Consider the following 576,716-nt stretch of genomic DNA (forward strand, 5'->3'; position numbering starts at 1 on the left):
GTAAACCTTATTTACTAGGCCATTGAAAGAGATAACGCATTATTTCTTTTCTTTTTGTGTATGTACTACTTGAATAATAATTATAAATAACATTAAATGAAACAGTGGGGGTCTGTTAATAATATGTATAGGTAATTAAGAATTGTTACTATGGATTACCTTGACATGACAATATTATATATGTCATGTATAAAGCGTTTTTTGTAATTACAAATCAATATAACGTTAAATGAAAATATTCATTACCCGTTCAGGTAATAAATGTGTTTTTAAAACCTAGGTTTTTTCTAAGAACTTTTACACTAGTGGGGACGTACTATGTTATAAAAAATAATAGTATAGTTTAAAAAAACCACATACACACATAAGCAAACCTTATCGATCACAGCCTTTGAGTTTTCCAGAGAAGTTGACAAAAGTAAATCTGACTTCAATGTGTAACTTTAAATTGATGTCCTAAAATTGTGAGTGATCTTTTTTAAATGGTTATTGCAATAAATATTTAACACAAATACTATTTTATAGAGTAATACTAAAACAAACCATTTATACATTTAAATGTATGTGTACTAGGTAAATTATAATTTAATTTAAAATATACACAAATAATAAAACTAAAAAAAAGTTTATGAAATAATAAAATGTTTTAAATGTTTATTTTAAGCATTGCCAGACTTTTGATTTATTCAATAATATTATGAACGTTATTATTATCAAAGTTCATTCAATACCTTCAAAAGAGCAGAAGTTTTGTAAAATTAAATTTAAAAAAAGATTATGATCTAAGTAAAAAAATATATATATATATAATCTTTATATATATATATATATATATATATATATATATATATATATATATATATATATATATATTTCCTGTGTGCGTGTGTATGAAAGTCCTCCTAGACGGCTGGACTGATTTTGATGAAATTTTGTGTGTGTGTTCAAGGGGATTCGAGAATGATTTAGATTCACAATTTTGTTCACTGGAAAATGTTTTTTTAATTAATTTTTTATTTATAAGTAGTTGTTGATTTTGGAATATTTTACATTGGATCCAGCAGACTGCACTACCATCGCAGTATTGAATATTCAATAATATTCTATTTTAATTTTAGTTTGTCCTGACAGTTGGTGCTGCGATCAAATTGAGAAAAATATTTCGTAATTTTGTGTTAATATTGTGTTACAAAAAATCGCGAGAAAACAGTTTTTTTAATAAATAAGAGGCTAATAAATCAGATGGAAATGTAAACAAAGGAAAACCAATCAGATCAATGCAAGATGGCCGCTGTCAAACACAACGACCAATCCACAACGAGCCGTATGGCCGTTGCCAATGTAAACAAAATCACAACTGATTAAGTAACAAGTAGGCAGCACTGCGATCCCGTTTATAATTGTGAGCGTATTGAGAAATATTATATTATTATTTACTGAAATAACGTTTTAAAGTATAATTAAAAAATATACATTGTGCAAATTTGTAAGGTACAGTACTGAAGTGAAAATGTTTTTTTAATTTATTGATATGTTGTTGATCTTGGGATGGTTAAGGTTCACAATTGGGTCTGGTAGGCAGCGTGTGGGTCCGGTAGGCAGAGCTGCAATCGCATTTTAGAAGTTTTTTTTTTAATTTTTGGTTTATCAGTCAAACCCGGTAGTTGGTGCTGCGATCGGATTCTAGGAATTTTTTTTATTTTGTTGCTTTTTCGCATGTCAGTTACTTGCGTCGTAGCTTAGTGTTGTTCTTACATTAAAATTTGTATTTAGAGAATAGTTTGAATTAAATCCGATAGGTAGTGCTGTTCTGACAATTGGATTTATTTACATTCTGAATTTTATAAAGTTAAAGGTGAAATTTTATAAGGTTCCGTAATGTTTTGTAAGTTTCTTAATGTTCAGTATTAATTGTAATGATTTTGCAGCCACAACACACTTTTTGTTAAAAAATTATTTTCCACTGAATACTGTGATTAAAGAGTGGTGAGAATTAAATCCGATAGGTAGTGCTGTTGTTTTGCCATTTGGATTTATTTACATTCTGACTTTTATAAAGTGAAAGGTTAAATTTTGTTAAATTGCTAATGTTCAGTTTTTTAAGGTTTTATGAAACTTTCAATTGTTGTGATTTAATGTGTATGTATACTCAGATCTAGCAATAGCGAAGCATTGCCGAGTCTGCTAGAATTGCGCGCTTATTGAGAATATTATATTATATTATTATTTATTGAAATAATAATATAATAAAATTATATTATTAAAATTAATTATGAAACGTTTTAAAGTTGAATTAAAAAATGTACATTGTGCAAATTTGTAAGGTGCAGTATTGAAGTGAGTATTTTACATGATTTTTAATGATGTATACAAGTGCATTCAATAACAATCAACTTAAACTACAAATTTAAATTGTCAGTTCTCATTTGATTCTATGCAACTTATGAAGTATTGAACGGCTCTTAATAAAAATTTAAGTTTGTAAAATAAATTATAACATTTATAAAATTAAAATATAAGTTACTTATAATATAGTTTAAAGTATATTTAAAAAATTGAATTTATAATGTTTTAGCTGATTAATTAATTTTATAAAAAGTTTTCTAAAATTATTTTTAATTTACAATTATCTAAAATTTGATAAAATAATGTTAAAATAAAGAATGAGCAAAATGATAAAAATTTCTACTAAAATTTTAACTACGTTGCTTTTTTACAGTGCTTTAATTTTTTTTATTAATTGATTAATTAAGCTGTTACATGGTTATGAAACATCAAAATTATTAAATAAAAAAAAAAATATGTAGGAGGTACTTTTTTAGAATGATGTTAAGTGAAAATTAGTAGTAATGTGGATGAAAATTTATTAATTACACTAATTATTCATTTTACGACGTTTCGATTTTTTAATTCAATTTTCATCGGACATCTCAATATTTAGTGAAAATAAATATTAACCATACTACACATAATTAATCAATAAACCCATTACAATAATACAACAATCACAAACTGATAATATCATACTAATAATCATTTTAATGAAATTTAGAACACATTCCTGCTAATTTTAACTTAAAATTAAGTTACTTATATTTATGTGTGTGCATTTATTACAGAATAATGCCGCGTCAGGACAACGTCTGTCGGGTCCGCTAGTATATATATCTCTTAAATTACAATTAATTTTATTGCAACAACCAAACAATTTATTCATTTTTATTCTGGTTTTTTTTAAATGAAAGAAAAATTACTGTATTTTTTTTAATGAATTTAACTTATAACAAATAAAACTAAAAAAAATAACAAATCTAGATCAAAGAAATTCACTATAAGGGAAGAAATTTAATGTTTAACATGCATAAACAAAGATCAATAGTTGTTCTTGCAGATGTAGGCAGGCCAGATGGGATGAAGCAGAGAGGATGGGCATTATAAGAAATATATAAGAAACAATGATGACTAATATCTCTAAACATCCAGTACAAAAGGTACATAGTCAGTCATATTTATAAGAACAGTAAGAAAAAAACTATAACAAAAAAATAATGTAGGGTGAGCACAACGTTCTTAGCCAGCAACAGCAGGTTAAGAATAATATTAAGAGAAAAAACAACATGTGAAAACAATTTTTTCTTTATTGAGTTAAATTATACATTTACAAAATCAAGAGCACTAGGCTACCAATAATTTAAAAAAGTATATTTTTTTACATATTATTAGATTATATTTTTTACTCTAATCAACAATCCTCATTGATATTTTTACGAATTAAATGTCATGAATGAAGTAGTAAATGACTAGAAGAAACCTCTGGTTTATAAATTAATGCAAATAATCTCAAAACCAGCCGATAACAACTCACTTTCACAAAATCCAACCTTAAACAAAGCAAATTAAAAAAAAAAAAAGATTCAAAAAGATTATTACTTAAGAAACAATGTACAATTTGACTAACCTAAAAATTACACAAAAAGTTCAGTGAAAAACATTTTTAACCTTATGCAAAAAAAAAGGGTCATCAGTCAGGATTTCATTCAGTAAGCTTGGATGACCCCCAAATTTCATGTTAAGGATGATTACCAATGGACATGATATGGAACAAAGACTACAACCCAGATTAAACAACAGACTTTTGCAGGCTGTTCTGAAACCAAAGAAAATAAGATGACATAACATGACCATGAGGCATATATTTTTTTTTAATTTGCAAGGTTTGTACTGTGTAATGTTTGTACAGAGAATTTCTCATTTTTGTCAAATTTTGTTAATTTTTTCTTTCTATGTTCAGTCACATCATTAATTGCATCAGAAAAACAAAGATATTTTAGAATAGCCTGGAAACGATTTCTGGGCATTGTTCTTCCAAAAATAGGAAGATCATATAGAGGCGATTGAGATCAGTAATGTTGAATGGATAGAAAATGCAAATTACCCATAAGTATATATAAACCTAAAAACTTTTTCAATTCTTCTAAATTAATAGGATACCATGTTTTTCATAATGCCATGTCGTGATACAGGCATTCCTAGAATGACCTTAGCACGTTTATTTATCCAACAATTTTACTCATAAGGTCGTCATCAAATAAATTGGCAAATATTTCACTTGGCCAGTAAAATTATGAATTGGAGGGGTATTAGTTGTACCGGTCCAGAAGTTTTGTCTATTTTGTCCATCTTCATGAATACTTTGTACAATATACTGGACATTGGGATTATTGACAATGGAATCATTTTCTTCACTATCATAAACAGACCCAACATTGGGATCACTTGTCAAAGGACTATTTGGGTCTAATCCCATGGCAAAATCAACTCTTTGTGCATTGTTGTGATCAATATTATTAATTCTTACCTCGCTGTCAGTCTCTTCATCAGAATCAGAAGGAAGTTCATACTCCCTTTCACCATCTGAACTAAACAAAGAACTTTCATTTATTACATGCTCAATTTCAAAACTTAATAACTTTCCTTTCCTATTACGTTCCATAATTAGTAGCATCGTATAATATTCACGTAATAAAACACAATGGTACAAACCAGGAGCAGTATAAAATGCCGAATAGCACAGGCAAAACAAGCTTTCAATCAGAAATATAATTTGCTTACATCAAAAATTAATTTAAACGTAAGGAAAACATTTTTGAAAGTATATGTTTGGAGGGTAGCTTTGCATGCAAGTGAAACTTGGATCATCGGGATAAAATGTGGATATACCATTTCGAGCCCAAATCCAAACGATAAAGTCTTGAGTGGAAACATCCAGATTTGCCCACCAAAAAAATTCAAAACTCATGCATGAACCAGTAAAGTGATGATGGTCTTCTGGGACTCACAAGGCCTAATTTTTATGACTATTTAGAAGAACAATGTACCATGAACAGTGAGTACTATTCTAACATGCATCAACAGAAAGCGAGACCTGCGTTAAGGTGTAAATGTCTGGGCACCTCTCACAAGGTGTGATTCGCTTGCATGACAACCTGTACCCTTACATCATTCAGAGAATGGGAGAAATGTTCGAGAAGTTGGGTTGGAAGGTGTTGCCACATCCTCCTTACTCCCAAACCTCGCCCCCTCCAATTTTCATTTGTTCAGCTCGCTCAAAGGCTTTTTACATAGCAAGAAGTTCAACAATAACGAAGCGGTACACGAATGGTTCAAACAGCAAGATAGAGCCTTCTCCACTGCAGGAATCAGAAAACTCACAGAAAAGGGGGACAAGTGCCTAAATGTTGGTGGAAACTATATTGAAAAGTAGCTTAAGTTTCATTGTCATTGAATAAATCGTTTTTCTCTACATCAATTTGTCCCTTGTACAACATTCAACTCTTCCACATTCTAATTCTAATTCTAATGAGTAAAAAGTTCCTTTTTTATTGAAAAACAAGAACCCAGTGATCTTATCTTTTAATTATTATTAACAAGCTTTATCGATAACTGATTGGAATTAACAAACTTTACCAATAAAGTAACCTTAAAAACACTTTTCACTATAAAATCATTTAAGTGTAGAAGAAAATAAATTTAAAAAACTGAAAAGAATCTTTAGTTGAAGAATGTTTAGTTGAGATGTTAAAAAAACTTACATAAGCCTGTATTCAAAATGTATTTGTGCCATTAAGGATCCTAACTTAGCAATAACTCCACCATCTTTACTGACAAATGCACCTTGCGTGGCGCTGCGAGCCATCACAACATATCTATCCACAGGATCTCCATGACCCCTTGCAATAGATCTTATAGTGTTTATATTCCTGCAACAAAAATTTTTTTTTTTTTTTAAACTGAAATGCCTGAATGTATGAACAAAATATATGAATGAAAGTAAGCTTGAATAAAATATAAATTAACTGCAAGTAAAAAAAAAAAATTTGTGCAATATTTATTTGTTCTCATTCTATATTGATAAAAAATTACCCCTTATGGTAATTAGCCAATACAATGTAAGATTATTTAAGTATTTTAGAAAACTTACCTGAGATTACACATTTTGAACATTTTTTTCCAATAATTAAATGGATGTAAAACAATGAGATCATAATACTGCTAAACAGAGAATATTTCCCTGTTGTAGTTTTTCATAAAGAATTGTACTTAAAATTAATGGCTCAAATTTAAAATTAAATAATACTGAAAATTTGTATATATATATATATATATATATATAGTTATAATGAGAAATCTCTTTATTGTGACAACTAAGGGATTTGTAATATTATATAATTTATTATCTAGCATAAAAACACAAAAAAGAAGTTGTAAAAAAAGACCTGACGCAATGTGGGGGTAAGTAAATTTACTTTCATTTCAACTGAAAAATTTCATACACATACACACCGAGAGGACAATCTTTTTATTTATCTGATCTACTACCAGTATAGTTTTTTTTACATTCTGAAAACTGAAATTGATATTGCTAGAAGGAAACTTTCCAAGTTAAACTTAACAGTATCTTAAAATCAGAAAAAACAGAACTTTTAAAGTAGGAAAAAAATTCTGGTAATAGTGTAAGTAAAGTAAAAGCTCAAAAGTAGTTTCAAAGGTAGAAAAAAAATTATAATTAAAACATTTAAGGAATTTATAAGGTAAACCATTTAACTTGTATTACATTCACTAGAATATTCATAAAATGGAACTTGAAATCAGATAGCAGCACACTACATGTGTTGACAGGGTATGTTTTGGCAGATTCATAAAATTAACATCAAATCAAATGTATCTACATAGATCAGTGTTTCTCAATCTGTGGGGTGGGCAAAAGCATATCACAGAAAAAATTATTAAAATAATGTATTAATTTACTGAGAGGAAAGCAAAATAAAATGCATTCTGATACAATAAATATCAAAATACACATTTACAATGATATAATACTCTTATAAATACGACTGCACAATGTATTTAATAATTAACCTATCAATACTAAATTAAAAACAAGTTTAATAAAATTGTCAGCGACTCCCTTGGGCCTGTCTTGAAGAGCAAAGTTTTTTGAAGGTTTAATATTACAAATAGGCATTCTTGAGTTCTTTTTCTATATCTAACTGAGATCTAATTATATTTTGTCTTCAAAGCAGCCACCACAGAAAATTCGGTTTCGCAAAGGTAGGTTGTTGAAAATTGTAATTGTAGTATACGAAGTGCTCTTGTTTTCAGTACAGAAAACTCATCATCCACTCCTGCCAAAAATTCAAAGGGCGATTTATTACTAAACTGTCTTTTGATTTAGCCATTTGGTGTGAAGTCTATGAAGAAGATTTCTTCTTCGGCAGTTGAAAGCCCTTTGGGAGTATTTTGAAATGGATCCCTAACCCACTCGTAACTTGCTACAAAGTTTTTGTCGGTTAAAAGTTTAAAAAGAAAACACTTTTTAAAATTCTTTGCCTGCATGGCTGAATGATTTTCAATGGTTACAAAAAACAACTTTCACATGTTGTTCTTCTGCCTTGTAAGTTTTAACACATTCATCCACACTTGCAAACATTTCTAGGTATTTTGCTTTAAATTTCTGCTCCACAATTTCAATTTTCTAGAAAAAGGATTAACTTTATCTCTCATATCCAACATACGTGTATTTGCTCCTTGGAGTTAAAGATTCAAGGTATTTAATTTCTCGAACATGTCGACCAAGTAGCTCAATTCCATCATAAATAAACCATCTGTAAACATCTCGGCTTCCGACTGGTTTTCCTCTTCTACCAAAATGGCGATTTCATCTCTTAATTCAGAAAGACATAGCAAAAATTTCTGTAATAACCATCTTGCCTCACAATAAAGTAGTAATGCTGAATGTACTGCATCCATGTCTTTACAAAGTAGAGAAAAGGAGAAAAGATTCTTGATTTTAAGGGTCTAATTTTTATATAATTTACTATGGTTACAACTTCCCAAAAAGCTGATGGTGTACATCTTCAGCTATCTCACAAAATTACTTCCAAACATACTTTCTATAATCAACTAGTTTCAATTGCAGCTGGCAAAATAAGCTCTTCACCAATGGCATGAGGGTTTTTACATCTGGCAATTTTATATGAAACTTTGTAAGAGGCAAATAAAGCTTTTTCATTCGCAGACAAAAGTTTTTTTAAAAATGATGTTTGCTTTTTATATGATTTTAATTTTAATTCGAAGAATTCTTTGGATTTGTTAATGTACACACTATGAAGAGTTTCCAAATGTCATTTATGTTTATTAGGTTTCATGCTGTTTGCTGCCAAATTGTTCGAGCAACTGATACACAGGAGCCTTTTTTCTTAATTTATTACAGTACTGGTAAACCCAAAATTTAAGAATTCTTGAGAATATTTTCTTGATTGTATTTTCGGAACCACACTCATTTGTGCACTTCTTGATGTTTCACTATCGTCAATGCTTGTTTACACCCGCTTAAAAATTTATCCATGATTCTGTATATTCATGGATATTTTCATATTCATGAATATTTAATACTGTAAAATGCAATTAACAGGCATGTTGTTACAACATACACATTCATGATAGATTCGATAGTGACAGAAGGATCAACTCAACTAAGACTGGCTGGAATTGAACAAGGTGCAGCATTCATACACATTTGCGCTGACGATCATGCAGACATTCCAGAATGTTCAAGACAAATCGAAACTTCTCACGAAGCCATGAGAATCTCCGATATGGTGGATAAAAACAGAGAGCAATAGAGAGGCATCAATTCTGGTTTTGTCAATCCAGTGGATCAGTGTTGCCAAATATCAATAAATTTACTTATGCTTGGTAATTTGTAAGGTTTGTAATTAAGGACGTAGTGTAACTTTAGGATTAAAATACGCAAAATACATTATTATTGTATACATTGTTAATGTATGAGAGGGGGGGGCGCGATGAAAATGATTGAAAATTGGGTCCCAAATACTGAAAAGGTTGAGAAACGCCGATATAGATATTTTCAAAATCTTAAATCTTACCGAGAAATGCTTATGAAAAGTATATATGAAAAAACATTAAACAAAGAGTAAATAAATTCATTGTACTCTTAAATAAAACAACATCAAAACCAATAAAAAATTATCAGATACAAATAAAAAAAGGGTAAAACTCTAACTTCACATTGTCAGTAGAATGCCAATGCAAAGTTAGTCACCACAAATACTTCAGAGTAAGTCATAAGACATTTCAGGTGTTGTGGACCATAATGTTAGAAGAGAATGCAGTCTACTGCCTTATCCCAGACATTTTATACAACGTTTTTGGAAAGTTGCTGTGCAGTATTCTTTAAAATTATGGGGTGCATTCTATGCTTTCAGCGTTAGGTTGATTGCCGTGCGGGTTTGTTGGGCGTTGCTCAGTAATAAACCAAGATATCAGTTGTTGAGTTGCGACTGAATGTACTTCATTTCATTTATCAGAGTCAACAGTTGAGAGAAACACATTTTTTTTGTTGAACACATCTTTCGAAAGGTGACACATATATTGATTTAGTGAAGCAGCCGTTTTCTGAAGAGTTTACAAAAACTCCTGTTCCTCACCACAATGCAGTTCAAACTCTTATAGAAAAATTTCAGTCAACAGGCTCTGTTGAATGCTGATTGAAGTGGAAGACTACCTAAATTTAACCAAAAGAATTCGCTTGATATTTAGATGTAATGGCCGGAAGTCCATCAAAGTCAATTCGTTAAGTTACCATAGCAGCAAGATATCAGACTTACTTGCTACTGCACATAAAGCTGTAAGAAAAGAATTGAAACCTACAGATCATGTCAAAAAACTAAATTGTTGTGTCAATGGTTTAAACATTTTATAGACCAAAATTCCATAGGTATCCTCAAGATTACATTTTTTTTACAGATGAAGCATGGTTTCATCTGGGAGGGTATATTAATTCACAAAATACAAGGCTGTGGTTGACTACTAACCCCCATAAATTACACGAAGTGAAAATTGGAGTCTGGGTCGGTGTGAGTAGAATGCACATTACAGATACAATCTTTTTTTAAAAATACAGTTAATAGTGATTGTTATTGCTGTTTTAACAAACTTCATTAGCCAGTTAACAGAAGTGGAAATCAATCACGACTGGTTCCAAGAAGATGACGTCACAGCGCACACAGCTAATAGGTCAATGACTTTTACAAAATGTCTTTGGTGAACAAATCATTTTGAGGGGTTTGTGGCCTGCACAATTGATTGTCTGATCTGACTCCCCCCAGATTACTTTCTATAGGATGAAGTGAAACAAGCAATGTATCGCAACAGAATAAGCACAACTGACAAACTAAAAACCGCAATAACTGCATATATACAAGACATTCCAGTATATCAACCGGTTAAAGTGTTGAAAACAAATTGAAATATGTGCAGGGTTGTATTGATGTTGTCATTTTCAACACCTTTTATAAACTAATCCAGTTACTGTAATATCAGTTTCTATAAAAATACAAAGTAATAATTTAAAAAATTTTGTCATTACATTTCAATAATTCCAGTGCACAGCAACTTTCCAAACACCTGTATTATTCCTTCAAAGAAGAATCTATGACTGGCACAATTTTAAATGAACAAAAATGATTATTCACAACCTATACATTAGAAATTTAGAATTTTCTGGAATTGTAGGTACTTTATCACCAATTTTGGTGTGCTGATTTTCCATTTTCATTATACAATAGAAATTTTTTTTCAATACCTGAATTTCAAATAAATCTATATTATTTTATTTGATAAAAAATAAGATAATCTTTGAAAAAAATCATCCCTAGTTATTATTTTAAAAACTTTCACATTCACTGAAGAATTATAAACCCATCCACCAATAAATATATTATTAGTAAATAACATTTAATCATTTATTTGAAGTAAACATTAGTAATAAGAAACTCTGAAGAGAAATATGACATATATTTAACAACAATGAGAAGACTGATGAATAGTGAAAAATATTTGTGAAAAAAGTAACATAGAGAAAATGTGAAAATAATAACAAGATATTACAAAGATATGTAATTAAGAAAGATGTCAATAAATTACATGTACAAAAAATAGGAAGAGTAAATTAACAAGAAACAAAATGATGATCTATACAGGCTAATGAATAAGACAGATTAAACGTAACGATTATAGTAATTTAGTCTGTAGTTAATGAATTTCACTTGGATATGTTAAAACCTTTAACATATGGTTTTTTTTTTTAACGGATGTTAAGGTGATCCAAACAAGTAGTATTAATAGTTGGTTTTTGTTAAGGATTGTGATTATTTTGTTGTAATCTAGTATTATAATCAAATCAGTGAATATAAATAATCTACTGAATATTTTTATTCCTATTCAATAAATAAGTTAATATGCTCTAAATATAATAAACTTAGATATAAAAAGGAAACTGGAAAGAACAACAAAATGAAGACCATTAAGGTGATCAGTTTATTATAATTTCTTAAAAAATTACTTATGTAAACACGGCTTCTATTTACACCATAAACAAAACATCTATTGTCAGTCAAACCTTTTAGTGAATTCCACTCTACAACATGGTGAAAAATAATAATTTATTAGTGAAAAGTTAAAAATTTCCCACATCTATACCGGTAACATAGTTAATACAATGTAAATGGAATCTAACTTGAAATTAATTTTTTAGGTATAACAAAACTGATCAATGCATAACAAAAACTTTAAACAATAATAAATAATTACTATATTAAAACAGTCGTACAATAAAAACAGATTTATTGTACATTGTAATGTGTAATCATCACTGTAAGTCCTGATGATTTGAATAATATCTTTATGATAAAAGAGCTTTAACACAATTATCATTATGTATTCTACATAAAAGTGTTTGATAAGAAAGTACAACAAGCGGCAGTTAGTAAAGCCTTCCTCTAACTTCACTAGTTATATAACATTTTCATCAAATAATATTATGAGGAAAATTCAGATTTAAATTATGCAGAAAATGAAACAAATGCTGAAATTTTACACATAATTAACCTAATTTTAACCTAACATTATTCAGTAAATATTGATAAACACCTACGGTAGATATTACTTTATCTACCACTTGGGTAGTACATTACCTTTAATAGGTTCATTTCTAAATAAAATCACTTAATCATTTTTACTAATCAATTTCAATTGAATCATGCACATTCAAATAAATAATTAATTAATAAGACTGTACAATATATACAGAAATAATTAAAATCACAGAGCACCAACCATGACAGTAGATTAATTAAAAATGTAGAAAGGCCATAAATACATTAAAAACATTGAGAAGACAACCACCAATAAACCATACTTGAAGAAATTATTTAGCCACGATGCATTCTTGAAATTAACTTGAGCGTATTTTTACATACCGAATCACAAAAATAAGATAAGTGGGCATTCTCTTAAGTACAGACGTAACATGATCGAAATGATTTTGAGCTGCTTTTGACAAGTACATAAGCTCTTCACGTGTTAACTTGACGTTTAGTTGCCAACGATTACTCCTCAATGGACTCTGAGTTAAAAGCTCAGCCATCATCTGATAGTCTGCATACCATATCACACATCATACAGAACACAATTCACATTTTATAAAAGAAGTATATGTTCACAAACTTACAATTTTTCAAATTAATGGTAATTTTAAAATATCAGGTATTAATGTAATAGGCAATCTACCAGTTCAGTTAGTTCTTAGATGGTGCCTATCTCACGCTATATTGAAAGAAGAAAATAAATAAATAAAACCATAAAGTTTGGTTAGATTACATTTATAATTCTAATTTATTTATTTTCTTATTTCAATTTAGTGTTTCAGGAGCGCCATCTAAGTACTATGCAACTAACTACAGCAGCAGATTGCCTACTACATTAATATCAAATATCATTTACAATTTAAACTTTCAACTAATAATATACATCCAGGATAATGAAAATCATACTTTCACAATAATAGCAAAATTCTTTTTTCTTTCACCTTCTAAGAATTTTTATACATATCATCTTTGATGGATGTTAATACACAATTACAATTATCAGTGTTTGATAAGAAAGTACAATAAGCGGCAGTTAGAAAAGCCTTCCTCTAACTTCACTAATTACATAACATTTTCATCAATTAATATTATGAGGAAAATTCATATTTAAATTATGCAGAAAATGAAACAAATACTGAAATTTTATACACTATCTATATCCTAGAAAATATATATTAAATTGTTGTAATCAGCATGCAGTGTTGGTTGATTCATTTGACAGGCATGGGATTATTAATAAGTATACAACACATTATTATTAAATTATTAAATATACAGTGTTAAAAAAAGATGCAACCTTATGGAAGAATGTTTCCTTCTTTTATTGAAGGTTTAATCGAGGAAAAATGACTTACACAATGCAGCAGAGAATATTCATTCTCTCCCAATACATTAAACGTCACGTTATGCCCAGACCCAGAATGCCTTTACAGAAAAGTATAGTGTGAATGCACCATACAAGTCCATCAAGCAGTGTATAACAAGTTCCAAGAAGCACGGAATGTGGCAGATACAGTCAAAGGTGGTTGACCGAAAGTGCTAACACCAGAAACGTTGATCGACATGCAAGCTGCATATTCTGTTAGTCCCAAAAAATCTGTACAACGCCTATCTAGCTATTCTCTCTATCAGTAGTACCCACACAACATTTCACAAGCATTTAAAGATGTATCCATACAGAATTTGTGTTGTTCAAGAATTGTTACTTGCAGACACTGGAAAACATGTAGCTTTCTCTCAGCGGTTCTTGTAACACAGATGAGGAAGAATTTGATCGGTTTTCACACATTTGAAAATTCATGCATTTAGTGTATGGAAAATCTATATCAGCTGCATGAGTCTCCTCTGAACAAACAAAAAGTGGCTGTTTGGTATGCACTTTCATATAGGCAAATCTTTATAACACACTTTCATTGCACAGTGAACAGTGGGACACTACATACAGATGTTGCAACAATTTTTAAATACTATACCTGCAGACTGGCTAGAGTACATGTGGTTTCAGTAGGACAATGCTACAACTCATACAGCCAACAACACCATAACTTTCTAGGATCAGTGTTTCCATGGACAAGTAATTTTGAAGGGGTTGTGGCCACCTAGGTCTTCTGATTTATCCCCTCTGACTTTTTCTTGTGGGGATACCTTAAGGATACCGCTTACAAAATTCATCCTCACGCGTTCCCTAACTGCAGAGCAAACTCAAACGATATATTGCTGCAATACCTCAACAAACATTACAACATGTGTTTAAGAACATGCAATATCACATACAATTATGTGAATCACATAATGGAGGCCACACTTTTAACAACTACTATAACTTACACATTTTCCCATAAGGTTCCATCATTTTTTGTGCATGTTAGATTTCAAAAATGTCATTCCAATAATAATGAATTATCGCAAAACCAGATACATTTACAAATGGTTTATTCACTATTGACACATTATGAAAAAGATGGTAATGTGTTTTTGCAATTTATTGTCACTACTTGTGAAATCAAGGTACATAATTTAACTCCAGAAACCAGGGCATATGAAAATGGTGACATATCGCAAAAAATAAATAAATAAAGATATAAAGTGGTGTTTTACACATTAATTTCTTTACAGAACAGACTATAGATGCAGAGTATAAGTCCAATTTACTGAATGGCCTAGTTAAAACATCCATCTGAAACAAGCATTATAAAAAACTAACATTCTATCTATTTCTTCTAACAATTCAAAGTCTTCACTGAACTCTTCTCTCCCCTTAATCCTATAGCAAGGACCACACTTCTGACTAACATGTATTTCCTACACTTAACATAATTTCCAGGAGGCATTAAGTTATGTTCCACTAAAGAAATCACTGAAGTTATTTAATCTTTTATAAGGATTATAAAACTAATTAAATATTGCAATTTTTTTATAATGATTAAGCTTTTATTAGTTTTACCCTTTTTCTAAAAGTGCTTGTAATACAGAATGCGACTATAATAGGCACTCAAAAACCTTTTAATATTATTATGGTTTTGGGCATAGTGTACAAGTACTTAACATGAGGTGGATGACATTAAGTGAAAAGATGCAAAGATAACAAGCTAATTACAATACAAGCTATATTAGGATGATCAAAAATCAAGTAGACGCTTTTGATGATTTATAAAAAAAATGTTAAACTTTTACATGCAAAGACAGTAAACCAATTGATTTTATAGTAGATGTTTTTAGGCTAGTAAAATTGCTGTAATTTATATCAACACTGATTATTGTGCCACACATCAAGCCCCGCAAAATGGTCACTACTCGCATGGAGAAAGCTTTTTGTTCTCAAATTAGCCAAAACAAACTCTGTTACTATTGTACAGTATGAAGTATGGTATGCCAATAATTTATCTATGACTAGATAAAGCAATTAGGAAACTCAGGATATCTGTATAAAAAGAAAAGTTCTAGAAGACCTACTTATGTTTGCACTGTATACCGATAGTCCAAGAAAACTAAAAAAACTAATTGAGCAAATTAAGAATTACAAATTCCATAACTGACTGTGTGGATATGTTATTAATAAGTGTACATTTATTCACGTCTTATAAACTACAGTCAGCACAAAGTTTAAATGATGACAATAAAGGCTTAAGAAAAGGTTTCTGTACGGACATGCAGAAAATTTGACAAAGAAGATTGTTTCTTTCATCACTATGGAGAACAGAGAACCCTAGAGCAACATTGCAACTTTATGCAAACTGTCTAAAGTGAACGTGTATTGTGCTATTTCCTCTGAAAAGGTGTTAAGATTATTTTTTTTCTGTCATAAACATAATAACTAAAGGAATTTATCAACATGTTAAGTGAACAACTAATGCCTCAACTTGAAGAAAGACACTGAGAACTTCAATCTTGTATAAGATGGAGCTCCACTACACTGGAAAATAGAAGTTCAAAATCATCTGTTTGGATTAGTTGTGCAAATAGATATTCAAAATCATCTGTTTGGATTAGCTGTGCAAGTGATGAAAATACAGTGTTGAAACATTGGGATTTAATGGGATTGATAAATTTTTGTGGGGATTTATATAACTCAAAGTTTCTGTCCCTTCCCTTCTTGTTGATGTTGACGTAAATGACTAACAACACATCATTCATGTTGCTGATATTGTTTGGAATTATTTGGGTTAAATTACTGATTTATGTTATATCATCTCATTGTGCACACATAGATCAATAATACTTACAAACTTTCCTCTAAAACCATCTCCACTTAAAAAATGAATTTTTTACAAATATAGAAAGTGTTTATTTCATTTTTCAATTTTAATCACCAAGTGTAAAATATAAGAATGTTAGAGGGTTCTAATAAAACAGATGTAATGCTGACATAAAGTACAATCCAGATTGTAACATTTTTTTAAACATATCAGTTATATATTAGTTATCAGTTAACCTCTTGCTGGTCATCGGTTACATTGATAAAAATTGCCCTTGATGAAGTATTTCATCATCACCTTTTTTGTTAAAAAGTGCCTTTGATGAAATATTCATTTTCGCATATTGTCCAGTTTTATTCTGTTTTTAGACAAGTTATTTCAATGAGCATGGGTATGCTTAGTTCCCTAGTTTGTTGTGGTTGCATGGAGAAGCGTTAATGTATGAAGTTTGTTTTGTATCATTGCTCTTAGCTGTTTCCAGCCTATGCCTAGCGCCTACGATACTTGTTTACATTTTTATTGAAGTTCATTTATTGATGCAAGTGTCCATTTCATTTTTTAGCTTGTTTTTATTACTTATTTATGTTTAAGGATTATGTTTATTTACATTTAAGGAGTGCCCAGTGCACAGCCTTAATGGTAAGCACTGGTGTTTTTAAAACAACCTCCTACGAGGCTACCACTGTATTGGGAAAGGCTCTCCCAATCGATTTAGTGGTGAATGTTCAGGTAGCCATGTGGAGGTTGGAAGGCTGAGGTATTTGGGATACGGTTTCGAGCCAGGCCAGTATACCAGAGCAGAACGGTGATCACAATGCACCGGATCTAAATTTTGTTCAGTTGCCCATCTCCCGCCTGTGGAAGAGGCTGCAGAGCCTCATGGAAGCATGGCAGCTGGATTGGGACACCATAACGAAGGGAAGATCCTTGTATAAATTTATACAGGCTCTAGGGGGATGGTATGCCTCGAGCTTGTTTTTAAGGGCATCGGGTGCCCGGGTGCTCACCAACCATGTTAATTTAAACCAATATCTGTTTCAGTTCCACCTTGCAGCTGATAATAAGTTGTGCGTCTGCACGGAGGTCCAGTCAACTGAACATCTGATGATTGACTGCCCTGCTCTTGGGAGGGGGCCAGAGACTGGGCCAACCTGGAACTTAACGGTCATGGGGAAAATTGGCCACTCACAAACAGTGAGTCAATGTGGAGAACCGCATTGTCGGACCATGTGGAAGTTCCTTGATGCGGTTGCTATGTTCAACTGACATCAGTAGTTTACCCAAGGGAAAAATTTATGTTTAATAAAAGTATATTTATGTTTTTTTTTTTTATGTTGGAACAACTATTTAATATATTTTCACTTCTTTACTTATTGGTGTTCGGATTAGTGGAGTGATTGCAACACAAAATAATAGTAGTGTTATTGTTTGTTATAACCTAACTTTCATTATTATCTTGTGTACTATAAAAATAAACTTTTATTTATTATTAGTGGTAGACTTATAAAGAAACTTTTGAGTGTTATCTAATCTAATGTGTTAGTAGTAAAATGTGTTGTATAAACTATTTTAATAAACCTTCAGTCCTCATCATCATGTTGAGTAAGTAGTACATATATTTTATTTTTACATTTAAGATAGTAAAAGTATCTAAATAACATCTTAAAATATATCAATTCCTTCTAATTAAACACAAAGAACATAAATATTTGAAAAAGGGCATAATGACAAAGGTTTTGGTGAAAATTTATGGGCATAATAACAAGGTTTTCTATTAAAAAAAAGAACCTTTAAGGAGTTAATTTAGTGTCTGAAGAAGTAGATTAGATGATATTTTTAGGTAATTAATACGCAATGTGGTGACACACAATGCATTTACTTCTTGCAACAAAATCATTTTCGAAACAGCCAGCATTATTATGGTCATTTCAGAGACTTATACATTGTTATTAGTTTTCAGTAATTCAATGTAAGATACAGTAATTGCAGTGGAAGATACAACTACTTTATAAGTCTATAACAATGTTTTTAATACTTCAACAAGCTATCTCCTAATAATACTGTTCTTTTGATTAACCTGCATTTCTTCAATTTTTTCATTGTAGAACTACCAGAATGTTCACTATTCTTGTCATTTCCATAATCATTCCTAACATGTTAGTAACAATAATGAATGCCCACACAAAATAATTCTTTATTAATAAAGTCAATATAACTTGCTACAGATTTATCTGAACGACTAGCTAATTTTTAGAATAACTTTGCACAAATCCACTGCCTCTTGTTTTTTTATTTTTATTTGGAAATAGAACAAGTGCCTAATCAACAAGTTGAAAAAATAATCAGTCATGGAAAAAATACAAACAACACATGGTAGAAATAATGGAAATGAATAAGCAAACAAATATGTACATAATATTTCACTGTACTTCACTGTTTACAAAAATAAGAAAGTAGTTTTGATCACACATTGTAAAACATGATTTCCATGGTTATTACATCATATCTTTATATCATTAAATCAAATAAAAAGTTTTTAAATGCTATACAGAAACAAATTGTACATTTTTATCCCAAATTACATCTATTGATAAGAACGTCTACAATAGTCTGCATATTCACAAGTGATCTTTTTCACTAACCTGTCCTACATATAAGTATAATATTAGGCATTACAAGAATAAACATTTTGAATACTTCATTACCCATTACTTTAGAACTATAGTAAATCATGGATAAATTAAACCCATAATACTATAACTATAGATAAAGGATTTGTGTACTGCATTTACAACACTCAATATTTATATAACTAAACAAACTTACATAACATTTCTGTTTTTAATATACTTTTTCTACTTCCATATTGTTAAAATGTTCTTCTGACAGTCTCTGATTTATCCAGGTTTTCATCAATTTTGTCCCAGTGAACTGGTACTATTTTAAAGCCAAAAACAGAAATACTTTTTTTGTGGAGAGTATAAAATTATGTTTGATAATACATGAAGTACATTAACTATAAATAGTCATGTACTTCTTTAATGTTACAATAAAAGATAAAGAACCATCATTTATTAATTAGGAAAATTACACTGACTTAATCCATTAGATATCCTCTAGTCATCAGATATATAATGCTGCAGGCAAATTTCTTTTAATGAGTATACTTGTAGGTTATTACATCCATAGAACACCAGGCAAGGATGTATTATAGATTAGAACCATATAACAGAATAGTGACCAAGGAGGGAGCAATATCAAGGAACCATTTAGCTTTAAAATAGAGCTTATTCAGCCTGGCCTTAAACTAATAATTTTCCACAAGGGAGGACAAGCACTTAACCGACCATCCATGCTAATCTGACACAAAGGAAAATTAAATGAATGAAATGAAACATTAAAAAAAATTCAAACCCAATAACTAGAGTATGTTAATATCACAAACAATAGAGCTACTGGAATAAATGACTGGAGACTGTAAAAATGAGGATGAACAAAGGAAACAAAATTCTACCTAATCTATGATAATCATTATATTTCTTTTGCTACATTACGAAATATAATAGGGCTGTTAAAATTAATTATAATAGGATATTAAATAAAAAATTTGTATAATAAAAATATTATAAATTAATGTTGTATTATTACATAGAGCTTTAAAAACAAATAAATTTCAATAGTACCTAGTTACAAGCATTAGTTTGCTTGGTATTGCTCTGAAAACCACTAACATCCTTTCATGAATATCCACCATATTCTGATGTAACATTTCTTTTTCTTTTTTTGGAAGTGCCTGCATAGCACGAGCAGGACCTCTTTTGGCGAAAAACAGCTTGAATGCATCAGGGCCTTTCTGTTTAGGATCAGGAATGTATCGCTGAACGAGTGCAATGCAAAACAGACGATAATCAGATTCTGGAAAACATCCATTTCCCCAATTACCGAAGTGTATGATTTCCCTCTAACAGTGGAAATTTTTCTTTTTTATTTCACAAACAAAAATTAATATAGTAAAAAAATACTATTTCATTTAAAAAGTTCAAAAGATATTTTTAATGAAACCATAAAGACAATAATACTTATAAAAAAATATCAATTTAATAAATAAAAATTGTAAAAAAAGAAATTTTTTATCAAAAAAAAAGTTACTAAAAAAGCGGAATTATACAAATAAATCTCTAAAAATGTTTATTTAATCTGAAATAAGATAAATATCAATAATAGTAAAAATCTGTAACAAATTTACAAAAAAATAATTAATAAAATCTCACCTTAAAAAAAAGTTACATTCACATATATGAATGAGGAAACAGAAGCAGAATACACATTTAAGTTAATATATAAACAACACTAAAAATGTTAAGATGGATAGAAGCAGACTACATGATAAAAGAACTTTGCGAGAACGTTGTGAATGCTACGTTCACAATTACTTTCATAAAGGATAAGTTCTGATAAAATAACTAAGCACAAAACAAAATATACATTTAAACAAAGCCACTTATATCAACATTCCATATGTAATAAAGTTTTCATGATATATATACAGCTTCAATCCATACAATTCAAAAACACTGGCATACCTCGTCAAAAATAACTTGAAAAACATTTCACATTCTAGAAAAATCAATAAATTAAAAAAACAGAATATGTAACACAAATAACTCTACAATGCACATGTATGTGTATGTGTAGTGTTCACAAGCATGTATATGGAGTTCACATACAATTCCAGAACATCTATCAGTCAGTTGTGTTTAAATTTTATCTGGCAGAGTATAAGCAAGGCAAAACAATGTAGCTTTTATTAATAGACAATATTATAGTATGTACGTGGATAATTGAAAAAACTGACAATAAAGTTGTAGGACTTTCCCATCACACCACTACTTATAAATAAAATATAATTAACGCATTAATGACATATTGAAAAAAGCTTCTATTTCAACAACTTTAAATATTAAAATTGTTTTTAGTGCCCTTGAAAATGTATAAACTGATACCACACACGACTATGTTTGTTATTTTTTGTGCGAGCCCCAAAACGGGAGTCAAAGTTCAATTTTATAAAAAATATTTTTTTAAAGCAGTTTTGATAACAATAAAAATGGGAAAGAAGAAAAATGCATGGCTTTTGGTTGGGTCCAGCTGCTTTGTAAGGTGTGAGGCTCTCAAATTAGTAAAGATTAATTTATATGTGTAATTAGATGACAATAAAAGAAACCACATTGAAACATCCATCATACTGATCGATCACAACAAAGCTTCAAAGTTTAGAGCCTTTTTTTTGGAATGAGTGTGATTTTCAAAATTTTTTTTTCAAATATTGTTATATTTTAATCATTACACAAATATACCTAAAAATATATGACCTTAATTAGGAAAAATCTCAAGATACGGAGGGTGACCTTGCTCTACAGCCTCATCCCCTTGACTTTTTAAGTTAAAAATTTAATGTCATCAATGCCCCATATATAGAAGCAATCCGACAAAGTTTAATCAAAACTGGGCCAGTAAAATATAAAGTGATTTACATGCCAACACACGTACATACATCTGGTTTAACATCTGGAAAATTTCCAGATGGTTTTTTTTAGGTTCCTTAGGTCTTAAAAAATCAAGCTCTGGGGAAAACCACATATGCTCACATCGAACCGATTACATTACTTTCCCTTCTTGAGCTGCAGTGCTATCTAGACAGGAAAGTAAAAATTGATAAACTGCATTGTATCTCATCTATTTGCAGCAATTATTCAAAATATTAACAACATATTACATCACAATTACTATCACATAATCTGAAATTATAATTTTTATTATCCCTATACAAATCCATTTTTTCCCTAGTTCAAATTTTAATTCCCAATTCTACCAATATAATTTAAAAGGCAAACTTTCAATCCTAGTGCAATGGATGTATAAAGATCAACAATAAACTGATCTGAAATATAAAATGTACTTTAATAGTAAACCAAATATTTTTCAATAAAATAACAATTAAAACACTCCAAAATATCTACATGAAGTAAACTTTGCCACCAGACTGAATTAGAGTCCACTAACAAATAGTAACAAATTTCATTCACGATATAATCACTTAAACAGATTCAACCAATCTTTGTTTTCACAAGCTTAAGTAAATAAGCAATTCTTTAAGTACTCCTATATACTTAAATAACTTTATAATACTTTATAATAAACTTTAAATAATCCTATAAACATATTTTTTTTTACGTAGAAGCAGATAAGAAGAAACATATAAAGGGGGGAAAAAATAACATGTTAAAATTAAGAAAGAAAAATCAAGTTTTTTTCAACAGCATGACTTTATTACGGCAGGAACAACACTGCTATGAAAGTAATAGACTTAGTGATGCTAAAACATGGCTTACATGTTTTATTATCTACTGATATTATTCTATACTAAAGTACATATTCAAATTGTTTTGATACATTATTCTTTCAATAACTTTAAATAAACGTAAAGAATATGGAAAATTTTTCCCAAATTTATTTTCAACTAGCAATCTAACAATCACAAACGAACAGAAAAATTTACTACTAAATAATGGAATTAAAATAAGAGAACTAAGAAAAAGCCTACATCAAAATATTAAATAAGTATGCTTACAGTTCTACACTTATTAAGTTCAATAATTATCAAGAAAGGACAGTCACAAATTTTCCAGTGCCTAGCAAAACTGACCATTCAAAATCATTCACTGTTAATATGAAATTGTATGTTTGGCAATCAGAGAATAACCTGACTAAAACATTAAAAAATTATGAATTAAAAAAAGTATAGAAAATATTTCTCACTGTTAAAAAAATTCAATTAATAAATATGCTTCATACATTTTATATATAATAATATTTAAAGTATATTACGCAGAAAGATGACAAAAAAGAATACTTACCGGCTACTCCAAGTTCTAAAGAATACTTCTTCATATCGCAATGATTGTTCAATATAATTGACTTCCAAAGGGAACATAAAGATTTACGTACATTAGCAGGAACAGTTTCATAAAGACCATGATCAAGTATTATAAGCTGTGCCTTATTATATTTATCTTTACGAACCAGAACTGCAAAACATAAAAGTAAAAATATACAATTCATTAAAAAAAAAAACCAAATAATTATTTTCTGTCTCCTAACTACTTTAAAATTCTTAAAGAACATCATCTATGACTATGAAGGGAGGCAATCAGATACCAACATATTTTCGCGGAGCGCTAATCAAGCATGGATCATTGTGATGGGAGAAGGTTAAACAATTTACTTATAACAGGTGGCCAACCATTTATCCATCTTGTCTATGTGACGCACAGCTCACATCACATTCCTGGTAACATACCGGTAACAATTTTGAGTTGGACATAACTGATCTAAATACAGGAATCCAACTGTGATGCAATATTATTATAAACTTACAACTTACAAGATTATTAACTTAGCTTCACTCAGGTATTGTTTTTAATCATGTAGGCTGCAGAATCTGTTATGACATTTCAAAAGTTACATCTTACATATAACTACATGGAAAAAATTTTTTGTTAAAATCATATTAAACCTTATTCTTTTTAGGGACTACTGTTATAGATCAACTTATTAAAAGAAAATCTTTAGGAATTATGGTAAATTAGATATAAAAGTACAATTTCTTTCAACTTTTTTTCTTAAAAGTACAATTTCAGTGTTCTAACACAACTTTTTTAAAAGATGTTATAAAAAATAAGTGGTTATTTGCAGTTATACAGTTTAATTAGAAAGTTTTGCAAGATTCTTCAGGTTTATGGTTAAGCAAAGTAATTATTTAGATAGGGAGTTACATGTAATTTTAACAGTTACACGATAATTAACAGATTTACTAGTTTCATTTCTATTGTAAATTCTATTAAATAAACCACCTAGTATGGAATATTAAGATAATATACTAGGTGGTTTATTTACACATGCATGTGTGTACACACATATACACACACACACATTCATAAAACTGCAGCTATAAATTTAATCTAATTACCCATAACATATCTGAAATATGTATATTAAATTATTACTAACCATTTCCTGCATGAGGATCAGCATGAACAAAACCAGTATGAAATATTTGTTCAGCAAACGTACGAAATAATTTTAAATCAATATCAGCAAGTGAAAATCCATTTTTCAATAATTCATCTTTGTCATTTATTTTAATTCCATTTACAAATTCTGTTGTTAGAATTCTCTGTAACAAAAAAAGTTATTTCATTTGCTTTAAAATAGTTTAGCATATAAGGAGACTTTAATTATCCCTTATAGCAAGAAACACGGTGCAAACATTGGTTTGTTTACTAAATATGCTCACATTTTTATTTTGAATGAAGCACTTCTTGGCAAAATGCAACAAATTAGCAAACACATTAGTACGCTAAATTGTATTGTATATTATAAACAGTATGTTGTTTACATTAACATTTACTATAATTATTTTTTTTACGTTTTGTTAAAAAAAAACACTATTGTAAACAAAAGATTTTTTTTGAAATTTTCTAAAAATAAATAACTATAGAATAAATGTTAATGTAAATAATTTTACTGTTAATAGTACACAATACAATTTATTATACAGTCGTTAGTTGAATTTTTTGTCATTATTTTGCTTCATTTTGTTTTCTTTGGTATTGTAATGTTTTTATTATTTAATAAAAATTATTTAGACCGATATAAAATGAAAGGAACTGCTCCAGCATTTGCTTGGATGCATCAGGAGAAACCATGATAAAATCTTCGTAAGAACAGCAGCATAAAATACTTAATCCTCCCTATATTATAAAATGGTAAGAAAAATGCTGGAAACGCAAAATCTACAATAATTCAAGACCTAATAGATCTACTGGAACGGGCAATGGCTTAAAACACTTGGATAATCAAGTCACACCTAATGAGGTCTCACCCAAAATTTTTCTGTAACTCTGAATCAAAATATATATGAATATTGGTTCTCCCTATATTATGACATTGTAAAAAAATGCTTAAATGCTGGCTGTGAAGCGGCAAAAAGGCACAGCCCCCTAGTGCTATATTAGTAACATTACATTAAGAAGAAATTAATAGAATTAGCAATATTTAACAATTTGTTCTTTTTTCTTTACATTTATTTATGACATCCTTGGAATGGTTCACGTCTATCAGACGAGTAAGCAATATTTTACTCTAAAAATTGGATGTGTCCACAGACTTCTTTTTAATGAATAACTGTAAATTTAGGATAAATATGAGTCAAGATTATTGACCTTAAACAATAATCTATTCTGTGTGTATATAAATTGTTTGCATTGTAGTCAAGTTTTCGAGAACTTATAAATATTAAATTAATAAGCAATTTACATACATGAATTGTTAGGTTTGTTATTAACTATAATTTGTTTCATGAAAGCAAGCAGCAAACCAAAACAGTATGATGATTCTAATTTAATCTAATTTAGGTCCAACTGAGAAAAAAACACATCTCTTTACTTTTAATATAAAAATGAAGTAAAAAAAAATCTCTTTCCGCACGCCAGAAGGTGGAGATAGATTTCACTAGTGCTAAGTACGGGATAAAAAAGATTTCCACATTAAAGTTAAAAAAAACTTAAAATTTACTCAATATAACAATGGTTGCATGTGAAAAAAGTTTCACATGTTCTGCATACAAGCTCCATCTTCTTACAATTCCAGCAATATTTTGGTCATCCTTACCTAAAGGGTTGGTCATATCAAAAATTGTTTCCAACAAAATTTTTAGGTAATGTTTACAGGACTAAGGACCGCTTTAAACCGATTTGATACAGTGCCTACTAAGGGAGGTATGAAGTTTTTTATCTTCGAAACCCCATTTTTTCCACTCCTGAGCCAATGGTTGGCGATATCAAAAAACTTTACTTATATAAGTTTTAGGCCCTTATCCAAAGATAGTAGGAACTTTAAACGAATAAATATTTTACTTAATAAGAAAATTATAGTGATATTTTTCGAAAAAGACCTCCCCCCATTTCCACCCCCATGGTCTGATTTTACCCATTAATGAACTTGACTGAAATTTTGGATTGTTATATTTTATATATCAATTTGAAAGTGACTGGTGCAAAATTACGGAGTTATCATGTTTACAAGAAAGCAAAATATATTTATAGACATATAATAAAAACTTTTAATCTTTTTAACTTTTATAACTACATATTTTTATATGTTTACAATTTTAAGTTTTAAATTTTTAATGTGTGATTTTTAAAAAGAATATGTTTTATTAACTGATGCTGAGGGAAACCTTTGAAAGCTCTTTTATATAACAAGCAGAAGGTAAGATGCATTTTTGAATTCTGTACTCTTGGTGGTAAACTTTTTATACTTTGGTCTTTGATATATATAAATGTATATATAAACTTTTGAACTGATGGTGGTTTTGGGATCTCAGGGATATGAAGCATGAAGATATATCAAAATTTTCTGGAAGTCGAACCGTGGTACCCATCACAATAGGTAGCTTTCTCGTGAAATCTACTAACTTGTAATATGAAAATAAGAAAATTTGATAAAATGATATATTTATCTTAAAAATAAGAATTTAAAAAACTACATTACCGCTATATTAAAATTTCAACAAGTACAACAGAAAAAAGTATTTGCTACCTCAATGTATTTCTTCAAAACCCAATAAGCTGTTGTCTGTTGAACTGTTGTCACAAATTTATCACAATACCTTCAATAATATTTTCACACAAACAGTTGGCTTCCGGTGCTTTTTTCTTCTTTGACATGTTGAAGACAATTTTTCCAAACATTAGCATCTTCTCTATTAACACCTTTTATCAATAAATTTTTTACTTCACTTAAATGTTGTGCTATTACTCCCAATGTAACCTTTGACTTGTCCCCTTTTCAATTTAATCAGGTGAAAATTGTAATGGTATGGAGGAAGACGCAACGCAACACAATTTTTTTGTTTTGATATTTCATCTACTTTATAATGAAAATATTTTTGTTTAACTGATTTTACTAATCTTATAAGTTCTACTTTTGACAAGTCTTTGGTATGCATAATCTTTTTCTATTTTAACCCTTATGAAATTTCCAATTTTAAGGTGGAACAGTTTGGAATTTTTTTTAGTTTTCAGGCAATGGTACAGTGCATTATCCATTACTGTGAAAGATCATTTAACAACAATGTTAACAATTTTTTTTAAACCACTGCATAAAATTATCACTATTCATTTCACTGTGATACTCTTAGGAAGATCTGGATTCAAATAACCATAAACCACTGTTCAAAAACCCATTTTCACTTCCTACGTGCATTAATATTAATCATTTACCTTTTCTAGCCGGAGTTTTCACTTCAGTTGTGAAAAACTTTCATAAAAGCGTCTTTTGTAAAGTTTATTTTTTTATCCACGCATACATGTCTCACATTAACCTAAGTTTCATCTAGATAATAAACTGCCTTCGCAAAATCGCTTAATTTCTCTTAAATATTCCCTATACCAAGAAATAATATCTTCATGTTCAATTATTAAAGAATTATTTTTTCTGGAAACGAAAATGCATTGATTTTAAAACATGATGTAATGTACTTCTAGAAATATTTGACAGTTCAGAATCAGTATTCATGGCATTTAATAATTTGTTCAAGATAGGAAGCTTGTTATTGAAATAAACTGAATGAACTCTTTTTCTAATAGTGGTTTTAGTAAAATCATCCAATTTTTCAATCGTTTTCACATGCATTTGAGTTTTTTTACGGCTAACATGTTTACTTAATTTAATGTTTTGTGTTTCTTTATTATATTAAAAATTGTTCTTTTGCTAACACCTATTGCACTACTTGCTTTCCAGACAATGTCTCTGACTGCAGTTTTAGGATTATCTTGTTTTAAGGTTATATACACGTTGCTGATTATTTCTTTTTTTTTTGGAACTACTTAAGGATTTTCCCGGTTTATGTTTCACAACAGAATCACTCATTGTTAAAACCCGAATGGCACAAAAACACAGGGTAAATTAAAAATTAACCCTCTGAACTCTTTTGTCAAATACAGTTCAGCACTGTAATTTACCAGTACTGCTCCTTTGTAGAGTAAAACTTGACAATAAAATTTACATGTAACATTCCTTTGTTGAGTATGGCTCGACATTTTTAAACTAACCGCCGCTACGCACAGATTCAAAAATGAACTGATCTGTTTGCAAGATCATAAAACCCATGTATTATAGACATTCAATATTGACAGAATCGAAAATAGATTGTTTTACACTTAATTACACTCTTGATGTGAGGTTGTGTATTCCGCGAGTCAACATGGCACCTACCAGTCATTCTAGTAGGTTTTCAATTGATTCTAACATTGAAAATGAGTTCAATGATAATAGTAATGAAGATCCTGATTATAATTTTGAAGACAGTCATCAAGAAAATGCTATTTTGGACAATTGTAGTGAAAATGAAGGTAGTGATGATGAAGTAGGTGAACTCCAGGTAAGCCTTTCTTTTTCTGTTTAGCCTCCCGAACCACCATACGGTATTACTTCAGAGGATGAATGAGGATGATGTGCATGAATGTAAATGAAGTGTAGTCTTGTACAGTCTCAGGTCAACCATTCCTGAGATGTGAAGTTAATCGAAACCCGTCCACCAAAAGAAGATTGGTATCCATGATCTAGTATTCAAATCTGTATAAAACATATAAAAGTAATTATCTCTACCAGGATTTGAACCTTAGAATCCTTGACTTTGAAATCAGCTGATCTGCGATGACAAGTTCACCACTAGACCAACCCGGTGCAGTCCCAAGGTAGGCCTACTCCTAACATTCATGCTGTTTTTTCAGTCATTGTGAAATCTGTCAAATGACTTTAATTTTTCCAAATTTACCATAATAATTTTCCAAAATTATCATAATTAACATGTTGTAGTACTATTTTTTGATTAAATGAAGATTTTTGTAAAAAAAGTTAATGTTATTGATATAAGCAATTTTATCATATACATAAACCAACCATAAATTTAATTAATAGCTGACAGGGAAATAAGTGATCAAAAAATTGGAGACCCAATGACACTTGATTTCATATTTGGACGGAAATGGATTAATGAAAATAAATGTTATAAAAATTAACTATAAAACTGTATCATACTGTATGGAGTAACAGGATAACACAGATTGAAAAACTTTCTTTCACTTAACTGAATAATGATGTGAAGCATTACAAATGATATAGAAACACCAATAATAGACTCAATAAAATTTTTAATTACTGATCATCAGCATGCCATGACACATACATAAGTGACAGTTTACAGTACATAATTATATGCATTAAACAATAACTGTGCTTGCATGTGAAAGTAACAGAATGAGTCAGCCTAAACTACTGAGATGTAACTTATACAGCCTGGGAAATTTAAAAATTCCATGTATTTTTTTTAATCAAACCTTGTGTATTTTTTATATGAATAATTATGAACAGATAGTATATTTTGTGAGTAACTAAATATTATGAACATTGTTTTAGGTAAATAAAAATTATGAACAGATTGTATTGAGAGAAAAGCATAATGAATAAAATGTCTGATTTTATTTAATTAGGACTACATGTTAAATGGTTTTGTAATACTGAGCAATGTGGTTTATCACATGTAATGATCTATTTTATTAGAAAAAATGGAATAATGCAGTTAAGGAAAAGATTATTGAAACTTTTTCTATATACTTTTTCTATACTATCTGTTCATAATTATTCATATATAAATACACAAGGTTTGATTAAAAAAAATACATGGAATTTTTAAATTTCCCAGGCTGTATAAGTCTGTCACAAATTTTTTTTTTATGTTGATATACTTGTTCCTAACGTATGTTTACATTGGTAACCATATTGGATGCTTAGTTTATTGTTGGCTGTTGTAATGGTTACACATGTTTTGGTATGGCCGGTGAGTTTTAACTTGTGGAAAAAATGGAACAAAGAATTTCCATTAAATTTTTACTTTAAGAAAAGAATAAAGCGCAGGACTGCATTGGAAATGTTGAAAATTGCTTTTAACAGTTCTTCTATGAATTAAGAAAATGTTTACAAGTGGCCCATGAAGACGTTAAATATTATGAGTGCCCTGGACATACCAGCTCATCAACTGATGACAATGTTGAAAAAGTAAAGAAAATGATAATGAACAATTGCCAAATCACTATCAGAAAGGAAATAAAAATTACTACCTGGAAGATGTATGCTGTTTATGAGAAGCCTTCTGAAGGAAATGACCAGATTTGTGGCAAAACAATCACGGCAAGTGCACCACAATAATGCACCTGCTCGCACTACATTGCTTGTTTGTGAATTTTTGGCAAAAAACAACACCATTATGATGCCTGTCTCTTTATTTGCCGGACATGACTCCCTGTGATTTCTTCCTATTCCCCAAGCTGAAAAGAAATGTGAATGATAATATTTTGGCAATATTGAAGAAATAAAGATAGAATCGCTGAAAGAGCTAAACACCATATTAGAAATTGTGGTCCAGAAGTACATTTTCTCCAATGTTCAATATTATATCTGAAAAGAAGTACTTTGAAGGTGACAAAATTAATATTGATGGATAAATAAAGATTTCTGAGAAAAACTAAAATTCCATGTATTCTTTGATCAAATCTCAAGTACTGCTGAAATTGTTACTGCATGTAATTTTGAAGTTTGTTGTGAACAAACAGCGGAGTACTGCCCAGTGCAGTTATGTGTTAGTCCATAACAAACTTCAAGATTATAAACAGGAACAATTTCAGCAATTTCTAAATTGTTAAAAACCAAGTCATTTTAATGTAATTATAGAATTGAATACCAACTGAAGATGTGGGATCCAATGAAATTAGAATTTTGGTATTAATTTATGTTTAAGTTATCTGTTTACTGTATTTTTGTGGATTGGTTAATATTAAATTTAGTTTAGCACAGTGGCCAATATATTAACGAATTATTTGACTTTTCAAAAAGAAACACACACACATACACACTTACCTTTGAAGATAAATCCCAATAAACTTTAGGCACATGAACGAATGGGAAATGCTTTAAATCATTAGCACAACGCTCAGAATTTTTTGCTTCATTAAGAAAATCCAACTCTTGTTCTAGAGTACTTCTAAGTTCCTAAACCCAAACAAAAAAAGATAAATAAAAACAAACATTTTTAAACATTATTCACAATTTTCTTAAACATTAATTTAATTTAATTTTTTACATAAAAAAATGTAATAAACAAACAAAATAAAATAATTTTAAGAAATCTTATAAATAATCAAAATTAAACTAACTATGTGGGGTTATTTTTAATTCCTTGTACAAAGTAAAGGAAGTATTGTGATCACAAAAAATTTTGATTTTCAGATTTCAACAAAAATATCCATTTTGACCATCCCTGAATCCATTTTGACTAGTTTCAGTGTGACATCTGTACTGAAAATCCAAAACATTTGGATACCTGAAATCCAAAAATTTGGATTGTTAATTGCAGTAATACATTGCAGTAATCACTGAGAGCTTTTCAATGATATATCATAAGTAGTATTTATTTTCATTGGCTCAAGAGTTACAGCCAAATAAAATTTTAATAAATTACATATTTGGATCTTACAAGGGGAAGGCAAATCAGTTCAAATCCGACTTAATCTCCTTTATTTTAAACTTTTTTGTTTTTTAATTTAAATACATTGATTTATTCATAATTATTATAACCTCTTCATTATAAAAAAACATTTTACAATAGATAATAATTCAATAATAATAATTAAAAATAAAAATATGTAAAAATACCAGAAGTTATTAATGAAATAAAATTTTATGTACTTTTCATTTTAGAAAAATTTGTACATGTAATTTAACAGATGTACATGGAAGTCATGTGGTGTGTACATCAGATTTTTTAAAGTATTAAGCCTTTCATTGATGCTTTAGAATTTATTTCTTCCCAAAACTCACACAACTTAAATATAAGGGTTGAACTTGAATAACTGGCTTTAAAATAGACATCCTTTTCAAATTCCCATACGACAAAATTAATTTTGTTACCGTCAGCAATCATTATTTACTTCTTTTTGTTTTTCTATTTAAATATTCAAATTATTGGAAGAAATTTATATTTCTTATTACAGTGCATATTTGTAATGTTTTTGTGTTATTTTTTTATTAAAATGTTAATAAAAAGTAATCTACTATTATTCTTATACATAGTAGTGTCCGGTATTTATTTCCAGGCATTTTATTAAAAATTAATAGCAATAATGGACTACAAAATTTAATTCAAAACAAAACTCAAACGAAAATATTAAAATGAAAAAATATATATACAAAAACAATTCAAATTTTCCAATATGATATACCACTAAAAAATGTATAAATTGCACATATTGTGTGATTTGTGCAATAATAATAATAATAATCAATAACATATTTAAGTATGTTCAAATGATTAAATTTTAGTATATCACTGCAATATAGAGTATTCATTCTACTGTCATCAGAGTAACTTGAAATAGCAGAACACAAATAACTACAAAGTCCTCTTAATAGCAGAACACAAGATGAATTTTATTTAACAATCTGATGGAATATATTATTTATGATGGGTTTCATCTGTTTCTAAAGAATTCTACCATTTCTAAACAGCATTTCAGAACCATGTAAAGGCTGGAAATAGCCTATTTTATACAGTGTAATGATTTATTTTTAATTTTATATTACTAGAAGGAAATGTAATGTGTTGTGTACTTGAATTTAAGGTGTACCCAGTGAAATTAGCAATGAGATATCACATTGATACAACAAAAAATTTCATTCATAAAAAATTTTCTTTCATGAATACTTTAAGAAGATACATATTCTAAAAAAGGTGAAAAGGCTTTCTGAAACAGAAACTTTAAAGGTTTCTGCTTTATTAAGGGTATTGTAAACCAGGCCAGTTGAATCATTTACAAGTACATAAATGGATGAAGAAAGATGTTAACTTTTAAAAGTTTATGGATAACTACCACCAACTAATTACAATCATAATATTGTGAATTTTCATTTCACAACAAAAATGAAAATTCACAATATTATGATTTTAGATTTTGAAAAAAAGGATTATAATTAAAACTAAATCTGCTGCAATTTTCACTTACATTAAGCACCCACTCAAAATCAAATTTTGGGAATAGCCAACCGGCAAACTTCAGCAATAATTGGAGAGTTAAGACATCACCATTAAATCTATCTTGAAGATCTATATATTGAGCTTTAACAGCAACTTCCTGACCATCTCTTGTTTTTGCTTTAAATACCTGCAAAACAATCAGAGTAACATGCAATTCAATTAAACTACCTAATATTAACAGACTGCTTGTCTTTTATATTGTATACATAATCCCATTTGCCTCCTCTATGAATCATGAGACCTTGCCGTTGGTGAGGGGGCTTGAGTGCTCAGGGATACAGAGTAGCTGGACCGAAGGTGCAACCATATCGGAGAGGTATCTGTTGAGAGCCAGACTAAGGAATGATTCCTGAAAGAGGGCAGCAGCTCTTTCAGTAGTTGTTAGGGGCGGGAGTCACAATGACTTAAACGGCCGTATCAACATCACTCAGTCCTCTGAGTACTGCGCAGCTGAAAGCAATGGAAAACTACAGCTGCTTTTTTTTCCAAGAAAATGTGGCTCTCTGCATTTTCACGGAATCTTGGAGAGCTGCATCAAACCAGTCAAATGACTGAAGACAAAAAAAAAAAAAAAATCCCATTTGAGGTATTACACACTCATAAATATGGGTTACTAGTACCTGAAAGTACTGGGATTTCACAATTTTAAAAGCACATAAAAATTTATTGAAATAACTTACACATTCGGTTGAGGGTCTTATTTCATAGAAAAACACATCAACTTTCCCACCCAACATTCAATTTGATTCGATATATAGCTTCCAGTTGTAATACCACATACATCCCACCCGAAGTCAATTTCATTCCAGATTGTAACCAAGTTGGGTTACAGCTCTGCAGCTGCAGCGTTAATTCAAGGCTTTAGCTCAACAAGATCAGCAGGCAAAGGTAGTAAATAAACTCGATATTTAATGTAACCGCACAAGAAAAAATTTAGCGAAGTCAAATCTGAGAGAGGTGACCTAGCAATTAGACCTTCGTGACCAATCCACCAACCTGGGAATCAAGTATCAAGAAAATTTCTGACTTCTAGCTGGTGGTACCCCATCTTGCTGATAGTAATGGCATCCATCTTGGTCATCATCTAACTGAGGAATAAGAAAATTTTGAAACATGTCAAGATAAACAATAGGCGTTTACAGTTGCCTCCTGGAAAACAGGCCATAGTCTGTTTGCTTATGGCACAAAATACATTGACCTTAGGATTATCATTGAATGTGCTGCAAAGTTTCATGAGAATTTTCACTACCCAATATTCAGCAGTATGGGTGTACACCTTGCCACCGACATGAAATGCATCACTAAAAATTACATACTCTAAAAATGTATTGCTGTCTGCAATTCTATCCATCATTTACACACAAAACTGTAGCTGAGCAACTTTATTGTCATCTGTAATGTGTTGAACCACGGTTAGTTTGTATGGCTTCAAGAGCAATCATTTACATAATATGTGCCAAACAGTCGTTTGTGGAATGCCAGTCTCACGTGATGCATGTCGAGTTGATTTCTTTGAACTACGTGCAAAGCGTTCTTCGAGTTGTTCCACAGCAGCTTCAAGGATGCGTGGGCATACTGGTGATTTTTTATGTTTAACAGAACAAAATGTCTAAACAAAGGTTTGGTGCCACAAGTAAATTGTATGCCTACTAGGAGGATCTCTACCATACTCTCTAAGAAAATTAGATTGAACTGCATCTGGTGACTGCAAATCGTAAAATGAAAACACACAGCAAGTACATTCTGCACCAATAACTGTATCATTTTTAACAACACTGGTAGCCAAGTTCGGTACTAATGAACTTTGTGAGTCAAAACTTGGTGTGTTTTGCTATGAAATGAGACCTCAACTGAATTTGTAAGTTATCTAAATGAATTTTTTATGCTTTTAAAATTGTGAAAACCTTTTTATCCATAGCTTAAAAGAATTTGGTTCTTCTAATTTCTAATATAAATATTCTTTTACAAGTAGCAGTACAATACATTTCATTGTATGTTTTCTGGTAGAGGTATATATATGAATGAACATTATCAAATTTTTCCACAATTACAACCTATTTCTAAAAAAAAAAATTATCTTCAGTATTTTTTTACTTCTGATCACTTTAGGGGAATTCCATTTTAATTTTTGATTTAATAAAACTATTTATTAGTTATAATAAAACTATTTTTGAATTTGATCATATTTGTAATTTTATATTTTTAAAAAAATATTTCTCGAGTAATTTTCTAACTTGCCAACAGGTAAAAACGGCCATTTTCCTCATGAGCTGTAGCAATCTTATTTTACATTGTACTAGGGTCAAACACGGCTTTTTGGAAAGAATAAAGATGGAACTTCACCTTAGTGCACTCAAAATTCATTCTGTTACATAACTAAATCTTGTAATGTTTACTTGATTTATGTTTACAAATTGTTGTTTTTTTTCAAACTATGGCCCTAAAATAAATAATGAAGAACTTAGGACAACAGGCCTGTTTTTACCTTTTAACTCTTAGGTATTAGTAGTACTTATAAAAAAAAAATTGAACTGTTACCGAGTGCCCTTCATTAAAAAAAATGGCCACTATAAGTTTTTGTAAATGTCCCATTTTTGGGCACCAAAATCTGTGGGACAGGTGGCAAAAATCTGAAATGTTTACAGCAGTTAAGTACTTTTTATGCACTTGAAAACCACATAAAATTTATTTTGTTACTCAAAGGGGTTGACGAATAATGAAGCCAACAAAACCGCTAAAAACACAATTTCTTCTAACTGTGAACAACATATCCAAAAATATGTTATGTATTTCTTTTAAGATAATAAAAATTACAACTAAACTCATTAGAATGAATAAATTTTTAATTAATTAATAGTCAATTACAGAATGATAAATAATAATTACAAAATGATAAACAATTCAAATATATTAACAAGTTTTCAATTCACTTTTACCTTATTTTATTCCTGCTAATTGAAGTTATGAAGAAATCTTGCACTTTTTGATAACAAACTTAACTAATATAACTTAGTGCTCCTGCCATTTTTTTATTGAGTAGAACTTAAAGTCCTCATTCATCTTTGTTGTAATGTGATGTCTTCGAGTAGTTGATAGAAAAAGCTCTGAAGGCGTGAAAATCTTAAAAATATTTTCCAGCGGAACCCATGTTTGATTATCACTCAATGATTTCTTGAACGAAGTACCAGGACCCTGCGGATGGAAAAAGTGTATTCGATATTCCTCTTCATTTTCATGTATTTTGACTTCAATGATTTCGCCTAACCAACACTTATTATCTAATACGCAGCAGACATAATTTTTACGTTTTGGCTTTGGTAAACCAACAAAGCAATCAGAAACTCTAATGTCCTTGTGTACCGATACTAACATAAATGTTTGATGTTTAGAGGTCGCTTGGACTTTTAGAATACATTTCTGACTTGTTGGAACAAGTCAACAACTGTGAAAGGTTCTTGTTTCTGGGACTGTTGTGATTACCTGATAATGAGAACTGAGGTATTCTTCAGTCTCTTGTACATCTTTATTAGAGCAGAAAATAAATGTTATATTTTTAACATTGCCTTTGCAATAATTGTACATTTCAGAAGGTGAACCAATTTGATTGTCGACTGTCCGTTGAGGGCTTGCTTTAGTCACAGTCCTTTTTACAGTTCCACCAGTACCATCACATGGTCCTTTTCCATGGTATGAGGCCAGAAAATACCATTCAGCTGTGATTTCAAAATCTTCTTGATAGTAGCACAAATATATGAGTTTTTTCGATTTTATACTGCGCTGAGGAGCCATAAAAAAAATGTAAAAATTGTTTAACTTGTGGTAACAGTGTTTTTACTTTATTTATAACTTACTTTTGGAAGCAGAAGAACGATGTAGTATTGTGCTTCAAGTACTCACTAATCACAGAGTAGCTTTGGCTTTGTAATTTTCCTTCTTTTTTTAAAATATATGAGAAATCAATGTACTGTGGCATAAGTTTTTGACCAGTGATATGACTGGACTTCATCCTGTATCACAAAAGGAAAATTCTGAAAGTCTCCCATTACAATGCATTCACCCTCCAACAAGTTTTCCTTTTTAATGCTGAGGAAATTAGCTTGTTTCTTTGCTACAAAATGATGCCTTTTTAGATTATTTAAATTTTCAGTAAAGTTTACGTACTCTTGAAATGGAAGAATTTGAATAGTTAGTTCACAACGGTTAACAGAAAACCACTGTTTGAAAATAATTTCAAAATCAAAATCATTCCAGCTTTCTTACAGTAATCTGAGCACTTCTTCAGCGCCTGGACATTTTTCACACTGTGGCAGCATGCAAGTTTCATTTTCAATATCACATACCATGGTTGAAAGGAGAATTTTATTATCAGATTTCATTTTGAGAGCAGATAACATGGGTTTTACATTTTGGTTAAGTGACACACACACACACACACAGAGTGTGGTACTCACTCTGTGTGATGATGACCCACCAGCCAGAACATAAAATTTAGATCTTAAATCAGCAAATTTTGAAAAACCAATTTTTAAATTATGTTTTTCTTTGAGGGCTGTGTACAATTCTATTAAGTTACATAAGGTAAGCCTTTTCTGAATATTAATTTTCTTCCCATCAGCTTATCTTACAGAGACACAATCCTTCTTGCCTGGTATCATTTGGCTGTGCTCATCATTCTGATAAAAATCTTGGGACACATTTAATAACATATTCATCAATTATGTGACTGGGTTTCCTTTTGCCAATTTTTGGCAAAATTCCACTTGTTTTTACTAATTGTTTGGATTGACAGGCTAAATAATACTAATACTAAACTAATTTTCAATTTTTTGAATGTTCCAGTTGCTTGGTAATAAACTTAAAATTTTAATTTTTTCCTGGGCTGATGTAACCATTTGATTTTAGCCTTTATTTTAATGATAATTCTTCACATTCCCTACCTAAATCAGCAGAATTTAGTGGTACTAAACTAGTTTCTTCTGTAGAAATATTTAAATCAAAGGAATTGTTTGTTTAATTTACTGGTAACTGACTCGGCTATTTTTGTAACTTTATTTTTTAAAATTGGTTCCTTTGCTCTGCTCGATAATTTCTGAAGCTTAACAAGGGAAATGCCAAGTACTGAACAAGCTTTATTCACTGACTTGACTATAACACATTGTTGTGGCTCAAATATATCTTGACATTCCAGTTCACTCTCTGCATCATCTTTTGGTTTTTGTATTTTGTTTAAGCATTTTTTACACAAAGCTCTGCCTGGAATTAATTTTAAATTTGGATTGATTGTTGAAAGTGTCAAAGATATTTCACAAAGAGATTTCTTAACCGGTTTAGTGTGACAGCTAAATGGGTCAGAGTAATTTTTCCCATTAGTATGAAAATATTTATATAAATATTCAGTTTTATGAAAAGTACAGATACTTTTGTTTCAGTACATCCACTTCTTAAAGATACCAACATTATTTGCTGATCAGTAAACTCTAAAATATCATGCAAAACTGAAGAATTATTATAAGTCAATTTGTAACATACTGTTTCAGTGTGAATGCCAACTGAACACTCCATAATCCGTTTTTATAAAATTCAAGGTTTCTTACAATAACAATACAGTTAGTAAAAATTATAAAACTACCAATTGCACCTCACATTGTCTTATCCTACTTTCTCTACAGCTAAAATAAAAATTTCTCTAAATAATAAAATTAAAGATAAAAGATATTACATAAAAGAGAAGTTCACTGCTAATAAAATTACTTTATAAATAAGTGTACATTACCTAATCACAGTAATAACACTAGCAACAATACAACATATCACATTGAAATCAAAACAGTAAGTGAGCCTTCTACAATGTTTACATTTAGGATTACGCAAACATTTACGTCTATGCATGTCAATTCACTTTCATGTTTAAACATGAGTTTTTGTATATGAGTCATACTTTAAGTAACAAACTATCTAGAATATAAACTATCTCATTATAGACATATCAAAATATTTTGTATAGCAGGCCTACAACATTATCGGAAAAAATACATGCTGTGAATTTTTTGCATATATTGTTCACAATTAGAGGGAAGTTTTTTTAGCGGTTTTGATGGTTTCATTACTCATCAACCGCTTTGAGTAACAAAATAATTTTTATACGGTTTTAAAATATATAAAAAATACTTACTGCTGTACAGATTTTTTCCACATGTCCCACATGTGGTTTTTGGGCCCCAAAAATGAGATTTTCAAAATCTTACAATTTGGTGACCACTTTTTAATGGACACATGGTAACAGTTAAAATTTTTTTTTAAAAGTACTACTAATACCCAAGAGTTAAAAGGTAAAAAACAGGCCTGTTATCCTAGGCTCTTCATTATTTATTTTAGTCCCAAAATGTGAAAAAAAAACACATTTTAGACGTAACTTCAGTAAACATTACAAGATTTCATTATGCAACAAAATGAATTGCGAGTACACTAAGATGAAGTTCCATCTTTATTCTTTCTAAAAAAAACCTTTCTGATCTCTGTATGATGTAAAATAAGAATGTTATAGATGAAAAAAGTGAAAAAATGGCTGTTTTTATCTGTTGGTGAGTTAGAAAATAGTCTATCACTCAAGAAAAAATTTTTTTTAAATATAAAAAAATATTTTTTGGCCACTACAAGGTGGGTAGTTATCATAAACCAAATGTTTTGAAAATTTGTTAAATTAAAATGGAATACCCCTTTATAATATCACCATAATTACTTCTTCATTTATATTAATCATAAATAAAGAGGTAATTATACTATTATCATATAAAATTTATTTTACTTATTATATAAATCATAAATAAAATGTGACTTAAGATTAAACTTCCAGGATCCCTAGAGCTTTCTTAAGAATCTCTGAAATTTTGTCCTAATTTTACATATAGTATACATATTTTTCATCGTATCTATACACAATAAAAATCAGTATTATTACTTATATTTAAGACCACTCGGCATAATTCTTAAAAACAAAGTAGTAACATATAAAAAACCATACCTGAGCAAGACTAGCTGCTGCTACTGGGTTTTCATCAAATGTCTCAAATATTTCAGTATGTGGTTTGCCAAAATCTTCCATAAAAAGTTGATAAACTTCACCACTTTTCCGAACTAATGCCTTATCTTGTAAAGCCTGTAAAAGCAAATTAAATCTTCAAATTACAAATTATACAATAAAAATATTTAACAATCAGAAAAAACCATAATACTATCCAATAACAGAAGTAATAAAGTACAATTCCAGTATTATATCTCTAAAAAGATTTGTTTGTACGTAAAAAAATAAATAGTAAACAAATTTTTACTGAACAATATACACATTTTTAAAAGAAGGTCCATTTTGAACTGGAGATTATTCTCAAATGTTTTTCTTTGGATCTGTTAAAGTTTCAGCCTTTTCAGTCTCTTGCTACTGAAGTAACTTATCACAGAACATAGAACTAAAAAAATTAATATGAATGAATAAAATAGATCATCATTAAAAAACAAAGACATTTAAATTCTACAAATGTGACAAGACAGTCACCAGAGAGTCTTAAGCTAAACTAATAATTTGACTAGGATTCCCTTAATTAATAACAATAATCCATAATAATTTTTGACTGTTCAGCGCTGAAACAGGCCAACTCAAACAGGTGCATGGTGGTCTTTTATGTTACCATCGTCTACAAATTTTCAAATAACCTATTTTAATATAAATTTTATATCATAAAAATTGTATTTACAAAAGAGAGGTGCATTCATTCAGTAGAAATGAATGTATCTTTTTTATCAATTTTGAATTCCAAATTATTCAATCTGTATCAAAAAAGAAATTTTAAAGCACATAGGAGGCTTCAATAATATCACTGATTAATGTAAATCAGTTGATAGCGAAAACAGTTACTACATGATTAGAAATGTAATTCAATGTTAATTTTTTTTCAAATAGCTAAAATTATGATAAAAATACAAAAGGATTGTTTCAATTAAATATTCCACATTCTTAATAATATTCATGTAAAGTTATGTACTGTTATCTGCAATATACATATATTAGGATTACATTTTAAAAATAAAAAAAGATTTCTGGGGGAAGAACAAGAAGTCTTTAGAGTATACTTCTAACTGACTAAATCTGTATTTAAAATTAAATAAAAATTCACCTTGAGGGTTGTTGTATATTCTTTTGGTAGAACATGATCCATAGATACAATTCCTTGTCCAAGTTTTATATATAGCCCTCCATTTGCTAAACAACCAGCAAGAATCCTATCTGCCGACCGCTGATGAATTTTATCTATTACAACATCGTATACTTCACTATTTTCATCAAGTCCCAGCAATGACCACCAGTAGTCCACAGAAATAATAAGACCTACACAAGATGATCTGCAACACTTATTCATAAGTCATTTGGTAACAATAAAAGAAAAATTAAAACAATTTACAAGAAAAAATTCTTACAAAATGTCAAACTTATTCGTCTAACAAGCTAAGACACTTCACTACTTTATTACACTCCATAAGCTTTGTTACTGATAAAAATAATGACAAAGCAAATGAAAAATAAGTGTGCAATAACAAGCTTTTAATCAATTATTCCCAAGACATTCAATAACTTTACATCCGTCAGTATTATTTTTCCAACCAGCTAGTTTATAAATTTATCATTATGCTGTTATTATGTTGTCCAAGCCGAATTGGCACAGATCTGATGAACAGCATAGCTGTATATCTTCTTGCCTAATGAGCAAGGGTTTATAATACTACTCGATTAAAGCCGGTATGCCTTTAACCCATTGTTTCTGGACATTCACTGCCAAGGGAAAGAAATTATATATGATGTTTTTAACTACATGACAGGAGAAGTTGCAGTTGGAATGTTTGTTAGTGACCCCAAAAAAGTTGTAGAATGTGTTGCGTCTGTCACAGGAGTCTCAAAAAGAAGAGTTTATTGAATTACTAGTGAAACAGGTTCGGAAAATAAATTCAGTTCTCGCACAGGAATAAAATGCAAAAAGGAAGTGACAAAGCCGGACAGTTTTGATCGGAATGCTACACGACATTAAGTGTTAAAATTTTACTTAACCGAGGACTGCTTGCCTTCTCTAAGGAAACTTACCGCAGAACTAAAAAGTTATGAGGTATTTAACGGGCAAAAGAGTAGCTTACGAATACTTTTGTTAAGCATGGACTTCAAATGGAAGAGAATCAAAAATAACAAGGCAATTCTTATTGAAAAACATGATATTCAATACAAATGGTTTGTGTATTTGAATAAAGTTGAAGAATATAGAGTTGAAGGAAGACCAATCTTCTACATCGATGAGACTTATATTTTAAGTTCTCATTGCCAACAGAAATGTTGGCAGCCTTCAAATGCATCAGAGTGTTTTGCTGTGCCAATTTCAAAAGAAGAAAGAATAATAGTTATCCACACTGGTGGTGAAATGGGATTTGTTCCCAACTGCTTGACAGTATGGAAAGCCAAACATTCCTCAGGTGATTACCATTCTCAGATAAACTGCAACATGTATTTAAAGTGGATAAGAGAAAAATTAATGCCTAATTTTCCAGTAAACAGTGTCATTATTTTATATAATGCTTCTTATCACAATTCTGAAAAAAGCTGAGCACAAAATTCAACATCAACAAAAAATCAATGATTGACTGAGTGTGAACCCAGTCAAAATTTAACGAAAGTTCAGTTGTATGAGACAATTAAAAAAAAATAAAGATTATCTGAAAACATACAAGATATTGGAGGAAGGTGGGTTTTCCCTGTTTTACACCTATCCCCATATCATCCCGATTTTAATCCCATTGAGAAGATATGGGTACGGGTGAAGAACCGAATCGCAGCCGAAAAAGTACAATTTACAACAGCTACAACAATGGAAATTTGTCAAAAGGTTCACTTTGTCAAACTCTCAATCAAGGAATAGGTAAAATGTTGCAAACATGTTAAAAAAGCGAAGTTGAGTATCGCAAGCTGCAAGGACCTCTGGAACAACAAATTGAACGTGTCATCATCAATTTTGGAAGCGAAAGTTTCTACAGAAGACAAAAACATGCAGTAGGGAGTGAAGTGCTGTATAACTTTGTAATTTTTTACTTGAGTTATTTGTATTATGATAGTGTAAAAGTTCTACTGAAAAAAGGATTGTCGCGCTAGTAAGAACAATTATAAAAATGCAGAAAACAAGAAATACCTACATTTCAAGGTAATAATTATATTTAATTTTTTTTAGTTTAGTATTTAAAAATAAGTCAGCTAAATATTTATGTATTGTTTTATTTCGTTATGAATTTATTTATTTTTTTGTAGAAATATAAGACTAAAAATAATTAAAAAATTTATAATGAGAATTTGTTTATTGATTGGCATAAACATTGGTATAAAAAATATAAAAATCTGTTACAAAACTCTTACCAGTCTGATTTCTTTCATTAAACAACGAATAATCATAAGAATTGTATTGATTATAATTCTTATGATATTAAGAGATATTAGATATTAAGAGTTACTGAGTTTTACAACAAATTTTTATTTTTTTACTTATTACATGGAACGCTTAAACATTGTGTATCTATTGTATATTACATATATTTAACATGTATCTTTTTCTAAAGAAAATTCTAAATTAATAGCAGATTTTGATAATAGAAATGCAGTGTCTTACCTTTTTTGATATCAGTATCGTTTTGTTACAACAGTTTTATTTATATTATATAATCTTTGTTTTTTGAATAGAAGAAATGATTTCTGCAAGACTCTTACCATACAGTTTGCAATTTCATTGTAATTTTTTTGGATATCACTGCATTTTGTTACATTATTCTTTTATTTTTTTTTATGAATTACAGAGATTGTTATCATGGATTTATTATTAAAATTTATTGCCTTAAAACAAACAAATTGAATTTCACGGCCAATTTTTTTTATTGATAGCCATATCATTCACTTTATATCATATTTTTCCTTTTTTAATAAAACTAGCATAATGACCTTTACATATCGAAAATCCATAATGTAATATTGCACTCATTACTTTATAAGTGTAACCCTCGATTTTTATCATTAAATTCGATTTTACCAATCAAATTTATTTCTGTTTTATTTATTCCTTTTTTAATAAAACTAGTATAATCTGTTGTAAACTGATACTTTTATTTTTTGTTAAAGGTGTGATGGGAATTAAAAAAATTGTTTCATTTTTAATACTTTCATTTACCTAACAGCATTTAATATTAAAATGAGCTGTAGTATATTTTCTTTTAAATTTTATTATTTCAAGTACATTATCAAGTTTTTGTATGCTACCTAGTACTATCAAGTATTGCTATCTAGCGGTGCAATTCATAAAGGTACATTAAAAATAAAACGAATAAAATGATATATTCGAGTCCCACGGTTCATCAAATGGAAAAAAAACGTTGTCTAACAAAATTTGAGGTATTTTTTGAAACTATTCTTTATTACTAATTTAACTGAATTGAAATATAATGTTTTTACGCTTACTTTTTTCCCCATTTTCATTTCACGTTAGGTTAGGACATGTTAGAACTGTAAATGTAGTTCGTTGACTTAGTCGCCTCTGGCTAACAAAGTTCTAATGAACTCCACGATTTTATTTCATTAATAACTTCTGATATTTTTTTTCTGTTATCGAATTATTCATCATAAAGATGTTTTTACAATCAGAGGTTAATAATTATTAATAAATCACTATATTTAAATTAAAAAGAAATGAAAGTTAAAAAACACAAAGGAGATGAAGTCTGATTCAAGGAGATGGGCCTTCCCCTTGTAAGATTCATACAACTTATGATATATTGTTGAAAAGCTCTCAATGAGGTCTTATTACTGCAGTTAAGAAAAAGTCCAAAATCCAATTTTTTTGGATTTTGCGCTTTTTTTGGAAACTCTTGGTTCAGTGAATTGCAATCAAAAGGGGAGGTGCACAACTAGATGTTACAACAGTCCCAAATCCTAAATTTCAACATCCTATGGCTAATCGTTTTTGTTAATCGAGTTATGCAAGGATACATATGTACATACAGATATCACACCAAAACTAGTCAAAATGGATTCAGGGATGGTCAAAATGGATTTCCGTTGAAATCTGAAAACTGAAATTTTTTGCGATCACAATACTTTCTTTACTTTGTACAAGGAAGAAAAAAAGTACATAGATAATAAGTAAAACATTAAAAAAATTATTACCTGGCAAACCTAGCTGCCCCACCAAGGGATACATGAAGTAAGCGTTTTTTTTGTTCACTTAATGTTAAGTAATAAACACCAGTAGCACAACTAGCTCCAATTGCTAAATTTTTTAATCGGCTCTTTGGATTTCTTGCATTTCTATAAGAATGAAACTGACACAATCTTTTCAAAAAACATGTCCTGTAACAAAATAAAAATCTCTTTTTAAAATATTTATTATATTAATCAGATAACAAGATATTTAGAAACACAAAAGAATTAAACATAAATTTTATTCAATTAAAATAATATACTAATAAATTTTGACCAGAAAAATTATTCATTTCCCAAAGAGAAGATACATTAGACAAAGAGTGTTCAACTTAAAAGAGGCCATTCAGTAGTTTATACTAAATGCATATTTTTGTTAAAATCTATATGTTTGTATGTGATGGGTAAAATAATGTGGAAGATGGTTTGACTGGAGCTGGAGTGGGGAGGGCTGTTTATTGCCTGTACATCTGAGTACTGCCAGTCTTACATGTAGCATTAGCTTTTGATCAAGGTTGCATAATTGTGAATTGTTTGTTAAAATGCAGTTAACTGTTGAAGAACATGTGTTTGATGGAAACTTATTTAGGGAACAAATCTCATGTTGTATATCAGCGAATGTTCAGGGAGAAATTTGCAAAGGAAGCATCAGTGAAAAGTGTTATTCAAAAGTTAGTTAAAAAATGTTGGTGATACAGGTTCGGTGTTAGATCAGAAAACACGGTTCAGCCCAAGACAGTGCCTGTTGTTGTATAGCTCACTCTAATACAGAGATGCTATAAGATTTCTTTTCACTGGAAGAATCATTTCTAAAGGATTTGGTCACCAAGATTCCCCCTGATCTATCTAGTCCAGCCTTCTTTCTGTGGGGTTACTTAAAAGAGATTGTTTACAGGAGCAATCCACACACCCTGTTGGAATTGAAGACAAACATTACCAATGCCATCCAGGAAATAGACATAGTACAGCTAACCAGAGTAGCTAAGAACATAGTCAAACAAGTTGACAAGTGTATAGAAGTGAGTGGACATCATTTTCAACACCTTCGTAAATTATTATCCAAGTGTTTACCATAAACTATTAATTATAGACTAAATTAAATGACGGGGCCCCACTTTTAAGTTGAACACTCTGTATAAATAAAGTGTAGCTAGGTAATCTTCTAGTAATGGAAAGTGAAAGAATAAGAAAAAGAAAATGTAAACCATTAAATAAATTTAATGGGGAAAAATTTCATCAAGAACCTTTGTTCCTGCGAAATGTCCTTTATGAGCATATTCAAATTTGCAACAAAACTGTGATAAGTGTGTCGTTCTGTAGTCAAAAGAAGAAGCTATTCGATGAGTTCACTGTGATCAGCAAAGGGTAAGGGGGGGGGGGGGGTTCATTCATTAATCATTGATTAAAGTATAAGTAATCGTTGTATAAAGTTTTGTAATCAGTGTAATCAGTTTTGTAATTGTAATCTCACTATATTCACTTCTTAGTTCTACATTAGCTTTTTATTTGTTATTGTAAATTTATAGTAGAAACATAATATAGTGGGATAATTAAAAGTAAATATATTGTATTTGTAGGAATTCTAGCACATGTAATCTCTTTAATACCTATTGTTGGAGTGGTAAGATTTAACAATAATTTACTAATATATAATAAATTTGATTCTTTACCGTTATCTTCCCCCCCCCCCCACGTACTTATTGGTTGGGTTAGGTTAGGTTAGCTAACGTGCTGGAAACCGGTTCCAAAATTCCAGATGACCTTTCTTAACTGTGGTACGTTTTATTTACTTGTGGGCGCTAGAACCATCGTCGATTACATGGTGTAAACGGCAACTGGATATGTAGGATGAAACGACCGTTGATTGGAATAACTATTTACGTGGACGTTCTATCACAAAAGGATGATCGAAAGATTGGCGGGGTTAGGAAAATCGTTGAATTGGACGAAAGCTTGTTTACAAGGCGTAAAAACAATGCCGGGCAAATTTTGCTACAATATGTCGAGAAACCGCGGAATAATTTCTAGATTGCGTTCCCGATCGTTCATTTTCAACGTTGATGAACGAAATTAAAAAACACATGATGGAAGGATCAACGTTCTACAACGATTCGTGGAAGGCGTATATAACGAATGAAATCGAAGAAGCGGGATTTAAACGATAACAAGCGAACCACGGTTTTAACTTCGTCGATCCAACTACACGCACCCACACACAAATCATTAAAAGCCCAATTCCAGGCCGCCGATAATGGCCGCCATTATCTGGAGTTCATGCGAGAAGTTCGCGAAAAAGACGCGTTTGACGCTATAATTGAGGCGATTAAGGACACTTGGCCGCCTGCACAAAACATGTAAGTTGCAATGGATTATAATAATAGACTAGTGGGCGGTTTGATTAAAACACTGATTTATTGATTTAAACCACGATTGTACGTGGCGGGCAGATAACCGATTAAGTACCGTAAATTTTTCCTCAATTTCACCTACACAACAGGACCTCTCTAAACTTTAAACATCAAATTGAAACTCTCATTATACAGAAGTTTTTAGTCATAACATAACTAATATTCCTATTACTGACACATTTCTGCTCCGCATTATATTAAATTTCTACGTGTCTAGTTAAATGATAAATTGTTCCGAGACAATGAAACTGATTTCATTAGCAGCAAAATCAAACCATTCTACTTGCTTTCAAACAGCTTAATCAATAACAAAGTTACGCTTAATTTATTTAATACAAAAAAAGTTCATATTCCTAAAAAGCAATATCTACTTTTATTAAATCAGACAACATATCAGTTTTATATAACTTAACACAATACCTTGGCACATGAGAAAACACCTAATTATGCTTTGTAGGCATTTTTAATAATTTACTGACCAATTTTTTAGGTTCTTTCCACCAATTTATTTAAAAAAGATTTAAGTTTTTCTATGATATTGCTTTGGCAATGGATTGTTAAATAATATTAATTTTGTATACAGAAAAGAGAAAAACCTGAATTTTCCTCATCTTTCTTTGTTCTTTTAACTTGTAACTTATTTTTTGCTCTTATTTAGTTTTTTTTTTTACAAATTTGTTTAACTATTATTTTAAAAATTTACTTGAAGTAACCTTCAAATTCAATTGCTTAATATTAATCAGAATAATTTTTAACCATCCACATGCTGTAAAGTAAAGCCAGTATATCATTTAACTAGACTACAAATTAGACGGTCGTCACTATATTGAACTGTTGCGTCTGGGGCAGTTAAACCTGCACCATTCCCGGGCGGCCACCAATGAAACCAGGCGGATACTTGAGGAGTACGACCTCGAGGTCCTCTTGGTGCAGGAGCCGTACACGGTCGGGGTTAGGGTGGTCGGCTTCCACGGGGTTGATGTTATTCATTCTCGTGGGGCACGACCGCTCTCTGCTATCGTGGTCGTCTCGGTCTCGGGTGTCTACTGGATGCCTCAGTTTTCTGAAGAGTAATTCACCGTCGTGCGAGTCGATGTTGTACTGGTATCGGGATACTTCCAGCTTGGATGGCGTATCGATGACTTGTTGGCGAAGTTGGGGCGGATTCTGGACGGTCTCCCGAGCATCAGAGTGCTGGTTGCTCTGGACGCTAACGCCAAGACTTCCGCCTGGGGTTCACCACTCGCAGACCCCAGAGGCGCTGATCTCGCACAGTTCGTTGAAGCCAGGAACCTCTACTTGCTTTATGAGGCAGAACAACCGACTCGTTAGCACTAAGTCGTTAGAGTTCCTCTTCCCAACTGGGGGAAGTTACATCGACGTCACCTTGGTGACGGGCGATCTGCTTAGGAGTACAAGTAGTTGGACTGTCTGGCCCGAAGCCAGTGCGAGTGATCATAGACTTATAACCTATGAGATCGCTTACTGTAGCGGTCCAAGAGCTCCAGATTCGGGTCGCTATAACCTAAGGAGCCTGGATCAGGGCAGGCGCGAGTGTACGGCTGCCTTACAGGGTTGTGATGACGCATGGAGCACAAAGAACGGGTGGAATTGATGACTGAACAATTTGGCCGGGCCATCAAGACTGGCTGCGATAGGGTCCTACGGCGGCCAATGGACGGACCCTTATGTAGTGGCCTCTGATTGAAGAGTGCCTGGAACAGTCAGTTAAACGCAGGCGGAAAACCGGGAAAAATGGTGGTTCTCTGACCTTAGCGTGCTGCGCGCAAGAGTTAGGTCCGCTAGAAAAAGATACCAGCGTCGCGTCCCCTGACGGGGGATTATTGTTGATGACGTGCACGCTTGACGGTCTGCGGATCTACCAGCGCGCCAGTAATAAGTACGTTCATGCCATCAATGAAGCCAAACTCAAGTTTTGGCGAGACTCCATGCGCGAGTTGCAGCGCAACCCCTGGCAGCTCGCGAAGTCATATTACCGGCCAAAGCCATTGCACGTGCTGTCCAGTGTTCGATGCGGGTTTGGTGGTCGTGACCACACTTTAACATCTGTGGTGACTTTCCAGGCGATTCTGGATACTCCGTTTCCAGATGCTCCGGAGGGTGAAGCAGAAGTCAGCGTTAGGGCGGATGAGACACCATTCCCTGACGTACGGGCTGTGGATCCCATAGATATAGACCGAGTGGTTCTCGAGTGGCAGCACTGAGAAAGGCACCGGGGATTGACAAACTTGACCCGGATATTTTCTATCATCTGCTGCCTGTCATAACAGAGCCGCTTGGCAAGCTGTTCAAGCTGGGGTTGCTTTCCGTACTTCTAAGTCAGAAAGCAACCTCAAGTCACAAGCATCAAGTCTTTCCGACTTTATGCTTGTGCATCACAGGATAGGATTGCACTTAGGAGGATTGCACGAAAGGATTACGGACTGTCGGGCCGTCATTTGTACATGGTGTACCGAGGTGTCTTCGAAAGTATGACCTCTTACGCGGCGTCCGTTTGGGCACATAGGTTGGAAAGGAATCGAGCACTTATTCATAATTTAAGGAGTGCCCAGCGCAGAGCCTTAATTGTATGCACTGGTGTTTTTAAAATAAATTCCTACGAAGCTACCACCGTATTGGAAAAGGCTCTCCCAATCGATTTAGTGGTGAAAGTTCGGGCGGCCTTGTGGAAATTGCAAACAGGCAAAAAGGCCGAGGTATCCGGGATGCGGTTTCGAGCCGGGCCTGTACAATTCCGGGCGGTTTCGAGCGGAACGGTGATCTCAATGCACCGGTTCTAAATTTCGAACAGCTGCCATCTCTCGCCTGCGGAGGGTTTTACAGCCGCGATGGAAGTATTGCAGCAAGAATGGCACGCCACGACTAAGGGAAGGTCCTTGTTATAAGTTCCCAATTTATACAGAATCTGGGGAATGGTATGCTTTTAGGTTAGCTCTAGGAGCTAGTTAGGACACTGGTCGCTAAACTGTTTCGAGGCTCAGTGGCCGTTTGTGGTACAGACATTCGGTCTTTGCTTTAGGGCGACCGAATGGGGTGGTAGTGGAGAAATGCCAAGCAAAACAAAACCAATAGACTACTAATTCCCACTACACTTGACCTAATTTAAGAACTAACCTGTTGTAAGCAAATCTAATAGCATTGTAGTAGTCTTGAAAGTTACGCATACAAATAATATGTTTTGATAGTTTCATTTGGCAGACTGAATTGAGTTATTTACGAATTAAATACAGGGTAGTTATATTTAAAGTTATATCACTGTTGATAAAAACACAAAAAGATGATAAAATATTATATAAATACCTATGAGAAATAATATAAACTGAATCACCCAGAACATTACAACTAATATGATAATAGGATTATAGTTTTTCACATAATCCTCACGAGAAATCAAAACGGATTTAGTAATGAATACATTGAAGAAACAATAATTTTGTCATTTAAAATTTTTTCCAGTTAATCTATCACTAATACATCAGAGAAAATGAGCTGGGAAAACGTTTGGACCATCATCAAGATATGATGGTCCTAAGGTTGCAAATATATTAAAGGCATTGTAAGAATAAAACTAATAAACTTTGGGTTGATGTCATGCAAGAATGATGAAATTCAAAATGATATTACATAACCTAATCTGACTGCTTACTATTCGGGTGAAAAATATCTGAGTCTATACAAAAAAAAAAAACATAATAAATGTAAAATAGCACATTTAATGGGGTTAAACCATTTTTACTGCAGTATACAAAAAGTTTATACAATTGGATTCATAATCTAGTAGTGGTTCACTTCACTGGTATATATCAATTGATAAATATGTGCTGTACTGTTCATCATAGTTAAAAAATACATGCTTCAACAAATTTTTGAAATATTAATCACAACACGTAAAAACAAAACCGAGTAAAATGTTTATTCTTTATACAACAAGTAATCATCAATTTCCTTTCAACAGAGGTTAAATAAAAGATTATTTTAGAAAACTTAAAACATAATTACACTTAACATATATAAACCTAATATAAAATTCTTAATAAAATTAAAAAGCATAACAGAAAAGGAAAAATTCACATAATTTACCTAAGTAATGTTTTCTGTACGTGGAACATTTTGTTGAATTAGTAAGGCCAAATAAAGTTAATACTGTTACATAGTATATTCAGACTAATAATTATTCAATGAGTTCTCAGTTTTATCTAAATATAACTCTGATTTGTAACATAATTGCAATTATGTGCAACGCTATCAAATTGTCTTTAAACGAGACACGTAAGGTCAGATTATCGATAACCTACATCGTTATAAACAGGGCAACGTGTTTTTTTTTGTCTGCTATATTTTTCTTTTTCTCATACGAAGATTTTTTACATTTACAATATAACCATTCGTTAAAAAAATTTAAGTATGAATTTATATTTTAATAATATATTACACTTAGAAAAACAATACATTGCAGGAATGATGAATCGTTAAATAAAATTAATATAGTTAAAACATAGAAGTTACTAATATATATACACGTCCATTAAACATCATTTCATAATCAGTAATTAATGCTAACTCACAAATTCACCGCAAAAGACAAATACTGTATCATTAGGTTCACTGACCAGGTCAACTATGCTCGTAACAGCCTAACCTGTTTCAATGTTAAGAGCACGCACGGAATAACAATCTATAAATCAACCACTTACCTATGTTTCATTACATGTAAAGACATCGTAATTGCAACAATCCCAATATGGCATATATATTGAATAATTAATTTCACTAAAGAAATAACGAATCATCAACCCACTTGTATAGAAATAAAAATCAATAATAAACAACTGAAACAACCTGAAACGAGGTAATCAAAACGTGACGTTGCAAAACGAACTTAGCGACACCTACTGAATCCCAGTTCAATTATAGTATGTAACCTTAGCTACTATTGGGTTAATTTTAGCCAATGGAGATCATTTTAAGAAATTACACGAACAAAACAAAAATCAGCTGGCTGCCATCTTCGTAGCTTAGCTGCAAAGAAAGACAGCGGACTACACAATTGTTCAGGGACATAAAAGTGTTGTATCTATCTAGAATAGTGAACTAGAAAGAAGTTGTGACTTAAAAGTAAGTGATTAAATATTTATTTTTTGAATAATAAACACAAGTTATTGTACAACTGTCATTATTTCATTTAAAATGACATTTATAAACATCAGCTGATTACCAAGGACGTCTTTGTTTGAAATAGCTTACAAGCTACGATTTTAATAGTTTAAATATAAAGAACCAAACACAAAAACTTTTAATAGCTCAGTGTCATTATAAAAATGTAGTCTGTAGATTTTTTGGTGCATTAATTACTAACGTCAGTTCGTAACCTTTCATTTAACATAATAAAATTATCTGGGCAAATAAAAGAGTTATTAAAATAATAACAAACCACTTTTATAATTATAATTGTAAAAATATTGTTTAATTATCGAATCTTATTGTTTCAGTACTACCATAAATCATTAGATAAATTAATATTTATTTATATTTAATGCGAATACTGGTTTGAATTTTAGTACATTGAATATTTAACTTAGGCTTTTCTAAATTAGGGGGAAAAATTATTTGAAACAAAAAGTTAATAATAATAGAAAATAATTTTTGCAAAAAATCGTAATTTTTTTGTACAGTTTTAATGCGAATAATACATATAAGCATCGCCGTTATATTAAATCGTTAATAATAAATCTGTACTCTATTCTACATATTTATTAATAATTTGACATCGACATTTGTATTTTATTAGAACAGTTTTTTTCTTTTGTTAATTCTAGTAATAGAAATAAGTTACTAATATTAAGCATAAAGGCAATAATTGGCTGCAATAATATTAACTAGTAAGCCTTTCTCAATCAGGAACAGCTTGTACTTTTAGGTTATGCAATTTATTTTTAGGAAGCACTTTATAACCATCTTTATTTTAAAACTTCCATTAAATTATGTTCTGAAAATTTCCATAAAAACAAACGGACATAATTTCAAGTAACAGGCTAGCACAATAACTGGTAAAATGTTGGTAATAAATTTAAGCTTACGTCTAAATGAACACAACTTGGGATAAATGATTTACCTTCAATTTTATGAAGGTGGTATGAATTGCAAAGATATAAATCGCTGATAAATATGTGTAGAAAGGAAAGATTGATTAAAAGAGAATTCTGAGTATCTTATAAATTTCCTTTACGGCACTATATATATGTATCGTAACAGAGCGCGACGAAGTCGCCCACTCAAAATATCGTTTTAAAACCCAACTCACCTCTCCTTAAATTTAAAACGTTACAGTTTAACCGGTTATGGAAAAATTTACAACTTGAAACCCTTTGCCAAATAATTTACTTTTATTGTTTTAAATATTAGAAATTCATAACGAAAAATATGCCTGTTCGTCTGGTTATGAAAATTGTGGTGCGTTAATATTTTCTAGTTAAATTTCTGATAATCCCAATTTTCATACCGGATTTTTATAAATGACCAAATTATTTCTAATATCGTTTATCACAGTCGTTCAAATGAAACTTAAAAATATTATAACATGGAAGATTTTTGAAGTACCGAATAATTCTGATTTAAGTCTCAGGTAAAATTATTCGAAAATTTAAATTTTAAATTTTTTATTTAAATTTTAACCATTATTATTATTCAAATTCTTCCAGTGGGCTCTGAGCTTCAAGTAAACATCCGTTCAAATAATACGATATTCTGAATTGTAATTGTAAAAGTAATATATTTAATCGACTTTATTTATTATTTAGAATTTATTTTTATTTCCGATCTTTCAAAGTTTATACGGTTTAATTAAGAGTGAATTTTTACAGCAAAGTACCCTTTTTAATAAACTATACAACGCGATGCGGCTGCATGAATGTATAAATTATAATGTATTGACTAATTCAACTAATGTTGATTAAATGAAAACGGGTATAATATCTCAAGGTTGTAAATTTTCAATTTTCTAATAACTGGAAAATGCATTAATCAAATGACCGTTTTCTATCGTAAATTAAATCGCATAAACGTGACGTTATACTGTAACGATGTGTTTCGTAGATTTTATATATATGTATACGAGGTCTGTTCAGAAAATAACATTTTTAATCTTTTACAGATTATTGGTCCTTATCCCCTTCAAAGTACTCTCCTCCCTTATTTACACACTTTTCCGAGCGGTTTTTCCAGTTCGCGAAGCATTTCTGGATAGCTTCATTTTAAATGATCTTTAACGTCCGTGACGAATTTGCTTTAATGTCATCAATAGTCTCAAAACGGCGTCCTTTCATCGGTGATTTTAATTTCGGAAATAGGAAAAAAATCCCAAAGCGCCAGGTCTAGCGAGTAGGGAGGCCGAGGGAGGACAGTCGATTTTTGGCACAAAACTGACTAATTGACAAACTGATTGTGCGGGCGCATTATCATGGTGTAAGAACTATGAATCGTCTCGCAACAACTCTGGTCTCTTTTTGCGAATTTTTTCACGTAACCGTTGTAAAACGCCTGGATAGTACGTACGGTTCTCTGTTTCACCTTGAAGCAAGAATTCAAAATGCACGACTCCATTAAAAGTAGTTTACAGCATTCTTTGGAGTGGGGATGCTATTTTGAAAAAAAAAGTTTTTTTTGCAAATATTATTTTTTAATTGTTAATAAATGTACCTAAGAAGAATACCTTATTTACTTGATGACCTTAATTAGGCGAAATCTCAAGATACTGAGGGTGATCTTGCTCTACAGCCTCACCCCGTTGACTTTTCAAGTTGAAAATTTAAATGGCATTAATAGCTCATACACAGAAGTAATTCGACCAAGTTGCTCAAAATCGGCCCAGTAGTTCTGTAGATATAAGATGATTTAGAGGCCGACACACAGACGTACATTAACATCCGAAAATTTCCATCCCGGTTTTTTGGGTTCCTTAGGTGTGACAACCGCATAGGCCCAGCCCGATTGTAATACTTTCAATGTAGTGCTATAGCTCTATCTAAACGGGAAAATAAATTTTAGACTAACAAGTTTTAAATACTTTAAAAACTAAAAAACACGACCACCCAAAAAATAAATTAGGATGTCAATAGTAGGACGGTCTGTACAAGTCATTAATGTATAAGTGCGTAGCCTTTAAATTTCGGACGATTTGTCATTGGGTCTATGAAGGCTTTATGTCAGTAAACATTTAACTTGGTTTAAATGCCCACAACTTCCGGCTGCCTATATCTTGGAAATGATTCTGTTCATTTCGTTCGACCTATTGATTTTGCTGCGTTATTTGTATATAGTATAATTTTGTATTTATTTAAATATGTATATATATATTAGGATGAATATATATATATATATATATATATATATATATATATAGAGCCTATGACACTCCCGTTAAAGTAAGAATTCAACGCGTGGTCATACATATAAATCGGTTCAGCCGTTGAGCTGCTACGGCGAAGAAGCATACTTTCATACACCCTAAATACGTTACATTCCCTTTTTTGGACAGCGTGTAAACAGCGTCTATTTGTATTTTAGTGTATGTGATAATAAATTCTTTTATATATATATATAAACGATTAAAAAATAACAATATTTGGGGTGTATATAATATTATATAATTATATATGAGAACTAATAAAAATAAATAATAATGGAAATAATACAGCATTACTAAAAGTATTTTATCAAAAACCGATTAAAAATTGATATCGTTAGCATATTTATAATAAGAAACAGCGTTAATAGAAGCGGTAATGTTATCGTAAAAAACACTAGACCAGCTGGCGCTATTCTATATAAACAACACATCAGCTGACGTGAGTCAGAATCCAGAACAGCAGGCTTTGATTCGACTAATTTACTACACTAATGCAACTAAAATACATATACGCACGCGCATTAAAACACAATATAAACATATTCAAATCGTACTGCAATCGCATTGTACACGTCATTTTCAAACAATAAGATTCTTCCTTTTTAACACCTGTATTACACAGAACAGATATTTGACACATCCGCACGCGTATACACAACAAAATACAGTAGCTTAGTGGTCAGATAAACGTAATATAATACGTATAGGAAATTGAGATTGCCAACCAACACATATAATAGAATCGTTAACAAGTTATTATTATTATACACGTAATTCATTATTATTTGTTTTATCTCTATTGTAACAAACAACAAAGGAAATTTTTTTGCAATATCAAGTACATAGGTGCAATATTGCATCGGTTTTCTTATTTATATGATTAGTCCTTATTCTTAGTCAGAAATACCGAATCATCTTTTTCTAAAAAAGAAGGAAACACAGTACTCAAAAATCGTTATTTCTGTCTACTTTACGTTGAGGCCTGAAGCAAACAATACAGATGCCGAGCGAGACAGTATGTACCGAGTGTACACAAAATTGCGCGAGAGCTACCTGCGCACCTGTTTTTTAGTTTATATCGTAATAATAATAATAATACAGAAATAATTGCCTATCGCTCGGTATATTCTAAAACATTTATTTTTTACTTAAATTAAGAAAAGGTTGTAAATTGTTAAATACAATAAAATTATTAAATATAATAATCGATGGTAATCTTGTTTTACCGTAACAGCATTAATAGTCACAGCCAGTTAGTAGCTATACAAAAAAATAATGATTTAATGAAACGATGAAACATAAATAGGTTTGTAAATAATTTGTTAAGTGCTTTACACAAATCGTGAAATACTATTTATTTGCATAAAATAAATTGAAAAAATATTTTAAGATTTATTACATTTTTTTTCTCAATTTCTTCCGGTGAATCACTCGATAAATAATAAAATCCAGAGCCCAGCAGAGATGCGTCCTAAAGGGCAGCCATAGCAGAAGCGGATGAAGAGCTTCTACACAACCTCTCCTTTTCAAAACTTACAAGTAAAATAAACCAGCAATTGCTACTCCTCCGGAGTAGGGGTCGCATTGCTCCCTCTTTACAGTTAGTGCCCCGTTGTGGCGTATTCCTGCTAGCCTATGAAGCGTTAGCACCGAAAGGACTTCAGTAGACGGTCTGAAGGGGAATTACATCGGGAGGACAGGTTTCATAAGCCTAGCCTTCCGCGGTCGGCCCATAAAATGGGTTCGATAACGCTGGTTCAACAACGGATTGGAATGCAACTAAATCCGTCTTAAATTAACTAAATAATAATAAACAAAACTTGAAAAATTAGACCCGCCATTTAAAATAACCCTTTTAAAAAAAAAGCCCGATTAGAATCATCCAGCAGCAAGGGACTCTGTCCAGGTTCTACGATAAGTAGGGAGAAATAAACTCCCGTCAACTTTGCATTCCATTCCATAATAAAATCCACTTAACACCTCATCTTTATCTTCACTAACATTAGATACCGAGGAGTCGTTTTCGAAATTAATAATGAGTTTATCCACCTCTATATCAACAAAATAATAAATCTTCCACATATTTTCTTCTTGCAGCACATTTTTTAACGCAGTCCCTATCTGCCAATTATCTGCCGTTACCTCATAGTCCAACCAAATGCACATAAAAAAAAAAAAAAATTGTTATCTGGACTTTTATAATTGTAAATGGTAAAGGGGTTTATAATAAACGTAAAAAACAAATAAATAAATACGTGAGTGGAGATGTGGAGAAGTGATTTGTGGGGTTGAGGGTTGAAAAAAAATTTTCCAATAAAAAAATTGTAGATCATGTAAAATCTACAACTTTTGTAGAGGTCACGTTTTTAACATAACCTCAAAATATCCGGAAAAATGCGAGAAATCTTTGTTTTTCGTTTTTTATTCTGACGAAACTTTTTGAAAGTATACCTTTCTGTGTCGTAAATATTTACACGTTTTTTTGACGTCAACTTTCGCTAGAAATTGCAATAATACCATTTTTTCACCCCTTTTCAACCCCCCCCCCCAAATCAATCCTCCACCAACCCCCCCCTCTTACGCATCCATTTTTTTACTTATATTATAAGCTTCTTTACTATTTCCGCTTATAAAAGTCCAGGTAGTAATTTTTTCCCCCACTAAATGAGTTATTTCGATCGGTCTATCAGCGATACCGTTTTCAAGTAAAACCTTTACGTTCACTAATTTATAAATTTTGTTATACCGAGTTAAAAATCCATTTACTTGACTTCACACCAGTTCTATTGGATTCAGATGACAGTGTTGTAGTGGAAGCCGTAATACTCTATGTGCATTTGCTTCAGCCATATCTTCGATTACGTATTTGTGAAATTTTTCATTCTTCTAGGACTTCAAAAAAATGTAGAATCAAATCCGATTTGTTTTTCTCTCGCACGATACTATTATATCCCCTTTTAGCCGTGATGTATTCGGGATTTTTTTCTAATTTTACACTACGGTATGGTGCATAATCCATAAAAATAAAACTATTTGACGGAATTCATAATCGTATTAAACCGGTTTGTAAAGAAAAAAATCATTCATATATTTGTGGTAATCACCCGTTTTATTTGATTCGAAAATTAATAATGGACCGTTAACAAATCAGTTTTCATTCCCTACGTGACCTATAATCAACTGTTCTCCTTTGTTACTTGTCGATTTTATACCGGTACTTAAAGCAGACAAAAAAAGGCTTTTTAGATGTGTTAACGGAAGTGTCACACCAAATTTTATCGAGTAAATAACCTTCGTTCACCCAACTTTTATCCAGATAAAAAATCTTTTTTTCCCATTTTTCTAAACTCTAACTTTCTAAATTTGTTTCAAATATTTCCTTCGCCAATATCATCTTTATCAATGATAAAACTATTTATACTTTTACTTGCAAATTTGAAACCCACCGATAAAAAGAAGTTAACAAGCCCGACTAATTTTCGTTAAATCCGGTTATTATTTTTCAGCTGAAAGTATCTTATTGAGTGTTGGCAATTCATTTTAAAAAAATAAACCGTGGACTTGATCTAATACCTATTGTTATTGAAACCTACCGGGTTGGTCTAATGGTGAACGCGTCTTCCCAAATCAGCTGATTTGAAAGTCGAGAGGTCCAGTGTTCAAGTCCTAGTAAAGCCAGTTAGTTTTATACGGATTTGAATACTAGATCGTGGATAACCGGTGTTCTTTGGTGGTTGGGTTTCAATTAACCACACATCTCAAGAACGGTCGACCAGAGACTGTACAAGACTACACTTCATTTACACTCATACATATCATCCTCATTCATCGTCTGAAGTATTATCTAAACGGTAGTTACCGGAGGCTAAACAGGAAAGAGAGAGAGAGAGGTTTGATTGATGTAACTCTTTAAATAATGCTTTAATTGCAGTTCCAAAAGCGCAGCCACTTTATTATTATTTATTTAAGAGAGCATTAAAAGATTTAAATGGCAGAAAGGCTCCTGGAATAGACGGAATACCTGTAGAATTACTGCGCAGTGCAGGGGAGGAGGCGATTGATAGATTATACAAACTGGTGTGTAATATTTATGAAAAAGGGGAATTTCCGTCAGACTTCAAAAAAAGTGTTATAGTAATGATACCAAAGAAATCAGGGGCAGATAAATGTGAAGAATACAGAACAATTAGTTTAACTAGTCATGCATCAAAAATCTTAACTAGAATTTTATACAGAAGAATTGAGAGGAGAGTGGAAGAAGTGTTAGGAGAAGACCAATTTGGTTTCAGGAAAAGTATAGGGACAAGGGAAGCAATTTTAGGCCTCAGATTAATTAAGTAGAAGGAAGATTAAAGAAAAACAAACCAACATACTTGGCGTTTATAGACCTAGAAAAGGCATTCGATAACGTAGACTGGAATAAAATGTTCAGCATTTTAAAAAAATTAGGGTTCAAATACAGAGATAGAAGAACAATTGCTAACATGTACAGGAACCAAACAGCAACAGTAGCAATTGAAGAACATAAGAAAGAAGCCATAATAAGAAAGGGAGTCCGACAAGGATGTTCTCTATCTCCGTTACTTTTTAATCTTTACATGGAACTAGCAGTTAATGATGTTAAAGAACAATTTAGATTCGGAGTAACAGTACAAGGTGAAAAGATAAAGATGCTATGATTTGCTGATGATATAGTAATTCTAGCCGAGAGTAAAAAGGATTTAGAAGAAACAATGAACGGCATAGATGAAGTCCTACGCAAGAACTATCGCGTGAAAATAAACAAGAACAAAACAAAAGTAATGAAATGTAGTATAAATAACAAAGATGGACCGCTGAATGTGAAAATAGGAGGAGAAAAGATTATGGAGGTAGAAGAATTTTGTTATTTGGGAAGTAGAATTACTAAAGATGGACGAAGCAGGAGCGATATAAAATGCCGAATAGCACAAGCTAAACGAGCCTTCAGTAAGAAATATAAGTTGTTTACATCAAAAATTAATTTAAATGTCAGGAAAAGATTTTTGAAAGTGTATGTTTGGAGTGTCGCTTTATATGGAAGTGAAACTTGGACGATCGGAGTATCTGAGAAGAAAAGGTTAGAAGCTTTTGAAATGTGGTGCTATAGGAGAATGTTAAAAATCAGATGGGTGGATAAAGTGACAAATGAAGAGGTATGCGGCAAATAGATGAAGAAAGAAGCATTTGGAAAGATATAGTTAAAAGAAGAGACAGACTTATAGGCCACATACTAAGGCATCCTGGAATAGTCGCTTTAATTTTGGAAGGACAGGTAGAAGGGAAAAATTGTGTAGGCAGGCCACGTTTGGAATATGTAAAACAAATTGTTAGGGATGTAGGATGTAGAGGGTATACTGAAATGAAACGACTAGCACTAGATAGGGAATCTTGGAGAGCTGCATCAAACCAGTCAAAGGACTGAAGACAAAAAAAAAAAAGTCACTTTATTGCAAAATAAATTTATAAAAAATTTATCTCTATCAAGAAAGAAAAATAATATTTTGCTACCGATTGTGGTATTGCATTAGAATTCAGGAATTTTCATATAAGCACTTGAGAAGCAGAATGTTGATTTTTATAGCAGACTTATTGTCGACAGTTCCTTACATGTACGTAAGTAATGTTTATCTCACAACCTCGCAGATATTATTTGTGGTTGGGTTTCATTAACCACACATCTCAGGTACGGTCGAACTGAGAATGTACAAGACTACACTTCATTTACACTCATACATATCATCATCATTCATCCGCTGAAGTAATACCTGAACGGAAATTTCCGGAGGCTAATCAGGAAAAAGCTATTATTATTGAAGTTGTCAAATCGGCCAAAATCGGGTTATGAACGTTTTCTTTTCTTTTTTGGCGCGTATATTACCCCATATTTGATCTTTTGAGCTGGCGATCTCTTAATACTTGAAATAGATTCACCCGTGAATTTAGATGTAAGCGCGCTTCTATAGTTTATAATTTTTAAAGTAGAGTATTTTCGTGAAATTTATTGATAACTTAATAAAAAAAATACCGTCTTTCCTCCGTTTCCTAATATTTTAACTTTCCTGTGTTCAACTACATTGCAAGAAGGACTCTCGGTCATAATTACTAAATTTCACGATACTTATAAACAAAAACTTATTTTCTAGCACGGGTAATAAAGCAAATAAGTCATAAATAGCTCAAAGTAACTTCTATCACGAGCAGTTAACAACGCAACAGTTAAAATATCAATGAAGTTTCATAAGAGCAAGTAATCGTTTTTAACCGACTAGGTTAGTCTAGTGGTGAACGCGTCTTCCCAAATCAGCTGATTTGGAAGTCGAGAGTTCCAGCGTTTAAGTCCTAGTAAAGTCAGTTATTTTTATACGGATTTGAATAGGTCGTGGATACCGGTGTTCTTTGGTGGTTGAATTTAAATTAACCACACATTTCAGGAACGGTCGACCTGAGACTGTACTTCATTTACACTCGTACATATCATACTCTGAAATAATACCTAACGGTGATTCCCGTTAGAAAATAGTAAGAATATTATAAAATTCGGAAACTGAGATTAGTAAATTTTTCAATAATAGTGCATCGTTTACATCGCTGTAGACCTAACGTATTTATAATTACGTTTGTTATCGAAATAACCTTTTATAACTTTATTACTTAACATGTAAATAAATTTTTTTAGTTAAAAGCGGATTCCGGAATTAATTTAAAAACATTTACGCGTTTAGTGAATTTACGAAATAATTCAGTTCAGTTGTATGCGTAATAAAACAATTACCTATTAAAGTTTCTCGGTTTCAGACAAATTCATTAAGTGCTACTATCATCAGTATTTAACTATACGATTTCTAATTTTTGTTTTCTTAGTTTCATTTTTAATTTTACGTTCAAAATACAAGTGTTATTAAAAAAGTTTATCGAATTTTGTTTTATTATACTAGTTCTGTTTTGTTATTAACGCATCAAAAAAAATTATAAAGAGTTTAAATAATCCTTTTCGTAATTCAAGTTTTATTTTATTGCACTCTTAAACCACATTGGCATTCCATCTACGAACAATCGGAGAAAAATTTATAAACACAAAACGAATATTAATAATGAAATTGCGATAGAAAGGAGAATAAGAACTACCAGTAAATTACATCATCGCTAAATAAAAGACCTTCATTAATGTCATTCCACTGTAAACAATCATTTAAGTTCACTTGCAAGATGTTTTTATGATGTAAATTGTAATATAACAGAGTGTATCACCTCGCCTACTCATCCGGTACTCCTCTTAACCTTAAAAAATCTTAACCTATTTTACGTAATGTTCACCCGCATAATGAATATCTGAACGAAATTCCTTACCCGTCAGATCGTTTTAGTCATCACAATTAAAAAAAAAGTACACGATTAGGTAGACACTGCATGTTACAGTAATGCATCCAAAAGTAATGCACTATGCGTATGCGCGCGAAAACGAAGACAAGGAAAGACTAGCAGCAAACGGCAGTGTTCAGCCTGAAGTGTCACGAATCACAGCTTATAATTTGTTCGAGGTTTATAAAGTACATAACGATGTCACTGCAGTCCGAAGACGAGGCAGAAATGAACTCGGGTCGCAGTACCGTATAACGTCGGCATAAATAGTATACGGAAGACAGAATACTAGATCGTGGATGCCGGTGTTCTTTGGTGGTTGAGTTTCAATTAACCACACATCTCAGGAACGGTCAAAATGAGAATGTACGAGACTACATTTCATTTACACTCATATATATCCTCTGAAGTATTATCTGAACGGTAGTTACCGGAGGCTGAACAACAAAAAAGAAAGGAAGACAGGAGTACAGTAGATGAGCCAGGCTCTGGCCGACCGCCTGTTGGTATAGACATCATAAGCATTGCTATCGTTGCCTCGGTACATCGAAAGACTGTCGCATGACACTAGAAAAAACTGAAAATCAAACCGGAATATCAAAAACTTTCTTTTTCCGGTTTAGCCTCTGGTAACTACCGTTTAGATAATTCATCAGAGGATGAATGAGGATGATATGTATGAGTGTAAATGAAGTGTAGTCTTGTACAGTCTCAGTTCGACCGTTTCTGAGATGTGTGGCTAATTGAAACCCAACCACCAAAGAACACCGGTATCTACAATCTAGTATTCAAATCCGTGTAAAAATAACTGACTTTACCAGGACTTGAACGCTGGAACTCTCGACTTCCAAATCAGCGCTGATTTGGGAAGATGCGTTCACCAATAAACCAACCCGGTGGGTTGGAATATCAAAAACTACACTATGCCATTTTAACGGGAAAAAAGATCTCGGCGATTGAATGAGCAGCAAGACGCGACGCGTCTCGAAATTGCGAGCCCTTCTTGAATCGAATAATTGCTGTTGATGAAACCTTTCTTTTTTCCGTTTAGCCTCCGCTAATTACCTTTCAGATAATACTTCTGAGGATGATACGTATGAGTGTAAATGAAGTGTAGTCTGTACGGAATCACAGTTCGACCGTTCCTGAGATGTGTGGTTAATTACAAACCCAACCGCCAAAGAACACCGGTATCCACGATCTAGTATTCAAATCCGTGTAAAAATAACTAACTTTACCAGGACTTGAACGCTGGAACACTCGACTTCCAAATCAGCTGATTTGGGAAGACGCGTTCATCACTAGACCAACCCGGTAGGTTTGTTGATGAAACCGGATTTTGAACCTGAACTGAAGTCACAAAGCGGTGTTTGGAAGAGTCAACATTTTCCAATAACAAAGAAATGATGTCGCGTGCAAGTCAAAAGCGAAGCAAATAATTTTTTTTTTCGCTTACTTTAAAGACGTTGTATTTGCACTTTGCACGGACAAAATACAAAATGGTGTTGGTGTGACTGTTATTTACTAAAAAAATTCATTCGGAGGAATTTGAGACCGAGCTCTTAAGTACGGAAAAGAGCGACAGTGGTGCATGATAATACGCGCCCACTTATTGCGAGTTCTGTCAATATTTTTGTCGACTATGCTTGAGAAACGCTTCAGGGCACTGTACAGCCCTGATTTGAGCCTCCGGACTTCGATCTTTTTCCAAAACCAAAAAAAAATAAGTACTCTGAGGAATTCGTTTTAGCAGTTTGAACCAGTTATCAGTTGTTGTGACTGAGGAAATTTGACACCTCAACAAAGATCTCTCCTAAAAGGTATCAAATAGCTGCCAGAGGTTGTTGGCGAGCGTGTATTACATATGGTGAGGATGTCATTGTATGGTGTACAAATAAATTTTCTTTGAATCCTGATGAATATTACTTTTGGGGCAATCTTTGTACGTTATAAATAACCAATAGGGGTTAGAACCATCTAAAACTGAACTCTGATTTTATTTTCTTCTTCAACACCTAAAGAGTAGAGTAGACTCTGTAACCTGTTTCTTTCAATCTGGGCAGACTATTTGGATTTATACCGTTTAAATGCAATTAGTTATTAATTTTTTAACCCACCGGGTTGGTCTAATGGTGAACGCGTCTTCCCAAATCAGCTGATTTGGAAGTCGATAGTTGCAGCGTTCAAGTCCTAGTAAAGGCAGTTACTTTTATACGGATTTGAATACTAGATCGTGGATACCGATATTCTTTGGTGGTTGGGTTTCAATTAACCACACATCTCAGGAACGGTCGACCTGAGACTGTACAAGACTGTACTTCATTTACATTCATACATTTCATCCTCTGAAGTAATACCTTCCGGTGGTTCCGGAATTTATCTGGACATGTAAAAGAAGTAGGCAGTACCACAAATTGTGTTTTAAAAGATCAGTTTTACTTTTTTAATTCGGTTTTTGTTATTGCTATCAGTGGATTTTTTAAATTTACTTATTTTGGATTATTAGAGGTTTAAATGACATAAGATTTGATACCGCATCGTACTTTCAAATACATACGAAAATATAATAAACGGCCAGAGACTTTCGCACTTATTAAGAAAAGTGTCTTAAGCGTTTTGAAATGATAAAAAATGAATTCAGTACAAGGAAATAATAAAGTAGAAGTTTTTGAGGTTCAAATCCTAGTAAAAGTTAATTGCTTTTATACGGATTTGAATATAAACAGTAGACACCAATATACTTTGGTGGTTGGGGTTCAATTAACCACACTTCTTAGGAATGATCGACCTTAGTCAGTACAAGAGGCTAAACCTCATTTACATGTCATACATAAATTATCATTCTCATGATGGGGGGGGGGGGGTTGTTTATTGTTCTCTTGTGTTGATCAGATTACAACGTGCTCACTAGGAAAATAAAAATTATCTTTAAAAAAGAGGCCTGTTTTTGCAGATTCAAAGATTACTTACTCCTCTAGTTTATTAATGGTGATACTGCTTAAAAATAATGACCAATTGTATAAATATTGCCGAAATGTATTATATTGTCGCGTGTTCGCGGTTCGCCAAGGATATTGAGAGACTAACAAGCTAAATAATTTCTTACATATACAGTTTATTACCCAGAGACATATAAACATAATAAATAATAAAATCAATAATTGCAATAATAACAATAAATTAATATAACCTACAGAATACTAAGTCGAATAAAAAGACAAGATTTATTTAATGACAGTTAAATGATAAAATCCAAAGAATACAGTCAAATGTAATACAAACGTTATAATGACCGCTAGAACCTAATACTGCATTGCAAGATAACACTAGAAAAGTCTAAAATTCATATAATTCAATTTTCTGTAAATATTATTACTTTTATTGTTTATATTAGAAATACCATACAATTTACGAACGAGTAAAATACTGTCACTTTCACCACCGTTTACCAATAACTCGGCGAACAAGTTACTCTATTCACCCGTTATTTACAATGGAAGGCTCGTGACGTACTCTTCACTCGTTACCACACGCTTACTGATATCGCCGTCGCCGCAACCGCGTCAAACTAGGGCTTGCAAAACCATTGTTATCGCTTGTTATCACGACTGCGCCGAACAGCAGAACTATTTACTCTTCTCTGCCGGTCCCCTGCCAGTATTTATATTCCCTGGCCTGCAAAACCAGTACCCGCCTCATCCCTTTAATTGTTGAAGCGTAATTATTTTCGTCGCCCGCGCCCTTAAATTTTTCTATAGATTCTTATTCCGGTCCGGGAACCCTTCTGGCCGAACAACAGCTTTTGTAGGTCCCATTGGTCCGTATTACAAAAACCGGAATGTTAAACGGACCCTTCAGTCTGAGAAAAGGATCCCTTTTAGTTCCTTCTGGATTCTTCTTTTCTCTTTCTTTCTTCTTAATTGAAGAAATCTGTTTCCCTGTTTCCCTAATCTATTACACTTATAGTACGGCTAAGGTATATATTTTTAAAAAACTTTTATAAATTATTTTAATAAATTTAACGTTAGAATTATTATACGGGTTTGTAGAAAAAATATTTAATTATAATGATGTACATAATATTACTTTTATCCTGGATTCATCATTTTAATTTTAAATGAATACTGCAGTGTTTTCAAGGATATGAAAAACTACAGAACAGAAAATAATTGGTGTTTTGGCCGTGAAAAAGAAATGACTAAACGTAGAAAATACGGACTTCTCGTAATATACTTGTAGAAATAAGGACAGAAAGATTGTCAACTTATATAATAAAACAAAAACCTCAGCTAATGTCGAATCCTTAGGCCAATTACATTTTACTGTTTAGACGTTATTAATAAAAAAAATTCAAACCTGGATTTCTCAAAATCATTTTTACAATCTTTATAGGATTTCAATAATTTTACTTTTATCTAGAGAATTTTATTACTTGCACGTATATTCAGCAAAAACTGACAATTTTCAATAAATTATTAAAAAAAAAATGTTTTTCCTGTTTAAAGTAGTACATAATTCATGTTATTATATAGTGAATATTATTAGTAACAGATATAATATCCTGTGTGATAAAATATTATGAACGTTATTTTAAATTACTAAAAGTTATTGACAGATCTATATTGTTCTGAGAGAAAAAATAATGAAAAAAGTTTCAGATTTCAATTAATTAGGATTCCACTTTAATAGGAAGCCTTTGTTGTTTTACTGGATTAATAAAAAAAAAACATTGATTAGTTCCTGTAAAAACGGTTGATAGTATTCTGGGCAGCACGGTTTATCACGCCTAACGATCTAAAAAAGGAATAATGCTATCAAGCAAAAAAGTATCGTAGATATTTTCCTACGCGAAGTTTTTATTTTATTTTTTCATTGATAAAATTGAAAGTTGAAATCTGTAAATGTTTCTATTTATAATAAAGTTTGATTATAATTATTTGTATTTAACAATTTTTATTTTTTATGTAAATGTACTTCTTACATTCATAAAAAGAATTCGTTTACAGTAAGTCATATATAAGGTATCTTTTTTAAGTATATCTCTAATTAATAGAAACAAAAATATTAAATAGCTTGTTCTTTTATTTTCCCGTCTAGATAGCGCTATAGCAGAGCGCTATCTCTAACCCACCGGGTTGGTCTAGCGGTTAACGCGTCTTCCCAAATCAGCTGATTTGGAAGTCGAGAGTTACAGCGTTCAAGTCCTAGTAAAGCCAGATATTTTTATTCGGATTTGAATACTAGATCGTGGATACCGGTGTTCTTTGGTGGTTGGGTTTCAATTAACCACACATCTCACGAACGGTCGAACTGAGAATGTACAAGACTACACTTCATTTACACTCATATCATCCTCATTCATCCTTTGAAGAATTATCTAAACGGTAGTTACCGGGGGCTAAACAGGAAAAGGTAGTTACCAAAGGCTACTTACCCTTTCTCTAAAAGGGTAAGTATGTATGGTAATCGGTCCAATTCGGGCGAATGCGGGTTTCACTGAATCTTGACATTTTGACACATAAGGAACCCAAAAAACCGGATGTAAATTTTCCGGATGTTAATGATCGTATATACGCGTGTGTGTTCGGCGTTTGCCTCAAAATCATCTTATATCAGAACTGCTCGACCGATTTTGACCAAACTTTATCAGATTACTTCCATATAGGGGGCATTAGACAGACTACACTAACCCCCACCGGGTTGGTCTAGTACTGAACGCTTCTTCCCAAATCAGCTGATTTGGAAGTCGAGAATTTTAAGGTTCAAATCCATCCTAGTAAAGGCAGTTACTATTATACGGATTTGAATACTAGATCCTGGATACCTGTGTTCTTTGGTAGTTAAGTTTCAATTAACAACACATCTCAGGAATGTTCGAACTGAGATTGTATATGACTACACTTCATTTACACTCATACTTATCATCCTCATTCATGAACGGTAATTCTCGGAGGCTAAACAGGAAAAGAATTCTTTCTTTTCCTGACAGACTATGCTAAAATAATACAGACTCGTAGAAATGCTATTTACTGCATTACCATATTTAAACGGAAATTATTACAATTTTTTATCGTATTTTAAATCAAAGATAATTTTCTCCTGATAAGAATGTTGTATTGATAATCGAATGTACATAAGCATACTATATATATATATATATAGAGAGAGAGAGAGAGGGAGAGAGAGAGAGAGAGAGAGAGCGAGTGAGAGAGAGATCGAGTGATAGGACTACGATGGTAAACTTTACCGTGTTTGTTTATAATAATGGACTGTTTATCGATTTTAGAACTTTGTTATCGATAATTTTAAAATTATACATCGAGTAGAGTGTATGATTTCTCGTTTATACAATTTGTAAACATTTTTGATTATTTTTATCAATCACTGGATGCCTTTAATGGGGTTATTTAAGTATTTCTACAATATAATTAATCTCTGGTGATAGATTATAAACTGGTATTGCTAAATATAGAATAAGTAAATAAATAAACCATCGATTAGCAATTTCCAAATCTAAAACTCAAATTTCTGTTTTAAAACAGGCTGTTATTTTTGTACGTAATTTAAAATGCTTTCGCAATAAAAATACATTTAGTTTTATTATATATAAGTGCTAGTAACGTGTGTGTATTACTCCATTATCTTGTCGCCGAATGGCTTCGACGGCACGTGGCACTTTTTAGCCGTATGTAGCCCCGAGAATGGTTGTTGTCGTAGAATGGCTTCGACGGCTCGTAATTCATTACCTTGTGGTGGCCCTGAAAAGGTCCGTTTTTTTTCGTTAGCTCTGAGAAGAACTGTCGGATCCGGAAGCTGGTCTCCGGCGAAGTCTGGGAGTTGCGGGTCGTCCATTGAAGTCAGACCGGGCTTTCCATCAGCGGCAATTGGGTCCCCGCTACAGCGTGGCAGTGATGGCCCCCAGAGCCCCGCAGTGTCGGGTCGGCGTCGCGGCCAAGGCGGTTCTCCCCGAGTTGGGCCGGCTACTGCTGCTGAGTCCGCCGGCCAAGGAGATTGAAGCCCGGGGAGCTGGAGCGGGAAGGCAGCGTCCGTGTCCAGCGGCTGGTCCGGCGGGGATGTTATCATCCATCGGTCGATTCCACGTCGAGCCGGCCAGGGGACTTCTTCCATCTTCTTCTTAATCTTGGTCTTCTCCAGGTAGTGGTCGACGATGAATCGATATTGCACTTTCGTGCACGCTCTTTTATTGGAGCCTAAGAGTGGTGGGGCTGCATCGCCGCTGTGGTGGGAGTGATGCTTGTATCCGCGCGTACATATATTTTGAGCTCACATCGTTGCTACAGTGTTGGTCCGCCGATATTAAATTAGGAATATATGTGGTAACAATCTCTAATCAATTTTTTTATATTAAATGGAATGTACTGAAGATTATTGGTCCAAAGGAGCACTTGCACTTGTAGTAACAAGTGTGAGTACTTGGGGACCAGCACTTCAGCCTACCAGTAAATAAAAAATCTGATATGGACACCACATGACTTTCTTGTACGTCTATTAAATTACATATACACATTTTTAAAAGTACATAACATACTATTTCATTAATAACTTCTGATGTATTTTTTTTTATTGAATTATTATTTATCATAATTTTTTTTACAGATTTTAATAATTATATTTTAATTTAAAAAAAAAAATTCTGATTTTTTACCGATGTGCCTTTCCCTTGTAAAATCAAAATATTTCTTTAATTAAAATTTTATTTGGCTGTAACTCTGGAACCGATGAAAATAAGTACGAGTTATGATATATCGTTGAAAAGCTCTCAATGAGGGCTCATTACTGCAGTTAAAAATTCAATTTTCTTTGGATTTTGGGCTTTTTTGAACACTTTTGGTTCGGTCGATCCTTGCAATCAAAAGGGGAGGTGCGCAATTAGATGTTACAACAGTCCTAAATCCAAAATTTCAACATCCTAATCGTTTTTGAGTTATGCGAGATACATACGTACGTACAGACGTCACGCCAAAATTAGTCAAAATAGATTCAAGGATGATGAAAATTTATATTTCCGTTGAAATCTGAAAACCGAAATTTTTCGCTATCACAATAATTCCTTCTTTACTTTCTACAACAAGTAAAAACGTGAAAATTCTTCTGTCTGTTCTTTACTCTTAGTAACATAGCCCCAGTTATGGTAATATCCATCTTTTAACTGCAGCTGTCATTTTACCTATTGTTTACACATTTTATAGTACGATTTCGTCAGTGAAATTCCTCTATCGATTCTAATATTTCTAGTTAAAATTTAGAAAGCTCAGTTGAAGCGCAAAATGGAGATTGATTACTGGACAGGGCTTCTTGTTAGGTTGCAATATCGGCTGTATTATTATCAGCGCCACCGTTACAATCCGTTCCACTGTACCGAAATTACTTCAGGCACCCCACGTAGAAATATTTTGCATCTAGATTTTGGACGAGGTTTTATACTTTCTAAATTATGACGAATAATATTTCTATACAGTGTAGGAATTAATAAATAATACTAAGATTTTTAAAATGACAGCCAATAAATATGTAGAGCTTAAAATGAATAGTATTTTTTTATTTATTCAATAATTTTATTAAAATTCCCTGTATTGTGTAGGTGCTAAACATATGGAAACCTTTTTTTTATTTCACACAACTATTCATACATTATCAAAATATTTTAAAATTCCTAACAATATCTATATTTATAAAGTTTGCAATTGCATTTAACAATTAGAAAATAAAACATGATATACAACATAACACTGTTATAAAAAAATAAAGAAGGAAAAAATATAAAGAAACTTTCAGGAGGTATTCTACGGTAAAAATAATGAAAACATTTACATAAACATACGTCTGGAAACGCTTTGTTTACGAGTTACGGCCAGCAAAATATTTCGCCCGAATTTCAGTTTAATGAAAAGAAGCCCTACTGTAATTTTTGGGATCCAAATTAAGGAGTAAAGTTGGTGGTTTCTTACGTAATTTGAGGTGGGAAATTGGATAAAACAGATCCAGAATCGTGTAACTGCAGTAGCCATTTAGATATTTGACGTAAAACACAATATTCGATGTCGAAACACGAATTTTTTTTTAGGTTTGTAGTGGAACAGCTTTGTTAAATGACTAATAAATGCGGAAGATTTATTAGAAAAAATAGTAGAAAATTTAATTCTGAGAAAATTAATGTAAATATACAGCCACAGACATAATATAGATTTTTTTTTTTTTTTTAATTTTAAATTGGTTTTTTATTGAAGCAAACAGATGAAAAATAGACTGAAAATCCTATTATTCTTTTTGTACCTAATAAAAATTCTTTTTAAAAACAAAAACGCTAATTACTGAAAATGTTAAATAACAAGATTTATAAAACAATATTTTTAGCTGTTTATATTCAATAATTTATACGCGTAAAACGAAATAATTACGTAAAAAACTAAAGTAAAACTAGATTGTAAATGATTTTCCAATACCATGGTGCAACACCACATTTTTCTTTAGAAGCTACAAATCATATGAATGCTAATTTCTTAAACCGGATTGGCCACCACGATCACCTGATTTAACGCCACTAAATTACTTCATCTTGGGGGGGGGGGCATATGAAGACGATAGTATACCAACAAAAATTAACACTAAAGAATAGGTACTCGCTAAAATACGAAACGATCCTGAGATGATACAGAAAGCCACCGGACGTATTTTACATCGGACAGAGTGCTGTGTTCATTGTGAAGGAGGGAATTTCAGACCTAACTGAGGTTTGTTATTCAGTTACCATTTACCAAGGCATGTATTTTATTTTTTTATTTTGTTATATTAAAAATAATGTTTATTTGGTACAGAAAGAATAATAATACGATTTTTAGTCTACGTATTTCTCGACGTTTTGCTTCAATAAAATCTGATTTTTAAACGTTTTTATTTACATTTTATTGGCTGTATTTACATTAATTTTGTCAGAATTAAGTTCTCTACAAGTTCTTTAACTAAGTCTTCCGCATTTAACACGTTATTGTACTTCAAACCTACAAAACTTGTTTTTGTACACCGAATTTTGTTTCACGTTGTATATCTTAAAAACAAATGGAGTTACAGTTCTGGGACCTATTTTATCCTGTTTCCCAACTCAAATTACATAAGAAACCATCAACTTTACTTCTTAATTTGGATCTCAAAAATTACAGTAGTGCTTCTTTTTATTAGAAGAGCTGAAATTTGAGCGAAATCTTTCGCTAGCCGTAACTCAAAAACAAAACGTTTCCAGACCTATGATTATATAACCCATCGGGTTGGTCTAGTGGTGAACGCGTCTTCCCAGATCAGCGGATTTGGAAGTCGAGAGTTCCAGCGTTCAAGTCCTAGTAAAGCCAGCTATTTTTACACGGACTTGAATACTAGATCGTGGATACCGGTGTTCTTTGGTGGGTTGGGTTTCAATTAACCACACATCTCAGGAACGGTCGAACTGAGAATGTACAAGACTACACTTCATTTACACTCATACATATCATCCTCTGAAGTATTATCTAAAAACGGTAGTTACCGGAGGCTAAACAGGAAAAAGAAAGATCTATAATTATATAAACCTTTTTTCATTATTTTCACCAGTAGAACATGTTCTGAAAGTTATATACATATATATATATATATTTTTTTTGTCTTCAGTCATTTGACTGGTTTGATGCAGCTCTCCAAGATTCCCTATCTAGTGTTAGTCGTTTCATTTCAGTATACCCTCTACATCCTACATCCCCAACAATTTGTTTTACATACTCCAAACGTGGCCTGCCTACACAATTTTTCCCTTCTACCTGTCCTTCCAATATTAAAGCGACTATTCCAGGATGCCTTAGTATGTGGCCTATAAGTCTGTCTCTTCTTTTAACTATATTTTTCCAAATGCTACTTTCTTCATCTATTTGCCGCAATACCTCTTCATTTGTCACTTTATCCACCCATCTGATTTTTAACATTCTCCTATAGCACCACATTTCAAAAGCTTCTAATCTTTTCTTCTCAGATACTCCGATCGTCCAAGTTTCACTTCCATATAAAGCGACACTCCAAACATACACTTTCAAAAATCTTTTCCTGACATTTAAATTAATTTTTGATGTAAACAAATTATATTTCTTACTGAAGGCTCGTTTAGCTTGTGCTATTCGGCATTTTATATCGCTCCTGCTTCGTCCATCTTTAGTAATTTTACTTCCCAAATAACAAAATTCTTCTACCTCCATAATCTTTTCTCCTCCTATTTTCACATTCAGTGGTCCATCTTTGTTATTTCTACTACATTTCATTACTTTTGTTTTGTTCTTGTTTATTTTCATGCGATAGTTTTTGCGTAGGACTTCATCTATGCCGTTCATTGTTTCTTCTAAATCCTTTTTACTCTCGGCTAGAATTACTATATCATCAGCAAATCGTAGCATCTTTATCTTTTCACCTTGTACTGTTACTCCGAATCTAAATTGTTCTTTAACATCATTAACTGCTAGTTCCATGTAAAGATTAAAAAGTAACGGAGATAGGGAACATCCTTGTCGGACTCCCTTTCTTATTAGGGCTTCTTTCTTATGTTCTTCAATTGTTATTGTTGCTGTTTGGTTCCTGTACATGTTAGCAATTGTTCTTCTATCTCTGTATTTGAACCCTAATTTTTTTAAAATGCTGAACATTTTATTCCAGTCTACGTTATCGAAAGCCTTTTCTAGGTCTATAAACGCCAAGTATGTTGGTTTGTTTTTCTTTAATCTTCCTTCTACTATTAATCTGAGGCCTAAAATTGCTTCCCTTGTCCCTATACTTTTCCTGAAACCAAATTGGTCTTCTCCTAACACTTCTTCCACTCTCCTCTCAATTCTTCTGTATAAAATTCTAGTTAAGATTTTTGATGCATGACTAGTTAAACTAATTGTTCTGTATTCTTCACATTTATCTGCCCCTGCTATATATATATATATGTATATATATATATATATATATATATATATATATATATATATATATCATATTTTGAAATTTTTAGATTTTTTAGTTTATTGAGATAATTAATCAAAAGATAAATAAATACATATAAAGTAATATACTGATAAGAGAGTTAAAAATACTGATTGTGTGATTTATAATTTTGACGTTTAAATTTTAACGACGTAATAAAATTACAAACAACAAATTTTAAAATAACCTGATTGGAAATAGAATGTCAATTTAAAACATTAATGATCTTTAGTTTTTAACTAAAAAATAAAGAAGCTGAAAAATAATCTACAGCCGTTTATCCCAAACTAGATTACGAAAAATTAAAATAAATAAAACCGGTACGAATATATATTAGATTTAAATTTATTAATAATTCATTAAATTATCATTGAATATACGTATATTTATTTATTTATTTACGCAGTATCAACGACTGACACCCAATAATAGTTACATATGATGATAATGAATTTTGTTGCGTGTGAAAAATGTCATGCCTGATCGGGCATAACATTTATTATTAATAATAGTAACAATAAAAATCGACATCCGTAGGAGTTTCAACAAGGATAAATACAGAAATTAAATGTTTTAGTTCATATTACGGGATCTAATAATCGAGATTTTATCTGTTGACCGTAGATAAATAGTCAATTTAAACTGTAGTTGGGTATATTTTATTAAAAAAACATCATTATACGAGGTGTAATAAAAAACGGAATCTTAATTTTGATTGAAAATAATTTAAGGAAAATACGACACACGTATACTTTTCTTTATCTCTTATACGTTTCTTATATGTCTTCTCTTATGTTTCGTATACGTTCTCTTTATTATCTCTTATAAGTTTCTTTCAATTTTCTTAACGTTTGTGAAAATAATTTTTTTTGTTTAATAATTCACTTAATGATTTTTTTCTTTATTTCATCTATTCTCGCAAATCGTTGTCTTTTTAATGTTCTCTTAATCGGTGAGAACAAAAAAAAACAAGGTGCCATCTCTGGACAATACGGACCCCAAGGCATTTAGTATTGTGTTCTTTTTCGTTAAATAATCACGAATTAATAGTGACGGGTGAGCTGGAACACATTGGATGTTGGGCAAAATCGAAGAATTTTTTGCTCACTTTTATGGGAATTTTCAACGGATCGCGTCATGTAAATTGTAGTAATTCTATTTGTTGACCGTACAACCGTATGCCAAGAAAGTATAATGGATGACGTAATTGTAATCGAAAAAAAACTAAATAGAATCTTAACATTCTATCGAATTTTGTTTCCTTTTTTCAGTCTTGGTTCTTCAGAAAATTTCCGGACATTCGTTTCAATATCATCGTACACCACATCCAACATCTGTTACCACATGTTTAAGTAATCTTGATTCACTAGTGATGTCAGGTAGCAATACTTCTGCGATGTCAGTTTTGCTGAAAATTCAGTGTTGGAACGACATATTTTACTGCTACTCTTTTCATATTCAAAATGTAAATCAAAACAAACTATATAAGATTCCTGTATAAGAAATAAGTCGTAATAAGAAAGGGAGTCCGACAAGGATGTTCCCTATCCCCGTCACCTTTTAATCTTTACATAGAACTAGCAGTTAATGATGTTAAAGAACAAAATTTAGATCCGGAGTAACAATGAAAGTTAAAAAGATGTTACGATTTGCTGATGATATAGTAATTCTAGTCGAGAGTAAAAAGGATTTAGAAGAAACAATGAACGGTATGGATGAAGTCCTACGGAAGAAATACCGTATGAAAATAAACAAGAACAAAACGAAAGTAATGAAACGCAGTAGAAATAATGAAGATGGACCACTGAATGTGAAAATAGGAAGAGAAGAGATTGTGGAGGTAGAAGAATTTTGATATTTGGGAAGTAGAATTACAAAGATGGACGAAGCAGGAGCGATATAAAATGCTAAATAGCACAGGCGAAACTAGCTTTCAGTCAGAAATATAATTTGTTTACATCAAAAATTTATTTAAACGTCAGGAAAAGATTTTTGAAAATATATGTTTGGAGCGTCGCTTTATATGGAAGTGAAACTTGGACGATCGGAGTATCTGAGAAGAAAAGATTAGAAGCTTTTGAAATGCGGTGCTATAGGAGAATGTTAAAAATCAGGTGGATGGATAAAGTGACAAATGAAGAGGTGATGCGGCAAATCGATGAAGAAGAAGCATTTGGAAAAATATAGTTAAAAGAAGAGACAGACTTTTAGGCCACATATTAAGGCATCCTGGAATAGTCGCTTTAATATTAGAGGGTCAGGTGGAAGGAAAAAATTGTGCAGACTGGCAAAGTTTGGAATATGTAAAACAAATTGTTAGGGCTGTAGGATGTAGGGAGTATACCGAAATAAAACGACTAGCACTAGATAGGGAATCTTGGAGAGCTGCATTAAACCAGTCAAATGACTGAAGACAAAAAAGAAATAAGATTCCTCATTTCATCTTAACAAATTAACAGCGATTCAACGATTATTGATCACAAATCTTCAGTTTGTCGATATTTTCATCGGTCGTCGATGTGTTAGACGTACCAATCCTTTTGTCATCTTCAACGTCTTAACAGCTTTCTTAAAACCGGTTTTGTAACATTCGTAAACTCTTGGTTCCGTACAAAATCGTCGAAAAATGTATTTTCTAACATCTTCACAACACTTTACTTCATTTTTAACGCAAAATTTAATGCAGTTTTTTTAAGACGCAACATAATATACTTGGCTGCTAAATTTTTACATACGTCTAATGCGATTGAATATCTTGATTTATACAGTACTACCACCGCGTGGAAAAAAGACACTCAGTCAAAATGTTATAACGCGCAAATTAAAAAAAAAAAATTGTTATCTTTCTATCACACCTTTTATATAATTAATAAATTGTTAGTAATCTATAAATAACTGGATGTGGATAAATACAATGAAACATTAACTAAGCATCCCGAGACATGAGATCAATTTCAAAATCATGAATCTTTTAAAAACCTTCCACAAAATTACTCAGCGTGTTATTCAATTCATAATTTTAAATTGAATCGGTGATGTTAAAATTTTTGCAATATGAAGATAAAATTTAATACATTATTATATTATTTCATGGATAATTTCATCACTATACAAATGAGAATGGGTTTTAATAGAATAGACTTGAGAGGTCGAACAATATCTTAAAAAAGCAAATTACATTTCAGTTCCTTTTAATTTAACTTCTTTATAATTTGTATGATATTCTGATTTACTGAAGCGTGATAAATTATCACAATTCATTTTTTTTTCTTTTGCGTTTTAACGAAAATTTGTGTAGGAGGTTATCGAATTTAGAGGTCGATGGGAGGTCCCAGGATGTAAGCTATAATATGTCATATTGGTATTTAATCGAAACGAATGTGCGTGACATTTTTTTTTTCTATTAGACTATGTGAAAATTTAATAAAATAAATCTATTGATTAATTAATAATAATTACATGTGAGACTTTTATAACAATTATACCACGGAAATCTATCAATATACTAAGGAAGGAAACAACAAACATGTCCAATTACTTTTTTAATTAATTTATATTGAGATAAATGAACATTCAGTGTGTATTTTATTTTAGTTAGATTTGGTGAATATGTGTCATAGAACTGAAGGAGCATTTTAAAAAATCATAGAAACGATAGATCTAAAATACTATAACATATCTAAGATATGCTACGATGATGGTATTTTAGAATATGATATATCTTAATTTCCGAGGCCTCAGACACACTGTCATCGGAAGTTGAGGCCGTTCGCAGAATGGAAAAACACAAGAAAGGATGGCCGAAAGGAAAGCCTAGGAAGTAATATTCTGGATTCGAAGTTATAGAAGAATATCAATTTTTGAACAGTTTTGATTCATGAGAATGTGAATCATTGAACCTTTTTTTTTTTTTTTTTTAAGTGGGATGGGCTAATGACCAAAGTACTCGATGCCCCTAAAAACCTCAAAGAAAAAAGTTCATATAAACATAGGTCCGAAAACGCTTCGTTAGGAGTTATACAGAGTGAAAGATTTCGCCCGAGTTTCAGTTCCTCCGGGTAAATTAAGGTTTTCTGAAATTCTGGGAAGGTCAATTAAGGGGCAAATTCAATTATAGTTTTTGAGCTGGGAAATCGAAAAAAATAGGTTGTCAAAGTATTGCCCTATCCTCCTGAATAATTCTGTATAGTGTGTGGATAATCTTATAACCAATAATTATATAACTCCTTTAGAATTTTCAAAAAAAAGCCAGTAACGCTATATTTATGAGGCGGAAAGGAAATTATTAATATGAAGTAAATTTTTCATTAGGAAACTTAACAGGAATTTATTTTTTAAGGAAACGATGAGTTTTATCTTTACAATTTCGATACCGAGTTAATTTAGTTTTCTATTATATAAATGAAATCTTTCTAAATTTCTTATAACAGTCGAAAAGTATTACTTGAGAAATAATGATGCACGTGTCGGTTACCAAAAGTATATTCATACTTCCTGAATAGAAAACCTTTTTAGAAATAAAAACTGCGTCATATACACCAGATGATTTCAAAAATAACTTACTATACCAAACGGGTGACAATATGGAACCACCCCTTGCTTATTCAACTACATTTATTGTTGTAATATTCCCTAACAGTAATATTTTCTTTGTGTGGTCTAGAAACAAAGCTCTACCAGTGAGACTCCCCGTGCCGTTATTTGCATTGTACTACAGTTTTTCAAATGGATTTTTACATAAAAAAGTATTTAAATGAAATAAGTCGTTCATTACAATATTTTTCTCATCATAAATAACCTGATTTCGTAAATTTTACATTATCGTTACAAATTCTTCTATCTTTATGATTTGATTACCATTATGTGTAAACACGTTTTGGATATTTATGATAGTGTTTAAGGTTTCTTTACATTCTGATTTCACTTTCCCGTCTAGATAGCGCTATAGTAGAGCTATAGCTCTAGAAGGGAAAGCATTGAAACCGGTCCATTTTTCCCGTATGCGGTTTTTACCGGATTTTGACGTTTTGATACCTAAGGAAGCCAAAAAACCCGATGGAAATTTTCCAGATGTTAATGTTCGTATGTACGTGTGTCTTCGGTGTTGGCCTTTGAATCATCTTATATCTCTAGAACTACCGGGTCGATTTTGACCAAACTTATTCGCATTATACTTCTATATATGGGGGCACTGATGTCATTAAATTTTCAACTGAAAAGGTCAACGGATTGAGGCTGTAGAGCAAGGTCTCCCTCAGTATCTCGAGATTACGCCTAATTAAGGTCATATTTTTCTTAGGCACATTTGTTAATAATTAAAAAATAACAATATTAGCAAAAAAATTTTTTTTTGCAAAATCGCACCCTAGCTCAAAAATGCTGCTATGTTGTGATGTTCCAGGTGAACGGTAGAATTAGTTGAAATTAATAATATTTAAAGTGTAAAAGGTACAGGAACCAAACAGCAACAGTAACAATTGAAGAACATAAGAAAGGGAGTCCGACAAGGATGTTCCCTATCTCCGTTACTTTTTAATCTTTACATGGAACTTGCAGTTAATGATGTTAAAGAACAATTTAGATTCGGAGGAACAGTACAAGGTGAAAAGATAAAGATGCTACGATTTGCCGATGATATAGTAATTCTAGCCGAGAGTAAAAAGGATTTAGAAGAAACAATGAACGGCATAGATGAAGTCCTGCGCAAGAACTATCGCATGAAAATAAACAAGAACAAAACAAAATGAAATGTAGTAGAAATAACAAAGATGGACCACTGCATGTGAAAAAAGGAGGAGAAAAGATTATGGAGGTAGAAGAATTTTGTTATTTGGGAATTAGAATTACTAAAGATGGACGAAGCAGGATTGATATAAAATGCAGAATAGCACAAGCTAAACGAGCCTTAAGTAAGAAATATAATTTGTTTACATCAAAAATTAATTTAAATGACAGGAAAAGATTTTTGAAAGTATATGTTTGGAGCGTCGCTTTATATGGAAGTGAAACTTGGACGATCGGAGTATCTGAGAAGAAAAGATTAGAAGCTTTTGAAATGCGGTGCTATAGGAGAATGTTAAAAATCAGACGGGTGGATAAAGTGACAAATGAAGAGGTATTGCGGCAAATAGATGAAGAATGAAGCATTTGGAAAAATATAGTTAAAAGAAGAGACAGACTTATAGGCCACATACTAAGGCATCCTGGAATAGTCGCTTTAATATTGGAAGGACAGGTAGAAGGGAAAAATTGTGTAGGCAGGCCACGTTTGGAGTATGTAAAACAAATTGTTGGGGATGTAGGATGTAGAGGGTATACTGAAATGAAACGACTAGCACTAGATAGGGAATCTTGGAGAGCTGCATCAAACCAGTCAAATGACTGAAACCAGTCAAACTTAAATCAATATAAATGAGATCACAAAATAATTGAAAAGCAATTAGATTTTTAATTTTAAGTCTAAAATTTATTTAATCAAAAATAATTGCACTTTTAGGTAAAAATAAAATATTAAAAAAAAAAAAAATATATATATATTTAAAACATATACCGTTTTACATTTACATATTTACCATTACACATTTTGTGTTATTGGATGTTAAAAGATAAAAAAGTAATTAAAATATGAAATTCAATGTAGAGAAATACTGTAATACAATGATGGTAGAAAGTTATAAATTTTATTCGTAAAATAATATTAAAATATTAACTTAAACGAAACAAAAATCTAGGATCGATCAGTAGAGTAATTACAAAAAAAAAAAAAAAAAAACTAAAGTTCAACGTGTAAATAAAAATCTGAGACCTTTCATACAACGGGTGATCTCCATATACTTTCATGCGGTTTTTTGTTATCATTGTTATTATATTTGCATTAAAGTTGTTTAAACCGGATATCCTGCAATGTAGTGAGTAAAAAAATCAAAAAGCGTAGCGGGTGATTTTTATTTAGATAGCGGCAGTAAATGGGTTATATAGCAGTAATTATTATTGTTATTCTTTCACGAACAACAACAAATCGCAAATAAAATATATTTACATATGTAATGAAATCGTGTTTAGTTGTAAATCAATAGCCTATATAGCCTATTTACGTTAGATTAGTATCGGTGTTGCACCGATTTAACAAGATAGACAGAAGAACTGTCAACGGTAAATATTTTGCTTTAGTATTTCTGTTATTCTGGTTCATTTATTTACTATTGTAGTTTCCCTTTTTATTTTAAAACGTAATTATTTCTATGCTAAAAGTAAAGGGTGTATCAAAAACAATTACGTAATTTCAAACAGATATATTTCATTAAAAAAAAAAAATATGTTTAGAAGATAAAAATTTCATATTATTCAAAAATGTTTCAAATTTCACTTAACATGTTATAAATATATCCTCATCTGCTGGACGGAAAACTTCAAAACGATAGATGAATTCTTCCAACACGTTGCGAATAGTCTTCTGTCGCTAAAATTACTGCAGCTGTGATCTTGGTTTTCAGCTCATCCAAATCACTCGTAACACTTTCTTTCACATATCCCCACAAAAAAAAAAAAAACACAAGGTGTAATGTCTGGGGATCTCGGGGCCCAAGAGTGTAAGACTTTGCGGTCCCGTACGCCCAATCCGGCGTCGAGCCGATTTTTAATTTAGAAACCGAGGAAGTCTGTTGTGCCAATACGGTTAAGAGAATGAAGTATTAGATGAACAAATATACTTAAAATAGAATATTTTTATCGGCTATTAGCATTTTGAGATCATTTAAAATTTACTTTTCCAAAATAACTTAGTTGTGGTACTCTCTCGTGTATATTATTTAAGTGATTTAAGTGATAAATGATAATCTCAATCGTGATTACGGATTAAGTTACTCTTATTAATTACTCTTATTAATGTAACCGGTTGGAAAGATTCGTTTAAAAAAATGAACGGTAACCTTGTTAAATTGTACAATACAAAGCGCATTACAAACGCAGCAGCATAGTTTATATCAACAGCAAAGAAGAGTATATAAAAAGAAAAAACTGTGCCATGGTCAACGAGCTACGTTTTTATGAATTAGCTATTTTGAAATGCAGAATGCATTTTAATAATATTACATTCAGATTTGTTCTCTCCTTCTCTCTGTTTTCTCCATATATATACTCGTATATTTATTAATTTATACAATGAATGACTACAGTTTTATCCTTGGGATAAATTCGCATGTAGCCTACGACCTACAATATTTATATATATATATATCTTTATATATATATAAAACAACAGCTATCAATAACTTAACATAATATTATTATACCTTTTTTATTCGTATTATAAGAGATCGGAGATAATAAAATTTAATGAATTCGTTTCATTAAAGAAACGTTTGTTAATATTATAAAAATTAAAATTATGTTAATATTATTTATAAAAAAAATTCTCTTTTTTGCTTTAAATGATACGATTAATTTTTACTTTCCCGTCTCGATAGCGCTATAACTCAAGAAGGGAAAGTATTATAATCGGTCCAATTTGGGCATAGCGCATCTTGACTTTTGACACCTAAGGAATCAAAAAAAAAAAAAACGGATGGAAATTTTCAGGATGTTAATGTTCGTATGTGTGTTCGGTGTTATCCTCTAAATCACTGTCAAATTACTGGATTTTGACCAAACTGAGGTCAGATTACTTCTATATTTGGGGCACTGATGCCATTAAATTTTCAACTTAAAAAGGTTAAGGGGATGGTGAGGCTGGAGAGCAAGGTCACTATTCAATATTTCGAGATTTCGCCTAATTACGGTCATATTTTTCGTAGGCACATCTGTTAACAATTAAGAAATAATAATATTTGCAAAAACCATTTTTTGCAAATCCCACCCCCACCCCAAAAAAATCCTCTAAACTAGTGGCTAAGTGGGCATACTGCGTCAATATTACTCCTTGTCACCACAAGGAGCGCTAGTGTTGCAGTCTGCCATCTTGAAATTTTTATTTTTCCCTGTGGAAAATTCCTTCCCTTTTTCTGTCCTTTTGATTGGGAGATTTTAAATTCCATAGGATTGACAACCAAATTATTTTTTACGCGTTAAATATTATTTATTTAGTTAATATTTCATAGGTTGGTAGCACTGATGTACAACAAAACAGTCGTCTGCTATGTCGTGACGTCACAGGTGAGCGATGGAATTAAGTAAATGAATAATATTTAAAGTGTAAAAAAGTAACTCGGACGGGCTAGGTCAAGAACTAGATCGCCCGGTCGAAACGGTACCTGGTGCGTTAAGCCTTGCGGCTAACCGTACAAGCGAAATATGTTCTACGGAAGTTGTGAATTATATTAGTTTATTTAGTGCCGACCGTCGCCGCTGGTACCGCCACATCGTGACGAATTACCGATGTAGATGACCCTCGGGGCATCTGCATCGGTGGAATCTCCCCGTGGCCGGGCTGTACACTGTGGAATGTGTTACGGTTTGAGGGCAAGAAGATGTCCTCCGTTAAAGTCATTACTGGCAAGGAACGGGGGGGGGGGGGTGTAGCGACCTGACACGCTACGAGGCGGGATCTTCTCCTCTCGGGGGGGAATTGAGATGGTACCGCCACACCCGCACGAATTAAATACAGTATGCCTGCGCGCCTTAGTTAGATTAAATAAACGAAAAAATATTCTGTATAATAAAATAAGTATTGTAAATTGTGTGTGTAAGCCGTGAATCAGAAACAGCCACAGTTATAGGACTTTGCCGTAACGCGGCTCTAGCCGCGTGATATTGCCGCGTCAACCACCAGACATGATACAAATTGTAAACGGGTATTACTTGAGGTTAGAACACTGGCAAGCTGTAGAGGGGAAGCGTTCTGAACACTTATTGTAAAATTGTATGCTTTCAAAATTTATTTCATTAGTAATTTACGGTCGAAAACATTTATTTAAAATTCGAAAATAAGTATCGTAATATTTATAATTTGTTGTTGTGTTGTTAATTATTAGTTATTGTTTACTATCATCAATATTATATATAGCACTATGTAAAGTTCTTTATTGTATGCATTTTGATTGTAAAATGCAATAAAATTGTTCTGGCAGGGCGTTTTAACCTCGTTTTATTGTTAACACGATTTTTCTGTCGTTGCAACTTTGAATGTTTATAACTCGGTAACGAAGGCATTAACAGAAAAACAGATTTCACGATTGTTTTTCTTGTAAAAATTTAAATCGAAATCTTTTGTCATATGTCCACCTTTCTATTTAAAAAAAAAAAATAAGTTTGATTCAATAGGCGGATCCAAAGTGGCAAAAATTATAAACCCGCCATAATGCAGATTTTTTTTAAAAAGTATGTATTATCCCATTTCTTTCTGCCTCCAAATACCTCTCATGTGTACAATATAAAGCTGTTTCCATACTTAAATATCACCCGGTATTTTTGAATACTAATTATTAATTTATAGTTCATGATGTTGATTAAAAATATACATAATAAGTGCTCTCTGTTTCTCTCTCTCTCTCTGTATATATATATATATATATATATATATATATATATATATATATATATATATATATATTTATCCCATCCACACAACTGTCGAAGAAATATATAACAGAGCGGGAACATAAAACAAAAGTTAACGAAATTGAAGAAAGGGTAGAACGAAATTACAAGGGCCAAACCCTCACGAAATGAATTCGTAAGTATTCTTTACTATCCCTAACGGATCCTGTATAAGTGTACGAGTATATATATATATATATTCTTTCAGTACGTACTTGAGTATGCATTTACATGGCCTCCAATTTCTTAGTCTGCAAAAGTTAAAATAATTATGAAAAATTCTGCATTAGAAAAAAATAATATAAGATTATTTTATAATAAAAAAAGTATTATTTCAGAAAATTGGAAGTATTACCCGTTTAAAATAATTTACGTCGATAATGTTGTTTATTAGATAATTTTTTTACATATATTATTCGGGTCACCCTTTATCACTAATCAATATATTTTAATTTTCAGTTATACATCCTGTCCAACACTTTACAAATCAATTAAATTAAGTTATTTTGTCAAAATGAAAACAGGGTCTTCTAAAAATATTCATAATTAAAAAAACTTATAATAAAAATTCATTTAATGCAAGTACAGACCTGTATTACTTCAACAAGGTATTTAAAGAAAAACCATCATACCTCCCTTAATAAGCACAGTATCGAATCTGTTTAAAGTGGTCGTTAGTCCTCTAAATATTGCCTAAAACCTCTGTCTGAAAAAATGTTTGATATGACCGACCCTTACGGCGAGGGATGATCAAAATATTGCCGGAATTCTGCGGAGATTGGGCTTGTCGTATGCTACACATGCAACTGTTGTCGTATCGAGTAAATTTGAAGTTTTTCTTAATTTTAAGGTGGAAATATATTTTTTCCCCTACTTAGCACATATGAAATCTACCTCCGCCTTCCGGCGTGCCGAAAGGGATATTTTCCGTTTTGTCCGAACACTTTAAAACATAATTGGTCTGTTTACTACAATATTACGAGAGCTGTCCAGAAAGCAACCTTAGGTTTTGAAATAAAAAACCAACCAAATAAAAAAAAATAAATTTTATTATATACATTTGAAAGGGATAATCAATCTTGAATTATTTTTCTTCGTAGTCGCCTTAAATTGAGGCACTTATAACGATGCACAAGCTTTTCAGTTCCTTCTCTGTAGAAATCTGTCGCCTTAGATTTTGGCACCCATCATGCACCAAACTTATGATAACCAAGCTTCCCCGATACAGTGAAATTTGGTGGAAATGAAGAGTTCCGTAATTGTAATGCGGTGATTTTATCTTTGATTTTCATCGTCAGTTCATTAGTCACAAGGCTAAGCTGACCGTTGCGGTTATCATGAACATCGGTGCGGCCATTTTCAAATTGAATGCGCTACTACCTCGCTCCGTCATCACTCGTTATTCCATCTCCTTACACCTCACAAAGTCGGCGATGGATTTCAATTGGTTTCAGGTTTTTTGCGAGTAAAAACCTAATCGCTGAACGGACCACACAACTCGCGGGATTTTCTATTGAAGCGTAAATTTTAATAATTCGCAACGAACAAAGTAGAAAAATCACAGTTCACACGCTACGACAACTTGATGCGTATGTAGAAATGTTTTGATGCCAAGATGGCAGCTCTGTCTCCACGCTAGGCATAAACGTAAGCTACTTTCTGGATCGCCCTCGTATATTATATAAATTTGTAATTATTGTCAGGTACTCCTTTCACGTTTCAAAACTGGGATTTTTCAAAATGTAAATGTGATTATTTTTTTATTTTTTATTTTTCATTAATAATATAGGTTATTACTTATAGGATCAACAAAGAAAATTATTATTTGGTGGAAAATAACAAGAATCAAAGCATTTGATCTTGAAGATAAAGATACACATAACCTAATTGAAAAACCCTTCCTTTTCGTTTTTAAGTCGATTATAAAAATAGTAAGGTGTTCAATAATTTATGAAATGCATTTGGATTATAGGAATTATTTTCTCTAATTAAAAATATTCTTATCTGTTATTAACTAGGAGGAAAAGAAGTAAGCTGATAACATATATTTTTATCACATCGAGGTCTAACTATATATTATATTTATAATTGAAAACGTATAACTAAAATTAAACCGACTGCCAATTTATTAGTTTACGTAAAAAGTAAACGAAGTTTATTGTAATATATATTGCGGCCGTACAAATTAATCAACCTTTACGTGTAACATTAAGATCACTTAACTTAAAAAGTAAGTTAAGGGGTAGAATTTCACCCTTAGTATATTGTATTTCAAATAATTCCCTATTCATATGTACCATTATTTTGTACTATCGTAGGATATCGTGTCTCACGCATTCTCTTGTCGAATTAAACCATCTAATGGTAATTTTACTTTATGCAACAAATAGAAATAGAATGTAATGATATCCTTATGTATAATTTTGTAATAAAAAGAGCTTACAATCAAAAACCGTTTTATTTTATTTATTGTGTAATTTAATAGTCATTTTACTATATATACGACGAGAATATATAAATAAAACGATTTTTACACTAATTGTGGAAATGTGGTTTCTAGAAGATTTTCAGAGAATATTTATTCAATTTTTTCGTGTTATAGTTAATTATGCATAACGCTACGGTTTATTAGTAAGATTTTTTAAAAGTTTTTTTGGAGTTTTATCTACGAAGACATTCAATAATTAAAAACACAAATTATTCTGGAACTAAAATGGATTATTTAATCGATGCTACTTTTTTTCAATTTTCAACGTAATCTACAGCAACATTAATTCTGTTGTCCCATCTCTTATTTACGCCTGGTCCAAAGAAATTTTTATCTTGATTTCTGAACCAATTTAGCAGATTTTCTTTGACGTCATCATTGTTATTAAACCTTTTGTGACGTAGCGTTTCTTTGAGCGGACCAAAAAAGTGGCGTTTTTTTTCACAGTAGTAAGCATATCACAGTAGTATGTGCCGTTTAGTAAACGTTTAGAAAATCGATAAAAACCGGCCCTTTTACGGCAAAGAAGATTTGTTATTTTTTATTTTTCCAGCTGATTGTCGGGTTCGGAATTTCTCTTGACAGGTGAATTCGTATGCTTCCACTCAACGGTCTGCCCTTTTCATTCCGGTTTTTAATCGTAAATCCACCTCTCACAGGTTAGAATACTGTGAAAGAAGCATTGTCTTCCTGTTGATAAAGCTTTTTCTTGTTTCTTGTGAACTTTTGTTCATAAGGGTAGCGTTTTTGTTTGACTACCCGTATTTTTTTTTTAACTGACAATAAAATAATAAAAAAAATACATTATCCATTAAATTCTTATTAAGAAATTTATAATTTTATTTTTTTGGATTGTTTTTAGTTTGTCTTTTTGTCTTTCGCTGGTCAAAATAAAAAAAAATGGAAATTAATTTTTTATTTTATACTGCGGGTCATTTAAAGCCAGAAAATTAATTTATTAAAAAAACCTTCGCACCCTTTGTGAAAAGAATTTCTGCTAGGGCTTAAATCTACTTTAAATATTACCTGTTCATTTTAATTTTCGTATGAATGGATTTAATATATAAAATAATGTTTGAATTTATTATAATTATTCTTTAATATTAAAACTACTATCTAATAATTATAAGATATATTTTTTCGTCCGTAATTAATGTTAGAGAACTATCCTTTTATCTTTATCTATCGTAAAAATATATAATTTAATAAAGGATTTTTTACGATTTTATTTAACTATTTTAAACAAACATAGCAAGAAGGAAAATATCAATTTAAAAAAAAAAATATTTCTCATCTTTCATATCATTAAAGATTCGAAAAATCAATTTCCGACCAAAGGATTCGTTTATCTACAAAAAAACTATAATGATACAACAGCTAACCCGTAACCTTTTAAGTTGGTAAACGAGAAAATTATTATCTAATCTTGTTACAGAAATATTGAAATATTAAGTAAAACTTCAGGAAAAATAATTCAAATAAAAATTTAGGGGAAAAAACTCTTGATGAAATTTTAATCTTAAATATTTCACATTTTTTTTTAATCTATCACAATGATCAATCTTTGTATTTATAATAGTTATAATTTAACTATCTTTTTTTTTTTAATATTCACAGATATTTTCGTCGGGTTGGTAGTATTGATTACTTAATTAAATCATACTGTAACAACAAATTTCTGTGAACTCTTATTTTGTTGTACGGGTTCCTCTCGATGAAGTTGTATTTATAAAATGAAAATTAAAAGAAACTACTAAACTGAAGTACAATTTTTTTAACCGATATTAAAATAACATTCTTACTGTGTTTTAGTTATTAACTATAGTTGAGTGTCCATTCTTAATTATACTAATATAATATTTAATTTTTTAACTATTTATTAATAAAAAAGTTTTTTTAAATTTATTAACAAATTTTATTTCTTCTGTTCTACATCATCTAAAAAGTAACTAATCATCTTTCTTTATAACATAGTAAAATGTACACAGAATTTGTGTTTTTACACGACGGCCTAAAAAGGAGTTTACGTTACAGAGAGTTTCATAGGCTATGTATATATATATATATATATATAGGAAGATTAAAGAAAAACAAACCAACATACTTGGCGTTTATAGACCTAGAAAAGGCTTTCGATAACGTAGACTGGAATAAAATGTTCAGCATTTTAAAAAAATTAGGGTTCAAATACAGAGATAGAAGAACAATTGCTAACATGTACAGGACCCAAACAGCAACAATAACAATTGAAGAACATAAGAAAGAAGCCCTAATAAGAAAGGGAGTCCGACAAGGATGTTCCCTATCTCCGTTACTTTTTAATCTTTACATGGAACTAGCAGTTAATGATGTTAAAGAACAATTTAGATTCGGAGTAACAGTACAAGGTGAAAAGATAAAGATGCTACGATTTGCTGATGATATAGTAATTCTAGCCGAGAGTAAAAAGGATTTAGAAGAAACAATGAACGGCATAGATGAAGTCCTACGCAAGAACTATCGCATGAAAATAAACAAGAACAAAACAAAAGTAATGAAATGTAGTAGAAATAACAAAGATGGACCGTTGAATGTGAAAATAGGAGGAGAAAAGATGATGGAGGTAGAAGAATTTTGTTATTTGGGAAGTAAAATTACTAAAGATGGACGAAGCAGGAGCGATATAAAATGCCGAATAGCACAAGCTAAACAAGCCTTCAGTTGAAATATAATTTGTTTACATCAAAAATTAATTTAAATGTCAGGAAAAGATTTTTGAAAGTGTATGTTTGAAGTGTCGCTTTATATGGAAGTGAAACTTGGACGATCGGAGTATCTGAGAAGAAAAGATTAGAAGCTTTTGAAATGCGGTGCTATAGAAGAATGCTAAAATCAGACGGGTGGATAAAGTGACAAATGAAGAGGTATTACGGCAAATAGATGAAGAAAGAAGCATTTGGAAAAATATAGTTAAAAGAAGAGACAGACTTATAGGCCACATACTAAGGCATCCTGGAATAGTCGCTTTAATATTGGAAGGACAGGTAGAAGGGAAAAATTGTGTAGGCAGGCCACGTTTGGAGTATGTAAAACAAATTGTTGGGGATGTAGGATGTAGAGGGTATACTGAAATGAAACGACTAGCACTAGATAGGGAATCTTGGAGAGCTGCATCAAACCAGTCAAATGACTGAAGACAAAAAAAAATATGTATATATATATATATATAGAGTAGTGAAGATTGCCTGCCGGTTGAAGCACAAACTTTAATGAATTGTGGGTTCACAATTCACTGAGAAAGAAACACAGATCACTATGTGAGCTGGGTTTGAACCGAATGATTCGAATGAATAACGCTACAAAAATAATAGAATTAAATTTACGTTAAATAAAATAATATTAAATATATTTAAAAAATTTCTGTAGGCTTCGCGTAGGGATTGCGTATGAGCTACAGTGGTGAGGTGATCAGAACCTCGTGTGAGGCTAGACCAATCACCACCATCGATCGGTAACAAACGGGATGCCCCTGGGGCGCTATTTTGGGAAATTCAATGGAATGCTTTTATAATATTTCTGCATACAATCGTCCGATTTTCAAAATTCAACCGGGGTATTTGCCAGTAGATTGAAGGCTAACTTTTCCGTTCATCAGATCACGGTTATTCGGCTGTGACGGTGCATTAGCTGCAAGAGAATACCTTAGAGCTATCGTAGATCTGAGCACTCGCATCTTTGCCAAGGGCCAAGACTACGTAAAACTGATTCGCGTAAGATGTGAATTTAGCCGTTAGTTGTTTGGATTCCAGAAAATTGCTGTGTGTTGCGTACGATAAAAATTTTCTCGAGGAACTCGATCTCTTGAGAAATCTGTCTAGATCGGTATACGCCGATTAAATAAACGGTTTCCTCATTTGGCTCAGTACGTTAAAATCGTTATATCCATAAATTTTCGTATTCTGAATTTTTCTCGATGAACATTAAAAAGTATTAAATAATAAAACGGTTATAAAAATTAAAAAATATGACTACCAAAAAAAAAAGTATAAAAAATAATAAAAACGACAATAAGTCGAATAAATGGAACTAAACATCTTTATGCAATAGTTAATTACATAAAATAATGGGTGACCAATCGACTTTCTGGCAATTTTAATTTGTTAAATATATTTTTCACGTTGAAGAAAAGCAGGCATTTAAAGTTATCTAATGATTAATTTCTCATCAGATAAGAAAATTTTGTCCTTCAACGAAAATATTTAAATGAGGGGCTCTTTAATATAGATATAGAATAACTACTATTCAGAGCCACGTGACGGCATTTAAATATTTTCTTCGATGTAAGACCTTTTTTTTTTAAGTTAGAGGTGGAGGAACCCCACTTACGGGCACCGAAGCAGTCTCGAACTCGCTAACAGGTTCCGCAAGGTATGATATTAGGTGCGTTAGTATTCCTGCCCGCTGCCGATTAAACCTCCACCCCTAGCTACCCCGTTCCTGGTACAGGTGGTGTGCATTTCATCAGAAAGAGGGGTAATACGCCCGCACACACAATCAAACAGCACGCGAAAAGTCACACACGAACAAGATCGCATAAGGAAAAAGCGCACCACACACGAAACACAATATAACAGAAACCACAAATCATCACGTTGCTACACATCAAAAGTCACATCCATTCCCTTAACAACCGCATTCCTCAAAACATAAGCATGCAACAGCAACACACCAATCGCATACCATGCATGCGTACACACATACAATCGCATCATAGACGCATTCCTCAACAACAAACACTCATAAACAGTCCCTGACATGCAACATAATTACCACAGGCCACCATCGGACGCATAAGAGGAGTTTCTCATCACGCCCAGACGATCCCATACGTAAGGGGGACCCCCTACGCGTTCAGCCAAGAGCCGTCCTCCCAAACGCCCTCCGGCGATCCCTTCTTAGCCGCTCCTGCGGGACTCCTCCCAGGCGCAATGTTGGCCTGCATTAGCTTCCTGGCCGACATTGCTAGGGCCGTCCAATGACTTGGACTCTCAAGCATGATCCGTTGCACTTCCTCAGATGAAAACATATCGCTTCTGCCTAATGCATGCAGCGCTTTACTCCTATGATTCGTGAATCTGGAACGGCTAAAAAAAAACGTGATATGCTGTCTCATCCACATTATCACAAACCGGTCAACACGGGGGAGAAGTCGAAACACGTAAAGGTGCTCTCTAAACCCCCCATGGCCCGCCAGAAACTGTGTAAGGCAGTAATCCAGCGAGCCATGGGTACGCCCGCCCTAACCCTCCAAGTCTCTGATCATGCGGTACGTCTCCATCAACCCCTCTCACTGTCATACCACCGTCTTTGACATTCCCTTGTCAAATCTTCCACGATGGAATTGGCCAATCTCCTTTTTTCAGCGGATGTTAGAGGATCTTGTTCTTTCATCCTCTTCCTACGAAGACTATCAAGGTCTACCCGTAATATTACCGTTAAGACGTTCGCAGCCTCGCGGGAAACCGTGCGGTACGCTGCTGTGATTAGCTCTTTCTTTGTATCGCTTCGAGAGCACCGCTGTAAAATGGCTTGATGGTCAGTCACCAGATATCTTCACTCACGCACCGGTCTTGTATCCGTGCCGCTTAGCGAATGTTACGTCGACAGTGGAACCGGTGTTTCCCCTCCTGTACGTCAATGGCTCTAAGTCTGAAAGTGCTGCGGCTTTTATCAGGAGTCTACCTCGTTCGTCGGTCCTGGGCGACCGGATCGATATCAGACCTGGTGAGAACTTAAAATGCCCCTGCTATTTCTACGACATGAAAAAATATTTAAACTAATTAAAAACTGTCTTGAAAGTCGATTGGTGGTCGGCCATTATTTAATTTAATTAAATACTGCGCAACGATATTTCCTTTATTTTCATACCTTGTTTTCTTTTATTTTAGTTCAATTTATTTATTTTTTGGCAGTCATTTTTCAATTTTTATAAATGTTTTTATTATTTTCTTTTTTTGCTGCATTTTCTTTTTTAAAATAAATAATAATAAAAGATGAAAAGAGTATTTTAATCGAACAATTTATGAAAGCACAGGACGTGTTAGATACGTAAACATTTTATGAAAAGTCTTTAAATATACATTCGTTCTTCTAAGAGCTTAGTACAAATTTGTTAACTGCGTCCAAAACACATAAACAGATGAAAGGATAAAAGGTCACGTTAAAAACAGGATCTCGCGTCGCTCGATCTATTACTAATTATAATTACATCTATAATAAAAACAAAAACTAACTCATTATAAACGTTTTTCATTCAAAATATTGTCATAACGAGAAAGCTAAGATTTCATTATTTTGCAATAATAATTATCAACAAAAATTAATAAAGAAGAAACTTTATATTACATAATACGGGTTAAACTTTTGGTTAAGCAAGAATGTAGAAGCTAAAAATGTTGTTAATTTAAAAGTATTTATAAAGAGTATAATATTTTATTATGCCAGCTCATCATTCCGTTTGTTTATGAACAAAATATTCGCTGGGTTGTCTCTACTGTTTCCCGTAAGAGTTGCAGTGCAACCTATAAAAATACACACACTTCCTTTTTTTCTGTTTAGCCTCCAGAACCACGGTAAGGTATTATTTCAAAGGATATGTACGATTGTAAATGAAGTATAGTTTTGTACAGGCTCAAGGTCGACCGTTCCTGAGATGTGTGGTTAATCGGAACCCGACCGCCAAAGAACACAGGTATCCACGATCTAGTATTTAAATCCGTTTTTTTTTTTGTCTTCAGTCATTTAACTGGTTTGATGCAGCTCTCCAAGATTCCCTATCTAGTGCTAGTCGTTTCATTTCAGTATACCCTCTACAACCTACATCCCCAACAATTTGTTTTACATACTCCAAACGTGGCCTGCCTACACAATTTTTCCCTTCTACCTGTCCTTCCAATATTAAAGCGACTATTCCAGGATGCCTTAGTATGTGGCCTATAAGTCTGTCTCTTCTTTTAACTATATTTTTCCAAATGCTTCTTTCTTCATCTATTTGCCGCAATACCTCTTCATTTGTCACTTTATCCACCCGTCTGATTTTTAACATTCTCCTATAGCACCGCATTTCAAAAGCTTCTAATCTTTTCTTCTCAGATACTCCGATCGTGCAAGTTTCACTTCCATATAAAGCGACGCTCCAAACATACACTTTCAAAAATCTTTTCCTGACATTTAAATTAATTTTTGATGTAAACAAATTATATTTCTTACTGAAGGCTCGTTTAGCTTGTGCTATTCGGCATTTTATATCGCTCCTGCTTCGTCCATCTTTAGTAATTTTACTTCCCAAATAACAAAATTCTTCTACCTCCATAATCTTTTCTCCTCCTATTTTCACATTCAGTGGTCCATCTTTGTTATTTCTACTACATTTCATTACTTTTGTTTTGTTCTTGTTTATTTTCATGCGATAGTTCTTGCGTAGGACTTCATCTATGCCGTTCATTGTTTCTTCTAAATCCTTTTTACTCTCGGCTAGAATTACTATATCATCAGCAAATCGTAGCATCTTTATCTTTTCACCTTGTACTGTTACTCCGAATCTAAATTGTTCTTTAACATCATTAACTGCTAGTTACATGTAAAGATTAAAAAGTAACGGAGATAGGGAACATCCTTGTCGGACTCCCTTTCTTATTAGGGCTTCTTTCTTATGTTCTTCAATTGTTATTGTTGCTGTTTGGTTCCTGTACATGTTAGCAATTGTTCTTCTATCTCTGTATTTGAACCCTAATTTTTTTAAAATGCTGAACATTTTATTCCAGTCTACGTTATCGAAAGCCTTTTCTAGGTCTATAAACGCCAAGTATGTTGGTTTGTTTTTCTTTAATCTTCCTTCTACTAATAATCTGAGGCCTAAAATCGCTTCCCTTGTCCCTATACTTTTCCTGAAACCAAATTGGTCTTCTACTAACACTTCTTCCACTCTCCTCTCAATTCTTCTGTATAAAATTCTAGTTAAGATTTTTGATGCATGACTAGTTAAACTAATTGTTCTATATTCTTCACATTTATCTGCCCCTGCTTTCTTTGGTATCATAACTATAACACTTTTTTTGAAGTCTGACGGAAATTCCCCTTTTTCATAAATATTACACACCAGTTTGTATAATCTATCAATCGCATCCTCACCTGCATTGCGCAGTAATGCTACAGGTATTCCGTCTATTCCAGGAGCCTTTCTGCCATTTAAATCTTTTAATGCTCTCTTAAATTCAGATCTTAGTATTGTTTCTCCCATTTCATCCTCCTCAACTTCCTCTTCTTCCTCTGTAACACCATTTTCTAATTCATTTCCTCCGTATAACTCTTCAATATAATCCACCCATCTATCGACTTTACCTTTCGTATTATATATTGGTGTACCATCTTTGTTTCACACATTATTAGATTTTAATTTATGTACCCCAAAATTTTCCTTAACTTTCCTGTATGCTCCGTCTATTTTACCAATGTTCATTTCTCTTTCCACTTCTGAACACTTTTCTTTAATCCACTCTTCTTTCACCAGTTTGCAATTCCTGTTAAATCCGTATAAATGTATAAACTGCCTTTACTAGGATTTGAACCTTATAATCTTATAATATATCTACTTCGAAGTCAGCTGATTTGCGATGACGAGTTCACTACTAGACTAACCCGGTGGATTGTATAAGGTTATAATGTACGAATTAAACGTAATATACGTAAAAAAGTAAAGAAAAACTCAGAATTTTTTTATTTAATTACAATTTTTTTGTCGATTTGAAATCTTTTTGATTTCTATACTTCCTCAGCAGAATACGGATGGTCACAGTATCCGAAAGGTGTTCTTCAAATCTGTTTCCTGGTAATTTTTATTTTGTTTAATACAGTTTCTAAAATTTATATTTATTTTTTGATAAGGTATTTCAGCCAGATGCTGCAACGTTCCCTTTTTTGATCTTTGTTGCAATTCACTGGAATAGGACAACCTATTCATACGAATCGGCATCATGGCATTTTTCTATCTTAGCTTCTATTCCTGTGAGTGACACTATATTATGCGTCTTTCTTTATTTCTCTTAAAAACAAAAGCCGAATTTTTTAATTTTGACAAACGGTTTAAAAATATTAAACTTAAACGTGATGAAAGGCCGACGTTATTATATCATTAGCCGAATTTTACGGGTGAAAATTAATACAGTAATTATTAACAGCAGTTCAATTACATATGATGAAAATAGTTAGAAAAATTCATTAAATACGTACAGAAATGTAAACGAGTAAATAACCTTAACCTTTGTTAAATTTAACTTTCTATTCTTGTACAGTAATTGTTAACCGATGAATTAATTTAGTTGAAAATACGATAAAACAACAGAATGAAGTTTTTTTTGCAACAGCACATCAGAACAGTAGGGGATTGATGAAAAATTGATTTCGGTCTTATTAAAAAATTTAAATATATAATAATAAAAATTCTTGAAAGATCAACTTATCGGTATTTCATTTTGTAACATTTTTTGCGCAAGAAATATATAAAACATAAATTAAATTAGGAAACTAAGAGAGGTATAATGTTTTTATATAATTAATATTAAAATACATTTTCTGTTTGTAACCAGAAATTGTTATAACTGTAATTTGTTGAAATAATTGAAAATAACGAGCACACTCTACACACCAGCATCAAATCTTAATCGTTTTTAAATGTTTACCGATCACATTGTTTGATCCGGGCGATGATAACGCGAAAGCGTTTTTTACCAACAAAACGCTAATTTACCAACGTGACTCGCTACTTAACCGCTAATGTTTTTTTTTTGTCTTCAGTCATTTGACTGGTTTGATGCAGCTCTCCAAGATTCCCTATCTAGTGCTAGTCGTTTCATTTCAGTATACCCTCTACATCCTACATCCCTAACAATTTGTTTTACATATTCCAAACGTGGCCTGCCTACACAATTTTTTCCTTCTACCTGTCCTTCCAATATTAAAGCGACTATTCCAGGATGCCTTAGTATGTGGCCTATAAGTCTGTCTCTTCTTTTAACTATATTTTTCCAAATGCTTCTTTCTTCATCTATTTGCCGCAATACCTCTTCATTTGTCACTTTATCCACCCGTCTGATTTTTAACATTCTCCTATAGCACCGCATTTCAAAAGCTTCTAATCTTTTCTTCTCAGATACTCCGATCGTGCAAGTTTCACTTCCATATAAAGCGACGCTCCAAACATACACTTTCAAAAATCTTTTCCTGACATTTAAATTAATTTTTGATGTTTTAAATTGGGTGTTGGCAATTACTAAATTATACTTCGTGCAAAACTCTATAAGTCGGTCCCCTCTTTCATTCCTTTTGCCCAGCCCGTATTCACCCACTATATTTCCTTCCTTGCCTTCTCCAATGCTTGCATTCCAATCTCCAACTATTATTAAATTTTCATCTCCTTTACGTGTTTAATTGCTTCATCAATCTCTTCGTATACACAGTCTACCTCATCATCATCATGGGCGCTTGTAGGCATATAGACGTTAACAATCGTTGTCGGTTTAGGTTTTGATTTTATCCTTATTACAATGATTCTATCGCTATGCGTCTTGAAATACTCCACTCTCCTCCCTATCTTCTTGTTCATCAAGCGCTAATGTAAAATACACAAAGTTAACATAACCTCAAATTGAGGTCTTGTTATCGACTTTAAATTGACAGTAACTGAAGAACGACTGAACAAATCTTCAGATCAACCGGTAACGGTGGCACATACACCTGATCCTTTATAAACCCCCCTCCAAAAAAAAATTGCACGGGGTCAGATACGACGAACGTGGAGGCCACGGCAAATAAGCCCCGTTATCTGGTCCCCGGCGATCGATCCAGTGATCAGAGAGAATTTCATTCGACCGATCACGTACAGCGTTACGCCGTTTAAGAGGCGTACTACGTTGTTGCAAAATAAAGTACTATGGTTCATATTACTGTCGAGGAAAGAGCCATACATATCGAGATAGTTCATTTCAGATATACTTGTGCTTCCGCGAAAATGAACAGCCCGTAGACTTGCTGACGGAACAAAAAATTCAGTTTTTGGAAGTTTCGTTCACACTGCAATATTTCGTGAGGATTTCCTGATCTCCAGATTCACACATTATGAGCGTTTACTTTTCCATTAACATGAAATGTTGATTCGTCACTGAATACGACGCGATAAAAAAAGTCTTCATCGTCGCGGTGCATCATTTCATTTGCGAAACTAGCACGCAAACCGTAATCTGTAGGCTTTAAAGCTTGTAACATCTATAAATGATATGGACGCAGTTGTAACACATAGCTAAAACTGTTTGAATTGTTCTTCAATTTCACGTATAATTATTCATGTACGTGACACTAGAGAAATATTAGATGGCTTTAAACCTCGATGTTCTCTTTTGAAACACTATATATTAAAGATTTAATCTAGAGCTAGGTTTTTTTTTATAAAATGTTTAAGGACGTTAAATATTAACATTTAAAACGTAACAGTTTTATGGAAAGTAAAACTGATCTATAATCATTCAATATAAAACTCATCTATTAAAAGCAAATAATATAATTAAATGTAATGTCAAATAGCAAAAAATGGGTTTATTGTATGGATTAGCGGTTCTAAACCGGGGTGTTGACATATCCTGAAGGTAGATTAGGATGTTCGGATAATCAAAATATTTGAATAGCGACAGAAAATAAATATATTGTATATATAATCGAAGGTGTAAACTAATATTATTATTATTAGGCAATTTATTGAAGTTATAAATTATGTAAGTAATTAATAAATAAAATTCGATAAAGTTAATTGAATTTTAAATCAAAATTAAAAACACAAATCGGTAATTTTTTTGAAAAGCGTGACAATTACTTAAAAATATTTACTATCGATAAATATCAGTAATCCATAATTTAGCTTAAACGTTCAGTTAAAATTTAAAAAAGATTTTAAAAATTGTTCCGTTTTTTTACAGAGTTTTTTACTTTCTTGTACTCGTACTAGGAAGTATTGAGATCGCGAAAAATTTAGGTTTTCACATTTCAACGAAAATATCCATTTTGATCATCCTTGAATCTATTTTGAGAAGTTTCGGCGTGACGTCTGTAAGTACCTACGTATGTATCTCGCATAACTCAGCCGTAGAATGTTGAAATTTGGGATTGTTATATCATCTATTTGTGCACCTCCCTATTTGATTGCAATCGACTGGACCAGAATTGTCCAAAAAATAAGTATCACGTTTGGTATCTTTGAAAAGCTCTCATTGAGAGCTTTTCACACGTGATACTTAGTTTCATTGGTTCCAGAGTTATAGCCCAATAGAATTTTAATTAATGAAATATGTGGATCGTACTAGAGGAAGACACATCGGTTCGAATCCGACTTCATTTCCTTTTTTTTTAATTTAAATATATTGATTTATTAATAATTATTAACCTCCGATTGTAAAAAACGTTTTACAATAAATAATTCAATAATAACAAAAAAAAGTAATCAAAAATATATGTAATTTAATAGGCGTTGTACGCCTTCCTTGATGATCTTCAAACATTGCGGTGTCCATATCAGATTTTTTCATTTTTTATTGTTTTAAATAAGGAAAAGATAAAAAAACTATATCTTTCGAAAAAAAAGGCATTCGAAAGAAACGCTTAGTGAGTAACCTGTAAAACGGAATGTTGAAGAATAAAGTAAAGGAATTAATAACGATTTACAAGAATATGTATTTTTAACCATTTTTTTTTTTTTAGTTCGAAAATATTTTTCATCCGGAGGTCCTGGGTTCGAATCCCGGTCAGACATGGCATTTTTCATACGCTTAAATTTTCAATTCTAATGGGACAAAATGACCGAAGCAGTCGATGCCCGTCATCTCAACAAAAAAAATAAGAAAATAATTTTAATATCAGATTATTGTATGTATCACTATAGTTAAAAGAAGAGGCAGACTTATAGGCCACATACTAAGGCATCCTGGAATAGTCGCTTTAAATTGGAAGGACAGGTAGAAGGGAAAAATTGTGTAGGCAGGCCACGTTTGGAGTATGTAAAACAAATTGTTGGGGGATGTAGGATGTAGAGGGTATACTGAAATGAAACGACTAGCACTAGATAGGGAATCTTGGAGAGCCGCATCAAACCAGTCAAATGACTGAAGACAAAAAAAAAAGTATGTATCACTATCCTGTAATAATTTCAGTATTAAATAATGACCATGAAGTTATATCTTTAATTAAATGGAAGAAACTAAATGAACCTCCAGAAATTCTTTTACAATATTAAACAAAATCATCGAAATCAGTGAATCGGGTAAAAAGTAAGCCTTGAACATTTACTCTTACATATAAATATATTAGTAACAGTAAAATAATACACAGGGATCGAATTGAAAAATCTCTTTGTAGATTCATTTTAAAGCAGTGGTTACCAAACTTACTATGCCCATGGACCCCTTTTTATAGCAAAAACTTGGGCGTGAACCCCCCAAGTGAAGTAATTTTACAAAACTGTATATTAGAAAAATTACAAATTTATTTTTGATATCTTGAATGGTAAACGGTAACGTAACAGTAATAAATAAAACATTGTGATATTTAAAGTAGTATTTATTCAAATTATAAACTTTGTTTTAAAATACAAAAACACAATTTTTTTTTTCAATGAGTTGGGTGACCCGATACGAGATTGTTTATGTTCGGCTCTATTTTTGCGAGTAACAGTCGTAATGCAATAATTCCAGTCGAATCCTTTTTTTTTGTGATGAAGCTCATAACTGCACTAAATCCACGTTCTAATAAATAGGAAAACGGGGAAGCAATCAACAGCTTCTGACCCGTAATGCAATATATAAAACTGGTAACTGTTTTTGTAACCAGAATTTGTGGTATCCTTGTTCAAACATTGGCCTTTCAGCTTCTCATTGGTGGATAATTCAATAAATTTAATAAAAATCTAATAATTCTAATTGGATAATCGGGATTATTGAATAATTCAATAAATTGCTTCTGTATTAGTATGGATTCATCTGATTTTGCGGGTCTGCTTGGTCCGACACCGGATCGGGGATAACAGAGTGAAGAATATCTTCAAACCTTTAGCTGAGGTCAGAATGAAGAGCCGTTAACTGCTGACAATATGTAACCAAATCTTCATCTCGTTTTTGCAGTTTTGGAAGATTTGGAAACCCGAGAGCATTCTCCTCTCTCCCAGTTTTGTTTGTACAGAAAACGTTTTGCAACAAACGCAGATATTATAATTTTAGTTTTATATTTTATTGTATTTTTAATTTTATTTTATTTTGGCAAATAAAAGTTGATCATAAAAGCTATGTTAGAAAATCAAATCAATTTCCTTACTTTCTAGGAATTCCAACACAATCAAAAAATGCATAATAAAATAGATTCAAATATGTACTTTTAGATAACTAACGAACTTCCGTATTTAGTAGTAAACGATTATAATCTTCATCATTTTCCAAAGTTGAGTAAACATCTCGTTTAAGGCATTACTTTTGATTTTATTAAATGCTTTAATAACGTAATCTAGTGAGCCGTACAAATCGTCACTTTGGCGACTAAAATTTGTCCATGAATGACACAATGTATAGATAATACACATTCGGTATAACTTGTTTAAATATGTCAGAAAACATTGGAGGCGTCCTAACGTTGCCAAAACATCGTCAGTAGCAATGGAAAAGATAGAGTAGTGTATAGTTTTTACATCGAAAAATGTTTTGAATTCATAAAGTATTCTTTCACTTACGTTTCCAAACATTTCAGATAAGAATTCTTAACCCACCGGGTCGGTGTACTGGTGAACGCATCTTCGCAAATCAGCCGATTTCGAAGTCGAGAGTTCAAATTCTAGTAAAGGCAGTTACTTTTAAACGGATTTGAATACTAGAACGTGAATACCGGCGTTCTTTGGCGGTTGGGTTTCAATTAACGACACATCTCAGAAATGGTCGAACTGAGACTGTACAAGACTACACTTCATTTACACTCATATCATCCTCTGAGATAATCCTGACGATGGTTCCGGAGGCTAAACAGAAAAAGAAAAAAGAAAAAAAATTCTTGGGAAATTTTTTCTTCTTTTACAAATCTCACATAAATTAAAAGTAAAGCTTCGTTTCCATATAAAGTTAACTCGTCAAGCTGTATAGAGAATTCAAATGTTTTTAAATGTTCGCATAAAGAATTTTCTGTACAGTGAGCCGTTTTGTCAATCCTTCTTTGTACTGCATTATTACTCGGTGGAATTCTTCTTTAATATCGAAAACTGGTTTACACAGCACGGTACGTATTACCTCACTTAGAGCTGGTAGATAAGTTCTTCACCAATGGTGTGCGGCTTTCCGGACTTTGCAATCTGTAAAAAATGTTATAAGAAGCACGCAGGCCTTCGTCATCTCGTTTAGATGTCGCAATGATGGTGTTTTCAAATATATTTCTTTGACCGTTTAAAAAAAATTAAATCTTTATATTTTTTGTCGCTATGGACTTTTGTCAAATTTTCCTTAAGCTTAGAATGTTTCATCCATTCGTTTGAAGTTTTATTGCGTAGAAGGCACATAGGTAAAGTACTAATTCCTGATAACGGAATAAAGCCATATTTTAAGTATTCAACACTATATTGTCTGCGTTTTTTCGTCGGCTGACTCATACTGTTATCTGTAAAAAAATAAAACAAATTATTTATTTTCAAAAAAAACACTTTATTTTGATAATGCTAGATTTCATTCCTGTTTAAACCTGCATAGATATACAGATAGACGGCCGCGGTCGGCCCGACTTCCACCGTTGGATGCTTGTCATCATTACTTGTATTTTATGTACTTATCTGTAATATTTTGCTCAAGAAGTAAAACCGGTTACCAATTTACTTTAACTTTTATAATAATGAAAACGGGTCACAATTATTTTACTTTAAACCTTTCGCGGACTCCCCCGACGTTGTCCACGCACCCCCCAAATTACTTTTGTCTCAGACCACCTCAGCGTCACAAGGACCTTCCGGTGTCCGTAGGAACCACTTTGGGAACCTGTGATTTAAAATATACACATTGTGTGTTTATTTTATTATCCAATTTTTTTTCCGATTTTCAGTTATCAGCCAATTTATTTGCAGTTAAATCTGAAAAAATAGTAACTATGAATATATTTATCGTAGATATTTCCCAAATAGAAATAAATAATTTATAGATATATTTTAACAAAGTTTAATTAACGTAATTCCTTTATTAGTTGTAAAAGTTTACGGGAAAAATATATTAGAAAACGTTATTACCCGACCGAATTGAAATACTATTTTAGAACAAGACAGCTAGTTCAATCCCTAACCGATTTTAAGTTGCTCTGAAATTCGTTTTACTATTAACCTTGAACTAACTTATAAACACGATATACCAAGAAGGTAAAGTTTCGTTTATCGTCCCAGACTTTACAATATCCAGTCGATATTTACTTTATTTATTCTTTCTATAAAAAAAGAAAAGAAAACACACAGCTGTTTAATGTTCATTTTATATAAGTATCATATCTAAACAATAAACTTTACAAAATGTTTATAAAATTTCACCAGCATCAATGGAGTTTAAACTTGACAATATGTTATTGTATATTAATAATAAAAATTACTGTGCTACTTATAGGTAAAACCGAGTTACGAAGAAGGTGAGTCAGGGTTTCAGCTGTTTTATTATAAATAAACTAGTTTATTTATAAACAAAACATTTTGTTATAAATTCGTTAGTTATTTTAAAGTGCGGTAACGTTTAGAGTAATATTTAAATATAGATCACACACACACACACACACACACACACACACACACACACACACACGCACACACACACACAGACACAGAGATTGAGAGAGAGAGACGCGTGGGAACACACACACACACACACACACACACAGACACACTATACAATTGGATTAGAACCAAAATATTAAGTAACATTAAATATTATGATATTTTGCCAGGCAGTTAACAACATTTATTATTTCTACATGTAGTCAAAAAACTTATTTTAGTAAAATATTTAGCGGTTAAATGGTTCGTTGAATAGTGTACTCGTAAAAAATACAGTAATAATAGAGACATACACACGCGCGCGCGCGCGTACACACCAAAACTATAAATAAGAAAAATAAACTGTCGTAGAGTCTTATCATGATAATGGCTATATCCATTACTATTTTGGATGATCCATGAACACTGGCACGTTTTAAATTTATGCCAACTTTATTTTTTAAGAAACATTCTTTATTTAGTTTAATCTTAATTGGCCTGACCTTTTAGCTTAATATTTTTGTAGTGTTAAATTTTTTCTTTAAAAAAAAAAAGGCATTTGTACATCGATGAAAATGTATTTATTTATATATTTAACTTTAAAAAAATGTAAGAGGTAATGTAAAATTTAAATATTTTATACCAAATATGGTGGTGGTGGTTATATTCCATTTTATTATAGTGGCAATTATCGAACGTGACACTCCGGTCTATTCTGAAAGGGAAATACAATAGGTCTTTACAATTATTAAAAAAAAAAGGGGTGGATAGTCGATTGTTTTACGAGCCCTAAACGTAATCCGTAATTTGTATAGAGCTCGCATTACGAGAGAGGCTAAGCGTAGGCGGTGCGCATACACTTCCGTCCTATTCTTTAAACTGTTTTATGTTTATCACGGCAAAACTCATAACTACTGTTCAGATTTATGAAATTTAATGAAATGTTGATGGTGTTGATATTTAGAGTAATAACATATAGGACTTTTTGTTAGATAAACGAGAAAGTTTTACGATATGCATGTTCGTTCGTTTAAAAATATAGATGAAATAATATAGTATGGCCGGTCTTGATCGTAAAAAATTTCCAATTAACTCTCACAACAGATACGGCGTAATATGTACAATACAACGATGTAAACTTTTAACCAAACTAATTGACGTCACTTCTCACTTGTTTAGTTCAATCGACGTAACTTTTAGGCATATTTTTAACCGGTGTTTTCAATATCATGTTTATTCACTCTGTGGATGTAAAAATTAGCAAGTTAAATTAACGTACGAAACATTATCTACTGACTAAACTAAAGTATTCCTAATCTAAATGGTTTATTCAAAAGATTTAAACTTTTTTTAAACAATTTTTCATAGGATTATAACGGAATAATTATTAATGTATTTATATTTTTTACGTCATATAAGTAAATTATGTATACATAATATAGATATTTTCACAATAAACATATATATTTTCATTTTAAACATGAAGGAAGTAACTGAAAGTACCTATATTTTTGCACATAGATTTATAGGGAAACCAAAAAAGTCCTTCATAACTCACATTTTTGAAAGAATAAAGATTTTATCTGGTTTTAGCTTTTATTCTAAATTTATATTGCGACAAAGTTATATTATCACAGTTATTGGTTAGAGGGTGGGAATGCGACTAGTTGGTGACAATACATTGTAAAGGGGAGCGTTGAAGTGAGGAACACCTACCGGCAAACTAACTCCAATACTCTCGGTAACTGAACTACTACGAATTCATTCGGTGTAATAAGTAGAGACCGGATTATATGCATTTTCATATTAAGCCCGTTCTCACCGGTTATTGCATATTTTCCTTAAAATCGGTAGGGTACCTTGTTAATAAATGAAATCTTACGTTGTAGTCGGCTAAATTTATTATCTACACGCCTCTTAGAGCGCACTTAGCAACCGCGAACAGTACCTCTGACTGATTACGTTTACAAAAGTAACAAAATGTTAAATAATTTTTAATTATCTAATTTATCGATATGTTATTCAACTACTTACTAATTATATGCTGATTTTGAAATAAATAATAATATAGTTGACACTTTTCATGCGTATTTCAATCTTTTTATGTTGCATATAATCCGGTCTCTAATAATAAAATAACTTCGACGTTATGTACTTCTATAACCGACCACTTACTACGATATTGTTATGCTACATTAAGAAATGTTCCATACTTCATGTTTTATAAAAAAAAAAAAAACTGACAACATATTTAGGAGTCTCCCGTCACGCGGCTAAGCCGCGTTCCGGGGAAGTCTTACAACCACGGGGTACTTCTAATTTACACTGACACTCATATACGCACAAAACTTAATATTTAACATTTTATTTAAATATAAAATTTTTACATTAAATTCAATGATTCTTAGTAAAGCGCGGGCGCATGCCGTATTTAATTCGCGCGGGTAAGGCGGTACTAGCGGCGACGATCGGAAATAAGTAATCTAATGTAATTTCACAACTTACGTAGAACAAATTTCGCTTGCACTTTCGGCAGACTTGTGTAGCCGCGAAGCTTAACGCATCGGGTACCGTGTCAACCGGACGATCAAGTTCGAGACCCAGCTAAACCAAGTTACTTATTTTTACCCTTCAAATTTTAGTCGTTTACTTAATTCCACCACTTACCTGTGACGTCACAACATAACAGACGACTACAACAGCATTTTTTGGGGTGAGGGTGCGATTTTGCAAATTTTTTTAAAAAAATATTATTTTTTAATTGTTAATAAATTTGCCTAAGAAAAATATAACCTTAATTAGGTGGAATCTAGAGATACTGAGGGTGACCTTGCTCTACAACCTCACTCCCTTGACTTTTTAAGTTGAAAATTTAATTGCATCATTGCCCCATAACTAATCTGACCAAGTTTGGTTAAAATCAGTCCAGTGGTTCTGGAGATTTAGAGGCTAACATCAAATACTCACACGTACGTATGAATTAATATCCGGAAAATTTCCATCCGATATTATTGGTTTTTTAGGTGTCAAAACCAACAAGATACGTTGCAAACTGCATATGTCCAAATCGGATCGATTGCAATACTTTCCTTTCTAGACCTATAGCGCTATCTAGATGGAAAAGTAAAAAAGAAAGAATTATTATTAATTCTACTAAAAGCTGGATTACGATGAATTTTATAATCCAACCTCATTACAGGTAAAATTAAGAAAAAAAGATAAGTTTTAACTTACTAAAATCTGAGGTTAAAGGTTTTTTCTTTTATCCCGTATGACAAAGTAAAAAAAAAATTGTTAAATGATTTTTTTCAAGTTAAGAATAGATAACACATGTGTGGTAATAAATGAAGCGTTTGGGATATATTATAAACACGGAAGGGGAGATTATTTTTTTAATGACAGTACACTTAACGGTGATCGCTCTATAATCTATATCCAAACGGTTAACAGTATATTTTGAGTAAAAAAGCCCACCGACATAGGTTGATAACAAAGGTACGGGGGAAAGATTCTATTAGAATAACAACCTAGGTTTACGACAGAAGCAGATACATTTAAAGGTTTAAAATTATTACCGTGTGATTTAACCTGAACACATTCAAATGTATATAATAAATGTGAAGTTCTGTCCGATTAAAATACAACACGCTATCCATTTTTAAGTAAGTTATTAATAATTATAGTTATACATTTTTCGTCTAGTTTTTTGCATTAGAAAAGTAAATTTTAGTAAAAAAAAGAACGTTTTACAAAATTCTTTTAAACTATACATACAGAAAACTAAATACGCAATTTAAAAAAAATACTGCGACTATATATGTGCATATAAATGCAATAATCGAGATAATAAATTTGATTAATAGTAAAATCTATCTAGGCCAAAATAATAAATTACAGCTAAATAATTATTACATATGTATTGGAAAGTTGCCAAAGATATGATTACATAAAAATATCTTCTTTGTAATATAAACATTACAAAGAGATTATCAATAACATAACGCAACAAAAAAAAGTATGCACGCTTACTTAAGTAACACGTATATATGAAATATTTATGCTAAATAATATACGCTTATGGTCAAAGGTTATACAGACTTAACTAATATTTTAATAACGTACACACGCGTGCGCACCCTCAAAAAAATATATATACACAACAAAGTTTATTAACATTTAGATTATTTACTGCTATATTATTTAAGTAAATAAATTTAGAAACCCCATTTAATAAAATTTCTTTGTTATCGATATTACAAAAAAAAAATCGATAGGTTCTGAATCATATCTCGCTCAAGCTAGTCGTTTTTCATACGCTTCGAAATTCATTTCTCATCCGAATAAAAAGTATTTATTTTTAACTTTACGGTGTAGTAGTAATCTGTAATAAATTAAAGAGAGCGAAATAACTGTTTAGTAAGATGGATAATTCAGACGCCGTTAGTACAGAACAATTAAATAACGGATGTTCAAAAAGTGATACAACCTTACGGGAAAATGAGTAAGTTACAATAGTTGTTGAATTAACATCCATTATCCGATTACATAATTGAAAACGACATTGCATGCTCTTTGTTCGTTTGTTGAGGAATTGCAGCGAAACATCGTTCGATTTCGTTCTGCAATTCGCGAGAACCGTGTCAAAATGAGTTTTTTAAGCGGCATCCTAAAGGTATCTCCACAAGCAAAAGTCAGGAGGGGATAAATCTGGAGACCGAGGGAGCCACAACCCCTTTGAAATCATTTATTCATGAAAACACTGATCCGAGAAAGTCATAATGTTGTTGGCTGTATGAGCTGTAGCATCATCGTCCTGCGGAAACCACGTATACTGTAACCGGCCTGCAGGTAACGTGTTAACAAAATGTTGAACCGTCTATATATAGCGCTCACTGTTCACTGTGCCGTGGAAGAATGTCGTGAAGATTCGCCTACGTGACATTGCATATAAAACCCACTTTTTGCCCGTGCAGAGGAGACTCGTGCAGCTGATGTGGATTTTCCGTAGGACAAATGCGTGAATTTTGTGCAATCACGTATGCATCAAGGTAGAACCGTGCCTCGATCGAAACAGATCATCGAGTTCTTCCCCATCTGGCGATACAGATGATGTGAATCGCTGACAGAAAGCTACACGTTTTCCAGGTAATAATTCGTAGACAATACTAATTCTGTACGGATGCATTCTTAGACACTTGCATAATACCGTATGGGCACTACCGACGGAGTGACCAAACCGGCTAGATAGACGTCGCACAGACTTCTTGGGCCTAACAAAATATGCAGCTTGCACGTCGATCAACTTTTCTGGTGTTAGCACTTTCGGTCGACCACTTTTGGCTGCGTCTACCGCATTTCCTATCTCTTGGAACTTGTCGTAGTATTTCTTGTCTCTTGGAACTTGGAGAACTTGTTTTCTGCCCCCCACACCGTACTTTTCTGTGAAGACATTTTGGGTCTTGGCGTAACTGACACATCTGATGTATTGGGAGACAAAGAATATTCTCTGTTGCATTGTGTAACCCGTTTTTCCTCAATTAAACCAGCAACAAAAGAAGGAAACTCTTCCATAAGGTTGTGTCATTTTTTGAATGTTCTATTATTTCCGCAAATAAAATAAATTAATCATCAAATATAGAAAACTGACAGACAAAAACGAATAGTATAAGTTATTTATACTATTTATTAACTTTCTGAAACGAGGTATTTTCCCGTCCGATCACTGTTATTTCTTGATTAACCGATGATTGATATTATTTAAATGGAGCTTTCTACGATGGTTCCAAGAATCTGGTAGGTTATTTGGGCTAAGAAATAGGAGAAAAATTGGAATACAATTTAGAAAAAAAATGACATCTCGGGTTTTGGACACTACATAAATAAGAATATAATTTTAGAGTTCATCTTACTTAGTACTTTTCTCAACAAAGCGCTTAGAGGGTTCATCATAGTATCTACGGCTACTCCATCAAACTTTCTTTTTGAGCAATATAAAAAATTAAGCAGTTTACTCGATAAAGTTAAAAAAAATAAATTAGCTACAGGGATGAAATATTCACTTGGCTTAGTATTAGAAAGGGTGGAGGAATTTTTGAAAAACACAACCGTAAATTTATTTTCATGAAATAACAGAATATTCCAGTTAATTGATACCGGTAGAAAATACATTTTCATTACTCATTTTTAATTAAAGTATACAAGTAAATATAATTTACATATTTTAGCGATTACGAGTTTCGGCTTTGCCCGATAAATAGCTCAGTTCACAAATGTAACAAAAAAAAAGTCTTATGTTAATATCAGCCCCACTAAACCACGAGGCAAAACCCTGAAACTGAAAAGCGATCGTGATATCCTCATCACTGATCCAGCGATATATAGGCAAAACCTGCAGTTCCCATAGTAAATGATGGGGTGAAATACGATAAATGTGAGTACTGTCTAAAAACACACGGTCCATCATTCACAGAAGGACGATTTTCCCCCATACAGGGACGCCAAAACAAAATTTAATAAAACAGCTTCTGAGAATTCCAGCCGGATTGTAGATGTCCATCCGCACAAAATTCCTTAGGCTAAGATGAACCCCATCATAACTGGTAGCAGTGTAGTAACACATTAACGATTAACAGGTTTTTTTTATACTAACTAATATATGGTATAATTCAGATTTTCATTTAAAACGCAATCCACCAATCAGCCTTTTATAATATTTGGATTGACTACCTAACTCCCCTATGTTTTAATGGATTGGACTCGTCCAACAAGTAAAAATCGCGCCGAGGCAGTAGACCGCTACTGATAACCGTAAAAAAGCGATCATAAAGCTCTCGTGCAAAGCTCTGAGAAATGGACTTTTCACAAGACGAACGTGATTTTATTTTTGAGTCGTACTTTAGGAAGCGATCAGTTGTTGCAGCGCAAGAATCTTTTTGCCGAAAGTACCGCGATAAACCGGCACTTAACAAGACATCAGTTTTGAGGTTAGTGGCTAAATTTAGAGACAGGTTCTGTTAACAACAGGGAAGACAAAAGATATATAGATAACAGTGTTGAATGCAGACACGGTCGCTGAAATCAAAGACCGATTAACTGTCTCGCCAAAAAAATCAATTGGACGCTTGTCGGCTGAAATTAATTTACCAAACTCAACCGTCCATCGGACAACAAAAAAATTTAACCTATGACCATATTGAATTCAAAAAGTTCATCAACTTCGTGATCCGGACAAAGAAAAACGGCTAGAATACTGTCATCGATTTCGTCGACTCGTACTTGAGGGTATTTATGTTACGGTTTTCTCACAGACGAGGCGTTGTTTCATGTCGACGGTTTTGTAAACAGCCATAACAATAGGATTTGGAATGCTGAAAATCCCCACGCGTATCATGAAAAACAATTTAACCCGCAATAGATGGGCGAATTACCAAAAAAAAAAATGTATGCGACATTACAAAAAAAAATCATTGGTCCTCTTTTCTTCGAGTTCACCATTACTGCAGAACGATATCAGAATATTTTATTGCGATTCATTGCACTCGTGAAAGAGGAAGATCGATACCGCTGGTTCCAACATGACGGTGCAACATCACACTATGCACATTCAACTTCTGATTTCGTCAACAAATTCTTTGGTGATCGTGTTATTGGTCGTGGCTTATAGCCACCGAGATCTCCAAATTTTTTTCATTGGGGTTACCTCAAATCAATTTTTTTCTTTGGGGGTTACCAGCAACAAACCACGAACGGTTGAATAACTGAAGGTCAATATCGAACTAGCTGTTTTAAATATCAATCTACAAACTCTGAAAACAGTTGTAAGAAATACAGTGAAAAGGGTGGAAGCGTATATTTATGAAGATGGCGGCCACTTCCACCATTTACTCTAGAATTTAAGCTATTGGAAATAGAATATTTAATTTAATAAATTGCAAATGCCTTTTTTATTTAAATATACCTACTGACGTAGATGGGTTGCGTTTTATATGGGACACTCTGTAGAATCCTAATTTCGTTACGAAATCAATCATTTACTTTTTCCCCGGACGTCATCGGTTAAAATAAATTAACTAGTTTCGCGAATAATTAATTATATTTGTAAGAAAAATCAATTTATAATGATTATAAAGACGGATAGGTTTTACACATCCGATGAAAATAAATTTATATACGGAAGAAATGTAAGAAAATATTATTAAAGCTGCAAAAATTAATATCTCCGTTTAAAATACGGTGTTATATAAATTCTGTATTGACGTCATTATAAAGAGGCTAAACATGGTATTACAACGTATTCAATATGGGTTATTTTGCATGTGCGCGTGGTCTCTTTCCACTAACATCTGTAAAGTGTATTTTCATCTATATATAGTCCGTTCATTCACTCTACAAAAGAAAACTTATACACACGTTTTTGTCTCTATATGACGTCATTAAAAAAAAGTTATGTACTGATAATGATTACCATTATGCGATTAAATTTGATGTAAGATATATATATATATAATATGTGTGTATTTTTTAATAATTAGTTCAATAATCAACGGACAGTTTTTAAATATAAATCTAACCGTAACGTTTTAAAATTGCTTAAATTTCTCTTACAAAAATAAATAAATTCCTAATGCTGTATGCATGTTTTCAAGTTAGTTACTTTCTATTTATGATTTTTTTATTTTTTTTATTTATTTGTCAATATCTATTAATCTACACATTGGTTTTCATAAACAGTATTTTATTTCTCTATGAGGGTAATAAAAAAAATACTTTATATATATATATATATAGAGAGAGAGAGAGAGAGAGAGAGAAAGAGAGTGTATTTTAAAGAAAACATCTTGTATTCTTCGAACAATCGATCCATAAACACTAACGTCTAATATGTTAAGGATTTTACATTAAAACGCCATTATCTTGCAAATATGAAAGTAAACTTAAAAAACAAGAGAGATTTAAGAATAAGATAAAATAAATTTTTATAAAATAAAAAGCCGATGTGGACACCACATGACTTCCTTGTACGCCTATTAAATTACATATACACATTTTTAAAACCACATAAAATGTTATTTCATTAATAACTTCTGATTTTTTTTTGTTGTTGTTATTATTGAATTATTGTAAAATTTTTTTAAGTCAGAGGTTAATAATTATTAATAAATCAATATATTTAAATTAAAAAAAAAAGGAAAAAAGGAAGAAAATGTTGCAAACAAACAAAGAATAAAAAGATTAAGCGAAGATAATAAATATAGAGAGAAAAAAATTGAAAACGTGTACATAAATTAAGATCAGAAGAATTATATCAAACCAAAGAGCGATTAAATGATTGGCAACAAAAACAAATAAACGAAATTGTGTAATGAACTAAAAGATAAGAATTTTTTAAAATTAATCAAAGATCGGGCATGTATGCCTCAGTGTACATATTGTTCTTGTGAGGGTCTATTCTTCAGTTACTCTATAGTTAAGTTTAATGTAGATAAAATTAAATTCGAGAATAATTAAACTACAAAATCTAAAAATAATACGATTCTAAATTATAATTTTAAATTAATATTAAATAATCAGATGTTTCCCCAAATCAACGTTTTTTTTATTGTTATTAAATAATTATTTATTGTAAACACGTTTTACAATCAAGGGTTAATAATTTTCATAAATCAATAATTTAAATTTAAAAAAAAAAGAAAGGAAATGAAGTTGATTCGAACCGATATAAGATTCAGATATTTCATTAATTAAAATTTTATTTGGCTATAACTCTAGAACCAATGAAAATAAGTACCGGTTACGATATATCGTTGAAAAGCTTTCAATCAGAGCTTATTACTGCAGTTAAGAAAAAATCTAAAATCTAATTTTTAGGGGGTTTTGAGCTTTTTTGGACGTTTTTGGTTCAGTCGATTGGAATCAAAAGGGGAGGTGCACAACTAGATGTTACAGCAGTCTTAAATCTAGAATTTCAACATCTTATGGCTAATCGTTTTTTAGTTATGCGAGATACGTATGTACGTATATACATACGTTCGTACGTATATACATACGTTCGTACGTACAGATGTCATGCCGAACTAGTCAAAATAGATTCATGGATGGTCAAGATGGATATTTCCATTGAAATTTAAAAATAATATTCGCGATCACAATATTTCCTTTATTTCGTACAAGGAAATAAAAAAACGAGGTCAATTAAAATAATTTTACTTAACCTTGGTAAGCATGAAAAAAATATATATATTTTTTTATATTTAATCTAGTAATCTTTTTATTTTGATTTTCTCAAGTTTATCTTAAAATAGTGAACAGTATTACAAATGACAACATATTTGGCACACTAACAAAAGTGTCAAACACATTTATTTTATTAATTGCGTAAAAATAAAAATACATTTAAGAAAACTCTTGTACGGTTTTGCGTAAGAAGACCCACTATCATTTCCGACGCCCTCGCTATTTCGCAGACAGAAACGCACTGATTGTCATATTACGACGCACTAAATACGTTCGATTAACGAGTAAACTCTTAGACATAAGGATTAAGTGTCATCTAGAAACGGAACGCAAGGATAACGCCGGATACGTATCCCTTTATTAATCGCAGAACCTGGACTACAGTCCCTTGATGCCGGATTTCTCTTATCGGGCGAGTATTAGTTTATTTAATGGGGAATATAAATATTTATTAAATTGTGGACGGAATTGTGAATTGCGTTCCCATCCTTACAGATCAATTTGAAAAACATTTCTTGGCTATCCGTGGAGTATTTCTTGGTACTTCTTGGCTATACGCGAAGACCTTACGATGCTGTTAGTGCCTTTCTCTCTAGCAGTAATGCGCCTGATGGGACCCTAGTTATTGGAAGATTTAATGTATTCCCTTCGCCGGAAGAAGTCGCATGTGCTAACTAACTATGTTTCTACTCGCTCACCACTGTGATTCGCTGCATAAGCGCGTATGAAAATACACCACCACATTACACAGTCAACGTAATCTGAAATTGAGGTTATGTTGTCTGTTGTCGACCTTAAATTTAGCGTAACTCGAGAACGACTCAACCAAACTTCATCAAATTACCACATGCACAACTTCAAATACACTAATACAGTATATTTAAATATTGTAACAACCCCGGTGTAATTGATCTGAGTAATGGATTCCCGCCAATTTAAAAGAAAGTAGTAGAAAATAAAATAATGCAAGGAATCAAGAAAGGCTAAAAGAAACCCTTTTAATAACGGTAACAGGTCCGTTTAACAATCGTTCTTTGTAATACTGCCCGCTGACACACCTAAACAAATGTTGTTCCGTGAAAAGAGTTACCGGACCCAGGTTAGGAATGCACGGAGATGAAAGGGCTTAGTCGGTCGTTCCCACGCCCAACTGAGGTCTGGTCCTGCAGGTAAAGAGGATAGGAGTATAAAAATTTCGGGGAAGACCAGTTGACAGTCAGTTTGCGAGTGAGTATTTCGCGAAGAGGACAGTGAAGGAGCGAATTTCTAGTCTGTACAAAGTGTGTACTTATTTATTTCAAGTGTGTACCAAATTTCATTCATAAATTGTTAGGGTAGTTTTATTTGTGAACAGCTAAGGTACTTGAGTGAAAGAATTTTATACTTGTCTCTTTATCTATGAGATTATTGTTGTCAGTACAAGACTAATGGTTAAAAGTGATAAGACTACCGATCATGCTAATGTCTTTTGTCAATGTGACTGAACTACCTGTGAATAAATCCTTACGATTACTTTAAATTATGTTTTGTATGTAATCACTGCTTATTATTACTATTACTACTGTTGTGGTTGTGATTACTATGATTATTATTTGTTTATTATTATTATTATTGATATGTCGTATGTTCTTAAAGTAATAAATTTTAATTATATAAACATTTTCAATTTTCAATCTCTCCATATCCTGATCGAGCCGCGAACACGCGACAATTTCAATAAAACTGATTTAGTAGTTTTGGAGATTTTCGAGCTACAGATTATAACACACACACACACACACGCACATATATATATATATATATTTATTTTTTTTTGTCTTCGGTCATCTGACTGGTTTGATGCAGCTCTCCAACATTCCCTATCTAGTGCTAGTCGTATCATTTCAGTATACCCTCTAAATCCTACATCCCTAACAATTTGTTTTACATATTCCAAACGTGGCCTGCGTACACAATTTTTTCGTTCTACCTGTTCTTCCGATATTAAAGCGACTATTCCAGGATGCCTTAGTATGTGGCCTATAAGTCTGTCTCTTCTTTTAACTATATTTTTCCAAATGCTTCTTTCTTCATCTATTTGCCGTAATACCTCTTCATTTGTCACTTTATCCACCCGTCTGATTTTTAGCATTCTTCTATAGCACCGCATTTCAAAAGCTTCTAATCTTTTCTTCTCAGATACTCCGATCGTCGAAGTTTCACTTCCATATAAAGCGACAATCCAAACATATACTTTCAAAAATGTTTTCCTGACATTTAAATTAATTTTTGATGTAAACAAAATATATTTCTTACTGAAGGCTCGTTTCGCTTGTGCTATTCGGCATTTTATATCGCTCCTGCTTCGTCCATCTTTAGTAATTCTACTTCCCAAATAACAAAATTCTTCTACCTCCATAATCTTTTCTCCTCCTATTTTCACATTCAGCGGACCGCTGAAGACCGCCAAAGATGGACCATCTTTGTTATTTCTACTACATTTCATTACTTTTGTTTTGTTCTTGTTTATTTTCACGCGATAGTTCTTGCGTAGGACTTCATCTATGCCGTTCATTGTTTCTTCTAAATCCTTTTTATTCTCGGCTATAATTAGTATATCATCAGCAAATCGTAGCATCTTTATCTTTTCACCTTGTACTGTTACTCCGAATCTAAATTGACTTTAACATCATTAACTGCTAGTTCCATGTAAAGATTAAAAAGTAACGGAGATAGGGAACATCCTTGTCGGACTCCCTTTCTTATTACGGCTTCTTTCTTATGTTCTTCGATTATTACTGTTGCTGTTTGGTTCCTGTACATGTTAGCAATTGTTCTTCTATCTCTGTATTTGGATCTTAATTTTTTTTAAATGCTCAACATTTTATTCCAGTCTACGTTATCGAATGCCTTTTCTAGGTCTATAAACGCCAAGTATGTTGGTTTGTTTTTTTTTAATCTTTCTTCTACTATTAACCTGAGCGCTAAAATAGCTTCCCTCGTCCCTATACTTTTCCTGAAACCAAATTGGTCTTCTCCTAACACTTCTTCCACTCTCCTCTCAATTCTTCTGTATAGAATTCTAGTTAAGATTTTTGAGGCATGACTAGTTAAAGTAATTGTTCTGTATTCTTCACATTTATCTGTCCCTGCTTTCTTTGGTATCATGACTATAACACTTTTTTTGAAGTCTGACGGAAATTCCCCTTTTTCATAAATATTGCACACCAGTTTGTATAATCTATCAATTTATATATATATATATATATATATATATATATATATATATATAAAGAAATTACATTTTAAGTGAATGGTATTTTCGTATTTCTCATGCCTCAAAACGCATCTTAAAAATATTAACTGTTATTACAATACCATGAAATTATGTTATAAAATGACTAAGAATAGTTCTTTATACTATTTAATTATCAATTACAAATACATTTAAGCAAAAATTTTTTTTTTTTAGTTTGCCCCATCAATCGCGTTTGCCCCATTTCTTCGTCAATGTTGTGGAGCCCATTTTGTCTACGGTATATAATTCGCAGAGATTTCACCTCATGTACGATTAAAAAATAAGCCTCCTCTGATTTGTGTCTTTTGAACAACGTTTAATTTGAATGCGAGCAGTTTTATAATTTTTTTTGTGCAACGATAGTAATATTGTTGCAAATACGACTTACTTGATATTACGCAACTGTTTATGAAACAGCGAGTGAGGTGAACATTCATTCATTAATATCCAAATCGACCCTGGTACATTCGTTTGTTGAGAAATAGCAATAAAAGTTCGGGTAGTATTTGATTGACCATAGTTTTTAGGAACAGAGATCTAAAAAATACTGGGTAGCTTTTGTAGTCACTAGATTAAAATTATTAAAAGAAGACCGGCTGGTGGTAGATGTAATCAAGTTATCATTATCAGTGACTTTAATATAATATATATAATATATATATATATATATTCTTCTATACCCACTAATTATAAAAGGACATGAAAGAAGGGAAATACCCGTGAAACAAATTCTTTTTTCGATTTAAAAAACTGTCGTGTATTTGGACTTGTGAGTTAATTGTAATAGCAGCACGTGTACTATTCCAAAATTCCTTTTTTTTAAATTGTGTTATTTTAAGTATTTTTTACAATACACCGTTGAGATCGGATGATGTTTTGTGGATAAAAAAGGGATATACCTAAAGCAAAAGAGGAAAGCAGAAAACAGTGATAAGAGAGTGAAAAGTAAGATAAGTTAAGTAAACCGGATGTAAAGGATCAGAAATTGTGCGAACAGTCAAAATACAGAAATTATTCTACTTTGGCCACATCGTAAGACATCCAGATAAATACTCCCTTTTATATCTAGTTATCCATCCTGACACCCGTACGGGAAGACATCCTCCTTGTGACGATCCCGGTAGCCACACCACCCCCTCTACAGCCCTGATGGGCTTTACCGGAGGTCGTCTTTTAGACCGTCTAAACTCGAGAACACAACAATCATCTTTTAGCTTCTGTCAGGATGCCACCGATGCAGAAGCCTCGGCAGACATTTCCATCAGTGTATTTACACAATCTACTATCGATTCGTTTGGTCCCTTACGACCACGACCACCTACAGCAACTTATAATCCTCAACTATCAAATTAAGCGATTCGCGGAAGCGCGATCCCCACACCTTTGTCTAACATCGAAGATTTCACACAAAAACTCTTCCTATTAACGTAAATTAGACTTTACACTAGAATCGTTACTTGATTGAGGGTTTAAACACCGAAAATACTATCTTCATACCAATTTTGTCCTACGATTCAATTTCTTGATTTAGTTAAAAATCAAGAAACAGGTCGATAAATTTAATAAGCCTCTAATGAAACATTACCACATCTCTTCTTCTGCTTTAGTCCGCTTTCGGGAGCGAGGTCAATGCCTACATCTTCCCGCATCGCAGCTTCATCACAGAGTTCCGCACATCCGTCTCATCCTAACAGCGAATATCTCAGCTATTACGAGTTCGATGCCAAAACGTCTATCTTGGCGAGCTAAGTAATCCAGGGAAAGATCAGGACATCGTATTCCAGGCAGGAAGAGGATATCATAGCTAAACAAAATTTTAGGAACGGTTTGAAATGTCGAGCACATCTCTTTTCAGGAATAAATTGAAGGCCAACATATTAGCCGACGTTCGCTGAGCGAATAAGACCCAAGAAGAAGAAGTGTAAGGAATACTGGTATTCAAATGAAATACAACTACTGTGAAGTTATGAGATTTAATAGAGCTCTCGGTAAGGAAAGATATTTTTATTTCTTGGAATCGAACAATATTAAATCTCACTAATAAACAATATTATATTGTTTTGGTTTATCAAATTTTAAAATAAGAATTGTAACATTTTTCCTTTCCTAATTAAAAATAAGAATAACTAAAGAATAATACTTATCAGACATTACTTCAAGTTAAAGAATTAGTAAAAGGTAATAATAAAAATGTATAATTACATGCAATTCTTTTTAAAAAGTTTAATTAACAATAAAAAGTTTTTATGTGTAAAACAGTTTATCAAAGTATTGTTCAATCTTATTACATCAGCTTTAAAAAGTTTTTTGTTTTTTTAACTCATCTATGTAATGAGTTGAAAGTTTCTAAATTACAATTATTACTCAATACACAGGAAGAAGTTTAAACAACATACACTAAGTGGGAAAGTGTGTGCTAGATTATGAAATTTAGTAAAAAAATAAAAATAAATCCTTTACCGCCATCTGTAAAGTATATCAAAAAGTTTACTTTTACATGTAACCCTACATTCTACAAATTCATAATTATTTTTATGCCGTTCTATCGAACGCGCGTATTGATATACTCGTATATAGAGAAATATCGTAATAATTAACTACGTACGTGTTAGGGTAATTTTAGCTTATTTTAACCTGTTAGGATTAAAAACAAATACTTAAGCCCATTCAATTTTTTTTTAACCTTCAATTATGCTTTCTTTAAAGTATGATACTTACCTGCAAGAGATATCCTATGTAATTTGCGATAAATTACAATTTTATAATGTTGAATTAGAGCATAAAAAATTAACGAAATTATTAATTTCCTTTAAAAAAAATACTTTTATTTATTGAAAATACAAAGAAATTAATATTTATTTATTTTTTTATTTTTATACGAAATAGGGTATTATAGTCAAATTCCCCTGTTGCGGCTCTCTTTCTAACGGAAATCTCAATGCAGCGGCAATATCTGTTACTCCCTTCACATTACCATACTAAAGTATAGTATTTTTTCTCTTTATTACGGCCGATGAAATCCCAGTAATCTCTCTACAGCGCAGCAGTTCTAACATGACTGCTTTTTTACGCGAAAAAACTATTCAAAAAATTAAAAAAATAAATAATAAAAGGACGGGCTGTTAAAATGGTCGACTTGTGAAGATATCTTGTAACGAATGAAAGAAGCTCTGATGGTTGGCTAGAAAATTTTAGAAACGACACAGCATTTCTTTCGCTACAATTGGCGGAGAAACGAAAGATCTTGATTTGAATGCTGCGAATGACCGGTTAAAAACTGCGTAGCGTAGAATATGTTGTCGCCGAATGACTTCGACGGCATCTGATACGTTAGAACCTTATGGTAGCCCTGAAAAGAACTGTTTGAGATTTTTGAAGTGATGGCCCTGAAACTTGCCGTTTGGGTGTTTTGCGAGGTAGCCTTGAGAAGGGCTGTCCGGAAGCTGGTCTCCGGCGATGTCGGCTCGGCTGTAGTCGGGGAGTAGCGGGTCATCCGTTAGAATCGGACAAAGCTTCCGCTTTAGTGTCGGGTCAGCGTCGGTCGTCTTCCGCCGGCGTGGCCGAGACGGTTCTTCCCGAACTATATCACGCCGGACCGACTCCTGCTGATGGGCCCGCCGGCCTGAGCGCTTGAAGCCCGGCAAGCGGGGCGGGAAGGTAGCGTCCGCGCTTCAGGTAGGACGCTACCTGGCTCCCACGACGAGCAGGCCAGACGTGTTGCTCCGGCGGGGATGTTGGTACCTGCCGGGTGGTTCCAGGTTGGTTCAGTTAGGGAAATTCTTCTCTCTTCTTCCATCATATTCTTCTCCTGGTGGTGGTCGACGAGGAAAAAACCTTTCGCTGTGCTGCTACACGTCTTTTATAGGCGCCTGGTGAGTTGTGCGGTCATCTCAACCCCGTAGGGGAAGACATCCGCCGGTCGCCACCCCCCGTTCCCCCTTCCACCTGTTCTTTGCCCTGTTGGGCTTTAACGGGGGTCGTCTATCGCCCTCTGACTTTTTACATCTCATAGTTATAAGCCTGGCCCCGTTGGGATGCCAACAATGTTGGGGTTTAACTCAGATTATTGCCTTCGCTGTAGGCCTAGTCCGGAGTTGTGCGGTCAGCTGGCTTGGTGGGAAGGTACGCTTATGCGGGCGCATACGTGAAGTGCAACTTCCCCCGACATCTACCGGCTAGCATCACACTCGTCGATAGAAAGCACAGCATGTGACAGCAACGTAATGATTAAAAAGAAGACATGTTCGATGGCGATGAAGCAAGCCTTTTTTAAAAATATCCCTGATATAAATTTAAATTCAAAGGAGAAAAATGCATTGGCGGAAACTTTCGAAAGAACAAATCATTGTTTTTTTCTGTGCTAATATGACAGGGACTGAGAACCGTCCTTTGTTAGTTATCGGAAAACCAGTACGAGATACCCATCGGGTTGGACTAGTGGTTAACGCGTCTTCCCAAATCAGCTGATTTGGAAAGTCGAGAGTTGCAGCGTTCAAATCCTAGTAAAGCCAGTTATTTTTACACGGATTTGAATACTAGATCGTGGATACCGGTGTTCTTTGGTGGTTGGGTTTCAATTAACCACACATCTCAGGAACGGTCGAACTGAGAATGTTCAAGACTACACTTCATTTACACTCATACATATCATCCTCTGAAGAATTATCTAAACGGTAGTTACCGGAGGCTAAACAGGAAAAAGAGAGAGTAAAAACGAGATGTTTTAAAAATGTAAAACCCTTTCCGGTGAAGTATCGCAATAGTAAAACAGCGTGGATGACTGCTAAACTTTTGAAGAGCAAATTCGTCCCCGTAATGAAAAGAATTAATTAAAAACAATCGTAAAATTTGTTTGCTTGTAGACAATTGTACTATTAGTATCGACGTTACGGGATTACAAAACATAATTAAATTTTTACCGGCAAATAAAAGTGACCTTCAGCCGATGGACCAGGGCCTTGTAGACGTTTTATTAAACGTCTAAAAGGTTGTTTCAGAATGAAAATGTTATGTAGGCTTATTGAAGAAATAGATTTGGCACAAAACAAAAAAAATCAATCTGTACCATTCAGTAAATTTGCTAGCGTTGAAAACTTTAACCTTAAGCAATAATAAAAAATGCGTTTTGTCACTCCGGTTTTGTTGTACACGCGGAAAAGAATAATCCCAGGTATGATTTAGAAGACGATATTCCGCGAACCGAGCGGATAAAACAATTTAAATTTCTAATCTAATTTTCTAATTTCATTTTCTAAATTTCTAATTTACAGCGGTTACTTCTGAACATCGAAGAAAACATAGAAGACATGTTCTTACAATCGAAATGTAAACAAGTGAAAATAACTACTTAGTTTAAATAGGAATGAATATTCATTGAAACTAATATAAGTGAAAGTTTTAACTTTAAAATTGATAAGCGACTAAATTTTTTCGTAATTTGTGTGTAATTGAAATGTTCTTCTTACACACGTGAATATAATTTCATAAGTTTCGCTTTTCAATTTTTATTTCTTCGACATTTTGTGTAGTGCATTGGTGTGTGTACATAAGTATTATAAGTTTGTAAATAACTATAGTTTTAGTACCCGACTTAAAGGTAAGTGAATTCGCTTTTTTTTTGCGCGCTAAGCCCATTTAATTGTTGTCAAAGTACGGTATTATAATACCGTAGCCTTTAAAAACTTTATGAGTAAAATTAGATTAAGAAATGAAATTTTATAGTTGTTATAATCATGTACAACCTTAAACGGGTCAAATAATATCACTTCTGACTAAAAAACACGCAATTCTGTATTTTTTTAAAAATTATTATTCTCTCTATGTAACTGACATCTCTTTACAGTGGCGAAAATTCTGGGGTCCATTTCGAATTCTTTATAGAAAGATTTTACTGTATTAGTAATGTTAATTCTGAATAAAAAAGTTGTAATAAAATTTGATATTAAATGAAAATAGAGTGAGGGAAGAGGAAATTAAATATTTCGTTTGAAATATCATGCGGAAATGGAAAATACTGTTATTAACCGACAACAGTAAGTTAAAAATAAATTACTTTAATAATTAATAACAAAAACTAAACTAAAAAATACAACTGGCAAGTATTTGATATGAATATTCATAAACAAACAATATGTAAGCTCTCTGTATACAGTAAATCCAAAAATATTATTGTTCAATTGAAGACATTACAAGGGCGTGCTTGTCATATAAATTTATGCTAAGAATTTCAATTTACTCTACTGTATTCAGAAGTTAAAATAACGGAAATTAAAAAAAAAACTTGATAAACAAATTAACAAAAAACATTTGTTTCCTGCTTACAAAACTACAACCAGATAAAAGTTTTCTTATAATTATTACAGTTGTACAGTTTCGATTGAAAGACATTTTTGTTTTCTTGAATCCGTATAAACTTTTTAATATGACTTTGATGTTGCTTCGAAATAGAATTTATTAATTTCGAAAAACTCATGAAAATTTCAATCGGCTATTTACGATTCATCGTATATGAAGGTCGCTTTAATTCCGTCGCATTAAACGTTTTCTAAACATAATCTTAACCATTAATCTTGATTACATGCGTGTTACTATATCAATACATATTTATTTTTACTTCCTTGTACGAAGTAAAGTATTGTGATCGCGAAAAATTTCGGTTTTTATATTTCAACGGAAATATCAGTTTTGATCATCCCTGAATCCATTTTGACTAGTTTCGGCGTGACGTCTGTACGTACGTATGTGTATCTAGTATAACTCAAAAACGATTAGCCGTAGAATGTTGAAATTTTGGATTTAGGACTTTTGTAACATCTAGTTGTGCACCTCCCTTTTTGATTGCAATCGACTGGACCAAAAGTGTTAAAAAAAAACCCAAAATCCAAAAAAATCTGGATTTTGGACCTTTTCTTAAATGCAGTAATAAGCCCTATCGATAGCTTTCCAACGGTATATCATAAGTGATACTTATTTTCATTGGTTGCAGTTATAGCCAAATTAAATTTTAATTAATGAAATATTTGGATCTTACAAGGGGAAGGCACATCGGTTCGAATCCGACTTCATATACATTTATTTTTTAACTTTTTTTAAAATTTAAACATACTGATTTAATAATTATTAATAAAAAAAATCAGAAGTTATTACTGAAATAAAATTTTACGTACTTTTAATTTTAATTAAAAATTGTTTTCAGAAGTTAATAATTATTAATAAATCAATATTTTAAAATTAAAATAAAGTTTAAAAAAAAAAAAATATATATATGAAGTCGGATTCGAACCGATGTAACCACGGTTACGAATCCGACACGTTCTCATTTAACACCGCTTGGTCAACGTGAAATTACATTAATATATAAACTAATATAAAATTCTGATACGGACATCACAAAAAAATGTGATGCAATGTGGTGTCCACCACAATGCAATTGTGTCCACTATATTAAAGAATTAGAGGATCGTATCTCACTTTAAAATGAGATAAGTTTAAATGAAGTGCAGAAAAAAATGTGTATATGTAATTCAATTTGACGGACAAGGAAGTCATGTGGTGTCCACATCAGATTTTTTATATTCAGATCGTTGTACCGTTTTATTATATCAGGTTATTTAATTTTTCTAGACAAATCCTTAAAAGTTTCCTACCTTGAACCCGTCTAAAAAAACAATTCAAAGAAATTCTAATTTAAAGTTCAGTGTATATAATCGTTCGTTTGCTATAGGGACGAGTTGTCAAGAATATTATAATTATGTACGAGAGGTTATTTATAAAGTAAACACCGTTTCATTGTAAAACCACTTATTCTGAAAACTTTCTAAATTTTATTTTTTATTTCTCTTAAACTCCATACTTTGTACTATTTCTCTATATAACCGCCATATGAATCAAGACATTTATCGTAGCGATACACCAGCTTCAATATACTCTCATCGTATTCTTCAGCCGCCAGTCCATTTGGCCACTGATTAACAGACGAGAACCGGTGTATTCAACGTGGTATGGTTGTCGGCAGCCACTGATTAACAGCATTTTTAAGTTCATCGTCTCCCGGGAATTGCTTAGCACTCAAAAATTCTTTCGATTTCCCAAACAAATATTAATCAGAAGGGAGCTAAGTACGGACTATACGGTGGGTGATCGTAAATTTCCATCCAAATGTTCTCAGTAAATTACGTGTCGGACCCGCAACATGTGAACGTGCATTATCGTGCAGCAGGATGCGCAGTCGATCAGCCGCCCACGTTGCCGTTTTTGAATGGCGCGTCGTAACTTAGGTAGTTTCGCAGCAAGCTTCTGCATTTATAATCGTTCTACGCGGCATGAAATCAATCGGCAATATGCCAAACCGAACTCAAAAGACTGTGGCCATCAGTTTAGCTACAAATGGCTGCGGCTTTGACCTTTGTCGATCTAATTGGTGATTGAGGATAACTCCATTCCCTTGACTGGCGTTTTCTCTGTGGCGTGTAATACGAAATCCGTGTTTCATCGCCAGTAACGATTGAATTAAGGAACTCATCACCTTTTTCTGTGTAGCGCATCAAAAATTTCAAAGCACATCGCATTCGGATTTTTTTTGTGACGTTCCGTTAAGACGTGAGGCACCCAACGTGGACAAACCTTTCTGAAACCTAAATGGTCATGAACAATGCGATCAATAACAACTCTTAAATCATCAGGAAAAAAACGGCCAGATCGGAAATTGTTGAGCGACGATCTTTTCTGATTTCATCATCGACGCGTTTCAACAAGTCCTCTGTAATTATCGAAGACCTCCTCGAACGTTCTTCAACAAGCACATTAATTGTGTTATTTCTAAACCTTTCACACCATTTTCGGACGTTTCTTTAATTCATTACATTATCACCGTACACAGCAACCAACTGTCTATGAATTTCAGCCGACTTAACGGTTTGATGGTTTAAAAAATGTATGACACCACGTATTTCACAGTCGGCGACAACATAGGTTTTCCTATAAATTTTATAACGTAATAACTAACACGTAATCAAAGATACTACAACCAAACAACAATGCAGTGTATATATTACTAGCGTGGCCATGAACGACACAGGTTCACCAACCTTAAGGAGAGAAGTTTCCCAGTGGTCTTTACTTTAGAGGTATCCCTCGTACAAAGCTGGATCGATATTATAAAGAAAAAAAAATTGAGTTTTAGTTTCTCATACTGCTTGGAATTTATAGCAAATAATGTATCTTCATTTTTTTTAATAATGTTTATTGAATTCGTTGAAATCAAATTTTCAGGTAGCACCAAAATAAAAAATAGTAATTTTTTTTATAGATACAGAAAATGTTTAAAAAAAAGCTGAGAACGCGACATTAGCCGCGTGATGGAAAAGTCCTATAACTTTGGGTTGTTTCTAATGCACGGCTTACATGCACAACCTAATTTATAATTTTATTTGAATATAATATTTTTTATTTTTATTTAATTCAATGATTCTAACTAAAGCGTGCGCGCATACCGTATTTAATTCGCGCGGGTGTGGCGGTACTAAATAAACTAATGTAATTTCACAACTTACACAGAACAAATTTCGCTTGTACAATTGGTAGCTGGTGTAGCCGCGATACTTAACGCACCAGGTACCGAGTGGAACGGGTGATCGATTTCGAAACCCAGCCAGAATGAGTTCCTTTTTTACATTTAAAATATCATTCATTTACTTAATTCTACCGCTTACCTGTGACGACACAACAGCATTTTTTTGGGGATGAAGGTGCGATTCGCTTAAGTTTTTTTTTGCAGATATTGTTATTTTTTAATCGTTAACAGATGTGTTTAAGTAAAATATGACCTTAATTAGGTAAAATCTCGAAGTATGGAGGGCGATCTTGCTTTACAGCCTAACCCCCTTTGACCTTTTTAAGTTAAATATTTATTGGCGTCAGTGCCTAGTATATAGAAGTAATCTGTCCAAGTTTAGTCAAAATCGGTCCAATAGTTCTGGAGATATAAAGTAATTTAGAAGCCAACACACTAACATTAACATCCTGAAAATTTCTATCATCTGGGCCCTTTAAGTGTTAAAACGTCAAGATACGGTGAAAACTTATACGGTAAACCTTATATTATTACGAACCAAAATAAAATCAAATTAAAAATAAAACAAAAAAAATTCATTATAAACTATCAATCGTTTATTTTTATCAGTTTTTGCAGATTCCTCATTTTTTCAAAATTTCTCTTTTATATAGACGAGAAATTATGCGTATAATTTTAGAAATAGAAAATTTAAAGGTTTTTCTGCATTTTTCAATATACTGTAGCTGTGTTTTTTCGAGGTGTAACCTCGTAAACCTGCGCCGGCTAGTTGAATTGTTTATTTTAATTCTCTTGCATTAATTTTCTTGGATTTATTTAATTATTTAATTAGCTTTCTATTATATTATTATATATTTTATTTTGGCATATATTTAATTATAGGTTTTTTTTTTGTTGTAATTATATCCAACAGACTTTTTATGTATGTTTTGATTTGAGAGACGTGTAATTATTTTTACTTTGTCAGTAATTATAATCCTGTTATGAGTAATTAATTTTTACAAGGATATTTATATTTGTAAAGATAAGCTACTACCGAATTCATTTATTTAGTTGTTAATATTTAAACTTGTAATTATTTCAGTTAACTTACTAACCGTTTGGTATAAAAGCTACCGTAGCGACGCTAGTAATTTAATATTATACCGAAAGATTTCGGATAAAAGTCCTATTGAAGAAGCTGATCGAAGCGGAAGACCACCTAAACTAAACGAATAGAAGATGCTTGATATTAAGGATGCTACGACCGAAAGTTCATCAGAGTCAACGCGTAAGTTAGCAGAACGGCAAGATACCGTACATGCTACCGCACATAAAGCTGTAAGAAAATAATTTGAAAATTTTCCCTACAAAGTAATGCGTGTTCAAGAACCGATAGCTACAGATCCTGCCAAAAGACTAAATTATTGTCAATAAAGTTTTACCGACCAGAATTTCAAACGTATCCTCGATATTAATTTTTTTTTTACAGATTAAGCTTGTTTCCATCCGGGAGGGTGTATTAATTCACAAAATACACGAATGTGGTGTACAACTAACCCACCTCCATGAATTACAAGAGCAATCATTACACGAAGCGAAAATTGGAGTCTGGATCGGTATAAGTAGAACGCGCATTGTAGATCCAATCTTTTTTGAAAATACAGATAATAGTGATTGTTAATGTGTTTTTTTAACAAACTTCATTAGTCGGTTAACAGAAGTGAAATATCGATCACGGTTGGTTCCAACAAGATGGCGCCACAGCGCACACAGCCCTAACAGTTCAATGACTTTTTTTTTTACGAAGTGAACGAATCATTTCGAGAGGTTTATGTCGTACACGATCTGACTCCCCCAAATTACTTTCTACGGGGGAGTAGCGAAACGAGAAGTGTTTCAGAACAGACCACACACGATTGACGAACTAAACACCGCAATTCGCAAAAGACAACAGCCGGTTAATACGTTTGAAAACCAAATGAAACGTCTGCAGTGTTGCACTGATGTTGGAGGAGGTCATTTTCAATACCTTTCATAAACTATTCCAGTTATTGTAATATCTGTTTCTATAAAATAAAAAACAAAGTAATAATTAAGAAAGTCTCCTCATTACACGTCCATAATTCCAATGCGCAACAACTTTCAGAACGTACTGTAGAAGGCACGGACTTATGAAGGTTGATATGATGAAAATAAAAACCGGTCGTGAACTTTAATCCCACAAAAGAAAAAAAAACACGTAATTTAAACACAATAAAACACCGGTAAATTAATTTCTAATACGTATTGTATTTCAAAAGTAGTCCATTTTTATAGTAACTAATTTAAGTATTATATTTCTTTTGTTATTCGTTTACAGATTATAACAACAAAATTAAAACGTAAAGAAATTGTTATTTGCAGTTATTTATTTATTTTTTGTGAAAAACTTATAACGATTATTTTTATATGTTTAAACACGTTTTATTTAAACAGTTTAAAATAAATCGTGTTAAATAAAACAAAAACAAAATAATAACACATAAGGAATCGTTTTCTTTGTTCTTCAATAAATTGATAATAAAGAAGTAACGGTTATGAAATTTTATTGTTTCATGGTTACTGATAATTTGAATAGAAATTGAAAGATAATTTTTGTAAACAAATAACGTAAATAACAATACATAATAAATTTCATAATATAAACAAATAATAAAACTTAGTTTGTATTTTGGTAAAACTAAACTTATCTTAATCCCAACAGCGTCCCTTGAAAGAAATTTCAAGGAAAGAAGTTGTGTTTAAACGGTCTATTTCTATATTTATTATTAATAATAGTAAACGATAATGAGCTAATGGAAATGAACAATATCAAAACGTAAATAAAAATAATTGAAAGCTTATACTAATTTTAACTTTTGATGTTAATTAAGTCAATAACAAATAAAAGCAAATTAAATATTTAGATTACAGAGGTTTAATAGATGAGAATTATCTTGTTTAAAATTCATTTATTCTACCACGACCGAACCACAAAAACATTAAATATTTGATTACAAGGGTGGTTGGTAAATAACGTAACACAGTTCAAAAGAAGGAATCGGTCAGACCATTTATTTGACAGCAGTTTACTATTTGCTTAAAAAGTACAGATCCACAAGAACAAAATTATATTTGGATCATCCACGGACAATAATGAAAAAGGTGGGAAGGTTGTATATACGAACTACTTCAGTACATATGCTGCTTCTTTCTAAATATTTTTTCTCTAGATACCCTGCCTCAGGGCCAATTTCGTTGCAGCCGGTCTACGTATTATATATATAATCTGTCATCTAATAAAAGATATTAAGTACTATATTTGGTTTTTCAAAAAAAAAAAAAAAAAAATCGTCTGTATCAAAGATTATCTTATGAATGTGAAGCATCTAAAGTATTCGTTCTCAGCAGGCCCACTTTGAGAAGGCCTTCAGTGTTCACAACGGTGGGCGCTGAAGGCCTTTAAGGGAGGCGATAGAAGCCTCACAGAAAATTTGGGGGGCTTTCAGGCGGTCTAGGAAGGCGACGGGTGATTAAAAAAAAGGCAAAAATTGTTTTCCTGATATTTCAAACTAAAAATTAAATACATACTACACTAGTACAAGAAATTAAAGGGAAATCCCAACCCCATAGGGAGAAGACACCCACCTTGTGGCGTTACCGGTCGCTACACCACCTCCTCCGTTCCGACCCCTGAGGGCTTTACCGAAGGTCGTCTTTAGACCCTCTAACTGATTACGTCTCGCAGTCATCAGCCAGGCCTCGGTCGGGATGCCATCGATGTAAATGCCTCGGCAGACATTTGCTTCGGTAAATTACATATTAAATTTTGCCTTCGTAGGCCTCCAACGGGACATCTTCGCATCCAACCTAACATGATTGCCTCAAACTAACTGACCGAAAACGAGGAAGCGCGAACCCCGCGCCTAAACCGGATTTGATAGCACCGTTTGTGACTGTGAATGCCTCAGAAAACGAACGAGTTTAAAAGTTAAATCGGCGCTACACTCGTACCGATCAAAATTATGTTTTACGCAACATAGAAATTCACACCTGCACCCAAATAAGTCGACAGATTGAGGCCGCCTAACAAGGGAAACGTAACCGCATTCCGGTCCGAGCAGGTACCGAGGACAAATGCCGCATCCCCGTCCGATCTCATCATGGAGTCTTGCGCGGAATTTCCAAGTCACAACCAGGACTGCTACCAGCGGAGCGAAGCCACGCCCCCACCAGCAAATCGAATCACAAACAACACCAATATAACCGCGGCACGATGCCAATGCGACTACCTCCGACCAATCAATGCCTAGGCCGGAACCCTAGCCACCCGGGCTACGGTTCCGGTTATCAAATTAAAGGGACGCCTATATTTTATGATATAAAATTATCGTATTTTTTATCTACAGGAGACTTAAGAAACACAGAAATAGGATAAGCCACGTTTCAAAACAGCAGTTGCAATTTTTATTTTTAATAGATGGTAAGTTTAAAAATTTTGGGGGACACTAGAAAGTTCTGATTTTCAATGTGAGCGGTGGGCGAAATTTGAGAATCAATGGTCTAAAGCATCTTAGCTGAGTCAAAGGAGACTCAAAAAGGCCTTAACCTCGAAAAAATTCACTACAGCAATTAAATTATTGGAATGGGTTCGGAAAAATATGTAGAATAAAAGTGTGTCCTAGCGGACATGAGCGAGTAACTATAATTTTTTTATTAATAAATTAAAATTGAACTGACGATGGTTTTGAGGTCTGGGAGATGTAAAATGCAAAGATGTGTCGAAATTTTCTGGATGTCGAATCATGGTATCCATTAGTACAATAGGTAGTTTCTTATCAAATCTACCTAATATAAGCGAAATTATAAAAAAAAATAATAAATATATATATTTATATATAAAACCGAAGATAGAATAAATCAATAAATAGATTGATTTAAGAAAAAAACAAGAAAAAAACATTTCTCTTTAATAGAGGGAATTTATAAAGAATTAAAAAGAAGATAAAAATTATTATATAGACAGGTATTTAAAAATTAAATACCACGATTGGTAAAGAAAAAACAGTGCTCTTTAATAAATGATATTTAAATAATTATATTAAACAAGAGATAGATATTTAAAAATTAAAACCACGACTATCAAAAAAAAAAAAAAACAAAACATCATTGCTCTTTAATAATTAAAGAGCATGTGGGTGACTATTCTGTATATAAAATAATTATTTTTCTAATCTTTTATATTTGTTTAAACATATATATAAATATACACACTCACACACACAAAATTACAACATCTATTTTCTGTCATAACTCGGCTATTTGTTAACAGATTTTAAAAAATAAAACGTCATTTTGTTCAAAATAAAAGGCTTAATATTTTAACAATTTAATAAAACTAATATTTATTAAGATATAATCGGACTGAAAAATAAACATGGCCGCCATATTGTAATTTTTGAAGGTATTTAAATCTTGATTTTTTGGTAATTTTAAAACGAGTAAAACTAAGGGCGCTAGCGAATTTTACAATAAGCACCAAAATCGCGCTACGGTAGAATAACTTGGAAACTGGGAACCTTCTCGTATACAGTAAGAGTAAATGGATTAATTAATAATAATTTATCCGTAATTTCTTGATTTTTGTTCGTAGAAAAACGCGTACGACAGCTCTTTTATGCAGAATTGTATTAGTTTTCTACTCATTGTAATTAATATTTCATAAAATTGAAAAATAATCAAAATATTGACGAAAAACTAAATATTTTTTCAAAAACTAAGCTTTTTCGACGAATATCAAAACATTTGCAAAATCAATTAAATCTAAGGTTATTTATTGATAAATGACGTATTTTTCATAAATCTACGAAGTTGCATAAAAATATCTATTTTCATTAATTTGTTATAACAATTTGTTTATAGCCTAATATTCATTTGTTAACGAAGTATGCTAACATTTACTTCCTAAAAGTCATTGAAAAATCATCTGTGCCATGTTAAAGTACATGTTTTACCTTACGAAAATTAAAATATTTTTAAATCTGAAAAAACAGAATTAATAACGATCGGGTTTCAGGGTTAGTCAAAGTACCAAAACATGCTTTTTTTTAAAAAATGCGATTTTCAAATGTCGATAAATAAACAATTAAGATATATTCCCTTATGGAACGAGTAGGTATACGCTCAAGAGCAGAATGTTATATTGACTTTTTTCATTTTTTGTAATTTGTTTATTGTTATAAGCGTTTTATCAAGCTGCAAATTTTCACAGTAAATCCCGATTAACGGGCGCTCAGAAATTAAAAATACTTAGAAAATTTGACTAATATATAGCCTTACGTCTTACGAATCCCTGCTTTTTTGAATTTTTTAATTATCTCTAATGGGAACAGTTATGGAAGTTTATTTATATTGTGCGTCGCACCCTCGAGTTACGGTACCTATGTATGATAGCTATAGCGCGATTTCGGTGCTTACTGTAAAATTCGCTAGCGCCTTAGGATTTCCCCCCCCCCCGCCACCTAGAGCCGCATCCGCGACTAAGCATAAACTCAGTTCCGGGAGAGGGGGGGGGGTGTCCACGCCTCAAACTACCTCGGAAGGATACAAGGCCCCGCCCAGGTGCCGGGACTCTGTCTTTTTGCTTGCCGTGTTTCAAGCGAGGGGAGTTTCCAAAAGGGAACTCCCCACCGGGACTCCGTTTTTGATGCCTTGCCTCTAGTGCGGAACCCCCACCGGGACTACGGTCTTATTTTGTACCCCGAATGTCATCTCAAGGGAGTCCCCATCCGATCATCGTAGGCGGAAGACCGAAGCCTCCCACCTCTCCCGAGTAAGGTTCTCCCTCAAAGATAACATGGCGTTCCTATGAAGACACAATTCCAGATGCAGATGAAGCCGTCTTACATCCCCGACCTTCACCCGCTAGACCGTGTGATTTGCAGGACGAGCGTCTAGGTTCCTGCATGCAATCCTTACGTTAATGGCCGGCGCCTTAGGGTTCATAGAAAAAAAATACCCTGGAAGTTTTTTTATGAGAAATTTCCTCAGCTATCTATTGGTGCTTTTTATTTTGCACGAGATTAAAAATAAAGCCTCTATTGGTGAAACACTAAAAATATTTCATTAATCTGTTCATTAAGTACAAATTAAATAGTTAATCGCTCATGTAACTGACATGAGCGATTAACTTATCTGAGGCACACTTATATTCTACATATTTTTCCGAAGCCATAATAATAATAATAAGTTGATTTATTACTGAAAAAATTTACGTCGATTTATTTATGATGTTACATTTTTTATTACTAGCGGAAAAAAATTAATAAATAAATAAACAAAAGTATTTTTAAACTTGTTAAAAGTATAAATACAGGAAAAACGCTATGCAAAGTAAGAAGCAGTATATAACCAAATGATCGCTGTTTTTTTACAAGTATTCTTTTTTCAACTATTAGTCATATACAATTTTTAGAAAAATTATACCGATTATTATAATAGCAAAGATAATAAACTAATGGAAATAAACCGTATTAAAAATAAATAAAAACGATGGAAATTTTATACTAATTTTAACTTATGATATTAACAGGTTTAAATCAATAATAGATAAAAGCAAAATAAAATGTTTGGATTAAAGAGGTTAATAGACTAGAATTACGTTGTTTAAAATGCATTTATCCTACCGCGACTGAACAACGAAAACTAAATATTTGATGAAACCTTTCTTTCATTTTAAAAAAATTAAAAGCTCATAATCGCCAATATAACGGATGAACTATTTGAAATATGAAGGTTTAAATAAAACAAAATGTATATTCGATTACTGGTTAACTACAGATGTCCCGTAACTTTCCATACATAGGTAAAATAAACATATTTCTATAAAAAGCATTTTTTATTTTTTTTTTTATTTTTTTTTTTTATTACAAGCACAACTCCTGCTGTGCTTATAAATGTTCTTCAGCAGTAGAAGACACGCATCGAAATGTATTTTTAAAACAACGGCAGTTATGTAAAGCATATTACAAAAATAAAAATGATTTTCATAAAAAAATAATTTTCTCTCTATGTATGGGATATTCTGTATGCGTATATTTTCAGTTTTATCAAAGGTGTGGGGCGTGGAAATCGTATAGATGAAAAAATAAAAAAGTTATAGAAAAATTAATCACTTGTGTTTTGTTTTTTTTTTTTTAACTCGCAATGTAAATTTTTTCAGTAATAAATCAACTTATTATTATTAATATGGCTTCGGAAAAATATGTAGAATAAAAGTGTGCCGTAGCTGACATGAGCGATTAACTATTTAATTTGTACTGTATTCTGTATGCGTATATTTTCAGTTTTATCAAAGGTGTGGGGCGTGGAAATCGTATAGATGAAAAAATAAAAAAGTTATAGAAAAATTAATTACTTGCGTTTTGTTTTTTTTTTTTAACTCGCAATGTAAATTTTTTCAGTAATAAATCAACTTATTATTATTAATATGGCTTCGGAAAAATATGTAGAATAAAAGTGTGCCGTAGCTGACATGAGCGATTAACTATTTAATTTGTACTTAATTGAACAGATTAATGAAATATTTTTAGTGTTTCCCCAATAGAGGCTTTATTTTTAATCTCGTGTAAAATAAAAAGCACCAATAGATAGCTGAGGAAATTTCTCATAAAAAAACTTCCCGGATATTTTTTTCATGTTTCTTCTCAAATCTTGTATCCTTAAATTAAAATACTTCCTGATATTGTTATTGAAGAAATTTTGCACAGTTACTAAGGTCGGGTGAAAATACAATTTTCCACCATTATTTTTGCAAACATTTCCCCGTATAGGGGTAAATTAAGGGTACGGGTGTAAAAAATTGCAAAATCTGCAAAACGGCTATGCGGGGTTTTTGGGGTCGCAGATGACAAATTCGATAGCCGTTTGACATAAAAAAATGACAAAAACTTCATACCGAAGTTTTTGTGATTTTGAATTTGACAACATTTCGTCGTCACACACACACACACATTTACACAGGTAATTTTTGGCGGGCTTTATACTAAAACGTATAAAGCAAATATTTAAAAATTTTGAAAAATTTTTGTAATATTATTTTTATTAAGAAGTGTTAGTAGAAGACCAATTTGGTTTCAGGAAAAGTATAGGGACGAGGGAAGCAATTTTAGCGTTTAGGTTAATATGAGAAGGAAAAAGAAAAAACAAACCAACATACTTGGCGTTTATAGACCTAGCAAAGGCATTCGATAACGTAAACTGGAATAAAATGTTCAGCATTTAAAAAAAATTAGGGTTCAAATACAGAGATAGAAGAACAATTGCTAACATGTACAGGAACCAAACAGCAACAATAACAATTGAAGAACATAAGAAAGAAGCCCTAATAAGAAAGGGAGTCCGACAAGGATGTTCCCTATCTCCGTTACTTTTTAATCTTTACATGGAACTAGCAGTTAATGATGTTAAAGAACAATTTAGATTCGGAGTAACAGTACAAGGTGAAAAGATAAAAACGCTACGATTTGCTGATGGCATAGTAATTCTAGCTGAGAGTAAAAAGGATTTAGAAGAAACAATGAACGGCATAGATGAAGTCCTACGCAAGAACTATCGCATGAAAATAAACAAGAACAAAACAAAAGTAATAAAATGTAGTAGAAATAACAAAGATGGACCGCTGAATGTGAAAATAGGAGGAGAAAAGATTATGGAGGTAGAAGAATTTTGTTATTTCGGAAGTAAAATTACTAAAGATGGACGAAACTAGACTTACTGAAGGCTAAACTAGCCTTCAGTAAGAAATATAATTTGTTTACATCAAAAATTAATTTAAATGTCAGGAAAAGATTTTTGAAAGTATATGTTTGGAGTATCGCTTTACATGGAAGTGAAACTTGGACGATCGGAGTATCTGAGAAGAAAAGATTAGAAGCTTTTGAAATGCGGTGCTATAGGAGAATGTTAAAAATCAGATGGGTGGATAAAGTGACAAATGAAGAGGTATTGCGGCAAATAGATGAAGAAAGAAGCATTTGGAAAAATACAGTTAAAAGAAGAGACAGACTTATAGGCCACATACTAAGGCATCCTGGAATAGTCGCTTTAATATTGGAAGGACAGGTAAAAGGAAAAAATTGCGTAGGCAGGCCACGTTTGGAATAAGTAAAACAAATTGTTAGGGATGTAGGATGTAGAGGGTATACTGAAATGAAACGACTAGCACTAGATAGGGAATCTTGGAGAGCTGCATCGAACCAGTCAAATAACTGAAGACCAAAAAAAAAAAAATATATATTTTTATGTAAGTACAAACTACAATTTATCATTTAAATTTTATAGATACATGTTAATTTAATTTTTCAATATATAATCTATTATCATCATTTGCCGCAAGAATTGGGTTCTAGATCTGATCAGCCCATCGTAACCTCGGTCTTTCAATCTTTGTTTCGGTAACCTACTGTCTTCCATGCTCTGGGCATGAACCAGCCAGTTATCACTGTGCTGTTTAAATGTTTCATTGACAGTCATTACCCGGAGTTCGTCGCTAATTGTGTTATTCCTGTATTTGTCCAACCCTCACTCTCCTTAAAAATCTCATTTCCGATGTCTTAATTGAATATGTTGTTTTTCTTTTCTGACATCGCCCAGGTTTTACTCCAGTAAAGAAGAGTAGGTAACTCTGATGTTATTATTTATAGATATAATAATGCTGTTTTCTGTATATGTATATATAGTGGTTTCTGTGAGTCTTTCACGAAAAAACTACTCGACCGATCTAGCTAAACGTTTTCGTGAACGTACTTTTTATACTTGGAAAGAACGTAGACTATCGGCGTTACGAAATATTTCATCGTTCAAGATTGTGGCCGTTTTAATGGTTTGCGTTAACAACCGGATTATATTCCTTGACGACATTCAACTTTATTATGGCCACATCTAATCGAATTCTCAGACCACTCGTATTATTTTACATAAAATTTTCTACAAAAAAAGTTACTTTTTGTCTTTTCCGATATATGTTTAGGTTATCGATAAAAGTAGCTTTAAATGTTCGACAGCGTACGACGTACATTTCTTTAGACTCGTCCTTCATTTTCAAGCGCCTCAGTTTCCACTTAAAGCACCTTTTCCGAAGACAATAAATAAGTCAAAAGAGTGACTTATATACTGTTATTATACAGCTTCAGTTACTGGCCTCTACTTAGAGAATCGATGCTTCACGCACGGGTAATTTATCAGGTTTACCCCAGAGTCTTCTGGGGAAACAATTTATATGTATACATCCTAGAGTGAAATATAATTACAAGCCCGTTAAACACAAACTGTGTGTAATGCGAGAGACTGTATCTATTATGAGTTGTTCACAAACCGTCCCGCAAAAAACGTAAAAGACAAAATAAAAAACAAGAGAGACAGAAACGAAGTTCGGTCACCTCTTGGTATTGTTTGTTTGGTAACTAATCATGCAAAACACTTTTTAACCCGGTCGAAGGACGGGTAACCGGCTATAACTACTATTTTTAACATGGGGGCCGAATATTCTGAAACCCGCATGCTTCAGAAGGTTTCGTGTCATGTGCTAACCAAATTGTTGTTCTGAAAAAAATTATAGTTCGCCGATAGTTTTTTATAAATTGAACATGTTTAAATGTTATTTATCGGTATTGTTCTCACAAGCATGAAGATAATGAACACAGTAGGGGTCAAGACAGAAAGGGCTCGCTTCGTTTGCCGTAACCGGCCACTGTTTTATAAAATAATAGCTCAAACACGGCTATTTTCTTCACATGGTCACACTATAGATAAAGTAATTCTATTAATAAAATGGTTATTTTCTTCTAGTTAAGAAAGTTAAACTAGTTGAGTTTCAAAATTTCAAGTTACCCAGAAGTCAAATTATATACAGTCTAAAACAATAACCTTGGCATATCATAACTAAACGTGAAAATAATTAAGTAATGAGGAGTATACGTATGCTACATGTATAAAAATATACAAAATTAGTTAATGCGTGGTCTTAAATCAGAAAAAAATTAAAACATTTTAAAGATATTTCGAGTCGTACTTTCTTCATTAAAAATTGCTAATTTTAGACTATTTTTATACGGATATAAGTTACGAAACTTAAATTACAGCAGCATTGTTGATAATAATAAATAAATGTTTTACAAGGGGAAAGAGGTTGAAATAAGTTTTCATACTGAGAAAACATTATCTGAAGCTCTTAACACACTGATCTCGTATCGTCATTCTGAATTATAACTTTTTTTTTTTTTTTTTGTCTTCAATCATTTGACTGGTTTGATGCAACTCTCCAAGATTCCCTATCTAGTGCTAGTCGTTTCATTTCAGTATACTCTCTACATCCTACATCCCCAACAATTTGTTTTACATATTCCAAACGTGGCCTGCCTACACAATTTTTCCCTTCTACCTGTCCTTCCAATATTAAAGCGACTATTCCAGGATGCCTTAGTATGTGGCCTATAAGTCTGTCTCTTCTTTTAACTATATTTTTCCAAATGCGTCTTTTTTCATCTATTTGCCGCAATACCTCTTCATTTGTCACTTTATCCACCCATCTAATTTTTAACATTCTCCTATAGCACCACATTTCAAAAGCTTCTAATCTTTTCTTATCGGATACTCCGATTGTCCAAGTTTCACTTCCATATAAAGCGACACTCCAAACATACACTTTCAAAAATCTTTTCCTGACATTTAAATTAATTTTTGATGTAAACAAATTATATTTCTTAAAAGAGAAAAATCGTTCCAATGAATATTTTTTCAAAATTAATGACATAAGTAGAAATAAATCGTTTAAAATTAATGAAAGAACATAAATATACACACACTTAACGAATCCTTTCCATTTTAATCATACTACCCCCTTAAATTAGATAAATTACGATGTTTATTTCGGTATAAAACTATATATCTTTTTTTTTAACAATAATAACTAATCCTGGTTGTTAAAAGATTTGCTTCGTTGAATCATTTCTTCTCTTGACAAAATTCTGCCAGACATTTTTTATTTTCCGAATTTGTTTAAAGGTTTTTTCCTAATTTCGAACTTATAAAAACCACTTAATTTTCAACATTTTCCAAGAATATAAAATTTGAAAAACCTTCCGTAAAAAAAAAAAAATCTTTTTCTTAAATACATCGCGGAATGTATGCAGGATCGACCTTTCGGACATCAGTCATTTTTACATTTTATACTAGAAAGCGTTTAAATATAGATCTATCTGGAGTATTTGAAATAGTACTGGCATCGCTAACAGTAAATGGAGAGAATAGTATACCGCAACAGGACGTATAAATAGCAAAAAGCCTGCAGCTAGGCCCCATCATCCCCACTCTGCGCATCAACTAAGCTTTCTAAAATTTCGCGAGTAATATCCAGGTGATTTTATGTTGATACATTACCTACATAAGCAGAATAAAATTATTTATTCTATTAATTGAAGGGTCTTTAGTTACCTAAATAATCAACATATTACGCATTTCGTAAGTTTTTTTTTTATAAAAAGGAAAGGTTTTACAGAATAAAAAATGTTAACATAATATGTACATATATCTGATTATTTAAGTTTATTATGTACGTACATATAAATGTAGATGTAATCTACACTAACATTATCAGATAAAAATTACATAACAAAAAACAACACGAAGAATGTTTGGCAAAGATCCTTTTGGCAGAATATAAAAAGATTTTAGTAGTTAGGTGTAACCTGTATGAATTAGTCGGTAAAAAACGAATTTTGTAATAACAATATTACTAATAGAATTAGTACAGTAATAACAATAATGATAATAAAAAACAAAAGCGATGTAATAATACATTTATATAAGATGAACTTGTAACTAGTCTCGACAAAAAAAGACGAGATCATTATAATACCTTCTCATAATATAATTTAATGAACAAAATTACTTTTGTTTATACAGAAAAAAAAATCTAATGTGGACACCACATGACTTCCTTGTACGCCTATTAAATTACATATACACATTTATTTACAATCACAGATTAATTAAAAAAAAAAGGAAATGAAGTCGGATTCAAACCGATGTACCGTCCCCTTGTAAGAGCCAAATATTTCATTAATTAAAATTTTATTTGGATATAAATCTGGAACTAATGAAAATAAGTACCACTTATGATATATCGTTGAAAAGCTCTCAATGAGGGCCGATTACTGCAGTTAAGAAAAAATCCAAAATCCAAATTGTTTTGGATTTTAGCCTTTTTTTGGATACTTTTGGTCCAGTCAATTGCTGCAATCAAAATGGGAGGTGCACATTTAGATGTTACGACAGTCGTAAGTCCAAAATTTTAACATTCTACAGCTAATCGTTTTTGAGTTATGCGAGATACGTACATAAGTACAGACGTCACGCCGAAACTAGTCAAAATGAATTCAGAGATGGACAAAATTTATATTTTGGTCTGATAATTAAAGGAATTATATCTTAATGGTAAATTAATTTAATAAATAATAATATACGATAAAAACTGTAAGGGATGCAAAATTGTACAGTTCTATATTAAAGAAGGTAGAAGAATAAATATGCATTTGAACGTATAATAAAAAGGAATATCAGTCGTGGAAATTTTAATATATATTTTTACTCTTATGATTAATTATGAAAAAGAAATCCGTGTCTTAAAAAAAGGTTAGAAAAGTAATCATCCCATTTTCAGTTGAATAATTATAGACTTGTAAAAATTAAGGGCATTAGTGAAGATAAAAGACGATATAACTAAAACAAATTAATGGATTTAATTGTTCGCATAGTGAATTTGTAGATTATAGATTAATTTGTAATTAAAAATATATTTTAATTGCATTTTCTAAAAAAGAGATATTTTTATTTTAAATAAACAATGAAATGCAAAAACCTTGGGACATAAAAACCGACTTATTGTACTTTAAGAAGTGAACGTTAAGAAATTTTTAATTGAAAATTCAATAAAGTAAAATATAAATCATTTAGTATGATAAATAAATTATACTTTATAATGTATAAATATTAGCGTTTCTTCTACCTTCCCGTCTGGAAATTGTATGATTTATAATGTTTTTTTAAACCAAAACCTTTACCTTAATTTGTTAATAAACAAATAAAATAGTTAAACGCTTTTGTCTGGAAGTGGAGACTTTTATTCTACATATTTATACAAACCCATTCCAATAATTTATTTGCTGTAGTGAATTTTTTCGAAGTTAAAATCCCTATTGACTGGGCTAATAGATATTCTTGAGGTAATGCTGTGTACAAAAACAGTAAAAAATCGGTTGCGTCTCCGAATAGCTTAAAATACAATAATCAAATCTTTACTACTTCGGCCTGTAAACTGTACTCCTTTATATTACGATATAATATCATCCGTGCCGTATTTTTATACATCAGTAAGTTCTACGAAGCTTCTATAAATCCAGAAAAATAAGCCTAGTCTCTTAAAATTGTTTTACAGATGTATAATATTGCATAATAAGAATAAAATCTAATCCTTTTCAACTGAAAGTTGTGAAGCGAGATAAGTAATTCGCATGCAATAGAATCTGTCACAAACTTTGTTATTTTTGAACGAGTTTTTTTACGTCGAAAAATAACATCACAGTAAATTTTCTAATAAAAAGTTGAAAAATTATTAATAATTATTATTTAGAAATAAATAATTAACCCGATATTAAATATTCCTCATTTCTAGTTATATTTTTTTTACGAATTCTATATTAGTTAATTTTATTATCAGTTTGCCGTAAAAGTTGTTTACCTACCGTGACCAGTATAAAAACTAGGCGGCCCGTTTAGCCAGAACTTGGACCCTCAGGAAAGCCCAGGCGAATCCCCGAGCCAACCCAGAGGCTTCTCGGGGCCTACCTCATGGCCGCAGAGCTCGCTTCGCTCGCCGTTCCCAATTTGTCAGGGAACCGGCGCCATGGATACCCGCAGAGCTTACTTCGGTCGCCATTTAAATCTACTCCAGAGGGCTCCACCCCCTGGATTTCTGTGCGATTGTTATCCTCATGGTTGTACGAATAATAATAATTACAATATTAAGCTTTATAGAAACTTAAAAAAGAAACAAAATTAAAAACGGTAGAATAATATCAACTACGGTAAGTAAAGTACACATATCTTTGACGACGAAAAATTCATAACTTATTTCTTTGCCGTGGCGGCAGAAATATAATGAAATAAAAGGATTTTAATGAATATCTTTAATTCACAACTTCACCCTCCTTGTGGAGGAAGAAACAATGAATATATCTAATATCTTAACCTTCAACCTCTGTCTCGGTCGATGACTTAACACCTTACCTGGGATAACACGAATGTATTCGACAAATTTGAAAGTTCGGTCGGTATTAGCGCGATGCGATAACAAACAAATAGGCAAATATACATAAATATATACTCGTGAATGTATAATTTTTTGCCTGTTATTTCCTCCTCTAAATTTAATAAAAATTATTTATAATAAATAATAATAGTAAATTAATAAAAATTATCACCTTGCAATACGGTGCACAAACTTACTGCCGAGTTAATTGTTTGCAATAACTCGATTGTTTGTCAACGGATTTTTACAAATGAGGTGGTCATTTTGTTTAAAATAAAATGCTTAATAAATTTTGAAAAAAAAAAAATTAATCGTACAAGTAATTACAAAGATATCGAAGATTAAAAAATTAATACGGCCGCCATTTTGAAGTTTTTGAAAGTGAGGTTTTCAAAATGTTAATTTTGTAGAAGAAGGCTTAGATTAGCCAGATTTAATTACAGTAGGTTTACCCGTTCCAGGGACATAATTTCTTTTGTTGAAAATCAGAAAACGGCGTTCAGAAGGAAAGCAAAGACTTCTATCGATATGAACATTTCTGCTCGCTTTGGTGACCTGAAGATCGGGGAATACGTCCCAGAACACTCTACATATATTTACATTAAAGCAAAATACGTGTACATAAAATACGATTTACTGTAAAGAGATATTGTATACTAGTTAAATGAGATATTTTGACTTTCCTAAACCGGTACAAACCGACTTAACAAGTTAATGACTAATATCCGTTCTCCTTAAACAATCATATTTTTTTTTGGATGCTTAGCGTATAAGCTACTTTCTTTTTAAATTAGTGCAACATTTTTATCGACATAATTTTACTGGAATCTATAAAGACACGCATCTTACTGTACGTCCAGATTAGACGATCTTATTTAGTTGCCGTCATATTAACTGTAGCCGTCATATGTTCTGTAGTTTAAATACATATATTTACATGAAAACAGTGTTGCCAAACATTACATACGAGCTAAAACGTAACGTTTTTCTTAATTTATTAATATCCGGATTTAAGTAAGTAATCATTTATTTTAATAGTAAAATAAAATTTTATACAAAAAAAGATGAGTCAGGGAAAGTAAATTCATAAGAAAGGATGCAATACGTGAGTTTCTATTTATTGTAATTAGGCAACGTGTGGCTGCTAATAAGAGAAAAACCCAATAATCACAACCTACATAATCGACCGAGCGAAGCAAGTTTCTGTTTTAACAACTTTACCTTTTCGCAGTTCATCTGTAAGTATGTTTGTGATACATTTAAAACAAACACGTTTTTCTCTTTTGTATGAAATTATCCTCGGATTTTGATGTTCAACTCCAGTTTATCGAATTCAATTCTTTGAAGAACTGCGTAACTTTCAATTTTAGATATCCAATAATCAGTCGGTTTTTACGTAAAATGAGTATTGAATATTAGGTTGTTATAGCTGATAATGAAGAAATAGCACCGAAAGTATGCCCTCACTGATTGTGCATGATTTTAGCCGGTCTGGCGAGCCCCGACCGTATAACCAGAGGTCCCTCTGAACGAACGAGGCCGAAGATGGCCCAGGCGAACACCGGAGAACCTACCCCAGGTCCGCAGAGCTCGCCATTCCCGTCTAGCTAGAGTATTCCTTCTGCTGGACTCCCGCGGTGTTCGCGTTACCCTTACGGTTGTGAGAGTAATACTGACAAATAACAATTATTCAAGTTTTAGCTAAATTACAAAAGACAGAATAGTAGTAACTACGTTAACTAAAGTACAGAAATATCTTTGACGAAGAAAAATTCATAATTTATTTTCTGTTGTCATGGTGACAAATATTATTATTATTATTTTTTTTTGTCTTCAGTCATTTGACTGGTTTGATGCAGCTCTCCAAGATTCCCTATCTAGTGCTAGTCGTTTCATTTCAGTATACCCTCTACATCCTACATCCCTAACAATTTGTTTTACATATTCGAAACGTGGCCTGCCTACACAATTTTTTCCTTCTACCTGTTCTTTCAATATCAAAGCGACTATTCCAGGATGCCTTAGTATGTGACCTATAAGTCTGTCTCTTCTTTTAACTATATTTTTCCAAATGCTTCTTTCTTCATCTATTTGTCGTAACACCTCTTCATTTGTCGCTTTATCCACCCGTCTGATTTTTAACATTCTCCTATAGCACCCCCATTTCAAAAGCTTCTAATCTTTTCTTCTCAGATACTCCGATCGTCCAAGTTTCACTTCCATATAAAGCGACACTCCAAACATATACTTTCAAAATCTTTTTAATTTTTACTTTAAATAATTTTGTTAAAGAGCTCAATTTTTTATATTCAATACAAAATGAGGGGCCTACTATGTCAGAATCACTAGTTATTTTTTATTAACAGCATTTATTTTTTACAACCAAATTACATTAAAAAAAAAATGTTACCATGACTTTTATAAGTGAAATTGGTAAAGGGGCTTATAATAAACGTAAAAAAATAAATGCGTGAGCGGAGGTGATGGAGGGATTATATGGGGATTGGGGGACTGAAAAAAATCTTTCCAATACAAAAGTATCATGAAAAATCTACTAGTTTTGTAGAGGTCACTTTTTAACATAACCTCAAAATTTCCCAGAAAAATCTTTTTTTTTGTTTTTTATTTTTTATTTCCGCAAAAATATTTTAATTTTGACGAAATTTTGTGAAACCTTTCTATCTCTTAAATAACCACAAATTTTTTTTGACTTCAATTTTCGCCGGAAATCGCAATAATACCATTTTTCAACCCTTCACCACACCCGCTCACGCATTTATTTATTTTTTTACGTCTATTATAAGCCTCTTTACCATTTCCACTTATAAGAGTCCAGGTAACATTTTTTCCCTTCTAAATGATTTATTTTAATCGGTCTATTTATTAAATTAAAATATGGAACTTTATAATTACCTACATTGATAAAAAGTAATGTATATCAACTTTTTAGTCGTTTATAAACGACTAAAATTATCATACTTTGTTAAAAAAAACTAAATAACTGCTAAAATATTAAAAATTGACTCGTTCATCGGTACGGTATAAATATTATTACATTATTTTAATTTGTTAGATGGGTATGGAATGTGCTATTTATATAATTATATATTGATTAAAACATTTTCACGACTTGCACAATAATTTATGTTGATTTACAACAAAGACGGGGCGATCGATTTTCCCAGCTAAGGTAGACTCTTTCAAATACTGCAACGGAATTACAGTCCTAGTTCGAATCCTCTGCTAAAAAAAAATTAATCTGGCTTTTTCCATTAGAAATTGTAACGTTTTCTCTTGAAGAAGCTGCGGTTGAAATCGGTGAAGTGATGGAGTATAATTCGCAAACGACTGTGTTCGGAGAAAGAGTCAAGTAAATGTGCTTTATTGATAATTACAAGTTCAGCTTCCATAAAACGGTAAAGAATTATATCCAGACGTGGTCCTGGTCGAATAAATAAGCGCTAAGTATAAGAAGTGTTCAGCCTTCCCTATGCAGTCTTCCAATTATAAAACAAAAAACAAAATCGTGCGAAGAGTGTCGATCGAGGAAATTAATCCATTACCAGTTACGGAAAGATATCGAAACTTTAGCTTCATATGATTTAAGCCGGATACCCATTATTAACAGCACTGAAGGAATCGCATTCTTCTTTGAAACGATTTGATATTAAGACAAGTAAGGGAACAGGGAGACAATTTCTTTCATACATTTTTCACTGACAAACCACTCTGTGTAATATTTTCATTTTAGGACGCATTTCTGATGCAGTGTCTCCTCAACTTAGCTCGATACAATCTTTAATAACTTCCGAGATTAAAAGTATTTATATAACAATTGTTCACAAAATGAACGTGATTAGGGTCATATGATATTATTATAACGGCCGCTACAGACAAAAAAAGATTAAGCATTCATTTGAAATTATTACGTACATCGTCAGTGCCAGAGCAAATTCATAAAAAATTAATTTTGAAGTTTTTTTTTTCTATTCAACGCGCGCGTTTATATATGTGTTACCGTGAAAGACCGAAATTAGAGAATGCCAATATTTCTCCGCTGAATGTCGACACAAACAAAATACATCTGTGATCTCTAAGGTAATCTATTTACCTTAGAGATTGGTATCGGATGATTTTTTATTTTACTTCTATTTTAGTTTTGACCTCCACCACAGCTTATCTGTGTTTGTCGACATATACCGGCAAAGGTCAGAATAAACAAATATTTCGGTCTTTCACCGACGTATTTGGTATGTGACGACATTCACCGGAGAATTTTCTTGTACATGCATTACAAAAATTACATAAATTTTTACGAGTTTGACTTTTCTACTGCAAATAGTTTTAAGTAGGAATTTTAACGATTTAGAAAAAAAAGAAGTTATTTCTGTTCTCGAAACGCGTAACAAGCGAGATCAAATTCTTTTATTCTTTTTGGTAAAATAAGTCGATATAACACAGATCACAGAGACGAAATAAATGAAAAGTCTAAAGAAATATCAACGTTCCCTATAATTTATTTTTTACGGCAATATTTACCCGTTAAATTATTTTAACTCCGTTACCGTAAATAATTGAGGATACAAGTTATTACACAAATCACTTCTTTTATATATATTTTTTTTTTTATCGAATAAAATACATCGAGATGTATGTGCCATTTAAAGGCTGAAATTTTCTTAACTGTTATAATAGTAATAGAAATAATAATAATAATAATATGATGTATGAATTATAGGGGTGACGTAAGAGGTCAAGATAGTTCATCGAGCAGGTTGCGGCTTGCACATGATGACGGAATGAGAAAAAGTTTTAGTAGAAGGGGAAATTATTACGGCAGAGTGAGGTGTGGAGGGTTGTATACACAGTATATAACTAGTGAAAAGGAGGGGCGAATACGTTTGTGTGGGTTTAACTAGAACATGTTCGTGTAGGTTTAGCGATTGTAGGATCTTGGACTGACTTTTATTATTTTTCTTCATTATTTTTTATTTAAAAATATGAATTAAATAGCTTTTTTTTATTTTATTATTTAAATGAAAAAGAGAAATTTTAAAAAACTAAACTACGTTAATAAAAAATAAACTATACGGTTTGTTTTTTTGTTATATTTTTTTTTAACAAGGGGACGAACAGCAAATCTCAATTAATTAAACAGTTTAAAGAACAAAATAACATTTCAAATATGAAAACATTCTACATCTTGATGCGATAAAATACATTTTTTAGAACATTTTGTTCTAAAATATTATCGTTACGAAAGAAAAAAAAAACAATAATAATAAATTCTGCACGTTTATTATAGAATTTGAATGTATATATCTTAAAATGAAAACCCGTCCTACTGGAACAAAATGATAATCGTTCTAAAATTGAGGTTCGTCGCTAGCACCCCCTCTGGCAAGTATGACAACTTGATAGAGAGGCGACGACGCTACCTCTATAATATTTAAAATAGAATTTTTTGACACCTTCCGTACCTTGAAATTCACTTTAGTAAATAAATAAGAATGATTTTGTATATATGAATTTTGTTACAGAATCCTAAATAGAAATGAAATGTTATGAAGAAAACAGTTTTTCGATCGGCATTCTTATTTTATTTGTTTATTGAAGCGCTTACAAGTCCCACTATTCTAAAAATATTCAGACTTCAGAACTGCTCCAACCGTGATCCTGATCTCCCCGTCAAGAACGACTTAACCGATTTTTATCAAACTGTAACAAGCATATCTAAATTTCAATGAAACTGATGAAGTAGTTTTTATATATAGGCTATATATATTAATTTATATATAATAGAGCAACCCGAGCACAGAATAATTGAAATAGGATGACTACCTTATTTCATTACATAAGCAGAAGCGCTTTCGCGAGCTTAATTCGCATCATCAGCTGCATTATATATATATATATAAAGTATTTTTGATGATTTAATATTTATTTTAAACACCGTTCTCCCACACACAACCACAAATAAGATATTTGTCTCCGAATTTATTTTCAAAATACGTGATAATTATTTTTTTACAAAAAAAAATTATTTATGAACAAGTATGACTTTAAGGTCCACACTACTTTGTGGATTAAACTTTCATTCGATAATTTGCCTATTACATGAAGTTTTTTTTATATTTCAATATAAGACATTTTTCGTTATGATGTGGATTTCTTTGTCGAATCTACTTTTTTCTATAGGGATCTCATTTTAATACGAGACATAATGTTTTTATCGTACATTCCAATCCCGTAGACATCCACCTTGTGACGTTACCGGTCGCTACACCACCCCTCCGTTCCGACCCCTAAGGGGCTTTACCGGAGGTCGTCTTTACACCCTCTAACTGATTACATCTCACAGTCATCAACCAGGCCTCGGTCGGGATGCTACCGATGAAAATGCCTCGGCAGATATTTGCATCAGTAAAATACAAATCAAATTTTGTAGGCCTCAAACAGACATCTTCACATCCAATTTAACATGATTCCCTCAATCTAATTGACCGAAACCACAGAAACGCGAACGTTTTTATCGTACAACGAATTCTACAGAATTTTTCAGTAAGGTACAAAAACACTATTAAAAATACTATTTAAAAGGAAGTTGTGATACATTTTGTTCGTCGCATCTCTTTCTTGAGAACTATTATATAAATGGTTTGCAAAAAACATTAGCTCAACATGAGTATGTTTAGACGTACAGTTGTATATAGAAAAAAAATATCTGAAAAAGAAACTTTATATAGTAGGTAAGTTACCGAATGAAAGTTCAATCCAAAAAATAGTGCAAACCATAAAGTAATACTGAAAAATAATTTTTTTTTTTTGGTAAAAATAAAAATTATCATTCTGAAAATAAATTCGGAGACGCATATCTGTTTTGAAAAGCACGTTTGTATGCGTGAACAGTGTTCGATATGAATACCAAACAAATCACTTGCCGGAATGAGTTTTATATATACGAGGTGTCTGAGAAAAGTAATGAGATGACATTTTATTTACCAGTTTTTATTTTTTTCAAACAACAATATTATTCCCTTAAAAGTAGTAGTTCCCTTGGGTAGCTATACACCGGCGGAGTCGTTGTACCCACTACTGGTAGCAGCGCTGGAACGCTTCGACTGGTAGGGCTTTTAACCGGTCGGTCACAGTCTTTTGAATGTTCTCCAGAATTCCAAAATGACGTCCTTTTAAGACATGTTACAATTTCGGGAAAAGGAAAAAGTCACAAGGACTCAAATCAGATGAATTAAGGGGGGGTTGAGGAACCGTAGGAATGCGTTTTGAGGTCAAAAATTTCTTTATGGAAGGATACCTTTGTAAAACACTTGGTTGACAGTTTGGTTGGAGGAAGAAATTACTTACGCACGATACTTCTACTGTCAAAAAGCAAATCGGCACGGTTTTGATCTTTGATTTCCTCATTCCACATTTTTTCGGTCGAGGAGATGACGAAGTGTGCCACTCTTCGCTTTGTTTCAGGATCGTATTCAAATATCCAGGATTCATCATCACCTGTGATCACACGATTGAAGAATATTTGGTCGTTGTCGATCCTCTCAAGATCAACGCACACGTTTCTTCGATTGTCCTTCTGTTTCTTTGTGACGTTTTTCGGCACCGATTTCGCACAAACCTTTCGCATGTCCAAATCGTCCTGTCAAAATTTGCTGTACGGTGAAAGCGTTTAAATTTAACCTTTCACTCATCATCCTTACTGTTAAACGACGGTCTGATCTCACAAGAACCCTCACACGCTCAACGTTTTCGTCAGATTTTGAAGTTGAAGGTCTCTCTGAGCGAGGTTGATCTTCAACGTGTTCTCGGTCTTCCAAAAATGATTTGTGCCGGCGGAAAACTTGTGCTCTTGATAAGCAATGTTCCCCGTATGCCTGTTTCAACTTTTCAAAGATCACACTCGCGGATTCCCCAAGTTTAACACAAAACTTGATTGCACAACGTCGCTCTAAATTCCGATGACCATTTTCGTAACGCACAACTTCACTGATGGTGTCAAAAATAATGTGTTGGCTGTACGGAGTTGAAACTCGTATTGGGCATGTGGAAAGGATGAACAAACCGGTCTAACACAGACCGGTATATACAGCGTTGCCAGATCGCTCGCAGTGTTACCAATCTCATTACTTTTCTCACACACCTCGTATAGCCTTCGTATAAAAACTACATCAATTTCATTGAAATTTAGATATCCATGTTAACATTTGATGAAAATCGGTTGGGTCGTACTTAATCGATTAGAATCAGCTGATTTCAGTCGGACCACTTGTTGAAGCCTGAATATTTTTAAAGTAGTTAAAAATATGTGGGACTTTGATACGCTCCAATAAAAAAACAAGGATGGTAATCGAAAATCTATTTTGCGCATAAGATAACATTTTTATTCAGGATCCTTAAACACAATTCATATAACCAAAATCACGTTTATTTAATAATATGAACTTGAAGGTCCGGAAGGTGTCGTAAACCGTATTATAAGATTATAGAGGTAGCGCCGCCGCCTCTCTATCAAGTCATACTTGCCAGAGGGGCCGTTAGCGACGCCCTTCGATATATGTATATATATATATGTAGAGCCAAGCTTTAACTGTTTTAGTCAACTAGTTTTCTAGATACGATGCAAATATATGGTACTAAAGCTGAATTTTTTAAGACCATTATAAAAAAAATTTAAATGGGGATAATTACCCCCTATTTTAATCTTATACAAAATATAATGCCCGAAATATAGGGGAATTTGTTTATCCCATTTTTGAAGTATGTATGATATGAACCATTTTGATGATATTAATCAAAATATCAACACACGTACGCAAATATACATACATATCCAGGAAATTTAGACAACTTTTTTTTTGGAGTGGTCTTGAAATGTCAACATTTGCAAAATTTCTGATCCCCAAAATTTTGGCTATACTTTCGTTTTATAGTTAAACTGCTGTAGCGGCAATATAGCTTGGACAAAATTACGAAAATTACAGAAAGTATTTTATAAACGTATATAATAACGTTGTATTAATAAACGTTTATGTATTACTAATACATATAAAGAGTTTTTTTATAGAGAATATAATCTTTTTATCTAGAAACCAGTACAATTACTTTATTAGTTAATAATAATTTAATAGAATAGTGAAAAAAAAGAAACCCGATTAACTTACATAAAAGTTAAGTTTAATGGCAAACGACATTCCAACAAATACACGGTATCATTATTTCTAGTCTCCATTATTACAAATCTTTTATTTCTCTTTCTTTACTTTTTTATTTTCTAGACGGCAGCGAAATGAAAAGTAAAACTAACTTCTAAGTAAAGTACATAATTAGAACTTATTATAAAGTGGAAAATGAATTAGGTATTCCAAAGAACAGCCGTACACTAATGGAAAAGTAAGCTAAGAGAAATCAAAGAATAGAACAAAAAAAACGTTTAGACGCATTAATTAAAAATTTAAAAAATCTGAATGTTGTGTAAACCTAAAACTATAAGCGTGTATTTCTCTGAAGCTCTGCAATTCATTTAGAACAAAGATTTCCTTAAAAGATGAAACCACTAATTTTAGTTAAAGATAAGAAACTGATCAATTAGTTTTTTTAATTACTCTTTTATTTGTTCTTAAAAATGGCAACATTCGACAGGAAAACTTAAATTAATCGGAAAAGTCAAACTATGTGTAATAAATTTGTAAATAAAAGGTTATACATATTTACTTTCCCGTCTAGATAGCGCTACAGCTTTAGAAGGAAAAGTATTGTAATCGGTCCAATTTGGACATACGGGGTTTTCACCGGATCTTGACGTTTTGACACATAAAAAATTGGATGGAAATTCTCCGGTTATTAATGTTCGTATGTATGTGTATATGTGTGTTCGGTGTTGGCCTCTAAATCACCTTATATCTCCAGAAATACAAGACCGATTTTGATAAAACTTGGTCATATTACTCCTTCTAAATATCGGGCATCGATTCCATTAAATTTTGATTTCTAAAAACGGTCAAGGGGGTGAGGCTGTAGAGCAAGGTCACCCTCAGTATCTCGAGTTTTGTCCAATTAAGGTCATTATTTTTCTAACGATTAAAAAATAACAATATTTCAAAAAGACGTTTTGCAAAATCGCATCCCCATCCCAAAAAATGCTGCTCTAGTCGTCTGATATGTTGTGACGTCACAGGTGAGCGGTAGAATTAAATAAATGAATAATATTTAAAGTGTAAAAAAGTAACTAGGTCTGGCTAGGTCTCGAACTCGGTACCTGGTGCGTTAACCCTCTGCTGCTACACCAGTCTGCCTACCATATAAGCGAAATTCTTTCGGTATAAGTGTGAAATTACATTAGTTTAGTTAGTCCTGCCACACCCGCGAGAATTAAAATCGGTAAGCGCGCGCGCGCTATAGTTTTTTTTTTGTCTTCAGTCATTTGACTGGTTTGATGCAGCTCTCCAAGATTCCCTATCTAGTGCTAGTCGTTTCATTTCAGTATACCCTCTACATCCTACATCCCCAACAATTTGTTTTACATACTCCAAACGTGGCCTGCCTGCACAATTTTTCCCTTCTACCTGTCCTTCCAATATTAAAGCGACTATTCCAGGATGCCTTAGTATGTGGCCTATAAGTCTGTCTCTTCTTTTAACTATATTTTTCCAAATGCTTCTTTCTTCATCTATTTGCCGCAATACCTCTTCATTTGTCACTTTATCCACCCATCTGATTTTTAACATTCTCCTATAGCACCGCATTTCAAAAGCTTCTAATCTTTTCTTCTCAGATACTCCGTTCGTCCAAGTTTCACTTCCATATAAAGCGACACTCCAAACATATACTTTCAAAAATATTTTCCTGACATTTAAATTAATTTTTGATGTAAACAAATTATATTTCTTACTGAATGCTCGTTTCGCTTGTGCTATTCGGCATTTTATATCGTCCTGCTTCGTCCATCTTTAGTAATTTTACTTCCCAAATAACAAAATTCTTCTACCTCCATAATCTTTTCTCCTCCTATTTTCACATTCAGCGGTCCATCTTTGTTATTTCTACTACATTTCATTACTTTTGTTTTGTTCTTGTTTATTTTCATGCGATAGTTCTTGCGTAGGATTTCATCTATGCCGTTCATTGTTTCTTCTAAATCCTTTTTACTCTCAGCTAGAATTACTATGCCATCAGCAAATCGTAGCGTTTTTAGCTTTTCACCTTGTACTGTTACTCCGAATCTAAATTGTTCTTTAACATCATTAACTGCTAGTTCCATGTAAAGATTAAAAAGTAACGGAGATAGGGAACATCCTTGTCGGACTCCCTTTCTTATTAGGGCTTCTTTCTTATGTTCTTCAATTGTTATTGTTGCTGTTTGGTTCCTGTACATGTTAGCAATTGTTCTTCTATCTCTATATTTGAAACCTAATTTTTTTTAAAATGCTGAACATTTTATTCCAGTCTACGTTATCGAAAGCCTTTTCTAGGTCTATAAACGAGTAGGTCTAGTCCTAGTAAAGCCAGATATTTTTACGTGGATTTGAATACTAGATCGTGGATACCGGTGTTCTTTGGTGGTTGGGTTTCAATTAACCACACATCTCAGGAATGGTCGAACTGAGAATGTACAAGACTACACTTCATTTACACTCATACATATCATCCTCATTCATCCTCTGAAGTATTATCTAAACGGTGGTTACCAGAGGCTAAACAGGAAAAAGAAAGAAAGAAAGGTCTATAAACGCCAAGTATGTCGGTTTGTTTTTCTTTAATCTTCCTTCTACTATTAATCTGAGGCCTAAAATTGCTTCCCTTGTCCCTATACTTTTCCTGAAACCAAATTGGTCTTCTCCTAACACTTCTTCCACTCTCCTCTCAATTCTTCTGTATAAAATTGTAGTTAAGATTTTAGATGCATGACTATTTAAACTAATTGTTCTGTATTCTTCACATTTATCTGCCCCTGCTTTCTTTGGTATCATAACTATAACACTTTTTTTGAAGTCTGATGGTAATTCCCCATTTTCATAAATATTACACACCAGTTTGTATAATCTATCAATCGCTTCCTCACCTTGCACTTCACAGTAATTCTACAGGTATTCCGTCTATTCCAGGAGCCTTTCTGCCATTTAAATCTTTTAATGCTCTCTTAAATTCAGATCTCAGTATTGTTTCTCCCATTTCATCCTAGCGCTATAGTTAGAATAACTGAATTAAATAAACTGCTTTAAACTAAGTTTTGTATGTAAGTCGTACATCTGAAACAACTGTGTTGTCAACGTTTTATGTTTGTTTTAAATTTTATCACCTTCTTTATTCATTTCTGTAGTATACGTATTCCAACTTTGTAGACCTCTTAAAGGACCATAACCATTTTGTTTTGTTTCAAATTATTTATGTATTTAAAAAAAATCTTATTCCTTCATTCATTTAAATTATAATCAACTATTGGTTTAAAAAAAAACATTACATACAAAATGTCTTTAAAATGTCACTAATGACATTGAAAAAACAAGAAATCGGTCCATCTCTGGCAATCAGATGATTTGGAAATGTTTAATCCAAAGTGTTACAAACAATGACAAGTATGTTCTAACTAGTTAATAAATAAAAATATTGCTTCTCTTACATTTAATAAAAATTAATTAAGCAAACATTTAGAAACCATAATATTCCTGAAATTTTTATAGAACAAAAAATTCAATAATATTTGAAAATCTATGGAGATTGCTTAGTGTTAAAACTATTTGTGCGATCATCAGAGTTTGTTGAAATTATAAATTTGTAATGGACAACCATACATTTTTATCATTATCCTAATTACTGATGTTAATTAGACTAAATTACTTAACTAACTACTAGATTCCATAACCAAACGGTTGCACTTTCTTGTCACCCTACTAAAGCGACGTTCCAGAAAAGTCCTATAATTGTGGATTATTTCTGATGCATGGCTTACACACGCACAACCTAATTAAAAATATTTATCATTTTATTTAAACATAATATTAATTTGTAAATTTAATTGAATAATTCTAACTAAAGCGCGCGCGCATACCGTATTTAATTCGTGCGGGTGTGACGGTAAGCGGCGACGGTCGGCACTAACTAAACTAATGTAATTTCACAACTTACATAAAAGAAATTTCGCTTGAACCGTCGGTGCAGCCGCGTGGCATAACGCACCAGGTACAGAGTCGACCGGGCGATCTAGTTAGAGATCCAGTTATTCTTACATTTGAAATATTATTAATTTATTTAAATCTACCGCTTGCCTGTCACGTCACAACATAGCATAGTTTAAAGAATTTTTGAGGTGGAGATGCGATTTTGCAAAAACGTTTTTTTTTCAAATATTGATATTTTTTAATTAACAAATGTGCCTAAGAAATCCTTAATTAGACAAAATCTCGAGATACTGTGACTTTGCTCTACAGCAAACCTTGACCTTTTAAATTAAAAATTTAATGGAATCAATGCCCCATACATAGAAGTAATCTAACCGAATTTGATAAAAATCGGTCCAGTAGTTCTGGAGATAAAAGGTGATTTAGAGGTCAATACCGAACATACATTACGAATATTATATTCAGAAAATTTCCATCCGGGTTTTTGAGTTGCTTAGGTGTCAAAACGTTAGGTGAAAATCGCATATGCCGAAATTAGATCGATTACAATATCGATTACCTTCTTAGAGCTATAGCGCTACTTAGACGGGAAACTAATAATGAATTAGTAGTTGCTTTCTATGAGGGTAATTTTATTCATCACATAGCTAAAAGAGTGATGTTACTTGTAAAGAAAAAACTTCGTTTGTATTTCTGTAGGCTTGGAATGTTTAAAATCGATTAATACATGTTGCTCGTTGACCAACATAAAACAATTTTATTTTTCATTATCGTACTACGCATGATATGCTTGTTTTTCTTGATCGTGATATCCTCATTGGTAATTACTTTAATATAAAGAGAAAATCGTTAAATTAACATATGTTATCTGTTAAATTATTTTTATAAAATAAATGAAAATGCATTATTTATAATTATATTTCAAATACTCATTTTGTGCCTGATCACTGAATTATTATATTATTAACAAAAATAAATATATGGTACGTATATTTTTGTTTTATGAATGAGAAATCTTTACCAGGTTAGCGTGCCTGAGTTATCGATTTTTTTATTGCAACAGCAGCTGGGAGTTCGTACTCGGGAACACAGCACCAACCCTCTTATCAGGGTTGCGGAGACTAGGGGATTTTTACCCTCATCAAAAATAATCATCGTCATGAGATTTATAATTAATTCAATAATAATAATAATACAGAAAACAATGAATGAAAATATTGTACTAATCGTGAATTCTATTTAAATGAGGTTTTTAAGGACTGTTACAAAATATTCAATTAGACAGCCTAATATTGGTTTATATAGTCGTCTAATTTATAGAACAGAAACGTTCCACCTTGTGAAGACAATAATCCTGAGCACAGTTACTGTATATTATTCATCGATTCAAAAGACAAACTTTAGGTAAATTATTTTAATTTATTTACTTTGTTTAAAATAAATCTTTTTTTTTAAACATTACCAATTCAAACTATATTTTCTTTTCTTTTTGTTTTTACCGTAAAACCTCTAATCAATTTCTTTTATACATTATTTACTTACGACATACGCACAAAGTTTAAGTAAATAAAACCAATATACAAAAAATATCTGTTACTACTTTTATACAAAAAGTGTATAAGTGTGTAGGGTTTTGAATACTAAAACATTATCCATTTTTCTTCTGATCTTAATCTGGCGACGAAGGACTCTTGGATGTAATATCGAGAACTGTTATAGTTACCGAAAGTCAGATATAAATTATTTATTAACCCCTTGTATTGATGTACGACCACTGGGAGACAAACGTTTGTAATCAAAAGGGATTTAAATCGTTTATGTAGGCGATGTAAAAAATATTCGTCTCTTCATACCTATCACATTCATTTATTTATTGGTACGCAACAAAAAACATCCAGTTACGATGTACCTACTCACAAAATCATTACTAGTTGAATTATAAACGATAATCGATGTGTTCCTCATCTATATCACAGACAATAATCATAATTATATTCAATTCATTACGTCACATTTTAATCTATGATAGTATACAGTTTGTTTCAAAATGAATATCGGGGTTTTAAAGTCATATAATATATATTAAATTTTACTTGCAGTGATAAATTTTACATGAAATGAAAGAGCGACTCAAACAGTTTTTCCTGTAGGTCTTTAATGTGAGCAGAATTCGTCACACGGCACACATCCAGCCGATAAGAGAGTTCATCCCGTACTTTAATCAGCTAGTCTGGAGTAGTTGATTCGATAGCTACTTCAATCCTGCGTCGGATAGGTCAACTCTCTTTTTTCCTGTTTAGCCTCCGGTAACTACCGTTAAGATAATTCTTCAGAGGATGATATGTATGAATGTAAATGAAGTGTAGTCTAGTACATTCTCAGTTCGACTATTCCTGAGATGTTTGGTTAATTGAAACCCGATCACCAAAGAACACCGGTATCCACGATCTAGTATTCAAATCCGTGTAAAAATATCTGGGTTTACTAGGACTTGAACGCTAGAACTCTCGACTTCTAAATCAGCTGATTTGGGAAGACGCGTTCACCACTAGACCAACCCGGTGGGTGCGTCGGATAGGTCAACCGGTAACGATTGCACATACACTTCATCCTTTATAAACCCCTATAGAAAAAAATGGCACCGGGCCAGATCGGGCGAACGTGGAGGCCACGGCGAACAACGACTGTCATCTGGTCTCCGGCGACCGATCCAGCGGTCGAGGACATTTTCATTCGACCGATCATGTACAGCGAGAGTGCGCACCATCTATGTTGCCAAATAAATTTTTGTGGTTCGTATTGCAATTGAGGAAAGAGTCATAGTTGTAGTGTATCAAGATTTTATTCAGACACAATTGCTTCCACAAAAAACAACTTTGCCGACGGGATACGGCACAAAAATATTCATTTTTGGGTAGTCTCGTTTACACTGCAGTATTTCGTGAGGATTTTCTGATCCCCAGATACCCACAATATGAGTCTTTGTTTTTCCATTAACATGAAATGTTGATTTTTCACTAAATACGACACGATAAGTAAAGTTTTCATCGTTACGCATCATTTCATTTCCGAAGCTACCACGCAAACCATAATCTGTAGGCTGTAGAAACAGGAAACGGTTTAAGAACTTGCATACAGCTAAAACTATATGAGTTACTCTTTCATTTCACGTATAATTAATCACTGTACGTGAAACGTGAGAAATATTACATAGCTTTAAAATCCCTATATTCATTTTGAAAAACGCGGTATAATAATCGCATCTAAAAAACTATATCGAAAATTAAATATATTCACATCTCTACAAATTTCAATAAATTTCCCCATCATAATAAACAGTAATGGCGAACTCATATTCTGTTGGCACAGCAAAAATATCCTTTGGCTGTTCTTTGATAGCCAGAATATAAATATCCTCCTTGCTCAAAATCCATGAATTATTAACACAATTTATTAATCTACACAAGTATACAAGACACGCTAGATTCCTTCTATGCAGCAGTGAAGACTGCTGAAACTCCTCCATCAAATTAACCCGATGAATCGTGGAAGAATACAAACTTTTTTTTTTTGTCTTCAGTCATTTGACTGGTTTGATGCAGCTCTCCAAGATTCCCTATCTAATGCTAGTCGTTTCATTTCAGTATACCCTCTACATCCTACATCCCCAACAATTTGTTTTACATACTCCAAACGTGGCCTGCCTACACAATTTTTCCCTTCTACCTGTCCTTCCAATATTAAAGCGACTATTCCAGGATGCCTTAGTATGTGGCCTATAAGTCTGTCTCTTCTTTTAACTATATTTTTCCAAATGCTTCTTTCTTCATCTATTTGCCGCAGTACCTCTTCATTTGTCACTTTATCCACCCATCTGATTTTTAACATTCTCCTATAGCACCACATTTCAAAAGCTTCTAATCTTTTCTTCTCAGATACTCCGATTGTCCAAGTTTCACTTCCATATAAAGCGACACTCCAAACATACACTTTCAAAAATCTTTTCCTGACATTTAAATTAATTTTTGACGTAAACAAATTATATTTCTTACTGAAGGCTCGTTTAGCTTGTGCTATTCGGCATCTGATATCGCTCCTGCTTCGTCCATCTTTTGTAATTTTACTTCCCAAATAACAAAATTCTTCTACCTCCGAAATCTTTTCTCCTCCTATTTTCACATTCAGCGGTCCATCTTTGTTATTTCTACTACATTTCATTACTTTTGTTTTGTTCTTGTTTATTTTCATGCGATAGTTCTTGCGTAGGACTTCATCTATGCCGTTCATTGTTTCTTCTAAATCCTTTTTACTCTCGGCTAGAATTACTATATCATCAGCAAATCGTAGCATCTTTATCTTTTCACCTTGTACTGTTACTCCGAATCTAAATTGTTCTTTAACATCATTAACTGCTAGTTCCATGTAAAGATTAAAAAGTAACGGAGATAGGGAACATCCTTGTCGGACTCCCTTTCTTATGTTCTTCAATTGTTATTGTTGCTGTTTGGTTCCTGTACATGTTAGCAATTGTTCTTCTATCTCTGTATTTGAACCCTAATTTTTTTAAAATGCTGAACATTTTATTCCAGTCTACGTTATCAAAAGCCTTTTCTAGGTCTATAAACGCCAAGTATGTTGGTTTGTTTTTCTTTAATCTTCCTTCTACTATTAATCTGAGGCCTAAAATTGCTTCCCTTGTCCCTATACTTTTCCTGAAACCAAATTGGTCTTCTCCTAACACTTCTTCCACTCTCCTCTCAATTCTTCTGTATAAAATTCTAGTTAAGATTTTTGATGCATGACTAGTTAAACTAATTGTTCTGTATTCTTCACATTTATCTGCCCCTGCTTTCTTTGGTATCATAACTATAACACTTTTTTTGAAGTCTGATGGAAATTCCCCATTTTCATAAATATTATACACCAGTTTGTATAATCTATCAATCGCTTCCTCACCTGCACTGCGCAGTAATTCTACAGGTATTCCGTCTATTCCAGGAGCCTTTCTGCCATTTAAATCTTTTAATGCTCTCTTAAATTCAGATCTCAGTATTGTTTCTCCCATTTCATCCTCCTCAACTTCCTCTTCTTCCTCTATAACACCATTTTCTAATTCATTTCCTCCGTATAACTCTTCAATATATTCCACCCATCTATCGACTTTACCTTTCGTATTATATATCGGTGTACCATCTTTGTTTAACACATTATTAGATTTTAATTTATGTACCCCAAAATTTTCCTTAACTTTCCTGTATGCTCCGTCTATTTTACCAATGTTCATTTCTCTTTCTACTTCTGAACACTTTTCTTTAATCCACTCTTCTTTCACCAGTTTATATAGTTTGTATTCACCATGAATACAAACTATGCGTTCGATAATACAAATATTTCAACATTCTCATTTGAAAATTCTCAATTAATTTGCTATTATTTATAATTTCAGGATTTGTAACGACGGAATTAAACTGTAACAGAGAGCTGACCAAAAAACAATATAAATTAAGTATTGTTGAGCTCTGTCTAAAATTACCAGTCCTTCGAACAATAAATCCCAAATTTCTAAACGCTTTATTAACAATTGATTTTATATACGTAACTCAAATTTAAATTCGAAGTAAATATTATTTCTAAATCCCTTACACTCTGCATTCTTGTAAGCTCTGTACTATTGATGCTGTACGTAAACTGCATTATTTCTTTCTTACGTGTTATCTACATATATTTACATTTACGACATAGAACTGTGATCTATTATGATGAGCACACCACTCGGCTATCTTACTAATATCTATTAGCAAATGATTCGCATCTTTAATACAGTCTATATAGCTTTGTATAATTTCAGATCATCCGCAAAAGGTAGAATCTCAAATTCGTCTACGCAATCATAAATGGTTTTTTATAAAGACAATGAAAAGCACGGGTCCCAAGTTAGATCCCAATGGTATAAATGAATTAACGCAATAATTTTTTAGAATTGAATTTCATGTAACATACATATTACTGGCTATTATCAAATAAGATTTTTGAAAGCGATTAATATCTATCGATTCCAATTTCCTACTTAACACTGTACGATCGATTCTATCGAATGCGTGTAAATACATCCGTCTCGAACTAGTATTTATAAGAAAAAAAAATCAGTAACAAGGAAAACCCAAGATATTATTTATATAAAAATAAATAGCTATCGTAAATTTTCAAATAGACAAGCTATCCATTTCGGCTACAGTATTACTCAGAATACCGTCAATGCTGCATGCTACATCATCGCTGCCTAATGTGTACAATAAAAATAAATTAATATGACACCATTACGTGGCTGTAATATAGTGTGGTCTTATACTTGAGCATTACCAGACGATATGAAACAACCGTGTCTTAATCTACTGTACTCTATACTAAACGAAAGCGGGCATTTTTGTAATTACTGTACTCTCGCTGAAAATTTCTACAATTCAGTAAATTATATATGTTGCAGTTTATCGTCGACAACGGTTAATTATCTCGCACTATTTTCAACTAACGAATAAGTGTAATTGCATTGGATTATAGTCACCGTGAAGGCCAGCTTTTAATAAGCTTATTTTACGGAGATCGGCTGTTCATTTTCTAGATTCGAACGTAGCTAGGAACGCAGAAAAAACTATCAATATAATAAGACTGTTGAGAATATCCTTGCACGTTCGAAATTTTAAAAGTATTTAATGGTACTTGAAGTGCAGTTACCAAATCGTAGCGTAAAAATAATGTTAAGCGGTAAGACTAACCAAAATAGAAATGAATGTGGAAAGATCTCGAAAATGAGAGGTTTCAAAAATTTTTTTATTTTTTGAATAATGATTTTGTTAGAATAACAATTTCATCAGATTAAGTAAAAAATCTGTAGGTCTTTTGAGATATAATCCACCGGCTTGGTCTAATGGTGAATGCGTCTTCCCACATCAGCTGATTTGGAAGTCGAGAATTCCAGCGTTCAAGTTATAGTATAGTCGGTTATTTTTACACGGATATGAATACTAAATCGTGGATACCGGTGTTCTTTGGTGGTCGGGTTTCAATTAACCACACATCTCAGGAACGGTCGAACTGAGACTGTACAAGACTACACTTCATTTACACTCGTACATATCATCCTCTGAAGTATTATCTGAACGGTAATTACCGGAGGCTAAACAGGAAAAAGAAAGGTCTTTTGAGATGACAATCTTAACGTTAAAAGTTTCTTGAATTAAAGTTAATATTAAAAAAGAAAATTTATTGTTACAGTATTGTTTATTCTGGTCTTCATCGTGATTAAAAATGGGCTTTTTTATAATTTGCATTTACCGGCAAAACTAACGAACTTAAAACAGGACTGTACTGGTTTTACTCTAATACAATTAGGTAACCACTTTCACAGATTTTTTAGAATTTTTTTTTTTGTCTTCAGACATTTGACTGGTTTGATGGAGCTCTCCAAGATTCCCTATCTAGTGCTAGTCGTTTCATTTCAGTATACCCTCTACATCCTACATCCCTAAAAATTTGTTTTACATATTCCAAACGTGGCCCGCTTACACAATTTTTTCCTTCTACCTGTCCTTCAAATATTAAAGCGACTATTCCAGGATGCCTTAGTATGTGGCCTATAAGTCTGTCTCTTCTTTTAACTATATTTTTCCAATTTTTTTAGAATAATAATGTGAATTAATATAAAAGATAAATAATAATAATTAATATTATATTATCTATTAGTAATGTTATTATAATAACTAATATTAAAGAGTATTATAGTCATGATACCAAAAAAAGGAGGAACAGATAAATGTGAAGAATACAGAACAATTAGCTCAGAACAAGTAGTCGTGCATCACAGATCATAACTAGAATTCTGTACAGAAGAATTGAGAGGAGAGTGGAAGAAGTGTTAGGAAAAGACCAATTTGGTTTCAGGAAAAGTATAGGGACGAGGGAAGCAATTTTAGCGTTCAGGTTTATATTAGAAGGAAAAAGAAAAAACAAACCAACATACTTGACATTTATAGACTTAGAACAGGCATTCGATAACGTAGACTGGAATAAAATGTTCAGCACTTTATAGAAATTAGATAGAAGAACCATCGCTGACATTTACAGGAACCAAACGGCAACAGTAATAATTGAAAAACATAAGAAAGAAGCCGTAATAATAAAGGGAGTCCGACAAGGATGTTCCCTATCCCCGTTACTTTGTAATCATTACATGGAACTAGCAGTTAATGATGTTAAAGAACAATTTAGATCCGGAGTAACAGTACAGGGTGAAAAGATAAAGATGCTACGATTTGCTGATGATATAGTAATTCTAGCCGAGAGTAAAAAGGATTTAGAAGAAACAATGAACGGCATAGATGAAGTCCTGCGCAAGAAATACCGCATGAAAATAAACAAGAACGAAGCGAAAGAAATGAAATGTAGTAGAAATAATGTAGACGGACCACTGAATGTGAAAATAGGAAGAGAAAAGATTACGGAAGTAGAAGAATTATGTTATTTGGGAAGTAGAATTACTAAAGACGGACGAAGCAGCAGCGATATAAAATGCCGAATAGCACAAGCGAAAGAGCCTTCATTTAGAAATATAATTTGTTCACATAAAAAATTAATTTAAACGTCAGGAAAAGATTTTTGATAGTATATGTTTAGAGCGTAGCTTTATATGGAAGTGAAACTTGGACGATCGGAGTACCTGAAAAGAAAAGATTAGAAGCTTTTGAAATGGCGGTGCTATAGGATAATGTTAAGAATCAGATGGGTGGATAAAGTGACAAACGAAGAGCTGTTGCAGTAAATCGATGAAGAATGAAGCATTTGGAAAAAATATAGTTAAAAGAAGAGATAGACTTATAGGCCACATATTAAGGCAACCTGGAATAGTCGCTTTAATATTGGAAGAACAGGTAGAAGGGAAAAAATGTGCAGGCAGACAACGTTTGGAATATGTAAAACAAATTATTAGGGATGTAGGATGTAGGGGGTACACCGAAATGAAACAAATGACACTAGGTAGAAAATCTTGGAGAGCTTTTATCAAACCAGTCAAATTACTAAAGGAAAAAAAAATTGAATTGCTAGGACGCAAAACCAACTGTTACATAACATCTCGATCGGTATGATTCCATTTCTCATTTACGTGTTTATTTTTCAAACTTTAACTTCACAAAAAAGAAATGGTAGTATAAAAATATAAATAATGAATACAATTGCAATTGATAAAGCGGATGACAGAAGTACGAAATCGCAGTTTTTTTTTTAAACAATAATATATGCATAATTTAATTACGGATTTTGCCTATCAATTATGTTAACAAAAATTAAAATAAATAAAATGCGTGTTAAATAATATTTACATATTTAAAAGATTAACCAAAGTTAGATAATAACTTATATTAAAAAAAAAAAATATCGAATATTTATTTGGATTTACGTGTGATAACCGTATTTGTAAACAAACTAATTAAAACAAAAAAAAAAAAAAAGACAGAAACTCCATAATATATCTTACGAGTCCCGATAGAACAGTCATATATGTATTACATGTGTTCATGCGCGTGCGTAAGTGTGTTTGAGATAGAGAATTTTTAACTGGTTTATATAACATGTTATATTTTTTGCTATAACTTTGAAATTTAACAAACTATATAGCATCATCATAAAGGATAAAATCAGTACATAGATCTTATAATCATGACTTGTAATTAAATTAATGAGATATTTTCTAAACAAAATTGTAAGAAACTCACATATTAAATCATAACAGTCCTTTTTAGTTAATTTTTAAACTAATTCGATTTTATACTTTTATTAAATACGCAAACAATATATAAAAAAAAAATTCTCTTTTAACTGCTTCATAAGTAATATTTTCTCATTTCTTCTACCCAAATTTGGACGTGTTTATATCAATACAGTTATCAGTTTTAAACATCAATATTTTATATCAATACAGTTATCGGTCATTTTTTAAGCAATAGCTTTTCAAAAAGTTATTTTTAACGATTAAAAAATCTGAAATTATAAGTTTGTTCTGATACGCGGAATAAGAAATCGAATTCAAGGATTAAAAACAAGCTTACTTTTATGATAACGATACTAAAGAACCAGATAAACAATAGTTAATATCCATACGGTAATTTTCAAATTTCCCTAGTGAAATCTGATAAAAAGATCTTACTTATTCTTTATTGAACAGTGGTGTAGGAGGAGGTTTATCCGAAAATACTGGAAAATTTACAAAGGAAACCAGAAGATGAAATATTTGGGGTCTGTCCCGGTTGCACCCCACGTTTCCTTTGCGATACCTTTTCGTTTCCTCACCTTCATGCTGCTCTTTTAGTTCGGGCTGTCTGCTGATATTTCCCAAGTGAAACAAATTCTTATCTCATCGCTGTGGGAGATCATCTATAGTTAAGAAATGTAATATGAAATACGATAATGAAGAAACGTGTATATTTATTTAATTAAGACTTTTTTTCTGTTTAGCTTCCGGAACCTCAGTTAGGTATTACTTTCAAAGGATATGTATGAATGAATGTAAATGAAGTATAGTCTCAGGTAGACCGTTCCTGAAACGCGTGGTTAATTGAAGCCCGACCACCAAAGAACACCGGTATCCACGATCTAGTATTCAAATCCGTCTAAAAGTAATTGCCTTTACTAGGATTTGAACCTTAGAACTTTCGACTTTGAAATCAGCTGATTTTCAATGAGTTAACCACTAGACAGCCCGCTGGGCTATTTAATTAAGACTACACAATTGTCAAAAAAAATAAATTAATTTTTTTTTTTCATAGCAAAGATGAGACTAAAATAAATTCAGCCATATCCGAAGTTAATTTTATTTATTAACATAATAAAATTTAAAAAAAATAATATTAAGAAATTAACTAATCAATCGGGATTTATTACCGGTTAAATTTTATAGAAAAAATCTCAAAACTTTTTATGTATGTAAAGTATATATGTAAGTAAAAATAATCTTAACTTTATTTGAATCACACTGGAAAAATGAATGTAGTTTTACGCAAGACATCTAAAACAGACAAATCGGTATAGCGGGCGGCGTATTGCTGTGCACGTAGGCTGACGGCTGGTTTGCCGCGCTATTAACTATCCTGACAACTTTGACAACGTACTGCATACTATGTAAGTATACGGAGCTATACGAGATGTTTTCACAAAGGAGTGACTATCTAACTGTTCCTCCCGTCCTACCGTTCTGTCTCTCTCACACGCAATGTGCACAACTATATACCGCCCACCGTTTCTGGTAAAAAGTTATCTTTCATAGTCCCGCCTACCTCCTCATACAAAATATCAACCGATCAGCTATCACCAGTAATAATCGATGAGCAAATAGAAACTTACCTTTTGCTGAGTGGTGGGGAGGGGAATTATCACGAACTCATACATGATTGGTTGATAGGTAATCGAATTTATCCTATCATAAAACAGCTAAAATACTATTCGTAAACGAAGTATTGGCTATCCTTTAAGTTTTTAGTGTTCATTTTAAAATTACAAATGAGAAAAAGTTTCAAATATTTGAAAATACCTGATTAAATACATTTTTAAAACTTTCTAAATTGAGGAAAATAGCTACGATATATGATAATATCGTAACTTGAAAATAAGATTCTATATTGTTACCGAATAATATAAATTCTAATATCTTGAAAAAAATAAGTTTCGAATGTTCATCATCATCACCACTATATGTTTATATACCTCTAGGCAGGTCCCTTGTACCACGTCCGTCACCATTTTATTCTATTTCCCAGTAACATTTACTTCTGGAATGATGCCTGAAATTGGAAAATTTATTAATTCATACGACTTTCCAGAAGTCTCAAGATGTATAATAATACAGTTTCCTTGATTTTAGGCATGTAGAGAGTTGCGTTCCATCTTCGTGCAAAGAGGTAACTTGTTAGATTTGTGGATTGACGGATAAGATGTTTTGTAAATTTTAACTCGACCCTTGAAGTATCAAGTTCTCGAATAAACGGACTAGCATTAACCGTTTTACCACTTCGAAACACATTGGATAGAATCATAGGATTTTAATACTCTAATGCCTTCTTACAAATATCAGCCGTCCATAACTTCGAAACAGACGATACTGCAGTCCTCTTAAACGCAGAACAGATACATAATTGGAAATTTCTTAGTTTTGTTTGGAAGACTTTACCGTCAACTAAACTACCCGGAACATGATGGAACGGAAATTCCATCAGTGCAGGTCATCAACTCCCTAGGGGATTAAAATCCGTACTCCTAACTCCCGTTGCCTAGGTGTTGATATAGATCCAGGAAATTAGTCATAGATATGATGAATTCATTTTTAGTTTCCCGAATTTAGATTGATATTTTTTGTTTTGTACATTTAGCCGATTTTCGGTGCTACATTTTCTTGTGGTTATGATGAATAAAAAGCACTGTTTACTATTTAAGTTAGTCCGTTTGGTTAAAGATTAATGTCGAATTCCAATGCTGAATCTTGCTTGAATTTCAGTGGACTTAGCATACCTCTATTTTATTCCCCATTTTATTAAGTAAGATTGATGTGGAATGTTTATTTCAGTCGTGCTCGAAAAATAAATGTAGTTTTACGTTAAAGATCTAAAACATAAACCAGTCGGTACAGCCTACCGTTTCAAGTAAAAAGTTATCTTTTTCTTAGTCCCGCCTACCTCCTCATACAGAACATCAACCAATCAGATATCACCAGTAAAAACGATTACTATTAATACTTTCTTTCTTTTTCCTGTTTAGCCTCCGGTAACTACCGTTTAGATAATTCTTCAGAGGATGAATGAGGATGATATGTATGAGTGTAAATGAAGTGTAGTCTTGTACATTCTCAGTTCGACCGTACCTGAGATGTGTGGTTAATTGAAAACCCAACCACCAAAGAACACCGGTATCCACGATCTAGTATTCAAATCCATGTAAAAATAACTGGCTTTACTAGGACTTGAACGCTGTAACTCTCGACTTCCAAATCAGCTGATTTGGGAAGACGCGTTAACCACTAGACCAACCCGGTGGGTTGATTACTATTAATACTGCCATGGTGTAACCTACGCCACTTTTACTAAAAAACTGCATTTATATTGTTTTATTAAAATTACTGGATAATTTTTTTTAGGGTTTACATCTATATAAAGGTTAAAAAAATTTATCTTTACCGTTATTCAAGAGATTCCTTTTGTTGTTTCACGCTGAAAGCCAAGAATAAGCTTAAAATGGATTAAAGTTAGAAATCGAAGAGATTAAATAGATTGACATAATATCTGAGAGAGATCAACAGTATAAAAGGTAAAAAGAAACTAATGAGGAACTGAACAGACAGATGAACGGCAAAAAGAATGTAATCTTTATATAAAACAATCTTTATTCAAGACCAAAGAGGATAAAAATTATACAATAGAATAATTTATGAGTTATTCAGTATAAAATTACTAAAAAAATTTTCTTAAGGATTAAATTGCATAAAATACCGTTAAGATAACAAAGGATAACAAAAAAAAAGTTTTCAGTGCAGTTATAACAATAGATAGGTGCAAGAATTAGATAATACAAAAAAAATAAAACCAATATTTTCTACCGTGAATAATGGCGTATGAATTTAGGCTTTTATATAAAATAATTCTATTCATTGTAATTTCACTAAATATTCGAACAAACATCAATTTTGTTTGGACAACTTAATTAACTTTAAAAATATAAATACTGGCAATTTTGTTGCCAAACTTTCCCGCTATTTCTATTAAGTTTATAAATTTGTATTAACCCTCACTTCAGTGATAAAATAGATTATAATTAATATTACGAACTATTTTTTTTATCAAAATAAAATAAAAATTTCCAGTTTAAATATTAAAATCGAATGTTAATTTACCAAAAATTCAATCCTGCACTAAGTAGGCTTTTCAGAGTGCTTCAAGGCAAGGAATGGTAATAGCCGGTTCTACCCTTCTTTCTTTGGAAAATTAGGATAGTCACCTAGGAAGGAAATAGCATATTACCGGTCAATTATTTACGGTAGAACAGCTGTTATAATGATGCATTAGACGTTCCCAGAATTGTTTGGCTTGTGGAACACAGATAGAACTTCAATGATGATAAAGGGAAATGGTAAATAATTTTATAATATGCAATTCTCAATCCGGGAATTGATTTTATTTACCCGTTTTTTTCTTTTTAATTATATCTTCCAAATGAAAAGCTTTCGCGGTAAGTTACGTATTTTATCCTGGATAAAATTAAAAGAAATATAGATGAAATGGGAAAAAAAGGTTTAAATAAGTTGGAAAATTCATCTACCTTAAGTTGATTAAAATAATTAAAGAACATTGGAATCAGAAAGATATTTTTCTCAGAACTTTCAAGGCAGAAGTCGAATTCAACAGTAAATACAAGTTGTAGACTGATAAATTAATAAAATTAAAATCTACACGGAAAAATCGTGAAGGCTTATGTTCAGAATATAGTATTATACGGTTGCCACACCTGGACAACAAGGGCATTAGAAAAGAGAAAGCTAAAATCATTTGAAATATGGTCCAGTAGGAAGTTGTTCAAACACGGAGAATCGATAAGGTCGGTTATGAAGTTCCAGGATAAAAGAAAATAGAAAATTATACAAAAAAAAAATTACATTGTGTTTCAAAATGAATATCGGGGTTTTAAAGTTATATAATATTTATTACGTTTTACTTATATTGATAAATTATACACGAAATGAAAGAGCAAGTCAAACAGTTTTTCCTGTAAGTGTTGAATGCGAGCACCATTCGTTACACGGCACATATCCAGCCGATAGGATATGTTCATCCCGTAATTTAATCAGCAAGTGTGGAGTAATTGGTGCGACAACTGGTTCAATAGCAAAACCGTCAGTAACGGTAGCGCATACACTTGATCCTTTTGTAAACCTCCAAAGAAATAAATAGCACGGGGTCAGATCGGGCGTGGAGGCCACGACAAACAAACCCTGTCATCTGGTTCCCGGCGACAGATTCAGCGGTCGGGAAGAATTTCGTTTAACCGATCACGCACAGCGTTATGCCAGTTAGGAAACGCACAATCTTCTTGCCAAATAAAATTCTGCGGTTTGTATTGCAGTCGAGGAAAGAGCCATAGTTATAGCATATCAAGGTAGTTCATTCCAGATACTCTTGCTTCCGCAAAAAGAACGGCCCGTAAACTTACCGTCGGGATACGGCACAAGAAATATTCAGTTTTGGAGTCTCGTTCACACTGCAGTACTTCTGATCCCCAGATATGTACATGATGAGTGTTGACGAATCAACATCTTCATCTTCACGGTGCATTATTTCATTTGCGAAGAAAGAACGCAAATCATAATCTGTAGGCTTTTCGAGCTTGTAACAGCTGTAAACGATATGGACGCAGTTGTAAGAGTTTCCTCCATACAGACGTCACTGGAATCGCTAATTCTCGGCTAACCTTCCTAACGGATTTCCTAGGCCTTTCTTTTACCTGTTTAGCCTCCAGTAATTACATTATTACTACGCTTAGAAAGACATAAAGAAAGATTCGGTTAAAAAAAATATGCAATTAATAAAGAGATAGGTTTTTTTTAATTTTTGGGAAAGCGGGAGAATTTGGGGGCAAAATATTTTTCAAAATTGTAAGTTAAGTTTGTTTCCTTTACTTTTTTTCCTGTTTTAGCCTCCGGTAATTATCTTTCAGATAATACTTCAGAGGATGAATGAGGGTAATGTGTATGATTATAAATGAAGTATAGTCTTGTACAGTCTCAATTCGACCATTCCTGAGATGTAAGGTTAATTGAAATCCAACCAACAAAGAACACCGGTATCCACGATCTAGTATTCAAATCCGTGTAAAAATAACTGACTTTACTAGGACTTGAACGCTGGAGCTCTCGACTTCCAAATCAGCTGATTTGGGAAGACGCGTTAACCACTAGACCCACCCGGTGGGTCATCAAAATAGGCTGTATTTGAAAATCCTTACCTACCGATTGATCTTTTGTCCATGCGTTAGGGGTGATGAGGGAAGCTTAACTCCAGATTTTTAACATCCCCTCCCATAGATTTATGAAAAACTCGAAAAGTTTTTGAAATGCGTTTTTCTCTGAATCTATACATTTTAGAGAAAAGTTTTTCAAACAAAAAATGTAGAGAATATTCTCCTCTACAATTAATATCTTTAAAGTTATGCCGTATAATTTGAAATTGAAATACTAGGTGACGCTGAAGTTGTAAAAAACGTTGTAAACGACTAGACCGGTCTCGAACACGTGCCCAATTCACAACATTTTCACACTTTCACAAGCTACAGCTCCAAAACGGTAAGTCGTACGAGAAAATTGTTTAAATAAAAGTTGTCTGTTTTTTGAGATTAACAACTTTTCCAAATGCAATACAGACGAAAAACATAATTTTCCGGTGAAAAAACACGTCTTTTACAACTTCAGCGTACGTGATACGCGAGAAATATTACATAGCTTTAAAACCCCGATATTCATTTTGAAACACACGTACTTATTGACCACATTTTACGGCATAAAAGGGGAAATCAAAATATAACTGATGGGTATAGTGAGAAAAGAAACCGTGGAAGACCAAGAATCCAGTTTATATATCGAATAAGGAAATTTTTACGAAGAAATAAAATGTAAGGTTTAAAAGCGATTCATATGGAGAACAATTTGACAACCAATCTATAAATTGAAAACCAATGAAAAGGGGCAGATAAATGCCGAATTTAAATTAAAAAGTAAATTTATAATCTGTGCTGCTTTCCGGTCTTCCAACAAAAATGGTTTGATTGTTCGTTACAAAGCTTTTCCCTACCAATAAATAGTTTTTATATTTGCCTCTTTCATTAATGAAGTGTGAAATATTTTATCGCTGTATAGCTTACTCAAATCCTATAAGAAATTATTTCTTCTTTTTTTTACGTTTCCTGAAGGATAAAATTGATAATCATTAAAAAATGTTTATTTCTTGAATTTTTTCTTCTCTTTCAACTAAACCATTTGAGTGTAACCGATTACTCGATTTACTACTATTATTCCTTCTCCACAAACCATCATTTACAGTGGTTTATTATGGCTGTTAATAATAGAGGTGAAATAATTTTATACAATAGTTTCAGTCTAATTTATCGATTAATAATTCAGAAAATAGCTATTATTTCATAAATATTGATTTACTATGCTTGTTAAGCTTAGTGAAATAAACGATAACATTTATAAATATTCGGGCTGGTAACATACGTAAACAAGATTCTATATATAATGATAGAAAATTAGATTACTGAATATGCTATTACCATTTACCATGTATAGAGATATAGAACTATAAGAAATTCTCTACAGAATCAGAAGGCAGATGTTAGTTCAAGTGTACAGTGACAAATATCGTTCGAATAATCTATACAAACATCTACGGTCATATATGACAAATCACGGGTTTGCCATTAATATCGGTCAGAAAGTTCTTTTACTTGTTGATAGATGATAAAATATATTCTTATAACGTTACATAAATAATTTATAACGATTGTTATTATACGGAATGAATGAATGAATGAAATAAAAATAAAATTATTTCTGATACGGATAGAAAGTACGTAATATTTATTCGAAACAATATAAATTCAACAGCACACTTGTTTATTCTGTGATGTCCGACTCTGAGAGCGTTAAGCGCGCGGCCGTTGGCACGCATGCGACACACATACACACAAATAATCTGTAATGCGTTGCGTGCAACGTTCGTTAACAATTTACAACAGTAAGTATAAAAAAGGAAGTACGGCAACTATTACAATTACAGTGGGACATGTTTAACGGTTTTAATATTTTGCAAAGTAATTTACATTCGTATAACTTTTTTTTCAACGATGGTTACATAATAGTATAAAAATAAAAAAACTATATACAAATATTAATTTCTTAAAATATGATTTAAAGCCGAATTTTGTTGATTCCATTTTCGAAAATAAATAAGCAATCATAACAGATTATTTATTTGAACATAGCCCAGTTCTGTCTGATCATTGGTCCTTATATGATAGAATAAAAATAATTTTTTTATCATCGTACACATTACGATACTTGCCTTTTACGTTTTTGCAAAAACAATGAAACAAAAAAAAATTTTTCGGTACAAATCGATTTATTGTTTCTCAAATTTGCCTTTTAAGATTTCTCAAAACCTTTTTTTCCACTTTGAAGTTGGTATCTCCTCAAAAACATGGTTTTCGAATTCAACAGCTTCTTGTGGTGATTAAAATCGTTATCCACGCATTTTTTGTTTGATATTCGGGAACAAAAAAAGTCGTTAGGCGATAAATCGGGCGAAGAGATATACATTTAATGTTTTTTTCCGTCAAATAATCAATTATTTGAAGTGCCGTGTGGTATGATACCTGGCATTTTCACGCTGAAAAATGATGCGACGTTTTCCGTTGTTTTTCCTGATTTAATTGATGACTTTGGCAAAAAAAATCGGTGTATACCGTTCACCATTAAGCGTTTTTCGATCATGTCCACTATAACCGAAAAAACAAGCGATCTTTTTCTTGGGAAGTGCTTCGCGAACGATCCAGTTTCGTTAGATTCGGTTCATTTCCCTTTACCCAAACAGTTGATTGTCGCTTAGTTTCTTACGAAGATATCCAAGTTTCGTCTTCTGTTACGATTTTGTATACCGATTTTGCATTTCCTCGGTCAAATGTTTTGAGCATTTCCTTAAACCGATTAACAAGGCCTCTTTTTCAGCCTCTGTCAAACTATGCGGAATCCATTGGAACAGTTACAGCTAAATGTTCAAGCAAAATCGAATGTACTGTAGTCTTCGATATGAGGATACCTCTATGTCACGATAAGTCACATGCCGATCCTCTCTAATCATGATGCGCACAAAATCGATGTTTTTTGGAACTACCGATTTTGGTCGATCTTAACGAAATTGATCGCCGACGGAAGCACGATCACGATAAAATTTTGCAAAACTTTATAGTTTTTTCTGATGGTGATTCATTACCAAAAGTTGAACGAAGCGATTCGAGGCATTGTTGTTGAGTTAGACCTAACTAAAATCGTAAAAAATCATCAACGAAAACCTTCAGGTGAGATTTTCATTTTTTTCACAAACTGTTTTTTTTAAACGCTCACTGTAAACAAACTACTCGGCCGATTTCTGAACTGCCACTGTTTAACAATAAATAGTCCCTTCCACTCTCAGCGTGGTTCGCATTTAACGTCGTTGCCGTTTTTAAAGTATATCTCAGCGGCTACACATTAGATACACTATTTTTTCCATCTTTATTCCGTCTAAAATTTGTCTCATTTGTGATCATTTCTCTTTCTACTATTCAGTGTTTCTTAATACACTGTTGTCTTATTTTTATGATTTTCTCTTAGAATAACTCTTTAAAAAATAAAAGGAAGTTATAATGAAAGTTTTTTTTTTTGTCTTCAGTCATTTGACTGGTTTGATGCAGCTCTCCAAGATTCCCTATCTAGTGCTAGTCGTTTCATTTCAGTATACCCAATTATGTATAAGTGGACTCAAAAATCTTCTTTACCTCCTTTTCCTCAAGCTTCTCTAAATTCCACCGATTCATCTGACACCTTTTCTTCAGGTTTTTAAACCCCAATCTACATTTCATTATCACCAAATTATGGTCGCTATCAATGTCTGCTCCAGGGTAAGTTTTGCAGTCAACGAGTTGATTTCTAAATCTTTGCTTAACCATGATATAATCTATCTGATACCTTGCAGTATCGCCTGGCTTTTTCCAAGTGTATATTCTTCTATTATGATTTTTAAATTGGGTGTTGGCAATTACTAAATTATACTTCGTGCAAAACTCTATAAGTCGGTCCCCTCTTTCATTCCTTTTGCCCAGCCCGTATTCACCCACTATATTTCCTTCCTTGCCTTTTCCAATGCTTGCATTCCAATCTCCAACTATTATTAAATTTTCATCTCCTTTTACGTGTTTAATTGCTTCATCAATCTCTTCGTATACACACTCTACCTCATCATCATCATCATGGGCGCTTGTAGGCATATAGACGTTAACAATCGTTGTCGGTTTAGGTTTTGATTTTATCCTTATTACAATGATTCTATCGCTATGCGTTTTGAAATACTCCACTCTCCTCCCTATCTTCTTGTTCATCACGAAACCTGCTGAGTTAATTACTCTAAAATAATGAAAGTATCTGCTCGATATTAATAGATCATTAATTTCTGGTGTCTTTGGAAACAGGGTTTATGATATTGATAAACTTAGGTTTATCTTGCATCGTAAATTACAATTTACTAGATTTATTTACCAAGGTTTATATTAAATTTGGCAGTGGTTAACCTTAAAAAATTCAATTTTGTGATTTATTTTGATTTTCACTTTTAAAATTCCATTTCGCTGTAGCTGAATTTAGCAAATGAAGCGTAAAATTATTGATGTCTAATGTTCATAGAATTATTCGTATATAATGAAACTTTTTATAGCCGTGGGACTTCACCTTCATAGTGATTTCTTTAATTTCAGGTTGGAAGGAATTGAAATTTTTTATGAATATTTTTTAATAATAAAAAAATTAAAATATGTGAAAGAAAATTAATTTACGCTTAAAAGAAAAATAATAAAACTGGGAAAGTGTAATTTCTCCTTTCCTTAATCTCTCTAAATAATTATAATTATGAAAAGTAAAACACTTTAATTAAACTGTTCTTAAAAAAAAAAAACAAAATACAAGGATTAAGCAAATCACAGTTGAATACATTATAAGAGAGTAAGAAATGTAAATATTATATACGGTCTACATTTTTTATAAAAGAGATGATATACTCGGAAATTACAAACAAAAAATGCAGGCTACATTGTAAAATGAAACAAACACACACAGATTTTATATTCCTTAAACGAAGAGATACCATAGAAATATCGGTGAGGGGGGGGGGTCTGGAGTCTCAGTCAATCTATTTAAAAAGGATTTCAACAGTTCTGTAGGATTTTAGTTATGGTACATATCATTTCCATTGATATTCCACATCGTTATGTTCAGAGTTTCCTCCTTCATTAAAAATAACGATCGACTGGATCACGACTTTGTACAGGTAATCCTACGTTATCCATTTTTTTACAAAGCTATATAAAAACCGATTTAAAGGAAATAATTCAGTATTATGTTTATGTTACTTTATTAAGCGATAATTTGGTGTAAAACGTTTACTACGAATTTGGCGATTAAATATAAATAAAGAAAGATTTCAGTAAACGGTTAGAAAATAATTCATCATTTTTTGAAGTTGATTTTTTCTCAATTACATTTGGGATGGTCATGTGCCGGGCTGAACGATTTTATTATAATAAATTAATTCTCTTCGATAGTTCAATTGAATACTTTCGAATCCCACACGATTTTGTCGATAGATAATAATTATTCTTATAGAAAACTACCTATTTTTGGGTGCCTGTTTAATATTTGGAGAAAAATTATTGCATCATACATTTCAATTTTTCGAGCCAAAATCGTTAATAAGTAGCTTCTATCAGAGAGTTGGCGTTATACGCAAGATCTCTTTCCAGATGTTGTTAGTTTGCGGGGCGCCTGTTGGGTACACCCTAATAAGTATGTGACGCAATTTCTTTCTGGGAATGGCGCTTCATGGCCTGGTGGACTTCGGTATTTGTCCACAATGTGGACAGTTGGAAGATGCCTATCATGTTCTTTACGTATGTCCTAATTACGAGCTAATGTACAAGGAGATGGACAATCGGAGTATCTGAGAAGAAAAGGTTAGAAGCTTTTGAAATGTGGTGCTATAGGAGAATGTTAAAAATCAGACGGGTGGATAAAGTGACAAATGAAGAGGTATTACGGCAAATAGATGAAGAAAGAAGCATTTGGAAAAATATAGTTAAAAGAAGAGACAGACTTATAGGCCACTTACTAAGGCATCCTGGAATAGTCGCTTTAATATTGGAAGGACAGGTAGAAGGGAAAAATTGTGTAGGCAGGCCACGTTTGGAGTATGTAAAACAAATTGTTGGGGATGTAGGATGTAGAGGGTATACTGAAATGAAACGACTAGCACTAGATAGGGAATCTTGGAGAGCTGCATCAAACCAGTCAAATGACTGAAGACAAAAAAAAAAAAAAAAAGTACAAGGAGACTAATTGCGGGCTCGATATTATCGGGTCGGCGTTAGATCTCCGTGTAAACTGGAGGAAACTGGCCGTGTGGGCGATCGTTGAGAATTTCATAATTTACCATTTACGTGGCAAGGGAAAGGATTGTCGAGGGAGTTTAGGGTTCCGCTTGGATTTGCCTTATCCTACGTTTGTTTTATTTCCTTTTATGGTTTATTTGTTTGTTTTTTTTTTTTGTTTTATGTCGTGTTTCGTTATCGTTTCTTGTTTTCGTGTTATGTTTTGTACTAACGTTGCGTGTTGAACTCAGTTTTTTTCTATTTAGTGTAGGGAGTTGTGATTTCAGTTCCTCTATTTAGTCTTGTTAAAGAGTTGGACTTGTATTTTGTTTTTAGTTCGTTAAATTGTAGTACATCGATGGGAATGTCACTCGTGTCGTCCTGGCCGAGCCGGACTGGAATATGTCAAAAGCCGAGGTTTCGAAGATGACCTCCGGTAAAGCCCATAATGGCTAGGTAGGAAGGGGTGGCGTGCGACCGAAACCTTCTCATGGAGGGTGTCTTCCCCTATGAAGTCAAGATGTGTAAATATATTTGTCGAGCAATTCTAAATGGAATGGTCACCCGTTAATTGGATGAGCCCTTTTATTATCGTTAATCCTTTTTAACTCTGTTCTTTCTTTTGTGGATTTTGATAAGATATCCTCTGGCAGCTTCGTAGTGTGCTAACCTCAAGTAATATCCGTTTATAACTTGTACCATGTCTGGTGACACACGAGCCGATTCGTCAATTATTCTTCTTTTCAATTTGTCAATGTTTGTAGGTTTTGTTTTGTAAACAATATTTTTCAGGTACCCTCAAAAAAAATAATCCAGAGGACATAGGTTTGGGGACCCTCTCGGCCATTCTACCGCACCTGTACTTCTCCAGCGATATAGAAATTGTTTATTTAAAATTTTCTGTGCCCTTAGATGATAATGTGGTTATGCCTCTTCCTTTTTCCTGTTTAGCTTCCGGTAACTACCGTTCAGATAATACTTCAGAGGATGATATGTATGAGTGTAAATGAAGTGTAGTCTTATACATTCTCAGTTCGACCGTTCCTGAGATGTGTGGTTAATTGAAACCCAACCACCAAAGAACACCGGTATCCACGATCTAGTATTCAAATTCGTATAAAAATAAGTGGCTTTACTAGGACTTGAGCTGGAACTCTCGACTTCCAAATCAGCTGATTTGGAATAACGCGTTCACCACTAGACCAACCCAGTGGGATGTGGTTGTCCCCCTATGATGTGGTTTCAGCAAGACGGGGGACTTGTTATTTCCAGCCGATTTGTTTAATTTACGATAAATAACAAATATCAGCTGATATTAACACAGGAAGTTAATTTTTATTGAGAAAATAATATCAGTTGATATTGATATAGCCGTTTAATTTGTTGTTGTGTTGTTAATTATTAGTTATTGTTTATATTATTATCATCAACATTGTAGCACTTTTTAAAGTTAGTTATTATATACATCTTCTATATCTATATATATAAAAATGAATGTCTATCTGTATGTCTCTTATGCCTTCCTAAACCGTTCATCCGATTCCGATGAAACTTTGGTAAGTCGTGCGCACGCGCGGGAAGGTTTCTGAATTAGTTTGAACCCGCTAGGTGGCGCTGTGGTCGATATATTTTGAAAAATTGTATTTATGGTGGTCCGATTTGGCTCATATTCAGAATATTACACGGAAAGAAATACCTCTGCAAAAAATGGACCCGCTAGATGGCGCTGGGGTTGAGATATTTGGAGAAAATTGCATTTATGGTCGGATTTGGGTCGTATTTAGAATATATATTAGTTACGTGAAAAGAAATATTTTTACCCGCTAGGTGGCGCTGGAGTTGAGATATTTGGAAAAATTGTATTTATGGACCGATTTGGCTCATATTCATAATACATATTAGTTATGCGAAAAGAGAAATTTTTTGCAAAAATTATACCCGCTAGGTGGCGCCGGTGTCGAGATATTTACGAAACAAACAAATACACAAACAGACTTTCTTCATCAATAGATATAAAATGTTCGTGTGTGTGTCCGCTGTAGACTCAAAAACTACTAGACCGATTTACGCTACTGGTCCAAATTAAAAGGAAAGAGGGGAAACTGGGAAAAGAAAAAAAGATCAGGGAAATAGGAAAAAAGAGAAGAAGGGAAAAGGTAAAAAGAGAAAAAGGTTGAAAGGGAAGAAGGGAAATAGGGAAAAATAGATACAGTGAAAGGTTAAATTTTATGAAGTTCCGTAATGTTAATCTTTTTAATGTTTTACCAAACTTTCAATTGTATTCATTTAATATATATATATATATATATATATATATATATATATATATATATATACATATACATATATATACTGAAATCTAGCAATAGCGAAGCATTGCCAGGTCTGCTAGTTATGAATAAAATTGTTCATACAACATATGTTTTACCTCGTTTTATTGTTAACTCGATTTCTCCGTAGTTGCAACTTTTAATGCTTATAATTCTATAACGAAGGCATTAACAGAAATCGGGTTTACCATTGTTTTTCTTGTAAAATTTTAAATTGAAATCATGTGTCATATATCATCCACCTTCCCTTTTACAAAAATTAAGTTTGATTCAAGTTGGCGGACAAAAATTAAAAACCCACCATAATGCAGATTTTTTTTTTAAACTATGTAGAACACAATTTTTTTCTGCTTCCAAATACCTTCCAGATATACAGTATAAAGCTGTTTCCATACCTAAATATCACTCGGTATAAGTACAAAACGTCAATTATGAGGTTATTCTACTACTCGGAAAAGCGGAACGCTATTAACGGTTTTTTTAAAAATAGCATTAAATATTTTTTTTTTGTCTTCAGTCATTTGACTGGTTTGATGCAGCTCTCCAAGATTCCCTATCTAGTGCTAGTCGTTTCATTTCAGTATACCCTCTACATCCTACATCCCTAACAATTTGTTTTCCATATTCCAAACGTGGCCTGCCTACACAATTTTTCCCTTCTACCTGTCCTTCCAATATTAAAGCGACTATTCCAGGATGCCTTAGTATGTGGCCTATAAGTCTGTCTCTTCTTTTAACTATATTTTTCCAAATGCTTCTTTCTTCATCTATTTGCCGCAATACCTCCTCATTTGTCACTTTATCCACCCATCTGATTTTTAACATTCTCCTATAGCACCACATTTCAAAAGCTTCTAACCTTTTCTTCTCAGATACTCCGATCGTCCAAGTTTCACTTCCATATAAAGCGACACTCCAAACATACACTTTCAAAAATCTTTTCCTGACATTTAAATTAATTTTTGATGTAAACAACTTATATTTCTTACTGAAGGCTCGTTTAGCTTGTGCTATTCGGCATTTTATATCGCTCCTGCTTCGTCCATCTTTAGTAATTCTACTTCCCAAATAACAAAATTCTTCTACCTCCATAATCTTTTCTCCTCCTATTTTCACATTCAGCGGTCCATCTTTGTTATTTCTACTACATTTCATTACTTTTGTTTTGTTCTTGTTTATTTTCACGCGATAGTTCTTGCGTAGGACTTCATCTATGCCGTTCATTGTTTCTTCTAAATCCTTTTTATTCTCGGCTAGAATTACTATATCATCAGCAAATCGTAGCATCTTTATCTTTTCACCTTGTACTGTTACTCCGAATCTAAATTGTTCTTTAACCTCATTAATTGCTAGTTCCATGTAAAGATTAAAAAGTAACGGAGATAGAGAACATCCTTGTCGGACTCCCTTTCTTATTATGGCTTCTTTCTTATGTTCTTCAATTGCTACTGTTGCTGTTTGGTTCCTGTACATGTTAGCAATTGTTTTTCTATCTCTGTATTTGAACCCTAATTTTTTTAAAATGCTGAACATTTTATTCCAGTCTACGTTATCGAATGCCTTTTCTAGGTCTATAAACGCCAAGTATGTTGGTTTGTTTTTCTTTAATCTTGCTTCTACTATTAATCTGAGGCCTAAAATTGCTTCCCTTGTCCCTATACTTTTCCTGAAACCAAATTGGTCTTCTCCTAACACTTCCTCCACTCTCCTCTCAATTCTTCTGTATAGAATTCTAGTTAAGATTTTTGATGCATGACTAGTTAAACTAATTGTTCTGTATTCTTCACATTTATCTGCCCCTAATTTCTTTGGTATCATTACTATAACACTTTTTTTGAAGTCTGACATTAAATATGAAAAGTTAAAAAAAATTCATATAGTAAGTAAAGTAAATTTTAGAAAAGTTGTATAACAATCACACAGATGGTGAAATTCATTCAATTTATATGGATTAAATAGAATTTGACAAAATATAAATTATGTTTGTATAATGTAATACCGATAGCCTTCGCTTAATGTCACGTAAAGTCAGTCTTGAAGGCATCGTCCCCAGTAATGCCGTTACTTAAAATAATAATAAAAGCGTTTCAGTATAATAGCATTATTATTATTATTATTATTAATACTTGTACTACTATTGGATCTGTACGATCTTTTATTACATACATACAGTACAGTTAGAGAACTCCCTTCCGCTTAAGCTAGACAATTCAACGATCTTTGTAACCTAATTTTAGTGTGCAGTGACAATAAGCTTTGATGTAAATAGAATATTACTATAAACATATTAACAATAGGATAATTAAGTCAAAGTGAAAAGTTTTAGTAAATTAACATTAAATATTACCAACGTACACATTATTTATTTGTCGTCATTAATTTTAATTATATTAAATTACGTATATAAATTTGTTTTAATTAGATATATAGCACTAAAGTCTACAGAATACTAACAATAATTTCCAAGTCTTTATTGTAATTAACTCGAATAAAACATTTCATCAGTTTTACTTCTCACACACACACACACACACACACACAAAAAAAAAAAAAAATTCTAACAACAGACGAATAGGAATTTTAAGCATATTCTACGGTGACTTTTTAATTTATGAAGAAAAAGTATAATATTTTTGTTTCACCATTACATTTAGGTTAGTCAATAAAACTGGAAGAAACTCTTCAAATTTCACTTTCATCCAGGTCGTTCTGCACCAATAAATATATCCATTTTTAACAACACTGGTGACAGCGCTGGTGGCCGAATTCGATACTAATGAACTTTTTTTCTGTTTAGCCTCCGGAACCACCGTAAGGTATTACTTCTAAAGGGTGATATGTATGCATGTAAATGAAGTATAGTCTTGTACAATCTCAGGTCGACCGTTCCTAAGATGTATGGTTAATTGAAACCCAACAGTCAAAGAACTCCGGTATCCACGATCTAGTATTCAAATCCGTATAAAAGTAACTGGCTTTACTAGAATTTGAACCTTAGAACTCTCCACTTCGAAATCAGTGATTTGCGATGAGTTTACCATTAGACCAACGCGGTGGGTTGGTACTGATGAATTACGTGATTCAAAACTTGATGGGTTTTGGTATGAAATGAGACCTCAATCGAATCTAAGTTATGTAAAAAAGTTTTTATATGCTGTTAAATTTGTGATGTCCTTTTTAAATCGCCCAGTAATACTGGATAAAGAACAACAGCAACTATATAACCCAATGTAGAACTATTTTCATTAAAAAAATAGGGTCTTTTAAAATAAAAATCAATTTTATACAGATTAATAATGTAATAAATATTCAACGTACGGTTGACTGTGTAATTAATTATATAGTTCGACTCCCGCTACAACGCGGTCATCCGCAAACAAAGGTTATATCTGTGTTTTAGGCTAACCGTGCTATTTCGTAGATAACAATAGAACCGAAAAAACCGGATGGAAATTTTCCGGATCTTAATAATGTTTATATATACACGTGTGTGATCGGTGTTGGTCTCTAAATCATCTTATACTTTCAGAACTACAGGACCGATTTTGACCAAACTTGGTCAAAATCGTCAGATTATTTCTATATATGGAGCCATTGATGCCATTAACTTAAAAGGCGATGGGAATAAGATTGTAGAAGAAGGTCACCCCTCGAGATTTCATCTAATTCGGTCATATTTTTCTTAGGCGCGTTTGTTAACGATTAAAAAATAACAATAATTGCAAAACATCGCACCTTCACCCCAAAAAAAATACTGTTGCAGTCGACTGCTATGTTGTGACGTCACAGGTGAGCGGTAGAATTAAATAAATGAATGATATTTAACTGTAAAAAAGTAAATCGGTCTGGCTGGGTTTCGAATTCCGTCGCCCGGCCGACTCGGTACCTTTTTTTATTTTTTAAAGAGGTTGAGAAACCCCATTTACGGGCGCCTGGGTTAAGTCTCGAGGTTACACCAATCTGCCGATCGTACAAGCGGAATTTTTTCTATGAATATTGCGAAATTACATTAGTTTAGTTAGAATCATTAAATAGAAATATTACATTTAAATAAAATGATAAATATTTTAAATCGTGTATAACCCGTGCATCAGAAACAACTGGCCGGGTTGTTTCCCCAAGCATAAGTCCTACAAAAGTGTTATCAGCTTTTTTTTTACAGCTACGTGTAATTTCACAGTGCTAAATGTATTAATGTATTTATTTATTCTGTTCAATATATTACAAAGTACATACGCGTAGTAAAATGTGTTTCTATATACAAACTAGAAAATAATTCTTTATTATATTTGATAACAGTTCTTTTTTTGTGTGACAACCTTTTCTATCGAGTTATAACGGAGTAGTTCTGTATATCTTTATTAGTATTTTTCACCATAACTAAATGATATGTTTATATTTATACTGTTTATCTTTCTAAGTTTGTTTTTTTCCAAAACATCATAACATAGGATTATTCATAGCAATGGAGTGACCTAAATATTGGTTCCATAAGTGATTTCTATTTTAATTGTTGTTTGTTTTAACCACTGTTATAGTAAATAAATAAAATTTATGATTCTGAAAAAAATTTACAGATTTCTTTAATTTAGTTTAGACATAAATGAAAACCGAATACATGGAAAACAAAAACTAATGTTGTTTTAGATTTAAATGAATTTCTTGTTACTAAATATAAAACTGAACATTCGCGTTCCTTTAAGCATAAATCGACTTTTTTCACAATGTCACTTCGTATATAAAGGTCATTAGGTTAGACTGGCCTAAATAATTTCTTAAAAAACTAATACGATAGAATATTTGCAAAACAGATAACGCAGTTAACCGGGTTTTATTAAATGAAACGCCTAAAGTACATTTAAATATCAGGAAAAATGAGATAATAATTAATTATCTGTTAACAAGTTTCATTAAAAAAAATAATAAATAAATCCATTTAATTAAGTGTTGAAATAAAATCAACGCAATATTACATAAAGATATATACATTTTTTTGTGTTTTTTCATAGTAATATTACTGCTATGCGTAATTCCTATATTTGCGTTTTTTTTTTAATCAATTACACAAGTTGTATACTTTCAGCACTACCTACATATTTTTCACGTTTTAAGAAAAACAAAAACGCTTTAAATAAAATTTACAAAAATTAAACTATTCTTCGATAACCTGTTGGAAATATAACGGATTTCACAAAGCTTAAAAAATAATTTTCTTTGACATTCTTCAAAAATAGCTATTTTTATCATAAATCTAATTAATACAAGTAATAAATTTATATATTAATTTCTTTATTATTTATTACAAATTCTGTACTTTTGATTTTTTTTTTTTTTTGTCTTCAGTCATTTGACTGGTTTGATGCAGCTCTCCAAGATTCCCTATCTAGTGCTAGTCGTTTCATTTCAGTATACCCTCTACATCCTACATCCCCAACAATTTGTTTTACATACTCCAAACGTGGCCTGCCTACACAATTTTTCCCTTCTACCTGTCCTTCCAATATTAAAGCGACTATTCCAGGATGCCTTAGTATGTGGCCTATAAGTCTGTCTCTTCTTTTAACTATATTTTTCCAAACGCTTCTTTCTTCATCTATTTGCCGCAATACCTCTTCATTTGTCACTTTATCCACCCGTCTGATTTTTAACATTCTCCTATAGCACTGCATTTCAAAAGCTTCTAATCTTTTCTTCTCAGATACTCCGATCGTCCAAGTTTCACTTCCATATAAAGCGACACTCCAAACATACACTTTCAAAAATCTTTTCCTGACATTTAAATTAATTTTTGATGTAAACAAATTATATTTCTTACTGAAGGCTAGTTTAGCTTGTGCTATTCGGCATTTTATATCGCTCCTGCTTCGTCCATCTTTAGTAATTTTACTTCCCAAATAACAAAATTCTTCTACCTCCATAATCTTTTCTCCTCCTATTTTCACATTCAGCGGTCCATCTTTGTTATTTCTACAACATTTCATTACTTTTGTTTTGTTCTTGTTTATTTTCACGCGATAGTTCTTGCGTAGGACTTCATCTATGCCGTTCATTGTTTCTTCTAAATCCTTTTTACTCTCGGCTAGAATTACTATATCATCAGCAAATCGTAGCGTCTTTATCTTTTCACCTTGTACTGTTACTCCGAATCTAAATTGTTCTTTAACATCATTAACTGCTAGTTCCATGTAAAGATTAAAAAGTAACGGAGATAGGGAACATCCTTGTCGGACTCCCTTTCTTATAAGGGCTTCTTTCTTATGTTCTTCAATTGTTATTGTTGCTGTTTGGTTCCTGTACATGTTAGCAATTGTTCTTCTATCTCTGTATTTGAACCCTAATTTTTTTAAAATGCTGAACATTTTATTCCAGTCTACGTTATCGAAAGCCTTTTCTAGGTCTATAAACGCCAAGTATGTTGGTTTGTTTTTCTTTAATCTTCCTTCTACTATTAATCTGAGGCCTAAAATTGCTTCCCTTGACCCTATACTTTTCCTGAAACCAAATTGGTCTTCTCCTAACACTTCTTCCACTCTCCTCTCAATTCTTCTGTATAAAATTCTAGTTAAGATTTTTGATGTATGACTAGTTAAACTACTTTTGATACAAAATAAAAAAAGATTTTGTTTTTTTGTTGTATTTGTACTCGCCAACAATCTTTCCAACAGGTAGTCCTTAACGATTTTTAAAATAATCCCACTATATGACACATCTAGATGTAGGATGTATTCGGTACAGATGGGCACCACGACGTCATAGCCAATCGTTATGCAAAACATGGCCCCACCTTAGCTTCTATTGTCAGGTATAATAGCTTCATTTTCTACCTGAAGACCATCTTTTATTTTCGCTGAACGACAACAGGTATTGTCGAGTAGAAACACTGAATCTGTTGTTAAGCTTTGCTGAACGATAAATAATATAGATGGCTGTTGAAGCAAGATTTCTGCGCTTTTTTTTTGCCAAAAGAGATCAGCCTGCTCGTTTCCATATATACCCAAATGAGATAAAATATCCCTTCCGTTAAAGCCCATCATAGCTTTAACCGGATCGACCGTAAGTGTCACAAGGCGGGTGTGTCTTCCTCTACAGGGTTGGGATGTAAAAATATCCTTTCCTGCAACTCGTAGCTGTCTAATCGAGGTCCGTATATCTAAGATTTCTAAACATGTTGGAAAGGTACGATAACCAGACTAGTAGCTTTAGAGTCGCAAAGAAAGACAAATTTACCAAAGGCGCGTGTTCGTGCAAAGAACTTTCGTACAGCAATGTCGATCGCAGTAACCTCCCCGAAAAAATTTGAATGGTATTTTTCAATCAGACGTTAAAAAGAGAAGAGCTCACAGTACACTCCGACACCAGTATTTCTTTCCTGATCAGAACACGAGTCATCAGTGTACAACCGCAGCCACTCATTTTTGGGTATAATGTTTCCACACGTTTCATGAAAATCTTCTGCCAGAAAATGGGGTAAGGTATTGCTTCCTAACCTCCAGCATCTTTACTTCAAATGTGCGTCACACACGGTGCCAGTTTAGAGGGCACAATGGTGGAAGTAGAGGTTATACTTGTGCTGGTGGGCAGAATCGTTCTCTTAATTTTGTGACATACTGGTTTGTGTTTTTCACTTACCAGGACGGTAAAACTTAATGCTTGTGTGTAGGGGGACTCGCTGCATAAGCGCGATTGAAAAATACACACACAGTCAATATAACCTCAAATTAAGGCTATGTTGTTTGTTGTCGACCTTAAATTTAGGTTAATTATAGAACGAAACGACCAATCTTCATCAAATTTTCACATACACAACTTCATATACAATACTAAATCATATCTAAATTTCAATGAAATTGATACAGTAGTTTTGGAGATTTTTAAACCACACAATTTTATATATATATATGCAAGGAAACCCCATTTTAAGTGAATGTTATTTTCGTACTCTTCATACCTCAAAACGTAGAGACAATTCATTTTTACTCCTAACTCCCACCATGCGGCCGAAATTAATGCCGTACTTTTCTTCGAAAAGTCGGTAAAATGTGTGGGACGTAGAGTACAAGATGGACGAAGCAGAAGCGATATAAAATACCGACTAGAACAGGCGAAACGAGCTTTTAGACAGAAATATAATTTGCTTACATCATGAACGTCAGGAAAACATTTTTGAAAGTATATGTTTGGTGCGTAGCTTTATATGGAAGTGAAACTTGGACGATCGGAGTACCTGAGAAGAAAAGGTTAGAAACTTTTGAAATGAGGTGCTATAGGAGAATGTTAAGAATCAGATGGCGGGATAAAGTGACAAATGAAAAAGTGTTGAGGCAAATCGATGAAGAAAGAAGCATTTGGAAAAATGTAGTTAAAAGAAGAGACAGTCATATAGGCTACATATTAAGTCATCCTGGAATGGTCGCTCTGATATTGGAAGGACAGGTAGAAGGGAAAAATTGTGCAGGCAGGCAACGTTTGGAATATATGAAACAAATTGTTAGGGATGTAGGATGGAGAGGGTATACCAAAATGAGATGACTGCCACTAGATAGGGAATCTTAGAGAGCTGCATCAAACCAGTCAAATGACTGAAGACAAAAAAAAAACTTGGGAAAAATTTCGTCTTGATTTTTGCTTGAAGGGTAAAAAGAAGCCTAGAATTTCTTCCCGTTTCTAATGAAGAAACGGGAAGAAATACATCTCTGTATACATTTTTTTAAATCAAAATTACACTTTTATTTGTTACATTAGTATGAATAAATATGCATTTATTCACATATGCATATTTAATAACTTAAAATACTTAATAAAAAATAAAATACGAATATAAAAATGAATTACTAAAATAAAAAAGCAATGATGAAGTAGAATTTTCCAAAGGAAAAAGTGGCGTGATGTGGAAACAAAAACATGTCATAACATGTCTAGTTACTGAGTCGCCAGTTTTCTTTCTTTTTTTTATGGCAGTTTAATAATTACAATAACTAAGAATAATCTTTTATGACTTCGGCGGTAATTAATTCTTTTTGAAATCAATATTTACCGGTATTATAAACAAAAATAGGTAATGGCAGAATTAAAAACCAAGTATTTGTTTTATCTTAAGGTAGAAACAAAGAAGTTTTTTAAAAATAATGTTCATGATTTATATTTTTTTCTTAAACCAGAATATAATTTATTCGTTATTTTTAAAAAGTGACGTTTATATATTTAAAATATAATAAATGTATAATGCGAATAAATTTTCAATTACGGTGCGAATTCAACAATTCCGTTTCGAAAATGCAACACCAGCCATTTCAAAAATTATGTAAAGGAAATTCACACTTTATATTATAACAAATAATTCATTAAAAAAAGTCTTTGTCTTCATTGTTAACAAACGATAAGGAATACTGTATTTTTATGGAGTAAGATATAGGAATATAGCTGCAAAATACCATTTCATATACACATCTGTCAAATTAAAAAAAAATAATCATATTTATTCGCAAAATGAAATGTTTAGAAAACAGTATAAAAATAAATAGATTAAAACATTTCCACTTATAGTTAAAAAAAAAAAAAAAATGCTGTAATTCTGGCCGCACTGGTGGGGAGGAAAGAACTACACTTGCAACACGCACGCGCAGTCGATAAAGTGGGGGGAATGGAAACCAGCTGATTACTTGACAGCTGCTGCCTAGTGGTTTTGCTGGAACAAAACAAAAACAATAACAAACTAAACTCCAGTGTGCAGTCGGTATACTGACCATGTGCGTACGATTGTGATGTTCATAACGAGTGTATAGCTGTACTGAAATTAATTTCGTGTTTATTATTATTATTAGTGCCTTTATAGAATACTGCAATATTTAATAGTCGATCTTTAGATAATTATTACGTAGATTTGACTTGAACTGTTAACAATAAGGTAAGTTAATATTAACGTTAAATAAATACTTTATTCGTTCGTTAAAAATTAATATAAAAGTTCAAAGTAATCGTAAAACTTGTAATGAAAGTTATCGAAGAATTTTTTGCTTACCTGCGGTTAAAGAAATAATTATTAAAAACTAGTTACAAAATAAAACCGGTTACGGTTAACAGCAAGTAGAAATATTAACGTATGTCACTTTTTTCTTTGTCCTGAAACTATTTAATAATACCAAAAATAAATCTAATAAATAATTCTTTGACTAATAGACTAAAATTATACAGTACGCCGTTATTTAAGCGTACTTACGTAAGAAATTACATGTAAATTTAAAAAAAAGATTCGAAATAAATTAACGTTTATTTTAATTATAAAATAATACATTTTTATATCTTTCTTTTTAACTTTAATTAATAATGCCGTCATAAAAAAGAATACAAACATCCAAAAATATTGCAATGAAATTGTAAATCGTACGGTAAGAGTCTCGTAGATATATCATTTCATCTGTTCAAAAAACAAAACTTTTTGTAATATAAATAAAACTGTTTTTAACAAAATGTACTGATATTATAAAAGGTAAGACACTATATTTCTATTATGAAAATCTGTTATTAAATAAGAATTTTCTTAAAAAAAAAAAATACATGTTAAATATATTTAATGGATATAAAATAATAGATAATAAACAATGTTTCAGCGTTCCATATAATAAGCAAAAAATAATAAAAAATTGTTACAAAGCTCTTACCGGCCCGATTTCATTTATATGTAATACGTATCGCATTTACAGAAATAATACAATTCAGGACATACGTATTAACGCCACCGCAGCTACAGCTTTATTTAAAAAAGTAGTCAATCTGATTTCGGTGGAAAATGGGCCGAAACAGATTCAAAACAGAATATAAATGGTTATTTATATTTATTTATTTTATAAATATAATTTAACCAAACTTAACCTACGCTCGTTAACCTTGAATACCGTAATTTTTTGAGTATTTATTTAATAAACTCGGTAATTATTGCAATTTGATTATTTAAATAATAAATAATTGTAATTACTGAATTTATTAAATAAATACTCTAAAAGTTACGGTGTTAATTAGTCAAGGTTAGCGAGCGTAGGTTAAGTTTGGTTAAATTATATTTATAAAATAAATATTTATTTATTTATGTTAAACTCTATATCGGCCCATCTTTCACCGAAATTCGATTGAGTACTTTGTTTTTAAATAAAGCTGTAGCTGCGGTGGCGTTAATACGTAAGTACATACAATTCTTACGATTATTCGTTGTTTAATTAAAGTATTTAAAGTATTACAAACTCTCGGTGAGAGTTTGTAAAAAATGTTAATTTTTTTATTAAACATTGTTTATTATCTATTACTGTATATCTACTGTCTATTACATATATTTGTATGATTACTAGAAATAGATGAAATTAAAAAGTTATTATTTTAATCTAATTACTGAAGGAACTGTTAAAAGAAATTATTTTAGAATTACAATATTTTTAGATTGTTATATTTCAGAATTTATGTTTCACTTTATAAAATGATACTGTGATAGTAACCCTCGACATTGATATGTCTACATAAATTTTCATACAAGTTATATATTTTATGCTATATTGCTGAAATTATCTTACTTCGTTTTATTATAATTATTAAAAATAAAATATATAATTGTGCTTGAAAACAGATTAGGTGGATAATTCTTCTCTAAATTTAGAGAAGAGAATTTTGTCAATAGACGAATTATGTTGATGGATCACGTATTAAGACTTCAAAATTTCCGTAATTTGGTGATAAATGAACATGTAGAAGATAAAAAAATTGAAAAAGAAGACAGATTTTGGAATCTTTTAAATAGATAATAGAAGTTACGGGATGTATTAAATATGTTAAGATTAAAAGATTTAACGCAGGTCAAAACGAACAAAAGGTAATTAAAATCAATCCAATCTACTGGTAGATTTTTTCTGTGTTATTAATAAATAAATAATAACAAATTGATAAAACAAAAAAAAAATTATATTCGTTAAAATAGAAAGAAGAATAAATATGACAAAAAATATAGTAATAAAATTATATAAGACAATTAAAACTTGACAGGCGTAATACGGTGTAATAATACATACAACATAGATAAACTATTATTTATCTGGATAGAATACGCCTTTGAACCAGTTTCTCAACTCCGGTTTTTTTTTCTGTATTTGAACACGAAGGATGATGATTTTTATACCTGAAGGACAAGGACACTGACCAACCTCATAAGAAAAAATCAGGTCGTTGTACTGCAAACATGAATCGGCTCTGTTTTTTGTTTTGTTTAAAGGTATTCATCGGCTAAGCTAGGTAGTTGAGCCGAGCTAAAAAAAAAAAAAAAAATGTTTTTTCAACTCAAAATCTTCTACAAACGCTTGAACACCACACGTATAATAATAATATTAGTAGGTCTAACTGTTTATTATTATAGTAAATAACAATAATCAGAGTTAAAATAAAAATTGATTTACGATTATTTTACAGTGGAAATGATATAAAAAAAAATCTATTTATATACAGATCACGAGCGCACACGTATATAGTAAAACCTCAGGGCTGTGAAGATCATGGTGCTTTGAGACCGTACTTGCTTTACAAATGTCCGAATTTTTTTTAATAGCATTTATTTTCATCTGATCTGGCGCAAATTATTTTTTACTATAACAAAATAAGACTAAAACTGAACAAAGTTGTTATATTTTCCGGGCGTTGATTCGTATGTAGTGAAAGAATAATAATACGAAAAAGAAGTTAGAAGAATTTTAAAAAATCGATATTTTTAAACTTTGATCGACTTTCCCAACCCCAATATTGCCCCGAAGTATTTTTTTTGACTATGTACACTATTACTTACTTAGGAAGACATAAAGAAAAATTCGGTTAAAAAATACACAATTAATAAAGAGATGTTTTTTTTTTTAATTTTTGGTGAAGCGGAAGAATTTGGAGGCAAAATATTTTTCAAAATTGTAAGTTAAGCACGTTCCCTTTTATTTCTTTTTCCTGTTTTAGCCTTCGGTAATTACCTTTCATATAATACTTCAGAGGATGATATGTATGAGTGTAGTCTTGTACAGTCTCAGATTGACCCGCTTCTGAGATGTGCGGTTAATTGAAACCCAACCACCAAAGTACACCGGTATCCACCAGATCGAGTATTTAAATCCGTGTAAAAATAACTGACTTTACTATGACTTGAACGCTAGAACTCTTGACTTCCAAATCAGCCGATTTGGGAAGACGCGTTCACCACTAGACCAACCCGGTGGGTTAAGCATGTTCCCTTTATACTGAGCTTAATATAAAGTGGAGGTAGGTCTGCAAAATTTTGAGAAAATTCACCCCAAAAAACTATTTACCCTACCCCTTGAAGATATTGACCCCAAACTTTTACCGACAAATTACCTTATATACAGGAGTGTGTGTGTGCCAAATTTCATCAAAATCGGTTTATGCATTCAAAAACTATTAAACTTCAAACATGCTAATACACATATACAAGTACGAACATTATCCCCTAATTAATTTTTTTTTGTTTTTGGGGTCCCAGGTTTATGAGATGTAGTGAAATGAAAAAAAAATCATACCCCCAATTTTTGACTGATTATCAAACTTTCCTTATTGTGGCATAACTGTAGAGCTATGATGCCAGGAAAACATAAAAGTGTATTATTTAAGAGAAATAAACAAACATGTCGGCAAATGATGCATTATTTTAACTGAAAAATCCATAAAATCAAGTTTTTTGAAAAATATTTAAAAAAATAATAAATTAAGAAGCTATTAAGTCGTATTTTTACAGTAGTATTATTTTGTAATAAATTTCTTTATTATAGTATTGAATTAAATCAGTTCTTAAATTCATTTTAGCTTTGGTTTTTGTTTTTAAATACAGATGCTTATTTTGTTGAAGTAAAAAAAAATTTGTTTGACGAAATTTGTGTTGTTTTCCAAAAAAGCTAATCTGATTATTGCCGTTAAATCCAATAAAAAACTTTTCCATTATCTGTTATTTTATCACCGCCTGTTGGAATAAAAATTAATTTCCTTAGTTTTCTTTTGAAAATAGATTTTCTTCTAAATTAAAAAAAAATATCATGTAACGTCTTATTTATTAAACCAGTAAATTATTCTAAAGTATTTTTCACCATTAATGGAAGAAACGATGATTAATTTGATATTTAAACGTGGGGCCAGTCGTTCCCCTCCCCCTTAAAGGTATTTTTTCTGATCGTTTCCATTGTTATATGGGAAACTCAATTGTTTTTTTATTTAAGTTGTTGATAGATTTTTAATAGCACAGAAGATCTCTATGGAGGGTTATAAGTGAAAAAATTTATATGTTTTTCATTACATTTAATTTTTTCATGATTTTCTGAAAATTTTCTTTGCGTTTGAATTCATCTATGTATGGAACGGCATTTGATGATCCAGAATTGTGAGATATTGACCTTCCTGCTGTTCGCCGCTATTAAAAATAAATCCTGTTATTAAGTACACTTCCCTCTGGATCCTAAAAATTACATCACCGATTGATTTTAAAACGACGATACCAAATGTGAATCTGAATAAAGGGTAGATACTTCTTAAAATTTTACTTTAAAGCATCTATTTTTCTACAGAGGTATTTTTCTGGAATTATTTGTAGGAAGGCCTTAACATATATCTACAAATTCCACCAAATATATATCTATCTTTCTTTTTCCTGTTTAGCCTCCGTTAACTACCGTTTAGATAATTCTTGAGGATGAATGAGGATGATATGTATAAGTGTAAATGAAGTGTAGTCTTGTACATTCTCAGTTCAACCGTTCCTGAGATGTGTGGTTAATTGAAACCCAACCACCAAAGAACACCGGTATCCACGATCTAGTATTCAAATCCGTGTAAAAATAACCGGCTTTACTAGGACTTGAACGCTGGAACTCTCGACTTCCAAATCGGCTGATTTGGGAAGACGCGTTCACCACTAGACCAACCCGGTGGGTACCAAATATATATCTAACGTCGTGGAAGCATACGACCGGTGTTTCTTTTACCGGTCGGTAATATGCTTTTTTCAACTTTCGCTATAAAACCATCGTCGCGAATATTTTTTGTTAGGACCGTCGCTTTTAACTGTAATAGTGTTTATTAGCGTGCAACACATACAATTTATGTTTGTAAACGTTAATGTAATAGACGGTGTACTACACGGGAGAGAGCCATACAGTCTCTTTGATGTAGTTGTTTTAGTCGACAACCGATGCGTGATGAACGCCAGCGGTCGTACAAACGGTTTGACGTCATCTCTTTGCAGCAGTATGCAAACGGTAAGGTACTCGAACGCGGTCGAGTTCAAACCTGTAGCAATCGAACAAAATTGTATAACAAAACCAAGCGACTCCTCTGAAATGCGTAATTAATTACAGTTATTTTTTTTTTATATGGATTTATGCTAATTCAAAGAACTAAGATAAAATGGTTTTGAAATTCGATTCTTGATATCCTACAGGACTTACACCTCTTTGTACACAAAAATATTTACAGTTTTATAAAAAAGATTCGAGTTCAACGCAGATTTTATTTTTCAAAGAAAATTTTTTTATTAAAAGAATTGTATTTTCATTAACTACTTTAATCCTTTAATAAGTAGAGGTACAGTTTACTACAACGGAAGTCAAGAGGCTGAACGATTTATTGTCCCGTATAATTTTTTTTATACTTCCGCCACAGAATTATATTTCTTCATAATAAACGGTTCTTACATCAGCATAATTATATTTAAACTATTTGTCAAATTATCTGTTAGAATCTATGTAAAAATATGTCGATCTCCCGATGGTTTGGAAACATAACTGGTACTCTATGCCAGGAGATTTTCTCTAGTTGGAATGTTTTTACCGTACTGTCATGTTATTTTTTTCCTCAAATACAGAATTAAATCATCTAAACTTCTCCAAAAGAACGATATTCAAAATGAACGTAAGTAAAAAGATCTTAATCGCAAAAGAAAGATCTTAAAAGCAAAAAATATTATGAATAATAGAAAAATAATATAACCCAAAAAATATAAATAAGCGTGAAAAACGTTTTTTTTTTGTCTTCAGTCATTTGACTGGTTTGATGCAGCTCTCCAAGATTCCCTATCTAGTGCTAGTCGTTTCATTTCAGTATACCCTCTACATCCTACATCCCTAACAATTTGTTTTACATATTCCAAACGTGGCCTGCCTACACAATTTTTCCCTTCTACCTGTCCTTCCAATATTAAAGCGACTATTCCAGGATGCCTTAGTATGTGGCCTATAAGTCTGTCTCTTCTTTTAACTATATTTTTCCAAATGCTTCTTTCTTCATCTATTTGCCGCAATACCTCCTCATTTGTCACTTTATCCACCCGTCTGATTTTTAACATTCTCCTATAGCACCACATTTCAAAAGCTTCTAACCTTTTCTTCTCAGATACTCCGATCGTCCAAGTTTCACTTCCATATAAAGCGACACTCCAAACATACACTTTCAAAAATCTTTTCCTGACATTTAAATTAATTTTTGATGTAAACAACTTATATTTCTTACTGAAGGCTCGTTTAGCTTGTGCTATTCGGCATTTTATATCGCTCCTGCTTCGTCCATCTTTAGTAATTCTACTTCCCAAATAACAAAATTCTTCTACCTCCGTAATCTTTTCTCCTCCTATTTTCACATTCAGCGGTCCATCTTTGTTATTTCTACTACATTTCATTACTTTTGTTTTGTTCTTGTTTATTTTCATGCGATAGTTCTTGCGTAGGACTTCATCTATGCCGTTCATTGTTTCTTCTAAATCCTTTTTATTCTCGGCTAGAATTACTATATCATCAGCAAATCGTAGCATCTTTATCTTTTCACCTTGTACTGTTACTCCGAATCTAAATTGTTCTTTAACATCATTAACTGCTAGTTCCGTGTAAAGATTAAAAAGTAACGGAGATAGAGAACATCCTTGTCGGACTCCCTTTTTTATTATGGCTTCTTTCTTATGTTCTTCAATTGCTACTGTTGCTGTTTGGTTCCTGTACATGTTAGCAATTGTTCTTCTATCTCTGTATTTGAACCCTAATTTTTTTTGAAATGCTGAACATTTTATTCCAGTCTACGTTATCGAATGCCTTTTCTAGGTCTATAAACGCCACGTATGTTGGTTTGTTTTTCTTTAATCTTCCTTCTACTATTAATCTGAGGCCTAAAATTGCTTCCCTTGTCCCTATACTTTTCCTGAAACCAAATTGGTCTTCTCCTAACACTTCCTCCACTCTCCTCTCAATTCTTCTGTATAGAATTCTAGTTAAGATTTTTGATGCATGACTAGTTAAACTAATTGTTTTGTATTCTTCACATTTATCTGCCCCTGATTTTTTTGGTATCATTACTATAACACTTTTTTTGAAGTCCCCTTTCGGAAATTCCCCTTTTCATAAATATTACACACCAGTTTGTATAATCTATCAATCGCCTCCTCCCCTGCACTGCGCAGTAATTCTACAGGTATTCCGTCTATTCCGTCTACGTGAAAAACGTATGAATCGAGAATAAAAACGTAAAACGATTTAATCGATGAGAAAGAGAATATAATACACATGGAATATCTATCTTCTATATTTTATTTATATAAGATTGTCTTTTATTTAGAAAATCTTCGTTTTACGGGTGTCCGAATAACTCAAAAACTACTTAACAGATTTCGTTAAAAATTTCAAGATTTATTATACGTCCCTAGAGTATTTATATGAAATATTTTATATAGTATTTAATCACATAATAACTGTGCGAGACAGTTAATTTTGTACGGATTTGAATATTAGATCGTGGATACAGGTGTTCTTTGGTGGTTTTTTTTTTATCGGTGTTGCGGAGAAATACCATTTATGTATCCCCCCACTAGTGGGAGAGTGTCGGACTCCCACTAGAGGTTAGATAACCCGGGTTCAGCTACATGTTATTAAGAGCCTGTCTTATAGTCGCCTATTAAGAATATATGTTATCAAGAGCCTATGTTATAGTCGCCTATCTTTGACGGTTGGGTTTCAATTAACCGCACATCTCAGGAACGGTCGACCTGAGACTGTGCAAGAATACACTTCATTTACATTCATACATATTATCCTCTGAAGTAATAACTTACGGTGGTTCCGGAGGGAAAAAAAGAAAGAACTGTCCGATGAAGTCGATATTGACATAGACAATGAAAATCGATATAGACGATATCTCTCGATATATACAACATCTTTCCCATAATAAACGATGGTGCGTGGGTTTGTTTTGTTTGTTTGATGTATGTGCTCACATTTTTATTTTAGCCGCTCTATTGGCGAACAACGGACCATGTGGTGCGCCGGCGTCTGCGCGCAGCACAACAACGATTTATACTTCTTTACACGAACGATTTATCTAAAGTTATATTTGTGTTTTGGTGATAAAAAAAGGAAAACATTGGGTTAAGAGCGGTGTTAAAAAATCACAACTCAAGAAACGACTATAAATGTTCAGGATTTTGAAGCTCTTCGTTAAATTCACTAACGTTATTTAGTTACAGTTGGCAAAAATATTTAACAAAAGTGTGTGATGAAACAAATCGCGTAACACTGTTTACGTAACATTTTTTTTGCGGCGGTACACAGGCCCGCCTTTTTTCTAGTTAAATTTAGTTTTTAAATTATTTATTTATACAATTTTTTTTTTTAATGATTTATAGAGTAGTAAGATTGGTGAGGTTTGAACTGTGGTAAACATTCCGGGGGGTCATAAGAAGAAAGAAAGAAAATTAATATTGTTTTCGTAATATTCTCAGTTTCCGTAAGTTATAAGAATGTAAAACAACGCAAATAATAATATCAATATTTATATAGAAAATAAAACTTTTATACGCACAAATTTAGCAATAGCGAAGCACAGCCGGGTCCACTAGTAACAAATAAAAAATTGGAAGTTTCGACGATTTTAAGCAAACGCAGTACAAGTCAGTGGAATTAATATAAATTAGGTAAGAGAACGAGCGGATACAAAAATAAAACATGTAACAATCCATTTAATAATTGATTATGATGATATTTTTAATTGCGTTGTTAATTATGTTTATTGCTCATTATAATAATCAAATAATATAAATCTAATACTATTGGTAATTTATTTAAATATTAAAATTTGACGTAAAATACGTGTAATTAAATTTATAAAATTTAAAGGTTAAACGTTTTATCAAAACGGATTTTTTTTATCAAGAAAAGAAACAGAAAAAATACTTTTAAACTCTGATCGTCAAATTTACGTGACAATGAAATTTAAATATTCGATTTATCGACTGCTTTAGTAATATTAATGATTATTTTTCATAATAATGTAAATAAATAAGTAAATACATTAAATAGATGATAATAATAACAATATTTTACCATTTTAATTGTTTGAAAATCATCGTTTCGTTCTTAGATTTTAAATTATTTATCGAAGTGTCCGTACAGTGAAGAAAGGTCTAACCACAAACCAAGGAATCTGAAACAGAAAAGATAAAATAAAAAATTATTAAAAGAGAGATTTTATTATTTATTTTTTTATTAGTAGCCTTGATATTCTATAGGCTTAAATGTAGTAGCTACGTCTAAATCTACGTCTTAATCAATAATAAAATGAAGATTTTTTTAATTAATTTATTTTTCGTGTTTATTCATCAGGTTTTCTAGAAAGTATTACGCCTTTGGAGGTCAAAGTAGAGAACACATTTATGGTTATTGGAAAATAATACTGTGAGACCACATATGCACCATTTTTTCGATGTCTTCTGGCATTTTTCCGGCAACACCATAACCCCGTTGCTATAGAACTTATGTGGATTCTGGTTAAAAAACTTGACACGTGATTTTCAGAGGCCTCTTTTGAAACTAATTTAACACCATTCAGGAAGTTCTGCAGAGACCAAAACAAATGATAGTCTGACGGTGCTAGATTCTAGCTATACGGTGGATACATTAAAATCTTCCTGTTAAGTTATCTCAATTTCTGACCGATCGTTAAAGATGTATGCGGTCCGGCGTTGTCAGCGTGGTGTAAAAAATAGCCCTTCTGTAGACCATTTCAGTCGATCGAATTGCTAGGAGCAATCGCGCTAATTCTCAGACAGTCTGAGTCTGTGGTTTTACCTAGCGGCAGCAGCTCGTAATGCACGACCCCTTCCAATCCCATCAAACGCAAAGTATAACCTTCCTGGACGTCAGTGTGGGCTTTGTCACAGACCGTGGAGCTTTTACTGCTTCTCGGCCTCTTGGCTAAGATCAAAGTAAAGACCGTGGAGGTTCTCCTTGCTTCGACCAGGATCTTTTTTTGCACATTGTTGTAGAACATCCGCTTTTCATCACTCGTGAATAACCGCTTCAGAAATGGCTCGATTCCCCCCCGAGGGGAGAAGATCCCGCCTCGTTGCGTGTCAGGGCGCTACACCACCCCCTCCGTTCCTTGCCGGTAATGGCTTTAACGGAGGACATCTTCTTGCCCTCAAATTGATCACATTCCACAGTGTTCAGTCCGGCCTCGTGAGATGCCCCGAGGAACATCTACATCATTAAATTTACCCCGATAGTAGATTTTAAATTCTGCCTTCCGAAGAAGACATCTGACACCTAAAGCTACCACGTTGCCCTCAGGAACTAAACTAAAAGTCTACTCGCGGAAGATCGAAGACCCCGCGCCTGTCACCACTTAAGCCCTAAACTACACCTAGTGCGTATAGATGCATCAAGTATGCCACGACAGCATATCAATCTGCCGGTTGATCACAATTCAATATACTCGGTCAAAATTCTCCTGAAGTCGATTATCCAGCTACCGGTACAATATTTAAGAACACACTATCAGATATAAATAATTATTCCATATGATATCTTTCGTTCCTATGATATTCTGACTTTTACCACTTTAATCAAAATTCTCCAATGATTTATGAAATGTATATGGCTACAAACATTACTGTTTTAGTACATGAGAACGTGAGCTCCTGTGTTGGAATTTAAGTTCAATATTAAAACACCAATAAATAGATTTATCTTACCCCACAAAAAATGTCGAAACATAAAAAAAAAAAAATAGAAATAAATTCTAAGTAAGAAGTTCCTAGTTTTGAATTTTTATGTTGAATATTACTTTCCCATCTGGACAGCGTTGTAGCTTTAGAAGGTAAAGTATTGTAATCGGTCCAATTTGGGCATATGCGGTTTCCAACGGATCTCGACGTTTAGACGCCTAAGGAACCCAGAACACCGGTGCTAATATTCATATGTGCGTGTATGTGTTCGGTGTTGGCCTCTACATCACCTTATATCTCCAGAACTACTGGACCGATTTTGATCAAACTTGGTCAGATTACTTCTATATATGAGGCATTGATGCCATTAAATTTTCAACTTAAAAGGTCAACGGGAAGAAGATGTAGAGCAAGTTCACCCTCATTATCTCTTGATGGCACTTAATTAAGGTTATATATTTTTCTTAGGCACATTTTTAAACAATAAAAAGTAACAATATATGCAAAAAAAATTTTGAAAAATTGCACCCTACTCCACAAAATGCTGTTGTCGTCGTCTGCTATATTATAACGTCACAGGTGACGGTAGAATTAAATAAATTAATAATATTTAAAGTTTAAAAAAGTAAATCGGTCTGGCCGAGTCGATTCAGCGTACCAGTGCCTGGTACGCTAAGCCTCGCGGCTACACCAGTTTGCCGACCGTGGAAGCAAACTTTATTCTATGTAAGTTGTAAAATTATATTAGTTTAGTTAGTGCCGGCAGCCGTCGCAGTACCGCCACTCCCGCGCGAATTTAATACGGTATGCGCACGCGCTTTAGTTGGAATCATTGAATTAAATAAACGAAAAATAAAATGAAAAGTTTTTTAAATTATGTTGGTATTGTATTTTCTTGTAAGCCGTGCATCAAAAACAACTATGTCTTTTTTTTTTCGTTGAATGAATACGAAATCTTAATATACGCAGAAGGTTGTTAGACAAAAACCTTAATTTAAGAAAGGATGAATTTACATTAGAGGAGCGTTTAAGGAATCAAGTATAAATATATTTTATTGCATTCAAAATTACATATACCTTTCATTATACCTAGATCCTAAATTTGCAATTTGTAATAACGTATAACATTATACTACTTATATACATCTAACCAAATATGAAGTTAACTTTTTTTTTAAACAGATAAAACCTTGTAGACTTAACTTGGAAGACAACGTGATTGTCGTATATTACTTTTCTACTGATGACTTATTCATCGAGAATTACTACGGTAATGTTATCTTGTTTCTCGTAATTTCACCTCCCGTTTTGTTTATTATAATGGCAACTAGACCACTAAACATCTTAAACTGCAATAATGAGTTGAATTTTAAGCTGGAAAATAGTTCACTCTCCTATTAATTGGTATGTAAATTTCACTGATTACATAAAACTTGGAACAGTTTTACTACGGTCTGGTATTAAGAAACTTATAAAAAAAATAACCGATTTAAAAATAAGATGTCTCATTATTTGTAACAAAATTATTTTAAAATTGCATCCAAAACAAAAGCTTGACTTTAAAACTTTATATTTTATGAACAAGTTAGTGGAAAAAATTAAGTTTTATAAAATAACATTTTCTGCGTTTTGATATAAGAGTAATCTATTTGAAGAAAACCTACAGAAATTATGGGATAATACGCAAAAAAATGACTGTTTTTCTCCCGTTTCTTTTACATTATGTCTGAAATTACACACTAAATAAAGATGTTATATAAAAAAAATTAATTATGTAATCATTTAAGCGCTAAGTTTAATTTATGTTTTAGGTTATCACAAAAATATTTTTAAAGGTCATTTCCAAGGCAAAAATTTTGTTGTATTGAACCATGTGTTTTAACAATACTATTATCATATATAATATAGGGTGTCCCATTTGAAATTGGATACCATTTTTATTTAATTAAACCTCCCAAAATATTACACATATCGACATCAAGTTATAATAAAAAATAATATTACATCACATCCACATGTGCCCCTCCAGTCGATAAGGCGATTTCTTACCATGTTCGTAGCATTTCTGCTGTGATAGTTCTAATGGCATTCCGAAAGCTCTCACGCAGCTCCTGGATTATTGCTACTTTTGTCGTATCACCCTGTCTTTGACATAACCTCGGAACTAGAAGTCCAGAGGACTTATGTCTGGCAATCTGGGTTGAGGGAACCGAACCACCTTTTCCGATCCCCCTACCAGGGAACTTCTCATCCAGCTTTTCCCTATGAGGATATTAGGAAGCCTATACTCAATTGTGAGTTGATCTAACATCAGATTCCTGATAGGTGGATTGGAAGGGATGGCTCAATTCCTTGGCCATCAGATCGCCAGACATAACCCCTTTGGACTTATTCTTCATCTTCTTCTGGGGTTATGTCAAAGATAGGGTACGTACGACAAAGTAGCAAAAATCCATGCGTGAGAGTGTTCGGAATGCCATTTCAACCATCACACCAGAAATGCTTCGACGAACGCGGCGAGAAATCGCCTATCGGCTGGATATTCTTCGTATGACTGGTGGGGCACATGTGGAAAGTTATGTGACGATGTGATGTTTTGTTATAAATTGATCCGGCAGGCTTTAATTTAATTTTTGTTTCATGTCGATATGTGTAATATTTTGGGAGATATAATTAAATAAAAATAGGGCATTTCAAACGGGACATTCTGTATATTTAATTTCAAGTGGCTGTAACCTTATCGTAACAGTAAAAGTTTACTGCAACAAAAGTCATTTATTTCTTTTATAATTTTTTAAATTAATTAATTTATTTAAAATAAATTGCCGATCGCTATAGCGCAGTTGTAGAGTCTCAGCCTCTTCTCCGAGGGTTACGGGTTCATATCCCGGTCAGATATGGTCATTTTTCAAACGCTACAAAATTCCATTTCCATATTCCTACGTACATACTTCAAAGAGCTTCTGCAATGAATTCAAACAAAAAAAAATTTTATTGTAGGGAAGATAAGAATCTATTCTAATGACAAAATCGGGTGATGCTTATCACTTTCAAATTTGACCTATTCATCCTTGAAATATTCGGGGAGATATAGACCCGACAACAATTTTTTCCCGTTGAAAGTATAAAATCTTTGTAATTTAGTTTTTTTATTATTTTTTTTTAGAGGCTGGCTGTAATTTAAAAGTCATATCATTTATTTATGTATCTTTTATCAAAATACAGTACAGTGACCATCGATTCCTAATTTTTAAAAATAATGATCTAATAAAGAAAAATAGATTTAAAACAAAAACAATAAAAAAACAGCGTTCATTGTCTGATCATGTTATTATTGTCTGATCATGTTATTTAGCGATAAAATTAGGGAAGTGATGTATGTATTTATTGTTGTTATTTTTAAATGAAATGACCTTTAATAACCTGCCGTAATTAGTATATTTTACTGATTATTTTACAAAAGAATCGCCAACCTTTTATGTGTATATATTTAGTCGGTCGAAGCGATTATACTGCATAATATATCGATTTATAAATGCTGCACACAAATGTATAGAATAATTTCTATCCGTAAAATAATGTCAGATAATTTGAATTAACGTACGGATAAACATAAATTGTCATTAGATTAATAAAGAAAGATTTATAAAGTAGAGTAATATAATCGTTTGTTAAATATTATTAAATTTTATTTTAAAAGAAAACTTTTGTATTTTGTTAATCTTTATCACAGGTTAAAAATAAATTTAAATAACGTATCGTCTACTATAAACAGTCTGAAGCAGACATAACAAAAGACGTCATATATTAAAATATCATTTCGTTTAATGGCTGTAAGAATATCATTTTTGCAGTGTTAAGTAAACAGTGAGGAACTCGTAGTTATCATTTTTAACAAATTAGAGTTTCCTAAAAAGAATATTATTCATTGTCAATCGACCTCGAAAAAATATCGATTTCTTCTTTTTTTTACACTGCAAAGTTTACCAAAGCAAAAATATCTTTACATATACTATCTTCATTCATTCATACGCGATACAATCTTCTTTGTATAGCGTAAAATAATGTTACACGAAATATTATATCTATTACATATGTTTTTAATTGTAATTTGGTTTTATAAATTATTTTTACGTTGAAAAAAAAATATATAAAAGTGAATTTCTATGCGATTCCCACCTTCTCTTACATAAGTTGTAAAATCTACAAAACACGGCAACAGCGCGCTGAAAGCAAAGAATGAAGCTATGGGAAAGAGTTTTTACGATAGAAAAAGAAGTAAAATTTTCACTTGACTAACATCATTCTACAAAAATATTCTTGTACGAATATTGATATATCATTATCATATGTGTTATTATGATAAACATAATTTCTTTAACTACTTTTGTATGTTACAAAAATTAATTTTTTTATTTATTTTTTGTTGTTTTAAATTTTTTTTACTTCCTTGTAGAAAGTAAAGGAAAGGAAGTATTGTGATGGCAAAAAAATTCGGTTTTAGATTTCAACGGAAATATCCATTTAACCAACCCTGAATCCATTTTGACTAGTTTCGGCGTCACGTCTATACGTACGTATCTCGAATAACTCAAAAACGATTAGCCGAAGGATGTTGAAATTTTGGATTTAGCATTGTTGTAATATCTAGTTGTGCACCTCTGATTGCAATTGATTGAACCCAAACTGTCCAAAAAAGCCAAAAAACTAAAAAATTTAGATTTTGGACTTTTTCTTAACTACAAAAATAAGCTCTCATTGAGAGCTTTTTAACGGTATGTCATAAATGATACTTAAATTCATTGGTTCCATACTTATAGCCAAATAAAATTTTAATTAATGAAATACTTGGATCTTGCAAGGGGAAGGCGCATCAGTTCGACTCAGACTTCAGCTCTTTTTTTTTAATTTAAATGTATTAATAATTATTAACTTCTGATTGTAAAAAAGGTTTTACGATAGATAATAATTCAATAATAACAATAAAATAAATAATATGAAAAAAGAGAAATTATTAGTGAAATAAAATTTTATGTACTTCTAAAAATGTGTATTTGTAATTTAATAAGCGTACAAGAAAGTCATGTGGAGTCCATATCAGTTGTGCTCGAAAATTAATAACTGAATAGAATGAAATGAAAAATACCTTTTTTTTTAATTGAATAAAATAGCTATAACTTAGAAAAATGTATGGGCGATAACAGGAAACTTTTGGCCAAAAAATATCGAAATTTTACTATGTGAAGAATATAGCTTAATAATAACACAATCTTTGGACGTTCTGAAGCAGTAAAGCGAGTTAGGTTAAACAAAACTAGCTAAAAGCGTGACCCACCGGGTTGGTCTAGTGGTGAATGCGTCTTCCCAAATCAACTGATTTGGAAGTCGAAAGTTGCAGCGTTCAAGTCCTAGTAAAGGCAGCTATTTTTATACGGATTTGAATACTAGATCGTGGATACCGGTGTTCTTTGGCGGTTGGGTTTCAATTAACCACACATCTCCAGGTATGGTCGAACTGAGAATGTACAAGACTACACTTCATTTACACTCATACATATCATCCTCTGAAGTATTATCTAAACGGTAGTTACCGGAGGCTAAACAGGAAAAAGGAAAAAAAAAGCTAAAAGCGTACTCTTTAATTTTTTTTTATCTGAATAAAGTTTAATATCTGAATATGAATTTGAATTATACAGGTGTCCAAGAAAAGAAACTGAGAAATTTTAAGAATGAGTTCTGGTGAAGAACAAAAAAATTCACGTAAACATAATCTGGAAATATTTTGTTTTCGAGTTACGGTTAGTGAAAGATTTCGCCCGAATTTCATATTTTCTAATAAATAAAAGCCCTACTGTGTAATTTTTGTGACACAAATTAAGGAGTAAAGTCGGTGGTTTCTTGTAATAATTTCCTGGGAAATAGGATGAAATAGATATCGAACTGTTAACTCCTATAGTTTTTAAGATATCTGACGTAAAACACAAAATTCGGTGTCGAAAAACAAGTTCTTTTTTTAAGTTTTGCAGCACAGTAGCTTTGTTAAATGAACTGAAGATTTAGTAACAAAACTAATAAAGAATTTAATTCTGAGAAAATTAATGTAAATACAGTCAAGAAAAAGTAAATAAAGCCTTTTAAAAATCTGGTTTTTATTGAAGCAAAACAGACGAAAAATAACAGAAAATCGTGTATCTAAGAAACATTCTTAATATATCAAAACAAAACAAAAAAACACATGAAATGAGAAATGATTAACAGAATAACAAACCTCAGTAACAGTAATTGTTTGAAATTCCCTCCTTCAGAATCTACATAGTACTACGCTCGACGTAAAATATTTCCGGCGTCTTTCCATGTCATCTCAGGATCATTTCGTACAAAAACAATAGCATTTCGCATTTTAATCAGTAACTCTTCTTAAGTATTAACCTTTTGTCGGTATACTATAGTTTTCATACTGTCTCAAATGAAGTAATTTAATGTGGTTAAGTCAGGTGACTGTGGTGTCCAATCGGTTGGTCCAACATATTCAATCCGGTTTAAGAAATTAACATTAAAGTGATTTGAAAAAAGTTGGGAAATTATTTTTTCAAGAAATAAACGTATGCATCTCCCGTAAGGTTTTCATTGGAAAAAAAACCGGTCCCAGAATTTTTTCATAAACAATAACACAGAAACCAAGAATGTGAAATCTATGTCGGAAACTAGTTTCCAGAGGACAAAGGGGACTGATTGTCTTCGCTCCATAAATTACTATTTTTAGAATCGCCGTTTCTCATAAAAGTGGTCTCATCACTAAATACAATTAAATTTCCCTTATTAGCGTTGTCAAGAAACCGATGACAGAAGTTTAACCGCTAGGGGTAATTTGTTTCGGCGGCAAATTTGAACCGTCTTCAGGCGGAAAGGATAAAGATTTTCTTTCCGTAGGATGCGTCACACTTTGTCTTTTGATAAATCAATGCGACATGAAAGTCGCCTTATACTAGTGTCTAGGCTACGCTGAATTTGCTGAATCACACGATGATTTCCTTGCGTTCAACAGAAGACGAACACGTTGGAAATTACCCTTTCGTTCGTAAATGCTGCACACTGAAGAATGTTTATTAGGTAAAGAAAGAATAATACGATTTTTCGTCTGTTTGGTTCAATAAAAAACCGATTTAAAAAATTTTTTATTTAATTTTTTGTTTATATTTACATTAATTTACTCAGAATTAAATTCTCTACATTTATATTAATGCTAATTATAATATTCTCCACAAATTTGGTACTTCTTGCGCATTTACCCGTCATTTAACAAAGCTGTTGCACTACAAACCTAAAGAAAAACTTGTTTTTCGAGACCAGATTGGGTGTTTTACGTCGGATATCTTAAAAACTACTGGAATTACAATATTTATCCAAGTTTTATCCTATTTCGCAGCTCAAATTACATAAGAAACCATCAATTTTACTCGTTAATTTGGGTCCTAAAAATTAGAGTAGAGCTTTTTTTAATTAGAAGAGCTGACATTTAGGCGAAATCTTTCGCTAACTTTAACTTGAAACCAAAGCGTTTGCAGACCTACGTTTATATGAACGTATTTCATTATTTTCATCAGTAGAACATGTCTTGAAAGTTCCTCCGTGAAACGCTCTGTATAATGAAATTACATCGGAACAGGAAGAAGAATGGGTAATGGAAATAAGATCGTTACAAAGCTTTAGGTTCATCAGTAAATAAATAATGCGGTTGGTACAGCCGTAATTGTTATTCTATTGTTTATTTTCAATAAAGGGTCAATGAACGATAAAACGTCACGTGATCAAAGATGCGGTCGTGAATCATCAACCTCATTATTTAAATATTATTTTATTACCTTTCTTAGCTGCAGAATAAAATGCAGCTTTTTCAGTTATTCATAATTTTATTATCCCGTTTTATAATTAGTAATTCTTTGTTTTGTATTTAGGTTACACAAAGTAGTAAATCATGTATCAACGCAAAACGGCAAAACAGTAAATATCGTTCGGTTTAAATATACGCTTCCGTCATGCGATAACTAACATGTTTATAAAAATAACAAAAAGCGTCTGGTATATAAGTTATGATATATTATTTGGACCGTATGTAAAATCGCAAGTTTCTTTAGATTGTTTACGGAAATAATTTATTTTCATTAAACGTAGCGTAAAAAAATTATATATATATATATATATAATTTTTTCTCCTACGCATGAACTATCGCATGAAAATAAACAAGAACAAAACAAAAGTAATGAAATGTAGTAGAAATAACAAAGATGGACCGCTGAATGTGAAAATAGGAGGAGAAAAGATTATGGAGGTAGAAGAATTTTGTTATTTGGGAAGTAAAATTACTAAAGATGGACGAAGCAGAAGCGATATAAAATGCCGAATAGCACAAGCTTCAGTAAGAAATATAATTTGTTTACATCAAAAATTAATTTAAATGTCAGGAAAAGATTTTTGAAAGTGTATGTTTTGATTGTCGCTTTATATGGAAGTGAAACTTGGACAATCTGAGTATCTGAGAAGAAAAGATTAGAAGCTTTTGTAATGCGGTGCTATAGGAGAATGTTAAAAATCAGATGGGTGGATAAAGTGACAAATGAAGAGGTATTGCGGAAAATAGATGAAGAAAGAAGCATTTGGAAAAATATAGTTAAAAGAAGAGACAGACTTATAGGCCACATTCTAAGGCATCCTGGAATAGTCGCTTTAATATTGGAAGGACAGGTAGAAGGAAAAAATTGTGTAGGCAGGCCACGTTTGGAGTATGTAAAACAAATTGTTGGGGATGTAGGATGTAGAGGGTATACTGAAATGAAACGACTAGCACTAGATAGGGAATCTTGGAGAGCTGCATCAAACCAGTCAAATGACTGAAGAAAAAAAAAAAAATATATATATAATTAAAAATTATGATAAGTATTATACTTCATTATTTTAAACAATATCCACAATTTCTTTGGGTTATCAAATAAAGCCTCCAAGAAGAAAAAGAAGATGATTCAAAGCGATAACATTGCGGTTTTTTTTAATGTTATATTATACTGGGTTTTAAACCCATAAATTATTCCAAGAAATCATCGTACTTTGGCACCCGAAAGTGTCTGTTGTTCATAAACATAATAAATTGTTAATATCGTTTTCCCTATTCGTTTATAAAGCTATGTCATAAGTACAACACCCTCTTTAAAAATATAACTTCCAGATATAAAAATAAGTAACTAAATAAATAATAAAAAAGCACAAAAAACAGAAGTTAAAAATCTGATATGGACACTACATAATTTCCTTCTACGTCTATTAAATTACATATTCAAATTTTTTGCTGTACTTCATTTAAACTTATTTCATTTGAAAGTGAGATACGATCCTCCAATTCTTTAATAAAGTTGACAGTTACACAACTGAATTACGGTGTGTACACCACATTGCATCACATTTTTTTGTGGTGTCCGTATTACCATTTTGTGTTTATATATTAATTTTGTTTAATGTCGCTCAAATTGTTATGTGGTGTAAGTGAGATCGTGTCTGATCAGTAACCATTAACACATCGGTTCGAATCCGACTTCATATACGTACATTTAAAATTTAAATATATTGATTTATTAATAATTATTAACGTCTGTAAAAATTTTTGAATTAAAATGTAAAGTACATCAAATGTTATTCAGTAATAACTTCTGATTTTTTCAATTTTTTTCTTTTCAATCAGAGGTTAATAATTATTAATAAATCAATTTATTTAAATTAAAAAATAAAATTATTTATATGAAGTCGGATTTGAACCGATGAGCCTTCCCTTTGTAATATGCAAATATTTCACTAATTAACTTTTATTTGGGTATAACTGGAACCGATGAAAGTAAGTCCCACTTATGATATATCGTTGAAAAGCTCTCAATGAGGGTTTATTACTGCAGTAAAGAAAAAGTCCAAAATCCATTTTTTTTCTTTCTGATTTTGGTCTGTTTTGGACATTTTTGGTCAAGTCGATTGTAATCAAAAGGGGAGGTGCACAACTAGATGTTACAACAGTCCTAAATAAAAAAAAATTAAACATTCTACGGCTAATCGTTTTTGAGTTATACGAGATACATTCATACGTACGTACGTACAGACGTCACGCCGAAACAAGTCAAGTGTAATTCCCTAATTAACAAATTATTATTATTTTTTTTTAAATTTGTTGGTGTGTCATATCTTTATTTACTAACCGACGCAATATCAGTTCAATTTAAATAGAAATTGTGGTTTATTAGTCTTATCTAAAAAAAAAACGCAATAAAATAATTAACGATTAATTATTAAAATAAAACGCAGAAGCCTTAATAAGATATAATTTTCTACAATGATGAATTAAAAAAGTATATAATACTTTTAAAAATTTGATTTAAATAAAATCGCAGAATTTTTATTAGGTTTCAATAGATATGAAGAGTAACTAATTTTGACATCACCAAAAGTGTAAGTTTTCTTTCAAAGGATCCATTTAATGATGCGAAACCTCTTTTGGGTACTTGTGGAGAGTCCATACGTATGTACTGTATGCGAGTGTATAGATAATAACTATACAGTATACTATAAAAAGAAAACTATGACGGTCGGATTAAATTTGACACGATGGGGTTTATAAAGATCTTCATGTTTCATGACCGTCTTTAACGAAAAACATTTTAACACTCGAAAATTGCGGAAGGATGCTTATACAGTGAGGGTGTACCACGAAGAAACTTTCAGAACATGTTCTACTGGTAAAAATAATGAAAAAATAAATCATATTATAAACACACGTCTGGAAACGTTTTCTTTTTGTGTTACGGCTAGCGAAAGATTTCGCCCGGATATCAGCTCTTGTAATAAAAAGAAACCCTACTGTAATTTTTGGGACCCAAATTAAGGAATAAAGTTGGTGGTTTCTTATGTAATTTGAGCTCGGAAATACGATAAAACAGGTTACAGAATTGTAATTCCAGTAGTTTTTAAAATATCCGACGTAATATACACAAAATTCGGTGTCGAAAAACAAGTTTTTTTAGGTTAGTACAATAACTTTCTTAAATAACTAATTAATGCGTATGATTTTAGTAATAAAACTCTATTTCTGAAAAAATGAATGTAAATAAAACCAATAAGAAGTGAATAAAAACTTTTAAAAATCTCTTATTTATTAAAGCAAAAGAGTCGAAAAATATACAGAAAATCGTATTATTTACGATTCTCTGTGTGCGAAATTTCTTTTTGTACCTAATAAACATTCTTTTTAAAAACAAAAACGCTAATCACTGAAAATAACTTCAATAGAAATACAAAATTTATAAAACAATATTTTAGTAGTGTATATTCAATAATATTAACAGGTAATTCGAAATAATTACAAAAAAAAATTATTGTATAGGTTGGTAATACTAACAGCTCATCAACAATGAATATTGTGTACTTCGATTGAATCTTTCTTTTTCCTGTTAAGCCTCCGGTAACTACCGTTTTCAGAGAATGATATGTATGAGTGTAAATGAAGTGTAGTCTTGTACATTCTCAGTTCGACCGTTCCTGAGATGTGTGGTTAATTGAAACCCAACCGCCAAAGAACACCGGTATCCACGATCTAGTATTCAAATCCGTGTAAAAATAACTGACTTTACTAGGACTTGAACGCTGGAACTCTCGACTTCTAAATCAACTGATTTGGGACATCGATTGAATATGTTGTCATAAATTAAAACACAGATAAAAGAAGTATAGTATTATCATATCGTATTACAAAAATTCAATTTCAATTTTCTAACAACAAATACGCCGATATAATCTTTGTATTTAGATTTTCTTTACGGAAATTATGAAGCTGCTCGACTTGAATATCAGGAAAGATTTTCTGAACGGCGGATTCCAAATAGGAAAACTTTCCTTTGTTGTATCAGCATTTACGAACGAAAAGGTCGTTTCCAATGTGTTCGTTTTCTGATCAAATCATCGTGTGATTTAGCATATTCAGCGTAGTCCAGACACTAGTACAAGGCGAATTTCATAACGCAGTGGTTTTCTTCGGTAGATGCGCCGCATCTACCGAAGAAAAAAAATCTTTATCCTTTACGCCTGCTAAACGTTCAAAATTTTCGGCAAACAGATTACCCGAAGGTTAAACTTCTGGTTTAAGCAGAAGTGTAGAAACTTTTGGTTTCTACAAAACGCTGTTAAGGTAAATTCAATTTTATTTACTGATGAAGCTATTTTTACAAGAAACTGAGTCTTCAATTCTAAAAATAGTAATTTATGGAGCGAAGACAATCTACATGGTACTGTGGAAACTACTTTCTAACATATATTTCACATTAATGTTTGGTGTGGCATTATTTATGACAAATTTCTGGGTCCATTTCTTTTTAATGAAAACCTTACGGGAAATGAATACGTTCATTTCTTGAAAAGTATTTTTTGGAGGATGTACCTTTACTAGAGTGCAAATGATTTTCCAGCACAATGGTGCAACGCCATATTTTTTTTTTTTAGTAGCTAGAAATCACTTGAATGCTCAAATTTCTTAATTTTTTGGCAAAAATCTCTTTTACGTTATTATCGCCCGGAATTTCTTAAACTGGATTGGAAGTAATGGATCAATCGATTGGCCACCACGATCACCTGACTTAACGCCACTAGATTACTTCATTATTGGCCAAATGAAAAGTATAATATACCAACAAATGTTATTAATAAACTTCTTTAGTATTAGTAACTCTTCAGTTACTCATTAAAATACGCAGTGCTATTGAATTTATTAGAAACGATCCTGAGATTATACGAAGCCACCAGAAATATTTTACTTCGGGCAGAACTTTATGTACATTTTGAAAGTGGGAATTTCGAACAATTATTGTAACTGTAGTTACAATTATTGTAAATGTAGTAGAAATAACAAAGATGAACCACTGAATGTGAAAATAGGAGGAGAAAAGATTATGGAGGTAGAAGAATTTTGTTATTTGGGAAGTAGAATTACTAAAGATGGACGAAGCAGGAGCGATATAAAATGCCGAATAGCACAAGCTAAACGAGCCTTCAGTAAGAAATATAATTTGTTTACATCAAAAATTAATTTAAATGTCAGGAAAAGATTTTTGAAAGTGTATGTTTGGAGTGTCGCTTTATATGGAAGTGAAACTTGGACGATCGGAGTATCTGAGAAGAAAAGCTTAGAAGCTTTTGAAATGCGGTGCTATAGGAGAATGTTAAAAATCAGATGGGTGGATAAAGTGACAAATGAAGAGGTATTGCGGCAAATAGACGAAGAAAGAAGCATTTCGAAAAATATAGTTAAAAGAAGAGACAAACTTATAGGCCACATACTAAGGGCATCCTGGAATGGTCGTTTTAATATTGGAAGGACAGGTAGAAGGAAAAAATTGTGTAGGCAGGCCACGTTTGGAATATGTAAAACAAATTGTTAGGGATGTAGGATGTAGAGGGTATACTGAAATGAAACGACTAGATAGGGAATCTTGGAGAGCTGCATCAAACCAGTCAAATTACTGAAGACAAAAAAAAAAAAAAAAAAATATTGTAACTGAGGTTTGTTATACTGTTACCATTTATTATTTTATTTTTATTGTTTTTTTTTTTTAATATTAGGAATAATGTTTATTAGATACAAAAAGAATTACGATATTCTGATTACTTTTCGTTTGTTTTGCTTCAATAAAAACAGTTAGAACGTTTTATTTAATTTTATTTAGTTTTGTTATTAAATATTCGGCATTTTTAGTCAATTAATAAAGCTATTGCACTACAAACTTAAAAAACTTGTTTTTCGACACCGAATTTTACGTCGGATACCTTGAAAACTACTAACTTACAGTTCTAGGATCTGTTTCATCCTATTTCAACTCAGATTAAATAAGAAACCACCAAATTTACTCTTCGATTTCCTGGATCCCAAAAATTACAGTATGGCTTCTTTTTATTAAGAGCTGAAATTTTAGCTAGCCGTAACTCGAAAACAAATCGTTTACAAACGTATGTTTATAAGAACCTTCTTCTTTATTTTCACCAGTAGATGTCCTGAAAATTTGTACATTCTTCGTGAATCGCTCTGTATATATTATAATTTAATCAGTACTTTACAAATCGATTTTTTAAAAAAAATTAAGCTAATGATAGCTTAATTTTTAAACTCATGTTAAACAACATGAGTTGTTTAACATGCAACAGTAACAACGTTTTCTTCGTCTGGTTAATATTTAATCGTATTAAAAATACGATATTATTAATAATAATCTTTCTTATCCTCTAAAATATATTAGCGGGTACAACTGAATCTTTGTAATAAAAAAACATGATTTATAAAAAATTAGATTTTGCATTAAGTTCATCGATCAAAACCTTTATCTTTTTTTAACTTTCCGATTTCAGATAAATTATTGTAATAAAAAAATTCAGAATCGTTAGTTTTTTCATACCTTTTTAAAATAATTTCCATTTAAGTGTTTCAATATATTTTCACACTTATAAATCAAATAATTAACCGCAGCTCTTAACCGAATCGTACTGATTACAAAGGTCAATTAAAATATTTATCTCAAATCAAATATAAATAAGAAGTTGATTATTTAAAATTAAATAATCAAATTTTTTTATTTACGTAAAGCTTTTCTCGTTTACCCTTAATTATTAATTATCATTTATTACTACAGTGTTTTTTTTTTTCATTGTTGGAAATAATTAACCGTATAAAATTCGTTAGAATTTTGCTTTTTATTTTAATCAATTTCTATTTATTTTTAACTAGAACCGATCAATATAATTGTTAAAATAAATTAAAAAAATTATACTTTTATTTTTAATATATTTAAACATAAAATTTCAAGCAAATAATATACATTTTTATATAACTTTAAGGAGAATATGCGTATAGTTAACTAAATAATTCACATATCTTAGATGTTATTAACTTTCTTTTTCCTGTTTAGCCTCCGGTAATTACTGTTCAGATAATACTTCAGAGGATGATATGTATGAGTGTAAATGAAGTGTAAGTCTTGTACATTCTCAGTTCGACCGTTCCTGAGATGTGTGGTTAATTGAAACCCAACCACCAAAGAACACCGGTATCACAATCTAGTGTTCAAATTTGTAAACATAATAATACTAGGACTTGAACGCTAGAATTTTTGACTTCCAAATCAGCTGATTTGGGAAAACGCATTCATTACTAGACCAACCCGGTGGGTTTAGATGTTATTAACTACATTATTACAAGTAATCATACGCCTAAACTATTTTCATTGTAAAAGAGAACCTTTTGATTTCATAATTAATAAAATTTTCTAGAAATTAATAATAAATTTAAATTTCGTTATCAAATAAATAATTTACGAAATGAAATATTTATATCGGTTATGTTATAATAAAGTATTCTACAACGGTTAATATTATGATTTACTTATTTTAATAACTAAATGATAAGAAAGAATGTTTTAGTCATAATTTACGAAACAATTCATAATCAGTTATGTCCCGATTACGAATATGGCTATGTTATTACGGAGATCTTTTTATATTACATTTTTGGATAAAAGATTAAATTTAACATTTCGTTTAATAATATTTTTGGATAGGTGTATTGCCCGGGTTTTATTCGATACGCAATTAAGCTTATTATATATTACTAAAGATCATGGATTGGACCACAGGTAGCTTGATAAACCCACAAAAATGGGGTTTAAAAGATCAAGAAAAAAGAAAAGGGATGCGAATTTATATTTTGAATAACCCAGCAAGAGATATAGCTGAGCCAAGAGAGATTTTAACCTCGAAAAAATGTACTATAGCAAATAAATTATTGGAATGCGTTAAATATGTGAGGAAAATATAAAATGTGCGTAAAAATAAATACTTGAGGAAATTTCGCATAAAAAACCTACTAGGATGCTTTTTTCTACGAGGATAACTAAGGGCGCTAGCGAATTTTACAATAAGCATCAAAATCGCGCTATGGTATTGTAGCTTGGAAAACGGGTACAGGGTGATTTTTTAGTCTTGTTACCAAATTGTTAATGTATGGTAATATTTTTACTAAGAAAGGGAAATTTTGTTTTGTGACACGAAGTTGGTAGCGCTACTCAACCGGTACAGATACGGCAGTGTGAGTTGATTCTCCCTGAGCTGTGTAAACGTTTGTGCCGTTTCCGGTCGTGTTACGAACAGAATGACTTTTACCATAGAATAACGAGTTTTCATTCTTGAACAATATTTTGCTACGAAATCGTACGCGAGTGTAAAAGAATCATTTCAAATGAAATTTGTTAGTGTTTATTCGCCAGAAAAAATGTGAATTTCTAGGCTAGCAAACCGATTTCGAGAGACAGGTAGTGTTTGCGACAGAAAACGTAGCAGTCGGCCGACTCGCTTGACAGATGACGTTTTAGAGAATGTGAAAACACGATTGCTCAATTCTCCACGGAAAAGTTTACGAAAACTTTCCACGCAAGTCGGTTTGTCATATTTGAGTGTTCAGAAGGCTGCTAAAAAATTGAAATTGTATCCGTATCGCGTACGATTAGTCCAAGAGCTTCAGCCTCCACATTTAAACAGCGCTTGCAGTATTGTCGTTGGTTTAGGTCTCTCGTAAACGATAACGGAATCGAATTTTTAAACACGGTGTTCTTTAGTGATGAAGCTTGGATCCATGTCGATGGTTATGTGAACAGTCAAAACTGTCGAATTTGGGCGGTTGAAAATCCTAACACTTTACAAGACAAATCTTTGCATCCTGAAAAAATTGGTGTGTGGTGTGCGATATCTCGTCATCGTATAATCGGACCCATTTCCTTCGAACAGACAGTAAATGGTGAAGTATACAGGAATATTGTGCGCCAATTTGTGTCCCTCCTGGAACCTCAAGAACGGTATTGCCGGTTTCAGCAAGACGGCGCTACATGCCACACGTCTCGAGAAACCGTGGATTTTCTGTAAGAGTTCTTTGACGATCGAATAATAAGCAAGGGCTTATGGCCTCCAAGGTCCCCAGACCTCACATCTCCTGACTACTTTTTGTAGGGCTATAATTAAGTCCGAGGCCTTCAAAAACAATCTTCACACTACTGATGAACTTAAAGTCAATATTACAGAGTTAATCACGAATATTTCCAATGTAACTCTTAAAAACGTTTCTGTTAATATGCTGAAAAGAGTCCGAGTATAACCGCAAGGGGTGGGAATTTTGAGCATATTCTTTAACAATTATGTAAGTAATAGCTTTTTATTAAATCTCTTTTATAAGTAATAAATACATTTTTTTATTCCACCTAAATTTCCCTTTCTTAAATTACACTTAAAATTGCGTAACCCGACTAAAACATCACTCTGTATTATACGTAGGTAGCGTAACTCGAGAGCGCGCAATAAATAAACATGCATAACTCTGTTCCTATTAAAGATAATTAAAAAATTCAAAATGTACGGATTCATAAGATCCGAGGCTTATAAATTAGTCAAAACTTTGAAGTATTTTTAATTTCTTTTTGCGCGTTAATCCGAATCTACTGTGAAAATTTGCAAGTTGATGATAGAACGCCTATAACAATAAACAAATTACAAAAAATGAAAAAGTCAGTATAGTATTCTGTTCTTAAGTTTACCAACTACTCGTTCCTTAAGGGATATATGGTATGTAACTTCGGTTACTACCAATTCTTGGAAAGTGTAGGCCAAAGAAGAACGAAGAGGTCTCCGGAAGAAGAAGAGGGAGAAGATGAAGATGAAGAAGAAGGAAGACCAGCCACTCGTCTCAACATCACGGACTGGAGTCCGGAACAGAGCCCAGCAGAGATGCGTCCTGAAGGGCAGCCATACCAGAAGCGGATGAAGAGCTTCTACACAACCTCTCCTATTTCAAAACTTACAGTAAGATAAAATAACCCAGCAATTGCGACTCCTCCGGAAAAGGAGACGCATTGCTCCCTCCTTACAGGTAGTGCCCCGTTGTGGCGTATTCCTGCTAGCCTATTAAGAGTTAGCACCGAAAGGACTTCAGTGGACGGTCTGAACGGGAATTACGTCGGGAGGACAGGCTTTATAAGCCTAGCCTTCCGCGGTCGGCCCATGAAATGGGTTCGATAACGCTGGTTTAACAACGGATTGGAATGCAATTAAATCCGTCTTAAATTCACTAAAATAATAATAGACAAAACTTGAAAAATTAGATCCGAGATTAAAAAATAACCCTTTTAAAAAACAAGCCCGATTAGAATGATCCAGCAGCAAGGGACTCTGTCCAGGTTCTGCGATAAAGTAGGGAGTAATAGACTCCTGCCAACTTTGCATTCCATTCCATTCCATTAAGGGATATCTCTATATCTTATTTGTTTATTTATCAACATTTGAGAATTGCATATTTAAAAAAAACCTGTTTTGGTAGCTTAGATAAAGGTCAAAACCAATCATTATTACTTCTGTTTTCTCAAATATAAAATTATTGTAAGTGTTATTTGTAAGGTAAAATATATTTTAAAATGGCAGAGATTGTTTTTCAAAAACTTTAATTTTTCAATGAATTTTAGAAATTAAATGTTAGCGTACTTCATTAACGCATGAATATGAGACTATAAACAAATTGCTACAAAAAAATTAATGAAAATATATATATATTTATGCAACTTCGTAGATTTATGTAAAAATACGTCGTTTATGAATATATAACCTTAGATTTTGCAAATTGTTTGGTATTTTAGGGAAAAAAGCGTAGTTTTTTGAAAAAAAATATCTAGTTATTTATCAATATTTTGTTTATTTTAATTTTATGAAATAATAAATACAACCAGTAGAAAACTAAACCAATGCACTTTCTACGAGAAAAATTAAGAAATTATTAGTACATCCATTTAGTCTTAGTGAATACGAGAAGGTACCCGGTTTCCGAGCTACCCTACCACAGCGAATGCTTATTGTAATTCGCTAGCACCCTTAGTTTTACTCGCAGAAAGAAGTATGACTTTTAGTATGTTAATTAAGGCACGTTTAGAGACCATTTCCATCCAACGGGTTGGTCTAATGGTGAACGCGTCTTCCCAAACCAGCTGATTTGGAAGTCGAGAGTTCTAGCGTTCAAGTCCTAGTAAAGTCAGTTATTTTTACACGGATTTGAATACTATATCGTGGATACCGGTGTTCTTTGGTGGTTGTGTTTCAATTAACCACACATCTCAGGAATGGTCGAACTGAGAATGTACAAGACTACACTTCATTTACACTCATACATATCATCCTCATTCATCCTCTGAAGTATTATCTGAACGGTAATAAACCGGAGGCTAAACAGGAAAAGCAAGGGACCATTTCCACCTGGTCTGATAAACATGAAAATTTTGTCCCTATATTCATGTTTTGAATCTAATGTTCCTTCTCTAATAAATGTTTTAATAATTCTAATTAATAAAAGTTAATTAAGTTTAAATAAAAAATAATAATAATAATGTTCATTGAATTTATAGGCAAATCAAGTAAAATTATTTCAACTACAAAAAAAAATAAACTGAAAATTCATAAAAATTCATGAATTCGTAATTTTCTCGGATCATACAATATTTCACTGGTTTTCCTCATTAATTCGATTAAAAAATAAATAATGTTAATCAAACTTTTATACTAAAAGATAAGCATATAATTATTTTAATATTTAATTAAAGGCATCCTTATTTATTTTTAAATATGAAGAAGCTTAGCTGTTAATTTATTACAATTACAAAAGTTATAAGCAAAATATTATTTAACAAAAAGTAAAGGTAAAATTAAATTGTTAATTCTAAACACGGGAATCGATTCTATAATACAGTAGATGTAAGCTCTAGATATGAAGTTTAGGCAAACAAAAGCTTTAAACCTTTAAGCTCTTAAAACACCACAATTCTCGGTTAACTACTTTTATGTGTTAACGTAACAAAATAAAGCAAAACCAATCTCTTTAACGCGTTTCCAAAGTTAAACAACCGAATTCATTTATTATTCATACTGTAACGACAGGCTGATGTACAATTACGTCCTTTTAGTTTTTTATTATAGAAAAATGAATGATTTCGTATGGAAATAATGCTAAATCTGATGGGGATTTGAATACAGAACCTTACAGGTTAAAGGTGAGTACGCTACTACTACTCCGTCACGAAATTTGCATAATATAGCTGAGTCAATAGATACTCAAAAAGGCCTTAACCTCGAAAAATTCACTACAGCAAATAAATTAATAATTTATCCGTAAATTTTCTCGTAGAAAATGCAAAATTATTTTAGTTTTTGTGCTGTTAGTATTTATTTTTTCATAAAATTAAATTAATATTGACGAAACACTAGATTTTTTTTCTTCAAAAAACCACGCTTTATCATTTTCATAGTAATCAGGATTAACGGGGAATCAGAAATTAAAAATACTTCCAAAATTTTACTGATTTGTAGCCTTATGAATCCGTGCCTTTTTGAATATTTTAATTATCTGTAATAGGATCATAATTATGGAAGTTTATTTATTGCGCGCCCTCGTGTTACGTTATCTATGTATAATAATGTATGATTACGTTATCAATGATTCGCGTTAAAAACGCGAAATCGCGTTTCATACGAAACGCGATTTCGGTGTTTATTGCAAAATTCGCTAACGCCTTTAGTTTTGCTCGTAGAAGAAAGTACCCCTGAGGTTTTTTATGTGAAATTTCCTAAGCTATATACTGGTGCTTTTTATTTCTACACGGGATAAAAAGAAGTCGCTATTGCGAAAAACTAAAGATATGTTAATACACAAATTAAATCGTTATTCGCTCATATTCGCTACGACAAACTTTTATTCTACGTAAAAGCATTATACATATTAGTAGCATTTATTCTACATATTTTTCCGAACCCGTTCCAGTAATTTATTTGCTGTAGTGAATTTTTTCGAGGATCCTGTTGATTCATCTAATATTTTCAGGTTGTTACTTTATAGATGTATTTATTAATAATTTACAATTATTAAAAGTGGATTTATTATTTTTTTAATAATAATTAAATAATTAAAAGCAGTTGGAATTAAATAATAATAGTATACTAACAGTAAAATAAGATGTAGGAAAATGGTAGTTATAAATTAATTATATATATATATATAATAAATATATAGATAAGAAACAGATAAATAGAGATAGAATATGTAAATAAAACAATACAAACATTATACTCGTAATAATTAATTTAAAAAATTATAAATACTAATTTATTGTTATTAAATATAATAATATAAAAGTAAACCTAAATTACATTTTAAACTTTTTTTTTGTTTTGTAACAATACAAACTATATGCAAATATTACTTTTAGCATTATTGAACAATTATTATTCTTTTGCATAATTTCGATACGGAATTTTTCAATAATTTTGATAAAATTTTATTATCTATAAAAACATAATTTTAACAGGTAAATGAAGAAGTGTTGCGGCAAACTGATGAAGAAAGAAGAAAATTGGAAAAATCTAGCTAAAAGAAGAGACTTAATTATAGGTCACATCTTACGATGGCATCCTGGAATAGTAGTTTTGATATCGGAGGGACAGGTAGATGGGAAAAATTGTGCAGGCAACTACATTTGGAATATGGAAAACAAATCGTTAGGATTGTATGATGTAGGGGTATATCGAAATGATACGACTTAACCCTTATTCATCCTAGTACTACACGATGAGAGGAAATATTTAAAGGGAAAAAATATATATTAACAGTTCAGTTAGATCACCACTGGAGTGATTATTGATTTTTTTGAAGCGAAATTCATTACTGATCGATGAGTATATGTTAAAGTGCTCTGAATAACGGTTGTACGGAACATAACGGTCATTCCTGCAAACGGATAAAATAAACATTTCATATAAAGAATAACTAACGTCCCTCGACAGGCTTACCTATAGAAAAAGTGAGAAGTGAAGTGATAACTACACAGGATATAATTAACCGATAATACGAGGTGTGTGAGGAAAGTAATGAGATTGGTAACTCTGCGAGCGATCAGGCAACTCTGTGTCTATCGGTCTGTGCTAGACCGGTTTGTTCATCCCTTCCACATGCTCAGTACCAGTTTCAACTCCGTTCAACCAATACATTATTATTGCCAGCGTCATCAGTGAAGTTGTGTTACAAAAATGGAGCATCGTAATTTAGAGCGACGTTGTGCAATCACGTTTTCTGTTAAACTTGGGGAATCCGCGAGTGTGACCTTTTAAAAATTGAAACAGGCCTACGGGGAACATTGCTTATCAAGCGAACAAATTTTGCGCTGGCACAAATCATTTTTGGAAGTTCGAGAACACGTAAAAAAGATCAACCTCGCTCAGGAAGACCTTCAACTTCAAAATCTGACGAAAACGTTGAGCGTGTGAGGGTTCTTGTGAGATCAGACCGTCGTTTAACAATAAGGATGATGAGTGATCGGTTAAGTTTAAACGCTTTTACTGTACATCAAATTTTGACAGACGATTTGGACATGCGAAAGGTTTGTGCGAAATCGGTACCGAAAAACCTCACAACGGAACAAAAGGACAATCGAAGAAACGTGTGCGTTGATCTTCTTGAGAGGATTGACAACTACCAAGAATTCTTCAATCGTGTGATCACAGGTGATGAATCCTGGATATTTGAATACGATCTTGAAACTAAGCGGCAAAGCGAAGAGTGGCACACTCCGTCATCTCCTCGACCGAAAAAATGTCGAATGAACAAATCAAAAATCAAAACCGTGCCGATTTACTTTTTTGACAGTAGAGGTATCGTGCATAAAGAATTTGTTCCTCCAGGACAAACTGTAAACCAAGTGTTTTACAAAGGTGTTCTTGAAAGGCTCAGGAAAAGAATGATTTGCATGAGACCAGACATTGCAGACAAGTGGGTGCTTCACCATGACAATGCCCCGTGTTAGACGGCCATTTCCATCACGGAATTTTTTACCTCCAAACGCATTCTTACGATTCCTCAACCCCCTATTCACCTGATTTGAGTCCTTGTGACTTTTTCCTTTTCTTAAAATGTCTTAAAAGGACGTCATATTAGACCTCTGGAAAACATTCAAAAGACTGTGACCGACCAGTTAAAAGCTCTACCCTTTCAAGCCTTCCAGCGCTGCTACCAGGCGTGGGTACAACGACTCCGCCAATTTATAACTGCCCAAGGGAACTACTTTGAGGGGGATGATATTGTTGTTTGAAAAAATGAAAATTTTGGTAACTAAAAAGTTACACACACCTCGTATACGGGTTGCATATTATTATGCCAAGCTCACCAAGTGTGGGTGGTATTCAGCTAGAAAAGTGATACTTTGACTCTGTTCATAGCAGACTGGCTACAGAATGAACATAATTACTCTCAAAGAAAGCAACTGAATTTCAGATGATTTACACGTATTGTTTCTCGACAATATCGAGTTAATATCTTAAATTAAAAATCGATGGGAGGGATTTAATTTGTTTAATGCCCTGTCGAATGCTCAGTAAAAAAAATTTATCAAAATTACTTTCTAAGATATGTACTACACTCACGCGCGTGCGCGCACGCACTTGCAAATACTCGTGAATACATTCTGTATAAGTAGCCAAAGGAGGTTCTTGTCGTCCGAAACTATCTGATCTATTTTTGGTGAGCCCAGAATTCTAAGACGCTATGATTACTTATAAACTAGTTATGTTAATCGTTAAATGTGAAGGATGAGCTGGCATATATCCGAATTTGATTAATATCAAATAAATACACCGTTGTGAATTTAAAAATATACTTTTAGTTAAAGAAATCTACATGTCAGGATCCAAAGAAGTTATTTTTTGCTTTTAATATTCAGAGTTTCTCAGAAAGGTTTCCTGCAGTACAGATCAGTAAACAGTGGTTTAACCACTTTACATACAAAATATTTTTTATTATAATTCTATACCTTCCGATATAGATATTTTTATGGTAAATGGAGAACATGAGAATAATTACTGGGTTTATTCTAGATCCAAAATAAAAAGCTTGTTTTCTTTTAAAAAAAATTATTCAAATTGCCAACTATATAGATTTTTATTTTAAAGATAAATAGCATTTTGAATTTATTTTCAAATTAATCTCTGTTACATTTTATTAAAATATTATTTTTTTTAAGAAAAATGATATCTATTAAACAAATAATAATGTAATTTAGATTTTATTGGTCCAATAAAAGATTGACAATCTGAAATTAATCACAGCCGTAACCCAAAAGTGATCGTTCACGAAAATCTGCTTAAAAGATCTTTGAAATTGAGGTTAAACAAATATTATTCACAAATCGAAATAATTTTATTTATTTAACTAATCGTCAAAATATTTTTTTATTATCAAAAATTAAGAGATATCCGACGTTTACTTCTACCTACATTGAAAAAAAAACTAGTAATAAAAAATTAATGTAAGCCGATTTCGTGCAATTTTATGCGTGCAGTAGTACATCTCTTATACAGCTCAAGCTATTTTATTATTAAAAAAAAAGAAGTAAAAGAAAAATAAAGATCAAAGATGCTAAATATATCCGTGCGTCGACCTTTAAAAAAGCACCACACGTCGAGTGCGTGTTCTATGTATGAACGCAGTGTGGTTATTTCACTACACTGTTTATACTCTCTGAATACGTTGCTATAAGTGTCATCGAGTGAAGCTGTTTTTAAAGTATATAGTTTCTTTTGTAGCTACAACTGTTAAACTTACAAAGCTTTAGAATTAACGATAAGCAGCGACGTATAGAATGATGTACACGTATTAGTAGACTAGAGCGTAGTATTTTAATAACTAGTGAACGTTACACTACGAATATTCTTGAATAAAAAAAAGAGTACATTTTAAACTGATCTAGGTCAACACTAATGTTATCCTCTACTAATTTAACATTTCCGCATTATTTTACTTCAGTTTTTCTTTAACTGCGTCATTAAATAAACGTGTTTATAATATAAATTTAATAAAAAATAATGAAACAAAAGAATTAATAAAGTTTATCTCTAATAATAAAACAATTGAAAAGCGGTAAAAGTGTTAACTTTGATAAGTTATATATATATATATATATATATGACCAGAGCTTGAATATATTTTATAAATAATACTTTAATACGGCACATAACTAAAAGCAGTATATGGTTTTTTTATGCCTGGAGCAGCGATAATGACGGACACACAAAGTCATTATGCAACATCACGTAGACAACTATACAGATGGAAATTGAAGTTAGCTTTGCCTGCCTTATATGTTATTTGATAAATTAAAGAAAGCGGTTTATCAACGAGTCTTCTCCATAGTTGCACTTCATTCCCTTTTATTATTCTAGAATCCCGGTGTGCTTTTAATGTGTGATGAATACATCGACTTGTTAAGGATATAACTTACAGTCCTTAAATGGTCCGATGTTTTTAATATTAAACTTAAATATCTTTAATTAGTTATAACGTTCATAGCGTAAAAAATAACAAGATTAATTAAGTATAGAAGAGTAATTCATCTACGATAGATTTCCTTACAACAAAAACTTATCTTTTTAAAAAACGCAGTTTTTCCTTTAAAAAAACACTTATAGAGCGTTCAGGAGATAAGTTTTCATTTTCAATAAAAATGAGGGGTTTTTCATCACTAAATAATACCTTATTTCCGTTTCTTGTAAAAACAAGCTAGGGGAGCAGATCGTATCCACTTAAGTTTAATCCATTTTTTGATTTTATATTCCACGTTGGTGTCTGAACCCTCTTACAGTGACCTTTTCTCCAAATAAAATGATAATGCTCTTTTTAGTTCGTTTGATGTAAAATTTAGTAGTAGTTTTTTCCTCACCCACGATTAATTTAATTATTACGCGATATTATTATTTTCTAAAACATAAAATATTTCATTTTTTAAAGTACCAACTTTATTTATTATGGTATCTGATTATATATCTATATCAGATCTATTATTAGATATAGTAAATGTTTTGTAGTAGATGCCGATCTACATGGCGGAATGGTAGCATTTCTGTCTTTCATTCGGAGATCTCGAGTTTGAATCTCGGTCAAGCACGGTATATTTCATACGCTTCAAAAGTTTCAATTTCACGGCACAAAATTTGAACTTATATGGTCAATTATTCATAAAGTTTAAAAAAAATTGTTTTACAGCAAGTTATAATTTAATAATTAACAATTCGGCTAAATAAAAAATAGCACGTAAGTATTTTTAAATCAAAAATAAAAATTTTGTATCATTTTGAAAGGTTATGGTCGTTTGAAAAGACGATTAAAACGTACAAATTTAAGGTATACATACGAGCAATAAAGTGACTTTTTACTCTGTGTGAGGTACTTTCGTTAATAAAACGTAAACATAACTAGTGCTGTCTCTTCGTCTGGATAAATAATATATTTTATCAAGTTACATCTTTCTTATTATTATTATTTCCTTTGTTAAATGAACTTTGATTTGTAGTTCAGAATATAAACTACATAGTATAGAGTAATTATTATATAAACGTTTAAGTTTAGTGTATGAAAGTGAAATTACAATTCAAGTGTAATCTCTTATAAATATTAATACCGGGCGATTCAAAAAGGACTTCACAAATTTAAAAACATATAAAAATTTATTAAGATAACTTACAGATTCGGTCGAGGTTTTATTTCATAGCAAAACACATCAAGTTTTGACTCGCGTAGTTCATCAGTTCGGCCACCCGTGCTGCCGCCTTGTTGCTAAAAATGGATACATTACTGGTGCGGAAAGTCCTCGCTGTGGTTTTTGGTTTCACAATTTGCAATCAGCAACTGCAGTTCAACGTAATTTTCGGTAGGGAGCCTCCTAGTAAGCATATAACTTACTATTGGCACCAGGTCTTCGTGGAGACAGGCCCTTTCTTTTAACAGGAGGCAACCGTAAATGGTATCGTTTATCCGGACGTGCTTCAAAATTCTTTAATTCTTCAATTACACGATGATGACCAAAGTGGAGCCATTATAATAAGCAAGACGGAGCACATCCACTACCGATTAAAAGGCCGAAATTTTCTTGATACTCGATTACCAGGTCGGTAAATCGGTCCAATTGGATTGCCACTTCGCTACCAAGATTTGACCGCGCTAGGTTTTTTCTTGTAGAGTTTCATTAAAGATCGGATTTATGTACTATCTTTGCCTGCCGATCTTGTTGAGCTAAGACTTTGAATTAACACCGCAGCTGCAGAGGTAACGCCCGACCTGCTGGCTTCAGCCTAGAATGAAATCGATTACAGGTGGGATGTATATCTCATAACAAACGGAACAAGTGAATGCCGGGTGATAAACTTGATGGGCTTTTCTATGAAACGACACCTCAACCGAATCTGTAAGTCCTATCAATAAATTTTTATACGATTTTAGATTTGTGAAGTCTTTTGAATCACCCGGTAAGATAAAATTTCTCACAAATGAAGTACTCATAAATAAAAATTTGATAATCAGGCCTAAGAATTGTTATAAAATATACTTTAGATAAATTACTGTAACAAAATTAGGAAAGTAATTTATATACATTTTATCTCAAGTGTTACATAGTAAATAAATTCGTTACAATTATATATGAAAACGGTGCATTATAAAATTCAGGTTTTTGTGGCAAAAACAAAAAATAAATAAAAAATAGAATTTTTAAAGTATTATTATTTATCTATTATTTAAGATATTTTATTTAAATCCTCAATTAAAATAAAAAATTAGCTGCAAAATGAAATTACGATTTATGAAGAGTAACAAAAACCTAATAAATTGTGATAACTAAATGCGCATATTGTTCGTGTAAACAAATACGTTTGATAAAATAAAGAAAAGAAAAACCAAACCACGTGTAAAAATGTCAAGCGTCAATAATTACTATGAACATATGTTGTCAACATAAAACTTATCGATTATTCCTTTCACTTTTTCATTGTTGTTGATAGATTAAATAATAACAATGTTCGCAGATCGTTTACCTTACTAGAATTCTTTGTTTTAATTATAGCGCGAATAGTTTTAAGCTGAAGTTACAGAATTCCACCGATTAAATTCAGTACAAAAAGCCAATGAATACATTTTTTTTTTGCAACTAAACATCGTTGTGGTCGTTTTAGGAAAATTTAGATAAGATAAAGAAACAATTTGCATCTAACCGAACTTAAAAAAAACTATATTCTATATTGCTTATCTTAAATGTGTAAACAACTTGCCTACATTCCGCGTATAAAAATTCCATATTATCTTTCCTGTCGTGACTTTTATAATTTTATCTACACTTTCTTTTCTTTTTATGTTTGTTTTGTTAGTCAGTGAATGACTAACAATCTTCATGATCCATTGCTTGATTAATACGTCGCTTGAATTATACAAAGTTAAGTGTTAAAATATCTTTAAAAAGTCATTTCCGATGTCATGTTAAAATATAAATTAATAAATAAAATTAAACGAAATCTGTCTACAATCTGACAATAAATAACACTATATTAATTAATAGTCTGATCATAAGTCCTTGAAATCACGCGTATATATTCTTGATATTTATGCAATCAATCCTACACTTCTATGTCAAAAAAGATTCTCTTTATGGTAATTCAAGGACTTCAACCGATGTCATATTATATCTGAAATATAATTTTTTTTAACCGATAAAACATTACTAATTTCTATATGCATACGCGTTCTGCAGATAAACGGACAAAATGTTGTAGTCAAGGTAAACCACAAACAGTGGTCGAAATGGACCACTCATATCTTTATTTCTTGAAGACAAAACCACTAGATTAATAATCCAGTTCAAAGAGTAGCAATTAAATATTAGGTTAGTATTAAATTTATGAACGAGCAACAATTTATAAAGCAAAGCAATCGTTTTAGTAAAAATAAGAAAACGGATGCCAAAAACGATGGAGTGGTCAAAAAATTATGGAAGAATATACATTAGTTCTTACCGTTTAATTTATAAAAGGTAAATTCAAGCTTTAATTCAAAAGGTAAATAGAGGCTTTTAAAATGTTTAATTTTACGTTTGACTGACAAAATATTCAAACTACTTTTCTTTAAATTTCGAAAGAAATTATTTTGAATAATAAAATTACATCCGGTTACTTGCTAATATTCCAAAAATGATCAAGTGTCATAGGATTTCAACAAACAAAATAATATTGTTGCGTGCTTCTGGCACGACCAGGACATTGAGAGAATAAGAATTAAAAATGTTTGTATAAATACGATTTCTTGCTCTAAAAACATAGAAAAACAAAATAATAATAATAATAATAATAGTGAATAAATGACATACAAAATAGTAATTCGAAGAAGGACAAGATTTTTTAAAGATAATAAAGACTATAAAAACTAGAATACGGTTCAATTTACTAGACATTATAATCATCGCTAATATTAACAATTAATATTGCATTAACAACAAGATAAGATTAGACAAGTATAAAGTTCATAAAATCAAATTCACCGCAAATACTATTTGCTGTTTAACAATAAAACTACCCTACACTTTATGAACGAATATAATACTATCACTCTCACTACTTTCTTTCTTTCTTTTTCCTGTTTAGCCTCCGGTAACTACCGTTTAGATAATTCTTCAGAGGATGAATGAGGATGATATGTATGAGTGTAAATGAAGTGTAGTCTTGTACATTCTCAGTTCGACCGTTCCTGAGATGTGTGGTTAATTGAAACCCAACCACCAAAGAACACCGGTATCCACGATCTAGTATTCAAATCCGTGTAAAAATCACTCTCACTACTGTCTACCTACAACTCACCGAACAACTTCCTGCATTCACCCACTGTCTACACTGGAATGCTTGTGACGTACACTTCACTCGTTGTTACTATAAGCTGACTGATAACGCCGTCACAAATTCGCGTCAAACACTGGCTTCGCCGAACTATTCGGTTAATACTTCACGTCCCGCTGGTCCGAACATTATTTATATACCTTAACTTGTAGAACCAGTACCCGCCTCATTCCTTAACTGTTGAAGCGTAAAAATTCTCGTATTCCGCGTCCTTACATTTTCCCACAAATTCCTATTCCGGTCCGGTAACCCTGTTCGTTGTACAACAGCTGTTGGAGGTGTGTCTATTGTCAGTATTACAAATAACAGATTGTTAAACGGACTTATTAGCATGAGAAAAGAATTTATTTTAGTTCCTCTCTGGATTTCTTTCATTATTGTTTTCTCTTTCTTTCTTCTTAATCGGAAGGAATCCGTTACCCAAGTCGTTATACCGGTCCTGTTACACCATCAAAAAAAATCCAGTGTGTAGAATGTGTAATTTTTCGATGCAAAAATCTTATGCATTATGTTATTTAGAAGAAAGTTTCTGTGAAACTACCTAAAATAAAAATGAAATAAAAAAAATCGTTGAATTAAGTAAAAACTAGGAACTGAAAAAACTACACAAAAAATATAAACGGATCAAAAGACGATCGTCCATTTTGAAATCTGTTAAAAAATTATTCTTTATGATCACGAACCATAGTATTAAGAATTAGGTAAATCATTTAACACGTAAAAAAATTTTATAATTTAAGAAATGAACGTAAAAAAAGGTTTTTAACTGTTTTCAAAGAAAGTCAAGCGAAAACGTAAAAACCTGATATCAGGAATTTTAAATTTAAATGATATAGGTATATAAAAAAATAAATAATACTGGAAAGTTAAAAATCACTAAAGAAAGGCATAGGAAGAATAACCCGAAAATTCAAGCGTAGCAGACGAGTGAAATACATATAGCAATTATAAAGAAAAAGAAGACGAATATGACCCTACCAAAAATGGATAAAATCATTAACTTATTGTTATCAGATTAGGTTAGGTTTGACAAGGGCAAAAAAACAGATTAAAACCTGATGGAAAAGGCAGTAGGGTTAAATAAATGTCTATAGTTTAAAATCTATATAAAACATTATTATAATTAACTTGCATTAATTAAATTTAATATACGTATTTAATAAAATAAACAATTCAATTAGGAATCGCATGAGTAAGTTTTGTGAATACACGTGAATAAGTTTTCTGTAATGGAGCTTTAAGTTTTAACATAAATTATAATACAATTAAACAGTACTTAACTTGAAATACGTATGACTTACATGCCATCATTATATAGCTTCCTGTTGCAATATAATTATACTAGCGAAACGTCAAAGCTATGAGATTGCTAATTTTTTCTTCAGTAAAGATGATTACATCTGAACAATTTTGTACGTGGATGCAAATCCCTGTTGAATTAAACACGGAACGAATACGTATATTATTCACATACGTATGCACGCACACAAGTGCGAAATTTTATAGTAATGTAGATATTATGTAGGTGCATGTATTGTACAAGGTCATTCATTATAAAACTCTAGTACAAACACTTTTGTAACCGCCTTCAAAGAATTAGTTCCACCTCGTAACAGATATTACGCGATTCTTTCTTTTCTTACACAAATATAATTAATACAATTAACGGAAAAATCCTTCAAAATTATATATTAAGACAGACCAGATTATCTAAAAATGAAATATGAACATTTTCAGTATAATCCTGTTGGGAGAATTATTTTTTTATCCGCAGATTATTAAATACAGTTAGGTCCTTTTTTTGATGGGGCAAGTTGCGCTACATTAACGATTTCATGATTTTTATACAAGTAAATATAACTGAATGTTCCAAACAGTGGCCTTCATACGTCTACGAGACAGATTCGAGGTCGATGGAACAGTGTGTGACGTGCAGAAAGGCCGATCAGGGCGACCTCGGACGGCTACAAGTGATGAATCCTCAGGTGCGGTGATGGAATTGTTTCAGCGTTCACCACAAAAATCTGCAAGAAAAGAGTTACGTAAGAGTGGTTTTAAGTAGTAGTAATGTGCGACGCATTATGAAGAAAGGTAAATTGCGTGTGTACATTCCAAGGATGATGCAACAGCTAAGTGATAACGAGCCAGATCGCAAGATACAATTTTGTAAACGGATTCAAGGGATATTTTCACGTGAACCGGGATTCACGGTTAGCATAAGCGCAATTCCAACTTTAATGGAGGCTATCAATAGGCGTAATTATGTGTACTGTACTGAAAATAATCCCCGCATTACTGTTGAAAAGGCTGTGAATTTTCCTGGTGTGGCTTGTCTCCTAGGAGACTCGTTTGGCCTTTCCGTTTTTAAGGTACTGTAACTGGAGAAAAGTATCTAAGAATTTTTCCTTCCGTTTTTACAATGTACAGTAATGACAGATGTTATTATCAACAAGATGATGCCCTGCTGCACTAGGGATGTGTGAACACACCTGGATCAAAATGTACCAGGCCAGGGGATAGGATGCAGAAGACCGATGAAGTTTCCTGCACGCTCTTTTATGTTTATGGGCACAATAAAAGATGAAGTGTACCGTCGTGAACCACGTAACCTGAACGCACTTCGGGATGAGATTCAAACGGTGCGTGCAGAAATTCAACTGGACACTTTGGTGCGAGCTCCGAGATCAGTCGTGACTCGTACTCAGAAATGTATCGATGCTGAAGGCCAACGTTTTGAACATTTAATTTAAACCCTTTAACCACCGTTTTGACCAAAAAGTACACTTATTTTTCAAACTGGACTGTAGCCTTACTTTTCCCAGAAATTTAACCTTGTAGGTAGGAAAATAAATTTTCTATCACGGTTCAAAATGTATATACATTTTTTAAATCACCCTGGTATATGATTAATTTTGTCGAACGTTGTTAAATTTATATAATCGAACCTAAAAATATTTATACCGAGTTTTCTTGCGAAAAAATACGGTTCGATTTTTCAATATAGATTCGTTAACTGGAAAGAATGAGTTTTGTTTAGTTTAAACCGTTGAAGAACTGTTTCAATCAAGTGGACCTACATTGAATAGGTATTACGCGGTCCCCCCAGCCCCTTCTCAGACACACGTGTGTCTGAAGGTTAATAATTACGTGGAGTGAATAATTACTGTTTACTTCTTTCCAGAAAATCGCCGCCCCAAAACCGCGATCGCGAATAGGTATCACCATTTGTAAGTTCCCTATTACCTTCCTTTCCTTTCAAGAAAGAAGAAAGAGGGAACGAGCCCAGCAGCCATCAGCCCAGCAGCCACTGACAGCACAGAACGAAGAAACCTGCACTTTCCCCCGTTCAGCCCTTCGGGGCTTCGGGAATTCCAAGGTTAATGGTATGTGACTTCGGTTACTACCAATTCTTGGAAAGTGCAGGCCAAAGAAGAACGAAGAGATCTTCGGAAGAATAAGAGGGAGAAGAAGAAGGAAGACCAACCACTCGCCTCAACATCACGGACTGGAGTCCGGAACAGAGCCCAGCAGAGATGCGTCCTGAAGGGCAGCCATACCAGAAGCGGATGAAGAGCTTCTACACAACCTCTCCTATTTCAAAACTTACAGTAAGATAAAATAACCTAGCAATTGCGACTCCTCCGGAAAAGGAGACGCATTGCTCCCTCCTTACAGGTAGTGCCCCGTTGTGGCGTATTCCTGCTAGCCTATTAAAGAGTTAGCACCGAAAGGACTTCAGTGGACGGTCTGAAGGGGAATTACGTCGGGAGGATAGGCTTTATAAGCCTAGCCTTTCGCGGTCGGCCCATGAAATGGGTTCGATAACGCTGGTTTAACAACGGATTGGAATGCAATTAAATCCGTCTTAAATTCACTAAAATAATAATAGACAAAACTTGAAAAATTAGATCCGAGATTAAAAAATAACCCTTTTAAAAACAAGCCCGATTAGAATGATCCAGCAGCAAGGGACTCTGTCCAGGTTCTGCAATAAAGTAGGGAGTAATAGACTCCTGCCAACTTTGCATTCCATTCCGAATAGGTATTCAATTCTTTATTACAGTTGTATACTCTTAACTTTTAATACTGTTTAATATTGTATTGATTGTCTAGGAAACCGATTTTAAAATCTCGGTAAACATTAATTAACATGGTTATTCTTTTTAAGTTGCAGATGATTTTAATTCTTTCTTACTTAAGAATGTTACATTAAACTTAGCATAAGTTAGATAAAAATTCAAATCTTGCAAGCGTTAAAAAAACTTGAGAAAATTTATACATATACAAATAAATTATCAAAACGTGTTCACCAAGAACTGTAACTAAACAAAGAAGATCAAAGAATGTTTTTAACACAATGCTATAAGTGAATGATTTATGAAATAATAATGAAAAAAATACCTGTTCCTTTAATCTAAAAAAGTTACTGTATTTATACAATTCCCTTTGAAAACTGAAATAAAATAAATTAATGACATGAGGAATTTCACAGCTATAATTTTATTTTCTGAGGTAAACAAAAAAGAGAGTGTTGTTATTGTAATAACAATAAATATAGTTAAATAAGAGGCTTCTTTCTATTGACCAAAAGGGAAATAAAGTTATTCTTAAAATTTATAGAACGGTTTAATCTTGAACAACGTAATGAAACATTTGTTTCTGTTGAAAAACCTGCTTAATATTTCTATTTCTGACCGATAATCGTCTTACTTGTTTTACAGGTAATATACAGTGTTCATAAAGTGACGCAACCTTATGGGAAAATGAATAAGTTATAATACTTGTTGAAAGTGGCCTTCACTATGCGATTCACATAATTGAATACGACTTTGCACGTTCTTAAACACATGTTATAACGTTTGCTGAGGAACTGCAGCGATACATCGTTCAATTTCGCTCTGCAATTCGGGAACAGTGTGAGGAAGAGTTTTGTAAGCGGCATTCTTAAGTTATCCCCCAGGAGGAGATAAACTTGGGGACGGCAGAGGACCACAACCCATTCAAAATCATTTGTCCATGAAAACAGTGATCCAAAAAGTCATAATATTGTTGGCTGTATGAGCCGTAGCGTTATCCTGCTGAAACCACGCGTACTCTAGCCGGTCTGCAGATATAAGGTTTACAAATTGTTGCATCATCTGTATGTGTAGCGTTCACTGTTCACTGTGCCGTGAATAATTCACGGCACAGTCACGTCATGAAGATTTGCCTGCGTGAATCGCACACCAAACACCCACTTTTTGTCCGTACAGAGGAGACTTGTGCAGCTGATGTGGTTTTTTTCCGTATATCAAACTGGTAAATTCCGTGCATTCACGTATTCAAGGTGGAACCACGCCTCGTCAGACTGAAACCAATCGTCGAGTTCTTTCCCATCTGGCGTTACAAATGACAGAAAGCTACGCGTTTTCCAGTGTCTTCAGGTGAAAATTCGTGAACAACACGAATTCTGTATGGAGGCATCTTTAAAAAGTTGCGCGATGCCGTGTGGGCACTACCGATGGAGAGACCAGACTGGCTAGACAGGCGTCGCACAGATTTCTTGATACTAACAGAACATGCACCTTGTTCACGTCGATCGGTTTTTCTGGTGTTAGCATTTTCAGTCGACCGCTTTTGGCTGAATCTGCTACAATCCCTGTCTCTTGAAATTTGTGTACAGCCTGATGGAGGAATTATTTGGAACATCCACATCGAACTTTTTTGTGAAGGCATTCTGGGTCTGGGTACAACTGGCACATCTAATGTATCGGGAGACGATGAATATTCTCTGTTGCATTGTGAAACCCATTTTTCCTCAATTAAACCAGCAACAAAAGAAGGAAACATTCTTCCAAAAGGTTGCGTAACTTTTTGAACACTCATATGGTTACAGATATAACTCTTTTTTACAGTTACAGAGATAAACTTGTTTTTCGTAATACATAGCCTAAGTTATTCTGGTAGGTGTAAAAATTATGAAAAGGCTTTTTCATCGAGCTTTTTCCTCAAAAAGGAAATTTCAAATAAAATAATGTTATAGTTCAATTCAATAATTAATCAGCATTAATATATATGTATATATAATTTAAATAATACAAAATTATTTCAATAATTTATAAACTAACTTTTATTTTCTTTTAATTTTATCACTATCAAGAATAGTTATAATTTACGTTTGTATTTGTAAGATTCGTAATGTTATAAAGACTTAAAATATAATTTTTCATTTTATATGCTATTGTTGTTATCGATATACTTATCATTCATTCACCTCATAAAATGGTCATTGTTCTTTTTACTTTGTTAACATTATTGTTCGTAATCCGCGTACGTATGATTTAAATCATGAAATGTTTTATGCGACGTTAAATATGAATATGTAACAAAAGAACATGTTGAACAAAAAAAAAAAAAAATCTGTGATACACAAAGATTGTAATTATAAAATTATTTATATAATTTACTATCGGGTAAACGATTATAGTTATATCACTTTTTGTGTGAGGAAATTAAAATTAATAAAAAAAAAAAATCTGAACAAAGTTTTAATACTTTCCTGGGATTGGCTATTTATTCTTATATAACTTGAAAAAATAATTACTCATGAAAAAAATTACCTCAGGTCTCTTTTTTTAGATGGGGTAAATTTATGATCAGGTTTTGATGAAAATTATTATTATATGTTTAAATAAACTAAAAAAAATGTTTTAAAAATTCAAAAAATCGGTACTTTTTAAATGTTTTCTGTTTCCCACCTCCGAAATCTCCTTCTAAGGAAATTTCTTGATTTTTCTAGTTTACTATGTTAACGGGAAGAAATAACAAAAAAATCACTAAAAAATGTACAACCAGTAATTACGTAATTTCTTCTTTTTTTTTTTGGGTAGGTATGAATTATGATGAAATTTTATTGTAATATTGTCAATAAAAGTATATTATTTAATCTTTTAATACTATTGACATTATAAATAAACCCGAAAAAATTTTGAAAAATTGTTTCTTTTTAAACTTTGATCGGATCCCTCTCCCCCAATATTTCTCGAACTGTGCGCCGCGAAATATTATAAAACCTTCATAATTAATTGAACCACTGAACTGACATTAAATTAAATTATTAATTTAATGTTAATAAAGTAAAAAAAAAAAAAATAAAGAAGATACACGAGTTTTATTTATTTTTATCTCTTACGAGTAGTGATACTTTTACTTAGGGTAGGGCGTCATGGAAAAAGTTTAATTGAAAAAGGGCGCCACGACTCGGAAAAGTTTGGGAAACACTGCCCTTAAGTATTCTCTGGGTCACTTGCACTACTTTCATGCCTCTCTCTTGTTTCCTGTTTAGCCTCCGGTAACTACCGTTTAGATAATTCTTCAGAGGATGATATGTATGAGTGTAAATGAAGCGTAGTCTTGTACATTCTCAGTTCGACCGTTCCTGAGATATGTGGTTAATTGAAACCCAACCACCAAAGAACACCGGTATCCACGATCTAGTATTCAAATCCGTGTAAAAACAACTGGCTTTACTAGGACTTGAACGCTGTAACTCTCGACTTCCAAATCAGCTGATTTGGGAAGACGCGTTAACCACTAGACCAACCCGGTGGGTTACTACTTTCATGCCTAGGAAGACATTAAAAAAAACTGTTAAAAATAAGCAATAAATTTAAAGATAGTTTTTTTTTTTCAATTTTTGTATGTGGCTGTTTTTTTCGCAAAATAATAATATTTTCATTAATTAATGTTGGAAGGGGAAATTTTGGGACAATTTTTTTAAAAATAGTAAGGTAAGCTGCATGTATATACTGTGTTTTATATACAGTGCGGTTATGTATCCACATCTTTGAGAAAACCACCCCCCCAAAAGCCCCCAACCCTGGAAATATTAATTCAAAAATTTTATCAAAAAATTGCTCCATATATTCATAGACACGAATCTATCGGCAAATATTTTTAATGCGGTCAAAATTAGTTGAGTTTCAAACATGCCATCGCACGTACATATTTACGTACGAACATGCCCATCAATTTTTTTGGGGGTCCCTGGATCATGAAACGTCGACAAATGAAAAAATCCCATCCCACATTTTTTAACCGATTACTATACTTCCCTTCTTGCGGAATAGCTCTAGAACTATGATGCCAGGGAAGTAATACTGTTGATTATAAAAATTACACGGGAGAAGTGAATGTTTTATACTGTAAAATCTAGTAGGGTTATTGGAGGAAAAAGAATCTAGTTAAAAATAATAAAACGAGTATTTCAAGCTATAGTGATATTTCACGTTATATTAATAAATATTTTGGAATTATAATCCCAATCTTTACCCATTATTAAGTAGTATATCAAACCTGGTACTTTACTCATTAATAGAATGCTTAAAACGAGCTGAAAGTTTTAATTACCTTATAATAAACCATTCACTTCATTTTTTTATTATATAAAAGCAAGTGTTCGTAGTCAAAATAATGAAAGTTTATAGAGAAAAGTAAAATTGTTATCTATAACACAATGTAGAACAATTCGTATCATAATCACTTTATATAGCGGCTGAAAATAAAGTCGATTTTTTTAAAATTATTTACATTGACATCACAACTCTTTTTGTAATGGAATAATATGAATATTAATTTACTATGTAATAAACGTTTAATAAATATAATATAAACAAATAGGGCTGGTCGATTCATTATTACTTACGCGCTAGAATGAATAAAAAAGTTCATCGTAAAGGGGAATTTTTACCGTTAAACTTAAGATTTACTAATAATAATGATAAACTTAAGTACTACGATTTTAGTATATAAAATGGATGATAAATAATAATTTGAAAAGACTTTGTAAACACAATAAATGAAAAAAAAGGCTCCTGGAATAGACGGAATACCTGTAGAATTACTGTGCAGTGCAGGTGAGGAAGCGATTGATAGATTATACAAACTGGTGTGTAATATTTATGAAAATGGGGAATTTCCATCAGACTTCGAAAAAAGTGTTATAGTTATGATACCAAAGAAAGCAGGGGCAGATAAATGTGAAGAATACAGAACAATTAGTTTAACTAGTCACGCATCAAAAATCTTAACTAGAATTTTATACAGAAGAATTGAGAGGAGAGTGGAAGAAGTGTTAGGAGAAGACCAATTTGGTTTCAGGAAAAATATAGGGACAAGGGAAGCAATTTTAGGCCTCAGATTAATAGTAGAAGGAAGATTAAAGAAAAACAAACCGACATACTTGGCGTTTATAGACCTAGAAAAGGCTTTCGATAACGTAGACTGGAATAAAATGTTCAGCATTTTAAAAAAATTAGGGTTCAAATACAGAGATAGAAGAACAATTGCTAACATGTACAGGAACCAAACAGCAACAATAACAATTGAAGAACATAAGAAAGAAGCCCTAATAAGAAAGGGAGTCCGACAAGGATGTTAAAGAACAATTTAGATTCGGAGTAACAGTACAAGGTGAAAAGATAAAGATGCTACGATTTGCTGATGATATAGTAATTCTAGCCGAGAGTAAAAAGTATTTAGAAGAAACAATGAACGGCATAGATGAAGTCCTACGCAAGAACTATCGCGTGAAAATAAACAAGAACAAAACAAAAGTAATGAAATGTAGTAGAAATAACAAAGATGGACCGCTGAATGTGAAAATAGATGGAGAAAAGATTATGGAGGTAGAAGAATTTTGTTATTTGGGAAGTAAAATTACTAAAGATGGACGAAGCAGGAGCGATATAAAATGCCGAATAGCACAAGCTAAACAAGCCTTCGGTAAGAAATATAATTTGTTTACATCAAAAATTAATTTAAATGTCAGGAAAAGATTTTTGAAAGTGTATGTTTGGAGTGTCGGATTATATGGAAGTGAAACTTGGACAATCGGAGTATCTGAGAAGAAAAGATTAGAAGCTTTTAAAATGTGGTGCTATAGGAGAATGTTAAAAATCAGACGGGTGGATAAAGTGACAACTGAAGAGGTATTGCGGCAAATAGATGAAGAAAGAAGCATTTGGAAAAATATAGTTAAAAGAAGAGACAGACTTATAGGCCACATACTAAGGCATCCAGGAATAGTCGCTTTAATATTGGAAGGAGAGGTAGAAGGGAAAAATTGTGTAGGCAGGCCACGTTTGGAGTATGTAAAACAAATTGTTGGGGATGTAGGATGTAGAAGGTATACTGAAATGAAACGACTAGCACTAGATAGGGAATCTTGGAGAGCTGCATCAAACCAGTCAAATGACTGAAGACAAAAAAAAAAAAAAATGAAAAAAGATATAAATTGTTTTTGAGATCTTAAAGAAGAGCTCTAATAATGAGAGTTGGCAACGATGCACATTTAACTTACACCGTAAAAACATGTTCGGATGAATTATACAAACCGTGTCAGATACATACAATCTCTTAATGGCATTTTAACAGATTTATAGTATTTTAAATACGGTTTCAATTACTATTTACTTCTGTATATAAATAATACATACACATTTTTCATTACATTATCAATCAATATATAAATTTTAGCCAATTTTTTTTTTTAATGTTTCAATAATACTTTAATTTTAGTATTATTAAAAAAATAAACTACTTTTATTTATACATAATAGAATACGATTAATCCTTGTTACATTAACATAAACTGATTTATTTGAAGCACTCCCCTAAAATAGCTGTATATGGAATTTTCACGAGCGATAAGCATAGAGCAGTTAAAGATAAAATTAGAAAGAAAAACAAAAGAAAATCATTACATCAACCTCCGAGGCCACCGTTAGCTATTACTTCATAGGATTGGATGAATGAAACTTATAATGTGTGAAAATGTGATGCCTGACCGGGATTCGAACCCGGGACCTCCGGATGAAAGGCCAAGACAGACGCTACCACTCGCACCACGGAGGCCGGCTTCACATCATAACAATTTTTTTTTTAACCTACGGGTCCACCGTTAGGTATTGTTTCAGAGCTTAAGAAGAATGATTTGTAGCGTGTGTGAAAGTGCCATGCCTGATCGAGATTCGAACCTGGGACCACCGGATGAATAGATTAGATCGATAAAATTATATATGCACATAGATTTTAATTATTTGTTTTTTATGAATCATCTGTAATACATTATAAGTAAAAAAATTATACCTTTTCTAACATATAAGCAACCATTGTGAGTTAAAAACAAGTAAAAAAAAAAGAACAGTAATTTATGAAATTAAATTCGAAGGAAAATTTTTGTACTGAAAAAGCGTGGTTACATGCGTTAAAATTGTTCAATATAATAATAAATAAATCATGAAAAATACTTGACGAGATGTGTTTTATAAGTATATTTTTACTTGCTTTTCTTTAACTCAGTTTTTTTCATGTTTCTTCTCAAATCTTGCATCCTTAAATTAAAATACTTTCTGACATTGCTTATTGATGAAATTTTGTAGTAACTAAGGTCGGGTGACAGTACAATATTTCACCATTACTTTTGCAAACGTCCTCCCGTACAGGGGTAAATTAAGGGTACGGGTGTAAAAAAATTGCAAAATCTGCAAAACGGCTATGCGGGGTTTCAATATGATGTTACCTTTTGAAATCGAAATGAAGCTACTAATTAAACCCATGCACTTTGTATACACTGGTGTTTTTAAAACAACTTCCAACGAGGCTACCACCGTATTGGGAAAGGCTCTCCCAATCGATTTCGTGTTGAAAGTTCGGGCAGCCATGTGGAGATTGCGAAGAGGTCGGGAGGCCGAGGTATTTGGGATGCGGTTTCGAGCCGGGCCAGTACCGGAGCGGAACGGTGATCACAATGCACCGGATCTAAATTTCGTTCAGTCGCCCATCTCCCGCCTGCAGAGCCTCGCGATGGAAGCATGGCAGCAGGAATGGGACACCACGACTAAGGGAAAATCCTTGTATAAGTTTATACAGGATCTGGGGGGATGATATGCCTCGAGCTCGTTTTTAAGGGTGCCCGGGTGCTCACCAACCATGTTAATTTAAACCAATATCCGTTTCGGTTCCGCCTGGTAGCTGATGAGCTGTGCGTCTGCGGGGAGGTCCAGTCAAACGAACACCTGATATTTGACTGCCCCGCTCTTAGGGGGGGGGGGGGGCCCAGAGACCGGACCCTGGAAGTTAGAGGTCAAGGGGAAAATTGGCCATCGCAAGCGGCAAGTCAATGTGGCGAGAGCCGCATTGTCGGACCGTGTGGGAGTTCCTAGATGCGGTTACTACATTCAACCGACATCAGTAGTTTACCAAAGGGAAAAGACTCCTACCATACTGCTGTGTGAAGGTAACCTAGATATATATATATATATAGATAGCTGACCACCAGTCAATTAAGGCTCCACGCGCTTTAATATGGTGGACAGGTACTTGCTGGCATTCAGCGACCTAGGCGGGGCAGCGAATTTCTGTCTAGACGAAGTAAAATTTAATATATGGATTTCATATATATTTTTAGTAGTTGACAGGGTGCGCCTACCCATTTTAGTAAATATAAGACAAGTGAGCGGTTGGGACACGTAAGCCGGTGATGTATGACACCGCGCTTAGTCCGTTCACGCTGCTAGGTAAGCTCTAGGAGCTATTTAGGACACTGGTCGCTAAACTGTTTCGAGGCTTAGTAGCCGTTTGCGGCACAGACATTCGGTCTTATGCTTTATGGCGACCGAATAGGGTGGTGGCGGGAGAAATGCCAAGCAAACAAAACAAAATTAAACTCGTGCAATGTATGATAATAATTTGATTAAAAGTACGACTAAAAAGTATAAGGCAAGTTTTTAAAAAAATCTTTGTAGTATTATTTTTTCTAAACGAAGAGATGTTAAGATAACTTTGGAAATATTTCTTTAATCTTTATTGAAGACATAGGGGTTTACATTTTAAAATCTTAAAAAAGCAGAACCCCGTTAATTATTTCACTAAAAATTTCGAATAAAAATGTTAGAAAATTTGGTAGGCTTTAATATAGTTTTATACTTTTTGAAGAATTAAAAAAAAATTGGTTTTTAGAGAAATTCAAATCGAGCTGGTTCTAAAAAAATTTACTAGACAATATTTAAAAACAAACCCAAGAAATATGAGGTAAAGTTAATATGCTAAATAAACGTAAAAAAGAAACATTGAACTTGAATAAAAAACCTATTCGAATATCAAAGTAAACGATTACCATTTATTAAAATCGAAAATATTTATTCAGCTTGCATTTGGTAAAGAAAAAAAACACAATAACAATAATATACACGGTCCGTAGATAAATAAATAAATAGATACATTATATAAGAAATAAAACCTCAAGGTAAAAATAAATTAAAACTTATAACAAATGCGCAATATAGAGGGAAATAATAATGAAATTAAAGGTTATTCATTAGTATTTATGTTGCTAGTATTAAAAGTCATTAACAACAGTAATAATAATAAAACAATAAAATAGAAATTATGTTCCTAGTTAAAAAAAACAATTATTTATTTATTAATCTTAATTCCAAATAGGAACAAAACGCTAGTTAAAATTACGCAAGTAATTTTGTTATATTTTTAATATTTATACAATTTTATATCATTATACGAATGCACCTACATTATTATTTACGTCACATCTAAATCTTTCTTTAACAAATAATATAAAAAAATATGATTATTAAAATTTTGCGTTTGGTTAAATACAATAACTGTAAGGGAATTCTCATAATATATAACCTGTCATCAAGTTTCATTAATTGAAACCTTTTCAATAAGATTTTAATTAAAAATCTTAATGACTATCGGACTTAATTATTATCATTGAAGAGAATTGTACTTTTAATACGATAGTGGTACAATATAATCCTGTCAGATTTATCAATTAACATACGGTTGAATGAACTACTTTTATACAAAGATGTATTGTTATCATGGATGCAATATTCAGATAAATCTGAAAACTGGTTTCATTCATCGAAAAATGAAAAATTTGACGTTATAATTGTACTTTAGAAATTTTGAAATAAAGAACTGCAACTAACCGTAACAAAAATAGAAGTTTTTTTTTTTTACAATAAAAATCGACACATTATTAGGCGAAAAAGTAATGGAACTTATTTGAATTGAATTTTTTTTATTTTTGAGAATTTACCTATGGCAACCTAAACTTTGGGCCAACGGTTGTATTATTAATAGCGATTAAATACGCATTAGGTGTACACAAGCAGAAATGTTTTCATAAATATGAAAAGTAAAACGAAAATAATATAAGTAAATTATAAAAGGTCAGTGTTTTATATCAAAACGTATTAGACAAGGAACAAAGATTAATCGATACGGACTTGAAAAACTTTTTTCAGATATCGATAAAATGAATGCCATTTAACAAAGGGTTGCACAGAGAAACGGGAAACTTTGAAAGTAGTAGTGGTAGCCCTGAGGAGCCGGTAGAAAGATGGGAGTGGCATCCTTCTGGGCACAACTACCTGCCATTTAATAATCGTGGACCAGCGGGTGGCTACAAGACGTACATTTACCGTGAAGGCATTTTACAAGAATGGTGAAAGGGTGACTGCTGTCGAACGGGAATTCCGACCTCATTACAATTTAGGACGTAACGGTCGCGTTTCATCTTGCCACGCCTCAAAGAAACGGGTTGAAAATTTCGAGGAAGCGGGTTCAGCTCTACAAAAGAAACCACCAGGAGTTCAACGAACCCTAGAAAACATTGAAGCGGTTCAGATCTCAGTTGGAAGGAGCCGACGAAGTTTGGCAAGGAAACGCGCAGCAGCATTGAACTTAAACCGAACAAGAGTCCGTCGAATACTACAGAGTGATTTGAAGTTTCACCTTTATAAAATTCAAGTGTACAGGAACTGAAACAATGAGACTACTTGGTCCCATGAATTCCCGTGGAAGTGTTTCAAAGTGCCGTGTAAAATCTCAGTATTCGCTTCCAAGAATGCATACGTTCGAACGGCCATCATCTTATGAACATTGTTTTTAAAAATTGAAATTTTTTGTCGGGACGTTTAATGGCATATAATATTTATTGTTTTCAACAATAAAACAAGACTGCAGCGCGTCCACAGAAGATCCTTGCCGAGTGTGTAATTGGCCTATAGTACGGTTTCCTGTAAGGTGGCGTGCGTGTTGGCGTCCGTTCCTGCAGTCGAATTGCAGAAAAGGGAGAGAACGGGTAGACATGAAGGCACGACTAAGTTCGAGGAAAGGATAGTTACCCTGAATACCTGGCGGGACAGGTAACAAGTCGCAATGGACAAAACGGTTAATCACCGATCTAGAAGAATGGCGTAACAGAAAGCACGGGGAAGTAAATTTCTGTACAACTCAGATGCTTACGGGCCACGGGAACTTTGAAGTGTACCTATTTAGGAAAGGAAGGCGAGACTCCCCCAGATGTATGTTTTGCCACGCGGAGGATACAGTGGAATACAGGAGGAGGATACAGAGGATACCTGAATGCCCACATGCTTGCCTCACCCGATCACTGGACGGCGGTGGAGTTTTCAACCGAGATGTTACGCAGCAAGGACATGGAGGGTAGAAGCAGGTGATATTAGCGTAGGGAAGGGTGGACAGCCCCAGCCGCGAGGGCCGGCATGCTGAAGTGTGTCGGTTCCAATGACAAAATTTTTAGATAATATTTAGAGGATTAACGACCAGTTAAATAAAAGGGATTCGATCCTGTGTCTATTACCAGAAATGATATTTTTTTGTCCTTGAAACCCCATTTTTTCCATCCCATGGCCCTTACCCAAAGAATAGTAGGAACTCTAAATGAATTCGATATTTTATTTAATAAGAGTGTTATAGCGGTATTTTGTTTTTACTGCTCTTTTTGATTTGGTCATTCCTTCCCGTAAGGGTTGGTGAAATCAAAACTTTTTCTTACAAAACTTTTAGGTAATGTTTACAGGACTAACGACCACTTTAAACTGATTCTACACTGTGCTTATTAAGGGAGGTATGATGTTTTTTGTCTTCGAAACCCCATTTTTTCTATATCCTGGGCCAGTGGTTGGCGATATCAAAAAACTTTACCTAAGAGTTTTAGGCCCTTATTCAAAGAATAGTAGGAACTTCAAACGAATTCGATATTTTACTTAATAAGAAAGTTATAGCGATATTTTATTTTATCGAAAAATCCCCCTCATTTCCACCACCATGGTCCGATTTTTCCCATTAACGAACTCGACCGAGATTTTTCGTCGTTATATTTTATGTATCAATTGTAAAGTGATTGGCGCAAAATTACGGCTGTTACCGTGTCCACAAGAAAGTGATATATATATATATGAACTGGTGGTGGTTTTGGGGTGATTTCTTATGAAATCTACCTAAACCTCAATTATTTTTAATGAAACTACGCTTTTAGAAACTTAAATAAAGTCACCAGACGCACGCTTCGCATTCGAAACTTAACTGACATTCTGAACGGAACGCAAGGATAGCGGGAGATTTATGTACCTCCCTACTAATTGCATAAGCTGGACAAAAGTCCCTTGCTGCTGTGTCTTTCTTTTATCGGGCTGGTAATTATTTATTCAATGGCGATTATATTTATTTTGTTTTATTCACGGATGGAATTATTTCCTGCGTTCCGATCCTTTAAACCGGGATGAAATTAGTTAACCGGGGCTGACCTTGGGAATGCAATTCATTACGCCTCTTTTATACCGTTGAGAGCACGAAGTGTTCAAACGTACCACGTGTATATTCAAAAATGACGCTCTAAACACGAATGAGAGCGTCTTGTAATTTGGTCTGTCGCAAGCAGATCAAACACGTACACGCCAAGTTGGAACCTGTAAATTGTTCATGTTTGTACACTTCATACATGCATGTTCATACCCGTCGCTATCAACGCAGCTAAACTAGATTTTATTGGGTTGTGGTTGGGGAGGGGTCGCGAAATATTCATTATATACTTTTTGGAGGTCGTGGAGCTAAAAAAATTAAGAATCAACTGCTTTAACGTAATCGAAATAAAATAAAATTACATTACCAAGTTTTTATACAGAAAAGAAAAGAAAAGAAAAGACAAAGTCTTGAGGGGGATTTTTGGAGGATAGTATTGAGAAAATGAATGACAGCATGTGAACGCAGCTTAAGACCGAGAAGAGTTGTGCAGTCAAATTAGATAAAATAATTTACAATTTTAATCTTTTTGGGTACTCTTTATTTCTTTACCCGTTCTGAAAAAATTATATCGATGGCAAAATATTTATAAAGATAACTACATATGTAAGTTCTGAATCGGTAATAAAATATGGATTACTTTGATTAAAAGTCAGTAACATAAAAAAAATTTAGTAGTCTATTTATTTATAAGGGCATTTTTTATTGTAACACTGTTAAGTGAAGGATGGTGACGGATAGAAATACAAGTTACAAATAAGTCACTAATTATATTCGTAAAAAAAAAATGTATTATGTAATTGGTAAATGGCTATCCAAAATTAACAACTTTAATAAAATATCAAGAGCGTTTTATTTTAATTAAAATAAAAAGTACTTGATACATAAATAATAATTAATACGTAATAAAAATAATGTACAGAAAAGATACTTATCAAATAGAATATTATTCCTTTTGTGAACGGTTTTCGTTTTAAATGCGTCAAAAAATGTATATACTGTTTGTTTTATCATGTTACGTTAAAAAGATTGCGCCAGTTTACTGGTATATAAACAAGATCTGTTATGTAGAATGTTAGACAGTATGACGCTTTAATTTATCATTACCACATGTAGTGTTTTAAATCGAGAGGCTAAACGCAGCTCAAAACGTTTCAACTTGAATTTAATAATTTCTGTGAGATAAGTTATAATAAAAAAATAATAAAAAACTTCTTACAAGTAAGTATTATTAACTTATAAATTCATATATATATATATATATAAATGAAAAGTTGCGTATACCTAATTCTCATTATGATTCATGTTTATTTTATTATAGTAAAATTTTATAATGCTAACAATTTTAATTTCAGAATAAATACTAAATTTTAAATCATTATGTTTAGTTGTTAAATAGCCTTAACTAAAAGCGATATTTTATACAAGTTATACATACTGTGTCAGTTAACGCTTACATTTATAATTCATATATTTAATATATAAGCTAAATATTATATATTAAAATAATTTTCCTACGTAAATTATTAAGAAAATTAAAAACATAAGTAATACAGTAAATAAAATTAAAAGTAATAAGTAAAAAATGTTATTTCTGGTATGTAATTATTATTATTTTTACTAAAAAAAACTTATACGTTAAATTATTTCTTTATTACTTTCCCGTCTAGATAGCGCAATAGCTCTAGCGGGGAAAGTATTATAAATCGGCCCGCTTTATGCATATGCGGTTTTCACCGGATCTTGACGATATGACATCTAAGGAACCCAAAAAGCCCGAATATTAATGTTTATATGTACGTGTGTATGTTCGGTATTATTGACCTCTAAATCACCTTATATCTCCAGAACTACTGGACCGATTTTGACCAAACTTCGTCATATTACTTCTATATATGGGAAATTGATGCCATTAAAGTTTCAACTTAAAATGTCCACGCGGTGAGGCTGTAGAGCAAGAAAATGTCCAACGGGCTGTTGAGGAAGGTCACCTCAATTTCTCAAGATTTCGCCTAATTAAGGTCACATTTTTCTTAGGCGCATTTGTTAACGATTAAAAAAATAACATAATATCTTCAAAAAAAGTTTTGTAAAATCGCACCCCCACCTCAAAAATTGCTGTTGTAGTCGTCTGCTATGTTGTGTCGTTACAGGTGAGCGATAAAATTAAATAAATGAATAATGTGTAAAAACATAACTCGGTCTGACCGGGTCTGGAACTCGATCCCCCAATCGACTCGGTACCTGGTGCGTTAAACCTCGCGGCTACACCAGTCTATCAACCGTACAAGTGAAATTTGTTGTTTGTAATTTGTGAAATTACATTAGTTTAGTTAGTGCCGACCGTCGCCGTTAGTAGCGCCACACCCGCGCGAATTAAATACGGTATGCGCGCGCGCTTTAGTTGGATTCATTAAATAAAAGAAAAAAATTATATTTAAATACAATGATAAATATTTTAAATTATGTTGTCTATGTAAGCGCCGTGGATTTAGAAATAACTGTGTTGTCAGATATTTTTTTTCATTTCATAACATATATGCTTATTTAAAATACAAACCGTCTATCTTGAGTTAAATATTATAACTGAAACATGCACATTTTATTGTTAGGGGGAGGGAAACGACAAAGGTAAAATAGAATTTTCCTATAACATGTAGTAATTTGATAAAAATCGATATATTAAATTTTCACAGTACACCCATACAAAAAACTAACAGATTTAATAATACCTATTTGGCCAGAATGAAAATTTGCTTTAATATTTATGTAATTTTAACGGATTTCTTTACATTATTTTATGATTATACGAGTTGATTACATTAGTTTGTGATAACGAGATTATTCGAGTTACGATTTTATGAAATCGTACTCGAAAACAAAGTGTTTCCAGACCTATATTTATATAAAGATTTTTCATTATTTTCACTAATAAAAGATTTCCTGAAAGTTTCTTCGCCGAAAAAACTGAGAATAAAATATAAAAAAGTTAATTTTATAAATCAAATTATCTACTTTATTTGTATTCGCCATGTATACGTCTCCACTGTATCTTCTTTCAATTTACCCCCTCACGAGTTTTCACTGGAGTATTATATTCTACTCGTTCGTACGTTATAAAATACATTTTTTTTTCAAAACCACATTTGTATTTCTTAGTATAGTTTTTTACTTCCCTGTACGAAGTAAAGGAAGTATTGTTGATCGCGAGTAATTTCGGTTTTCAGATTTCAACGGAAATATCAATTTTGACTAGTTTCGGCGTGACGTCTGTACGTACGTAACTCGCATAACTGAAAAAATATTTAGTACCGGTGTTTGACGGTTTTTCGCTTAGAATTCTTTCGGACAAAATCGATTGACGTGAAATTTCGACAGTAATTAGAAATAGCTCAAGGAACAAAAGTTATATAGTGCCGATGTGTGCTTTTACCCTGGGGGTGGATGCCACCCTTTCTTGAGGGTAGAAATTATTACAATCAAAATAACCACAGAAATCGATGGAGGAATAAATTCTAAACAAAATATGTTGTGTAAACTTTTTTGTAGAGTCAATACCTTTTGAGTTATTCGTGATTGAAAATGTTGATTTTTCATCCAACCGATGAACGAATTTTCACGAATAACTCAAAATCTTTATGTTTTATCGAAAGAATTATCATTAGCAAAAATGAAGAGTATAAAATAACGAAGAGATCGTTTTTTTTTTTATTTATGTAGATGTAATACGAACCGAGTAATGCCTCGAAGGTAACGTTTTGTTCACCGAAAACTGAAGTCGAACCTCTCAACGTTAAATAACGGAAAATTTTTCGAGGAAAGCTTATAGGATATTTTCAAAGTACTTGAAAAGACCTTTAAAATTAGCTTTGGTAAACGTCATTAGCATGAAAACTAATTGAGTGATCAAAATAAAATAGTAAAAAATCAGCAATGAAATCATCATTTCATTGCTGAAATGAAATCATTTTCAATGACTTTTCCGCAAGAATTGGAATTGAACGTATAATCCTTTTACAATTTACTTTATTTAAGTATTAACAATATGTTCTAGAAATTTGACCGGTTTGGAATGCCTGGACTTAAAAAAAAATGTTACGTTTTAAATTTGAAAAACTTTTTGAATTTCTTAAAAAACTTTATTTTTTTCACAATAATTAAAAATCTAAAGAAAATACGTAAAAAATGCTAGAGTACAAAAATTGATTGAGATATCACCGTAAGAAGTTTGCATTTGAATGCAAGGACCACCTTTCTCAAGCTGTTTAAACTCAAAACTTTCAAAAACGAAGGGCTCAAGGAATCTGACCTTCACAAGTCTTGTAGCCCTTGAAATTCCCTGAAAAATGGTTTTTTGAGCGATTGGATAGCTTAAAAATTAAGGAAGTTATCATTGAAAAACCAATCGAATGTTTTCGGTGAAATTTTCGGAGCATTTATGAATACATGTGAATACTTATAACTGTATCCACATATGTATAAGTATATCCTCAAACAGTCATATCTGTATATATATATATACACACACACACACACACACACACACATTTATATTAGATGAAAGTATAGGTAGTAGAAGAAAAGTAACGGAGCTACGGTAGGCGAACAACTGCTGATGGATAATAGAACTTTGTGTGCATAAATGTATATATGTATATTGAACATGTATATATGTGAATGTATGTCTCTTTTATATGATGTAGTCAGTACATTTCCAACACCGAAAGAATAAACACGTGGTGCACTTCGTTAATATTACCTTTCAAAAATTATTATTTTTTGGTTAATAAAAATGTAAGTACATCAAATTAACGTTTTATCATTAAATTCATTTTTTAATTCACTAGCAGAAATTTAATTTTCATGATAAAATTAAAAATATTAATTATTTTAAACAAATTCATTAATTTTAATTTGAATGCCGAATAGATTTTTAAACTTACTTTTTATTTGGTTACATAAGAAGGTTCTCTGTGGTACTTCATAATTAAATAAAATTCGTTATAATGTATTTTTTAATTTTATATGCACTAGGCCGGTTTTTAAGGTTTGGGACATGTAATCGAATCGATTATAAATTACATTAACAACTAAAAAGTTTATAATTCATTATAAATGCACCATTAAAACATTTTAAGCTGTTGAAAACCAAAGTTTTTCGTCATTAGGGTGGTAATAATAAAGGTTGCAACGTTGTAACACATAAATTATGTTTCAGAATATGAAAAAATGTTTATTTTTCACATTTGAACGATTTTGAACAATTTTTTTCATAAGGGGTGGTTATTAAGGGTTGAAACGTTGCAATAAATCATAAATTATATTATAAACAGGTATTTTAATTTATTATAAATGACTATTAAAACATTTCAAACTGTTGAAAACTAATTTTTTTAAATTTCATAAAAAATTTCGTAAAAAATCATAAATTATATTCCACTACATAAAAGAATATTTATTCTACATATTTAAAAATGATTCAATCTATGAAACGTTTAAATTATGTTAACAACGGCTAGTTTTCACCCCAAAAAAACAAAAAGCACCAATCAGGAACAAATAAATTTTGAAGCAGAGAGTTGTTAGATAAGCTTAATTACAAATTTTGATGAAAATCTATGTTGTCCGAAAGAATTCTGAGGTAATACTCAATTCTTACCGTCAAACACTGGACTAATTAGCCGTAAAATGTTGAAATTATGGATTTAGGACTGTTGTTAACATCCAGTTGTGCATCTCCCCTTTTGATTACAATCGATTGAACCAAAAGTGTTCAAAAAAGCCCAAAATCCAAAAAAAATAATGGATTTTTGATTTTTTCTTAACTGCAGTAATAAGTCCTCATTGAGAGCTTTTCAACGATATATTATATATATTTTCAATGGTACTTATTTTCCAGATGAAGAAAGAAGCATTTGGAAAAATATAGTTAAAAGAAGAGACAGACTTATAGGCCACATACTAAGGCATCCTGGAATAGTCGCTTTAATATTGGAAGGACAGGTAGAAGGGAAAAATTGTGTAGGCAGGCCACGTTTGGAATATGTAAAACAAATTGTTAGGGATGTAGGATGTAGAGGGTATACTGAAATTAAACGACTAGCACTAGATAGGGAATCTTGGAGAGCTGCATCAAACCAGTCAAATGACTGAAGACAAAAAAAAAAAAAACTTATTTTCCAGACTTATAGCCAAATAAAATTTTAATTAATGATATATTTGGATCGTACAAGGGGAAGTCACATCGGTTCGAATCCGACTTCATTTACGTTTTTTTTTTAATTTAAAATATATTGATTTATTAATAATTATTAACCTCTTGATTATAGGGGAAAAAATAGAATAATTGATAATTCATTAACAAAAAAATATATATAAAAAAATGTAATAAAAAATATAAAAGATAAATGTACTTAATGCCTACAAGGAAATGATGTAGTGTCCACATCAGATTTTTTAAAATAATTTATTACATAGTTGGAAGAAATTAAACCAAACGGAATGATTTTTTTCCTTTTTCCTGATTGTTTATAATTTAATATTAATCGGAATGACGTAATCTGGCGTGATATTTATGAGTGTGAGTTTAATCATAATATCCTCGTGTATTACTTGGATTTTGTTTAGGGGTGTGTCTTTCTGATATCATGTTTTTTTTTTGTCTTCAGTCATTTGACTGGTTTGATGCAGCTCTCAAAGATTCCCTATCTAGTGCTAGTCGTTTCATTTCAGTATACCCTCTACATCCTACATCCCTAACAATTTGCTTTACATATTCCAAACGTGGCATGCCTACACAATTTTTTCCTTCTACCTGTCCTTCCAATATTAAAGCGACTATTCCAGGATGCCTTAGTATGTGGCCCATAAGTCTGTCTCTTCTTTTAACTATATTTTTCCAAATGCTTCTTTCTTCATCTATTTGCCGCAATACCTCCTCATTTGTCACTTTATCCACCCATCTGATTTTTAACATTCTCCTACAGCACCGCATTTCAAAAGCTTCTAATCTTTTCTTCTCAGGTACTCCGATCGTCCAAGTTTCACTTACATATAAAGCGACACTCCAAACATACACTTTCAAAAATCTTTTCCTGACATTTAAATTCATTTTTGATGTAAACAAATTATATTTCTTACTGAAGGCTCGTTTAGCTTGTGCTATTCGGCATTTTATATCGCTTCTGCTTCGTCCATCTTTAGTAATTTTACTTCCCAAATAACAAAATTCTTCTACCTCCATAATCTTTTCTCCTCCTATTTTCACATTCAGCGGTCCATCTTTGTTATTTCTACTACATTTCATTACTTTTGTTTTGTTCTTGTTTATTTTCATGCGATAGTTTTTGCGTAGGACTTCATCTATGCCGTTCATTGTTTCTTCTAAATCCTTTTTACTCTCGGCTAGAATTACTATATCATCAGCAAATCGTAGCATCTTTATCTTTTCACCTTGTACTGTTACTCCGAATCTAAATTGTTCTTTAACATCATTAACTGCTAGTTCCATGTAAAGATTAAAAAGTAACGGCGATAGGGAACATCCTTGTCGGACTCCCTTTCTTATTAGGGCTTCTTTCTTATGTTCTTCAATTGTTATTGTTGCTGTTTGGTTCCTGTACATGTTAGCAATTGTTCTTCTATCTCTGTATTTGAACCCTAATTTTTTTAAAATGCTGAACATTTAATTCCAGTCTACGTTATCGAAAGCCTTTTCTAGGTCTATAAACGCCAAGTATGTCGGTTTGTTTTTCTTTAATCTTCCTTCTACTATTAATCTGAGGCCTAAAATTGCTTCCCTTGTCCCTATACTTTTCCTGAAACCAAATTGGTCTTCTCCTAACACTTCTTCCACTCTCCTCTCAATTCTTCTGTATAAAATTCTAGTTAAGATTTTTGATGCACGACTAGTTAAACTAATTGTTCTGTATTCTTCACATTTATCTGCCCCTGCTTTCTTTGGTATCATAACTATAACACTTTTTTTGAAGTCTGATGGAAATTCCCCATTTTCATAAATATTAGACAATATCATGTTTAAGTGTGTAAAAAATATTCCCTAAAATGTTTTTTTTTTCTTAATAAAGAATTCTGCTTTTACATATTTTAAAACGAATTAAAATAATTAAATAAAAATAATACGGTATAACTATTCTAATTCTTTACAATAGGATAACGTTTCATTTTTCCGGTGACGTTTTAGAATATTAGTGACGCGGTACTTTTAATTAATTTTTAATATTTGTAATTAATTTAATTATAATTAATATTCAAGAATTAATGTGGTTAACGTTTAACGAAGACTTCAACAGACGAAATTTATATGTTTGATAAGTACCTGTCTAAGCAAGATCTCTGCGGCTTCACGAACATGTTTTTTATCCCCGTAAAATCATATACCATTTAACCGATTGAAAAAGGGCATTAAATTGAAATTAAATCATAGTTATCCCGAAGAATGATCACATGATAAAAAAAGGGGAGAGTGTAGGAAGATTGTTTTTATAAAATACATTTTGATATTAAAATATATGCAATAGGTAGGTGTATGTTGGGTCCGTTCATTTAACAATAAAAACCATTTATAGCGTTAATTAGCATTAAAAATTATTTAATAGTTTTCATAACTACTCAAGCATATTTTTTTTTTTAATAAACTTGTTATTTTTTACATATACGCTGATATAAAATTACCTCGGTTAATTTTTTTTTTTAGTATTAAATTAGTTAACAACGTATCATGTAAAATGTTACTGTTAAATTTTACCAACGAAATTACCCAACAAAAATCGTGAGACAAAAAATGAATTATTAATTTATAAACAGAAAAAAATAATCTACAACGACCGACTTTCTTCCTGAAATTAGTGAATTAAAAAAAAAGAAGTAACGGTATCAAATTTTTATTTTCCTTTATACTACTTACAGAATATTTATTTCCGGATTGTACCGACTCACAAGGTTACAGATCCAGTTTATGAACTTATGAATTCAATCGTTAAGTTCTGTGACGTTAAATATACCTCAAATTATCGAAATACAAATAGAACGGGTACTTATATCGAAATATAAATAATTTATATTTGCTTGATATGTTTTTTTGAACTGCGATTTCATTAGGGATCTTGAAAATTATTTATTTGACGATAAATAATTTTTGTCGATGTTAATTGAATTATTTATACTTTGATTACGTTCTAGACAAACTATGAAATAAAACAAATAAAAATTAAATCGAAGTATTAGGTTATTTTTATCCCGAATAATTGTTCGATACAAAAGTATTGTTCATTAGGATGTATTAACGCTACATTTTCTTATCTTTTAAGGAAACAAAAGATGAGAATAATTTTTCTGCGGAATACCACCGACATGCTAAACTCTAATTTTACAGAGACTGAAGAAATAGCTGGTTGAAGGCATACGAAACTCTAAATTCTACTATTTTAACAGTTTACATGAACCCGCTGCGGTAGAACCATCCTAAATCGATAAAATGAATAATACCAAAACTATACTGATGTTATTGAGAGTTTGGTTCTGGCGGTAATGTATTGTAGCCATATGGATTCTCGAAAGGAAAGCGAGGTGTCGAATGTTGCCAAACGTAACTGACCTTCTCTTTCTCACCTCTCTCGCTCGCACATTGCCGTCGACTTAGCGATTTAACATAAGCGGTCTCCACACCGTAGCTAGTTGACAACTACGGTTCCGCCGAAAGCGTGGTAGTTCTATCTGACAACAACGGAATGACGTAGATATATGTTGCTGTGGCCAGAGCCTTCCGCCATTTTGTTAAGAGAAAGAGAGAGAGAGCAATACTTCAACGGCCAGAACCAAACTTTAGATAAGATTAGTATAGTCATCAACCCGGTAAACCGCCGGGAATATTGTAGTAATTTCTACTAATCTAGTTACGCAAGAATTAAGCGAATCCATTTTCGAAGTAATTTTCTAAAAGAACGCATAACTGAATCCTAAACACTTTTTCCGACAGCGACAAACGTTTTTTTCCAGACGGCCGGTAACAGATTCTGTCTACCGGAAACGAACAATTAAAACGGCGGATGTGGGTTTATTTGACAGTTAGTATAAACGCTGGATAAACACTTCAAAAATGTTGAAGATATTTCGTGAATGATTCCTATACTAATAAAGGTTTAACAATAAACAAACCGTTTGGGCTGTCTGAAAGACATTTCTAATTGTTTGATTAAAAATCGCAGTCTACTAACAAACGACCGATTAAGTTTTTTGTCATCGATATCGTAATACTCATTGAAAAAGTTTATTTATAAATAAACTTTATATGTGTATTAAAGCGCGCTGAGACAGCGAAACAGTTGTACAAATACCAGACCGTATTGTTTTCTACGCTAACATAACGCCGACTGTAGCTTTGTTTATAGTTTCCACAGTTAATAAAAAATTTTCTTTTTTCAACTGAAATTGATGAAATAATGTACGTATAATAATTATATGTAACCCCAATGGAGGGCGGGTGCAGTGAATTTTTTTTTTTTTACCAAGCCGAAATTTACTTGTTTTAAATAGCCACTCAAAAAACCGAATATCAAGGTAAAAAAAAAACGAAGGAAGTTTTAGAAGTTGAAATTTCATTACCGGGAAAACAAAAAAAGTTTGTATATTTTATCGGTAACGCTTCATTACGCCTATAGGGTTTCTTCAAATTAATTGAAGTTTAGAATAATAACAAAATTTTTTTTTTTTTGTTTTCAGTCATTTGACTGGTTTGATGCAGTTCTCCAAGATTCCCTATCTAGTGCTAGTCGTTTCATTTCAGTATACCCTCTACATCCTACATCCCCAACAATTTGTTTTACATACTCCAAACGTGGCCTGCCTACACAATTTTTCCCTTCTACCTGTCCTTCCAATATTAAAGCGACTATTCCAGGATGCCTTAGTATGTGGCCTATAAGTCTGTCTCTTCTTTTAACTATATTTTTCCAAATGCTTCTTTCTTCATCTATTTGCCGCAATACCTCTTTATTTGTCACTTTATCCACCCATCTGATTTTTAACATTCTCTTATAGCACCGCATTTCAAAAGCTTCTAATCTTTTCTTCTCAGATACTCCGATCGTTCAAGTTTCACTTCCATGTAAAGCGACACTCCAAACATACACTTTCAAAAATCTTTTCCTGAGATTTAAATTAATTTTTGATGTAAACAAATTATATTTCTTACTGAAGGCTCGTTTAGCTTGTGCTATTCGGCATTTTATATCGCTCCTGCTTCGTCCATCTTTAGTAATTCTACTTCCCAAATAACAAAATTCTTCTACCTCCATAATCTTTTCTCCTCCTATTTTCACATTCAGCGGTCCATCTTTGTTATTTCTACTACATTTCATTACTTTTGTTTTGTTCTTGTTTATTTTCATGCGATAGTTCATAACAAAAATAAGTTATAATAATAAATTAAACTCAATTTTTCCATAAGCGGTGGTTCAAAAAACAAGCTTTTCTTTTGTGAAATACTTAATTTAAAATCATTGCTGGAAATTTTATTCAACTACAGCATTTGGGTTTTCTTCAGACGTCCGATGTGAATTCCATGAATTGTTTATGCTAGTATAGATAAAAGTAACTTCGTCCGAAAATAGTACGGATGGAATTCAGTGGTAATCATTGTTATTACATTGACAAAACTACGGTCGTCTGGCATCATCACCAAGTAATATTGAACTTTCTGAACATGATGACGGAGTTCCTGAGCATGTAATACTCTCGATACTGAAATTTGTGAATTGTTGAATCGTGTACTCAATTTAATAGTACAATGTGGTAAAATTAGGTTTCATTTCCGTTGGAAACAGCAGTCAACTAGCGATATGCTCCCCGCAAAAAAAAAGTTACGATATCGAGCCCCTATTAATAAAACTAGGTAACACAGTAACTTTTGATGTTAACAGTTGCGTCTCGCCCTATCTTGTGTGGCGAGATGATAGTAATAAGCTGTCACTCCTTCATTTAAGTTTTGTCATAGAGTATACTATTGGCGTTTTATCTTTACCGGGTGAATATCAACTTCAATAAATAGGTTTAAAATAAAAAATTCTCTTATCGTGTTGTTCGCGATTTCATTTCATTTCTTAAAATTGTCATCAAAAACAAAATCCTTTTTTTAACTAATTTTTAACCTACCTTGGTTTCAGGAAAAGTATAGGGACAAGGGAAGCAATTTTAGGCCTCAGATTAATAGTAGAAGGAAGATTAAAGAAAAACAAACCAACATACTTGGCGTTTATAGACCTAGAAAAGGCATTCGATAAAGTAGACTGGAATAAAATGTTCAGCATTTTAAAAAAATTAGGGTTCAAATACAGAGATAGAAGAACAATTGCTAACATGTACAGGAACCAAACAGCAACAGTAGCAATTGAAGAACATAAGAAAGAAGCCATAATAAGAAAGGGAGTCCGACAAGGATGTTCTCTATCTCCGTTACTTTTTAATCTTTACATGGAACTAGCAGTTAATGATGTTAAAGAACAATTTAGATTCGGAGTAACAGTACAAGGTGAAAAGATAAAGATGCTACGATTTGCTGATGATATAGTAATTCTAGCCGAGAGTAAAAAGGATTTAGAAGAAACAATGAACGGCATAGATGAAGTCCTACGCAAGAACTATCGCGTGAAAATAAACAAGAACAAAACAAAAGTAATGAAATGTAGTAGAAATAACAAAGATGGACCGCTGAATGTGAAAATAGGAGGAGAACAGATTATGGAGGTAGAAGAATTTTGTTATTTGGGAAGTAGAATTACTAAAGATGGACGAAGCAGGAGCGATATAAAATGCCGAATAGCACAAGCTAAACGAGCCTTCAGAAAGAAATATAAGTTGTTTACATCAAAAATTAATTTAAATGTCAGGAAAAGATTTTTGAAAGTGTATGTTTGGAGTGTCGCTTTATATGGAAGTGAAACTTGGACGATCGGAGTATCTGAGAAGAAAAGGTTAAAAGCTTTTGAAATGTGGTGCTATAGGAGAATGTTAAAAATCAGATGGGTGGATAAAGTGACAAATGAGGAGGTATTGCGGCAAATAGATGAAGAAAGAAGCATTTGGAAAAATATAGTTAAAAGAAGAGACAGACTTATAGGCCACATACTAAGGCATCCTGGAATAGTCGCTTTAATTTTGGAAGGACAGGTAGAAGGGAAAAATTGTGTAGGCAGGCCACGTTTGGAGTATGTAAAACAAATTGTTGGGGATGTAGGATGTAGAGGGTATACTGAAATGAAACGACTAGCACTAGATAGGGAATCTTGGAGAGCTCCATCAAACCAGTCAAATGACTGAAGACAAAAAAAAAACCCAGCTTGACTATATACCCGAGTGAAACGAAGAAAAATGTTATAATCTCAAATAACTAAATCTTTTTTTCATTATCCTTGCAGGTTTTAACGTTTTTGGACCAACTATGTTCCAGTATACGGTCACTTTTCAAGAAAAAGCTATCTCGGTCGGGAATGGTTTTTTTAAAAAATATATTTTGATCTGTATAAAATAAAATATATAAAATTATTACGAATCGTATAAATTGGTATTTTAAATGCGATTAAATACATCGCATCGATAAGGCCATATAAGTATATGTACGATATATAATTTATCATGCGTCATTGTTAGCCGATCGGAAGTGAAACGAAATGCCCGCTTGTCCTATAAATCTTGGACCTTAGTAGACGGTAGACTTCGCAAAAAATTTATGACAGTACCGGTAAGAATTAAACCTGCCTTGGGAAAATATTTATAAGAATAATAAAAAACCGAGGAGAAAAAGTAAAAATGAGTAGAAGTAATTATAAAATTAAAAAATAATAGTAACATCGAGAGATTGAATTAATTAATATAATTATAAAGCGGATACGTAAATCAAACGCATCCAGTTGTACTTTTTATTTACATTTAAATAAATTATTAAAATGTGCAAATCCACTTACCGGCAATTAATTTTGAATATTTGAGATCTTTTAGTCCTTTTAGATCATCGTCAGAAGATTAAAATAACATTATAAAATAAGTTAAACGATTAAAATATTAAACAATCACGATTAACCCACCGGGTTGGTCTAGTGGTGAACGCGTCTTCGCAAATCAGCTGATTTGGAAGTCGAGAGTCCAGCATTCAAATCCTACTAAAGGCAGTTATTTTTAAACGGATTTGAATACTAAATCGTAATTACCGGTGTTCTTTGGTGGTTGGGTTTCAATTAACCACACGTTTCAAAAATGGTCGACCTAAGATTGTACAAGATTGTGTTTCACTTACACTTATACATATTATCCTCATTCATTCTCTAAAGCGATACCTGACGGTAATTCCCGGAGGCTAAACAGGAAAAAAGGAAGCAGTCATGACTGATTGCTAGTTACCTGGATACTCTTATAGTTTGAGTTATAGTATACTCTTGCTAGTTTGAGTATACCGAAAACTGGCAAAGAGTCATGACTGCTTAATATTTTAATTCTTTAACTATATTTTATAACGATATTTAACCTCCTGACGGTGGTCTAAGGACTGAAAGATCTCGAGAAGTTAAAATTAATCGCCGGTAAGGTGGATTTGCACTTTTTAGTAATTTATTAATATATCAGCAGTAACCATGTTTGAGAAATTAATATAAATAAGTTAAACTTCTTTGATCTCTTTCTGAATCGTTTGAAATAAAAACAGGCGTCAGAGAAGGAGACGGACTTTCTCCTATCCTCTTCAATTGCAGTCTAGAAAAAAGTAAATTAGAGAATCCAAGAAAGGACGACTCGAAAAACTAAACATTGCAGAAAATGTTAAAACGAGGTATAAAATTAAATCTATAAACGAAGCCTTTATTATTAGCCTTTGCAGATAATATCGTGATATTTGCAAACGACAACGACGAGGCTCAAATTAAAGTCCAGAAATTAAGCAAATGCGCTAATAAAATAGCCTTAGAAATTTTTTTCAAAAAAGAACAAAACAATTCTCCGACGATAAAAAAGTAAATTACAAACTCTAAAAATTATAAAATTTCTCGAAAATCAGGAAATTAAAAGAGTATCAAAATTTAAATATCTCTGAGAAGAAAACGACAAACGCTCTAGAAAAGGAAGCGCTAAACGAGCGAACGCAGAAAACGTGGCGTTAGGATTTAACTTAACACGAAATTTATATAATAAAAAATCGCTTTCGCAAAACGCTAAACTCCAACATTACAAAACGGTTATTCTTCCGGAGGCGTTGTACGGTTTCGAGTGATGCAACATTTTTCGGATAAAGACCTTTTTAAAATAGAACAAAGAATTTTAAGAGGACACCATTCGGAGAAGATTATAATTTTATGGGCGTTTATACAAAACGAGAGAAAACAGATTAACAAAACAAATATTTAACTTTTATTACGGTAGAATTATTAAAACTAATCGGTTTAAAGAAGTAGAAATCGATCTTAATACTTCCAAAAGAAACTGTTTAATTAGACCGCTTTAGAGAATTAATCAATGAATCTAAGTTTCCAGAGAAGAAGGATAAGCGAAGTATAGGGAAGAAGTGGACCGAGGAAGAAAAGCGGGAGTGAAAAAAGGAAAAATATTGGGAAAACAAAAGAAGTTTAAAAGTATTATGCAAACTTGATCCTCAGTGATTCGGACGAACAAAAAATAAAAAAATTGCATCATATTTGTCACGCTAAAAAAGTTTATAAATATAATACGAGTAATTAACATGTAATGTAAGGAAAGCGTTTGACTATATTTAATTTCAGAAACTTTCAAAGTTAAAAAGTTACGTAACAACCAAAAGAAATACTTCCTACACAATTTAAGTAATTTTTTTAAGTTAAATTTAGAAACTTGTCTTTCAGGAAGGTATAATTTATTCATGCATGTCAAGGTCAACGTAATGTATGCAATGTAGCAATGATAATGCACAAACAGATTTTTTTACATTTATTTTTAATAACTAATAAAATATCATATATATAACCGTTATAAGCCTAATTTTGGAAATGAATAAAGTTAAAAAAAAAAAAAAAATTCTAACAAGTATTATTTATCTGGAATAAAACTGCGTAGCTCGTATCACAAGACGTTCGCGTGTTATTATATGGTACGCTGACCTTAAAAATAAAGCCATCTGACAAGTGTCTGAGAAAAATTGAGGCTACACAAGTGCATTATACACCAAACGTATAAATATATATGCCATTGTGTAATAATAATGTATACTGTATGCGCCGATTAAGATGTGTGCCATAAAACAGTACAATGCAATGATCGCATGCAAACTTTGTATAGCGTATTGTAATATAATTTAATTACATTAATTCAATAAAAATTAAACGCAACACAATAATTTATTCTCTGATATTTATTTACTAAAAAAATTGTTCAAAGTAGTTAACAGCTATTAATATTCTAGGAGTATTTTTTAGAATTAAAAAAAAACTAACGTAATATATAATGATTTAACTGTGTATGTAAAATCCACTTTAAATAATCTGATGTAACCAACTATCTATTTCCAGTTGCAGGAGGGAAAGGGAATATAAAGGGATGGTTTATAGTTCAGTTAGATCGAATAGGTATCACCATTTGTAAGTTCCCTATTACCTTCCTTTCCTTTCAAGAAAGAAGAAAGAGGGAACGAGCCCAGCAGCCATCAGCCCAGCAGTCGCGAGCCCAGCAGCCACCTGCCCAGCAGCTACTGACAGCACAGAAGAGCGAAGAAACCTGCACTTTCCCCCGTTCAGCCCTTCGGGGCTTCGGGAATTACAAGGTTAATGGTATGTAACTTCGGTTACTACCAATTCTTGGAAAGTGCAGGCCAAAGAAGAACGAAGAGGTCTTCGGGAGAAGAAGAGGGAGAAGATGAAGATGAAGGAGAAGGAAGACCAGCCACTCGTCTCAACATCACGGACTGGAGTCCGGAACAGAGCCCAGCAGAGATGCGTCCTGAAGGGCAGCCATACCAGAAGCGGATGAAGAGCTTCTAAACACCCTCTCCTTTTCAAAACTTACAATAAGAGGAAATAACCCAGCAATTGCGACTCCTCCGGAAAAGGGGACGCATTGCTCCCTCCTTACAGATAGTGCCCCGTTGTGGCGTATTCCTGCTAGCCTATTAAAGAGTTAGCACCGAAAGGACTTCAGTGGACGGTCTGAAGGGGAATTACGTCGGGAGGACAGGCTTTATAAGCCTAGCCTTCCGCGGTCGGCCCGTAAAATGGGTTCGACAACGCTGGTATAACAACGGAATTGGAATGCAATTAAATCCGTCCTTAAAACACTAAATTAATAAACAAAACTTGTAAAAATTAGACCCGCTATATAAAATTAACCAATTAAAAACAAGCCCGATTAGAATGATCCAGCAGCAAGGGACTCTGTCCAGGTTCTGCGATGGAGTAGGGAGTAATAGACTCCTGCCAACTTTGCATTCCATTCCATTCCTTCAGTTAGATACAGAGTGAACCAAAATATACATAAATTCGAAAACATATTGCGGAGGGAAATTTTGTTTTTTCCGGCGGGAATATGTGTCGGCAACAGGTGATCTTGATAAAAAGAGTAGCGCACGATAACCTAGCAATTTTCCTCCTTTTGATGACAATGATGAGTAAGCTGTGAGGAGCAGACAAACGTGCGTTCGTTTTTGAAAGTTACTTTAAAATCGCAGTCATTCTTAAAATGTCAGGAATTTTTTTGGGTATCTTTTCCTGAATCACGTGTGCCTAGTAAATCAACGATTTTATGCGAAGCCAGTCGTTTAGATGAATGTAAACGGACCAGCCGACCTACGGTTTTAAGAGATGCGTCCTTGGAAAGTATACGCGTATTCCTTCTAGTACGTTCACCTAGAAAGTCGATACGAAAACTGCGTCAAAAAACAGGAATGTCTTACAGGAGTGTTCGCGGAGTCACAAAGAAACAGAAACTCCGTCCCGTATCGCATTAACATCTTGTTAGCTTGGAGAACCTGATGAGGAAAAAAACTACATTACTGGTAATGGTTCTAGCGTTTTATTCGCAGCATTATTCGGGTGTTGGATTATTATGTTTTTTCTATTCTGATGAAACATGGTTTCACCTAAATGGCTACGTAAACGGCCAGAACGACAGATTCAGAAAACCCTCACATTTTCCGTGAGATACTGTTGCTACGGAAAAAACTGAATAGGCCCAATTAAAGCCTGATGAACGAGACTCTGCTGGCTGCAGCAAGACGGTGCGAATAACAGTGATGATGTTACGCGAGTTCTTTGCGGAACATATTTCTCGTGGACTACGGCCGTCTAGATCGCCACATTTTACCCACCGGCTTGGTCTAGTGGTGAACGTGTCTAACCAAATCAGCCGATTTGGAAATCGAGAGTTTCAGTGTTCTAGTCCTAGTAAAGTCAGTTATTTTTACACGGATTTGAATACTAGATCGTGGATACCGGTGTTCTTTGGTGGTTGGGTTTCCAACCGTACATCTCAGGAATGGTCGAACTGAGACTGTACAAGACCACACTTCATTTACACTCATACATATCATCCTCGGTCCTCAGAAGTATTACCTGAACGGTAATTACCGGAGGCTAAACAGGAAAAAGAAAAGAAAATTACAAAAAATCCTCCAAGGTTAGATCCGTGTCCTGTAGAACCGTGTAGTTATATTGGTAGGAAGGGTTCCGCTGAAACAGACTCGGGGGCTCCCGTTTCCAATCCGGTTGCTTCGTTATAGCCGAACGGCTGAAAAGCTGCCGTATAGTGAAAGAAAAAAAACGATCAATTCCTTCCTTCGTCTCATAAGGAGAACTTTCGAGGATTTCCGCCATCAATAAAATAACATATATTATGTTAATCCTGGTATTATGATTTCATTAGCTATTTCGCAAAATCTCATATTTCTGGTTAAATTAATACTTGTAAATACCAAACTCATGTGTGAGGTCAATAACACATATTCGAACATTTTCATAGTACAGTCAATTTGTATTTTTATTTGAAAATCCTTACCTACCGATTGATGTTTTTTCCATATGTTAGGGGTGATGAGGGAAGCTTAACTCCAGATGTTTAACATCCACGTTAATACAATACACGTCAATACAGACGATTCGTCTGTATTGCATTTTGAAAAGTTGTTAATCTCAAAAAAACAGCCAACTTTTATTTAAACAATTTTCTTGTACGACTTACCGTTTTGGAGCTGTAGCTTGTGAAAGTGTGAAAATGTTGTGAATTGGGCACGTGTTCGAAACCGGTTTACTCGTTTACAACTTCAGCGCCACCTAGTCTTTTAATTTCAAATAATACGGCATAACTTTAAAGATATTAATTGTAGAGGAGAATGTTCTCTACATTTTTTGTTTGAAAAACTTTTCTCTAAAATGCATAGATTCAGAGAAAATCGCATTTCAAAACTTTTCGAGTTTTTCAAAAATCTATGGGACGGGGATGTTAAAAATCTGGAGTTAAGCTTCCCTCATCGCCCCTAACGCATGGACAAAAGATCAATCGGTAGGTAAGGATTTTCAAATACAGCCTATATTTTGATGACAAATTGCCTGTACTACCATCGAAACATTTAGTTCCATAAAACTGAATAAATAAGACAATAAATTGGAGTTAGCTGTTAGAAATTAACCTCTCGGTATAACTTAAAAACGTATACGTAAAAAATAAATAAAAGTAGACATTTAAAAATTACGTTTGATAAAATAATAAATATAGATTACTCGGCCGTCTTCGTGATAATAAAAAATCGTTAACGTGTATTTGATTTAAAAATAGACATTAATTATTAACTTATTGCTTAAATATTAGTAATCAAATCGGTATTAGATTTAAATAATAATAATAACAATGACAAATTTTAATTAATATATTTATCAGAAGATAGATAACTGAAACTACATTATAAAAATGATAAATAAAATATGAACATGGTAGACAATTACTATATTAATAAAATGATAATCGTTAATCTAGTTCTGTTCTATAAATTTTCCTATCTCCCGATCCCCTCTTTGTCAACACACACAAAACAAAAGCAAGCAGATTAAAACACTGTTATGATGAAATCAACAACTGCTAACATTCGCGTGTGCACGTACTACATAAATACAGTTGTAACCAAGGCAAACCGCAATTATTAAAAAATAAATTGTGTAGAATAAGTAATATTACTACGTAACTAAATTCACCATAATTAAAAAAATACAAACCGTTTTCTTGTGGATAAACAGTAATAAAAAGATTTAATATACGATACTAATGGTAGATATAATTTTGAAAATTTAATCTGGAAATCTTCTAACTTTGATTGATATTATATTTGTAAAACATACCCTAATCGAAGCAAAATTAGAAAAAAAAAAATTAATTAGTTCAAAGATATATATATACCGGCCTCCGTGGCGCGAGTGGTAGCGTCTCGGCCTTTCACCCGGAGTTCGAATCCCGGTGAGGCATGGCATTTTTCACACACGCTACAAAGCATTCATCTCATCCTATGTACAGTAATGCTTAACTGCGGCCCCGGAGAGTAAACAAATATATATATATTTTTAACTAGTTTAAGTTGAGGCCACGTCATCAATAATTGTAATTACCGATATATTTTCTTTTATTTTATACATAAGGCTGTGATTTATAATGCGAATTTATAATGCGAACATCTTATTTCATGCAAAAACTGTTCTTACAGAAGGAAAAAAATAGCATTATTTCTGCTCAGTAAATGGTAAAGGTGGTACAGTCGATTTTATTATATGTTTACGATATTCCACCAGTCGCCTTACAATATTTAACGATGAGTTTAAAATTTAATAACTGGAATCATAATTAACAAGATAAAAATCGAAGAGGGTGTAACTTTATTCCTCATTATTCTTTTGCTATCCGATGCAATTTCGTTTCATTAATGAACTAGAGAAACCCAAAGAAAACTGGCTATTTTTTTTATTAAATCTTTTAAAGCTGCCTTTATTATTAAATATTACAGATTTTAAACTGGAAAGATATGAAAAAGATGTGTACGATTAAATACATTATTTACTAAGTAATCTTAAACCAAAACAGTTGACAATCACTGGTGTCATTTTAATTATAAGTTGGCCGATACAAGAACTGTAGTTTAAAAAATTTCCTTGAATGACAGTTTTGTTTAATCGTTTATCAGACATTGATCTGTAACTGTCAACCTTTAAATTTTCAAACGCGGTTAAAAATCTGTATGGATATATTGAAACGTAACGTAGACAAATATTTCATTATACAGGCCTGGGGTCACTGCTCGGAAATGACCCCCTCCCTACCAAGTGCCTCATCGGGCAAAAAGTTAGTATCTGTATCTAGTTATCATCATTGATTTTTTTCGGTGATAAATTTCAGTCATAATAATTTCTTTTCTGAAAGAAAATGTTACCTATAGATTTTATAACTAGATCGGTTTTACACATGAATTAACACATAATATGACATTTTTAGATTTTTTTCATTTTATATTTTATAGAAAGCATTAATTTTTTGAGATATTTTTACATTTCTTCCTTCAATAAACTAAGATTAAATTCTGGTACCTCATTCTTATGTAGAGAAAAACAATTTTTTGCATCATATATATTTTGAGCTGGTCAACGCAAAATCATTTATTGATAATGCGTGGTCATCTATTCTTGATAGAAATGCCCTGATCTGCCGAGGGAATACGAGCTAGATGGATGCCCAATGCCTGAAGGAGACCTGAGGTCTTTGGGTGGGGCTGTTTACATTGTTTTGCGATTCCACTGTACGTAAATCCCATTTATCAACATCCACCCTTTTTCTCTACACTTAGTTTCTTTATTCTCTGTTAGTTTTGTACAGGATTGTAGTTTTTTCTTACGTCTGCCTGATCTATGTTAAGGATGTGGAATCTAATTTCGTTTGATAGGAGGCGATTTTTCTTATGGTGTAATCTTAATTATGTTTATGGTGTTTCGAAATGAATATCGGGGATTTAAAATTACGTAATATTTATTAACTTTTACTTACATTGAAAAATTTTGAAATGACTGAAAGCGCAATTCAAACAGTTTTTCCTATAAGTGGTCAATATGAGCACCGTTAGTAACACGGCACACATCCACTCTATAGGAGAGTTCAACCCGTACTTTAATCAGCAAGTCCGGAGTAATTGAGTGCGACAGCTGCTTCAATTCTATTCAAAGTCGAGTAGATCAGCCGGTAACGATGGTACCATCTTGTTGCCAAATAAAATTCTGCGGTTCGTATTGCAGTTTAGGAAAGAGCTATACTTGTGGCATATCGAGATAGTTCATTCCAGACACAATTGATTCCGTGAAAAAAAAAAAACGGCCCGTAAACTTGCCGTCGGCGCAAAAAACATTCAGTTTTGGGGAATCTTGTTCACAGTGCAATATTTCGTGAAGATTTTCTGATCCCCAAATATGCACATTATGAATGTTTACTTTTCCGTTAACGTGATATGTTGATTCGTCACAGAATACGACACGATAAAGAAAGACTTTATTTAGTCACGGTGCATCATTTCATTAGCGAAGCTACCGTGCAAATCATAATCGGCAGGCTTTAGAATTTGCGCACAGCTTTAAACGATATGGATGCTAAAACTGTTTTAGTTACTCTTTCATTTCTAGTATAACACTATAAAACATGATTTTCTATGTTTCTGTAATTTTAAATGTTCCTAAAGTGTTTTTTGGGCTGATTTCAGATCTGAAATTAGTTTTTTCTATCACGTACAGTTTTTTTGACAGATCAAGTGGACTCATTTTTTATTTAAATGTAAATTCCATAAAGGGATCTTTTATGGGAAGGGAGGGAAATTTTATTTTAGTAAGAGGGATTACACTTGCTACACCCAGCTGGCTGTTAGGCGGGAAACGTAGTTCACTGTTGACAAGCTATTAGAGCTATGAGGTTATATTTGTGCTGTCATATGTAGTTTACGTAGTTTCTTTAGAAATAAATAACAAAAATCAATGCCTTTGTAATCCCAATGGTTTGGAGGGAGCCACAAAATCATGTTAACGATTGTTATTTTTTATAAACGTTCAAGGTCACAACGCGGAAGGATATACAATATCCGAACTTTCCTTCGGCCTTACGACCAGTTAGGCACAGTGAATCTCTTCCAGTCCCACCTCCCATTCTTGAAGATTGCCATAAGAGAGCAGCTCAAAAAAAGGAATGCGATGATTACAAGTGGGAAGAAGATTCGGCACCAAAATTATGCAGTCAAAATGAACTTAATGATTTAACTCGCGACTTGAATCTGACAAAAGATGCCGCCCAATTCCTTGGGTCAAAACTGAAAGTAAAAGATCTTATACTACCCGGAATTTCTTTCTCTTTGTATAGGACCAAAGAGAAGAAATTAATAAAATTCTTTAAAGAAGAAGACTCTCTCATATTGAGGGTTTATTGAATTTCTTTAAAGTCAGTTATAATCCAAGTCAGCGGAGGTTATAGACTAGTCAAAACGTAGCCTCAATGGTGTATTTTTACGTAATGAAAATTATTTGGCTCAATACCCATTGCACATTCAATACATCTCAAAGAGACGTATGAAAATCTCAAATAGGTGCTGAAATACTTGAACTATGAAACATATTCTCGGACAATTTATGGGGATTTAAAAGTAGTTGGTATGTTACTTGGTCAAAAATATGGTTACACAAAAAAATGCCGTGTTTCATTTATGAATGGGACAGCCGAGTCAAAGACAAGCATTGGAAGGTAACAGACTGGCCCAAAAGAAAAATCGTTCACCCGGTTCACAGAACATAACAAATGTACCACTTTTACTAATACCACCTCGGCACATCAGGCTCGAATTAATGAAATAGTTCACTAAACCCCCTCCAAAGGACGGTGACTGCTTCCAGTACTTGGCAACAAAACTTCCGAAAGTTATCTTATGAAAAACTTAAAGAAGGGATCTTTGTGGGGCCGCAGAACAGACATTTAATGAAAGACAATTTGTTTAAAAGTACAATGAACCACTAAAAAGGCCTTGGGTTTCGTTTAAAGAAGTTGTGATCAACTTCTTTGGCAACAGCCAACATCCAAAGTACAAATCCACGGTTAAAAAATGTTGTAGAGTTTCATGAAATTAGGATGTAACATGAATATGAAGCTTTAATTCCTACATTCACATATTGACTTTTTCCCTGCGAACCTCGGGCGATGTCTGTGAAGAACAAGGAGAACGTTTCCACCAGGACATGGAAAATAGATACCAGGGAAGGTAGAATGCAAACATGATGACCGACTACTGTTTTATGCTAAAAGGAGACGGCATTGATGAAGGAAGAAAATCAAGTTAGAGAAGTCTCAACCCACCTCAGAAAGAACTTGATGCGGTGAAATCAGCGAAGAAGAGGAATTACAATAGTTATAGCATTTTTTTAAAGTGAGTATACGCGTATACCATTGTCTATTCTAATGCAGTGCGTTGTAATTTTATACATGGTTACAAACAACATAATCTTTACATCGAACTAAAATAATAATTTTCCCTGTTTAAAAACTTCAAAAGTAATTATTTGGATAAAAACCTTACGCGATACAGAAAAACTAAAATGAAATTTGAAATCTGCGTGAAAATTACTTTTACAGTTATAAAACATCGTTCTAAAAATTTTAAAATGTTACATTCTGTAATTAATCAGTACGTGAAAAGAGAAAAATATTACATAGCCTTAAAATACAGATATTCATTTTGAAACATACGGTATATATATTTTAATGTTTTACCCGTTTGTTCTTAATTATACTTAATATGTTAACGTTAAAACAAATATTTAACAGAATTAAAACTATTTATAAATCATGTTTTTTTTTAAGGATCTTGTTAAAATGATAATAGAGAGTGTAAGATATCAACAGGTTTGATATGTAAGTGATAGTCACGTGTAACAGCTCTTTTTACATTTCCTACATTGTAGATCGTCTATTTCTCTGATTGTTATAATTGTCATCATCATAATCACTATTATTTATAACTGTACAACTTTACCGCCTTATAAATTACGTAATACAATTTTTGTAAAAAAAACAACCCCCCTTTTTTTCGTATTATTTGTTAATATACTCGTAATAATTACGTATTCGTTTTTCAAATGTTTTTATGATATTACATTATTTTCGTTATCGGTCTGTAAGAATAATATTAAATAGTAGAGAATAAAAGTTAACTTCTACCTATATTGATAAAGTTATTACAATTTATGATTCATAATAACGCAACGATTTATGTTATATAAATTTTAACGATAAGAATTAAATATTAAAATAATCCAGCTTATTTATTATTGTTATTTGTTTATTTTGATTTTATTTATTCAATAGATGCATTGTATTTGCATTATTATAATAAACATGATATTGAATTCATTTAATATAAACAGATAACTGCAACATTACATTTATCGATCGTGGTTAGTAGTTCACCTTTATCGAAATAAATAGTTTTTTTTCATTACGGTATTGCAATTCTACTTTTTTCCCAGTATGTACTTAGCAAATTTGGATCAACAAAAAAATTAATATATATATATATATATATATATATATATATATATATACACCCTAAGATTATTGAAAAAAACAATCGGATGTGGCTACAAGTTTGGTAGAAATATTCAACTTCGCATGGCAAATTATTATTTACTGAAAACAGTCGGTGAACAGCCTGGACGTAGGGTTAGCAAGCTGTCGAAGGTGTAGAGTTCAAGTATACCGATTATAATTATATACAATTGTGTGTGTATACGACGAGTATTCTAACGTGTAGATTCACGTCTGTCTGGTTAACCTTGTAAACCAAAGCGACCTTCAAACCAGAATCGCTAGTCGCCGTTTCTATCTCCAATCTTTTTTACTTATAGTTGTACTCTGTCATCATCTCCCTTCGCATCGTTTCTTGGAATACATTAGATGACTTTTCTACCCTCTGATCATTACCGATGTATTTTGTTGGCAAATTTATCTGCCAAAACTCTTTTGGCAAACGTTTACATTTTTCATGTTATTTTCAGTCGCTTGAAATCAAAACAAATGAATAATTTTAAACCTTACACCGAGCGAAAAACTAATAATATTCATGTTTCTTAAAAAAAAAAGGGACATTTACTAATTATAAAATATTCTTGTGTATAATAATACATAACATTCCATGACCTTAATACATTTTATTTATGATTTTTTTTTTTTGTATATAAACAATGATTATTAGTGACGGATAGTTATTCGGTATATTGAAGTTTTATCTTTGCCGATGAAGCTTATTATCCAAAAAATTTTTTTTAATTTATGCAATTTCATTTCATTACTTAATTTTTTTCCGCAAAACTTCAGAAAAGCACCTTTTATGAAACTTTAAAAAAGAAAGACGAGGGTTTTTAATATCCTATAATTTGACGATTACATTACTGCGCCGATTACCTATTAAGCCTCATTTTGCTTACTAAATAATATTTCTTCATCGTCTTCGACAAATAAAATTTAGGTATATTTTAATCGACTACTTTAAAATTCATTTTAATAATTAATATATTGCTGGTATATTTATTTTGATAAGTTACTTAAGCAAATAAGTTATGATAATGAAAAAAAAAACAAACGACTATTATTTGGTGGATGGTACCTAAAAATAATGTTTTTATAAAAATATAACTATTTCGTGCGGGCTATATATATATATATATATATATATATATATATATATTATAATAATTAATTCTCACTAAGAAAATAATTAACCGGCAACTTATCGGGTGAATAATATCCGGTATACGATGAGTTAGAATATATTTTTGCAGCGTTAAGTAAAAAGAGTTTTTTTTTTACGTCCGTTTCTCACGGATTAACTTTTGTAATATCAAATTATAAATATGTCGAAGTTTGTCCCGCAATAAATATATTTTTTCTACAACAGTTTTCATTCTCTGTGCACTTCCATTATAGGCAGACGTTTTTCAACAAGCAAAAAACTTTTTTTTTTGCTGTGTAAAACCATGTTTATTTGAAAAAAATTACATATCTTATTTTTTTTAATCCAATTTTTTGGGTTTTCTGATATTTTTGTTGTAATTTTTAAAATAAACAAAAAAAGATCATGTAAGTGATTTTTTTTAAAAAAACGCCTACCTTTTTTTTCATTGCACAAGTTGTAAGATTGCACAACATTGCAAGAAGCGTCGATAGAAAACGAATGAGCTGTCAAAACTCTAAATATAGAAAGAGAAGGTAAATTAATAACTAGCCACTTAACATCGTACGCAAAATGTTCGTAAAAAGGTATTAGTAGTCGCTCGTACGTGTGACTTAAAACTACTTAATATAACATTTCAACTTTTTATAACCAAATTAATCCATTTTTATTAGAATAACTTTACTCTCTCCGCAATTTAATAATGATAAAGGGCCAAACCATTTATCAGATCGATTTCGTTTACGAAAGACACAATTCAATCGATTTAGTTCTCGACAAAATTAAACCGTACCGTACTTTTTTTTTACATCTGTTTCCTCGCCCCCGAAGTCAGACCCGCAAGCACGCATAAACTCAGCTACGGGGGAATACCATCGCCACAGGCTACCTAGATAGAAACAAAGTCCCACCCGGGTAGCCGGGACACGGTCTTTATTAGGGTGCCACGCCTCTAATGAGGGGACCCCTCACCGGGACTCCGGTCTTTACGTCCTGCCTCTATTAAGGAACCCCCAAAGGGACTACGGTCTTACATTCCCTCCCCGAAGGTGCTGCGAAGGAGTTCCCGGCCGATCATTGACGGTGGGACGCCTGAGCCTCCTACCCCTACTGGACGGGGCTGTCCCACACAGACGACGCATCTTATGGCACATGTGATGTCTTACATCCCCGCCTCTAGAGTGCAGGAAGGACGCCGAGCCATCCGCACCACAGGTAAAGCAACGGCCACTACGGCCTGGCCCAGTACAGGAATCGGTTCTACGGCCCGTCTTCCAGCAGCGGAAACAAAGGTCATGAGCGCCCAAGCCACCATTCAATACGGACATGTCCGTCGGCCAAGTTCGGTTGCACGGCCGTAGTGACCACTTGCGTCTCACCATAAGCCGGCCGCATGGACAGAACGTCCATGCTCCCCTGTAACCTTTGAAGTACCGTCACGAACTCATCCTGAGTAGTTAGAATATCACCGTCCTTGACAAGGACGTAAACCTTTCTGCCACCCCTACCTGTCAGGACCGTAGTGACGTCCTCGACCTTCGCGGAAATGTTCTTACTAACTCGTTCAGCTGTACCACTATCGGCCCGCACCCGGATATGAAGATCCCTCCCAAAACCGTACCGTGTTGAAACGTCTTAATAAAACGCTAAGTTTATTGTCATTATTAAAGATTATTACGCTTATCCATTTTTCTATCAAGGATCGTCTCTCGGGATCCTTAAGAAAAATAATATCAAAACAAGTTTGAAGGTAAAAGTCAGAGCTCATTGTTTATCGCAGATAAATATGAATCCTGTCGACCGATATTTAATAAATTGAAAATTCTATGTTACAGCTGAGTCAACAGACACTCAAAAAGGCTTTAATCTCGAAAAAATACACTACAGCAAATAAATTATTGGAACGGGTTCGGAAAAGTATGTAGAATAAAAGTGTGTCCTAGCGGACATGAGCACTATTTAATTTCTTTATTAACAAATTAAGGAAAAAATTTCAGTTTTTCGCCAATAGTGGCTTTATTTTCAATCGCATGTAAAAATAAAAAGCACCAATAAATAGCCGAGGAAATTTTTCGTAAAAAACCCTCCCGGATACTTTTTTCTACAAGCAAAACTAAGGACGCTAGCGAATTTTACAATAATCACCAAAATCACAGTACGGTAGAGTACCTTGTAAACTGGGTACCTTCTCGTATACAGTAAGACTAAACTTAATTCTGCTCGTAGAAAATGCAAAATTGTCTTAGTTTTCTCCTGGTATTTATTTTTTAACTGCAAGAAATTTACAACTTTTGCAAAATCAATTAAATCTAAGGTTAAATATTTATAAATGATGTATTTTTACAAAAATTTACGAATTTATATAAAAATATTGTTTTCATTCATTTTTTATAACAATTGTTTGTAGCGTCATATTCACGTGTTTACGAAGTATATTAATATTTGCTTCCTAAAACTCATTGAAAAATTAAAAGCTTTTGAAAAACCATCTGTGCCATCTTAAAGTACGTGTTTTACCTTACAAATAATAATTAAAATATTTTTATATTTGAAAAAACAGAATTGATAATGATCTGTTTTGAGCGTTAGCCTACGTTCCAAAACACACACCTTTTTGTTTTAAAAAAAAAGGCAATTTTCAAATGTCGATAAATAAACAATTGGTTCCAAAAAAAAAAAAACATTATTAATCTCAGAAAAAGCGACTGGCGACAACTTGCACATCAGATGCTTCAGTCTTAAGAGAAACCGATAGGTGACATAAGGTAATAAATTAATATAGTAATTGTTTCTACAGTTAACGTGTTAAACGCATTGTCTTATCCATTTATTAGGGGAAATTTCTCGTATTTTATTTTTAATAATTCATATTGGTTCTTTTTTTTAAGTATTAAAATAGATTTAAGCCACTTTTATTTAAGATTGTGTATTTTCGTTTTTATCGCGTTTCTTGATTGGCCAGGCAAATTCCCTTTTCTTATCACATTGACCTATTCCTGACAGCGTATATAATTTAATTTTATGTACCTTTCAGAATGAAATATCTATTCATTTATTTATTTATTTGTGTTCGACGTATCTTATAATCAACTCCATTTTGTTAATCGGGAGCCACACTTGTATTATTAAAAATAAAACAAACAATTAATTGCAATTTTTTATGATTATTTTAAAGTTTATATATGAAGAGCTCGCTTTTGCAAAAAGAATCTGTAATCTACAAAAAAAGTGATAATATTTTAAAATTATATAAATGTTAGAAACTTACTTGGCGTTTATAGACCTAGAAAAGGCATTCGATAACGTAGACTGGAATAAAATGTTCAGCATTTTAAAAAAATTAGGGTTCAAATACAGAGATAGAAGAACAATTGCTAACATGTACAGGAACCAAACAGCAACAATAACAATTGAAGAACATAAGAAAGAAGCCCTAATAAGAAAGGGAGTCCGACAAGGATGTTCCCTATCTCCGTTACTTTTTAATCTTTACATGGAACTAGCAGTTAATGATGTTAAAGAACAATTTAGATTCGGAGTAACAGTACAAAGTGAAAAGATAAAGATGCTACGATTTGCTGATGATATAGTAATTTTAGCCGAGAGTAAAAAGGATTTAGAAGAAACAATGAACGGCATAGATGAAGTCCTACGCAAGAACTATCGCATGAAAATAAACAAGAACAAAACAAAAGTAATGAAATGTAGTAGAAATAACAAAGATGGACCGCTGAATGTGAAAATAGGAGGAGAAAAGATTATGGAGGTAGAAGAATTTTGTTATTTGGGAAGTAGAATTACTAAAGATGGACGAAGCAGGAGCGATATAAAATGCCGAATAGCACAAGCTAAACGAGCCTTCAGTAAGAAATATAAGTTGTTTACATCAAAAATTACTTTAAATGTCAGGAAAAGATTTTTGAAAGTGTATGTTTGGAGTGTCGCTTTATATGGAAGTGAAACTTGGACGATCGGAGTATCTGAGAAGAAAAGGTTAGAAGCTTTTGAAATGTGGTGCTATAGGAGAATGTTAAAAATCAGATGGGTGGATAAAGTGACAAATGAGAAGGTATTGCGGCAAATAGATGAAGAAAGAAGCATTTGGAAAAATATAGTTAAAAGAAGAGACAGACTTATAGGCCACATACTAAGGCATCCTGGAATAGTCGCTTTAATTTTGGAAGGACAGGTAGTAGGGAAAAATGGTGTAGGCAGGCCACGTTTGGAATATGTAAAACAAATTGTTAGGGATGTAGGATGTAGAGGGTATACTGAAATGAAACGACTAGCACTAGATAGGGAATCTTGGAGAGCTGCATCAAACCAGTCAAATGACTGAAGACAAAAAAAAAAAAATAAATGTTAGCTATTTTATCTATTTAGTATTTGTGTATAAAATTAGTTTTATAATTTCAATTTAATAGAAATAGATTATATTTTTTTACAGAATGTTCACTAATTTGGCAAGCTATTTCCTTGGAGTGACGACAGCAAATGATACTGCAGCGAGTACCAAACCGGAAACGGAAACGAGACTGCAAGAAGTAGAAGATGACTGGTTATTAATAGAAAAATCTGGTAAATGATTATCCATTAAATGTTTTATATAAATAAATATATATATATATGTTTAAGCAGGATACTAATAAAAAATTAAAACAAAATTGTATATCGTGTTACAAAAAAGTAATTATAAATGTTCTAAAGATAAGATAAACGACCGGCAAATTTGAATTTTGTTTCCTAAGACATGTAATTATTACTAGAGATAAACCAACAGAACGGATAAGATAACGCGATTCAGATTAATTATCATTAGTTAATATGTATTTGTAAAATTATTAATAAGCTGTGTGTGTATTTTCACAGATTTTTCATCATTAAAGGAAAAAAGAGTCCTAGGAAAGCTGGTAAAACTGTCCCTTGATCGCTGTATCATTTTTTCTCGACACCCACTCCCTTCCTGATCCCTTATTATTTCTTATACGGGTGCAGGTTTGATCCTTCTAAACTGTCCATCATCTTTGATAAAATCAGTATTTCCTTGGTGTTATCTAAAGGAAAGTGAGAGGACTTACGCGCCGATAGGCAAGACCTTTATTTCTTGTACAGTAATTACACAAAGGCTTAACGGGTAAAATTCCTTGCCGATGAAGTCAGATTTCCCCTCTTTAAATATATATACTACTGTAAACGAAGAAACTTGCAGGATTTGTTCTACCGGTTAAATTTGTGAAAAAAGTTCATATAAACATAGATCTGGAAACGTTTGTTTTTTGAGTTAAGGCTAGTGAAAGGTTTCGCCCGTGATTTCAGCTCTTCTCATAAAAAGAAACTCTTTACAACCCAAATTAAGGAGTAAAGTTGGAGGTTTCTTATGTAATTTGAGCTCGGAAATAGGTTAAAGCAGGTTTCAGAACTGTAACTCTAGTTGTTTTTAAGATATCAGATGTAAAACACAAAATTCGGTGTTGAAAATCAAGTTTTTTTAGGTTAATACAATAGCTTTCTTAAATAACTAATAAATGCGTATGATTTTAGTAACAAAACTTGTAGAGAATCTAATTTTGAAAAAATGAATGTAAATACAACCAATAAGAAGTAAAAATACAAACTTTTAAAAATCGGTTTTTTATTGAAGCAAAACAGACGAAAAATATACAGAAAATTGTATATGAAAATTCTTTTTGTACCTAATAAAACATTCTTTAAAAAAAAAAGCTAGTTACTGAAAATAATTTGAATAGAAATACAAAATTTATAAAACAATATTTTAGTTGTGTATATTCAATATTAACAGGTAATTCAAAATAATTACAAAAAATATATATATATTGTATAGGATGGCAATACTAACCTATCTGTTCTCATAAATTATCACACAGATAAAATTTTTTATTGTTTGTAACAGATGTCCCATATAAAACGCAACCCATCAATCACTCATACATGAAATTTCAAAAGTCAAGCTTACTCTCCTACTCGTTACTGAAATGGGACTCGTCCAACATCTGAACATATCGCGACGACGCAGTAGAACACTAGTAACAACAATGCGATCATAACGTTCAGTGTATTGCTAGAGACAAGATGGTGTTTTCGCTAGATGAACGTGTTTTCATTGTTGAGTCGTACTTCAGTACGAAATCGGCGGCCGCAGTGCAAGATTTGTTTCGCCATAAGTACCCAGATAAACCGGCTCCTAACAAAACATCAGCATTAAGGTTAGTTGTAAAATTTAGAGAGACCGGTTCTGTTAATAACACGGAACACAAAACATCTGCGTCGGTGTTGAATACAGATACACGCACTGAAATTAAAGACCGATTACTCGCCTCGCCAAATAAATCGATCAGACGTTTGTCTGCTGAAATTAATTTGTCTAAATCGACTGTTCATCGGGCGACCAAACGATTACAATTACGTCCTTATCGCATTCAAACGGTTCATCGACTTCTTGAGCCCGACAAAGAAAAACGGCTACAATATTGTCAACGTTTCCGTCGATTTCTGCTTGAGGGAATTAACGTTATGGATTCGTTATTTTTCACAGATGAAGCACGGTTTCATTTGGATGGCACGGTTTTGGAACAGCCAAAACAGTAGAATTTGGAGCGCTGAAAATCCCCACGTTTATAACGAAAAACAATTACACCCGCAGAAGTCGGGCGTGTGGTGCGCGATATCGCGGAAGAAAATAATCGGTCCTATTTTTTTCGAGTACACCGTTAATGCAGAACGATATCAGGATATTTTATTTCAGTTCATCGCACTCTTGGAAAAGGAAGACACACACTGCCGGCTACAACATAACGGTGCGACATCGCACTACGCAGGTTCAACTTCTGATTTCGTTGAGGAATTCTTTAGTAATCGTGTTATCGGTCGAGGCTTGTGGCCACCAAGATCTCCAGATTTGACTGCGGCGGATTTTTTTCTACGGGGTTACCTAAAGGAAAAGCCTACAGCAACAAACCACGAACGCTTGAACAATTGAAAGTCAATATTGAACAAGCTGTATTAAATATCCAGCCACAAACTTTGAAAAAAGTTGCAAGAAACGCTGTAAAAAAAATCGAAGCTTGTATTCAAGAAGATGGCGGCCTAAAGTAAATAAAAGTGGACACCTGAAGTAAATAAAGACTCTTAAAATTGGGTTTTTATTGAAACAAAACAGACGAAAAATGTATTATTCTTTCCGTACGTAATAAACATTATTCTTAACATAGAAAAAATAAATAAATAAATTGTAACAGAAGAAAACCTCAGTTATAGTAATCGTTCGAAATTCCCTCATTCACAATGTACACAGCACTCTGGCAGACATAAAATATTCCTGGTGGCTTTCCGTATCATCTTGGATCGTTTCGTATAAATTCAATAGCATTTCGTTTTAGAATTACTAATACCAAGTTTTTATCGATCGATGTACTCTCGTTTTCATATGGCCCTAAATGAAGCAATGTAGTGGCGTTAAGTCAGGTGATGATCAATCGACTGGTCCAACGTCCGATACAGTTTAAGAGATTACCTTTCAAATAATTTCTAACTACTAAAGAAAAGCATGACGTTGCACCATCGTGCTGGAAAATCATTTGCAATCTAGTTTGTAAAGATACATCCTCCAAAAAAGCCGGCAAATTATTTTTCAAGAAATTAACGTATGCATCTCCCGTAAGGTTTTCGTTCAAAACAAGCGGTAACAGAATTTTATCATAAATAATGTCATACCAAACATTAATGCGAAATTATGTTGGAAACTAGTTTCCACATTACCGTGCGGATTGTGTTCGCTCCATAAATGACTATTTTTAGAATTGAAAACTCCATTTCTCTTAAAAGTGGCTTCATCAGAAAATAAAATAGAATTTACTTTATCGGCATTGTCTAGAAACCAATAACAGAAGTTTAATCTGTCTGTTGCAAATTTTGAACCTTCTGCAGGCGGAAAGGATAAATATTTTCTTTCCGCAGGATGCGCCATACTTTGTTTTTTGACAAACGCAGTGCGACATGAAATTCACCTTGTAATAGTGCCTGAGCTACACTGAATCACACGATGATTTTACTTTGTGTTCAACAGAAAACGAAGAGGTTGGAAATGACACTTCCTTTCGTCAATGCTGAAGAAGACTGTTTAAAAAGAATATTTTTTAAGAAAAAAAAAATACGGTTCTCTATTTTTCGCCTGTTTTGCTTCAATTAAAAACCGATTTTTTTTCTCAGAATTAAATTCTCTACAAGTTTGGTAGTAAATATTTCGCTGATAAATTCGTCTGATATTTATTAGTCATTTAATAAAGCTATTGTATAACAAACTAAAAAAAAAAAAACTTGGTTTTCAACACCGAATTTTTTGTTTTACGTTGGATATTTTAAAAACTACTCGAGTTACAGTTCTGGGATCTGTTTTATCCTATTTCCCAGCTCAAACTGCATAAGATACCACTACCAACATTACACCTGAATTTGGGTCCAAAATGTTACAATAGGGCTTCTTTTTATTAGAAGAGCTGAAATCCGGGCAAAATCTTTTGCTAGCCGTAACTCAAAAATAAGATACGGTTTCAAGTTTTATACAACCCGAAAGCATGTTTGACGCCAGATAAAAATCATACCTCCATTTTATTTAGAACATATAATCTTGGAAATGTAAATTCACGTTTGCTTTTTTAAGTATATCATGTATTCTGATATGTTATGTACGAGGCATGTTTTTAAAGTACATTTTTGAAATTAAAAAAAAAAAAAAAACAAGTACACTATTCTTAACAATTTTATTTTTATGTGAAAGCCTGTACTTCAATCTTCTTTTCTGCATGATTGCCACCAGTATAAAGGCACTTGTATCGTGCAACCAGCTTTTGAACACCGTCGTCATAGAAGTCTGCTGCTATGAAATTGTGCTCACGCTGGGTACCGAAAATGTTGACCGAGACGGCGGCAGACTTCTATGTCATTTTTGGTTCCCAGCGTGAGCAATTTTCGATAATTTAAATGTTCGGTCACAATTTCATAGACAATTCTTGAAACTTGAGGAAACTCTTCAGAAATCGTATTCTCTCTCACTTTTTCGTCAACTTTCTGCACAAATCTTCAGTAATTAAGAAGGTCGTCCATTCCGTTCCTCATCGTGAACATTCTGGCGGCCATCTTTAAAAGCGGTAACCCATTTTAGTACCATTCCATCGCTCATAATGTTTTCTCCGTACACTTCACTGATCTGACGGTGAATTTCAGCCGCTTTCACGTCTTCAGCGCCAAGAAAACGAATCGCACCACATATTTCACAGTCGGCAGGATTCTCGGATCAACGGAGGAATTTTAAATACTCACAAACAAACGTAAACACAGTCGAATATATCCGTAATGGCGTCTGTGGCTTGCCAACAGATGCGGGAACACAGTGCGCATGTGTGGAATGCCGACCGCAGCGTAGCAGCGGCAACGATACTTACTAAAACATGCCTCGTAGTTAATTAGCACTAAGAATTTATCACAGTCATATAGATTTAAATGACTTTTGTTGTGGTAAAGAGAGAATTCCAATAAAGATGGAGTAACAGCTGTATTCTAAGTTACTTAAAAATGTAGTAACGTAGTTAAAAATGTTTTAATTTAAACATTTTTCAAACTGATCAGAATACATTTTTTCACATTATAGAGGTAGAATCCCTGCCTCTAATCCAAAATATTCTAGGTTTCAATGCTGGGTTTGCCATTTTTCAAATCAGAAAAAATTCACTTTTATCATCAAAAATAAAAAAGGGATATATCTGTAATCAAATTTTAGTATGTAGTTGTTAAAATTAATAAATAAATTATTTTGATCTTTTATTTGGTTATTAATTTTTTTTTAACTTTTAAAAAGTTAGTAAGCTCACTGTTTTATTCAAAGAATAAAGTAATACTTGTAGTTAATGCTTAAAATTTCAATCAGGATCCTTCACATAGTTTAGTAATAGAGTAGAAATGCTGTTGTACACTGGACCGTCAGATATTTAAATACTGATTAAGGAATTCGGTCTCGGTTATAACCTTAAACTACATTCCTTCTACTCTGATGCTACTGAAATATGCACAACATTTCACAAAATGATATTTGCCACCTTTCTTCTTCACATCAGCAGTGAAGGGGACTTTTGAAGGTCAGATTTATAAGCAAAATTAATTCTATCAAAAGAATATCACCGATCGTTTAGATAATAGAATTTAACAAAAAAATAATACAAGTCTAATAGAAAACAAATGTCTGAATTTAAATTAGGAGATAATGTTAACAAGTATCTTTTTTTATTATAGCTCTATATCCCTTGCTGGGATTTGGACTATTTTGGTTTGCAACAACAAATTTTTAAAGATTTCATTTTGTCAACCCTGTACCCAGGTGTTGATCTGGAAAACCAGATATCTTCTGTTGGTTACTGTATCCTAGTGAATTACCTCTGCTTCCATCCGGTTACATGACAACTTTTATGGCATTGAGCATTGCCCAGGGATAGAATCAAGACTAATACAAGTAGGAGGATTTGCCGGCAAAGCTAACCAACCGAAAACCGCAGAAGGCTTCATCTCTTGACAGAAACAGTAAATGTTAACCGATAATAAAAATAGATATGACACCTATAAACATCAGTTACTTGCTGGTGCCTTACTGGCTTTTGACCAGACTCAAAGTCTTCCTTAAATTGATTTCCAGCCCCTTGATAAGCAGCTTGATCAAAGAAATTTTAGCCTACGATGTTGCATGTAATATTTCTGATGATTTGAATGAATTCATGTAATAATAAAAAAGTCCTAATGAATGATGTGTTTTTACAGACGTTCAAGATGAGAATGACATTATGCCTTTGACGAGAAGATCGTCGACATCATCTTTACCTAACATGAATATGGAGGAGTCGTGGTATGTAACGCCTCCACCCTGCTTTACTTCTGCGGGACCAATTATGCTTGAAACATCACCGCTAGAAAATCTGCTCATCGAACACCCGAGTATGTCTGTTTACCACCATAGTTCCTCGTCGCAACAACTTCAACCACGTGTTCGATCACGATCAGCTTCCCCGACGCCTCAACCCTTACCTCCAACTATGCCCCTACAACCCAGTAATAATAATCGAAGACAACCCACGAATGTTTACCACCATAGTACTGAATTAGCATATTTACAAATTAAAACTGCACAAAAGGTAAACGTACAATATCATTTATTTAAATTAAACGTATTTTATATGAATTTTAAGTACAAGTTAACATAACTTTTACAGGATGTAACATAAGTTTTACAATTAGAAAAAATAATTAATAGGTTATTAAACTGCTTTAGCGCATTTCACCAAAATAGTTAGTTACCCCTTACAAGAAACCTACTAATGGAATTTAAAGAAAACCATTATTTATTTTTAATACGAAGTAACAAAACCATTATTTTATTCAAACCGTCATAAATTTTTCTTAGAAAATTAATAGTTCTAAATTCTTTGAAATTTATTACTTTCTCGGCTATAACCATAACACAAAAGTATACAGATCAATAAAAAAGTTGTTCTTTTCTTAAAAACAATAAAAGATTAAATAAATTCCAAACTTGTGAAAAAAATTTTATTTCAATGCTCCAGTCCAAAAAATCATATTTTCTTTAAACTTTGTAGGCAGGTATTACCTTCAGAGGGGAAAAATGTAATAAATTTTTGCAAGAATTGAACAGAGGGGTGAGGATGTTTTGGCTGAAATAAAATTTCAAATCTTTACTGGGGCATTAGCAAAACTTTTTCATACAGAATTGTAGGTTTTTTTAACAAGATCAGAAATTACCAGACATTTTTATTTAATATTTACCCTCTCCCCAAAAAATGACTACATATTTTTATTTTTTTAGCTATATATTGCTTCAGAATAGTAGTTAATGGAAGTTTTTTCACCTATATTCTTCACATTTTATCTGATTGTTTCCCCTTGAGTATGGGAGTCTTCAAAATGGAGAAAGGTTTTTTCCAATTTCAGATTTTAAATATTCAAAACATATGTTTCAAAATTACATTGCATAACTAGACCGGCTGTAGCCAGGAAAGTTAAACAGTTCATTCCTGGTTTTTTTTAAATTCTCACAAAAATGAAGGAACGTAACATATTCTCATATGAAGAGAATTTTAAAGGACTGTTGATGAAGATCTTACAGAAAAATATGTCTCTAAAACATCAGCATTAACAGTTGATTCATATAAATGCGCAATATTTTCTTCACACATGGAAAAAATGAAATAAGTATTTAAGATAGTAAAATAACATTTTTGTTAAGACAATACATTTTTATTAAAGATGTTTTCAGTCTCTGGATTTGCATATTGCAATCCAGTTTTTTTACTTTATTAATACTTTTACGTTTAGAAGTGTTAAAAATATGTGTACTGTATTAATATTCAATAATAAGAAATTAATAGGCACACTGCTGCTGTATTTCTCATGGTTAAACTCCTCACACAATGATAGGAATTATGTCATCAGAATAATTAGTCAATAATAATACAAAAAATTAGTATATTGCTGTTGATTCATTGTCTTCAATTTATCATTCATTATACAATAAAGTAAAATACACTGCTTATATTTAGCAAAAAAAAATACAAAGTATTTTGTATTTTCAACCTTGAATAGAATGAAAAAATATCTGCTACTATTTTGGTTGTTACAATTGTAAAGTAAAGAAACCTTTTAAACATCAACATTTATAGTAGACGTTTTTTTCTGTCAAAAAAAAAAAAATCATATTTAGGTAGAACAACTCATTCCTCCTCCCACCATTCCTTAAAAAATATTTTTTATTACTGACCTGATGTGCCGTTAAATGTTATTTAGATTCATAGATTTTCAAATAATTGATTATTTAATATTTCTTTATACAATAACTGTGATACAAAACATTGTTCCCCTCAGAAAATTTACATTAATTTATTGGAGTTTCTCAACCGACATCCCAAAATTAGCCTACAATATTACATATAAATAGTAATGAAATAATTTTCTGAGAAAAAATCATTAATTATAAATATTTTACATTTATAAATACACATGTAATGAAAATAATTTAATCAGATGGTTGTGTTCTTTTTTCATTAAAAAATTTCTCCATATGTGTATCTATGTTAGAAACACACAAAAGCAAATTATTTTCAAGTGATAAAAAGGTAATTCCAATATTTAATTTTTAGCGTAACCATACACAAAAACCCCTTTTCACATAGCTAAGACGTAGCGAAATGTATTAATATTTTCAATGCTTCTATGACTAATTTTTCTATGACTTTTATGACTGAAAATTTAGTCATAGTGTTTTTACTAAATGGATTCAGTACCCGTCTCTTCAAGAAATTATTTTTATCTTCCGGGAAATACTCCACCGACTGAATTTTTAGCTCATATAAATGCATCTTCATGGTATCCAAATTATGGTGAAGAGTAGTAGCGGCGACTTCTTCATCCAAATTTTTCACAATACAATCGGAACTGAGCGGAAACATATCAAAATGTTTTCTTAAATGGTGAATAAACCAGATATTAAGCTTCTTAATGAAAGCATGAACTTTGTCTGTCATTAATAAAATGATTTTATCACGTCCTTGTAAATTCACATTTAACTCATTTAAATGCGAAAATACATCATCTAAGTAAGCCAACGCCAACATATACTCATTATTCTGTAAAAACATTGAGAATGGCGTTTGTTTATTCTGGAAAAATATTTATTATTAATTCATCTTACAATTCTAATAACCGGGTTAACACTGTCCGGTGAAAAATGAAAGGAACAGATTTTTTCTTTTCACACATTTCATCGCGTAGTTCAGCAAACAGCCTATTTTGTAATCATTGATTTTTAATAGAATTAACTTTACACCTTTACAAAGAATTTGTTTTAGATTTTCCGGCATATTTTTTTTGGCAAGAGCATGTGTGTGAAGGAAGCAGTGTGTTCACCCTTGATACTTGTACAAGACAATCTTTTACTGTTTTTAGAATTCCACTGTTCTTTCCTATTATCGCCTTATGTTATGTTATTATCCCCTATTATGTTATAGTTTTAGGAGGTTCATAAAAATCATCAAAACGGCATTATCCTGTTGCACGATTAGGTATTCATTTGCAAACAACATATTTTCTTTGATTGATCTGACCCTATCGCATTCATATCTCACAAAAGAACAACCAAGTAATGTTTGGCACATCTCTGGATTTGTCAAATTGAATGCTAAAACGTTCGTTTGAACTCGCTTGCTGAATTATCTCATGAACATCAGAGCAGCCATGTCATTTTTAATTTTTTTGCTTCTTCCATAAATATTAACACCGACCATATCAATTGCAGCAGGCAGTATGAGGTATTCTGTGATTGTATGGATTAGGACATCTGAGTTACTCTTAATGATACAAAATAAGATGCTTTAAGAGTACTTTTATATACGGTTTAATTTACAAATAGAAGGTAGTTGATTTTTCAAAGTATCTAATTTTCTTTTAAAAAACTCCAAGTGTTCGCTTTTATGATCCGGATGTTTAGTCTCCAAGCGTGGAATTAATTTTGATGGCTTCATCCTGTTGTCAGAGAGGATTTGAAAGTAAACAATGCACTGTGGCTTTCCATCTGATGAGGTAAAAACCATAATTTAAATAATCTTGTCTTTTTACCATCAATCGATTCACTGGAGGTAGATGGCTCACTTCATTTTTTCACAAATTTATCCATTTTGCATAATAATCTAATTGAAAAAAAACTAAAAGTTATGCTGTTCGACTGTACACTAAAAAATTTAAACCTCAATTATTATTATTTTCAGCACTAGACCCGTGCTTTGCATTCGAAACTAAACTGATGTTCTACAATCCCTTACGCCTCTTTTATACTGCTGAGAGTGTGACATTTTCTAACATATATGCATGTTTGAACATGATACTCTCACATCAAATATTATGCAAGCAGACCAAATTACAGGGAGTACGACACATCAAGTTGAAACCTGTAAATTGCTCATGTTTGTATACTTCATACATGCATATTCATAACAGTCACTATTAGTGCAACTAAATAGTATTAACTAGGTTTCATAGGTTGGGGGGTTGGGGGAGGGTTGTGAAATACAATTACAATTTTTTTTTTTCTGGGGGTAGTGGAGCTAAAAAGGTTGAGAATCACTGTTTTACACTATATGCTCCAATATTTTTATGAAAATGAACCATGTACTGTATCTGAGGTACAAGTGGCACCAAACAGTAACTTGTTATGAGAATAATGATGTCTGCTGCTGTCAATTTAAAAGGTAAACAAAGTGATGATATCACTTTTTAGGCTGAATGTCACCTAACCCATCGGGTTGGTCTAGCGGTGAACGACTCCCAAATCAGCTGATTTGGAAGTCGAGAGTTCCAGCGTTCAAGTCCTAGTAAAGCCAGTTATTTTTACATGGATTTGAACATTAAATCGTGGGTACCAATGTTCTTTAGTGGTTGGGTTTCAGTTAACCACACATCTCAGTAATGGTCGAAGTGAGACTGTACAAAGACTAAACAGGAAAAAGAAAAAGAAAGAAATGCTGAATGTCACCTGTACTGGGCTTAATTCAGTAACATGGCAATAGGAAAACTTCACTTTCTCTTATAAGCCTGGTATGATATGTTTGTCACCTTACGTATAGCTATGTGATTTTTTGGAGTGACTGTTCTACCAAATTACAATAAAATTAACACTTTTAATTTTCATCCACTCTGCCCGTTTATTTTCAGCCTGAGAAAGTAAATCCCTCAGAAAGGTCTTTTACATGGATCTGAAACTAGATCATGGATACCGGTGTTCTTTGGTGGTTGGGTTTCAATTAAACACACATCTCAGAAATGGTCAACCTGGGACCGTATAAGACTACACTTCATTTACATTCATATATATCATCCTCATTCATCCGCTGAAGTAATACCTTACGCTGGTTCTGGAGGCTAAAGAGAAAAAGAAAAAATAAAGAACCTAAGAAATTTATTATTTTTTTAACACTTTCGAGTAATATCCAATTTTAATTAAAATATAGTGTATTTACGCATTAGAAGGACAAAATTTATTTACCTTCAGCCTCAGATAGGACTTTTATAATGTACATTTACAAAATAGGAAATAGACAGCTTACTCCAGGCTTATAACTGATCTGCTGGTTCCATTAAACCACAGAAAGTTAGGTTTTCTTCACATCTAAGCACAGATCCAATGAGCACCTAGCCAAATTCCACAAAAACCTTGGAAAAGATGGCAGGTTAAAGGTAAGGGAAAGAGATAGTTAGTTATAAAGGGACGATATAACACAAAGAACCACAAAATGAAACAAACAAACCCAACCAAACGGATGCTTCAAAGTCCCTTTAAACAATGAATGCTTATCCTATCCATAAAACCTCAGAAAATACAGAAATATTAACAAGGATGGAAGAAGTATATTACTGATCAATGGTTTTCCATTGACCGGCACAAATTTGTGCTATAATAGATTTTATGCTTCCCTTCATACACTAAAGAGTTATCATTGAGAAGGTTCAGGCTTTCCCAACCCAATATAAAGAATATGATGGCTCAAAAATGAATTATTTATAAATTACAAGTATCTAAAAGTTATTAGTATTTACTAATAAAATCCTGATAACTGTATGAAGTAACCTAGATCAATGTACCTCAATCTACCTTCAGTAAACCAGTTTCTGTAGATCCTTCAACTTAAATAATGCTGGATGCAATTTTACTATATACTACTTACTTTCATTAGTTGCTAATGGCCATAACAATGATCCCAAATTAAAAAAAAAAATAATAATAAGATAATTAACCAACATTTCAACAAAAGATAAATATAAAAAAACATGACTGCCAAAAAAAAATAAACATTGCTCTTTAATATAGGATAATTCAAAGAGCGTGCGGGTGACAATTTTGTATATAGAATAATTTTTTTTTAAATTTATTTAAAACATATATACAGCCTATAACACTTGGTAATGTAAGTATTCCAACACAGGGTCATACATCCAAATTGGTTCAGCCATTGAACTGCTAGTGGAATATGTACAATGTACCCTAAATACATTAACATTCCTTTTTTGGGCCTTTGTGTAAAAAAACATGAATTTTCACAAAAATTAATAAATGCATTAATGAAAAATATTAATACTGATAAACTTTACAATGATTCAGGAGGAAAGGGAAATAATCTGTAACTGATTCTAGAGCTTGAAATAAGGAAAACGTTCATACAAACAACATATGTCCAAAAAGTCTTTGTTATAGAGTTACTACTTGTGAAAAGTTTTTCCCGGATTTCAGTTTCCCCAGTAAAGTGAGGTCATTACCAAAACTTGTAGAAAATTTAATTCTCAGAAATATCATATATAGTCTTAATCTTAGAAAAATAAAAAAATAAATTAATATTAAAAACAAGCTGTAATTAATAAGCCTTTTCATACTAGAACAAGTCACGGGGAGAAATTATCTGGAATTTTTAATTTTTAAACAATAGATTGTAAATTATTTGTTATTTATAGCTGTTTTTAGTATAACAAATTTAGACTTTTAATATACTTTTAAAAAAATACTCACTGGGGTTTATACTCAATTAATTTCCAATAAATGTTAGAAAATTACACCAGTGACATCGATGGACTTTTCAACTATTTTCCTTACACTTTCTGTTGCCAACCTTAATGAAATCTTCACGTTCTTTGATGAGGACAACAGCATTGAGAATGCGAACGATCAGTTCATCATGTGTCAACCTTTTGCTTGTACACCTCCCTCACATTTCATCCATCCCCATAAACAGTAATTAAGGAGGTAAGGTAATTAAGGAGGTGATCTAGGTGGCCAATTTACCACCAGGCCTCTATGTACAATCCATTTACCAGTTAATTTTTCATCTAAGAATTGTCTTATTTCATTCATGAAAATGTGTTGTACTCCTTCAAGTTAATAGTAACATTTCGATTTGTTTCAACAATGAGAAATTTTCAGGCATTGTTACATAATTCATTGTTTAAAAATTCCAGATTTCTCTCTGTGAGATGTTGTTCTAGTATGAAAAGGTCTGTTAGTTACAGCTGCTTAATTTTTATGAATTCATAACATTTTTCTGTTAATGTTTTGTTTTTAATAATAAAAGTTGACTTTTTTGTTTTTCGAAGACTCTATTACATCAATTTTCTTAGAATTAAATTCTCCACAAGTGTTGATAATAAAATTTATACATATATTAATCATGTAATCAAGTTATTGTAGTTCAGACCTAAAAAATGTGTTTTTCGTTGCTGAATTTTTCTGTATTACATTGGATATCATGAAAACTATCAAAGATATACAGTTTGTTCTGGAACTTGTTTTAATCAATATTTCAAGTTGAAAAATATTAGAACCCATCATATAAAACCGTAAAAATTTTAGTATGTGACCTGCACCAGCTGGTGAAATGAGGTCATACTAAAATTTGTATTTTTCAACTGAAATCTAGGTGAAATTTTTCACTAGCTGTAACTCTACAACACAGTGTTTTCTTACATATGTTGTGTGAACTCTTTTCCTTATTTAAAGCTCTAGAATCGGTTCCAAAATTATTTCTATTTCCTTCTGAATCAACACCCTATATAAAACTAACCGCTTCAATTTTTAGAAAGTAACATCATCTTGCATCTAAATATGCTATCTTAGATGTCTGTTAGTTAATTCAGGAGTTAATACTATAACATGTGTTCCATAGCGACAGAAGTCTCAGCGCAATAAATGCAGTGATTTGCGTGAACAAATACTATACCTCACTATTAAAAATGAAAATATTAAATCAAAAATACTGGTAAATAAAAATTAATAGTCTTTAAAATTTGATTGGAAACAATACTAATTTTCAAAGATATAATATCTTTAATAATGAAAAAAGTAAATAACACATTATATGTTCAAGCATCATTTACAAATGTTCAATATGGCTAGGCTACCTTTTGTAACACGGCAGATGTCCCATCTATAATCAATTTCCTGCCAAATTCTATGAAGCAAGTCTTGATCTACGGTAGCAAGTGTTTGTTATCTGGTGTTTTGCCAACATTTCCTGGAAGCAGAGGAACAAACACTGTCTTTAATGTAACACCATACAGAGAAGTCCAATGGAGTTAAATCAGGCGATCGTGGTAGCCAGCAAATTATTCCACTATGTCCAATCCAAGTCGGTACTTTGCTATTCAGATAGGCGACAGCTGCACAGTGATAATGTGGTGGCAAGTCATCTTGCTAGAAAATGAATTCTGTGCCCATATCCTGTTCTGATTGTGGCATTAGATAATGTTCAAGCAACTCAAGGTACAATATGCCAGTTCCAGTTGACTTGGCAAAAAAGAAAGGACTGCAAATTTTGTGAAAGCTTATACACTAAAAACATTTACCTTACACGAGTCCTGTGCATGTTCAAGTGTGTGGATTCTGCTCACTCCATATCCTAACATTAAGTTGATGCACTTTATCACTGGTAAGGAACGAATTTATTTAGATAATTATCTTCAGTCTCAGATTTTGTTTAACATGTTTATACAAAACACCGTTCGTTTTTCTTTATCACCTTCACTCAAAGCTTTTATCAGTTGTAATTTGTAGAGTTTAAATGACAGTTGATTACACAATACCCTCCATATTGTAACCCTAGGAATATTCACTCTTAAGCTGGTGCATCCTGTAGATTTACCTGAACTACGAATGAATGTCTGTAGCACTTGTTTATTTACTGCTTTTTCAGAAACTGAAGGTCATTCGCATCAGTGATATCCTGGCTGAGGCTTGACTGAAAGATGTCATTGCCAAGGTGCTGAAGATGACCTCTGGTAAAGCCCATAAGGGCTATGTATGGAGGGGGTGGCGTGGAAACCAAAACCGTCACATTGAGGGTGCCTTCCTCTGTGGGGTCAGGATGACCTGGCACCCTATGTGATACACAAAATTTTTCAATGAGATGATTGCAACATCCAATAACAGACTATCTTTGAGGTGGTTGCTAGCGATATTTAGTCATGAATTGTCTCCAAACGATAGTAGCCGATTTGAATTCATGAAACCATAAACAACACTGAGCACAGTCTGCACTAGTATATGACTCATAATAACTGATGGCATTACTCATTTGTGCATGCCACGTAATGAGAACATCAGGAACTAACGGTATTAGGTAGGAATGAAACTTGAAGATATACTACATTTAGTGATGTATCAAACAATTCATTATTAAAAGCTACTTTTGTATAACTAATTTAGAAATATCCTGTACATATATGTATGATTGTAGACAGTAAAACAATATTTTAATGAATTTTAATGTAATTCTGCTGAAGGAAAAAATCTGATGTGTACACCACATGACTTCCTTCTGTGCCTATTAAATTACATATACACATTTTTTTTGCTGCATTTCATTTGAAAGTGAGATACAATCCTCCAATTCTTCTTTTATAAAGTGGACAGTTACAGAGAAAAATGGCCCTAAATATTTCCTTAGCGTTTTATATTTTTTTATATATTAATTTTGTTTCACGTTTCTCAAGTAGTTATGTGGTGTAAGTGAGAATGTCAGATCTGTAATCATGCACACATCGGTTTGAATCCGTTTCATATAAATATATTTTATTTTTTAATTTAAATATATTGATTTATTAACTAGATTGTAAAAATTTTTGAATTAAAATGAAAGTACATAAAATTTTATTTCAATAATAACTTCCGAATATTTTTTCAATTTTTTTTTTTATTATTGAATTATTTATTATTTAGTGTTAACATTTTTTTTAGAATCAGCGATTATTAATAAATCAATATATTTAAATTAAAAAAAAAAAGAGTTAAAAAAATATATGTATATGAAGTTGGATTCGAACTGATGTCTTCCCCTTGTAAGAACAAAATATTTCATTAATTAAAGTTTTATTTGGCTATAACTCTGAAATCAATGAAAAAAATACCACTTATGATATACTGTTGAAAAGCTCTCAACGAGGGCTTATTACTGCAGTTAAGAAAAAGTCTGAAATCCAAATGTTTCAAAACTGAAACCCTGCTTTATTTAGAGGTCTGACTGTATACACATTTTTTACCCAGTCGATTGCAATAAAAAGGGGAGGTGGTGCACAACTAGATGTTACAACAGTCCTAAATACAAAATTTCAACACTATGGCTAATTGTTTTTGAGTTATGCGAGATACATACATACGTACATACATAGAGATGTAATGCCGAAACTAGTCAAAATGTATTCAGGGATGGTGAAAATGGTTGTCTGTTGAAATCTGAAAACAGAAAATTTTCACAATTACAATACTTCCTTTACTTCGTACAAGAAGTAAAAATTAAGTTAAATTATGTCAATTAATTTAAATTTAATATTTATTTCATTTGTTTATCTTTTTTTGTTTTACAGCAGCAACAACGTAAGCTATATCAAACTTTAAAACGCAATCAAATTGAAAGAAATAACAAAGTGCGAGAATATAGCTCACGCAATAAACAATTACGTCGTGCTGATCGTCAAAATCATCATTCCGGGGCCAACAACAACAGAAAATCATGCTAATTGGTATTTAGGTTTACTTGTAAGCCGGATTCCATTTATTATTTTTTTATTCAATTAAAAGTTGTTTGGACACCATATTTAACAATGTTGCACAATTAAATGTAAATATAATATACGTATAATATTTTATCTTATTTTTTTTTGCTTTTAAATACTGTAGGTAATATGTAAGTTCATTCAGAAAGATTTATAAGGTAATTTAGTTTACGTAAACCAATATCATTAACTTTTTTTTTAATATTTATGTTACATTTTGACCATGCTTTTTTGAAGTGTTAAGGATTTGCTTAAAATAATATATTCACAAAAATGCAGCACTGGTTGGATTTTAATATAATCTAAATGAAATAGCACACCAACTACTTTTGAAAGCAATAATTAAACTTATAAAATGATCAAGTTAAAATACTCTCAGAATTTAACTAAACTATATATATAAATGTGTGCATGTAAAATAAATAAACTTTTCTGAATGAAATATACATATTGTTCATTATATAAAAAATTATATTTATTCTCCACATAATATATAATTATAGTTAGCACTAACCTATGTTTTTAATAGTTTTAAAAATAGTAACTTGAAAAAATTAAAAAAAAATTATAAACTTAAAAAAATTATTAAAAAAAAAGTTAATAAATTTTGCCCAATAACTGTCTGGTGCTAGAACTTTCAGTATATAGTAATATTATAAACTACTTTAAAAGTATATAACTGAATAAATCTGTAATTAAAAATTAATTAATAAATAATTTTTTGTATGCATATTAATTTCTACAGTCTAAAGATGCTTAGTTAAATACATAAATGTGTGCTAGATGTCTTGAATTTTTACAATTAATATATTTATAAATTACATACAATCTATCTATATAATAATTTAAAATAAAAAATTTATTTGGAAATATTACCCTTAAGGAGTAAACTTCCAGTAGAAGTTTGGAGACCTCGTAAAGTTTGCAGAGAAATGCTGTAGAGTAAATTCCATTCATACTTATATGTCATAGCCTCTAAGAGAACTGAGAACAGGAGCCCCAAATTTTATTAACAAAATAAAGAAATTAATTCTATTATAAATATCTATATAATAAATAAATATTTCTCCCTATAAACTTACACAATATTTGATTTTTTATTATTTTTTTTTTAATTGAACTAAGTTGTTTCTGATTTACTTCTTTTAACTAATGACCGTAATAGTTAAATTATTTTTTTGAAATGATACAACAAAAAAAATCAACGCTTTATTTAATTTTTAACTTTTTGGTAAAAAATTTCCTTTTTTAATTAATATACAATCCTGCAAAAGCGTGTCACTTGACAGAGTTGTATATATTGATTAAAACTACAATAAATTATACGTACATTTTACTTTGTATCATAATATTTAATACACAAGTGATTTATAATAATGGAGTAAAATATCTGAAAGCATCCCAATCAGTAAATCTGAAACCAGATAATTACAGTTCGTTTTTCCAAACAATATAGATAAACATATTTACTTTAAAATAATAAATAAAATATTTATTTATTAAATACACTATTGTCATACCACAAAAAATATACTGGACAAAAATAGTGAAACAATTTTTAAAATAATAATAATAATAATAATTTTTTTTTAACAATGATTAAAATTTTTTTAATCATTTTTACTTTGTGAACGTCTGCAAAAAAAAAAAAAATAATGATGCAAATACATCTCTGAATAGCTAGTTTTTTTTCTACTCAAAAGTAAATAACAGTTGTGAGAATAACAACATAGTAAATAAACTTAATAATAGATGTAACCTCTTTGATTACTAATAAACAAAATTACCAGTTAACATTTCTTGATAATGATTAGTAAATTCAAAACGATGTCACTGGGTATACAGTGATTAAATACATAATTCATTAAAACTCAAATTAAAGAAAGTACATGAATTATGTATTTTCGCCTTTTAATTATAGATACCATTTTTGAAAACATCTCTAATGTAAAGTACATTTAAGTAATGTATTGACTGTTAACTAGAAAATTGATTATTACAAACGAATTAATAATTAATTTTCTACTAAACCTGTCTAGCCAGGGGACTCTGCTCCTGGACCCTTGATGCATTTGTATCCTCATGTTTGTGAGATATTAAGTATTTTACATATTCATTACAGAAAGAAAGATTGGTAACTTTACTTAATTATATTTCTGTATATATAATTATATTTTTATAAAATTTCAAAAAACTTGTATACAATAGTTTTTTTGTAACAAAATGTAAAAAAATAATTATAATAAATGTTAATGTAAACAACGTACTGTTTATATTACCTATAAGGACATACTGGGCCTATAAGGGCGTACTGGTTACCTGTAAGGGTATTTTACAAATAAATATATATATATATATATATATATATATATAATGTATGTATATAACCAAATAAAAATATTAATAATTTTTTTAATTAGTGAATTATGAATTTTTTTATTTTAATCGTTATAAATAATATTATTAATAACCAAATAATGTATTATTTCACTTCAGCACAAGTGATGGTTACATGAAGTGCTTAAGTGAAGTTAAGAGTTTGTTAAATTTATAAAAAATTTTGAAAATGCAAGAGCATAAAATTTACAAAAATAAAGAATGCTTACTCAGAATTCACTATATGATGATGCAAGGAATGATGTTGCGATAGGGGCTACCATTTTTATATTGATCAAAACTATTTGCAAATTTTTAAATTAATAAATAAATTCAACAATCTGAAAAATCTGGCTATATATTTTCTTTTAATAATTTATATTCAAACAACTGAATTCATAATTTAAAAAAAAAAAATTATTTATAAAATAATTAGGATATTAAAAGTATACATAAAAGGAATCCGGCTTAAAAAATGTCTTCAAAACATTTCAAGTAATTAAATGCGAATATTAAATATATATATATAGTATGAAATAATTATATATTAATAATTTTAATAGTGGCATTATACATTACCCCCACTCTTTTTGTTCAATAATTTATATAATTAAGTTTTTGAATGTAAGCGCTAATTTAATTGTACAGTAATAAGTTTTATTTATGTTTTTTTTTCTAATAAACACAGAAGAAAAGTGTAGTAACGGTATAGTTTTAAAGAAAACGACAGAATAACTTTTTTTTTTTTATTTTTGACTGAATTATATAAATTAAGGACATGTTGAAAGAATAATATTATAATAATTGTGTTGATAAAATAAGTGTATTAATATTTGTATTATAATTAATGCAACTGGATTATATTATCTTACATAGGTTATTATTATTTTTTAATAACAACCTTTATTCATATATTTGTACATGGATAAACTTTCATAATACTGAAATCTAAAAATAAAACGTGCACATAAAATGATCTAGCATTTCTTTTACATATTATAAAAATATAAATAAATGGATTATTTTACAAGTACTTTTATTTCAATTTTTGTGAAAGTTAATTTCATCAAATATGTGAAAGATTTTATCATATTGGCTCATATATGATTTTATCAGGGGGAAATTTCTGTAAGCCTTGCTTCATTCATTTAAAGCAAGGCTTTATAAAAATTAATTAAATGATTTTTTAACTTACTGCTTCTTCTTTTTTTGTGATCTTGTGCACTTTGGCAAGATCTCTGCTTCTTCAGATCTTCAGATTTTTTTTAACAATAAATTAATTAAAAACATAATTACAATTTTAAAATTCTCGACTGATAAATATTTACTATCTCAATCGCTGAAATAAAATTCTAATTAAAAAAAAATTCCATTGCTAGGGTGAAATTTGTTTAAACTATCGTGTGCTAAATTTCATTACTTCAAAATTTTATCTCTAGGTTTAGGTCTTAAAGCTGGCACTATTTAAGATAATTAGATATATCTGTCTAGAAAAAGAATATATCTATATATGAAGACTAGAAGTATTAAACATTTTTAATATACTGCAACAAACGAGCGACGATTTATTAAACATTTTTTAACGGGATGACCTCTCAACTTCTTGATGGTAGTTATTTTTTAAACCCATTTCAAAAATAATAATAATATTAACAAGCTTTAAAATGTTAGTTGCATTATAAAATAGGATGACTGGATGAAGAACTAGTAGTCAATGTCAGCTAACGTAATGGTTCAAAACAAATTAGTTTTGTGAATGTTTTCTTGAGGGCAATCAACTGAAAAGCGAGAAGGAAATTAAGAACATAGTGAATTTAAAACTAATTGCTGGAGGGCTAATATCAGAATTATAAATACTAGACATGCTCTTCCGATCATACTCAGATGTGTAAATTAGACAACCGAGTGTAAATTTAATATGCGATTGATTACTCAAGGCAAAATCTTTGCATTAAGTTTATTAACAAGGACCTTTTGATTTAAAAAAAAAATTTATTTGTATATTTAAAAATATAAAATAATTTAAGTTTAATAATACATAAAAATGAAAGATAAATTACCTATCACAATTTTACATCAGTAATTTACATCCAAAGATTACAGATATCCACATTTTTCAATTTATCCCTTAAAAATTCCTACAGAATAAAAAGGCTTTTGTTATCAATTTTGATTCAGCTGATTTTTTTTTATTTTATAAAATTTTACACTAACAATAAAGAGGTCATTTTGCGTCGATTTTGTTCTAGACAATTCTACATGCACATTGTATATATGAACCTGATAACTGAAGATTTCTAAAAACTGAGGATCTCTAAAAATAAAATCATTTGTATATAATTAAAACTGTCATAATTATACTAATACCTTGAAGCTACGTCTATATGATATCATATTTTTAAAATGATGATGTAGTATCTAACTGCCTGCTTCTGGAGGACCAATAATCTGTTCATACGTATGCTAACAATCTCTGAAATGCGGATACCAATGTTGATATATGGATGAGTCAATCCATGAGTCAATCCATGGGAAAACCTGAATTATAAGATTAGCATCAAATAATCCCTGATGGTCGGGAAATTAAAAAAAATTTAAACCTTAAACAAATTTTATCATATGCTTAACCTGGGCAGGATTAAGTCATCAGTATTATTAAAAATGTGTCATTTATCTGCTAATCTTTGAACATTTTAAACAGTATTATAGCTATTTAAAGAACTCTTTAAAAATGTTTAATATTACTGTTTTTTTCCATTTAAAACCTACATATTATTGGTAATAAAGCAAACTTTTATAACTTTCAGAATATTTTGTTATATGTTTTAGCCATTAACTGACAACATTAGATTTTCTAATCTTTAAATTCAAGTTATATAAATAAGAAATTGTTTTGCGGTCATATACGAGCTAAAATGGTAATGTTAAATATTAATAAGTATAGTTAAATTCTCTGTTTATCCAAACTAAAAGGAATTAAGAGTAATCTGGGATAAAGTAAATCATGATAACCTTAACTGAAGTACGTAATCTTCTGTTATTGAATGCACTAAACAATTACAATTACGAGTATTTGAAAAAGGAGTAAGAGTATTCTAATAATATAGAAGGCTGGAGAGTCAGAATGTACTCGTATTCAAAAATGCAAATGATTTGGATAAACAGGAAATAGCTGTACTCATAAAAATAATACTGCACAATTATATTAATGATTTTTATTTAATTATACTCTTTACTTTTTTTTAATATTTATTTCTAATAGTTATCAGTTAATTTGAATTTAATTATTAAAGCAATTTCTATTATAATTAATTAGGTACAGTATTATTTCATCATATTATTGCTACAAAGATTACAAAATATGCCATACAAAATAAATAAGTGGAAAACTATTGCACAATTAATAATCAGTTTGTTAATTAGTATTTTTTATAATTATATATTTCTAGAAGAAATAAATTAATTTATTTTACATGGTTTCAAACAAGTACTGGTACTTGTATAAAATGATTTTTTAAATGTAGAAAACAATTTTGTTAACAAAAATAATAAATTCACAAATATATTTTTATGCAGGCATATTATATGTTTGTGATTTTATTTCTATTTTTGTAATTATGTAAGTATATTTGTATAATTTTTTGAATGTGGGAATAACTAAGACACGGTTTTATAAGTTAGGTTATTAGTGTAATACGAGAACAGTTTCATACAGACTACAATAAACACAAGTTCAAGTCTAATTAGATAAAATTCTCATGGATTATCGCACTTTGTTAGCTATATCCATGAATAGTTTGCCTAATCAAGAAAATTCTTGATTCAGACAGAAAGCCTGTGGCTTTCATTTTCAGTTGTACTTAAAACACTATATATATTACTGGTGTCTCATGTATTCCTCCTTTCATTTTTTTACATAAATTTTATGTGGGATTGATTGCTATTATCAGCCATTAATAAATGTTAAGAGTTGTAATGAAATCGCATCGCTAACAGTGTTAAGTGCCAACATTGTCAAATGTTGGTGAACCACATGAACCTGTTCAATAAATGTGGCTTAGTTTGTTCAACTTAATTTTATATCCTTCAATTTGTAAGAAGCTACTCCATCAGTTGTCTCTCATGTCAAGCAGAACCAGGAGAAAGGGAAGGTTATCTGGGCCCATGTTGTCCATGAGGTTATTTCCTTAAACTTTATTAAAAAGTCCATTTATGATTCTGTATTATCTGAAAAACTAATGGGTAATGTTACATGTTTGTTATCACACCTATTTTTTTTTAATGTAATTCTTCAGATTTCATGAGAAATCTGAATAATGTTTGTTTCGGGTAGAAAAATGACATCTTTTAATAAAAAATGTATTTTTACTCGTTTAACATTTGTGACCATAAGTGGAAAAAAAGTGGTTGTGCTGTAACAATAAGGTTATGTTATTAATAAGTTGTATGTAACATGCATAATTTAACATTAATTAGTTGAGGGTTAGTGAGTGTAGGTTATGTTTTGGTTAGGCTAGATTATACTTACGATTTGTCAGTACACGGAACAAACATAATCTAAACAAACATAACTTATGCTCGCCAACAAACATATTTATTGTTTAATACATTGTTTTTTTTGACAAAGGAGATGCATCAATAAAAGTGATGGCACGGTAACAAACAAGTTACTGGTAATATTTTTAAAATCTTTTCCTATATATGAAACTGGCTTATAGATTATAAACATTAATGAATTATACAAGCAAATAAGTTAAAATTATTTTCTTAATTGAGCTGTTTTATGCCAGTGTTACACACAGAAGTACAACTGCACACCTACCTATAGTGCTACTTATAATTTTACATCAATATTAATGAAATAACATGCATATCTATATGGAACTGTTCTCAGCAAGATTATTTTTATAGTACTTTTTTTATTTTTAATAGTGCATAATATCCATAAGAAGTAGGAAAATGTAATTAATTGACTAAAGCACGATTCTTAAGATAAATTCATAAACCTGAGGTATACATATTTGTTGTATTATCTCTATCAATCTTCAATTCTTGTTAAGTAGAAATATGATTGTTTAAAAATGTTAATAGTTAATAATTTATTATTATTTTAATCTAAACTTCCGGTTTTATTATTAATTTTTGTTTTATTATATCACTGCCATCTTTTAATTTATATAATGAAATAATTTAATTTGTTTTTAAAGTAATAAGTCGGCACATCGATAATAAATTATTTAACATACAATTTATTTAGAATAATGGCAAGATTTAAAAAAATAACATTGCATCATTACAGATTACAAATAACACAAATTTTTAAAAACAATTAACAAATGTAAATAACAAATGTGTAAATATAAGATAAAGAGTTATTAAAAGTATTAAAAAATAATTTTAAATCCTTAACGATCATTTTTATTTTATAAATAAATTGCTAACTTGTTTAATGTCATTATTATAACAGCCAAAAATAAAACCTAATAATTTTAATGCCAGCTGTAAAAATGCCAACACCCCCTACACGCTATTTCTAAAATTAAATATTAAAAACTTACCCTCTCAAACCAATCCATGACAATCAAATACTAAGAAAAACAAAAAATAAAAGAAAAAGTAATAAAGTAATTGTTTAGATTCTTAAATCTTTTGAAAAAATAATGAATTAAATTTACCACAAGATAAAAAGTATAAAATGTTTATTTTTATTTTTATTTACTGGTATAAATATAACACATGTTTATTATTTACTATTATTAAATCTAAATTTTTTATTAGTTAAGACTAACCATACATTTTGTTTCATGAATGCAAGTTTTATTCATTTATTTGTATTTGTAAAGCTACAGTTTTTTTTAATCAATGAAAAACATAAAATCTAAAACAACGCAGATCCATCCGTAATCTTTTATCACATCAGCTTATTGTAAATTACAAGTGTAACTTGATTTGTAATATAAAAATAAGGTTTGATTCAATAAACAACATGTTAAGAGCATGTTGACCTGAATTAGTGATCAACAGAAAATTGATACATCAAAATCGACTTTAACTGCATGCACGTTCTCAATATGTAATGAAATGGGGAAGAGATAAGTGTCAACATTTAACAAACTTATTACAAAAATATCAATTGAATAATTTATTACTTTGGTATATAAAACAATTTCAATTTATTTCAGTCAAATTTTGCACTCCACCTTACTTATTAGTTTCATCACAACTCTGATGATGTGTTGGAATACAGGGTTTTTCCAAGTAAAGCTAAGCAAAAAGAAATTCATAGTGTTATCTAACAAAAAAAAAAAAAAATCCTTTATCAATTATCAGAGAAAATATGATGCTTTAATGTTTTTCAAAATTTTTTAATATCTTACATAAATATTGTTATAAAACAGTTGTTTACTTAATTTACCTCACTGTATATAAAGAGTAATGTTTATTGTATCTTAAACTTTATCAACAAGCAATAACTAGTTCTCTGCTACTCAGCTTCGATAACAATTTGGTACCAACAAGAAAAGTTATATACTAAATTTATGAAAATCTCTTAGATAAATTATATTTTTTTATTCTTTTAACTGTAAGTAATGACAGTCGGATGTCTAATTACAATTTCATTCAAAACAAACAGACACTCGAAGTAAATCTTAAACTGTTCAGTGGAAAGTAAGACTAAGTAATCTAACAGTAAATGAACTTAAGTATACAAAAGATCTTGTTAACTTCTGATTATTTCATAGTTATATAAATCAAATGCACGTAAACTGATTTTTTGTTTATCAAATTTTGGTTGACTTTAGATAAGTAAGGAGAATAATCTAAATAACACTAAACTAATTAGAGATACTTCCATTAACGTTAACTCGTTACATACAGTGAGATAATTTAAATAGAAAACTGTTTAAAAAAATATTTGTAAGAGGTCTAAAATTTAAAAACAATATCAATTAGCAAAGAGAAAAGATGCTTTAATGTAGCCTTTTTAAATTTAAAAGGCTTTTAAATTTTCTTTATGAAACATAAAATGGAAATACTTCCATAAAAATGATCCACAATACTGTGGGTAAATATCTAAATTCCATACTTATTTTTTTATGTTAAATAAAAACAGAACACATCATAGCAATAATAAAATTTTCAAAGATTTAATTTCAAATTGAGTTGTTTAATCAATGGATTTTTTTTCCCATTAGCTAAATTAATAATAAACGATGTGTTTTTAGTCATTTACATTTAAAAATAGAGAGTATACTGGAATAACAACAACAATAGACAAAAATTTAATTTATATGACCTTTAAAGAAGAAAAAGATGGCACTCTTTCAGGATTTCCCCCAAAATTTTTCTATTTTTTTAATGATATATATAATTGTAAGTATCCAAAAATCATAATTCATTAAAAATGCATGTATTTTAATGATTATATAAAATTATTTTGGAGAAACAAGAGTAAAATTAAAAATTCATGATAAATTTACAAACATAACATTTATTATACATAATAATTATAATTACTTTTATAAACACAATACAGTACTTATCCTGCTAAACGATAATTATACTACAGGATGAAACTCACTAATATTTTGAAGTATGAAATTGAACAAATCTTCCTCATCCTTATGTCGGTGATGCCATAAAAATTCACATAAATAAGAATCTAACAAACTCTATTAGGAATCATTAAAAGTTGCATCATTGTTGCATATAATTTATATGTTTAACATTAATTAGTTACGTTAGCGAGCAAAGGTTATGTCGATATGTCAGCCTCTGTGGTGTGAGTGGTAGCGTCTCATCCTTTCATCTGGAGGTCCATGGTTCAAATCCTGGTCAGGCATGGCATTTTCACACACGACAAAATTGTCATTTCATCCTCTGAAGTAATACCTAACAGTGGTACCAGAGGCTATATATATATATATATATATATAATATAATATAATATATTTAAAAAAAGAAACGTTATGTCAATATATGTACAATTTGTCATATATCTTAAAAAAAAAAATAGAAAAAAATCGGGGGAAATTATGAAAGAATACCAAAAAAATCTGTAAGAGGCATATTATATCAAAGTTTTTATAGATCACATTTTACACAGAGATTTTTTTTATTTGTGTAACAAAACATTGTAAGAGAAAGGCAATCTCTAAAGTAGCTACAGTTCCTGTTTTTCAATAACTCAGTCCAGCTGTCTGCAAACCACTTATTTAAGTAAATATTTAAATACTGATAACTTATTACAGTTTATGTAATCATGTATACTGATAAGAATAATAGTCAGGGAAAAAAATTGCTGAATGAAAATTTATCATTTTATAATTAAAAACTAAATTATGTTTTTATCGCCAGATATTCTTTTAATAACATAATGATAATTCAAATGATATATATAACAAAATTTTCTTTTAATTATAGGAATAAGACTTTTATTATTAAGCTGACTCTTAGCTGGCAACTCAAAGAGAAAGATAATACTTAAGATTATTTCTGATTAATCCCACAGGGTAAAATAAATAACAGCTAATCATTCTTGCCATGAAACAGTTTCTATAATATCTATAAAAATAAGTACCCACAGATAAATGATATAGTAGTAATATTTCTGTAAATTCAGCAGCAAAAAAAAAATCATGTTGAGGGTAAATTGCCTAATACAGAATTTTTAATAATTTTACATGTCAAGAATCTTAAGTTTCCAGTACTTCTGCAACCTAAATAAATAAATTGTTCATTTTATTACATTAAAAAAGAATATGACTTGCTTTAAATATTGCCTAAAGATAAATATTATAAGAAAATGTGGAAAAAGTGATAATCATAAATACTAATGGAAAAACTAGATATTAAAAAAGCATTATTTCCTTTTACACGCGTTCAATACAATTTATACTTTATAGCAACATTATTCAGGAAAATCCAACTTACAATAACTTATCAGCGCACTACTTTACAGATATTAATAAAATACAAGCATTTGTATGAAAAAAAAATCAACAATTAAAATTGTCTAAAACAATTATATAAAACAAAATAGAAGCATGTGACTATGAAATTTTACATAATGATAATGTGAATGCTTAAATAAAAAAATAAATCATTTGTGAAAACACCACTGATGAAATATTCATGCTAATCCAAAAAAATGTAAATGTTACAAGTTCAGGTAAAATAAATTATAGTATTCTATTATTTTAACAATATAAAAAAATTTATAAGAAGTTAGAATTAACAAATAGAACAGTAGAATTTTAATTTATGTAATGTTTAAATCCACACAAAGTCAGTTTTATTTGGAATTGGAAAAATTTTTATAATGCTAGACTTCAGTTCACTAGACTTATTTTACTCAAATATCACCGACAATTCAAAATCATTTTACCTCCTTACATATCAATACAGACTATAGACCTTTTTCTTTTTTATCTCCTTGATTTATCATAAGGGTAGAAAATTGCTAATAAAATTTTATCTTTCATAATAAAATAAACAGAACATAACCTACACTGATCATTTAAACCGCTAAACTAGTAAAATATGAATCGCTATACTTTTTTCATTATAATAGAAAACTGAAAACAGAACTTGATAAAATTAAAATAATCTTTATAAGATTAATTTATATTAAAACATACACGTCAGATAAACATTGTTTATAACAAAAGAATATTAAAAAATACCATAAACAATTTATTTAATCATATCTAACAAAAAAAACTAGATTTAAAGTTGGAAAATTCTGAATATTAATTTTTTTTATTGAAAAAACTGTGATATTTTATTTATACAAATGGAATTTTGGTTAATTTAATTCATAAATTTTATAAATTATTAAACCACACAGCCTTATGAATTACAGAAACCCCTGGATTAACTGAAAAAAATTATGATTTATTTCTTTTTGGATAATTTAAAATTCTTTGTAAAAATCTTTTTTAAATACTCTTTCATAGTCCACAAATAAAATAAATATGAGTGAACATGTGAATGTGCTTGTATATGTACATTTTTTTAATAGGAAAATGCATTTTAAAACTGGGTTTTGCTAAAATCGTAATACTTCGTAGAACAATATATTATATAAGGAATTAAAGAGAAAATGATCTCAAATTGGTGCAGACTTCTTTTAAACAATTACATTATTATGTTTATCAGCGTTTAACGTATAAGTTTATCATTTAGGCAGTCAAAGCTTTATTCACATATATAAAATGTTATCGGCAACTAAGTGTTTTATTAGATAGACTGTTAACAGGTCGGTGTAATTTATCTTCTCCGATTACTAATGTATACGATAAAATATCTTTTATATGGTATTATCAAATTTTTAACAAATTCTAATACTATTCTGTCTTGACAAATTCTGAGCAAATTGTCATGCCATGTTTCAATCTTATCACGTAATGTAAATTAATTATTAAACTTATTACATCTAATTCTTATATTATTGTTTTTAATTTTTCCTTTATCAGACCATTAGTATTTCATATGAATGTTTTTACCAAGATATATTTTTCATAATCTGTTCTCTAAAAGGAAATGTACTATTATTATGAAGGGGAATCCATTAGAAGAGTGTAAATGGTACATAACCTAATAATAAATTTATATTTTGTTATTTAAAATATAGCTGTGGCCTTCTTCATTGTAATGTTTTTAATTGTTGTAGATTAACCAGAAAAATTGTGACATGTGATCTTTAAAACTTTAAGCATGTAAAAATATATATATATATATATATATATATATATATATGAAACAATAATGATGATGATATCAAATGCCACAATTTCAAGGTTGATCACTGTTATTACTTGTATTATTATTGAAAAAAATACTGTGTTAAAAATGAGTTACTTTTTTAATATTCCAGACAGATGGAATAAATACTTCACTCAATAGCAAGGAGTTTTATCATATACCCGAGAAGAAATTATGAATAGTTAACCAAATGTCCATATAGTAATGAAAATAATCACGTTATAAAACTTTCATCTATAAATAAATAAACTGATTCTTTTTTTTAATCCAAAATAATGCCAAGGAAAGATTTTTAAAAATATTTTATTGATTAACTTACCATTTTTACTTGAATCTTTTTGATTTTTATCTTTATTATTTAAGTAATAGTGAAAGATAAGATTGTGAATTAAAGCAAAATCACAGCAAATTACTATACACATGATTTTAATTATGAATTTTGATTAAAGGAATAAATTTTATCACATAACTACTTTAAATAAAAATTGAAAAACATTTATTCATGACTCTATCCTTTGCTTAGTGAAAAAAAGGCTTTATTGCTTTACTTATCTTTTTAATTTTAGAAGTTTGTTATAAATGAAAAAATTAAACAGATTTAATAGGTTCAAAAAATCTTTTTTATCAGATGAAACCGGTAAGATGCGGTGGAATGTAATGCGCGTCTAGACAAATTTGGGATAACAATGTTAAATAAAAAATAACAAACGTGAATTTAAATATCAATTATATTTATATACACAATGAAAAAAATATAATTTTTAAATAATAATATTTAATTAATTGTCTGTCATGGAATGTTAAAAACTGGTGAAGAAGTTTTGCGAATAATTGACTATTTGTGCATGAAAATTATTTGTGTTGTGTATGAGTAAGAGTGTTATCATTTATTGGTGTATAGTAACTTTTCTTGAATGATAAATGAAATGTGTAAGCGGTAAGTGTATGAATAAATTGTAATAAAATACTACATTTGAAGAGATGAAGAACAATATGTAGTATTAAAAGCGTGAATAATATGTAGAGATTAGGGTCTGTATTTATTTTTATTATTAATAAATACCATTAAATAATATTTAATTATATTTATACAGTTTGTTTGTTAAATTAATTATTGTGAGTATGCAAGTGTGTTGTTGTTATAATTATTAGAATCATTTTAATCTTGGTCTCAAATTGCAACACCAAAGTACAAAAATATATATTAAATTTATAATTATATTGTTATTAATTGCTGCCAACGGATGAATCAGTATGATGAAAGATAGTGATGTTTATTTAAAATGAATCTGAATGCTATAAAATTATAGTTTGTGTATTATATTTTAGGAAATAAATAATCAGTCATAAAATTTATTAATCATTAATTAATTAATTATTGAATTATATTGTTTAATATTATAAATACTGTCCATGGTTATTATTAATGTTAAAGAGTAGTTTATTAAGACATGGTGATAAATTATATTAATTAATGTAAATACATATTATAAATATATTTTACAAATTAACGTTCTAAATGTACCATATAAATTTTAGATTATAAAAATAATGTAACAACAAAAAAAGAATGAAACAAAATGTTCAAAAATCAAAGTAATAAAAAATGTGTTGATATTAAAAAGTTTTTCTTTTTTTAAATTAATTATTTACCTATAAACCCTCTTGCAATTAATGTTTGTACAGAACCGCCACTAAAAGTCTAAGTCCCTTTCTGTGATAAAACAGTTAAGTAACACTGTATGTCATAAAGGTTAATCAACTACTTTCATTCACAAAATACCAGGTTTGTTACAAGTTGTGTTATTTTCATGTGTTTGATGATTTGTGATATTGAACAAATTTTAATTTATGCAGCAGTGTGTTAAAGTGGCAGACACAAGCGAATGAATACTCAATTGAAGAAAGACTTGTTGCTAGTATTTGGGTGCATGCGAATACAAGTTCATCTATTTTCAGTTCAAAGGTAGTTCCTGCAGAACTAGTTAACAAATAATTATTTAGGAGCATTTAATAAAATAAACTTGAATTTAATTATTTTTAAAAATCCAATTACAATAAAAAAGGCACAGAACATTCATCAGCACATCTAATGACAAAAGAGTGAAACTAGCTTAGATACGAGGAAGAATAAAATTCAAACAGTAATTTTACTATTTTACACAGCAAGCAGTTCTGAGATGGATGACTGAGTTGGGCGGGTGGAGGGGGGTTGTTAGAGAGGGGGAACCAGCTTGGTTAGCTCCTCTACTCTACTCTGTCATCAGTAAAAAACCATAAGAGAGCAAGAGGTTCCATCATTTGTTGCAAAACATATAATCGTAATGTTTTTAACTAATGAAGGTGTTAAACTTGTGGGAATTCATTTAAAGGTACATTTTGGGGATGCTACCAGAACTGAGTGTATATGAAGGCCAGACAATTTAAGGACGGGTAAGAAAGTGTAGAAAACTAAAGTCATGATCGACACCTAAGGTAAAGTCTCACAGCTGACCACATTCTTGCTGTTCCAAGAGCTTATCGAAGGTTATCGCTGGTTCACTGTTGAAGAAATCATGTCAGAAGTGGGTAACAGCTATGGGAGTGCTCAGTCCATTATCACTGATCATCTTAGCTTCAGTAAAATTAGTGCTCGATGATGGGTTCTGAGGTTGCTGACCGAAGATCAAAAACAGGTCAGGTTGGAGATCTGTGAGAGACTTCTGAATCAGTTTAGGCAAGGGGATGATTTTTTGAGGCACATCATCACATGTGATGAGATATAGATCCACTATTACACTCCAGTCAAAAATGGCAAGTAAGGAGTGGCAAAGGAAGGAGTACCCGGTGAAGGCCAAAACCTGTCACCTGTCAAAGGACACCGGTATCCACGATCTAGTATTCAAATCCGTGTAAAAATAACTGGCTTTACTAGGACTTGAACACTGTAACTCTCGATTTCCAAATCAGCTGATTTGGGAAGACGTGTTAACCACTAGACCAACCAGGTGGGTTCAACCACCCTTCCTAAAGTCCAGATTTCTCCCCTGTGACTATTTTTTGTTTGCGCCCTTGAAAGAATCACTTGGAGGGAAAAAATTAAAAACAATGAAGACGTCGAAAAGTCCATGTGCAATTGGTTGATCCACAAATCTTTTTATGAACAAGGAATGTTCAAACTTCCAAATAGTTGGCGAAAGTGTGCAGATTGTGCAGGAAACTATTGAGAAATGGTGAAAGTATGAATTGTGAATAGTATAATCAATAAATTTACAAAAAAAAAAAAATTACCATTTATATTTAATTCTCCCTTGAATGTAAAGTTTTTATTACTTTTACCTTAAAATAAATATACTCCTGTTGCATTTTTATCCTACTCTTTTTTTTTTTTTAAGTATTCCACTATAGAGTTATGTTGTGTCATTGATCAATGAATTAATTAATTTTAAAATTCCATGGCAATAATAAAATTAATTTGAAACAAGAAAGGCTGGCCAAGAGCAATGTCAGTTTTTTCAGTTATTAATTTTGTCACAGTAGAATCCAAATAATAAAATAATTATCCAAACATCTAACAACTGAGAAAATTTGGAAACTGGCAAATCTTAATTGTTAATAATAAAAAAAAAGAAACATGTACATATAAAACTAAAATAATGGCTAAAGAAATAAAATTCCAATAATAATTCATTTGTACAGTACATTTTTAAAATCTAACCAATGGCAATAATTAAACTTAACAAATACTTTTGTTCATGAAATAATAAAAATTAGCTAATAAAAAAAAACAAAACCGAAATATATTTTGCCACTAAAGATAAATTGCTACCATTAACATACTAAATTAAACGAGGCAGATGAAATAAATGAAGAAAGAAGGTGAAAGTAATTACAACAGTTCACTTTAAAAGAAAATGCTTATGAAATTTATTCTTAATCTGAGAAAAATTGTAATATTAGGACTGTTATAATATCAATGGGGAAAGTATAGATTTAAAATAAAATTACATTTGAAAAAGTACTCCTTGGCATAACATTTAATTAAACATAATTTCAGACCACTAATTAATAACCAACAGCAATATTTGCTTTTCTATCAATTTCAGTGGTTTATAATTCAATCTTTATAATTCAATAAGAATTGCAGCATGTTGTTTGGCAGTACATCCTTGAACGAAATAAAGATTTAACTTCTTAAATTAAAAACAAATTAATAAACAGAGGGCAATTTGATTATAAATAACTAACACCAAGAAATTTATTATATAACGAAATAAAATTTAATCTTTACAAGTTCTTATTCGGATATGAATAAAATATTCATTTTAAAAGGGCTTTCAATAAATTGGTAATGGCAAACTATCAAATATGCACCAACCCCACAGCTGTCTCCAAACACAACTTTAATAATTGTTTTTTCAAAGAGATGACAAAAAATAATAAATAAATTTATAATGTGTAGACAGGAAAGATTTATTAATAAAAAAAAATCATGAAATTATAACACATACAAAAAAACTCTTTATGTACACAACAAAATTCAAAACTACCAGATAAAACAACGTAAAAATGCTACGACTACCAGTCTAAAAGCTTGTACGACGTATAACCTCAAACAAATAAAAGAGAAGTATATTCTGTAACAAGCACGTGCAGCTCCAAATAAAGGACCTCTTAAGAAAAAAATATAAAACCCTGTATTAAAATTTAAAAGTATTAGCGTCCAAATCAGTATTCAATCGTATTGATTCTAAGTAAAGTAATGAACTAAAATATACTTTTAAAAAATTACACGACCATCATAAATTTTAATAGATAGACCAGTTTAATTTTAATAGATAGTATTCAGATTCTGAATGAAATAGATTGCTAAAAATTTTATGGAAAATCAATGTTACAATTTGAAAAATAAAGGCAAATGTAGGTATAACAGGGTTTTATTATTTACAGCGGCAAGACATAAGGACACGCCCTCTTCAAACAACACGATTAACCTCAATATATCGTAACGAAAACTATAACTGAATAAAAAGCCCTATAGAAAAAAATTACTACATTTAAAATAAGTATTTAAAGTATTCCTTAACACAATTTATATGGCCATGTGATAAATGCATGGGTAACATCTACAAAATAAATTAACATTAGGTTACTTCAATTACGCTACACACGTGGAAACAACGCTGTGAATCTGTACATATTGTCGGAAGAAACGTGAAAGAGTACACGTAGCACCATCAAATTTATAATAAAATCAAACATCCCCAGGTAACAAAATAATACGCAGTTTTGCAATCATCACATTTACTAATAATGTTCAGATTTCAACAGTTGTTTCCTAAAAAGAAATGCATTATTATCGGTATGATACATATAGGAGCATTACCAGGTAACTGATTAATTTATTTCAATAAATTAAATTAAATACTTACATTTTAAGTAATTTTAATTACGGACATTTACAGCTTTAAACTACATAATCACACATCAAATTATGTCCATTTTTTAAATGAAAAAGCTACACATAGATTGATAAATAACGCGGAATCTGATCCGACACGATACGGTCGACTAGTTTTAGCAGTGGGGAGAGCACAGTGAATAGCGCCAAAATGACGATTCACTTGTCCAACAATTTTTATCAGTAGTACTTACTGGATTTTGTTTAAAAATAAGTTTATTAAATATTTTTTGACAGTTTAAACTATTTTAAATATAGAATTATACGAATTTCTTTCCTTCAAGCCATATTTCAGTTTTATTTATAAATTGATTTAACATTAGAATTATTATAATGTCAATGGAGAAAGAATATATTAAAATAAAATTTAAAAAAGTACTCCTTAGCATTATCATTTAAAAATAATTTCAGACCATTAATTAATAACAAACAACAATATTTGCATTTGTATCAATTTCAGTAATGATCTGGAAAAATATTTATAATTTAATTATATATATATTTTTTTCCTGTCTGAAGTTACAGTAATTTTTAAAATTGTCACCAATTTTTTTTAACAAAACATCAGTCACAGGGTAAGCAGTCTAAGGTAAGCTGTTTTCCCGCAGTACACATAACTGGATAACAGCAAGACAACTCATTTTTAATAATTATGTAGTAAAATACTCATAGAAGGTGCTTATCAAAGTATTATACATCGTTGTCAGTGGGGCATTGCTTATAGTAAAATTTATGGGCATGATTTCATGTATTTAACACAAAATTCATTCATAAATTCAAGAATGGTCACATATCACATAGCTCTACATTTGCATTCTATTATGTAGTCAATCCATTTTGTATTGAAGGTATGCAATACATATCTTCCAAGAATCTATTGTTATTATAAATATTAATAAAAAAAATCATACAATAGAACACACTTAAAATTATAAAAGAACAAAAATATTTCACATTAAATTAAATTCTGCCTTAAACCATGTATTCTGGAAAACATATTTTAAATTATTGTAGTTAGTACATGTGTAGGATATTCCTCCACGTACTATTGGCAAAATTCTATTGGCCATGGTATGGTCTGAAGAAATAAATTTACTAAGAAATATTACTTTTTACTGTTCATAATTTTTTTGATACTGGTGGACATATGTGTGACTATGGATACTTTCTATAAGGATCATGTGTAATGGTTTAAAGAAAAAGAACAGCTCATGTGCCGCATATTAATGGGCTAAACTATATCTGAAAGTAGTTTATGTAGTACGTAATTGTAATAGGTATGCAAGTATTGTAATTTTCTGGAGTAAATTTTATCCACTGCTTATCCGGTTTGTCCTTTCCTGAATCATATTAGGTTTTTATCTTATAATATATTCATACTTATTTTATTACAAAGTTAACAGTATAATTATTTCACATGATCATAATGTGAAAAGGTTGTGTAATATATCATAATAGCCTATACATTTTACATGCTTTGAATACATATTTCCTCATTGAAGAGTATTAATTCTTTTTTTGTCTTCCGTCACTTGACTGATTTGATGCAGCTCTCCAAGATTCCCTATCTAGGGCCAGTTGTTTCATTTCAGTATTCCCCCTACATCCTTAATTTGTTTTACATATTCCAAACATTGCCTGCCTGCACAATTTTTCCCATTTACATATCCTTCCAATATCAAAGCAACTATTTCAGGATGCCTTAAGATGTCTCTTAAGGCAGATGCCTCTTCTTTTAGCTATATTTTTCCAAATTCTTCTTTCTTCATCAATTTGCCACAACACCCCCTCTGTCACTTTCATCTGCTCATCTGATTTTTAACATTCTCCTACAGCATCACATTTCAAAAGTTTCTAATATTTTCTTCTCAGGTACTCCGATCATCCAAGTTTCATTTCCATAAAAAAGTTACATTTCAAACATATACTTTCCTGATGTAAGCAAATTATATTTCTGACTGAAAGCTCAATTTGCTGGTGCTATTCAACATTTTATATAGCTCTTGCTTCGTCCATCTTTAGTAATTCTACTTCCAAATAAAAAATTCTTCTATCTCCATAATATTTTCTCATCCTACTTTTATATTCAAAGGTCCATCTACTTTATTTCTACTACATTTCATTTTGTTCTTATTTATTTTCATGTGTAATATTTCACCCCATGCCCTTCATTATTTCTTCTAAATCTTTTTTACTCTCAGCTAGAATTACTATATCATCAGCAAATCATAGCATCTTTATCTTTTCACTTTGCACTGTTACTCCGCATCTAAATTGTTCTTTAACCTCATTCAACTGCTAGTTCTATGTAAAGATTAAAAAGTAACAGGGATAGGGAAAATCCTTGTCTTAACTCTCTTTTTTATTACTGCTTCTTTCTTATGCTTTTCAATTATTACTGTTACAGTTTGGTTCCTGTAGATGTTAGCAGTTGCTCTTTTGTCTATCCTTGAACCCTCAATTCTTTAAAATGCTGAAGATTTTATTCCAGTCTATGTTATCAAACGCCTTTTCTAAGTCTATAAATGCCATGTCTATTGGTTTGTTTTTCTTTAATCTTCCTTTTACTATTAATCTGAGTGCTAAAATTGCTTCCCTTGTTCCTATGCTTTTTAATGTTTTAAATTGTAGTAAGAGATTTTTTTATTCATTAAATATTTTTATTAGTCTAACAATGATTTAGTAGCATTAAAATTAGAATGGTATTGACAATTCAAGTAATTGTACAGTCACTTTACCTTGCTGAAACTCAATATAAACCTTTATTACTGTAAACAGTTGCCAAGGTGATTATGATATTAGTATGGGAACAAGTACTACTAGAGTTGACTGTCTACACAGTACCATATAATTTATTTTTTAATGCTGTTGTGTTTGATTATTCTTAAGATCTTGTATTATTTCTTTTGACCTACAATATTTTGTTTGATGCTAAAGTATTTATAACTTTTTTCAGTAGAAAAAACATAGCTGCTTCCAACTGTTAGGTTTATAGATTTTTATTAATAACTGTCATTTTATTACATTATTTTGATCATTTCTCAGGTTTTATAAAGTAATATAGTTTTCAAAGATCTGCTGTTAAGATCATGTTAACTGAATTGTATCTTTGTTTAATTGTAGAATCTGGGTAGTCAAAACAAAATAAGTTATGTTGGAACATTGACTTGTTTCATTACAACTATCAACACCAGTCTAGTTTTAATAACACATGAGACACTAAAATTGAATTTATATTTCAGGAACACCGTGTTATAAAGGTTCTGTAGAAAAATTAATTGAAAAAGCATGTTCTGAAGCAGAGGTATACAAAAAATGTTCAGTTGTAAGTATCCACACTTAGTAAATCTGAATTTTGATATCCACGATTCATTACATTTAAAAGATATTTCTTAAGTAAACCTCTTATAAAAGCTATAGTACTTAACAGATGTTTATAATCAATTCCATCACACTTGTATGATTTCAGCTTTATAATGGAACTTTTATTTGTCTTATTTAAACATATATTACTGTATAAGTTAATATTTATGAAACTGATAATATATATATATATATATTAGCAAAATTATTATAAAACTTGTTATTAATATGGCAGTTGACGTAATTTTTGCCATTACAGGCATTATGTTGATCCTTAGTAATTCTTTTAATTCTCCAGGTATAAAAGATTGATATTATTTTTCTGCTATGATCATGGATGTTGGAGATTAACTAATTTGAAGGTGTATTTAATCTCTTGGATATGAATGGGACAGTGTAATCCATTCAATACAAAATATAAGGCATTATTTTTTTTATTTTTACTTCATTACATTTTATGTCATAATACAACATCCAGTTACAAGTTATTTTAACTGGATAAAGTTTATTCAGTTAATTGTTGAATGTATACTTCTGGGTCTAACAATTAATTATACATAATTCAGAAATTCATGTGTAGTATGAAAGAAATAATTTCATTATTAGTAAAATATTCAAAACAATTTATAAATTAAAATATTTCTTACATTATTTAAGTGAAATTAAAAGGTCATTACTGTATTATAATTAACTAGTTGTTAATTAGATTGGTGCCAAGAACCCTCTAAAAAGAACACCACATTACACTATTAATTGATGTTTTTTCTTTATTACAGGATGCAGTACTTTTAGAAAATATGCATGATATTCCATATATGCAACCACCATTTATTGGTCCTGAAATAACATCTTCCATGACAAAAGTTTGTTCAACTGTAAGAAATATACTTCAAAAAGATATAAAATGCGGTGTACAGGTAAAAAACTGTTCAGGTTTTTGTTTGCTTTTATAAAATATGCGTACAGTATTTTGAGAAAAATCAATTTTTATGTTTTCAAAAAATTAGTACTTTTATAAAGTTAGTGAGTCTATCTGGCTATTTACATAATATTTTATGAAAAATTTGGATTATTATCATGAGATTTTGTAAATATTATGTCATTAATATCTGCTGAGTTCAAAGACAAGTTGAATTCAGCCATTGGTTTATTGTAAAATATTATCTCTCAGGAGTTATCATAAAACATTTCTACTTGTTCTGTTGAAGCCTTAGCAGCTAAATGAGTTTTTACTCTTAATAGGGCATTCAAGAATGTAATATGAGACCATTGTATACCAGTTTTTTCCCTCATTAAAATATCAGTTTTTATGTTCCATAAAACCTGAAAAATTTAATATGTCCCTTGGTGACTCAGTACTATGTGATTTGGAAGTTTACTTTAAAATTAATTTTAAACTACAGCTATCTAATCATTTATTACTAGGGAGGGAAAGGAATTGTCTAAAGGATTTAAAAAATGAGTGAAATTTTACTCATTTCATAAAACAAGTTTTTACTATGGTAATAAATTTAAGCTTAAAATCTCATTGTAACACTTGCAAAACAATATATTCTCATTTTATCAATTGGTTCGAGAAATTAATTAATATCTGGATCATAAAATATTCACAGCTAAACATTTTCATAATCAAAACATTCTCTCCAATAAAAAAGGATGGTGCATTGGTTTGTTGTATGGGCTCACATTTTTATTTTGAATGAAGCGCTATCATCTAGAGGAAAAAATGGAACTGTATAATAAAGTGTGTTGTGTACTATAAACAGTAGATTACTTACAAACACGAGGATATAAACATGTCAAGTGTCCAGGGGGTGGAGTCCCCTAGCTAGACAGTTGGGCGAGTGTAGCGAGCCCTGACTGGCTAGTATTTCCTTAAAATGGAGGCTATGCGAGCATTTGGAATTTATAATCGATAGTTTTTTATTGTGTTTTCTAATAACCGAGGGCATGCTTGTCCATGCAGCGGCGAGGTGTGACACTGTCTTGCCAAAAGCAGCCTTCAGGTATGATATTTATAGCAGGTAATGGAATGTAAGTCTGAATTTTGTTGTTACATATAACATATTCTGAACAGTATGAGTTTGGCATTGTATCGACTCGTTACTTAGTTGATGGTTGAGGCATTTACAGTCACAAGTGTTGGTATTAAAATTGGACTAGGCGCGGGCTTCGTGCTTCTGCAGACTCTGTTATCTAATTCAGAGGGTGATATTGTAGGAAAAGAAGAGTGAAGTTGTCTGAAAGAAACCTAAAGCGAAGGTGTTGGCTGAGATAATAATTTTTACTGATGTAAATGTCTGCCGAGGCATTCCGACTGATGACTGTGAAATGTAATCACTTAGAGGGTCTGAAGACGACCTTCAGTAAAGCCCCTCAGAACTTGGAATGGAGGGGGAAGTGTGGTGACCGGAATCACACAAGGGTGATTCCAGTTGTCTTCCCGCCATAAGGGTGTGAGGGTATCTTTCCCTACGGGGTTTGGATGTACATAGTAACTACTCCAGTTGGATTGTTAAAATACAAAAACACTATTAATTAGAAAAAGGGAAAATATAATGTGTTAATATTAAAATTCCAAATAAATGGTGATTACTGTATTTTTTGTCAATTCTTTATTAGCATTGTATGTTTTTTAAACTGCTGTAACTTGTTTTAACATGACTGATCATATTTAGGCCTTGTTTATATTTTTTATAATACTCATAACATATCATGCAGCATTTCAAAATTTGTATTGGCTAGATCTATGTAGAATATGTTAGTAAGTTTTAAATATAAGAGAGATAAAACAATATCTACAATGGAATAAAGTTGAATGATGGTTACTTTGAACCTACTAGTTGTCCTTTGAATAACAACTGTTACATAAAATAGTTTTAGTTTAAACTATCAGGACTACCTTTAGATGTATTTAGTTTTGCATTAATTTATTACTGAAAAGTTAATGCGGTATCAAATTTTAAAGTATACAACAAGATAAAAATGTGGTAAATTTTTTAATAAAAAACACATTTATTAGAGTAAAAGGCACATTCAAATAAGTTTCCCTCAAAATACTCTCTCTCTCACTTTGAGTAGTTTATCTCGTCGTTCTTAACATTTTATGAACCATTTTTGCAAGTCCTCTTTCATAAAAAGCTTCAGTTGTGCTGCTGTTCTTGACTTTATGTCCTGAATTGATTCAAAACAACCTTTTGACTTAGGAGATGAGCCAGAGAAGTCACATGGAGCCAGATCCAGCATGTAAGGTGTATGAGAACAACTGTTATTATTTGACAGAAATTGTCATACCAAAAGCAATATGTACATGGAGGTTTGTAAATTTCTCAGGTCATTTTTTATGAATATTGCTTCTTAAATGCGCTAATAAACCCATATAATATTCATTTCTTAGGTGCAAGTAAAGCTCAATTCCATCAAGATCAAAAAATACATTCACCAGCATCACCTTGATTGATGTACTTTTTTTGGATGAGGAGAAATGGGTTATTTCCATTGAGAATTCTGAACCTTGGTTTCAGGATTGTAATCATAAATAAAGTTTTATATCCCATTAAATGATGACATTTCTTAAAAAGCTGTGATCTGAAATGGCATAATCAAGCAACTCCGATGAAATTTGTAAACATGTTGTTTTTTGTTTTGAACAAACTGTAAGACATCGAATCATTTTTCTTACTCTTACAGAGTTCCCTTGGGGTTTTGATGTTAAAGGATGCCTGTTTTCTCCTTGTATTCACCTGTTTCACTGGTAACTGCAGCATCACCATATATTTTTAACATCTAATGAATTTCTTTAGCAGTTTGAAACAAAATTTCAATTTGATGAGTAGTTTGTAATCAATAATGAATGACGTACTATAAAATACACCTTTTCTCAACTAACTAACTGCAATGAACAAGTTGAAATTTATTGTGACAGATTATTATTAAGATACAACATATTACTTCCTGTAATGAAGTTCCCTGCCTTACTGCTGGATGGACTCTTCAACAACAATCACCATATTTTTATTTTCCTGTCTAGCACTATGTAGCTCTAGAAGGGATAGTATTGTAATCAGTCCAATTTGGTTTTCACTTATATATGTGATTTTCACCATATCTTGATGTTTTAACACCTAAGAAACCTAAAAAAGCAGGATGAAAATTTTCCAGCTGTCATATGTACATGTGTGTTTGGTGTTGGCTTCTAAATCACCTTATCTCCAGAACTACTGGACCGATTTTGACAAAACTTTGTCAGATTACTTATAATTACATTTTCAACTTAAAAGGTCAAGGGGTTGAGGCTGTAGAGCAAGGTCACTCTCAGTAATCTGAGATTTCGCCTAATTAAGATCATATTTCTCATTTGCTAACAATTAAAAAATAACGATTTTGCAAAATTTTCAAGTTAGATAACAGGAAAAAAATAGAACATAAAACAGGATCAGTAGTTAAAAATAATTGATTACACGTGTTAAATGAGTTGTTAGCAAATCTTTAAATTTATTTAATTTAAATGTGTACTAAAATTTCTGAAACAAAAAGGTGTTAGCAGGTGGAAACAAGGAAGCTATAGCTGTAGCACAATCTTCAGGACTTGATTTTGTACGCATAGAAGGATTTGTTTTCAGTCATATTGCAGATGAAGGATTCACAAATTCATGTGCTGGTGAATTATTAAGATATCGTAAGACTATTGGAGCAGAAAACATTTTAATATTTACTGATGTAAAGAAGAAACACAGGTATATTAGTTGATTTAACAAACAGTGTAAATTTTATGATTGAAAGATGCAACTGAACTTATATTTGGTTTGAAATTTCTTTTGAAATAAAATTTTACTTTAAGGTGGTCTTTTCTTTGGATAAACATGTTAAGTTATTTATCAAAACAAACTAACTACTCGTACACTGAATGTTATTTCATCAGTGTTTTATCCATTATACAAATGAATGAATTACAACTTATAATAATTTTAGGTTTTCCTTACATTTTTCTTTAAGTAAAAATAATAAAAAAGTAACTTACAGAAAAGTTATAATAATAGTTCAGGAAAACAGTTATATGTACGAGTATTTAGATTAAAACAATCTAAGTGGGTATTGGATTAATAATAAGAATTACAAAAAAATAAATAAATTGTAATATTGTTATATTTTTAATAGGACAAGTCTCTACTAAGTACTAATTGTGGTAATTAAAAATTATTTAACCGTTTAACAATAGGCAGCAGTCAAGATACTTTCATGTGAGTGCATACATTTCTCTTCTAGATTAGTTTCTTATTTTAACATTACTTCATACCTATCATCTATATTTAGCTGTCATTCATCCAAAAATTATTTAAAAAGATATCACAAATGTTTTAATGTATAAAACACATATTTTACATGTAAATAATTTTTATACAATCTTAAACTAAAACAAAATTGTTGCAAATGCATACTTGTAAGTTATAATTAATTGTTCTGAAAGTAGAATGATACTGTGAAACCTTCTTTAATGAACACTTCCCAATAAAGGACTTCTCTCATTATTATACACTTTTATTTTCCCCGGCAGTTATATAGTGCTATTAATGGATAAGACAATTTTCAATAGTAACCTTCTAAACAAAAGATGCAGACGATGAATTTACCTATAAAGGTGTTCAATCAGTTTTGAAAAACGGACAGCAGGAATAAAAATTGTAATTTTTCTTGTTTTATTTTATAATCAGTGTGACTAATTTGTTTATCTATTGTTAATTGCATCAATTCCCGCCTAGACATTGATGTTACAATTTCAATCAATTCATCATTCAGAGTGATTTGTCTCAGTTATGTGGAAGTGTATTCTGTACATTGAATAAGTGTAATATTTTTGTTGCAGTATAACAAAAATTACAGTAACAAATGGCAAAATAGATGCAGTTCCAGGACGATGATAATTTTATTTTATCAATCATTCAGAACTTTAAAATTCAGTACAGGAAAAAGATGTTACAGTACTTATTATATTAAGTTAAACAGTGAAGTTATTAAGTTACACAAATAATTTCAATTCTGACATTGAAAACCTTACTGAACCAAATGAAAATTCTGTGAAACAGAATGAATTACAAGAACTTATTGAACTGTTTAGAAACTACAAAGAGTGCATGAATATTGAGATGTGCTCAACATAGAGGACGTATCGATTGACATCCGTGATCTTGTTGCTGCCTCAGACTTGATTACTTCCAAAATGAATATGGAAGTAATTACTTCATAAATGAATCCAAGATGAACTTGGATTTACCATCATAAGTAAGGAAATAACAGAGGAGGTTAGAAAATTAAGCCAATATTCCTTACAAAAACAATTATCAGAAATACAGTCCTTATTGAAAAAAATATGTGCCAGGACTTAGCTAAAAAAACAAAAAGATAGCTATATCTATGTATAAATACATTGTACATATCAGTATTTGATTTTTACATTATTTTTCATAAACGTTTTGTTAATATTGTACACTATAGCTTCTGTGATTAATATTTTTGTAGCGTACATTGCTTTTTATTCCATTTTAGTAAGGTACAGTTATTTCTTCTCCATTCTATTGATAGATTACAATAGTGCAGTATTTTTTTTATTTTTATTTTAGTATGAACATAGAGGACAGTATTTTAGTTTTGGAAAAACAATAAAAAAAAATGAATTTTTAGTAATTTTAATTAGCAATTAATTTGCATGAAATAAATACGTATCACCGTTGTTCTATTTTAAAGTACTTTTTTTCTGTGTAATAACAAAATTCCGTATTTGCATTTTTCTGAATAGTGGACACCTATAAACAGACAGATTGTTGTTCCTGAGCCATGTCCGATATTGGGGAGTTTTACTGTATTTTAATTTTGAGTATAAGAAAAGACCAGTGCTCTGCTCTATTCATCACATGCAGGAAGTTGATCGTTTGTAGGGGAGCCAAACCAGTTATATTTTAACATTAATGGATTCTTGATCCTTAACAATAGAATGCTATTAGGGATTACATTTTAATTAACTACATGTCCTGATCTGTGATCTATGAATAAAACAAACTACAGATAATTATATGAAAAAGGACACAGTGGTTTGGCTCAACTCAGGAAAGCTGCATGAGTTATCCAGAGACGTCTAAAATATATGAATTTCATATCTTTTCATCCGATTCCAGTATTTTGTTTTTTTTTAGTGGAATCAGACTATTCAGGTTTTAATATGAGCCATTAGTGTTCATGTAATACTTATCAGTACTTATACTAGAGGAAAAAAGGATAACTGTTAAGTTGAAATAAATGATGAAACAAAAATCAGATGTGGACATCACATGACTTCCTTGTACGCCTATTAAATTACGTATACACATTTTCGCTGCACTTCATTTAAACTTATTTATTTGAAAGTGAGATATGATCCTCCAATTCTTTAATAAAGTGGACAGTTACACAATTGCTGAAATATTAGTTCTTATTAACATAAAATATTTATACAATTATTAATTGAACAATCTTACATGAAATATTAGGATAGATTAAAAGTCCCTTTATAGCTCATATTACTAGATCAGTATTATTTGTACCTTAGTGGGTTGTTGATGAACAAAAGTTTTAGATTTCTGGTGTGTTGTATAAATAAAAGTTAATAATAATTAAACTATTCCATTTAGTGAACTCCTATATACTGGTTACAAATGTTAAGTTTGACCTTACGGTTTAAAATATTCAGTTTTTATTAATGGATTATTTGGTGAATAATAAATAATGAAAAAGAAATATAACATGATGAAATATATCTCAAAAATAAACAAAAGAAGATGAATATGAAGAGGAAAAAATGTTATGAACAAGGGAAGAATAAAAAAATTAAGAGAAGATGATAAATATAAAGAGGAAGAAAACGTTAAGACCAAGGAAAGAATAAAAAGATTAAGGGAGGATGATGAATATAAAGAGAGAAAATTTGAAAACTAGAGAATGCGTACACAAATTAAGTTCAGAAGAATTATAGAAAACCAAAGAGCAATTAAATGACTGGCAACAAAAAACAAATGAGATGATGATCAACTCAGACTTAGGGAGAATACTGTCCGACAATATCAGAGAAGTAGTGAACTAAAAGATAAGAATTTTTTGCAATTTATTAAAGATTGGGCATGTGTGCCTCAGTATATATGTTGTTCTTGTGAGGGTCCATTTTTCAGTCACTCTGTAGTTAACTTTAGGTAAAATTAAACAGAAATTCCAGAATAATTAAATAAAATTAAATGGAAATTAAACTAGAAAATTCAAAAATAATACGATTCTAAATGATAATTTTCAAATGTTTCACCAAATCTATCACATATACACATATGTAATAATGCCTAATAAATTACATTTACACATTTTTAAAAGTACATAAAATTTATTTCACTAATAACTTCTGATTTTTTTTCATCTTTTTTTTTATTGAATTATTATTTATTGTCAAACTTTTTTACAATCATGGGTGAATGATTAATAAATCAATATATTTAAATTAAAAAAAAGTTAAAGAAAAAGAAAAGCAGATGGAACCAATGAAAATAAGTACCATTTATGATATATCATTGAAAAGTTCTCAGTGAGGGATTATTACTGCAGTTAAGAAAAAATCCAAATTTTTGGGGGTTATGGGCTTTTTTGGACACTTTTGGTTCAGTCAATTGCAATCAAAAGGGGAGGTGCACAACTAGATGTTACAACAGTCCTAAATTCAGAATTTCAATATCCGTCGGCTAATCGTTTTTGAGTTATGTGAGATACATTCATACGTCATGCCGAAACTAGTCAAAATGGATATTTCTGTTGAAATCTGAAAACCAAAACTTTTCGCGATCGTAATATTTTCTTAACTTCATACAAGGAAGTAAAAAAGTAACTTTTTTTGTAATTAATAATACAAGTAAGTAAGTAATCAAAAAAGTTATATTCTTTTTACTAATTATACATTGTATCATAAACAAATTATTGAAACGTTCCAGGTGTTATAAAAAATTCATGTTTTAAGAGATGCAATTTGCCACCTTATTCGGCATAAACTTAGTTTTGTTTATATTAGCAAAACCTGTCGATTCACTACTTCTCAGTATGGTTATAACTTATACAAAAAACTGATTCATTAAAATCAAATGTATTTCTTTATATTAAACTATATTTATTTATAACTCCACAATGAAAAATACACAAAGTAAGTAGGGATTAAGAAAAATGCCAGTTTTAAAATTGGCATTTTTGTGGGAACAAATTAATGCATTCTTATTTTTATTTGTCATTAAACTCAAGCCGATTAATCTTTAATGTTTTACTTTCAGGTTTACAGATCTGAAAAATTGGTTCTATATAAATGTTTTACTTGTAATTTGAAAAAATAGTCGACAAAGTTGTAAACAGATACACACACATCTTCCAACAATTATTTACTTCATTCAGCATTATATCCCTCTACCTACAGGTTGTTTAAAAATGTTAATGTTAAAAAAAATTGTTTATATGATGTATTCAGTATTAAGAGATAACATAGCTCACACCTTAAAATCTTTTTTTTTTGTTATAAACACAAGCATTCAATCTTATTAACAGAAAGAGTGTTCATTTCTTTGGGAAAAAATCATGTTTTGCGTTATATTCTAAATTGCTTCAAAAAATGTTGTCTAAGCCACATCATATTATTTATGATACTTTTCAAATCCATAAGACTTAACTAGACTTTTTTTTATCCCATAAACAGAATCTACACTCATCTTATACACAGACCCACATGCCATACAGTAACTATTTTAACTGAATCTGTGATCTGAGTTACACCAGGAAAAGGGATTCTTTTATTTTTAAAAATTAATTAATTTTATTTTATTATACCATATTTCTATTTACTGAAATAATCTGTGAAGGACATTAGGAAATGAATATTAATACAAATAAGGATTTATTTTATCATTTAAGTAAATAATAATAATAATGAAAATTATGAATCAATTACAGTGCGCATGCATTAACAAATGATATAAGTTTAGAAGAAACAGCACATGCTGCCGAATTCTTTTTAAGCGATGGAGTTATTGTAACAGGCACCGCTACTGGGAAGCCAGCTGATGTAGCTGAAGTAAATGGTAGGTAATGAAAATTATTTTTACATTAACTGCTACATTTTTAATTCACTCATTAATTGACAGTGAATGTTGAAATATTTGTTAATTTGCTGCATTTTATCATTTAGGTAGTGATTAGCTTTAAATATATATATATATATATATATATATATATATATATATACGTATATTTCTTCTTTTTTTTTAATTCACGAATGAGACTACACTTAAAGAACATAATATTACTGATTTATTCAAAATATCTTTAATGGGGAAAACAAAAAACATGATATAGTAAAACCTCCTTATTTGTGGGGCAGTTGGATTCCTGTAAAATGTGAACACTGAAAAGGAAATGTATGGTGCTGTACTTTAAATCATAACAAAAAAATAAAAACTAACTCTTAAGATTAGGCTTTATGTAAAGTAGAACAGTAATATAAGTATTTTCAAAACAATTTTTATTGATATAATTGAACTGCTACATAGTAATATTATAAAAAGAGGACTTGTATTCCCTTGGTTCTACAATAATAGTTTACTTTATAATGTACTGCACATAAACTTAATTACTAGCCAGTTGGTGTAATGATTAGCAACCATTAAAAAAACTTGCTAAAAACCTTGTCTTGAGTTTGATTTTTGGCAAGGATCTGTAACTTTTACCTATCACTTCATCCATTTTATAATCCTAATTAAAGTACATCTTCTAAGCATATCTAATGTCATAATAAGAAAAAAATTCCTGTACTGTACAAAATAGTCCTGTGTGGAAAATAGAGACAAATTTGTGCAAAAATTAACTTGCAAGTAAGCAATTGAAGCCTCAGTCTCAGTAACTTGTTTGTCAATCGTATGTTGCTTGTAAGTAATATACTGTGAATTTTTATGATCGGAAGCTTTTTAGAAACAATAAAATTTAAAATCCTGTGGTTTGCGAAGTGAGAGTTACTGTTCAATTTTTTACCACAAAAATATGCTAGTGAAAAGTTCTTTGACAAATTAAGGAATTTTACGATAATATTGAATCAACATTGCATAAAAAATTGTCAATATGTAATACAGGAAGGGAAAACATATATAAGGAATTACTCTGTAATATTGATGAATTCATTATGTTGGAATGTTTTACACTCTTGTTGAAAAGTTTCCACTTATTTCTTATACCGCAATTCAAAATTATTACTTTTCATCATGGGAATAAGAAAATTAGTATGAGATATTGATTAAAATATAAATAAAACCAACATTAAAGGCCTGGAACATTTCAAAAGGGAAGATTTTGCCCTCTGCTCAAACTTGACCTTTAAAAATTTACTAATTTTCTTGAAACTTAAAGAGTATATCAGAAGAGGGCATGCTTAGTTGAAGGAATCTACCACTATGTTTCTGTATGGTCCTGTGATGGTTAAGTACGTGAGAATACAAAAAAATTTGTTATGCATTATGTTATTTCCACAGTGTGGAAAATACTTTATTATTATTTTATGAAGTATTAATATAAAACGTTAAAAAAAAAATTGTAATAATTGCTAATATTAGAAAATGTCAATAGTCGTAGTGCGAAATTAAAATGTAATAATTACAGATTTAGCATTAGTATTCTTTTTAAGCGATGGAGTTATTGTAACAGGCACCGCTACTGGGAAGCCAGCTGATGTAGCTGAAGTAAATGGTAGGTAATGAAAATTATTTTTACATTAACTGCTACATTTTTAATTCACTCATTAATTGACAGTGAATGTTGAAATATTTGTTAATTTGCTGCATTTTATCATTTAGGTAGTGATTAGCTTTAAATATATATATATATATATATATATATATATATATATATATACGTATATTTCTTCTTTTTTTTTAATTCACGAATGAGACTACACTTAAAGAACATAATATTACTGATTTATTCAAAATATCTTTAATGGGGAAAACAAAAAACATGATATAGTAAAACCTCCTTATTTGTGGGGCAGTTGGATTCCTGTAAAATGTGAACACTGAAAAGGAAATGTATGGTGCTGTACTTTAAATCATAACAAAAAAATAAAAACTAACTCTTAAGATTAGGCTTTATGTAAAGTAGAACAGTAATATAAGTATTTTCAAAACAATTTTTATTGATATAATTGAACTGCTACATAGTAATATTATAAAAAGAGGACTTGTATTCCCTTGGTTCTACAATAATAGTTTACTTTATAATGTACTGCACATAAACTTAATTACTAGCCAGTTGGTGTAATGATTAGCAACCATTAAAAAAACTTGCTAAAAACCTTGTCTTGAGTTTGATTTTTGGCAAGGATCTGTAACTTTTACCTATCACTTCATCCATTTTATAATCCTAATTAAAGTACATCTTCTAAGCATATCTAATGTCATAATAAGAAAAAAATTCCTGTACTGTACAAAATAGTCCTGTGTGGAAAATAGAGACAAATTTGTGCAAAAATTAACTTGCAAGTAAGCAATTGAAGCCTCAGTCTCAGTAACTTGTTTGTCAATCGTATGTTGCTTGTAAGTAATATACTGTGAATTTTTATGATCGGAAGCTTTTTAGAAACAATAAAATTTAAAATCCTGTGGTTTGCGAAGTGAGAGTTACTGTTCAATTTTTTACCACAAAAATATGCTAGTGAAAAGTTCTTTGACAAATTAAGGAATTTTACGATAATATTGAATCAACATTGCATAAAAAATTGTCAATATGTAATACAGGAAGGGAAAACATATATAAGGAATTACTCTGTAATATTGATGAATTCATTATGTTGGAATGTTTTACACTCTTGTTGAAAAGTTTCCACTTATTTCTTATACCGCAATTCAAAATTATTACTTTTCATCATGGGAATAAGAAAATTAGTATGAGATATTGATTAAAATATAAATAAAACCAACATTAAAGGCCTGGAACATTTCAAAAGGGAAGATTTTGCCCTCTGCTCAAACTTGACCTTTAAAAATTTACTAATTTTCTTGAAACTTAAAGAGTATATCAGAAGAGGGCATGCTTAGTTGAAGGAATCTACCACTATGTTTCTGTGTGGTCCTGTGATGGTTAAGTACGTGAGAATACAAAAAAAATTGTTATGCATTATGTTATTTCCACAGTGTGGAAAATACTTTATTATTATTTTATGAAGTATTAATATAAAACGTTAAAAAAAAATTGTAATAATTGCTAATATTAGAAAATGTCAATAGTCGTAGTGCGAAATTAAAATGTAATAATTACAGATTTAGCATTAGTATTCTTTATACCTTTATTAGGTATTCTTTATAAAAAAGGTTCATATTACTATCATAGAGTAAAATTATAATAGAAAGTAATGAAAATGAAATATCTTTATCTGTAACTTCCATAAAGTATTCATACTGTACTCCAGATCATAAGTTAGTGTAAATAAAATAAATAATTAAGATAAAAATAAAATAAAAAAATTATTGTAGAGTGGAATATTGTATATGAATAGGGCAAAATAGTAAATAATAAGTAATACTATATAAATTGTAAATAAGAATAATTAATTTGATTAAGTCACGTAACATCTATTTTAAACATATTTAAATTAATGCTCACAGTTTTACATTATAAAAGCTGTAAAAAAGTTATAAATTAAATATTTTACACAATTTGTGAATTGCATGATTAGGAGAACAAAGCGATGATTAATTCTTCCTGTTTGTTCAGATATATTAATAAATTGTCACTATTTAATAAAAAAGGAACAATAATATTTTACTACTAACATAAGCACAAACACTTGGCACAACCAAAACTCAAAACTTTTATAAAAATAGTAATTTACAAAATTAACTTATTTACAATATTTTACACTAGCTAAAAAAACTTTAAGGAATTTTTACCTTATTATAAAAAATTGATTTCAAAATTATATCTAAGAGTAGTTTTATACCATTATATATTAATATAATATTCTAAATGCTTTACGTATACTTGTTTTAAATGATGTTGAAAGATCTCTAGTTGTTATGTAAATTGTCTACTTCAGTATTATGTAAAATAATAAATACCTTTTCTTAATAAATTGAACCGGTCAACTTGAAAAGTGATTCAGTTATAATATTGAATACTAATACTGTTGGTTTAAAACGAAGATACTTTTGTAAAAATAAGTACTGAAATCATAAATAAACCATTATTAATATTACAAAATGTTTGACTTTGTTATTAATTAATTTTAACTTTATTAAATAATTTTAGTCATCTACATTCACACAGCTGCTATCTTGAAATAAATATTATATCCTGTTTAAAAATAGATCTAACAGAAAATGTGAAGCTTTCTGAATATTGTTTTGTAGCTACAATAGATTTCATGAATATTTATAGAGAACAATTTTTATATTTATAATCAAACTTCCAAAATTTTAGTAATTTTAAATAAATAAAATTAGTAAATAACTATAATAGAATGAATGCAGTTTCATTAAAGAAAATATAATTCTCTCTTTGGAGAAAATAGTGCTTTTTAATAGTTCATAAATTTAATTCCATTTATAATAATAAAAATAACTAAATGTTCTCACTTAAGCAGTGATTTCATGGAATCCATCAATATCTTTATAAACGATCAGACAGATAGTATGTCCGAATAATTTTCAGTTTGAAAAAAAATTAATATTATTGATAAAAATAAAACATTGTATTTAAATCTAAAATTTACGATTAAACAATTGTTACAATATAACCCAGAGGATTGCAATAAATTCTATATAAGTGATATTTATAAAGTAAAATATGATTTTAATTAATATTAATTGTAAAACCACCATAACATATTTAAGTTTTACAGTTTACATTACAAGACATAGAAAATAATATCAAAATAAAAATTAATAATATAGCCAAAACAATAAAGTAATTGGGAAAATGCATAAATATAAAAAATAAATAAGCTAATTGATAACCAAAGAGAATTTCAGAATAAAAAATTTTTAAACTGGTAGAACTGAAAATGTAATTGACCATTCATTAATTTTCCACAGTCAAATAAGTTTTACAATTTGAAATATTATATTCAATTTAAAATTATTTATATGCAATTTATTTAACTGGACATTGTGGATACATTTCAAAAGAGCACCTACCTTGTAGAAAAGTTTCTTATCTTTTCTAACTGTATCTTTTGCTACACATAATTTTATTGAATTATGTGTATTATATTTTAATTAGTCTTCTACAAAAAAAAATCAATATTTGCAGATTACTAAATATTTCATTATTTTACAATATAATTACACAATTATTGTCTATACTATTGCAGCTGTAAAGAAGAGTGTTAATATTCCAGTATTAGTAGGATCTGGTGTAACAATAGATAACGTAAATGAATATCTTGGAGCTGATGGATTAATAATTGGAACATATTTCAAGAAACATGAAAGGTAATAATACTTGTTACTGAACACAAACACACACACACACACACACATACTCTATTCTTCTTTACTTTACTAATTTATTTTAAATTAAAGAATATAAAGGAAATAATTAGGCAAGCAACTTGTTTACAGATTATAACAACAAATATAGAAAAGTATATGTAAATAAAAAGAATAATCACTAATTTGAAAATAAATTTGGAGGCAAATTTCTGTTTTGAAAAGTGTGGTTGTTGTATGCATGAACAGTGTTCAATATATATATATATATATATATATATTAAATAACACATGAAAAATACTTGACAGGATATATATACATATGCCTATGTATAAAATTTTGAGACTCAAAAATCTCCAAACTACTATTTCAGTTTCAGTGAAATTTAATTTAGTTATGCATGTTAAAATTTGATGAAAATTGGTTGTCGTTCTTAACTGGTCAGGGATCAACTGATCTCGGTTTGACCACTTCTGAAGTTGGAATATTTTTAGAGTAGTTACTGAGGGACTTTGATACACTTCAATAAAAAAAAAAAAAAAACAAAAAAAAAACAAGAATGATAATCAAAAAACTGTTTTGCGCATAAGATTGCATTTTTATTCAAGATTTTTAAACATAATCATTCTTATTTATTTAATAAAATCAATTTGAAGGTACGGAAGATGACACAAAACCCTATTTTAAAGATTGTAGAAGTAGCATCGCCGCTTCTCTGTCAAATTGTCATACTTGCCAAAGGGGGCACTAGTGACACCCCTCGACTAATAAATTATGTTAAATGAACAACACACCATGAAGAATCTTAACAATAATGGTAAAATAATTTTCAGTACTTCACATTAATAATTATCAAAGAATGACTATTTACATAAGTGAAAATAAACTAGATATTACTGAGTTAATTAGAAATTGTGTTATGTTAATGAGGCATGTTAGTTTATTTTGGTTATGATATAACAAGTTGCATTATTTATCGTTATTTTACAATTCAAAGGTATTTATAATTTGAGATTTGTGTTTGTATTAATAAACTGAAAAAATTATATTTATAATTGTTTTATGTATATTCAATGTTTCTTTTATTTTCTGTCAGAACTACAACCCATACAATCTAAATATATGCATTAAAAATATACTGCTATCTGAGTTTGAGTAAATTAATTTCTTTTTTTTACATTTAATTTCAGATGGGAGAATGAAGTTTGTGAAACGCGTGTTAAGGATTTTATGGAAAAAGTAAATAAATTTTAATGAAAAATTCATTATCCACACTTTTAAGAGTAATGAATGAATACGGTTTATAAATAAACCAAATGGTTTTATATTGTATACTGGGATTTTTTATTTTTTAAATTAAGTTAAAACTATTTTATCTCTTAAATAAATGGATCGTATATGAAATAAAAGCTGGAGACTTGATCTTTAAAGCTTATATTTAATAATGCTTATATTTTCTAGGAGTTTATTTGCTATTTATTGAAAATGTACCTCTTTTTCAATTTAAAAAGAATGTTTCCTTATGATACATAGATAACTTACATAAATTTAAGTTTATTAATATTTAAAAAAGAAGAAATAACTTATTTTTTTTATTAATTACAGTTTTTTCTTGGTTCAGTGAGAAAAAGAAACTTTAACTCTAAAAAAAAATCTTTTTTCAATTTTCTTTCAAATCTCCACCAGAGCAGACTTTCATTCTCTGGAAGCATTAATTTTATTGCTGAAGTTGGAATATATATATTAAAGTGATGAGCTGCAGTGCTATCAATACTTAGAAATGGTGGTCACAGAAATGACAGTAATTTCTGTGTGTCTGCTTAATGAGTCAGTCATTAGCAGAAATGTGTCTTCACACATTTTTGAAACTCGTTTTTTTTTTAATTAGTGGTCAAATTATCCACTACATCACAAATATTACTAACACTAACTAATACAAACTTACAAACTAGCTAATAAAAATAAATGTACACAGTCATAGCAGTCGGGACAGAGATTGGTAGTAATGGTGTTTGTATTGAGATTTCAAACCACCATCATAACTGTCTATAAAATGGAATGAATTTCTGAAGTGGTATTAGCAATGGACTAAAAAAGAATGAAATACTTAAAAAAATTTGTATTCAAGTAGCAAATAGGCAAACACAGCACATGCACATTATATGGGTGTCATATACTGTTGAACTAAAAAACTGCATTTATGTGACATCCAGGCATCATCCCTGAAAGTGTTAATAATTGTGAACTAAACAATACAAAAATAACAAATTAAATTCATATATACTGCATTCAGTGTAAGAAATATCCTGTTGTAAACAAAATGAAGTGACGTATTAGTCAGGCTGTCTAAAAAAATATGCACAATCATCTAATACTGAAAATTAATGTAGTTTGTAGACTTCTGTAGCAGATTCAATAAATTGAATGTGACAACCTGCAGTACTTCTTACCTCAAGCAAATCAATTGGATAGCTCTTTCACTGAATACAATAATCGAAAAAAAAACAAAAAAATTTATTCAGATATATAAAGGAAGATCTGGATTACCTCTCAAAACCAGTAACTTTTAACTTTCATTAGTAATCTTGTAACGGAGCCGAAGTAACAGTCTTTTATATTATTTTGCGAATCATGCTTTATTTCAACCAAAATCTGAAAAAATTTACACGATGAATAAAATAAATTATTTACGATTAGATTCAAACAAATTTCATGTAAATATTAATTTATTTTTATTAAATCAACTATTTATTCATAGCTAAAATGAATAAAATACTGATTCATAGTCTGTAAGAGTTTTGTTATATATCATTCTGGATTACAGTTTTGAATTATTTGATGCTGAAGTCAGCTATGACCTCAAAATTTGCCCTAAGAGCTTTATTTTTTTAATAACTGTTACTCAAAAATGAAGTTTGTTAAAACAATTTATTTTTTCTGTTAAGATTTGTAAAATTTTTGGAAGTAGGATAATTTGGAGGAGTGACCAGTGTGATTAATATGGTATTACATTACAGAATGACATTGATACTAACTGTTTACTATGATTCATTCCTTCTAGGGGAAAAGTCCTCCTAGTAAAGGCAGTTACTTTAGGAAGTAACTGTCTTTACTAGGACTTGAATGCTGGAACCTCGGCTTCCAAATCAGGTGATTTGCCAAGATGCATTCACCACTAGACCAACTGGTGGAATTATATGGCAACTAATATGAGTAATAATTATTGTTGAATATATATACAGCTGCGTTATGAATCAGCACTGATACAAGAGATGTGACTGTGAATTGGCACTGATACAAGGGATGACTCAGTAGAAACATGATGAAATCACTAACACAAAATAAAATTTGTTTATTCTTTACAAGCTAACTGAATTCAGTATAATTGAAAATGAAAACAAAGACATAAAATTATACTAAATTAAACTTTTCATAAATAAATATATTTAGAAAACAAAATCAAAAATATTATGTAATAATAAATTACATTTAATATATTACCACTCTGTTGATCTCCGAGGCAGAGTGGTAGTGTCTTGGTATTCATCTAGAGGTCCAGGGTTTGAATCCTGGCCAGCATGGAATTTTTTACACAATACAAAATTCATTTATCATTCATCTAGTAACTGTACGAGGGCATTTACACTGTAAGCCTGCTACTGTGTAAATAAATTTTTCTTTTATCGCAAGTTTTAAGTGAATTTATCTGTAGTTTCCTCTCTTTCTGGATTTGTTATTATATAAATGATATTTTTGAAATAAATTTATAAATGATAAAACAGAGGACATATTTTTTTTTATTGTTTACTACTAAACCTTTAATACTTGTTTCCAATGAATTATATCAATTGATAAATTAAGTAGTGTTATAGTTTATTACCAGCACAAGTTTGTTCCATTTTACTTTATTTACTTCATGGGGTGATGTATTTACATAATTATTTAGAATAATTTTCCTCTTTTTGTTGTTAGGGAGTATTTATATAAAATTTAATGGGTTATTTTTTTCATATAAAAAAGTCAATGTGGACACCACGTGACTTCTTGTACGCCTGTTAAATTACATATAAAATTTTTTTGCTGCACTTCGTTTAAACTTATTTCATTTGAAAGTGATCCTCCAATTCTTTAATAAAGTGGAAAGTTACACAATTGTATTGTGTTGGACACCACATGGCATCACATTTTTTTTGTGGTGTCTGTAACAGCATTTTATATTAGTTTATATAATAATTTTGTTTCACATCTCTGAAGTAGTTATATGGTGTAAATGAGAATGTGTAGGATCTGTAACCATGTACATATTGGTTCGAATTCGAGTTCATATATGTATATTTCTTTTTATTTATTTTTTTAAATTGAAATATATTGATTTATTAATTATTATTAACTTCTGTAAAAATGTTTGAATTAAAATGAAAAGTACATAAAATTTTATTCCACTAATAACTTCTGATTTTTTCAGATATATTTTTTTTATTATTGAATTATTATTTATTGTAAAACTTTTTTTACAATCGCAGATTAATAATATTAATAAATCAATAATTTTACATTAAGAAAAAAGTTAAAAAAAAAAAAATTTGTATATGAAATCTGATTTGAACCGATGTGTCATTCCCTTGTAAGAACCAAATATTTCATTAATTAAAATTTCATTTGACTATAACTCTAGAACCAATGAAAATAATTATCACTTATGATATATAATTGAAAAGCTCCCAATGCGGATTATTACTGCAGTTAAGACAAAGTCCAAAATACAATTTTTTTTTTGATTTTGGGCTTTTTTGCACACTTTTGGTTCAGTCGATTGCAATCAAAAGGAGAGGTGCACTACTAGATGTCAGAACCATCCTTAAATATAAAATTTCAACATTCTATGGCTAATTGTTTTCCAGTTATGCGAGATACATACGTACATATGTACATACAGACATCACGCTGAAACAAGTCAAAATGGATTTAGGGATGGTCAAAATAGATACTTCTGCTAGAATCTGGAATTTTTTGTGATCACAATACTTCTTTTACTTTGTATAAGGAAGAAATTATAACTTTACATAGGTCACATTAACACAGTTCAAATATTTAGTTTAAATGAAGTTTACTGTGATTAATTCATACCAACAATGTAAATTAAGATATTATTAATAATAATGCAAAGTAGTGAATTTATTTATGTTTACTTCTCAAGTTATAATTAATAGAAATGAAGTTTTCATGCTTTCTGTTTATTAATCTTATAACAACTCAAGATACAAATAATAAATCCCTTTTTTTCTATTGTTTTCGGTTTATATTTTGTAATTTATCCTTTTCAAGCAACCATCTGCAGTACGTGAACAAAACAAGCAGTAAAAATTAATTTATGAATTATATAAAACAGTTTAAACATAAAAAGAAAAATGCATAGCTGTCTAAAGTAACAGTAAAATTTACCTATACAGTAAGGAATCTCTGTCAAATGTTTATATATAATTTGTCTTATAATTTCCAGAATTATTTAAAAGATTACAAATGAATTTACGCTAAAGTTATTTGTAATGCTAAAATATTGCATTATAATTTAATATTTAATTTGAACAATGAATTTAAAACTAGGTGGGGAGTTAGAAAAAGTGAAAGTGCATTTGGAAATAGAACAGGTCAAATAACTTCAAAAATACAAAAGGACTCAACCTCTTTATCTCATCCCTTTTTCATACACAGAGGAACTTAATAAATTTATTCCTTTTTTCAAAAAAACAATAATATTGATCCGTTTCAAACAAAGCCATTCTGGGCTTTGAAAATTAAATATATTAACTTTTCCTTGTGCATTAAATTTATGAATGTGCAATCTTTGATAAAAAGAGTAGTCATTTATTCTTAAAAATAACAATATCTACCCCTACCAATACCAGACAATAGAAATGCTTTATATAAATCAACACAATAGTATTTTGGCTTATGAGAAAGGACTTCAATTCCCATTTTTAATACATTACTGAACCAATTCAAAAACTCTTCAACAATTTATTTAAAATACAATTCAAAGATTTTCTTTTAATATTACTCTTATCAATGAAATTTTTAAATAATACTAATTAAAGGATTTTTAGAAAGTACCACATGTTGTACCATATCTTTGTTCAACGTGTACATAAATATGATGCGTTCAAGCAATTTTTATTAATACTTTCTAAATTGATTTATTTTGTAATTATTTTTATGTTAATTATCTTAATATTATTTCTTGTGTTTATATTTTAAATAATTGATATAGACTAAACTGCACATATTTTTTATTTTATAATTAATTACATGTTTTGTGATGCTGCACTGATCAGTTTTATTTTGTTTTCCCTTGATTCATCTATACAAATGACGGGGGAATCCATTTTCAAACTAAGGGTAGCATATCTACCTATTCATGGCAAGATCTATGTAATGTTTTGGATGAAGTACTGATCAGAATAAAAGATTTATTTATTTGTAAAAAAAAATGTAATATTTTGATAAAATATAATTTACTTACATTTTTATTTTTGCCATTTGCTGAAATTAATCGTTTTTTTATAGATGGAAAACAATTTTTCTGGTCAGTCTGAAAATTGGAAAAAAGTATTTATATCTGTTTATTATTATGTAGTATTAAATGCTTTTTACCTCATGAATAAGATGAGAAGAATATTTGACTGAAAAACTTATCAGATCTATTAAAAAATATGAAACCCCAACACCTTTATTAACACGTAATTTAAGATAATAAAAGAATCATACTTTCTGTTTTATTATAAAACTAGATAATGTCCTCAAATTACTTTCAATGATGAAATGTAATTTCATCTTTCTATGTATATCTTGCTATTATCCAAGCAGGCAAATAAATAAAAACTGAATTGAATTGTATTTACTGGTAAACTTTAATTAGTTCACCAATTAACATTGGTTAATTATTCATTGGTTGAATTAGAGCAACAAAAGATTTCTCATAAAATTTGGTAAAAATGGAAGTGAAATGATGGAGATAACTCAACTTTATGGGGAAATGATATAAAAAAAAAACACATCGTTTTATGAATAGGTAAAACATTTCTATGAGAGCAGAGACATTTTTACTGTTTCAAGGGCATCCATCAACAAGCAGAACTGATGAAAGCATTGTAAAAATTTGTTACAATGTGCGTGTAAATTCTCGGCTGACTGTTAAAAGCACAGTGCAGCAAATGAATACTGATAGACAAATAGTGAGGAAAATCTTAACATCAGTACAGTTGCGCAAACACAGTACCGAAATAGCTGAATGATGAGCAGAGGCAAAGAAAAGTTAAAATTTACAGACTTTTTCGAGACAAAATGACATTCTAAACCGTGTTATCATAAGCGGGTCATTAGTCTACTATTATGACTCTGAAATGGAGTGACAAAAAAGGTAGTGAAATATTTAATATCGCCAGTTCATGCCCAAAAATATTTAGTCAGTCCAGAGTTAAAACAATGGTGCTATCTTTTTTTTTATATTAAAAGAATTGTTCACTATGAGTTTATACCAACTAGGTACAGAGGATATAAGATCTAGCATGTGAAAAGACTAAGATAAAAAATATGTAAACTTTTCGCTAGCAACTTTTGGATTTACATGAGTTGCAAGATCAATTTTGTATTATGTTGAATCAATGAAAACAAAAATTTGTTTGGCAGAAGGCTTCGTTCAAATACTCTGAACATTTTTAATGTTCAGAATCTCTCTTAACATTATTGTTGTTATTTCTGGTAAAGTCTTTAGGTCTGTTTTGTGGAATGCATTGACTCACCAGATCATTAAATTCAGTGGCAGATTAGACAAACTAGTATTTTTCCAGGTTATTAAGAATGATGAAAATTAATTAATATGTTATTATTAACAAAACAGTTATAAAATTACATTATGTAGTTTTCCAATAAAATTATAGAAAACACTGTGGTTAAGTAATTTATTTGAAATTAATTATTAAATTATTATGCCATGGACATCTTCAACTGATGACTTTTTCAAGTTCAGTTAGCATTTCTATTCAGTTTTTCAAGAGGTTAGCATCTCTATTAAAATTTAGTAATTCAATGCATGCAAAATTATATTTTTAACTTATGCATCCAATTATTAGAGCATTGTAATTCTCAGTTTGTCATCAAGAATTCAATTCTTATCAAAAAAGGATAAAATAATATATATGTACATATTATAATCATAGCAATATACAGTGTAAATTATTGATGCATAAAGGAATAATTAGCCTTTCTCTAATATGTATGAATTTTTTAGTGTATATTAGTGTATGCGTGCATCAGCAATTTTAAGCATATCTTTACCTCTTCAACTCGTTTCCGTTTTCTATTAACCGTTTCATAAGTTACTGAACTGTCATCCAGAGTCAAACACTGATTAATACGTAGTGCTTGTCTAGAAGAAATCTTCTTTTGTAATGTCCTTCTTCTGTCCTCATACTACAAATTTAAGATCATAGTAATTATTTTAATTTTAGATCAAATTTATGACTATAATTTTATTTTTTGAGTATACCTTTCAAAGCTTAGCCACTATTTGTTTCACTCCAGTATATCTGATGAATGTTACATGCACATATTAAACTATTTTTTTCTTTTTATTACATCAATAATTTTAACTATCACACCTGATCACTTATCAAATCTATGGACAATTGATTTCATCTTAAAATTGATATTGTAATATTCTGATACCTAAATAATACCTGTAAATTTTGATATCTAACAGATGTTTATATTTATTATAAAAATAAACAAATATTATAATACTGATTAGGTTTCACTGCCCAAATTATAATCCTGACAAGATGGTGTGGGGGGGGGGAGAAAAAACAGTTCATGTTACCAACTGATATTGTATTTTCTAGAATCTAATATGCACCATTTGTTTTTCTACACAGAATAAAAAAAAAACACATTTTTTTCTAAGAAAGTGAAACATTTTTAATATTAATTGTTCATATACACACACAGATCTGGCAGCAAGTTGGAAGAATTGGTTGAAATATATAAAAATTTTAATATTGGGAAAAATTACCCAGTGGTTCTTAAACATGATTTATACATAAATAAACCTAAGTCTTTAAATATAAAATGCTTATCAAATTATTTGAAATAAGTGACGAAGACATATTGATAGTATTCTCTTTCTGAGCAATTAATTTTCTGATTCAGATGAATCTGATGTACATTGTCAGAATCGCTGATATCTTCAATAAGGTCAGTCTTAGTGTGAATATGTAGAATATATCATCTTCTGTTCCAGCTAGTGCATGAGAAATGAAGCATTTTTTAATTATTAACGCTTTCCATACATCCCAAACCTGTAGGGGGAAGACACCCACCTTGTGACGTTTCTGGTATGAGACAACTTTGGGCAATCAATCATGCTTAATTTTCCCTGTTGGAATTAGTTCTCTGTGTTAAGAAGCCACCTGTCAAGTTGTTCTCAGACTCTAACCTTGAAAGATTCATCACTAACATCAAGGGGTTGTAGAACCGAAATCTCCGGCGTATTGAAAAGAGCATCTGGTCAATGGATCCACACATTCTACGACAATCAAGCATTAGCTCTTCTGTTATCCAATTTTTCTCTAATTACTACACTGTGTCATTTGGAAACAGATGTTAATTTTTGGAGTCTTTGGCAATATCTTCCACTTAAAAATTTAAAATAGAAGTTTAAGCTCCCTCAGCAGCGATTTCCAACATTAAGAACGTATTAGTCATCTGGTGCTTTTCACATCCAGTTGTTCTAATTTGACTTCTTTTGTTCCTTTCTCTTCAGTTGTATAAGTCAAGTCTAACCAATTTGCTATTTCAGTTGATTTGTGCTAATGGATATTATTTTTTTTGTTAAAGTATAATTTTTGAAAGCATTATAACTTTTCTTCATTTTTTAAATTAAATTTCTGGCATATAATAGGACAATGTCTTAACGATAGTCCTGTTTGAATCATGTACCACTCTGCCCAACTTCCAAGTACTCTTATTGTCAAGGGTAGTCCATTTTCTCTAATTTCTATTACAAATTTGAGAATCTTTCTATCAACTCCAGAATGTTTTTCTCATTGTGGTCCTGTAAATGTTTTCTTGAAGCTAGACAGGAAAATATTTTAGTTTTGTGCTGCTACCATAATCAAACACTGCTCTCCGCTATTGTGAAGTCACTTGCTGTTTACATATCCGATTTCTTTTAAGTGAGAATAACTTTCAATGAGATTAACTTCAGTAAGGTCTTCTTTTGACCTTTCAAGGCTGAAATGCAACTGTGAGCTGTGTTGCAACGATGAGTAGGAGTGTTTATTTTAAGGGCAACATTTTCACATACCAATGATTCTAATGTGTACAAATAAACAAGTTTTTTTATAGATAAGGTGAGCATTAGATTCAAGAAAATATGATACTTCCTTTTACTAGACTACTTATAAAAAATAGAATGGAAAACTAAAAAATTTCAAGGAATAAAAACAGATGAACTGCCCAGGTATTAATGATAATGCATTACTGTGAATAGTCAGTCATATATTAATATATATATATATCATAGGTCACACTTCAGCCATTTTTCTATTGGAACTGAAAGAAACTAAAATTCAAATTAATAAAAATATCACTGAATTTAAAGAAAAAATAAAGAATTTACAAGCAGATCCTTAAATATGTCCAGCCCAAGAATTTTGGCGATTAAAATTCTTTTAATCGTTAAAATATATTAATTTGTTAAAATATCTATTTTAACAATCTCCAATCTAATCCTTAAGGTAATACCCAGTCAGGATTCAATCTTTCTGCTGAAGAACAGCAGAAATAATATAAGTTGTTATCCATGTATGTTATTTTTTATCTCATTTATTTTTTAACAAATTTCTTCAGTTTTAAGATACTAAGTAATATAGTATACTATATAAAAAAACCAATGGTTCTGGAATTCTTGAATAATAAATGCAAAGCTGCAAAATTCACAAAGTGAGTACATAAAACACCTTGCATAACATTAAAAAAAAAAAAAAATCATAATACATAGTATATTCATCCAAGTTATAAAGCATATACGCAAAGTTATATATTTTTATAGCTTTACAAAACCGACTCTAGGCAATAATGAAAAATACTGATCTTTTAAGTCTTTTGAGAACTTTTAAAGGCTCATATGTGTTAAAACATGGATTCAAATTTTATATCTATGTGAGAATAATTACTACTTCTTTCTTTTTGTTTGATAAGACATTAAAAAAATGCTACATGGTAGTAAACTAGTTGAGGGTGACAAAATTAGAGAATGTATTCTATATAGCATCCTCAACTGTATGAAAAAAAATTTATTCAATATGTAATACATTATATAAATCGTATTTTACTTGATGGATAAAAAATGATCTGTTTCAGCATTTGCCTGGATGAATCAAGGCAAAGTTTAAATCTGATCAGAGTAATGTCGCAAAATCACGGTTAATTGAAAAGTAAAAGTGGTTAAAGTTGATAATTTAAAATAAAACTAGATGAAATAATAGTAGATTAAATAAATAACTACACAATAAATAATATTCAAAGAACATTAATGAAAATTACTTCAGCACATGTTAAACAAAGATGCAGAAAAGTCAGGGTTTTTAATTTTAGTATTATTTAAAAATTTATTACATTGACAAAGTAATACTATTTCTGTAAAAGAAAATCATTTAATTCTATTTTAAATAAATTTTTTGATGAAAGATCTTTCAGATAGGTTGGTGGTAATCATTAAAAATGGTAACAGAAGCATAGTAAGGCCCTTTAAAATAAATCAAGTAGAGCAATCATTCCACTTTGGCAGACTAGAACCCAAAAGAGAGTTATTAATATTTTTGAACAGAGAAAAATAAAAGCCATACTTTTTTTTTATTAAACAGTTATTAATATTCTTTTTTAACATACTGAGTGCTCTATCATACACATATATATACAACATGTCATTGTTAGCACACACAATAACCAATCATACATGTGTGGTTTTTAGTTCCACCTGTCAAACATCATTTCTTCTATATGGTTCCAATATGATTTGCTTCATTTTTGATTGAATACTTGCCATCAATTAGAAATAATCTAATCTACCCTGAAACAACTGTGTATCAATAAATAATGACTGGATTTATCAATTTCACGTGTTATTCATTTGAATATTATGTAAGTTGTCATGTGAATAATAACAACTACCATTTCAAGTGAAATTTCATTGAAAGATGATTATATTTCAGTTTTTAATTAATGAAGGACAGATAGTGGCAGTGATTGTGAAATTGTTGATAATGAGAATTTCTTAACTTTTTTTTTTTATTCATCATAATCATAAAAAAATCTATTCTTTTGGAGTCATCACCTTAAATTACAATGTTTTCTTATTTTTGTGTTTTTATCACCAAACCTAAATAATTCTGAAAAATACTCACAATCAGAGTTCCAACAGAAGTAACTAAACACCGGTTTTCATCAACTAACCTGCTGCAATAATGGCAAATCATTCCTATTCAAACGTGCACTTTCAATATCAAATTCAGAATCCCAGTATTTAGATATTCATTTACTGTAACTTCTACTGCAAGCTGAATGGAAGATTAAAAATTTGAAGTGAATGTATTTGCCCACATGCACACCTGACTGATTTGTTACATATAAAACAATTCTATGTCCACTAATAAATAAAAATGAAAAATATGACATTTTTGAGAATAATTTAATTCTAGGAATTCAATTAAAAATATATTTAAATAAAAACTTAGTGTTTAGTGATAACTTACTGTTTCTTAACTCAAGATTTGTAGACAAAAAATGTTAACTTAAAGACTTATGCTGCTAATTTAGATTGTTTTTCTTTGTATAATCAACAAAATAATAAGAAACGATACTACATGACCTTTTTTGAATGAAACAAATGACTGCCATTTCTCTCATTCGAGTACAAAACCAGAATATAAAAAAATTATTTTCCTTTAGATTTGGAGAAAAGGCTTTACATTAGTATGTAATGTATAGGTAAAACTTGGAAACTATATTAACCTTGAAACTAGGTTATCTGTAGATCTATGCACCCTATAAAGGACATAAGCTGTGTTCTTCGGAATATCATCAAGAGGTAGGACTAGCACTCAAAAAAAAAAAAATCTGTACTAAAATTACCTGAGATTTTGCCATTTTAATTGCTTCAACCCATTCATCAGCAGCTTGATTATTCTCAGAATGAAGAAGAATACTGTGTCCTGGAGCAGTTACATTAAACACACCTCGACCGAGGACATGTTCTACTGAGCACTTTCTTAATGGTAATAAACAAGTGCAATTAAGAGATCCAGATTTCATTTTACAACACATTAAAGCATCAGTCATTAAAACAAAATGTCTAGGTTTGCTTTTATTTCCTTTCTGGGAAACTTTCATTAATACACCTTCTTTAATTAGTTTTCTGCCAGGAATTATTATATTTGGTTTACCACCAAATAAATTCAGTTGTATTTGCATTAGTCTTAACAAATTATCTTGTTGATTTACTTGATTATTAATATAGTTAGTGACTTCTTCAACTTGTTGTAATGCATCTGAAATAAACATGGAACAAAAAAAAAATAAATAAATAAACAACCACCTCATTCATAAAAATATACATACCCCTGCATTAATTTAGTAAAATTAAATCTTTTTTTATTGTATTTATTCATATCTCCTCTGTACATATTATATCAAAGACAAAAGTAAAACCTAGCTTTCCACCAGCAGTACAGAATCTAACAATGTTTCTTACCTTATTATTTATCCAATTTTTACATTAAAACTGCTTTCAAAGATTTCCCTCATCGTCAGTTAATCAAAACTTTTTTTTTTTAATTATAAATTAAAATTAAACAGTTGTCGCATATTGTAAAATATGTAGTCAAAAATCAAAATACTGCCTGTGGCCACTACATATATCCCCTGTATATATATATATATATATAAAACTAAGATCTCTTACATACATTTTGAGTCCTAGGTAGGATATTAAAATAGCCTGATCAGAGGGCTCTATGGATTGTGGGAATAACTTCTGCTAGTTAATCATCCTGTTCATCTATCCTCTCATTTTGATTCCTCCATCCCTCATTCTTTTTATGAAAATTTGGTGAGACTTCTAACACCTGGTAGGTCAGCTGCTACTTTACTGAATCTGATTAGAGAAGGGATGGCAATTCTTTCTATCAATTGACACCCAGAATGTAAACTAGCAGTTGATGCCTTTTTTGCCTCCCACCTTCCTGGAACCGCTCTACAGAGCATTGCGTCAAAAAGGGGAAAGTAACACTGTCAGTATATGGAGTGCCCGAAACCTTACTGTGCCAGGATGACACCCAAATGCTCGGGGAGCCCTCTAGGCGCTCAGTTGCAGGCCTGTCCGGCCCAGCACCTTCTGATCCCTTATTCCCTGACAGGACTCTTTACAGGCGTAACTTGTCTAGTACCTTCTTGATGAAGTTTTTTTCTGCCCTCCATTCGCTGGCTCCCTTTAACATGATGCACTGCGTATCCTCGGGACGGAACATGTCTTCCACGCCCAAACTGTCCAGCATCTCCTCATGCTCACCTCCAAACCGTGGACAGCAAAACTGAACGTGATCTGGAGTCTCCTCCTTGTCACAATCAAGGCATAGGTCCACATAATCTAGGCCAAATCTGTGAAGGTATAACCTGTAACCTCCATGGCCTGCCAGGAACTGTACTCCAGCAAGCCATTTGCTCTTCTGTACCAACTTCAATGTTACTAATAAGGCGATGGGTCTAGTGGCCCTTTGTCTCTTGGTCCCAGTGCATCTGCCAGACCTCAAGTAGCTACTCTTCAATCTGCAATGATAGGCGTTTTTTGTCCCTGTGCAGCAAAGGTCATTGTTCCCAGAGCCTCCTCCTTCATTGCGTGACTAGATCTATTGGTATGACCCCTGCCAGGACCTTGGCTGCCTCTTTCGAGGCGATCTGGTACGCTGCTACAATTCTCAAGCAGCATTTTCTATATACTGCCTCTAGCTTCCCTTTATATTTTTTTTATTTTATCACGTTGGCTCATAGCTTGGCCCCGTAAAGCATGGTGGAATATGTGACTCCAGCCAGTAGCCTCCTGCAACACTGAGTCAATTCTGCAGTGTTTGGTAGGAGGGCAGCAATTAATCTCATCATCCTCTCTGAGTTTTTGGCAGTTTCTATGGCATGAATACCGAATTTCATTCTGTAATCAATCCGTATTCCTAAATGTTTTATTGCTGGCCTTCAATTGATCCTTCTATTTCTCAGTGTTAGTTTCAATTTCAGTCTCCTCCTTGTTGTGCAGATTGCAACCACCTCAGTCTTTTCTGGCACAAGTGACAACCCCACCCCCATTATCTATATATTTATTGCCACGTGTGCTTCACTTATGTTCTCAGTGCTGTCTTGCCAAATGGTAGCCTTGACCACCAGGGCGAGGTCATCTGCATATCCTACCATGGTCACTCCCTGCGAAACAAAGACCCAGAATATCTCATCATATGTCAAGTTCCAAAGCGTCAGCCCGACGATTGAACCTTTATTTCGATGTCATAACTGTACACCCAAGATTCCTCACCTGTTATGATCCTTGACAAGAACTTTTCATCTTTTTTGAACATTCAAGCAATTCTTGACAAGCCTGGACTCAATGGGATTTTTAGTCGTCTGTCATCAGGCGTGGAACAAATTTCGCAGCGATGTGCTGCATCTTCAATTTGTTGGTCAAAATCTTGTAACATGATCCAACTGATATCCCACATTCTTCAGCAAGCTCTCTGATGGTCAGACATCAATTTGCCTGAACCTGGGTGTTGATTTTGTCTACGTGTGAATCGTTAGTTGACATGGAAGGACGTCCAGGAAGCTCATTGTCTTCAATCAACTGACGACCAACTTTAAAATGTCCATGCCACTTAAAACATGTTGAACGCTTCATAGCAACGTCGCCGTAAGCCACCTTGAGCATATAAAAAGTTTCACTCGCAGCTTTTCTGAGTTTAACACAAAATTTCACAGCAACTCTTGCTCGTTCAGGTCACACATTCTAAAACCCGCCAAACGAAAAAACACACTTCACAAACAATCACGCAGCTAAGCAACCAATAATGATATTTGCAATCAAAAAACTGCATTGTAATCAGCTGATCTGTACAAACATGGCGATGCCAAGCGGATTTGACTGGAACCAACTGGACCCAAACAATTCAAACAGTCTACATATTTCTTGAACAGATCTCGTATTATCTCTCAGCATGTTTGATTAAAACATTATCAACATTTTCTCCTTATTAAATAGAAAAACTACTCTATATTTTAAACATGATGATATATTTTATAAATTATTTTAATCTCTTATTCTTTTTAAAGGTGAACAAATGGATGGAAGGATTATTATTTAATGCAAGTTGAAACTAACAAAATATCACACTACAGATGAACTGCTGAAAAACAGAGATAATTTTATGTAACATTTCAGAAAATATGTAATAGTTTAATGAAAATTAATTTTGTTCACATTGCAGAAAGCAATCAGAGTTAACATTACTGATCTTAGATGTGACTTAGTGTTTTAGATTTAAAATATTTTGTCATTTGCCTTGTTTTCCTGATGTGAGTGTAGTCTAAAAGATGAGTTGAAAAAATAACCTGAAATTTACATTCAAAGATAAAAAAAACATAATATTTAGTTTAAAAAAAAGTAAACTTCAATTGAAAAAAAAAGTAATAAATAAATAATATATGTGAATTATAAACCTTCAACTTTTTTGAATTCAACTTTATCAGGAGACGAATGTTCTAATAATTCCTTTAATAATAAAATATATCTTGGAACTCTCTGAATAGGAACAATTAGTAGAGAATTAAGACGCATTCCAACTTCAGGTCTTGTTTCTTGCCTCATTAAATTATCATTTAAACGTTGATCCTGGCGTCGTAATTCCTGAAAGGAAATTAATATATAAATAAAATATATATATATTTAAAAAATAAATAAAATCAGATAAAAATTTTCACAGCAAAAAAATTAAGCTTCAGTGTCTGAAGATTAACAAAAACTGTTGAACCAAATGAATGTACAAAATATTAGTTCTTGTAATGGAATAAGCAAGCACATAATATACCTGATTGCAATCATGAATTATGCAATAATTTACAGTTATTATGTAGAAAACATACATTTGTTTCTGTGTTACAGTAAGTAGCAACAATAAAGTTACGGTACCAGTTTTAAGTTTGCTACTGGTTAGCAATATTAATATAAATTTCTCACCTAGAATATGGGTTGGAACCACTTAAAAATGGCATATTTTTAAAATGTTAAAATATAATAATTAAATCAATTATAATTTTTGTTAAATTTGGGTATTGGGTATCTTCATTAATTGCATATAAAATAAAAAAATTGTTTTTACTCTTCATAAACTCCTTAAATTTCAATATGCTAGGATTACATTAAAAGTAAAAGAAATTACAGAATGTTTTAAAATAAACATATTCTATTATTGAAAAATTGACTTTGAAATTCCTTCCTTAGTTATTAACAATTGCTTAAATTTTAAACATTGGTTCTAATGTAATTCCACTTAAAAAAAAAATTCTGTAAAATTTAAGTCAGTGTTTGTCAGCCATTCTCACTTCATCAGACTTTTTTCCCCAAAAGATATTCCTTCAGCTTTCCAAATTAAAGTAAAGCAGAGGCTTGCTGTCTGGTGACATAAGGAAATAGCTCAAGCATTCCATTCTCACAATTTCCTAACATTCTCTCACCAGTTAGGGGAGTTGCATTGACATGCAACAGTCTTACACTGTGGATCATTGTACAAAGATGTTTGCAGTGAATGACTGCCTGCTACTTGAGCAAAGTCTCATAATCAGCAGAAAAAGTTTTTCACTGCAATACTGGTCTATCTGTCATTCCTTATCATTACTGATAAAAACTGATACAATAAATCAACACTTTCATTTTTTGTTATAATGCTGTTATTTCATTGGAAAATTATAATCTTTCACATGTTCTTTATGAATTCATTTTGGTGTCTTTTGCTTTGCATTTAGAAATGGAATAACTGCTCACAATTCTACATGGAACAAGTGTCAAAGGCATCTTAAACTGACTAACATAAACAATAATAATGAACAATTACTGCTATTTATGCTATTCTGTGATCCCTCTGATGCGTCCAAAGTTTATTGTGGCTTTTGAATTGATTTTCAGTACAGTTTGAGAGAGTCGGTCGATTTGTACCTTTTGCTAATTTTGAGATTTTCTGAATTTTATACTGTGGCAACAGGTTAGCATCATTAGACACACATCTTTGTCCCTGGACACAAGCGTTATAAGGCATAATTATACGATGTGCACCCACCTCACCGCGGTGAAGAGGTGGCAATGACTAGACTACTGGTCGTAAGTCCCTGAAATGAGCAAGAGGATACTCCCTGTTAGACCTGCTTGTGTTCTTACATTAGTTTATATTTCCAATACAGGGATCCCACTGAGGAACACCTAATGATGAGATGGAGTAGGTTTGTATTGTGGGTAATGGTCCAACCCTTATCAGTACCGATGTTAATGTGAAGTTGCTTTTCTGGCACAGTGGGATCACTGATAATGGCAGTGTCTTAATTGTCAATTTAATTGCGCAGCACAGTTTTGAGGTCTTTAATGTTGCAGACCAGTTGGCCACTTACAACAGTACAGTTAATGGACAAAGGGTTTTTCAGGTACAAATTGACATAACCATTGGCAGGGACATCCCTGGCAAGGTCCTTGACTAGTCTGTGGTTGACGACTGTTCTAGCGACCATCGGTTGATACTTTTTGAAATAGTGGATGAGCTGCAAGATGGCCATGAGGGACACTTTCCTGTTTACCGGGGGTGCTTCCTGTATAGGAAGGTGGACTGGCCAAAATTCTTCTCTTTGTTGGAGTTCAAACTGGAGATTTTTTCTCAAGACCTTGACGGCCTGCAACTAGATGTCCTGGCAGAAAATTTCACTTGTGCATTGGTGGCGATGGCTGAAGCCACCATTCCTAGAGGCACTGGCTGGGAACATATATGTGGTTGGTCTCGGAATCTGACAGCAATGAAGCGGTCTCTGAATCGACTCAGAAGGGCTGTGAAACGAGAGGGGTGATTCCAATTGGCATTCGGCCCTAACTGCAGAAGGATGGCTAGGAACTTTCATAGCATTAGGTCCTCCAAGCGTAATTTCTGGTGCTCCTTTGTTCAGGAGCAAGGGAATAGAGACCTTTGGGGCACACTGTGTATAGAGCCCTTGCACATAAGCGCAGGAAAGATGTCCTGTCAGCTTTGTCAACCCGCGAGGGTGTGCTGATTGATAAGAACTGTGTCCTTAATATTTTGCTCCCGGATGACACTATGGTGAGTGAGGTTTCATACCACCAGCGTCTCAGCCGGGAAGTCACGATTTTCAAGACCGACTTACAATCTTCTGAGATCACTGAGGTGGAGGTGCACCAGATGATCTGTAGTATGACACGGCACAAGGCCAATCATACTACAATCATATTGTAGTATGATTGTATCACCGTGGAGCTCCTTGTCCGAGCGCTTCTAGTAGTCCTTGGTCCTCTTAACTAGAATATTAATAGGTTGCTCTTAGCAGGCCATTTTCTGGCGTGTTGGGAAGCATGGAAACTTGGTATTGTTGTTCAAAGGTGGTGACAAAGATTCTCCTGTTAGTTCTTCTTATCATCCACTAACACTCTTGTCTGTGATTGGCAAGGTTTTTGAGAAGGTACTATATTTGCTTATTAATGTCAGATTGGCCACTCATCATTTGCTAATGGGCAACCACTATGGTTTCCAACTGGGCAAGAGCACTGAGGATGCCATACTAAAGATGATAGCATGATGGTAGCTCAGAGGTTTGTAAGATCTTAACTAAAGGATGCCCTTAGGGCAATGTTCTGAGTCCCCTTCTTTGGATCATAGAATTCGATTCCATGTTGCCACGTGGCAACCTTAAATGCAACAGCGGTCCTTAAGTGGTCTTGTCGTCGCTTATGCTGATGACATAAGACTCCACAATGCTGCACTCTGGCTGTAGTCTCAAACATAAGATGATTTTCAGCCCAGAGAAAACCACAATGCAGAGGAAGTTTAATCGAGGTATATGATCATGGTAGGATCCTGGGTGTCTAGGGTTCCAGCCTAGGCATTGAACTGGTTGGAGGTAGGTGCACTGACATCATGCCACAGTTATATTGGTATTGTTTGTGATTTGATTTGAGACTCTCGTTGGTGGGGGTGTGGCTTCGTCCTGCTGATGGCAGTCCTGATTGTGACTTGGTAATGCCACGCAAGACTCCATGATGGGATGGGAGTGCGGGGTTTGTCCCTGGCTCCTATGTACTGGAATGAGGTTATGTTCCTTTTGTTAAGTAACCTAAATTGGTCGACTTATTTGGGTGTAGGTTTGAATTTCTATGTTGCATAAAATATAATTTTGATTGGTATGAGTGTAGCACTTATTTAACTTTCAACTCGTTTGTTTCCTGAGGCATTCACAGTCACGAACGGTGCTGTCAAATCTGTACTAGGCATGGGATTTGCACTTCCACAGTTTCAATCAGTTAGTTTGGGGGAATCATGTTAGGTTGGATGTGAAGATGTCTGTCTGACCAGAGGTAGACATACTTGGCACCAAGCCCTAATAAGAGTAGTTAATATGTAATGTAAAGTAGTTAATATATATGTAAAGTAGTAATAAGAGTAGTACTTAATATGGCTACCATGCTCCCAGGTGCGATTTTATTATGTAACTGGCAATTCTTAATTTGAACTGAAGTGCATCTGTTAAGGGCAAATAGGGACATTGTAGTTGCGATCAACTTTGAGATACATCTTAGTGAGCTTTCAAGTTGAAGCTGACGTGGGAGATTAGAGGTTATACTCAGCTTCTGAGTGGAACGACCTGTGGTTCTCTGAAATAAGTTTATTGTTAGCTATTGTAGCGAATATATGGTAGATGTTTAGAATTCAATTTGTATCTACAAGTAATGGCATATACGGTCATTGGATGGCAACAGAGTAAGTGCGGGGTCTTTGTGCTTCTGTGAGTTTGGTAAGATAGTTAGTTCCTGAAGGCTACGTGGTAGAGTTATCAAGATGTCTGATGCCTTCAATGAAGGTTAAGGGTGAGTATAATTTACTGATGTAAATGTCTACCGAGGCATTTTCATCAGTGGCAACTCCCTGAGGCTGGCTGATGACTGTGGAATGTGATCAGATTGGGGGCAAAAAGACGACCTCTGGTAAAGCCAAACATGGCTAGGAACAGAGGGGGTGGTGCGGTAACTGGAATGCCACAAGGCAGTCTTCTCCGTTGGGGGAGAATTGAGATGTTACTTAGGTTTTAAATCTCAAGTCTAATTCTTGCAATAAAACATGATAGAATTATTACACACAGGATGACACAGCAGATCTAGTGGAAATGTACTTTAGAAACTGTATGTATAGTATGAAAGAGCATATAGATGCAATAATTAAACCAGTTTGAACGTCTGACTAATGTAATCTAATATTAGCGGTGGAATACACCAATTAATTTATCAAATATATAAAAATTTTATAATAGACTACCTGAACAGGAGTGAAATAATAGAAAGAAAAGAGGTAATCAAATTTCTTAAGATTCTTTTCTTTAACATAAGTTTATTTTGTTTTTTACTTCCTTGTACGAAGTAGTAAAGGAAGTATTATGATTGCAAAAAATTTTGGTTTTCCGATTTCAATGGAAATATCCATTTTGACCATCTCTCAATCCATTTTGACTAATTTTCAGTGTGATGTCTGTACATATGTATGCATCTCAATAACTCAAAAATGATTACCAGTAGGATGTTGAAATTTTGGATTTAGGACTGTTGTAACATCTAGTTGTGCACCTACCTTTTTGATTGCAATTGACTGAACCAAAAGTGCCCAAAAAGTCCAAAAAAAAAAAAATTGGATTTTGGAATTTTTCTTAACTGCAATAATAAACCCTCATTGAGAGCTTTTCAACTATATGTCATAAGTGGTACTTATTTTCATTGGTTCCAGAGTTATAGCCAAATGAAATTTTAATTAATGAAATATTTGGATCTTAGAAGGGGAAGACGCGTCGATTTAAATCTGACTTCATTTCCTTTCTTTTTTACATTTTTTTTTTTAAATTTAAATATAGTAATTTATTAATAATTATTAATTTATGATTGAAAAAAAATGAAAAAATAAAAAGTTACTAGTGAAATGAGATTTCATGTACCTTTCATTTTAATTCAAAAATTTTTACAGAGTTAATAATTATTAATAAATCAATATATTTAAATTAAAAAAATTGAAGTTAAAAAAAATAAAAAATATATATATATATATATATATATATATTAAGTCAGATTTGAACCGATGTGTGCATGGTTACGCATCCAACACATTTAACTTACACCACATAACTACTTGAGTGATGTGAAACAAAATTAATATATAAACTAACAAACTACTGACATGGACACCACAAAAATAAATGTCCACCATAATGCAATTGTGTAATTGTCCACTTATAAAAGAATTGGAGGATTGTATCTCGCTTTCAAACGAGATAAATTTAAACAAAGTGCAACAAAAAATGTGTATATGTAATTTAATAGATATACAAAGAAGTCATGTGGTGCCCACATAAGATATTTTTTAAAGCTAAAACTACACATACATATAGGATGAGCAGGAAGTCCCTTTATGCTAGTTATGAATTTAATAGTATAGTTGCAGCTTAGTTTCTATGGATCTAAAATGTCTGTGTAGGTTCCATCATGGCCAAAGCACAGGTGAATGCACTTCCATGTCCAGTCATTCATCTGCTTCAGCATATCAGGAGTGATCACTTCAAATGCTGATTCAACAGCGACTTCGAGCTGCTTGTTGTTAAGATATCTGTGTTTTTGGATCTCTTCTTTTACAAAAATCCAGAATGCACTGTCAAGTACGGTGAGGTGAGGGCTTCTTGCTGGCCAAGGTGATGAGCCAGTAACGCTTCTGACCTGTGTCCGATTCAGCAATTCGGAAAAATCTCATCGAGGCATCTGCGGATATTCAAAGCAAAATGCGCTAGAGCAGCATCTTGCTAAAACATAATGATGTCAGCGATTCTTCTTATCATTAATTCTGGAAGCAACAATTTGTTAATCGTTCTCAGATATCTGTATTGATTAACTGCGCCATAAAAAATTAAGCACCAAGGAGATGTTCAGCTGTCATACCAGCACAATTCCTAACATGAGGTGAATGGTGTTCGATTTCCTCAAAAAAGTGGGGGTTGCATTTCACAGAGAAAAAACATTTCAGTTATGAGAGCTTTGATAAATCACGCTCATCTGAGAACATGATGTTCTTTTTATAGTTTGCTCTCAGAAAGCATTCAAGCAATAACCGACATGTATAAACACATCAAGGCATGTCAACATATTAATTAAGACTGGATCAAAGCATTTAACTTTCAAGTCCTTTGGCATAGGGATGGGGAGTGGAAGGAGTTTAACATCCCAACTTAGGAAAATTCAGTGCTAAAAGTAGTTTTGAGAGTGGAGGTATTCCAAACACATCAACTACGAATAGAGTGACAATGCTAAGAATGGGAGAAAATAATACTGAAATCAACCATTTCTTTAATTTACTTACAATGAAGAGTTTTAATTTATTAGTTTCCTGTTGAATTAATATAAGGCAGCCTTTACTTTTTACATCCTATAACAATTATTTCTTTTTATGATCTTTTTATAATCTCTTTTTAAAGAGGACATTCACTTGTGCTTTGAATATGGTGGAACCGACAGACATTTTAAATCCATAGAAGGTAAGCTGCAAGATGCATCTATCCAAATAAATTCATAACTAGCATATAGGGACGTCCCGCCCATCCCTTATGTATGTTTTTAGCATAAAAAAAATTAATATGTAATGGTTTTGTTCATAAGCACAAAAATGTACAATAATATCATCTGCTGAACTAAAATACAAGTTTATTTTGACTTTGATTTAGGTTTATTATGAATTCTAGTTGTTTACCAGAAACTCAGTAAATCAAAACTTAGATTTACAGGCTCACACTAATTATAAAATCAAAAAATGTTTTTTTTTTTTTTTGTTTAATACTCTTATTCCAAAAAGTTGATTTTAAGATTTTATGATGACCCCTTCCTAAGTACTTTTTGCCAAATTTTATTTATTAATTAAATAAAATGTTTTTATCAAGCATATTATTGTTTGTATTACATTAATATAAGTTTTACATAAAACATAAGCGTATGGACTATATAGGTTTAATATGTTTGGAATACATCACTTACCTGAATAGTAAATATAACTCGTTTATATTCATTTGTGTAGGTTGTGTAAAGTTTTAGAAATGGTGCCACTTTCATGAAAGCATCAGCAATATTTTCAGGTCGACTGTTCATTTTTAATTTTTGTAATAATTCACAATTCAAATTATATAATATCTCTATATTTTTAAATAATCCAGCAGCAGATGTTTGGTCAATAACATGTTCTAAAGGTGTACGAAAATACTGTAAAATAAAAATTGAATGAGAATATTCGATACATAAATTTGATAATATGTAAGATTACAATAATATTCAAGTCTGGAATAAAGGTAATTTAACCAAATCTTTACTTATAAAATATTCAATAGCTGACTGATGATAGCGATAAACATTAAAAATAATTATTACGCTGACTTGCAATTATACTTCAGACTGGTAAAATTAGAAACTCATGATAGGATTAACTTTTACAGTACTTGAACATAAAAAAAATTTTTAATTTACTTTGCAACACAGACATATTCCAGTGCCGGGAAGCATCTTGTGCGGGACAACGCAAATCTCCTTCTTATATTCAAACAAGACGATCTCAACTTACGTCACATATATCAAGATCATGTAAATACCGATATGAAATTCGATCGGTTTAAAAGTCTGTGCGGTGTTGGATGGAGAGAAGTCATGGATTTTTGGTTGTGGATAAGGAGAGCGATATCAACAGCGGACGATATAGAGTAGGCTTCGATGTTTTTGTAAAAGAGATCAGTTGATAGTCGGTAACAATGACAAGCATACACACCTACGAGAACGGAACACCGTACGCTAACGCCATACGTTTCAGACAAAAACCGCAAAACAACTTGTGTTCCAAATATTTTAGCGACCGTCAGAAGTTTTGCGGTAACTACATCTGTCGTAAAGTGAACTACTGTGAAAATAAAGACCGACGATGCTGGCGACATGTAAAAAGAATGAATCGTGATTATCCGTTGGTCGTTCTGTTGATGATTACTAGCGACGGTAAGATTTTCAATAAGCGTATATGGTTAAAATTTTTAGAAGAATGTGACAAATACGAGATGCCAATCGAACTGGTGATATACGATAAAAACATGTTCAACACCACAATTCGACACGGATGGAACTTTATTTCTAGATTTAGACCCTCTCCGCTCGTGTACAAAAAGCCTTTATTGGAACTTCGAAACCGGTATGCATCTATGGACTACACAAACGTTTACATGCACATGTTGGAATACGGTAGTCGTCTAGAAGGAGCGAGATGCTGTATAGTGATCACGGAACGAACTATTCCGATCAGGTCGCCAAAAACGTTGTACCGCTTAGCGTTATCATACGGTAGAAAATGTTTTGTGGACACGGCTTACGGAGTACAATTTACCGACGACGTACCGGAAACATTACCGATAAGACGAGGAGGATTACCGTTCGACATCGTGAACAACAGGGCGCAGGCGCTCTTTTCTGGCGAGTTTCTAACCGAAGCGCTACCTACGTAGCGATTATACGCCGATTCGTTCGGATTGAGGTACAACGAACGACGCGAACTGTTTGAAATCCAAAACGAAGATCTGCTGCGAAAGTGGTGCGAATATGCAGGAGCGAAACCGGACGAATTTTGGTTGTTGAATAGCTATCTGTTGCATTTACATTAGGAAGGTGACCGTCATCCGATCAGACGACTTTCCACACGGTACTTGACAAAGGTACTACAACGCGATCACTCAACGGTTGTGGATATTCCGCTGTGGGTTGGAAATGTAAAAAGGGCTGTTGTCTTTAAAGAATCAAGCACGAAACTGATGATACCGTCTATCTATCAGGGTGTGACACAATATTACCGCGAATTGTGCAATACCAATCGTCGTCCGGTGAGAATGAATGTTTCGTTAATCGATGTTATACGTTTCCTACGCAGAACCAAAAAACATGCAGTGTTCTTTAGATCGGTGGAACTAGGATGGTGATGTGATCGACTGTTTTCCGATCATTCGTAACCACGATGTCGAACAAGAACAAGGTCGATATGCCATCCTCGTCGTCTTCATTGTCGTCTGCGAAGTTGGTAATGGAAATCGATAGAATACGAGATTCGATTAAACGAAAACATCGCGCTATTACGCAAGGAATAACAGAATCGGAACAAGTTATTGAAAAGCAATTTAAGCCTATCGTCGAACCGCTCCGAGAACTTAATCAATCGTTTAAACAAAAGTACGATGTTAAAAAAGAACAAGAAGAGAATGCAAATGGAGTGGTTGAAAAGGAGGAGGTGGTGGAAGAGACACCGACAGTTATGAGAAGACTCTTTAAAACAGCGACGTCGGAAAAACAGTTCGTGAAACCTGTAGACCCGTCGACACCGAAAACGATGGGGTTTCGTGCAAAACATTTCTTGGATCTTACCGTAACGGATAAAGGTAAAAAAATAGACAACGTCTACGGAGTTAAAAACATTGACGATCAATGGATGATCGGAACAAAACCACTCCAGTTCAAAGGAAATAAAATAGTTATCGACAACAAGACGTATAGCGGTTCCAAAGGTTTATATCAATTGATTTTTTTGAAGGAGCCTGTAGATTATACAAACAAAGATTTAAATAACTATAAGAAAATATTAGAAACTACTGAGGCGCATAAAAGTCAAAATACCGGTCGCATAATTTCCAGTCGATCGTTAAAGTACAAGAATATTATCAATATGTTTCCTCGTACGCATCTTTCGTCGGAAAGCGGTCATGACGACGAAAGTCCAATAACCGGATCGGGTCTGTTGATGAGAGCGAAGAAAACGGTTAGACCGGATTACGTTTACTGGGACGATCCGAATGAACTCTGCGATAGACTGCGACTTTTATTGGCTTCGAAACGTGCGGGTCATACCGGTCATAATAACGAAATAGTTTCGATCATAGAAGAACTACAAGAAGGCGGATACATAAAGGAGGGTAGTACAGGGAACTTTTTATTTTAAAAAATTTGAAGATGAGTATCGACAAGTTCGGTCGTTCTCGGGTTGGGAGTGCAAACGCCCAACCACCACCAACTCGGATTGTCGAAACGTTTGACAAAACCGCCGATGGAGATTTCGATATAAAAAAAAGACGTTTGTGCAACGTCGGACCGCCTGTTGAAGATGATGATGGTGCAACAATCTGTCACGTTAAGAAAATGTTCGTAAAGCAAAGCGAGTTGAATAATAAATACTTACCGACGGTTTCACCGATGGACAACAACGCACTCTCCTTTTCAAAGAGGCGATTGTGCGATATCGCCGATCCAATTGTAAAAACAGACGCCGTAACTGTCGACTATTTACGGAAAAACCTTTTCGGTAAAAATGAGACAATTAACGCGAGAGGGTGCGTTATCGCAAATGCTGGTGCACCAATTAATAGCACGGATCTCACTACAAAGTCATACGTAGACAAAGTGACAAATGGGATTTTAACGAGTAAAGACTGTGTTGTGGATATCCAAAAAAGTGTTATAACAAACGCCCAGGCACCTGTTCAGTTGACTGACCTCGCGACTAAAGGATATGTCGATATAATGAGGGGTCAATTGAAGAAAAAGATGGTGGAAGAGTACGTAATGCATAGCGATCTAAATCGTGTATTCTTAGCGAAGATTTTTAATGATGATGACAACGCAATCAATTATCAAAATAAGCGATTATGTAGAGTCGGTGATCCTGTCGAAAAGACGGACGTCGCAACAAAGTCCTACGTGGACGATATGGAATTACATATACAAAAATTGCTTACTTCGACTAAGGGATATATCGATGACACACTATTTAGGTTCTACAAATTTCTATTAAACATTAACGACAACGCTAACAGAAATCACCAAACGCTTATGAGTGTACTAACCGCTGACAATCATCACCAAAGCGATTCTGCAAACACAGATCTAAGTAGTAAAGATACAATGGAGAACGAGGATGTGACAAAAAATATGGTGCGTCCACCGATCACTGATAAGACATTGAAGAATGAGGATGTTAATAAAAATATGATACGTCCCCCGGTCGCGGATGATGTGAATAAAAATATGGTACGATTGCCGAACACGGATCCAATGTAAGATGGTGGAATGTAGTTAACAAGCTCATTGTCAGTCCGACATGGCAAGAGTGAGGAGGTCAAAACGTTTTTCTCCTGTTCGAAAGGGTAAGGTGAGAAGATCTAAACGAATAGCCAGTCTTAAACGAGGTGGTGGACTGTTAACAACTCTAGCTGCAGGAGCGTTAGGATCCTATATCGGTGATAAAGCATTAAAAGGCGTCAAAAAGGTTGTGGGTACGGTTGTAAATAAAGGGATCGATTTACTACCGATAGAGTTACATATTCCGGGATATCAGTATTGCGGACCGGGAACGAATTTAAAAAAACGATTAAAGAGAGGCGATCCCGGTGTAAACAAGTTGGACGCCGCTTGTAAAGAACACGATATCGCATACGCAACGTACAGCGATAACGAAAGAAGAGCGGCAGCAGATCGTAAATTAGCCGATAGCTCTTGGGAAAGAGTTAAAGCTAAGGATTCGAGAATCGCGGAAAAAGCTACGGCATTGGCGGTTACAAACGCGATGAAATTAAAAGCAAAGTTCGGCGGTGGAAGAGTACGAAGACGAAGAAGACGAACAAAAAGGAATAATATAAAACGCCTTGTCGAAATGATGAAACAAAAAGCGGGCGCTGCAGGGCAGGGATTATACCTTAAGCCCTACCCTTTGACCGGATCGGGGATGGGCGGTAAAAAAAAACGTCGTCGTCGTCGTCTCCAATAAAGGGAATACCAGTGCGACCGCTATCGAACATAGAACTAATGTGGTACGCGAGAAGACTAAATATAGCAGATTTTAGAGGGGTCTTCATGTTGGACGCATTACCCACACAACCGAAGACTAACGAAACTGGGATTGTTAATCTTGACCGCAGTACCGGTCATGGAACACACTGGGTATGTTATAGAAAACGTGGACGGATGGTGGACTATTTCGATAGTTTCGGTAATCTGCGTCCACCTAACGAATTGATGCGTTATTTTCCACTCGATTCGATTATAAATTTCAATTATAACGCCAGACAGAATATAAACACGGTTATCTGCGGTCATTTATGTCTTGAATTTCTCAGTCGTTATTCGTCAGCCTACAGGTAAACATGTTCTGCATAAGTGGAAATACGTCGTTCTTACACGCTACATTCTTTCCGTCATTGGATTTGTCTGATGGGGAATGGGAATTGGCGTTGATAAACTTAACCACATACAACTCGATTCCAAATGTCGAAGAGGGAATCAACAACACACTTACTGTTGTACCAAAGAAACCTCAAAAACCGATTAAGCTGACAGTAGCAACCGGATCGTACGAAGTGGATGATATCGCCAAACGCTTGAGCGATGAACTCAAAGACAAAAGCAAAATAGATTTACTTATTCGTCCGAATAACAACACGTTAAAATGCGAACTTAAATGCAGTGCCGCGATCGATTTGACATCAACGGATAGTTTAGCACCGTTGTTGGGGTTCGAGAAAACTAATCTGACGGTGAATATATGGCACGAGTCATCGAAGCCAGTCGCCATTAACAACGTGAACACCGTACGGGTCGATTGCAACCTTATACGAGGCTCCTATATGAACGGATCAGAGGGACACGTGTTGCACGAATTCACGCTAAGCGTACCGCCTGGTTTCAAAATAATCGAATCGCCGAAGAATATAATCTATCTACCGGTGAATACGAAGAGCTTAGACGAGATCGCCATATAGTTTACCGATCAAGACGGAAAACCGATAAACTTTCGCGGTGAAACCGTTACGGTGAGATTGCATTTACAAAGGAAAACGAAGTAAAAGGAAAGCCAATAAATGGGGTTAATATACAATAGCGCTGGTACTAGTAGCGAATATATCTATCGACCGGTGAATACGAAGAGCTTAGACGAGATCGCCATAAAGTTTACCGATCAAGACGGAAAACCAATAAACTTTCGCGGTGAAACCGTTACGGTGAGATTGCATTTACAAAGGAAAACGAAGTAAAAGGAAAGCCAATAAATGGGGTTAATATACAATAGCGCTGGTACTAGTAGCGAAACGTCACCCAAACCGATCAGTCTACGTGCAAACACCAAAGCGTTAACATCGCGTAACGTGTTGTTTCTTCGAAAACTTGGTTTTACAGTTTTGGTGAATCGTAATAGCAGCGATAGGAGCGAATATGTTGGACAACGGTGAAAGTGTTTCGTTCGACAACACGATCACACAGTACGAATATCATACCCATCTACCGTACGCTTCGTCGACTTACAACAACAACGATGAAATCCGGATTCCGATACACCAACAAGATGTGTACACGTTACCGCATAAAAGCTATTTGATGGTCGAAGGGAAGCTAACTACTAAAGCAGGCGATAAAAAGGCAACGGAATCGTGTTTAACAAACAACGCGATACCGTTTCTCTTCGAGGAGATACGATACGAGATAAACGGCGCAGAAATGTGTCGCGTACAAAAGTTAAGAATAACGACAACGATAAAGAATATTCTTTCGCGCCGTAAAAGCGAAGAAAATATTTTGGAAAATTTCGGGTGGAAGTTCAAAGCTTCGGGTAAGTTCGATTTAGATGAAACCACTGGAAGATTTTGTTTCTACGTACCGCTGCGTATGCTGATGGGTTTCGCCGAAGACTACAAACACATAATATTGAACGTCAAACAAGAATTGGTCTTGCTTAGATCTTCCAGCGATGTGAACGCATTAGTGTCTTCCAAAGAGGCACCTGATTCCAAGTTGAAAGTGACTAAGATAGCGTGGAAAATTCCGTATGTTCACGTTGCCGATACGATGCGATTGCAATTGTTGAAGGTCGTAGAACGAGATAGACCGTTAGCGATTGCTTTTCGTACATGGCAGATCCACGAATATCCGGGTCTACCACAAACAAACATACATTCATGGACGGTAAAAACATGTGCGCAAACGGAGAAACCGAGATACGTGATATTCGGTTTACAGACGGACAGAAAGGATAAAGCTACAAAATCACTGACGCTCTTCGATATGTGCGAGTTGGTAAACGTTCGTCTGTATTTGAATTCGCAGTACTATCCGTACGACAATCTACAGGGAGATGTGAATATGATGTATGAAATGTTCGCCAGCTTTCGGTCCGCCTATTATAACAAACCGGAGGACGAATGTCCCGCTTACAGTTTGGCGGATTTCAAGACCAGTGTACCGTTAATAGTTATCGACTGTTCCCGTCAGAACGAATCGCTTAAAACAGGAACAGTAGATGTACGTATCGATTTCGATACCAAAAACAATATACCAGCCAATACGACTGCCTACTGTCTCATTATACATGATAGCATCGTCACATACACTCCGCTCACTGGAATAGTGAAAACACTTATGTAATGCGGGAGGTATTTGAGATCGATCAATATCGATCTCAAATCGATATTTAATATATAATCGATCTCGGGTGGTGGACGGGGAGAGGAACGTAAAAAGCAAATATTGTCAACGTGGCGACAGTTTACGAAATGGCTGATAACATTTAGTGTATTTAAAACGGGTATTGCAGTTGGAATAATCGTAACACTGTTACTGGGCGACTTTTCGCATGAATCTTGTACAACGATGAAACCGATACGGTGTAGAGTGACTTTTTCTGCACAATCGCCGGTTAACATACCGTTAGTATGGTGTAATTCATCGTCTGTGGAGGTTTTGTCCATTTTTTACAACGCTACAGTATCACTATCATCTTCAAAAAACGTGTCTGCTGGCGTAGTTAGCAACAACACTACATCGTCATCTTCAGAAAAAGCAATAGTGTTACCAAAGGTAAACATCGACAAAACCGCATTGAAGAGGAAAACCATAGTGAATGTAAAATCATCATTACCTTCAGCGAAGACAACAGTGTTACCAAAGGTAAACGCTACCAATATATCATTACCTAACATAACGTTACATGCACATGATGATGCTGACTATGATGGTCCTCTAAACGAGGAAGAAGAAGAACAGGTGGAAGGGGTAACTCCCACCACTTCTACTTTGAAAGTATAAAAAGGCTTAATCCGACTGCGTACACAAATCAGTAGTTGTTGAGCATCCGTCATGGAAGGAAGTGGTGTTTATTCGCCAGACGACGTTCAATCGTTTCTATTCATGAACGATTCTTTGCATAACATCGATCACCATCCTGAAGTTACGAAACCGACTGAGAAGGAGGTTAAATCGAAACCAACGAAGATCCGCAAAAGGAGAAATCCGCGTAAAAAATCTTATGATAAACCTTCTTCAATTGAACACACGATCACAAAGACCAAGACCAATAAGAAGCAGAAAAAGAAGGACAAAAAGAAGGCGGGTAAGGGGGAAAAGAACGAAGGGATATCCCCCACCAACATTGTGATTTCATAGACATCGTCGGTGGTTACATATCGCCATCCTCATACACGGATGAGCGATCGTCATGGAAGGAGTTATCGAGTATCACGGCTTTCTCGGCAAACGAGGTGAGTTTATAGTTAAAGAACTTGCTGTTGCCGGTGATGGAAACTATATGATTCTTCACTTTCGATCACCGTATCCAAAGTCTGAGTTGACATCTAAATACAAACGGATGGCCGGATGGTTGGAGAGGAATTTTCACAAAATCGATTGGAATTACGGCGAAGTCGTATACAACGACGATATCATGAAGGCGTTATGTTCGCAGTTTGCCACAATACACACCAAAGGGCTGGAGAAAGTGGAATTTTTGCGACGGTTTCATAACGATGTTCGTCAGATACCGGACGGCGCACCGAAACCGAATTCAAATTATATCGTAAATTGTCCGTACCACACGCACAAGGAGAGTGGAAAATGTGCATTACAAACCGGTTGTTTCTATATGGAGTGGTTGAAGATGTGTAAAGCCGTTGGATCTGGTAAGAGAAGCCAATCGATTGCGATCGTTTGCGAACACAAACGCGGAAAACAAAGAGGAATTGGCAAAAAACGGTTATTACTATTCCATCAACGAATTGTGTGTAAAATGTTGTTGGTGTAACGAAAGGATGGATGTGCATAGCCACTCAACTCGTTGTCAAAACTGCATCAAGGAAAACGTACCGCTTTCGTTTGAACATGTTGTTCCACGTCGAGTACCGCTGTAGAGCTCAGTCTGCTGCAAGATGTTGATGAATCAACATCTTTGGTTAGAGATCTCAATTATAGTTATTGCCTTCCATCTTGGTTTTATGCCAGGAATATTATTTATGCTTGCACTGAATCACTAGCAAAAAAAAATAAAAAAAGATTCGAGTGTTTTACAGTAGGCCTATTGGGGAGAGATTTCAGTCGTAAAAAAAATCTCAACGTGCCACGGTTGCTACCTCGTAGGTGGTGTGGAAACAACCGTTTTTTTTTTAAATTTAAAATAACAAGCGGGAAATAACAGGAAGTACAGTCCATAACAGTCGCACTGATAAGGTATATATATATATTTGTCGCTCTGCTCACTACAACATTCATTTCACAACACAGCTGCACATCAGACGAACATGGGTGAGAGAACATCGACATCATTCGAACTTGCTAAAGGAAGAGTGGTTACCAGTATTAGAAACTTGGTGCGCAGTATCTCCAGTCTGAAGAATGCAGATGTACCCTTTTTAGAATCGCTTAGTGAGGCATTAAGAAATGTGAAATGTGCAGTAGAACGAGGTGTTATACGGGATGAAGATTTGACCAGTACACTGCGATGTAAAATATGTCTGATTGCACGTGTAGGAGCAACGATACTACCGTGCGGTCACACATTCTGCATAGATTGTGTACGGTATTTAATACAACACAACCTTCCATGTGGGATGTGAAGACAAGCGGTGACTGGCTATATAAAAATCTATTTCAACTAGTCACCTCTCCGTCTTTCCCAAACTGTCGTTTTCAGGACAACACATTACACAAACAACACAAAATTACACGCGTAGACAAAACAAAAAAAACTTTAAACCCCTATACAATAAATTGTAACTAATTATTGTTTTTTAATTTAAAAAAAAACGATATTTATTTACATTTATTGAATGTAGTGGTTCCAAGGCCCGTGACACGATATGATATTGGATTTATCCATTATCAATTGTGTTACAAATGGTGAGGAGAGTGTTTTATAGTAAACCTATTGCATTTTTTTCTCCTTAAAAGTCCTTCCGATGAGTAATTCCATCCGCAGTTTAGCGATGGACGTTGACATAGCCGCATCGGTGTGGACGATTAGATTTTTTCCGAATCGCCGCGTAAGAACGTTGCGTCATCGTATGAAACTTACAATTGCTGCGTTTCCTCACGCAACAAGTATTACCGCAGACATACACCGTTTCAATAAGGTTAGAGTGGTTTTCAATTACGACGCCACTTACGCTGAACTTCACGACGGTTTACAAGAATATTTAGATAGTTTAAAAATAGATACTGTAGACGGCTTGTGTAGACATTATATTCACTATAGTGGCGACCCGATATAGTAGCGATGAAAACGTTTAGCGATTCGGTAAACGAATTGAGGTTTATTGCATCGTATATTTGCAAATATTGTTTTATGATGCTTACCACCCACTACGATGTTAATGATGAAATACATGCTTTCGATTGTAAGAAATTCGACTATTGCGGTCGTGGTCTACCAGAATACTTATGTTCGCGCGAATTGATTATTGAAAACGTGAAAAGAATGCACGCTATGGTACGTGGAAATAAATACGAAGTGTTATGGGAAAGTCCGTTCGCCTGTACAGTTATCGATAGTAACGAACTCTATCGGCTGTTTTGCAAAATTGTCGTGGAAATAGGGGGTAAGAAGGTAAATCACAATTGCAATTGCCATTCGAGTGTGAGCACTGCGAATGTTAAGATGGACACCGTAGCATTTATTAACGTTTTCAACGATGAATATTGTTTTCTAAAGAAGATACCGTTCAAGAGGTTGACCGATCTTGATATCGGTGTGAGCTACGTACTGTTGGAAATGAGAAAAATATTTACTCAATACGGCGAACTCCGTATTTGCGTAATATTGTTCGACAGCGAATCGGATGAACCGGACAGCTTTCAAACCTTATTACCAAAGACGTATACAAACAGATTTACCGACGATGAATTGAACGTTGTAAAAAATCATTCGATGAAATTAACTTATTATGGAAAGAAAAAACTCGCCAACGGTGACGTTGACGAATTCAACGAGGATATAAAAATAAGTTTGTAAAATCTTGCACGAGTGTTTGTAGGCCTATTGGGGAGAGATATCACTCGCATAAAAAAAAACTCAACGCGCTGCAGTTGCTACCTCTTGGGTGGTGTGGAAACGCAACTCTAACAAATGTATTTTTTTGTGGTGGTGGTAAAGGTTTTTAAGAGACTTATAAAATTTCTCTCATCCTCTCACAACGCGAATGTACCTTTACCCGAGAGGCTTTTAATCAATTAAATTCTTAAATGTACATAATTATAATTTTGTGTAAGTCTTTTTTGCTTTATTCTTTTTTTTCTTTATAGGTCTTCTGTATTGATTATTATTATTGTTTGTTAAAGTTTGTAAATACTGAAAAATCTCACCAATATTTGGATCGATATTTTCTTTATTATCGCACTCTATGTCGTACAATATAAATTGCTCGTCGGTAGCAAGATCCATTGTGAATAGCGTTCAGTGGAACGTCTCTCAGTGAACGTGATAAAAGTAATTTTTAATTGATACGACTGAACGCAAGTTATAGATAAGAAATTAAAATAAATACGATTCGTGGAATTATTTATCGTGTCGATAAGAACAAAAAATAATTGGCTTGTAATTTGGAAAGAAAAAAATTATTTATCGCGTTGATAAGAAAAAAAATAATTGACTCGACCGGATGTGGGTAGTAGATAAGAAATTAAAAATAGATACAATTCGTGGAATTATTTATCGTGACGATAAGAATAAAAAATTATTTATCGCTTCGATAAGAAAAAATAATTGGCTCGACCGTATGTGGTTAGTAGATAAGAAATTAAAATAAATACAATTCGAGGAATTATTTATCGCTTTGATAAAAAAATTAAAATTAATATTATCGTCGATTCTTGGATTACCGAATGCGGATGTTGATAAGCAGATTTGTGGGTATAAATAGCCATTCGTAACCGTCCTAGTCTCATTCTAGAGCTAACGTTTGAAGAAATAACAACACCATAATGACTGACGGTAGAAACGATTTTATTCACCAATTGAATAAGCGTCTGGTTGCAACCAACCCAGACGAAGAGCGTTGGTGATCTAACAATTGGGAAACCGTACGAGGTTGTATGGTTGAGAAAAATTGCAACGCGGTATGGAAAAAGTATCGTGTGTCGTTTACGCGATGGTGAGGAAACGACGTTCAATGTGTACTTGCCGAGAAGGTTTGCGGAAACACTGAAAGAGGACGAATTTGACACAATAATGGAAATGAAACTTAAACTCGTCTTCAAAGGACGCATCGGAAAAGCCTTCGATGTGGTATTCGAATAATACCAGGTAGCTATTCAAACTGTCCTTTTCAGGACAACAACACATTAAACAAACAACACAAAATTACACATACATACACAAAACAAAAAACACTTTAAACCCCCATCAATAAATTTGTAACTAATTATTGTTTTTTTAAACAAAAAAAAGGATATTTTTAACATTTATTGAATGTAGTGGTTCCAAGGCCCGCGACATGATGTAGTAATAGATTTATCTACTATCAGATTATCGTGCAAATGGTGAGGAGAGTGTTTAAACAAAAACGATCTTAGTTCTTTGTTTTTAAAATTTCTCGCGAGGGGCGTCTTAGTCGTCTGCTAACGACAATAAATTTATTCGTACTTCTGCATTTGGTGTGAACGGTTGAACATCGGGAAAATGAATATTTTATTGTGTGTACAGATTTTGTTACATTATAACTACTGTAGAGTGTCACCATTCGTTATTCTACGAAACGTATATGCAAACGTTAGCTTTTCGGTATAAAATACCGCAACAAAGATCCGTAATGGTAATGAGTCTTTCGAAAGATTTAAATTCTCAAAGATTTATTTTCAGACCGGTTTATGTCGTTCTACATCGTTGTGATATAGGTTCGAGTTGTTGCCAGAGTCTTGAATTCGTATGCCAACCAGATGTTAATGGTATCGAAAAGGTGATAGTCGAAATTAACATAACAGAACAGTTTATTAATAACACTTTGAAAATGTATCATAGAAAAATTGTAGCTTCAAATCATACAAAATGCACTTGTCAGGATATCACCATACCTATCAGATGAATTTTTTTCGAATTGTGGAGGGGAGGTTGTGACATTCTGATTCGTTGATAGCAGGGTGTGGTAGTTATGGTGGTGGGGAGGAGCTTATAAATACAGTGTAACTGAGTAAAGCAGTTTATACGTTGAGAAACGTTCGAGGTGTAAACATGATTCAGTTTAGTGAAGAAGATGTACGCGTGCGCGTCGGTGACCAACAACTGACGACTATGTGTTTTAAATTAAAACACAGTTACTTGGTCATAAGAGTGGTTTTCAATGATGATGATTTCGGATATGGACGAAAATATTATTGCGAATTTGAATGCGGTGAGCAAGCTATCGCACTTATTCACAGCAAAGAAGTACTGTTTTCTGGATTCTACGGTGACGACGGTAACGTAAAGGCGTTCAAATTAAATCGTTCGTCGAATATGAAGTTGAATGTGTTCGTGTTAAAAAATCTCAATACGTCGCATTGAAAAAATAACGTACTCGCTGTAAACGTGTATGCTGCAAACGAAAGAAGAAGAGTAACAGCTAATGTAGCGACGGACGGGGGACTTTTCTTCAGAGGTCGTGATGAGGTAGATTGTTCTGCCGATGGTTGTGACGATGATACCCAACCGCTGTTGGTGGCGTACGACACAAATGAAAATTCAGAATTCGATTACGTTAAAACCAAACGATATATGAAAGGACGTCACATCGCTTCTCCTTATTTTATTTTATACAAGAATACGAAACGCAAAGAAGAGGATAAAGAAAACCGTCAACGAATTTTTTAATTTCTACGATGTTTAAATAAGTCCTTTTAAGGATTACAACACATTACACAATCAACACAAAATTACACACATACACAAAACAAAAAACACTTTAAACCCCCATAAAATAAATTGTAACTATTGTTTTTATTTAAAAAGACGATATTCATTTACGTTTACTGTATGCAATGGTTCCAAGGCCCGTGACATGATATGATATTGGATTTATCCACTATCAATTGTGTTACAAATGGTGAGGAGAGTGTTTAACAAATTTTTTAAGTATTTTCAAAATAGAAGGAAGTGGTGTGATAGACATATGCTTGCAATAATACGTTTATGTATGCGAAACATTATTTCTTTACTTCTTTACAAGAGCGTGATGTTATAAACGACAAACGCAGATGATGAGTAGTGATAAACTTACACAAGGCAGGTTTCGCATTCATAAATTAGAGAGTTATCTTGGGATTTTTTTTGTTTCACAAAGATGTGCTTTCTTGTATAAGTTTATCATTACTCATCATCTGCATTTGTCGTTCATAACATCCCGGTCTTGTAAAGAAGTATCATGAAGACGTTTCTTAAGATATATATAGTCGAGTGTTTTTTAGGCCTACTGGGGAGAGATATCACTCTAAAAAAAATCTCAACGCACCGCAGTTGCTACCTCTAAGGTGGTGTGGAAATGCAACAACACTCTAAACCCCCATACAGTAATGTAAAACTATTTTTTAGAAACATTTAGTCGATCGGCATTACTGGATGAAGGTTCCAAGGCCTGCGGTGTAATCCGACGTCAGATTCACCATCTGTTGTCGAATTACACTTGCGAATGGTGAGGAGAGTGTTCCAACACATAAATTCATTTCATAACTTTTTTTTATTTTACAGATCCAGACACAACCGGATTTAACCGGTTACAACTCAAGTCACTTTTGTATTAGTGACTCGATAATTATCAAAAAAAATTTCTTTATCGCATCCGCCCTTATTAGAGACGACGATCCGGTTCGCACGTACGCACTAACGGCTAGTGCGCATTCGCCGATTCGAATTCCAACGCTGTGATTGGTCAATCGGACAACTTTAGACCACGTCGGTCCCACAATTCTTCAGTCGAGCGCCGCATCTCGCACGGTAAACACCCTGCGTCACTCCGCTGACGCACGCACGCAAACACACGCGCATCAGACACCGTCGCCACCGCCTCCCGGTGCACGATCTACGACCAGAACCTCTCCCCTTCGCGGTAACGCCTCCCGACGCCATCGCCTGGACGACCAGGATCATCCTCGAGGTAAGTCTAATTTTTTTTTATTCACTCTTGTGTATATATATATATATATATGTGTGTGTGCGCGCGCGTGTGTGTACAGACTGAAGTGACGTTAAAATTCACAGCTTATGTAGAACATTTTTCACTCATTACATCAGGGAGTCACCGCAGCCAATTGGTTTAAGGCGTCAGTCGGTCGCGTCCCGTTATGACCGGGTTCGAATCCTCTAGCCAACCGAATTTTTTTTCAATTTAAATATTATTTATTTAATTCAAACCAATTGCCACACAACAGTGCTACCAACCTTTGAAATATTACTGCAATAAAAATAAATCAAGTTGGCAACACTGACGGACTGTCGACACAAAATAAATCAAGTTGGCAACACTGACGGGCTACTGTCGCCAATGACCTCACAATCCAAGATGGCAGACCACCGCCATCTTGAATTAATGACGTCAGTAGTGACGTTTCCAAGATGGCGGCCGTCCGCCATCTTGGATGACGTTACAAATGGCGACAGTACCACCATTTCCGTACTACTATTTTCACAAAATCGATTGGTATTACCGGTGAGGCTGTATACAGCGATGATATTATGATGAAGCTTTGTTCCCAATTCGCTACAATATATACCAAGGGATTGGAGAAATGCGAATTCCTTCATCGATTTCATAACGATGTACGGACGATACCAAGAAGGCGCACCGAAACAGAGTTCAAATTACATCGTAAATTGTCCGTATCACAATCTCCACACCAGTGGCAAATGTGCGTTGCAAACTGAATGTTGTTACTTAGAATGGTTAAAGTTATGTATAAATCAGTTGGATCTGGTCAGAGAAGCGGATCGTTTGAAAATACTAACGCAGAAAACTAAGAAGAATTGGCCAAGAATGGTTATTACTATTCGTTCAACGACTTGTGCGTATAATGTTGTTGGTGCAACAAACCGATTAACTCGCACGGATTACAACGTTGGAAAGATTATATCAAGGAAAACATTCCGCTTTCATTCGACTCTATTGTGCCTCGAAAACTACCGATGTAGTGCTCAGTCAGTATGCTGTTGAATATACGTCTTTGGTTATAGAATTTGCAAGAAAAAAAAACAAAAAAATAGATATAAGAAAATTCGAGTGTTTTATAGTTGGCCTCTGGGGAGAGATTTCACTCATGTAAAAAAAATAATCTCAACGCGCCGTGGTTGCTACTTCCAGGGTGGTGTGGAAACGCAACCTATTAAGAGGGTCTGATGATTTAGTGTATTAACAGTTTAGCGATGGATGTTGATATTGCCGCATCGGTGTGGTTAATTAAATTTTTCCCCCATCGTCGTGTAAGAACATTGCGACACCTTATGAAAATTTTGAATGCAGCGTTTCCGCAAGCTTTAAACAAAAATATTGATTTGAATCGTGTCAATACGGTTAGAGTAGTTTTTAATTATAACGCCACTTACGATGAAATTCATAGTCGCTTGCAAGAATATCTTGATAGCTTAAAGATCGATACTGTTGACGTTGCGTGTAAAGGTTGTGGTGGTAAGACAACTAAATAAGTCCTTATACAGTCCTTATCTATTATTATTATTAAATGGTTATCACAAAAAAGACTTTTACTGATTTGGTTAACGAATTGAAATTGGTTGCATCGTACGCATGTAAAAATTGTTTTATGATGCTTGTTGAACACTGTAACGATGGTCAAAGTTATGCAATCGATTGTAAAAAATCGACTATAGCGGACGTGGGTTACCCGAATACTTGTGCTTGTGCGAACTGATTATGGGAAACGTGTTTAAAGCGCTGTTGTGTGAAAACAAATTTGAATTACTGTGGGACAATCCTCCGCCATTTGCGTGTAGAGTTATCGATGAAAACAAACTCTACGGGTTGTTTTGTAAACTTACCGAAAAGAGTGGGAGAAAGGAATACGACATAAATATCTACACGGTACCGACGGCGTTGGACAATCAATCGAGTACAAGTCCTGCAACTGCAGCGACGACGATGGACGCTATATCGTTCATTAATATTTTCAACGACGACCAGGATTTTAAGCTAACGTTGAGAACGTTGACCGATATTAGTGTCGGTGAAGATTACATATTATTAGATATGAGAAAAGTATTTACAGAAAATGGCGAGGTTCGCATTTGCGCAATATTATATGACCGCGATTTTTCGGACACAGAATTATGTTGCTTTCAATTATATTTACCAAAACAATATACAAACAAATTCACAGATGATGAACTGAGTGTCGTAAAACGCCATCCGATGAAGCTAACTTATCACGGTTTAAAAGACGATGGTATCACTGAAGACATAAAATTATGTTTGTAAAAACATCAGTTTTTATGTTCAAGGTCATTCATAATTAGTATTTTAGAAGCAGACGATGTGAACTTGTCTTATTTTGATTGTGGACTTTGAAGTGTTAACAACGTTGTTGTCATCTTCTACTACGTGTTATGGAGCTAATTAAACAGGTAGATGTTACACGGTTGGTAAACAACATTTAACACCAATGTGTTTCAAATTGAAATACAGTTATATATACATTGTTGATGTTAACGATCATGTATTTGATAAAGATGATGATAATGCAATTATAAAGATTATTTTCGATTTGATGAATAATTAAAAAGTTTTTTGTGACTTTGAATGTGGGAACAAAACGATTGGACTTATCGGCAGTAGAGAAATTGTATTTTCTGGTTTCCAAGGCGATAACGATAACCGTGTAAAGGCTTTTTAGTTAAACGATTCTTTGAACATCAATTTAGATACGATTACGTTAAAAAAACTAACTACAACTTGTTTAAAAAATAACGTTCTTGCTGTTGTACACCGCAAAAGAAAGACAACGTCACCACATCACGTGTTGCGTGCGATGGATGGAAAGGCTGTGATGAAACGGATTACTTTCCTGTTTGTGATATACAACAAAGGAAACCAGTGTGCTTGTTGTATATGATACTGAAGAGAATTCCGAAATGAATTATGATGAAAGTAATCAGTACGAATGGGGACGTCCGTTAGCGTCGATTTATTTCATAATGTACAAGAATCATATACAACGAGGTGAAGTTTTATCGAATAGAAGAATATTTCATTGATAATCTATATTGAACAGAACTACAGCAATTTACACATACAAAACACACACACAAAGCAAAAAAAACACTGTAAACCCCCATACAATAATGTACGACACTATTAAATTTTAATAATCTCTAACGTTATTGAAAGAAGTGGTTCCAAGGCCCGTTATATGATTTGGTATTGGATTTATCCACCGTCAAAATTTGTATTGGATTTATCCACTGTCAAATTATTTTAGAAGTGGTGAGGAAAGTGTTTAATACAGTAAGTTCTTTTTTAGGTTATTATTAGTATTGACGCGTTGCGGTTCAAAATTGAAAAGTTTTTTTTTAATTCGGTGGTAAGGTTTCTTAATATGAGAGTTGCATCATATTTAATAATGTGTACGTGACTGGATACACATAGACAAGGTAACATAAAGGCTTTTAATAGTCGTTTTTTTCCATGTTCGCGGTCAAATGGATGTAATAAATATGTTGTATACGTGACTGGATACACATAGACGAGATAACATACAGGCTTTTAATAATCGTTTTTTCTTGTTCGAGGTGAAGAGGTCGCTATCGATCACGTGGCTTGGGTGTGGTACTTTGTGCGCGTGTGATAATTGCCGTGTTTCTATTGGTCGAGATGACGGCAATGTGTGAGTGAGTGGTGGGAATAAGAGATATATATAAAGCGTTATACATACTGTTTAACTCATTCACTTGTATGTCGCTACTATACTTTACAGTGGCAGAAGGTTTCGTTACAAGATTAAATAATATAACGGCAGCGTCAAATGTTATAACAAAAAGTGTCGGTGATTTGGCAATCGGTAAAAAATATAAAATTAAAACTATGGATTTGAAAGACACAAAGCATGGGAAGGCCGTTTTGTGTATGCTGGAGTGTGAGGGTGAGGTATGTAAAGTGTTTCTACCAAAGAGGTTTGCCAAACGATGACCGAAGAGGAGATGAGAAGGTAGTGGAGATGCGATTAGATTTGATATATAAAGGTAACGTTGGAAAAACTTAAGATGTAGTTTTCGAATAGACTACAGTAACAATTAAAAAAAAAGTCCTTTTCAGGACTACAACATACAACACATAATTACAGAAAACAAAAACACTGTAAACCGCCATACAATAATAATTATTATTGTATGTACGGTTCCAAGGCCCGTGACATGATCTGATATTAGATTTATCTACTATCTGATTGTGTTACAAATGGTGAGGAAAGTATTAACATAATTCACATCACACATTCAACACAAAAGAGATGATGGCAATGTGTGAGTGGTGGGAAGAAAATTATAATGGTAGAAAATTTCGTTACTAGATTAAACAATATAAAGGTGGTGTCAAATATTATAACTTAAAGTGTCGGTGATTTATTAAAATATAAAATTAAATCTATGGATTTAACAGACACAAAGTTTAGGAAGACTGTTTTGCGTATGATGAAGTGTTTTTTACCGAAATGATTTGGCAAAGCGATGACCGAAGAGAAGATGCAAGACCTAGTTTTTTAATAGACTACGTCATACATACACACAAAAAACACTTACATACAATAATAAAACCCCCATACAATAATAATTATTATTGTACGTACGGTTCCAAGGCCCGTGACACGATCTGATATCTGCTATGCGATTATGTTACAAATGGTGAGGAAAGTGTTACAAAATTAAAATACTTTCCAACACTACAACAACAGGTTGTAGTACACTTATATATGCGAAACTAGTAGCCAAGCAGTAGTAGAACATGGAAACATCTTCATGCTACTTCTTTACAAAAACCATGTCATGAGTAATGAACAACAAATGCAGATGACGGATACTGACAAACTTGCACAAGAAAACGAGTTTTGCATACATAAGTGGGTTTTCTGTGAAAAGTCTTGACAATTTCCTCCCATGGTTGGATATATTTTCTTGTGCAAGTTTATCAGTATCCATTATCTGCATTTGTTGTTCATTACTCATGATATCATGGTTTCGTAAAGAAGTATCATGAAGATGTTTCCATGTTCTACTATTGCTTGGTAAAACACTTTAAACCCCCATACAATGATTGTTATTGTATGTACGGTTTCAAGGCCTGTATTATAATTGATATTGGATTTATCGACTGTCGAATTATATTACAAATGGTGAGGAGTATTTAAGATTTTATTAATGAAGATAAATTCAATGCGTCGCGGTTGCTACATCCTGGGTGGTGTGGAAATGCGACCATTTATTTTTAATTACGTACATTTTTTTATACACAGAATACAAGTCACTCTTTATTTTTGTTCGGAGTAATTTTTATAGTATCCAACTTATTTTTTTTCGTACGAGTGTTTTGTAGGCCTATCGGGGAGAGATTTCACTCTAAAAAAATGTCAACGCGCCACGGTTGCTACCTCTTGGGTGGTATGGAAATGCAACAACAACTCTAACCCTCCACCCCTCGCAAACAGTAATGTAAGACTATTTTTTTAGAAAAAAATTTAGTCGATCGGCATTACTGGATGAAGATTCCAAGGCCTGCCGTGTATTCCGACGTCAGATGAAATAACACAAAATGTTTTCGCTCATATCCAAACACACACGTGACTCGATAATTATAAAAAAAAATTTCCTTATCGCATCTATTAGAAACGCGACGACGACGACGTTCCAGTTCGCACGTACTCACTAACGGCTAGTGCACCGATTTTCGACGCTGCGATTGGACATCTTCAGACCGCGTCGGGCCCACAAGAATTGTGGGTCCGACGCGTCCGCGTCCCGCACTGTAAACATCTGTCTCTCTACGTCGCTCCGCTGACGCACGCACGCTAACACACCACCGCCTCGCGGTGCACGATCTACGACGAGAACCTCTCCCTCTCTTTCTCAGTGACGCGCGCCTCCCGACGCCGTCGCCTGGACGACCAGGATCATCCTCGAGGTACATCGTCAAAAAACACGTCACAATCCAAGATGGCCGACCACCGCCATCTTGGCGGGCTACGTCGTCACTGACGTCACAATCCAAGATGACCGACCACCGCCATCTTAAGATGGCCGACATCTTGGATGACGTCATTTTTGACGCCGTACCCATTTCCGTACTACTATTAGGGTGGTTGACAATTTTCTGTCAAGCTACCGTAGTCCCACCAAGTGTGAGTTGAAGCAGTAATGTGCTTCTGAATGCAAAAAAACAAATTTGAATTTGCTGAATTTCACAAAGAAATTTCAATTTTTTATAGACCAAACATATGAGAAGGTAAAATAAAAATGCTGTTTGTTTCAAGAATGCAGGATGAATGTTCATGAAAGAGAACATAGTTGTTGCCTATCAGCAGTCGCTAATTATTTATTGAAAAAAGTGAATGAAAAATTTGTTATAACAGGCAATTTATAATTCCCAAATGAATTTCCAAATATTTTATGTTCAGCAATTTACAAAAATTTAATTGCAGAAAGTTGTATGTGGCTGGTGGATACCAAATGTTAACAGATGGACACAAGGAAAATGTCTTGCTGCAGCTGAAGCATTTTTGCAGCACTATGAAGGTGACTGAAAATGAGACAATCATATATGAAGGTCGAAACAAAGCACTGAGATTTTGTTTCTACACAATGCTTGACTGAACAATTCAACAAAAAGAGTAAAAGAATTAAAGCAACTTTGCTGAAAAATCTCTGAACGTGTACCATACAGTCTCGACCTCGCACTTAGTGGTTGTTAACTTTTCCTCCATTTCTTTTCAAAACAAAGGCTTGTAGGCTTGTATCACAAAAGTTTGAAATTAATGAGGAACTGGAAGACAAAGAAATTAATTGGTTTAAATCACTGATAGGAACATTTTCCGAAGGAATAATTAAAGGTAGTAGAACATAAAAAAATGTGTAGCAGTGAATGGCAACTGTGGAGAAAACTAATATACACATGTAAGGTTATTTCAATGGAATAGTTTTTTAATGTCATTCAATTTTGTTTTTAAATCAAAATGGCTCTTATTTAAAAAATAAATTTTGTAATTCTGTCACAAGCATGATCCCTGCAATGTACCTGAAGTTAAACATTAAATATAATTTATGAATTAGTTCTGAAAAAACAACACAAACATTTTTTCAACATTATGTTAACAAAATAGCATGTATTCTTATCACTTTATGATATTGAGATCTGAAATGTTGTGGGTTTTTTTAATAGTTATATATATATATTTTTTATTTTATAATCAGTTGTACCTATATATTCTATATATTGTTATAGACTATCCAACCTGAATTGGCACAGATCTGATGAACAGCATAGCTCTATATCTTGCCGCCTAACTAGCACGGGCTTATAATACTGTTCGATTAAAGACAGTATGTATACGGTACGACTATTGTTTATTCCACTCAATAAGCAAATCATCCATGTCTTATATTTATTAGCTACTTATTTAGTCCTGAGTTTATATATTATTAAATTAATAATTTATTTCTTTATTATATACTGAAATAGATATGCTATGAAATATTATGCAGACTAATCGGCTGTTACTGTTTAGTGTTTAGGCCAAAGTACATTTGTTTATACGCTCTTCACATTTTGTTCTGGGATTGACGAACAACCATACGCTAGCCTAGGCAATGAGTTAAACATAAGAAAAAATTTCTTTACTCAGGTTTACGTAAATAATAACTGAACAATGTGTCATTCTAAACATTCAAATGAAACATTATATCTCTATTTATACAAACCATTCCTGATTCATTCAGGGGCTAACTTATTAAATGATTCCTTTCTAATTTATACTTTATTTGCAGTTGCATATGACACACATACACATACACGTGCACAAGCACATATATTTTTTTCCTAAAATCGGATCGATTTTAGAAAAAAATTCTAAAATGATTGAAAATGATTCCTGAAAGGATCTTTCAGGAATCATTTTCTCTGTACTATACAAATTTTATTAATCTGATCAACCCAAGTACAGAATTAATAAAATAAAATGACATCTACCTTATTCCATAATACAAGCAAGAACGCTTTCACAAGTACCTTGCATCATCAGTGCTCTATAATTTTTCAAATCTTTTGTTGCAAATTGCATATAAAATTGTTAAAAGATCCTTTTCCAATTAAATCAAAACAGAAATAAAAATAAAATTTTTATATTTTTTTTTTATATTTGAAAATTTAAATTGTAAGTTATAATTAAAAATTAAAGTTGTATATATATAAAATGTAAGTCATTAATAAAATTAAAATAATAATTTTTAATTTAATTTTATTAATAACTTCAAATTTTAAATATATGTGCAATTTTAATTTACAAATTAAATATTTGAATATTAAAAAAAAAAAATACAAAAAACTTAGTTTTATTTCAGTTTTGATTTAATTGAAAAACAAATTTAAATTTAAATGCGCAATTTGCAATGCAAAATTTTAATTTTAATGCGTAATTTGCAATGAAAGATTTAAAAACCTATAGAGCAACTGATGCGAGGTACTCACAAAAGCACTCTTATTTGGATTATGGAATAAAGTAGGTGTCATCCTGTTTTATTAATTCTGTACTTGGGTTGATCGAATTAATATAATATATTTTTTTATATTATAAATTAAATTATTACAAATATTAACATGAATCATGATTAGTTATGTTAAGACTCAGGTTTCTCTTTAAAATTTAAATCTCTTTAAATAAATTCTCATTTTTTTGTTACTCTTAATTAATGAATTTTTCTAATGTGGTTGGTCAGAGACTCAACATGTATTAAAACTTGTCCAGTTAACTGTATGCTTCTGAAGAGTAAGGCTTTTGTCCGATTATAACATTCTTTGAGTTTCAATTCTTGAAAGTAGTTGAAATCTTAAGTGAAATTTTAAAAGTAATTTATTTATGTTAAATTAATAAATTTTTGTCTGCTCTATTCTTATGGTTGTGACTTTATTTTATTAGTTTGCATATTATGTCTAATTTACATGGAAAAGACATTCACAGCAAAGGGAATGAAACACATTTTTAATTACAAGACAGGAGAAGCTGCAGTTGGAATGTTTGTTACTGACCCCAAAAAGGTTATAGAACGTGTTACCTGTGTCATAGGAGTCTTCAAAAGAACAGTTTATTGAATTACTAGTGAAATAGCTTCAGAAAAAAATTCAGTTCTCCTCACAAAGGAATAAAAAGCAAAAAGGAAGCAACAAATCCGGGCAGTTTTGATCGAATTGCTATATAACGTAAAGTGTTAAAATTTTACTTAACCGATTATACTGTATATATACTATAGATTTATTATACTGCATATACACTGTATTCCATGAGTAGCATATTATAGCCCTGCACTAGCTAGTCAACAGGTGCCTAGATCAGATTTGTGCAAATTCAGCTTGGACAAGCTATACCTTATACAATACATATATTGTACTATTTTGTTCTAGCAGCCATAAGTATATGTTTAATTGTTGCTAATTGTCATAATTTTATCTACTTACTAATATCATCTTCTGATATAAATATAAACCAAATTATTTTTTTTTTTTTAGTTTTACAGAGTCTAATGTGATATTTTACTTAAAAATAAACCTATCTTGATATCTTACATGATGGATATGGATGTTATGTGAAAAACTGAAGGTATAATTGGGCAAAGACTTAAAATCCATTTTAATCTGAATGAATGGTAGCGTCTCAGCCTTTCAACCGGAGGTCCAGGTTCAAATTTTGGTCAGGCATGGCATTTTCACATGCTAAAAAATTGTCATTCATCTCAGCCTCTGAAGTAATACCTAATGGTGGTCCCGGAAATAAAAAATCTGAATAAATTGAGAAATGCAGTTGGTCCCTTTTTTAAAAATATTTCAGATATGGTAGCAAAATATTGACTCTAATTATAATAAATTAAAAAAAAATCTAAATTTAATTTTTTTTAAGCTTCTAAACTAAAGTAAGTAATCTTACTTTTCCAGAATTCAGTTATATTATATAGAAGCTGCTAGTAACACAATATTGAAACATAATGGACACAAAATTATTACCTTAAGAATAATATCCAATTGATTAATATATCTTTCTTCTGAAGTTATGATCTCCTTTAATGTTTCTCGTTGGAAATACAATCTTCGTTCTTCATTTTCAATTTTTTCTTTTTGAAGTTCGTAGATGACTACAAAAAGGAAATGTTTGTTTATAATTATGACATAAAATCTATTGATTATGCAAAAAATAAAAATGTAAAGGAATAATTTGTTACAAACTAATAATCTTAACCTAACTAAACTCAATTGAATGAATTTCACTTAACTTAAGCTAACTTAATTTAGTTTAACATGAATCTAATCTCATTTAACTAACCAAATCATTTAGTCTGAAAATAATGTATACTTCACTAGCACACTGCTGCATTACAAAATTTTTGGCGAAAGTACTGTGTAACTTACAAGGGATGGATATAACTCAGGTGAAAAGCATTTCTGATAAATAATTTTAGTTGTAATGAATAAATTAGGTCCTAAATAAGATATGCTTCAAATTTCACCAACATTGGAGGTGAGTCCCTGATTGTATACAATTACCAAAAATAATTTCTCATTTATTATGAACTGAAGTAAGTAAATAGTGAATGAACATTTATAAACTTATTCATTAACTATAACTGTTAATGAGATTGAAAAAGGAAATTCATACAATGTAAATGATCCACAATTCACGTTAGAGTTTCATAATCCACATAACACAGCAATACGGATACACTTGTTTCATATGAGTTTACTATTAATGATTAAAAAAAATTATGAAATTAGTTATCTTTTACGGGAATGCAGTCCATGTCCTAATCAATTAAGCTTTGAAATCAATGATATTAAACAGCTTAAAGATGTTAGAAATAAAAAGAAAGGTCTGTGATAGAAATATATTCCTGAGGTAAATTATCTACTATAGTATTAGCAGTGCATGCGCTCAAGCTAGTTGGAGCCTTCATTTAAATTATACATAGGTGTTACTCACACAATAAAACATTAAAAAAAACTTATCAATGTTAAAATTTAAGTTTCATGACAGTTTGAAGAGTAAGAGTATTACTCATGAACACTGAACGGTATTATACATTTTTTCCCCAAAATTAGAAAAAAATATGGGGATGATACTTTTTTCCCCCATTGAAGGTAATAAATAATTCTTGTTATTCCAATTTCGTAATGGAAAAATAGTAAATGACAAAAAATGTAAAAAGAGCAATAAATAAACCACATCTTATTTTGAAATGTAGTATGGAATAAAGATGGACACATAAGGCCAAATTGCATATTCTGATATTTAGTGTTTATAGTGAAGGTAATATATCCTCAATGCACAGTACATTTGCCTATTATTGTTCCAAAATCATTTTTTCTATTTAGTTTTAAATAATTAAAACAGAAATATCAAAATATAACACAATCAAGGTGAGATATTCATGTTTCAGTAAACTGACACATTTTTATAATGTATGTTAATTTTAATTTAAACGTTATACTGACAAACTGAATAGAATTGTATAATAAATTTTTTTTTAACAGATTACTTCAAAATATTTTCAGTTGTCTTAAAAACCATCTTCACCAATTGTTTTCATTTTTTAGGCAAAAACATTTTAAGAATCTCAAATTGCATGTATATGATATGTGAATAGTCTATTGATTTACTATATTACTGTGTTTTTGTATGTATATGAATTTCATATCATTCAAATAAATTTTCTTTTTTTTATATAGAATACTAAGATTGATATCAGTACAGTGGATAAGTGTTTACAGGTAACTAATTATAACAGTCAAATGTTGACATGAAAGGCTTTAAATATTCATTGTATTTTTATTTAAAGATTCAGCCTTTGACCAATGTAGAATATTGCACAATTGGAACAAATTACTCTATATATTCTAGGGCCACTGTTCTGTGAGCAATTGTTTGTTTAATTATCTAATTTTAAGTAGATGGTTGGAGGATTAGTAACGGTCTAATTCGTAGAGAAATACATAACCAAACAAATCGTTTTAAAAAATGTATAGCTAATTTTAAATTAATGAAGTTTTTATTAAAAACATTACCTCTAGTTTTTGTTCTTTCAGTAAGCATATTTCGTTTATGTATTAATTCTCTCAGCTCATCACTCAGGCTCTGCTCTGGTGTTTGTGGTCTAGAATCAGACATTTTCAGCAACGAATATGGAAACAAATATCTGTAAAAATAGTTACTTTCACAGGATTTTACAAGTAAGAAAAAAGACAAACTGTAAGTTTTTAAATAGCACGTAAATATAGAATTCAGTGCAAAATGTACCTAACTAAATTATCTGTTTATGTAAATAAGATTATAAAAATAAAATTAGCCAAGTGTTAATATTACATTAAATTTACGTACCGATCAAACACTAATAAAACAACGACCGTTATAAAATTGTATTTTTACCCATAAAGCTTTGCAATCTTCTGTCGGTTCTACCAACTGTAAAGTTAAATTTTTTGATATTCAAACTACTTTTTTCTGAAATGAAATGAAAATTTTTGGATGAGATTAAATGGAAATTTTTGTAGCGTGTGAAAATTCCATCCCTGATCGGAATTCGAACCCGGGATCACCAGATGAAAGGCCGAGACGCTACCAATGGCACCACGGAGGCCGGTTGACAGTCAAACTGCTGTTATACACCAAATGCAAACCTTCATATGCGCTCTAAGATCTGTTAAAATAAATAATTATTTTTTTTAAATACGTTGTCAATTCATTAAATAATAATAATAAATTTTTGTTGATAATTTTTAATATTCTTTATAAATTTATATTTATGTGTTGCTCAAAATGATTTCTATATTGCTTTTAAAACAATAAAAATGAATTATTTATTTATTACCTAATTGATATTTTATAAAGCAATTTTTAAAAGTGGAATTTTCCACAATTCTAGTGTTGGTAATTATGATAGTTATGATTTTACGTGTGTGATTTCTAACCTTAAAACTTCAGTGTAGTGTAGAGGTTTATTATTATATTCTTTTAAGATGCCTCGGACCATGTTTATAACTCAGGATGGACCTGCAAATGCTCTTGCATTAAATAAAGATAACACACAAGTTGTAATTGCTGGGAGAAATGGTAAAAATTATTCCTTCCAACTCAGCATTGTTTACTTGTTTCATTAACCGTTTTCAGGTTTATTGCTACTTACTTTTCTTTAATCAGAATTTTCACTGTCAGTTTTTCATTTTCATTGTGGAATATTGATTAAATTGCTTGTATGAGGTACGGATAAAGTTGTACGTTTTCTTGCATGACGTTTAGACATCTGGTTATATACAGCTGTAAAATCAATTTCAAGCGAAATTTTAGAGATTAGTTTTTGGAAAATGAATGTTACATTTGTGGCCGAATGGCCAATAACTGATGATATATTAATTGCATTGTTTAAGTTGTAAAACGTAAGCTGATTATTATTATTAAAAAAAATGAACCAATTTGATGAAGAGTCTTAATGTATCAGTTTCTGAGATTTGATATGATGAAATAACATAGGAGTATGTTATAATATTCCAACATTCAGGATATGGCTATATTTAACATCTCTATATTGTGTGTGCAACCTATGATAAAAAAGCTTTAATTTTAAAAATTCTTTAAAGCCACAGTGATGCGACTATAAAGAATTAATGAAAAGTGGAACCATCCAACCTTTTATGCATGTTGTTTACTGGAAACCAATTGTAAAAACAATGATGTAGAGTTATACTCTAATGTGGACACTAGAGTTGAGGACTGATTGGGGAAAAAAGATGCAAATACTACATTTGTTGCTCTTGAACCAATGTAACATTAGCACAATCTTGGCCAGTATAATAGTATGGGCAACTTGTGACAAAAATATTGGTTTAATATTCAGGAATAGTCTTAAGTCCTCCCTAATTACTTCCCACAACTAAACAGACCAAATTTTAGAAAAGTTTCCTGGTTGGAAATGGTATTTTCAGTTTCATTTAAAACTATGGTGTACTATAGAGAAGAACCAGTATTGTCAATTTTATGAACATAAAATTGAGTTTGTTAGTTTTACCTAAGTTTCTCATAGCAAATAGGATCTTCAAAAAAAAACTTTTAGGCTGTGACCCACTCCATTGAATCTAACAGTGAAATATTAAACATGAGTTTATATTTATGGTAATTAATGTTTTGAATTTATAATTGATTTTTAGCAACTGATTTTTTTATTTTTGTTGCAGTTTTTAAGGTATTTAATATTGAAGAAGAAGAGTTTGTTGAAACATGTAATCTTCGAGTAGGAAAAAATTTAAATCTTAATTTTTCTTGTAATGATGTAGCTTGGAGTACAAATGAAGGTAGGTAATACTATCATGATACATTATGTTTAATCAGTAAGTTTGCGAATGAAAAGAAGTTTTCTATGTGAACGTAGTTTGACATTAATTTTGTATTTCTTCTTATTTTGTGATCCTTTAGTTCAAAACTAAAAAAGAATCTAGGGTGTAATTTTGGATATGTGGTAGCATCTGTTTTGCTTAACAGGTGAATGCATAATCAGAATTTAACATAGTTACTCATTTATGTGGGACATTGATGATATTAGATTTTTATGAAAAATCAAAAAGTGGTGGAGTAGTTAACCCTTATCCCATGGTGGGATTAGACAGCTAGGAAAATCACAGCATGAAAAGTCAGCTTTTTCTTTAAGTTATTTATAATTTGTGAACAATTTTCGAAATTCTGTAAATCTGTTTTGACAGATATCATCTGGTCATGTCTGTCTTGATTCTGCGTACCTTACTTCATTTTATTTTATTATTAGTTCCTTCTTGGATGTGTCAGCATTCCAAACATTCTTTTCTTTTTTTTTTTGTTTTCTACACTTTTTTTATAGATTTATTCTTCTATGGTCCTTAGCTTTGGACAATTTCAATTTATTATTTAAACCAAGATTTTTTCCCCTCTTATAGTCCACATTAGATTCCTCATCGTATTTTAAATCTCTTTGAACTGATTTGAACTGTTCCCATGACTGCATTTCTAAACTCTCCTAGTTATTGTTTATGAGTGATTGGTTATTAATAATTAAAATGTAATAAATATTTCCTGTCAGTATTAGAACATTTTCTATAGAGAAAACTTACATGTGCAGATGACATTATTGCAGCATTTCATATATTTTCAGTTCATGGATTATAATGTTGTAAATTACTTAAACAGAAGCTTTAATCTTATATGGGGAATTAATATTTTAGCAAAAAGTCAGTACGTAACCGATAATAAAATTCATTGTTTATAAATTGAAGAAATGTGAGAACAATATCATGCAGTAGCCATATCTGCAAGCTTTGGAAAACCCAAGATCTGTTACAGCTTTGCCATGTTTATTTTTATGTAAATTAATTTGATGTTAATTAGTGTGGAATATTACTTTTGATTTAATTACTTTTTAATTAATTTAATGAAATGTTATATAAATATCAATATCAAGTTATTTTAGGAAGAGCCATATACTCATTTTGTCCCAGATCATGTCTGATATTCTTTTTCAGGGGATTAGCAGTGTATGAGGGATGAAAATGGGCTTTTTTCTTCTTGTAGCAAATAAGCATCTGTTGTCTCCTTAATGATACTTTTAATGGACTTATTAAGAATATATGGGCGTAAGAGAGCTTTCCTACCAAATAGAACATAGAAAAAGGAATTGTTGATGAAATAGAATGAAAATTCTAGTGAGATGGCTGTTACCTGTAGTTTATTCTCAAAACACAACTATAACCAAAAATAATATAAAAATATATTTTAAGAAAGTTGAAATTTAATAAAGATTAAATTTAATTTTTTATACAAAATGAAAAATAGTAGAAAATTATTTCTGATTTGATAGATAGAGTGAGAGGGAGAGAGAGAAATATTACCTTGGTTTTAGAATTATATAGCCAAAATGAAATCTTTTATCTTTTACTTCCATTTTTCTATACAAAAAATATATGTCTTATTTACAGTATAGGATTTTAACTGTTGAGTGTTTATTACACTTGTAAGCATACTGGAGTATTATAATTACCAAATATTGTACAATTTAAACAAAAAATATATATATCTTATTGATTTGAATAATATTAAATTATGTATTATATATAGCAAATTAAATAGCATTATTACTATTTATTTTATTTTTCTGTGTTACAGATCATATTCTAGCAACTGCCGCTACTAATGGAGCAGTTGTAGTGTGGAATTTAAACAGAGTATCTCGTTCTAAACAAGAACGTGTATTTTTAGATCATAAACGTACGGTTAACAAAGTTAGTTTTCATACAGTTGAATCTAGTTGGCTTATATCTGGTTCACAGGATGGTACTATGAAAACATTTGATTTGAGGATAAAAGAAGCAACTAGAACATTTGATAGGTAAGTTAGGCTTTGCGAATTAAAAGTAAATCAAATTGTAGTTTGATATGAATGCTTCATGGCCTTATTTGGTGGTTTTAAAATTTTTTAGTTTTCTATTATTAACTGTAAGATTATTTAAAGCATATTTTATAATTGGACTGTATTAATGGTAAATTGTTTTACAGTGTAGGTTTTTAACTGTTGAGTAGTTAGTGCTTACTGCACTTCTGAGCATATTGGAGGGATATAAATACCAAATATTGTACTTAAAATACACATTTGGGAAAAGATCTAAGCATCAATTTCTTATCAAATTAATGAAGACATGGTTCTGTTTTAGTTTGTCTGAAAATATTGTATACTATAACCACTTCCTTGTATATATTGATTTTAAAATATCTGTTTCAAATTATGAATAATTCACTATATATGGAAACTTAAAACTAGTAATTATCAACCTTTTTTTTTTTTTTCTTGTTTAGCCTCAGGTAACTACCGTTTAGATAATTCTTCAGAGGATGAATAAGTGTAGTCTTGTACATTCTCAGTTCGACCATTCCTGAGATGTGTGGTTAATTGAAACCCAACCACCAAAGAACACCGGTATCCACAATCTAGTATTCAAATCCGTGTAAAAATAACTGGCTTTACTAGGACTTGAGCGCTGTAACTCTCGACTTCCAAATCAGCTGATTTGGGAAGACGCGTTAACCACTAGACCAACCCGGTGGGTTAAGTAATTATCAACCTGGAATATGTTATCCACCTCTGATTTTTTTTACACTTGAAGAATATCTTCCATGCCCAATATCATGTTTTCATATATGAATTTTTGGATGTCATGTTTGTCCCATAATATTTCCTAAAGTTTAATATATTGTTACAATTCTACATATTTTATAATATTTGTACATCAAAATTTAACCACTATATCACTGAAAAGACTAAATTTGCACATTGTGGAAAATTTTATTTTATTATTGTAAAAATGACTTCACAAAAAATAACAAACATTCACTTATAATGTTGCTAAATCACCATTTTTTTATCTTAAGTCATCATTTTTCCGCTCTTAAGAATTTGTAGTTCATTGATATTTTGCATTTATTAATTAATAGAGCATATCATATTTATATTATTTGTAATAATTAATTTTTAATTGTGCTTTCGTTATGAATCAAAATGAGTTAGTGAAAACCTCTTTACTGAAAATATGGACAATCCAGTGAAAATATTGCGTTAAATTCTATGGATTTATCAGTGTCAGAAGGTAAGTTGATGAAGTACTTATATGATGATAGCTGAAAAAGAAAAAAAAATCCTGGAATGTAATGATAGTAACATTAGTATTGTTACTCAACTCTAATCTTCATTATAATATTTTACTGCAGTATGATGGTTTCTTTAAATTAGTAAGTCTTGAAGCACATTTTTTTTGTTTTATAATAATTTCTTAGGTTGAGAAGAGATGTCAATTTTTGAGATGTAAATCAGAGAAGTGTAAAGAATAAAACTTCACAAAATGTTGCTATTTAGTAAACGTTTCTCATTATTGACTTGAACCATCAGTTTAATAATATTCATTAGAGTTTGATTTTTGAATAATGTTTACTAAAGCTGTGCATAAAAATGTTGAAAACTTTCAGGAAACAAAATATACTCATTCTTAAGTGAAGAATGAAAATTTCTTATTTAAAAAAAGTTTAAGACTGTTAGAAAGGAATATAAAGTTCTATAAATCAAAGAATATTTTGTGTATTATATAAAGTAAAAGCTGCCTTCAGTTTTTACTATACTAATTAAATTGACGTTTATTAAGGGCCATGAATTTAGGAGTGAAAAAGTGTTAAATTTCCTTCATTAAATGGAATTGTGTTAAAATAAGCCTTTTATCAAAAAATTTAAGTTCCAGGAAGCAGTGTTTAGAAATTTTTTAGGCATCATGTGAGAAGTCGGATATGTACACTACGATGTCTACCCTAACCGTTGTTTTCATAGCTAACAAAGAATTGGCAAAAAGCTTGTTTTGTTCCTACTTACAGATTTAAGTCTACAGTAATTGCCTAAGTATTGTTTTCTCTGCCCTTCCCAATGACTTGTCAATCACCTTAGAATTAACTTTTTAACATTACATCTCCAAACTGACATTTTTGCTTTAGTTTGACAGTAGTCGTTATGGTTTCGAAAAGAAGGGTTGTTCTGCTTGATTGTAACACAAGAGTAAAAGTATTCATGCACGTGAACAAGACAAATTGAGTGTAAAACAGATGATGACGATGTTCAGTGTAGGTAAAACTCAAGTGTGCAAAATTCAGGAAATTTTGAAGTGGTGAGAAAATTGTGTTAACGGAAAAATAAAGAGAGAGACTGAGAAAACTGAAAACCAAGACATTAATGAAACAATGCAATGAGTGTAACCATTATAAATTTTGTGGGTTACGAACAATATATATTATGTCATAAAGAAAAAAGTTTCAATATTTTAAAAGGTAGTTAATATTCATTTGGCTTAGCTGATATTAAAAACAGAAAATAGGCAAGATAGTATTATATTATTTTAATAGTTAAATAAACGTAATTAGTTTGATAAGAAATTGTATTACTGACATGGTCTGGATAGCCAGACGGTGATGTCATCGTGGGCTGGTGAGAGCCTATACATTCTCAGAAAAAAGTGTGTACGTCCATAAATACGAATGGGCGTCTGGTGGGGGAAGCTAGACTGACATTCTTTGTTTGTCATGGAGTGAAGAGGTGTTTGAGTTGGATCGCACGAAAGTGGTGATGTGTTCTTTGTTCGATAAGACAGGACAGTGAGACTGGGTAAATAGGTGTATTCGATGCGAGGTCATCATTATTTTTATATGTGCAGGAAAGTATCCTTATGTATATGAAGAAAAAATTAATGATAAGATAGATTTTTTTTTTTAAAATATGACAGAGTAGTGTGGAAATGTGTTTTCTATGATTACATATATATGATTTTTTAATTTATTTTTAATAATATACATGTAATCAGACTACATAGCTCTAGTACATTTTTTAGTTGTTTCCCCCCTTAATTTGTATCATTGATTCACTTGAGCTTTTCAAATAAAAATTTTTTTTCTTTCTTTTTTCTTTGGTAGTAAGCTCGCATGAGTGGTTTGTTAGTGTCAGGGTGAAAATTCACCATGTATTGGGTCCTACATTAAGGGAATTTGCTAAAAAAACTGGGTTAGATTGAATTCAAAGCATCTAAGTTTTGGTTGGAGGGTCTTCATTTATTTTGTATTGCATTTTTATTTACGATAAGATAAATTTATGATAAGATATTGATAATATAAGTAATTTATACTTAAAATATTATTTCATTACAAAAAAAAAAGTTGATCATTGTTTCAATTAAATTGGTTTTCAACTACACACACCACTGAAACATTTAGAGGCAACCTAGAGATTGTTCACTGTATTCTTGTTAAATGCTTGCTGGACTGTATTTTAGTACTTTTCTTTAAATTTGTGTGAAATTTGATGTAAACTTTTTTCTTGTTTTATATAACCACTGTTATAGCAAAGAAAATAACATCATTACTTGCTGCAGCCTAGTTCTGTGCCATTAACATTGATTTTTAATTAATATGCTTATTTCACTAATTTTTTATCCAACTTCATTGTCCACTACAAATGGTGTAGGTGTAATAGCTTGAGCCTGGAATATTTTGAATACCATCTTATAATGTATTTGAAAGCACGTGGAAATCATATCTGTAAATAATCACAGGTATTTGTTTAAAATTAAACTATAACAATTGTAATAATAGTGCTCATTAATAATGCTTTTGTTTTTTGATGTTTTTTTAATTAAAGCAACACAGAAAGTGTAAGGGATGTCCAGTTCAGTCCTCATGCTCATCATACGTTTGCAGCAGTCTCAGAGAATGGAAATGTACAGTTATGGGATCTAAGACGACCAGATAAATGTTTTCATCAGTTTACAGCTCATAGTGGACCAATATTTGCTTGTGATTGGCACCCTGAAATGGCATGGCTTGCTACTGCATCTCGTGATAAAACAATCAAAGTAAAATTTTTATTAAGCAATCTATTGTTTATTTAAAATGTAACTTATAATTTTGTGTTCATACCGTTTGGATTATATACATCAGATATTACGAGTACAGCAAAAGATTTCTAGATGGAAAGTTGATAGTTTGAACATGTTTTTATTGGTTAATGAAATGGAATCATTTTAACTGTTGAGAAATAATTGTTCCAACCTTTGCTGCTACAGGACTTTTTGTAGTGTGATACTTACCACACCGTCTCTCTGTTTAAATCATAATCATCATATGGTATTCTACCTGTTGGCATGTGCCTTGCATCGCTGTTGTCGCCATCTTTTTCTGTCCCTTGCTTTTTTGTCTCATAATGTTCTAACTTTAGCCTCTTCCTTTCTCTTCTTTTTTCCACCTTCAATGAAGCCTTCTAGATCTGTACTTCTTGGTTTTTCTTTCTAAAAAAGGCTCCTTTGCTGTTGTAATCCTCATCTTAATCTTTTTTATACTCCTTCAGTCTTCAGTTAATACCGTCCTGAGATGCGCCTGTTTATTTTTACTTTGTTCAATTTTTCTTTCTGCTGTTACAACATCCATATTGAGTGTCTTTAGCTATAATACACAGATCATCAGCAAATCTGACAGTTTATATTGTTTCCACCTATGCTTAATCCTTTTTGGCCATCCAATATGTCTTTCAACATTTCCTCAACATATAAAGTGTGATAAATAGAGGCCTTGCCTCACTCTATTGAACGCCTTTTACATATCTATGAATATCTTTTACATATCAAGCTCAATCCTCTTCCTCTTTCAAAACATCTCTTTTCAATCATTCTGATCAATCCTAGTTTCAGCACTGGGTGATGTGTAGCATATATGAGGCAAGGTGAGGAGCAGCATGTGCGAGGCTAGAATAATGTAATGACTGAGGGTACAAGGCTCGCTCATTATCAGTTTTCAATCCTGCTAAGGTAATCCCGTATGAGGCTAGACCAAGAGGCTTTTGTAAATGGCCTAACTTGTATCTTGGCAAGTGATGGATGTAGTTTGTATGTATAGGATGTAGTTTGATGTAGTATAGGATGATATAATCTTGGGATATACTTGTGCATTGTGTGCGTATGTGTGTGTTTAAACAGTAAATTAAACAAATATATTTGTTTAAATATATAAACATGTGGAATAGCAACTAAAAATATTCTGTATTCTGAATAAAATCTTAAATATTTTGAAATCTGAAAAAAAAATTGTTGACCTAACAGGAGGTGTCTGATCTCATTACCAGTTATCGACTGACAGCCACTGGGATGACCCTAACCCAATGAGGAGTTTTATTCTGTAAGACTTTGGGGATTGGCTTCTCCACAGCTAACCCTGGCAGCTTTTGTTCCCACTACACACAGAACTGTTATACCATACACATATACTACACCAAGAACACTTCACCAGCTACCACATATGCCCTCTACACAAATACATCTTATAATATGTCTTCTTCTTCTTCTCTCACCTACATTCGGTGGTGTTGTAACACTTTACAAAATTAAACTGTAATCCAAGGTGGAAACTATTTTGCTAATGGGTGGGTGACTATGTAATGAGTCTCAAACAATGCTCTTTAATTATCTGGGAAAATCCAGTTATATTTAACTCTAGCTCCAGTATGCGTGCGCTCTGCTGGAGTGGTCTGTTGTATCACCGGTACTTGCAGGAACTATATGGAAGTCCCTGACCAAGAGTGGTTTACCAAGAAATCCACTTCAGTTTCTATACAACCCAATAAAATTTCCACTGCATCAGCAACATAGCAAACTGCTAAGATCCCAATGGAGGGATCTGTAAAAACATCATCGCCTAATACAGTATCTTCGGCCTCCCAGGCTTCCATTTCACCGCCACCATTTCAAGATCTCTTCAAGAATATGGAGGCAGATGAAGTGTCTGAAGAAATACAGCACTTCCTAAAAATTATTAACAGCAAAATGAAAAACCGGATAGTGTCTGACAAATAACCCGCACATAGTCGTTGCATATAACATTAAAGGAGTACTTACGGCTAAAAATATTATTCATTGGAATGTTTGCGATCTCCGTTCTCATCACGAGGATATTGAAATCGTAATAAAGGAAGAAAATCCTTTAGACTGCAGGAGACTCACCTCTGTCCCCAGGATGTATACTTTTGTGGATACGTTTGAGGAAGATACGACTATCAAACTAAGGGTAGAGGATGAGAAGGTTTGGTTGTTTTCCTAAGAGAAATAGTGTTAGCCACTAACCACTATGCATTGGTTTCAATAGTGAAACCATTGCATCAAACATCCCTGCAGTCTGAGAAAGATGGTGCCATTCAAAATTAATATCTGCAACTTATATCTTCCTTCAAATTCTGGTGTCAGTGAAGATGATCTATCCAGTCTGTTTTCCCAATTTCCTACACCCTGCCTAATAACTGGCTATTTCAACACCCATAATCATTCTTGGAGCTTATCGTCATTTCTCCCCCAGAGGCAATATAGTAGATCGACTGAAGTAGAACTTACATCTCTGCTTATTGAACGATGGGTCGTACATGTTTATCATCTTCAACAGAAAAATTTTCGTGCATTGATCTGTTGTTGTGTTCAGCAACCTTACTCCCACGTCTTACCTGGTGCATTTCCAAAACTTCTTTGGAAGTGATCATAGACCGGTTGTAATTTCAGTCAGTAATTGTGATATGCCTCAGAGTCAGCCATGCAGATGGGTGGTTCAAAAAGGGGACTAGATTGGATACAAGGATTCCTTTGGCCAGTATGACAAGAGTGGTAGCACGACCAACTTGCCTTGTTTACATACCAGATTCTCGATAGAGCAAATGAATTTATCGTATTAACATTGGGAAAGCCATGGCGGCCTGCTGTTCCTGGTGGGATGATGACTGCAGGCGTGTACTAAGAGATCGGCGTTGGACTTTACATAGTTTCAATCGAAGTCTTATGATGCTGTGCTTAAAATTGAGGCTCTCCAGCATTTCTTTCCATCTAAATGTTCTAGCGTTGTTTAGGGTTTCTAGCAATTGCTTGCTTATTTCCTGGTCTCTTGTGCATTCATAAGCATTGTACAGTTCTTGGCACTATTCATTCCATCAGGGAATGTAGGATTTTATTATAAATGAACGGGTCATTAATTCCATATATCATAGTGTCTGCGTTATGAGTTTTAGTTGTTAATCATTAACCCATCTGCATTATGAGTCTAGCCCACTAACCATTATCCCATGACAGTCTTGTGAAGTCACCGTTTCGTATTATTTAAGGATTCTAATATAATGTTAGTGCATTCCATTTCATTTCAGTTACGTATATTAGAATAACATTAAAATTATTTGCATTAAAAGGTCGTTGAGGAGAAGATTGGTGAAGTGGGCTGGAGGAACCAGAGCAGTTGCAATGTGCTGTGCTTGGCTCTTGCATGGAGGTCCTGGGAGTTTGAGACAGTGGCACAAGGTGCAACAGGTTTACTGTTGGTCTCCACAAATTAATGAGATTCGAAGAGTATGTGTTGACTTTGAAGAATTCTGACATGAGGTAGAAAGTGGCAGCAAACAATAGATACTGAAAGGAACTTCAGGCTGTTGAAATGAGCTAGGGGATAGTTAAAGAAAGCCATTATTAAGGCCAAGACCTTTCATCATAAATACGATAATATGGTAAATACCAGATGTAATTTTTCCCTTCTTATGATATTATGGTATTAACTGAATTTCTTAGAAAACATATATATGTTAGCGATAAACATGTACAAAGATGTTCAAGTTCAACGGAATGTATGTGACAGAAAATTCTTAGAACAGGATGTGTTGATGATAAGCATGTTTCAACTGGATGGGTCTGATTGCTAGATGTAATTTAAGTATTCATTTGTAACCGTAGGCTTGATGCAAATGACTAGTGCATGTAACCTGTGCAAAGCATGATTACTTTTTCACATAGTACTAATCCTTAGTTGATGTACATTAAGAATCCATTTGAATTCTAAAAATGGATGAATGGTAACAGAGGTATTATTAAATCTATGATTAACTGTGATTTGGTAGATCGAGAGTATACCTGATGCATGCAACAGATGGTCCTCAGTATAATATGAAATTCTCGTTTAAATTTTGAAAATCAGATGATTGGTTGCAGAGATGTAACTAAATTTCCAGTTAACCATGATCGTGGATTGAGAGTTTGCCTGATGCATGCAACAAAAGCCGTCATGGTAATATAAAATACTCCATTTGAATTTTGAAAATGTTATTGAAATAGCTCCCCATTGCACCCCCATATGAAATACAACCTGTAGCGTCATTTCAATAGTGCCAGTCAGTAACTGGTAATGTGATCATCAGATACCTACTGTTGGGAGGTTGAGAATTTTTTTCAAAGAGCTAAGACCGACGTTTTTGTTTTCGAGATATTTGGGGTTTTATTTGGAAATTTGGGTTTGGAATATTTTTAGTCGCTATTGCTTACATTTTTATACATAAAGTAAATATATTTGTTTTATTTACTGTTAAACATGTACATATGCACATGTACAAGCATGCCCCTTGATTATGTCATTCTATAATTAACATCGATGCACTAGATCAATCAGTTGCTGAGATGTAGGTAAGGTCCGTTCAAAAGCCTTGTAGTTTAGCCTTGCATGGGATTACCTTGGCGGGATTGAAAATTGATTATGGCCTAGCCTTACATGCTCATTTGCTACATAATTCTAGCCTTGCATGAGGTGCTCACCAAGCTTCTTATAGCCTCGCATGGGCCTACTCATATGCTGCACATACCAAATGGCGTTGGATGATCTGAATTAGTGCCTACTTGTCCATTTATATTCTACTAGTATCTCCTTTTCCTTTTCCAGTTCTGAATCCAAACTATTCTTCCTCGACATTCTCCTCCATTTTTGTAATCGACCTTCTATTCATATCTTTTAGCATAATTTTTGTATAAACCCAGACGCATTAGTATACAGTGATGGATCGAAACACAATGATACCATTGGTTGTGCGTTTGTTGTCAATGATAGAACTTATATGTTTGGCCTACCTGGTATCACAAGTGTATTTACTGCTGAACTATGTGCTATAAATAAGGCTCTGAATATCATTAATCCTAAGTACCAAAATATCCTTATTTGCAGTGACTCTTATTGTGCTCTTAAAGGCTTAGATAACTTTTATTCCAGATATCTTATTGTTATCGTAATCTAAAATGCAATCGCTGAGTTGAATCATCACAATTGTTGAGTTATATCATCACAGTCGCTGAGTTGAATCATCACAACACACAAGTGACTTTCTACTGGATCTCTAGCCATGCAGGAGATACTGTGTTGCCATGGGACTTATACTCTTCCCATTATTTGTTTATCTCATGTTCTTTATAAACAGTCTTACTATTTTTCTTCTTACAGGTCCTCTACATATTCTTCCCATTGTTTCTTTATCTCACCTTCTTTATAAACACTTTTACTATTTTACTTCTTAATTTATTAAATTTTATAAGTAGGATTTTCTTCTATCCCATGTGGCATTTTTTACTTTCTTATACATGTCATTCTTCCTTTTCTTTTCTAAATCTTTAGTGTCTTTCTTTAGCCACCTTTCATTTTTTAAGCCACATTCATTTTTCAGCCACTTTTCCCTAGCTTTGTGTGTTTGCCTCTTAAATTTGTTATTCAATCTTTTATAGATTGCTTTGTTGTATTCTTCTTTATTTTTATATCTTCTTCTTTCCTTCATTTTTTTTTTTATCATTTCTTATGTTACCCAAGGTTTCCTCGTTCAGGTGCCTGCATAGAAACAGATTCCTCTCTCTGCAGCTACCCTCATAGATAACTTTATATTTGACCACATTTCCTGTGATGGTTTATTTTCCCTTTTACCTTGAGTAACTGCCTTTGTCATCATTTCACCCTCTTACTCTCCCTATTCCCTCCAGCCCCTCTGTATTTCATTTCTTTATCTTCATTGCTGTTTGAATTCTTTTTAATCTTATTTTCATTTCCATCCTTAACAGAATATGATCACTTCCTATGTCGGCTTGTAGAAGTCCATTTTCCTTCTTTTCCTGTAACTGTTTTCAACTAAAGAATTATATATCTGAAAGCAAGATCCATCAGTTGGTCTTGTCGAAGTATATCTTCTTTGTTTATGATTCTTAAAAAATTCATTTCTAATAAACAGATCTTTTTCTTGGCAAAATTCAAGCAGCCTATTTCTTTCATTTTATGTTCCCAATCTGAGCTTGCCCAGTGCAGTAGTGGGAGAAGGATAGGACAGTGGGCAAGTTTGGATTGGGAACACAAGATGGAAGAGGAGATAGGCTTTTAAATTTTGCCAAGAGAAGGATTTGTTTATTACGAATGCATTTTTTAAGAGAATCATAAACAAAGAAGATAACAGAAAAAGACATCACCATTGTGCCTGACTGGGAAACAGTAATACGTTGCCTTCTGTGTCCTAATGATGTTGACTTCCTATAAAATTTTCTTCTGCTGTTGGAGGGTGATTTCTCACCCCCAGGATAATAGCGTCCCAAATCCCCACCGCTCATCTTCCCTCCAAAAAGGTGTTGGCACTTGTAGGGGCAGAGCTCCTTATCCCAGTAGTTGTTTGGTCCCATAACTTGTTAGCCGCTTGTATATACCAACCAACATTAATGTATACAATCATTGCACCCTCTCTGCCTAGAGGAGGTGAATCAGGATTTTTCCTTGATGAATCTAAGACCTAATTGGCATTTCTTAGATACTTTTAGGAGGCTGTTTAAACCAATGGTTGAGGTAAACCTAAATTACCGGGTTCTTGGATTCTTTCGTTCTTTAATGGTGTGGTGCTTTTTTGTTCAAGGAGTAATTTATTATAATTAGTTTTGTGGTACACAATTACATTTTTGTATCATCTTTTTAATAAAAAAAATTTCCTGATGTGAATTTGGCAGTAATTTCTCATTTATAATGATGTTTTGTTGTTATAAAAAAATCATGTTTTATCTGTTTTATTTATAAAACTCTTAAGCAGCATAGATGTTCAAGTTTTTTTTTTTTAAATGTACAGGTATTCATTTTAAATGTGCTACCATTGGTATCTCATAAACTAGAAAAGCTAAGAAAAACTCTAATGGAGGATTTTCCCTGATTTTTAGTGCATTAAAAATACTCTATTGAAATGTTTGAAATCTGCACCATTTTTTCAGTATGTGGCCAACTTCATCTTTTGTAAAAGGAAATCCACAATTTTTAAAACATTTTTGGTTGCACACAATCACAAGACTTCTGTTTGATATTTTCCGCTAGACGCAGCATTTAGGAGCTAAACCTCATCAACAGTTGTACCTTTCAATAATATATAACATTGCCTAGACTTCCACATATGAGTTATATTTATTTTCATATACTTTTAATTGAGTAATAATTAAATTTTTTGTCAATATTAAACTGATTTCATTTTTAATTGTTTTTGTTTGGTTGTTTAAAGTGTGTAATTAATGCTAGTTTTCATAACTTGTAATTAAAAATAATTTGTCAATGTTTTTTTTTTCATTTATTAGCATATTGAGATTAGTGTAGAATTGTGGCCCCAATTTAAAGTGCTGTAAAACTGTTGTGTAAAAAAGTATACAGTTTCTAAACATTAAACAAGATAATGAAAGATTATCAAACAACTCCATTGAAATGGTAACAAAAGGGTAAAATTACATTATTGTTGTCCTAAATTAAATTTATAGTTCCACTTTGATGATGGGTACAATTAGAGATGAGTTGCTCTTTAGCTCTTGAATGATTGGATTTTGAGGAAAATTTCCTAGAATAAAATCAAAAATGTTATAAAAGTTTGAGATTTCCATTCAAAAAAATGTTTTCATATTGAAAAAATGGTAATTTCAAACATTTTCTGTAGGTTATTTCATTTCAACAAAGAAATAGACGAAAACCTTTTCTATTTAAAGTAATTTTCTAGTTTGAGACCACGATACTTAAAATTGAACACTCCTGTATGTCTATGGGGTTGTACTAGTTTATAAATAATGCACATTAATAAATCTATACTTTTAAATTACAAAATTTTATGCATGCGCAACTATTTATTTAATTATAAAACTGTGTTTAAAAGAAAGAAAACTTTAAAATGGGAACAATACTGATATACAAATGAGAGTATACTGTTGTTTTCAATTGTGTCTTCTAACAGTTACAAAAAGTTGTAGCTTCATTAGTTAAAATGATATTATTCAAAACAAATAATTTAAAAATAATTTGTTTTCATTGGTTTTATTTAACATTAATACCTGAAAATTTTTTCCTATAATTTGTTTCTTACAGTGTATATGCATGCAAGTGAATATCCAAATTGAGTTAATAGGCTTTAGCAAATTTATTGAAATTGAAAAGCATAGGAATAGTGGTGAATAGTATTATAGTCAACTAAATACTAAGTTATGTACAAAAAATGTGTGTTACATGATGTTTTTCTGATGGTTAGGTCATTTGTGACCTTTAAAATAGTGACACAATAATTTTATTTAACTTTTTTTGTTTAATATTTATTTTATTAATGATCTAATATGCAATTTGTTAATTAATCAAATTAATCAATTTTCAATTTTTTATCTTTGTATGTTTATTTTCCTTTTTTAATAATTTGTTTTTTTTAATTTTGACCAGGTTTGGGATCTTGTGAATAAATCTGCTCCTGAGTTTATAATTAATACAATAGCATCAGTTGGACGAATAAAATGGCGTCCACAAAGGAAGCATCATATATCTTCTGTTGCTTTAGTTGTGGACTGTAATGTTAATGTTTGGGATGTACGTCGTCCTTTTATACCATTTGCTGCTTTTAGTGAACATAAGGATGTTGCTACTGGAATTGCATGGAGAGGAGATCCGCACATATTTCTTTCTACTAGCAGAGTATGTCACATTGTTGTATCATTAAATAATGACGTAACAAAATTATTTTTCACTGCATTATATAATGCAGTGAAAAATAATTCTTTATATTCTTAGAATAATAATTCTTTATATTCTTCTGAATTTGTATGATGAATTCTGAATTTGCTGTACATTGAAGAAGTGATTGGCTGCCTATTATATTGTTTTGTGTTTATAAAAAGTAGAGTGGTGTTTTTTTTTAGATGTCATATAAATGCGTATGTAGTAATCATACATTTTTGTTGTGTATGAAAAATACCTATCAGGGCAGATCTTAGCTTCCAGGTAAAAAGGCTAAGATGCTGTTACTCCACAATGGAGATTGGCACATTTGAACCACATAGTAGTGATGAAAAATTACCAAATGCAGGATGATTTATACTGCTGAAATAATTGCCAGTAACAATAATTATCTCACACAGTATACTCTTGCAATAGCATTTAGTTACGGTTTTTTTTTTATATTAACAGGTCTAAAACAATGAAGATTATGAAGAAAATTGCAATTTCTACTTCTTTTAAAGCAAACAATAAATTACTGTCTATACAGTTGATCAAATATTTCATTTGCAGTCATGAATTATTAATCATGAAGATTCAGTTCAAAATGAACTACATATATAGAACATTATTATATAGGAATAAGTACTTATTCAGCACATTTTAGGAGTTAATAAAAAATGAACTAAGCTATGTGTACCACATGTTGATTTTTTCAGACAGTAGTAGTGTAGGGTTACTGATGACCTGGAATGAACAAGCTGGCATGTAATGACAGGAGGGATTGTCAGTTGAGCAATGGCTACCATGCAGGAGAAAGCAATGTGCATGTTATGGTTTCTTGAAAGCGGATTTGTTTGTAAATGTTTTCGTGTAAAGTATGGCCGTGACCTTCCTAATAAAGAATCATTAAACATTGGTATTAACAGTTTAAGGATACAGGAAGTGTAGAACACAAAAAAGATACTGGAAGACTTCGCAACTCTGAAGAAGTTGTGGATCGAGTCAAAACTGTTTGAAATACATTGTCCAACAATAAAACATGCATGTAAGTGCATTGCATTAACACTTAAAATATACTGTCCAATTTATGATCAGCTTATACAATATCTAACACTACCGTAATATTAATACTGATTAGTGTACCACTGGTTAATAAGTGAAATATTTATGAGCTGAGAATTTCTAAAAAACCAGAAACTTTTACACAAAAGATTTTGTACAGTTAGAAGTAAATGTTAAATTAATACAATAGGGAAAAAATTGTCACTCAAACTCTTTCATTATGTATTCCTCAGTGAGATATTGGTTGTATTTTGTAAGAATGAAGAAAATCACAAAGTTGGCAACCACATTTTAAATAAATTACTGAATTTAGTTTTCTTCTCAACAACCGACAGAATCTAGTGAGTGGTAGGTACAATAGCACTCAGGTTCAGACTGTAAAATGTTTTCATGTGACAAATTAAATTAAACAGTCATATGGGGATTTCTAGTGGTTCCATCTTTCATTCAGAAAGTTCTGGTTTCAGATTCCAACCAGGCTTCACATTTTTCACATGATACAAAATTTATTACTCATACGAGGGTGAATCAAATATAAACAGTGTGGCCTGGCATTGTCATGGAGAATGATGAAATCTCTGGTAGGCATATCCTGTTTTCTGTTTCAGCAGGTAGCTTTTTTTGACTGTAGCAGCTGGCAATAGTAAGCCATATTCACCATTTGTTGAGTGTGGAGAAAATCAGTGACTAAAACTCTAGAGTCAAAAAAAAATTACTGCAAGAACTTTTCCAGCTGACAGGCAGGTTTTGGGCTTGGGCAGCCCTCATCCTTCCTTCACCACTCCTTACTTGCCATTTTTGACTCTGGAGGGTAATGATGGAACCATGTCTCATCACCTGTGATGATGCGTCTCAAAAAATCATCCCCTTCTTGCTGAAATCGATTCTGAAGTCTGTTACAGATCTCCAACCTAACCTGTTTGATTTTCAGTCAACAACTTCAGAACCCACTGAGCACTAATTTTTCTAAAGCCAAGGTGATCAGTGATAATGGATTGAGCACTCCCATAGCTGATACCCACCAGACATGATTGCTTCAACTGTGAACTGGCGATCACCTTCGATAAGCTCTTGAATAGCACAGTTGTTGTCAGCTGTGATACTTGACCTTGGTTGTCGATCGTGATTTTCGTTTTCTACACTTTCTTGCTTGCCCTTGAATTGTCTGGCCCATGTATATACTTGATTCTGGGACAGTGTAGCGTCCCCAAACTGTACCTTTAAACAAGTTAAAATTTCTGTTGCTTTAATGCCTTCATTAGTTTAAAACACTTCATGATTGTGCATTGTGCAACAGACACAGAAGCTCACTCATAGGTGTACTGATGACATAACACAGCGGAGGAGCTAACCAAGCTGGTTTCCCCTCTGTAACACACTGAACATTAACTGCCATCCAGCTCGGAACTGCTTGCTGCATAGAAAAGCAAAATTACCATAAATTTGATTCACCCTCATAATTAGAAACAAAAAAATAATAAACAATAAAAAAAGAATATAGGTAGAGTAAAAATAATACATACACAACTTTATTAAATATATTGTTCAGTGTATTGTAATTACCAAAATAACCACCTTACATCATCAAACTAATAGCAAGCTAAGTTTAATCTTAGCAGTATACATAATAAATAATTTTTGAATCCACTAATTCATCATCAGTTATTTAAATACTATTTTAGATAATAGAATACTTTTTTCGTAAATTAAAACTTATAGTGGTCATGATCAGCTGAAGTAAAATAAAGCCAGCTATCTAGACAGGGGTGCCAATTTAAACAATTCATCATTTTCAAAATTTATCTGTTCATTTATAAGTGTATATTTCATTTACTTATATTTAAAGAGATGATCAGCAACTAGTCCAAAAGAAGTGTACAGTTTTCACTGTTGTAGACAGTGAAATCATCAGTCATCTTTTTTATTAGCATTTTTATTAAACAAGATTATTTCAGAAATTATGGTTTCAACATTTTACAAAAATCAAAAAAAGCATATTTATTAATAAAACTTATATGACTTCTTACACAAGTATACCACTATTTTTCTGTGTACCTGTCATTCAGTCCCAAGCGTTTGGTCAGCCAGGGTATCAACTTCGTATTCCTGTGTCACACATCTCTGCCATTATGTCCTTTGCCCATGACAATTGAAAAGTATTTTCTGCACATATGATCATTCAAAAGGGTGAAAAGAAAAAGTCACTAGGTCAGGACTATGGGCATGATAGTTCAGAATATTCCAACTAACTGTTCAGGAGATCGACCTTTTTGCGTGCTCGATGAAGCTTTTGTTGGGTCTTGCGATATCTGTCAGGATTTATGGATTGATATGAAGTTTGATAAGCAAAATCCTCTTTCAATTCCAGAAAAATGTCACCATGATTTTTTGCAGACTATTGTGTTTTGAATATTTTTGCTGACAGGGAACCAGTATGCCGCCACTACATATTGTCTTTTGGATTCTAGTGTGTAGTGAGCCACTCAGGTTTCATCCCTACTCACAATAGAGTCAAGGGATTTTTCATCCTCTAGCTTATAACAGTCCAGAAACTCACAAGCCCAATGAACTCAATTTGTTTTGCACATTATTATGTTAAATTTTTTGATACCCACTGCACAGTTTTTGAAAATTCAAATGGTTTGTTAACTTTCATACAACATAACTCAACAGACTTCTGAACACATTTCATGTGGTTCGTCCACAGTCAAATGGCGATCTTGGTGAATCAACTGTTTGAGTTTGTTAGCAAACTCATCTGTCACAATCGATGGTCTTCTACTCCTCTGTTCATCTTGGATGTTTGTTCTTCCATCTTTAAACTCCCTATACCATTTTGTTACTTGACAAACACTCACATGACATCACTTCCTGGTTGGTTGGCGAGCTTTTCATTTTTAATGATAGCAAGATGTAAGATAAGGGCTCGGACTTCTTACTTGGTGTGCTCAGGGCCGGGTTCGCGTTAAGACATGATTCTTACACAACCAATCAAGCTACTGACCCCCACATAGTCTTACGCTTAAACCTAGGTTCTTCACTTAGACGTACCTTTCATCTAAGAGTGCCAATTTTGAAATGAAAAATTTCCCTCTGAGCTGCACATGTTGTAACCTTACTTTCCAAACATATCTTGATATGTAATACATTTTTTCAAATAGAATTAGTTTTGAATCCTTTTTAATGTACTTTTTATTTATGCTTTTTATAAAAGAATCCTTATATCCATTTTCAATTTATTTTTAGACCACTAATTGTGTTATAAAAATATTTAAATCATATGCTAAAATTACATCAAAGAATAGATCTAGTAATGGTGACATATGTAAAATTAACTGATCATATATAAATAAAACACACCTGTCTTGATATCTGCCTTAGTTGTAATCAATCTTAATTCAGTTGATCATGAGAACTATCAGTTTTAATTTAGAAAAAAAATATTGGGTTACCTGAAATAGTATTAAATAACTGATGATGAATCAGTAGATTCAAATAGTTCTGTAAAATGGAGTGAATAGAATCAAAAATGGAGAAAATCTTTAAAAATTCATATCTAATTAATAAAGATAAATCAATAATTTAAAAACGAATGAATGATATTTTATACAGGCTTGAATAAAATAGAATTGAAAGTCTGAACATTACAACACTGCTTTCAACAAGTGTCATAGTAATCAGTTGATTACATAACCTCAAAACTTAGTTTTGCAACTCCATGAACTTTAACCCAGCTTTGTACTTAATATTGCTACTTTCTTGTTATAACAAATACATATATGGTAGTTTTTAAAACAATTACTATTTGGTTTTTTTAAAAATTATTTTGTTATTTATTGTGGTAACATATTAAATTTTGGGTGAATAGGATCATACAAAATACTGACCCTTGCTCCAATCCTTACAAGTAGAGGGTTGCAAATGAATCTGAAACCTGCTCTGCAAACAATAAAGAAAAGTAAGAGCATTAGACAAGCTGCAAAAGATTTAAACATACCATATAGCATTCTGCACTGCCACTTCAAGAACAAAGATTTAAAAAACCAAGGGAGAGGGCAGCTTCCTTGACAGCAGCAGAGTAGGAGCTTATTGTGTCATGCATTATCCTTTGTGCTGATTGGGGTTATCCTTTTGATCATACGATGTTACGACTTTTTATCAAAAGGTTTCTTGACTGCGCAAGAAAAAATAATAAAGGCTTTTAAAAATAATTTGCCCGGTTATCAATTTATTGTCAGTTTTTTGAAATGGCATAAAGACAAATTAAACGACTGTGTCAAAATGTAAAAGGAGTTTTCTCTGCAGTTTCTGATGGAATTCTTCAAGCATATTTGGAAACTTAAAAAAAAAGAAATCAATGGTGTGCCAGAAACTAACATTGTGAGCTTTGATGAAAGAAAGCTTGCCAACAACCCTGGTTGTCACTAAGTCATTGCAAAAAGGGGCTTAGATACTTGGAAAGAGTAATGAACAGTTCTAAATCAGCAACTTTAATCATGTTGCTGGAGAATACATGGATAGAGAATGTGTCAAAAGAAATACATTTCAATTGAAGTTTGTCATGTTGGTTTGACAGCAAATGCTTTGATGACTGGGTCGCAGCAGTAATAATTCCTTATTTTTCTAAACTTACTGGAATAAACTTCTGATTGGGGATAGATAACCTTTCTACTCACTTACTGTGAATTTTGTTAGGCTACATAAGGAAAATGGAATTAGAACAGTATTTTTACCCTCAAACTCTAATCCAACTTCTAAAAGAATTAAGAGGGACAGATGAAGCAAAATCGGTTCAGATAAAAAAAAAAAGAGGATTATTGTAGAACCAGGTAAAAGTGCCACTATAGAACTGAAAAGTGACCATGAATATGAAGGTACAGATGAAATTGAAACTGAAGGTTCCCTTGAAACTGTTGGTAAAGCTGCCTGCTCAACTTTCCATCACAATGAATAGCAAATTTCTGAATATCAGCTTGCTTATAAGTTCCCTACGTATGTAGTTGAATTTTATAATTGTGAGATTTACGACGGATGTTACCAGAGGTTTATTGTACTGATTTTCACAAATATTTGTGAAAACACATTGGCAAAAGCTTGTATTTTTTGTATTTCCTGAAATTGAGTCCTAGCGATAAGTTGTAGTGAGTTTTAGTAATAAGTATGATAAATAGCAGCAAATGAAAGACTAGTAGTGGTGCCAATCAAAATCCATAGAAGACAGGATCGATTCAGCATTGTTGTGACCCACCTAGAATGGTTTATAGATGCTCTTTCAAATTTTATTCTTTTTGTATTTTTTAATAATTACATTTCAATATTTTTATTCAAAGACTATAAGTTACTATTAAAAACTTATAAACAAATTAAAAATTACTTTATTATCTATTATTTTAGATTTAACAAAACATGTTTCATGTGTAAAATCACAGTATTTTTTAAGCTTGTTTAATTTATTCCTTTAAGCATTTTAAGTTAGATACTTTGTATAAAAAAATGTAAAAAGGTGAGCCTAGTGGTCCAAGGTGTAGGTTTCTGGGATAAAATTACGTGCTTCTTACATGTGATCTATTCATTCCAACTCTCGGACCAACAGGATTGCAGCACTAAAAACAAAATAACTAATTAATGGTCATTAAGATAAATATACCGATATGTGAGTTGGCAGATAAGAGATGGACTCAAAAAGTAGCATTTTTATATAATTATTTATTTCAAGCTATTTGGTTAAAAATTATCAAACTTGAAAAGTAATCCTATTCACTTCATTTCACAGTATTTATTATGTAAGGTGCTAAGATTAGATTAGGCTTTCTATTAATTTGGATTTGTGTATGGTGTTTTTTGCTGGTTATTGGAATACACTTAACAACATGTTTAATGAAGTTACATGTATGTATGATAGATTATCTCTAAAGTAAAGACAGTTTCATTGTAAAAAAATTTATTCTGAAAACTTTATAAATATTTTTTATTTCTCTTAAACTATGTACCTTATATTACTTCTCTTTATAGTCATCACATGAATTAAGACATTTATCGTAGCGATACACCAGCTTCAATATACCCTCATCGTATTCTGTCACTAGTTCATTTGGTCACTGATTAACAGCATTAACACTTCATCGTCGCCTGAGAATTGCTTACCACTCAAAAATTTTTTCAATTTCCCAAACAAATGGTAATTAGAAAGGAGCTAAGTACAGACTATATGATAGATGATTGTAAATTTCCCATCCAAATGTTTACAGTACATCACGTGTCAGACATGCAACATGTGTGGATGTGTTTTATCATGCAGCAGCATGACGTTGTTGGTCAGCCGCCTACATCACCGATTTGAATGACCCGCTGTAACTTACATAGACCTTCGCAGTAGGCTTCTGCATTTATAGTTGTCATGTGGCATGAAATCAATCAGCAATATGCCAAACTGATCCCAAAAGATTGTGGCCATCAGTTTAGATCCAAATAGTTGTGGCTTGATCTTTGTTGGTCTGGTTGGTGATTGAGGATGACGCCATTCACTTGACTGCCATATTCTCTTTGGCATGAAATCCATGTTTCATCGCCAGTAATAATTGAGTTAAGGAACTCATCACCTTTATCTGTGTAGCGCATTAAAAATTCCAAAGCAGATCCCATTCAAATTTTTTGTGACGTTCTGTTAAGACGTGTGGCACCCAGCGTGCACAAACCTTTCAGAAACCTAAATGGTCATGAACAGTGCAATCAATAACAGCTCTTGAAACATCAGGAAAAAGAAGGGCCAGGTCGGAAATCGTTGAGCAACGATCTTTTCAGATTTCATCGATGCGTTCCAACAATCTTCAGTAAATAGTTATTTCTAAACCTTTTTCACCATTTCTAGATGTTTGTTTCATTCATTACATTATCACCGTACACAACAATCAATTGCCTGTGAATTTTAGCCAGCTTAACATTTTGATGGCTTATTAAAACCACTATGACTCCACATATTACACAATAAGCGGCAACATCGAATTTCCTGTTCATTTTATAATGTAATAACTCATACGTAATCAAAGATACTCCAACGTGACAACTTAACAAACAACAATGCAGTGTGTACATTACTAGCATGGCCATGAACGACACAGGTTCACCAATCTTAAGAAGAGAAATTTGCCAGTGATCTTTACTTTGAGATATCCCTCAAATGTATAATTTTTACTCTGCCTACAGTTTTTATTTATTCTCTTGTTTTTAATTATGAATAATAAATTACGTGTCTTGAAGAATATGAAGCCTGGTTGGAACCTGATTCAGAATTTTCTGGATGAAAGATGGAAATACTAATAATCCCCACTAAGTACTGTTTAATTTAATTTATGTAGCCTGATATTCCATGCAAACTATGTACAATCTGAACGTAGTGTCATTATCATTGTATCATACACATTAGCTTCTGCCAGTTGTTGAGAAGAAAAACTAAATTTAGCTATTGTATAAAATGTCGTCCCATCTTTGATTTACTTCATTCTTATAAAATATCTTAATTCTGTGCTATATGAAATATTGCCACTGAAATATTTTTTTATGTAGTGTTACTCCTGAAATATTTTTAAGTTAATATCACAACTTTTGTAAATTACATTTTCATTGACATTCTACTGGAAATTTCAACCAATATCTCATTGAGTAACAAGTAGTGTAAGAATTTTTATGAGAAATGATTTTTAATGAGAAAATGTCTAAAATGTATTAAAAGTGAAATTAACATTCACTTTTAATTGTACTAAATCATTTTGTGTTATAAAAATTTATGCTTCTTTAGGAATTTCATCAGTATTTCACTTATGAATTAGTAATTTAGTAATCAGTATTATTATTATTATTATTAGGGTGTTGTTAGTAATTGTAATTCATTTTAAATTGTATCTTCATCATGAATAAATCATGACTGGTTTGGCGATAACCGTATCCCGTTCTACACAAAAAATCTTTTGGATTTATCTGCATCAGAAGATAAGGTGATGAAGTGCTTTTATGATCACTGCAGAAAAAAAAAGTCTGCAATGCAATGTATTTGACATCAGTGATATTATGCAGCTGATGTCAAAATTTTACCACAGAAGTACATTTACTAAGTAAATGAATACATAATTCTTAAACAAATTTTTTTTTCTTATTGTCTTAGGTTGAAAGTCAGTTTTTTCTTTAACAATTAAAAATAATATTTTTATGTTAAACTTATTAAAGTTTTACAATACAGTACAATTTTTTTTCATTATTAATTTCAACCATATTAAATAACATTTTCTGAAGTGGGTTAATTTGATGATATGTAACAATTATTAAAAATATAATATAAAATAGGTTATTTTAGGTTTTAGATTACTGCATGTTATATTTTATAAAAAATGTTATTCTATTGTTAGAGGGTTTTTGTCTGATATTGGTAAAAAGTAAAAAAAAACCTGTGTGTAGCACAGTTATTTAATGTAAATGAATAGTGCAAGCTGCAGGAAGAATAAAGTGGATGTTCATAATATAATTAAAATTTCTTGTTAGTGAGTAGGTAGTGTTTTTCAATAAATATTACCTGAGAATGATTAAGTGTGTTATTGATTATTGAATTAAGGTGTTAATCAATCATTGATCAGTTTAACATGTTATTGATCACTGAATTAAGGTATTTCTGCACGAGTAAGAAAATCCAAGGTTATACATATTCTGTACTATTATCCTAAATTTTAATGATGCTCTGTTTAATAAAAGTACCGACTCATCAAGGATCTGTACTTAATGCATTGTTTTAGAGTTCATAGTAAATAGTTGCTTTTGGTTGTTTTATCTTTATTTAAAATAAATGAAATCTTTTTAATTTATTTTCATAATAATTTGTCCTGTCTTGTTAATAAAATAATAGAACATTACTGTGGAAATATATTTCTATACTTACTTTATATTTGTGAATTAAAATAATTTAATTTTAGTTAATTACTACTTTACATTAAAAGTAACTAAGAGATTTAATTTGCTAATTAATTGCGTGAATTAAAAATATTTTTTTTTTTACAGCATGATTTTTACAAAATGTGATTTTACAAATTATCCAATGTGTACTTGGCATGCTAACATATTTCTAAGTGTCTTTTAGTGTTATACAGTCTATAATAATTAGAAACCTAGTAGATTTTTAAGATTAAATCTGTACTTTAAAATTTATTTCTTAAAGCCACTTTTTGTATAAAATAACTAAAAGTGTAATAAAAATTCTGTGTTAAAACTATTAACACGTTTTGTAAATCTATTTTCAAAAAAATTTTTACATTTCAAATTGTTATAGGATGGTACTCTTTATCATCATGTATTTAAAGATGCAACAAGACCTGCAAATAAAGCGAATCCGCAAGGTGTCGCTTTTAATAGCAAAGGAGATGTTGCATATGCTTGTAAAACAAACTTTAATTCAACAAGACCGACTAAATCGCAAGGAAGCACAAGGTATTTTATGTTAACATGAACTGAAATTATTATTTTATTATTAACACCCTATTAGTCTGTGTGTGACAACTTTTAGTGTAGTGATCACAGGATTTGGTTCAGTATGCTCTCACACCTTCCTAATTATGTATTTACACCTATTATATGTTTATAATGATTCATTCTCCACACAAGTCTTCCCGCAAGTCTTCCCGCTGATCTGGTCAGAAGTCATTGTCATACCAGTACTTAAACCTGGTAATGACAAAGAATACCCCATCAAGCTACCTCCCTATCTCCTTGACAAGCATTTAAGCGACGTGATGGAGAGATTAGTGAATCACAGGCTTACATGATACTTAGAGAGACTTGGCCTTTTATCTCCAGAACAGTGTGGTTTCTGCTAAGGAAGATCTTCCATTGATCATTTAGTGTCACTGGAGGCAGCTATTCAAAATGCTTTCCTACTTCACCAGCGCCTCATCACTTCTTTGATATCTGGAAGGCAAATGAAGTAGCCTGGTGACATGGTACTCTAAACATCCTTAAAGAATGGAGTCAGGGGCAGTATGCTTGCTTTTATTAGGGATTTCTTAAATGACAGAACTTTCTGTGTTCATGTTGAGGATTCTTTATTGGGTAGCGTCACCTTGGAGAATGGAATACCTCAAGAAAGTGTATTAACCTTGTTTGCTGTAGCCATCAATATTACTAAATGTGTGTAGCTACATATTTCATGTTCTTTATTTGTTGATGATTTGCTGTATATACTACATTCCATTCAACAGCCACAGCAATGAAACTACCACAGAACACTATATCTCACTTGAAGCTTGGTCCAAGATTACCGGCTTCATCTTATCACCTGAGAAAACAAAATATACAGTCATTTCTCACCTGTGGGACCCTTTCATTCTGTAAATTTTTCAGTGGAGCACTGACTTTTATTTCTTCTGATGTTAAGTTTTTACGTTTATTTTTTGATAGCCGTCTTATATGGGTCAAACACACTAAACAATTAACAGCACCAGTTGGGGAGTCGATCAGTCATGTATGTTGTGTTTTTATTATTCTTTAGTTTGTTCCCATTTAGATTATGGTTGTGTTGCTTACCCTTCAGTCCCTCATACCACGCTGAAGATGTTAGATGCCATACATCTTGCTTTTCTTTGTCTTGCTAGTTACCATCCATATTATTCTGCACCTATAGGTGTTTGTACCTAGCGTTTGTTACACCTATAAATGTTGACATACCTTCTATTTTTCCAGCGTATTCATGTTCATATTCTCCGTGAAGAACCAACCTTATAATTGTATGATAGACCTTACGATATACAATATTGAATCAACACCACCTATCATCTTTCAGCAAATGTTTTATCATATTCTCTCCAAGACAAACCCAGACACAATAGTGTGCACAGGTGGATTGAAACAAAATACCATTGGATGCGCATTTTTTGTTAATGGCAGAACCTATTTGTTTGGTCTACCTAATATTACATTTGTATTTACTGCTGAATTGTATGCTATCAAGAAGGCTTTGAATATCGTTAACTCACATTACCGCCATATCCTTATTTGCAGTGACTTGTGCAGTGCTCTCCAAGTTTTAGATTTGTATTCTAAATATCCTCTCATTACCAAGATCTATAATACGATTGCTGAGTTGAACCACTGCAATATACAACTGAGTTTCTGGTGGCTAGCTATGTGGGAATTCTGGGTAATGAATATGCAGATTCCACTGCTAAAGGTGCATGTAGTCATCAACCATCCTTCATTGTTTATATTACTACATCTGAATTTATTAATTGTGTAAAACACACTTTTAGTGTAAAGTGACAAGATGACTGGACTGCTACAGATAATAATAACCAAGTTCGGTTTATCAAAGATACTGTGATGTCATGGGACTCCTCATGGAGAAAAGTTTACTGAGAGGAAGTGGTCCTTTGCCGATTGCGGTTGGGACATATGAGAGTTACTTATAGGATTTTGATGTCAGGAAAAGACGCTCCACTATGCATATGATGCGACTGCCACTTGACTGTGTGCCACATCCTTGTGGATTGCATAAGTTACGCGGCCTTATGTCTTAAATATAAATTGCCTAGAAACATTCAAAAAATCCTGGGCAACAATAAGGAAATTTTAGACCGGGTGGGTTGTTTTTTCTTAAGGTCGTCTGTTTATACTCGAATATGTGATTTACTATAGTGTATGTTGGCTCTTCATACTAGTTGCTGTGTAGCAGTTGGAAATTTCATTGTTCTGATTAAGAAGTAAAATGTGATGTCTGTTTGGTTTTTGCTACAAATGTTTATGTCCAAGCAATGATAACGCCGAAGCTTTTTTCGCCCAGAGAAAAAACAAAAAAAAATTATCCAAGTCTCTTCAATCGGACCGTTTGTACTGGGCCTTGCGGTCCTCCCAGTACTTTTTCATATGTCTGATCTTTGTGCCCTTTTTAATGTTGAAAATGTTCATGTTGTGAGATTTTTCTTGCGAGTGTAAAATGAGTAATTTGTTCTTGATTTTCTTGTTTAATTTAATTTTATCTCTGGTGTCTTCTGGTGTAAGGCCAATTTCCTTCAGATCCTTTCTTATTTCTCTGATCCATCTGCATCCTGTGTTGATGTTTTTCAAGTCAAGATGGTATTGTAGTAGCTGTTTCAGAAGTCTTGCATCTTGCATTCTCATGATATGTCCAAAGAATCCTAGTCTCCTCTTAACGCATGGTATCAGTGATGGGTTCTAACTCTTCGTACACAACTTTGTAATAATAAACTAACTGATCTTTTAAAAAAAGATTTATGGAACATTACAATGCTTACAGAAACAAAAAGAGATGTACACCTAATATGGTTGACCATTCGTTGCAAGCATAGTATTACTGATAAGAATAATTTAGAAATGTTGGAAATTTATAACAATAAAAAAAATAAGTTTACTTGAAAAATATTATATTTATAAATTTAAACAAAAGTATGAAAAGATTAACCAACAGGTTGTTTTTGAATATGGTGTTATTAAAGACATGGTTGTAGCAGTTGGCAACTGCTTACGAACGTAGTTGTGTGATGTTTTAAATTTACATTATTCCAGTACGGCAGTAAAATTGTGTCATTAACAAATTTTGTGGTTTTTAAGGTTTATGTTTTCTAAATTTTCAAGTTTTTATCTCTCTTGTTTTTGTTATTTTTTTATATTATTTCAGGATGATGTGGGATCCTGTGAAATTCTACTGTTGGTATTAGTTTTTTAAGGTTTGTTAACCGTGTTAATAGATCATGTAATAGAGCAATTGATTATACAGAATGTAATGAAAATAGAAATAAAAATAAATTAAACAAATAAATAGATATTTTATAACAAATTGCTATATATAATGGTTGTAGTGAATCTTTATAGTTGATAATGTATACAAAAAACTAATCAATGTTATCTACTAATCAAAAGTTAACAATAATACAATGTTTAATACCAATAAATGACACACAAAAAATTGACATTTTATATTTAAAATATGTATATACTGATAGCATTGTTGAAAATATAACAGAGGTTTATGATAAAAATAGCCTGCATACCAGACAAATAAAATAAAACATCTAAAAAACAGTAAACATATTGTTTCACCTGGTTTATACAATTTGGGTGGAATTTATACAATAAAATATAATGATTTTGACCATATTTATATAGGAAAATCTACTAGCTCTTTCAAAAACTAGATTTTCTGAACATTTTAGTTATAAAAATCAAAAACTGGGTTTCTCTAATGTTTTTGATCATGTTATTAATAATAAACATTCAATATATGATATTCAAACAGATTTTGAAATATTAGAAATCAAAAAATATAATATAAATGGAGATAATAGGGTTTTAGACATTTTTAGAAAGATTTTATATATATAAAAATAAAAGTAGATTTAATTAATCAACCTTCAGAGTGTGAGGATGGCATGATTATAAAAGCTGCAGTAGGTGGCAGCACTTTTTCAGACATTGTTATTGTATAATTCAATCTATTTCAAATATGTACAGTAATGTAACATTGGCGGCTAGCCAAACCACATGTTTATTTATTCTATTTTAACTTATTTATTTATTATTTAATTAATTTTTAATTTTAATATTTTTATCAATTGATGTCATATTTCTATATATGTAATTTTTTACTTTTAATATTTGATTTTAAATGTTAAAAAATATTTAATTTTAATTTCAATCTTTAATTTAAAATTTTTGATTTTTATAATTTATATTTAAAAAAAAATTTAATAAAGTTTTTATTGTATTTTATAAAAAAAGAAAAAAAATTATGTGTAATATATATATAAATTGACATGAACAATTTAAAAAAAAATGGGTTTCAACTGAGGATGTGAGAAATTCGTGAAAAAGTTTTTGAATATATGATAAAATAAGGTAAATGTCATTCTACGTTATTTATTGTTTTTTTACTTAGGCTGATCAATATCTTTAAATTTATTTACTAGTAGAGGAATATGATTCTTAAAAGAATTGATTTTAGAAAAAAAAATGTATACATATATCCATATCTCCTCTGCATATAAAATCTAGCTGATTATATAGTATAAAACTTATTCAGCCACTCCACAAAGTACAGAATTTAAGAACATTCTTACCTTATTTTTTTTTCATTAGTGCTTTTGGGCATAAGCCCATCTTCAGTAATGTTTTTTTTTTAATTTTACTTTTTTACACTTACACAATAGATAGATAACATGATACTTTTAAATTTATAGAAAAAATATTTGTTGTCAATAAAAAAAAAAAATGAAATTTAAAACGTTATAATATTAAAATTTCCTTTAACATGCTATTTATATGTGTTAATACAGTACTGTATTAACATATCTATAAGTTCAAATTGAGGTTGAATGTAGTAATATTATAATAGCTTAATGTATGTCTGTTAGCATTCTGGTATGTCTGTTGCATTCTATAGGTTTCTTTGATTTGATAGCAAGAGATAATTGAGTTATTTTACAATTGGACAGAAAATGAAAGGTCTGGAGAATCTAATAACTAGAACCATTTAGGTATATATGATTGCAATATAATTTACTTACCTTATCAGTTAAGATCATATAGTGATTGGTAAAATATACTGAATAAAAAAAAAGACATTGCATCAAATGTGGAAAAAGTAAAACATTTAATGAAATGATGAAATTAAGGACATTTAAAATCTGAGGGTGTTCTTAGAAAGCATTTGTGTGATGAACATTTTTGCTGCATGAACAACAGCTAATGAAAAAAGGAAAAGGATAAATGTGCATCTAAAATAGAATTATGCATCTGCATATATAGTGGTGAGCAGAATCTGAAGCATTATATTAGATAGATTTGACATTATCTCCATGATTTTTTTTTCTTAACTCATGTTTTCTTTGTTGAAATACTTGTGAATATGCTGAAATTTAAAAGGTCTTTAGAATAATTCTGAAATGTGGTTTCATGCCACTTACTAGATATACTAATAGCTACTGCTATTGTTGAAAATTAGTTTAAAATGTGTTGCATGTAAACATTCTTATAAAGATAAGATATATTTGTTATCTTTTTATAAATATTTATATCTCTGCTTAAAATATCCAGTTACTTCGGTCATGCACATTACATTTCATTATAAGATTAAAATGAGTTCATTTCTGTAAGTTTTAAACTCCTAAAAATTATATTTATGAAAATTTGCATGTTTGATTTTTTTTTTTTTTTTTTTAATAATTTCATGGGCTTTTTAATATATGCTACAAACTTTCTACATAAATAATATATATATATATATATATATATATATATATATATATATATATATATATATTTTTTTTTAATTCAACATAAGTGTAAGAATAAAAAAAGACTTTTTATAACAAAAATTTATTATAAATTATGATTTTGATTCTTATTTTATTAAATGTTTAAATTACCAAATTTGGAGTGTTATAAACATAATTAATTTTTTCAGACGTGCAACAAATTCAAGTGATGAATTTGTTCAATCATCTAGTAGTATGCATTGGTATAATAAGAAAGTAAATTATGAAACAGACTGGTTTCTAGGATGTGCTACTCGTTACATGTTAAGTGGACGACCTTTAGCTGATCTGTGTGATCACAATGCTGCTGTAGCTAAAGAATTTGGGCGTATCACTGTAAGATCTTTTTTGTTCTATGATTTTAATAAATTACTGTAATTTTCGGTGTATAAGAAAAAACCTAAAATTTAAGGTATGAATTAAAAAAATTGATTAAATATAGGTAATTTTAAATAGAAAACTGACTTTTCAGAAACTTGCAAAACCCATGTCACGGTCATCTGAATCTTCTCTCTCATCAATGTCTTCATTCTCTTGTTCTTCATCATCATCATCATCCACTTCATACAAGAAATGATCTTCACTTTCATCAAGGGCGTTGCTAATTCCACATTTCAAGAAAGATTTAACAATAGTTTGTTCATTCACTTTTGACAAATACGTCTTAACCCACTCGCACACTTGAGAGATTGATGGCTGTTTCAGGGCACCCTTTGGTGTTAGTTGATGTACACCAACATTCACTTGTTTCACTCTTCCTTCATAAAGACTTTAAGGGCTTATTTAGTGATACATCAAGTGATTGTAGTTGTGATGCGAGTCCTCCTTGTATGACAACCAGTTCAGTATTGCACTCTTAGAATTTTTGTTTGATTGTTTCCTTCGGATGAGCCTGGAACTGATCAAATACAAGAAGAGCTTTCTTCTTTAGCAGTGGACCGTTCCTTCTTTTCCATACTTTGTCTATCCACACTTTCATCCATCCAACCTTTTTCAGGAAGACGTACAATCACTCCTGTTGGTATTTTTTGTTTAGGCAGTGTCTTCCGCTCAAAAATTATCATTAGTGGCAGCTTTGTACCATCAGCACAGCATGCAAGAACTACATTGCAGTGTGTTTTTTCATGTCCACTGGTTTTGATTGTAATGCTTTTCTCATCTTTCTCAGCTACAGTTCTATTTAAGGGTACATTAAAGTTAGGGGTGTTTCATCCATATTGGCTATCTACCCTATTTCAAAATTGTAATTTTTTTGTTGTTGAATCACATATTTATGAAAGGAAATGATTTTATCTTCATATTCTTTTGGTATTTTTTGACTGATTTTTGTTTTTGTACACATACAAAGTCCACTACGTTTCATTAAATGCTAACACCAGGACGCACCACCTTTAAAATCTTCTATGTTACGATTACAGGCTACTTGGATTGCATGTATAATCGTTTTTGTTGAAATGGCAATGCCATTTTGCAGATTTTCTTGCACCCATTTTAAAACTTCAGTCTCGAGTTCTGTCCATTTCGCAACTTTACCACGTTCTGCACACTTTTCTTTCTGCAAATTGAACAACATCTTCAGACCATGCCAAGTTCTAATCATTTTTTCTGTAGGCGGAAGTCCAAAATGTCTTTCAACTTTCCTATTTCTGTGTTCTTCCGCATATTTTACAACCTGCAATTTGTAACTTGAAGTGTAAGAATGTTGCCTACTTTTTTCCTTCACTAAAAACTATCAAACTAACACAAACTATCACAACACGTCAACTCAATACTGTTAAATGTCTGTAACTGATAACTCGGATAAGAGATTATGCAACTTAAATTAGGACTCTCTGTTTTGAGCCAATGACGTGCTAGAAGTCATGTGATGGTCACGTATCAAATCGGTCATGTCATTCACCAGTTATAAAGATCTTTGAACATAAAATGGAAAACAATCTTTACTTTCATTATATAAGACACACTCCATTTTTTAGATGAATTTTTAAGGTAAAAAAAGTGCATCTTATACACTGAAAAATATGGTAAATGTTTTTCATTTAATGTTAGGTGTAGTTCTTTTAGTTTACAAAAACTCTTTAAGTCTTGTATCGGTAAGTGTATGTGAATCCACAGCTATCCTGATATAAAGGAAGTTATGATAATTGCTGTTTTACTATAAGTAAGGTCTGTTGTTCGTTGAAGCAAGAAATGAAAGCTTATGAATGTGGAATGTGAAATATATTTGATGGGTGAGGAATGGGTGAGTGAGGTTTGACTAAATAAATCTGCAGGTTGGAAGCTAGTCTTATCATGCTAGTTTCTTCATGAAATACTTTTTATATATAGATACTTCTTAATCTTAATTTTTTTTTTTTAATTAAAATACCTACTGTTAGATGTGTAATGCAGAAGACTGTCATTAGAATTAGAACCATAGTCATAATTTAAAGAAGAAATAGATCAGAAAATAAACTTAATTAGAAAACAAAAAGAATAGTTTGGATGCAGAACTATTTATATGTAAGAACTGATTGATTATGAATTCTATAGACTAATTCCAGAGTTCAGTAAGGAAGTGTTTTTTGACTGATTAAATGCCAGTTTTGGAAATTCACAATTTAAAGCAAAGAATCATTAAAAAATTAGTCATTTCATGTTGGCCAAATCTTCTGAATAAGAACTTCGTCATTTTATTGCAATTTTATGCATTAATTAAGTTACCATTACAAGTCAATTGTTAACCTACATTTGTCATTGTTACTTAGAGTATCTGTAGCATCTATTCAGTAGGCTAATGTAGAAAATAAACTTGTTTTAAAGAAATAACAAATAAGTAGTAATAGTTTTGAGTTTTACTAAAAAAGTGTGAAGGGTTTTGAAATATGATGTTTATTAAAAATTCTATTATGAATATGAATTTGTGAATAAAATATTTTATGTGTTTAATTACATTTACATTTTCAAAATAGAATCAAAATAATGCATGAAAAAAGAAATCGTTGATTTGAAGGATCATTAGAAGGGAAAGAAAATGTTAGATTGTGTTTTTAAAAACTCACTCAGCTTGCAATCCCAGCTAGAAACCTGTTGGCCTAGGAGTCATTTGTCTAATTGCTAAAGTGGGATAATAGTCTATTTAAAATACACTGAAACAAGTTTCACATTTCTCAGTTATTCTTTAAAGGACAATGGGCTTAAAGTTGCATTATTATAGGATTAGTAATATAATCACAAGTTCAGTTGCAATATTGTAAAATCTATAGATTTATTAGCTGACTGTACAAAAACATGATAAATTGTTGAGAAGGGATTCATTTTTTCTTTCTGCTAACATAAAACTTTATATTAGATGCATCATTTAGTAATGATCTGCTTTTATTCTCTTATGTTGCTATGTTGTTTGGAAAGCAATGTTTGTAGCAATTAGTGATATTAAAGGTATTAGCTTAAATGCAATGATTTCACTCCTGATTGCAAGTCTTAAGAAATCTGTTTTAAGTTTTAAGTCTTACTTTGCACTTATTTATCTAACTACATTGAGATCTTTTCTTAATTTGTGTTATTTATTTATTCTTTAGCTTTATTTATTTTACCTTCAATTTTGTATTGGATGTAAATAGTAATTATGAAAACTTTTAGTATGGAAATATTGCAATTAAATATTTTCTTTTGTTTTGTTAATTAAAAGTATTCCTCAAATAAATTAATGCAAACCATAAATACTGTATAATTGAATAAATAAAATTGTTCTGTTGTAGTGTAGTTTTTTAAAATCGGTTTTTACTTTTTAAAATAACAAATTTGATAAAATTCAAGTAAATATTTTTGTTACTGATAAATTCAGTTTTGGTTAAGTAATGATAAATTTATTTTTTGCAGATAAATTTTAGTAGTTTTATGTTGTCAGTGTACAGTTTGGCTGCTTTCCACTTGGTTTTAGAATGATGTTATTAAGCTGTTAATAATTAAAGAACAAAAACTATTGATACTTCTTATTCTTTTAAATTAAATAATTACACTGTATTAAGCCGTAACATTTTCTAAGGACATACTGTTTCATAACAAATTACAGGTTTAATTATAGTTTATCTAATGATCTGGCTCATTCTCAGCTGTTAATAACAATAATAATATTTATTTTCCAATGTCTGTTGATATACATAATTATTGTGTTCAGTAATATAATTAACATATTGATGAATATACTAAATGTAATTAATCTAACTATACATATAAATATTACACATAAACAGCAAATACAGTTTATAAAAAAAGGAGTGAACAAAATACATTTTGGAAAACTATCTCTTGTGAAAAATCCGGTTTTTGCGATTACCTTCAACAGGGATATTACTTTGAAAAAATAATTATTAAAGAAATAGTCAATGGCGGTAGTACAGAGCCATAAAATTTATAGCAAATAAAACCAATTTGCTCGTAAACTGATGTTTATCACTTTACTTGTTCGTTTCAAGAGATAAAATTTCCATCAGAAGCTGCTAATACATTGCTTTATTATTCTACTATTAATAAATAATTAAACATAACAATAACTGCAAAAGAAGACATCTTTATTTCAAAGTAAAGTCAGATGTGTTGTTTCCTATTTAGACACATAATATGTTATTAATTTTAAATGCTGATCAAAATAAACTCTCCTCACTCTAATATTGAAATAAATGATTTTCAACAGTTTTATGAACATTTTTCGCACAGCTTTATAAGCTGATAAAAATATTTGGTGCTATGTTAAAGTAGAATTTAAAATACTATCTCCTAGGTTTAGGGGACACAAAGTTTCTCTTATTTCTTGTGCCCGTTGAATTTGAGTATTAATTCTTTACCACTCCAAAGATAAAAAGGGTACAAGGCAACATATAAAAGCTTCAATGGAAGCCCATTAACTTACTTAAAAAATAAACATAAGGGTTTTAACTGGCATTTTGCGTACAGCTTGTATAAGATATTTTGACCAGTTTAATACTGTGGCAGTATGCTCCATCCTCAACATTTAATTCTATGATTTAACCTGGATTCAACCAATGCAGTCTAAATGCAAATGCAGTGTAACAATTGATAGGAAGTTAATAAGATTTTTTCACATTATTGTAAATTTAGTTTGTTGTATCCCCTATAATTAAAGTTTATTGGTAAAGTGAACATTAATATCTTGTTAGAGTGTAACCTGAACTTAAACAGGTTTCTGCAGCTTCACAGAACAGCTTATTATTGGTAATGGGGTTATGTATTTTAGGTCTACTTTTATCATATTCAAAATTTTTAGAAGTACTTTTTTAATATAAAAGAAATATAAAAAAATTTACATTTGTAATTTAATTTTAAGGTTAGCCTTGTTTGGAGCATGATCAAAGCCCTCTATACACCAAGAGTTGGAGATTTTGGTCATCAAACACCATTAAGAGAAGAGCAGGGGGGAGGGCCTGGTGGAGGAAAAGATGGAGAAGGTGATAAGGCTAAAACTGGCGATGGACAAGGTGCTGGAAGCGGTGGTGATGATGATGGAGGAGAAGGAGATAATGAAGAAGGCAAACGGAAATCAAAACGCCAACTTAGAATTGAAGATCTAAAACCTGGATCAGATTCTCTTGGTGATTTTTTCTTTGGTGATGGTGAAATGGATCCATTAAGTATGGATTTCGAACGTGGTAACAGTGTAGGTCTTTGTGTTGATATTATAACACATGATTGGACTTTACCTGTTGAAGCATTTCCTATTAGACATGAAATACAGGATAGTTCACCTCCTCCCGAACAATTTCCTAATAGTGATTCACCTGAACCGTCAGATGGTAAGTTAGTCTTGTTCGATCTTTTATCAGGAATGACATTTTTTATTAATTTTTACTTTAGGTCTAAATCCTGTTAAGTTGTTAAACATGTTTTTTAATTTGAATTATCTTACACTAACAAACTGAAATCATTTAAGGTTTTATTATATAATTGCTATGCAAATCATCTTTGGTGTAAATATGAACAAGATAAATGATAATTAATCTGCATATATTTATAAGAATATTTTGTTTTATTTAACATCAATCTTGTATAAGTTTAATACTTTTATCTGTTTAATTGATGTAAATATGATCATTCAGAATTGTGTGACTTGATATGCACAGATTTTAGAGGTAAGTTCGATCAGTTGTAACACCTGATACGCTCCAAAATTTACTTCAGACTTCATTGAAACGTTTTATCTGTGTAATAGATATTTGTAGTAGACTTTGTTACATACGCTATGTATGATAACATTTTAATAAATTGTGAACAATAAGGCATTCCTAATATTGGAAATAAAATAACATAAATTCAACTCCTTAATTATTGCATGAAATTTTGCAGATGACCTAAATTTGAAAATTATCCTTAAAATTTTATAGGTTTGTAAGTAGTGTACCAAACGTATTACTTACTATTTCAGAATTTAGTTATCAAAAGTTTCCTTTCAGGTACCTCTTCATTTGCAGGAACAAAAAAAATTGCACTGAGCTGAATCAGGTGAAGAGAGCTGTGTGAGCAGATGCATTGTCAAGGTGTGAAATCCCTAGTTGCCAGTCTGCCACAAATCAGGCTTTTTTTTCTGCAAATTGATACCCAATCTTCTCAGAATTTCCAAGTAAATACCCTGGTTATCACTAACCTGGTGGAATGAATTGTGAATACACTTCCCCACTAGGCCCTTTTTTTTTGCAAATTGATGCCCATTCTTCTCAGAGTCTCCAAGTAGATACCCTGGTTAACACTCTGACCTGGTGGAACAAATTCTGAATACACTACCCCACTCATATAAAAAAATGAATGATTCCAAGCGACTCTCTTTTTGCTGAGCAGTCAGGAGCCATGACAAAAACTTTGCCTTTCTCATCTCCTAATCTTCTGATAAAATTTTCTGAACCGAGCTCCAAGTTACTTTAAACAACTTCTTGATTTCCTCAATGGTACGTCGTCGATCTTCAACCACAATTGCATTAATCTTTTTGACATCTTTGTAATGGGGTTGGTCATCAATTGACATTTCCCCTCTTTTGAAATGCAAAAATGACTCAAGTTTGGCACTTAAGTTTTTCCCGTAGCAGTATCCTTCTAAACTGGTTTCAGCATCACAATAGTTTCTCAAGTATTTTTCCCTGTGCAGTAGGCAAAACTACATACACTGTTCAGTAAAGAATGCTATGAAAAAAACAAGAAGTAGGTGAAACAGCTTTAACAAAAAAATTCATAAAGATCAGACATAACCTTTCCAATGATGTTACTTGACATGGCCGTTTTCAACAGAACAGGGACACATGCCATATATCATGGGAAGCCACGACTTTGAAAGTTTTATTTACAACTACATCATCACCAGGAATTTGTGGCCACGAAGATTGCCCTATTCAACCAGATCTTTTTCTGTACAAGACAAGAGTACATGCTATGTGCCCTTGGACAACAGATTATTTGAAACGGGCATTACGCTCAAAATAAGTTAGGTTGACCAGGCAACACTCCATTGAATGGCCAGGAACATGGAACATGTTCACCTGTGTCTTCAGACAGACAGAGGGCATTTTCAGCACTTGATGTTGTAATCTTCCAGTTACTCTACATATCAAAACCAATTAAACATTTGTTAGCACCTTCGTTAAAATAGAAAGGAAATCATGAGTTTTATTTGAATCTTGTGGTATAAACCTGCAATAAATATTACTTATAAGGATAATTTGTATGTTTTTTACAATTTGTAAATTTAATGCATAAATTTACAAAAAAAGGTGGATTAAGTGTTTTTTTTTTTTTTTTTTTTTTTTTATTATGATTCAATATTAGTAATGCTTATTGTGTAGTACACCCACTTAAAATGTTTTATATCATAGGTATTTACAGTATACCTATACTGTAATCTTCAAAGAAGATTCATGTATACATAATCTTTACAGAAGGACTATCATTCAAGGCTCAACTTAAAACAGCTCTTAAAAAATGGGGAAACAACAGAAAGAAGTAAAACAAAACACTTTAGGTTAATTTATTATTAGTCTTTCATGTAGGTGATGAAGACTAACAGTTAATTTTATTTTTTTTATTATTATTATTTTGTAATTAATTACAAAATGAAAAACTGCTCAGTGAAATACATGAGAATGTTCTTTTATTTGCTTATAGACTCGTGCATGCAGTTTGCAATAATTTAATTCTGCATGGCAGTGTTCAAAAATAAATGAGTAAGAAGTTATATAAGATTTTACCAATTATTGAACCTCTAGATTTTCTTTAAAGCTTAATTATTGAAAGTAAATAAAAAAATACATTAAATTTAATATAGATTTTAGGCATGACTATAAACTGTCGGTTTCACAACACATGCATTATCTCAGAGGGCATTATTATGAATACAAAAGGTATTTTGCAAAATAAACAAATACATATTCAGAATATAAAAAGATATTGTTTGTGTAGCGCATTAACTATTATGGTTGTAGACAATCTGAGATGAATCACAAGACTCTCCTGAAAATGAAACAGCTGATCTCAAATATAACAAGCATCTAGGTCAGATTTAGTAAGAGAAATGAGAGTGAAGCTATCACAAATTGCATTATTCACTGAGCCAAATGTATGGTTGCATATCACAGCAAGCCAATCCCACAAAAATTCAGGTTAATTCAGCCATATGTGTAACATTTTCATTCTATTTAGTACATGGAATTTTTTTATTAGCATTATTAAAATAATTCTTTTTAAACTGAAGTTAAGATGTTTTGAGTTACAAATAAGGATGTGAATGTATTAGTCATGTTTTGAAAGAAAGGTCCATTTTGAAACAAACACAAAACTGAAAAATATGAATAAACTTTACTATTTATGCTTAAAAACTACAATTATTTACTGCTTTTCTACATAGTTTTCTTCATCTTCAACACATTTTTCATAGTATTTCATTAGCTTCTTTGTTCCCTTTACACGAAATTCCATTACCAGTGGCTAAACCTCACAGTAATGCCATTTCCAGTTTGTCATCATCATCAAACCTTTGTGTTGTTAGCCACAATGTAAGATAAGAAAAAGAAAATAATCTTATCAAAATAATAATTTTTTTCTGTCAATACTTTATAAATCAAAGCTCATGAAACGTCAAAGACACTTGTGACACGGTGAAGCACCGGTTTTCTCAAATTTTTTATCAAATTTTTCAATCAAATCATCTGTCATCACCAATGGCCGATGGTTATGTTCTTCATCATGAATGTTCATTCGGCTTTCTTGAAATGAATTGCACCACTCTCTTAGCGTTCATCACTCATAATGTTCGGCCTATAAATATCACAAATTTGCCTGTGAATTTCAACCGTAGCTTTGGTCTGAGCCATGCTTGCAAAAGTGCCATCTGTTTATATTATGTAAAGGGGTGGAAAATTCAAAATGGCCCTTACTTTAAAAACATGCCTTGTATCTATACACATTTAGATGCTATAATTTGATACATATTTTTGAGAAATTATTATTATTATTAATACCTATTGTCAAAATAAAAAATTATAGTATTTAGTTATTATTATTCATATTGTAAATTGTAAGTTAGTATAATCTTATTTGCATTTATTTTAAATCTCCTTTTTAGAAGGACTTTTTTATTTGTTTCATTTTTGTAATTATGCAGTTTTATAATTATGATTAATTCAGATTTTATTATTGCAACCAACATTCCATTTTACAGTTTTTATTGTCACTTTATCTTTTCCTGTTTTGGGACAAATTATATGTTTTTCATAATCTTAGGCTATCATACACAAAAATTTACAAAGATGTACGCAAACAGAAAGTATGACTATAAAAAGGGAATGGGCACTATCAAACAAAAATGGACATGACAGAGACAAAGGACATGACTGTTAGTAGGAACAGCAAAGGAATTGAATTACCTCTAAGTAAATAGACATTGTGTTTTAGTCAAAAAAAGTTTCTTTGAGTTTTTAACTTATTTTTTTGTTTACTTTTTATTTCTATAAAACAGTTATTTTACTTTTTTCAATTAGCTTATAGAGTGAAGAATAAACAAACATTGTGTTTGTGTGAATTCATCATGATCTTGCTGAGTCATTTACAGTGTATCAGTGCCGATTCACAATGCAACCATATCTGTATACAATATTAATCACCTTATAGTTAGTCATATAATAGTCATGTAGTTAAACGTTTATGTAACATTATGTCTTCTCAGTTCTATTAAAATTCTTGATATTTCATATGATCACTCTTTTGTTCTTGTGTTCAATTTTTATCTTTCTGTTACTTATTTACTCTAATGTTACCTAAAGTTAATATAATGCAATTTTTAAATTTATTGGAACATGAGTGTAGTGTATTTCTAGATTTTTATCGATATGACTTGACTTATACCATTATTTTGACACCATGTCTGATACCGATTCAGCTGATAATAGTGGATGATTATTGATATCTTTCTGAATAGAAGGACATGAGAAAAGCTGGAAGTTGTGTGAAAAAATACATCATTTTAAATGCTTACAAAAGCGAGTAATCCAACCACATTGATTTCGGAAGTTGTTAATAAAACTGCTAACTTAAGTGGAAGTGGTGTTGCTTCAGTGTATAAAGTGATTTGCAAGTATTAATCTATTAATGATTTAAGATCTCCTAAGAAACAAAACTCCACAGGTCAATTGAAGAAAAAGTTGACGATTTTCATAATTTAGATTTGTAAAAAAGTACAGAAATTTTATGTTTGAAATGAATTCCTAGAGTCAATGTGTTCTAATTCCTAGAGAGACAATGTGTTACGAATTGTAAAAGACGATAACGATATGTCAGATTTCCAGTAACAAATTTTTATAAATTGTTAAAAGGTATGAATTTTAAATATGAAAAATGGGGCTGGAAAAGTGCTTTAATTACAGAGATGATGTCATTATATGACAATACCTCTCTTAAATAAATAAAATGAGGCAAGAAGGCCATAGAACATATTATATGGATGAAACTTGGGTTAACGAAGACCACATGAAAAATTTTGTTTGGAAAGTAAAGCTCTGAATATGTCAAAAGAAGTCTTTCTGTGTGGCTTATCAATTGGTTTAAGGCTCTGTTGGATAAAGTAGGTGTTTCATAATTACGCGTATCAGCAGTGATAGCAGGTTTCTCAATGGTGGTCTGGATTTTTTGAATCTAAATCCATAAGTTAAATAGTCTTGTACAGGAGACTATCATAACAAGAACTTTTGAGTTTGTGCTGTGAACAGCACAGTCTTTTGAGAAATGGTTAATCGATGTGTTACCTCTTCTGGAAGATAATTTGGTTATTGTATTAGCCCCTTATAATTCATGTAAAAAGGAAAAAATTCCAGCCATGTCTTGGAAAAAGAATGGTATCAAAATGTGGTTTAGTTCAAAAGGAATGACATTTGAAGAGGCTGAACTTAAGGTCCAATCACTGCAAAGGGTTTTGCATATTAAAAATTATTTTAATGGATATAAAATTGATGAGTTAGAAAGATCCAGTAGTAAAACTACGCTTCAATTATCTCTCTATTGTTAACTCAATCCAGTTGAGTTAATTTGGGGATAAATCAAAAGGTACATAGCATCAGAAAATTCTACTTTTAAAATATCCGATGTTAAAAATTTATGCTTAAAAGCTGTCTATAAAACTTGCCAGCACGAATGGAAACACTGCATAAAATAAGTAATGGATACTTTTGAACTAAATTATTGGAATTAATGTGTGGTTGTTACTGAAAAATAACATCGCGTAGTTTCTTTTATATGGATTTACAGGAGATGCTTTTGATTCAGTTGCCTGAACACTTGTACATGCAGTTTTACTTCTATTCTATAATCTAACTGAATTTGGTATAGTTTCCTGAAATGGTCATGTTTACTTTGTAGAAATATTGGTTATAAATAATTGCTGCAGTAATTATTTTCTAATTATTTATGAACTTCTCAAGGAAATTAGATTTTTCCAGCATCAACATAAAAAATGCTAATGGAAGAAATCAACCTTGAGAAATCAATGTACACGTTGTTTGTGTACTGGTTGTTTGTAGATTTAAAATATGAGCCTTTTGGTTTAAGAGACATTCAGTATGTAATGATCCAAAAAAATTACAATAAATTGTAAACCGTACAGTAAGAGTCTCACAGATCTTTCTTCTGCTCAAAAAACAATAATTTCTGTAATATAAATAAAACTGTTTTTAACAAAGTGATACTGATATCAAAAAAGGTAAGACACTACATTTCTATTATTAAAATCTGTCATTAATTTAGAATTTTGTTTAAAAAAAAATAGAAAAAAAAATGTAATAGAAAATAGATAATAAAAAATGTTTAAGTGTTGCATGTAAAACTTTTATCGACCCGATTTCATTTATTAAACAATAGAAAATCGTAAGAATTGTATGATTTCTGTCACATATAAATGAAGTCATGCCAGTAAGAGTAGTGTAACAAATTTTTAACTTTTTTGCTTATATGGAATGCTTAAACATTTTTTTTAAACAAAATTTTAAATTGACAGATTTTGATAATAGAAATGTAGATAGTATTATTTTGTTAAAAGTAGTTTTATTTATATTACAGAAATTTTTGTTTTTTTTGGGTGGAAGAAATTATATCTGTGAGACTTACCATACAGTTTTCAATTTCATTGTAATTTTTTTTTATATCACTGCTTTTTGTTAGATTATTCTTTTGTTTTTTTTTTTTATGAATTACTGATTGTTGTCTCATGGATTTATTATTAAAATTTATTGCCTTTCTAGAACAAACATATACATTTTTTGAACTTCTCGGCCAATTTTTTTTTGTTGATAGATACATCATTCACTTCATACCATACTTTTCCTTTTTTATAAAACTTGTATAATGACCTTCATGAATCGAAGATCCATGATGTAATATTGCACTTATTACTTTGTAAGTGTAACCCTCATTTTTTATTGTATGTCTGGATACTTTTAATATTATTATTAAATGAATTTATTTTATTTATCTATCAGTTAGTTCAAATAGTTCTAATTGTAGAATAAGAATTTTACCAATTGAATCTATTTCTGTTTTATGAAACAAATCTTTGTTGCTACATTTGCAACACTTTCCTACTCTTCATGATTTTTTTTGTTCTATTAGCAGCTTTAATCTCTTGTAAACTAATACTTGTAGTTTTTTTAATGAAGTGATGGGAGTTAAAAAAAATTGTTTCATCTTTCATTTACATAAGAGAATTTACTGTTAAAACAAGATGTAGTTTATTTTCTTTTATTAAATTTTATTATTTCATATACATTATCATGTACTGTTACCTAGTGGCACAATTTTTAAATCCACCTTTTTGAGGAAATGTGACATATTCGAGTCCTGCGGTTTGTCAAGTGAAAGAAAAAAAAAATATTGTCTAACAAAATTTGAGGTATTTTTTGAAAGTATTCTTTATTACAAATCTAATTGAACTGAAATATAATGTTTTCATGCTTGTTTTTTAATTTTTTTTTCCATTTTCATTTCATTTTTAAATTAGATCACATTTAGAACAGTAAACATAGTTGACTTCACCGTGCTGTCCAGTTCTGTGGACTCTTACCGGTGAAGTTCTAACGAACTACTTGAAAATAAAGTATTGATTTTATACAGTTTATTTAATAATTTAGCTTTTTTTTTAAATAAAATCACAGCTAAAACTATATACTACTTCCATTACTCTATTGCTTTTTGGTAGCTGTAAGTAATTTTTTGACAGCTTGATGTCATTTTACTTCATGCTTTAAAACTATGTACATCAACTCCCAAAACAAAAATAAGTTTGGTTGAGGTCTGGCCTTAGGGGTACATAAGAGGTGTGATTGGAAAGTTTTATGACTGGGCTTATAATTTCAAAATGGCAGTACTTACAAGTTATTGTGATGGATCTCCTTCAAAGTAATTCTCTTCTGACTATACACACTGACACCAATAGTGTTTCCACTTTTGGAAGCATTCATAGAAATTTTCTTTATTAAGGGTGTTTAAGCACCCTCTTTGTATTTGCATGAATGTCTTCAACTCTGTCTGATCGGTTCCCTTTATCTGAAAATTTCAGTTTAGGAAAGAGGTTCAAGTCAGTAGAAGCTAAATCAAAGAAATAGAGAGATTGCAGAAGCATAGGTATTTGGAATTAGGTAAAAAATTCACAATCGAATACACACAATGAGCCAATATGTTGTCGTGGTCGATGATCCAGTTCTTATATCACCTGAGTGCAAATCTTTTCTGCTGCACATTTCTTTGCAAATGCTGTAAGACACCTTTTTAGTATTCCTGGGTGACCGTCTGCTCCCTAGGTGAAAATTTGTGATGTACAATTCCCTTAAAATCAAAGAAAACTAATTATTAAATACCAATGTGCAGATTTTATAAAATTTGCACATTTCATATAACTTTTACTATGTTACAAGTGCTTTACATTGTTTGAAACCAGAAAACTACTATTACTAGAAATTAATAATTAATTAATACTAGAAATTACTGTTATTACTAATATTATTTTTATTTTTTTATTACAGGTGCTTGTAATTTTTAAACAACTGTTTTATTTTCAAATATTTGTTTAGATGTTCTTCTTGCTGTATTTAGTGTACATTGGTTAGAGGAGTTCCTCTGGCTTTACCCAATAAACACCTCAAGCCTCTAATTAGGGTTAGTTGCCCTAAATTGGAAACAAAGTCAACAAGCAAACTTATCTCATCAGGCCCATGTATGGAACACAGCTCCTCTAATGACTACTCAGAAAATCAACAATCAGTTAATTAGTTCAAGATGATTTCAAGTACAAATACATTTGTTTGTAGACAGACTTACTGACTGACAGATACAAATAGTTAGTTGGCTTTGAAATCATATTACTGGAGTACCTATTTAACTCAGCCGTGAAGTTCTTTTTTCAAAATTCAAATTTATAAATTGATTTAAAGCATCTAGACTTAAAAGCATCAGAAAAGAGAGAAATATAATAAAAAGTCTTATAAAAAGGAAATTTTTAGTTGTATTGTTTGTAACATTTTATTATCATTAATCATCAATACATAAAACACAGTCATAAATATAAATATTTACCATTATGCATTGTGTGTTAAATTTATTGTGAATGAGCTTTCTCAATATTTAAAATTTCATGCTTTTGTATCCAAGATTAAAGCATGTTTTAATGCTGCTATAATATCTTTCTTTCTAATTTTTAATGTTCTTGTTTAGAATTGATTTAAAAAGAAAGCTCTTTTTTATTAACAAAATGGATCTTGACAACCTTTTACTTGTTACTCTGTGCTGAACTTGTTAGTTTATATTTTAACCCTGTGTGATATTCTAGCATGTTTTATTTTTATTCCCAACCAACCTTTCTTTGTTATTTCTTACATCTTTTATTTAAAATATTTAATTACTTTTTTATTATTTTGTGTTTTAACCTACATTTACTTGACATTCTGTTCACTTCTGGTCATTTTTTTGTTTTCTTGCTTAGTCTTTTTTTTGTGATAATAGCATGAGAGAATTTTTTTCTTTATAGTTATATTTTATATTGATTAGTTTAGTTATTTGTTTTCTGTTAATAAATGGGCATGTGTCTTTTAATGAGTTATTCTTTTTTAATTTCATTTTGCTGTGATGTTTTTGTCATATCATGTATGTGGTTTGATTTATATACATTATTTTTGCTATTATTATTGATTAATACTTCAATAATAAATCACTAAGTACTATTTTTAACTCTTAATGCCATTTTAAGATTAATTATCGTCAAATAGGATTTTTTGATAGATTAATGAAGAAAAATACGTATTCTTGTGATAATGTCATTCATTTAGCCTTTTTTATGGGTGCACATCACTGTCATTTGGTTGGTGTTGTGTTTGCTTCATTTTTTGTTAATTTTCTGGGTACAGTTTTCTCTTTTATTGTAAATCATTTTCATTTCTTTATAATGTATTTGATGTTTATTGTTTTCTTTAATTTTATTAGTATGAATAGTTGTTTGTATTACAAATGATTTTATCATATAGGTAGTGATACATTTGTCAGATTAATTAAATGGATTTATTAGTACCTATATGATAAATTTTTTTGTTATATAAACAACTCATCTTCAGGTATAATTATAATTTGTTATATTTTTTAATGTTTTATTTTATTAATATTTTCTGTTGTTAACAAATTGTTTAATCAGTTTTTAAAATCTGAATATCGGTTTTTATTTTTATTTCATTTATAGAATCTGGTGAGTTTAGGTTAATAATCCTTTAATATTTTTTTATATATAAATCTTTCTAAGTGTCATGGTATTAGATTCTTTTCTCTGAACTCTTTTTAATTAATAAAAGTCAGTCCTTTTATTAGAAAGACAAACACTGTGTTTACTGTATTGATGGTTCATGTGATTGGTGAAACAGTGCTAAATTTGGAGTGTCCTGCAGAGCAGCAGTTGCTGACCATTGAAGATCAGCCGTCTTCATTACTCAGCGTTAATTGGATCATGAAAGCTCCGATGTGGGATCCTAGTGTTGTTGTCAGCAGTGCCCTTCATCATCATGCAAGCGGTGGTGATATACAGACATGTGCTTCAATACTTCTTGCTCTTGGTGAAAAAAGGCGTAACCTTTCTAATGTATTAGATGATGCAACACAAGAACAATGGTTACTTGCTTACATTGATGTATTGTCAAGACATAAATTGTGGGATGTTGCCACCCAGGTAATTTATATCTCTTCATTGCAATTATACTAAATAATTTCTTCATATTTTAATTTAATATCCAATATGTTTTAATCTCTTAAACCTGTTAGTATCTTTTAAACTGTTTTACTATTGAACAATGATAAAAGATGTCCAGCCAGTTACTGACTCGATCATTATTATTGTATTGCTAGAATGAATGATATAATACTATATCCTAATTATATCATTTTCTATAGATTTTTCAAAATAACTCGAAATTCATAGAATTGGAATAAGGTAACAAAGTATATTTAGTTACTTTGGTAGTTGAAATTTCAAGTACCATTGAGATATTAATTTCATTTCAACTCAAAATTACTGAAGATTTTCAAAATAAGTTTTCTAGTTTATTGCCCACTGACACTTTATGTAAATAATTTTATTATGTAAATTATACATAATAATAAAAAATAATATGAAATTTTGATCTAGGAATCTAGCCACTTGATTGCAGTGGTGGTTGGTTGGAAAGTTTAATTTAGAAGTATCTAATATTATGCAATATTGTAATATTACAATATATTATAGTATGCAATATTATATGTTATAGTATGCAGTATGTTATAGTATACAATATTGTAATATTACAATATTACAATCAATATTACATTCTGTAATATTTTCATAACATCTTATTGGCATGTTTAATTTTGTCAAAATAAGTCATTACACAGGTGAACAAAAAAAAAAAAATTTGGAATCGAGTTAAAGTAGGTGATAAAAATGTATTTTTTATGCCGAATCTTAAAATGAAATCAGTTTTTCATCATCATCCTCAGACTTTTAGTCATGACCTTTTCAAATATTGAGAAACTTCTTAAATAATAGAATACAAAAATAATAATTACAATTAAAATTCCTACCATTATTTTGCAGACTTTGTTTATGTTAATTTATTTTTTCTTATTTTCCTTTTGTGTTCGGTGAAGTCTTCTCTTTTTATCATCCAGAAGTAGTCACTCATCATAGATTCATCCCATCTGTCTTGATAACATTGTTCTATCTGCAATATATCTTGATAGAATCTTTCTCCTTGTTCGTCGCTGATGTCACCCAAGTTTAAAAGGGAAAAAGTCCAAATGAGAATTTAAAAAATGAATTTTCAATGACATTCTACAGCCTAAATTTGTGTAGTTCACTAAGAGTTCATTTATAAGCTGAATATTTAACCTCAGCTAAATATTTAAACCTGTCTCCATCGATATCTAATGCTTTTACAAAATTCTTCATCAGGCCTAGTTTTATGTGTAGAGGTGGTAAAGTAATATGATCTGCTTCGATAAGGAGATTATTTACAACATTTTCCTTTCCTGGGGTAAACTGATTTATTTTTGGCCAGTCTTTAATTTAATAGTGTTTATTTGTAGTCTGACTATCCACGAACACAGGAAACACATATATTTTGTAACTCTGGAGACCGAGAAGAAGCCTTAGGTCATAAATTCGCTTTCAGGTCAGCAATGATTCACCGTGAGTGTTCATAATACTTAATAGCTTTTAAAATTTTTTATATACTTTCAAATGTCTCTTTCATTCCTACAGCATGTGCTACTGGTATAGAAGAAAACTTATTTGAGTTATGCAACAGCATTGCCTTTAAGCTTCTTTTTGATGAATCTGTGAATAAATGCCATTCACGAATAACATATTCTATGTCTAATTCAGACATTAGCCCCCTAACATCATGACAGAAATAAATTAAACCATCTCTTCTGAAGTGTTTCAATAAATTTTTGTTTTGATTTTTACATACTGACATTTTAGTATTCTTGTTTAAAAAATTGCATTCTTTAAGATGTGAAACGTGAACTTAGGAGTTCGGCATGTTGTTTCAACAAATACAAGTCACAAATTAGGTCGCTCAGTAATGCTCGTGTGATGAGGTGAGGTTCAATATTTGATTCTTCTAGAATGTAATTAATATCTATTGAAGTTGAGGATTTATTAGTTGAGTGTACTGGGAATCAGAAATTTCTTTCCAAGAGGTTGGTCGGAATCTGTAAATCAACACCAAGAAGTACTGATCTCATAGCTGAATGAACATTTGGATATGCAATATTGCTTTTATTGTTTGGATTGAAACCAGTAACATTTATTAAGGGAAAATAGCAGTCATCATAATGGTTAGTAGGCTCTTGCCAAATCATAGGTACACCAAAAGGCAAATGCTCCTTTTTTTCTTTTAACAACTACTGGGTTAGTTTAACATTGCACTTGATACATTCTACATTTGGAGCCCAGGATTTATCTTGGTTTCCCAAGTGACAATCAAAATAATGTTTTTAAGCAGTTTTCAGCAGATTTGATACTGGTTTTTGTTGACTTTTTGTGGTGAATTCCCCACAAACATAACCAAAAATGTTTGAAGAATTTCTACAAGCCTGATTTTTATTCATTGTAAAATTCAAAATATTTTAATAAATGAAAGTAAACTGAATTATTACAGAAATACTTATTTAATTATAAAAAAAATAAGTTTTGATTTATAAATATTTAATTTCTTAAAATACTTCATAAAAATGTTTCACCATAGAGTGCAATAAAATACAGTATAAAAAATGCGCGTGCACACACACACACACACACACACATACACGGACTCCGGCATGTGCCTGTAACACTAACAAATCTGGATGTTCAATAAAATACCAAAAGTTCTGTCATAAAAATTTTTCACTAAAAAATTTATGACAGTATTTATAATATATGTATGATAAAACCACTACCGCAACTAAAGAACCCAGCAAGTCATACCAAGAACCGAACTCATACTGAAGAAAATTTCATCATATTGAATTACTCATTACTTGACTCACTGTCATGTCTATACATGTTTGGCTTATGAATTATTATTCGACTGTTGTGTATCAATATAGGTCTACAGCAAGCATCACAATGTAAATCAGATGTGAATAAGCAGACATACAGTCATTAACTTATTTGTATTTTTTGTTCCACGAAAGATGGAACAATTAAATTTAAGGGGTTGCAACTTAAGAACTTTACATGATTGTTTGTTTCAGAATACATATTCAAATTCAGCATATAAAATACTATATTGAACACCTACTCCCTTTTTAGTTCCAAAATTTATGTTGACCAGTGCTATCAATACATTTTGAAACATAGGTTGGTTGGAAAGTTTAATTGAGGAGTTTGCCATAACATTCAGTAGCATTTTCATAACATCTTATCGGCATGTCTAATTTTATCAAAATCAATCATTATCAATATATTTGAATCATAAAAGGTATATTTTTTCATGTACATTTTGTTATATAAGATAAATAAGAGTAAAAAATCTATATAGATAATTTTGTGATTTGCCTGTTGGCTAGAATGAATTTTCTGCAGTACTATGTCAGAAAGTTGATATTTTTGTAGATTCTTAATTTCTGTAATTTTGTGGTAACCAGATCATTTTCAATGGATTTCATGAAATAAATGGTGCATTTTAACAATTTGATTTCAAAGGTCTCTTTAGGTCATTGGGTGTGCAATTTCAATATTGATTCTTTAATTTCATATTTCATTTTGGGCAATGTAATATTTAATAATAGGTTTCTAATTTTTTCCATCTTGTAACATTCTATTGGAAAATGATGTGTAAATTTCATACGATAATTTGAAAAAACCATTGTTAACTCATAATCTAATCATTTGATTGCAACTGCTATTTGGCTGGGATGCATAAAAGCTACTACTTTCTTAGAATATTTCCTTATATTCTAATTCATTTGCTAGTTTTCTTCTTTTTTTTTTGTTGAACTCAGTTAACTGTAATCCAGTTTATAAAATAATTATTGTTCTTTACCATCAGATTATGATACAAAAAATTATTCTTAGGTAGCTGGGTTTCACCATTTCATATACCATTGCTCTATCAATTTTCTTTTTCCTTTAGTAAAATATTTGAGAATAAGATTTCTGATTTGTTCAGTATATTGCATTTTACAGTAAAATATATTGCCTTTATAGTATATCCTACATTACATTAAAAATAATGTTTAATATTAGTACATATTCGATATATATTGTGTTGCATTGTGATCACATCTGACTGGATGAAAAGAATTATCAGTTATTGTTAATTCATTTTATGAGAAATTATTCATTTCTATGTTTGGATTAACATTCAAAAGTATGCTTAGGAACTTGAATAGTTCGGATTTTATTTTCATTGTTTCTAAAATATAACATTTTTCTCTTATTATGAAATATCTGATATATTAAATTCCTAAGGGGACTGACTGAAATGTATTGCTCAGTTGTTTATAATTCGCTAATGGAAAGATATAATTAAATAAAACAAATATCATTTCATCAATTAGGAAAGCTGGCGATCTTTCATCTATGACCTCATAGTTTCCTTCAGTTAATCATCTGTGATGAAATAAATTTTCTTAATAACCCTTCTTAATTGCAGAAAGAGTTGTCGGGCCCAAATCTGATAAGTAAGGAGACTGTGGAATAGGTTCAAATTTCAATTTCACAAGAGCCTTGGGGATTGCATGCGGTGTGTGTGGCTGTGCATTAACATGTTACAGAATATCAGTTTTATGGATTGTTGAACATGACGTAGGCCTTCTAAGGTATTTATATTTGTATGTCACACACAATTTACAGTCAAACCAGCTTGAAACAATTCAAGTTACCATCTTCTGGTACTTCTCATCTGTCACAGAAATTGGTCAGCTATTGCGAGTTTTATCCTCAATATATGCTGGTAAAGCAAATATTTGCTTTCCTCAGCTTTACCAGCAAATATTGAGAAATATATTTTGATTTCCGATGCATGAAATCTTATTACCTACCTACTCACAGTACTTCAAGCAGTAGCTTCATCATAAACAGCTTTTAGATGATGAATGTTACTAGTGTTCATTGTTTCTGTTGTTAACAATTCCATTGCTACATGTTGTTTTAGATGCATTGACACAGCAAGCATACTTGACACTGAGACAGAAAGTGAGAGAGTGTGAATAAAATGAGGGAGTGTGGTCTTAACAATAGGGGAATGAAATTACTATCTTCTTATGTAAAATTTAAAAACGCATTTTTATAGTTGATTTATTATTTGAGTTTTTTCTCATAGTTTTGGGAAATAAAACCATTAACTTCAGAGATGAATGAGGATAATATGTATGAATGTAAATGAAGTGTAGTCTTCATTTAAAGTTTTGCGTGAAACTTGTTAAATCTTAAACTTTTGAATTGCTTCATGAGGCTTTTAAAGAAGATTTGTTTGGTCCAACACAGATTTATAAATGGTATGCACCTTTCAAGGCTAGTAGAATATAATTTTAAGATGATGTTTCAGGCAACCTTACACAAGCAAAACACCAAAAAATATAGAGAAAATTCTAGAACTCATCTTGAGGATTGATGCTGAAAGAGCTTTAAATTGTGGGAGATAGGTGGAGTTGATTATGGGGTCTACTAAAAACTTTTAACATGTATCACTTGATAAAAAGCAGCGGCATGTTTCTATATGTGGTGATCTTCATGATATGGCTAACAATGATCGTACTTTCATCTCTGGGGGTCATAATCAGAAATTAAAGTTGAATTTACGTCTGCGGTCCAGATACAAAACAACCGTCATTGCAACTGAAACAGCATGTAGTTTCTAAGGCCAAAGAAGACACTACAGATCAGAAGCCCAACAAAATGTGTGCTTTTTGTGTCCTTTGGAATTTGTTCTGCTGATGTTACAGTGAATTTTGATATTTTTGTGGTGTCTTGAAGCAGTTGAGAGAGAGCTGTGAAAAAAACAGAATTGGGAGAAAAACAAAATTGGCTGTTACACCGTGACATATGCCCATTCACATATCCCTCAAAATAAATTTTTGATGAATAAAAACATGATACCTTAACCCTCCATTTCTTGGATCTGCCCCATGTGATTTTGCTTTGTTTCCCAACTAAAATTGAAGATGAAAGCTGCTGCTTTGACATTGTAAAAGATAGTGTTGTCATCCATAACAAATTGTCAGATGTGTCAATTACACATTGCTGGATGCCCATCAGTGTTGGTGAAATAATTTCACCAACATTGGTGAAAGATTTTTATAAAATTAGATAAGCAAAATAATTATTTCAGGCTTTCTCCAACTTTGTAACACCACCTCATATGTGATATGAGTACATGGAAGCTTGCGCAATCATAAATTTTGCATGGTAGAAACTTTATAACACTTGAGAAGACATGTATTGTATCAGAAAATCCACCGAAAATCTTACAATACTTCTTGGTCATACCACATCACACCACTTCGCATCATCAAGGCAATTGTGAAGTTGAAATTTGAGTCGTTCAGCATCTTTCCATACTCTGGATTTGGAACTTTGCAATTTTCACTTCTTCCTGAAATAAGGAACAAGTGAAAAATAAGGAAGTGTGGTTAATGAATAAGGGCTACGTGTGGTTAATTCATTAACCACACGTCTGAGGAGTGGTTGACCAGAGTCTGTTCCAGACTACATGTTTACTGGTACATTTAACTTACACTGCAGCTATATCAGGCCTGGCAAGCCGGTAGTAGTAATTGCATTTGCCTTTACACACACACACACACACACACACACATCCAGACATGGCAGTAGCTGGAAAACTGGTTGGAGAAATATTTTTAGTTTATTATACTGAAATTATTGAATGTAATTAACTGTTTGGTAATAAGTAAACATAAACCTGTTGAATGTGATAGGTTATTCAGTTGTCATGGATACCATCTGTCTGCCAGTTAAATCAGCAGTCAACATCGGTTAGTACAAATTGCAGTAGATGTACTAAAGCATTAGTTCGAAGTGGATGGTTATGTGATACATGTCGTAGTCTTGATTGTGCAATTTGCAGCATTTGTCATCAGGTTAGTAAACTGTTATTAGTGATAAAAACAAATTCTTTTTTATTTTATTTTTATAATGTAGTTAAGGAATCATTTCTGTAGCAACGTCATCATCATTTTTAGTCCCCTTTAATCCAGGTTTCCTCGGGTTGGGCCTTCTACAAAATTTCTTCGTCTACCTCGATTTATGAACCATCTGTTTTCATTAGTCTCATCACATCCTTTCTCTTGCACACTTCCTTCTTCAATGTATTTATCCATTTCATTATTGGTCTGCCTCTTGGTCTTCTATGTGTTTCCTCTGCATGGATCATCTTGTTGGTAATCTTTCCTCATCCGTTCTTTCAATATGTCCAAACCACCTGAGCCTTGATCTTTCAATTGACTTGACTAGGCTTCCCAATTTCAATTCCTCTCTAATCATTCTGCTCTTTACCCTATCCCTTCATGTCTTCCCTAGCATGCTTCTCTTGAATTTCACTTCTGCAGGCTGTACTCGACCCTCCATATTTCTTCCGTGTGTCTAGGTTTCTGCTGTGTAGGTCAGAATTGGGTTAAAGTACGCTTTATACTTAATTTAATTATATTGTAATGTACCTCCTTGTTCCAGACCAGATTTCTTATGCTCTGATAAAATCCACTTGCCTTCTGTACTCTTGTACATATTTCTTTAACCATTCTTCCATTCTCAGAAAAACTGTTCCCCGATAAGTAAACTCTTTTACCCTTTCTATTTTTCTACCATTATTGGCACTATCATATGCATTTACTATGTCCAATAACACCATTACTAATTTCTTATAATCCCACTTCTCTCAGCCAGATCATTAAATAAGTAAATAATAAAAGACTAATCAGTCTAGAAGTTTATCATATAAATATTGGTTTTATTGACTCAACTTTTTAAAAATCTATTTGTATATTCTGTTTATTATACTATTAGAGAAATTTGTTCTAAATTATCAGTATTTATTCAAATATATTATAAGAATTTCAGCATTAATAACCTTGTTGAATATTTTAAATATATTTCAATAAAAGTTCTCAAGTACTCAGAAGTGCTCGTTTTTTAATTATAATAATTTTCTAATGAAATTTTTTTGTATTATTGAGGATGTTCCTCTAATAATCCTGTTGTAAGAATTTTAAATAAACACATTAGGTATTATTACTATTATTATTGAAAAAATAACCTTTTAACAGAAGTAAATGCCATTTTAAGACACAGCCATCGAAAAGGTAAAAAAATTAAAGATATTTAGGTTTATGATGATAGAAGATTGGAAGAGCACAATGGAAATACAAGAAGGATAGCAATACCAAAGGAAACCTTCAGTACGAAGCGGAAATTATTATGTGCTAAAAGTCTGGGAGTTAAGAAAGAAGTTAGCTGAGCGCTATGCATGAAGTGTCTTATATGGTAGTGAAGCACATACAACAAGGAAGTGGGAGGGGACTAAGCACTAACACAGTAAGATAAAGTGAGGAATGAGGAAGTAATGGACAGGATTAAGAAGATAAAGCACTTTTACAGGTAGTACAAATAAGAAAAGGAAACCGGTTAGGATATGCGGTTAAAGAGCAGAATCTTAATTATTGCATTGGAAGGGTCAGTCGAAGGAGAAAGAAAGTAAAGTGAAGAATGATGAAATAGATGAGGTAATGATTAGAAACTATAAGGGGACAAAGAAGGAGGAGGCTGGAGACAGGAGTAGATTAATACAGCAGTGATGTGAGGTATCTGCTGCCAGGCAGAACACCAGACGATGATGATGTGATTGGAATCTCGTCTAGGTTATAGCCATCTGAGGATACGGTCTACAGAGATTTAAATTTAAGTATGATAATTTTACTCTGTTAATAATTTTTTCTTTTCTATTAACACAGGTTGTTAAAGGTCTGTATGTGTGGTGTCAAGGATGTGCACATGGTGGTCACTTATCACATATACAGGAGTGGCTAGAAGAAAATGTAGAGTGCCCTTCTGGATGTGGACATCACTGTGAATATTCATAACAAAACATAGTATTTGTATATATTGTTATCAACATACTTGTTATGATGTTATTTATTTAAATAATGTAAGTGTTATTCAGTCAAATAATTAAATTAAATAAATGCTAAAAAAAATTATAGGTAAGATAAATGTATTTTTTAGACAGTACATCCTGACTTCACAGTCAACTGCTCCTAGGCTCAGTTTCAGTTCCTAGGATAGGCTCTGCCTTTTTTCACCCAAGAAAACTATAATTGAGCATCATGTTCTTATTGTCATAGTATATGATAACAAGTTTTTTTTTAATAAAACAATAAAACAAAAAAAAATTGTTTATTTATTGTTTAAAACAAAAAATAAATCATAATCTCAGTTATTTTACTTGTTCCTAAGGTAAGTTTTTTGTTTTCTTATATTGTGATTGTTTTTAACAGAACATTGCATATTGTTATGAGAACTATTTAATGACTACTTTTGTTTGGTAGTCTAGGCTTTACATTGATTTTTGATTTTTTAGTTTATGTTCAAACATATTCTGTTGTAAATGCAGAATATTGTCATCCAGTTTATTCCCTGCCACTGTGAAATTGCTTTTTAATAAATAAACCACCTCTTTTCTTAAAAAAAAAGAAAGACAATTTAACTACAATGAGTGATTTCATTCTGATAGAGCTGTAATTTATCAGTATCTTTTCATTTTTTAAATGAACATTTCATCAAAAATGCCTTCCTCTTGACTTTCACTAATTGCTGCTGTACTGAATATCCTACATAAGCGTTTCTTAAACTTTCTGATAACTTTTTTATGGAACTTTTTTCATGGAACCCATGGTTTATTTCAATAGTATGGTTTTAATGCAACATTTTGTAAATGGATTCAAAATTAATAAAAAAAAGCATGCACCTCGTTCTTTAGCTCAAAAGTATGGGTTAGTATCTTTCCTTTAGATACATTAGACTTTAGTATTGGCAAGATGTTACAAAAAAATCCCACTGCATAAGCTAGTGGAAGCGATGGTTAGTTGAGATTTAATTTTTTAATTTCATGGGGCATTAATTTTCATTGTTTTATCTTGAATATTATGAAAAAAGCTTGTAAATTTAGCGGAACCCTTGAGTGATCTCCATAAAACCCCAGAGTTCTGTGGAACACAGCTTAAAAAACACTTTCCTAGATTATGGTTTATCTATATTAATGTCCGTCTTTCCCCCCAGAATGATAATTAGGCAGTGTATTTGTGTATTGATAAATACACAAAATTATGACTGATGGGAACTACTGTGAATCAACCCTGGGATGTCAGTGTATCGATAAATTGTTCAGTATGATTTATTTAAATTATTAAATACATTTTGATCTCCTTGTAATTTTGTTTCTATAAATATTGTTTTAATTAATAAAAAATTATCCATATTTTATTTCCATTATAGATTGGTTGAATACAGAATAAAATTATTACAATAATGAAAAGTTTATAAAATTTCATATAGCTTAATTAAAATTAATTAATTATGAATTATTACTTCGCTATGTTAGTTGTTGAATATCCCAATTTATATGCACCATAGTTTTATGGTTTTTAGTGACCATAAAATTGTGGTTTTTAAGCTGATCTCATTTAGTATTAGTAACTCATTCTTAATGAATTGTTACATTATTTCATTGTAAATATAAAAATCATTTAACAACCTTTTGTCTTTTGTTATATAAGTTGAAAATGATTCATCAGTATTATTTAATATTAATGTTATTGATGAAATATTTATCTGTTTTATTAATGGCTGAATAATATTAATTATAATTTATATAAACTGATAAATTGTTGACTTTTAATAATTTTTATGTAATAAATTTTTTTAAGAATACATACTTGTTTATTTCATTATTTATAATTTATAACTTTATTCACCATTGCCAGATGGTAACATGAGGTCAGTTATCAAAGGTTCCTGAACTTTTAAAGAAGTATGCTAATGTAAATTGTAGCATTGTAGGTAAGTGGTTCTGTGTAGTGTCATTCTTTGACATCTGTCTTAGTGGTGTCTAAAATTTATTGTGTATATATATATATATATATTATATATAAAACAGTGAATTGCTGTTGGATGAGGATGATGCTCAAATGCAACAACAGCTCGCAGATCAGTTAAATGTAACACAAGAAGCCATCTCCATCAGTTCCACATGAACTGAATGAAAGACAGCAAGAAAACTGAAAAACCACTTGCAAAATGCTGCTCGCCAGGTACGAATTGTGACAGGTGATGAAAAGAGCATATATTTCAAGAATCCTAAGCGTAAAGATCATGGTAACTCCAGGAGAACCATTGACATCGATTGCAAGGCCAAATCGCTATGGAAACAAGACAATGTGTGATGATCTCTGTGTTTGGTGGGATCAGAAGGGTGTGATGTATTATGAGCTGCTAAAACCTGACAAAACCATTAATACTGAATGCTACTGATAACAAATGATCGATTTGAATCAAGCATTTTGTGAAAAATGACCAGAATATAAAAAAAGGCTACACAAGGTGATTTTGTTTCATGATAATGCACCATCACGTACAGCAAAACCAGTCAAGGAACAACTGAGGCGTTGAGTTGGAAAATACTTTCGCATGCAGCTTACTCACCAAACTTGGCTATGTCCAACTACTATTTATTTGCATCGATGGGACACGCACTTGCTGAGCAGTGCTTCACTTCTTATGAAAATGTACAAAAAAGGCCTCAATGATTGGTTTACCTCAAAAGAGCAACAATTTTTTTGGCGTGGCATTCATAAAGTGTCAGAGAGATGGGAAAAATGTATAGCTAGTGATGGACAATATTTTGAATAAAATATTTTTTATCATTTTCATAAAATAAACATGTATTCTCTATACAAAAATCCTGGTTTCATATTTACACAGCTGGTATATATATATATATATATTATTTATATATATTTTTTTTAAGTTCCTTTAAGAACCATATTTCTCTGTACTGTAGTATATAAATTTGAAGGACTTTGATCAACCTAAGCACAAAATAGTAAATAAAGTAGGATGCCACTTGCTTTATTTTATCATAAACATTTTCATGAATTTTATGCATCCTCAGTTATAACTTAATCCTTTTTTTAAAAACCAATAAAAACTTTGTTAGATTTATTTGTTGCTCACGTCAAATTTCATATTACACATAAACATTATCAAGAATAATTAAAAACTTTTTTAACAAAAATTAAAAATTACATGTATAAAAAATATGACATCAGTTGATACTAATATTAAAGTGAAAAATTAAAATATAATAAATATATGTGTGGTCTGGCTAGCCAGTGTTATGTTGCTATACAGATTTGAAATAGATTGAATTGAATTATACATTAACAAGTGCTGCCATCTACTGCAGCTTTTATAATCGTTTCATCCTCATACTCTGTTTGTAGGTTGATCAAGTTAAATCAACTTTTATATTTATATTCATAAAATCTGTCTAAAATGACTAAACCCCTATTATTATCATTCATATTATATTTTTTTGATTCTAATATTTCCCAGTTTTTGATTTTTATAATAGTTTTTCCTATATAAAATATTTCAAAGAAATAAATGACCCCCATTAAAACATTTTTTAAAATAACTAAAAGTTTTAATAGCAAAATACCACATTATTTTTAATTATAACAATAATGTAACATGCTCTTCAGATTATACCCTTTTGAACAAAGTGCATAAATATTAACCAGACTTCCAAAAATATGTAGATCTGGTATACCTATATAACCTTTAATTAATTTTACAACTGTGCAGTCTTATATTAGCTACAAAATAATAGATAAAAAAGATTTAACAATTGGAGATACTAGGATGATTAGCCATCATGTCAGATTTATCTACAGGATTTTGGAAATAAAATTATTTATGTCAATACTCATACTCATGATATCTTATTATGGGCCAGCTATGTTGATGATATTTTTGTTGTCTATAATCCCATTATATGTAATGAACATCTAATGTGAACAAATTAAACTCATACTATAATGGGATGAAATTTACTTTTTAAATTGATATAAATTATTTAGATGTTAGTGTTGAAATGAATAATAAAAAATAATTTTATAACTTAAGTGTATAGAAAACTCACAACCAATAAAACCACAATACATAGATATTCAAATCATCCGTGGTCACATAAAATTAATACATATACAAACATGGTTAATAGAGCAATTAATTATACACAATATGAAAATAAAAGTAAATTAAACAAAGAAATAGATATTATAAAACAAATTGGTATATATAAAAGTTATAGTGAATCTTTAGTTGATGTCATTTATTGGTATAAATACCAATCAGTCATTTGATACCAACCAGTCATTTATTGGTATAAATGACATCAATTTTTTGTGTGTTTAAAATATGTATATACTGATAGCATTGTTGAAAATATAACAAAGTTTTATGATAAAATAAACAAGATTTTCTGAACATTTAAGATATTATAAAAATCAAAAACTGGGTTTCTCTAATGTTTCTGGCCATATTAATAATAAACATTCAATATCTGTTATTCAAACAAATTTGGAAATATTAGAAATCAAAATATATAATATAAATGCTAATAATAGGGGTTTAGACATTTTAGAGAGATTTTATATATCTAAATATAAAAGGAGATTTAATTTGATAACCTACAAACATAGTATGAGGATGACATGATCAAAAGCAGCAGTAGATGGCAGCATTTGTTCAGACATTGTTAACGTAAAATTCAATCTATTTCAAATCTGTACAGTAATATAACATTGGCTAACCAGACCATACATATATTTATTCTATTTTAAACTATTTAATTTTAGTATATTTATCAATTGACATCATATTTTTTATATATGTAATTTTTAATTAATTAATTTTTATAATTTATATTTTTTTTTAAATTAAGTTTTTATTGTTTTTTACAAAAACATTTTTTATTATTCTTGATAATGTTTGTGCAATATGTAATTTGATATGAATAATTTAAAAAATGGATTTCAACTGAGGATGTGAGAAATGCACAAAACATTTTTGTATATATGATAAAATAAGGTAAGTGCCACCTTACTTTATTTATTATTCTGCACTTAGGTTGATCAAGTTCTTTAAGTTATATATATATTTTATTTTTTTATTTATTTTAGGAAGTGCCTATTAATGAGTAGCAACTTGATATTAAAATATTAAAACCTAGAATAAAAATACAGGATCATCTAAAAAGGTTGCAGCAATTAAACCAAAATCATATCTCCCTACGTAATCAGGGTGAAGTGTTAATTGGAACTGAAAAACAATTGGGATATTAAGTTTTATTTAGACATGACTGGCTGTGACCTTGAGCTGATGCACACAATACACAATGCATCTCTTGTCAGTCCGTGCGGTGGCAGCAGTTTAGCAGAAAGCAAAATGCATTTTGTGGTTAGTGGAGTATAAATCAGTTATAACTGTTTAATGGACTTCCCTGCATTTTTATGGTAATGATCTACCTCATGCAAACAGTATTAGACAACGGTATGAGCAGTTTAAGAAATCTGGCAATGTGAAAATGAAAAAGTACCCTACGACCCAAAACAAGTGACGAAGCAGTTGAGTGAGAATTTACACCAAATTTGTTTGCAAGTTGACCAAATTGAACAAGAAATTATCGTTCCTGTAATATTTAATCAAGATGATGCACCCCCACACTTTAGCCTAGGCATTCGACGTGCTTATAATGAAAGATTCCCTAATCATTGGATTGGTAAGGTCAGTCCTGTGCTTTGGTCAACAAGAAGCCCAGATTTGACACCCGTAGACTTTTTTCTATGGGTATATGTTAAAAACATGTCTACTGTGAAAAAATCAGGGATATACAACATTTAAGACAATAGATTGCTGCTGCAGTTTCCACAGGTTTTTTTACTAATTTTTGGTTGGTGGATTTTTAACAAAATGTTGTTTCATTATCTCTCTTAGTTTTTGAGATACATTTTTTTAAATTGCTGCAACCTTTTTAGATTACTGTATTTTGAGTAATGAAATGATTAAACTAGTTATGTTAATTAGTAAACTGGAGATTGTTATGATTTAAGATCAGTCATCAGTTAAAAAAGGGACAGACCTCTTCATGGAATAATGCTCATGTTGCATACAGTATATTAATAAAATTGTTCATTATGTGAATTGACACTGGCATTGCTTTTGTTTCAATTTTTTGACCAAAAGTAAAGATAACTGTCCTTCCTGAGACAAACTGCTCATCTTGTTTCAGTAGACCTTTTATGTTTTTTCAAACTGAGCCTTTTTAAAGAACGATATTTGAGAGGATTAAGACTATTAAAGGAAATTCACAGAGACCTGTATCTAAATTCAAAAGACATGATCCTAGACTGTTTTCAGGAGTGGCAACAGTGTTTGGATAAGTTGTCCATATAAGGAGATGAGTACTTCAGACAATGTTTGGATAACTTGTCCATATAAGGAGATGAGTACTTCATAGCAGATAAGACTTGCTTAGTTATTGTTATTTCTAAAAATGTAAAGAAAAAATTTTGATTAGTTCTTGTATATTCTGTATTTTTATATATAAACTCCAATCATGTTAAACCCCTACAAACTTACACTTAACATTTACCAACAAACATGAAAATCTGCAATACTCTTTGAAACAAACTTGATGTCACATTTTTTGATAATATTTTATGTGCCAGAATAATTTTGCTGCTGCTTTTAAAGTCACAGTTTCAAATTTTCAGTACCAATTGAATTGTGTCTGATTAATTTATTTTAATTTCCAATGTATTCGCCTCTAAAAAAAGAGTTAACTCAAAGAGCTGTAGCAGATACAGCCATTGGTTTTTTTTCTTTTTCAGAGCACCAACAGGAACATCAACACTTACATTTGAAGCCACCAGTCTAAAGCACCAATACTGCATTACCAGTAATTTAGTTATGAGTTATAGTGTAGAAAAGGATTGGGAATCCTTAATTTATCTGACTGTATTTCTACCCCAGGTTGGAGGAGTGAATGATAGTATTTCATTCCCAGGTTGGGGTTGAAATACTGTAGTTTTCACACCCTTCATATGGTTCTAAAAATTTATCAGAAACTACACAATACCATTTGAGACAAAGGATAAGAAGGGCCTCCTCCAGGGAGTGAGCATTCATCCTTGAATTATAAATTTATAATACAATAATTTATTGTTATGCGATTAAATAGATAAATCTTAATTCTGATGGGTACATAAAAATACATTACATGGATCACATTAATATAAGATAAATTATAAATATAAAACAATAAGATAAAAAAGACATCATATTAATTATTTAAATACAAATATATGCCAATCCCTGTGATGGAGTGGTAAATAATTAACAATTCAGGTGCTGGTAATGAAAATTATTTTGATCATGTATTTAAATCATCAACTGAATAACTTTGTTTAATAAGAAGAAACCTTTGAATTGTATTTTAGATAAATTGGTGGAAGAGTTTTCAAATGGTTTGTTAATTTATTAAAAATGGCTATAGTAGCATAATAAGTCTGTTTCTCTTACGCTAAAGTATTGTGTTGAGTTATATGAAAAGACTTTCATTGTCTGGTTTGGTAAACGTGGATATTGTTATTTTTTAAGAGTAAGTGGACATCATATTTAGCAAAGATTCCAAATTCATAAATGTAAATGAAGGATAAGTTTGTTACTTAACCTCACTAACTGCTAGTTCTGTGTAAAAATTAAAAAGTGACAGGGATAGGGAACATCCTTGTTTGAGTCCTTTTTTTGTTACTGCTTCTTTCTTATACTCTTTGGTTATTACTGTTGGTCTCATGATTCATAGAGGGAGTAAATAAATTTATCGTACTTTTAAGATTTCGACTGTGATATTATCAATTTTTAGTGTACTAGTTGTAAGTTTTTAGTCTAGTTTTAGTGATGTCAGTTATAGTTTTTATTCGTTTTAAGTTTTATTTTATTTTTAATATTTTAGTTTTTAACTTAATTTTAATTGTTATGTTAGTTATAGTTTTCAGGTTAGTTTTTCAGTCTTTCTGTTATGCGAGAAGGGGCCTTTGCACACCTCTCGGATTTTGTTAAATTCTACTTATTTTTAGTTAAATTTTAGAATTTAGCTGTGATATTAGTTGTAAGTTTTTTTGTTAGACTAGGCTTAGTTTCTTTTATTTTTTTATATGAAAAAAATTATTCCGGGCGATGATAACGCGTAGGTGTATTTTTGCTTCCAAAAAAAATTGACTCACCCGTTGTTGATAAATCCTTTAAGGACGATTTAAGAGCCTTTTCTTTTTTAGATTCTATGTTGTCCATTACTCTAAATTTTTTTAAAAATAAAATAATAAATTCAAAAAGAAAAAAAATAATTTTGTTTAAAAAAATAAATAAATGTAACTTAAATAAAAATTTAAATAAATAAATGTACTTTAATAAAAATTTAAACAAATAAATGTAACTTGAATAAAAATTTAACTTAAAAAAAACAATAAATTTTTCTAACCAAATTCTAATTCTAAATAATAATTATAAATGAGAACAAAGAAAATCTGGCATTTATAAATATATATAGTTACGTTAGTAATTATAATTGATCACATCATTGTTGTAAGGCTTTTTTCCTCTATAATTAATCAAATATTTTAACTGTATGGATTTTGAATAAGATAGCTATTAAAAATGAAATAATGAAAAGTAAAACTAAACAAAGTACCATAAAAATGTAGAAAATACATTTCTTACATAGTTGCAAAGCCACCTTCTGCCTAAGTCATAATTTCACTTATTTTTAATTTGAGATTCTGCTTCTAATATTACCTAATTTAATAGATGTGTGGAAATTATGATGTTGCTATTTCATCTTTGCTTCTTTAATTTGCAAAATGAAAGTGCAAACTCATCTGTAGATTTGCTGCTGCTAAAAATCTTGATGTTTCAGGCAAAATAAACTGTATAAGGAATTATAGTAAATACAAATATTGTTGTACTTGCAGAATCACATTTTAAAAAAAAAATCACTTCTGATTGCATTCATTGAATAAAAATAGAAAAAGTTATATTTAGTTTTGTATTGCATCGTGCCGATTAACTTGATCACTAATACTCATTAAAGTAACCATATTTTTCACCGAATTCAAATCAAAGTTCTGCAACATTTAAATACTAATGAGAGCAGATTTCTGATGACTTAACTACTTGTCTAATTAACAGATTTATCATGTTTAGACTTTATCAGTCAACAACTACTCTCCCCCCCCCAAACCGTCAAGGCGGGCGCATACAGATCCAGATCTCACTGTAGCTGAGTTGTCAAGCCGTGGTGTGCAGGTTTCAGCCTGGTGACGTGTATGCGCCAGGTTTAGACCAGTGCTTTTCGGTCAATTTCATAAACTTGCCCTGTTCATTGAAGTACATTGTTCGGGCCTTCCCATGGAGTTTGTGAACATATCGACCATCGCGAGCAGGGCCGGCGTGCTGTCAGACGAACACTTGGTCGTCCACGTCGAATGTCGGTTGCTCTTCTCTGTTGCCGGTGAACTTATTTGACAGTAGACCTCCTGGAGTGCTGCTGCCTTCTCCTCTATTTCCTCAATGGGTTGAAGCGGTTCCTATAATTTTGGGTGCTGCCAGTCCCCAATGAGCAGTTCGCTAGGTGGCGAGCCGGTCGCGGTGTTAGCCCGATTCCGTAATGCGAACAGCACTCGTGGCACACTTATCCCATGTTAGGTGTTGGACATCCTGCTCGAGGGCTGTTCTCAATGTTTTCTTTACCTCCTCATTACGACGCTCCGTGGGATTTGTCCGTTGACGGTATACGGGTGTAGTCCATGTGCAATGTATCGTTGGCGGCATAACTTCTTCCATTTCCGACTTGTGAGCTCAGTCCCGTTGTCTGTCAGGACGACCGCAGGATAGCCCCAGCGGCAAAATACTTTCTCCTCCAAACAGCTTAAGATGGTGTCCGTGTCAGCTCGAGGAGACTAGCCTCTACCCAGCGAGAAAACAGGTCAGTCGCCACCACTAGGAACCTGTTGCCTCGTTTCTTTTCTAGGTATGGGCTCATTAAGTCAACCGCCACATGCTTCCAACAAGCTATATGTCTCCGGGGTCTCTGATTGTCTGATGGAGGGTTTGGCTTTCGTTTGTAGCGGGCGCATGTGTGGCATTCCCGTATGTACTGCCAAACGTCCTTTGTAAGGTCTTGCCATTCGTAGTATTGGCGGATCGCCCGCCAGGTCTCTTCTGCGCCGGGATGACCGGCTTCTGTAACGTTGTGGTAGTGTCGTATGACAGCCGAGCGACTGCCGGGTGGAACGTACACTCTCCCTGCTCGGGGTTCTGCACTAGTGTTGCGTTCTGCTGTCTATACGATGCCGTCCTCGTCCACTCTCAGGCGGGTGCCTGGGGCTGAATTTGGATCGTGTCGTAATAGTTGGCACTCTGGATCGGCTTCTTGTCCTTCCCGCACCTATTGGAACAGGAAGGTGCCAACGACTTACTGCAGTCGGTTCTAATGAATAGACCCGTAATTTAATAGACTTGAAAGATGCAATTACAGAAGAGGTGCATTTGATTGAACGAGACAGTTGACCCGAATTGAGGACGATTTTCTAAAGAGACTGAAAACTTGCATTCAAATGGACGGCCAATACACGAGTAAAATAATTTTCAAAAAATGATTATTTTTAAACAAATAGTATTTTTTGACCTTTATTTGTGTAACAATAAAATAGTATTATTTTGTAAATTTACTTTGTACTGCTCATTTGAAAACCGTCCGTTTCCCGTAAGTTACTCTGTATTATGACTATTACTACTCGCAATAATTCGGCTCTCATTATCTAAACTTAGCAAATGGGAATATAAATAGAGTAAGGCATGTTTAAAATTATTATAAAATAATAATTAAAATAAAATTATAACGGGTATTTCGAAAAGGACACAACCCTAAGATTAAGAAGGTGTAAGTCACGCATAGGTAAATTTTATTTCCCCCTATCCGTCAGTTAGCAACACTGTACTCAAGGCATTTTATATCGCTCCTGCTTTGGCCATCTTTAGTAATTCTACTTCCCAAACAACAAAATTCTTCTACCTCCATAATCTTTTCTCCACCTATTTTCACATTAAGTGGTCCTTCTTTGTTATTTCTACTACATTTCATTACTTTTGTTTTGTTCTTGTTTATTTTCATGCGATAGTTCTTGCGCAGGACTTCACCTATGCCGTTCATTGTTTCTTCTAAATCCTTTTTACTCTCGGCTAGAATTACTATATCATCAGCAAATCGTAGCATCTTTACCTTTTCACCTTGTACTGTTACTCCGAATCTAAATTGTTCTTTAACATCATTAACTGCTAGTTCCATGTAAAGATTAAAAAGTAGCGGAGACAGGGAACACCCTTGTCGGACTCCCTTTCTTATTACGGCTTCTTTCTTATGTTCTTCAATTGTTACTGTTGCTGTTTGGTTCCTGTACATGTTAGCAATTGTTCTTCTATCTCTGTATTTGAACCCTAATTTTTTTTAAATGCTGAACATTTTATTCCCGTCTACGTTATCGAATGCCTTTTCTAGGTCTATAAACGCCAAGTATGTTGGTTTGTTTTTCTTTAATCTTCCTTCTACTATTAATCTGAGGCCTAAAATTGCTTCCCTTGTCCCTATACTTTTCTTGAAACCAAATTGGTCTTCTTCTAACACTTCCTCCACTCTCCTCTCAATTCTTCTGTATAGAATTCTAGTTAAGATTTTTGATGCATGACTAGTTAAACTAATTGTTCTCTATTCTTCTGTATTCTATTTTTAAGTTATGTATTTTCTACCTATATTCTGCAATTTCTGTTTAATTTCACTTTTGGTGACAGAAATCTCTCTGCGAATAATATAATCTTTTTTAAAAGAAATACGGCATTACATTACGGCATTAATTATTATTTCCTCATTAAAATTATTATCCGGCCGAGTATTTCTAAATATTTATATTCATCTTGAATACCAAAATTTTATTCAAATTTAACCGTCAGATTACAACATCCTTATGTTTTTAAATGGAAAAAGTATCAAAATACTCTTGACTTAGGTTTCAAACGTAAACATAAAAAATAACTTTATTAACTGCTTCTGTTATATTATATATATATAGATCTTTTTTAAATTTTAGGGTAAATAAACTACCTAGTACAGAATATTGAGATTAGACTTATCTTACCTTAATTTTTCATCAAAGTACTTCTGAGGGATTCCGTATACTCACTCAGTCATGATTGAAATAATTCCGTTATTGTACAATAAAAAGCTAAAAAAAAAAAAATACTAAAATAATGAAAATTACATTTCAATTTAAACAAATGCTACTATCTGTTGTTTTTATTAGATCGTCTTCCCCCTGAGACGATCATCAAACATTGTCTGATGATTTATGAAATGAAATTTTATTTGTATTTATATATGTAATATCTTTCTAATATATAGGTGAATCATGAACTTCTCCTGGTACTTTCATACTTATTCTATTTGGGGAGATAATGAAAAAATTTCAGATAAATATATATCCTAAAATACTTCGTTTGCAAGTTACGGTTAGTGAAAGATTTTGTTCAGATTTCAGATACCCTGGTGAAATGAACTTGTACTGAAATTTTTAGGACGTTAATTTAGGAGCAGAGTGGTTCCTTATGGTTTTGCCCTGAAAAATCGAATAAAATAGTTCTCAGAACCGTATCTGCACTAGTTTTTGATAAATCTGGGATGAAAACCAATAAATTGAGGTAAAGCCCTATTTTTTTTTATGTTTGACGTACAATAACTTTGTTAAGGAAGTAATAAACAGATAAAACTTGTATAGAATTTAATTCTGAAAAAAATACGTAACATAAATTGAATAAAACAAAGAAACTTAGAGAAATTCGAATTTTATTTAGAACAGTACACTAGACCAAAATTAATTATACGTACTATTTTATAATAAATGTTCAAAAATGAGCCTGGGATTTTCAACACATTTCTTGGCAAGTTTCTGTACTGCTTTTGTTGCGTTTTTTTAGTTCTTCAGGGCTATCCTTTAGTTCAACCGCATCCATAATGCGACAATTAACTCCTTACGAGAATGTTTTTTTTTTTTTTATACGATATTTTTCAACCATCCCTAGACGCAAAAATCTAAAGGTATTAAATAAGGCTATCTTGGTGGCCAGGAATGTGAACTCCACAACTGATCAATTTTTCAGGGAAATGATGAGTTAAGTGAGTAGAAACGGGGAGGGGCACCATAATGCTGGAAGTATACTTTACATCTCAGCTCTAAAGGAACATCTTCAAACAGCTGCGGCAATTCTTTTGAAGAAAGTAAATTTGCAAGTAAATTTCAGCATTTATGCGGAAGGTAGTATGAACGGTCCAAACAGCTGATTCTGGAAAAGGCTGCACCATACATTGACGTTAAATCAGTGTTGAAAATTACTTTCTTTGGTTTCATAAGGATATACTTCTGCTCATATATCCTCATTGCAAAAGTTGACGATATCTCGAGTGAAATTTGCCTCCACCAGCTGCAGAACTCCACAACTTGTTTTGTTTAAATGAACTCCAAACCGGCGAATGCGAAACGTCGATCCGCTTAGAAAGACATCGTGTACTGATGCCTGGATTGCGCTGAATTGCATCGATAATAATTTCATCAATAACAGCGTCGTGTTGGACAGATCATTCGTAGTGTTGCCACATGCACGCCGAGCTTCTTATCGGCGAAAACAACGCTAGCAGCTCGGATGTCAGCGGGAGTATAGTATACGTACGCGCCTACACAGCGTCACTCCTACCAAGTACCTGACCGCTCAGCTCACCCACTACAGCGGCGCTGCGGTCCCACCATTCGCAAGCTCCAATAAAAGAGCGCATTTTTTTTTCGGGCACCAGAGCGAATTTTCAAGACGGAAGGGAGATTCTCTATTTAACTGTGCTAATGTGAGGTTGTGTGGGTTCTGTGCTCTGCATGTGACGTCACCAAAAACCGTTAGAATGCGTTGACGCCCTTCTTTGTTCTACTACGCTGTCAACATTCTGAACGATATGTTATAACAATAGTTATAAACTTTTATTTTAAACCTAACTATTTGAACTATTATTTATTTAATATAATTTAACTAAATCTAATTTAATTTGAATTCAGTATAATTTAATATAATTCTACTTAATTTAGCTTGATTTAATATATTTAATCTAATATAATTTACCTAGATTACTTCGATTTAAATTGATTTCACTTAACTAATTCAATACAACTACATATTATTTAAATATTATCTAGTAACTATTAAACCTCAACCTACCGTATACTTTTTAAATTTAAAAACTTGATTTAGTGTAGTTAAGGAAATAAGACCACCAACCACTCGGGATCTGCTCGAACGGTCATGAGCACAGGAGTCCCCAGTCCGGCCATCAATTCTGCCCAAACACCTGGGCAGAAAGTGAAAATCCCTGTGCCGGACACTATCCGGCCTAGTTCGAAGCAGAAAAACTTAGCAGCAAAGAGCATTTCAGGGCGTTGCAATCCAAGGGTGTGGCTTACCACACCTATCAACTGTCTAAGGACAGAGAATTAAAAGTGGTGAACCGGGGGGTCTCCTTAAGTGTAGAAGTAGAGGAAACGGCGAACGTCTTATTGCACTACGGAGAACTTCCAATTTTCATCAGGTTTATGACATCGACAACTTGTTTTGCTACAAGGTGAGGATGTCGACATACGTGATAAGAGGTGGTCGTCCCCAGTGTCATTGCTTCCAGTTGTTTGGGTACTCGAGAAATTATTGCACGAGGTCCTATTACTGCTTAAAGTGCGCATGAAACTGCCGCCTGTGACAAAACCAAGGACTATCCTGCAACTTGTGTTAACTGTAAGGGAGATCGTCCTGAAAGTTATAATGGCTGCGGCTACTACAAACAAAACATAGCCAAACAAAACAATGGCGCTGCAAATGCAACCGGGAACGAGAAATCTAGGGCCAAAGTAATTACTGGAGTGGCCGCGGGGAGACCAGTTGCTACTGAACCATCCGGGACGGAGAAAACCGCGCCGGCGGATTCAGAAGTCGAACCTCCCGCTCCAGCCACTACGATAAACCCAGAGAAGGCGGCCGGCTCTAAGGAGAAAGCCACCAAACAGCAGCCCCCCAAGTCCAGAGCCAAACTCGTTGGCGGAAGCCAGCAGCTTAAAGAAGAAGCCCGGGTGGGTGCGGCAGACAGCTACACCTGCGGTACTGATCCACCGACGTGTAACAGATACACGAGTTAAAATCTAGAGCCGCTGTCTGGAACAAACTTGTGTTCAACTGAAGTTTCTGGGGACAGAATACAAAGTGGTCAACCAAAGCGTACAGTCTGCCCAACCAACCTGTACTACTGGATGATCTAGACCTCCTCTTTAATACACACACCTGTAATAATTGCAGGTAACTTGACCACCAAGCACGTGTCATGGAACAGCCGCTGGGCCAATAGGAATGGCAAAGTCCATAAGGTTTTAAACAGCCCTTTTCAAGGCTACCACATGGTTTTAAATTGCTATGTGCCATCGAAGCCATTCAGCGACAACAGCTCTTTTCAGCGCTACCACAAGGTTTTAAAGTGCCATGTGCTGTCGAAGTCATTCGAAAACAATAGCTAGTAATACTATGTAGTGAACCTATTTCCTGAAGATTGCAAAAAGTCAGACTAATTGTTTTGTTTTCTGGGATCCTGCAATTCAGAAAACATATTTCATATTCTACTGCAGCTGTAACATTACCGACCCAGCTTTTGTCTCCCATTGTGATCATTTGCATGAATGTTTCATAGTTATTGGCTTGTTCAAGAAGTTACTGACAAACATCCACTTGATGTTCTTTCTGCTGTTTGATCATCAAACCAAAACCAATCAAAATGTGTAATCATTGCTCCCTCACTACCACAGGAAGGTGAAAGTCCAGAATTTCCCTTTCTCTAAATCCTGATTTCTCCAGTACTTTAGAGAGGGCTAGTATATACAAACAGCTATCAATTTAAGGATTGAGTTAATTCAGGTGTACAGAGTTTTTCCCATTTCCTATGAATACAAAAACTTCCATACTGGATATAATTCCTGGAATCCTAATAACAAAAGAGGTTGTGTTTTAGAACTATCTTGTGTTGGAGGTTTGAAAATGTAATTTACTAAATTAGAATTTTGTGAATCTTGGCTAAAGGTTAAAAATGAATATCAATTGCTCTCCAGAAAAGTATTGTTGCTAACAGTAAATGCTGTTTTGTCATTTTCATATTCAGCTGTAATGTGGCAAATTTAGGCATGTTTGAAACAATATTAATTACAAATTTCCAACCTAAACAAAAAACATCTACAATTATATTAATTTTTATCTTTTGATCATACTCATTTTCACTGGTTCCAGTATCGATTCTTCCTTTTAACTTAACTGTTATAACTGTTATTCATTTCCAGTTATAAAAATTAAAATTTTGAATTTAATATATTCTTTGATATATCTCCAGTTATTAAAATAATAAGACATATAATTAATATTTTTAAACCAGTACTAACACCCTCAAGTACAATACTTAAAATATTCATATATAATTTAAAAAGAAAGAAAGTTGTCATTTGAAAATGCTTCTTATTATCATTCTTGTTCAATTTTTATTAGATTTCAAAATGTCTAGTAAAAAAAAAATAATGTTTAGAAAATAATTATGTACAAGATTGCAGTAATTAATGTCAATAAATGTGGATATTCTTTGAGATCTAATTCAGTTGTTAGTTGGATATCACTGGTATGTTCATTTAAAATAATTTCTCTTGACTTTTTTTAGGGTTATACAAATTTAGTAAATATATTGTAAACAAAACACTATAATGAAATCATATGTTTTCTACTTTACAGTTTATAAAAAGTCACTTCGAGTATTTTTAAATATTTAACTGAATAAAAAAAATAATATAAATTTTTAGTAAAAATGTATTGTTTTACTGAAAAAATTATTTACTGAAACCATGAACAAATAATTCTGTATTAACTATATTTATGAACTGCAGATATCTTTTTCACCCTAGTTATAATTTTTAATGTACTATGTAGTTGATTAGCCAAATTAAAGGTTATCAAGACAATAATGATATTTTTCTACTATATTGTATCAGTGAGTAATTAAAACACTGTAAATTTATGTTTATGTTTATTTAATGCAACAGACATAAGTATTTTTTCACTGCACTTGTAGGTTTAATTTTATAAACCTCCAAAACATTTAATTTACAGGGTTAAAAGGTTTAGACAAGTATTACTTCTTACGTATAATTGTTTTTTCTTCAATTCAAATAAATTGGATGAACTCAAACATTGTTAAATAAACACTGAACTCAAAAATTGTTAAATGCCATTGTTTGTATAAATGATTATAAGAAAACAATCTCATTGAAAAAATTCATAACATGAATGTACAAAACAAAATAACTCGCAAATTAAAAAAAATTATTAGTTCAGTTATGTAATTACACATATTTATGCTGATACAGTTATTCAAATGTGTTAAAAATACATTTGTATGTAACATTCAACATTTTAACATTTTCTTTAACTGTGTAATATTTGTGTAGTTACTTGTATGGATTTTGCAGGTGTTATTTAAAGAGAAATTTGTATTTTATTTTATTAACATGTTTAGGGTCATGTTTTCTTTAAAAAAGTTTAAACCCTATCATCTTTTCCAGGCCTTTCTGGGAGTGATTGACAATTAACACCATCTTATCAGCATACCTTGAAGTTGCTTATATTGCAGCGTTAGCATAATTGAATTTGCTCAGTCAAATTATACAAAATTAGTGTGTTGTGCAATCCTTTTTAAACCTATAAGAAGTGGATTATATCTGATATGTTAAAATTGGAAAAATAATAGTTTAAATCATTAGTGCAGAAGTTTTCATTTTTGTCTGCTTTCATATTAAAGAGGTGAAAGGTTGTTAGATTTTAAGAAGGATGGCCTGGCTTTATTTTGTAAGACATATTTGCCAAGGGTCCAGAGGCTTCTTTTGCAATCCACAGCCTGTAAACTGAATTCTTGGACAGACCCACTAATTAATATTCAATAAAGTCCACTTGCAACTGCCCCAATAGCTACCTGGAAGGCACCAACCTGTGAAAGTTAACACTGATTACATGATTTCTATATAAAAAGGATTTATTTATTTACAACTCCAAGATGAAATTATTAGTATTTCTTTCATTTTTTTAACAACAGGTTATATAATGAATAAATAGGTAGATCTGTACAGATGAATCCATAATTCCTGATGATTTGATCCTCTTTGTTGTAAATATAGACTTACCTACCCTGAAATTTTTTGATTAATAAGGGGAAATTGTGAAATAAATGGAATAAGTTTACTGATTTTTTCAAAACATTTTTCAACTTAAAGTTAACTAAAAAATTTAATGGTGTCAAAAAATTTCCTACATATCACATGTCTTGCGATGCTATCATACTACTTCCAGCTCAATATCAGATAAACTTCAAACTGTTAAAAATTATATTTATATGATATTTCAAAGTGGATTATCCTATTACTAAAGATAGTTCCTATATTCTCCAATATACTGGACTGCTGGACTGCAAGAAAATATTAAATATGGAATGATTGAGGTATATAATTTCTATGGAAGAAAAAATTTGAAAAATCTGATATTGAGAAAAGTGATAGTTATAGTAAAATTAATTATGTTAGTAGTGAAAATGAAACATCTTATTGGTGGCAGGTTAAAAGTTACATATATGTGAACTGGTTGGAAAATATTTTAAATTTGAATTTTGTCTGTTCATGTTGTGCGTTTCTATAATATGTTTTAGTTTGTTAAGATTTTCGTCAATGTGCATAGAATGTCAGAGTTTTTCAGTGTTAGTGGATTTATGAAGCTCAAACATAAATAACTGTATTTGTAAATGTTAGTAACAGAGGAATTGAAAACTAATCCTGTTTAAATAAAGGTTTAATCTGTTTAAAGAAATGTTCAATAATCCTAATTTAACTTTTTTTTGTTTCTTTCATTTCTTAATAGATAATTTAGAAATTGGTTTTATTTTTACTTATTTATTTTTATTTTATTTACAGATAACTTCATTTATTATATATTTTCTTCTTGGTTTCTGTTTAGCAAGATTTGTATATAATCCTGTGTTTGCGGCTGATTTGAATGAAATTAAAAATAATGGTAATTATTATTAAAAAAAAAATGTTCATAGTTGTAAATAATTAACATTTTATTGAGTTTTAAATGAACTCTAATACATTAATCCTTAATCCATCTTATAACTGTTAATTTAAATTAAACTTTGTGTTGAAATTTGTATAGTTGTCTATTTCTCGACCCCCTTTCCTGTTACTTAATGTACAAACCTGTTTCATTTAATTTTTTTTTTTTCAAATGACAGGTAATTATACTTTTTTAATCTATGTACATGCCTTGCATGTACATAGTTTTATATAATTTTATGCATGGTAAGTAGGTGTAGTTGCAGCGTGTATATAATGAGTAGTATCTTCCATTGATTAAAAACAAACGTCCCGGGCTATTACACTAAACTCGTTGGGATGGTTCATCACAGGCATGGATAGATAGGTAATTTTATTGTTTTTCTTTCTGTTATAATTTCTTTAAGTATTAAACTGAAGGAGGTTTCTGTTCACAAAACTAGGTATAAGCTATATTTTTTTTTACCAGTTTTCTTTGGTTAAATCATTTTCATTGTTTTTCTTTGAAAAACAACTGACTGTTGAAGTTGAAATAATTGTTTTACTATACAGAAGTTTTATTAAATCAGTGAAATTTTTGTTATCCAGAAATTTACTGATGCTTTAAATGAATATGTATTTCCTTATATACAAAATCAGATGAAGGAAAGTCATAATTATGATTTTAAAAAAACAGTGAGAAGATGGTAAAAAGAAAATTTGAAGGTTACTATGTGTTAAATGGAGGAGCCACATGTGTGTATGAAATATTGACGGATCTTTAAATTATGAATCATTTAATCTCTCTCTTTTCCTGTTTAGCCTCTGGTAACTACCGTTTAGATAATTCTTCAGAGGATGAATGAGGATGATATGTATGAGTGTAAATGAAGTGTAGTCTTGTACATTCTCAGTTTGACCATTCCTGAGATGTGTGGTTAATTGAAATCCAACCACCAAAGAACACCGGTATCCACAATCTAGTATTCAAATCCGTGTAAAAATAACTGGGTTTACTAGGACTTGAACGCTGTAACTCCTGACTTTCCAAATCAGCTGATTTGGGAAGATGCGTTAACCACTAGACCAACCCGATGGGTCGAATCATTTAATCTACCAATTTTCATGGCTACAGTTGGAAAAATGACAAATTTGAATTTATTTGAGGTGGTGGGATTATGTTGTTATTAAAAAAAAAAACTGTTAGGCATTTCTCACTTTTGGTTATACATGATGCAATAGGTTTTGTTTATTAAATTTTTAATGTTTGTCAACAAGATGTTTACAGTTTTATGTTGACATTAATTATTAAAAGTAAATCTCTTAATTTTTTCTTAAAGATTGTACTAGTCTAATTTAATCAAACATAAGAGTTTTTAATCCTCATTATTTTATAGTTACTGTTATTTATATTTTATTTTTTATAGGCTGTCCTGTTGATGAATATCCAAGACATATTATTATTAAACGTTGGCGTGCTGTTACTGAGCACCCCCCAGTTGATTATTATGATGCTAGTGAGATGGAGCTGTACTCAGTGGAACCGGGTTTGTATTTATACATGCACAAGTAAATTTTTGTGTTTTTTTTCTCTAGGGTAATGCAATAACTGTGGTAATAGTTTTGGAAAATTCTTTTAATTCTAGAAAATTCTTCTTTCCAAATGATATAGGCTAAACAATAATTACTTTTATGTCCTGTTGATTTGATCCCCTTTGTTGTGAGTGCAGATAGATTTACTAGTTCTGAAACTTTTTGATGAATAACAGGAAATTCTGTAATATTTGGATTACGCTAACCGATTTTTCTCAAAACATTTTTCAACTTAAAGATAAGTAAAAAACTTAACGGTGTCAAAAAATTCCTGATCCCTTTGGTTCCCTGTGCCGTTCATTGTACTACCCTATGTCAGATGACTTCTAACAAACTGTCATTCTGCTTCTTAATATCAGATATCCTCCAATCTATTAAAAATAACATTTTTGTGATATTTAACAGTGGATCATCATCCTACTGCTAAAGTTAATGCCTTTATTCTCCAATATATTTCACTTCAATCTGTAACTTTTACTCTATGAATCAACATGTAGTTTTAATACCAAATAAGATAACTTTCTTGTTATTGATGAGTTTATTAAGTCCACTGTGAGCATGGGCCTAGTTGATGTCACATGGTAGTAGTATAGAAGATATTTTTTATGGCAAACAATTAAGGATGCAATTTTTAATGAAAAAAAAATTTCAACAATCTGGTATCAAGAAAATTTCACTGTCTATAAGAGACACTGAAATTTATTATCATTTAGTAATGAGAATAGTGCAAGCTATATTGATGATTGGAAATTGTTAACTGTAAATGATCCATTTCAAAAAAAAAAATCTCAGTAATTTTTGGCATTCATTTTCCTAGAATAAACTATTTTCAGTACTTTTTTATTCTTTCAAAGCAGTTTATCAATATGCTAAAGAAAAAAATCAAAAAGTCGTATATCACTTTGACAGTATTTTTGAAACACTTGGAAAGTTACATCTTTTGTTGAGATATAACATGGTTCCCACTGGCAGGAAAAGTTTAGAAATGCCAGGAAATATAAACGTAGTCAGCGATTTTTAGAAAAAATAAGGAAAAATTGTAAAAACTTTCAGAGAATTGCATTTTTGTTACCGAGTTAAGATTATGTTATTTAAGTATTTTTTAAGTAATGCCAAAATATATTTGATATACATTCCTGACATTGGGAAGTTGCAACCCCATCGCCCAGCACATTGCATCAAGCAGCCATTAACGTGACCTGTTCTTAATTACATTCCCTAATTATTATTCTATATTAAAGGAGGAGGAATATTCCAAATTGCAGTTAATTTTTTCAGTGGTTAAATTTTAACAAAAGGTTACCACTGAAAAATTTAAAGGTTGTTAACTGTTTTCTGGGAATTTCAAACCACCATGAATTTTTGTTGTATTTAAGGTAATTAATTGCTTTTGTGATACGTGTAAAGAAACATTTTGGACTTAGCAATATGGACCAAAAAGCAGTGACTTTGCACATTAAAGGAAAGCAGCATAATGAAATAATTAAGATAAGGAATTCTCTGCTTTCCTGAAAAAGTTTTTATCTCCTAGTGGTACTTCAACTCAGCAGGCTAAAAGTTTGATCAACAGTTGTGAGAACGGTGGTTGTGATACATCAGTGTATTCTTTGCCTGGATCTTCTGATCAGAGTTATACCATTTCAGCAGCAGATACATTTAAATCCTTGACTTCAGTTATGCAAAATGGACAACACAATTGCTTCTTTTTGTTATAAAGGAGATGTTTCTAAGGTGGAGATTATGTAGGTTCTCAATGTTGTACAAAGTTATCTTTAGGTTCATGTGAAGATATTGGTGCTTTTAAAATTGTTTCCTGATGTGTACTGTTAAAATTCCAGCTTGGAGCTACTAAATGTCATTAATCATGGCCTTACACCATACTTTGTTGTCATTCTGTGCATACATTAGAATAATAATGACAAAAGTATTTTTCAATTAAATGTTAATAATGTTTGTTTTTTGTACAAAATAAGGTGCTCTGTTCTAGTTTTCTTATCTGTATTACTTTTAGTCACACTGATTTTAGTTTTCCTTTAACTTATGATTATACCTATATTCTTTGTTACATTGAAATCTGTGTTTCTTAGCATTTTTATGCAAAACAAGTTTATTAAATATTGTTTTTTGTTTACTCTGCAAAATAATGTAGGCTAGTTTTTGTGAAAAAGTTTTAGCAATCCTAGATGCAAGCCAATTATTTTTAAAAGTTGCTTTCATTAGTTTTTATTTCTTATCTGTGTTACTTTTAGCTACCACGATGTTCATTTTTATGTAAGAAACTTATTAAATATTTTTTTTTTGTACTATGCAATGTAATTTACTGAAATGATTTATCACAATAAATAGCCTAATTTTAAATGTATATTGTAAAAAATTATTAAAAGATAAACTTTAAAAATGAATGGTAATAATAAATAATAAAAAAAGGTGTGAGTTGGGCAGCTGTGATGGTGATGGAGACTACAAAAGAAAATTATATATTTTGCAAAGTAAACGGCAATAATATAACATTATAAGTCAGGGAATATTTACTAAATTGGTCAGGAAAACGAATCTTAAAATTTGGTGGGAACCGTATAAAAGTCTTTTTGGGATAATTCTTAACATGGCCCTGAATATCTATCTATTTTGGTAAGTTCGTTTGATTGGTTTCTGGTTCTCAAATATGCGATTAATAATAACATGTTTTTTCAAGACTTGGAATACCCGCCTTTCAATTTCTCAGCATAATTAACTCACAGTTTATTGGATTTAGGCAGTATAAAATTAATGGCGCAGTTGTATATTTTGATAATAACATTCACATATATATATATATATATGTTTGTGATTGTGTAAATTGGTATGTGATTGGGTTATAAAATAATATGGTCAAATAACAACCAGCAGCCTAATGCATACGGAGCCTGAGCTCCTTTTTCACATTCGTTTTCTCAAACCCTGTATCACTGGTGGACATTTATACAGAGCTCATCTTGTAATTAAAAAAAATAAAAATCTGTACTTCTGGAATTGTCCAACAAATAGAAGAGGGTTTAATAGAAAAATAAAAAGGAAATCATAGAACATTCCTTATAAAAATGGTGAAATTTGGAATTTTGAAATGAGGTAGTAGTGACAGTAGTTTCCTGTAATAACTCTGGTTCTATAAAAATTAAAAGGAGTGAAAGAATTGATTTTATTTCACCAGAGCTTGTAATAGATAATACAAAATGTATGGTGGAGTAGATAGAACAAATCAGTACTGTGGTACGTGTATTTTCATAAGAAAAGTTGTGGAGAAGGCTTTTCTTTTGATTTTTATAAGTCAGTAAGATACAATAAAATTTATTAGAAAAAGGCCAAAATACTAACACTCAAAAGATGTAGAAAATAACTGGTTGGAATTTGTGGAACAGGAATCCAGAAAAAGAGGAGGCTATCCAATACCATTTAATACAGAACAAGCTTAGTTGGAAAATCAAATTTTTTGCTCAATGAGACAAAAATTAACAAAGGTGTGTGCAGCTTGTTAGTAGGGACAAGAAAAGGGGAAGAAAAAACTATTTCTTTGTGACATGAACCTGGATCGTGTCCAGGAGTCTGCTTAAAAATGTCTTTAAGGTGTTAATGTTAACATTAAATGCTTAATGTTAAACATTTTTAACACTAAAAAGGTTTTTACAAATAGGAACAATTTAAAAGAAAGCGTAAATATAAAATTTAGTGTTAAAAGAGCCATGGATAATAATTGTCACAATTTAGTGTAAGTAATTATTACATGAAAAGTCTGTGATGTCAAAGAGCTTCTTCATGCACCCTTCCCTCTTTAATTAGCAGGAATTGGAACTGATATTCAAAATGTTACTTTTTCAAGACTTCATCCAGTGGGCAGTGAAAAGCCCATTGTTACCAAAGATGTTAGGTGTACCTATCTCTCATTTCTAATCTCTTTATACTATAAAAATTAATAGGTGTTAATCAAATTGTTCTTTCGTCAAAAAAAGTGTTCTGTTGCTGGGAATCAGTAAACTAATATAAACTTAAAATATTGTGATTTTCAAACTTTCCTTTTTCAGAACAAGTTTTATTTTTTGTAACCATTAAAATACTGAGTAATGTTAAAGAGATTTTTCTCCTTCTTTCCTGGGCAAAAGTTTAATTAACAAAAATGAAATATTCTGTTATTAACTGATCTTTTCATTAATTAATCCGGTTTTGGATTGGATTCATGTCCTCTTGACTCTTCTTTCAAGTTGAAATCAAGGTATTACATTCTTTGATCACGTTAAACCCTTTTTATATCTTGAGTTTCATTCAAAACTACAGCAGAAAAGCCTAATATTTTTATTTTGTCTGTGTCTTGTTTAAAATTATTTTATATTTTATAAAGTGTTTATGATGGGAATCCTTTCCCTTTTGACAGTTTTGTAGAAACTATCATTAAATTTAAAATGGGGCTGTGCTATTTTTTTCAGTACAGCCGTTTTGATTTGTTTGGGATGGAGTTTGACAAAATTATCTAATGAAAGCTAACTAAATGATATGCAAATGTTTAAATTTTACTTGTTAAAAGGTTTTTTTGCACAGCACAATTTATTGTTGATATAATGCTTTTTTGTTGTAATTTCAGTTAATATTGAACATTTCATTAGATTTAAAGTTGTTTATCTCTTTGATGAATTCCATATATTTTAAATGCATGCTGCTTTAACTGTCCTCTTGTTATTGTCTTTTTTTTTAAGTTAGAAATACATGTTTTTATTCTTTGAGTAGTTGGTTTCTTTTTGTAATTTTTTTAAAAAATTAATGTGCTTATATTAATATAAAACATAACAGAATATTTGTATTTTTTCCCTATTATGTGAAGATAGTATGACATGCACTGTTTCCTATAGAATGTGACATACTAATTTGATGCTTAACACTTCTGTCTCATTTTTTCTTATAACTGTGACACATATGAAGCAATCTGATGTACAGACAGGACTAGTCAGACCTGTCTTTTTAGAGAGTAATATTATTTATTGTAACAAGTCATTTCTGTGATGAAAAAACTGCAGGCTGAAGTGAAGTCTGGCATATTGATAGGTGACAGTATATTTAGCTGATTGAATTGGGTAATGTGCTTAAATCACACATTACTCTGGGTCAAGACCCAGAGGCTTAAAAGACGACCTACTGTAAAGCCCATCAGGACTAGGAATGAAGGATGTGGTGTGGTGATAGGGATCATCATAAGGCAGGTGTCTTCCCCTGCAGGGGTCAGGATGGTCATAGAGGATGGTCAAGAAATTCATAAGGATCCTCTCTTATGTTAGGTGATCACACCTAACATAATTTTTCACACCTAAATAAGAGTATTTTTGTTTAATTTTACAATTTTATTTCTTTTTTCAGATGATGTTCATTCTAATAAATTTGAAAGACGAAGTACATTTTCAAATAATTCAGAAATTCCTATACCAACATTTGAAAAAATTTCAGATATTTTTATTGAAAAACAAAATACAACATACTCAGGTAAATTATTAGCCACTAATTACAGTATTATATCAAGTTAAAATTTGCTAGTTTAGTTGTCTGTGGCAATCCTAAGAATCTACTGAGCTAATTTGAATAGTAACTTGACTCCAAATAAGCACTTCTTTACTTTCTGAAAAATTTAGTTTTATAATTATTATGTTAACCCACTTTTCTACCAGATTTCATTCCCTTTGAGAACTTCTTTTGTTATGTTATATAAAGTAAATACTGAAAGTATGTTGATCACAGATTTAGTGTGATTGTAAATTTTGGAACTACCTTAACATCAGGAAAACTGAAATAATATATTAATAAAATATACTTTTCTAAACATATTCTATTCCAGGGAAAGTTAAAAAACTTATTTAATTATGGTCTCTTATTATTATATTTTCTCTTATTATCTTTGAGGTTTGTTTTTTGCTCATATGAGGAGGTGATAGTAACAAAATGACTGCTGCCCAGTTCTGAGTATTGCTGCTAGTACAAGGCCTATTTGGAAAGTTCACTGCCTGCCAAAGAAAACAAGTTTTTCAAAACTTTTTTAATGTTTCCAGGAAGTCTGTGAGGCTTACACCAGGAGAATATCAAAGAAACCATAGTTATGATTTTCGCTGCAGATGGAAGCGTTTACATTTTCTTTGGGCACCTTCACTTGTTCCCACCCACTGTTTGGACTGATGTATAGTGATGAATCCATATTTCATCTACTGTTATAAAACATCAAATAAACTCTGTGGAATTGCATTTAATAAGTCTATCCAACACCCTTGTAAAGCATTCAGTCAATTGTGTTTTTGGTTAGAGAAAGTGGGACTCATTGAGCTGAAAGCTTTATCATTTCTAAAACATTATGCAAAATATTGCAGACATGGTCCATTGAGATGTTTGCAATCTCAGCAAGCTTTTGTTACCTTCAGTCCATGATCATTTAGTATGGAATTGTGGATTTTTATGACAATTTTGTTGATGAAGCGGTTTTTTGAATGTCCTGAGCAATCACAATTTTGAATGGATGTACAACTACATTTAAATTCTACTTTTTTTACTACTTAAAGTGAAAAGGAAGAATCCTTTGAAATTAACTTTTTTGTATGTCCTTTGGGGTTAAACCTTTTTAAAAGTATGTTATAAGCTTGAATTTCAATATTTTATTCATTTGTCAGAAAATGTTAAAACTTGTTTGTTTTACTTGATCGCCACAAACAAGCAACTAAACCAATGCGTCTGCAATTTTTCAGCATGGAAAATACTTTAACTATACTTAAACAAAGGATCATACTTGAAAAATAACAGTAATTTGGTCACATTTATGCTACCTATTTGTCAGGTAAAGAACTTTCTGAACGACCTCTTAATTTATTAGTATTGAAAGAGTATTACTAGTATTTCATTATAATTGTTTTTCAGTTCAGTTTGGATTTTTTTTTACTTCTTCCTTAAAAGCAGTGTTCTAAAAGTGTAGTTGATCAGACTGGAGCTTCTACTACCATTTTTCTCATGTTTGCTATGTTTTTGTTCATGACTGTCAGAGATGATATTAATACAAAAATGTGTAACCTTTTGCAACTACAAAACAGACAAAATCTTTGTAATAAAAATCTCTAATAAAAAACTTAGTTCAAATGTTGTCAGCATTCTTTGTAAACCATCTTCACTAACTAAAATCACATTGTACATTATTAACCCTTCAATTATGAAATCAAGTAGTGCCATTGCATTGGGTCTCTAATTTTTTGATCACTTAGTTCCCTAGGAGACTGTGAAGTCTCCAACATACGATGATTTTCTGCCCAGAGAAAACTACAATGATGTTGCTTAAGGGCTGATTGGCTGCTTCCCGGCGAATCTGGGTTTGGATGACTGGTCAACTCATTCGGTACATTACGGCTCAAAAATATCTGGGTGTTATCCTTGATGAGAATTTTCGGTTCAAGGAACATCTACAGCATGTGGCAAAAAAGTCCGCTGATGTTTTTTTTTATGGAATCTATAGTCGTTCATCCCGATTGGGGGTTGAATTACCGTACCATGCGTTTCCTTTACAAAGGTGTCAGCGAAGCTATTATGCTGTATGCTGTGCTTGTCTGGGCTCACGGCATGGCTTTTAAGTATTGCGCGGACATTTTGCTGCGGGCCGAGCGACTCTTCTTGCTGGCTGTTATAGGCGGTTACAGAACAGTCTCACGTGAGGCAGTCTGAATTATAGCCGGAGTTAAACTAATAGATATCTTGGTTAATGAGAGTAAGGAACGCTATATTTCCAAGGTAAATAACTTATTGACGTCAGAATGAAAGCAGGAGATTGAAGAATGGGGCCTTGCATCTTGGCAGGTCAGGTTGGGCGAATCTCCTACAGGTATATACGCATGGTATATTTCCTATAGTGTCTGGTTTAGGTGCGATTGGATGGGTCTCCCTAATCGGTATATCACACAGTTTCTTTCCGAGCATGGTGCCTTTCGGTCGAGTTTGGCTAGGTTTCGTTTGGTGGATTCAGAATTTGGGACTGATGATACATGTGGACCACGTTTTCTACATCTGTTCCGATACGAGGTCGAACGTTTACTAGCCGTTAGGGAACTGGAGAGAATAAATTTCTTTCTGGATCACCGTATTAACTGGATGATCCACGAGGAGTGGTCTATAGTGGCTGATTTTCTACGCGCCCTTGGGGTCTGTAGGTCTGCAGAGGGAGTTTAATCGAGGTAATCGATCGTGGTAGGATCTCGGGTGGCTAGGTTTCCGGCCTAGGCATTGGATTGGTTGGAGGTAGGCGCATTGGCATCGTGCCACGGTTATATTGGTATTGTTTGTGATTCGATTTGGGACTCCCGCTGGTGAGGGTGGTCGCGCTGCCGGAGCCCGTGCGACCGGAGTCGTGGCTTCGTTCCGTCGGTGGTGGTTCTGATTGTGACTTGGTAATGCCGCTTGAGACTCCATGATGGGACCGGGTGGGGATGCGGGGTTTGTCTCCGGCAGCTGGGCGGACAGGAATGAGGTTACGTTCCCCTTGTTAGGTGACCTAAATTGGTTGACTTATTTGGGTGCAGGTCTAAATTTCTATTTTGCGTAAAACATAATTTTGATTGGTATAAGTGTAGCACTGATTTAATTTTAAACTCGTTCGTTTTCTGAGGCATTCACAGTCACGAACGGTGCTGTCAAATCTGGACTAGGCGCGGAGTTCGCGCTTCCGCATTTTCGGTCAGTTTGAGGGAATCATTAGGTTGGATGTGAGATGTCCATTTGAGGCCTACGTGAAGGCCTCAGTAAAATACATTTGATATGTATTTTACTGATGCAAATGTCTGCCGAGGCATTTACATCAGCGGCCTCCCGACCGAGGCCTGGCTGATGACTGTGAGATGTAATCAGTTAGAGGATCTAAAGACAACCTTCGGTAAAGCCTCTTTACCGAAGGTCGTCTTTAGATCCCCCTCCGTCCAGCCCCTTCGGTAAAGCCCCCTTTACCGAATGGGCTGGACGGAGGGGCTGGTGTGGCAACCGGTAACGTCACAAGGTCTACCCTACGAGGTTGGGATGGAGGTCGGAACGAGGAGGAAGTAACACACCGAGGTAATGAGGTGCTGGCCTTGATTGGTGCCTGGATGGCCGAGCATGGACTAGAGCTTTCGCCAAACAAATGCGAATACATGGCCTTTACGGGGAATAGAAGAATTGGCCACATCAATCATAAAATCGGTGCATTGCCATTACAGTGTTATAAAATTTAGTCATTTAACCAAAAATCGATCAGAGTAGCAAAACGTGTGCAGTAAAATTTCGACCGCAGGTTCCAATCCAAAAAAAAAAAAAACAGTGAAGCGTCAGTAAATCCCGTGCAACAGCCCGAGCTAGAGCATCCCGAATTTGAGGCGTTGCACATCGCCCTCGATGATGTTACCGACGAGCAAGGTTTATGTTATTTCAAGGTGAACCGTATGTATGATTTTGTTGACTCGTTTAAAAGTGTACGTACGTAGACGATAAAAAGTTACGGAGATCAGTAAAATGGCACAAGAAATACTGCGGTACAGCTCATCATCATACAGCAAGCTACTTAGTGAGTAGCTTGCTATATATAACTAAAGTTATATAAAACTAAGGTGAGTAACGTATGTATAACTAAAGACATGAGTAAGTAATATTTTTATGCATAGTATAAAGAAAATAAATGCTTCACTTTCATGAAAAAATAGTTGTGTTTCGCCAGGTGTAAAATGTGCTGTGGCATTCATATACTTGAAAGGACCTTTTTTCCATTTAAAGTTGATTTGTGTATCGGTCAGTTAGGTGCCATCCAGTAACCAAAATTGGTAGTAATTCTCAAGAATAATAAGCATCTCATGACAACTGATCTCCAGTTTTTTTTAATTGAACTTAATGCATTTGTATGCACAAAGTACACCTAGTCCTACAATTGATATCTTTACTTGGTTCACCACAGGAGTTGCTGTATACATTAGAGTAATTATACTGTAACATTTTTATTCTTATAGAAGGTAATTCTGACTGATGTTTCTTGCATCTCAGTTTTTGTTTATGTATCACAACCATAAGTAAAATAGTTCAGAAAGTTAATGTGTAGTATCCCATTCTGAAAAGAAAGAATGCTTTATATTTACTACTTAATATGAGATAATGAATAGTTAAATAATATCGCCAATATATATATTACTTGTTTTGTGATTTATGTTCATTTATTTTTTTTTGAGATGCTGCAATGTGTGAAAAAAGTAGAAAACTGGAAAAGGTGAAGGAAAGAACTCTGCACCCTGTGTGGAAACCTTTAAGTTACAAACATTATGGTATGTTTGTTGTTTTCATTTGATCATATTTTGAAATAACAATAAGAGTAGCTTATTTTTTAAATGACTAATTTTATGGTAATGCTATTAATAATTTACATGTATTTTAAGATAGCAGTGTTTTAAAATATTTTGCTTTTTGCAGTTGAACAAGCTACTGTTATACTAAGTCCATTCTTTATTATTCTTCAGTTTCATTCAGAGTCATTAAACTTTTTAAGTCTGCACTGACTGGGTTGAATGTGAACTGATAAATATATGCAAAAACCATAATTTAAACAAATAGGTTCATCACTTTAATCCTAATTTTCAACTTTGTGTGAAAAGTTGAGGTATAGTTTTGGTTCACTTCACACCTAAAAATGTAGTTGAAAATCAAATCCATGGACCATGAATTTTTAAAAGATGTGTCTTGCTTTAGGATAACATTTAAGTTATTATAATAGCCAATTAAAATCTCTGGCTTTATGAACTTAGTTTTGAGTTGTTGAATTACCCAACATAAAAATCATATGATTGGTTTAAAAATTTTTTTGCTTTTGTTTTGGTTTAACAAGAATGCCTTTCAGATGAGAAAGATGAGAAAGCCTTTCAGATGAGGAGAAATAATTGAAGGAATATGTGAAATTTGAAAAGCATATAAAATTGAAAAGTTTTTTCCAGGTTACGTGTCAAAAGTATTTTGTTAACAGTTGGAAAAAATGCTTAAAAGTAAGAGGGGGTAATAAAAAAAAAAACAGTATTATTATATTGTTCTATCAATACTTTGATGTATTGGTGTTGTAAATATTCCGTTACGTTTTTAATCTTCTTTTATTTAGTGTTTATACAAGTATGTATACATCCAGTAGCAAAAACTTCTGTTATGCCTTCTTTTTTGTTTATTTTATTATCCTATTACGTGACAAAGTATCCATCAAATTATGTTTACATCTTTTTTTTTAATTTCTGTAAACAGGAATATTTTTTAATCACTTAATCTTAAGTTTACAATTTTATTGTTTAGTTTGTATTACTGCAGATAGTTGAGTTTTTGTTGAAAAACTTAAGACATTAAAACAAAGTCTTTTGTATTCAACTTTAACATTTGTACTCAGTGTAATCCTCAACATAATAGGTAACTACTGCATATTTGCTTTAAATTTGTAACTCAACATACTTAACTCAGAGATTTTCCCATTTAAAGATTTTTGAAAGTTTTCTGCTGAAATATTGTTTAGCTGTGTTGTTGCATTTTTTATAATGTCATATAATCTTCAAATTATAACCCTGTAAGCATCAATTTTGGTTAATATAAATCACTATCGGATAGTGATTTATATTAACCAAAATTAACACTTCTTTTGTTTATTAGCTGAAAATTTTACTCTTAGTGATATTGTAAGTATTATTGAAGATATTACTAAACATTTAGTAGATATTAGAGAAGCCAGGTTATCTTGTCCCATGTCTTCTAGACAGTTTCATTCATGATGTAGAGCATTGATTATAAAGCTTTTTTGCCTACCGCCCACATTGAGAATCAAAAATTTCCTAGTCCCTCCCAAAATTTTTAAACTTACCATCTGTTAAAAATAATAATTGCAGTTGCTGTTTTTAAGATGCGCTCTTAAAAACAGCAATTGCAGTTATTATTTTTAAGGGGGGATATAACCTATTTCTGAGTTGAAACTTAAATTTTAATGACAGAAATTAAAACGCATATTTAATCATATTTGGAAGATATGCAGCATTAAAGACAAAAGTGGCCTTTTCTTTTTAAAGTGGAATATTTCGGTTCAGAAAAATTGTAGAGAGATATACAAAAACCGAAATTAAGCTAAAGTCTTAAGATTTTAAATAATTTTAAGCACTGTACTAAAAAATTTTGTTTCCCTCATGCGCTTGATCAAACAAGAAGAAAAACTTTCAAATTTTTAAAACTTTTCTTCTCACTGATTTTTTATTTAATTTGATGATTTTTTAAATCTGAAGTATTCTGTCAAAAAGCAAAGTATTCAAACTTTAATTCTTTTTTTATTCGTCTGTCTAAGCTTTTGGCTGCAAAGTTAAAGTAGTTCGAATACTATCATTTTTATCATAACATATAGGTGTACTTTTAACTTTTTGTGCTAATGTAGTAGGTATTTAATTTAAGTTTGAAACATCAGGAAAACATAACTTTTGCCTTTTTTAAATTTTTTTATCAACCTTCGCGTTTCTAAACCGCCTGAATGCCCCTAATTTTCTGTGGGCCTTCTACCGCCCACTCTGAAGACCTCCAATGCCTACAAGGGATCGCCTTGTAGGCATTGGATTATCGCCCACTTTAAGAATGAATGATGTAAAGTTATAAAAATAAAAAATTTTATGGACATTGTTATGACAAGTGCTTTATTTCAGCTGGCAAAATTAAAAAGAAAACTGAAAAATTGAAATTTGGGAGCAAGTCAGAGTTGACAGAAGTAGACCCTTCTCTTTGGGCACATGATAATAATAATTATGATGAACAATCATATTATAACAATAAAGGTATTGATTATTTTTTTGGTGTTACTTCATTTTTAAAACTACTTTTGTTATAGTGATATATGATGTTATTTAAATGTTCATGTTTTTTATCTTTGAATCAGCAACTATTTTTACAAACCAACAAGGAATTTTCTGCAGCTTTATTGCTCAACAATATAAATATCTATAAAAAATTGACTTTTTATAAATAATGGGCAAAAGTTTAGAAGTATATCTTAAAAACAATCATTCTTAATTTAATTTCAAATCACTGTTCGATCATAAAAAAAGTCTTAATATTGTAATCTTTTAAATTATTACATTTAAAGATTAAAAGTGTACAATATTTAGAGTCATGACTCATCATTGTCATCATCATGACACATTATTTACAATGGGTTTTAAACATGATGCAAATTTTTAAAATTTGTTTAAAGTTACTTAAATATTTTTTTTTGTCTTCAGTCATTTGACTGGTTTGATGCAGCTCTCCAAGATTCCCTATCTAGTGCTAGTCGTTTCATTTTAGTTTACCCTCTACATCCTACATCCCCAACAATTTGTTTTACATACTCCAAACGTGGCCTGCCTACACAATTTTTTCCTTCTACCTGTCCTTCTAATATTAAAGCGACTATTCCAGGATGCCTTAGTATGTGGCCTATAAGTCTGTCTCTTCTTTTAACTATATTTTTCCAAATGCTTCTTTCTTCATCTATTTGCCGCAATACCTCTTCATTTGTCACTTTATCCACCCATCTGATTTTTAACATTCTCCTATAGCACCACATTTCAAAAGCTTCTAATCTTTTCTTCTCAGATACTCCGATCGTCCAAGTTTCACTTCCATATAAAGCGACACTCCAAACATATACTTTCAAAAATCTTTTCCTGACATTTAAATTAATTTTTGATGTAAACAAATTATATTTCTTACTGAAGGCTAGTTTAGCTTGTGCTATTCGGCATTTTATATCGCTCCTGCTTCGTCCATCTTTAGTAATTTTACTTCCCAAATAACAAAATTCTTCTACCTCCATAATCTTTTCTCCTCCTATTTTCACATTCAGCGGTCCATCATTGTTATTTCTACTACATTTCATTACTTTTGTTTTCTTCTTGTTTATTTTCATGAGATAGTTCTTGCGTAGGACTTCATCTATGCCGTTCATTGTTTCTTCTAAATCCTTTTTACTCTCGGCTAGAATTACTATATCATCAGCAAATCGTAGCATCTTTATCTTTTCACCTTGTACTGTTACTCCGAATCTAAATTGTTCTTTAACATCATTAACTGCTAGTTCCATGTAAAGATTAAAAAGTAACGGAGATAGGGAACATACTTGTCGGACTCCCTTTCTTATTAGGGCTTCTTTCTTATGTTCTTCAATTGTTATTGTTGCTGTTTGGTTCCTGTACATGTTAGCAATTGTTCTTCTATCTCTGTATTTGAACCCTAATTTTTTTAAAATGCTGAACATTTTATTCCAGTCTACGTTATCGAAAGCCTTTTCTAGGTCTATAAACGCCAAGTATGTTGGTTTGTTTTTCTTTAATCTTCCTTCTACTATTAATCTGAGGCCTAAAATTGCTTCCCTTGTCCCTATACTTTTCCTGAAACCAAATTGGTCTTCTCCTAACACTTCTTCCACTCTCCTCTCAATTCTTCTGTATAAAATTCTAGTTAAGATTTTTGATGCATGACTAGTTAAACTAATTGTTCTGTATTCTTCACATTTATCTGCCCCTGCTTTCTTTGGTATCATAACTATAACACTTTTTTTGAAGTCTGATGGAAATTCCCCATTTTCATAAATATTACACACCAGTTTGTATAATCTATCAATCGCTTCCTCACCTGCACTGCGCAGTAATTCTACAGGTATTCCGTCTATTCCAGGAGCCTTTCTGCCATTTAAATCTTTTAATGCTCTCTTAAATTCAGATCTCAGTATTGTTTCTCCCATTTCATCCTCCTCAACTTCCTCTTCTTCCTCTATAACACCATTTTCTAATTCATTTCCTCCGTATAACTCTTCAATATATTCCACCCATCTATCGACTTTACCTTTCGTATTATATATTGGTGTACCATCTTTGTTTAACACATTATTAGATTTTAATTTATGTACCCCAAAATTTTCCTTAACTTTCCTGTATGCTCCGTCTATTTTACCAATGTTCATTTCTCTTTCCACTTCTGAACACTTTTCTTTAATCCACTCTTCTTTCACCAGTTTGCACTTCCTGTTTATAGCATTTCTTAATTTCCGATAGTTCCTTTTACTTTCTTCATCACTAGCATTCTTATATTTTCTACGTTCATCCATCAGCTGCAATATATCGTCTGAAACCCAAGGTTTTCTACCGGTTCTCTTTATTCCGCCTAAGTTTGCTTCTGCTGATTTAAGAATTTCCTTTTTAACATTCTCCCATTCTTCTTCTACATTTTCTACCTTATCTTTTTTACTCAGACCTCTTGCGATGTCCTCCTCAAAAATCTTCTTTACCTCCTCTTCCTCAAGTTCTCTAAATTCCACCGATTCATCTGACACCTTTTCTTCAGGTTTTTAAACCCCAATCTACATTTCATTATCACCAAATTATGATCGCTATCAATGTCTGCTCCAGGGTAAGTTTTGCAGTCAACGAGTTGATTTCTAAATCTTTGCTTAACCATGATATAATCTATCTGATAACCTTCCAGTATCGCCTGGCTTTTTCCAAGTGTATATTCTTCTATTATGATTTTTAAATTGGGTGTTGGCAATTACTAAATTATACTTTGTGCAAAATTCTATAAGTCGGTCCCCTCTTTCATTCCTTTTGCCCAGCCCGTATTCACCCACTATATTTCCTTCCTTGCCTTTTCCAATGCTTGCATTCCAATCTCCAACTATTATTAAATTTTCATCTCCTTTTACGTGTTTAATTGCTTCATCAATCTCTTCGTATACACACTCTACCTCATCATCATCATGGGCGCTTGTAGGCATATAGACGTTAACAATCGTTGTCGGTTTAGGTTTTGATTTTATCCTTATTACAATGATTCTATCGCTATGCGTTTTGAAATACTCCACTCTCCTCCCTATCTTCTTGTTCATCACGAAACCTACTCCTGCCTGCCCATTATTTGACGCTGAGTTAATTACTCTAAAATCACCTGACCAAAAGTCGCCTTCCTCTTCCCACCGAACCTCACTAATTCCTACTATATCCACATTTGTCCTACCCATTTCCCTTTTTAAATTTTCTAGCCTACCAACCTTTTTCAAGCTTCTAACATTCCACGCTCCGACTCGTAGAATGTTATTTTTTAATTTTCTGGTGACCCCTTCCTTAGTAGTCCCCACTCGGAGATCCGAACGGGGGACTATTTTACCTCCGGAATATTTTACCAAGGAAGGCGCCTCCATTATTGCTATGTGAAAATGCAGAGAGCCACATTTTCTTGGAAAAAAAGCAGCTGTAGTTTTCCATTGCTTTCAGCTGCGCAGTACTCAGAGGACTGAGTGATGTTGATACGGCCGTTTAAGTCGTCCTGACTCACGCCCCTAACAACTACTGAAAGAGCTGCTGCCCTCTTTCAGGAATCATTCCTTAGTCTGGCTCTCAACAGATACCTCTCCGATATGGTTGCACCTTCGGTCCAGCTACTCTGTATCCCTGAGCACTCAAGCCCCCTCACCAACGGCAAGGTCTCATGATTCATAGAGGAGGACTTAAATATAAATTATAAAAATATTTGTTAACTGTACTCATACAAAACAAGCATAAACTAGATAATAAACAAAGGTAAATGAGAAATTTGTACAATCTTTTTTGTTGCAAATAAAGAAGAGAATAAACAAGCAAACAGCATTGTACATAAAAATTTATCTGTGATACTTAATAAAACTATTGTATGCACAACATTAAATTCTTCATGTCAAAAACATGACTAAAATTAAGATATTACAATGTAATGTAGAAAACCCATCTATCACTGCTGCCAATTGAAAAGAAACATCACTCTTGTGTTGTTTATAATTACTAGTTAATGTAATTCATGCTCAATCTACTTTCAATGTAAAGATCCTAGCAGCCTACACAATCAAGTTTATATTACAGCAAAAGGAGAGTCTCATAGTAGTTTTTGACTCAGAATGCAGATTATTAGAATATTAGCCAGAACTTGTTGGCTATCTTAGAGAACACAGAATATATATTTTTTTGTTTTTTCATTGATAAATATGTCTTGTGTAATATATATGTATGCATTGATGTAAAAATAAGAAGATGAAATTTTATTTTTTCTTATCAGTAGAAAAATGTTTATGGAAGTTTAACAGTTTATGGAATATTGAGGAACACTCTTATATTCATTGTTTCTGATTTCATCACTTCTTTTTGAGACTAGCAAATATAAAGCTTTATTGTATAATTTATCAATAGATTGAAGTTTTATTACACAGAAATATAGTTTGCTTCTTGTTCTATTTTAATTTTTTTTATTATTCTTCACTATCAACTTCATTTTGTTAAATGATTTTTTATTCTTTAACTACTGTCGTACTGATCTTAACTTCAGAATTTTATAATATAAGAATATTGCATAATATGTGTGAAAATTAATTTATGAACTGGCCAGAATAAGTAATGAAAATACATTGAGAAAGCAAAAGTATGATAGAAGTTATCAGTTAGTGGAGTTTGAAGTAGTGATATTTTATTATACTGTGAATGGACTATGTCAGAACAATAAACAATGATTGGGGTGGGCAAAAGGAATGAAAGAGGGAACTGAATTATAGAGTTTTGCACGAAGTATAATTTAGTAATTGCCAACACCCAGTTTAAGAGTCATAGTAGAAGAATATACACATTGAAAAAGCTAGGTGATACTGCAAGGTATAAAATAGATTATATCATGGATAAGCAAAGATTTAGAAATCAACTTGTCAACTGCAAAGCTTACCTTGGAGCAGACATTGATAACAACCATAATTTAGTGATAATGAAATGTAGGTTGGGGTTTAAAATCCTGAAGAAAAGGTGTAAGAAGAATCGGTGGAATTCAGAAAAGCTTGAGGAAGAGGAGGTAAAAAAGATTTTTGAGGAGGATATCGCAAGAGGTCTGAGTTAAAAAGATAAGGTAGAAAATGTAGAAGAAGAATTGGAGGATGTTAAAAAGGAAATTCTTTGATCAGCAGAATTTTCTATCAACTGGTAGAAAACCTTGGATTTCAGAGGATATATTGCATCTGATGGATGAACGTAAAAAATATAAGAATGCTAGTGATGAAGAAAGTAAAAGGAACTATTGACAATTAAATACTATAAACAGGAAGTGCAAACTAGTGAAAGAAGAGTGGATTAAAGAAAAGTGTTCAGAAGTGAAAAGAGAATTGAACATTGGTAAAGTAGACGGAGCATACAAGAAAGTTAAGGAAAATTTTGGGGTATATAAATTAAAATCTAATAATGTGTTAAACAAAGATGGTATACCGATTTATAGTATGAAAGGAAAAGTCGATAGGTGGTATTGAAGAGTTATACAGAGGAAATTAATTAGAAAATGGTGTTATAGAGGAGAAAGAGTAAGTCGAAAAGAATAAAAGGGGAAAAGCAATACTGAGACATGAAACTAAGTGAGCATTAAAAGATTTGAATGGCAGAAAGGCTCCTGGAATAGACGGAATACCTGTAGAATCACTGCGCAGTGCAGGTGAGGAAGCGATTGATAGATTATACAAACTGGTAATATTTATGAAAAAGGGGAAGTTCCATCAGACTTCAAAAAGAATGTTATAGTCATGATACCAAAGAAAGCAGAAACAGATAAATGTGAAGAATACAGAACAATTAGCTTAACTAAAAAAATCAAAAATCTTAATTAGAATTCTGTATAGAAGAATTGAGAGGAGAGTGGAAGAAGTGTTAGGAGAAGACCAATTTGGTTTCAGGAAAAGTATAGGGACAAGGAAAGCAAAGTATATGTTTGGAGCGCAGCTTTATATGGAAGTGAAATTTGGACAATCAGAGTACCTGAGAAGAAAGATTAGAAGCTTTTGAAATGTTATGCAGTAGGAGAATGTTAAAAATCAGGTGGGTGGATAAAATGACAAATGAAGAGGTATTGCAGCAAATAGATGAAGAAAGAAGCATTTGGAAAAATATAGATAAAAGAAGAGACAGACCTATAGGCCACATATTAAGGCATCCTAGGATAGTCACTTTAATATTGGAGGGACAGGTAGAAGGAAAAAATTGTGCAGGCAGGTAACATTTGGAATATGTAAAACAAATTGTTAGGGATGTAGGTTGTAGGGGGTATACTGAAATGAAATGATTAGCACTAGATAGGGAATCTTGGAGAGCTGCATCAAACCAGTCAAATTACTGAAGACAAAAAAAATTAGTATACTAATGCTATCTAATTAATGAGGAGTACATTTTTATATAATTAAATAATATGACAAACTAATGTAAATACAAACGAAAAATGTTTTATTTTCTTAGATTTTTTCATACTTATTCATTTTCTCATTTAAAACATTTGATTGTCTGTGTACTTCATTTTTCCTTCTATTTTAAAATATGTGTTCATCTTATGCTTTCATCCATCTGCTTTAATTTGTAGTAATTCTAACAGACAATTTAACTAATATTATTTTAATATTGATTCACCGTAATGATACAGGTATGCACTTTCCAAACTGTTTGTGACTGAGTATTATTTATTTTTAAACAAGCAATTTCTTTTAAGTTACATTTTTGTTTTTATTCCTTTGTAGGATTAAATATTCCTGTTGTTGAATGTATTGTTTTGTTTAAAACATATGATTACAGATTTATTTACAAGAAAATTAATTGCAGTTCACCTGAAGGAAAATACAAGTGATTCATCTTATAAAGGTTTGTATTGTAAATTGTTTTTAACGCAATGTATTATGTGCAATGTAATATGTTATATAATGCTAGTGTAATAAATTATGGTTTTTTAACATATTGCTGTATGAATGTAATAATATTGTGAGAAATAATAGCAAATTCTATAGCTTCTGTAATATTGATTAATAATCTGATAAGTGTTAGGAATTCATGTATAATTTTTAATCTTTGAACAAGGTGAAAAATTTTTAATTGACGAGTTTAAAATTTGTTAAAAATATTTTTTTATAAAGAACACTTAAAATTCAATAATTAAATTTTTCAAACTGCTTAATTTCTGATTACAGAATTCAAAGCCTTTCTGGGTATATCATTTAAAAATATAAAGTAAATTGTATAGTTTATTCACTATTTTGTTGGTTTATTGTGAAATATTTTCATATAGTGTATTTTTCAATGAAATTGAATTCGTAATATTTTAATGCATCAGCAATATAGTTGTATTTAAAATTATTCATTATTGCCGATTGGGGGTTTTCTTTAAAGGAGTCAAGGCTGAGTGTTGGAAATAAATTTAAAAGAGAAGTTTGATAATAATAGGGAATATTTTAGAATGTAATGAATTATGAGGAAATAAAGAAAAAGTAAGAAATGCCAGCAGACAATAGAAAAAAATGATAACCGAGATGAAGGATTTATTGAAAGTATTATGAGAAGTTGAGATGTTGAGATGTGTGAAGGATTTATGGTAGGGAAGGATGAAATTGGTTAACGATATAAAAATTGGTTAGGCAACAGTAATTAAGAAATGATATAAAGTTATTTGAGTGAGATACGCTAACCTTTCTGTAGATAAGGTATAATTTTAAAAAAAATATTTATGAAATCATAGGAGACACCACATTATGCCAAAGGAATAGAAAATTAATATTAAAATTCATCTTCAGAAAAGATCAGTAGACCGTGATAACAATAGAACTGGCTTTCATTAATAATGCTACCTGTAATAATGATGTTTTGTTCATTATGTCATTGTGAAAATTATGCGAAAGTATTAATGTCTTAATGACAAACTGTATCAGTTTTATTAAATAATAACATAAAAACTTGTAGTTTTACTAGTGATTTTTACTAGTCACTGAAGATGACCATAAAAGCAACTGAGAGTATTATGAGTGAGTTTTTAAATTATTATATTTATGAAATTCAGTTGGTTTGTCAAGAAAATTACTATTTTCTGTAATAAAAATTGAATCTTGAGTCAGTGAATTAGGTGATTGACAAATTTGAGGTGTGATCAAAAAGTATCTGACCTTGGCTCATTAAAACAAAAATACTTATATATTATATACTCATAAATACAAAAATACTAATCTGTTTAGTTTAGTGACTTGTCCTCTTCAAAGTAGGCCCCTTCAGATGTAACGCAATTATCTTACCGATGTTTAAACTGTTGAAAGTATTTTTTAATGAGCATGTAAGTCTCTTGTCATATTTCTTTTGATCTCTTTTCTTTAAGCGGAAATTTAACCTTAGAAAAGAGCAAAAAATTGTTGGAAGCCATGTCTGGTGAGTAAGAAGACTGCTGAAATTGTTTGATTGTGTATTTTGCCAAGAAATCTCTTGATAAGTTGTGATGCAGGCTATAGCAAGTCATGATGAATTTTCCATTTGCTATTTTCTCAAAGCTGTGATGTTTAAGTCAAACAGCTTTTCTTAGGCAATGAAAATCAATGATCTGGTGCGTGCAAATCGCCGATTGACTGTCAGAGAACTTGCAGAAAAGATTAGAATTTTGACTGAATCATAATGTGACATTTTGACTGAAAAATTGAACATGCATCAAGTTACAGCAAAGTTTGTTCCTCATTTGATGACTGAACAGCAGAAAGAACATCGACTGGACATTCATCGGCAACTTCTTGAACAAGCCATTGACGATGAAACATTCATGCTAAGAATCATAATGGAAGACAAAAGCTGGGTTTAAATGTACGACACTGAGACAAAACTTCAGTCATCAGAATGGATTGTCAAAGGCCCTCCACGCTCCAAGAAAGTACATCAGGCTCCAGCCAATGTCAAGGTGATCCTCTCTGTTTTTTTTTTATTTTAATGGAATTGTGCATTTTGAATTCTTGCCTCAAGGTGAAACAGTGAACTGTGCATACTATCAAGGTGTTTTACAATGGTTGTATGAAAAAATCTGCAAAAAGAGACTAGAGTTTTGACGAGACAACTCATGGATTTTTCACCAGTACAATGCGCCTGTACAACCAGCTTTGTCAATTCGTCAGTTTTGTGCAAAAAATCAGATGACTGTCCTCGCTCAGCCTCCCTACTTGCCATACCTGACTCCTTGTGATGTTTTCTTATTTCTGAATTTTAAATCGGTGATGAAAGGATGTCGTTTTGAGACTATTGAAGCACCACTGGGAAAAGTGTCTGAATAAGGGAGGGGAAGGGTAGAAGAACAATAATCAGTAAAATAATTAAAGATTAAAAAGATAAAGTATGGTTATTTTCTGAACAGACCCCTTGTATTTGCTGATATTTTGCTTGGAAAACATCAGTTTTATTTTTAACATTATTTTTTTTTATTTAGTTCTTTTTAATTAATTTTGTTTTACATTTCTGTTTATTTAATTAACATTATGGTACAAATATTACAAGAAAATGAATATAATCCATAAATTACCCGTGTAAAAGTTAATTGTAAATACAATGTCTTTTAACAGTATGTTTACTAATTACACTTTTATTTTCCACTATTATCCATTTCTTCTTAGTACACTTAAGTTTGCATCATGTGCTTCCTAAAGATAGATTTATTATAATTTTGTAAATGGTAGAAGGGAAATTTTTTTCTACACACCTAAATCATCTTCTACTTCCACCTTGAAGAAATTGTTGTTGGCTGAATTATTCTCAAATTCCTAATAATTCTTTAAGTTCTGAATTGAATAAGTCTTGGTAAGTTTCTGTAAATCAAATGTGATGTATTGACCACAGGAATGCATCATTAATATTTTTGTACCGAAGTATTTATGATGAAGAAAATTCTACTCAAAATCACCCTTGAATGTCTGATGTTGCGTAAGCCAATTTCTGTTAAGACGTAACATTTTCGTCAGCAGAAAATATTTCCCTTTATTTTCTGCTTTATTGTTTTTTTGTCCTGGGGGCTTTAATCATTTTGCTTTTCCCAGAGTATATGTAAACATTTTAAAAGATATTTTTGTTGTATGTGTTCTGTTTTACCTCCTACCAAATTGTATTATGTAATTTGTGTAAAAAATATGATTTTAGGGGATTAATTTTGTTAATAATATATATATATATATATATATATATATATATATATATATATATATATATATATATATATATATATATAAATTTTCTTTATTTTTCATAATATTTAACATTAGATTAAAGGAATACAGTACTGCAGACATTTTCTTAGAGAATATGAATTTTTGAAAAAATCATGCCTGTTTAAATGTATTAATGTACTGTTTAATAGAATACTGCCAAAAAATTCCTGAAATCAAATCATGTGGTAAATATTTTTAATTCTGTGTTAATAGTTACATAGTTTTAATGTTTATAATTATTACTGCTTGTTTAAGGGGTTAAACTACATCTTGTACTACCTGACTTTTCTGTAACCCTGGAATCATTCAAGGATTATCATGAAAATTAATGGGTTTGAAATAAGGTAAAAATGATCATGGTAAAACTTTGTTAAATAAGTAATCCCAAAAATCTTAGTTAACACCGGGTGCTGTTTCATTGCATTCTTAGATGCAAATTAGATCAGATTATAGATCTGAATAATCAGTGATTATTTGCCATAAAGCCACTTGAACGTAAACAAAATTTCTATTGAGAAAAAACTTAAAAAAATGAAAAAAAGCTTTAGAAAAAATTAGAAATGTTAAAATTTTTTTTAAATAGAAACTTTTTTGAGGTTTTAATTTATATTTTCTTATGTTTTCAGGGCACAGTAGCAGCAGCACATCACCAGGTAGAACAGATATATTTAGTCATGTTTCAAGTAGAGGTAATGAAAAAACTAACGAGTATGTTTATTTCATTTACCAAAATACAGATAAAACAAACTCTTTTAGGATTGATAATAGGAATGCTTTCACTTTGATTAAAATTAATGGAAGTACCAGTGCCACTGGTACAAAATCTGGTGTAATGGACGTAAGGCAATTGGTTCATTTTTTACCTTTGAAAAATAATTTTGTTAATAAAAATGTCACATCACTTAGAAGCACTCTTGGATTAGTCGATATGATGCACAGTTCAAGGGAAACAATTAAAAGTGCTGATAAAATAGAGTCTACCCTTTATTCACCTTTAGAAGTTTTTTATGGTAAGCGGAGGAATACGTTGGATAAGGGATTCATACATGGAGTTGTAAATGGAACAACAGAAACATATAATTTAGAACCGGTTAAAGAAAACAGAATCATTTATTTACCTTCCAAGACTGTTTCTAAAAATTATACTATAGGAACGTCTAGAAACATTACTGAAAGCGGATATAAAGATCTAATATCTACAAGCCAAAGTCAAATGATATTAGTAGATAATTTAGCATCTATTAAACAAGAAACAGTTGGAAATTTATCTTCTGAAGTTGTCTATGACAGAGAAAGTACAGGAACTTCCAGGAGTGATTCATCAGTAGTAGTGGATAAGAATGTGGTATATAAGTTACAAGGGACTGCAAATGATGCTTCCCAAGTTATTTACGGAAGATATAATAATATAATACCTAAAAACACCTTAATCATTGGATTGATTAAAGCTCAACCAGGAGGTATAAATTCAAACAGAAAAACAGAAGATTTGTTATTACATAAAACAGTTACCTGTATACCATATGAAGGCATTTATGGTAGAAATGGCATTACACCTATTATTAGTAATCAAGAATTTGGTGGGAATAATAATTTAATGCAAATAAGTTCAAGTGGAATAAGAAAAAAAACCAATGTAGCATCATCATATAAAGCAGACAAAGTTACAAATTTTGCTTCCCAAGTTATTTACGAAAAAGAAAGTATTACAACACCAAAAGATACAGATGAAATAGGAACAGTAAACAATTTAATTTCTAATAAACAAAGTGCAGTTGTTTCTATACCTTTTTTTATTTCTAATAGAAAAGAAAATATAAAAACATTTCCAAATTCTAAGAGAAAGAATGAGGATAGCCCTATAACACCTAAATATGAACATATAGCAATTATGAACTCTGATAAACCAGATACAATTTATAATATAACTTTCAGATTTATCAGTGCAAGTGGTACAATACCTATTGGTACAGAAGAGGCACTGCACAATAGTCTTAAAGAATCTACAAAATCTCTAAATTCAATAAGTTTAACAAATAATATGACATCTGGTCAACAAGAAACAATTAAATTCTTATCATCTGAAAATATTTTTTATAGTCATACCCCACCAAACAGAATTACAAATTTAGGAGAGGATAAATATTTGATGTCAGTAGGTTCATTTGGAATGAAGGTAATACCTAATTTAAGAATGAATAAGCCTGAAAAAACCACAGACTTAACACCATCTCAAATTGTTTATGAAAAAGGAAATATCTTAAAATCTAAAAACCCTATGCCATTTATACTGGAAGATCTGAAACAAGATGGTAAAGATGCTTCAAGATTTATAAATAATTTTGAATCTAAGAATGTTACAGATAGTTATTTACAACCTGAAATTTTTTTTGAAAAATATAACATATCAAAATCTAGCAGTAGCATAGAATTTGAAGATACTCCTGTGTTTAGAATAGATTTTCTTGATATTAATATACCTATTATGAAATTTTGCACATTAGAAAAAGATGCAGATATAGAATCCCAAACTATATATAATAAAGAAAGTATATTAATGCCAATAGGTACCGAGTTATACAAACTGCTAAGTCTTGTACAAAAAAATTCTAATGCAACAGAAGTAGATAGTTTGTTGTTTAATAAACAAGAGTCAGTCTTTGATTTGCCATCAGTAAGTTATTACAATGTACATAATATAACACCTACCGGTGGTTCAAAATCGAGGGATAAATATTTGATTACAATAGACACAGATGGAAATAATATGCCAAACTTGGAGCCAAGTAAATTTGCAAACAAAATATCAGGTCTAACATCCCAAATTGAATTCAGTAGAGAAACTACTGTAATATCCAACAACACTTCAGTATTTGGATCAGCTAATGATCATTTGGAAGTAGCTAATGAATCAAGAATTACAGATAATTTGAGGCATGAAGATGATAGAAGTTTTTCACTTACTGAATGTTCCTACAGGACACGTAATAGTGCAACACCAAGTAATACCGCAGTATTTGGTGGAGATAATTACAAAACTATTACAGGTTCAGTTGTAAAGAAGATAACGCCTAATCTGGGATTAAAAACATCATTTATAATTCCAGAATTAGCACAACATGTTATGTATCCAAAAGGAACTATTGCGATTCCTAGGTATAGAAGCACAGAAATAACTGGATGCAATGAATGTACGCAAAAAACTGCAAATAAAACTGACAGTAGAAGCTATTTACTTCCAGAATTAGCACACCATGTTATGCATCCAAAAGGAACTATTGGGATTCCTAAATATAGAAGCACAGAGTTAACTAGATACAATGACTTTGTACAACAAACTCCAAATAATACTATAACTAAAGATAGAGTGGGATCCGATAAAAGAATATGTGACTATAATTTGGAATCTAAACAGGATACTATAAGTTATTTATTACCTGAAGCTTACAGTAGATTTAATGTAACAACACTTAGTAGTGCTGATGAATTTAGTGGAGATAAGTACGTAATTACATTAGGTCCTGTTTTTACATCAGTAACACCCAATGTGGTATCTGTAAAATATGAACAAACTCCAGATGTAGCATCTCAAATTGTTCATAGAAAAGAAAGTATTTTAATACCTGGAAGCTCTGTGAGTCTGGATGATTTTACTCCAACTAATATTGCTGGATCAATAATCATTGATAGCTTAGGGTCAAATAAACAAGGTGTAGTAAGTAGCCTACTACCTATAAATTCATATGACAGACTTAATATAACATCTGGTACTGCTGCAGAAGGGGGTTTGCATAAAAATGTGATTACAGCTGGTCCAACTGGGGTAACACAGAATCTTTTATCCAGTAAATCAGAAAAAAAATTTGATCTAGCAAATGAAACTAAATGTTTTAAAGAAAGTATTTTAATACCAAGTAGCTCTTCAGTATTTAAACTGGGTAAACAGGAAGATATTAATGAAATAAAAAGTACATATGGTTTTAATTTTAATACACAAAACACAGACAGTCATTTAGTACTTGAAAATTTTTATCATGGTAATGAAACTAGTACAATGCACATCAATGCTGAAGAATTAGATAATGCAGGAAATACGAATTTGATACCAATAAGTCCAATTGGAATCAGAGTCACACCTTCCACAGAATTCAGAAAATTGGATAATAATGAAAAATTAGAATCTCAAGATATTCATGGGAAAGGTACTATTTTAATTCCTAAAAGCACCAGACTTGATGATTCTTCATTAAAATGTGTGAATGAAATGAAAACAACAAATAGATTTGATTCTTACAAGCTAAATGCTGTTAGTCATTCAATGCCAGAGGTTATTTACGATAGTTATAATGAAACCACACCTGGAAGTGGTCCTGAATTAGTTGGGGATCATCATGTGTTCACAACTGGCCACGTTGGAGCAAATACTGCATTAGGAAATTCTCTTTCACCACGTGTATTATTAAAATGTGATACTTGCAGTACACATGTATTATTAAAAACAAATTATTCAAGAACTGATAAACCAGTTATAGTTAAATATTATTTACCTGCAGAGAAAAATAAGAAAGGAAGTATTCCAGCATCTAATAGTAATCTAGCTGTACCTCTGGGTAAGGTTGTTTTAACAAGTGCTTTAAATGTTACAGAATTTATAGGTGAGTTAACACCTGATAAAAAAAATAATGGTTTTATGTTACTCAGTCCTATGTGTACAGGGAAAAGTATTACAATGCAGAATAGTTCTGCAATGTTTGTTGGAACTAAGCACATGATATCATTTGGAATACAAGGAAGAAGCACAATATACAATTTTGAATCTTATAAACCAATCACAATTAATCATTTGCCTGATAGTAGTGGATATGGAATAAAACAAATGAAGACGTCAAAAAACACTACGATGCTTAAACTGAATAAGGATCTTAAATCAAGTTGCTCAAGTAGAGTGGTAACAAATAACCCTGATAAACTAAATATGTTGTTTAATTTGCCTTCCCAAAATATTCTTGAAAAAAAAAATTCTGGGACATCTGCTAACTTGATCCCAGTAAATCTAGTGGAAATAAAAATAAATGACACTGTTAATCCGAACATATTGTCTTACATTCTTTCTGATATAATTTACACAAAAAAAGATTCTGCAATATCTACTAGCGCTGGACCATGTGTAATTCTGATGTACCCATCGCCAAGTGATCCAAGCGGACTAAGATTAATAAGTACATTGAGTTGTAATGAACAAGGCACAGCTACAACACAATTATCTTTGAATGTTATTCATGGAAGTGAGAATCTTAAACCAACTGAAAACACCTTAGCAGTTACAAGTGATCAATCATCAAATGGTGTTAATAGAAAGTCTATATCAGATACTTTTGCTGCTTTCAATCCATTTGGTTTTAGCAGTTTATCTTCTAAAGGTATTTGTGGAAAAAAAAGTGTTGTGATAGCTAGTAGTATTTCAGCAGCAGGGAATAATGCGAATCTGACATCAAGAGGATTGCACAATATATTGTTAGTTGATAGTTTAACATCTGATAAACTAAATCCAATCACAAATTTACCTTCCAAAGTTATAGATAAAAATAATAGTGCTACAAGATCAAGAATCGGTGAAGTGGTTAAGTATTTACCGATAACAAATTTTAATATAACAACAGAAAGTGATTATTTGCTATTAAATGATAAAGGCATTTTAATTGGAAATTTATCTTCCCAAGCAATGAAAAGTGGAGAAAGTATTGTAAACTCGAGCATCACTACAACAGATAAAGAAGATTATGTCACTTCTTCAAGAAAATTAAATGAAAAGATTAAAGAAATTTACTTACCATCAGATGAGAAAGATACAGTACTTTATTTTCCATTTAAAGGAGTTTATGAAAGAGAAAGTAGTGTAACTCCTAGAAGCATGACATCAGGTATTCTTGATAAGAATGTAGCACCTAGAGATCTATTAAAAATAACAGGTAATTTTGCATCTGATAAATCTGACTCTACTGGTAATTTCTCATTGAAAAATATGAATAAAAGAGAAAGTAGCATTGTACTTGGAGGTATTGTGACAGTACATGATATTGAGAATTTGACACCAATGAGGCTGAATTCATTTAAAGTGACAGATAATTTGGAATTTGATGATATTTACAGAATCAGTAAATTCCTTTCAGAAATTGTTAATAGAAGAGGCTGTACTCTAGGGTATATTCCACCATCAGCAAGAACTGAAGGTGATCAGGATATTACACCAACAACCCCGCATGTGGTTAAAGTAACAGATAGTAAAGGATTGGAAGTAATAGACTCAGTTGATCATCCACCTTCTAAATTAATTTATGATAACGAAATGGTTTCAACATCGAGAAACATTGTAGCTGCTGAAGCTAATGAAGATCTGATGGAAGCAGAATCAAATAAAGTAATTGGTAATGATACTTCTATCAAAACAGACCTAATCAATTACTTACCTTCTGAAATTACTTTCAGATCACAGGTTGGAGGTGATGAGAATCTGACACTAGCAGTGCCATCTTTACTGAGAGAAGAAAGTGAGTTGATTGATTTAATCTCTAAAACCATTTATGGAAAGAAAGGTACTTTTAATTTTAAAAGCACTTTATCTAATGAAATGATTTTGAATCTGGAACCATTAGTACCAAGTGAAAGGGAAATAATTCATGACTTTTTAACAAGAAAAACTGATACATTAAGTTATTTGCCTTCTAAAATTAATTTTGAAAGAGGTAATACTGAAATAACAGATAGTTTTAAATTATCAAAACTTTTAAAGGAAATTAATGCAGTATCAAATGATCCAAAAGGAATTACTGTATTTTATAACTTGAAAAATAATGAAGCAAATAAATTAGAAGATTTAATTTCTGAAATTATTAATGGAAAAGAGAATTTATCAATGCCTAGAAGCATAATAGCTGTTGAGGAGGAGGAAAAATTTGTACCAACAGTGCTAAGTGTGGGTACAATACCTTTAAAAAGTACTAAAAGTAATTTTGAAAAAGCTTCCAAGTCTGATATGACTGATGATAATGGAGAAAAATCAGTTAGCTTTGCTGAAACTGCAGGTTATAGTCAGATGAATGGGAATGCTAATGCAAGTGAAAAAATTAGTGGTACAGCCATAATTAATTTAGTATCAGAATATGGTAATAAAATTGAGAGTACCTCTTGTACAATTCCTAGTAATAATGAATCTGTTGCAAGTTATAATAAATTAATTGAAGTTATTCCCAGAACTTTCTTAAATGATGAATTACCTATAACTGTTAATGATACTAATGAATTCAGAGAAATAGGTAAAATTGTACCTACTGAAAATAATTCTGTAACTTTTACAGTGGCAGCTATGTATAGTAAAATATCTGATGGTATTGGCAAATTTACTCTCAGTAATAAAGCAATTGAAAATTTCTCTTCAACATTTACAGTTGCAGATGAAAATAGTACTAATAGTAATTTGAAATATGAAGTTAAAGGGGAATCAATATCACCTGATAGTATTAATATTGAATCAAATATGGATATAATGCAGGAAACATCTACATATAACATTTCATCAAGAAATACTGATGAAATCGTTAAACCCAGTACTATTTTATTGTTAGAGAAAGATAAAACTGATGAAATAATATTAACTTCAATACATAACAGTTCGAAGGAAAATGAGGATTATACTCAACTAGTTACATCATCAGGTTTTTCTGATTTGGTATTTGATGGAACGGAAATTGCTGATAAATTCTTGTTCAGAGAATCTGATAGACTAGATGTACCTGTAACTTGGAAATTCATTACTAATCGGGGAAGAATAGTGAATAATGAAATGACATTCAATAGTTTTGATGAAGGTGATAAAACTGACTTGATAGCTAAAGAATCTGTTGGAACTGAAATAATTAGTTATCTTTCATCAGAAGCCAATAATAACATAACTAAATCAGTCGATAAATTGCAGTTATCAGATGCTAAAATTTTTTTATCAACTGGTGGTGGCATCACTAACTCATTGAAACCTGCAGTTACTAATACAGCCAACTTTGGCAGTGCTTTTGCTTTTCAGGGTTTAGATAAGACAGTTTCTAGAATTTTGACTTCAGAAGGTGGTGCCAAAAGAAAAGATGGTGTTACTTTTAAATCTGGAGATCATGGTGTACCAGCAAATCTACCAATTGCAGGTATTTGTTATAAACATGTATTACATTGCTTTATTTAAACACTTAAAATGATGGTGTCAGTATCTAAAACTAATTAAAAAATCCTAAAAAAGCTTTTAAGTTGTGTTTTACTCTTAAGGAGATTGGAAAAAGGTTATACAGGTTGCAAAAGTTAAAAAAGTAATCAAGTAATATATTGATCAATGTTCTGTTTTTTTATTTGCTTCTGTTGTTTTTATAAAATCTGGTGATTGGTATTATTAAGAGAATTTTTATTCACGGCTTAACGTGCTGTGCATAAAGTTTTGCGATTATAGTTATTTGTTAGATTGCATGTCCTTCTCTGAATTGATTTGCAATGATTTATTCTGATTTTTTTTGTGTTTTTTTTATCTAGAAAATCGGTTATAGTTTCCTCAGATGTTCTTTGCATTTATTACTGGCTAATAAATAACAATTAAAAAAATTAAACAAAAAAGAACTTATTTTCAATTTAACGGTAGTATTTAATGCATTATAAATCAGATGCAAAATGAAATCTTTAAAATTAAAATACTTTATTCAGATCTTAACATAATTATATCAGTCTGATCAACCTAAGTACAGAATTTATAAATAAAATAAAATAGGATGACACCTACCTTATTCCATAATTCATGCAAGAGTGCTTTCACGAGTTACTCGCATCATCAGTTGTTCCACATAACTTTTAAAGTTACGTGACTGTACAGAGTTGAAGTATTATAAATTATCAATGTCTTAAGAAGTGCTGCTATATACAGCAACTTTTATGATTGTGTCATCCCCATACTCTGTATGGAGGTTGATCAGATTAAATTTACTTTTATATTTATATACATAAAATATAAAAATCCTATTATTTGAACTAATATTATATTTATTTCTAAATTTGTATGAATAACGAATATTGAATGTGTATTATTTATTAATATGATGATCAGCAACATTAGAGAAACCCAATTATCTACTTTTATAATATCTAAAGAGTTCATCAAATCTAATTTTAAAAGATCTAGTGGTTTTACCTATATGAGTATGGTCACAATCATTGTACTTTATTTTACAAATACCACACAAATTGTGTAAACCATATGAAACAGTAAGTGCATTATTTTTTAAATGCTTTATTAAATGGTTATTTGACTGGTGTGTAGGTTTAAATAAATTTTTGTCATAAACCCTTGTTATGTTTTCAACAATATTATCAGTATATACATATTTTAAATATACATTGTCAACTTTTTGTGTGCTATTTATTGTTATTAAATATGTATTACTGTTAATTTTTCACATTTGTTTTTTTATATATTATTTATTAAAAATTCATTATAACGATTATATCTAGCGATTTGTTTTTTTGTTTGATGTCTATTTCTTTATTTAACTTATTATTATTTTTATTATACTTTGTGTAATTGATTGCTCTTATAACCATATTCGTATATGTATTAACTTTGTGTGACCACAGATGGATGATTTAAATATCTATGTATGGTGGTTTTGTTGGTTGTGGATTTCCTATGAACTGAAGTTATGTATTGATTATTTTTATTTTTATTATAGATCTTGATACCATCATCTAAGTAATTTATTCTCCTATTTTTATTAATTTCAAAAGGTGATGTCATCTTTACAAGTGACACCTTCACTATATTTAACATTAGGATTGGCTGCGTAGTGAATCATTATTTTTGGAGATAGCAATTGTGATTGGTACCTCAGATGTTTCATATGCATTGTTGCTGCAAATAGGTTAGGGCAGATATGTAAAGTGAAAAGATTAATGTACTTGTGTTTATTATGAAAAGTACATTTTACATTACGCTTTCACAACACAATAGCGTGTAGCTATCACAAATTGTGTAGCTATCACTACACAATTGGTGTAGAATAACGTGATGGTTTTGAAGATGTATTTGAGTATATATATGTATATTTAATACATGCTAAACAATTAAGTAAATAGTTCATGTTTATTTAATTGATATTATTTAAAAGCCAAAAAAATCTTTTAATCTAATTTTAAATGGATTGGTTAGAAGATCTTTAGGTAATAAATTATAAATAATAATAGAATCACCCTTGCGGTTACAAAAGTATTACGCTCAGTAAAGCAAAAATGAAAATAGTTCTGCTGTTTGGTTTTTAATAGAAGTGAATATTTTTATTTCTTAAAAGGAAATTACATTTTTTCTTCTTAGTACAATTGTAAATAAAAATACCACAGAGGTCTGCTGACTTTTGTGACTGAGTAGGTAGCATCTCAGCATTTTGGGCCATGTTTGAATCCTGGTTAGGCATGGCATTTTTTTATAAACTAAATTGTCGCTAAAGTATTACAGAATTGTTGAAACTTTATTTAGATTATTTTGAGTAATAATGACAACTATGTTTATTCATATTAGAATACTCATAGTTCACTTGACCTGAATGTTTCTAGAAATAAATTATCCAATTAGTTACTAAATTTCTTTTGTTGACGATTGTTTATTATTATCTATTATATTTTACTGATGTATTTTTTATAATAAATACAGTCATTAGTTTATCAAAAATCATTTTTGTATAAGCATATCCAATTTTTTTTTATTAAACTTTTTTTCAAGGAGATTCTCACCGTATGTGGAAAAATAATGCACCTGAAGAAATTGGACTAAGTACTATTTGGGCTGCTAGAAGTGATACAATTGGTATTTATGTGTACATTGGTAGAATACAGTAATAAAATTTATTAATAATAAAAAGAGTATTTATATTTATTTTTACATGTCAGTTATGATCTTTAAGGAATAAAATAATTTAGCCGTATAACTAAAATGCAACAGGTTATTAATGTATAACTCTAATTATAGATTTTTATTCTTTGTTATTTTTTTGTAAATAATGGAACTTAAATTTTCGCAAAGAAAGTAATTCTCGATTAAGATCTGTGCTATGTAATATTTTATAAACCATTGAGTTAAGATCATTTTAAATAAAATGTATTATCTATATCATAAAAATGAGTATTGTTACTAAATTGAAATATATTATTTTAATGTTGGTCTTTTTCATTAATACAACACTATGTCATAAGTCATGGTTCATGGTTCCACTGATCACAGATTTAATTTTATGTTAATGCACTTGTTTTAAATTTTACCTAAATTTGTCTTTAATTAGTTATTTTCAGTAAACATGGTTATAGCTGACTTAAAAATAGAAATCTCAATAACTAACTCTATAAAATAAATAAAATATTATGTTTTCAATATACAGTGGATTTCATTAATAATGTGAACTATTATTTTACACTCATGTATATTTAATTTTTCATCTTTTATTTTATTTTAGTCTCTCTGTTTCTCAACAACCACTTACCAACATTTTGGAAAATTTGCTGTGCCAATGGACATACCCCTTTTGTTCAGCCTAGATATACTGGGTATAACAGCTTAGAAAGTTACTTTTAATCAGAAACAACAATCATTACTGGAATGTAATTTTTATTAAAAAAAATTATCTAGATAATAATAGAATTATTAAATCATAATAATTTTGTAATTAATGCAGAAAACAAAATGATATGATGATGTCTTAACTAATCCATCTGTAATCCTCTTTACCTACTTTCTTCCTATTTCTGTATCACGAACTTTGTCTTCTTTTATTTGGAAGATGTCCTCTTAAGAGGCAGCAAACTTTCTACTCTAGTCCTCTTTTTAAAACTTTATAGAGTTAAAAATATTGAGTTATATTCAGGTTCAAAAATTGAAAAGTTATTCTTCACTTATATTTTTAAATCACTCATGTAAGATATAAAAAAGGAGAAAAAACCTGGCTATTATGGAAATACTGCAGTTTGAATTCTTTTTCACTGTATAATAAAAAATAACAGAAAAAAAATAAAGAAAAAATATAGTGTAGGAAAAAAATTTTCCTACACTATTATTTCACCTTTGTCATTAACTTTATAATTTAAGGTTATATGAAAAAATACACTTCCAGTTTTAGAGAAACCGTTTTTCTACAATTTGGGGGTACTTTCTTTACTATTCCTTCACTTTAGACGGAAATATGAATAAACTGTGAAAGAAATCAATCATATCTTATAAAGAGTGGAGCAGAGGAAACACATGTTTTTCACTACTGAATAACTTTGGTTTTTTAATTATAGAAAGAAACATTTTACATTAGATAGTAATATTTTTATTACATTTATGAAATCAACATACCTTAATTAGTTTTGGGAAATAATATCCTTCTTCTCGGATGCAAATTCAGAGCCTCTCCTCAAGGCTGTCCATGGATTTCTCTAACATTCATTTGATACACCTTCAATTTCTTGACGAATGGAAATTTTCAGGTCTTTGATTACATGTGGTTTGTTCACGTACACTCTTGATTTCAGGTAGCCTGACAGAAAGAAGTCACAGATAGGGAGAGCATGGGAGATGAGAAACATTGCTAAATCATGAAACATGTCCAGGAAACACTTGTCGAACCACTTTAATCGATGATCTCGCCGTGTGAGCACCATCCTATTGGAACCACATTTCTCTCATGTTCACCTGATGCCTTTCCAGTTCTGGACGCAGCAAGTTGTTTAACATGTCGAAATGCATACTGATATAACTGTAACCGAGGTTCCCCCTCTTCAAAAAAGTAAGGGCCAGTTATCCCTATCTTGGACACATTACACCATCCTGTTCTTTTGAGCTGTGGAGAGGTTTTTGGTATAGTTCACGTGGGTTCTCCGACGTCCAGTACCGACAGTTCTGTACATTAACTTTTTTTTCAGTCATTTTACTGGTTTGATGCAGCTATCTAGCGCCAGTCGTTAACATAGCCATCCAGGTGGAAACGGGCTCATCATTATTAGAACATTTGCATCTTTCGTAAGAATGGCGTTCATTATGCCACAAAATTCTTTGCATTGCATAAAATCCTTTTCAACTGAAAGGGGTTCAGCTGAAGGATCATTAATTTGTAGGGGTGAAATTTGAGATCACCATGTAAGATGCGATGAAGCGAACAACGTGATATACCCAGCACTACAGCCTGTCTCCTAGCGGATCGTTTTGGGGATTAGCAAGAACTGCCCGCCCCACTCTGTACGTTTTCTAAAGTTTGGACTGAACGGGGAAGACCAGGTTTCTTTTTCTTCATCACAGATCCAGTTTTTCTAAACGGCCTCAACCCATCCGAGTATGGTGTTTGCACCATCTGGATCTGGAACTGCACCTTGATGTTTGACAATAAAATTCGACGAAAAAGACGTTGAACCATGACCACAGAATCATTGTTTCTAAAAAAACTGCTAGACAGTAAACACACAAAATTCTATACTCCATAGCGACTAAAGCTGCGTAGCTGAGCTGTCCGCCAGAGGTTGCTGAAGGTCAACAACTCCACTCGTCGCTGAGTACTAGCAGTTAAAAAAAACATGCGTTTCTTCTGCCCCACCTGTATATAAATCTTTTTTTTTGGGAGGTGGGTAACTGTGTTGTGATAGAAAAAGATGAAACATTACATTTAGTAATTCATGGTTTTATCATAATTAATCTGCTGGTTCAGATTAAATTCGTTTAAAAATACGTTAATTTGTTTATTTTTATCAATATTATTTCCTAATATTGGTTTACACTTGACATTGCTTCAAATGTTCCTAAAACTAGAATAAGAACAGCTACAAAGTAATAATGACTTCATTTATCAAAATCAGGAATTACGTTTTATTTTCTTTCCCAGTAGATTCTTTTAGTATTATTACTTTTTTTTTTTAATTTGTATAATATTGTGAAATTTTTTTTAGATAAAGATGACAAGCTGAAAATTTGGAATCCACATTCATCTGGAACTCCTCATTCTGTTAAAAATTATAAAGGTATATTATACATAATTATTTATTTTTTTAAATCTTGTCTATTTTAACAATTAATCTTTTGATCAGTGAGTTTTGGAGTAAGTTTTGCCTGATTTGGTGAGTTTTCCTTAAAAAAAACTTTTTAAAACAATATGAAACTATAACTCTGACCCAAAATTATCTATTGAAAACAGTCCAGAATAAAATTTTCATATACTTTCTTACAAATTTGTTATCATGGTCGGTAGGATTTGGTTCCTTATTCTCAGTACCAATATCTTCATCTTCAACATTCACACACTCAATTGTTTCATTAAAATTAGATCCTTTACTTTTAATATATTCTTGTATTTTGTTGTCAGGCGCCTGAAACGATGCTATATTAAAATGGGATAACTAAATGCGGAAAACTGTATAAATAATAGACTGGTAGAGATGATAGCTTAGATACCTTATGTATTTCATGTTATAATTATTTTGAAATAAAAGGGTTTAAAATTGTTAATAAAGTCTCTTTTAACTATAAACATATGAGTGTTTTTTTTGTAAAGCAGAAGTTGAATTTATTAATATGCATGTAGGCTAATGGACAAAGGTTTAACATTTAATATATTTTCTTTGGATTGTTAGGTGATGCTTTAACCTGATTGGAATAGAATATTTCTATTTGTTATCTGTACCTTCACCAGTTGAAAAGTATTATGATAAAAATTAAAAAAAAAATCAATATTTAAAAAATTTAATTGGCTTCCTCACCGCTAATATTGCCCCAAGTATTTTTTTAGGCCACTTGCCCCTACTACTATGCTTAGGAAGACAAAAAAAAAAAAAATTACTTAAAAAAATTTGCAATAAATAAAGATAGCTTTTTTGATTTTTGGGAAGGGGAGAATTTGGGCTCAAAATTTTTTTAAAATAGTAAGATTAGAATGAATGGATGTTTAATATAATGTAGGGTTATGTTTACACATTTTTGAAAAAAATTACCTCAAACTATTTACCCCCCCTGGAGATATTGATCCCAAATTTTTACCAAGAAATTTATTTACATGCACGAGTCTTTATGCCAAATTTCATCAAAATCGGTTTATTCGGTTAGAAATTAGTAAATGTACCAACTGACATACATACAAATACTTTCTCAGTTATTTTGTTTTTTGAGGTCTCTGGGTCATGAAATGCAAAAAACCCATACCCTGTTTTTTGACTGATACTATACCTTCCTTCTTGCATTATAGCTCTAGAGATTTGATCCCAAAAAAGTAAAAAAAAAACAATGTACATTTTGTTTTTCCAGGACCAGATGATGCAGTCACATCCGGTTGGGCAGAGGTTGATGTTGGAATCTACCATGCCTCATTTGTCTCCTGTTGATTTGTTTTCAGTGGTTTGTGCTCATGTACAAAAAACATGTCCCAAACAGGTAACACAGCTTTCCCTTCCCAAAATGCATTTTCTTTTTGGGAAGAGATAAAAAGTTACTGGATGAGATCTGATAAACAAAATTCCACAGGTTTGACAATGAATCTGTGGAATCAGCTAGTGCACAAGATGTGCATAAGCAGATTGTTGTTATACTGCACTTACTTCGCACCACTGATCCACACAATAGTCGTTTATCATGAATTGTGTCTCTTATATGCTGTAAAGCTTTAAACTAATCTACATCTTATTCGTTTATGTACAGTTTGGCCTATCCATTTATATGCAAACATATTTACTTCCTTAGTTTTCTAAACTGTGATCCAACATCAGTTAATGACATTGGATTGAATTGTTCATTTCTCTACAGAGTTATATCAACTGATGGAGCATCATCAACAGAAATCAAATGGGAAGCTGCAGGTTGTGTGCTTCTACATTTGATCTGGACTTGTAGCCGCCATATAATCTTCATACACTTTTAGCTAACTCAAAGAAGCTCTTGAAAATTCAAAGCAAGATTACTTTGATTTCAGTGTTAAGGAATTTTTGCTGCCAATATAGGTGGTTGGATGAAAAAATTGGATAACTGCATAATTTTAAAGGGAGGTATTGTTAAAGTGCAAGTTTAATCCATATATAGTAAATAATAACTGCGAGATAAAGAATTGCCTTTATTTACTTAATGGCCCTAATACATTATGAAATGAGATGGTTCTAGCACATACACTTGAACATTTTTCCCTAAGTTGTTAATTTGTTTTTTGTTTTAAAAAAAATATTTTCAATTGAGTAACTTTTATTGTATTATTAATTGGTTTCCGTGAAATAGAGCATAATTTTCATTCTTTGCATTGCCTTCTGTGTGTTCCAGGTGACTGTAATTTAACTGACATTTTTTCAGTTTGGGTTGAACAACATAAAGTTCATAAAAAAACGCCAGTATTATCTTTGGTTTGGATGCCTTCATCTACAAAATCAAATTGTATTAATAGTATGTTAATTGGTTTTTTGATTTGATTTATATTATTTTTATTTATTTAGAAAAATAAAAAGTTAGGTAATTAAAAGGGTTGGAAACCTTAGAAATTAAAAGTGACAATTACAATCATTTCCATTCTTCCTATGGGATGTCCAGAGATACTGTCCTACTTTGGAGTTGCACAAAAATCAAACTTGTGACCGAGGATAAATCTCCGAGGATTTATCGAGGATAAAGGATAAATCTCCTTTAATGTAGAAATATTTTTAAAAGAAGAACATAACTATATATATATAAATTCAGAGTGAAAATAAATTATTCAGCACATTTTAAGGATTAATAAAAAATGAACAAAGCAATGTAGCGTGTTTTGATTTTTTTCAAACATTAATGTAGGTACTAGAGTTACTGATTATCATGAATGAACATGCCAGCTTAACGTAACATCAGGGGGATCGTCAGTTAAGGAATGGCTACTGTGCAGGAAAAACAAGTGTGCTTACTATGGTTTCATGAAGCATTTCGAACATTACTGTTTGTAGATGTTTTCATTTAGAGAATGGCTGTGATCCTCCTAATAAAGACTCTATTAAATGTTGGTATCAGCAGTTTAAGGATACAGGAAGTGTAGTAGACAACAAGTGCTGGCAGCCTCCTGTCTCCAAGGAAGTTGTGGATTGAGTAGAAAACATTTTCAGTGAAACCCGGGTAAATCGACCTGTCATGCGATTTTAGAACTGGGAATACCACAATTGACAATTGTGAAGGTTCTATACAAGCACCTAAAACTTCATGCATACAAACTTACAGTTAGTGCATGCAATTGAAGATGAAAATAAACCCTTACAATTTTTCCGTAGACATTTTTGGTAAAGTGAACAAAAATAATGCGTTTTTAGAAAAAGTAATCTTTTCTGACAAAGCTACCTGTTTCTGGTCATGTTAATCATCATAATTGTCGTATTTGGGGTAGCAAGAACCCTCCGTTCTTGCATCATATTTGACAAACACAACATGACAGCCTGAAAATTAATGTTTGGTTAATTGGTTATTAATAAAACATTGATTGCTTATGAAGTGATCGGGCCATTCTTCTTAATCAAGCCAACGATTACTAGCACTAGTTACCTAGACATGTTGCAGGAGTGTGTAGTACCACAAATTGAACGTCAACTACCCAATGTTTACTTCAAACGATGGTGCACCACCACACTGGGGTTTATGTGTTAGGGATTACCTTCATGAACAATTTTCTCAATGTTGGGTTGGTCCTGATGGACCAATTCCCTGGCCACCTCAATCCCCTGATGTTATGCCACTTGATTTCTTTCTTTAGGGATTAGTCAAAGATAAGGTATATGTAATGAAGTTTGTCAACATCAATGAACTAAAAAGAAGAATTAAAGGTGTAATTAATGGAATAACTCCAGATATTCTTCGTAATGTATGTTGGGAAATTGAATTCTTTAGACATTTATGCACCATAAAAGGTGCTTGTATGGAGCTTATTTGAAGTTAATAAATGTTGTAAACAAAACTGTTTAAAATATCCTGTTTAACAATAGAACACGCATGTAAAAAAATAAATTATTTTATTATTTTTTTATTAACACCTAAAATGCGCTGAATAATTTATGATCACTCTGTATGTATAATGTACAATTAAGTACCAAATTGAAATGAAGAACTTGTTTAAACAACAAGAAATGTGGAAATCTGGTTGTTAACATTTTTGGGTACAAACAGAAAAAACACTGCTTTTATGGCTTACAAACAATTTCCCACCAAATTTTCACCCTTTTTACTCCTTTACCTCATCAAAATTTTGGTTGTTTTTATGATTATTTCAGTTGATGTTAACAAAAATTATATCTCCAGTTATAGTGAAAGGATTTTTTAATAATATTAAGCAGTTTATAAATGTAAAAAGTCACCATTTGTAATTTTGGATGGGTGATTAAAGAGAAAGCATGAAATAGTTAATGAAAATAAAAATTTTCCCAGAAAATAATATGAGTATTCCTGTATTCCAGAGATTCTTAGCTCATGTCCAGTAGTAGTCAGTTTACTTAGTTTCTTTTGGTTCCTTTTCTTAATTTTATTGAGGTGCAAATATTTTTCCCTTCGTGTTTCTTGAGAATGAATTTATTTCATATTGGCAGGCCTATTTTCAAAACTAAACCCAAATTGAAATAAAAGCTAAATTAAATAAAATAAACATTTAAAAACCTCTAATTTTTCTTAAAATTTCCAATTTTTGAAATCTATTTTTATGTTACTGATGTCAGTTTTTTTAATTTTGTGCCAACAAAAAATTGAAGAGAAGAATTGCAAATATGTTATTTTTGTAGTTACTATGTTTTTATTTTTATTTATAATTTCCTTTTTTAATGTTGAACAGAAAATTGTTAAACTCAAATATATTTTTTATGCTTACTACGTATAATTTTTTGTTTTTCTCCTTTAAAATAAAATAAATTTCAATAAAGTGAAATGGAGAATTAATACAAAAATATATAAATTTAATTTATTTGAGCATGTTTAATTTATTTTAAACACCTTATTCAAATTTTAGCATGTAGTGTTTTCATTATAACATTTTTCTACATTCTAGTCATTTTAAGTAGTACATTTACTTAGTGGAAACTGTTATTTACATGTATTTGGCCTATTGTAAAAAAAATGTTTTCTTGCCTAAAAAAAAAAGTTTTATTCATTGCTGAAATTTAACTGTACTTTTTTTGTAATAGCTAGCTTGCTAATGACATTTAACAACTACATCTACAGGCTAGATTAAGTTCAGAGTTTTATGTACCTTTATTTATATCAATCAGATGATTGTTGATGACGTATAATTAAAAAACAATTACCTATGTATTCTTTTTGTTACAGAAGATAATTCTGGAGAAGTGCCATTTCCGTGGGTGCCTGTTCAACGTCTGCCTTCAGGTATGCTTAGTTTCGTTATTTTTTTATCATTTATAGTATGAAAATTATTTGTCCCAGGTCAGATTCTAGCTGCCAAATCTACAAACTGTCATAATGTGACAGCTAGTATTAGCTGTTTTGTCAAATTCATTAGTTTGATAGGCAGGTATCAAATTTGATTTGATTGTTGGGACAGGTATATTGTTAGATTCTTATCTATTGCTCTCTGTTCTTGCTGAGGTTATGTAGAACATTTGCATCAAGGTTTTGTTTTTGCATTTTATTTTTTCTACATAATTTGAATTTTTAAAATAAATGTTTCTGTTTATTTGAGAGTGGTAAATAATTCTTGCATACTTTATTTCTTTTTAATTTTTTAAGCTTTATATTAATACAATAATATTTATTTTTCAATTTTCTTCACTAATTTATTTTGAAACATATTAAGATTATAATTAAAAAAATACCTTTATCTTTATAAAAGTTTCTCTTTCCCATAGTCTTCTATTTTATTTTTTCATAATTATTTCAATACAATGTCCTTTAGAAGTGTCACAGGAATTATAATTCTTTTATTGTAAATTTTAAAGATTTGTTATCTAAATCAATATTTACTCTTGTTAGTCATTTTTTGTAGTTCTGTATTTATTTTTAATATTGTTTTTTGTTATAATTGTGTTTCCATTTTTTGGTCATCCAGTTACATATTCAAAGTTTGAAACAAGTTTCAAGTTTTACATGAAGAATTTATTGTAAATGATAATTCTGAAAAAGAAAGAATTATTAGTGTTTTTAAATTTTATTGTTAATTTGAACAAATATTTTAGATTGATTTCAAGAAACAGTTATCACTTAAAAAATACAGTGAAAAAAAGGGATTTTATTTTGGAGTTTTTTTTTTTATATTTGATTATAGTTTTTCTTTTGTGGGTGTTTGTTTATGTTTATGTTAAATTTATATGTTTATGTTTAATTTATTATTTATTTTCTTCTGATTCTTTTTTTTCCATATTAATATTAATTTTTTCATATTGCAAAGAAAATACTTGTAGTTCATTGCCCGTGCAGATCCATGTGATGGAGGTATGTAGGGGTGATACAGCTTCTGGACTTATAAAAGGAAGAGATCTTTGGATGCACTGATTTTTTTTTTTGTGCATACCAATTGGCAAAATTTTTTTGATCATTTTCTCATTTATTACAGTTACTGAATATCCTGATTTGTAAAACAAAAATATGTTTGGCGGCTGGAATAACTAGAATAATTGTCATTGTGAATCTGTCAAAATATCTATTGATATTTATTAAAATATGAATAACCTTTTCTTCAATTGTCCAGAAACTTCACTGGATTTTCCCAAGCTAATTTTTTTTGTTATTCTGTTAATGAGATTGGCAAGATGAAACAGTCCCATCAGCCAAACAACTATTAGTGTATATGTATAGTTTTTTAAGTCCTTCATATCCAGTGCAAAACTGTTCTGTTAGTACATTGGTTTTTATTGACTTCTATTATGATTCAAATGAAAAGACATAGAATCAATTTACTGCTTTATTTTTTATGGTAGTATTATTTTTTAACCTAATATGAAATTAACTTGTTTATGTACAAAGTTGAATGTTTACAGACAACTTACCTTTTGCATTTTTCTTCAATTATATATAGTTGTAATTTAATTTTCCATAACTCCAAGTTAAATTATACATAACATTTGTGTTAATAACTTGAAACTATTTATTTGTTTATATTTTGTATTTTACAGTTTTGTTTTTCATATTTTAAAAGTGGCTAGTTGTACTAGCTTATAGATTCTTTTAAAAAGATAGTTTGTAATTTCATTTAAAATAGTCAGTAACTTTCACCATCAACTGAGATAACAACATACAAAATAATAATGATAATAACTAAATAAAACTAATAAATTTAAAGAAAATTGAGTCGCTGCATGAATATCAAACTTCATTAATATAATTACATGATAGAAAGGCTGATTAACACATTCTCTGCCGAATCTTTCTTTTCTACTTTCCTGCTATGCAGATTTGTTTTTTTAATATATTATTCAGTGGTTTTTAAAATTTAATATTCTCTCAAAGCAATGTTAAGCAGTATTTTTAGGTTATTATTTATTGAAATTATAGAATTATTTCTCTTTAAAAAAAGTTTCTATATATATATATATGATTTTTTCTTTTCTGAATAAGTTTTCTGATGTGCAACAAAAATGTTAACAAAATAAATGGTAATTAATTATTATCTTTTATAATATTCATAAGCTTACCGTTAGTTATGAGAAGATAGCTTTTATTATAACATGTAACTATGTTTTTAAAGATAACAATTCATGAAAATTAGAACAATTGACAAAACTTTTACTAACTATTAGTCACTTTTACTAACTATTAAGTTTGTCACAGTAACTTGTATTTAAAATGCTTGTAAAAATGAAGGGATATTGTAATTCACGATATTTAGCAAATTTTTGCTATGTTGAACAAAGCTATGTGAGTAGAACATAACAATGAACTACATAACCAAACTGAAGAATCCTTTTTCTGAGCTAATACACAATAAGAAAATCCTTACTGATTGCTGAAAAAGAGTGGGAGAGGATAAAAGATGCTTTACCCTTGTTGCATAAGTGGCGTCATGCACATGGAACAATTTGCTTCCTAAATGCCACCATGGTGTCATCAGCACTAAATGTGTTAACGATTGGCATGGCAAAAATTCCTCTTGTATAATAAACAAGTGATGACTTACAGAAGCAGAGATATACTTACTGAAATTATATCTGTAATCTCTGACATGATATGAACTAAAAGACATTGCTGATTATTTCCTGCACACACAATAGAGCAAATATAATAATTTCCTGGTGTAGTTGCTAATGATAAATATTTGCAATATTTTTTAATTAATTAAAATTATACTGTATATGAATATCAGATTATGTTAATATTCTGTACATAACTTTTTTAAATTTCATTTGTTATGTAAAAATATTTACTTATTTATTAGTTTGAGTTAATGGGTATTCTTGAAGAATGCCATATTTGGACAATATATTGTGAATCGCAAAACCCATGTTAGCTGTGTTATGGTTTGAAAAATGTTTCTATAAATGTTTTCAGATTTAAGTATATGTATGTTATATAACAAAAACATGTTGAACTTTTTCTAAACACATGGTCTACATGATTAAGAGTTAAATTATTTTTTTATACTTCCTGTATGTTAGTTTTCAGTCAGTTTTATTAAAAGGTAGGATTTGCCATAACAGCATTAATTTTGTCATATTTCTTGTTATATTTCAGGACAGAATATTGAAATATCGCTTGGAGATTTGTGGGAATTAGAAAGTAAACCGGTTAATAAGACCAATACTTCTAGCACTACAGAAAAAGCTGCTAGAACAATTCAAGAAATACTTGGAGAAAACTCTAATACTTCCCACAGCACTGACAAAGGTAATAATTTATATTGTATAACATTTATTACACTGCATTTAATGCATTCAATTCGTTCAGTGGTGTGAATGTAACATATATGGCAGAAATGATTTTGACATCATACTACTGGTGCATAGACTATGCCTTTTATACAGTGATATAGTAAGTAGTAATGTGTTTCTAGAACTAGAGTTGGGGTGTATGTTTGTGTAAGCAATCAGAAAGTACAAATTTATGCATGAATAGCACAAATATCACAAAATATTTGTATTAAACATTACATGAATTGTTGCTTTTACAATACTTATATGCATTAGTTATTTATTACAGCAATTGCTAATCTTTGTTGTTCATAATACTTGATAAGAGCACTCAATCTATTAAGGAATTTGAGATCCTAGAATAAATAAAATTTAGTACGTACATTAATAAATAAATATCTTATTCTGATTTGTATATAATAATACATTATATGGACCACATCAAGAATGGTTTGCTGTGCTACTCCATAGGTTATAAAAAGAACACCATTACTTGGATGGATGAAGAGAAATGTGATTTAATACTTGAGTGGAGCAGCATCACAAAATAAACAATTGATTATAAAATAAGAACTAGAACCGGTTGAAATCTGTATTAATGATTTAAAATATTTCTACATGAAATAAATAATAGTAAATTAAATGTATGAAGATACTCAAAAATAAAATTAACTTTAAGGTAAATAATAATTAAAATTGTTTGAACCCCCATATGTACATACTAAACAGAAATAAATTCAGGGTTTTGTTTTATCAATTTTCTAATTAAATTAAATTAATTTTCTAATAAAATTCACTGACTGAGTAATATTGTTTTTATAACAAAAAAATTTGTTGAATTGCACAGAAACAGTTTAGTAATCTGGTTTGATAAAAGTGGATATTGTACAGTCATTGAAAGGTCATCTAAAGGTGGATATTGTACAGAGTCATTGAAAAAGGTTGCAGCAATTTAAAAAAATCATATCTCAGAAATTACTAGTGATAATAAAATGAGTATTTAAAAAAAAAATTCACCTACTCCAAAAGTTTTTTTACATACTTTAGAATGTTTCAATATGAGCTCTGTTGGTCACTTTGCAAACATCCAACCAATAATCAATCGACTTTTGCCCAGGTCCACTGGATCATTGCAGGTGTAACTGTGGCAATAGCAGCGGTGATCAATCGTCTTTGTGTTTAATGTATCTCATAGAAAAAAACTATGGATATCAAATCTGGGCTTCTCGGAGGCCAAAGCACAAGACCGGCCCTACCGATCCAACTACTAGGAAATCCTTCATTGAGAGCGCTCAAATTCCAAGGCTAAAATGTGGGGGCACACCATCTTCTGAAACATTACAGCTACGTTACATTCTTGTTAAATTTGATCAACTTTCGAGAAAACATACAGTTGTAGTATGTCTAAATAAATATTCCCTGTGATGATAGTAGGCTCATGAAAAAAGAAAAAAAACATGAACATGAAAAAAAAGAAACATGAACATGTAAAAAATGTGCAAAAAGAAAAAAGAAGGTTCATGAAAAACATGATCGGACATCAAACTGCACCACATGTTTATTTTTGGGGAAGCTCTGACTTACTCAATAATTTCATTGGGTTGCTGAGTTCCCCATGTCCTACAATTATGCCAAAACATTTAAGACAATGGACCATTGCTGCTGTTGCCACGGTTATGCCTGCGATGGTCCAGCAGACCTGGGTCGAAGTTGATTATCGGCTTGATGTTTACAGTGTGATTAATGCAGCGCATATTGAAACATTCTAAGCTATGAAAAAAAACTTTTTGAGTTGGTAAATTTAAGAAAAAATGCTAGTTTGATTATCTCTAGTAATTTTCGAGATACAATATTTTTAAATTGTGGTAACCTTTTTCAATGCCCCTGTATTTTAAGTATAAAAGACTATTGAGTCACATAAAGAAATCAGTTTAGAAATGCAAGTTTAAACTGTTATTACCAAAAACTGAAATTAAAAGTTAGCGTGTAGATCAGTGTCATACCATTTACTCTTCTGATTAGATTAAGTAACTCTTAAGATTAAGTACTCTTCTAAGTAGATTAAGTTGTTTTATGTAACTTAAAGGTGAGTAGCGAGGTAACTGAAATGTCTTGTAATTTATTTACATTCATAAAGAGTAATACTTTCTGAAACTGTAGTTTCTAATGAACCCTATGAAGCAGAAAATTTACAATTTCAAAGTGGTTCTGTCAATATGTGTTTGTTTTTGTCAATTTTTCTGCTTCAAAAAAGTAGTAAAAATCAAAATTTATCTTCAAATATAAATTCAAGTGTCTATATACCCTGATATTTTATGGATTTTATGTGTACTGATAGTTGCTTGTTGTTCATGTGCTGCATGATGGTTTTACGTACGTTTTATTGAAATCTGAAGAGGGTGTTAATTTATACTCAATTTTTGGATGAGCAGGAAAGCTTAAACGGACATTGTCTTATAGCATCATTTTTTTTTTGCAATAACAACTTGAGTCTCTTGTCTAAATTACATTCTGGAAGAGATGTATGGTTCTCGTGAGTGAAATTTTTAAACGAAGAATTTTCTGATATTTTGTCATTAGTTTCCTTTTCCCTTAGAAAAATAGAAGATATAAAGCTGAACATTTTATGACTGGCACTTACTTTCTTTAACCCATGCTCTAATATGTTTGTTGGATAATTGGTGAATAATATTGTACTTGATTATTTATGTTATGTAAATTTGTGTCATAGGTTTAGATTAGCACACAAAGTTAGCATTTTTTGGGTAATGATGTTATCAAAATTGAAAAATTAGTCAAATTCTAAATCATTGAGACTTACCTAAATTTAAATTTATTTTCTATTTTTATTCATTGGGAAAGCTTTTTATACTCACGTTTTGAAATTAAAATCTATATAAGTAATTTATTCTTTTATAAATATGTAATGTAATTTATTTTTCTAAGAAATTGATTTTTACATTTACTTTGCTTTAAAAAATTTTCTTTTCATTGAGATATCTTTACACTGTATGCATTATGTTGTATGAAGATATATTAATGTATTGGTTTTTTATTGATTATATACATAAAAATTATATTGTTTTTGTGTACTGAATATTAAAACTTTTCAGGTATTTCTCAAAATTATGTGTAAATGGTTTTCAACCTTTTTTAATTTAAATTACTACCTATAGTTTAAAGCAATGTAGCATTCTGTTACTTGTATTTTCTAAGCAATAATAAACTGTGTAGTTGTTTGTATTAAAAAACAAAATTAACTCTAAAAATAACATAGGTCAATTTTTTTAACAGTTTTTAAAAGGTGTAAGTTTCTTAATGCTTGAAGTGTATGGCAGGTTTAAGATAAACTAAGGAAAAAGATGTGTAACAAAGAAGTTTAATAGTGCCTTAACTAAGAAGGAAAAAATTAAATAAGTTATCAACTGGAAAGTATTGTTATTTTTTGTTTATAGCCACTGGACGAGTAAAACTGGGGCCAACAAAGAGGAAGCCTAAGACAGAGAAAGATGGTATGTAACAAAATAAATTTATTATTTATTTTATAAGAAAGTGTAAATGTTTATTTTTTATTTAATAAATGATTGACAAACTGTAGACTAACTGAATTTTTTTTTAAATAGGTAGTCTGACAGTTTTGATAAAAATTATTTATTAAATGATTAACAAACATATGATTTTGTTACAAACTCAAAGGGTTTGCTAACCTAACTGATATTGATCCATTAAAAACTCAACCATCTACTGAAAACTACTACTTAAAAACTCTCCCAATCTACTGAAGAAGGTGTTTCTAAATAGCTCTAAAAGATCATTTGGATGTAAGATATCATAATTTTAAAAATATTCCATTTAATAAATAACTTTTTGTTACGTAATGTCATGTTCAACAAGGAATAAAATTATACCTCACAATAATCAAGAGAATGATTACTCTGTTTATGAGTAGGGTTGGCAATAAATTGAAGTGATGTTAAATAAATGACAAATATGATCTCTGAAAGTTTACATACCTTAAATTGGAAAATAATTATGCCTGTATGAATCTAAATATTTTGTTTTGAATAATCGTCAAAAAATTATGTAATAAATCATTACTTATAATATTTCTCTATTGGTATCTGTGTATAAATGAAAAAAGTTATTGGGATTTCGTTATTTATGCATGTACGTTTTGGTCTTCTTAACTTCTCTATTTCTTTTGGCCCTCCCTTTTACAAGGTCTGTTCAGAAAATAACTGAACTTTATTTCTTTAATTTTACAGATTGTTGGTTCTTGTCCCCTCAAAGTACACACACCCCTCATCTATTCACACACTTTTCCCAGCAGTCTTTTAATATAGCCTTTAATATCTGTGACAAATTTGCTTTAATGACATCAATAGTTTCAAAACAGCATCCTTTCATCACTGATTTTAATTTCGGAAATAAAAAAAATCGCAAAGAGTAGTGAGTAGGGTGTCAGAGGGAGGATAGTCACATCTTTTTTTTGGCACATAACTGATGAATTGACAAAAGTGAATGTGGGAACGCATTGCCGTGGCGAAGGAACCAAAAGTTGTCTTGCCACAACTCTGGTTTCTTTTTGAAAATTTTTTCATGTAACCATTGGAAAATACCTGGATAGTACACACAGTTCACTATTTCACTTTGAGGCAAGTATTCAAAATGCACAATCGAAAAAACAGAGACCATGACTTTGACATTGGATTGAGACATTGACATTTGATTGTGCTTTCTTGGGGCGTGGAGATCCTTTGCTAATCCATTCTGATGATTGAATTTTTGTTTCAATGTCATAGCTGTAAACCCAGCTTTTGTCTCCTATTATGATCCTTTGCATGAATGTTTCATTGTAATTGGCTTGTTCAAGAAGTTGCTGACAAACGTGAACTTGATGTTCTTTCTGTTGTTTGGTCATCAAAAGAGGAACAAACTTTGCTGCAACTCTATACATGTTCAATTTTTCAGTCAGAACCGTTTGAGATGCTAACCTCTTCTGAAAGTTCTCCGACAGTCAATCGGCGATTTGTACGAACCAGATCGTTGATTTTCTGAGTGTGGATGTCATTAGTTGAAGTCAAAGGCCTTCCTGGTCAAAGGTCATCTTCAATTGACGGATGACCACTTTTAAATCGTGAAAACCATTTGTAACAGTGTGTACAACCCAGAGTATCATATCCATAAGTTTATTTCAAAAGTTGAAATGCTTCTGTGAAATTTTTTCCCAGTTTCATGCAAAATTTTACATTGTATCGTTGCTCCTGAAAATTACACATTAAAAAAAATTGCTATTAACAATTAAACATGTTGCACTCAAATAACAATAACACAAAAACTAAATGAGACTTCAACAATCCAAGAACATGTGGTTGCAGAGGAGGTTGTGTGGAACACAATGCTGCCAACTGCACATCACTAAATATTTCTGTTGGGGCGTAATTAAAAATGTTCATGTATTTTCTGAACAGACCTCATATATTGCATGATATAATTTCTCAAAACATCTCAAATCTAAGCATGTCAAAAAACTCAACACAAAAATAAATGGTGCTTGGACACTGGACAACTTTCTCACATAAACACTGCACTATAAAGTATTCATAACCATATATGATGCAAATAATCTTTATTTAATTATACAGATTACTTAAACATAATTTTTACTGCATCTGGATTATAATAAAATATCTTTACGAGAAAAAAAGAATAATTTCACATAATGTTGGAATTTGAAGTTTACTGATTTATTATTAACAAGAATGAAGGTAAAATTAAAATTTCAAGAACAGTGTTTTGCTATAGTTTTATTAGCTAGGATTAATAGTTGTTAACAGGCATTTATTCAACATTCCTGCTAACCTGTGTTATCATGTGGTGGTTAGTGTAACTGTTACTCAAAGTAATTTACTATAAGGGGCTTGGTTTGAAAATTTGAAGGATCATCATTTTTTAACATAAATTTATGTTACGATTATTATTTTGTTATTTTTTATTACTTTTTTTTTTTTATAAAATCCATTTTGATTCAAAAGTTGTATGTGCCATTGTATTTAGGATAGTGCTTCAGCCAAGACATTCAGTTCCAGTTTTTTCATAAATAATATGTTTGAAAAAGTATATAATAATCAAAGTTATCAGTTTTTATATACTTTAATTCTTGTCGGTACAATTTTTTTTGTACAATGCATTTTACTGGGCTAAAAATAATGAAAAATGAGTTTTTCCACAATTGGGAAGAACTCCATGAATTTTCCTGCCTGTAGTGATTATGTCAAATTACATCATCATAAAGGAGTAGGACTTCTTGCACTTTTAGAGTAGTTTTGGAATGTAAGCTACCCTTAAATATCAACTTAAAAAAAAAAAAAGAAAAAAGTATACTGGAGACATTGCAGAAATGCATTCATATACACTAAATTTCATCAAAACTGCTTAAATTCATAATTGTAGCTCTGTGCACAACAACACAATAACAAACATCATTGTAAAATCCACTTTCTGGACTTAGGGATTTCTAAAACAAATTTCCACTGAGAATCTCAAAATATAATTTTTCATCGATTACACAATTTTCTTTTTATATTATGTATATGTGTGAGAAATTAAAATTAGCAGATAATGTTATACATGAACAGAAAATGTCAGCTGGTCTTAAGAAAAGATTAGCTTAAAAAATTAATTAAACACCAACATTCCCTTTTCTAAGTAGTAATTTATTTAATATGTTCATACTTTTACATAGTAAATTCATGTAAGCAGTTAAAAAAATAATTGCATTACCTCAAGCTTAGGATGTATATCTATGCAAGTAGATATAGATGGGTGGTTGACGCGCAGTAGCCAATCAGAGAGCAGCATTCAGATCAGCCATGCACACCCTATTTTAGAGAAAAAGTTACATGCAGCATTTACAGGCAAAATTCACATATTTTGCACTCTTTTGCAAGCACAATTTTCTCATTAATAATTAGCTAATAATTATTATTATTAAATAATTAATTATCTAATTAACTAATAATTAGTAGAGACATCAATGGAGAATACACGATTACGTTACCATCTCGTATATGAACATTTTATACCGCTCGCAATCAAATACAATATCGAAGCGATTTAGCAAAACAGCATTTACAGGCAAAATTCACATATTCCACACTCTTTCGCAATCGCCATTTTCTTATTAATGATTCTTTACTGACCAACATTTGCAAAAACAAGTTCATATATGTGGAATGTAACATAAATAAAATATATTCAACGTTAAAATAAATAAACATTATATTCAATGTTGCCTTGATGATAAATTTTGTACGTAGTCATTCATACGAATTAAGTAACAGATTATTGTCTCAGACCAGTCGAACCAAAACCCTTATCATTACATTCGGTTCCATCTAATGTTTCGCTTTCCGTCCACGATATGCGTTTGTATTTCGATCTTACCAATTGTGCGATTCTCATCCCCCTTTGCACCGTAAATTCTTTATCGCCCAAATTTATAAGACCGATTTTAATTTCACCGCGATAATCAGCATCGACAGTGCCCGGTGAATTCACAACTGTAATGCCATAGCTCATCGCCATACCCGATCTAGGTCTTATTTGCGCTTCATACTTTTTAGGCAGCGATATAGCAATGCCGGTCGCGATTATTTTTATTTCGCCCGGCTTTAAAATCGTATCGATCGTTGAAACTAAATCTAAACCGGCGCTTTGTTCGGTAGCGTATTTAGTTAGGGAAATCAACGAAATTATTCAATTTCTTAATTTTAAAAACTTCCATTTGAAACGTCTATATTGTAAAATAAATAATTCAATGCAAATAATCTATTGAGGGGAAAAAATTATATATTTATTTATTGTATATGTCTCTTCAGATTTGCGAGACACTGCAAAATACATTAAATCTGTCGATGAAACAGCAGGTTTGATGATAAATGTATCTATATATAAGTCAATCATACGAATTAAATAACATATAGCGCGTGCAAGATATCATGGGGATTCCTTCGTCTGTAGCACTGACCTTTGTCGTGCATGCGCAATAGCATATTTCATAACATGAATACAATATTATATAATACTTTCCTCATTTACTTATATAGACGCTATGTATTGTAAACGTGTACGTTTATACAATGATTGCGCAACCACTAAAAAGCGAGCCAAATTAACTGTCTGTGACGCGAATTCTTTCAGTTTTAGAAAATGCGTTTAAAAATAATTTAATAGTAAAAGAAATTGCGTTCTCAATATCTTAAAATCACTGGTAACAACAGATGCTGTAAAATGTAATATATTGTTAGAATGTACATATGAAAAAAGTCGGGGCGACCAAATCGATAATCAAGACATTAATTTTAAAACTAAAAGTACACCAATATATAATTGTAATGATTTAGATAAAGTTATAGACGAAGCGTTTGAAAAACTATTAGCCGAAGAATCCGAATTTCAAGGTAAAGGCAGCGGTTGCTCTTTAATCAGTATCGACGGTTTAATGTTGCGTATAAATAAATTTAAACCCCTATGTGGTTCTTCATATATAGACTTACCCGATAAAATAAAACAAAAAAAGGCTGTGATTAATGTTAACAATAAAGACATATGCTGCTTTAAATGGGCTATTTTATCGAAACATGTAACCAGTCGTGACCCACAATGCTTAGATAAACGTTATACTGTTGATTTAAAAAGTACATATGACTTTAGCATGTTAAAGTTTCCAGTCGAGATAAAAGATGTTAAAAACTTTGAATCCGCCAACAATGTTTCTATAAACGTATATACGCTGACAGATAATGATGAAGTTAGACCTTTAAAAGTTTACCAAACCATTGAAAAACCAAATCATTTTGATTTATTGTATTTAAAGAAAAATGATATTTCACACTATTGCTACATAAAAGATTTTTCACGATTGGTTAGGTCTCAATTAACGAAACACAATAACGCAATAGATGTATGCAAACGTTGTTTTACATTCTATTATAAAAATAGAAATAGCGACGATAGAATGAAAGCTCATTTAAAACGCTGTATTCACAATGAACCGGCACATATAAAGACACCAAAACCGGATGGAAATATAATGAAATTTAAAAGGTATGAAAATCAGTTTCCAATGCCTGTTGAAGCATACGCCGATTTTGAATCCAACGCCGTGTCATCCAGCGTATACAAAATCATATAGTTATACAACCACGTGCACGAACCGATGAGTTACTGTTTGTATTTCGTTTGTCACGAATCAGTTTTCGATAAGATTAAACAAGTCCTCCCACAAGAACCTGTACTTTATAGAGGCGAAAAAGCGGCTGAAAATTTCATAAATGTTCTATCCAATCTCGCGAATCAAGTTGCCGATGAAATGATACACGTTGCAATGACACCTCTTTCCGTCGATGAACAAAGAAAATTCGACAACGCTAAGCGGTGTGAAATGTGTCATGCAGGATTCGGTTTAAATTGCAAAAAAGTTCGCGATCATTGTCATTTAACCGGTCGTTATCGAGCCGCGTTATGCAATAGCTGCAATTTACGCAGACAAGCACAAAATACGATACCGATATTCATTCACAATTTAACCGGTTACGACTCGCATTTCATTATAAGACAGCTGGATTACGATAGAGAGGATAAAAACATCATACCTAAAACCACCGAAAAATATACAATGTTTACGAAACGGATGTCTGACGTTTTAAGCGTAAAATTCGTAGACATTTTTCAGTTTATGGCCTCGAGTTTGGAAAAATTAGCGTCCAATTTACCAATATAATCATTTAACCACGTCGAACAACAGTTTGCAGCTGACGATTTACTAATGGTCACAAAAAAGGGCGTGTACCCTTACGAATATACCGATTCGTGGTCGAAATTGGATGAAACAGAGCTGGCGTCGAAAGAAAAATTTTACAGCTCCCTCACCGATTCGCATATTACCGACGATGAGTATGAACATGCGAAAGTATGAGTATGAGACCATTTTAAATGTAAAACGTTGGGCGAATACAGCGATCTATATTTAAATTGCGATGTGCTGTTGTTGGCTGACGTTTTCGAGAATTTCAGATCCCTATGTCTACGAGAATACCGCCTTGATGCCGCGCACTATATTTCAGCACCCGGTTTAGCTTTCGACGCCATGCTATATAAAACCCGCGTTGAATTGGAACTGTTCACAGACGTCGACATGTACATGTTTATCGAATCGAGCATCAGAGGCGGCATTTCAACTTGTGTGCAAAAACATGCTGTAGCAAATAATAAATACCTCGAAAACTACAACCCCGACGCCCCCAGTAAATATATAGCTTACGTTGACGCCAATAACTTATACGGGTTCAGTATGAGTCAGCCTTTACCATACGGCAACTTTAAACGGGTGGATAAAGAGCATTTATATACAATTTTAGATTCTATAATGAATCATCCTAACGATGCGGATACAGGCTACATATTCGAAGTCGATGTAACGTATCCGACAAACTTGCACGATCATCATAACGATTTGCCGTTTCTACCGGTGTCGGAAGCACCGCCCGGTTCAAACAGTAGAAAATTATTGACCAATCTCGACGATAAAACAAACTACGTCTGCCATTATGTAGTGCTCAAGGAGTCTATAGCGAACGAGTTGATTGTCAAACAAGTGCGCAATATATTGTCCTTTGATCAGAAAGCGTGGCTCAAGAGCTATATAGATTTGAATATTGAAAACCGAAAAAGAACCGCAAACGATTTCGAAAAAGACTTTTTCAAACTGATGAACAATTCCGTGTTCGGTAAAAGTATGGAAAACGTGAGAAACTACAATAATTTTAAACTGTTGACCGACGAAATAAAACTGAGAAATTTAATCGCGAAATCCACCTTTATAGACAGGATAATATTCAAAGAGTCTTTTAGTCGGCGTACAAATGGCCAAAGATACGGTGCATTTAAATAAACCGATTTATGTGGGCTTTACGATATTGGATCACAGTAAAACCGTAATGTACGATTTTCATTACAACGTTATGAAGCCAAAATACGGATCGAAAATCTCTCTGCTGTACATGGATACGGATAGTTTCATCTACGACATTGAAACCGATGATTTTTACGCCGACATGCGAAGTGATGATCTGTTTCAACATTTCGATACGTCAGATTATCCGAAAGACCATCCGAATTATTCTGTGAAAAATAAAAAAGTACCGGGTAAATTTAAAGACGAAGTAAACGGAAATCAAATCGTTGAATTTATCGGATTGAGATCGAAAATGTACACATTTAAAACGGCAAACGATAAAATTACGAAAAAAGCAAAAGGTGTAAAAAAAATATAGTCCAAAAAAGTATTACGTTTGACGATTATAAAGCGTGTCTTGACGATTCAGATTTGGAAACTTACAAGACTATGACCTCCTTCAGAACGTTCCTTCAGAACGAGGAAACATACCATAAACACTGTAGTTATGAATAAATTAGCGCTGTTGAAGTACGATGATAAACGGGTGGCTGTAGATAACATCAATACGCTGGCTTGGGGTCATTACAATATGCCGTTAGAATTGAAGCGTTTATATGGAAAAAATAAAAACTAGTCTACGTCCATTTTATTATCGCAATCGATTTTGTTAATTAGTTTAGTTATTTTAATATACTTTAATTTAGTTTCCTTACAAATACTGCAACTTGATCGTATTTTATTTTTTTCAACAACGACGCAATTACGCGATAGAGCTCTAAATCTACATTTCATACAAAACGAATACATTACATCTCTTCTAAAATATGTAAAGCTTAATATGCAATGTCAATACCGCATGTAAATGCTATGTCATGATAACTGTGTCCATTATTCATTTTCTTTAATCCGTTATATACTATATAAAGTTCTTTATTTTTATTGATTTCGTCCAAATCCGATTCTGTAAGATTATTAAATCTTTGTGGTAAAAATATTCTTCCAAAACTTTCGATAATCGCAATAATCGATTTACCGTTTCTAGTATTCATAAACTCCATCTTTTCAATTTTATATTCCTTATTACAGGTCAATTCGCCGATATTTTTAATAGTATTGCTATAATTTAAGCTATTCAATTTATCGAAGATATTAGAGATTTTTATGATTCTATATATAAAAGTAATGAAACTTAAAATTAGTATTTTATTGGTGTTAAAAAATATTTGTTTAAATGTGAAATGAGTTTGTTACGAACAGATAAAAGACAACTATTTGGTGTTTGTTGATACAAATACCAGTTTTTTCGGCTTTAATACATTATTATTTATGTTATTTTTTTCTTCTTTTAAGTACGGGCATGTCCATTAAAGCTGTTTTGGCGAAAGAACTCCACAAGCCTGCCAGACGCAATTATCCAATCAGAAAAACGGAATTAAAAGCCTAAATGACTTAGTCCAAGCAGACATAGTCAAAATGATACCTTATTCACGACAAAACAACGGCTACAAGTACTTTTTGACGGTTATCGATTGTTTTAGTAAGTTTGCATACGCTATACCGTTAAAGAAGAAGACTGGAAGAAGACGGGCAGTCGCTTTGCATCCGATATTCGCAAATCACAAGATGAAACATTTTCAAACAGATCAGGGGAAAGAATTTTATAATCCGTAAGTTAAAGCCCTTTTGAAACAGTACAACATAAATCACTATTCTACATATTCAGACAAAAAAGCCGCCATAGTTGAACGTTTTAATTGGACGCTAAACACGAAAATGTTTACCAAATTTTCACGGGAACTATAAATGGATTAATATGTTACAAAATCTCGTCGATGAATACAATAATACGGTGCATTCGGCTACAATATTTAAATCGAAAGATGTAAATTAAAAATATGAACAGCAAGTTCTCTCAAATTTAAATAAAAAATACGACAGGAAACCGAATATTGTAAAGATTAAATTTCAAGTCGACGATCCGGTTCGTATAAGCAAACATAAAAAGATATTCGACAGGGGTTATTTGCCCAATTGGACGAATGAAATATTCAAAATACACACTGTTCACTCGGAATCTCGACCCGTAACCTATGATTTGATCGATTCCAGAAATGAAATTCTAAAAGGTCGTTTTTATCAACACGAATTGCAAAAAACAAAACACAAAGACATATATCAAATTGAGAAAATTCTCAAACGAAAAGGCAACAAAGAATATGCAAAATGGTTAGGTTTTGATAAATCTTACAATTCATGGATAGATTTGAATGATGTTATAGTGTGAATATATTGTTACGTGGAAAAAATTTTTTTCATAATATAGATTCGATTATAATGTTGGAATTTATTGTTTTGGTAATTTTGATTTTACTGATGTTTTGGATATGATTTTCAATATTTCATGACGAATGAAATGATGTTGTATATATAGAGATGCCTCCATTTCGCATAAAACAGCAATGTTTTATCCGTATGATTTTGACATAAGATAACAAATTTCACAATAATTTTATCATAAGTCACCGAAATTGATGTGAGTTTAACAAACTAATAGTTTGCTAAAAATTCATAAATATTTTTACAAGAGAGAGATATGAAGGAAGTGCAACAGAAAATAAAATTTCCCATCATGAACGTAATGAAAGGATACGGATTGAAAAAACGAAGTAAGCACGATTCCCTCTTGCCAAACACTATCAGATGTATTCTATGCGGCCCATCGAATTGCGGTAAAACAAATGTGATTTACATAAATCGCTTCGATATTGTATTTGATTGCAAGCGGTTTAAAATGTTCATATACGAGATGGTAAAGTAATCGTGTATTCTCCATTGGTGTCTCTACTAATTATTAGTTAATTAGATAATTAATTATTTAATAATAATAATAATAATGTAGATAATAATTATTAGCTAATTATTAATGAGAAAATTGTGTTTGCAAAAGATTGCGAAATATGTGAATTTTGCCTGTAAATGCTGCATGATATGTAACTTTTTCTCTAAAATAGGGTGTGCACGGCTGATCTGAATGCTGTTCTCTGATTGGCTACTGCGCGTCAACCACCCATCTATATCTACTTATGCAGCATTAAAATTATGCTCTGGGAAGCTGCATCAAATATCCAACATAGTTATTGTGATCAGTGTTTAAGCTGTATTCTGTACTGTGCTTAAACAGGGAAGTAATTCCCAACATTGGTTGGGAATCAGTTGATTCTCTTGTTAAGAAGTCTATTAACTGATAACTTCATTTGAGGAATTATGTTGTGCATCTTAATCTTTAATAGATTGAAAAATCACAAAAGATTTTATTTTAATTGATTCATGGTGCGAATTCCTACAGAAAACCTTGAACTTAATTATCTTCTACCCAGGTTTATTCCACACCTGGTACAAGAACAGAAATATACTTGTACTGCAATCTGTCAGGAACTATTAGATCTTGCAAATGAGGAAAAAATGTTGTTATGGCATTAAAATATTTGTATTGTTAGCCACTTAATGTTCTTGTTAACTTATTTTATTTTTTTCATATAGATACTATACATTCAAAACTATGGACATCAATAAATCAATCTATTGAAGAGAAAACAACACATGCTGTAACATCTGATGAGACTTCTACTGGTACGTTAAATTTAGTTTAATTTTTGTGGTATAAGAGTTGCTAATATTTATTTTCGATTATAGTAGGAAAGTAAGCCTCTGTATCTAATTCCTCTTTTGTTGTCTTCTCTTTCTCTCAGCTTCTAGTATTTTATACATTTCATTTCCTTCATCATTTTAGACATAATCATTTAAATTTTAAAATCTACTATAACAAAAATCACAGTAGAAATGTAACAAAATCTAATCACCAAAATGTAGAAAATTACAGTCTTGGTTTCCACATTAACTGTAATGTCATAATTCAGAGTATATAATGAACTTCTTCCAGGACTTTCATAACCTATTTTACTTATGAAAATATTCATATAAATGTATTTTCTATAGTACTTTGTTAGCAAGTTACAGCTAGTGAAAGATTTCGCTCAGATTTCAGCTATCTGGTGAAATAAAGTCGTACTGAAATTTTTAGGATGTTAATCAAGATAGAATTAGTGATTTCTTATGGTTTTTGACCTGAAAGATCAAATAAAATAGGTCCCAGAACTGTATCTGCAGTAGTTTTTGAGAAATGTGGTGAAAACCAATAAATTGGGGTAAGAAAAACCCTGTTTTTTATGTTTGACTTTAACTTTGTTAAGTAGGTAGTAAACACATAAAACTTTTAAATAGAAATTTTAGAGAATTTAATTATGAACAAAATGGAGTAAGATAAATAGAATAAAACAAAGAAAAATGAGAATTTTATTTAGAAACTATACATTATAATATTTTTTCAGAAAAATATTTGTTTAAACCAGATTTTGGTAAGAGGGATTACTAAGAATGAGTAAAATGTTTTTACGTTTGATAGAAATCGTCGCTACTCCAAGCTTGCTGTTATTTGGCGGTAACCTGTACATTAACAGTAATACTTTCACCATCTAAATTTTCATGTCTGATAAAAATTCATAATAAGAAATTTACAAAATTTCTTATTAACTTATACGTCCAGCGACCAGTCGATGAATCTTTCCACCTAGTCTGCCAACGATCTAACAGGGCAGTCCTAGCCACAGTTCCGTGATACTGATCTCACCTTTCCTCCCGACTAACACCAGCACTGCCTCAAGCGAGATAGTGCGGTACGCTTGCGCCACTCGGATCGCTAGCCGTCTATATGTCTTCTCCATTATCATTCGGTTTTCGCGGACCCCAATGGTCTCTGACTGTATCGGGGCTACCGGACGTTTGACATCAGCCTGCAAACCGCCGAGGTCACACGTTCCTGACTAATTTCTCCATGTGCAACTCAGCCAACACCAAGGTATGTGGTGTTGAAACCTAGTAAGAGAAACCCATAATGAAATCTGGTAAGGATAAACCATGCCTGACAAGTTATCTACCGTCCCATCTCCTTGACCAGTACCCTGTGCAAGGTGATGGAGCGAATTGTAAATTGTCGTCTGGTGTTGTACCTTGAAAGAAACTTACTGACTGTCCCAGAACAATGCAATTTCTGCCGTGGCAGATCGTCTATTGATCGTGTATTTGCCCTGGAAGCTGCCATTCAAAATGCCTTTTTCTTCGCCAACACCTGGTTGCTGTGTTTTTTGATATGCAAAAGGTGTACGACATGGCATGGAGGAGAGGAATTCTAAATACACTTCATGAGCAGGGTACACAAGGTAATCTTGAATTCATCAGGGGTTTCCCGAGTAGTCGGTCCTTCCGAGTTCGAAATGGTATCTGAAAGTTTCACACTAGAAAACTGAGTACCTCAGGGAAGTGTTCTTAGTGTTATTTTGTTTGCCACAGCAATAAATAGTAAAACAAACTGCGTGCAAAAACCAGTTGTGTTCTTTATTTGTAGATGATTTTTCAGTTTACATAGCAAGAAGAACGTTAGTTACAGGTGAGAGGCTGCTACAAAACACAATAACCGGTGTAGAATTGTAGTGTAAATCTACTGGATTCATGTTCTCCCTGGAAAAAACAAAGTGCATTTGCTTTTCTTAGTTGAGGAAACATGTTGACCCTCAACTGTATTTACATGGTGAACGAGTTGAAGCGTGCCAGTGGGTTAAATTTCTTGGTATGTCGTTTGACCAACGACTAACATAGGTAACACATTTGAAAGAGCTGAAGGTAAAATGTCTAAAATTGTTAGACATGCTGAGAGTTCTGTGTAATACCCATTGGGGAGCCGATCGTGTGTGCATGTTGCGCTTCTACCAAGCTCTGGTTCGTTCTTGCTTGGACTACAGCTGTGTAGCTTATTCGTTGGCGAGGGCCACTGCTCTACAGATACTCAATGTAGTCCATTATTTGTTTATCTGTCTTGTCCTGGTTGTGTTTGCTCAAGTCCCATGGTAAGTTTGCCGGATAGTCTAGATTGTCTGCTGGACAGCGGTGAGCCATTTCTTTGTAATAGACAGAAGCAAAAATGATATGCTTCTATGTGGCTCGCATTAAAGCGCAACCAACTCACCCAACTTCTGATGTGGTATTCTTGAACCAGCATGTTAATTAATACCAGGAACAGCCTAGATCTACTGTTGCGCTAGGCATCATAGCTCAACCCTTTTGTCAGCCCCAAAGTGTACAATTACTTCCAGTCTTTACTGTTGTTCTATGTCATTAACCTTCTTGGTAGCCTTCTCACGTTAATTACTCCTTTGATCTTTGTCAGTATTACAAACAGAATACAAATGCGGTAATCTTACAAAACGAATTTTATAATATTAAAAATAGCATGAATCCTGATGTTACAGTTTATACGGACGGTTCTGGAAACTTTATTTCTGTTGGTTGTGGCTTTGTTGTTGGCAACAGAATATACAAATCTGGTCTTCCCATCATCACTAGTATTTTTGTTTGACGAATAAGGCCTTACATATAATTAGCCCAAAATATCAACATGTTCTTGTTTGTTCAGATTCCATGAGTGGCCTAAAGGCGATTAATGGGTGTACTCTAAATGCCTTGTTTGTGAGATTTTTTGTGTGATTTCGCAAATGAGTAGCTTCACATATTGCAACAGTGAGCTTCTGCTAAATCCCCAGCCATGTAAACTAACAGATGCACCAGTTTGTGCTTGCTTCAGCTGCTGGCTGACAGTGTACCACATACTTGTGGATTCTATCTGTTACCCGGTAAAGTATGCGGCAAGTTTTAGCTGGGGGCTAATGTTTGAACTATGCTAGGGGATGATGTGATGCTTTTATTATATGTTTTATAGTTTCTTAGTTTTGTATGTTTATACTCAATAATTTAAATTACTGTAATGTTTATCAGTAATTTTAGAATTTTAATCGAGACATAAAATATGGTTTGTTTACTACAATTATGTTATGGCCAGGCGATGACAATGCTAAAGCATTTTTCATCCAGAATAAACAAAAAAAAAATAAATAAATAAAATAAAAAACATTAAAAGCTTTTGGTGTGTACCCACGGTTTGCTACTGTACAGTAGAGTGGGGACAGTGATTGTGTTATAAAATTTAATATGTGTATATTTCCTTGTTTTATTTTTAAATGCCTGTGTTTGTTCCTATGTATTTGTTTTAATTTGCTAAGTTTTTCAAATGCATCATTGTCAAACTTGTACATCACTGCCCAGATATTTAAAATCCTTTACTCGCTCAATCTATTATTGAGGGTATCTCGATCACTATCTTTGTATGTCTTGCACACTTTACTTTAAAGGCCATAGTTTTAGTTTTTATCAGTGATATCCTTAAATTATATTACTTTCCAATCTTTTTCAACATAAATATCGTTTTCTGCAATTCGTCTTCACTTTCCTGTATCAAAACTTTCCCATCAGTATACATTAAAGAGTTTATCCATGGCTGGTTGCTATATACCAGAGTTTAACCCCCATTTTCTGTTTACACATCATATCTTCAACATGTATATTAAATAATGTAAGCAATATATGGTACAGCAACCCTGTCATACAACCTTATTTATTGGGATGGCCTCCGTTAGGACACCATCAATGTCAGCTGTAATCAGTGTCTCCTCATACAGACCTTTCAAGATTTGAATTTAATTGTGCTGGGAATCCTCTAGTTTCAAGGACATCCCATAGGATGGAGCACTTAACTCGGTTAAATGCTTTAATGAAATCAATGAATGCTACATGGGTTTCAAGGTTGTATTCTCTTCTCTTGATTATTGTTTGTTTTAAAGTAAAAATTGCATCCAAACATGATCTGACCTTCCGAAAGCCCATCTGTTCTTCCAGCATTAATGATTGCACTATGTTCCTCATTGTAATTTAATTACTTTAGTATAAACTTTATATGAGGTATCTAGCAAACTAATGCCTCTGTAATTGTTTGTATCTGTTCTTGGGCTCCTTTTGTATAATGAGAACACTTTAGATTGTGTCCATTCCATGGGAATTTTATGATGCTTCCAGCAAATATTAAACAGGTGTAGTAAGTGTAAATGCAGAAAAATTCTTCCAAAGTTTAAAAGTTCCATATTTAAACCATTTGATCTTGGGACCTTCCAAACCTTTTCTTCTTTTAAGGCTTCAGATAATTCCTTTAAAGGTATATGAGCCACATCACAGTTCTGACAATTAGCATGAGCATCATTTCTTTCTGTTTCATCTCTCGGGAGAGCCTGTAACTCCTAGAGTGTGCGTCGTCAGATGGCAAATAGAGGAATGCCTTCCAGATATGGGTGGTAGGAGGGAAATGAAATACCTCCTGCAAACCAACAGGTATCAGGAGTATCTGTACCCAGAATGGGCAGCTTCTAATAGCATCTGCACTCAGATTGGGCAGCTGAATGGTATGGGAATACACCCAATAAAATACTTGTCCTCCTAGTAGGAGACTGTGCAGTGGGTTAGTAACCCATTCATATCAAAACTCTTTACTTGCAGTACCCAAAGTAGTCTCAGACAGATAGGAAATATTAGAAATATGAATTGGAATGAATTAAGAAAAACGAAATTGGATTGCAGAAAACTTTAAAAGAGGGATATTGAATGTTAGGGATAATATGAATCTTAAAAAGATTAATTTCAGTAAAAAAATTAACTAAGTATGCAGACCATATAGAAAATAATAATCATAAATTCATTAATCTACAAGACATGGAAATTTTAGAAATAAATAGTAATAAACCTAAAACACAATCTCTTAAAAAAATCCGCATAATGAAAAATAATATTATTAACAGTTAATTTTTTTTTTTTGCTTTAAACAAATGATAAAACTTATTTAATATAAAAATTATAGTTAGCATTTTAAGCTCCTTATTGTATTTTGTTAGCTCATTTTCTATGGTTTAACTTTGTTAACATGATTTGTAAGCTATAAATAAACAATACTAGACAAAGAATTAAAATCATGCCATAGTCACATATTATGACATTTTATCTAATACTGAAGGTGAGACTTAATGGGCAAGATTAATCAGGTCTGTGCAGGTCAAAACGTGTAGCTGAAAACACAGCTGTGTTGTTTGTATTAAGCACTGGATTTAGAAATTAATTAATTTTGTTTAGTCTTATTGCTGTATTAAGCTTGTTAACAGTGCAGTGTTGTAATGCCTCAAATTGTGTATGATGTGGATGCCTTTTGTTATGTATGCAGTGAGTTTACCGTAATATCAAATAGAAAAAAAAATTACACCTTTAATTAAAAAAGCATATCATTTGTACTTTCAGTGTAAAATTGGTGATCAGGATAAGACTTGGGCTCCTCATATAGTATGCCCTAATTGTTCTGTATATTTAAGAGGATGGCTGAAAGGTACGTTGAAGGCTTTGTCATTTGGTTTACCTATGGTTTGGTGCGAACCAGAGGATCATGTAACCAATTGTTACTTTTGTTTAACAAATGTGTCTGGAATTTCTAAAAAATCTTATCTTACAACAACAATCTTATAATCTTATCTTATTTTACAACATATTGTAAAATACCCTTCATTGCAATCTGCAATCAGGCCTTTACCTCACAGTGAAATTATTCCAGTTCCTGAGCTACCTGTAAATGTATGTTTCGAAAGCAGCGATGAAGAATCAGGTAGTACTGAAGAAGACAACAATGATTTTTATTTTTAATTGTCTTCCAATAAGCCACATCTTATATCACAAGGTGAATTAAATGACTTGGTTAGGGATTTAAATTCATCAAAAAATCAAGCTGAATAGTTGCAAGGTTGGAATTTACTTAAAAAATTACAAAAATTTCTGGCTTTCGAAGCCGACAAAAAGAACTTTCTCAGTACTTTATTAATGAAAATAATTTGGTTTATTGCAAAAATATTGATGAGCTTATGTTGCATGTAGGACAAGTTCATAAACCTGAAGACTGGCGCCTTTTCATAGATTCGTCCAAGTATAGTTTAAAATTGGTTCTACTACACAACGGTAACAAATATCCTTCGATACCTTATGACATTAATTTGAAAGAGACATACGATGTGATGAAAGACATTCTTGAAAGAATAAATTATAAAAAGTATAGCTGGAACATATGTGGTGATTTGAAAGTTATAACTATTTTGTTAGGTATGCAGTTATGCTATACTAAGTACATGTGTTTTCTTTGTGAATGGGACAGCTGAGGTAGAGATAAACATTTTCTTACCAAAGAGTGGAAGAAACGAGACAACGTAACTCCAAGTGGGAAAAATATTATTCGTGAAACCTTAGTTGAAACCAAAAAAATATTTTTACTCCCTCTCCATATCAAGCTAGGATTAATGAAAAATTTTGTTAAGGTAATGATGTAGGATAGTCTCGGATTTTTGTATATCAGGCAGAAATTTCTGAATGTAAGTGAAGGAAAAAAGGATTTTTATTGGTCCTCAAATAAGAGAGTTGATCAAAGATGTATTTAACTCAGTGTTAAATAATGTAGAAAGTGCAGCTTTGTCTTCATTTAAAATCATTTGCAAAACTTTTCTCTTCAAACAAAAATCTGACAATTATTGATATTGTTAATCAACTTCTTACTTCATACATAGCTATGGTATGGAATATATCTTTGAAAATACATTTCCTCCATTCACATCTGGATATTTTCCCGGACAACCTCGGAGACGTAAATGACGAACATGGTGAACGTTTCCACAAAGACATTTCGCTATTTTGCTGATGGAAATTGAATACTAAAATCCTAGCCGATTACTGTTTGACATTAATTCGGGATGTGCCTGAGGCTATTTATAAAAGAAAAGCATCAGTGAAATCATTCTAATGCAGGTATGGCCATGGAAAATTATAAATTTTGCAGATTTTTACTATATTTTCCCTTAATTTTTTTTAAAGCGTAATTTATTTAAAACTAAGGGTGATAGAAAAATTGTATTTACAGACCTGTAAAGTACGCAAAAAAGCAATTCAAGAAATGGTATCACACTTAGAGAAACATTAAAAAAATATTTTTTTTGTCCCAGTTTTATTAGTTTGTGATTATGTGGAATTAATTGTTTAAACCAAAATTTACAAGTTGTAACAAAATTCATAAATCAGCATAGTAAAATGAAGCTAGTTTGATAAAATAATTGGACTTTTTTTCTACTATCTGGAAGTATGCTTTCAGAAGATTTTTGCAGGATCATGATCTACTTTTTCGTATCCAATTCTGTATTGAATTTTCATATATTTATTCTGGTAGCATATTTTTAGATTTTTAGAAAGCGAGTTGTAAATATTTTATAATGATTTTATTTATGTAATTTATTTTTTCTCATTTCAGTGTATCATAATTTAAAGTAAATTATTATTGTTTCAGTTTTTTCCACATTGATATAGTTGATTATTACTATTTAACGTTTATTTTATGTTATAGGCACTGGTCAATTAAAATTAAATTCATCAACTATGAATTTTACTGAAGGTAATGAAAACATTAGCACCTTGGGATATCAAAATTTGAGAGGTAATTTTTATATTTTTGTATTATTACAAGGAGTTATTTTTTTCTTGTTTTACAAGTTTGTTACAATTTATATGCTTATGGAAATCATATTTCATGCGATGTGGCTTATATAATCTGCAGTATCTAGCTGGTGTAGAATTTCTCTTTATGACCATTTTGCTGATTTCTGAGTTGAATTGTAGAATTTTTTATTGCTTGTTTTGCTGCATTCTACACACAGTTGCCCTTTATTTTTTAGATTAGTCAGTTTATTTTTTATATTTTTTGTAGATTTTTATATATTTTATTCATATAACTGTGTAACTTGCTTACAGGAATTATATTGTGAAAGCGTGCTTGTTTATGTTGTAATTATGGGTAATTATGCGGTGAAACACCATATTTCATATTATAATCTGATGATTATTTAATTTTCTAAGTGTTAACTACATTAAATGTTGTTGAATGGTAACATTTATTGTCTGTTCTAAGTGTTCTTTTTATTTCAATATCTATTAAATTACTTTAAACCAAATTTCTGTTATCTGCAAATAAGTTCATTTTATTGTTTAAACATATTTTTTATAATTAGTGTAACCTTGCAAGTGTTTTCAAATATCAGCTTTTTGCTAGGTTAATTACTTTTTCTCACGTCGTAGCATGTAGAACTAACTGTACTTTCTGATGTCAAAGATATAACTTTGTCATTAGCCTGTCTTTGTGTTACTCTCTTAAAGGAACTGCTTAATGAGTTTCTGTTATATACTTTAACATACAACACAGTTCTACGTATGTTCAGAGTTTTCCTTATAGAAGCTTGAATCTTGTCTCAAGTTGCACTTTAGTATCCAGAGGAAAAGTAATTTTCCTTTGGGATATATTTAATCTAGTCAACATTTCATTGATCAGTAAATGTTTTACTTCTATCCTGGGTAAAGATATATTGACCTCCTGAGGATTAGGAACCAGAATGGACTTGCTCACCAGAAGGACTGCAGTACTTCACTGGCAGGATTATTAGTCTTGTTTTGTATTCTTCTATGGATTGACCTTTCCTTTATCACCATTCTCACCTTTTCTCTTGGTTATTTTCAGGGGATTTGTGCTATATGCAACTAATTTATGTTAAGGTTCTAGGAACTCTTTGAATTCCTGCATTCTTGGTGTTATATGGTTTGATGAATGGTTTTGGCTACAGATATGTGCAGAAACTCAATTTTTTTTCCTGTGGTTATACAAAAAACCCAATCTGGGACTGGTTATCGGGTAAAGCTGGTCTCCTAACCATCTTGGTACAATGTGATAACTGTTGTTATACGAGGGACATTTAATAATTAACGAGACAAATTAATGTAGAGAAAAAACAATTTATTTAATGACAATGAAACTTACACTACTTTCAAACATAGTCTCTAGCAACATTTAGACACTTGTCTCATTGTTGTGTGAACTTTCTGATTCTTGCAGCATAGAAGTCTTTACCTTGCTGTTTCAACCATTCATGTATTCCTTTTTTGAACGCTTCATTTTTCTTACCGCGTAAAAAGTCTTTGAGCAAGTTTAACAAATGAAAATCAGATGGAGCAAGGTCTGGCCTGTAAGGAAGATGTGGCAACACCTCCCATCCCAACTTCTCGAGCATTCTTTCGTTTTCTGAGTGATGTGGGGGCACATGTTGTCGTGCAAGAGAATCACACCTTTTGAGAGAGTGCCTTGATGTTTTTGCCTTATCGTTGGTCTCACTTTCTGTTGGAGCATGTTAGAATAGTATTCGCTATCAAAATGGCTCAAAATGGTGTATCCACATTTCATCACTTGTATGATCTACAAGTAGAAAGTTACCATTTCAAACTGTTCTTTGAGCTAAGAACAAATGCGAGTCCAGGTGTCTTATGGGCTTGAGAGTCAACTGTCTTGGAATCCATTTTGAACACGTTTTGCAATACTATACAATAATTATTAAGATATATTGCTTATATGTCATGAATGATTGAATGCACGGTTCCAATGCTAATATTACATAAATTAGCAATTTGGGAAATTTTGACTCATCCGTCTTTGTAAATAAGATCATTTATGCAATTTTACAGCATGGTAGTTGAAACTTCAACTGGTTTTCCAGAGTGATAGAGATCAGTCATACTTTTTCTGTCAAAATTAACTATTTCACCTTCTTATACACGTTACTGTGGTTTAAACACTTTTCATCATACTGTTTCAAAATTCTTCAGTAAATTTCTACTAGTTTCACACCTTCTGATAGCAAAAGTCTTAGCACTGAACGTTACGCTTCCAGTCTCCTTGTTTCTAGCAGAGCTGACATAAAATCAACAAAAGAGGTGTTATGTTTAGATTAACTGTGATCGAACAGCTGATTGAATGTATGCCCAAGGTTGCCAACTTTTTCTCGACATCAGTTTGTCAAAAGAAAATATATATATATTACTTGGACATGCAATGTGTGTTTTGTTATTTATTATGTCTGTCTATTTTTTGATAGATACAATTTCACCATAAGACCTTTTACCAAAAAAAAACAAGACAAATTGTTACACATTGTTTTCTCTTTCCAGAATTTTTACATTTCAAATCAAATTTATATTTCACTTCCTTCACATATTACGGCAAAGCTGTACCAACCTTACTTCATGTGCTTCCAATCTTTTTCAAATTTTTTATATTTGTTATTTGTTAAGGGCAGTTTTTTAAGGCAGTAAATTAAATATGTTTAAACACAAGTTACAAGTTGATATTTAATTTAAAAATTAGCTCTTGATTTAATGCTTATTCTTATCTTTGATTTCAATAGCTATCTACTTTTTACTAGAAGGTAAAATTTAATTTTAGGTGTTTTTAAAATTGTAAACATGATAAAAAAGGAGAAAACAAATCAGGTGTCGAATGTTGTGGCACAAATTAACGCACAGTTAATAATGACTCAGTGGTTGTACAAGACAAGGTTTTCTAAACCAAGATTAAACAACGGTTTGCACATTTACTACAGATAATGGTACTCTACTGATTCGGGAATGGTACAATTCTCGAAAATCCAGTGGTTATAACCCGCAGTTATAATACCCAAAAAATATGAGTTTTGAAAAGCTGTATTGGGTTTATCCTTTAACAAAAAAGAAAAAGGAAAAAAGGTTTTTTTTAAATTCAAGAGCTTTTAAATTACTTGTAAAATGAATACAGAATGAAAAGGGATTGAGGATTGGTCAAACAAGTGAGCAATTTTTAAAAAACTGATTAAACATTTCTATGATTATAGAAATACACTTTTTTCTAAACCTGGATGAATAAAAATATTAGAAGTTGATAAAAAATTAAATGGCAATTCTTGAAAAATTGCAGATAATAAATATAATAAAATTAATATCTAAAATTTGACTGTGATAAATGGATCATAGAAATTAAAAATTTAATTAGTATTAATTTAAAATTTTAACTATATTTAAATAAGTAACCAAATTATTAATTATAGTCTCCTTAAGCAGATGCAATAGTAAGAGTAGATAATCAGTTTTATTAAATGACTGCAAGAAAACATATTCCTTTATTGAAAACCTTTTCATTGCAGTAGATATGCTTTATTATAATTGATTTTTTGAATTTAAGCAGCTTGTTTATGGTCAAATTAGTGCCATACTAAAAAGATGAATCTTATTATATAATTAATTATAATCTTATAATTATATAATTTCACAGAAGGAAACTGGAAAAATCCATTGATATTTATTAATCTTAATAATAATTTATTCTTGTGAATTAATGTATATATTTTTCTAAAATTTTTTCAAGACCTATATCACCTCTGTACTAATAATTATTGTATCTAACTCAACTTGATTTACCCAAGTACAGAATTAAATAACTTGTACTTGGGTGGATCAAGTTGAGTTAGATACAATAATGTAATCCACCAGGTCCAGTGGTGAACACATCTTCCCAAATCAGCTGATTTGGAAGTTGAGAGTCCAGTGTTCAAGTCCTAGTAAAGGCAGTTACTTTTATACAAATTTGAATACAAGACCGTGGATACTGGTGTTCTTTGGTGGTTGGATTTCAATTAACTACACATCTCAGGAATGGTTGAACTGTGAGATTGTACAAGACTACACTTCATTTACACTCATCCATATCATCCTCTTAAGTACTACCTGAACGGTAATTCCCAAAGGCTAAACAGGAAAAAGAAAGAAAAGATACAATAATGTATATGTTATATGTTAATTTGTTGTTGAATCTCCTTGTGTGTACTAAGCCATGCACAATACGTTGTATTACATGTAGTAACCTTTTTATTTGGGAAAATTCTTAGTTACTTGCTTATTCCATTGAATTGATAACAAATAATATTCACTCAGTTCTTATACTCGTATGTATAAGCATCAATGCTTCTGTAATATTCTAATTTTTTTGTTACATTTAATATAATAAATTTATGTGTGTGTTTTTTTATAATTTGTTATTTACCTTATTTTTTTACAGCACAAGAAAATGACAAGTTTGTTTTTACTTATTATCATTCCCCAGAAATGATTAATAAAACACTTTCATCTGAAGGTAACTTTAACATTTGAATTTTTAATTAATATGGCTGTTGTTGATTTAATTTATTACTTCCTTTATTCCTTTCTTTCAATTTTTACTGCTTTATAACTTCTCAATGTTATGTTATTATACTCTCACAAATTGAAATTTTAAAAGCCATTTGTGAATGTAATTTATGTTGATTGAATTTATTATTTTAAATGTTTTGTTTTAAATTTCTTTCTAAGGATTATTTACTGTATAATAACATAAAATTATTATTTGATTATTTAGTGAGTTTTGTTGTGTAAAAACATTAACTATATTTATATCATTTAATTTGAAATAATAATATAAATGTCAAGTAAAAAATGATAGCAGGGTATGTAATAGCAGTCACCATTCCTTTCTGCAAAGCTGCTGAATTTAAAGTGTTCGATTTAGATATAACTACTAAAGCAATAGAACTATTTTGTAATGTTCGTTGTATTTTTTTAAAGGAGATTAATTTTTGAGTATACATTAGAAACATTAAACAATAATTAATCAGTTATTAAAGATAAAAACATATGAAGACAAAAAACTAAATTGAAATTTAGAATATTTAAAAAAATTATAATAAATTAAAGCACAATTACATTCAAGTTGGATAAAAAGTCTTCCTGAAAAATTAATTTATATTAATTAATTAACAATTTTCTATTTTTTATATGTTTGAGCTTGATGTACACGCATTATTTATTTTATTTTTATTTTTTGTTCAGCTTATATGTTTATGACATGGTTTGTATTTTTCCACAAATTTTTTGAAAAGAAATTTTGCATCAAAATTTTGAATAAGAGGTTTGTTTTTGTTAGTTGATTTATAAAATTTAGATTTATTCTTTTAAGAGTTTTTGTAATTTTTTATTTACAGAAACTTCTCAAAACAATTTAGCAGTTTCAGAAACAAAACCTACTAAATTAAATACAGAGTTGAGTGAAGATGTATCTAAGGCTTGGAATTGTACGTAGAATTTTTACTTTGTATTGTGTGTGTGTGTGTGTGTGTGTGGGCATGGGCATGCACGTGCACACTTTTATGTGTACGTGCATGTACACACAAACGTGTTCTCCAAACATGTGTGTGTTTAAAATTGTGTGAAAATTGTATTAAGTCTATTTGCAGGGAGTTAAAACTTTTTGGTGTGAGTTAAATTTAAGAGATACATTTTTTTTTTCAATTTATGTTTGCCAATGTAGATTTGAATTAATTCTGATTTGTTGTTTGCTTTTTTATGAATTTATTTTTTATTAACAAATATACTTTAATTTTTATTTTTTTACAGTACAGAACAAAATATTTGTTTTTACGTATTACGATTATGATTCCTCAAAATTTACAACTAAAAGTAGCTCATCATCAGGTAACTCACAACATTTATTTTTATATTTATTTGTATTGAATGATTTTTTCACAATATTCAGTAGTACTAATGGCCTTTGTTAAACAGTTATTATATGTTATAAAAAAGTGACAATGAACTTGCACAATTTTTTTTAGATTATAGAAAAGTGTAATTAATAATAATAATAATAATTATGAATCTGTAACATAAAATCTAGCAATTTGAACCAAAATTTTGTGGTAATGAAGAAATAATTTTGTTATTGTCTAGGATGGTCAAAGATTCTAAAATTAGAAATATGAAGTTTGTTCAGAAAATAACCGAACTTTATTTTTTTAATCTTTTACAGATTATTGGCCCTTATTCCCTTCAAAGTACTCCCCTCCCCTATTTACACACTTTTCCCAGTAGTGTTTCCACTTTGCAAAGTAGTCCTAGGGGCTAAGGAGAAGAAGGAAGGCTGAGGAAGGACAGTTGTCTGATTTTTGGCATAAAACTGATGAATTGACAATGCCGAGTGTACGGACACATTGTTCTTCACAACCCTGGTCTCTTTTTGCAGATTTTTCCCATTAACATTTGTAAAACACCTTGATAGTATGCACAGTTCACTGTTTCACCTTAAAGCAAGAATTAAAATTGCACAATTCCACTAAAATCGAAAAAACAGAGAGAATTAATTAGATATTGGATCGAGACAGATGTGTTTTCTTGGGCGTGGAGATCCTTTGCCAATCCATTCTCATGATTGAACTTTCGTCTCAATGTCGTACACATAACAGGAGACAAAACCCAGCTTTTGTCTCCCATAGTGATCCTTAGCATGATTGTTTCATCATAATTGGCTTGTTCAAGAAGTTGCTAACAAACATCTAGTCTTTCTGCTGTTCGTTCATCAAATGAGGAACAAACTTTGCTGCAACTCGATGCATGTTCAATTTTTCAGTCAAAATGTCATGGCATGATCCAGTTGGATGTAACCTCTTTTGAAAGTTCTTTGAAAAGTCAATCAGCATCAGATCGTGAAATCCAAAAATCATTCACCAGATTGTTGATTTTTTGAACATAGGACACCCACGTTCAAACTGATGTTCAACTGATGACACATCAGTTGAAGTCGGAAGGCCTTCCTGGTCGAGGGTCATCTTCAATTGACTGACAACCACTTTTAGATCATGAAAACCATTTGTAACATTGCATACAATCCAGAACATTATCTTTGTAAGCTGGTTTAAAAAGTTGAAATGTTTCTGTGAAAGTTTTCCCCAGTTTCATGCAAAATTTTCATTAAAATACGTTACAAAAATCGCTAGCTACTAACACTTAAACACATCGCACTAAATCACAATAACACTAAAACTAAACGAGATAACAACAATCAAAGAACATGTGGTTACAGAAGAAATTATGCAGAACACAACGCTGCCAACCGTACGTCACCAAATATCTCCATTGGTGAATAATTAAAAATGTTTGGTTATTTTCTGAACAGACCTCGTACTATTATTGTTTTTTAAATCATTATTTAAACAACAGCATATGCACAAAGAACACAAATTTTTTTTGACAGCTACTTTAAAAAAAATTTAAAAATTTAAAGTATTTTGTATTATCATATATGAATGGATTTTTTTTATCATGAAATAGAAGAACTAATTTACTCAGCGTATCCTGAGAGGTGTTATAAGGGATTGTTGATTTAGGACATCAAAATGAACAAAAAAGTTCATATGAACAAATATCCTCCTCTCTGTTTCATTTTCCCCTCTGTTACTTTTTGTATTTTCAATAGAAACTTCTATCTTTAAGTTTAATTAAAATAGTTTAATGAAATTTGGTGTATATGTACATAACATCTTTGAAATAAATAAGTTTCAAAATAAATAAAATCTGACTTTACAAATATAAAAATGTTTGAATATGATGTAAAATTGTTAGTGAAATAACTAAATAACATGAAATACTGAATTTAGGGGGGGAGAGGGCAAAAGTTCACATAATATTTGATAATATATGGGAATTACATAAATGTTATAGTAAATCTAGATAAATAAAAACTAATGTGTATGTGGGTGTGGGTGTAGGTGTGTGGGTGTAGGTGTGGGTGTGGGTGTATGGTGGGTATGGGTGTGGGTGCGGGTGAGGGTGTGGTTGCGGGTGCGGGTGTGGGTGTGGGTGTGGGTGTGTAGGTGTATGTGTGTGTGTGGGTGCGGGTGTGGGTGTGGGTCAGGGAGTGGGTGTGGGTGTATGGGTGTGAGTGTGGGTGTGTGTGTGTGTGTGTGTGTGTGAGTATGGTGTATATACATTAACTGAATAATTTATGTTGCAATTGGAAGGCAGTGATAGCTGATAATAATAAGTCACGTTAGAATCATTTTCTTTTATATATATATATATATGAAGACATATTGAGGTTATATTAGCATTAAAGTATGATTGAACTAAAAAAATTTTGTATCGGGGAATTCATATAAAAAAGAGAATGTTATGTATATATACATGAGGTGTGTGAGAAAAGTAATGAGATTGACTTTTTATTTTTTTCATGACGGGGCACTGTCATGATGAAGCATCCACTTGTCTGCAATGTCTGGTCCTTAAAATTTATTTTAAGGATGGCCTCCTCACTCCTGTCATAATCATCCCCAATCTCCATGAATTTTTAAGTACCCCCAAGGCAATTGGTCTTCGCTGTGAAGCATTACACAATCACCTTGAAGTGCTGTGGCAACAGTGTGTGCCCACCCTATTTTTCTCCTCTCACAGGAGCTTACCCTCCTGCTTCACTGAATCACAGCACTTCCTCTTCTGGATTGCGTGTTCCGTTAAAGGGATACCCTTTCCGGCCCTAGCCTATCAAATCCAGATGTGCTTTGTACACGTCCTTTGCTCTCCCCATACGTTTTCAGCATACCTTGAGGGTCCCTTATGCCATCATTGGGAAGCTCCGACTTCCCACTCTTGAGTGTGGATGGCAAGAACACCCTAGCCATAAGGGCTTCCTCCTTTGCCCTGCACGGCATCATGTTTTATTCCGATGTTGCTTTTTTTTTATAAAAAGAAAAACACAGGTAGATGTATTCACTCCTCCTTAGCTATTCAGACTCCACCTCCATTTGGAACTACTTTTTGATTCTGCCTGTTCTTTCCTGCTGCGGTACCGCAGCACCTGGATGTACATCCAAGTGTCTTTACCCGGGGCTGTAATTACCCCCTCACGTAAACACTTCATATTTTGGTGACACTTCTTATGAAACAATGGATTAAAGTAATTTTCAATTCTGCATCCAACCAACAGGGGAACAATGCTGTTCCATTCTCCGTACTGCATTCCTGTTTATCCGGGTGCCTCCACCCTATATCACTTTCCCATTGTCGTGTGCAGGACATCAGCTGCACCGTAGCACTTGAAATCAATCAATACACTGTGATCAGCAGTTACATCTTTCCCAATAGCGAGCCACAACGACATCATGAGTTCCTAGAAGACCTGGAAAGATGCATTCGGCAGGCAAGGTGCCCAGTTATACTGACTGGGGACCTAAACTCAGAGTGCATAGAGCTCGGAGATGACTGGTCTACGACTCGGAGATATGCCTTGGTCGCAATGTTAGGTTTCACACAACTAGTAGTCATGAACACACCTGTGATCCCTACCTGCATGGAAAGAGGACAGGGCTCTGTACTGGACGTAACAATCGTGGCAGAGAAAGTGGCAACAAATATAGGTGGGTGGCAAGTGATAGAGGATGACTTTGTCAGTGACCACAAGGCGATCACCATCACAGTACAAGGAGGTCTACACGACAGAAGAGAGATGGAGAAAACGTGGATACCCTCTGAGTACCAGACAAACAGAATCATGGATGCCACACCGGCGGAGTTGGATAGCAGGCACGTTCAGGAACCACAGCAACTCATGACCATCCTGAAAGAGGAGAGTTAGCGGGAGCAACCAGCTAACCAGCAAGGATAAATGCGTACTGGTTGACACAGGACACAGCCAGAAGGAGAGCGGAGGCCAAAAACGCCTGTCGCAGAATGCAAAGGGCAAGATGAAGGAGCTCCGAGCAACTGGAGAATGCAGTTTCCACATACCAAGCAGCCTGGAGACGCTTATGCTTGGCCATAAAACGCGCAAAGGACACATGGAAAAGGTTGATTGAGGGACGGGTTATAGACCCATGGGGAAGGGCCTACAGATTCTCACTAAGGAGTTTGGTAGGTGCCTAACCCCACTATCCAGGGGTCAATCAACACAGGCAATAGTGGACCTACTTAGTGTTGAGGAGGATGATTGGGAAGAATCAGAGGGAAACCTTCAAGGTGAAGGACCTGAAATAGGCGACCTCCAGAATGGACCCAAAGAAGAGACCAGGGCCAGACAAACTTCCGGGTTCCACCTGGCAGCTGATGAGCTGTGTGTCTGTGGGAGGTCCAGTCAAATGAACACCTGATATTTGACTGCCCTGCTCTTTGGGAGGCCAGAGACCGGGCCACTCTGGAACTTAGAGGTCAAGGGAAAAATTGGCCACACAAGCAGCGAGTCAATGTGGCGATAGCCTCATTTTCAAACTGTGTTGTAGTTCCTTGATGCAGTTACTTTGTTCAATCGCATCAGGAGTTTACCTAAGGGTAAAGACTCCTACTGCACAGCTGTGGGAAGCTAACCTAGAGATATATATGGCTGACCACTGGCCAATTAAGGCTCCAAGCACTTTAGTATAGTAGACAGGTACTTGCTGGCATTCAGCGACCTAGACAATCATTTTGCTAAAACAACAGTAAGTGTGTGTGGACCAGATGAGAAATCAAACTCCACGAATAAACAATAAACAAGGACATAAAAAAAATAACAATACTACGATGACAGAAGAATACTATCAAGTATCTTGTTTTATTCCCTGCATCGATACATTGAAGGAGCATTTGGAAAGTAAATTCAATGACAATGCTATCTTAAAATGTTTTCAAGTTCTTTTGCCAGGTTCAGCTAGTCCTGTAAAAGTGAATGAACTTTTAAAAATCTTAGCTATGTATTATGATAATAAATGTTCTGAATCTGTCCTCCAAGTGCAGTATCATATTTGGTGCAAGGAGATAAAGTCATTAAACCTAAAATGCAATCTAGAAGTGATTGAAGTATTGAATCACTGCAATAAAGAATATTTGGCAAATATCTATTATCTCTTGCAAGTTTTAGTAACTCTTCCAGTAACAGCATGTTCTAATGAACACTCATTCTCCACAATGAAGAGAGTCAAAACGATTGCATGTAATTAGTCAGAGGATAGAAGATTAAGTTCGTTTGTCAGTGCATTGAGATATTACTGTTAATACTGATGAAGTTTTAGATATAATGGCAAGAAAGAAAAATCAACGACTAGCTTTCTAATAATTCATAACGCTTATTAAGTATAAATGTTATTAAGTTAAGTGTAAAGTTTATTGAGTATGAATGTGGATTATGAAAAAATTATATACTAACATTACGATTCTTATTTGCGTAGTAAATGATGTATTAAATCTAAGTATATGTTTCATATTTTTCAAACGCATAAAGTATAAAAAACAGTTTCAGTTTAAAATGATTTTCATTATTATTATTTTATCATCATCATCATCAGCCCCCTTAGCTCCCCTGAAAAAAAACCTAGGTACACACCTGGTCTTATAAATTGCACAACCAGAATGGAATTTCTAGTGATAAAAATTACACTTCTCCAAAGGTTTAAACAAGTTTTTTTTATTTTGAAACATTAAAACTGAATTTGTGAGGCTGCTTCCTTTTTTATTGATTGGGAAATGATCGATTACATTTCAAAAATTTAATACGAGATGGATGAGTAATCTGGACATAACAATCTTCTTTGTTTCATCCAGGATTAGGCCAAAGAACTGTTCTGGCTTGGTCATCTTATCTTAGTTCCCAATAGCTCTTCCTAACAGCTGGAAATTCATTGCTTCAAGGTATCCAAAAAGGATTTTGGAGACATTCTTACCATGTGACTTCTTCACCTCTCCTTATAGTTTGATTCCAGATCAAGTATACGGGTTATTCAAAAATACACTCATGTACTTCCATTTTTCAACACCTCTGACTGATCTGTGAAAATTCATCTCAGCTGTTTCTATACAGCTGATATCATCTCATCTAGGCAAAAACATTACCAAGACAGTAAACTTTAAGATATGTCTTGGTAGTTGTTTTACCTTTGAGTATTTGTTTTATTGTGCCACATATTCATTGATAAAAACCAGTCTTATTGAAGACATTTTTGCCCTTTGCGTTAAATAGATTGCAGTGGAAATGTTGAATTCACTAGACAGGTGCATTCCTATGATGATTTTGGTCATAACTGGATAACTTCCTGAAAATGCTATAGTTTTCACCTTTGCCAGTTTTTGTCATGACATATAGAATGTAGATATAATTTGAAAACAGATAATTGCTAGTCATCTTTATTTTTCTGTGCGATGACTTGATCACTAGGAAAAAATCAATATTTCCATTTCCAACTTTAACATCCAGCAGTGTGTTATTCAAAGTTTTCGTAAAGTCATATACGAGGTGCGACAATAAAGTAATGAGACTGATTTTTCTTTGGAAGATGTGGCAACCCTGCAGCTTGTGTAGGAACATCATCTTTGACCTTGGTCTATAAGCACTTCTAGTCCAAGCGGCATATTGATGCAACTGCTCAGTCGTGAGTTGTGCTGTAATAAGTGAGCACGTGTTTGTGTCTCTCATCACAGAAATTAAACCGCATAATATTGCGTAACGGTATGCCATTTCTTTCTGCGTTAAATTGGGTGAAAACGCGACGACAACTTATGGTAAGCTTCAGAAGGCTTTTGGAGAGAAGGGTATGTCAAGAGCTCAAGTTTTTCGGTGGCATAAAATTTTTAGTGAAGGCAGAATGAATGTTGAAGATGAAGGCCGCAGTGGATGACCATCAACCTCACGGACAGATGTCAACTTGACCAGGGTGCTTGAAATCGTATGATCTGATCTAAGATTATCCGTGAAAATGATTGCAGAAGAATTCAACATCAATCGAGAAACGGTTCGTCTAATATGAACTGAAGATCTTGGTATGAGAAAGATTTGTGCAAAAATGGTCCCCAAAAATCTCACACAACAACAGCGAGAAACACGGAAAAATGTGGCAGCCGATCTGTTAGAGCAAACGGAAATCAATCCAGATTTGTTGAGCCGTGTTATCACTGGCGATGAAGGTTGGTTTTTTCAATACGATCCAGAGACAAAATGCCAAAGCTCGCAATGCTGCTCAAAGGGATCATCCAGACCAAAAAAAGGTGGCATGTCAAAGTCAAAAGTGAAATGCTTGCTTGTGTGCTTCTTCGATTCCAAGGGAATTGTTCATAAAGAGTGGGTGCCTCCTGGACAAACAGTTAACCAATATTTCTACAAAGAAATTTTAGAAAGACTTTGTAAACAAGTTCTTCGTGGCCGTGCCAACATTGCTGATAATTGGATTCTGCATTATGATAATGCGCCATCCCATACTGCTCTGTCAGTACAGCAATTTTCAACCTCAAAACAAATTTCAGTACTACCACAGCCACCTTATTCACCAGATATCGCTCCGTGCGACTTTTTTCTATTTTTAAGAGTCAAAATGGCGGTCAAGGGACACCATTTCAAACATCACAAGATGTCCAAAAAGCTGTGACGAGGGTCTTGGAGGATATTACAGAAGATGAGTTCCAGAAATGTTACCATCAATGGCAGAAGCGCTGGAATAAGTGTGTGCAATCAGAGGGGAACTACTTTGAAGGAGACAACACTAAACATGACTAAAACGGTAAGCAACATTTTTTTCACATCAGTCTCATTACTTTATTGTCGCACCTCGTATATGGATAATCAAGGCTGTTTACCATCTATCCTCTGTTGTTATTTAATGACAACACACATTCACCATGTTGCTACAGGTGTAAGGAATTGTGCGAGTTTTCTTGAGACTAAACTTAATTACAGCCTCTTATGTTGCTGCTTTGGACTGGGATTTGCTTATTTAGTTATTCCTTACTTGCAGCTAATTCCTATATCTGCAAGGAGGTAGATTTAAAAAAAAGAAACTGCAAAGAGATCAGTCTGGTAATTTTAAAGAACTTACTGGTAAACGTCAGAATGCTACAGTTTAATTATATAAATAATCTTTGCTAAATATTTGTACTCGATATAGCAGCTGTTATTGTATTTTCTTCTTTGTATGGTGAATTATCAGTTTAAACATAAATTTATGTTATGCTTTTCTTATACATAAATTTTTAGTTTATTGAAGAAGTTTTATTACTTTTCATTTTTAGGTTCTACAGAAGTAAATTTAGAGTCATCAGTTACAGGTTTAACTAAAAAAGAAACTGACCAGATTAAACTTTCTATTGAAAGTAATGCTACAACTTTTGATACTGGTATGTAATTATTTTATATTTCTATGATTCTGTGTATTTAATCTTCTGTTCTTTTATTAGAAGATGCCATTTGTGTTTGTGCTTTATTAAGTTAATCAATTTATAATGTAACCTAATAATAATCTTAGCGTATGTTTGTGATAAGTGTACAACAATATTGCATTTTTAAATTTGTCATATTCTCCTGAAACTGATTGTTACATAATATTGTTGATAAAATATTCTTTAATTTGGTTGCTTTGTGTAAAATATTATAAACATAATAAATAAAATAATTACCTTTCTAAATAAATAGGAATGTTTCTTGTTAGTGAGTGATGTTGGTGTCCCTGTTCTAGGAAGACTTTCACCCTTTTTGTCTTTTAAGAAAAATAAAATAAAATCTAAAATCTTTTGCTAAGCTCTTTATTATACAAACAAGTTATTTCTTCATGAATCATCTGATGAAATTTACATGATTAGAAGGGCAAGAAGCTGTAAAATTAATAGTATTCTTAAGGGAATTATGTATCCTGGAGAGTTTGGGCAGAACAGCATATTTATTGTAAACCAAATATGATTGTCTTTTCATAGTCGAGTAAAAATTAACAAATCATAAATTTTATTGGAGGATTTAAGTATGAAGATGGCAGAAAGAAAGATTTATTAAATATTATTTATAAGAAAACTTGTTAGAAGCTCTGTTATAGCCTGAGGTAAAAATTTCCTCATATGAAGGCATACTAAACATGTTATATTCATTATTTAGAGTGTAATATCTAAGCTGTCATGCAATAACATGCAGCTCTGTATTGTAAATGTTTGCAAGAACAGCCTTTTGGTAAAGGATCTGTTATAGTATGAAATAGAAAATATGCTTAAGTGGATATCCTAAATATACGATGTCAGAAAATAACTGAACATTTTTAATTATGCCTCAACAGAGATATTTAGTGATGTGCAGTTGGCAGCATTGCGTTCCACATAACCTCTTCTGCAACCACATTTTCTTGGATTGTTGATATCTCATTTAGTTTTCATGTTATTGTTATTTGAGTGCAACATGTTTAATTGTTAATAGCAATTTTTTTAATTTGTGATTTTCAGGAGCAACAATACAATATAAAATTTTGTGTGAAACTGGAGAAAACTTTCACAGAAACGTTTCAACTTTTGAAACCAGCTTAGAGAGATGATGTTCTGGGTAGTACACAATGTTATGAATGGTTTTCACGATTTAAAAGTGGTCGTCAGTCAATTGAAGATGACCCTCGACCAGGAAGGCCTTCGACTTCAACTGATGGCACCTGCGTTCAGAAAACCAACAATCTAGTGCATGGAAATCACCAATTGACTGTCAGAAAACTTACAGATGAGGTTAGAATCTTGATTGGATCATGCCGTGACATTTTGACTGAAAGATTAAACATGCATCGAGTTGCAGCAAAGTTCGTTCCTCGTTTGATGACCGAACAGAAGAAAGAACATCAAATCGATGTTTGTCGGTAACTTCTTGAACAAGCTAATAGCAATGAAACATTCATGCAAAAGATCACAATGGGAGACAAAAGCTGGGTTTATGGTTACGACATCGAGACAAGAGTTCAATCATCACAATGGATCGGTAAAGGATTTCCACACCCCAAGGAAGCACCTTAGTCTCTACCCGATGTCAAAGTGATGCTCTCTGTTTTTTCGATTTTAATAGTGTGCTTTAAAATTCTTGCCTCAATGCAAAACAGTGAACTATGCATACTATCAAGGCATTTTAGAAAGGCTACGTGAAAAAATCCACAAAAAGAGACCAGAGTTGTGTCAATACATGGTTTCTTCACCATGAAAATGCACCTACACACTCAGCTTTGTCAGTTTGTCTGTTTTGTCCCAAAAATCAGATGACTGTCTTCCCTCAGCCTCCCTACACACCAGACCTGGCTCCTTGCGATTTTTTCTTATTTCTGAAATTAAAATCCGGATGAAAGGATGCTGTTTTGAGACTATTGATGACATTAAAGCAAATTTGTTATGGATCTTAAAGGCCATTCAAATGAAACTATCCAGAACTGCTTCTTGAAGTGGAAATACTCTGGGGAAAAATGTGTGAATAGTGTGAATGAGTACTTTGAAAGCGACAAGGACCAATAATCTGTAAAATTGATAATAAAGATTAAAAATATATAAATGCTTGTCTACACAGGTCTATCTATGGCTACCTAGTGGGAATTACTTTGAGGTATTTTGTAAATAATGAAAGTTAGGTAGAATGGATTGATTCTGCTCATTTTCTGTATTGTAATCCAATTGAATGTATTTTGGATTTCAAGTGAATATATCTTTTGAGTATGCAGCTCAGTGTTTTTAATTTAAATGTAATTTTTTTATACAATTTTATAGTAAACTCACTATTTACAACAAAAACTGTATGCATTATTTATACATTTACAAAGCATTATAAAATTTAACTCTTCATTTATTAAACTGAATTTTAATTTACTGTAGTTTCTATTTCTGCTGAAAAAATATGTATTATGAATGTAGCAGCAAAGCAATTCAATTTATGTATGTTTTACATGTATAAACATGTCCAAACTTGATCTTGGATGCTTTATTGAAAAGCGTGGGTATGGTGTCATAGTAATATGGTATTTATATTATCAAAAGTAATAAAATTTCATTACTTACTCTTTTACAATGTTTAACAATTATTAAAAAAAATTAAGAGATAAGTATTTTTAAAAATATATGAATATATTGATTATATAAAAAGTTTTGAAAATTATATTTTGAAACTTATCAAAAAATTAAAGTATTAAAAAAATTCTGACTTCACAATCATTTTCAACATTAAATTACTTTAATTTCTAGTAATCTGACATTAAAAAACAAAAATTGTGTTGAATCAGTATATTTGTAGAAATGCCATTTTGGCAAAATGTAAAATTGTTGTAAATAAAATAGTTATTAACCTGTAACTAGTAAAATATTTGTGAATATCAGCGTTTGTTTAAAAATAAGATCTTTTTAAGTACATTAAAAATTATTTATATTGCGACTTAATTTAAATAACATTAAAGTTTTCAAGGGAGTAATATTAAGATGGAATTCATCAGAAATGATTGAAAATAGAAGATACTTCATTACATCTCCAGGATTTTTGTGAATTCATTGCTAATGTAACTTTTAGAGCTCTGATATAAGAAGTGTTAATCGTTGAATAACATATATAATGTTTACATCCATATATAAATATATATTATTGTATTATTTGTTACAGATACTCCTGTAAAAAAACTTAGCAAGACAGAAATGATGTCAACTAAACGTATGGCTTTAAGCACTGCGAAAAGTAGGTTTATTAATCTGAATTTTTCATTAACATAATCACCTTAAATTTTTGTGGTCATGTAGTTCCTGTGCTGGTATATTTTTAACAAACTTGTGTGACATATACATAACTTTGGACACTTAACTGTAAAATACAATATATTTCTTACACTAGCTTACTTACATTCACTGCAGTCTAGTAGAATCTTATGTGTTTTAGGCTATACACTAGAAGAGTAGTACCAAATCATTTTTGCATTTACAGTGGATTTTTTAATGTTTTTTAAATTCATTTTACTAATAATTAATTATAATCTGTAAGTAAAAAAATGAATTCAATCCTGAGTTCTGGATTTAAAACCTTGTCAGACTGGATTTTCATGCATGTGAAACTTTTCATTTCCATGCATATAAGCTTAAAGCTTATGAAGTAAATTGATAATTTAAAAAATAAGGAGGTCAAGAGGAACAAAGTTGACCAAATATACACCTTCAAATGCTGTGACAGGCATACCTTTTAATTTGATTGGATGATAATAATTATTATTCTTTTGCCATCTTTAAATTGAATTTATTTCAATTTATTTTTTATGAGGTAATGGTAATCTTTCCTGATCACATCTCAGGAGAGATAAGTTAACTTTGTACTTAACACGAACTGTATCACTTTTCTTGTGGCTGTGGTGCATTTATAAGTCCTCAGGTGCTAATCTGAGCATTCTTTGATATTATTGATGTTTCTCTATGGAGCTAGTGCCTGGGGTAAACTTGTAGGTAATAATTCATCACCTGCATTTTAGTGAGCCTGATGCCTTTCAGAAAACTTATCAAAAGTTAATAAAAAATCATTTATTCGTAATACTTATTTAATGATTGTTAACTTATTTTATGAAAAGGGCTATGTCGAATTTCGAGCCTGACAGTGGTTTCTGCAGTTAAGTTTTTTCCCACCTGTAGCATCAGATTAATCACATAATGAAAAATTTGAAGGCTTTGAAATATTTGATTAAACTTACCTACAGTTTCAAAATTTGATTTTAATTTTTATATTTCAAAAATGACTGGAAGTATAAATTAAGGATAATCTCTAAAATTAAAATCACACACACACACACACACACACACACACACCTTAATGTTTTTACAACCACTCTTTTATAAATGCTTGTTTAATTAAAGCATTAAAGCAATTTATAAATAGTGCGTCAATTAAAAAAAAACTTTGAACAAAGTGGTTGGAATAAAATCAACTTTGTATGCTCATGAATACAGTGGCATTTCGGAAAAAAGCTGAAGGTGGTTTAACATCATTTACTAATCTAGAAATGCCATTCACTAGTGTAATTGTAAGACTTGATATGAGACAGAAGTTACTCATCAAAGTGGCACATCCATTCCCAAGAATAATAAACATCCCTACGATTACTAAAGTGAGAAGTGAAGTGGTTTCCCATTGTTTTTTCTTCACTAGCCTCAATATGATGTTGCATTCCATTACATCAGTCCCATTGCAACTGAGTCCATATTCAGGTCTGCAATTGTCACCTTCACTATATTCACCATAGGATCATTTGTGTAATGAATGTTATTACACCTATAGAAATCAATTCTGGCTGTGTTTCAGATATTTTAAATATTTTATACTATGATAAAAATTGGGACTTGTAACGTTGTGAAACTAATCTATGAACATTTTTTCATAGAAAACTCTGAAATTAAAGTTGCTACTAAATTTTCTTAGTAAAAAATTTACTAAATTTCAGACATTATTAGATTTAATAAAACTTTCCAATACATAAACAAAAGGCCTAGCTAGTCTATGTGTATGATTTCTGTTTTATAAAATTACGAAAACTATCTGAAGATTTGTAAATTAAGTTTATCATTTTTATTTTTTGTTAAAATAATATCTTATACGTGTTAATGATTTTTCTAATTTTTTATGTTTATGTAACTGTTTACAGCACCTTGGTATAATAGTATACTTAATGATTTTGGATGGTTGTTAACTCTAGACGTATCACAGGGATTAAAAAGTCCAAATTCCACAGGTATATGGGCCAATATTGTTATATATTTATACATTTATGTTACTGAAGTTAATCTTTTTAAGATTCATATGATTTCTCTGTACTATTAAATAATATTGAAGTTCTATTAAGTAAATCACCTAGTACAAAATATTGAGACGACATATCTTACCTTAATTTTTCATGAAAGTAATTTCTTAGGATCTTACATCCTCAGTCATGATTGAAATAATTCTGTTATTGCACATAATAAAAATATTAAGCTAATGAAAATTGTGTGTATTAATTTAAACAAGTGCTGCTATCTGTTGCAGTTTTTATAAGACCACCTCCCTCAAACACTGATTGATGGTTTATCAAGGTGAGATTTTGTTTGTATTTATATATGTTATATATTTCTAATATATTTAATTTTATACCATCTTTATTAATTTCTAATACTTCTAAATTTTTGTTATCAGAAATAGAATGTTTATTGTTTAATAAATGGTCTGCCATATTACATAAACCTAATATGGGCAGATCATATTATGAATTAGTAGTTATTTGTTATTGTGTTTTGATAGTTGTTTTTAAATAAATATTAATAAAAGTAGTATCGTATCCATTTTCAACTGCTATATGTTTTATGATGTTTATTTCATTATTTAACTTTTTTGTTTTTATGTATGTATTTGATTAATTTGTTTAATATTATTTATTAAATGCTTATTGTTTATTACTGGGTTATATAAATGAGAGTATCATCAACATACCATGTCTATATTAAAACTTTACGTGTATGATATGGTTTATGATATGGTATGGATATGATTTTGCTGATAGTGGAAATCCCATATGTAAGGCATTTATTTTTTTAATATCTATTATTAAATTCAAAGTAATTTTGTTGACATACATTTTTTCATAATAGTGATGATACCTTTAATAAATTTTGGATCTTCGTTACTTTTTATCTTATTTTTTATTACTTTTACAGAATGGTTTGTAGGTGTGCTAGGATACATATAAATTATGTCATAACTAACCATTCTGGTATCTTTATTTTCATTTATGTGCTAATCCATTTTTTATATTAAATGTATTAGGTAAATTAACTTTTTTCCTAAGAATTTAATTTATTATTTTGGATATAATATAACGGGGCAGATTTAAAATTGATTAAAATATCACATTTGGATGTTTAATTTATGAATTTTTGGTAGTCCAATTAATTTAGGGAAAATTGGTTCGACAGGATATAATCTAGAATTGGATTTTAAATTATTATCATTATAATTACAAATTGATGGGAATTCTTTTAAACTTTTTGTTACTTTTAGGAATTTGTTAGGTGGATAATTAATTTCTTCAAATTTATTATCAACAATATAATAATGTTTCATTCAACTGTCATAACATGTGTATTTGTTTAATTTGATTTTACTATTAAAAAAATGTTTGTTTTTAATCTTTCTCTTAATTGGTAAATTATCTGTTTATTGATAAATGATATACTTACATAAAGTATTTATAGACTAATATCTTTGAAAACATTACTAAAACTTACAATAAGGAAGTATTTAAACTAGTATACCAACCTAATAATGACAAAATAAAAAATGTAAAAAACAAAGATAATAAATTGAATAATCTGTGTGGAATTTATAAAATTCCACACCCAAAAGAAGAGGAATTGCTTCAACCCATTGAGGAAAGAGAGGAGAAGGCAGCAGCACACCAGGAGGTCTACTGTCACCCATCGGGTTGGTCTAGTGGTTAACGCTTCCCAAATCAGCTGATTTGGAAAGTCGAGAGTTACAGCGTTCAAGTCCTAGTAAAGCCAGTTATTTTTACACGGATTTGAATACTAGATCGTGGATACCGGTGTTCTTTGGTGGTTGGGTTTTCAATTAACCACACATCTCAGGAACGGTCGAATTGAGAATGTACAAGACTACACTTCATTTACACTCATACATATCATCCTCATTCATCCTCTGAAGAATTATCTAAACGGTAGTTACTGGAGGCTAAACAGGAAAAAGAGAGAGAGGAGGTCTACTGTCAAATAAGTTCACCGGCATCAGAGAAGAGCATCCGACATTTGAGGTGGACGACCAAGTGTTCGTCTGACAGCACGACGACCCTGCTCGCGATGGTCGATATGCAGGTTTAGAGACTCCATGGGAAGGCCCGTACGATGTACTTCAACGAACAGGGCAAGTTTATGAAATTGACCCGAAAAAGGTAAACGTACCGGTTGACCAGTAAAGGTACACGACTCCACGCTGAAACGAGCACACCACAGCCTGACAACTCAGCTACAGTGAGATCCATCAGATCTGGATCTGTATGCGCCCGCCTAGACGAGGGGGGGGGGGAGTTGTTACCACAAATATGTCTAATTATTTTTAAATATGGAATTGAGAAATTCAGTATTACACATGATAAATCTGTTAATTAGACAAGTAGTTAAATTATCACAAATCTGCTCTCATTATTATTTAAATGCTGCAGAACTTAGATTTGAATTCGGTGAAAAATATGGTTACTTTAATGAGTATTAGTGATCAAGTTAACCGTCATGACGCAATACAAAACTAAATATAACTTTTTCTATTTTTATTCAATGAATGCAATCAGAAGTGATTTTTTTTAAATGTGATTCTGCAAGTACAACAATATTTGGATTTATTATAATTCCTTATACAGTTTATTTTTCTTGAAACATCAAGATTTTTAGCAGCAGCAAATCTACTTAACGAAAAACTGAAAAACTTGAATAACTCCATAACGGTTGGGGTTAAAGTGAAAAATCAAAGTTGTATGTCAACAGGAAAAAAATAATCTGATTGTAAGGTTAAGAAAAATATTAATAAACTAAGAAAGTTTTTTCTTCAAAACAACTTTATTTGAATATAAATATTTGATATCTTCAGAAGATATGCTATCTCCCAAAATCTCTCTTCAATTTCTAATTCTTTAGTAAGACATACTACCTTTGAATTTCTTATTAACTAGGTAATCAAGCATTCATTTAAACTCTTTTTAAATTTAGATTTTTTTTAATTGTAATATACAGCTGGCGTGGTATGTAAGTTGTAATATGAAAGCACACAAACAGTTAAGATAAATTGATTAGTTAGTAGATTTGTTTGATTCTAATGGTAGTTTCTAAGTATAATCTCAGTTTTTGTGTGGATATGTCTAGTTGTGTAAAAGAATAGTCACTATTCCTCTTGGTAAGGGTTTAAAGGCTATTGAGTTTGTATTTTTAAGAGTGGGCTACAGATTCAAACAATAGTTTGTTTTGTATACATTTCCTTTTTGTAGTGTGCATTCTCTCTGCATTGTTTTTAGGTAATTTTAATGATAGCAATGATGGAAGGATGACAACAACCACAATTCATTTCAGGTTGCCTACTAATGGGTCAGCAACTTCAAGGACTGGTAAGGCCTGTTTTCTTTCAACTTAATTTATTTTTCTAAATATAATGAAATTTAATTAATTGAACAATGTGAAAAAATGGTGTAATACTTTAAAATTATTGTAAAATGAAAGATTTTCTTTCAGAATATAGTTTTATCTTTTTTATGAAATTTCATTGCTAATGCAATGCTCATTGGAGTTAACTGAAATCCAATATTTTGGAAGCAAGCTGTTTTATAATTTTAAACAATTTAATTGTAAAAGATTACTCATTAATGGGATATATTGAAAGTCATTCATTATCCTTATTTGTTTATTATAAATTTTTCATAGATCAAGCAAATTATAATTATCCTCTAATAAGAAACTATATAATTAATTTGAAAAAAATTGGAGGAAGTTCATGTACCGATATTCTTGCTATACTGATATTACCGTAACAGTTTTTAAAATATGCAGTGCAATATATATTTTTTATTATAATATTCAATTTTTTTTTTACTTAATGGATAATATGCATAAAAAATCTATCATTCTTTAAGACAGTGTTTCTCAACCTGGAGGTTGTGAAATTAGCGTACAACGTTACATATAAATAATAATGAGATCATTTTATTCGAAAAAAAATGATTTATTTTAAACATTTTAAAGAAAATAAATTAATGAGATTAATTAATTAGATGAGCTATACAATTTTTTTTTACATGTATATAAACTTCTCTTCAGATGTTTGTTTTTGTTTCTTCAGATATTTTCACTGATGTTCAGATGTTCAGATTGATGTTATGTTTGTTTTTTACATGTAAATAATGGTGAGATCATTTTATGAGAAAAAAATAATTTATTGTAAACATTGTAAAGAAAATAAATTAATGAGATGGTTGCATTTATTTTTCATTTAAAAGTTTCTCCATACACGAATCTATCTTAGAAACACACAAAAGCAAATTGTTTTCAAGTGATAAAAGACGATTCCTATATTTAGTTTTTAGCACAACCATAGACGAAAACCCTTTTCACAGAGATAAGAGTGGGGAAAGGGTTCACTGCTTCTTTGACCAAATTTCCATATCCACTTTGACGAGCAGGCCAAAAAATATATATAAATCTTTTCTCATATATATTATAAGTCTTCAGATGTGAATTGTAGTAACCTTTATTGGCAGAATCTCAACTGTTAACTTAACAGCTCTAACGTTTTCACTAAATGGATTCAGTATCCATCTCTTTGAGAAATTATGTATCTACGGGTAGATACTCTGCCACTTGAATTTTTAGCTCATGTATATGCATCTTCATGCTGTCCAAACTGTAGTGAATAATAATGTCATTTTCATTGAAATTTTTCTGAATATAATTGAAAGTGAGTGAAAACATATAACAATTTTAGCTTTGAAGCGGAATAATCCAGATATCAAGGTGCAGGAAGCATAATCAAGCACAATCCAGATATCAAGGTGCATTGTCTTATTGTTCTCATCCGTGTCAGTAGTATTTTTATTACTGATCCAGTTGTAAAGATACAAAAAAGACTCAGTTTACTGAATGGACTCAAGCAATATACTTATACAAAAGCTATAAATACTGTTAGATTTCTTTGTAAATAAATAAAAACAAGCACATCAAATTTATCTTTTATAACTATATAAAAATAATTTTAGAGTAAAAATAATGTAAATTTTTAAAATTGTTTTTATTTTCATCTCATTTCTTTAGATAATGATGATTATTTTGTGACACAGAATCCAGATGATAAAAAGAAAACTGAGAACAGAAGTTATCCAGGTAACTGTATCATCTGTGTTTTCCTTTCTTTTTTACTATGTAATAGTTCTTACAAAGTAATATCTTTTCATTTATAAAAACATTTAATTATATTATAATAGTCCCAATAATTTTGAAATAAATGGTGCAGGGACTAATTTGAATTAAAAAACTCAGATTATATAGAATATCTAAGGAAAATATAAATATAATGGAAGAAAAAAAATAAAAATATTATTTAAAATCCTATTTAATATTTATATTTTTACTTAGGTTTTGTAACTCCTCTTAAATTTCTTTGCCGCAACATGATACAATCATAAACATTAGAAATAATGTCAGTAAAATCTGTTGTTTTGTACAGTGAAGTTAAAGCATACACTGTGTTGAATCCTTTACACCAGTGTTTCTCCACTTTTCAGTATTTGCAACCCAATTTTCAATCGTAATTTTCATCGTGGCTCCCTCTCATACTATAACAATGTATATAATAATAATGTAATTTGACGCTAAAGCTATACTATGACCTTAATTAAAAACCTTACAAATTAACAAGAGTAAGTAAATTTATTAATATTTGGCAACACCGATCCGCTGCATTGACAAAACCAGAATCAATGCCTCTCTGTTGCTCTCTTTCTTCGTCCACCATATCGAACATTCTCACAACTCAATGAGAAGTCCCATTTGGCTCAAACATTCTAGAATGTCTGCATGACTGTCTGGGCAAACATGTATAAATGAACCTTGTTCAAACCTTGTTCAATTCCAACAGTAGTAAATGAAGTAAATGAAGGCCCCTATGTGTCATTTGTTCGAAACTTTTGGCAGTAGACAGTATGAAACGTAACAAACTTAAACAACATCTGGAAATGCTTCATAGTGAGTACATCAACAAACTCCGAGAATTCTTAGAATTAAAATTAATATCATATGAAAAGCAAATATAATTTTTAAAAAAACTATGTGAATGAAAATGCTTTACTTGTCTCTTATAAAGTTTCATATAAAATAGTTAGATGTAAAAAGCCTCACACCATTGGTGAAGAGCTTATTTTGCCAGCTGCAATTGAGATTGTAGAAACAATGTTTGCAGATAATTTTGCCAAACAATTGCAATGCATACATCTATCAAATGATACTGGTCTGTTGAATTGGTGATGTAACTGAAGATGTACAGAAACAGCCTTTAGGGAAGTAGTGTGACAAATTGTTTTCTATTCAGCTTGATGAGGCAACAGATAGCAATAAAAATACTCATTTCATTGCCTGTTTGATTTTGTGATGGTATGTTAAGAACTACTTTTCTACAAACCAATAGAACGCAAGCAACAGCACTCGCATTATTTCCTATCTTCCAAAGAAATTAGTCATGGTCTGAATATTGTGGTAATGACGGTTGTAAACATAGTAAATTATATAAAAGTGAGACTCCTAAAATCAAGAATCTTTTCTGCACTTTGTAAAGACTTGGGTGCAGTACATTCAGGATTACAATTTAATAGCAAGTCAAGATGGTTTAATGGCAAGTCAAGATGTGGATGAATGTGTTAAAACTTACAAGGCTGAAGAACAACATGTGAAAGTTTTTGTAACTATTGAAAATCATTTAACCACGTTGGCAAAGAATTTTAAGAAGTATTTTCTTGCTGACGACAACTTGGTAGTACATTACGAGTGGGTTAGGGATCCATTTCAAAATACTTCTGACGGGCTGTCGACTGCCAAAGAAGAAATCTTCATAGACTTATGGCAAGTGGCAAAATTAAAAGACAATTTAGTAATAAATCGCTCTTTGAATTTTGGGCAGGAATGGATGATGATTTTTCTGCACTGAAAACAAATGGTATACTATTACCATTTTCAATATCCTTTGTTTCTGTAGTGGCTGCTTTGGAGACAAAATATAGATCTCAGCTGAATATAGAAAAAGAACTCAGTGTGTCTATTTCTAATATTAAACCATCCTTCGAATAAACCGACAGGCCCAAGGGAGTCACTAATAATTATTAAACTTGTTTTTAATTTAGTTTCGATAAGTTAGTTATTAAGTGTGTATTTCATTATTTATTTTGTCATAATGTACTTTGTTTTGCTTTCCTTCCAGTAAATTAATAAATTTTTTTATAAGATTTTCTTTTTGATATGTTCACGCCCCCCAACTCCATATTATTTATGCAATACAAACTGATAATAACATACAGCCTTTCAACATAATTTTAAATGTCCATGTTGATTCTAGAGATGAAATTTGGGTCATCTTTTTTTTTTCATTCATTATCTTTTGAAATTCATTGCGCACATCACCTTTGAGTGATAAGAGTTGAAAGATGAACTTTATTGAACTGGAAGTTCAAGTAGTTATCCAAAATGTCACAGTTCATGGATTGCTTCTTACGGAATTTTTCCATACATTTTGCTGGTGAAAAATTGACAGTATTTACCAAGCAATCATGATCTTTAATGGACTCTATCAGCCTTGAAACATGTGTACCATTCAGATATGTTTGTTTGATCTAAAGTTGACAAAAAATGTCAAAAACCTCTCTAACTGAATTATTTATGTTCACAAAATATATGTACAAGAATGTGTTTAGATTTATCACTTACTGCAGACTAATAACTAAAGTACTACATAACTAATACAAAGTAAAAGTCATATGTACCAATTGAATATTGAACAATAATATAATGCCTATTAATAGAAGATTAAGGAATAATGAGATGTAAACCTTCAATGTTTGTCTAACTTTGCCATAAGTCACTACGGGTACAGTTCAGAAACTTTTTTGTATTAATTGTGATTCATTTTTTCTATTTTTGGTTGTAACAACTTAAAAATTTTAAATAATTATAAGAATGTTTGTTAGATGCAGATTAAGAGCTATTTCATTTAATACCAACCTCAATATTTTCATAAAATAAACGATTTTTCAAAAACTAGATAACAGCATATCAGTTTCATGAAAATGTATGTTTTAAATTATATTATTTATTTATAAAAATTATATTTTCTTATCATATTTCAAAATTATACCGGTCAAAAGGATTAATTAAAGTGTTTCATTAAAATCTTAAAAATTAGATTTTAGTTAACCTTAGTTTTTTGTTCATAATTATTGCTAGATGAACATATTAGGGAATTTTGAATTGTTATTCTTTTTAACCATCAAACTTTTATTGTGTGATCAAAATTCATAATCCTAAATTGTGATTTCTTTTTTCAGTGTCTTCAACAAACAAAGAATGGAGTACCCAGTATCTAAAAGATTCAGCAAAAAAATTTGGAGAATCAAGTAAGTCAACCAAACATATAGGTACAACTTTTCAGTATTGTACATATTATATTCTTAACTTGATTTTCCTTGAGGTTATCAATAATTACAGCACAAAACTTTATTATGACTATTCTGTTAATACTTATAATAACATTAATGTTTTCTTGTTTACTGTAATTACATTTTTCTGCAGCTGTATTATAATGTTTGAATTACACAGCTGTAACCTGTATCATAATGAGGGTAATTATGAAATATATTTTTTATGATACAGTTGTTCAACCAGTCGAAAGCCTGTTCTTTTCAATCACTGACCGAGAAGTGGGTATTGTTTAATTCATTGGCTGTTTTATTTACTTTGATTTAAATTTGATTTAGTAGTTAGCAAACAAGAGATTAATTTGAAAGAAAACCAATAGGTAAGTTTCTATATTACACTGTTTATTCTTTTGTTAGTTATGTTGAATTCTGAGGAAGAAATGTCTTTAACACTGATCAATATCAAAAAATATTGATATGACTAATATCCTGTTGTCACAGAAATATATTATTTAATATATTTTTTGAAAAATTAAAAAAATAATTTGTAAACAATGTATTCTATCATTGATTTAAATCAATAATTCCAATATTTTCTCAAGTGTAAAAGAAATACAGTATACAAGTCTCTATAATGGCCATTAATGCACTCTTGCAAAGTTTACGTTATGACACTCGACAAGGCTCATGTTGTAACTTACCTCACACTCGTGCAATAATGGGTATCATTATAGGATTGTTGTATAATGAAATATTAAAGTAATGAAGTAGGATTTAATTACATTTATTAATAGATTATACTGAAGGAACTGTTGAATTCCAGTATTGTGCCTTCTGCTTAAAGTATTAATTGTTCTTTAATTTTTGGTGGTAGGTCATTGGTATATAACATCTGAATTATTTATAATGATACTCTTGCTAACACTTGATAACTCTTTTCATTTTTCATTTTATTTTTCCTAATGTGTACGTTGCAATCTATTCAATTTGTAAAAAATAAGCAACTCCCCTACGGCCCAATGTTAACCCTTGATAACTTGAGAGCAATAATTTCTTTCTGTTCCTTTCCCTTGGTTTATATCTGGACATTGTTTCCTACCTAAAAGTTACTGTATGAACTAATAATTGGCTATACCTCTTCTTTTTGTTTTCTACATCGTAGGAGTACAAAATTCACATAGTCGAAAGTGTTGCTTTTATTTTAAAAAAGATCTAAAAAGTTTTTTTCTACTGAACCTATTTTCATTAACTCTTTTGTATTGATAACTATGAATTTTTTTTGTAGATTTCCCATCTTTAATTCTTTACTTTGGTACTAAAGTATTATTTTCATTGAATGAGAGTTTAACATTTAGGACAGTTCTTTCAAATATAAAAAAAAATGAAATCAATGTAAAGATATACAATTTTCTTGACTCATTTTACATATATATTATTAAGTTAAATTTCTACTTTTTGTTTTAAGTAAGGCCCTTCTCCATTTGAGTGTCACTTGGGAATTTCAATCTCCATCCATGTAACGTGGATGGACAAGTACATAATATATTGGACTGTCTTTTTGAAAGTCAAGTTTTACATTAATGTATACTTTTCTTGAAGATTATAAATCTTTTTTCAAATCTATTTACTTCATTTAGCAGTTTTTTATTATTTTCTTACTTATATAAATAACTAGCAGACCTGGCAGTGCTTCGCTATTGCTATATTTGAGTGTGTGTATATATATATATAAAATTGAAACATAATAGAAAGTTTGATAAAACATTAAAAAATGAACATTACAGAACTTCTCAAAATTTAACCTTTTCTTTTTACCCTTTCTCTCTTTCCCCCTTCCCCAATTCCTTTTCCCTTTCAACCATTTTCCCCATTCCCTTTTTCATTTCTACCATATCCCCTTTTCTCATTTCACCTTTCCATTCTCCTCGTTCCCTCACCCCTGTTTCTTTTCCCCTTTCACAATTCCCCATTCCTCTTTCCCCTTTCCATTTCTTTTTCCTGTTTTTCATTTCCCCCGTTTTCCGCTTTTTTATTTTTTCCATTTTCCCCTTCTTCCCTTTTCCAATTTTTTCCTTTCACCCTTTTTTCCCACATGTAAATCGGTCCAGTCGTTTTTTAGTCTATAAACGTTGAAATGGAATTGTAAAATGTTAGAATAGTGTGTGTTGTTTTTACATCCAACAGATAGCACTGTTTTTAAAACAAAGCATGTTTTTACCTGTCACAGGTGTGACATCTTAGGTATATAAAAACATGCGCGTATTTGAATGCAACATTGTGTCAAAATTTCAAAGCAATCTGTGAAGAACTTTTGGAGATTTAAGATTTGGAACAAATGAACATTTACATTTTTATTTATGTAGATGAAATTTTTGTTCAACATCAGTGTCATTTGACAAGGCTGTATGTAGTTTTATAAATAAACTTTGTTATTCTTAGTTGATATTAATATTTATAAAAATAAAAGAAAAGAAATACATTTCCAGTATTTTATCTAATTTTGACTCACAAGATTACTAACCATGTGAATACAAAACAAAACAAAAAGTAATAATTTTATATTGAAAACAAACTAGTTTGTGTATGTGTTTTTACATGTGTGTTTTATCTGAGGGCTGTTCAATAATTAACAAGACAAATTGATGTAGTGAAAAAAAAGGTTCGTTCAATGGCAATGAAACTTTTTGGGGGCTAAGTTGGCAACCTTGGAATACATTTAATCAACTGTTCGATCATAATTAATCCAAACATTAACCTCTTTTATTGATTTCAGAATGTCAGCTCCGCTTGAAACATGTATGCCTGAAGAACAACATTCAGTGATAAGAGTTTTGCTATCAGAAGGTGTGAATTCGGCAGAAATTTATCCAAGAATGTTGAAACAGTATGGTGAAAAGTGTTTAAATTGTAGTAACGTTCATTAATGAATGAAACTGTTTAATTCAGGCAGAACAATAGTGACTGATCTCCATCGCTCTGGTAGAACAGTTGAAGTTTAAACTACAAAGCTGCAAAATCGCGTAAATGATCTTATTCATGAAGACAGACGAGTCAAAATTCCTATTGCTATTTTGTGTAATATTGGTGTTGGAACCGTGCATTCAATCATTCATGACTTACTGAATTATCACAAAACATGTTTGACATGTTTGGGTTTTAAGACAATTGACCTAAGCCCATAAAGACACCTGGATTTGAGTTTTTTCTGAACTCAAAGAACAGTTTGAAGCAAAAGTACTTTCTACATGTGGGTACATCACTTTGAGCTCGAATCCAAACAGCAAAGTCTAGAGTGGAAACATCTGGATTCACCCACCAAAAAAAATCCAAAACTCAGTGTCAGCCGGTAAAGTGATATTGACGGTCTTCTGGGACTCGCAAGGTCCTACTTTTAGTGTCTATTTAGAAGAATAACATACAGTGAGTACTATTCTAACATGCTCCAACAGAAGGTGAGACCTGCGATAAGGTGAAAACATCAGGATGCTTTCTCAAAAGATGTGATTCTCTTGCATGACATGTGCCCCCACATCGCTCAGAAAACGGAAGATAAGCTTGAGAAGTTGGGTTGGGAGGTGTTGCCACATCCTCCTTACATCCCAGACATCGCATCTAATTTTCATTTGTTCGCTCAAAGATATTTTACACGGCAAGAAGTTAGACGATAACAAAGTGGTCAAAATAGCCATACACTAGTGTTTAAGGTAAAGACTTCAGTGCTGTGGGTATCAAAAAACACACAGAACATTGTCCTAATGCTCTGTGCATTCTAAATTTTGTTAGAGACTATGTTGAAAACTGGTTAAAGTTTCATTGCCATTGAATAATTTACTTTTTCTCTACATCAATTTTTGTCGTTAATTATTGAACGTCCCTCATACTTGAAAAGTTTGGGATTTTTGATAACATGTCATCTGAGCTTAGCTTAACCTTTACTTTCTTTTTTATTTGACTTTACTACTTCTTTAAAAATAATTTAATTTTTTTCTCTTATGTTGTGGCATATATTTAGATGGTTAATAACCTAATGAATTAGAAGTGAAGAAAATGCTGAAATTGTTTGTATTTTTTTTGTTGTACAAATACATATAAATATTCAGGATGTTTAAGTATATGCAGTGTTGTCAGAAAATAACTACAATTCTTTAATTCTGTGAATGATGTCTTTTTCACTGAATTCGTCTTCCCCCCCCCCCCCCCATGTTATACCTGGCAGCACAGTCTGTAATATACGTCAACATTTTCAGCCATATTAGACTCATAGTTCACATTTGGCAGCCATTCTTTTTGATGAAAATTAAAATTCTCTATGTATTTTTATCACTTTGCGCATGGACACATGTGTGTTATTATTTTGTTTTATTTTAAAAATAATACTACAATGATATTAAACAATAATTAAATATATTGTTACAGTTTAATTACATATTTGTAAGCACCAATATTTAATGTTTATGAAAATTTCATTTCAACTTCATCCAATTTTTAATGCTGACTTTTTCTTTAAATGTATTTAAAATTTTTAAAGAAAAACAAATCTTTTATATATTAAAATAGATGGAGGAAATAAAATTGGAATAAAAAAAATTAGTTTCAAAGTTTTTATTAAAAAAAAGGTTTCAGACCTGAAAAATTCAACTTTTATAAGATCCAGAGATTATCAGACCTAAATAAATTCACTGTAAATATTTTGGATGAAAATTATGGGATATAATTTAAATTGCCCATGTTTTATGAATGCCATATAAATTCATTGAATTGCTTTTGAAAATGTCATTTCCTTGCTCTACTATTAATTTTCTTCAATATGTTAAGACTGCATGTAGTATATTGTGTCTGATAAAATGTTGTATTAATTTTTTTTAAATCTCTCTTAACTTTTTTTGACTGGTTTGAACGCCATTTAAAACCTGAACCTTATAGTAAATATATATTTAAATACAATCTTAAAACAATGCTTTTATTTGTTGGTTTGACCACTCTCAAGTGATATTTGACAATGTTTTGAAACATTTTATAATATTTTGTCATTTAATTTTTACTTCCTTTTTTCTATCTAACAGGGTGATTAAGGAGGAAGGGAAATAATTTGGGAACTGATTCTAGAGTTTGAAATAAGGAAAAAGTTCATACAGACATACACCCAAAAACGCTTTGTTATCATGATAACAGCTAGCAAAAACTTTCGCCTGGATTTCAGTTCTCCCAGTGAAATGAGGTCATACAGAAATTTTTAAGGCATTATATAAGAGGTAAACATTATGAATGCTTATGGTTTATCTGTAAATTTTATTAAAACTGTTCCTAGAACTGTGTCTCGTGTTATATTCTTGATATCCAACAAAACAAAAAAAATTCAGTGACAAAAATAATTTTTTTTAGGTTTGAAGTACAATAACTTTGTTAAATTATTAATAAATGCATACATTTTATTATCAAAACTTGTAGAGAATTTAATTCTGAGAAAATTGATATAATAAAGTCTATGAAAGAAAAAAAATCAAATTTTATTATTAAAAATCAAACAAAACAAATCAGAAAAATATTATAAATCTGTAAAAATTAAAAACACCTTTTTTTACTTCAATAAATTTAGACCTTTGAAAATTAAAATAGTTTTAATTTACTTAAAAAAAAAAATACACCCTGGTTTGTTATATAAATTTACAATAAATGTTTGAAAAATCCACCATTGATATTGATGCACTTTTTAACTCATTTCCTTACATTTTCTGTCACCAACCTAATGACTTTGTGTTCCTTGAGCAGGACAGCAGCATTGAGCAGCATGCGATGAGTTCATGTGTGTGTGCATGCGTGCATGAACTTTTTTTATGTATACCTCACATTTCATCCTTCCAATAAACAGTAATCTAGGGAATTGTAATTGAACAATAATAATAAAGTTTGGTGATCTAGGTGGCCAATCTTCCGGCCCTCTACATCTAATCCATTTACCAGTAATTTTTCATCTAAGGATTGTCTTACGTCATTCGTGATATGTGTTGGTGTTCCATCAAGTTGATAGTTCATTTCAATTTGTTTCTCTAGTGAGACATTTTTAAGCTCTATAAGAAATTTTTTTAAAAAAATTCCAGATAATTTCTCCCCGTGACACGTTCTGGTGTGAAAGGACCTATTAATTGGTTGTCGATCATGTTTCACCAAATGTTCACCAAAAATCATTGCTGGAAATTTGATTCAACTACAGCATGTGGGTTTTTTCAGACCACCAATGTGAATTCTGTGTGCTTTTTATGCCATTATGGATAAAAGTATCTTCATCCGAAAATAGTATGAACGGAATAGGTGTAATTGTTGTTAACTCACTGACAAAACTGCAGTTGTTTGGCATGATCATCAAGCTAGAGATTTACATGATAAGGAAGCAATCCATGAGCATGTAATGTTCTCCGTGGAATGTTGAGTCATGTAGAAATTCTTCACATGCTAATTTTAGAACTAAGTTGTACCATCTGAAGAATGTTTTCCCTTTCATCACCATGTACCAGTTGATGTTGAGATGAATGAGCACTGGAAAATGTACCATTCTCATGAAGATTGATAAAAATTCTACAAAATACGGTTTGGAACAACTCATCAAGGATACCTACAACTGTATTCTTCCACAGGAGCAAAAGTTGTAATTCTTCCATTGCAAAGATTGTACACAAATATCATATCAGTATATTCTGCATGAATGAAAAGACGCAGCATTTTTCAAAATAATGGATTTAAAATGGAATTTTACTTTTTTAAATTCAGATTCAATTAGATAAATGTAAGTACAGTTTAAAGTACAACAGACACAAAAACACTACATAACTTGATTCTCAAAAATAATTTTACGCAATCAAAATTATGTAAAAGACAACCAAATCACCTGACGTTTATTATTAACATGTACCGGTACCACAAATTTACAACATTATATAGTATTCAAATTAATCTTGAAATATACAATTAGTATTATTGCCAATCTACTTTTTCAAAGATCTAACTTTATTGTACTAAAAAAAAAGCTGTTATTAATTTTTACAATTTCATATCTTTTTTCTGTTAATGTTTGTTTTTAATAATGAAATTGATTTTTCATAGACTTTATTTATTAATTTCCTCAGAATTAAATTCTCTCCAATTTTTGATAATAAAATTTATGCATTTATTAATCATTTCAAAAAAGTCACTAGACTTCAAAAAAAAATTTTTTTTCTTCCTCAAATTTTTTTGTTTTACGTTGGATATCATGAGAATTACAAGAGATACAGTTCTGGGACTGTTTTATTTGATTTTTCAGGTCAAAAAACAGAAGAAACTATTAAGTTCAATATGACCTCATGTCATCAGGGGAACTGAAATCCGGGTAAAATTTTTCCCTAGCCATAACTTGATAACAAAGCATTTTCAGGCATATGTTTGTATGAACTTTTTTCCTTATTTCAAGCTCTACAACTAATTCACAAATTATTTCCTCCTGAATCACTCTGTAAGTGGTTTTTGTTTCTTTCCGCCATACATACATTTCATGAACTTGGTTTCTTAAATTCAGTAAATCTTCATTATGCATTCAATTCTTGATACATTTTTCTGTTTTCTAGCTGCTTTTCTCACCAGGACATGAAGTAATTTGTAAGTTAATAAAAATGTAATGAAACTTGTTTTCAGTGATCTCAATCCCAGTTTGCATTTGGGGAATGCCATTTCTTTAATATTGTCTTTTATACGGTTACTTTACTTTTTTTCTAATAGTTAAATATCAATATTTACCTGCAATTATTGTTGGGATGATCCTTCTTTTAGTTGTTTACCCCTTAAAAAAGAACAAGAAAAATGTTTGAATTGGCCATTTCAGGTGTGTAAGTTTACTTCAAAATTAATAATTTTAGTTACTTATTAATTATCAAATGATTAAAGTTCGACTTGCATTTGAATTCTTTCTGTAATAAAGTCCTGTAATATTGAATTGACTTATTTCTTCCCGTTTCAACCAGTGATCAGTGAAAACAGCAATTTTTGGTTAGGTTAAGTTAATTTTAAATTTTGTTTATATGAGTATATTATATTTTTATACAATGCTTTAAAAAAATCATAAGTAAAATATTTTTTGTTTCTATTCTGTTCTTTATGATCATTGAACTTATACGAGCCATACACATCTATTACATTCAATCTATTTTTAGTCATTTTCCTCACTTTAATAATAATATTTTTAGTAGAGTTATTGATTTTCTATTCCAGCTAATAATATTGTTGTATAGAAAAACTTATTTCTAGAAAGTTTTGCTCTTTCTCATCAGAATCCCTTTCCTTGATTTTAGTAACTAACTGGTTCTTTCAGCTAATTTCAATCCATAAGAATTAAATAATAATTTAACATTTGCATTATGACAAATCAAAACAAATTATATAATGAAGTGTTTTAAAAATCTGTGAAATGTTTTTTTCAGTCTTTGTGACCGGTAACTTAGTGATCGGTATTGTTGTTTTCACATTGGTGTCAGATGGTGCTTCTGTTGGTAGTCTTTTTTAAGTAGGTAAACTTTTATAAAAAATATATTAAAAAATAGCTAAATCAGCACTGTAACTTAGATATTAAGTTGTGCTATAAATTCTGTTATATCACTATAATAGTATTTATACTACTATAAATACTGTTAAAAAATTTACTATTTAAAAAGTTTGTATATTTTTAAATTGTTTTTTTTTTTAATCTCATTGCTTTAGGTAATGATAAATATTTTGTGACATGGAATCCAGATCATAAAAAGAAAACTGTGAACAAAACTTATCCAGGTAACTTTAATATCTGTGTTTTCTTTTCTTTTTTACTATGTAATAGTTCTTACAAAGTAATATCTTTTCATTTAACAGTATAGCATAAATCTAAAACGGTTAGTTGTATTACAATAGTCCCAATAATCTGAAATAAATGGTACAAGGACTAATTTGAATTACAAACTCAGTTTACTTGGAATATTAAGGAAAATATGAATATAATGGAAGAAGAAGAAAATCAAAATATTGCTTAAAATTCTATTTAATATTTATTTTTGTACTTAGATTTTTTTAACTCCTCTTAATTTTGTTTGCCGCAACATGATACAATCATTATAAACATTAGAAATAATGTCAGTAAAATCTGTTGTTTTGTACAATGAAATTAGCTATTAATATATCAATATACTAGGATAATTTAATAATATTTTATTTTAAAGCATATTAAAGTATATACTATACTGAATATAGTGTATAGGCTAAGTATACATTACACTATACTTAAGTATACACTACACTGCATATTAAATTATATACTGTGTTGAATCCTTTACACTTTTTTAGGCTTTTCTGTAACAACCATTTAATGACTGATTAGATATTAGATTTCATATAGATTAAGATTATGATTATATTAGATTTCAAATTATTATGGTAATGTAATATTTATTCACCAAAATAATAATATTTTGTAAAACTAGTGATGAATTTTAGTAACTTAAAGGCACTTTTTTACCCTAGACATAGCAGTGATATAGTTCTACTCTAACAAGCCTTGATTGAATTTTGAATTGTTTTAACATTTTTTCCCTACGCTTTATTATTTTGTATAAATTTTCAAAATTTCCAAACTCCTTTTGTGTTAAATTTTTTACTTTGGTAAATAACATGAAATTTGTTCAGAAGTATTATGTTCATAATTCAAGTGGTTCTCAACTAAATAGTAAATTATAGTAAATATAATTATTATAGTAAATTATTAATTTTACTATCGGTAAGTTCATTTAATATAAATGCAAATACATTTCTTTTAACATCTTATATTTCTATTAGTAAAAAGTATAAGAAAATGCTTTATGCAGTACAAACAAACAATTCCATTCACTACTACTCCACTAATATTAGTTTAATCATTACTATTTTCAAAAGTCACATGTATGAAATATTGATAAAAGTGTATTAGTTGAGACTAAATATAACAATGAAAATGTCATAATATTACCTATGTAGTTCAGAATAACTACAAATAGAAATAAATATTGATCTTTGGATAGTTCTTTTAAGTTCCACCATATCTGCTAAAAAACGGGCTATTACCGCTTCCTGGGTTATCAAGGTAAGACATTTCAGTATGTATATTGTAATCATTTAATAAATTCAAATTACATTTTTACAAGGTTTTGCATAATAAAAGTTTCAATTTTGTAAATATATATATTTAAATAAATTTTTAAATTGTTAACAAAAGGATTTTATGATTTGTATGCAATTGTTTATATATTAATTATTTTATGTTATTAGTTTTTATTTATGTGTTCATTGTTTAACTTTACAAATAATTTTTAAGTATTATAACTACATTTTATGTTATTAGTTTTTATTTATGTGCTCATTATTAATTGTTTAACTTTACAAATTTTGTTTTTAAGTATAATAACTACAATTATGTTATTAGTTTTTATTTATGTGCTCATTATTAATTGTTTAACTTTACAAATCATTTTTAAGTATAATAACTACATAAACAAAACACGCATATGTTAAATAATATCACATTGTATCCTCACACTGAAGTATATTTGAACTATTCTGGTCATGTCTGTATTACTCATAATATAGCTTATTTTAACTGAACTGTCTGTTAATTGTTTTAACTTTCTGTCTGAGAACTGTATTAAATGGTTGGCATTGTATGTTTGTTATGTGCTGTTTATTTATTTTAATCGTATGGCTACTCCTGAAACATCAGGGATATTTATTTAAGTGTAGTGTAGAATGCTGTGTGTTGAAAGTTGTGCTGACTGATGAAAATGCTCAACGCTAGGAGGATCAACCTAAGTTTACTATCATACAATGACATCCTGTGCTTCGTATTGGTTATCCGTACTTAACAATCATTACATAATGTAACTCATTTTTTAAACTTGTTTATCAATGGTGTGGTTTCCATAACTCTATTACATTCAAATAAAATGAAAATATTCATATGTTACCTTATCTGTCGCAGCTTCAACAAATATGAAACTCAGGGCAAGTACTGTAGATTGGTTTGAAAATGCATCTCCAATAATTAAGCCAGGTATGTAAATCTTTTATGATGTTATAGTTTATTTTTAACCCTCTCATTCTGGATGTATGTTATTTGCTAATTCCTGGTTTTCAGTTGTGTAATTGATATTTATTAAATAGATGACACATCCTGATTTAAACTAAGTGGTTATCTAAGATTTTCTGCTCAAAAATTTAAAAAAAAGTTATGGTGTAGGTAGGAACTATTCATAATTTCTTATGGAAAAA

At 31.6% G+C, this 576,716-nt stretch overlaps 5 protein-coding genes across 28 annotated transcripts; 3 read left to right on the top strand and 2 right to left on the bottom strand.

Moving 5' to 3' along the window:
- Positions 1-3,620: 3,620 nt before the first annotated feature.
- LOC142329377 (putative aarF domain-containing protein kinase 5) lies at positions 3,621-317,953 on the bottom strand. 19 transcript variants are annotated; one of them, XM_075373924.1, is made up of 16 exons: positions 317,811-317,953; positions 307,191-307,220; positions 300,133-300,240; positions 298,869-298,936; positions 235,544-236,266; positions 202,779-202,878; positions 46,150-46,332; positions 42,086-42,311; positions 40,939-41,073; positions 33,886-34,044; positions 31,745-31,876; positions 24,776-24,941; positions 23,623-23,793; positions 20,389-20,620; positions 6,093-6,260; positions 3,621-3,881 (listed from the first exon to the last, which is right to left on the bottom strand). In XM_075373924.1, the coding sequence occupies exons 6-16, from the start codon at positions 202,799-202,801 to the stop codon at positions 3,779-3,781; spliced, it is 1,698 nt and encodes a 565-aa protein (XP_075230039.1). In that variant the 5' UTR covers positions 202,802-202,878; positions 235,544-236,266; positions 298,869-298,936; positions 300,133-300,240; positions 307,191-307,220; positions 317,811-317,953; the 3' UTR covers positions 3,621-3,778. The 19 variants fall into 19 exon arrangements, with proteins under 19 accessions (XP_075230039.1, XP_075230037.1, XP_075230035.1 ...); XM_075373922.1 differs by having other exon boundaries at positions 298,865-298,936; XM_075373920.1 differs by having other exon boundaries at positions 298,857-298,936.
- TP53INP (Tumor protein p53 inducible nuclear protein) lies at positions 53,619-314,010 on the top strand. Of its 5 annotated transcripts, none has more exons than XM_075373938.1 (4): positions 53,619-53,726; positions 282,047-282,177; positions 288,421-288,791; positions 299,068-314,010. In XM_075373938.1, exons 2-4 carry the CDS (start codon positions 282,048-282,050, stop codon positions 299,218-299,220), a joined length of 654 nt encoding a protein of 217 aa, XP_075230053.1. In that variant the 5' UTR covers positions 53,619-53,726; position 282,047; the 3' UTR covers positions 299,221-314,010. The 5 variants fall into 5 exon arrangements, with proteins under 5 accessions (XP_075230053.1, XP_075230058.1, XP_075230054.1 ...); XM_075373943.1 differs by having other exon boundaries at positions 53,664-53,726; positions 282,030-282,177; XM_075373939.1 differs by lacking the exon at positions 53,619-53,726 and adding an exon at positions 192,804-193,309.
- On the top strand, positions 317,531-338,123 carry LOC142329380 (uncharacterized protein F13E9.13, mitochondrial). Its single transcript, XM_075373937.1, has 7 exons — positions 317,531-317,767; positions 321,082-321,164; positions 321,979-322,119; positions 325,739-325,938; positions 331,199-331,326; positions 336,600-336,720; positions 337,909-338,123. Exons 1-7 carry the CDS (start codon positions 317,692-317,694, stop codon positions 337,970-337,972), a joined length of 813 nt encoding a protein of 270 aa, XP_075230052.1. The 5' UTR covers positions 317,531-317,691; the 3' UTR covers positions 337,973-338,123.
- RhoGEF4 (Rho guanine nucleotide exchange factor 4) lies at positions 334,977-389,068 on the bottom strand. The gene is made up of 10 exons (XM_075373936.1): positions 389,010-389,068; positions 388,697-388,827; positions 386,645-386,772; positions 361,131-361,352; positions 353,531-353,717; positions 349,907-350,322; positions 345,053-345,187; positions 343,239-343,307; positions 339,266-339,370; positions 334,977-335,451 (listed from the first exon to the last, which is right to left on the bottom strand). Exons 2-9 carry the CDS (start codon positions 388,797-388,799, stop codon positions 339,269-339,271), a joined length of 1,362 nt encoding a protein of 453 aa, XP_075230051.1. The 5' UTR covers positions 388,800-388,827; positions 389,010-389,068; the 3' UTR covers positions 334,977-335,451; positions 339,266-339,268.
- Positions 389,069-389,579: 511 nt separating this feature from the next.
- On the top strand, positions 389,580-449,849 carry Wdr24 (WD repeat domain 24). 2 transcript variants are annotated; one of them, XM_075372667.1, is made up of 11 exons: positions 389,580-389,741; positions 390,860-390,976; positions 392,814-393,036; positions 396,868-397,081; positions 405,753-406,001; positions 416,398-416,555; positions 422,539-422,725; positions 427,716-428,181; positions 438,811-439,112; positions 445,847-446,008; positions 447,875-449,849. In XM_075372667.1, the coding sequence occupies exons 1-11, from the start codon at positions 389,648-389,650 to the stop codon at positions 448,001-448,003; spliced, it is 2,301 nt and encodes a 766-aa protein (XP_075228782.1). In that variant the 5' UTR covers positions 389,580-389,647; the 3' UTR covers positions 448,004-449,849. The 2 variants fall into 2 exon arrangements, with proteins under 2 accessions (XP_075228782.1, XP_075228783.1); XM_075372668.1 differs by having other exon boundaries at positions 438,835-439,112.
- Positions 449,850-576,716: the final 126,867 nt, after the last annotated feature.

The sequence above is a fragment of the Lycorma delicatula genome, chromosome 8 (assembly GCF_047948215.1).
Source record: "Lycorma delicatula isolate Av1 chromosome 8, ASM4794821v1, whole genome shotgun sequence".
In the NCBI taxonomy this organism is placed as follows: domain Eukaryota; kingdom Metazoa; phylum Arthropoda; class Insecta; order Hemiptera; family Fulgoridae; genus Lycorma; species Lycorma delicatula.

Coding starts and splice junctions, on each gene's coding strand:
- LOC142329377 (XM_075373916.1), bottom strand. CDS start 52,720: ATGTTCCACGTACAGAAAACATTACTTAG. Junction 23,794..24,775: donor TGATCCTCATGCAGGAAATG/GTTAGTAATAAT, acceptor TATGTTTTGCAG/TTCTGGTTCGTAAAGATAAA. Junction 6,261..20,388: donor AAACTAATGCTTGTAACTAG/GTACTATTGAAA, acceptor TTTTTGTTGCAG/GAATATAAACACTATAAGAT.
- TP53INP (XM_075373938.1), top strand. CDS start 282,048: ATGTTCACTAATTTGGCAAGCTATTTCCTTGGAGTGACGACAGCAAAT. Junction 282,178..288,420: donor GTTATTAATAGAAAAATCTG/GTAAATGATTAT, acceptor GTGTTTTTACAG/ACGTTCAAGATGAGAATGAC. Junction 288,792..299,067: donor AAATTAAAACTGCACAAAAG/GTAAACGTACAA, acceptor TTTGTTTTACAG/CAGCAACAACGTAAGCTATA.
- LOC142329380 (XM_075373937.1), top strand. CDS start 317,692: ATGTTCAGATTTCAACAGTTGTTTCCTAAAAAGAAATGCATTATTATC. Junction 325,939..331,198: donor GATGTAAAGAAGAAACACAG/GTATATTAGTTG, acceptor AATCAATTACAG/TGCGCATGCATTAACAAATG. Junction 336,721..337,908: donor TATTTCAAGAAACATGAAAG/GTAATAATACTT, acceptor ATTTAATTTCAG/ATGGGAGAATGAAGTTTGTG.
- RhoGEF4 (XM_075373936.1), bottom strand. CDS start 388,799: ATGTCTGATTCTAGACCACAAACACCAGAGCAGAGCCTGAGTGATGAG. Junction 386,773..388,696: donor TGAAAGAACAAAAACTAGAG/GTAATGTTTTTA, acceptor TCCTTTTTGTAG/TCATCTACGAACTTCAAAAA. Junction 361,353..386,644: donor AATTGGATATTATTCTTAAG/GTAATAATTTTG, acceptor TTTATTTTACAG/TATTTTCGTACACCTTTAGA.
- Wdr24 (XM_075372667.1), top strand. CDS start 389,648: ATGCCTCGGACCATGTTTATAACTCAGGATGGACCTGCAAATGCTCTT. Junction 397,082..405,752: donor CTCGTGATAAAACAATCAAA/GTAAAATTTTTA, acceptor AATTTTGACCAG/GTTTGGGATCTTGTGAATAA. Junction 422,726..427,715: donor AAGAATTTGGGCGTATCACT/GTAAGATCTTTT, acceptor TTTAATTTTAAG/GTTAGCCTTGTTTGGAGCAT.